This window comes from Dendrobates tinctorius, unplaced genomic scaffold, assembly GCF_039654945.1.
Source record: "Dendrobates tinctorius isolate UK_male_01 unplaced genomic scaffold, ASM3965494v1 ptg000004l, whole genome shotgun sequence".
Classification (NCBI taxonomy): Eukaryota; Metazoa; Chordata; class Amphibia; order Anura; family Dendrobatidae; genus Dendrobates; species Dendrobates tinctorius.
Genome location: NW_027361672.1, coordinates 36,735,459 through 37,312,174, shown reverse-complemented (window position 1 = coordinate 37,312,174; position 576,716 = coordinate 36,735,459).

Below are 576,716 nucleotides of genomic sequence, written 5' to 3'. Positions count from 1 at the left end.
AAAGTCGCAAATTATGGATTACTTATTATTATTTATTTCTATAAAACCATTGATTCCATGGTGTTTTACATGAGAAGGGGTTACATACAAATTACAAATATCGCTTACAGTAAACAAACTAATACAGACTGATACAGGGGGAAGATGACCCTGCGCATGCGAGCCTACATTCTACAGGATGATGGGGAAGGAGACAGTAGATTGGGGGGTTGCAGCAGCTCCGGTGTTGGTGAGGAGGTAGCTCCGGTGGTTAGGAGGTAGCGGGGTCATTGCAGGCTGTAAGCTTTCTTGAAGAGGTGGATTTTCAGGTTCCGTCTGAAGGATCCAAATGTGGTTGATAGTTGGACGTGTTGGAGCACAGAATTCCAAAGGATGGGGGATATTCGGGAGAAGTCTTGGAGGCGATTAGGTGAGGAGCGAATAAGTGTGGAGAAGAGAAGGAGGTCTTGGGAGGACCGGAGGGAAGATATCGGGAGATGAGTTCAGAGATATATGGAGCAGACAGGTTATGGATGGCTTTGTAGGTCAGTATTAGTAAATTGAACTGGATGCGCTGAGGGAATAGGAGCCAGTGAAGAGATTTGCAGAGGGGAGAAGAGGAGGAGTAGCGAGGAGAGAGATGAATTAGTCGGGCAGCAGAGATAAGGATGGACTGGAGATGTGTGAGAGTGTTAGCAGGGAGGCCACAGAAAAAGATGCTACAGTAGTCAAGGCGTGAGATAATGAGGGCATGCACAAGCATTTTAGTAGATTGAGGGTTGTGGAAAGGACGGATTCTTATTAGGACGGATACTTATTATATGTGCCATTGTTTGCAACTTTTTAATGCCAGAAAACTGGCAAAATCACATGTGTTTTGCATTTTTTTTTTACTCCCAGCAAAAGTGGCTCCAGCATTTAAAAACAAAAAAAAAAAAAAAAAATCCAAGGAAATTCTGGCACTTTCTCCTATAAAACCAAATAAGCAAAGCACCCTTAATTGTAAAATTATCCTTGGCATATTGGCATGGCATGTACAGTACACTACATAATCATGATGAAATAAAATTACAGCAATTGCAACAGATGCAAAAGAAATAGTTCATCAAAAGCCTAAGGTGGTGGAAGAAGATTTCTCTAGAATTAAACAAGTTAAGCTGTACATTAAACATATTGCATGTTTTTAGAGGCACTTGTCTTTCTTGCCTAGCACCTAGTCACAGCAACTATGGAAATTGTTACAGAAACTTGCATTATTCAAAAATGTGCTATTAACCAAGGTGAATTTTAATTTTCAAGTTATAGTTTCGTGTCACTTGCGAAAATTGCTTTCATGTCATAGAATTACTCCCTAATATATTAGATTGAAGTAATTCAAAGCTAATTTGAAAATAGCATATTTATCACCTGGCGGAGTATGATGTTGAAATGTAAATTACTGTGAAATCTACTCTTTCCACATTCCCTATATGGGGAATATAGAGAGAGGAATGCAATGAAGTGGTCTAGCCAGTACAAGCTGATAATGCCTTTGGCCTTGCAAGAAAGAAGTGGTATGATGAGACGAAAATATGGCACTTTACGGACTCTTAATTAAATCACACCCATGCAACCAATGGCTTTGAAATGCTGTCTCCTAGAAGGTGTTTATTTAATAAGTACGATCTGCTAGCCAACCACCATGTGCTTATGTGTATACTTTGATAGTCCACTACTTTTATACCTTTTATTCGAAGATCTGTGTTGTATTTTTGTCCAATAGATCACTGCAACCTCCACCAGGGGATGATGGTGAGGGAAGAGAGGTTGCACACACAGTGTAGCACCACTGAGCAGCAGCACAGGTGCCACCAGGTGGCAAAAGACTGGTCAGATGAGCCTAGTCAGAAACAGTCAGGACAAGAAGTACCAGAGGTCACAGCAATACACGTTGTCAAATACAAGCCAGAAGTCAGAGCCACATGGGAGCGGAGATAACCAAGACATGAGACAGTCAAACAGGTCAAAAGACAAGCCAGGTCACATACCAAGAGGTCCAAGCACAGGGAGCGAACACTAAGACAAGCGGGGTAGCAGGAAAGGGAGGTAACCAGAGCAGAGTAACCAGGCAGAGGACAAAGCACGGTATCCAGGGGTCAGCTGCTCTAGCCTGGGAGCATGAACTATCATTGACGTTAGTCTGCAGGCCACAGCAGACTGAAATAGCCACACAGAACCCAAAATGAGGCAGAGAAGGTTAACCCCTGCATGACCAGACAGGGGAGAGAATAACAAGAAACAGGAAACAAACCCCGGCCTGGATCATGACAGGCAGATGCCCATTTTGGTATTTTTTCAGCTAAAGTTGCCATTTGCTATCCATTCTCACACTAATCTTAAAGTGGATAGAATACCTCCCCTTGGTGCTTCTTGGGACAGACGCGGAAAAGGCTTTCGACAGGGTGGACTGGACCTATCTAGGTGAGACGTTGGCCGGCTTTCGCTTCCCCTCCCAACTCATTTCGGCCATAATGAAGATGTATAGAGACCCCTTAGCACGTATTGGGATCAATGGTTCCTTGACTGACTCATTCGCTATTAAAAATGGCACAAGACAGGGCTGCCCTCTCTCCCCAATTCTTTTCATCTTAACAATGGAGCCGCTATTATGTGCAATTCAGCAGAGTTTGGAGATTGAGGGCATCACAATAGGTAAAATCCACCATACGACTGCGGCATTTGCCGACGACTAGTTGGTCTTGTTAACGAACCCCCTTCGAGGCTTTCCTGCTTTGATGGGAATCCTTGAGGAGTATGGTAACCTCACCAACTTTAAAGTAAATGCATCAAAATCTGAAGCTTTAGACCTAAATATACCCGCCCACACGTTGAATAAGTTAAAAGAAGTATATCCATTTACTTGGCCCAGTAGAAGTATTACCTATTTAGGTATTAAAATAGCCAGATCTGATAAAGAAATCTTCCAACTCAATTATTACCCCTTATTGGACAGAGTTCAGACCTCTATTAGGTCATGTAGAGATCCTTTCCTGTCATGGATGGGGAGGAAGAACCTTATAAAAAGCCTGATACTCCCCAAATTTACATACTTATTTTCAACCCTACCCATCCACGTCCCAAACTCTTTCCTCTCTAGAGTTAACTCCTTATTTTTCAAATACATATGGAAGGAAGCGATGCCCCGTATAAACTCACGCACGTTGTCGCTGCCGAGGCGCAGAGGGGTATGGGAGCCCCTGACATTAAAAACTATTATTATGCAGCTGTGCTTTCCCGGTCGGTAGACTTGATAAGAAACACAAGTGACAAATATTGGGTCAACATAGAAAACATTATCTCGCCTGTGCCTCTTAGGTCCCTTTTACTAACATGTACCAAGGGAAGGAAGTTTTCCTCTTTCTCCAACCCCCTGACCCGAGCTTTGCTTAGGGTCTGGTCGAATCTCCATGCCTTCTTGACTCCTCCCTCGTCCCCATTACTGAGACTCTCAGACGTCTTGCAACCTCCGTTGGATGTTCTGAGGGAGGGAACTGGAACATATTTCCATTGACCAGATTATGACTGGGGGGGCGCTCCTCCCATTATCGGAATTGAACGACCTCTTGACACCCTAGAGCATTAATTTTCTACAATATAACTCTCTGAGAGAGCTATTGAAACACATACGTTACTGCCCAGACACCTTACGCAAACTAACACCATATGAAACCCTCTGCTCTAAATCGTCTATGCCAACTAAGGTCCTATCAACAATCTACCTGATGTTTCTATCTAAAGATCTGCCCCCGAGGAGAGCTTACATTGCACATTGGGAAAAAGACTTGGGCTATAAACTCTCACAATCACAAATTGATCACATCTATGCGCATTCTCATGGCCCAACGAGCTGTGTGAAAATTCAAGAGAATGCTTTCAAAATTGTATCACGATGGTACACTACACCAGCGCAGACCTGTGTTTGGCGGTCTGGGGTGCAGGACAGTTGTTGGCGCTGTGAGGGGAGTAAGGGAGATTTCTTACATATTTGGTGAACGTGTCCTGCCATCCAACCATTCTGGGCGTTAACAGAGAAACTTGTTAGTGACATAACAAAGGTCTCGGTGTCGCTAACGCCGGAAACAGCTTTACTAAACCTCCCTTTGAGTTCCAAGCAGAATGGGACTTCCATACTAATTCTTAATATTATTGCTGTGGCCAAACTTTTAATCCCAACTTATTGGGGTTCAATCCAGACTCCTACTCTCCACCAACTGCTGTCAAAGGTAGACCAATTGTTTCATATGACCGAAGTTGTTGCCTCAGTGAATCATTCACAGCGCTCCTTTCGAAGAAAACTGGTGCTTATGGATCAAATACAGATCCTCCTTCAATCCATGAGCCGCATGAAACTCAACCTGTGATATTGTCAGACCCCCCCTCCTACCCCCTCCTGTATCCTCTCTTACTGCTTCCTCTACTCCCTCTCTAATTATTTCTCACTTTCCTTTCTGTGTCCTTTTTTATTTTGCTGCAAAAAAAAAAAAAATATCTTTGTTACTGGTATTACACCGTCTGTACACTTGTGTATGAAAACTGAATACTTCTTGATTGGTGTTGCTATACTTTTAAGCTATCAATAAAAAGATCATTGAAAAAGAAAAAGAAAAAAAGAAGATAGAATTAGAAAATTCAAAAGTAAGGTAATGACACACACGCACATATTAATCATTTATGTCCATAGTGACAGTAATTGAGTCATATGTAAATGAGTGAACTAAGTACATCTTTATATGTGTGCATGAGTTTACTGGACTAATGTATGGCAACCCATCCGTAATGATACAAGAAAAAGCAAAAAGCAGGGGAAAAAAAATGAAATATAGGCCAAATATAATACAATGAAAAAGAATAATAACTTTATTGATCAAGTGATTGGTACAAATGAGAAATGCAACCAGAAAGAAATGAGTGCTCATCTGAGTAAGAAGCATTCATTAGATCATTAATAATAGTGATGATCGAATAGTGAAATATTCAGAGGGTCACTTGTGGGGGGTTTCCACAGTTTAGGCACATCAGGGGCTCTCTAAAGGCAACATGACACCCGCAGACCATTCCATCAAAGTCTGCATTCCAAAACGTCACTACTTCCCTTCCAAGCCCCGACGTGTGCCCATACAGTAGTTTACTTCCACATATGGGATATCAGCGTACTCAGGAAAAATTGGAAAACAACTTTTGGGGTCCAATTTCTCCTGTTACCCTTGGGAAAATAAAAAAATTGGGGACTAAATGATCATGTTTGTGGAAAAAATATGATTTTTTTTATTTTCATGCCCGGGCGTTATAAACTTCTGTGAAGCACTTTGGGGTTCAAAGTGCTCACAACATATCTAGATAAGTTCTTTGGGGGTGTCTAGTTTCCAAAATGGGGTCACTTGTGGGGGGTTTCCACAGTTTAGGCACATCAGGGGCTCTCCAAAGGCAACATGACACCCGCAGACGATTCCATCAAAGTCTGCATTCCAAAACGTCACTACTTCCCCTCCGAGCCCCGACGTGTGCCCATACAGCAGTTTTCTCCCACATATGGGATATCAGTGTACTCAGGACAAATTCAACAACAACATTTGGGGTCCAATTTCTCCTCTTACCATTGGGAAAATAAAAAAATTGGGGACTAAATGATCATGTTTGTGATTTGAGCATTTTCTATCATGTAGACCCTGAAAGTGACTTCAAATGTGATGTGGTCCCTAAAAATAAAACGGTGTTGTAAAAATGAGAAATCGCTGGTCAACTTTTAACCGTTATAACTTCCTAACAAAAAAAATGTTGGTTCCCAAATTGTGCTGATGTAAAGTAAACATATGTGAAATGTTACTTATTAAGTTTTTTGTGTGCCGTATCTTTGTGATTTAAGGGCATAAAAATTCAAAGTTGGAAAATTGCGAAATTTTCAAAATTTTTGCCAAGTTTCCATTTTTTTCACAAATAAACTCAAGTTATATCAATGAAATTTTACCACTAACATGAAGCAAAATATGTCACTAGAAAACAAAGTCAGAATTATCGGGATCCATGGAGGCCTTCCAGAATTATTACCTCAGTGGTCAGAATTGTAAAAATTGGTCCGGTCATTAACGTGCAAACTACCCTTGGGGGTTAAGCGGTTAAAAAGCAAAGCCTGACAATGAAAAGTGGCGTGGGGTGTGGCTTGATGTGTGCATGCATTGGAGATCATATAGGCTAAACATAATAAAGTGGTGGAGTGCCCCACGCCACTTTATTATATGTGGCGTATATGTCGTTTTTTTCTCCGCATTTTGATTTTTTATTATAAATTTAAAGGGGATCTATCAGCAGATTACACACAATTTATATTCTATGTTAGAAAGAGTATTTTATGATTCCAGCAAAATAATTAAACAGCTTAAAAATCCAAGTGTATTCAGTCTTCTTTATCCCAGCGTGACTTCTACTGAGCAGTGTGAGATCTTAGCAGCAACAGGGAGGAGGAACAATGAGGATCTGCCAATCGTGTTTGCTTTAGTAAAACTTACATTCCATGTAAAAAAAACTATTCAGTTGCATTTCTTCTTACAACTCTGTGTTGTGCTATTCTTAATTCCTCTGAAAATGGATGAGCGAATTTGGTTTTGATCTTCTTTTATACCCCAAAACTTACAATGTCCAATCAGAGATGACAGTATTAAACCAAGAAGAGACTCATTTTATTTGCATAGCAAATAGTAAAGCCCTGTTGCCAATTTATGTATTTTAAATAGGAATAATAGATGAACAGCACACTAAGTTTCTAAGTAAAGATGCACTGCCCCGTCATCTTCCATGCCATTTGATGAACTGAACTGAAGCACTATGGTAAGCTGACATGCAATACGTTCTATTCAGGAGAGTCGCTGGAAGGCAGGAATTACTTTTATAATACAGACAGACAGACACAGGTAAACTATGCCTTTTTATTTATGAGATTTTTACTATCACTAATATTAATGTTTTTACAGCCAATGGTCTTTCTGTCATAGATAGAAAACCTTGCATTGGATATCCTCATTTAAACTTAGCACCTCTTCCAATTGGCGCTGCACCATTGATTCTGGAACAGTTTTTCTTTTTTCCTCTGACCCTCTGTTCCAAAGTTTATGCCACTGGTATTGATTGTACAAAAATTCCCTTCAGCCAAATGGGCTTGTACCACAAAACTTACTTGTGGGCGTCGTTGGGTTTTGATTGGCCGGCATCAAAGGAAAAGAAGTATCGCTCACAGAGAAGGTCTATGGTATACACCCAGTTGGTTGAAGGGAAATGTTTTACCGTGGCGGCATAACTGTACAATGGAGGGGCACATTGAAAAACTGTCTTATCCAAGCATGCTCATGTGTTATCCGAGCATCTGGGAGTGCTCGTGTATCATGTTCGAGTCCCTGCAGCTACATTATTTGTGGCTGACAGACAGCCTCAACATATGTGGGGATTCCCTAACAAACAGGTAATCCCCATATGTATTAAGGCACAACCGCAAATCATGCAGCTGCAGGGACTCGAACATAATTTACGAGAATTCCCAGATGCCTGGATAACACCCGAGCATGCTGGGATAAGACGTTATCCGAGCATGTTCACTTATCACTAGCCCCTCTTTTTGTATAACCAAACATTATTAGTTTGTCCACACATAATATTATGCATTTCAGCCTTTACACATTTTCATTTAGGATTCTAATAAAGAAGAGAAATGATATCCTTGGCAAACAAGATGTTAACCTTTGGTTCTTTTTAGAGGAATACAATTTTCAGATGATCAGTGCTTGGAGATCGATATGTTTGATAGAAATTATAAAGAGTGAGATCCAGGCATTGTAATCCCTTCAGCAGCACCAGGAATAATAATAAACATTACCACAGGCGCACACAGCTCCAGAATCGTCCTAGATTAATACAGTAGCTGCTGTGATCATCAATAAAACTAATGATTATAATTGTGGTGTTAGTGAGTAATGGTGGCCACTTGCATTTTTCCCCATTGATTTCACTATGGTACATCTGAAAACATCAATCTGCAACCAGATAGAAACGAAGACAGAAAATGCAGAACACCTCTAGGGGCAACGAATGCAAAAGTCATAGTAATAAGGTTTAGTTTATCAGCTGAAAAATATACCTAATATTACACTAATGTAACTGTGTCTATTCTGTAATGACTGCTACTTCATATGTCATGACATGGATGTTTCTACCCAATTTGTTGAATTTTAATATATTAGAATGGAAGAAAGAAATGAATATTATCAGATTTTCATTGACATTTAGATAAGATGCAAAGCCCCATATTAAATCAAGCAGTTAGCCCTTTAAGACTATACACATACTGTAGTGCAGCTTTGGATGCAGCACACTTACAGGGCTCCTGTACAAAAATATTAAAGGTTATGAAATCTAGGACTTCTGCAATCCTTAGAATAAAGGAGCTGCTTATACTAAATAATCAGGATCAAGTGAAGAAACAGCGCATTATACACTCAACAGAGAAATAGAACATGGAGTATTTATGGCTCTGTGAGCAGCTATATCATGTGTTAGTATGGCGCAGTATTCAGGAGGCATTTTTCTCTGAAATGGATAGGGAGAATATAACAGGCTCACCTCTCCTGCGATTGCAAGGGATCCCAATTCCACAGCAAAAACAATAAAAAAATAGTAGGTGATCCAGCAGTTCGGTGTTACACCCACGCCCTGACTGGTGGGTGTTAGCCAGGGGGTTGTGGTCCCACTGTGCAACAAATTAGACTACCCTGGAAGGGGTGTGACTAGGACAGCTGCCTTGGTTTTCACTGGAGCCTCTGATGGTGAGGTCAGGCTTGTGCGGCAGGCAGCTGCCAGGTGCCTCTTCAGGGTGGTGCCTGGCTGTGGCTGCTGATCTGACATGGGGAGACGGTTGCACGGCTGAGACACTGGCAGGCAGGCACGGCAGAGACCCGAGCAGGCGGGCACGGCTTGAGACTCAGAGTAAGCAGGCACGCTTGAGACACAGGGCGGGCAGGCATGGCAGAGACCAAGGGCAGGCTGGCACGGCAGAGACACAGGGCAGGCTGGCACAGCAGAGACACAGGGCAAGCTGCCACGGCAGAGACACAGAGCAGGCTGGCACGGCAGAGACACAGGGCAGGTAGGCATGGTGTATGAAGGAACAAGTAGAGACCTGTTCACATAGCGGGTGCAGGTACTTGTACAGGCAGGAAGGAACAGGTAGAGACCTGTTCACACAGGAGGAGCAAGTGCGGATACAGGCAGGAAGGAGTGGAGTATGACGGAACAGGTTTGGACCTGTTCACACAGGAGGAGCAAGTGCACATACAGGCAGGAAGGAGTGAAGTATGAAGGAACAGGTTTGGACCTGATCACAGAGGAGGGGAACCGCAAGGCTGCTGAGAACAGCAGGATAGCAGCAAAAGGTTCTGCAGCAGCAGAACCAAGCAGAGCCGCAAGAGTACAGAGAACAGGCAGAGCCTACAGAGCAGGCAGAGTCGCAAGAGAGCGGAGCACAAACAAAGCCGCAAGAGTGCAGAACATAAGCAGACAGGGAGGACACAAGGAGAGACACAGCAAGGTAAGAAGCCAAAGACAAATAGACAGACAGACAGACGGACGTAGGACAGAGTACAGACAGGGTAACAGTACGAGACAAGGCACAAGAACAAGGACACAGGGAACAGAGTACACACAGATACAAAGCTACAGCACAGGGACCATGAAACTCTGCCTCCTGGAGGGCGGCAAGGCAGGTACAAGGCAAGGCTAGGACAAAGACACAGAAACCAGGATATTCTGCCTCCTGTAGGGAAGACAGAGTGTACCAAACAAAGCTAGGAGTAAGATCTCCAGACAAGGAGAAACACAGAGCAAGATCTGGCAGCTCAGTAGCAAGACAGTAACTGAGTTAACACATTGCACAGGCAAGGTTCCAGTGGGTGGAGCTGCCCTAAATACTAGAGGGCTCTTGGTAATTGGCCAGGGACAGATTAGACAGGTGCACCCTGACTCTATAAGAACCAGAGAGTTCTGGTGCCACCCCCCACACACAGCCATTAAACATGCACAGAGCAGACAGGAGACAGAGCATGGAGCTGGCAGTAGACAGAAATAACAGCATGGCCTGGAGCAGTGAGAAAGTTGGTGAATGGGGAATGGGAGGCCATGCAGCGATGCCAGCAGGGTTGTTACATTCGGTAAAAGGTAAAGGCTTTATTTGTATCCAATGAAAATCATATGACAATCGGAGGAGAAAATCACAAATAGTAAAAACTTATGGTTGACACGTTTCGAAGTGATACTTCTTACTCATATCCTAAGACCTTGCTTGGGATGTTTTCCTATGATTGAAAATGCCATTTGGTTTTGTCAGAAACACCGCACTGCACTTGCTCACTGAGCCAGTGCACGTGTCCTGAGTAAGACAAACTGTGCCCAGCGATACCTCTGGAGTGGGCAGAAGCACAAGAGGAGCGTGCTTCAGACCAGCAGGAACTAAAGCACGTAACTGCTGGGGGCATGGCCTAAACCTCAGAGAGCTAGGAGCTGCAAGAAAACTCCCAGCAGAGTAACTACGGGACAAAGTTACCAAGGGGCATAGACAGGTTGGGGTCAAAGCACGAGATAGCACGACAAAACCAGAGGATAGACAGAACGGGGAGTCAGGTCGTAGCCAATGAGTGTGGTGCTAATAAAATATGGATATCTTATAGCCTACATATTGTAATATATTGATTAGTCCATATTGAAATTAACCTGCATTTGAAGGCCCCATATCCAGTTCTTGGAAACCAGGGTTCATGAGGTCAGACCCGCAATGGCTATTGAAATGCAGCCTTAGTGTTGAGTATACTAAAAGACAATGCTTGTTGAAACAGTATGTTTAATCTGGATTATTGGAAAGGAATAACCTTTGTGTACGCTGTTGATTATTTGAATTTTAAGAGCAGTGAATGGTGTGAGTAAATGACAAGGCATCATCTGATATTTGTGTCATATGGGGGTTAAAAGTGGAGTAGGCATATAATCAATTGCACATTATTGTACATAAGGCTATAGAAATATGGCTGGGGAAGCCTAATGTAGAACCAGGAATATAGTTGGCAATCTGAAACCCATTAAAGTGTATTCAATCTTAAAGATCTCTTTAACTGTAGTCTGAAATGTATATATATTGTGCTAGGGCTCTGATCATAGCATGTTGTTGGAAACTTTGTTTTGGTGTATGATTTACTCTTATCATATGTAAATATCAGGGCAGTAGTAAATAGTCCGAAGAGGCAAGTTTTGTTTGATGTTATTTATTCATGATAGCTGGCCACTGTCGTGATTGGAACATCAGACAACTAACTTGTGTATTTTCATGTTTACACAATATTATATTGTGCAAACTTTTTAAAGCATATAAAAGCCGGGGAGGCAGTCAGAAGAGGCAGGAGCTTTGTGGACCTGTGTAAGAGGACGCTCTTCACAGTGTATGTCCTAGGACGCATTCTGTCTTCGCTGACCACTCCTCCAGCTGAAGTATTTCCGGACAGATGTAAATGCCCCTAGTGAAGATTCTTTTCTCTTCTTCTTTCTGATGTAAGTATATGTACTAAAATCTTTACACAGAGAAAACCAAAAGCAAAACACAAAACAAATATCCTGGAATAAAAAAGTAAAAAAATATATTGCAAAAATTGCATGAAGGTAGTAATAATAGTAATAATAAGGGTATTTAGTTAACATAATTTTGATCAAAATAATGTAGAAGCCATCCCGCCACGTCACGGCGAAACACAAAACAAATATCCTGGAATAAAAAATTTTTGCAATATATTTTTTTACTTTTTTATTCCAGGATATTTGTTTTGTGTTTTGCTTTTGGTTTTCTCTGTGTAAAAGTCATGTGTTCATATTATTACTATTATTACTACCTTCATGCAATTTTTGCAATATTTTTTTACTTTTTTATTCCAGGATATTTGTTTTGTGTTTTGCTTTTGGTTTTCTCTGTGTAAAGGTCATGTGTTCATATGCAATTACATTTTGCATGCACATTAATTTACTTTTTCTGCTCAGACCCAGTTTCTTATTTGTTTCAATGTGCATTCTGTGCATATAAGGGTGTGACCGCCCTGTTTCTGAGTTGGAAAATCCATCCTGTCTGGCCTATACTATTACTGGTGGTTCAGTCCCTCTGTCCTTGTTCACATTTACGTCACTTGACAAGTGGAAAGGTTTTAAATACAAGAGTTAGGACTGTCCCACAAGGGTTGCCGTGACGTGGCGGGATGGCTTCTACATTATTTTGATCAAAATTATGTTAACTAAATACCCTTATTATTACTATTATTGCTACCTTCATGCAATTTTTGCAATATATTTTTTTACTTTTTTATTTCCAGGATATTTGTTTTGTGTTTTGCTTTTGGTTTTCTCTGTGTAAAGGTCATGTGTTCATATGCAATTACATTTTGCATGCACATTAATTTACTTTTTCTGCTCAGACCCAGTTTCGTACTAAAATCTTTGTAGTTTGAATATATAAGTATACGCAATATCCTACTATTTTCTATTTCCCGTAATTGCTATATCATTGTCATATATTTCATTAATTTGGTGCTTTATCATTTAAATTAATCATTGTATAACAAAATTGGGTCATATCCAAGTGGTGCCTTCTTTAAAGCCGTATCCAAACCTTATTGCTAAACAGTTAGCAATACATAAATTGGCGTAGTCGGCAGGGTACGCAGAAGGCTCAAAAGTTTTTTATTTAACAGGACTCTGTGTGATAGTGTGATATTGCATAGAACATGCCTGTCTTTAAGAAAAAGGTGTCTGCGTGTGAATCTATTGAGATTCCAGGCTGGGAATAATACCAAACCAGAGAGCCATTCATTGCACCAGAAGATTGATAGTACTGAGAATAAGTGCAGTATTTGACTTGTACATATTATAACCATTTCTTAGGTTTTTTTTTCAGACTGGACAAACCAATTTTTCAGAGGAATCGGATTCAATGTATTTAGCTATATATAAGACATGGGGGTAGACTAATGAGATCAAAGGTAAAGGTTAAAATAATTGTTTGCAAACAATTAAATAAGTAATCATCCCATTGTGATGAATCGGACTGTATTTAGCTAAAAGTTGTGGTTTATTTTTATGTATGTTTTTAATCTTTATTTTCAATTAGGAACATAATAGGTTTGTAAAATATATATATTTACATGGCTATAGAATCATATGCCTAAGTGTATTTATTTACAATTATAGTGGACTGATATAGGTATTATTGAAAAAAAAAAATATATATCTATAACAGGTAATACATCCTAAAATAGGAGCCCAACTACATTAACCCCGTGATCATATACTAAGATAAATTAAATACTGAGATAAATTAAATATATCAGGTGATACAGAGTACATTTAAAGCACTTCCTATAGGAATAAATTTATACCTGGTAATATATGGTGGCAGCGTCTCACAACCCCGACGCGGTTTGCTTCTTCCGGGAATATAGGTATTATTTTTTTCAATAATACCTATATCAGTCCACTAAAATTGTTTGGTATTACAATACATTATATACTTTGAATTTGATGATTGTAAATAAATACACTTAGGCATATGATTCTATAGCCATGTGTATCTATATATGTATAGAAGGAGAGAAATTTTTTTGTATATTTATTCCTGGTATAAATTTGTCTACCATAAAATTTGTATAGATGGTGGTTAACCTATTTGTGGTGACGTCTCATTTTGGAGACATTTTGTTTAATTTACAGAACATGTAAGATTGCCTAGAGGTGGGATGTTTTCCTTTGGAAATATCACTTTTCGTTATATTCCAACTAATATAACTAGTGGGTTAGGTGTTAGCTCTAGGATAGCTTTAAGGAGTAATTTGTATTATGCATGCATTGGTTTGTTGTTGTTGCATAAATAATGTGTGGCTATAAGATATCCAAGGGTGGATTGTGGTGCTAATAAAAGTATATGTAATAAAATCTTTGTAGTTTGAATATATAAGTGTACGCAATCATACTATCTAATCATACCATTCCTTTAATTTTGTACCTTCAAATAAAATTGCGTTTTATCGCAAGTAGTAGCCTTCTTTAAAGTCGTATCCGAACCTTAGTGCTAAGAACTTGGCAATACAATGAGTCATACACGGAGATAGCTGCAAAGTACAAGAGAGGCGAGCAAAGAATAGTCAGGTCACAGGCAAGGAGTCATACACAGAGAGGATAGCGCAATACAGAATCAACAGGCAAAATCACAACGGGGGACAGAACAAGGTCAGAACCATATGAGCAAGCTAGAAGACAACGAACAGGCACAGGCACACAGGGGTCAACACACTCGGCCAAAGGCAAAAGTATAACTGACAGGGATTGGAGTTTCCCAGGGCTATAAGAAGCTCTCCCTGAACCAAAGAGAGACCTCAATAATTAACCCCAGGCATGCAGGTCAAAACCTGCACTGGGCTAAAGACATTAACCCCTGACGTGCAGGTCAAAACCTGCACTGGGATCATGACAGGTTTTTATTAGACACAAAGCCTTTACATTTTCCCGAAGTGCTGGATCAACAACTATTTTTTGGATTGAATTTCCTGTAAAAACAATGTATAAGATACACTAGGCATTTTGTACAAGCAAAACACAAATAGAAATTAAAATGAACAAACTAATAGTGACCAAGAGGTAGAGAGGGCAGAGGACCCTACACATGCGTCTGTTAGAAAGAATTTGATGACCAAGAATACTGCCCTTTTCAGAGAATTACTCTGTAGGACAGTTACTTTAATTCTACTTAATTATAGATTTCTGTTCATATATGAGAAATCATTTCTTGCAATATCGGAAGTGAGTCTTGAGAATTAAAACATTACTTTATGACATACAAGCCAAATTATGATTAAGATGGACCATATTACTGATTCACTTTGGAGCCAACATTGAGTATTCATAGAGATGATTGGAACCATTTCTGCATCATTCTTTATCATGTATGGTGTTTAAGGCTCTTGTTTTATTATTCCAACTAAATAAAATTCATGACCTGCTCCATTGGATGCCATAGCATTGCCTCTAGGGGACAAAAGTTCCTGACGTACTGCATCCAAATAGAGTATTGTACGGCAGCAAGCAGTTCCATATGCAGAGGTGCATATAGGTTTTCTGGCACCCAAGGCAAGAATTCAGTTCGCCTCCCCCAAGTACGTATGTGATTAGCACACTTGGTCATGTACCGATGAGATGTTCTCCCTAATGCTCTCAATGTTCAGTGAAAAACTGAGAGAAGCAGGAAGAGAAGCTCGTTGTCACAGGACCATAAGTATGAAAATCGCATATGAGTGAAGTGTCTATGTGATGACTGCTGGAACCTGCAGAGCTGAATCCTGACATTGCAGGCTTCTGAATTCTCACAACGAATGCATTGCACACTTTTAGAATTCACCCTTGCCGGTGGACAGTCATGACAGCACAAGTATGTGACTTGTATGCTTCTGGCCACATTCCGAATAGACATGCCCGGCCTCGCTCAGTTCATTTTCATTGAGTTAGGTCACACATGTCTAGTCAACATGTGACTGCATGTATGCAAATCACCAGTACGAGAGAACCCTGACAGCGTGCAGTGTGCACTGTGAGAATTCAGAAGTCTGCAGTTACATTGAATGACTGCAGACTCTTCACAAACCTGGACAACCCCTTTAATGCTCCTAACATAAATAAAAACTTGAGAATTAGTCAGTATCATAAATAACATTTACATCCAGGTACTTTATAGATGATATCGTCTCTGAAGTCATTCTCCTTCTTTTCTTCATCTTGTCCAGACCCAATGATGAGTTTTCTCATCCACAGTTCATCTCTGCAGACTTCCATCTTCTCCGGTCTTCTGCAGCAAATCTCCACATTATAATGCTCCTGAATAAAAAAATTGCCCCTCACACACTATATTGTCTGTACAAAATATGAACCCCACACTGTCCCTCTTATGGTACAGTACATGCTCTTTACAATGCCCTCTCCTTTGCATATCGGCCCCCCTCTTTACAGTGTCCTCTCACACTGTGTCCCCCTATAGGGCCCAGTCTTTATACTGTACTCTCTCATCCCTCTCCCCCTCCTTGGTATACTCTCCCCTCCTGGCTGTGCCCTTACACTGTCCCCCCATGCTACGCCCCCACTACTCACTTTCTATTCTGTGCCCACTCACTTTTCTCCCCCCATACTGTCTCCTCACACTATTCCCCTCCCACCTCATACTGTCTCCTCTCACATCCCCACTGTTCACCATACTGTCTCCTTAAATATTTACCCCCTCACTTTCTATACAGGCCTACTCACACACACACCCAACTTCACTTACTGTGTCTGCACACATCCCATCACCCTTACTCCCCGTACTCTGTCCACATACATTTTTCCCGTCGCTACTCATACTGTGTCCACATACATTCTCCTGTTCACTCCTCTTATTGTCTGCACCCATCCCCACTCACCATACTGTGTCTGCACCCATCTCCCCATACTATACAAGCCCCCCATTCCCCCATACTGTTTCCTCGTACATGCCCCCATTCCCCCATACTGTTTCCTCATATATGCCCCCATTCCCCCGTACTGTTTCCTCATACATTCCCCCATACTGTTTACTCATACATGCCTTGCATCTCCCCTTTGCTCCTCAGTTTGGGTCCTGAAATCTACCCCCACAGATTAAATCCCCCATCCCCACTCCAAATCTCCCCACACACAACAAAATCCCATCATCTCCACTCCAAATCTCCCCCAGACAATAAATTCCACCATCCCCACTCCAAATTTCCAATCACACATTAAACACCCCATCCCCACTCCAAATCTCCCCCCACACATTAAGCACCCATATCCCAAATCCAAGTCTCCCCCCACCCAATAAATAACCCCATCTCCACTCCAAATCTCCCTACACACAATAAATACCCCATCTCCACTCCAAATCTCCCCCACACAATAAATAACCACATCTCCACTCCAAATCTCCTCCCACACAATAACCCCATCTCCACTACAAATCTCCCCCCACACATTAAATCTTCCCCCATGCACTTATCTTCGGTGCCTTCAGCTCCACTGGAGCACTTACCACCCATCCTTCCTGCATCTCTGCAACACCAGTGAGAAGTGATCATGCTGCTGGCGTTTCTGTGACCCGGCAGTCAGTGCTTCAATTGTGCTCACATCTGTAAGATGCGAGTACAATTGATCCCTGGGAGCCAGCGCACTGCAACTTCTCTGAGCTGGCTGTCAGCTTGACAGCCGGTACAGAGAACAGCTGACTCCCAGTCCATGGAGCGGCAGAATGCTGCCGCTGGGGGAGACACGGGGGCCCGACTATGCCCCCCTGCCGGCTGCGCTCAGGGAACATGTGTCGACTGCCCCCCAGATATGCCTCTGTCCATATGGCCTCATCGTATGAAGCATTTTATAGTGTCCTCTACTGCTCCTCTCTGTATGAAAGCACACAAGGTCCTGTGGGCCTCTGATGAAGCATTATATAGTGGTATACAGTCCTATACTGCTCCACACTGTACAAAAGAACCCAGGGTCGGTCCTAAGTGTCTCTAATGAAGCACTGAATAGAGGCACATGGAGTCTTGTACTACTTATCACTGTATAGCAGAAAACAGGGTCTTTTGTGTCTCTGATAAAGCATTGTATAGTGGCACACTGCTCCACACTGTATGACAGCACACAAGTATGTATCTGATGAAGCATTGTATAGCAGCACAATGTCATGCACCGTATGCACTGTATGACAGCACTCAGAGTCCTGTGTCTCTGATGAAGCACTGTATAGTGGCACATGGTCTTGTCCTGCTCCTCACTGTATGAAAGCACACAGGGTACCAAATGTCTCTGATGAAACCTTGCTTTGTATGGAGGCATTCTGCATTGCTCTGCATTGTAAGGACAACGCACAGTGTCTTGTGTCTCTGATGAAGCATTGTATAGTGGCGCAGTGTCTTGTACTGTTCTGTATTGTATGACAACACACAGGGTCCCAAATGTCTCTGGTGAAACATTTTATAGCGGCACATGGAGTTCTGTGCTGCCCTGCACTGTATGGCAGCATACAAGGTCCTATGTGTCTCTGATGAAGCTTTATACAATGGAACATGGAGTCCTGATCTGCTCTGCACTGTATGCCAGACCTTGGGCTCTATAATAAGGGGCTCTATGGGACTCTGCTTGCCTAACAATTGAGGACAATGTATTTTTAATATAATATTAGAATAATTTAAATTTACAGAGATTATTAAAAACAGAAAGAAGCTAAAAGACTTTGTATTTGTTCTAAACTTAAGAATATTTTTCAATCGTTGTAGCAAAATATGTGGTTTCTACTACAAAGAAGTGTGTGCTAAATAATAATGTTGTGATAAAATTGGCATTGCTACAGCTTTTTATCAGTGTGTTTCATTACTCATGCTTTTTTAAGCAGATTTGCAGGACTTTCATATGGCATTACTGGAATATTAAAATATTTCAATAAAACATTTTACAGAATAAAGTAGTCAGGGAAAACAACGTGAGCGAAGGAATAAAGAAGCAGTTTAGTATGCTCACCCGCCATTGCTATTAATAATACTAGCTCTTAATTAAACCCCGTTGAAAGGATCTCAGTGAATATCACCTCGTTGGAAAAGAAATGCTGGGGGCTGCCGGAGAAGTGCTGGAATTAGAGACAGCAGGGGACAATTTTATGCACATTTGCCATTGCCTTTTCCCAGCATTTTGCCTTTCAAATAAGGATTTGCTTACTAATGATATCTCTTACCTGTGATTACACATCACTTAAGAAAACATGCTAATAGTTGTCTCACTCACTAGTACCGGCCAAGCAATTAGATATATATTAAAATGTATACATGCATTTTCCGACTTGTCTAAATGGTTAACTTATTCTATAAATACTTTTCTATGTGGCTTTCTTAATCTATTTTGTTGTTTGGTGTATGACTTTCTTCTTTAAAACGATGTACATTCGCAGTATTTGCTGGGGAATCCATGCCAAATATATGTGTCGGAATACCTTTTTTGCGTTCTGTATTAAAAAGAATAGTTGACTGTACTTTAAATTATTGGGATGAAGTATCCCACATGCTCTATATTATACATATTTTGCCATGACCATCACTAGGCAATCTTTGGTTCTAACGGTATGCTCTGTTTTTATACCAGTAGAAAAGAGCCTAAAATGAATAAAATGGGGTGGATCCAAAAAGGTTGCCCCAAAAGTATATTTAAAAAGAAACTGTTAGATGATTCATGCTGCCCAAACCACAGGCAGCATTAATCAGAGACCGCCTAGTGCTTTCTAAACATGCTATAGCATTTCAGAAGACAACAAATTTGACAGCACAGCAGGGGAGACCTGTGTGTATATCTGTTGGTCTAGATGAGCGGTCTGAAAGAATTCAGCGTGGATCCGACCCTTGGACTAGTCACATTGTCTCTACCTGTACCTTTAACTATGTTTTCTCTGAAATGCCCAAGTGTTGCAGAATTGAACATAGACGATTAGAATACAGGAGCCGGTTTATAATTCATGTTTATTTTTAAAAACGCCACCAGAAAATATTCTATACAATAAAATATTAATTTCTGACAAAAATGATGTGAATAAGACATTTTATTTAATTTTTGAGCATTAAAAACATAAAAAACATTCATGACATAAATGTGTGCAGGGGTACACAAAGAAACCAAGCAGCTGAGCGAAAGATCCAAATATTTTTTTAAAAAATTTCAAAGTGAAAAATATATCACAAAAAAGTGCATAAAAAATTCATCAAAATGTGAAATGCATTCATCAATATAAAAAACAGTGCTTTATAATACACATTGTGTTACATATATAATGCATTTTTTAAAAAAATTCCATATTAATTAGTGCATTTGCCCTATTGCTACTAGCACTTACTTATGAGGGTCACTATTAGGCTGGAGTCACACACAACGAATAAAAAATCTGTCCCATTTTAACGGTACGAAATCGCACAAAGGTATCTTAACCAGTGATGCGTTTTTGATGCGATTTTTCTTCATTGATGCGATTTTAATCGCATGTAAGCATCCGTTTTACATCCGTCTGCCGATTTTTTCTCTGACCATTCCAAAACTGACAAATAACCGTTCTTAGGCCTGAAACTCATTTAAAAAATCATCCCTCCCTATATTTATGGACTCTCCAACAGGTGTGGGGCTGCTACCTTTGACATACAGTCACTGCTTGGATTTGGTTAGCTCTGCTTTGTGCTAAACATGACCGACAGGCTCACTTTTAACACCACTGAGTGTGTTCTTTTCTATTGGGTTTTATCCCGACGTTTTGGGGAACAATACCCTGTGATTGTGGATCCGCGGACGGGTAGGCGAATGTGGGTCCATCCACTTTTGCTCAGAAGGATATCTAAAGGCCATTTCCACCGTCTCTATACATCTCTGCGGAGCCATCCGGAGAAGTTCTATCAATATTGTCGGATGAGCCTTGCGACCTTTGATATTTTGCTTGAGATTGTGCGCCCTGGGATCACGTTTCAGGACATGAGGAAGCGCAAAGCTATTTCTGCTGAGGAGCGTCTACTCCTCACCTTACGGTATGTCTCAAACCAATATGTTGATGATGTGTGAAGCTGCATATTTATTTTACACACCTTTAATCATATTTCGTATTGCCCTATTATCTTAATTTATTTCCCAAACATTTAACAACTACAATTTTATGCTTGTGGCTTTCGTAACCAAGCCATGGCATGTAATGTAATCTTCATCATGCCTACTTTAGACTTCCTCGACTTTAAATGTGTTTGAAAAAGTTTTTTTTTTATTTTTGGCAATGTCCTAATGTTTTTTTTCCCTTTTCTTTAGCTTCCTTTCAACTGTCCTTTCATATGCTGGTCTGCATTTAGAATTTTTAATAGGCAAATCAACAATCTCTGGCATAGTACGGTCTACATGCTCCGAAATCTGGACCAGACTCCATCATATGGTAATGCCGGAGCCCAAAATGCCTGACTGGTTGCGTATCTCCCGTGGATTTGCGGACACGTGCCAGTTTCCACAATGTATTGGAGCCCTAGATGGGAAGCACATCCGTGTGCGTAAGCCGCCGAACTCAGGGTCCCAATTCTATAATTATAAACAATATTTTTCTGTAGTATTGTTGGCTTTGGTTGACACTCACTACAGGTTTATAATTGTAGATATTGGGGCCTATGGAAGAACTGGAGACTCCAGAGTCTTCAATTCTTCCATTATGGGTCGGCGGCTGCGTAATAATGAGCTTGACCTACCACCACCACGTCAGCTTCCCAATTCAAATCTGGAACCGGTGCCTTATGTTATTGTAGCAGATGAGGCATTCCCATTGAGCAGACATGTCAGGAGGCCATATCCACGACGAACCCTTGACCACCGGCGTAGAATATTTAACTATCGACTATCACGTGCTTGGCGACTGGTAGAATGTGCCTTTGGCATTCTTACCGCCAAATGGAGGGTCCTACAGTCGGCAATTCAGCTGAGTGAAGCTAATGTCAATTAAGTTATTAAAGCCTGTGTTGTCCTACATAACTTCACAAGGACACATGACTGCCCCTCATATGATGATGCTGAACTGGACTCTGCTAATGTGTCTAGGCCTAGGACACATGTAAACCCACCCGGTCGTCCAATTTCCAGACTCAAAGTCCGTGATGTGTTGACAAATTATTATGTGACACCTCAGGGTGCAACTGCATGGCAAGATGATGCCTTATCTATGTAGTGGTTTTTTAGTGTTGTGTTCTCATAAAGATTTTGGCCTTTACCTTTGCGTTAAATTTTTGTTTCAATAGTACTTGTTACTATATCTATGTAACACATTACAGAACATGTACGTACATGAACAGACACACATAGTGAATGAAAACAAGTTTATTACTTGTTTTTTTGGGTTATTGCGGTAACATATAACCATAGTAGTTCGCTTTGGCCTAATGTTATCAGCACATTAGGATTCAACATTTCAAGGCAAACAAAAAGCATCATGGACAATAGACCAAACCTAACAACAAGGTAAAAATGAAAACCTACAAGTCATGGTAGGTTGGGGGTGGTGAAGGTGGGGGGCCTGTTTGGAGATTTGGCCTTGGTTGCTGGCCCACATCTCTGTCCCCCTGTGCACTGGCAGGTGGCTGTGCCATCTGTTGCATCCTGCCAGGATCTATTTGTGGGTTTTGGTAGGGGTAATTTTGTAATTGTTGTGGGTAGTCCTGGTAGGGCTGCCCAAATTGCCCATATCCCCCAATATGTCCATGTCTAACATACCCATGTTGGGGCCAACCACCAACATTGGGTACGTTAAAGTGGCCATATTGGGCATGTGCGCCCTGGCCCATATATTGGACCTGTGGAGCCACATTGGGGATGTGTGCAGGCTGAGGCGGAGGTGTTGCCACCCGTGGAGGAGGAGGAGGAGGAACAGGTTCCAAGGATGGTTGACTACTCACATCAAGTCCAACCAGCCTATTAATCTGATTCTCCTCTGACAGCTGCCACCTTTCAAGGAACTGAAAGACACTGCGGGGATTATTGGGTGGTGTGCTGGCATCCAAGACGATTTGGAGAGCCCCTCTCATACGCAGCCTGTACCCACGGGGAATTGCCCTCAAATACTGTGCCAGACTGCGGCCATATGCCTCCTCCCCATCATCATGAGCAGCTGTCGACAAGTAGTCCAATACACCATGGTCAACCTGCATCCTTGTTCCCGAAGCTGCTCCTTCTCTCCTGCGCCTGCCTCGTCGTGGTAGGGCAGAAGGCTGTGGCGAGGTCTCCAGTGGCATGGTGGGGCTGCTACTGTTGCCCCGGTCATCAGGCTGTGCTGGCTGGCTAACTGATTCTGGTGGTGGTGGTGATCTTGGTGGTGGTGCTGGTGTTGCTCTGGGAAGTCCAGAAGATGGGCCTGAGCCTGCAGCAACATCCGACTCAGGATCATTTTGGACCTCAGAGTCGGAACCCGTCTCCCTCTCTGTGAGGTTTGACTCGGTGCTACAATGGGAAAAATAACATCAAGTAAATTTGGCTTCCAGAATATACAGAGTACTACATTAAACCATGTACTTACGGTCTCAGCTCCATCACAGGAGCCAGGAAATGTAGGCGGTCGTAATAGAGGTATTTCCTCTTTGTGGTTCCGGCCGCTCCACTACGGGACCTCAGCTGTCTCTCCCTCCTATATGTGTCCCTGCAGCTGCGCCAACGCCTTGTCACATCAGTCACTACAATGTTAACAAAAACACAGGATTTAGTTACAACACACATATGGCTTTGGAATCAAGGGTTACCCAATGCTTAGGCCCACATTTTACAAATGATATGATTTATCTTCCTGTTGACTCCACACCAATCAACCCAACAAAAAAAAGGTTGAGGCTTACTACAAAGGGCCTTCAAAACAACATATTTGCTAACCAAATTAAAAAAATACTGTGGTATTAATGCGAGCATCTATGCTGTTTTTATTACAAAAACAATAGTTATATAGTGGCTAAGATACGGCCCCAAAAAAATAGAAGATCAATGCATTTTGTGGCAGAACAATTAGATACATAAATCAATATTTTAGCACGCAAAATATTCATGCTGCCACCAGTCAGGGATTTGGAATGTAGATATTGTAAATATCTTACAAAAAAAACCCAAAGTCATTCATTACTGATATCTGAGCAATCACTTATTGGGCCTTACATTGTGCAAATTAGATTAGGGGATTTGATTATGTGAACACATTCTTTCACTTACTAATTTGGTCACGCTGCTCACGAGGTCTTGCCGCATATCCAGGGAACATCTGGCCACAGATTCTTGTCCACGCTGCCTAATGCTCCCTGCGTCTGCGGTCAGCATAGTGGGGATCTCTCTGGTCCCATAGTTCTGGCCTCTCCTGGACCAGAACTATCAGCATTTCCACATTCACTGGTGTGGACATGATGGAGGACTCCGTGGAGGCGTTCTTCCTGATTTTTTTTATGCTGCTTGAGTAATTTGCATACCCAAGCTTCCTGGCCATGCCTCATGCTCTTTCCTATTTCCCAGGAGAAGTCTTGCGACTTAATCGCAAGTCACACGTGTGGTGCGTTTTCCATGCGTTTTTTTATCGCCTCCATAGACTTGCATTTTTGAATCCGATCCGAAAATCGGTGACAATCGCAGCCTGCTGCGACTGTCTCGGTCCAACGATCGGATCCGATAAAAAATCGCATGATCTGAGCAGCACCATAGAGTAACATTGGTTCGAATGCAATGCGATTTTTTATCGCATTGCATTCGTCCGTTTTAATCGCCAGTGTGACTCCGGCCTCATAAGCTAGTTGTGAGGTGCAGGAAATCTTATTTAGCACTCAGCACTTTTATGCAAGTATGTGCACATATTCACAGTGATTAACTGAATTGTTGTAAGCTGCCTTCATATGAATTAGGGGGATTAGAAGATCTCTGTTTTGCACTTAGCACTTTATGTATTATATCAAATGCACTAATTAATATGGAATTTTTAAAAAAAATTCATTATATATGTAACACTATGTGTATTATAAAGCACTGTTTTGTTATATTGATGAATGCATTTAACATGTTGATGAATTTTTTATGCACTTTTTTGAGATATATTTTTCACTTTGAAATTTTTTAAAAAAATACTTGGATCTTTCGCTCAGCTGCTTGGTTTCTTTGTGTACCCCTGTACACATTTATGTCATGTATGTTTTTTATGTTTTTTAATGCTCAAAAATTAAATAAAAATTATTATTCACATCATTTTGGTCAGAAATTAATATTTTATTGTATAGAATATTTTCTGGTGGCGTTTTTAAAAATAGTCAATATTTTTGAATATTTTTGGGGGATATTTTTTGGGGTATATATGTTTTCTTTTGATACTCTTAATTCTGAGGAAATATTTTTGAAGCTATTTTGGTATTTACTTTTCATATAGGAATTTATAATTCATGTTGCCTGTGGTTCAGACAAATTCCTTATAATAATAATACATTTTATTTCTATTGCGTCGACATATTCCGCAGCACTTTACATTTCAGAGGGGATTTGTACAGACAATAGACATTACAGCATAACAATAATCACATAGATTATAACAAATACCAAGAGGAATGAGGGCCCTGCTCGCAAGCTTACTGTCAGAGACACCGCACTGCACTTGCTCATAGAGCCAGTGCACGTGTCCTGAGTACAGAAGCAGTGCTAAGAGTTACCTGGGGAGCAGGGCAGCAGAGGTTACCAGGCGTGCTTCAGGCTAATAGTGTCAGGATCCAGTCAGTGCTGGAAAGTAAAGATGCATAGGACCTGCGGACACTGAAACTGAATAGTCTGCACGGGACCTATGGTCATGTGACTGCAAGGGGGCGGGGCTTAGCGTCCTGTATTCAGATAGGACAGGACACCATACAAACAACTCAGAGTCAGGCAAAACAGAGGTCACAGCAGTACGGGCAAACGAGGTACAGAGGGACAAACAGACGGGTAGTCAGACAGAGCCAAAGGTCATACACAAGAGGGCGACGTGGTACCAAGGGGACGAGCAGAGAGGAGTCGGGTCACAAGCAGAGAGTCATACACGAGAGGTAGCGCAGTACAAGAGGGTCAGGCAGAACTCGTAACAGGGACAGAACCAGATCACAACCGAACAAGCAAGCAAGATATCAGGCACAAGGCACACGTATACAAGAGGTCACTTAACTCAGCCGAGGGCAGGAGTATAACTGACACCGGACCCAGGTCCAGTGAGCACTAAATAGCCTCCTGCTGCCAGAGAGAGGCAGCACAATTAACCCATAGTCTAACCAGGACGGGTCAAAGCGAAATCCCGTCCTGGATCATGACAGTACCCTCCTCTCAATGGGGGGCCACTGGACCCCCAGGTCTCTCAGGGTACTTGGCGTGAAAGGCTCGGATCAACCGATCCGCATGAACTGATCGAGCAGGAACTCACGAGCGTTCCTCAGGACCATAGCCCTTCCAATGTATCAGATACTGAAGGGCGCGACGGACCAACCTGGAGTCGACAATTCGTTCCACCTCGTACTCAGCCTGCCCATCTACCAGAACCGGTGTCGGGGAAGATCATGATCCCTCCCCACTGGACCTCACAGGTTTCAAAAGGGCCTTATGGAAAACATTAGGGATCCTTAGAGATGGCGGAAGACTCAACCGAAAAGCCACCGGGTTAACTGCTTCGGTAATTACATAGGGACCTATAAACTTGGGTCCAAGCTTCGCAGAGGGGACCTTGAGCCTTATATTTTTGGTGGATAACCATACCTTATCTCCGACCTGAAACACTGGACCCACGGATCGTCTTTTGTCCGCAAAAAATTTAAATTTGTCCTGGGCCTTCGTAATGTTATTCTGGACCTCCTGCCATACCTCCCCCAACCGCTGGATCGTCTCGTCCGCCCCAGGACACCCAGAATTCAAGCGGGAAAATTCTCCAAAATGAGGATGAAACCCATAATTGCAAAAAAAAGGAGATGTACCCGTAGACTGGTTAGTGCGGTTGTTAAATGCAAACTCAGCCAATGGTAACACAGAACACCAATCATCCTGTCGGGCTGAGGTCAAACAACGCAGAATTTGCTCCAGAGACTGATTGGTCCGCTCAGTCTGCCCATTAGTCTCTGGATGGTAGGCGGATGAAAAGGACAGACCAATACCCAACCTCCTACAAAAAGCTCTCCAAAATCTGGACACAAATTGCACTCCCCTATCAGACACCACATTCAGGGGTACCCCATGCAACCGCACCACATGCTCCACAAACAATCTGGACAATGTTTCCGCATTAGGTAGAGCTGCCAAAGGTACAAAATGTGCCTGCTTACTAAACCTGTCCACTACGACCCAGACCACGGTATTACCCTTGGAAGGGGGAAGGTTGGTGATGAAATCCATGGACAGATGAGTCCATGGTCTCTCAGGAATTGGCAGTGGTACCAATTCCCCGGCCGGCCGGTTATGGGGAGTTTTCGCACAGGCACAAACCTCACACGCAGACACATACTCCCCAACATCAGAGGCTAAAGAAGACCACCAGAATATTCTAGCAATGGCCTTCCGGGTCGCTGAGATCCCTGGATGTCCACCCAGAACTGAGTCATGGAACTCCTGGAGGACCTTGAGACGAAACTGAGCTGGCACAAAAAGTTTATCCAACGGCTTAGCTGGAGGTGCAAGAGCCTGGGCTTCTCGAATCTCCCGTTCCAACACATTAGAAACCTCTGCCACCACCACCCCAGGCTGAAGAATGGAGGATGGAGGTTCCGGGGGGACACCGGATCAAGACTGCGTGACAATGCATCCGCTCTGATATTCTTGGATCCTGGTCGAAAAGTGATCGAGAAGTTGAATCGGGAAAAAAAAAGTGACCATCTAGCCTGTCTGGGAGTCAACCTTTTAGCTGACTCAATGTAAGCTAGGTTTTTGTGGTCCGTGATTACCGTTATAGGATGAACAGCCCCCTCCAAAAAATGCCTCCATTCTGCAAAAGCCAATTTTACGGCCAGAAGTTCCCGATTCCCCACATCATAGTTTCTCTCCGCAGGGGAGAACTTCTTTGAGAAAAAGGCGCAAGGTCTTAAATTGGTCAAAGTGGCGGGTCCCTGGGACAATACCGCCCCCACCCCCACCTCTGAGGCGTCTACCTCAACAATAAATGGTTCAGAGGGGTCCGGTTGGATAAGAACCGGGGCCGACATGAAACATTTTTTCAAAAACTGAAATGCCGCTACCGCTGCGGTTGACCAATTCTTGATATCGGCCCCCTTTTGAGTCATGTCTGTGAGGGGTTTAACCACCTGTGAGAACCCCCTTATGAATTTCCGATAATAATTAGCGAACCCTAGGAAACGTTGCAGACCCTTCAAATCACACGGTTGAACCCACTCGAGAATGGCCTGCACCTTATTAGGATCCATGCGATACCCTTCAGCAGACACGATGAACCCCAGAAAGGACAGTTCCTGAACAAAAAATAAACATTTTTCAAGTTTAGCAAACAGACAGTTCTCCCTGAGCCTTTGGAGAACTGCCCGAACATGACCAATGTGAGTCTGTTTATCAGGCGAGTAGATTAAAATGTCATCCAAATACACCACCATAAAACGTCCAATCAAATCGGAGAACACATGATTTATGAAATTTTGGAAGACCGCTGGAGCGTTGGTCAGGCCGAAGGGCATGACCAAATTTTCAAACAACCCTTCAGTAGTGAGAAAAGCGGTCTTCCATTCATCTCCGTCCCGGACTCGGATAAGGTTATACGCTCCCCGTAGATCTAATTTCGAAAACCACTTAGCTCCGGACAACTGATTGTATAAATCAGGAATAAGTGGAAGGGGATAAGTATTCCTCACAGTTATTTTATTTAACTCACGAAAATCGAGGCATGGGCGCAAACCACCGTCTTTTTTTTTTACAAAAAAGAACCCTGCCGCCACAGGAGAAACAGAAGGACGAATATGTCCCTTACGGAGGCTCTCGGAAATATATTCCTTCATCGCAGCCCGATCCGGACCCGAGAGGTTATACAGGCGGGCTTTGGGCAATTTAGCACCTGGAACCAGGTCAATGGCACAATCAAATGGGCGGTGTGGTGGTAAAACCTCAGCCTCTTTTTCGGAGAAAACGTCAGTATAATCTATCAGGCACTCCGGAATGCCTTCTAGACCCACGGACGACACAGACACAGAAACAAGACATTTCTCAGAGCAATAGGGACCCCATTTAACAATGTCCCGAGATTCCCAATTAATCACAGGATTATGCAGCTGTAACCAGGGGAACCCCAACACCAGTCCCGCAGGCAGGTTGTTCATTACAAAACATGAAATACGTTCCTGGTGTAAGGAACTCACTTTAAGGAGAAACTCTTCAGTACAAAACACAATGTCATTCTTAACCAGTGGTGTTTTGTCAATAGCAACAAGGTGAATCGGAGTCTCCAACCTAACTGTCCCTAACTTACACCTGGCCACCAAGTCAGAGTCAATAAAGTTCAATGATGAACCGCAATCCACGAAGGCAGAAGTGGATGTGGAGACACCCCCACAACAAAGTTCCACTTGAAATGACATTTTAGAAAATGCAGAAAAGGGTACCTGAGAGCCTGAGTGACCACCACGATAATCACCCGGGCTCAGTCGCTTGCTGGTTAGTGGCCGGGAGGGGCAATCCTTTTTCCAATGTCCAGACTCGCCACTGTGAACACAGCATTTTCTCACGTGCCGTTGTCTCTTTTCTTCCTCCTTAAGGTTGATGGTTCCCATCGCCGTGATTTTCAATGAAGAACTGGCTCCCCTTCCTTGGGAGAATAATGATGTCTCGGTTTGTATCACTCCCCTTGTCCGTAACCTGCGATCCATTCGGATGGCCTGTGTCATAGCTTCCTCCAGGGCATCAGGTGGGGGGTGGAGAGCCAAGGCGTCTTTCAGATGCTCAGACAGGCCTCTACGGAACAACCCCCGGAGAGCGGCGTCGTTCCAGCAGACCTCAGCAGCCCAGTGTCTGAACTCTGAGCAAAACCACTCGGCTGAGTGTTTCCCCTGACAAACATTCATCAGCCTGTCCTCAGCCATACGCACCCGATCAGGCTCATCATAAATATGCCCCAGGGCCTCAAAAAATGCATCCACAGTCAAACGCTCAGGGGCCGTGGTAGGAAGGGAGAAAGCCCAAGCTTGGGGGGCTCCCCTTAACAGAGACATAATGACCCCCACTCTCTGACTTTCATCCCCAGAAGAGTGTGGTCTTAAGGAAAAAAAAAGCTTACAGCCCTCCTTGAAAACTCTGAAGTCATTTTTATCTCCAGAAAAGGTATCTGGTAACTTCACTGGAGATTCAGGGGAAATTAATGTAACATCCCGAGCCCCCAATGAAAGAACCCCCTGTACAGTGTCGGCGATCAGCTGCTGAGACTGAGCCAGGACTCTTTGTTCTCCAAAGAGTTTCTGAGACATCTGCGTCAGGTGCTTAACCTGCTCAGAAACAGTGTGCACAGGATCCATCACACACACAGGTGAATGGGAGCAGAGAAAAAAAAAATGGTATGGGTCAGTTATAATGTCAGAGACACCGCACTGCACTTGCTCATAGAGCCAGTGCACGTGTCCTGAGTACAGAAGCAGTGCTAAGAGTTACCTGGGGAGCAGGGCAGCAGAGGTGACCAGGCGTGCTTCAGGCTAATAGTGTCAGGATCCAGTCAGTGCTGGAAAGTAAAGATGCATAGGACCTGCGGACACTGAAACTGAATAGTCTGCACGGGACCTATGGTCATGTGACTGCAAGGGGGCGGGGCTTAGCGTCCTGTATTCAGATAGGACAGGACACCATACAAACAACTCAGAGTCAGGCAAAACAGAGGTCACAGCAGTACGGGCAAACGAGGTACAGAGGGACAAACAGACGGGTAGTCAGACAGAGCCAAAGGTCATACACAAGAGGGCGACGTGGTACCAAGGGGACGAGCAGAGTGGAGTCGGGTCACAAGAAGAGAGTCATACACGAGAGGTAGCGCAGTACAAGAGGGTCAGGCAGAACTCGTAACAGGGACAGAACCAGATCACAACCGAACAAGCAAGCAAGATATCAGGCACAAGGCACACGTATACAAGAGGTCACTTAACTCAGCCGAGGGCAGGAGTATAACTGACACCGGACCCAGGTCCAGTGAGCACTAAATAGCCTCCTGCTGCCAGAGAGAGGCAGCACAATTAACCCATAGTCTAACCAGGACGGGTCAAAGCGAAATCCCGTCCTGGATCATGACACTTACAGTCTATGAGGAAAAAAAGGGAGACACGAAAGGTGGGTGGTAACAAATGTCCTGATTGTTTAGACCAGCCGTAATGTTAAGTGTGTAACAGTACAGACACAGAGGGCTAATGGATGCATAAAGCATGTTGGAACATGATGCAGGGAACCTGGTTATGGTAAAACTTTTGGCTGTGCCACACAGGGATAGATTAGGGATAGATTCCTTCTGAGTACTTATCAAAGAAATTGTAATCTCTCCATATGCAGTTGTAGATGTGTATAAGGCTCCTTTCACATAGCACTTTGTCCCATGTTTGTTGGTTCTATCGGGGCTTACGTCTGGACTCTCCCGCAAAACGAGATTTGGACGTATACGCCGATGGGGCCATAGACTATAATGATGCCGACAGAGTCAACTTGTGCTTTGACATACATCTTTTTTGGATGTAAACACCTACTGGAGGTGTACACTCGAATGTAGTCTAAAAATTATGCACGTTAGAGCAGATGTTGACTCTGTTGGCACCATTACAGTCTATGGCCATGTTGGTGCCTACGCCCTAATCCAGTTTTACATATATATGGTGTATTTGCCAACATAGTTATTTAAAACTTCTAAAAACAATAAATATATAAATATATTCAAAGTAACTAGGTGTTTTTTGAGGACTCTAAATTGAATACAATGTATTTGGATAGAAAGTCCATTTTTCAGTTGACATTGACAGATATTTTATGAAGCTATTACAAGCGACATCTTGCTATACATTACAGATTCATAGTATCTTACTTCACCACACAGTTACATTTCATAACCTTTTCTATTAATTGAATAATTAATATACTACAAAACATTCCTCTATATTATAGCACCATACACCTCGATAATGACACGGACAAATTGAAACTGTGTGTCAATAAATTAACATGCGCTATTGTTTGAAAGTGGTGCACATTGCTCACTCATAACATTGACATTATACAGTAACATAATGTATCACTGAGGTGTAATAAATTTCTATTTAGTGAACCATACTACTGCACAGTATCTGTATTATTAAAGAAAAACTCCATTAGTTTAGCTATGTCATTTAACATTGCAGTGCCTCCTCCATTGTTGAGGGCTTTCACATAATTTCAATACATTGCATTTGCTATTTCAGTGAGTCTTGATAAAACTGAAATTTATAATAAAATGATAGATTTTTTTTGTATTGAACATATGCTAAACTTTAAGTACGATTCTTACTGAAGAGCTGTATAGTTTATTTCAACAGTTACAGTCTACTATAGATACATTTTGCTTGTAAAATTCAAGTGATATTTTATGTTTTATATTCTTTATTTATTCCAATATTCAAGACATCATATAAAAACAAAGACTTATACAAATGTTTGCAACTATAATTTTATATCAGTATTTTGCTCTATATTTTTCATCGAAATTTGTAAGTCAAATCCAGGAGTGCAACCAAAGAGAATAAGTATTAGGCTACAATCACACATCTGTGTGACATGTCCTGTAGTGCTCTCTGTTTTTTTTCTCGGACAGCACCATTGACTCATAAGCCATTCACACATCAGTTTTAACAAGGGATCCAGGTCTGCAGTCCATGAGACTGAGAGCATGTCCTATTCTCATCCATTTTTTTCCAGTCTATGGGGATCAGTATAAATCAGGTGACAGTGTAGGGAAGGTGACCTGACGGAGGGACAGATGTGTCAGAACAGAGAAAGGAAGGTTTGCACAGTTTAGACAGGTGTCAGTTACTACAGTGCGGAAACAGTTGAGAATGTGTAGTGGACGTGCAGTACCTTGGGTTCACCATTAGAGGGCAGGGAGGAGTGTGAGCAAAGGACTTGACATCAGCTTAGGGCTTAGGAAACCGTTGGTCATGGGGGCGGAGTTACAGGGAACCGGGAATGATATAAATTTGACAGGAGGGTTCCAGAAAGTTCCAGTCCCCAGAGGGAGCTCCAGTGACAGGAGGACTACGACAGTTTGTGCACTGTGAGGAAAACCCAACCAGGGGGACTGAGGAGAGAGAAAGTCAGGGGGGTGGTCCTGACACCAGAGTACCGCAGTATAGACGAGGCACTGAGGTAAAGCATACCGTATTGAGAGAGAGACGACTGATCAGTAAAAGTACTGTTGGTTTACGGGCCTAAGGCGGCCACAGTGACGGATCTGACAGGAGCATCGAAGAGTGAAGAGGGGACGGTGCATAAATGTATGTCCACGGTGCAAAGTACGGTGTGCGGGAAGCGGCCCTGGAAACAGGGGGCCGATAAGTGAAGTGAAGCAAAGTGAATTGAAGTGCAGTGTACTTCGGAAGCTGTCAGGTGGACGGCAAGAGAATAAACTTGGACCTGTTGTACCCGAAATTGCCTCATCGTGTGTCTGTACGTCACTGCGTGGTATATCAAAGGACCACCCCCCATCTCGGTCCACCAACCCTACACTTGGCGTAGTCGGCAGGATCGCCGCCGCTAATACGTCATCTTCTGCGACAAGCCTGCCCTAAAGAATGGAGAAAGACTTGGACTACACTGCTTGGATTATAAACACCTGTGGAATACAAATTACCCACCTGTGGATTACAAATTGGGAGCGCTGTGGCGTATCTGCGTTGCCAGCAGAAGATCCGGGGAGGTACCAGGACTGGTGCAAGATGGCGGTGCTGCTTCAGCGCAGAGGAGAGTTCCAGGTGTTTGCTGTTGTTCCCAATGGACTAGGGCCCCCTCCTACGTACCCCTGGAGCCAGCGATATGTACCAGGAGGCCGGCGCTCCCACGTACTGGACCCTGACAAGTGGGTAGAAAGGTCTGCCATCGCCCCACCCAGCAGAGGGAGTGGCACAGGGAAAAAGTTTGGCTGCGGCTGTCTGGCGCCATTCGAGTGCTGCCCATCGGACGATATGAGACGCTGTGGATGTCGGGGCATCGGGCGCCTAGAGAGGAGGTGGCGCCGGGAGGTCGTGTCACGCCAGGAAATGTTCCCCTCAGGGCCACGGGCAGGCAGCTGGATGGTGAGTGAAGGAGCGGAGCCTGTGCGGAACCACCGGGAGAGGCCACCTAAGTTACCAGTGGAGAGCCTCCCTGCGGAGCCCCTGAGCCTGGAAGGCGGGATGAAGAGTGGAGACTGCAGGAGGAGCCACGTGATGAAGAGACGGAGGCCACAGCGCCAGGGAAGGTGAGAGTTCCCCTGGAACCGACAGTGGCTCCGCAAGCGGCCTCTACCATTCGGCCGCAGCGCGCAGCATCCTGTGTCCCTGAGAGCCCGGCCAAGGAGGGCCTTACCATATACGCGAAACTGAGCAGGGCCTCCACTCCTGGTCCTGAACCACTCCACCCGGTGGCGCCACGCCCGGTGTCACTGGTGCGGAGTCTGACCGTAGGCGACACTGTTGCATCCCCTCTGCCGCTAGCGTCCGCATCTTCAAAGGCGGCCGCTGCCCCGGATGAAATTTCAGGTGCAGCCTACTCTGCAGCCACGGCTGCTATGCAGGCACTGGAATTGACTGTGACCTGTGTGACTGGCCCTGTGGCCCCATCTCCTAAGAACACGGCCGCTCCCATCTGCCACCTGGCCCCAGCGGCTGCTGGGCCACTGACATCATTGGCCGCCTCTGTCCCACTCCCTTCTTCGGCGGAGTCCCGCCCACCGGACTCCCAAGCCTGTAGTGTGCCCTCTGTTTGGGTCGCAGAGGTTATAAGGAAGAAGGCCCGGGAGCGGGAGATATGGAACCAGCTCCACGCAGGGGGAGAGGCTGGAATGGCGGCTAAGAGGTCTAAGGGACGGCTGGTGTATACCAACATCGCTCAAGGATACGGCTTTATTCGGGATGAGACTGGCCAGAAAGTTTATGTAAATGTGGCTTCCATTCGTCACGGCCGGGCTTTGAAAGAAGGAGGCTATGTGTCTTACTACAAAGAGTACTGTCCCCGCGGTTATTATGCGGTGGCCGTACTGGCGAAGCCTGAAGGATGTGAACCCCCGTAAAGAGGCCGTAAAGAGGACTTGTATGAACCCCCTCAGTATTCTAGGAGCTCTACGGCTGTGGAGCCCCTCACAATTGACCGCTAGGAGGCGGAGTGAACTGTCAGGAGTTCGTAGCACCGTTGTGAAAGTTATAAGGACAGTTGTATGTAGAGGAAATTTTCTTTTGTTGTTTATCTGTTGTTTTTATTTTCTTTTTTTTTTCCTTCTCTGTTCTGTGTACCTTTTCTAGGAAAGTACACGTAGATATGTTTACCTGACAGAGCGGGGATACAAAGAAACGAGGGAGTGTCCATGTCCAGGGAAGGGGGGTGGGAAGAAGATATGCAATGTTATATTGTTATATGTAGGTTTTAAAAGCAAAGGAATATGAAAAAAAATATAAAAATGGGGTACTTGTGATATTGTAAAGTTGTGTTGGTGTATAATATGCACAAGTAAATGCAACAGGTCCGGGTAAGAGAAGGTCTGAGGGACCAAAGGGAAGTGTGAGATCCGAAAGGGGTCTATGTGTGGAGAAGGTCTGGGAGACCGAGACGCCGACCATGACATGTAACTGAAAGAAGGGTAAAAGAGATGGAAGACGTGAGAAAGACAGCCATCCTAGGTCAGGTCCCCGACACCACGGACATCCCAGGAAGAGGAAGGTGGACGCCGGCAATGATCTGGTAGGTGTGAGGCCTCGATCATGGTGTACCGGACAGTGGAAGGTGACAGAAGGGGAGAGTAGGGGAAGGTACACGCCATAGAGAGAATATGGGTGTACCTAGCCCAATTTGAAAGACATTGTCATGTGGCGTGTGCGCTGGTGAGTAGCAGTAGGCTGCTCAGAGCATGGTGCTCCCAGTATGGTTCGGCCCCCCCAGGTAGTGGGTTTGGCCCAACAACTGGTCCTAAAACAGAGTGTAGGTGAAGATTCAGAATGACGAAGGCAGGGATTACGATTGTCGAGGACGACAATAGACAAAGGAAGGAGAGTGTAGGGAAGGTGACCTGACGGACGGACAGACGTGTCAGACCAGAGAAAGGAAGGTTTGCACAGTTTAGACAGGTGTCAGTTACTACAGTGGGGAAACAGCTGAGAAAGTGTAGTGGATGTGCAGTACCTTGGGTTGACCATTAGAGGGCAGGGAGGAGTGTGAGCAAAGGACTTGACATCAGCTTAGGGCTTAGGAAACCGTTGGTCATGGGGGCGGAGTTACAGGGAACCGGGAATGATATAATTTGACAGGAGGGTTCCAGTAAGTTCCAGTCCCCAGAGGGAGCTCCAGTGACAGGAGGACTACGACAGTTTGTGCACTGTGAGGAAAACCGAACCAGGGGGACTGAGGAGAGAGAAAGTCAGGGGGGTGGTCCTGACACCAGAGTACCGCAGTATAGACTAGGCACTGAGGTAAAGCATACCGTATTGAGAGAGAGACGACTGATCAGTAAAAGTACAGTTGGCTTACGGGCCTAAGGCGGCCACAGTGACGGATCTGACAGGAGCGTCGAAGAGTGAAGAGGGGACGGTGCGTAAATGTACGTCCCCGGTGGAAAGTACGGTGTGCGGGAAGCGGCCCTGGAAACGGGGGGCCGATAAGTGAAGTTAAGCAAAGTGAATTGAAGTGCGGTGTACTTCGGAGGCAGTCATGTGAACGGCAAGAGAATAAACTTGGACCTGTTGTACCCGAAATTGCCTCATCGTGTGTCTGTACGTCACTGCGCGGTATATCGAGGGCCCACCCCCCAGCTCGGCCCACCAACCCTACAACACGCTAAAGACATACTTTTACTTCAAAGTTCCATCTGAGTTTCATTTGTTGTTGTGGGCTCACTCTTACATCCATTTTTCATGTACAAGATCTATCCATCTTGCTCACACACACCGCTCATATCAATAATAGTGAATGAAACCATGCACATGTCCTTGATTTTTCACGAACCGAGCTCTCTGTATGATTTTAAATACATGTTGGATTTAGATTTAAATGTTGTATTAAAGAAGCACTCCCACTAATGACTCTTTGAAACTTTCAAGTTGATTCTGTGCCCTAAAGTAAAGGCACCTGCCACTGACCTCAGCGCTTACGATCTGGTCACTTACTTCCAAGAAAAAAATCAACTGTATCCATCAGGATATTTTTGCCCATTCCACTCAGAGCTTATACTGCCTTACCGCCGCACCTCAAGTTCCCTTTCTACCTTTGAACATGTCACATTAGAGGAAGTTACAAAGCTCCTTGCTTCTTCTCACCCTACAACTTTTACCGGTGACCTTATTCCCTCACATCTGCTTCAGCCTCTCTCACCGGTTATCACTACCCACCTAACTAAAATATTTATCCTCTCTCTTTCTTCTGGTAGCTTTCTTTCCTCATTTAAAAATGTTGTCATAACCCCTCTACTCCTCTTCAATCCAGCCTGAATCAGGATTGTATTTCTGTTAACCCGCTACATTTATGCCTCCACCCTGTACAAGTCATTGCACTGGTTACCCATCCACTACAGAGTATAATATAAAATTATCACTCTCACCACAAAGTTCTTCACAGTTGTGCACCACCATATATCTTCTCCCTCATTTCTGTCTATCATGCTACCAATACTCTCCGTTCTACGACTGATCTAAAATTAACACCCTTCTTAGGCTAGGTTCACATTGCGTTAATGCAGTCCGTTCAATGCATAGCATTAACGGACTGCATTAACGCTATTCCCTAATACGATGGCGCTAGCACAGATGCTCCATCTGCGCTAGCAGTGACGGACCCCCGGACGCTGCAGACCACGTCTGAGGGTCTGTCACAGAATGACGGCACATTACTAACGCATGCTGATTATGACATGCGTTAGCGATGCGCTCGTCTATAGCAGTCTGTGGGTGCATTAACACATCCGTTACATAGCGTTAATGCTGATATGTAACAGATGCATTTAACGCACCTCCCTAACGCAATATGAACCCAGCCTTAATCTGAACCTCCCACTTCCATCTCCAAGACATGCTGCACCAGTTTTCTGGAATGCACTACATCTGAAGATCCTCCAAATCTTCCATGCACCCAGTAGCACTTGGTAATTGCATTTAGATAGATTCTGGCCGATGACCGGCTCTTGAAGTTTTATATAATCACACCTATTTATTATAAGGATGTCTAGACCATACGTGACAAGCACATTCTATCTATGGTGTCCCCCCTTCCTCCTCATTTCCTTACAGATTGTAAGCATGCAAGCAGGGCTCTCATTCCTTCTGGAACTGTTGAACTACTGTATGTGTTACTTTGTAATGTCTTTACTGTCTTTACATGTCCCTGCTCAATTGTAAAGTTCTGCGAAATATGTTAGAGCTATATAAAAATTAATTATTATTATTTAATAATAATCTAAAGGATAGATTTGCACTTCTGGACTTTTCAGTAGTTCTTGTCTTCTGGGTATTGGATGAGACTCGCTCATTCAAGACTGTGGGTGCATTGAAAAAAAATTGATGTTATATGGAACATCTTTGTAGCATCAAATTTAAACAGATACATTGCCATTATTAACCTAGGAAACTAAAAAACTAAATTATCATGTACTTTTAAAATATTGCTGTACAGAAACAGATGCCACAGAGATGTAAAATACTGACACATGGATGTCACGAGATGATAATACGGATGAAAATTGGAATACTTTTTATACTCTCGTCTGATTCTGGACTCAAAGGGAACCTGCCATGTAAAAAAAACAGCAACCGGTAGATATTGGGGTAAATCTATAGGTTAATAGTGCTCTGAAGCTACCCGATGCCAAGATTGAGAGGCCCGCTGATTGGAGAAAATGAATTTTATTACTTCCTGCAGCCTCAGGCTTTGGGTCATTGGGGCACGGCCGACACAGATTCGGTCACCACTCAGTACATAATGATCAGTGGCAGTAACTGCGCCCCTGGCACTGACTGACAGCTGGCTCTATTCACTTGTGTTAAGTTTAACTGTACCTGCTCTCTGCCCAGATTGCTTCATGTTGTTGTAGAGACTCCCAAGGTTTTTACTTAAGCTTTTAATAAACTGTACAGTTTTAAATAACTTCATAATAGAGCCTCAAAGTGTAGAAAGTCTTTAAATGTAGGAATCTCCCATTCATGTAGACTGTCATTGTTAAGCTGTTTGGTAAATCTTTTGTTATCTGAGATGCCCTCCTCATCCCATGTTCTCTGGCTGAGAATCTTCTGACTTCCTGTAGTATAAAGTCACATCCTCCCTGAGTTCCTGGCTATAGAATCTCACTTGACATCACAATCATGTGACTTTCGTTTTGTGTGGATGGGCAGGGCTCAGTTCAGCAGAGCTTTTACCCAATGATTTTGTGCATATGGCTGCTGACACAGCTCTTCCTCCTTCCTACACATTTATCCCTGCAGAACTTTCCCTTGTATCTCTATGCATACTGCAGAGTCTATAGACATTTACTCACACTGCTTTATGTACATTCAAACATCTTTTCTCCCCATCCATCCTATTACAGTACAAGTCTGTTTCAGTAGGATACACAGTCATGGGGGACACTGCTGACTTGACAGATGTCCCGAAGGTAGTCATTGACACACTCCACAAGGAGGGTAAGCCACAAAAGGTTTTTACTAAAGATGCTGGCTGTTTACAGAGTGCTGTATCCAAGCATATTAATGGAAAGTTGAGTGGAAGGAAAAGGTGTAGTAGAAAAAGGTGCACAAGCAACCAGGATAACAGCAGCCATGAAAGGATTCTTAAGAAAAGGCCATTCAAAAATTTGGGGGATATTTACAAGAAGTGGACTACTGTTGGAGTAATTTCTTCAGGAGCCACCACACACAGAACTATCCAGGACATGGGCTACATGACCAATAGACTACGCCAGAAGTGTCTTACCTGGGCAAAGGAGAAAAAGAACTGGACTGTTGCTCAATGACCAAGGTGTTGTTTACCGATGAAAGTAAATTTTGCATTTCATTTGGAAACCAAGGTGCCAGAGTCTGGAAGAAGACTGAAGAGACACACAATCCAAATTGCTTGAGGTCTAGTGTGAAGTTTCCACAATCAGTGATGTTTGGGGAGCCATGTCATCTGCTGGTGTAGGTCCACTGTGTTTTATCAACACCAAAGTCAGCCGTCTACTAGGAAAATTTAGAGCACTTCATGCTTTGCTCTGCCGACAAGCTTTTTGGAGCTGGAAATTTCATTCTCCAGCAGGACTTGGAAACTGTCCACACTACCAAAAGTACCAATACCTGGTTTAAAAACAACAGTATCACTGTGCTTAATTGACCTGCGAACTTGCCTGACCATAACCCCATAGAATATCTATGGGGTATTGTCAAGAGGAAGATGAGAGACGCCAGACCCAACAATGCAGATGAGCTGAAAGCTGCTATCAAAGCAACCTGGGCTTCCATAACACCTCAGCAGTGCCACAAACTGATCGCCTCCATGCCACGCCGCATTGATGCAGTAATTGATGCAAAAGGAGCCCCGTGTCATGGTCCAGTCCGGAGTTTATTTTCTGCTGTCTTCACTCCGGACTGGTCATGCGGGAGTTAATCTCCTCAGCCTCTTTCTGGAGCTAGCTGGGCTATTTCAGTCTCTCACAGCCTGCTGACCAGTGTTAGTGATAGTTCAAGCTTCCAGTTTAGAGCCTCTGACCCTTGTACCTTGGTGTTCCTCCTGCCTTTGACTGATATTCACGTGTATGACCCGGAGTGATTTCTGACCCCGTCTCTTGGTATTCGTCTCTGCTGTTACATTCCCTCTCTGGCATCTGACTCCCGGCTTGTACCCCGACCGCCTATTTCGTCTCACGTTTTGGACCCCGTGCTCATGTTCTGGCTTTCTTACTCTCGGCTTGGTATTTTGACTACATGTATTGCTGCTCCTTCTGGTACGTCTGCTCCTGCTAGTTTATGACTCGGTTCGTCTGACTATTTTCTCTCGTTACCTGTGGCACCTGTGCTGTTGCTCAGGGTTGCTGCTCTTAGTGTGTAACCTCTCTTCCCTCACCAGCTCCCCCTGGTGGAGGTTTCACTACACCCCGACCAAGTATTGAGTGCATTTACTGAACATACATTTCAGTAGGCAAACATTTCGGATTTTAAAATCATCTTTCAAGCTGGTGTTATAAAGTATTCTAGATAATGAATTTTGGGTTTTCATTGGCTGTAAGCCATAATCATCAACATTAACAGAAATAAACACTTGCAATAGATCACTATGTAATGACTCTATATAACATATGAGTTTCACTTTTTGTATTGAAGAAATTAACTTTTTGATGATATTCTGATTTTGTGAGAAGCACCTGTATATGTAGTTTTTAAGTGGCATTTTCCTTAGACATTTATAGAAAAAAAAACAGTAACTGAGTTAGAGTAATGGGCAACCTCTTCTACAGTAGTAATGCTCAAAGACAGGAGAAAAACAAGGGAGTGAAAACATTGCAAGCCATTAAATATATTTCATCGTTGTGCACATATTCACTGCCAAAATATTATAATGCACACCTTATATCCCACTCACATATATAATGCACTTTCGACTCTATAACAGCACCAAACTATGTGCACCTCATAACAAATCTTACTCTACTCACTGCTGTTGAATGACCCCAGTCACCATGAATTTGACAAGCGGGGGTTGCCATGCCCTGCCTCAGCTCCGCCCATATTGATGTAGCTGGGGCAAGAATGGTGCCAAAAATCGCTTCTAATTTACCTTTTCTTACCTTTGACTCTTCGAAGCCTCTTACTGTTGCTCTTATTCATTTTCGTCTGGACTATTTCAACTCTCTACTAATTGGTCTCCATTGGCTCTTACTAAACACTCCCCTCTCCAATCCATCCTGAATGCAGCAGTCAGGATCATATTCATTTACAACCACTGCACAGATGTTTCTACTGTGTGCCAGTCATTGCACTGGTTGCCCATCCTCTACAGAGTCCGTATAAACTTATCTCTCTCACCCACAAAGCTCTCCCCAGGTCTGCACCACCCTATATCTCTTCCCTCATCTCTGTCTATCATCCTACCTATGCCCTCTGATCTGTTAACGACCTAAGACAAGCATCCTCCATAGTTCAAACCTCCCACTCCCCTTCTCCAAAACTTCTCTCAAGCTGCACCAATTCTCTGGAATGTGCTACCCAGGACAATTCGATTAACTCCCAATACCCACAGTTTTAAGTATGCCCTAAAAACACATTTCTTTAGAGTGGCCTTATACCTCACCTCATTTATGTAACTCTTCCAACTTTGCCCTTTCAAAATTATGTTCCAAATCTGGTCCCTCATCTGTTTACATACCCTCCATGCACTTATTAGCTTTCTATGTCTGTACTTGTACATATACTAGCTGTAGACTGTTTCATGCAGCATTATGTGAATACCATGTAATATATTGAGTGCTGGACCATACAATACAAGCACTTTTTAACATTAACCTTTTGTATCTCTACTATTTTCCCATGGATCGTAATCTTCAGAGCAGCAGGACCCTCACTCGTTTTGGTATCTGTTAAATTATGTGTCACTATTTGTGTTATGACTTTATAGTCTGTACAAGTTTCCCCTGAAATGTAAAGTGCTGCAGAATATGTTCTATAGAAATAAAAATTACTATTATTATCATTATTATTATTATGCTATTGCTTAACTTTGCGTTTGTGCAAAATAATGCGACTTTTCAAAGCTTTCGTCGCCAGAAATCTGACAAAACAACTTTGATTAATCACTAGCATTTCCGTTTCAAGTTTGTTGAATCCAAATATAAGATTTAAAACATTATTAACTACAAATTAACATTTTTGTAATTTAGATGTATTCATTCTTTAAAATGAATATATTCTGATAATATTGTGTTTGATATGCAACTATGGCACTATATTGTTCTCAGCAGTTCACTAGTTATGTGACTGCATAGCTATTTTTTTCTGGACATCTAATAGCTTGCAGATTTTCCTAATTTATATAACGTGACCATAACCAATCTTGAGTAAAATCTGACTTTGTTTTCCTTCCTGAATTCTCTGATAAAGACATTGTGATTTGTGAGCCAAGTTTCCATTAAAATTATAAATGGTAATGTCTTTGTTTAATCTATAGGCAATAAAAATAGCAATGAATTTTCATCTGAAAATTTTAACTCAGATTTCTAAACTTACTAACTCATAACGTGCTTTTACACAAACTGATTTACTTTTGAAAAGTTGTAGTTTTTAGTAGGATTACATTATTTTTATTAAAATATTATAATAGATGTTGTAGCCCTTAATGGTTTCCGTCAGGGGTGTCACTAGACACTTAGAGCCTGGGCCTTAGATGCTCTGCCCCAAACCTCCTAAATCTCAGGTTAGCTTTTTTCTTTAAAGGGAATCTGTAATGTCAAGACACGTTATCAACTTGCAGACACGGAGTTATTCTGCAGGTTAAAAGCATTCTAAAATGATATAGCTGCCACACTGAAAGTCTAACTTCTGGGAGGAAATTAACTTTATTCCTCCTGGCAGCCTCTGGCTTTCAGTCATGGAGGCCCGGTTTCAGTCACCACTGACTACATAGTGAGTGGATGCTGTAGCTAGGCCCCTGCACTGACTGACAGCTAGCTCAGCAGTGCATCAGGTAAAGTTTCAGTGTGGTTATGCACAGCTTTAGAATGCTATTATCCTGCAGATTAACCCCATATCTGCAGTTTAATCGCATTTGGGGTCATGGCAGGTCCTCTTTAAAGAAACTTTATTATCTGTGAATTCAGCCATACACACATGCAGGATTTTCCTGACACAGCCTTGCGTGGTGCAGCCATATGATTACCTGTATAGTGCCTCCTCCTCCCACCCTAATCCTCCTCTTTTGGTGCCAATTCTGTAATGTCTGTGCTAGTGGAACCACTGTGCCGCGGCCCGAGGAAACTGGAGGGGTGTGACTAGTCAAACACCTGGCTCTTTGCTAGAGCCCCTGATGGTGGGGTTAGACTTTGCTCCCGGTGGACACCTGGTGCTACTCCAGGATAGACCTCAGACACATGGTAGCTGACCCCAAAAGTGGCAGGAAGGTGGAATGGTCAAGAATATATGGACTTGGCAACTGGAGGCTGGCATTGTAGGAATACTGGAAGACAAGTCAGATGCAGGCAGGAGCGGCTGCTTTGCAGACTGGCACAGCAGGTGCAGGTAGGTATGACTGTTATACAGATTGGCACAACAGATGCAGTCAGGTATGGCTAGTATACAGACTGGCACAACAGGTGCAGGCAGGTACGGTATTCAGACTGGCATGGCAGGTGCAGGCAGGTCTGGTAGACAGACTGAAACTACAGGTGCAGACAGGTAAGCTGAAAGGTGCACGCAGAGAAGCAGGAATGAGCAAAGCAAGTGAGTAAGGCAGGTATTAGTGGGAACAAGCACAAGCACATACTGGTGGGTAAACACAGACAGGGGATCTGAGAACTAGCATGCGTGCAGACTAACTGACTAAACATGGGTGGCACAGTGGCTCAGTGGTTAGCACTGCAGCCTTCGGTTCAAATCCCACCAAGGACAATATCTGCAAGGAGTTTGCGCCCACCCTCCAAATGCTGATAGGTAATTTAGATTGTGAGCTCCATCTGGAACAGTGCCAATAATAATATTTGTAAAGTGCTGTGGAATTAAAGGCACTATATATGGGGTACTGGGTTCAAATCCCACTAAGGACAACATCCGCAAGAAGTTTCCTCCCACACTCCAAATGCTGATAGGGAATTTAGATTGTGAGCTCCATCGGGAACAGTGCCAATAAAAATATGTGTAAAGTGCTGTGGAATTAATGGCACTATATGAATGAGTAAAATAAATAAATAAATAAAATAAATAAACATGTTGCTCAGGCACCTCCTGTCATGTGGAGGTGCCTTAAATAAAAAGTGTATTCCAACCATCAACTGGGGACACTTTAGGACAGCGTGCACTGTCCTTTTAAGAAGGAGGGAGCGCACGCTCCCTAAGTACAGTGCCCGATGATCTGTGAGCTGTGCGCAGACCCCGGATAGCAGCAGGAGGAGCAGCAAGTGGGGATGAGGTCCGTGGCTGAGAGTGAGTTGGGGTTCCTGCTGAGGGAGGAAGGAAGCTTGCAGGGATGCCAGCGCTATACCATCTATGTGCAAAGCAAATGCCCGATGTCAACGATGGTCAGAGGAGGTGGCTGGGGTCAGCTTTGAGGTGAGATCAAGGCCACTAGTTCTGAAGAGAAGGGAGAAATATGTCAGCCCTGAGAAGAGAAGAGGGGAGGGGAGACACGTTTAAACCTTTTCTGCTCTCTGACTGCTATTCTCCCTCTTCCTGTAATTTTACCAGTATCTCAGCAGTAAGGACAGGGGAAGGTGTGCATTGAGAGTGCAGAGGTGGTAGAAGGTCTCATTCTGGCTGCTGATTCCTAACTGCATGACCCCCTTATCCTCTCCTATATGATAAATAAGAGAGTGAGTATACGGCCACCATCACACATGCAAGAAACTCGCATGAGTCTCGTACTTCAATACCCGGCACTGCAGTGTATAATATGTATGTGTGCAAGTTATATGTGTTTAATGTGTGTGTTCCTGCAGATGTCATCTAATATATAAAGCTGAATGTGTGTGTGTGTGTGTGTGTATGTTTGTATGTATGTATGTGTGTATGTCTGGGATTGGCATCTGCACCGTCGCAGCTACAGCCACCAATTTTGCACAGTCACACGTCTGTACCCCGAGAGCATCATAGGCTATGTTGTGAGGCGAAATTTTAACTCCACACATTCCAATTCACCAAACAATTTTGCCCCTATCTACTTAATGGGGAAAAAGTGAAAGGAAAAGTGTTGGAGGCAAATTGACAGCTGCCAGATGTGAGCAAGGGGGATTTAAAGAATGAGAGCAATGGTGCCAAAGAGTATATACCGTACAGTTGCTAAGGTGGGGCCCTAACATGGGATACTCACCACACACGGGGATATAAACACACACACAAAATGCGCCACACACTACGACGTGCTTCAACACATATACCACCCTCAGCACACATTTCACCACACATACACCAACCTTGCCACACAAAAGTCGAAACACAAAAGTTGCCACTCAAAACTCGCCACACTGTCCAGGAGCTGTTTAAAAGATGAAAAATGAGCTGTGATTGGTTGCTGTCAGCAACAGTTTTCTTTGTAGACAGTTGTGGTATCTGAGGCCTATTATTCTTATCATTTCTATGGTGTTATCAGCCTTCTGTAAAGCTGGAAATAACACAATTTATTACCGTGCCAACCCAGACCACCCTCTGACACAGACTGCAGGGGGAGCCCAATATCACACAGGATAGGATTAGATATATGGCTCAGCAGTCAGTATCACACAGGATAGGATTAGATACACAGCTCAGCAGTCAGTATCACACAGGATAGGATTAGATACACAGCTCAGCAGTCAGTATCACACAGGATAGGAATAGATACACGGCTGAGCAGACAGTATCACACAGGATAGGATTAGATACACAGCTCAGCACACAGTATCACACAGAATAGTATTAGATACACGGCTCAGCAGACAGTATCACACAGAATAGGATTAGATACATGGCTCAGCAGTCAGTATCACACAGGATAGGATTAGATACACGGCTGAGCAGTCAGTAACACACATGATAGGATTAGGTACACGGCTCAGCAGTCCAGTCAGTATCGCACAGGATAGGGTTAGATACATGGCCCAGCAGACGGTATCACACAGGATAGGATTAGATACACTGCTCAGCAGTCAGTATCACACAGGATAGAATTAGATACACGGCTGAGCAGTCAGTAACACACGATAGGATTAGATACGCAGCTCAGCAGAAAGTATCAAACAGGAGAGCATTAGGTACACAGCTCAGCAGACATTATCACACAGGATAGGGTTAGGTACACAGCTCAGAAACAGGATGTGCCAAAGTAGAGGACATTTTCATTCCAAGAATTCCACTCATTCCATCTGATTTGTTTTTGGTTTTTAAACGCCTCCAGTTTCCAGTTCAACTGCTATTTGCAATGTCCATTAACAATGCTCAGGGACAGTCCTTGAAAGTAGGAGGGATCGATTTGCAATCTCCATGCTTTTCTCATGGTCAACTTTACGCAATCTGTTCAAGAGTTGGAACTGCCAAAAATCTGTTTATCTTTGCACCGAAAGGAAAAACCCAAAATGTTGGTTATCAAAAGGCTCTTGAATGAGTTGAAAATAAAATACTATCAATACTTGGGTAATCGTTTAGCGAATTTGTGTTGCAAATCTGTAGTGTTGAATATATGATGTGAAATGTTTTTATGTGCAATATAATCATTATAATTTGTTATAACTAACCACAGTTGGTTACTATGCCCAGGCAATGCCAGGCTCTTCAGCTAGTGTGTCTATATATGTCATGTATGTGCAATGACGTCCCACTGTGTATGACTGATGACACACATTGCTGTGTGGAGGTCACACCGTACATTGGTATAAATCGCATAGATGTTTGGGGCATAGTTACTAAATCTATAGCATACACTGAAGTTACACAATGTCTACAAATGTATGTACTTATACTGCAAAAAATGGGAAAATGTATGTCAGTTATATCTAGATTCTGGTGGAAATGAATTTCTTTTATTTTCTGGTGTTTTGGGGTTATTTTTAAATTTATATAAAAATATTTTTGTTCTGGTAACCCTACATATGTTATTGTGCCTGCCAATAAATTGTTGCAATGTCTTACATATAATTTTGAAACTGTTTTTTAGGTGAAAAAAGGAGATTCCAAATGAATTATTTTCTTAACAACCTTTGACATACATTTTTCTGATTGGTCACTGAGGGCTGTATTAAGACAGCTCAGTAACTGAACATGCTTCATACGTGGCCGGTATCCACTGTGTTGCATAGCCTATATCTGCCTGTAAATACATTGGCTCAAGCTTACTTCAATCACCACAGTTTAACCATTTAAATTCCAATGTAAATCACTGAATGGCGATCATAGGGAGCTGTTGAGTTACCATTGGAGCTGGGGGCTGCTGATAGCTCTTGTAACTGTTATTCTACAGGCTCTAAAATCCAGAATTAAAGGTTTTTAGCTGCAACGAGCTTGCCATAAAATGTACTAATAGGCGATCAAAACATTGTGTCTACACTGAGATGGTAACAATAAAAACATCAGGTCAGGGCCTAAAAAATAAGCCTTCACACAATTCCATATCCCCCAAAATTAAAACACTACGGGTCTAAGACCATGGCGACAAACACAAAAACATTTGTTCATACAAATTTCTTATTTTTTTCCCACTACTTAAAAAACAAAGTATACATATTTGGTGTCTGCGTGCTCGTACTGACCTGGAGAATCATATTGGCAGGTTAGTTTTACCATATAGTGAATATGGTAAATAAAAAAACCCTAAAACAATTGTAGAATTGCACTTTGTTTGCTATTTCACCACACTTGGAATTTTTTTTTCCTGTGTAAAATCAATGGTGCCATTCAAAAGTACTACTTATTGCACGAAAAACATGCCCTCATACAGCTATGTTGAATAGTAGTAATGTTACTGACAACACCGCTCTTCACAGTTGCCTGGCACTGACATCACACCGTTTATCAGAGTCACCAGCTCATGCTGCGCTAAGCGAGACTTGGCGGCTGTGAATAGCAGCAATGTTACTGCTATTCATAGTCGTTAGTGCAAGATTTGGGGAAGCACTGGACTACGCCGGACCTGTGTGACAACATTTTGTCTTATAAATTGGTGAATGAGGGACAGTGTTTTGTTTATATTTCTCTCGTTCTGTGTCTTTTAGGTTTCCATTTCAGGACTACATTAGTTTCCCTGGACTAGATCAGATTCCCTGGACTACGTCAGACCTGTGAGGAAATTTTTTTTTTTTTATAAATTGGGGAACCATTGAAAGTGTCGGGGAGTATTTATTCAAATAAAGTATTATTTGTGTGTGTGTTTATTTTTATTACTTGGTTAGTAATGGGGGGGATCTGATAGACATCTCTCCATTACTAGCAACAGGTCTTGATGCCTGCTGTGAATTTTGACAAATCATAGCTGACATCAACCCCAAGCCCCAATACCCCAATTGCCAACACACCAGGGCACTCAGGAAGAGCGAAGACAAAGCATCTTATGTGATGCACCACTTCTGGGGTAGCTGCTGGCTGGTGTTTTTAGGCTGGGCAGGTCCCAATAACCAGCCTGATAATATCACCTCACGTCTGTCTGCCTTACATTTGCTGGTTATCAAAAATTGGGTGAGCCCACATAATTTTTTGTATTTATTTACTAACTTAATACATGTACACTAAACTGCACACGCAAGGCATATCTATCTATCTATCTATCTATCTATCTGTTTTAACTCCATCTTTAACACCTAAACATCTGTAATTTCTATTATTCTATTCCTGCTACGTGTTATACGGATGCATTCGGACAACGGAACATGGATATCACATGAATGGTATCACATGAATGGTACATGCGCACACATGGATAGTACACACATAGACACGGACGAAAGCCACACGTATAATTAAAAAAGGACTGTCTCATGTGAATGGTTTTTTAAGTGAACCACGCTCAGATGTGCGCATGCATTACCATTATTTCTCCCTTTTTTCTATCTATAATAGTTAATTATTTCTAATTATTTACATATGATCTAGATTACTTAACGATATTTATTATGAACTAGCTGAAGAGTCCGGCACTGCCCGGGCATAGTAACTAACTGTGGTTAGTTATAGCAAATTATAATTATCCTCCATCCCATAGTCCCGTGCCCATATACCCATCATACATATCCATGATCCCATAGGCCCGTGCCCATATACCCATCATACAAATCCTCCATCCCATAGTCGAGTGCCCATATACCCATCACACATCCTCCATCCCATAGTCCCATGCCCATAAACCCATCACACATCCTCCATCCCATAGTCCCATGCCTATATACCCATCATACATATTCACCAGACCATAGTCGAGTGCCCATATACCCATCACACATCCTTCATCTCATAGTCCCGTGCCCATATACCTATCATACATAGCCATGAACCCATAGGCCCGTGCCCATATACCCATCATACATATCCTCCATCCCATAGTCGAGTGCCCATATTCCCATCACACATCCTCCATCCCATAGTCCCATGCCCATATACCCATCACACATCCTCCATCCCATAGTCCCATGTCTATATACTCATCATACATATTCGCCATCCCATAGTCCCGTGCCCATATACCCCTCATACATATCCTCCATACCATAGTCCAGTGCCCATATGCCCATCACACATCCTCCATCCCATAGTCCAGTGCCCATATACCCATCATACATATCCTCCATCCCATAGTCCAGTGCCCATATACCCATCGCACATCCTCCATCCCATAGTCAACCATTATGACATCATAATGAGCGGCGGGGCTTGCAACCTATGATGACATCAGTGTAGCCATGGCAACCATTATGACATCATAATGAGGGGCGGGGCTTGATACACACACACACTTTTTCCCCATTATGTAGATAGGGGCAAAATTGTTTGGTGACTTGGAAAGCACGGGGTTAAAATTTCGCCTCACAACATAGCCTATGACGGTCTCGGGGTCCAGACGTGTGACTGTGCAAAATTTTGCGGCTGTAGCTGCGACGGTGCGGATGCCAGTCCCGGACATACACACATACATACATACACACACTTGAGCTTTATATATTAGATACTAGATTACAGAGTAATAGTACCCCCAGGAAGGCACATCTTGGTGGCAATAGCCGTGGGGATACTCTCCTCTTGCTACTCCACCTTACAGGTACAGGTTATGTGCATATAATTCTTCTCTATTATGGATTAATTGATTGACTATCCATTGTTAATATATTTTCTGTATCTCTGATCTCTTGCATTCTTATAATATCCACTGATACAATCAGGTCAACATGTGATACTATATTTATTTGTGAAATGAGAAGAAAATGCGGCACACCACAAAATAAAATAAAAAACACTTTATTAGGCAATCAAGCCATGATTAAAAAACATGAAGAAACCTGTAGTATTACTAATAGGATACACTGGTAAAACAATGGTCACAATAAACAGCAACAAGCAAGCAATCAAAATTCATTAGCAATTACTAGAATATGCATGAACATGTGAAAAACACAACAATTTGAGAAACGCCTTCAATAGATATAGAACAAATCGTTTCTTGAGTTCATTCCTTTTGAGAATCTTGTGACCAGTTTCAAAATCCAATAAGCTTCTCTTGTAGTTAGCTTTTTCTGTTTATTCCCACCCTGTATGGGACTGCAAATTTTTTAAAAAGCGTAAAAAGAAAAATTAGTAACATCTCCATGGTGAACATTAACAAAATGCTTTGACGCGCCAGAATAAGATGCATTTTTATTATGTATATTAGTAATGTGTTCAGTAATGCGTTTTTTAATCTTTCTTGTAGTACACCCAACATATTGCATCCCACATGGCACACGGCATGGCACATGCAGTATATGACGTACTGTGTGTCACAGTTCAATAAAGAAGTAATTGCTGCAGGGAAACCTGAAAAGGAACTAACAAATTTAGTTTTATCAATGGCAAAAGTACAAACATTACACCAGTTATTAGCACATTTTAAAAAAAACCTTTTGCCGACAGCCACGTTTAAGACGAAGACTGACGTTTCAAAAGACTCGGTGATAGCGCATTGCCCAAACTATAGCCTCTTCTAGCAACAAAATTACAGCCATCAGAAACAATTTTGCACAGCTTCTCATCCTGATTAACAATGGAAAGATATTTTTTAACTACATTTTTAATACAATTAAACTGAGGGCTCTAAGGAGTTGAAAACACTAAAGGAGAGTAGTTATTAGACAAGGAAGATTTATTTCCAGAAAATCCAAAATGAGGCTCTTTCAAGACCTTATTGAAAGCAAAATTAATGTCATGTAGACTCAAGAAAGATATATATCTTTGTACCGTGTTAGCCAGTAGATAGAAGAATATTTAGAATTGAGAGTCCTCAGTGGTTGATACCTTTTAATGGCTAACTGTAAAGATGGTAACACATTGCAAGCTTTCGAGACTACTCAGGTCTCTTCATCAGGCATTGACTAATACAAAATCTGAAGAATCACATATTTATTCACAACACAGCACAGAAAAAATGCAATAGATAAGAGAAGTGACGTGAAGCAGAATTGTCATTATGGGAGAGGGATAAACAAATATTGGAACAGTTCATAGATAAAGAGTGTGAAAGTTTTATTGCCCTCTGATTGGGGTCTGGTTCTTTGTTTTGTGATGACCTCAGAAGGTCTGAAGCTCACTGTAGTCCCCTTCTCTTTTTTCATCACTAGCACCTTATTAATTATGGGTATTACCTATTTCATGCCCAATTGTATCATATGTCTGTCTGGTGTACTATATTTTGAGTAGCTTTTTTTTTCCAGTGAGAATTTTTGAGATGTTATTATTATTTAATTATATAGCACCATTAATTCCATGGTGCTGTACAGGAGAAGGGGTTACATACACTTTGTATAGTTATCGTTTACAGTAAATAAATTAGCAATGACAGACTGGTACAGAGGGGAGAGGACCCTGTCCTTATGGACTTATAATCTATTTATTTCCTGAACACTATCTTTTTTAAGCATTTGTATTTATCTGGAACAAGGGTTAGGGATGTTTCAGGTCTATTTTATCTATCACCATTAATTCCACAACGCTTTACGTTGGCACTGTCCCCATTGGGGTCAAAATCTAATTTCACTATCAGTATGTCTTTGGAGTGCAAAACCTGGAGGAAACCCACGCAAACACGGGGAGAACATACAAATAACTTGCAGATGTCTTTGGTTGGATTTGAACCCAGGAACCCAGCACTGCAAAGCTGCAGTGCTAACAACTGAGCCACCATGGTAGCTCAGTGGTCTATTATAACCATACCCGTTGCCTAGTTTTGTGTTTTCCTTTGCACTTTTTTAAAGTTTTTTGTATGTCATCTGATTATTGATTAAACTTTATCCTAGTATTTGAATAATATGATAACACATGAATGCATATTTTTTCTTCTTTTTCTTGTCATATATACTATACAGTACATATGATGGTCATGTAATTTTTGGAGTTACAGGAGTCATTGTTCCCTAAATTGCCTTTAAAGAGGCAACGTATTAAAAAAACGAACATTAAAAACAAAAAAGAAATAAAGTACGGTAACTACCTAATTTTTGAGAAATGTTATTAATTGAATGAAATGTCAGTACAGAGCAATCAAACACTGCATGACCGCTGTCTGTACTGATGCTGGGATTGGGAAAGGAACCAGACATTCAGTGGGTAAAATAAATATTGAACACACCACTAAGTAAATCTATTTCTAAAGGTGCTACTGACTTGAAATTCTCACCAGATGTTGGTAACAACCTATGCAATCGTCACAGGCAAATAAATCAAACTATAGATGTCCATAAATTAAGTTATGTGTAATAATGAGAAATTTAATTAATGCTTCTTACAAAAGCCTTTGTTGTTGATGACAGCTTCAAGACTCCTCATGTAAACTAGTCATATGCGTTGCTCAAGTGTGATATTGTCCCATTCTACCACATAAACACTCTCTGAAGCCAATTGTGAGTTTCCTTGGCTGTGTGTTTGAGATCATTGTCTTGCTGAAATGTCCACCCTTATTTCATCTTCATCATCCTGGTACATGGCAGCCAATTGTTTTAAAAAATGTCTCAGTACGTTTGTTCATTCATCCTTCCTTAAATCATATGAAGTTTGCCAGTGCCGTATACTGATAAGTAGCCCCACTGTTAGCGTTGGTGGATTGCACTGAATAAAAATAAATAATAAAGTGCAATCTCAAACCGGGGTGCACTGTGTAGAGATGAATAACTAGAGTTGAATGAAACGGGTTGGTCATATTCAAAAGTCGCTGACTTTCGCTGAAGTTGGGTTTCCTGAAACAAAACCCGACCATAGCGTGAGGTCTGAGGTCGGCCACGAGGTCGGTGACCAGAGCGCCAAAGTCACGTTTCAAAAGATGCTTCCAGTGCCCTTTTTCAGCCAATGATGGAGGAGGCACACTGTGGGCAACGCGATGACATAGGCATCGGTCACCACCATCTTTGAGAAGGGCATGCAAGTGATTGGCTGGCTTTGTGTGGCGTCACAGGGGCTATAAAAGGGCGTGCACGCTGACCGCCATCTTACTTCTGCCGATATTAGCATTAGGGGGAGGTTGCAGCTGCTGATTCTGAATAAGGGAGAGCGTTAGGCAAGGAAGAAGAACCAAAAAACTGCTTCTGCTGTTAGCGATTTCCACTTACAACACAACACTTTGTGTGCAGTGACAGGGGAAGCTCTATTTTTGTGCATCAGCCCTGTTGGTTATTAGGCTGCCTTATAAGGCTCCCTGATAGCTACATTGCTGTTTGCACACTGCTCTGAAAACTGCTTTTTTTAAAAGCAAAAATACTTTTCATCCTCTTTTCTGCAGTTACCAAGGGTTCATTTTTCCACCCTTTTGTGTGTGCACTGTGCAGCAGTCCTGCTTATTAGGCTGCCTGCGTCCATACTTGGACTGAGAGCATTATTGTCAGCGTCCTCAAATCTCTAGTGAGATCCAAAATCTCACCAATCCTATAGACACCCTCTACCTTGTCATACACCATCCAATTTCAGCCTGTTACATTGAGGTGTAATCTCTACTGGGCTAGAGACAATAGTTCTGCGTCCTCAAATCAATAGTGAGATTCAAATTCTCACCAATCCTATAGACACGCTCCACCTTGTCATACACCATCCAATTTCAGCCTGTTATATTGAGGTGTAATCTCTACTGGGCCTGAGACAATAGTTCAGCGTCCTCAAATCTATAGTGAGATTCAAATTCTCACCAATTCTATAGACACCCTACACCTTGTCATACACCATCCAATTTCAGCCTGTTACATTGAGGTGTAATCTCTACTGGGCCAGAGACAATAGTTCTGCGTCCTCAAATCTCTAGTGAGATTCAAATTCTCACGAATCCTATAGACACTCTACACCTTGTCATACACCATCCAATTTCAGTCTGTTACATTGAGGTGTAGTCTCTACTGGGCCATAGACAATAGTTCAGTGTCCTCAAATCTCTAGTGAGATTCAAATTCTCACCAATAGTAGATACACCTTCTACCTTGTTTTACAGTACCATATAGCTGGTGGTATTTTGGGTACATTTTCACAAAAATGAGCAACTATGGTGGAAGACGCAATGGAAGTGGGCAGGGGTTACCAGCTGGTCCCGATGGTGGTGGTGGTGGTGTTGCATCTGTTGGTAGTGGCAAAAGCACAATAGCACCTAAGGCAGAAGGTGTTGTGTCTGCGTCATCGTCTGGCTCCACAAGGCCTCGAAGGCTCTCTTTTCTGGGAGTATGTAAACCACTTTTAAAGCCGGAGTTTCAGGAAAAAGTTTTGGCTTACATTGCTGACACAACCTCCAGCTCTCTCGCCTCCTCTTCTGAAGTTTCAAAAAATAAAAGCACTGAGTCGTCATTGGAGGCTCCTGATCAGGAACAACACCTTTCCTTGTGTCCTTCACCCCTACCAAAAGTGAAAGATGTGGCAGGCCACACTACCGATTACTCCATGGAGCTCTTTTCACATACCATGCCTGGGTTAGCAAGTCAAATCGTGAATTCCCCAGTCCAAAATGAATCTGACATGGAGTGCACTGATGCACAGCCACTGCTAGATTTTTCTGCTGGTACATTCACTCAGAGCACTACATTGTCCTCTCAGTGTACTGAGGCAGAATCAGACCCTGATGAAACTCAGGTGCCCCTTTCCGCATTCTATACCACCTTACACGGTGACACAGAGGAAGGTGCACATGAAATTGAAGAGGAGGTGATGGATGACCCAGTTGTTGACCCAGATTGGCATACATTGAGGGAAGAGGGTGCCGCTGCCAATAGCTCAGAAGAGGGGGGAGGAGGATCCGCAGTTGTCTGGTGTGCAGTGGTCGAAGCTGAAAGACCTCTGTAAAGTCCTTCAGTGTTTTTAGGAATGCACACGGCTGGTAAGTGCAGACGACACCATCATAAGCATGAGCATCCCACTTATGCATCTGCTCATGCAAACTTTGACGCACATTAAGCAGCAGGCATCTGAAGCTGAGGAAGAAGAGGAAGAAGAGGAGGAGGGAAGCCTTGATGACAGTCAGCCATTGTCTGTTCAGGGAAGTCTCGTGAATGAGACACAAACTTTGACGCACCTTAAGGAGCAGGCTTCTGCAGCCAATGTTGATGAGGAGGAAGAGGAGGAGGGAATCCTTGATGACATTCAGCCATTGTCTGCTCAGGGACCTCTCCTGGACGAGGTTGAGGAAGAAGAGGAGGAGGAGGAGGATGATGGGGATGATTATTTTGGGGAGGAGGATGCTTCTCAGGGGGCAAGAAAAAATGTTGGTGTGGCAAGGTCAGGTACAGGGTTTGTGCGTGACTGGAGGGATGTCGATTTGCCAGAAAGTGCTCCTCCACCCAGCACTCGCAGTGCATCATTGACACCTGGAACATTGGCCCACATGTCTGATTATGCCTTGCAGATCCTAAAAAGGGACCCCCCGCATTGCCAAAATGATGAACGATGACGACTACTGGTTGGCCAGCATCCTGGATCCACGCTATAAAGGCAAATTCCAAAACATCATGCCACAGGAGAACCTAGAGCTAATATTGGCTAACAAACATGCAACTCTGGTAAACCGTTTGTTTGAGGCATTCCCAGCACACAGCGGCGGTGATGTTTTTCCAACAAGTCGTAGAGGGCAACATAAAAGAGGTGTTCATGATGCACACATCCGAAGTGGCGTTGGACACAGGGGTTTCATGACCATGTTGTGGACTGATTTTTCAAGTACCGCTCACACGACTGGTAATACTGCATCGATCGAAAGTGACAGGAGACAGCAGTTGTCAACTATGGTAACAAACTACTTCTCCTCCCATATCGATGTTCTCCCTCACCTGTCATTCCCCTTTGACTAGAGTTGAGCGAAATGGTTCGAAAAATTTCAAAAGTCCCCGACTTTTGGCAAAGTCGGGTTTCATGAAACGAAACCCGACCCTAGGATGAGGTCGGCCACGAGGTCGGCGACTTACGCGCCAAAGTCGCGTTTCAAAAGTTTGTTTTGCGCTCTTTTTCAGCCAATCGGGATCCACGGACACTGTGGGCAACGTGATGACATAGGCACGGGTCACCACTAGTGTTGAGCATTCCGATACCGCAAGTATCGGGTATCGGCCGATACTTGCTGTATCGGAATTCCGATACCGACTTCCGATATTTTTTCAATATCGGAATTCGGCATCGGAATCGGAAGTTCAGTTGATTGACAGCCTGACGTCATCATGATGCGCGGTGTGTGCGCATCATGATGCGCCGTCATTTCGGGCCTTCCGGGGGTCTCTGCCGGCCTGCCGGGGGGCTGTGCCGGCCTGCCGGGGGGCTGTGTGGACTGCCCGGGGTCTGTACCGGCCTGCCGGGGGGCTGTGCCGGCCTGCCGGTGGTCTGTGCACCCTGTGGGGGTCTGTACCGGCCTGCCGGGGGGCTGTGCCGGCCTGCCGGTGGTCTGTGCACCCTGTGGGGGTCTGTACCGGCCTGCCGGGGGGCTGTGCCGGCCTGCCGGGGGGCTGTGTGGACTGCCCGGGGTCTGTACCGGCCTGCCGGGGGGCTGTGCCGGCCTGCCGGTGGTCTGTGCACCCTGTGGGGGTCTGTACCGGCCTGCCGGGGGGCTGTGCCGGCCTGCCGGGGGGCTGTGCTGATGTCCGGGGGTCTGTGCAAGCATCGTCCGATGGGACTACAAGTCCCATCTGGCGATGCCTGCTACCATGACAGTGATTGACACATTAGCCAATGATGGGACAGTAGTAGTCCCATCATCCGGCTAATGTGTTAAATGTTAAAAAAAAAAAATACTACATACATACTACATGCTACATACATACTACATGCTACATACATACTACATATATACTACATACATACTACATACATGCTACATACATGCTACATGCATGCTACATACATACATGCATGCTACATACATACTACATGCATGCTACATACATACTACATGCATGCTACATACATACTACATGCTACATACATACTACATGCTACATACATACCACATACATACTACATACATACTACATACTACATATATACTACATGCATGCTACATACATACTACATGCTACATACATACCACATACATGCTACATACATACTACATATATACTACATACATACTACATACATACTACATACATACTACATGCATACTACATGCATACTACATGCATGCTACATGCATACTACATGCATGCTACATACATACTACATGCTACATACATACCACATACATACTACATACATACTACATACATACTACATACTACATATATACTACATGCATGCTACATACATACTACATGCTACATACATACTACATGCTACATACATACCACATACATACTACATACATACTACATACATACTACATGCTACATACATACTACATATATACTACATGCATGCTACATACATACTACATGCTACATACATACCACATACATACCACATACATGCTACATACATACCACATACATGCTACATACATACTACATGCATACTACATGCATACTACATACATACTACATGCATGCTACATACATACTACATGCTACATACATACCACATACATACTACATACATACTACATACATACTACATGCTACATACATACTACATATATACTACATGCATGCTACATACATACTACATGCTACATACATACCACATACATACTACATACATACTACATACATGCTACATACATACTACATATATACTACATGCATGCTACATACATACTACATATATACTACATGCATGCTACATACATACTGCATGCTACATGCATGCTACATACATACTACATACATACTACATGCTACATACATACCACATATATACTACATACATACAATACATTCATACAATACATACATAGACATACAGTACATATAACATAGAGTAACATACTTACCAATACTTGTCACATTGTTCCCCGAAGCCATTGTCTTTTCCGGAATAAATATTAACATAACAAACCACAAAAATACTCACCCACGATCCGAAGCAGTCCACGAGTGTGTCCCACGACGATCTTGGGTAGAGAACTGCAGCATCAGATGATGCTGCCGTTCTCTACGGGCTGCAGGAATCCAATGACGGAAGGTAGGTATCCTTCCGCACTGTATTCCTCCGCCACTTAAAAAAAAAAAAGTCCCTAGTCTCACTTTATGCCATTGCTGTGTGGGAAATTCCCACACAGCAATGGCATAAAGTGAGACTAGGGACTTTTTTTTTTTTAAGTGGCGGAGGAATACAGTGCGGAAGGATACCTACCTTCCGTCATTGGATTCCTGCAGCCCGTAGAGAACGACAGCATCAGCTGATGCTGCAGTTCTCTACCCAAGATCGTCGTGGGACACACTCGTGGACTGCTTCGGATCGTGGGTGAGTATTTTTGTGGTTTGTTATGTTAATATTTATTCTGGAAAAGACAATGGCTTCGGGGAACAATGTGACAAGTATTGGTAAGTATGTTACTCTATGTTATATGTACTGTATGTCTATGTATGTATTGTATGAATGTATTGTATGTATGTAGTATATATGTGGTATGTATGTAGCATGTAGTATGTATGTAGTATGTATGTAGCATGCATGTAGCATGCAGTATGTATGTAGCATGCATGTAGTATATATGTAGTATGTATGTAGCATGCATGTAGTATATATGTATGAATGTATGTAGCATGTAGTATGTATGTAGCATGTATGTGGTATGTATGTGGTATGTATGTAGCATGTAGTATGTATGTAGCATGCATGTAGTATATACGTAGTATGTATGTAGCATGTAGTATGTATGTAGCATGCATGTAGTATATATGTAGTATGTATGTAGCATGTAGTATGTATGTAGCATGCATGTAGTATATATGTAGTATGTATGTAGCATGTAGTATGTATGTAGCATGCATGTAGTATATATGTAGTATGTAGCATGTAGTATGTAGCATGCATGTAGTATATATGTAGTATGTAGCATGTAGTATGTATGTAGCATGCATGTAGCATGTACTATGTATGTAGCAGGCATGTAGTATATATGTGTTATGTATGTAGCATGTAGCATGCATGTAGCATGCATGTAGTATGTATGTAGTATGTATGTAGTATATATGTAGTATATATGTGGTATGTATGTAGCATGTAGTATGTATGTAGCATGTAGTATGTATGTAGCATGCATGTAGTATATATGTAGTATGTATGTAGTATATATGTAGTATGTATGTTGCATGTAGTATTTATGTAGTATGAATGTAGCATGTATGTAGCATGTATGTAGTATGTAGTATGAATGTAGCATGTATGTAGTATGCATGTTGTATGTATGTAGCATGTAATTTTTTTTTTTTTTTTTTACATTCAACACATTAGCCGGATGATAGGACTATTACTGTCCCATCATTGGCTAATGTGTCAATCACTGTCATGGTAGCAGGCATTGCCCGATGGGACTTGTAGTCCCATCGGACGATGCCTGCACAGACCCCCGAAGCCTGCACAGACCATCGGCAGGCCGGCACAGCCCCCGGCAGGCCGGCACAGCCCCCCGGAGCCTGCACAGACCACCGGCAGGCCGGCACAGCCCCCCGGCAGGCCGGCACAGCCCCCCGGAGCCTGCACAGCCCCCCGGCAGGCCGGCACAGCCCCCCGGCAGGCCGGCACAGCCCACCGGAGCCTGCACAGACCACCGGCAGGCCGGCACAGCCCCCCGGCAGGCCGGCACAGACCACCGGAGCCTGCACAGACCCCCTGGCAGGCCGGCACAGCCCCCCGAAAGGCCCGTACAGACCCCAGAGAGGCTGTACAAGGGCAGGAAAGGGTTTTTCTTATTCCGATACCGGAAGTCCCATAGACTTGAATGGGACTTCCGGTATCGGAATCGGCGATACCGATACTTTTTTTAAAGATCGGCCGATACCATCCGATACGATACTTTGAAGTATCGGACGGTATCGCTCAACTCTAGTCACCACCATTTTTCAGAAGGGCATGCAAGTGATTGGCTTGCTTTGGTGGGCATCACAGGGGGTATAAAAAGGCGTGCACGCCGACCGCCATCTTACTTCTGCCGATCTTAGCATAGGGAGAGGTTGCTGCTGATTCTGAAGGGAGAGTGTTAGGCAGGGAAGAAGAAAAAAAAACTGCTTCAGCTGCTAGCGATTGTGCCTGTACAACACACCAGTCACTGTGTGTGCAGTGTAAGGGGAGGCTATATTGTGGTGTATCAGTGGTGTTGGTTGTTGGGCTGTCTTCTAAGGCTTCCTGACAGCTGCATTGCTGTTTACCCACTGCTCTGCAAACTGCTTTTTTAAAAGCAATCCCAATTTTTTTTTTGTCCTGCTGAGGTACTGAGCTGCAAACTGCATTTTTAAAAGCAATCCCAATATTTTTTTTTTGTCCTGCTGAGGTACTGAGCGTGCATTTTTTCACACCATACAGCGGTGTACGCTCCTCACACAGTACCATGTAACGGCTGTTATCACAGCCACAGTGAAGCTATCTGTGTCACTCTGTGAGAATAAGTCGAGGACATGTTCCGTTCTTACAGACCTGCACTCTAGGGAGATTCCTACTCTGCCCAATTCTACATACACCTTGTAGTTTGTGATACACTAGCCAATTTCTGCCTGTGACATAGCGCTGTGATATTCAGTGGGACTCACACAATCCAAAAGTGTCCAGTGTCCACAAGTGTTTGCAGAAATTCAAAATCTCCCTTATCCTCTAGTCACTTTGGTCACAGCTGTGCCATCGAGCCTGTGACATAGCGCTCAGATATTCAGTGGGCCTCACACAATCCAAAAGTGTCCAGTGTCCACAAGTGTCTGCAGAAATTCAAAATCTCACTTATCCTCTAGTCACTTTGGTCACAGCTGTGCCATCGAGCCTGTGACATAGCGCTCAGATATTCAGTGGACCTCACACAATCCAAAAGTGTCCAGTGTCCACTAGTGTGAGCAGAAATTCAAAATCTCACTTATCCTCTAGTCACTTTGGTCACAGCTGTGCCATCGAGCCTGTGACATAGCGCTCAGATATTCAGTGGGCCTCACACAATCCAAAAGTATCCAGTGTCCACAAGTGTCTGCAGAAATTCAAAATCTCACTTATCCTCTAGTCACTTTGGTCACAGCTGTGCCATCGAGCCTGTGACATAGCGCTCAGATATTCAGTGGGCCTCACACAATCCAAAAGTGTCCAGTGTCCACTAGTGTGAGCAGAAATTCAAAATCTCCCCTGTCCTATAGACACCTTGTACCTTGTTTTACATTACTATATAGTTTGTTGGATTTTGTCTACATTTATACCAAAAATGAGGAAGGCTGGTGGAAGAGGCCGTGGAATTGGGCGGGGTTGGCAGCTGGTAATGATGGTGTTGGTGGTGGATCTGATGGTAGTGGCAAGAGCAAAATAGGACCGAATGCAGGAGGTGTTGAGCCTGCGTCATCGTCTGGCTCCATAAGGCTTCGAAGGCTTAGTTTTCAAGGAGTTGGCAAACCGCTTTTAAAGCCAGAGCATCAGGAAAAAGTTTTGTCTTACATTGCTGACTCAGCCTCCAGCTCTATCGCCTCCTCTTCTTCAGTTGTAAAAAGTAAAAGCACTGAGTCATCATTGGAGGCTCATGTTCATGAACCACACCTTTCCTTGTGTCCTTCACCCCAACCAAGATTGAAGGATGACGCAGGCCATACTACTGATTACTCCATGGAGCTGTTTTCACATACCATGCCTGGATTATCAAGTCAAATGGTGAATTACACAGGCCAAGATGAATCTGACATGGAGTGCACTGATGCACAGCCGCTGATGGATGATTCTGCTGGTACATTCACTCAGAGCACTACATTGTCCTCACAGTGTACAGAGCCAGATTCTGACCCTGATGAGACTCAGGTGCCCCTTCCCGCACACTATACCACCATACACGGTGACACAGAGGAAGGTGCACATGACATTGAAGAGGAGGTGATGGATGACCCAGTTGTTGATCCAGATTGGCATCCATTGGGGGAAGAGGGTGCTGCTTCCAATAGCTCAGATGAGGAGCATCCACAGCAGACATCGACATCGCAACAGCTGTTATCTGGCAGGCCCGCAGCACTCCAAAGACAGGTTCCAAAAATCAAAAGAGTTGCTGGACAGCTTGTCCAGAGGGTCAAAAGATCACAGCGTGCTAGGCTGCAAAATGTCTGCAAAGTAGGAAGAGTGCAGTGTGGCACTTTTTTGAACAAAATCCTCATGATCAGGCCAAGGTTATCTGTAAGAAGTGAGCAAAGACCTTTAGCCGAGGGAAAAATCTGAAAAATTTGAATACCAGTTGCATGCTTAGACATTTAAACACCATGCACTTGCAAGCGTGGACACAACACCAAACCTCAAGTGCCACATGTGCAACTGATCACAACGAAGGTAGTCAGCAACGCTACATTGTTTCCCACACTGTAAGCCCACCGGTTAGCACAGCAGCAAATGTTGAGGTGTCGTTGCAAGGCCACAGCAGTCAGGGAAACCCACTGTTATATCAACGAAAGACTGATTCTAGGCCATCAGAAAGAACACCAACTCCATCACCATCATCAACCCTCTCTCAGTCCGCCCTGTCCACCGCTACTTCCACCATATGCAGCTCTCAAGTCCAGCTCACCCTCCCAGACACTATGAGTAGGTCAAGAAAGTACTCAGTCTCTCATCCGCGTACACTGGGTTTGAACGCCTACATTGCCAAACTAATCTCGTTTGAGATGATGCCCTTTCGGTTGGTGGAAAGCGCAGCTTTCCGCGAACTCATGGCCTATGCAGTACCACGCTATGACCTACGCAGTCACCACTTCTTCTCTCGCAAAGCCATCCCAGCCCTCCACCATCATGTGAAAGACCGCATTGTCCATGCACTCAAGCAGTCAGTGAGCGGAAAGGTGCACCTCACAACTGATGCATGGTCCAGTCGGCATGGCCAGGGCCGTTACATGTCCATCACTGCGCACTGGGTTAATGTGGTGGATGCAGGGTGCACAGGGGACAGCGGTGGTGGGACAGTGCTGCCTAGCCCACGGTATAGGAAACAGTTGGCTGTAGGCGTTCGACCCTCCTCCTCCTCCTCCTCCTCCAGAAGCGAAAGCTCGTCCACAGAGCGCAGTCGTACGAGCACTCCATCTGCAGCTGCCACTGTTGCACACGAGGTGTCCCCCTATCGAGCAGCTAGTGGAAAGCGTCAGCAGGCTGTGTTGCAGATGATGTGTTTGGGCGACAGACACACCGCCGAGGTGCTGGCCGAGTACTTGAAGTGATAAACTGAGTCATGGCTGGGCAGTGTACATCTTGAGGCAGGCAAGGTAGTTAGTGATAACAGCCGTAATTTTGTGGCAGCCATAGCCCTTTCAAAACTCAACCACATACCTTGCTTGGCTCACACCTTGAACTTGGTGGTGCAGTGCTTCCTCAAAAATTATCCGGAGTTAACAGCCCTGCTCCAGAAGGTGCGAAGACTGTGCACGCACATCCGCCGGTCGCCTGTACACTCCGTTCGTATGCAGAAGCTGCAGCGATTGCTCCACCTTCCCAACCACCGCCTCATTATCGACATTGCAACAAGGTGGAACTCCACCCTGCACATGGTGGAGCGGCTGTGCGAGCAGAGGCAGGCCATAATGCATTTGTGGGAGGATACACGGCCAGGCACTTTGAGAGCAGACATGGAGTTGACAGGTGTGCAGTGGTCGAAGCTGAAAGACCTCTGTAAAGTCCTTCAGTGTTTTGAGGAATGCACACGGCTGGTAAGCGCAGACGACCCCATCCTAAGCATGAGCATCCCACTTATGCGTCTGCTCATGCAAACTTTGACGCACCTTAAGGAGCAGGCTTCTGCAGCCAATGTTGATGAGGAGGAAGAGGAGGAGGGAATCCTTGATGACATTCAGCCATTGTCTGCTCAGGGACCTCTCCTGGACGAGGTGGAGGAAGAAGAGGAGGAGGATGATGGGGATGATTACTTAGGGGAGGAGGATGCATCTCGTGGGGCAAGTGAAAATGTTGGCGTGGCAAGGTCTGGTACAGGGTTTGTGCGTGACTGGAGGGATGTGGATTTGCCAGAAAGTGCTCCTCCAACCAGCACTCGCAGTGCATCATTGACACCGGGAACATTGGCCCACATGTCAGATTATGCCTTGCAGATCCTAAAAAGGGACCCCCCGCATTGCCAAAATGATGAACGATGACGACTACTGGTTGGCCAGCATCCTGGATTCACGCTATAAAGGCAAATTACAAAACATCATGCCACAGGAGAACCTTGACCTAATATTGGCTAATAAACAAGCAACTCTGGTAAATCGGTTGCTTGAGGCATTCCCAGCACACAGCAGCGGTGATGGTTCTCACACGAGCCGTACGGGCCGGGGTCAGCTTGGCAGAGGTGTTTGTGGTGCACACAGAAGTGGCATTGGAGACAGGGGTTTCATGACAATGTTGTGGACTGATTTTTCAAGTACCGCTCACACAACTGGTAATACTGCATCGATGGAAAGTGACAGGAGACAGCAGTTGTCAACTATGGTTACAAACTACTTTTCCTCCCATATCGATGTTCTCCCACACAGGTCATTCCCCTTTGACTATTGGGCCGCTAAACTGGACACCTGGCCTGAATTGGCACAATATGCCTTACAGGAGCTCGCTTGCCCAGCTGCAAGTGTGCTATCGGAAAGAGTCTTCAGTGCAGCTGGATCAATCCTGACAGAAAAAAGGACCCGTCTGTCAACCAAAAATGTGGATGATCTAACCTTCATTAAAATGAACCACGCATGGGTTTCCAAGGATTTTGTCCCACCTTCCCCTGATGACACATAGGGTGACAGAAAAATGGCTTGCTTTGGTCCACCTCTTCCTGGGACTTGACCTATTTCACCTTTTGCATCAGCTGAATGTCCAACATCAACATATGCCACTTTCTAAAACTCCCTAACTGTGCTGCCTCCCCCCCATGGCCGGGGTCACCACCTAGCGCACGACACCGTGCGAGTGCCGTTGCCCTGGACAGGTGGGTAGGCTGACTCTTGGGCGCGGGCACTGGCACAGGGTCCCTCATAGTGCAATCAAGTGTCTCTGACGGTGGTGGTGCACACCCGCTGTCAGGCACACCGCCGTACTATGAGGGGCCCAGTGCCAGTACCGACGCCCACGAGTGGGCCCCCCTTGCTTGGGCAGGGCCCCAGCATTTGCAATCTTTACCTCTCCCTGCTCCTCCGCTGTGTAGTCTGGGCCGTCAAATCCATACTGTGCCTGACACCGTTTGAGCCTGCCTCCTGATGTATAGACATATATTTTGAATGTGTACGCTATCCATACATGTTATCTGGGGATACGGTACCCTTTCTCACCTTTGTGCAATCACGTGCAATCCATACTGGGCCTAACACCGTCTGAGCCTGCCTCCTGATGTATAGACATATATTTTGAATGTGTACGCTATCCATACATGTTATCTGGGGATACGGTACCCTTTCTCACCTTTGTGCAATCACGTGCAATCCATACTGGGCCTAACACCGTCTGAGCCTGCCTCCTGATGTATAGACATATATTTTGAATGTGTACGCTATCCATACATGTTATCTGGGGATACGGTACCCTTTCTAACCTTTGTGCAATCACGTTCAATCCATACTGGGCCTAACACCGTCTGAGCCTGCCTCCTGATGTATAGACATATATTTTGAATGTGTACGCTATCCATACATGTTATCTGGGGATACGGTACCCTTTCTAACCTTTGTGCAATCACGTGCAATCCATACTAGGCCTAACACCGTCTGAGCCTGCCTCCTGATGTATAGACATATATTTTGAATGTGTACGCTATCCATACATGTTATCCGGGGATACGGTACCCTTTTTAACCTTTGTGCAATCACGTGCAATCCATACTGGGCCTAACACCGTCTGAGCCTGCCTCCTGATGTATAGACATATATTTTGAATGTGTACGCTATCCATACATGTTATCTGGGGATACGGTACCCTTTCTAACCTTTGTGCAATCACGTGCAATCCATACTGGGCCTAACACCATCTGAGCCTGCCTCCTGATGTATAGACATATATTTTGAATGTGTACGCTATCCATACATGTTATCTGGGGATACGGTACCCTTTCTAACCTTTGTGCAATCACGTGCAATCCATACTGGGCCTAACACCGTCTGAGCCTGCCTCCTGATGTATAGACATATATTTTGAATGTGTACGCTATCCATACATGTTATCTGGGGATACGGTACCCTTTCTAATCTTTGTGCAATCACGTGCAATCCATACTGGGCCTAACACCGTCTGAGCCTGCCTCCTGATGTATAGACATATATTTTGAATGTGTACGCTATCCATACATGTTATCTGGGGATACGGTACCCTTTCTAACCTTTGTGCAATCACGTGCAATCCATACTGGGCCTAACACCGTCTGAGCCTGCCTCCTGATGTATAGACATATATTTTGAATGTGTACGCTATCCATACATGCTATCTGGGGATACGGTACCCTTTCTAACCTTTGTGCAATCACGTGCAATCCATACTGGGCCTAACACCGTCTGAGCCTGCCTCCTGATGTATAGACATATATTTTGAATGTGTACGCTATCCATACATGTTATCTGGGGATACGGTACCCTTTCTAACCTTTGTGCAATCACGTGCAATCCATACTGGGCCTAACACCGTCTGAGCCTGCCTCCTGATGTATAGACATATATTTTGAATGTGTACGCTATCCATACATGTTATCTGGGGATACGGTACCCTTTCTAACCTTTGTGCAATCACGTGCAATCCATACTGGGCCTAACACCGTCTGAGCCTGCCTCCTGATGTATAGACATATATTTTGAATGTGTACGCTATCCATACATGTTATCTGGGGATACGTACCCTTTCTCACCTTTGTGCAATCACGTGTAATCCATACTGGGTGTGAGAACGGCTGGCGAGCTGTTAAGCAAGCTACAGCACCTGTGGTTTGCACACGTAAGTTTTTCATTTTTTCAGGAATGACGGTTAGTAGTGTTGAGCATTCCGATACCGCAAGTATCGGGTATCGGCCGATACTTGCTGTATCGGAATTCCGATACCGACTTCCGATATTTTTTCAATATCGGAATTCGGCATCGGAATCGGAAGTTCAAAGTTGATTGACAGACTGACGTCATCATGATGCGCGGTGTGTGCGCATCATGATGCGCCGTCATTTCGGGCCTTCCGGGGGTCTCTGCCGGCCTGCCGGGGGGCTGTGCCGGCCTGCCGGGGGGCTGTGTGGACTGCCCGGGGTCTGTACCGGCCTGCCGGGGGGCTGTGCCGGCCTGCCGGTGGTCTGTGCACCCTGTGGGGGTCTGTACCGGCCTGCCGGGGGGCTGTGCCGGCCTGCCGGTGGTCTGTGCACCCTGTGGGGGTCTGTACCGGCCTGCCGGGGGGCTGTGCCGGCCTGCCGGTGGTCTGTGCACCCTGTGGGGGTCTGTACCGGCCTGCCGGGGGGCTGTGCCGGCCTGCCGGGGGGCTGTGCTGATGTCCGGGGGTCTGTGCAAGCATCGTCTGATGGGACTACAAGTCCCATCGGGCGATGCCTGCTACCATGACAGTGATTGCCACATTAGCCAATGATGGGACAGTAGTAGTCCCATCATCCGGCTAATGTGTTAAATGTTAAAAAAAAAAAATACTACATACATACTACATGCATGCTACATACATACTACATGCTACATACATACTACATATATACTACATACATACTACATACATGCTACATACATACTACATGCATGCTACATACATACTACATGCTACATACATACTACATGCATGCTACATACATACTACATGCTACATACATACTACATATATACTACATACATACTACATACATGCTACATACATACTACATGCTACATACATACTACATATATACTACATACATACTACATACATGCTACATACATACTACATGCATGCTACATACATACTACATGCTACATACATACTACATGCATGCTACATACATACTACATGCTACATACATACAACATATATACTACATACATACTACATACATGCTACATACATACTGCATGCTACATACATACTACATACATACTACATGCATGCTACATACATACTACATATATACTACATGCATGCTACATACATACTACATGCTACATACATACTACATATATACTACATACATACTACATACATGCTACATACATACTGCATGCTACATACATACTACATACATACTACATACATACTACATACATACTACATGCATGCTACATACATACTACATGCATGCTACATGCATGCTACATACATACTACATGCTACATACATACCACATACATACTACATACATACTACATACTACATATATACTACATGCATGCTACATACATACTACATGCTACATACATACCACATACATACTACATACATACTACATACATACTACATGCTACATACATACTACATATATACTACATGCATGCTACATACATACTACATGCTACATACATACCACATACATACTACATACATGCTACATATATACTACATGCATGCTACATACATATTACATATATACTACATGCATGCTACATACATACTACATGCTACATGCATGCTACATACATACTACATACATACTACATGCTACATACATACCACATATATACTACATACATACAATACATTCATACAATACATACATAGACATACAGTACATATAACATAGAGTAACATACTTACCAATACTTGTCACATTGTTCCCCGAAGCCATTGTCTTTTCCGGAATAAATATTAACATAACAAACCACAAAAATACTCACCCACGATCCGAAGCAGTCCACGAGTGTGTCCCACGACGATCTTGGGTAGAGAACTGCAGCATCAGCTGTTGCTGCCGTTCTCTACGGGCTGCAGGAATCCAATGACGGAAGGTAAGTATCCTTCCGCACTGTATTCCTCCGCCACTTAAAAAAAAAAAAGTCCCTAGTCTCACTTTATGCCATTGCTGCGTGGGAATTTCCCACACAGCAATGGCATAAAGTGAGACTAGGGACTTTTTTTTTTTTTAAGTGGCGGAGGAATACAGTGCGGAAGGATACCTACCTTCCGTCATTGGATTCCTGCAGCCCGTAGAGAACGGCAGCAACAGCTGATGCTGCAGTTCTCTACCCAAGATCGTCGTGGGACACACTCGTGGACTGCTTCGGATCGTGGGTGAGTATTTTTGTGGTTTGTTATGTTAATATTTATTCCGGAAAAGACAATGGCTTCGGGGAACAATGTGACAAGTATTGGTAAGTATGTTACTCTATGTTATATCTACTGTATGTCTATGTATGTATTGTATGAATGTATTGTATGTATGTAGTATATATGTGGTATGTATGTAGCATGTAGTATGTATGTAGTATGTATGTAGCATGCATGTAGCATGTAGTATGTATGTAGCATGCATGTAGTATATATGTAGTATGTATGTAGCATGTAGTATGTAGCATGCATGTAGTATATATGTAGTATGTATGTAGCATGTAGTATGTATGTAGCATGCATGTAGTATATATGTAGTATGTATGTAGCATGTAGTATGTATGTAGCATGCATGTAGTATATATGTAGTATGTATGTAGCATGTAGTATGTATGTAGCATGCATGTAGTATGTATGTAGCATGCATGTAGTATGTATATGGTATGTATGTAGCATGTAGTATGTATGTAGCATGCATGTAGTATATATGTGTTATGTATGTGGTATGTATGTAGCATGCATGTAGCATGCATGTAGTATGTATGTAGTATGTATGTAGTATATATGTAGTATGTATGTAGCATGTAGTATGTATGTAGTATGTATGTAGCATGCATGTAGCATGCAGTATGTATGTAGCATGCATGTAGTATATATGTAGTATGTATGTTGCATGTAGTATTTATGTAGTATGAATGTAGCATGTATGTAGTATGTAGTATGAATGTAGCATGTATGTAGTATGCATGTTGTATGTATGTAGCATGTAATTTTTTTTTTTTTTTTACATTTAACACATTAGCCGGATGATGGGACTACTACTGTCCCATCATTGGCTAATGTGTCAATCACTGTCATGGTAGCAGGCATCGCCCGATGGGACTTGTAGTCCCATCGGACGATGCCTGCACAGACCCCCGGAGCCTGCACAGCCCCCCGGCAGGCCGGCACAGCCCCCCGGCAGGCCGGCACAGCCCCCCGGAGCCTGCACAGCCCCCCGGCAGGCCGGCACAGCCCCCCGGCAGGCCGGCACAGCCCCCCGGAGCCTGCACAGACCACCGGCAGGCCGGCACAGACCACCGGAGCCTGCACAGACCCCCTGGCAGGCCGGCACAGCCCCCCGAAAGGCCCGTACAGACCCCAGAGAGGCTGTACAAGGGCAGGAAAGGGTTTTTCTTATTCCGATACCGGAAGTCCCATAGACTTGAATGGGACTTCCGGTATCGGAATCGGCGATACCGATACTTTTTTTAAAGATCGGCCGATACCATCCGATACGATACTTTGAAGTATCGGACGGTATCGCTCAACTCTAACGGTTAGGCCTAATTCCGGAACTGCGGTTGACCTGCACTTACTGGGAATCATTGTTCGCGGGTAATAATTGTAATCAGTGATCCCCATCACTAACGTTGTTCAGCGGGTTATCTGCACCTGTAAACGCTGGCCTTTTCAGTGTAGCGCACATGCAGCCACGGACATGTAAGGGCATGACACACCAGTTATTGGCCAATCTCATGTGCCAGAGCCTCACGTGTCCCTCTAGTAAGCCGGACTCGGACCACGGGGCATGACGGAGTCTCCTTCGTTATCGGAATTAAGCTTGCAATGTGTGCATCTGTTCTGTAGCTGGCATGGTTGAGGTTTCCCAGGTGGAGTCGAATTTAACCGTAAGCTCCACTCCTGGTGGTGCCCTTCTGGACATTCCTTTAAGGTTCAGCTTTGCAACCATACTGCCCACGTAAAACAAACACTTTGCCTTCATGAACGCTGTTTGGAGGGTCATGACTCGTGGGAATAACGCCGCCCAATCAGTTAACCTGCTAGAGAGATCGTTCGTTGCTCCCAAGCATGACATCACACTCCCTAGGAAGAAGGTAATGCCACTGTGGCGACCGTACTCCTGGGGGCGACACAAGTGCACTGATGCCCAGCCACTGCTCGATGAATCTGCTGGTACATTGACCCAGACTACTACATTCCCCTCGCACGCTACACGGCCTGAATCTGACCCTGATGAAACTCAGGTTACCCTTCCCATATACAGTTCCATCTTACACGGTGACAAAGAGGAAGCTGCAGATGAAAGTGCAGGTTCGGCCCACCCGCCATCAGACACACCACCGTACTATCAGGGGCCCTGCGCCAGTGCCGTTGCCAACGAGTGGGCCCCCCCTGCTTGCTCAGGATCACAGCACTTGCAAAGTTGAAATACTGTGCAGTGAGATGGAAGATGGGGACGACGAGGAGTCCAGACAAGTACAGGGATTCCCTAGCGAGGAGACTTATTTGATTGTTTTCAATGTTGGGACAGCAATTTTTGGGGAGCACTATACTCTGGAGAATGATAGATGGGGCCCACCATACACTGGAACATTCCAAAGGTGGACATCAGACACTGGAGCAGCATTTACAGGGCCCATTATACACTAGAGCATTAGAAATGGGGCCCATTATGTTTGGAGCATTATTTGGGCCCATAAGACAGTGGAGCTTCATCCATGGGGACCAACATATACTGTAGCATTATGTGGAGCTCATCATATACTGTTTCAAACATTATATGGGACCAATGATTCTGTATGGAGAAATAGATGGGCCTCGTCATGAGATGTAAAAAGTGAAGTATTTTTCATTGTACTATACCGCTATTTCTCTGCCGTATCGGAGCATGATGAGTTGTGGTATGTGTTAAAGGGGCGCTCTTTCGCCCAGGGCACATGAAAACCTGGAGCCAGCCCCCCCCCCCACAACTGTAGCCAAATAACCCCCATTTTTCAGTGCGTAACTTGTATTATGAAGTTAATTAAGGTTGACAAGCTTAAGTAAGAAGAATTGATGCTTTTGGCATTCAAATGGGCACTGTTGGTGTGTTTCCTGTCCTCCTCTCACTGCCGACTTTTATTCCCCATTGACTTACATTGGGTTTCGTGTTTCGGGACGACCCAGACTTTTCCCTATAATCGGACGATCTTGCTCGACCCGACTTTTGGAAAAGTCAGGTTTCACGAAACGAAACGCGACCCTAAAAAAACAAAAGTCGCTCAACTCTACCTTTGACTATTGGGCCAGTAAACTTGACACCTGGCCTGAATTGGCACAATATGCCTTACAGGAGCTCGCTTGCCCTGCTGCTAGTGTGTTATCTGAACGAGTCTTCAGTGCTGCTGGATCAATCCTGACAGAAAAAAGGACCCCACTGTCTACCCAAAATGATGATGATCTAACCTTCATTAAAATGAACCATGCATGGGTTTCAAAGGATTTTGTCCCACCCTCCCCAGCTGACACGTAGGTTGCCAGAAAAATGACTTGCTTTTGTCCTCCTCTTCCGCAGACTTCTGCAATTACTCCATTTGCAGCTGCTGAATGTCCAACATCAACGTATGCCAATTTTTCCACCTCCCTAACTGTGGGCTGCCTCCCCCCACAGGGCTGGGGTCACCACCTGGCGCACGCACCCGTGCGAGTGCCGTTGCCCTGGACTGGTGGGTGGGCACACTGTTTGGCAACGGCACTGGCACAAGGTCCCTCATAGTACAATCAAGTGTCTCTGATGGTGGGGGTGCACTATGGCGTACTATGAGGGGCCCTGTGCCAGTGCTGTCGCCAATGAGTGGGCCCCCCTGCTTGCTCAGGATCACAGCACTTGACAGTGACATTCTGGTCAGAGAGCGCGATGGCATCACGTCTGTACACCCTCTGCCTAAACAGTCCAAGTGCAGTGAGATGGAAGATGGGGACGACGAGGCGTCCAGACTAGTACAGGGATTCCCTAGCGAGGAGACTTATTTAATTGTTTTCAATGTTGGGACTGCTATTTTTGGGGAGCACTATACTCTGGAGAATGCTATATGAGGCCCACCATACACTGGAGCATTCCAAAGGTGGACATCAGACACTGGAGCAGCATTTACAGGGCCCATTATATACTGGAGCATTAGAAATGGGGCCCATTATATATGGAGCATTATTTGGGCCCATAACACAGTGGAGCTTCATCCATGGGGACCAACGTATACTGTAACATTATGTGGAGCTCATCATATACTGTTTCAAACATTATATGGGACCAATGATTCTGTATGGAGAAATATATGGGCCTCGTTACTCTGTATAGCGCACTATGCGGTGGCCATAATACTGTATGGAGTAATATACTGTCCGTTTTTGGAGCTATTGGACAATTTAAAATGGATATCAGTCAAGAGATGTAAGAAGTGAAGTATTTTTCATTGTACTATACCGCTATTTTTCTGCCGTATCAGAGGATCATGAATTGTGGCATGTGTTAAAGGAGCCCATTGACACTCTTTGGCCCTTGGCCCACGAAAATCTGGAGCCAGCCATACCTCCCCACAACTTTAGCCAAATAACCCACAGTTTTCAATGCCTAACTATTATTATAAATGAAATTAAGGTTGACAAGCTTAAGTAACAAGAATTGATGTTTTTGGCATTAAAATGGGCACTGTAGGTGTGTTTCCTGTCCTCCACTCACTGCCGACTTTTCTTCCCCATTGACTTGCATTGGGTTTCGTGTTTCAGTCGGCCTTCAACTTTTCACGATAATTGGCCGATTTCGTTCGACCCGACTTTTGAGAAAGTCGGGTTTCATGAAACCTGACTTGACCCGAAAAAAGGCTAAGTCGCTCATCTCTATGAATAACTGCTGCTAGTGAACAGTGGCGGGACCAAACAGCAAGCAATCAACTTAAAGGTATTGTGTTAAATGTCATACAGTGTGAACAGAACTCAGGGTAACCAGCTCCGTTACTGCACAGAGTGGTACTGTAAAAAGTAAGCAAAGAACTAAAACCTGTTAAACGTCACAAGGAACTAGCACGTGGGATGCTAGGTGCATGACCCTGTCGCTTTCCCAGAGAAGTATAGCCTGAGGGTTGGACTTGCTCTGTAACTCAACTGTGCTAACCGCACACATGAAGGGGACTGATGCTAAGCCAAGGAAAGTTACCCAGTCCTAACCCTACCTGCCTACGTAGGTAGTTTCTGAGACCAGAGAGACACACTCAAACATGTTGACAGAGTGGTAGAGTATCCACTCGCATGAACGACACATAAATGATACGAGCGCGCTCGCGTCTGCCACTGGGAGCCGTTTATACATTAGGCTCCACCACAAACACTCATGCCTGCGGGCGAATCCGGACCTACCACCTCACCAATTAGCAGATGCCACATCATGGACAGGCACTCACACCTGTTCAAAGCAGTTAAAACTGGTTTAAATCACTGACAGGTAACCAACTTACGATTTTACTTAAAAAAAATGCTTTGTCCCAATTAATTTGCACAGCACTGTAACAACACAGAATCCAACAGAACATTTTCACATGCCTGGTATGAAATATTGATATCCAGAGTTCAGTCTGGCGTTTCACACGCATCCATAGGCTAAATTGAGTGTGTGAAGTCCGAATTCTGGAGCCACTCACTAAATGTTGTCAAACACGTTTCCTGCAGCGGTGCTCCAGGTGCGCCGAACGTCTGTGGTGAAAATACAATCTACACGAAGATTTCATCCATTATAAGTTTATGCTTAGAACATACAACACTGCCCTTCACCTCTCCAAACAAACCTATTTCAACACCCTCATCACCTCTCTGTCCAATAACCCGAAACATCTCTTTGACACTTTTCATTCTCTACTCAACCCAAGAGTACAGGCCCCAACCACGGAGCTCCGAGCTGACGATCTGGCCAATTACTTCAAAGAAAAAATTGACCAGATTTGACAGGAAATTATCTCCCAATCACCTCATACCATGCACTGTCCTCCCTCCCCCACTGCATCTAGCTCACTCTCTGATTTTGAACCAGTCACAGAAGAAGAAGTAAGCAGGCTCCTTGCATCTTCTCACCCAACCACTTGCACCAGTGACCCATTTCCGCCACATCTCCTCCAGTCCCTTTCCCCTGCTGTCACCCCTCACCTAACTAAAATATTTAATCTCTCTCTCTCTTCTGATATCTTTCCCTCCTCATTTAAGCATGCCATCATACATCCACTACTTAAAAAAACATCCCTCAACCAAAACTTTGCCGCTAACTATAGACCTGTCTCTAATCTTCCCTTCATCTCTAAACTCTTGGAATGCCTGGTCCACTCCCGTCTTATCCGCTATCTCTTTGATAACTCTCTTCTCGACCCTCTCCAATCCGGTTTCCGCTGTTTACACTCTACTGAAACTGCCCTCACTAAAGTCTCTAATGATCTACTAACAGCTAAATCAAATGGTCATTACTCCATGCTAATTCTCTTGGATCTCTCTGCAGCATTCGACACTGTGGATCATCAGCTCCTCCTCCTCACTATGCTCCGTTCCATTGGCCTCAAGGACACCGTTCTCTCCTGGTTCTCCTCCTATCTCTCTGACCGCTCCTTTACTGTATCTTTTGCCGGTTCCTCCTCCTCTCACCTTCCCCTTACTGTTGTGGCTCCTCAAGGATCGGTTCTAGGCCCCCTCCTCTTCTCCTTGTACACTGCCCCTATTGGTCAAACAATCAGTAGATTTGGTTTCCAGTACCATCTCTATGCTGATGACACCCAATTATACGCTTCTTCTCCTGACGTCATGCCAGCCTTTCTAGAAAACACCGGAAATTGTATAAACACTGTGTCTAACATCATGTCCTCACTATATCTGAAACTGAACCTGTCAAAGACTGAACTCCTTGTGTTTCCTCCCTCTACTAATGTACCTATACCCAACATTGCCATTTCTGTGTGTGGTTCCACTATTACTCCCCAGCAACATGCCCGCTGTCTAGGGGTCATACTTGACTCCGAGCTTTCCTTTGCCCCCCACATTCGATCACTGGCTCGCACTTGTCATCTGCACCTCAAAAACATTTCTAGAATGCGACCTTTTCTTACTTTTGACTCTGCAAAAACTCTTACTGTTTCTCTTATTCATTCTCGTGTTGACTATTGTAACTCTCTTCTAATCGGTCTCCCTCTTACCAAACTCTCCCCACTCTAATCCGTCTTGAATGCTGCAGCCAGGATCATATACCTCACCAATCGTTACACCGATGCCTCTACCTTGTGCCAGTCATTACACTGGCTACCCATCCACTCCAGAATTCAGTATAAACTTATTACCCTCACCCACAAAGCCCTCCATGGCTCAGCACCACCCTACATCTCCTCCCTTGTTTCAGTATACCACCCAACCCGCGCCCTCCGTTCTGCTGATGACCTGAGGTTCGCATCCTCAATAATCAGAATCTCTCACTCCCGTCTCCAAGACATTACACGTGCTGCACCAATTCTTTGGAATGCACTTCCCAGGTCAATACAATTAGTCCCCAATCCCCACAATTTTAAGCGTGCCCTGAAAACGCATTTATTCAGACTGGCCTATTGCCTCAACACATTAACCTAATCTATCCCTGTGTGGCACAGTCAAAAGTTTTACCATAACCAGGTTCCCCGCATCATGTTCCCACATGCTTTATGCATCCATTAGCCCTCTGTGTCTGTACTGTTACACACTTAACATTATGGCTGGTCCATACAATCAGGGCAACTGTTACCACCCACCTTTCGTGTCTACCTCTTTCCTCATAGACTGTAAGCTTGCGAGCAGGGCCCTCATTCCCCTTGGTATTTGTTTTAATCTATGTGATTATTGTTATGCTGTAATGTCTATTGTCTGTACAAATCCCCTCTGAAATGTAAAGTGCTGCGGAATATGTTGGCGCTATAGAAATAAAATTTATTATTATTATTATTATTATATTTTTTTCTCATGCTGAATCGGCATGAGAAAAAAAATAACAGATCTGCACTGCCCCATAATAACATTAGTTTGAGTGGTACCTGATAAAACATTGCACAGCACTCAGCCAATAAATGTGCTTGTGAGACTGAACGCTTAATTTCATGTTACCTATGATGATTCCAAACAAATGTCTACAACAACTCTTTCCTATGATTCAGACTTTGTATTCTGCTGATGCATAAAACTATACCAGGAATGCAAATGGGAAAAATATTGCAAAATGAATGATAAATACTACATTATAAATACTACATTCTTTTTTATTGTCGCTTTGTGGTGATAAAAAAACCCATCAGAGGTACAGTATGCAACAAACAGGAAGGCATGCAAAAGATCTCAAAATAGTTCTTGTGGCTTGGAAAATTCTCTGTGTTAATACAGATGATAACCCAAAGGCATCATCTGGTTTCTAGAAGTAAAATTTAATGTAGAACTTTTATTAAGATGAAAAGCTGTAATGTAAATTGGCAGATTTGGTAAAAAAATTTGACAAAAATGAATAGATGCCAGGCTCCAAACAAACTATGTCTGTTCACATGTCCCGCAATCGACTGCAATTGTGAGAACACCAGCTCAGTACCTGTAATATTTCCATATTAGTAAGTGGCAAAAATAATATCCCCATCACAATTGTTAAAACACAGACAAAGTTACCAGCTCCCTTAAGTTTTCCCGAGCTGCCATGAGAGTTCTCTCTGCTAATTTCCCTTACAACATAAGTAGCAAATGCTTCATTGATCTCAACATTTGGTCAGGAGGCTGCTCTTCTATCATCACTGAGGATTGAAAGGTTCACTCACAATATCAATTTTTGTTTTCCCCATTCTGCAAATTCAGCGCACCGATCTGGCGTCAGTCGATCATGCCTTCGGCAGATATTAGCTACTCACAAATGGCACTCTTACAAAATCCAGCTGCTGCAGCATCTCAATGAGGATGACCCAGATCGGAGTCCTGAATTTACATAATGGGCTAAACAAAAATTGGAACAGGACCCTCAGTTTACACTGAACATTATGTTCTGTGTTGAGGCAAACTTTTTTGGGTGGGCCATTTATATGGTGTAAGGTAGCGCCCAGTGTTCATATTGAGGAACACTCACTCGGCAGCGGATTAAGCACGCCAGGCACGGGTTGCTCACATAAATCAGTCCATCTGGTTTATTGTGCAGCATAAACCATATAGTAGCAGCAGTCTTACATCAGACCAAATGAAGATTCAATGTAGAGTTCCGCTCTCTTAGCTCTGTGGTGACAGAGGCTGCGCTTTGTCCAGCAAACAGGTTCTACAGTCTCTCAGTTAATTCCCCCTGTCCGGGATAACCTCTTAGCTGCTTCTCAGTCCTGACGTCCCTTCCCTCCTGGGGACTGTCCATTACTCACAGGCTATTACACACAGGCCACACACGGTCAGCGGCGTCCACATGTGCGCTTCAAGAAGGCACCACACCTTCTAGCACGTCGGCCTTCCGGGACCTTCCACACGGACCAATCAGATCCAGGCATGTACCCATGTTACCTACCCTTGCTCTTCTGCTGCAACATCCACAGCTGCTAGCGTCCGACATTGCGCTTGCACCTTGCCTTTGTCGTTTAGCGGCAGTGTACACGCCGCGCTGCAGTAGCAGCCTCCTTTGCGTTCGCAGTTGCAATGCCGCACACACGGTAGGTCTAGACGGACGTAGTGCCGCCGTCTTGGGCTACTCCTGTGACTGTATACCATGGGTGCGTTTTTTACTGAGTACTGTGACTACAACAGGCTCGGTCATTTATGTTTGTACTTTTTGGCATCTCTGTGAGTTAACTGAGATTGCTCTGTGCACTTGGGTGAAGTTTAACCCTGCGTGCAGTTCCGCCATATTGCGCCTGCCACCACTTAGCAGCGGTTATATCACCTACTGCTCGGTGGACCCCGAGCAGCGAACGCACTTTATTATTATTTTTATTTAGTGCGTTCTGCCGTTCCTAACACACACATAGGCTTTACTTCAGACACACACCCTTGGGTGGGTTTGCAGGTGACTGGTCCCACCCGTCTCAACAGCCACCTGGAAGCTCAACCTGACACACTGTAACAAAAACCTCAGCAGTACCTCTGCTGATTAGCACATGTTCAAGCTTCCATCCCAGGGCCACCTACCCTGGGATACATAACGATCATTTACCATCCTGCTGTTCAACCTATTTCCATTACCACAATGGACATGCCTGTATGCCTGTCCTGAGACACCCACACAGCACCCTCTAGTGGACACAGTGGTCACTGCACCACAATGGATACACCTAAATAAAATCGGAATGGTGACAGTTTTCTTGAGTAGGGTGTCTTGCATTGAAATCTGCTGCAATGACCCGGGTACTGCGTTCACCAGACATCAACACAATTTCTATCCGCTTCTCACGTGTTAACCTCTGCGACATGTCAATGGCTGTAAACAAAGAGAAACTTGTAAATAACTCATGAATAATAAATTTACGTTAAAACCATCACACCTTTGCTTTTCTTATGAAATTCTCAATAAGTTTGATGTGTCACATGACCCTCTTCCCATTGGAAAAAATAAAGTTGGATCCAAAATGGCCAACTTCAAAATGGCCCCCATGGTCACCACCCATCTTGAAAGGTTTTCTCCCTCCCATATACTAATGTGCCACAAACAGGAAGTTTATATCACTAACCATTCCCATTTTATTTAGGTGTATCCATATATATGGCCCACGCTGTATGTAAGTACCTGGATAAGAATGAAGTGATTAACCAGAGTCATCATGGGTTTGTAACTAATAAGTCATGTCTGACTAACTTAATTTCCTTCTATGACAGAATCACTGACTGGGTGAATCAGGGAAATACTATAAATATAGTATATCTTGACTTCAGCAAAGCATTTGACAAAGTTTATCACACAATCCTTATTGAAAAAATGACTAAGCATGGAATGGACAAGACAACCGTTAGGTGGATTCATAAGTGGCTTAGTGATCGGACCCAAAGTGTGGTCGTAAATGGCTGCACATTCAGTTGGAAGAATGTCTCAAGTGGGGTACCACAGGGTTCTGTCCTGGGCCCTGTATTGTTCAACATCTTTATCAATGATTTAGATGAAGAAATTGAGGGTACACTGATTAAATTTGCTGAGGACACAAAGCTAGGAGGGATAGCTAATACTAGAGAAGAGAGAGAGAGGATTCAAAAAGATATAAATAAACTGGAGCAGTGGGCAGCAACTAACAGAATGGTTTTTAGCAGAGAAAAATGCAATAAAATAAAAATGAAAAAAGCCTGTACAGAATGGGAGGAATAGGGCTAAGCAACAGCACAAGTGAAAAAGACTTGGGTACTCTAATAGATCATAAACTGAGCATGAGTCAACAGTGTGATGCAGAAGCAAAAAAGGCAAATGCAATTCTGGGATGTATTAACAGAAGCATACAGTCTAGATCACGTAAAGTCGTTATTGCCCTCTACTCCTCTTTGGTCAGACCTCATCTGGAATACTGTGTAAAGTTTTGGTCACAACATTTTAAAAAGACATAAACAAACTGGATCAAGTTCTGAGAAGAGCGACCAGAATGGTGACCGGTCTGCAAACCATGTCCTATGAGAAACGGTTACTGGATTTGGGAATGTTTAGCTTACAAGAAAGAAGACTGAGAGGAGACTTAATAGCTGTCTACAATTATCTAAAGGGCTATCACATTGTAGAAGGATCATTTTTATTCTCATTTGCACAAGGAAAGACTAGAAGCAATGGGATGAAACTGAATGGAAGGAGACACAGATTAGATATTAGAAAAAACTTTATGACAGTTAGGATCAATGAGTGGAACAGGCTGCCACGAGAGGTGGTGAGTTCTCCTTCCATGGAAGTCTTCAAACAGAGGCTGGACAGACATCTGTCTGGGATGATTTAGTGAATCCTGCTTTGAGCAGGGGGTTGGACCAGATGACCCAGGAGGTCCCTTCCAACTCTAACATTCTATGATTCTATGATTGTATTCAAATAATCACGGGATACAATTCGATCATCTTTGCTGTCTTTAAATGTGATGTGCCTTCTGATATACTGTACCTTCTCCTACTTTTATTTTCATATGGTCCAAAAATACATCTCTTTTCTATGAGCCTCCCCATTTTGTTATATGGATGAACCCCTATCCTAAGATGGGGATAAAATTACAGATTCTGTCCAAAATTTCCTTCCCTTTTCCCCAAAACTTCAAATTAATTGTGTGTTTTGACATCAAATAACAATGATCTAATATTACACTCCATTGAGCTACTAGGTTGTCTTTGATGCAAGGCATATCTTTTCCATGATTTTTTATGTACTCATGACCTATTATTAACATTGTTCTTCTGGTGAGGATATATCACCCTATTTCTCATATAGAGGCGCTCTCTCTTAATGGAAGAGTTCCTTCTATCATAGCAATTACGCTTATGTGACTCACAAGTGGGGTTCTAAAGCATAAAAAATCCATTGACCTCCTATGATAGTAATGTTTAATATGAACATTTTCTTTATTAAAATCAATACGTATGTGATTTACCAACATCTGAAGGAGGCGTTAGCCTGGTTATGTCATAGCCATCCTCCTATAAAATTCTACAGATGTTTTGCATCTTATTAATCCATGGGGAACATGTACATCCCAGTTTTTGTTGGATATTACTGATGTCAATGGTTGCAAAATCTGAAACAATAAATTGACTGCCAAATCACAGGAAAATGACAGAAAACAAAGTCACATTTTAAGGCCATTGGTATGTAACTTAAAATAAAATCTATTGTCTTGAGTCTTAATTTTTGAGTAAATGCCAATGGCAGACATTGACACTCAATGTTGTGTAGGAACTCAGTTTCATTCTAAAGAAGTAAAACTTAAATATCACAGAAAAGGGACAGCAAAATGATCAACTGGTCTACTTTCGTACAATCGTGCCTGTACTTTATCCTCTGTGACACTGTAATCTACTAACGTTCCTTACTCGATTTTTCTCTTTGCAATCTGGAGGAACAGATTCACCAGTGATTGTGCTCATTTATAAAGGCATCCAAAACAAAATTGAACCCCAAGGCTGATAAACTATAAAGATGCTGATCAGATCTGAGCGGAATTGACGACGCTTTGGGGCTTTGTCTGCTAAAGATGGCTGCAGAAGACTGATGGCTTTATAAACACAATTACAAACACCACAGCTTCATCGAATGAATAGAAAATATGATGCGTGTCCTTTATTAAGTATAGAATGGTATTTTGGGAAGATTTACTAAATTTCTTTAATCCATTTTCTGTCACATTATTTTTTCCTTTGGAAAACCTAATCAGATATTAGATTGTAAAAAAAACTATCATAAAATATCATATTATGATGTTAGTAAAGGAATAGACTTTATGATTTTTATCAGTGAGATTTACGGACTAGAAGTTGTCATCCATAACATCAACATAGAAAGGTTAATTTACTGCAGTACTTCAACATGTATCTACTTCAACATGTATCTATTAATTAGATTTAAGTTATTCTTCTTCCATTAAACAGAATCTATCTATCTATCCCATATCTATCTACAGTATCTATCTGTTATCTATCTACCTATCTATCTTTCTGTTATCTATTATCTGTCTGTTCTCTATCTATCATTCTGCTATCTATCTATCTATCTATCTATCTTTCTGTTATCTATCTACACACATGGTCAAAATTGTTGGTACCCCTCATTTAAATGACAGAAAACTCACAATGGTCACAGAAATAACTTGAATCTGAAAAAATACTTTCTAATTAAAAGTAATTCCCAAAAACATTGTCTGACTTTCATTTGTTCATTTTCATAGATTTTTGATTTATTATTACTTTTTTCAGATTCAAGTTATTTCTGTCACCATTGTGGGTTTTTCTGCCATTAAACGAGGGGTACCAACAATTTTGACCATGTTTGTGTATCTATCTATCTTTCTATCTATCTATCTATCTATCTATCTATCTATCTATCTATCTATCTATCTATCTATCGTAATTAGAAGTTTTGGCTACACAGTTTTTATTATTTATGTAGTTGTAAAATGTGTTCTTTTGAGTTGATCTTGGGTAGCACAGTTGCCAGCACTAAAAGAATGAATTGATTTCTGTTGGCATAACACAAATGTAACTTATGCCTGAAAACATATTTTGATAATATAACGTTTTTGGGAATTAATTTTAATTAGAAAGTATTGACATACAGAACACATTTAGAATTCAGCTAAATTAACCTTCTTTAACAAGTGTTTATAGGATAGCGAAGTGGGTACAGTGGTAGTGACAACTCTGTGCATTAAAGAAGCGCTCTCATCAAAATGATTTTCCTTTTATTATATCACAGTCATCATGTCATATTGCACTGTGTACTTACAATTGCTCATTTTGCCTTTCTATCAACTAATTTCTTCTGTTTTCTATGATGACTAAAAACTGACTAACTGAATCCTTCTGAGCTCTGTGTAGAAACAGGAGGTCAATTTTCCATGTACAGGTCATAAGTCACTGCAAAAGTCTCTGGCAGGGGGGGAAGGAAAGAGCAGCTGGGTCAGGAGTTGAAGAGGGGGATAAAAAATGCAGGGGCAAAAGTCTTCCTGTTTCCACACAGAACAAAAAAGAAGAATATATTGAGTAGAAGGGTAAAATGAGCAATTGTAAGAACACTGTGCTTCATAGTATGATGATTGCAATATATTAACAGGATGAACATTTCGATGGGAGGAGTGCTTCTTTAACCCCTTTCTGTCATGTGACATACTATCCCGTCCATGTGCCCTGGGACTTAATTCCCAGGGACGGGATAGTACGTCACAGCGATCAGTGGCGCCCACGTGGTGAGCGCCGCTCATCGCGGCCGGGTGTCAGCTGATTATCACAGCTGACACCCAGCACAATGCATCAGGGGCGGTCACGGACCGCCCCCGACACGTTAACCCCTTGCACACTGCGATCAAACATGATTGCAGTGTACCGGGGGTTAAAGGGAAGCATCGGCAGGGAGGGGGCTCCCTCCATGCTTCCCTGAGCCCCCCACAGCAGCGCAATGTGCAGCGCTGCAGCAAGGGGCTCCATCCCTGCAGGTCCCCGAATCCAAGATGGCGACGGGGACCTTCGGGGGCCTGCAGGGAGCAGGCTTCCTCATGCCTGCAAAGCGCAGGCAAGGAGGAAGCCTTGTGCAGTGCTTGTGACAGATCACTGATCTGATGTGACAGATCAGCGATCTGTCACACGACAGTGATGTCCCACCTGGGACAATGTAATAAAGTTAAAAAAAAGTGTAGAAATAATTTTAAAAAAATCGCTAAATAAATTAAAAAAAAAATATTCCCTAATAAATTCATTTTTTGGAAATAAAACAAAAAAAACAATAAAAGTACACATATTTGGTATTGCCACGTCCGTAACGACCCGCCCTATAAAACTGTCCCACTAGTTAACCCCTTTAGCGAACCCCTTAAAAAATAAAAATGAAAAACGAAGCAAAAAATTATGATTTATTATCATACCGCCAAACAAAAAGTGCAATAACCCGCAATCAAAAAGACGCATATAAATATGCATGATACCGCTGAAAACGTCATCTTGTCCCGCAAAAAACGAGCCATGACACAGCATCATCAGTGAAAAAATAAAAAAGTTATAACTCGCAGAATAAAGCGATGCAAAAATAATTATTTTTTATATAAAATTGTTTTCATTGCATAAAAGCGCCAAAACATAAAAAAAGACCTAATGAGATATCGCTGTAACCGTACTGACCCGAAGAATAAAACTGCTTTATCAATTTTACCGCACGCGGAACGGTGTGAACGCACCCCCCAAAAGAAATTCATGAAACGCTGGTTTTTGTTCATTCTGCAACCCAAAAATCGGAATAAAAAGCGATCAAAAGATGTCACGTGCCCGAACATCATACCAATAAAAGCGTCAACTCGTCCCACAAAAAATAAGACCTCACACGACTCAGTGGGTCAAAATATGGAAAAATTATAGCTCTCAATATGTGGTGATGCAAAAACTATTTTTACAATACAAAGCGTCTTTTAGCGTGTGACAGCTGCCAAATATAAAAACCGCCATAAATAGTAAATCAAACCCCCCTTATCACCCCCTTGGTTAGGGAAAAATAATAAAATAAAAAAATGTATTTATTTCCATTTTCCCATTAGGGTTAGGGCTAGGGTTAGGGCTACGGTTAGGGCAAGGGTTAGGGCTGAGATTAGGGTTAGGGTGTGTTGGGGTTAGGGTTGGAGTTAGAATTGGGGGGTTTCCACTGTTTGGGCACATCAGGTGCTCTACAAATGCAACATGGCGTCTGATCTCAATTCCAGCCAATTCTGCGTTGAAAAAGTCAAATGGTGCTCCTTCCCTTCCAAGCTCTGCCATGCGCCCAGACAGAGTTCTACCCCCACATATATGGTATCAGCGTACTCAGGACAAATTGAAAAACAACTTTTGTGGTCCAATTTCTCCTGTTACCCTTAGGAAAATAAAAAATTGGGGGCAAAAATATCATTTTCGTGGAAAAAAATGATTTTTTTACTTTCACGCCCAGGCGTTATAAACTTCTGTGAAGCACTTGGGGGTTCAAAGTGCTCACCACACATCTAGATAAGTTCCGTGGGGGGTCTAGTTTCCAAAATGGGGTCACTTGTGGGGAGTTTCAATAGTTTAGGTACATCAGAGGCTCTCCAAACGCACATGACACCCGCAGATCATTCCATCAAAGTCTGCATTCCAAAACGTCACTACTTCCCTTCCGAGCCCCGGCGTGTGCCCATACAGTAGTTTTCCCCCACATATGAGGGATCAGCGGAATCAGGACAAATTGGACAACAACTTTTGGGGACCAATTTCTCCTGTTAGCCTTGGGAAAATAAAAAATTTGGGGACTAAATGATCATGTTTGTGGAAAAAATACGATTTTTTTTATTTTTATGCCCGGGCATTATAAACTTCTGTGAAGCCCTTGGGGGTTCAAAGTGCTGACCACACATCTAGATAAGTTCCGTAGGGGGTCTAGTTTCCAAAATGGTGTCACTTATGGGGGGTTTCCACTGTTTAGGTACATCAGGGGCTCTCCAAAAGCAACATGACACCCGAAGACCATTCCATCAAAATCTGCATTCCAAAACGTCACTACTTCCCTTCGGAGCCCCGACTTGTGCCCATACAGTAGTTTTCTCCCACATATGGGGTATCAGCCTACTCAGGACAAATTGGACAACAACTTTTGGGATCCAAATTCTCCTGGTACCCTTGGGAAAATAAAAAAATTGGTGACTAAAAGATCATCTTTGTGGAAAAAATACGATTTTTTATTTTCACACCCGGGCGTTATAAACTTCTGTGAAGCACTTGGGGTTCAAAGTGCTCACCACACATCTAGATAAGTTCCTTGGGGGGTCTAGTTTCCAAAATGGTGTAATTTGTGGGGGTTTTCACTGTTTTGGTACATCAAGGGCTTTCCAAACGCGACATGGTGTACAATCTCAATTCCAGCCAAAAACTTCAAATGGCGCTGCTTCCCTTCCGAGCTCTGCCATGCGCCCAAATAGTGGTTTACCCCCACATGTGGGGTATCAGCACACTCAGGACAAATTGCACAATAACTTTTAGGGTCCTGTTACCCTTGGAAAAATAAGAATTGAGGGTGAAAAGATCATTTTTTTGGAAAAAATATGATTTTTAAATTGTGCAGCTGTACGTTATAAACTTCTGTGAAGCCCTTGGGGGTTCAAAGTTCTCACCACACATCTAGATAAGTTCCTTGGGGGGTCTAGTTTCCAAAATGGTGTCATTTGTGGGGGGTTTCCACTGTTTTGGTACATCAGGGGTTTTCCAATCGCGACATGGTGTCCGATCTCGATTCCAGCCAAAAACTTCAAATGGCGCTGCTTCCCTTCCGAGCTCTGCCATGCGCCCAAATAGTGGTTTACCCCCACATGTGGGGTATCAGCGTACTCAGGACAAATTGCACAATAACTTTTAGGGTCCTGTTACTCTTGGGAAAATAAAATTGAGGGGGAAAAGATCATTTTTGTGGAAAAAAATTGAGTTTTTAATTGTACCGCTGTACGTTATAAACTTCTGTGAAGCCCTTGTTGGTTCAAAGTTCTCACCACTTATCTAGATAAGTTCCTTGGGGGGTCTAGTTTCCAAAATGGGGTCACTTGTGGGGGTTTCCACTGTTTAGGTACATCAGGGGCTCTCCAAACGTGACATGGCGTCCGATCTGAATTCCAGCCAATTTTGCATTGAAAAAGTCAAACGGCGCTCCTTCCCTTCTGAGCTCTGCCATATACCAAAACAGTGGTTCCCCCCCACATATCAGGTATCAGCGTACTCAGTACAAACTGCACAATAACTTTTGCTGTCCAACTTCTCCTGCTACCCTTGGTAAAATAAAAAAAATTGAACCTGAATTATTTTTTTTGTGAAAAAGTTAAATGTTCATTTTTTTAAATATTCAAAAAATTCCTGTGAAGCACCTGAAGGGTTAATAAACTTCTTGAATGTGGTTTTGAGCACCTTAAGGGGTACAGTTTTTAGAATGGTGTCACTTTTGGGTATTTTCTATCATATAGACCCCTCAAAGTGGCTTCAAATGTGATGTGGTCCGTAAAAATAAATGGTGTTGCAAAAATGAGAAATCGCTGGTCAACTTTTAACCCTTATAACTTCCTAACAAAAAAAAATTGGGTTCCAAAGTTGTGCTGATGTAAAGTAAACATGTGGGAAATGTTACTTATTAATTTTTTTGTGTGCCATATCTCTGTGATTTAAGGGCATAAAAATTCAAAGTTGGAAAATTGCAAAATTTTCTAAATTTTTGCCAAATTTCCGTTTCTTTCACAAATAAACGCAAGTTATATGAATTAAATTTTACCACTAGCATGAAGTACAATATGTCACAAGAAAACAATGTCAGAATCACCAGGATCCATGGAAGCGTTCCAGAGTTATTACCTCATAAAGGGACAGTGGTCAAAATTGTAAAAATTGGCCCGGTCATGAACGTGCAAACCACCCTTAGGGGTTAAGGGGTTAAAGACCATGACTTTTTTGTCAATGGAAGAAATGCTATTCCTTGACAACTGTTATGAGTTCATTTTTCCCTTCACCATTGAGGTCTGATGAACTCCCTCCTCTGGTGAAGGAAGGTAGTGAGGCTGATTACCAAACACATGGGCAGCTAGATGATGACTGAGTGGCTGGAATTGAGGACTGGATATAAGGCTTCCGACGCCCTTCTTCCTGGCTGGTGATTTTCCTGCTGGATTCTTGGAGACCAATCTGATTCCTGCATCTCTAGGCTAAGTTTTTCTGCTCTGCTTTGTACTCTTCAGTTTTGTTTTTGTTTTGCCTTGTTTTTTGAGAGTTCTGCCATCCCCGGCCGGGGGTGAGCTGAATTCCATTTTTGTCTCTGATCTGTTGATCTTTTGCTCTGTCTTCAGAATATACCTGAGTGCTGATATAGTCTTTTGAAGCCTAGCGACTTCAGGGCCTGTTTTTCCTATCAGTCGGTTGGCCCATTTTGATAGGGTTTTTGCGGATGGCAGACAGCAGCTTTCCTATACTGTCCTATGTAGTTAGCTTGGGCCCCATCATTTGCTCAACCTATCTTTCTATCTGTGTTAGTGTTTTCATCTTGCTTCACCGTCATTATATGTTGGGGGCTGCCTATTGCATTGGGGTCTGCTCTGGGGCAGTTTAGTTTTTCCCCTTTCTGCCTTAAGGCTATATAGTTCTCCGGCTGTGATCGAGGGGTCTAGGGCACCGTAGGAACCCCCCACGGCTACTGCTAGTTGTTGTGGATAGGTTCAGGGGTCTGCAATCCGATAGCTGCCAACCTCTCTGGTTTTTCTGGACTTAGCTGGCATTTTGTTTTTTCCTCCTTCGGTAACTCATCATAACAGAATCACCAGCCATACCGCAGATCCTAGGGTACTCAATAGCAGGAGAGAATTGTAAAAAAAAAAAAAAGTGTCAGAATTTTTTTTTTTGTGTGCATATTTTTTCCTCTATATCTCTGAGGCCGTAGGGGGAATTTTTCTCTCAATGGAGATGAAGCAATTGTCTGATCGTGTGGAGCAGCTCGCTGCTGAAGTGCGGGGAATTTCCGCCTATCTTGCTCATTCACATGCTGCTGAACCAAAGATTCCTACTCCTGATGTATTTTTGGGGGATCGGTCTAAATTCTTGAATTTCAAGAATAATTGTAAATTATTTTTTGCCTTGAAGCCTAACTCGTCGGGGAACTCCACGCAGCAGGTTAAAATTGTCATCTCTTTGCTGCGTGGTGATCCCCAGGATTGGGCGTGTTCTTTGAAACCTGATGATCCTATTCTGAATAATGTGAATGCTTTTTTTCAAGCCTTGGGGTTGTTGTATGATGAACCTAATGCTATTGATCAGGCTGAAAAAACCCTGTTGGCATTAAGCCAGGGTCGGGATTCGGCAGAGTTGTACTATCAAAAATTCTGAAAGTGGGCGGTCCTTACTACCTGGAATGATGGTGCCTTGGCAGCCCTCTTTCGGAAGGGTTTGTCAAACTGTAAAAGATACTACGGTAGGATTTCCTGTTCCCTCTGGTCTTGACGATTCTATGTCATTAGCCATTCAGGTGGATCGGCGTTTACGTGAACGCAAACTACACGAGAGATGTTGCCACCTGTTGAACAAATGTCTGAACCTTTGCAATGTGATAGAGTTTTGTCTAGGGCGCAATGTCATGAGTTCAGAAGGCGTAATAAGCTGTGTTTTTTTTGTGGAGATGCCTCGCATATTATTTCTGTCTGCCCTAAATGAGAGAAACGTTGTGCACACACGTTTTCTGTGGGTGGTGTTCAACCCAAGTTTCTTCTGGCAATTACTCTGATCTGCTCCCTGTCCACATTTTCCGCCAAGGCTTTTGTGGATTCAGGAGCAGCTCTTAACCTGATGGACTTGGATTTTGCTAAACGTTGTGGATTTCCTATGACACCTCTGCGGACGCCTATTCCTTTGAGGGGTATTGATGCTACTCCTTTGGCGAAGAATAAACCTCAGTTTTGGACCCAGGTGGTAATGCAGGTCGCCCCAGACCATCAAGAAAATTGCAGATTTTTGGTGTTGCATAATTTGCATGATACCATTGTTCTGGGGTTTCCCTGGTTGCAAATTCATAATCCAGTTCTGGATTGGAAATCTTTGTCTGTGGTGAGTTGGGGTTGTCGGTGTGCCCTTAGTGATGCTCCTGTTTTCTCCACCTCTCCCCAGTCGCATGATGTTCCTGACTATTTGGCTGACTTTTATGATGTATTTAGTGAGAATGAGTCTGCGTCTTTGCCTCCTCATAGGAGTTATGACTGTGCAATTGAGCTGAACCCGGGGTGTAAATTCCCCAAGGGTCGGCTTTTCAATTTATCTGTACCCGAGCACGAGGCTATGCGATCCTATATTAAGGAGGCATTGGAGAAGGGTCATATTAGACCATCCTCTTCACCCTTAGGTGCTGGGTTTTTTTTCGTGGCTAAAAAGGATGGTTCATTAAGGCCTTGTATTGATTATCGTGCACTCAACAAAATTACTGTTAAATATCAGTATCCGTTACCCCTGATTTCTGATCTATTCTCCAGAGTTAAAGGTGCTTGCTGGTTTACCAAGCTTGACCTCAGGGGGGCGTATAATCTTATTCGCATTAAGCATGGGGATGAATGGAAGACGGCATTTAATACTCCGGAGGGACATTTTGAGTACCTGGTGATGCCTTTTGGGCTCACTAATGCCCCTTCTGTCTTCCAGTGCTTCATGAACGATATATTCCGAGACTTTGTGGATAAATTTTTGATTATCTATCTGGATGATATCTTGATCTTCTCGAAGAATTGGGACTCTCATGTGGAACATGTTCGGACTGTGTTCCGGATTTTGAGGGAGAATTCCCTGTATGTCAAGGGATCGAAATGCCTTTTTGGGGTACAGAGGATTTCATTTTTGGGATTTATTTTGTCTCCGTCAACTATTGAAATGGACCCAGCCAAGGTACAGGCCATTTATGATTGGGTTCAGCCCACTTCTTTGAAGGCCCTCCCGAAGTTTTTGGGTTTTGCTAATTTTTATCGGAAATTTATAGCTAATTTTTCTGGTATTGCCAAGCCATTGACTGATTTGACTAGGAAGGGTGCTGATGTGCTGAATTGGTCTCCGGAGGCTGTTTCTTCCTTTCAGGAGCTGAAGCGAAGATTCACTTCTGCTCCGGTTTTGCGGCAACCTGATGTCTCACTCCCGTTTCAGGTAGAGGTGGACGCTTCTGAGATTGGTGCAGGAGTGGTGTTGTCCCAAAAAGATCCTGTGACATCTAAAATGAATCCTTGTGCTTTCTTTTCCCGAAAGTTCTCCCCATCCGAACGTAACTATGATGTGGGGAATCAGGAACTGTTGGCCATGAAATGGGCATTTGAGGAGTGGAGACATTGGTTGGAGGGAGCCAAACACCAAGTCGTGGTCCTTACTGACCACAAGAATTTGATTTACCTGGAGTCGGCCAAGCGCTTGAATCCTAGACAGGCTAGGTGGGCCTTGTTTTTCACACGTTTTCCTGGCACTAAGAATGTCAAGGCAGACGCCCTCTCTAGGAGTTTCCTTGCTGATTCTCCTGTTGTGACTAAGCCTGCTACCATCTTAGGCGAGGGGGTAGTTCTTTCTGCCATCTCGCCCGATTTGAGACGTGCTCTGGAAGAGTTTCAGGAGGACAAACCTGAGCGTTGTCCCAGTGGAAAGTTGTATGTTCCTGACCAGTGGAGGAAGAGAGTGATGTCTGAAGTTCATTGCTCTGCATTGGCTGGTCATCCAGGTATTTTTGGTACTAGAGATCTGGTGAGTTGATCTTTTTGGTGGCCTGCCTTGTCTCGTGATGTCAGGAATTTTGTGCAGTACTGTGGGACTTGCTCCCGGTCTAAACCTTGTTCTCGCTCTAGTGGCTTGTTGATGCCTTTGCTGGTGCCCAGGAGGCCATGGACCCATATTTCAATGGATTTTATCTCTGATATGCCTGTCTCTCAGAGAATGACTGTTATTTGGGTGATTTGTGATAGATTCTCTAAGATGGTCCATCTTGTACCACTCCCTAAGTTGCCATCTTCCTCTGAGTTGGTGCCCTTGTTTTTGCAACAGGTGGTTCGCTTGCACGGGATTCCTGAGAACATTGTATCTGGCAGAGGAGTTCAGTTTGTGTCTAGATTTTGGAGGACTTTCTGTTCCAAGCTGGGAATTCAGTTGTCCTTCTCCTCTGCGTTTCACCCTCAGACCAATGGGCAGACGGAGAGAACAAACCAGACTTTGGAGTCGTATTTGAGATGTTTTATTTCTGCCGATCAGGATGATTGGGTTTCATTTTTGCCCTTGGCCGAATTTGCTTTAAATAATAGAGCTAGTTCTGCCACTTTGATGTCACCTTTTTTTTGTAACTTTGGTTTTCACCCTCGATTTTCTTCAGGGCAGGTGGAGCCTTCTGCCTGCCCAGGTGTTGACACTGTGGTTGAGAGAATGCACCAGATCTGGGACCAAGTAGTGGATAAGTTGTCTCTCTCCCAGGAAAAGGCCCAGCGGTTTTCCAACCGGCGTAGGACCGTTGGTCCCCAGTTTAAGGTGGGTGATATGGTTTGGTTGTCATCAAAAAATATCGCTATGAAGGTGGCTTCTCCTAAGATCAAGCCTAGATTTATTGGACCTTACAAGATTTTGGAGATTATTAATCCGGTCTCTTTTCGGTTGGCTCTTCCTGTCACATTTAAAATTCATAATGTGTTTCATAAGTCCTTGTTGAAGAGGTTTGTTGAACCAGTAGTTCCTGTGGTGGCACCTCCTGACCCTATATTGGTTGAAGGTAACATGGAATATGAGGTAGAGAAGATACTGGATTCCCGTCTGGCTAGACGGAGACTCCAGTATTTGGTTAAGTGGAAGGGTTATGGTCAGGAGGATAATTCCTGGGTCTCTGCCTCTGATATTCATGCCGAAAGATTGGTGCGTGCCTTTCATCGGGCTCACCCGGATCGCCCTGGTGGCATGAATGAGGGCTCGGTGACCCCTCCTCAAGGGGGAGGTACTGTTGTGAGTTCATTTTTCCCTTCACCATTGAGGTCTGATGAACTCCCTCCTCTGGTGAAGGAAGGTAGTGAGGCTGATTACCAAACACATGGGCAGCTAGATGATGACTGGGTGGCTGGAATTGAGGACTGGATATAAGGCTGCCAACGCCCTTCTTCCTGGCTGGTGATTTTCCTGCTGGATTCTTGGAGACCAGTCTGATTCCTGCATCTCTAGGCTAAGTTTTTCTGCTCTGCTTTGTACTCTTCAGTTTTGTTTTTGTATTGCCTTGTTTTTTGGGAGTTCTGCCATCCCCGGCCGGGGGTGAGCTGAATTCCATTTTTGTCTCTGATCTGTTGATCTTTTGGTCTGTCTTCAGAATATACCTGAGTGCTGATATAGTCTTTTGAAGCCTAGCGACTTCAGGGCCTGTTTTTCCTATCAGTCGGTTGGCCCATTTTGATAGGGTTTTTGCAGATGGCAGACAGCAGCTTTCCTATCCTGTCCTATGTAGTTAGCTTGGGCCCCATCATTTGCTCAACCTATCTTTCTATCTGTGTTAGTGTTTTCATCTTGCTTCACCGTCATTATATGTTGGGGGCTGCCTATTGCTTTGGGGTCTGCTCTGGGGCAGTTTAGTTTTTCCCCTTTCTGTCTTAAGGCTATATAGTTCTCCGGCTGTGATCGAGGAGTCTAGGGCACCGTAGGAACCCCCCACGGCTACTGCTAGTTGTTGTGGATAGGTTCAGGGGTCTGCAATCCGATAGCTGCCAACCTCTCTGGTTTTTCTGGACTTAGCTGGCATTTTGTTTTTTCCTCCTTCGGTGACTCATCATAACAGACAACACAAGCACATTATATCACATTTTAGCTTTTATTCAATGCTTTTTAGAGATTAAGAACAACGTTTTTCAGGCAATTTATATATTATAGCTGTCAGCCAAATGCTTATTCTACCAGCAGTTCTCTGATTGCCCAAAAACATGGATGCACAGATCGGCTGTGTATCATATTCATATTTGCTACATAGCAATTGTTGCAGATTTCATCTTTCAGCAGAATCATCATAACTCACGCATTGTGGGAAGCGCAGCAACCATTACTTGCATCAAAGAAGAGAACTGAACCAAATAAGCCAAAGAGTTAATAAAATACAGCTTAGATAGGAATTACATGCACATACAGTTGTGCTCAAAAGTTTACATACCCAGGCAGAATTTTTGCTTTCTTCGCCTTTTTTCAGAGAATATGAATGATAACACCAAACTTTTTTCTCCACTCATGGTTAGTGGTTGGGTGAAGCCATATATTGTCAAACTACCGTGTTTTCTCTTTTTAAAGGGAATCTGTCACCCATATTTAGTGATATCATGTAAAGATATCACCCAATTGCGCATCCCATAAGGATTCTATTGGGGCTTTTGACTCCCCCTACCCCGCACCTTTAAGGCATAAATACGTTTTTTATCTTGTTGGGGATGTATGCAAATCACTGCGGTCTGGTCCGATATGCGTGGCTTAGTCACCTTCTCCCCCCCCTCCTCGGCTTGCTGCACGTAATCTTCATCTGTGAATAGAACAGGAAACGTTTATTTCCGTGCTTGAGCATTGTAAAGGCCACCGGTGCCTGCGCAGTATGCTTTGCCCAACTGTGGGCGAAGCATATAATCGCTACTGCGCATGCACCGGTCTTTTCCAGCGCGGTCTATGCCCCGGAAGTCTTCACATGCAGGTTTAGTGATTTACTAGAAATGTTAAACTAGTTCACAATACTGGCGGCGATTGTTCTAGGTATATAAACAGTATCTTTGTTTCACAACACTGTTTCTGAATCTCAAAATTAACTAACATAGCAAATTATATTTCTACTGGTACCTTAGTCCATGGTATGTCAAAGTCCGTGTGGTAGTCGTCATTGTCGTTGCCTAAACACTAAGTCTCTCATGTTAGTTACTGTGCAAGCCTTCAATGAGAGTCACTTCTATTTCTCTATTAGGCCGCAAGTCTATTGCTGTAGCATACTAACAAGTCACTTCACCAACTTGTCATTCCGCCTGCCTCCATCTCCTAGAGTGTGGTTCCTTTGGGTTTCAGCTCACCAGGTTATCCGAATCTTCACTCGATTGTCCTTATCACTTGAACGTCTCACTGGATTTTCTGTTTCCCTTTAGAAGGCTTCATGGACTTCTCACTCATACGACCATCCCTTTAAAAAGGCTTTCTGCACTTCCCGCTTACACGATCATCCCTTTAAGAAGGCTTCCTGCATTTTCCACTCACATGATCATCCTTTAAGAAGCCTTCACTCACTTCCTACTCACATGATCGTCCGTACCTTTAAGAATGCCTTCTGCTTTTAATTGGTTACAAGATCGCCTGTTCCTTTAAGGCTTTCTGCCTTTAACCAGGTTTCCTCATATTCTTGGCCAGAGTTCTCATCCTGCTGTTCTCAGCTCTCTTGGATGTGGCTGTTTGCCAGCACAGCCAGCACTGCACATCTTACCTGACATGGGCCCATTTGAGGACTCACCCTCTGCCCTGGACTCAGGGGCTTTCCTCTTTTCTTACTGTGACATAGGTTGTCACATAACCTTATCCCCCTTGCTTCCCGTTCTACCTTCAACACACATTTACTTCCCAGTTCCTGCTTGCTTTCTTTTCATTCCTCTCCTTATAATTTCTGACCACTAGATGGCTGTGTTCGTTTACGTGATCTTCACTGTAAATTCAGTCTCCCACTTCCTTACACATAAAAAAGCTATAACAGTTAACACAGCACCATGACAGTCCCTCTAGTATAAGTATGTAGATCTTGCATACCCCTACAATGATAAGCCACTGCCGATTATATTCAGGATGAAAAAGTTGCATTGTCCTCTTTTGTATATCAGATTGTCAGCTTAATTCTCATGTAAAACCATATAAAACTTTGTGAAGGGTTGACTCACTTGGCTGCTTGCAAAAGTAGATGAACACCTCTTGAGGTAAATCACCCACTAGTTTATTAAAACACAGCATAAACCTTAGCAGGGTTGAATAAAGTAAACGTGGCCTTCCTGGCATATTGGAAAAACAAAACAAAGATAAACTGCAAAAGAGTCCTTTCCCTGCAGGATTCACCTGCAGATACCACACAATGTCCTCAGCTCCTCCTGGAGCCACATGGAAGTTCCTCCTCTTCCAAGTTACAACACACACTGACTCTCTAGACAATCTATTTAAGCCAGACTCTGTGATGATCACCTGACCGTGACATCATCCCAGGTCCTGTCAGTATACATGCTGGTGTTGGCTCTGCAGGTGGAGATATGGTGAGCACCCTCCCGCTCTTTGGGTGCCCACATAAAACCAGCCCATGTTTGCAACTTTAATTTAACCCTCTCAACACTTAGTGTGCTGGAGAAAAAATATCTTGGTTTCACATCACTGACGCCAATATGCGCAGTGACACATATCTACCCTCAAACACTGTGAACCTGCCAACTGAATAACTAAATCATAAATGTTCTCCAAATTTGTCATTTACACTTTGCTGGCATTTTAGAGTGGTACATAAAACACAAAAGACTGTGCACCCCTAAAAATGTATATATTTTTCTTTTTTATAATTGTGTATTATATTGTAGCAAATATATGCTATAATGAAAAATAACACTGGTCATGTTTCTAGAAAAGATATTCTATATTTCTTTCCTTTTAAGATCTTGCCATCCAAATCATGTAAATTAAGAAGCTATTGGCCTTATTCCTGTGCCTTTGCCAGAAGCCTGAATCTCAGCGCTGAGATCTCATCTCCCGAGTAGAGTTGAGCGACTTTTGGTTTTTTAGGGTCGCGTTTCGTTTCGTGAAACCCGACTTTTCCAAAAGTCGGGTCGAGCAAGATCGTCCGATTATAGGGAAAAGTCGGGGTCGTCCCGAAACACGAAACCCAATGTAAGTCAATGGGGAATAAAAGTCGGCAGTGAGAGGAGGACAGGAAACACACCTACAGTGCCCATTTGAATGCCAAAAGCATCAATTCTTCTTACTTAAGCTTGTCAACCTTAATTAACTTCATAATACAAGTTACGCACTGAAAAATGGGGGTTATTTGGCTAAAGTTGTGGGGGGGGGAGGGCTGGCTGCAGGTTTTCATGTGCCCTGGGCGAAAGAGCGCCCCTTTAACACATACCACAACTCATCATGCTCCGATACGGCAGATAAATAGCGGTATAGTACAATGAAAAATACCTCACTTTTTACATCTCATGACGAGGCCCATCTATTTCTCCATACAGAATCATTGGTCCCATATAATGTTTGAAACAGGATATGATGAGCTCCACATAATGCTACAGTATATGTTGGTCCCCATGGATGAAGCTCCACTGTCTTATGGGCCCAAATAATGCTCCAAACATAATGGGCCCCATTTCTAATGCTCTAGTGTATAATGGGCCCTGTAAATGCTGCTCCAGTGTCTGATGTCCACCTTTGGAATGTTCCAGTGTATGGTGGGCCCCATCTATCATTCTCCAGAGTATAGTGCTCCCCAAAAATTGCTGTCCCAACATTGAAAACAATCAAATAAGTCTCCTCGCTAGGGAATCCCTGTACTTGTCTGGACAGGTGCTGTAGCTTGCTTAACAGCTCGCCAGCCGTTCTCACGCCCAGTATGGATTGCACGTGATTGCACAAAGGTTAGAAAGGGTACCGTATCCCTGGATAACATGTATGGATAGCGTACACATTCAAAATATATGTCTCAGGAGGCAGGCTCAGACGGTGTCAGGCCCAGTATGGATTGCACGTGATTGCACAAAGGTTAGAAAGGGTACCGTATCCCTGGATAACATGTATGGATAGCGTACACATTAAAAATATATGTCTCAGGAGGCAGGCTCAGACGGTGTCAGGCACAGTATGGATTGCACGTGATTGCACAAAGGTTAGAAAGGGTACCGTATCCCCGGATAACATGTATGGATAGCGTACACATTCAAAATATATGTCTCAGGAGGCAGGCTCAGACGGTGTTAGGCCCAGTATGGATTGCATGTGATTGCGCAAAGGTTAGAAAGGGTACCGTATCCCCGGATAACATGTATGGATAGCGTACACATTCAAAATATATGTCTCAGGAGGCAGGCTCAGACGGTGTTAGGCCCAGTATGGATTGCACGTGATTGCACAAAGGTTAGAAAGGGTACCGTATCCCTGGATAACATGTATGGATAGCGTACACATTCAAAATATATGTCTCAGGAGGCAGGCTCAGACGGTGTCAGGCCCAGTATGGATTGCACGTGATTGCACAAAGGTTAGAAAGGGTACCGTATCCCCGGATAACATGTATGGATAGCATACACATTCAAAATATATGTCTCAGGAGGTAGGCTCAGACGGTGTTAGGCCCAGTATGGATTGCACGTGATTGCACAAAGGTTGGAAAGGGTACCGTATCCCTGGATAACATGTATGGATAGCGTACACATTCAAAATATATGTCTCAGGAGGCAGGCTCAGACGGTGTCAGGCCCAGTATGGATTGCATGTGATTGCACAAAGGTTAGAAAGGGTACCGTATCCCTGGATAACATGTATGGATAGCGTACACATTCAAAATATATGTCTCAGGAGGCAGGCTCAGACGGTGTCAGGCACAGTATGGATTGCACATGATTGCACAAAGGTTAGAAAGGGTACCGTATCCCCGGATAACATGTATGGATAGCGTACACATTCAAAATATATGTCTCAGGAGGCAGGCTCAGACGGTGTTAGGCCCAGTATGGATTGCACGTGATTGCACAAAGGTTAGAAAGGGTACCGTATCCCCGGATAACATGTATGGATAGCGTACACATTCAAAATATATGTCTCAGGCGGCAGGCTCAGACGGTGTCAGGCACAGTATGGATTTGACGGCCCAGATTACACAGCGGAGGAGCAGGGAGAGGTAAAGATTGCAAATGCTGGGGCCCTGCCCAAGCAAGGGGGGCCCACTCATGGGCGTCGGTACTGGCACTGGGCCCCTCATAGTACAGCGGTGTGTCTGACGGCGGGTGTGCACCACCACCGTCAGAGACACTTGATTGCACTATGAGGGACCCTGTGCCAGTGCCCGCGCCCAAGAGTCAGCCTACCCACCTGTCCAGGGCAACGGCACTCGCACGGTGTCGTGCGGTAGGTGGTGACCCCGGCCATGGGGGGGGAGGCAGCACAGTTAGGGAGTTTTAGAAAGTGGCATATGTTGATGTTGGACATTCAGCTGATGCAAAAGGCGAAATAGGTGAAGTACCAGGAAGAGGTGGACCAAAGCAAGCCATTTTTCTGTCACCCTATGTGTCATCAGGGGAAGGTGGGACAAAATCCTTGGAAACCCATGCGTGGTTCATTTTAATGAAGGTTAGATCATCCACATTTTGGGTTGACAGACGGGTCCTTTTTTCTGTCAGGATTGATCCAGCTGCACTGAAGACTCTTTCCGATAGCACACTTGCAGCTGGGCAAGCGAGCTCCTGTAAGGCATATTGGGCCAATTCAGGCCAGGTGTCCAGTTTAGCGGCCCAATAGTCAAAGGGGAATGACCTGTGTGGGAGAACATCGATATGGGAGGAAAAGTAGTTTGTAACCATAGTTGACAACTGCTGTCTCCTGTCACTTTCCATCGATGCAGTATTACCAGTTGTGTGAGCGGTATTTGAAAAATCAGTCCACAACATTGTCATGAAACCCCTGTCTCCAACGCCACTTCTGCTGTGTGCACCACGAACACCTCTGCCAAGCTGCCCCCGGCCCGTACGGCTCGTGTGAGAACCATCACCGCTGCTGTGTGCTGGGAATGCCTCAAGCAACCGATTTACCAGAGTTGCTTGTTTATTAGCCAATATTAGGTCAAGGTTCTCCTGTGGCATGATGTTTTGTAATTTGCCTTTATAGCGTGGATCCAGGATGCTGGCCAACCAGTAGTCGTCATCGTTCATCATTTTGGCAATGCGGGGGTCCCTTTTTAGGATCCGCAAGGCATAATCTGACATGTGGGCCAATGTTCCCGGTGTCAATGATGCACTGCGAGTGCTGGTTGGAGGAGCACTTTCTGGCAAATCCACATCCCTCCAGTCACGCACAAACCCTGTACCAGACCTTGCCACGCCAACATTTTCACTTGCCCCACGAGATGCATCCTCCTCCCCTAAGTAATCATCCCCATCATCCTCCTCCTCCTCTTCTTCCTCCACCTCGTCCAGGAGAGGTCCCTGAGCAGACAATGGCTGAATGTCATCAAGGATTCCCTCCTCCTCTTCCTCCTCATCAACATTGGCTGCAGACGCCTGCTCCTTAAGGTGCGTCAAAGTTTGCATGAGCAGACGCATAAGTGGGATGCTCATGCTTAGGATGGCGTCGTCTGCCCTTACCAGCCGTGTGCATTCCTCAAAACACTGAAGGACTTTACAAAGGTCTTTCAGCTTCGACCACTGCACGCCTGTCAACTCCATGTCTGCTCTCAAAGTGCCTGGCCGTGTATCCTCCCACAAATGCATTATGGCCTGCCTCTGCTTGCACAGCCGCTCCACCATGTGCAGGGTGGAGTTCCACCTTGTTGCAATGTCGATAATGAGGCGGTGGTTGGGAAGGTGGAGCAATCGCTGCAGCTTCTGCATACGAACGGAGTGTACAGGCGACCGGCGGATGTGTGCGCACAGTCTTCGTACCTTCTGGAGCAGGGCTGTTAACTCCGGATAATTTTTGAGGAAGCACTGCACCACCAGGTTCAAGGTATGAGCCAAGCAAGGTATGTGGCTGAGTTTTGAAAGGGCTATGGCTGCCACAAAATTACGGCCGTTATCACTAACTACCTTGCCTGCCTCAAGATGTACACTGCCCAGCCATGACTCAGTTTGTCGCTTCAAGTACTCGGCCAGCACCTCGGCGGTGTGTCTGTCGCCCAAACACATCATCTGCAACACAGCCAGCTGACGCTTTCCACTAGCTGCTCGATAGGGGGACACATCGTGTGCAACAGTGGCAGCTGCAGATGGAGTGCTCGTACGACTGCGCTCTGTGGACGAGCTTTCGCTTCTGGAGGAGGAGGAGGAGGGTCGAACGCCTACAGCCAACTGTTTCCTATACCGTGGGCTAGGCAGCACTGTCCCACCACCGCTGTCCCCTGTGGACCCTGCATCCACCACATTAACCCAGTGCGCAGTGATGGACACGTAACGCCCTGGCCATGCCGACTGGACCATGCATCAGTTGTGAGGTGCACCTTTCCGCTCACTGACTGCTTGAGTGCATGGACAATGCGGTCTTTCACATGATGGTGGAGGGCTGGGATGGCTTTGCGAGAGAAGAAGTGGCGACTGGGTAGGTCATAGCGTGGTACTGCATAGGCCATGAGTTCGCGGAAAGCTGTGCTTTCCACCAACCGAAAGGGCATCATCTCAAACGAGATTAGTTTGGCAATGTGGGCGTTCAAACCCAGTGTACGCGGATGAGAGACTGAGTACTTTCTTGACCTACTCATAGTGTCTGGGAGGGTGAGCTGGACTTGAGAGCTGCATATGGTGGAATCATAGAATCATAGAATCATAGAATCGTAGAGTTGGAAGGGACCTCCTGGGCCATCTGGTCCAACCCCCTGCTCAAAGCAGGATTCGCTAAATCATCCCAGTTAGATGTCTGTCCAGCCTCTGTTTGAAGACTTCCATTGAAGGAGAACTCACCACTTCTCGTGGCAGCAGAAGTGGAAGTAGCGGTGGACAGGGCGGACTGAGAGAGGGTTGATGATGGTGATGGAGTTGGTGTTCTTTCTGATGGCCTAGAATCAGTCTTTCGTTGATATAACAGTGGGATTCCCTGACTGCTGTGGTCTTGCAACGACACCTCAACATTTGCTGCTGTGCTAACCGGTGGGCTTACAGTGGGGGAAACAATGTAGCGTTGCTGACTACCTTCGTTGTGATCAGTTGCACATGTGGCACTTGAGGTTTGGTGTTGTGTTCACGCTTGCAAGTGCATGCTGGTTAAATGTCTAAGCATGCAACTGGTATTCAAATTTTTCAGATTTTTCCTTCGGCTAAAGGTCTTTGCGCACTTCTTACAGATAACCTTGGCCTGATCATGAGGATTTTGTTCAAAAAAGTGCCACACTGCACTCTTCCTACTTTGGCAGACATGTTGCGGCCTAGCACGCTGTGATCTTTTGACCCTCTGGACAAGCTGTCCAGCAACTCTTTTGATGTTTGGAACCTGTCTTTGGAGTGCTCCGGGCCTGCCAGATAACAGCTGTTGCGATGTCGATGTCTGCTGTGGATGCTCCTCATCTGAGCTATTGGAAGCAGCACCCTCTTCCCCCAATGGATGCCAATCTGGGTCAACAACTGGGTCATCCATCACCTCCTCTTCTATGTCATGTGCACCTTTCTCTGTGTCACCGTGTATGGTGGTATAGTGTGCGGGAAGGGGCACCTGAGTCTCATCAGGGTCAAAATCTGGCTCTGTACACTGCGAGGACAATGTAGTGCTCTGAGTGAATGTACCAGCAGAATCATCCATCAGCGGCTGTGTATCAGTGCACTCCATGTCAGATTCATCTTGGCCTGGGTAATTCACCATTTCACTTGATAATCCAGGCATGGTATGTGAAAACAGCTCCATGGAGTAATCAGTAGTATGGCCTGCGTCATCCTTCAATCTTGGTTGGGGTGAAGGACACAAGGAAAGGTGTGGTTCATGAACATGAGCCTCCAATGACGACTCAGTGCTTTTACTTTTTACAACTGAAGAAGAGGAGGCGATAGAGCTGGAGGCTGAGTCAGCAATGTAAGACAAAACTTTTTCCTGATGCTCTGCCTTTAAAAACGGTTTGCCAACTCCTAGAAAACTAAGCGTTCGAGGCCTTATGTAGCCAGACGATGACGCAGGGTCAGCACCTCCTGCATTCGGTCCTATTTTGCTCTTGCCACTACCATCAGATCCACCACCAACACCATCATTACCTTCCACCAGCCTTCCTCATTTTTGGTAGAAATGTAGACAAAATCCAACAAACTATATAGTAATGTAAAACAAGGTACAAGGTGTCTATAGGACAGGGGAGATTTAGAATTTCTGCACACACTTGTGGACAGTGGACACTTTTGGATTGTGTGAGGCCCACTGATATCTGAGCGCTATGTGACAGGCTCGATGGCACAGCTGCCTGTGACCAAAGTGACGAGAGGATAATGGAGATTTTGAATCTCTGCGCACACTTTTGGACACTGGACACTTGTGGATTGTGTGAGGCCCACTGATATCTGAGCGCTATGTGACACGCTCGATGGCACAGCTGCCTGTGACCAAAGTGATGAGAGGATAATGGAGATTTTGAATCTCTGCGCACACTTTTGGACACTGGACACTTGTGGATTGTGTGAGGCCCACTGATATCTGAGCGCTATGTGACACGCTCGATGGCACAGCTGCCTGTGACCAAAGTGACGAGAGGATAATGGAGATTTTGAATCTCTGCGCACACTTTTGGACACTGGACACTTGTGGATTGTGTGAGGCCCACTGATATCTGAGCGCTATGTGACAGGCTCGATGGCACAGCTGCCTGTGACCAAAGTGATGAGAGGATAATGGAGATTTTGAATCTCTGCGCACACTTTTTGGACGCTGGACACTTGTGGATTGTGTGAGGCCCACTGATATCTGAGCGCTATGTGACACGCTCGATGGCACAGCTGCCTGTGACCAAAGTGACGAGAGGATAATGGAGATTTTGAATCTTTGCGCACACTTTTGGACACTGGACACTTGTGGATTGTGTGAGGCCCACTGATATCTGAGCGCTATGTGACAGGCTCGATGGCACAGCTGTGACCAAAGTGACGAGAGGATAATGGAGATTTTGAATCTCTGCGCACACTTTTGGACACTGGACACTTGTGGATTGTGTGAGGCCCACTGATATCTGAGCGCTATGTGACACGCTCGATGGCACAGCTGCCTGTGACCAAAGTGACGAGAGGATAATGGAGATTTTGAATCTCTGTGCACACTTTTGGACACTGGACACTTGTGGATTGTGTGAGGCCCACTGATATCTGAGCGCTATGTGACAGGCTCGATGGCACAGCTGTGACAAAAGTGACTAGAGGATAAGGGAGATTGGATTGCTTTTAAAAAAGCAGTTTGCGGAGCAGTGGGTAAACAGCAATGCCAGCGTGTCAGGAAGCCTTAAAAGGCAGCCCAACAACCAACACCACTGATACACCACAATATAGCCTCCCCTTGCACTGCACACACAGTGACTTGTGTGTTGTGCAGGCCAAATCGCTAGCAGCAGAAGCAGTTTTTTTGTCTTCTTCCCTGCCTAACGCTCTCCCTACAGAATCAGCAGCAACCTCTCCCTATACTAAGATCGGCAGAAGTAAGATGGCGGTCGGCGTGCACGCCCTTTTATACCCCCTGTGACGCCCACCAAAGCAAGCCAATCACTTGCATGCCCTTCTGAAAGATGGTGGTGACCCGTGCCTAGGTCATCACGTTGCCCACAGTGTCCGTGGATCCTGATTGGCTGGAAAAGAGCGCAAAACAAACTTTTGAAACGCGACTTTGGCGCGTAAGTCGCCGACCTCGTGGCCGACCTCATCCTAGGGTCAGGTTTCATTTCATGAAACCCGACTTTGCCAAAAGTCGGCGACTTTTGAATTTTTTCGACCCGTTTCGCTCAACTCTACTCCCGAGATCTTGATGCCGAGATCGCCATCTGCGCATGCCTCAGCAGCTGCACACTAAACCATGTTAGTGCGGGGGGCTCGGGGCTTTCAATGCTCCACTCTTGCCTTCTCCAGCAGCGACTCTGGGACAGCGCAACCACCACCCCCAGTAAGCAATAAGACGCATGGATTATAAGAAGCACCATCATTTTATTAAAAAAGTTTTTTTCCTGTTTTTCTCCTCAAAATTTGGGGTGCGTCTTATAATCCGGTGCGACTTATAATCCACGAAATACGTTAAAATCTTACTTTTCAAATGAAGTGTACTCATTTATGCTGAGCACTGAATACACACATACACACACAGTATAGATAATTTGTAGCTATGTCACAATAAAAGAGAAGGGCTCACTTCTCGCAAAGGGCTCTAAGCTGTCATTGTATGCCGCTAGGTAGAGTATAGAGCTGACTAATATATTTTATAACTTAAAGGGGTTGAACAACAAAACTCAATAGGGCAGGTGAAAAGTAGTGTAATTGCAATATACACCTACTAAAATAGTGACACCTGTCATGCCTACACCAGTTTTCCTGATGCTGGAGATTAGGTCAACCTTCAATGGTGACACAGATGCTAATTTTCTTCTCTGCTCTTTTCTTGTTGCTGCTGAGCAGGATCATGATAAGGGCAATTCCATGTGGTTATGTGAGGAGAAATGTAGCATATGACGTATGAGTAGCAAGCAGAAATGAGAGATATTTATTAGACTAGTCACACAACCATATTTTCTGTCATCCGGGAAAATTGGTCCAATTATGCTAATCCCACTCTGATCATAGAGTGATACGATTTTCTCGGATGAGAAGGATGAAAAAGAAATTGCTCTATTTTCTCCATTCTGTCAGTCCATGAAAATTGGACTGCATTCAAATGTCATAATTTACAGGCTTCTTTGAAGACTATAAATTTATCTCTTTATCCAGAGAACCTGTCAGGGAGAGATGTTTCTGGTTCTGGTAGAGCCTGTACATAAGCCAAGACCAAGAACCCAGACACCTGCTGAAGCTGCTGCACCACCTGAGACTTCAACTCCGTAACCTAATCCATAAGGATCTGGATCAGGCAAGCAAAAGCCTCCACTTGATCCATAGGTTCACCAGATGAATGGTTGGGTGGGTAATAATGTCATGCTCGGGATGGGGATGTCCGGTGGACAGCACAACGTATACATACAACAGGATAGAAAAAGGGAGAGGAATGCCCTAACAGTAGGGAGCAAGGAATGGGGCACCTCCAAACAGCAACCCTTGCCTATCCCTAAGCTCCGCTAATGCCTTATGCGGGTCCTTCCCACCGCAGCCGTCACATGCCTTGTCCATAGCTATCACCTCACTATATCACCACTATATGCACTGACTGGCAAGAACAATAACCTCACCACTGCAGATGGTATCAACACTGGGGAAGTGACAAGCACAAGACAAACATGGAAAGGAAAAACAATACTTAGCTCCAGGCTCTGCTGCCAAGCTTCAAACCGCAGAGGATATGGAACCAGGGACACGAACTCCACAGAAGCAGCATATACACTGCTGGCACCAGAGAGCAACAAACTTTTAGGCTGGTCTTCATAGAATAACTCTATTTCCAACAGTCTGATGCATCATGTGACTATTTAAAGGATGGTGAGAGTGGTCTCCACCTACATCAGCTGATCAGCAACAAAGCAGCTGCCAGCAAGAAATCTGACATTAACCCTTGCTGGCCCAAAAGGAAAACAAGCAACATTTAAATTATAGCAGTACCAGAGCTATCACAAATCCAAAAATTAGTAATGACAGATAGTTTCACCCGATGAGAGAGCATTTTGCTTGTTCATCAGGTGATCAGCAGCCTGTTTACACTGAAAAATTGTTGTTAAACAAATGTTCCTAGGATAGCTTGTTCACGATATTCTTTCAGTGTAAATGCACCTTAAAGGGAACAGGTCAGAAGGATTTTGCCCAGTAACCAACAGACAGTGTTAGGTTGGTGCAGGCACCTGTGGCAGTAGCAGCTATAGGATTGCCTATAGCTTCTACTGCGCATGCGCGGCCGGTGCCATTTTCAAGCTGAATTTTTTTTAAATGAATCTATGGATACCATCAAAAGAAAGCTTATATGCTCATTACACATGCGAAAATGGTGCAGCACAGGTGCCACCGTCGGCGCCTGCCTGCAGAAGGGGATTTATTTTTTCAAATATATATAATATTTATTATATAAACAAGGAGGCAGGTCACTGAGAAATTGGTGACCTGTCAGAAGCCATACTGGTGAATACCTAATCAGAGCACCACATGAAGAACCCCCACCACAGTCTTGCCCCAGAGGACGAGCATATCATTAACTCAAGACTGAAAATAAGGGTTAAACAACAACCACAAGACAGATTTCATCAACCAAGGTATCACTTTAATCAATATAACACCCCCAACATGACACTGTCTTTAGGTTACTGTGCATAATCCTGCTGACTGGTTCCCTTTAAGTATTATTGCAAAATTAAGATGATAAGATATCACAGTTAGAACTACTAAGTTAGGACACAGTTAGGACTACTAACAACTACATGTCTTCTTGTTTATCTAACAGATCATGTGATGGCAAAGGTACAATATAATAAATATGTTTCAAGCACACACAAACAAAACCTTCATGCTAGCTGTCACAACAATGTGGAATATGATTTTCCTTCTCTACACTTACTCTAGAACTTTCAGCTACACAGAGGCGAGTGACTCCCCTCCTTCCCCCCTTCCCAGCCTGCAAGTTTTTTTCACTCACTTGCCTGTAACCTGAAAATACAACTCACTTCTTCCTCTCGCCCCCAACTCAGGAATGTCATTGTCTTCAGACCATGCGGGACTGTCCCATAGCATATAATGGGAATTTATTCATTCGAACGTAATGCAATGTGAGATTGTGATAGAAAAATAAAAACTACATATCTGGGACGTGCGTTGACTAAGCGTCCTGGCCCATGTTTTTCACGGTTCCAGTGCCAACTGAACCAGAGAAATGGATTTCTCCTGAACGGTGTGGAATAACTAGTTCGAGTTTGGTTTTGGATGAATGCCAGCGACAAGCTGGAAAAGATGATACTATGTGCGTTTCTATACGAGGTACCCTCTGCGAGTTATGGTTATGATAAGTTTTTTTAGCCAGATTGTAACTGTGGAAACAAAGGGGAGGACCGTCATAAGCCAGCCCCTTTGGTGAGGTCACCAGCCCAAAGGTATAAGGTATTGTCCCCTGCCCCCCCATGCAGTTTAGCTTGGGATTCCATGGCAATAGGAACTCAAATGCATGGTGACATCTGGCTACTCCCCCAGCATGGTTCTGCCTGAAATGATCTAAGCAATATGTAAGTTTCTCTGTTTTTTTAAATCCCTTTTATTTGTAGTTGCATTGTACATACTGTTATTGTCTCATATCGTGAAACCTTTTTATTTTCTATAAACACTGCCCATCTTTTGGGAATAAACTATAAAATTTATTAGTTCTGTCTCTTTGCTCTGTGACGAATTCACGTGCCTATAAGCTAACTACGCTACTGATTTGGGTTTGCTTCATAACCCTCTATTAATTTTACATATTAATAAGAGAAATCTGAAGCTGGTGGCAGCGAAGTGTGTTCTGGATAGTTGGGTAGTGCTGGTAGTGACTGAGCGGGTTTTATAAGCTGAATGTGTGGCTGCAGCCAAAGCATTTATAACTCCCTCACTGCAAGCGAGCCTAATAGCCATTGCACAGAATGTAGCCTAGGTGTAGTTCCCTGACTGACCTGAGGGAAAGGGGGGCACCAGAGAGCTGCAAGTTCCAAAGTGGAACTGGAAAGTGGGATATCCATAAATCCCGACAGCTTGTAACATATTGTGGCAGTGGTGGGATAACGAAAATAAACCCCCTGCGGTAAATTGTTAGGGCAAGACTAGCTTGCTGTTGTTTTATCACATGGTGCCAGCGGTGGGATAACTAAGATAAGCCCCCTGTACCTGTGATAGCCGTGTGCTACCAAAGGTCACACCCCCTCTCCGTGACACTATAGGAAATCAGGATCCATTTTGTCTTCTCACTTACCATGTTTTGCTCTAAATCTATCACGTAGCACCTTCACAAAGAATCCCACTACACATTCTAAGTGCCTGAGAAACTGAATCAAATTAGATACCTAGACACATACTGTATATCTCTAAATCCCAGAAAATAGTTGCTTGCTTCTTGGCATAAAACCCTTTCTGATCAGGGGTGTATATAAACCCTGCAGCATTTCATTACAGCAGAATCTCTTGCTGGACACTATGTGTTTGTGCTGTCTCTTGATTCTTCTGTACGATCTCATCCATCACAACATCTCTTATCTGGCCTTACAGATTGACTAAAGTGGGCTAGTTGCGCTCACAATGCTCATGTTACAAACATGCATTTTGTAGCTCTCAAAGAGTTTCTGGACAATTTTGATGTAATTGTTTGCTTGTGTATTTCCCAAAAAGTCCTTTACAACATCTTTCATTGACCCAGTTTCATGTGCTGAGGTGGGAATATAATGTCCTTTCTGTCAACAAGTGATTCATGTACAATGTTTTGATCACCGGGTTTAAGGTCAGATCTTGGAGGTCAAATATGCTGATGTTGGTCCTTTGACTTGTAATGGTGAAACTGCCACAGATATTACAAGAGGAATCAGAGCTGTTTATGCACTTACGATGAGAAATAGCAGCGACAGACATGATCTGTGTGATGCTAGCCACTTCTCACAACCAAGTTGTGAGTCAGAATAGTTAAGGAGTCCAAGGTCAGAAGCCAGGAGGGTAAGTCATAAACAGAAGTACGAGACAAAAGCATGGTAAGGTAATGTTCTGAGGTCAGAATACCAAGAAGATAACCGATCAGAGCAGAAGGAGTTAAATAGACAGATGGTCAGAATGAGGTCCAAGGTCAGGCAACAAAAGATCAAGCATACAGAACTCAAGGCACAAAGAGATCAAACCTCACTAGCTGAATGCACGTCTGACAGAGGTCTGGGAGAAACAGCTCACTTCAGTAACATGGCAATCACCAGAGATAATGAATACTTGGAAGCAGCCAGTGCCTACCAGTCTCGGATTGGATAGTCGAGCTGTCAATCAACACATTGACAGCTCAGCACGCCCATGTACCAGACTGGATGACTGAGCTGTCAATCAAAGCACCAACAGCTTCAGCACGCCCCTGTGCCAGATTGGATGGCTGAGTTGTCAATAACTGCATCCCAGACACACTGATGGGTGGAACCATGACAATTTAAAAAAAAAGCAATAAGTGTGTAAATAACAAAATTAAGTTTGGCTAATATTTTAAATCTGCATACATTTTTTTGTCTAAATCAGCAGAAAAATTGAAATAAATGAAAATTATGTTTAAAATTGTTCACAAATGTCTTAATAGTAGTGATGAGCATGCTCTGCACTGCGTGGTACTAGGTTGAGTATTCTGGTGCTCGTGATGCTCGTTACTCAATCGAGTATCCGGGTACTCAGGTGTCATGCTCAATTCCCCATCCTGCATGTTTTGCTGTTGATTTATAGCCATTAAACTTGTGGGGATTGCTTGCTAATCATGGTATTACCAAAGCCATGTTGGCTACGGACATTACTGTGATTGACCTGCCGCATAGCATCATCAGGTCTTCATAAGCCCTGATGACACCATGCTCAGTGCATTATAACTGGAAATAGTGTAGGGAGAGTTTCTACTGGAGAAAGGAAAGTGTGTTATAGCATTACAGTACCTGCTGGTGCAACATTAAGCCAACAGTCCTTTATACGGCTAGTTCAAATAGATTTTATTCTATAATAATACAGCTCTTAACTGAAATGTTAGCTGCTGGAGTATGGATAGTGAATTAGAGGCATCTAGTCAGGGATTATTGAGTTACAGTCCTTGGTACTGCTATGTTAAACCAACATTCATTTTTAGGCTAATTCAAATATGTTATACTCTATAATAATAACTATTCTTAGCTTCAATTAGTGTAGGGTTAGCTGCTGGAGTAGGAATAGTGTATTAGAGGCATGTAGGATGGGTTATTGTGCTACAGTTCTTAGTGCTGCTATGTTAAAACAACAGTCATTTTCAGGCTAATTCAAATATATTATACTCTATAATAATACTGCTCTTAGCGTCAATTAGTTTAGGGTTAGCTGCTGGAGTATAGTGTATTAGAGGCATTTAGGAATGGTTCATTGCGTTACAGTCCTTGTTTCTGCTAAGTTAAACTAACAGTCCTTTTTAGAGCTTAGTCAAATAGCTTCTATTCTATAATAATACTGCTTTTAGCTTCAAATAGTCTAGAGTTAGCTGCTGGAGTATGGATAGTGTATCCTTGCTCTGCATGGGACCTTGCCAGGTTGGGTCAGTAACTTTATCGTCCACCACCTCGTCTTCCACTTCTGTACTCTGGTCCGCCTCCTGACTTGTTGAGCGAGGGCTTCATGATAAAAATTTGGAGCAAGGGCTTCATGATAACCCTGGTGATATGGTGTAGGAGGAGGAGGACAAGAAAAATAATACACCATGAACCATATACCCTTTTTGGGGTGGAAAGGGGTGCATGGGAAGATACCAGAAAAAAAAGAACATTTGAATTGCCTTTATGTTCCGCTGCTGTCATCCAGTGGGTTCAAGAAATCTGGGCCAACCCAGGTCTTGTTCATTTTCAGAACAGTCAGCCTGTGAGCATTTTCAGACAGGCAGATGCGCCCATCACTTTTTGGCAACTGTGTCTCATCATAATCGATCGCTGGAGACAATAGCTGTTGTTATATGCTGGGAAACATACTGGAAGCATTATCTGCCATCCAGCTGACCACCTGTTTGCACTGTTATGCTTCAAGAGCGTTATCCTGCATCCCCCTGCAAAAGTGGGACAGAAACCTAGGTCTCGTGGATGACCGTGCAAACTGTATAGTATTATTTTTTTAAATAAAATACATACCCATGAAAATGAATTTAGCATGAGGGATGCTAGCTGGCCTTCAAAAAGTCATGAGTGAAGGTCACCTGATGGCCTTCTAAAATTTATGAGTGAGGACCACCTGATGGCCTTCCTAAATATATGCCTGAGGGCTGCTGTTCTGCTGCTGTCATCAGCTGGGGTTGAGATGTCTGGGTCAATTCAAGTGGTGGCACTAATAACCCATGGAATCAACTTAAGAATGGAGGGAGCAGTGAATGCGGTCTGCAAGACTCTGATAATAGAAATGAGGAGGCCACCGCAAATAATGAAAGACAGGGATACATCAGTAGTCAGTACAAGTGAATAATAGAATAAGGGAGAGAAAAAGCTACTGACCAAAATTGGGATCACCACAATAAGTAACTAAATACACAATTTTTATTAGGCAATCAGACCAAAAACACAGTTTAAAAACATTAAAAAGTCAATTAATGACAATCACTATGAACCCTTTGGGGTTAATAATATAACCCTGAAAGACTCCCCTGTCATCTTAGTACATACATATTACAAAGAGCCTCAATTGGAGCACTATGGGACCAGAGATCATTGAACTGCTGTATACTAAAAGATTTTTTTGCACCAGATATCAGACCTGCCCCATAAATCAGGGAAAGACATAATATGGAGGTAAAAAAGTGTAAATAGAAGGTATATCTGAGCCCTGAAAGTGTTAGCTCAGAACCAGATAACCAACCTCCAAATTAGCGCATAAAATGTGCGCTGAGTACATAGCAGCATACTATTCCCAAGATAGGGGGTTCACAGTGCAAAAAAATCTTTTAGTATACAGCAGTTCAATTATCTCTGGTCCCATAGTGCTCCAATTGAGGTTCTTTGAAATATGTATGTGACATTTCTGATATAATATAGTTATGTAATACATGGTTCAGCTGCTAGTCTGTATCATTCTCTGATTCACAGGGTAGACTTGATCATCTGTGCACTTTCTTAAGTATATCAGCAGCTTAACAATTTCTGGTTTCATAGTGTTCCAATTGGGGCTCTCTAATACCTGTATGTGTATATGATATTCTTGACATAACATGGTCCTGTTATTCAACACTTGGACCAGTTGTTAGTTCACATTAATACTGTACTAAGATGACAGGGGGGTCTTTCAGGGTTATATTATTAACCCCAAAGGGTTCATAGTGATTGTCATTAATTGACTTTTTAATGTTTTTAAACTGTGTTTTTGCCCTGATTGCCTAATAAAAATTGTGCATTTGTCATGATCCAGTGTTGGATCTGGCGGTATTAAAAGCACAAAGTGAACTTTTTTTACTTTGGTTGAGTTCAAAGGTGTTTTGACTGTCCCCGGTGGTGGTTAGCGGTATCGCACCTTAGGTTTAGGTTAGGTTGCACTTAATTAGGAATCAGGTGTGACTCCCTATAAAGGTGTGCTTAGGGGGGTTCACTCACCGCTGGTGATATTTCTTTCTGAGTTGTTGGAGAGCCTGGTGGAAGGATGGAGCGGGATAGGAGTCCTGCACAGTCAGCCAGAGAGGATGAGTGCCAGCTAATGGTGTCTGCAGGAAGGACTAGCATGGCTTGGTGGAGTCGCAGTTTGTGGTGTCGGCGGGAAGTGCGGGCATGGCTTGGAGGAGTGGCGACTTGGAAGAGAGTTGCACTCAGCATGCTCTACTTGGTTGCTGAGAACTGGACTCGAGCATGCTTGGATTCTTGGCAGAGGCTGGACTCATCTTGGGACTCTGTGTACTGGACTGCTGCAAGTGGTGATGGACTCTGCTCCCAGGCTGCACGATGGTGACGGATCCAGTTATGTGATGGATCAGGGTGGAGGAGAAGATGCACACAGGTGGTGGGCTCTGTTGCTAGGAGCGCACGCAACAGAGCAAAGATAAGTGGTGTTTCCCCTGTATTGTCTCTTTCCTCATGTGTCTTATTAGTGCAGTGGTGGGATTAGTTTCCGCACTGACCTATTCCCTAGTGAGGGTTTAGGTTCTGGGCGAGCTAGGGCGTTGAGGTACGCGTGCGGCGCCCGGTGCGAAAGCGGCATAGGGAATGTCAGGAGTGCAGGGACACTGGCTCGGGGGAGCTCAGGAGGTCTCCAATTTCCCGTTCCCTACCGCAGGGCCCACCATTGTTATAGTTACCCAGGTTCCCCCCTTATTATTTAAATGCGCCTTACTGGAGGCGGTGTTTCCAGATATGTTTGCATAGCGTGTAATACCTAAATCCGCCAGGTGGAGGCGGAGTATCCACCTGCACGCTTTATTATTTAAATTCGCCCCACTGGAGGCGGTGTATCCAGGGTCACGTGTGTTATGGGTTCGCCTTGCGACATCATCTGCGTCCTGACACACGTGATCATGACATTATCACCAGCCCTACTTTTTTTTTTCTGGTGAGCTTCGGCCATGTGGAGACCTGTGGTAATTGCTGCCGGGCCTCACTGAGGAGAGTGGGGAGCGGCATGGTGTGTTAGTGCCGCTGCAGCAGCAGTTATCAGGGTCTGGGGCCTCTGCTCAGATAACCAGAGAAACAAAAATGGCGGCTGCGGTCTGGCAAAAGCCCCTAGAGTCGCTGCTGGGGAGCGGGACTTGCTCATGCACGGGGAAGTACCCAGGCAGGTGGGAGGAATGGTGCCCCACGGAGCTGCCTGGTATTCCCTGAGGTGAAGGGGTACGTCCCTGTAGTGAGCAGATTGGTGAATAGTCCGCGGGGCTCATGCCAAATCTTCGATGCCGCCCCTCCTGGTCGTGTGGAGGCGACCAGCGAGTATATATATATTTTCCTCCATATTCCTGCAGCTATGGTACTAAAACCCCCTAGAGTCGCTGCTGGGGAGCAGGACGGGTTCATGCAGGCGGGCGCACCCAGGCAGGTGGGAGGAATGGTGCCCCACGGAGCTGCCTGGTATTCCCCGAGGTGAAGGGGTACGCCCCTGTGGTGAGCTGACTGGTGTGATAGTCCGCGGGGTTTTACGCCGAATCTTCATACCATCGAAGAAGCCGCCCTCCTGGTCGTGTGGAGGCGACCAGCGAGAGTATATTTCCTCCATTTCCCGGTCCCCTTCTCCTCCTGGTGTGTGCAGCAGGTGTGCTGCGGGGGAGTAGGGACAAATCTCTACCCTTGCCATTAACCAACCCTAAGAGGCGCAGTCCTCATGGTGAAAGGGTTGGAGGGTGGTGTCCCTTGGTGAATAGTGGGGGTGTGAGTGTGGTGACACAGGGGGACGCCTCTGTTGAGTCCAGAGTGAGTTCACCAAAAAATGACAAATGAATGTGTGCAATAAACGTTCAGGTCCGGACCTGTGTGTGAACGAGCATGTATGGGTGCCACCAAAAAACATCTTGTGGAAATGTGTTGTGGAGTCTGATCAGCTCTGAGCAAACCTACACATACATTAACTCGTTCCCCAGGTCGGCGCTGTGGAGATGAGTGGTGCCTCCAAAAGGAACATATATTGCCAATATCAGCGGTGTTTGTCATAAACCTGAAGTGTCAGGGAATGGTGGGGTGAACTCAGGGTCTGGGCATCTCCGCTGTAGGTGTTTCCCTAATGAGGGGTGGTCTTGAGGGTCCAGAGGCCCCTCATTAAGGAGGGGGTACTGTCATGATCCAGTGTTTGGATCTGGCGGTATTAAAAGCACAAAGTGAACTTTTTTTACTTTGGTTGAGTTCAAAGGTGTTTTGACTGTCCCCGGTGGTGGTTAGCGGTATCGCACCTTAGGTTTAGGTTAAGTTGCACTTAATTAGGAATCAGGTGTGACTCCCTATAAAGGTGTGCTTAGGGGGGTTCACTCACCGCTGGTGATATTTCTTTCTGAGTTGTTGGAGAGCCTGGTGGAAGGATGGAGCGGGATAGGAGTCCTGCGCAGTCAGCCAGAGAGGATGAGTGCCAGCTAATGGTGTCTGCAGGAAGGACTAGCATGGCTTGGTGGAGTCGCAGTTTGTGGTGTCGGCGGGAAGTGCGGGCATGGCTTGGAGGAGTGGCGACTTGGAAGAGAGTTGCACTCAGCATGCTCTACTTGGTTGCTGAGAACTGGACTCGAGCATGCTTGGATTCTTGGCAGAGGCTGGACTCATCTTGAGACTCTGTGTACTGGACTGCTGCAAGTGGTGATGGACTCTGCTCCCAGGCTGCACGATGGTGACGGATCCAGTTATGTGATGGATCAGGGTGGAGGAGAAGATGCACACAGGTGGTGGGCTCTGTTGCTAGGAGCGCACGCAACAGAGCAAAGATAAGTGGTGTTTCCCCTGTATTGTCTCTTTCCTCATGTGTCTTATTAGTGCAGTGGTGGGATTAGTTTCCGCACCGACCTATTCCCTAGTGAGGGTTTAGGTTCAGGGCGAGCTAGGGCGTTAAGGTACGCGTGCGGCGCCCGGTGCGAAAGCGGCATAGGGAATGTCAGGAGTGCAGGGACACTGGCTCGGGGGAGCTCAGGAGGTCTCCAATTTCCCATTCCCTACCGCAGGGCCCACCATTGTTATAGTTACCCAGGTTCCCCCCTTATTATTTAAATGCACCTTACTGGAGGCGGTGTTTCCAGATATGTTTGCATAGCGTGTAATACCTAAATCCGCCAGGTGGAGGCGGCGTATCCACCTGCACGCTTTATTATTTAAATTCGCCCCACTGGAGGCGGTGTATCCAGGGTCACGTGTGTTATGGGTTGGCCTTGCGACATCGTCTGCATCCTGACACACGTGATCATGACACCATTTAGTTACTTATTGTGGTGATCCCAATTTTTGGTCAGTAGCTTTTTCGCTCCCTTATTCTGGCCTGCAAGACTCTGGTTTGGCTCAAGTCTGTGGTGTCTGGCTCAAGTCTGTCGGTGGTTTGGCTCAAGTCTGCTGCTTTCATCCGGTGGGTTCGAGAAATCTGGGCCAATCCAGGTCTTGTTCATTTTCAGAACATTCAGCCTGGGAGCATTTTCAGTTGACAGGCAGATGCACCCATTAGTTACTATGCCCCAGCGCCACTAAAAACCCATTAAATCAACTTGAGCAGGAAGTGGAGCAGTGACTGCAATCTGCATCCTGAAGCCTCAGATTTGACTCAAGTCATTGTAAAATAAAAATAAAGATGCATTCATACAATGGGAGAAAGACCAAAAATGGACAAAAGACTTGTGGTGTTCTTTCCCCAGGATGGGTTGGAAAAGTTTTCCTGACATGATTCATGAATTTTGGTTGGCAAAGGTCTCCAAGGAGATAAAAAAAAAATGTTTTGAAATCTCAACTTCAATCTATTTGAAGCATTGGGGCTGCCTGATGCCCGGAGCCGGCACAGTAGGAACTGCCGCCTACCTTAGATGGAACAAAATCACAGTTGGATGCCTGAAAGTCCTTGTTGTGCGAGTTGTACCCTGAGTAGTGGCCTGAAATCCTGGTCTCCTTGTTGCTGGCCACAGAGGTCCCATTCCTTATAAATGTAAATGTTTTCTGAGGCTCTACTCTGAGATATGTGTTCCAGGGGCTATTGGAGTGCCTCCTAATTTTTGGAAGCCTTTGCACTTAGTGCACAGGCTTTTCCAATGTAGGAGTCCCACTCCTTTCAAATGGGGAGAAGAAGATTTCTGAGGCCATCCCCTACATGTATTCCAGGGTTAAAAACATATGTGACATGCACAAGTGTGAACAAGTCAGTAAGACAATGCTCACACCACCCAATGGCTGAAACACAACATGTATTGCAATCCTCCCTTTCAATTTTTGATAGGCCTTGCATTTAGGCTAGTTTCACATTTGCGTCTATGTACGCAGCATATCATCCGCAACCGCAAATGCATGCAAAAACGCATGCTAATGCAGCGTTTTTTAACCGCATCAGCTTACGCATGATGGCAAAAAACGCAGCGTTTGCATGCGTTTTTGCATGTGTTTGCGCTTTTTATGCACATGTGTTTGATAGGAAAATGCTTTTCCAGGAGAATTTCCATGACAAAAGCCACACCCAATGGGCGTGTCTCATGGAAATTCTGTATATAGACCCTTATGCAGATGAAATCCTCATCTTTTGCAGCTGTATCCAGTGTCAAGATGGATCTTCGCTTGGAGAGTTTCTATCTGAATTTGGATTTGGATGTCAGCTTGTTTCTTGCATTTGCTTGTGAGCAAGAAAGGAAAAGAGAAAGACGGATAAGACGTCATCGGCGCTTTTGTCAACACCCCATTGTTGAACTGCAAGAGAGTCGTGGAACCTACCACTCCTTATTCAGTGAACTCCGTTCAAACCCGGATAAATATTTTGAGTACACGAGGATGTCTCAAGAGAGCTTCAGGGATTTGCTGCTTCATGTACAAGGAGTCATCTGCAAGCAGGACGCACAGCTACGTAGAGCGATTACTGCTGAGGAATGTCTGCTGGTGACACTAAGGTACGTAATATTTCAAAAGAAATGCCTGTCATAAATATTACTGTTCTGCCATGTACTTATTTTTTTTTCCTTTTTTACTTTCCTTTTTTCCTTTTTCTGTTCGGCAAAACACCTGTCATAAATATTATTGTTGTAAAAGCCATGTACTTAATGTTTTTTCCTTTCTCTGTTCGTCATATTCCTGGCTATCGGAGAGAGCTTAACATCGCTCTATTTCCAATTCCGGATTGGAATTTCAACACTTTCTGGGATTGTTGCAGACACCTGCTGGGCTTTGTGGGAATTTATCCCCCCTACCCACTCCTGAAATCTGGCAGGAAAGTGCTGAAAAATTCTGTGAAATTTGTAATTTCCCAAATTGTTTGAGAGCTGTGGACGGAAAACATATTAGAATTACCAAACCAGCTGATACTTGATCCGAATACTTTAACCCCTTAGTGACAGAGCCAGTTTGCAGCTTAATGACAGGACAATTTTTAGAATTCTGACCACTGTCAATTTATGAGGTTATAACTCTGGAAAGCTTTAATGGATCCTGCTGATTCTGAGATTATTTTTTCGTGACATATTTTACTTCATGTTAGTGGTAAAATTTCTTCGATAAGTCTTGTGATTATTTATGAAAAAAACGGAAATATGGCGAAAATTTTGCAATTTTAAAACTTTAAATTTTTATGCCCTTAAATCAGAGAGATGTGTCACACAAATTTCTTAATAAATAACATTTCCCACATGTCTACTTTACATCAGCATAATTTTGGATGCAAAAATTTTTTTTGTTAGGAAGTTATAAGGGTTAAAAGTTGACCAGAGATTTCTCATTTTTACAACAAAATTTACAAAACCATTTTTTAGGGGCCACATCATATTTAATGTCATTTTGAGGGGTGTACATGACAGAAAATACCCAAAAGTGACACTGTTCTAAAAACTAGACCCCTCAAGGTGCTCAAAACCACATTCAAGAAGTTTATTAACCCTTTACGTGCTTCACAGGAACTAAAGCAATGTGGAAGGAAAAAATTAACATTTAACTTTTCTTTGCAAAAAATTTACTTCAGAACCAATTTTTTTATTTCCATAAGTGTTAAAAGAGAAAATGAACCACAAAATTTGTTGTGCAATTTCTCCTGAATATGCCAATACTCCATATGTGGGGGTAAACCACTTGTTCAGCTCACGGCAGAGCTCGCAAGGGAAGGAGCCCGTTTGACTTTTTCAACGCAGAATTGGCTGGAATTGAGATCGGATGCCATGTTGCGTTTGGAGAGCCCCTGATGTTCCTAAACAGTGGAAACCCCCAACAAGTGACCCCATTTTGGAAACTAGACCCCTTAAAGAACTTATCTAGATGTGTGGTGAGCATTTTGAACCTTCAAGTGCTTCACAGAAGTTTATAACGTAGAGCCATGAAAATGTAAAAATAATTTTTTTTTACTCGAAAATGATTTTTTAGCCCGCTATTTTTTATTTCCACAAGGCTAACAGGAGAAATTGGACCACAAAAGTTTTTGTGCAATTTGTCCTGAGTACGCTGATGCCCTATATGTGGGGGGAACCACTATTTGGGTGCATGGGAGAGCTTGGAAGGGAAGGAGTGCCATTTTGGAATGCAGACTTTGATGGAATGGTCTGCGGGCGTCATGTTGCATTTGCAGAGCCCCTGATGTGAATAAACAGTATAAACCCCCCACAAGTGATCCCATTTTGGAAACTAGACCCCTGAAGGAGCTTATCTAGATATGTGGTGAGCACTTTGAATCCCCAAGTGCTTCACAGAAGTTTATAATGCAGACCCGTGAAAATAAAAAATCATTTTTTTTCCTCAAAAATGGTTTTTTAGCCCTCTATTTATTATTTTCCTAAGGGAAACAGGAAAAATTGGACCACAAAAGTTGTTGTGCAATTTGTCCTTAGTACGATGATACCTCATATGTGGGGGGGAACCACTGTTTGGGCGCATGGGAGAGCTCGGAAGGGAAGGAGTGCCATTTTCGAATGTAGACTTTGATAGAATGGTCTGCGGGCGTCATGTTGCGTTTGCAGAGCCCCTGATGCACCTAAACAGTGAAAACCCCCGACAAGTGACCCCATTTTGGAAACTAGACCCCCAAGGAGCTTATCTAGATGTGTAGTGAGCACTTTAAATCCCGAAGTGCTTCACAGAAGCTTATAACCCAGAGCCGTGAAAATAAAAAGTCTTTTTAATTTCCACAAAAGTGATATTTTAGCCCCCAATTTTTAGACCCCCAAAGTTGGTAAATAGTGGAAACCTCTCAATTATAGCCCTAACTCTAGCCCTAACTCTAGCCCTAACTCTAGCCCTAACTCTAGCCCTAACTCTAGCCCTAACTCTAGCCCTAACTCTAGCCCTAACTCTAGCCCTAACTCTAGCCCTAACTCTAGCCCATTTCATTATGTTTGCCTAACTAAGGGGGTGATAAACGGGAGGGTTATTCACTATTTTTTTTTTTTTTTTTTATTTGATCACTATGATAGATTATCATAGTGATCAAAATGAATGAATAGAATCTGCCAGCCTGAGCCTGCAGATTCCCTGCGGGCGCAATGCGCATGCACCCGCCATTTTCCCCAGATCCAAGATGGCGGCACCCACCAGAGGACGTCGGCGGGACGCAGGACCACCGGGAGGGGACCCTGGACCATGGAGAGGTACCGTGGGGGATCAGGGACCCTCTTTCTCTCTCCTCTGATGTGCGATCACACCAGAGGAAAGAGAAATTAAATGCAAAATCGCATCTTTTTTTTGCGATCGCCGTTATAGGGTTAATAACGGCGATCGCAAAAGCGGGGTCGGTAAAAACCGACCTAATTCATGTTCTCTGGGGTCTCGGCTACCCCCTGCAGCTGAGACCCCGGAGAAAATCCAACACTGGGGTCGCTATTTACTTACTCCACAGCGCCGTGAATTCCCTGCGCTGTGGTTTAAGTACCCTTAATTACTGATGTTAAAAGGTGTATCAGCGGTCGTTAAGGGGTTAATCATAAAAATAATTTTCTATAGTGCTCATGGCAATTTCAGCAGCGGATTTGTCTCCTTGGACATTGGATCTTTTGGAAGAGGTAATGACTCACAGACATTTAAAAACTTGGACATGGGCCGACCCTTGTATGGGAACAATTTTAATTTCCCACTGCCACGACCTCTTCCCAACAGTGAAGGCCCGCCAATGCCATTTGTTGTGGTTGGGAATGAGGCCTTTAAGATGTGTGGAAACCTCCTTAAACCATACTCCAGTCGGGACTTGAACCACACAAAAATAATTTTTAACTACCGACTGACCAGGGCACGAAGAACTGTTGAGTGTGCCTTTGGTTTGCTGGTATTGAAATAGCGGATTTTGGGAACAGCCAATAATCTCAAAATAGACACAATCAACAAAGTTGTCAAAGCGTGTGTGGTTCTGCACAATTACATCATGGAAAAAGAGTGACCCAACGTAGAACTTGATGAACCTGTTTCTAACCCATTGCCAGATTACCATCATCACCCTCTAAGGACAACAAGGGAAGTTGCTCAAATGAGGGATACATTTGCTGCCTACTTTGTTTTGGATATTGGACGTATGGCATGGCAGGATGAAATGGTTTAGTAAAATGTTCCTGTAATGTTATGTACCTGGAATGTTAAAATGTACCTTTAATGTTTGCTGACAATAAAACACCTCTAGTGAAACACCTGTTCCCAGTGCCCTCTACATTACTATACTTAATTTAACCCCTTTCTGACATCTGACTTACTATCCCGTCCACAGTACCCGGGCCCCTATGACTGGGGATGGGATAGTACGTCATCGCGATCAGCAGCGCCCCTGGGGGAGCGCCGCTGATCGAGGCCGGGTGTCAGCTGATTATCCCAGCTGACACCCGGCACTGTGTGTCAGGGTGGTCACGGACCGCCCCGGCACGTTAGCCCCGACACACTGCAATCTAACATGATTGCAGTGTACCGGAGGATTAGGAAGCATCAGCAGCCCCCAGGATCAAAGATGGCCACGGGGGCCTGCAGAGAGTCGGTTTCCTCAGTGCCTGCAGAGAGCAGGCAAGAGGAAGCCTGCTGCAGCGCCTGTCAGATCGCTGATCTGACACAGCGCTGTGTGAAGTGTCAGATCAGCGATCTGACACTAGACATTGATGTCCCCTCCTGGGACAAAGTAATAAAGTAAAAAAAGAAAAGTGTAAAAATAATTTATAAAAAATCATATTCTTTTTTGGAAATAAAAAAAAAACAAAACAATAAGTACACATATTTAGTATCACCACGTCCATGACGACCCACCTTATAAAACTGTCCCACTAGTTAACCCCTTTAGTGAACCTCTTAAAAAATAAAAATAAAAAGCAAAGCAAAAAATAATGCTTTATCATCATACCTCCGAACAAAAAGTGCAAAAAGACGGATATAAATAATCATGGTACCGCTGAAAACATCTCGTCCCGCAAAAAACAAGACCTCACATGACTCAATGGGTCAAAATATGGAAAAATCATAGCTCTCAAATTGTGATGCAAAAACTATTTTTACAATAAAGCATCTTTTAGCGTATGATAGCTGCCAAACATAAAAACCCACTATAAATAGTAAATCAAACCCCCCTTTATCACCCCCTTAGATAGGGAAAAACAATAAAATTAAAAAATATATATTTATTTCCATCTTCCCGTTAGGGCTAGGGTTAGAGTTAGGGCTAGGGTTAGGGCTAGCTTTAGGGCTGATATTAAGGTTAGGGGTGTGTTGGGGTTAGGGTTGGAGTTAGAATTGGGGTTTTACCACTGTTTAGGCACATCAGGTGCTCTCCAAACGCAACATGGCATCTGATCTCAATTCCAGCCAATTCTGTGTTGGAAAAAGTCAAACGGTGCTCCTTCCCTTCCAAGCTCTGCCATGCGCCGAAACAGTGGTTTACCCCCACATATGGAGTATCAGCCTACTCAGGACAAATTGAACAACAACTTTTGAGGTCCAATTTCTCCTGTTACCCTTGGGAAAATAAAAAATTTGGGGCAAAAATATCATTTTTGTGGAAAAAAAAGATTTTTTTTATTTTTATGGCTCTGTTATAAACTTCTGTGAAGCACTTGGGGGTTCAAAGTGCTCACCACACATCTAAAGTTCCTTGGGGGGTCTAGTTTCCAAAATGGGGTCACTTGTGGAGGTTTCAACAGATTAGGCACATCAGAGGCTCTCCAAACGCGACATGACACCCGCAGACTATTCCATCAAAGTCTGCATTCCAAAACATCACTACTTCCCTTCCAAGCCCCGACGTGTGCCCATACAGTAGTTTTCTCCCACATATGGGTTACCAGCGTACTCAGGACAAATTGGACAATAACTTTTGGGGTCGAATTTCTCCTGTTACCCTTGGGAAAATAAAAAAAAATTGGGGACTAAAAGATCATGTTTGTGGAAAAAATATGAGTTTTTTTTTTTTCACACCAGGGCGTTATAAACTTCTGTGAGGCTCTTGTGGGTTCAAAATGCTCACCACACATCTAGATAAGTTCCTTGGGTGTCTAGTTTCCAAAATGGGGTCATTTGTGGGGCGTTTCCACAGTTTAGGCACATCAGGGGCTCTCCAAAGGCAACATGACACCCGCAGACCATTCCATCAAAGTCTGCATTCCAAAACGTCACTACTTCCCTTCCAAGCCCCGACGTGTGCCTATACAGTAGTTTTCACCCACATATGGGATATCAGCATACTCAGAACAAATTGGACAACTTTTGGGGTCCAATTTCTCCTCTTACCCTTGGGAAAATAAAAAAATTGGGGACTAAAAGGTCATGTTTGTGGAAAAAATATGATTTTTTTTATTTTCACCCCCAGGCGTTATAAACTTCTGTGACGCACATGTGGGTTCAAACATCTAGATAAGTTCCTTGCGGGGTCTAGTTTCCAAAATAATGTCATTTTTTGGGGGATTTCCATTGTTTTGGCACATCAGGGGCTTTCCAAACGCGGCATGGCGTCCGATCTCAATTCCAGCCAAAAAAGTCAAATGGCACTTCTTCTCTTCCGAGGTCTGCCATGCACTCAAACAGTGGTTTACCCCCACATGTGGGGTATCAGCATACTCAGGACAAATTGCACAATAACTTTTGTGGTCCTGTTACCCTTGGCAAAATAAAAATTGGGGGTGAATGATCATTTTTGTGGAAAAAATATGATTTTTTAATTGTACGGCTTACGTTACAAACTTCTGTGAAGCCACTGGGGGTTCAAAGTTCTCACCACACATCTTGATAAGTTCCTTGAGGGGGTCTAGTTTTCTAAATGGTGTAATTTGTGGGGGTTTCCACTGTTTAGGTACATCAGAGGCTCGCCAAACGTGACATGGCGTCCGATCTGAATTCCAGCCAATTTTGCAGTGAAAAAGTCAAACGGCGCTACTTCCCTTCTGAGCTCTGCCATGTGCCGAAACAGTGGTTCGCCCCCACATATCAGGTATCAGCGTACTCAGGACAAATTGCACAATAACTTTTGCAGTTCAATTTCTCCTGTTACCCTTGGTAAAATAAAAAAAATGGACCTGAAGTAATTTTTTTTGTGAAAAAAATTTAAACGTTCATTTTTTTTTTAAACATTCAAAAAATTCCTGTGAAGCACCTGAAGGGTTAATAAACTTCTTGAATGTGTTTTTGAGCACCCTGAGGGGTGCAGTTTTTAGAATGGTGTCACTTTTGGGTATTTTCTATCATATAGACCCCTCAAAGTGACTTCAAATGTGATGTGGTCCCCAAAAATAAAATGCTGTTGTAAAAATGAGAAATCGCTGGTCAACTTTTAACCCTTATAACTTCCTAACAAAAAAAAATGGGTTCCCAAATTGTGCTGATGTAAAGTAAACATGTGGGAAATGTTACTTATTAAGCTTTTTGTGTGCCATATCTCTGTGATTTATGGGTATAAAAATTAAAAGTTGGAAAATTGCGAAGTTTTCAAAATTTTCGCCAAATTTCTGTTTTTTTTCACAAATAAACGCAAGTTATATCAAGGAAATTTTACTACTTAAACGAAGTACAATATGTCACAAAGCAATGTCAGAATCACCAGGATCCATGGAAGCATTCTAGAGTTATTACCTCATAAAGGGACAGTCGTCAGTATTGGAAAAATTGGCCCGGGCATTAACGTGCAAACCACCCTTGGTGGTTAAGGGGTTAATAAGGTGATCACCAGGTCACAACTACAGTCCTTATTCTACTCCTCCCTGTGTCATGCAGATTGGGTTATGTAACCCATGCTTTTCACTACACCTCTTCTCTCTGTCAGTGCTATTGTAGGTGATGTCGGATTAGCTCCATAGTCTTTTCAGTCTGCATTAATCTATAGTCCAATTGATTAATGGAGACTGAAGAGACAATGGAGCTAATCCACCTCATATCTTTACTCACCTGCCCATGTTTCAGAACTAGTGCACTCAGGATGCAGAAAACCCATGTAGTAAAGATGGCGGCAACACAGGTGCAAAAGACTCATGACACTACGCCCATAGTCTGCCAATTCATGGAGGTGTGATTGCTGTGTCATGCTGAGCAGAGGTCTCATCAGTGTATTTCAACCATGTTTAGGCTACTTTCAGACTTGCGTTATGAGGAGCAGCACAGCGCCGCCGCTAAGCTCTGCCCCCGGCCGCGCCTCCTCTGGTCAGCTCCTCCTCTGGGCGCATGATGCTGCATGCGACCAGCGTACCCTATATTTAGCGTTGGGTACGCTGGCTGTGCGCTGGTACGTTTTTTATGGCGCATGCGCCAAACCCACCGTGTTGTTTTTTTGTGCGCTCGGCGCAGCGCCTCATAGCACAAGTCTGAAAGTAGCCTTACTTCATGGGTTTGCTGCATCCTGAGTACACTAGTGCTGACACCTGGGCAGGTGAGCATTGCTGAACCCCTGACCCTTTGTGCTATATTAAGTATGTTTGGAGGATTTTCAGTTCTCTTTGTGTCTTTGCCACCTCATAGCTCCATGACTGACACAAGAAGCAAAGCTGCAGTGTAAAGCAAAGAAAGAAAGAATAGGAGGAGCAGATTGTGTCTGTCATGGAGCTATGCGGTGGAAAAACACAAAACTTTACACTGCAGCTTTACTTCTTGAGCAAATACTTCTATATCTGCTACGGCACAGGTTGTGGTGATGGTGCATGGTGTGTGTTGACAGTAACGGCGCAGTGTGTGTTGACGGCAACGGTGATGAAAGAGACAAAGAACAAGCAGTGATAGGGAGCAAAACCCCGCAAATTTATTTTACAACACAACAATTAACTTTTATGAAAGAATGAGGACGAAATATTAAGGACCTGGTGGGTGTGGAGCTGGAATGATTAGCTAGTTGTGGAAGATGAAGGGGTTTCAGGGGAAGGGCTTACTAAATGTGTGGGGTCTGGGAGGTCAGGAATGGAAGTAGACACATTAAGAGTGGAAGCATGGGAAGCAAAAAAGAAGTGACAGAGGCCTGGGACAGGGGAACTTGCTGCATCAATGCTGGATGAAGGGCTGCTGCTAGGAATTTCGAGGCCCCATACTGGCAAAATTTTTGGGGCCCCCTTGATACTCTGCCCAGGCTCCACCCCAGTCCTGCCTCCACCCCTTGAACTGTCCACAGCCCCACCGCTCTCTCTTGGAAAAACTCCACTTCTCACCAATCACACATTAACGGTTCTCATCACCAGATCACACATATAACCAGCAACCTTTGTTTTGGCCAAAAGATTTTTTAAGCCGCCACCACGACATGGTAGACTTTTTTGGCCGTGCCCTACTCTAACCTATTAAATATTTGTTAAAATAGGCAATACAATTTAGGTATATTTTTAAAGTTTTAAAATGACCAATAATATCACACACAAGGGACAAATACCACTGTACCATGACCAGACACTATATTACCACCACATAGTGACCTATATTAACACATACAAAGGACAAATACCATCACACCATGACCAGACCACATATTAAAACCACAGTGACCAAATAATACCACATACAAGGGACAAATACTGCCACACCATGACCAGTCCACATATTACAACCACATGGTGACCAATAATACCACATTCATGGAACAAATACCACCACACCATGGCCAGACAACATATTACCACCACTTTGTGACTGAATACTACAATACTGATCAGTAATAAAAAAACAAAATGCTAATATCACCATATGTGCCATTATACACAGGAGATCTGTACTTAGTATGCTGTTATGAATGAGTCACCGAAGGAGGAAAAAACAAAAATACTAGCTAAGTCCAGAAACCCGGAGAGGTTGGTAGCTATCGGATCGCAGACCCCTAATCCTATCCACAACAACTAACAGTAGCCGTGGGGGGTTCCTACGATGCCCTAGACCCCTCGATCACAGTCGGAGAACTAAATAGGCCTAAAGAAAGAAAGGGGAAATCTAAACTGCCCCAGAGCAGACCCCCAAAGCAAAAGGCAGCCCCCAACATATAATGACGGTGAAGCAAGATGAAAACACTTACACAGATAGAAAGATAGGTTGAGCAAATGATGGGGCCCAAGCTCACTAAAAAGGACAGGATAGAAAGGCTGCTGTCTGCAATCTGCAAAAAACCCTACCAAAAAATGTCCCAACCATCAGATAGGAAAAACAGGCCCTGAAGTCGCTAGGACTTCAAAATGACTATATCAGCACTCAGGTAAATTCTGAGGACAGACCAAAGAGAGAAACTGATCAGAGACAAAAAAATGGAACTCGGCACACCCCTGACCGGGGATGGCTGAACTCCAAAAAACAAGGTAAACAAAACAAAACTAATAAGTTCAATAGCAGAGCAAAAACTTATCTTTGGGAAGCAGGAATCAGACTGGTCTCCAAGAATCCAGCAGAGAAATCACCAGCGACTCAGAAGGGCGTCGGCTGCCTTATATCCAGTCAGAAGTGCCTGTTAGCCAGTCATCATCTACCAGATCAGGTGTTTGATAATCAGCCTCACTACCTTCCTTCACCAGAAGAGGGAGTTCATCAGACATCGACGGTGAAGGGGAAAATGAACTCACAACAGTATGCAGTGTCAGTGTAAAGGTAATACAGTGATCACTGGTGACATTGTACACATGAGCTCTGTATATAATGTATAAGGTAAAGGTAATACAGTGATCACTGGTGACATTGTTCACAGGACCGCAGTATATAGTATACAGTATATAGTATCAGTGTATAGGCAACACACTAACTCACCAGTGACGCCTCTAGGTGAAGTCTTTCATCTTCATCCAGCACAGATCGACATCAATTCTTCCAGCCAGGGTTCGTCTCTGCAGGAAATAATACAGTTATCTAGAGCACAGCTTGCAGAATACATTACTTATTTTTTTCCCAACTTCTATACTACACCAAATGAAGAAATAAGGCAACATAGCATCACTCTGCACAGTAACAGGACCATCTCCCCATTTAAAACAGTTTACTCAAAAAATAAAATAAATACATCACTGCAGTAATAATATCACTTAATTAGCCCCTATGGTAATAATATCCCCCATCCTGGCCCCCATATATCTCATTACTGGCTCCAGCCATATGTTCTCCCGTCCTACCCTCATGAGTATCCATTCTGCTTCATATGATCTCCCTATCCTGCCCCATCTATGTCCTTCCTGTCCCATATTCCTGCCCATTTTGTCTCCATCCTGCATCATGTCTCCAATCATGTCCTCTGTGTCTCCAATAATGCCCCCATATCTTTCATCATGCCCCCATGTGTCTCCAATCCTGCCCTCTGTGTCTCCAGTCCTGCCCCCTGTGTCTCCAATACTGTTCCCTGTGTCTCCAATCCTTCCCCCTGTGTTTCCAAAGTGTCTCATGCCCCCTGTGTTGGAATGCTGCCCCCCCGCCTGCCCTGGGCCCTGTTGGAATGTGAGCCCCCCTGCATGCCCTGGGCCCTGTTGGAATGCGGTGGGCCCCCTGCCTGCCCTGGGCCCTGTTGTTGGAATGCGGCCTCCTGCCCTGGGCCCTGTTGGAATGCTGTGCCCCCCTACCTGCCCTGGGCCCTGTTGGTGGAATGCTGCGGCTCTCCCCTGCCTGCCCTGGGCCCTTTTGGAATGCTGTGCCCCCCCTGCCTGCCCTGGACCCTGTTGGTGGAATGCTGTGCCCCCCCTGCCTGCCCTGGCCCCTGTTGGTGGAATGCTGCGGCTGCTGGCCCCCCCTGCCTGCCATTGGCCTGGGGCCCTGATCGAATGCTGATGCAGGGCTCTGTTGGAATGCTGCTGCGGGGACCTGTTGGAATGCTGCTGTGGATGCGGGCCCCTGTTGGAATGCTGCTGCAGGTGCGGGGCCCTATTTGAATGCTGCTGTGGGTGCGGGGCCCTGTTGGAATGCTGCTACAGGTGCAGGGCCCTGTTGGAATGCTGCTGCAGGCCCCATGTTGGAATATGGGCCCGGACCAGACCCATTGCTGCCACGCCACCGGAGACGGAGAGAGTCAGAGAGAAACTACTTACCCTGCTCGCCTGCAGCCTCCACCTGCACTTCCGGTCCGCATGCCGTCGCCTCCACTTCTGGTCTGGACTGGTCCGTCTGCACCATGCCTCGCCGTCCGCCATCTTCTGCTTCCACGTGGCACACCGCATGCTGCTCTGCTCCAGAATGAGGAAGTGGAGCAGAGCAGCATGTGACATCACGTGAGGCTGTCTGGACCATGATGCACCAGGGCGGGCCGTAGCTTAAAGCTACAGTACCTGCCCATTTCCTTTCGCTGGCTGGAGCCCGGACGCTATGTTTATGAATATAAGCGCCGCAACAAAGCATGAACAAAATGTTGGGGGGCCTGAGCATGAATCTGGCTGCCAACATGCTTGGGCCCCCCTAATAACCAGGCCCCATACAGTAGTAAGGGCTGTAATGCCCTGATGGTGGCCCTGGTTGGATGGTTGGGACTGTTCAGTGGCTGTTCGATGAGGGGCTGCTCCAGAGGACGATCCAGGTCCGAGAGTGATGCTCCATGTTCTGTGTGGAAAAGAAATGAAAAACATTACTACAAAAAAATTACAATTGTAAAAGTGCCAACATATCCTGTGGAATAGAAAAAATCAGATTAGGGAGTACAACACAGTGGAATACAACACAAAAATACTTATGTTCGCTGAGCAAGAACAGGCCTCAGGAAAGACAGCATCCTGTGGTACTTGTATTTCCTTGCAGCAGAACCACTGCAAACTTTGATCTCCTGTCACAGGTCCTTATTGAAGCGATCCTTCATTGAACACCAATGGGGTTCTGACTTTGTGCACTGTGAAGGGGAAAAAAATTGATAAACAATGCACTTTAGGTTGGGATCACACAACCGTGTGTGATGCGAGAAACTCGCAGGAGTTTCTCATATCACACACGTTTGTGTGATCACGGCCTACAGGTTCACTGCCAAGTCAGACCACATTGTAATACTTATGAAAATCCTTTTGGACTTGTGGCGTGGCGTTGTCCCAGTCATCCATCAGCGACTGGGCCACTTCATTCCACAGCCGCCGAATCACCACTGCATCCGAGTGCTGCTTATCCCGGGTGTCTCACAACGGAACTCTTTTCCACCAACTTTATGAGGTGGTCATTGTCGATGAAATCTTCATCCCGCTGTGGAACCTAGAAATTAAAGAAAGACATTAATGTTGTAAAGATAAAACACTTAAAGCAAAAACAGTCAACAAGAAAAAAAAAGTCTACAGTTAAAACAGTCAAGAATATTTAGGTAAGGTCCACATAGCGTTAATGCAGTCTGTTCAATGCATAGCGTTGACGGGCTGTGTTAACGCTACTCCCTAACGAGATCACGTTATGCTTCATCTGCGCTAGCAGTAGCAGACCCTCGAACGCTGCAGACCGTGTCTGAGGGTCATTGCATAAAATCACTAACGCATGCCACTTATGACATGCATTAGCAATGCGCTACATTATTGCAGTCTTTAGGGGCATTAACGCATCCGTTACATAGCAGTAATGCCGCTATGTAACGGATGCGTTAAACGCCCCCCATAACGCAATGTGGACCCAGCCTTACACACTGTCTTGCCACCGGAACTTTGCCTGAGTCTGCTGCTCCTGCTCGTCTACACTTGAAGTGTTCTGTAAAGAAAAAAACTGATTTAGCCACATGTGTAAATAGTGACAGTGAATACTTACCAATCAGTAGCAAATGTATTTACTTCAGTCTCCTGTCCACTGTGTGAGGTCTGCTCTGCACTGGAAGGAAAAAACACCGTGTGCACAACTGTGATGGTGCCGAGGTAGGTTCCCAAATCATATATAGTATAATGAAAACCTGGCACTCAACTTAAATGCTTAAATGGAACAGTTTATTTGTAGTACCAAACAAAACGTTTCGGTCAGTGCAGACCTTCATCAGTTACGTGCTCAAATATTGTCTGTACTTAGATTGGAGGGCACTTTTTGTATGTCCCTGTAGAGCCAAATGTCAGTGTGCTGCTGGAGCGCAGTTAAGTCTTATCTGTCTGGCAGGGAAAGTGCAAGCCTGGTCCTCCTGGACGCTGTGTTCCACAAGCTGTGGACTTACAGTGCCCACATTCTCTTTTTATACATCTTTGTTTTGGGGTGGCTTAAACCAGTTCCTGGACAGGTTTACTCAGAAAAACGCATGCGTACGCAAACGCAAGCGTACACATGTCCTTGCGTACCTATGCATTCCCATAGACTGTAATGCGTTGTTTTGATGCACTCCATCCACAAGCATCCGAGTATGGTGGCGGAAATATAACGCCTCAAGAAATGCAACATGTTGTGTTGGCCGCGCCCCGCCACACACCGCGAAATGACGCATGCATAAGCAGCCGCAGGCGAACACATGCAAATGCATGCCCCTGCATACACAATGTTAAAGATATGAAAACTGGATGGATGCGGATGTATGTGGATAAAACGCTGCGTTAACAGAAGCAAATGTGAAAGCGGCCTTAGTGCACAGGCTCCACAAGTCTAGGAGTTCCACTGCTTACAAATAGGAAAAAAAATTAGAAATCTCATGCACACGATTCCTTTTTTTTTTCTTGATAGAAATAGAAAACTGTATTTTTGGAAGAACGAGCATGGTAGTTCTTTCATTTTTGCAGCGTTTTTTCACCATTGAAAGCAATGAGAGTGCAATATGTGTGAACATAGCCTAAAGGGTGAAGGAGTTGATTTTTCTCTCTTTTCTTGCCGTAGATTTAAGTCATTATACAGGAAATAATTTTTCCTACAATTTTTTCCTGTTAAAATCCATGTTATCGTTGGATTGATATGTTTTATTGTCAGTCTGTAAAAGTGGCGTAATACTCTGACATCATTGTTCCCATTAACTACCTGCAAGTCAGGTATGCATCAAGGCATCTTCCCCATGCTGGTCCAATTCTATTTGAGCACTTTTTTCATCCATTTCAGCAATGTATTGTCCCCCAGACCTCCTGAGAGATCCCCATTGACTTCCATTATACTTGTTATTCGAGTCAAACACACGAGCAGTCCGAGGTGCTCGATTCAAATAATAATAATGATCACCTGAGCATTTTAGGGATCATTCTTCACTTTTTAGCTGTAATGTTCAAAAACCCTGAGGTCACTAATTTGCTGTAGCCGTCATATGGATGCAGTTATGTGGTAAAGACCATCGGGGAGCACGAGAGCGTCAGTATTGGAGAGACGTCGAATGTAGTGAGTATCGGTTATTTTTTGATTTTATCAGCATTCCTGCAATTTATTTTTCAATTCATGTCAACCCCTTTATGAATCTATAGTCACTACAAATGTTAAACATAATTTTTTTAGCTGTTCTAGAATTATTTTAGATGTATTTGCAATACACAAGCATAGGATGGCCAAGTAAAATATTTCTTACCACTTTAGTTTATATTTGGACTTTCAATTATTTCCAAATATTAAAAATAAATGGTATTTTGGAGTTGGTGCAAAAAATGTTTTTATTCCCCTTAGTTTTTTTTTTACTATCAACTTAAATGATGGTAATTTTTTTTCTTGTTGGCATTAGAGAAAATGGAAATAAGGGGCATGGGTGTCATTACAAAGAAACATGGAAATTGAACAAAAGGGGCTAATTATTTAATTAGCAAATGTCTGCCTGGTTAATGACATATTAATGAGTTTTTGAAATGGTCATATAATTTAACATGAAAGACCCATGTGTGTAGCACAACATTCAATGAATGATTTTGTAATGTGTCTCAGGAGACCACCATACACCATTTAAAATTCCTCTCAGCTTTCATGCTATCTTTTTCATCAACATGTATGGTAATGTCTTAGAAGGCAATAAGTTCAAGTACTGATGATTGCTGATAATAGCTTATATAAATGCGATCCTTTACTTTGTGAGGTTGGGAGTGTTCAATTAATTTTTCAATCCATGTGTTTAGACCTTAAATAGGTGAGAAACAAGTTTCAAAGTTATGAGAAATTATCTACCTGCCTGTAATGTGCTCTGTATTGTACAATGAAGAATAAAAGATTTATCAACGTAATAAGTGATAAGTGAAACGTTCTTGATAAGAGAAGATATTTTGATCCCAGTCTTAGCTTATGATTATTCGCTTGGCGAGATATCAGCTGAGTACCCCACACCATACAGACGATTCATGCCAGGCTAACAAATCAAACTCCGTGACGGTAAACCTGGAAGTTCAGAAAATTTCTGCAGCTCCTGTCCTCGACAAAGAACACTGATTCTAACCGTGGACCAGGGTTATGCAAAGCAATTGGCTCATCTTTATTAATAATAGTTTTTAGGTTGTAGTGTCCCAGTGTCTTCTCCTATCTGTTGCAAAATATAGTTGTTGGGTGTTTACCAAATAGTTATGTCCTGTTATATGGTTTATTCGATAAATTGTCCTATACTGCCATCTACTTTCAAAAGTACAAGAGTTTTGGTAACATGACCCTCTCTCAGCCTGGATTCCTGCAGAAGCCTCTAGAAGCTGCTGAGGTAAAAGTCGGGGAGAAGTACCTCTCTGCCCTGTGAAGAATGGTGTGAGGAGAGGTCGACTTCCTAGGCTGCACTGCCTTCAGCTTAGGTCCCGCTTCCCTTAATATTCAATTGCCCAGCAAACTGCCACAGCCTACGCCAGGAGGGCATGTTAAATTTCAATCTTCATAGAGACAGAAGAGATAGAGCTGTACAAGCGCTCTTCTGGTACACTCCATGCCTTTAATGGGTCTGCCAGCGTGAGTGCCTCATGTTCTGCTGCATATTTTACTGTACGCCATACGACAGTGAACCATAACAGGACTTAATCGTGAGTAAGCAGTGAACACTATTTCCACAGTGAACCAAACTGTGTAGGCCCATCCTTGGTAGTAATATAACTGAAGGGCTGTGTGAATTAAGATAGTAACCCAGCATATAACCGGCAGTCAGTCAATGACTTTTTTTAAGCCATTAATTGGGAAGATTCTTTCTTAAACAGGATGGAGACCAACTGTCACGCTCACGCCCTGACTGGTGGGTGTGAGCCAGGGGGTTGTGGCCCAACTGTGCCACAAATCAGACTATGACTACGACAGCTGCCTTAGTTTTCACTGGAGCCTCTGATGGTGAGATCAGGCTTGTGTGGCTGGCATCTGCCAGGTGCCACTCCAGGGTGGTGTCTAGCTGTGGCTGCTGATCCCACTGGGAAACAAGACACTTGATCAGGTGCGACTGACAGGCAGGCAAGTGGGCACAGAAGGCATGGCTGGTACCAGGGCAGGCAGGCACGGCTGAGACACAGGGCAGGCTGGCACGGCTGAGACACAGGGCAGGCTGGCACGGCTGAGACACAGGGCAGGCAGGCACTGCAGAGACACAGGGCAGGCAGGCATGGCTGAGACACAGGGCAGGCAGGAGTTGTATATGAAGGAACAGGTAGAGACCTGCTCACACAGTGGGTGCAGGTACTGGTACAGGCAGTAAGGAACAGGTAGAGACCTGTTCACACAGCAAGAGCAGGTACAGGAACAGGCAGGAAAGAGTGGAGCATGACAGAACAGGTTTGGACCTGTTCACACAGGAGGTGAAGGTACGGATACAGGCAAGAAAGAGTGAAGTATGAAGGAACAGGTTTGGACTTGTTCGCACAGGTGATTCAGGTACAGGTACAGGCAGAAAGGAGTGGAATATGAAGGAACAGGTTTGGACCTGTTCACACAGGAGGTGCAGGCATGGATACAGGCAGGAAGGAGTGCAGTATGAAGGAACAGGTTTGGACCTGTTCACACAGGAGGAGAACCGCAAGGCTGTGGAGAAGAATAGTAGAGCAGCAAGAGGTTCTGCAACAGCAGGACCGGAACCAAGCAGAACCGCAAGGGTACGGAGCACAGGCAAACAGGGAGGACAAAAGGAAAGGCACAGCAGGGAAAGAAGCCAAAGAGACACAGAGGTAGGACAGAGTTCAGACAGGGCCAAGGACACAGGGACCAGAGTATACACAGATGCAAAGTAAGGCTAAGAGTAACAGCACAGGAACCAGGAAATACTGCCTCCTGGAGGGCAGCAAGACGGGTACAAGACAAAGCTAGGACAAAGACACAGAGACCAGGATATTCTGCCTCGTGGAGGGCAGACAGACAAGTACCAAGCAAAGCTGGCAGCTCAGTAGCAAGACAATATCTGAGTTAACACATTGCACAGGCCAGGTTCCAGTGGGTGGGGCTGCCCTAGAGGAGGGCTCTTGGTAATTGGTCAGGGATAGATTAGACAGGTGCCCCCTGACTCCATAAGAACCAGAGAGTTCTGGTGCCAACGCCTACACAGCCAGGAAACATGCACAGAGCAGACAGGAGACAGAGCATGGAGCTGGCAGTAGTCAGAAATCACAGCATGGCCTGGAGAAGTGAGAAAGTTGGTGAGTGGGGAATGGGAGGCCATGCAGCAATGCCAGCAGGGTTGTTACACCATTACTCTTGCTACCTAAAATTTCCAGCTTGCATGAAGGACTGTGATACCATCGCTATGGACTATGTATTGTGGTGAATAAAGTAAAGACTCCCTTTTGATTACGTTCATACCCTTGTCAGCATTCATCCTTGAAACTGTGCACACACACACTAAGAGGCTGTAAGGGCTCAGAGTGAGGGACACAGGGCTAGCACGCCACAACGCCGCCTGTGACATTCCTAATTTCTTTATTATTGGCCGGCTCTGGCATCTATAACATCTAGTTCCCCCTGGGCACTGCAATGTCATGTTTCCCAGGACAGTTTTTGATGTATTTTGTAAGCCAAAGATTGGCTGCATCCTGATGCTGGTTTCACATAGTGTTTTTCAGAAACATTTTCAAGACATATTTAGCAACTGAATTGTTTACTTTTTTGCAGTCACATGGTGCTTTAAATTCTATTTCGAAATGTAAAACATGGTAAACTTTACCTCATGTACTTTTATTTCATTATGAATCATCATGTGAATTATGTATTTTCTTGTAAAAATGTACAGCAATAAAATTTGGGACATATTTATTAAGCTAAATGCATCAGAATTAAAAAAAACAAAGTGTTTTTCATGACTTGCATCATATTTAGAATGTGTACAACAAGAGGTGGGGCGGTCTCATTGAAATGAGGTATGACCTTGTAGAAAAGGCCATTATCAAATGTGCTTCAATTTTGGCTCAAGTTTCTTGCAGAAAGTATGGCAACTAATATGTGGTGTAAACGTAGACTTAACAGTCCTAAAATTAATTTTATCAAACAACAAGACTGTGGTGGTACATTCAGGCCATGCAGACTGCTCATACTGTAATAGCACAAGCACCATGTGGCCTGGCATTGACATATTGAAAAATTGTTCATGGGACACTTTGGATAAATGGCTGTACCACAGGTTCATGAAATGTAGGTCCAGCTACCTTCTATTATGCCATCCCACACCATAACTCCTTGGAGTGGGACTGATGTGACAATCCCTTATGAAGGCCTTTTAAAGGTGTTGACCATGTTTTCTCCAGACCAATCTTTTGCTGTCAATGCATCCAAGAACTCCATTCAACCGACATTACCATTTTTCTCTGCACCAGGATTGCTTTTGAGGTCAGTGATGTAACGTCAATGGAACATCTATAGCTAGACATCAGGCTCTTATCCTAAAGTAGTGCAAATGCCTTCTGATGGTTTGTCCAAATGCTTTTCGACACTTTAGGATTGGCATGTCATATTTAATTTCACTTGCAGTACAGAATTGATCAATCATGGAGGCAGTGGCACACTATTTATCCAAAGTGTCCCAGGAACTGTTTTTGTTTTCAAATAATTTTATTGGTTTTCAGTAATTAAACAGGGCAAGGGAAGGAAGGTAGGAAGGGAGGAAAGGGAATGGGAAGTGAAGAACCTTGTACAGGTACGGAAAAAATTTAAAACTAGAGAACCCACAAATGGGCATTAAATAGCAATGGCAAATAACAACATAAAAGGAAAAGAAAATCACCAATCCTTATTATGGGGTAACATTCTTGGAAGGAGATACAACATCCCGGTACTACAACGGCCATGTTTAGGCCTCAAAATATAATACCCATTAATAGGTCTATTTGATATGGAATTTGTTGTTCCAAGTCTTCCATTTTTTTGTATATTTGTGGATGTGATTGTTGTTAATCGCAAATCTGAGTTCTAAATCACTATGTTGGCCTATCTTATCAAGAATGTCCGAAAACTTAGGAACCTCGACTTTCTTCCACCATCGTGCTAACATGGTCTTAGTCACTAAGAGGATGTGTATGATAATGTATCTTACCGAATCATCAAACTGTTCCATGTCTAATGAAAGAAGTGCTCTTTCAGGCGTAACTGTGAAGTCCTTAGCAATGAGGTTAATGTGCTGTGTGACCTGGAACCAGAGGTTTTTGATCTTTGAACAACCCCATTATTATGGGGTTGTTCAAAGATCAAAAACCTCTGGTTCCAGGTATATTTATGGTAGAGGTTCCCTTGATGTCCACAGCCTCTCCAGCACAAGGAAGATAATTCTGTGTTAAAATGTGATAACCTTGTTGGGGTATAGTACCACCTATTTAACAGTTTAAAATAACCCTCGTGAAGACCCATTGATATGTTGGAATTGTAAGTGAATTTGATGGCATCGTTACAATTCTCGAGACAGATATCAGCACCTAAATCGGACTCCCATCTCTTCATGTATATGTTTTTGTGGCTCGTTAGGTCCTTGACGACAGATCTATACAAATTAAGCAGACTCCATAGGTTTTTATTTTTAAGGTTGCAAAACAGTCAAGTTAGCATTTCATAATTTAAAGTCTTCCCTTTTATGATTTTCAAAATTCTGTCTTTCAACATGGTGTAAAAGACCAGCTCAGATGATGGTAGATTATATTTAGCCTTGATCTCACTGAATTTCAAGAACTCCACTCCACTAAAAACATCCCCCACCTTTTTGATTCCAGATTTCCCGCATACCTCCGGCATCAGGAGATCATCCATCAGTGCAAATGAAGATAGGGGTAGTTTTAAGATTTGCTCTGCTTTTTTGATATTTTTAGTCGGCTTAATGAGTTCCCTCCAGGCTGAGATTATCGACCAAAATATAGGATGCGATGAGTTCGCACTGTGCTTTTGCAGAAGGAAGTAAAAGAAAAGCTTTCGCGTGGAACCTCTATCACTAGCATCTCTCTCCAAGCCATACCAAGCTGGATGCGTCATGTTTTCCATAAACCAGTGCCAGCTCTGTTTAATAAGTGAGGCCTGATAATAAGTGTATATGTTGGGCAGTCCTGCGCCCCCATGTTTTTTATTTTTAAAAAGTAATTCTGCAGATATTCTTGCTTTCTTACCTTTCCAAATAAATAGTCAGATGAGCTCTTGAATTTTATCAATGGATTGGCGTGGAAAGCTAACTGGCAAAGTCCTAAATATGTATAAAATTTTGGGAAGGATAAAGGCTTTGACTGCCAGTATCTTCCAAAAAATGGAAGTCTCTAACTGAGCCAAAAAGGATAGATTGCCTGTAATAGTCTTTATAATGCTGTCTAAATTGGCCCTAACTGTGGCTTGGAATGATCCTGCTATTATAATCCCTAGATAGACAATCTCTTTCTCCTTCCAAATGAACTGGGTTTGAGTCTTTATTTCGTTAATTTCGGATTGTTTCATGTTTAGAGTTATAAATTTGGATTTGTGTGGGTTTATCTTAAACTAGGATGCTCAACAGAATTTTTCTAGTTCATCTGAAAGGGCTTTAATGGAATTTGCAGGATCAAGAAGTGTGAGGAAGAGATCATCTGTGAATAACCCGATTTTTAAAATTTCGTGATGGCAGTTCAAAGCCTTTAATATCATTGTTTAATCTAATTTTTTCGGCTAGGGGCTCTATGGCAAGCACAAATAGAAGGGGAGACAGGGGGCACCCCTGTCTTGTGCCATTAGTAATGTTGAATGAGTCAGAAAGGAAGTTGTTTGCATAGATCCTGGCACTAGGACCCGAGTATAAGGCGAAGACTGTTGATAGAAACTTCTCGTCAAAGCCTAATCTCGGCGTCCAGTGCCAGAAAAGCAGATTTGGTTCTCGAATTGTTAGCTAAATTTATCAAGTTCAACACCCTTCTAGTCCCATCTGAGGCCTGGCAGCCCTCTGTGAATATCGCTGTTTATGAGGGAGATTGGCCTATAGTTCTGTATCTTCTCGGGGTCTCCCCCCTCCTTTAGAATCATGACAATTGTTGCCTCTAACATCTCCTTTGGGAAGGAACCCCGAGAGGATGCCAGAATAAGACGGAAGCCAACTGTGGAGCCAGAATTTTTGAAAAGGATTTATAGTATTCTCCAGAGAAGCCATCCGGCCCTGGTGATTTTTGGGACTGCAGTTTCTTGATAACGTCAACTATTTCACTCTCTGTAAAAGGGCTATTGACATAATTCAAGTTCAGCTCATCAACTATTGGTAAATCGATACTCTGTAGAAAAGAATCCACAAAATTCGAGTTAACCACCGGTGTTTGGGGGTCATCTTTCAGGTTATAAAGATTTTTAAAGAAATCTGCAAACGAGTTGACAATGTCCCTAGGGTGAATTTTGGGATCACTTGAGGGAGATACAATCTTAATTATCCTTTTTTTTTATTCTTCCTCTTTTTAATTTCCTCATCATAAACTTGGTAGGCTTGTTGAGAGATGTTTACAATTTATACCTAGATGCTTTGATGGCTGCATCGTATTCCTGGTAGGTTTCAGATCCCAGACTCTGTTTGAGTCTCAATCTCAGCCTGGATGGTTTGGGAAGGAACTTTCAAGCTGGTTTGTTTTTTTTCTAGATCATTAATTTGGGCCTGTAGGTTTGTAATTTTTTCCCTATTTCTCTTCTTAGGTTTAGAGAGGATCTGCATAAGGCATCCCCTCAGGACCGCCTTATGGGCATTCCAGACCGTGAACTGATCTACTTCACCAGATACATTTTCCTTGAAGTAGTTTAAGAGAACGTTTTCTATCTTTGCTTGTACTCTGGTATATATAACAAGGCTGGGTTAAGTCTCCAGCGGAATGGCTTGTCAGAGGGAGGACCCACGAGGAACTCAGCGAGAACTGGGGTATGATCCGAAATGGTCTTTTGCATGAACCGTATATCTTTAATTTTGGTTAAAGTAAATATATTAGTAAGTAGTAGATCGATTCTAGATGCTGTCTTATGTACATCTGAAAAGTGAGAATACTCACGAGACGATGTGTTCAAGCAACGAAAAGCATCATAAAGCTCAATGTGAATTAACCACTTTTTCAAAGCTGGAACCTTGTGGCGAACTAATGAGGATGAATCCATGCTACTATCTGGGACAATATTAAAATCGCCTAGTAAGATCAGATCACCTGTTTTGACTTTGTCTATTTTTTTGATTAGCTTGTTCAAGAAACGAATGTGTCCCTTGTTAGGTGCGTATACATTCACTATTGTGCATGGCCTTTCATGGAGTAAGCATATGAGTATATGAAACCTCCCCAACGAGTCTGGTATCTTTTTGATGAGCTGAAAAGGAATGGTGCCACCTACCAGTGTAATGACCCCAGCCTTTTTCTTTGTGGACAGTGACTTGTACATGTGTGGAAAGTTCTTGTGCTGGAAGATCGGGTGTTGATCGGAGGCCAGTTTAACCTCCTGGAGGTATACCAATTCAGCACGGGTTCGGTTGACCTCCTTCCATGCCGCATACCTCTTTTATTCGGACTCCCATGACAGCACCACGAGAGTGGGGATCCGCCCCATAGGAACAGGAAACCTACAGATACAAAAGGGCGGTACCTCTCCCACGCATCAGTTGGTTTCCTGTTCCTGAGGGGACGGGATCCTACAGAAGAATGGGATCCCAGGCCGGCCAGCCGACACCGGTAGCGAGGGGGTCTCCTACCTCGGCTTGGTTCGGATTTTCTGGAAGACGCCACGGTGGCCCAGGATGGGTATCACGGCGGTGGCGTGGACAGCAGGGAGCGGCGTCCGGAGGATGGCCGTCTCCGGAATTAAGCCGCCGCCGGTAAGTATTTTCCCCCCCGGGATTCCCGGCTCCGGCGGCGCAGATAGGTTGCCAGCGCTGTGCAGAGGGCTGCGACCGGGCGCTGCTCCGGAGCTCCTGGGCGTCCCGCGGAGCTTCCGGCGTTTCTGGGGTAGCGGTGACGTCAGGGGGCGGGCGGAGGAGGCGCTTCCGGGTCAGAGCGCTACTGCGCATGCGCGGCGATCCCAAGATGGCGGCGCCCATCGGAAACACCGATGGCGCGCGGTGGGGCGCCAGCTGGGGTAGGGAGATCCATTAAGGGGGGGAGGGGCGCGGCATGGAAACTGCTGACCGGAGGAGGGGTATTTAGGCAGGACCCGGGCAGGGTGCCTTGCCTTGGCCACATTACTACATGCAGCAGTGTGCAGCAGCAGCAGTGGTGATGGAAAGCGATCGAGAGCAGCAGCGACAGAAGCAAGGGCAGCAGCGGCAGACATCACTGCCGCCCCTGGATGACCTTCGGCAGGTCAAACAGAAAAAGAAAGGGTCCCGTGACAGTAATGCGGGACGAAGTGACCAGTCCACTCGTAAAAGCTCCTCCAGGCAGACAGGAGCATCGGCTGAAAGAAATCCCCCTCGTTCTCCGGTACTTGATTGTGGCACTGGTAAGTGATCTTCGTGAAAGTTCACTCAGTGACGGGACCCCCCTTCTGTGTTTTTCTTTTTCTAGGGGAAAAAAAGCTACAAATAAAAATAAACATAGGGAATGCGCACTCTGTGCATGCCCATTACCAGACGCGTGCCTCAAAAGATTGTGCCCCCCCTGTATTCAGCAGACGGTGGCAGAAGAGTCGCCTGCAGTAGCGGCGAGTTTGAGAGACATTGTCAGGGTAGAAATGAGGGAAACCCTAAAGTCCTTGTCTCAGCCGCAAAGTCTAAGGGGCGAGGTCCCGGCGGAGTCTGATTCCTCAGCAGAGTGGAGAAAAAGCAGAGACTCCCAGGCTTCATCTCCCTCGTCCTCTTCAGGAGAAGAGGACTCGGGGCGATTTTGTCTGCCTCTTGACCGGGTAGACAAGCTGGTCAAAGCAGTCAGAGGGACAATGGAGGTAGAGGAGCCTAAGCCCCATTTATCCATGCAGGATGTCATGTTCGGTGGGCTGGAACAGAGGAAGCGGAGAGTCTTTCCGTTAAACCAAAAGATACAGGATCTGATCCACAAAGAGTGGAAAAGACCGGACAAAAGAGGGTCCCTACCACCAGCCCTCAAAAGGAGATACCCCTTCGACGATCCGGCAGTAAGTTCTTGGGACAGAGCCCCCAAATTAGACGCTGCCATTGCGAAGGCATCAAAAAAATCCTCGCTCCCCTTTGAGGACATGGGATCCCTTAAAGATCCCTTAGACAGGAAAGCTGATACCTTCCTGAAAAACACCTGGGAGATGGCGGCCGGGTCCTTAAGACCAGCAGTGGCTTCAACGTGCACGGCCAGGTCCATGATGGTCTGGTTGGACCAGTTGGAGTCACAACTAAAGCAGGGTACATCAAGACAAACAATTCTTGGGGCCCTACCGACCATCCAAGAGGGAGCAGCTTTCCTAGCAGATGCCTTAGCGGATGCAATGAGAATGGCCGCCAGAGCAGCAGGTCTCTCTAACGCAGCTCGCAGAGCCCTGTGGCTAAAGTGCTGGCAGGGAGACATCCAGTCCAGAGCAAAGCTCTGTGCGATTCCATGTGAGGGCGAATACTTATTTGGAACTGTCCTAGACGAGCTGCTTGAAAAGGCGGGGGACGACAAGAAAAAGTTCCCAAACCTTTCATCAGCGTCCTACCGTCGCCCATTTGGTAGAAGGAGATTTGGCCAGGTGAGAAGGCGCAACTCTTCACCTGTTAGAGATCGACCCAGATGGGAAGACAGAAGGAGACGAGGTACGGGCTATATGTTTACACGCTCGTCAAGAGATCAAAAGAAACCAAATCAATGACTAGCGGTTCCCGTAGGGGGTAGACTGTCATCCTTCTTCCCGGCATGGTCGCAGATTACGAATAGTGACTGGGCGCGCAAGGTAATATCCACCGGGCTTAGGTTGGAATTTACCCAGATCCCGCAGGACACCTTTAAACTGACCCCCTTAAGATCTTCTCATCTTGAACAAGCGGCTTTAGAAGCAGAAGTCTTGAGCCTATGTCAGAAAAATGTTCTGGTAGAGGTCCCAGAGGCTGAAAGAGGAAGAGGGTTTTACTCTCCCCTGTTTCTAATCCAGAAACCTGATAACACATTCAGAACGATTATAAACCTTCGTTCCCTTAACGAATTTTTGATTAATCATAAATTCAAAATGGAGTCCATTAATACAACAATAAAAATATTGTTTAAAGGTTGTTTTATGGCAGTCATAGATTTGAAAGACGCGTACTATCACGTACCTATCCATACAGACTTCCAGCAGTTCCTGAGGGTGGCAGTTTCAGTAGAGGGCACAGTACGTCATTTTCAGTATAGAGCCCTTCCCTTTGGTCTCTCAGCAGCACCCAGGGTTTTTACAAAATTAGTGGCCGAAGTTATGGCTCACTTACGAGAGGTTGACGTCTTAATCATTCCATATTTAGACGATTTCTTGATTGTAGGAAAATCGATGGGTCATTGTAAATCCCAGATAGAAAAAGCTAGATCCAGGTTAGAAAACCTAGGATGGATTTTAAACTACCAGAAATCCCGACTCCAGCCCTTAAAAATACAGAAATTTTTAGGATTGATACTAAATTCAGACACTCAGCGGTGCCTGCTACCACTAGATAAATTACAAAAGATACAGGAGCAGGTTCTTCGGGCAATGGATAATCCATCTATGACCCTCAGACAGGCCATGTCCCTGTTAGGTTCTCTAACTTCATGCATCCCAGCAGTAAGGTGGGCACAGTTCCATACCAGAACCCTTCAAAACGACGTCTTGATTAATAGCAGGGCCCTTGGAGGCTCCTTACAAGGTCGGATGTGTCTAAGCCCCTCAACTGTTACATCACTAAGATGGTGGCTTCAGAGCGAGAACCTAGCGTCAGGGGTGCCCTGGATAGCACAGATAACCCGTATTATAACCACAGACGCTAGTTCCTTTGGTTGGGGAGCCCATATGGGGGACATAGTGGTACAGGGCCAGTGGGATTCTAATTCTGAAATCTCATCCAACCAGAGAGAACTATTGGCGATAGAGCGAGCAGTCAAGAAACTCATTATCTACCTGCAGGGCCATCATGTGAGGATACACTCGGACAACCAGGTAGCGGTAGCATATGTCAACCACCAAGGTGGAACCCGCTCCAGCGCTCTGATGCAGATAACAGAACGGCTCCTCCAGATAGCAGAGAGAAATTGTCTATCTTTGACCGCGCTCCACATCAGCGGAAAGGACAATGTAAGAGCAGACTTTTTAAGCCGCAAGGCTCTAAGACAAGGAGAATGGGCTTTGAACAAAGACATTTACCGCCAGATTGTCCGCAGATGGGGCCAGCCTGAGGTAGACCTCTTTGCCACCAGAGAAAACAGAAAAGAAAGATTGTTCTGCTCTCTGAACCCCAGGGAAAATCCCCTGGCGGTGGATGCCCTACTGATAAGATGGGACTTTTCTCTGGCATACGCCTTCCCACCATTGAATCTTCTTCCCCTGGTAGTCAGGAAGATCAGAGAGGATCAGGCAAGAGTCATACTGATTGCCCCCTTTTGGCCCAGGAGGACCTGGTTCGCGTGGTTGAGGACCATGTCGGTAGGCGATCCCTGGGTACTACCGAACCTTCCGGATCTCCTCTACCAGGGGCCAGTCAGCCACCCACAAGTAGCGAGACTTCATTTGACGGCGTGGTGTTTGAAAGGTCACTATTAAAAAATAGAGGGTTCTCCAAGAACTTAATTGACACCCTCCTAAGAAGCAGAAAATTAACCACCACTAATATTTATGCTAGGACCTGGAAACGCTTCCTATCCACCTTTCACTTTGACATCAGAGATGGAATTCCCACGAAACATATTCTGGAATTTCTCCAGAAAGGTTTCGAATTGGGTCTCTCCACAAGTACGCTAAAAGTACAGGTTTCAGCCTTAGGGGCCCTGTTTGCAGCTGATATTGCAAAAGATTATTGGGTAGCAAGGTTCATCAGAGCAGCGGCCAGATCGAGACCTATACACAAAGACAGATGCGTACCGTGGGACTTAAACTTAGTCCTTACAGCCATGACAGAAAGTCCGTTTGAACCTTTAGATTCCGCCTCACTAAAGATTATATCCCTTAAAACAGCATTCCTGGTAGCAATAACATCTGCACGTAGGGTGAGCGACATACAGGCACTCTCCAGATTGTCTCCTTACACAGAGTTCTTACAGGATAGAGTGATCCTAAGGCCAGATCCAGCATACCTTCCCAAGGTAGCAACACAATTCCACAGGACACAGGAGATAGTTCTGCCTTCCTTCCTCCCTAATCCAACCAACCCTAAAGAGCAGAAACTTCAGGCATTAGATATTAGGCGGTGCTTACTGACATATTTAGCAGCCACGGATCCTTGGAAGAAGAACGCATTATTCCTATCCTTCCAAGGTTCCAGAAAAGGATACAGAGTATCAAAACGCACATTAGCAAGGTGGATTAGGGAGGCTATCTCTCTTGCCTACACAGCAGGTGGCGGTCCGGCTCCACAGAACCTGAGGGCACATTCCACTCGGGCCATGGCATCATCCTGGGCAGAGAGATCTGGAGTATCAATTGATCAAATATGTAAGGCGGCCACCTGGTCATCTCCTTCCACCTTTTTTAACCACTATCGGTTAGACATGGGTGCCTCCTCAGACCTCACCTTCGGGCTAAGGGTGCTGCAGGCTGTAGTCCCTCCCTAAGTTAGTTTACATCTCTGTAATTCTCTCGTGGTGCTGTCATGGGAGTCCGAATAAAGTATTAAGTTACGTACCGGTAACGGTATTTTTCGGAAGCCCATGACAGCACCCTTAGTTCCCTCCCTTGTTCACATATAGGGGTGCACGCCTTAGAAGGTTGTTCATAGAATCACCTTATGTGGGAGATGGTATGAAATAATTCTGTTAAATAGGGTAGATAGGTTGTATATATTATATGTTGTGTACTAACCATGGTAGCCTCTCAAGCTCTGTAATCCAACTGATGCGTGGGAGAGGTACCGCCCTTTTGTATCTGTAGGTTTCCTGTTCCTATGGGGCGGATCCCCTCTCTCGTGGTGCTGTCATGGGCTTCCGAAAAATACCGTTACCGGTACGTAACTTAATACTTTTCGCACTGTTTAGCCCCCTAACATTGTATGATAAGATTTTCATTGTTAGAGTGCAAAATCAAAACAGAAAAATGGAAACAAGCAAAACAGTGAAATACAGAAAAAAAAAAAAAATTAGGAACTTGAGCGTTCTCCTGGAGGACTCCAAACCAGTTGGTGTCTCACCTTAGTGTGGGGGAAAAAGTGAGAAAAAATTAAGTGGCAAGTTCCCACAGTGACATAAATAAACCGTAAATACGGGTCATAAGATATTCATATTCATGAAAAGGAAATTAATAGTATACACCATGTAAATTCGAACATAAGATAAAAATCAGTCCTAATCACTATCCCTAAATGCTGGGCCATCCATCAGAAATTAAAGGAACTTGTGACCCTTGTATGGAGTGTAGATGGGATAGTTTTTGTCATTATATCAGACTAATAGCTTGGTAGGGAAACCCCATCTATATGACACTCTGAGCTCTCTAAGTTTAGAGGTCAAATCTCTGAAAGACCTTCTTGCGTCCATTGTCTCTGGAGAAGTCTTGGAAAATCTCTAAATTTTTATATGGCTCTGGAGGTGAAACTCTCTCTCTCTCAGAGATTTTAGAACCTTCTCCTTTGTTTCAAAAAAATGGACTCTGAGGATAGTGTCCCTAGGCTTTTCCTGTGGGACCCCTTTTGGACGTGGGAGGCGGTGTATACCATCAATATTTACTTCTAGTTCTGTCAATTTTGGCGATAATTTTTTGAAGAAATTTTTGTGTAATCTGAAAGATCTGCCTGCGAGACCGACTCAGGAATACCTCGTATTTTTAAATTATTTCTCCTGCTTCGGTCCTCCAGATCCGTTAATTTGTTTTTAAGGGAAATAACCTCAGTTTTTAGGAGAGAATTTTCCTTTGAGAGGTAGACTATGTCCCTCTCCGCCTGTCTTTACCTCATATTTCTCAACCTTTTGGCTAAGATTCCTGCAATTTTCCTGTAGAGCCTTAGCCTGAGTCTCAAACCCTATTTTTAGGGCATCACTGAAGGACTGGAAGAGATCCGCCATGAATCCTTCGGTGGCTTGTTTATTGGACCCCTTGTATTCCCCCAGGTTGATGGATGGAGGAGGAACCTCAAATGAAGGAAATGGACCTCCAGTGTCTCTTCTAGGCCTCTGCCTTTCAGGGCTTGTGTTTGGGGTATAGTCAGCTGAGACACTGTCTGAGTTCTCAGAAGAAAGGCTGTCGGTGTTTTCCTGATCGTCTGTGCCCTTCCTTTTGTTTGATTTGGAAGTGTCCATTTCCTCCGTGAGGAGCTGATTTGGAGGAGGAGTTTTAATGTGTCCCCCCAAATTTTTCTTTTTTTGAAGTGTTTCAGGTTGTGTTTTAGGCAGTGTTTTGGTCAATGGGTTCTTGATACCTGATCCCCCTTTTGCAGCTTTGACAGGTGCAGGGTTATGGGATTGTTTTATATAAGGCGTTTTGGGCTCACCTCTTTTCAAAGGTGACCTAGATTTTGTGGGGCTTAACACATTAGGGATATCCTCATAGGATTTTGAATATGCCCCCAAACTGTGCCTCGTCACCCTGTGTGAGCTATTATTAATTCTGCCCCTGCCTGACTGCATCTTACTTTGCCATGCAGCCTTCGCTGGCCTCAGATCTATGACCCTTTTAGCTTGAGCCATCAGACAAGTTAAGTAAAATGGTCTAAAAACAAGTTTCAGAAAAGGAGTCAACTGAGAAACCATCAGTAAGAGTGCCAAAAGTCACACAATTCCTCAATAATAATGCAAGCAGTCCACTGTAGCTCTGATCCTTGCTTGAAGAGTGGATAATCCTCTATTATGGTGCACTGCACAGATGAGTATATGGCACCGGGGCCACCAGCCAGAAGCTGCGGTCACTATTGTGTTATAAGTCTGCGCTGCTGGTAAGTGCAGAATAGTCAGTATTCCTATATTGTGTGGGGATAGTGAGGGCCCTCCCCACAATCTATATCCTTCTCCTCAGTACTCTTGGGGATGACTACCTGCTGCACCGCACACTTCTGGGGTATAGCTGAGCCTGTAGTACTGGGGGCCACTTGCTGTGTGCTGCAGTGCCTGTGATGTCAGGTTTCTGCAACGCTGACAGGCTGGACACAGTCAGAACTACTTCCCATTGAGTTCTATTGCGGCTGTGATCAGTGTGCAGCGTCCGGTTCTAGTGACCGGATTTCAGTTGTGCCTCACCTTAGCAGTTTTTAGTGGCTCCCCCGGTACTAGTTGCCTCTGATCCGGTCCTTTATGAGGCTGTATAGTGCTGTTCTTGGCCGATTCCGGGGTCTGGTCCTAGAAGTCCGGTGGTATCCCTCCGCCCTTCAGCTCCTTGCCAAAGAAAGAGTCCCCGCCGATGTCTTTGATTTCCTCTTCAGCGTGCCACGCTAGAATATGTCAAGGGAAGCTCCTCTGTCCCCGCTAACCTCACCCTAATGTTACAGCAGTCAGAATTCAGCGGCACTCAGGTGTTATCAGCAGGGATGAACATGCAGGAGTCTGTATCCCTCCGCCACAGCCACATTGTTATCCTCCACACACGACAGACAGAAAGCCGTGCAGACAGCTGGATTTACGTTGTGCCTTACTGGGGGTCCAAATAAAGTCCTCAGTACCAATAATGATCCTCCAGATCAATCCTGGCTACAGTAAAGCCTGCGCTGGCACTCCGGTCTCTTCACAGGAGGGCAGATGATGTGGGGTGAGGTCCCTCAGCTTCTGCTGCACCGCAGCCATACAGACTTGTAAAAGCTTATTTCTTCAGTCCTCTTTGGACCAGAGTCCTGCTTTTTGTCTCAAAATGGGCACCCAAACTTCATAAATAAAATAGGGTCCAGCAAGGTTATATTGGTTAACCCTATGCACGCTTATTTTGTAGCTTTAGAATGTGACTGTGGGAGCTTAGCGCTCTTGCTGCCTACATGCTCAGAGCCCAGGCCACGCCCCCCCAGGAACTGTTTTTCAACACAACAACACCAGACCATATGCTGCTTCTGATACTGTGAGCAGCCTTCATAGCCTAAATATGATACCATGGTCTGATGCATCTATGAACTTGTCTCCCACTGAGCACATCTGGGACATCATTGGTCGGTGTCAAGGAGGACATCAGGGATGTTGCACAAATCCCACCACTGTCACCAATATGTCAGGGAGAGAGCAGGGGGAGTCGCGCAGATCCCATCGCTGCCACCGTTATGTCAATGATGACAGCCTGGGGGGTTACACAGACACAATAATAAAAGAACTACTAGCTGCCACCACCAATTGTTTATACAAGCTGATTGGACAGCTGTTACAGACAGCATATGGCTTCAGGGGTTCGGTTTACAGAGCAAGTGGAACAGAGCTATTAATATTTATATATATATATATTTAAAGGAGTTGTCTGGTCCAAATCTGTAAGTCTGCAGTCACTCTGTGTGACTGCAGAATTATGAATTCCCCCAGTACATGCACTGTGTGCTGCAGGGACTCACTGGTTTCCGACCCGGTACCAGAGGATATGTATGAGTTATACATAGTCCAGGCCAGTGTGCCTGGCCTCGCTCCATACACGTGTATCCACAGAATCCACAGCAAAGTGTACCTGCCAGGACTGAGAAAATACACAAACCCAAATTCTGCTTTTTATTATATCAAGGCTACACCCATATACCTCCCCTTGGTGAGCTCATGTAGGGGCTGGTTGTAGAATGTGCTAGGTTTGTTAAAATTTTATGCGAACCCCAACTTGCAGGATATCTTCAACCCTGGAGGTCCCAGATGGTAGATATTGTTGCCATGTTTCTTATCGTTATTTGACCGTTACATAGAGATGAAACATGGCATGGATAGCACCATCCATAGGACTAACGTTGAGTTGGAGGTGTTTTACCGGCCTTACGAAGATATGAATGAATGCATTATATTCGTCCCTTCGCTACAACACTGAAAAAAATCTCTCATAAATACCAAATCACTGCAAACCCCAATATTCATCACTGACCACTGGCTCCAAAATGCTTCAGAGCAGTGATTTGATCAGAAGCAGCTTTTGCCTAGGAAGCATACTTCACTTATACTTCATAGATCAAAACAAATACCAAGAGGAATGAGGGCTCTGCTCGCAAGCTTACAATCTATAAGGAAAAAGGGGAGAGATGAAATGTGGATGGTAACAATTGCTTTTATTGTTTGGGTCCAGCCATAGTGTAAGAATCGGGTGTTCCTGTGATGCTGCATGAACCAGTTAACAGTCTAAATATGTAATAGTACAGACACAGAGGGCTATTAAATACATAAAGCATGGGGATTGTGCATTAATTGTATTAACCTGGGAAGTGCATTCCAAAGAATTGGCGCAGCACGTGAAAAGTCATGGAGAAAGGAGTGGGAGGTTCTGATTATTGAGGATGTTAACATCAGGTTATTAGCAGAATGGAGTGCACGGGTAGGGTGGTAGGCTGAGACGAGGGAGGATATGTAGGGTATTGCTGAGCCATGGAGTGCTTTGTGGGTGAGGGTAATAAGTTTATACTGAATTCTGGAGTGGATGGATAACCAGTGTAAGGACTGGCACAAGGTAGAGGCATCTGTATAACGATTGGTGAGGAATATGATGTCTCGGTGTCATTTTCCCAGAACAAATCTCCCTTTGTCATTACCTGTTCACTGCAGGAGGCTCCCACTTTAATTGATGTTGAAGTGTCAGCTCCCTCCTACCTACCCAATTGTAGTTAGTTTTTCTCTTCCCCGGCTATATTTAATCCTGTATGCTCAATGTAGAGTCCTACTTCAATGGAAATTTAGGTGTTAGTTCTTTCTCTCTTCCCTAGTAACAATTAATCCAATATGCCTAATGTAAGGGTTGATATGTTCCCTCTCTGGAAATGTCTTATGGATTTTAATTTTTCGTTATGAGAGTCAGCAATTGAAAAGGGACGGACCAGCAGTTGATTTTGATGATTTGCTTGCCCAAAAACATTTCGCGTGGCAGAATATTCCTCAGACAGCCATTAATAATCTCATTGATAGCATTGACTAGGTGTGTAAGTGGAGGCATTTCTGTGCATGGTGCTCATAGTCCATGCAGAAAAAAAATTGTATTTTATCTACAGTACATATACTGTATATACAGTGGGCACGGAAAGTATTCAGACCCCTTTAAATTTTTCACTCTTTGTTTCATTGCTGTAATTTGGTAAATTCAAAAAAGTTCATTTTTTTCTAATTAATGTACACTCTGCACCCCATCTTGACTGAAAAAACCTGAAATGTAGAAATCTTTGCAAATTTATTAAAAAATAAAAACTGAAATATCACATGGTCATAAGTATTCAGACTCTTTGCTCAGACACTCATATTTAAGTTACATGCTGTCCATTTCCTTGTGACCCTGCTTGAGATGGTTCTACTCCTTCATTGGAGTCCAGCTGTGTTTAATTAAACTGATAGGACTTGATTTGTAAAGGCACACACCTGTCTATATAAGACCTCACGGCTCACATTGCATGTCAATCAAAATGAGAATCATGAGGTCAAAAGGAACTGGCCAAGGAACTCAGAGACAGAAATGTGGCAAGGCACAGATCTGGCCAAGGTTTCAAGAGAATTTCTGCAGTTCTCAAGGTTCCTAAGAGCACAGTGGCCTCCATAATCCTTAAATGGAGGAAATTTGAGACCACCAGAAGTCTTCATAGACGTGGCTGTCCAGCCAAACTGAGCAATCATGGGAGAAGAGCCTTGGTGAGAGAGGTAAAAAAGAACCCCAAGATCACTGTGGCTGAGATCCACAGATGCAGCAGGGAGATGGGAGAAAGTTCCACAAAGTCAACTATCACTGCAGCCCTCCACCATTCAGGCCTTTATGGCAGAGTAGCCTGATGGAAGCCTCTCCTCAGTGCCAGACATATGAAAGCCCACATAGAGTTTGCTAAAAACGCATGAAGGACTCCCAGACTATGAGAAATAAGATTCTCTGGTCTTAAGAGATGAAGATAGAACTTTTTGGTGATAATTCTAAGCGATATGGGTGGAGAAAACCAGGCGCTACTCATCACCTACCCAATACAATCCCAACAGTGAAACATGGTAGTGGCAGCATCAAGCTATGGGGCTGCTTTCAGCTGCAGGGAAAAGGATGACTGCAGTTGAAAGAAACATGAATGTGGCCAAGTACAGAGATATCCTGGATGAAAACCTCTTCAAGAGTGCTCTGGACCTCAGGCTTGGCCGAAGGTTCACCTTCCAACAAGACAATGACCATAAGCACACAGCTAAAATAACAAAGTAGTGGCTTCAGAACAACAATGTGACCATTCTTGACTGGCCCAGCCAGAGCCCTGACCTAAACCCAATTGAGAATCTCTGGAGAAACCTGAAAATGGCTGTCCACCAATGTTCACCATCCAACCGGACGGAACTGGAGAGGATCTGCAAGGAAGAATGGCAGAGGATCCCCAAATCCAGGTGTGAAAAACTTGTTGCATCATTCCCAAGATGACTCATGGCTGTACTAGCTCAAAAGGGTTCTTCTACTCAATACCGAGCAAAGGGTCTGAATGCTTATGACCATGTGATATTTCAGTTGTTCTTTTTTAATAAATTTGCAAAAATTTCTATATTTCTCGTTTTTTTCAGTCAAGTTGGGGTGCAGAGTGTACATTAATGAGAAAAAAATTAATTTTTATCATAGGTACACTTCATCTGTAAGAGACAGAATCTTAAAAAAAAAATACAGAAAATCACAATGCATGATTTTCACATAATTAATTTGCATTTTCTTGCATGAAATAAGTACTTGAAACAATACAAAGACAGAACTTATTTAGTACAGAAATCTCAGGGCTGTTGCTGGGTAACATTGAAAAAAGTTGTTAGCCAAAATCTTGCGATACATGACCCCATCCATCCTCCCTTCAATACGGTGCAGTCATCTTGTCCCCTTTGCAAAAACCACCCAAAAATTATGATGTTTCCCCAACCATATACACAATTTTTTTTAACCCCTTCCCTGTCCTTTAGAATCAAGCAAAATTCTGGCTAGCTCTAATTTTGTGGATTTGTGCGAATCCAAATTTAGGAGCAGGGGACTGAGACAGCGCTATTGACTAGTTGGACAGGCAAGTCTTCAGCGCCTGTCCGACTAGTCTAAAGCATGTTCTAAAGTTCTAAAGTATGTTTGTGCAGCTGTGTTTCGAAGACAAACATGCATGGCTGATATCATACAGGCAGTTCCTGGTGTCAGGATCAATTTAAATATAGCTCCTTCATGAAATCTACTGCTAAAATCCTAAGCATTTGGGGTTCTGTAAGACAGCATAAATTACTGATCAGCTCTGTGGACAAGATTTAATCAGATTCTTTGTTGAAAAATAAGAGCACTCCATGCGCTCTTCAGCCTTCTCTTTTTATTTGGACCACACTGAGCATAGTTTTATGATAAGATATGCAGGTTTAATCCTATACTTTTATTTCACGAGACCATTATCGGACATTCTCGTCCCTCACTAATAATTTATCTACAATGATATATTTATCTTACACCATGGCCAAACTTGATTTTTTTTTTTGCAGTGCAATTAGTAATAGTTGAAAAACAACCCATGTTCGTTGGCACTAATGTGTTTTCTATAGATTTTGGTGACAAAACTCGGGATATAAATGTTGTCAAGCTGTGCCACTGCTGGAAGGCACATTGTACACTAAAAGGTTGCATTTAAAATTATGAAAAACGGTTTTAACAAATGTTCTTTATTCTCTTGATTTTGTTTTTCTAGTGCAAAACCGAATTGGCAGAAAACAACAGCACCTCTAGGGCTTGCGTGGTTGTCAGCTGATTCAGATACATGGCTTTGTACTTAGCAAAACAGAGTAAGGGTCTACTTGACATTTTAATTACAAAAAATTATACATTTTATTGTGTTTGCAGCGGTAAATTTTACCTGAAAACATTCTGCCATTGGATTTCTTGAATGATTCATAGTTTTTGATCGCTGCATATATATTATATTGGAATGTCTTTGGGGCAAACATGTCTCACTTATTATTGTGTATATAGGCAGAGATATTTATAACTAATTGCCATGTGTTCCCTATGAATCACTATATACTGGGATAATAATGATATAAAAATTGAAACTTATATCATTATGTACCATTAAAATGTGTATGTATATTATGGCTAAGTATCATGTTAATGAATCATCAGCTTTACTAATTGTTTCAAAGCGGAAATTATTTTCTTTTCATTATAGGAACAGTTGTTAACACATCTTAAAATGGAAAAGAAAGTTGGTTCAGTGAAATAGTGGAGAGACCCAGTACAATTTATTAACTTATTTTGACACATACTATACATTAGCACTCTGCAAACATTGTGTACATGAATTCCACAATTGTTACAAATGTAAAGATGTATAGGTGGTTTGCGCATATTTTAATAAAAGCATCTGAGTCCATCTGACATTGACAAGGTAACCTCCTTTAGTTTGGAGCCTATATTAACCCCTTCACCCCCAAGGGTGGTTTGCATGTTCATGACCGGGCCAATTTTTACAATTCTGACCACTGTCCCTTTATGAGGTAATAACTCTGAAACGCTTCCATGGATCCCGGTGATTCTGACAGTGCTTTCTCGTGACATATTGTACTTCATGTTAGTGGTAAAAATTTAATTCATATAACTTACATTTATTTGTGAAAAAATGGAAATTTGGCAAAAATTTTGAAAATTTCGCAATTTTCCAACTTTGAATTTTTATGCCCTTAAATCACAGAGATATGGCACATAAAACTTTAAGTAATATTTCCCACATGTTTACTTTACATCAGCAAAATTTTGGAACCAAATTTTTTTTGTTAGGAAGTTATAACGGTTAAAAGTTGACCAGCGATTTCTCATTTTTACAACACCATTTTATTTTTACGGACCACATCACATTTGAAGCCACTTTGAGGGGTCTATATGATAGAAAATACCCCAAAGTGACACCATTTTAAAAACTGCACCCCTCAAGGTGTTCAAAACCACATTCGAGAAGTTTATTAACCCTTCAGGTGCTTCACAGGAATTTTTTGAAATGTGTATGCTGATACCTGATATGTGGGGGGGGAACACTGTTTCGGCGCATGGCAGAGCTCAAAAGGGAAGGAGTGCCGTTTGACTTTTTCAATGCAAAATTGGCTGGAATTTGGATTGGACGCCATGTCACGTTTGGAGAGCCCCTGATGTACCTAAACAGTGGAAACCCCCCACAAGTGACCCCATTTTGGAAACTAGACCCCCCAAGGAACTTATTTAGATATGTGGTGAGAACTTTGAACCCACAAGGGCTTCACAGAAGTTTATAACGTACAGCGGTACAATTAAAAAATCATATTTTTTCCACAAAAATGATCTTTTCACCCCCAATTATTATTTTCCCAAGGGTAACAGGACCCTAAAAGTTATTGTGAAATTTGTCCTGAGTACGGTGATACCCCATATGTGGGTGTAAATGACTATTTGGGCGCATGGCAGAGCTCGAAAGGGAAGCAGCGCCAATTGACTTTTTTGGCTGGAATTGAGATCGGACACCATGTCGCGTTTGGAAAACCCCTGATGTACCAAAACAGTGGAAACCCCCCACAAATGACACCATTTTGGAAACCAGTCCCCCTAAGGAACTTATTTAGGTGTGTGGTGAGCACTTTGAACTCCCTCAGTGCTTCACAGAAGTTTATAACGCCCGGACGTGAAAATAAAAAAATCATATTTTTTCCACAAACATGATCATTTAGTCCCCAATTTTTTTATTTTCCCAAGGGTACCAGGAGAAAATGGACCCCAAAAGTTGTTGTCCAATTGGTCGTGAGTACCCTGATACCCCATATGTGGGAGAAAACTACGGTGTGGGCCCACGTCCGGGCTTGGAAGGGAAGTAGTGACGTTTTGGAATGCAGACTTTGATGGAATGCTCAGCGGGTGTCATGTTGCCTTTGGAGAGCCCCTAATGTACCTAAACAGTGGAAACTCCCCACAAGTGACCCCATTTTGGAAACTAGACCCCCCACGGAACTTATCTAGATGTGTGGTGAGCACTTTGAACCCCCAAGGGCTTCACAAAAGTTTATAACGCCCGGGCGTGAAAATAAAAAAATCATATTTTTTTCCCACAAAAATGATATTTTTGCCCCCAATTTTTTATTTTCCTAAGGGCAACAGGAGAAAAAGGACCCCAAAAGTTGTTTTGCATATGTCCTGAGTAGGCTGATACCCCATATGTGGGGGTAAAACACTGTTTGGGTGCATGGCAGAGCTTGGAAGGGAAGGAGCACCATTTGACTTTTTCAATGCAGAATTGGCTGGAATTGAGATCAGACGCCATGTTGCGTTTGGAGAGCACCTGATGTGCCCAAACAGTGGAAACCTCCCAATTCTAACTCCAACCCTAACACCAACACACCCCGAACCCTAATCTCAGCCCTAACCCTAACCCTAACCCTAGCCCTAATGGGAAAATGGAAATAAATACATTTTTTTAATTTTATTATTTTTCCCTAACTAAGGGGGTGATAACGGGGGGTTTGATTTACTATTTATGGCGGTTTTTATTTTTGGCAGCTGTCATAGGCTAAAAGACGCTTTTTATTGTAAAAATAGTTTTTGCATCACCACATATTGAGAGCTATAATTTTTCCGTATTTTGACCCACTGAGTCATGTGAATTCTTATTTTTTGCGGGACGAGTAGACGTTTTTATTGGTATCATGTTCGGGCACGTGACATTTTTTGATCGCTTTTTATTCCGATTTTTGGGACGCAGAATGAACAAAAACCAGCGTTTCATGAATTTCTTTTGGGGGGTGCGTTTACACCGTTCCGCGTGCGGTAAAATTGATAAAGCGGTTTTATTCTTCGGGTCAGTATGGTTACAGCGATACCTCATTTATGTCATTTTTTTATGTTGTCGCTTTTATGCAATAAAAACAATTTTATATAAAAAAATAATTATTTTTGCATTGCTTTATTCTGCGAGCTATAACTTTTTTATTTTTTCTCTGATGCTGCATGGCGGCTCATTTTTTGCGGGACAAGATCACGTTTTAAGCAGTACCATGGATATTTATATGCATCTTTTTGATCACGCGTTATTGCACTTTTTGTTCGGCAGTATGATAATAAATCATTATTTTTTGCTTCGTTTTTTATTTTTAGTTTTTAAGTGGTTCACTAAAAGTCTTAACTAAAGGGACCGTTTTATAGGGCAGGTCATTATGGACGTGGTGATACCAAATATGTGTACTTTTATTGTTTTGTTTTTTTTTATTTCTAAAAAATGAATTTATTAGGGAATATTTTTATTTTTTTTTTAATTTATTTAGCGATTTTTTTAAAATTATTTTTACACTTTTTTTTTTTTTTTTAACTTTATTAGGTTGTCCCAGGGGGGACATCACTGTCCTATGACAGATCGCTGATCTGTAACATCACAGATCACTGTGACAGATCGGCAATCTGTCACAGGCTGTGCAGAAGGCATCCTCATGCTTGCGCTTTGCAGGCACTGAGGAAGCCAACTCCCTGTAGGCCCCCGAAGGTCCCCGTCGCCATCTTGGATCCGGGGGCCTGTAGGGAAAGAGCCACCCGCAGCAGCGCTGCACATTGTGCTGCCGTGGGGGGCTCAGGGAACCACGGAGGAAGCCCCCTCCCTGCCGATGCTTCCCTTTAACCCCCGGTACACCGCGATCGTGTTTGATCACGGTGTGCAAGGGGTTAACGTGTCGGGGGCGGTCCGTGACTGCCCCTGACACATTGTGCGGGGTGTCAGCTGTGATAATCAGCTGACACCCGGCCGCGATCAGCGGCGCTCACCACGTGGGCGCCGCTGATCGTGCTAGACGTACTATCCCGTCCATGGGCATAGGGGCCCGGTTCCCATGGACGGGATAGTACGTCTGATGTCAGAAAGGGGTTAAAGATTCACCTCTCTCTGTGCCTAAGCCTCAAATGAACTCCAAAAGCATCTCTACTTCACTCTACATAGCATTTTTTTAATTGATGAATTAAAAAATTGTAAGTGAATGAGCAAAAGAGAATTCTAAACTGAATCAACTTTTGGTGTCACCACTAGAGATGAGCGACTTTCCCTTTTTCGGGTCGAGTCGGGTTCGGACCACCCGACTTTCACAAAAGTCGAGTCTAACACAATCGGCCGACTATCGTGAAAAGTCAAAGGCCGACTGAAACACGAAACCCAATGCAAGTCAATGGGGAAGAAAAGTCGGCAGTGAGTGGAGGACAGGAAACACACCTACAGTGCCCATTTTAATGCCAAAAACATCAATTCTTCTTACTTAAGCTTGTCAACCTTAATTTACTTTATAATAATAGTTAGGCGTTGAAAACTGGGGGTTATTTGGCTAAAGCTGTGGGGGGGGTAGGGCTGGCTCCAGATTTTCATAGGCCCAGGGCCAAAAAGTGTCACTGGGCTCCTTTAACACATGCCACAATTCATGATCCTCTGATACAGCTGAGAAATAGCGGTATAGTACAATGAAATATACTTCACTTCTAACGTCACATGACTGTTATCCATTTTAAATTCTCCAATAGCTCCAAAAACGGACAGTACATATATTACTCCATACAGTATTATGGCCACCGCATAGTGCACAATACTGAGTAATGAGGCCCACATATTTCTCCATACAGAATCATTGGTCCCATATAATGTTCGATCAGTATATGATGAGCTCCACATAATGCTACAGTATATGTTGGTCCCCATGGATGAAGCACCACTGTCTTATGGGCCCAAATAATGCTCCATATATAATGGGCCCCATTTCTAATGCTCCAGTGTATAATGGGCCCTGTAAATGCTGCTTCAGTGTCTGATGTCCCCCATTTGGAAAGCTCCAGCATATGATGGGCCTCACGGATGATGCTCTAGTGTAAGATTGGTCCAAATAATGCTCCATATATAATCTGCCCCATTTACAATGCTCCAGTATATGATGGGCCCCATGGATGATGCTCCAGTGTCTTATGGGCCCAAATAATGCTACATATATAATGGGCCCTATTTCTAATGCTCCAGTGTATAATGGGCCCTGTAAATGCTGCTCCAGTGTCTGATGTCCACCTTTGGAATGCTCCAGTGTTTGGTGGGCCCCATATATCATTCTCCAGAGTATAGTGCTACCCAAAAATTGCTCCCAACCTTTAAAACAATTAAATAAGTCTTCTCGCTAGGGAATCCCTTTACTCTGGACGCCTCATCATCCCCATCTTCCATCTCTCTGCACTTGGACTGTTTAGGCATATGGTGTACAGACGTGACGTCATCGTGCTCTCTGACCAGAATGTCACTGCCAGGAAACGCAGAAGACGTCACGGCGGTGGAGCAGGGAGAGGTAAGTATTTCAACTTTGCAAGTGCTGTGATCCTGAGCAAGCAGGGTGGGCCCACTCGTTGGTGACGGCACAGGGCCCCTCATAGTGCGGCGGTGTGTCTGACGGCGGGTGGGCCCTTCCACCGGCAGAGACACTTTTGCGTACTATGAGGGGCCCTGTGCCAGTGCCATCGCCCATGAGTATGCCCCCCCACCTGCTCAAGGAACCTGCACTTTCATCTGCACCTTCCTCTTTGTCACCGTGTAAGGTGGTATAGTATGGGAGAAGGGGAACCTGAGTTGCATCAGGGTCAGATTCTGGCTGTGTAGCGTGCGAGGGGAATGTAGTGGTCTGGGTCAATGTACCAGCAGAATCATCTAGCAGTGGCTGGGCAACATTGCACTTGTGGCGCCCCCAGGAGTATGGTCACCACAGTGGCATTACCTTCCTCCTAGGGAGTGTGGCCTGCTGCATCATTCACTTTTGTTGGGGGTGAAGGACACAAGGAAGTGGGTTCTTCCTGACCAGGAGCCAGCACTTGACGACTCAGTGCTTGCATTTTTGTGAAACTTCAGAAGAGGAGGGCTTATTAGCTGGAGTCTGTTTCGGCAATGTAAGCCAAAATCAGTTCCTGATGCTCCGGCTTTAAAAGCAGTTAACCTACTCCCATAAAAGGTAGCCTTCCAGGCCTTCTGGAGCCAGACCATGACGCAGGCTCAACACCTCCTGCCTTAGCTGCTATTGTGCTTTTGCCACTACCAGTAGATGCACCACCACCATCAGTACCAGCTGGTCCCCCCACGCCCATTTCCGCGCCCTCTTCCACCATACTTCCAAATTTTGGATAAAATGTACCCAAAATAACATCAGATATATGGTACTGTATCAGAAGCGTACAGCTGTATACAGTCAAAGGATAATTGTAAATCTCTGTATATATTTCATGAGTCACACAGACGATCACAGGCTCAGTATGGATTGGACAAGAATATAAAAAGTAGAAAAAGGGTACAGTATCATCAGATAGCAGGTATGTATAGTATAGTTTAAACATTCTAAATCTCCGTATATATTTCAGGAGGCAGACACAGACGCTCTCAGGCTTAGTATGGATTACAACACAATATAAAAAGCCGTAAAACGGTAATGGATCTGAAGCGTACAGCTGTATACAGTGCAAGGGTCATTGTCAATCTCAGTATTTATTTCCAGAGTCAGAAACAGACTCTCACTTGGTCAGTTTGGATTAGACCAGAATATAAAAACCAGTAAATGGGTAATGTATCACAAGTGTAGAGCTGTATACAGTGTTGTGGTAATTTTTAAATCTACATATAAATTGCAGGAGTAACCCACAGACTGTCACACGCTCAGGATGGATCACACCACAATATAAAAAGAAGATCCGCAAGAAATAATCACACATGTGGGCCAATGTTCCAGTTGTCAATGATACACTTGGAGTGGTGGGTGGAGGAGGACTTTCTGGCAGAAAGGGTACAGTATCACCAGATACCAGGTATATATAGCATAGTTTTAAAATGTACGTCTATATATCAGGAGTAGTGTTGAGCCACCCCGCTAGTGTTCGAGTTCGGTTCGGTTCGTCGAACAGGAGGCAAGTTAGTCGAATGTTTGTCAAACGTTCGACGAGCACTGTCGAACCCCATTGAAAACAATGGCAGGCAAGCACAAACACATACAAACACATAGAAAACACATACAAAACACCTTAAAAGGTGTCCCAAAGCAGACAAAATGCTCAGAAGACACAAATAACATATGGAAAAGGGCAACTACATATAGAAAAGAGGTGGAGGAGTAAAAGGAGGAGGAGGAGACACAGATATAGGCATGTCATGCCCTTATAAAGTCAAGAAAGGCTGGAATAAAAATCTAAAATAAAATTTTTTTCTAAAATCAAAGACGATCATATACCGTCGGACTTCCCACCATAATTTATGCTAGCTGACGATCGGGCGGCGTTATTCCCACGACCCTCCGAACAGCGTCCATGAAGGCAAAGTGTTTGGTTTCCGGGAGCAGTATGGTTACAAAGCTGAACCTTAAAGGAATGTCCAGAAGGGCACCACCAGGAGTGTAGCCTGTGGCTTAATTGGACTTCACACGGGTAACCTCAACCATGCCAGCCACGGGAAGGATGGACAGATTGCAAGCTTTCTCGATTCTGTGGATGGTGGTGCATGGCTGTTCTTAGTTGTGCTAGCGATTTGTCAGCTTAATTCCATTAACGAATGAGACTCTGGCATGCCCCCGCGGTCCACGAGGCTCTGGCACGCGCTATCGAGCAATAACAGGTCTGTCATGCCCTTACATGTCCGGGGCTGCACGCGCGCTACACTGAAAGGACCAGCGTGTGTCGCTTACAGGTGCGGATAACCCGCTGAACCCCGTTAGTGATGGGGATCTGGGATTCCAATTCTTCCCCACTAATGAGGATTTCCCAGTAAGTGCAGGTCAACAGAAATTTCGGAATTAGTCCTAACCGGCATTCCAGAAAGAATGTGAAAAAAACTAAGTGTCCAAACCACAGGTGCTGTAGCTTGCTTAACAGCTGGGCTCCTCTGCTGAGCAGCACACAGTTCTTACATAAACAGGCAGCATAGCTTGGTTCATGGGTCAGCAACTCTGCTGAGTAGCAGACAGTGCTTACATAAACAGGCGGCATAGCTAGGTTCACGGGTGGGCTCCTCTGCTGAGTAGCAGACACAGTTACTAGGCCCAAAGTATTAACTGGGCTAAAAGCAGTAAAAAACTGGTTCTTTCATAAACAGGCAGCTTAGCTAGGTTCATGGGTGGGCTCCTCTGCTGAGTAACAGACAGTGCTACAAGGCCCAAAAGGATTTTCTTGACAAGATGCGTTAAAAAATTATTAGAAACACACACGGTATAGCTCCTTGACAGGTCTACTACACCGCTGGCCACCAGACACTGCTACTATGCCCTGAAACTGTCTATTAACATTGAAAACCATTATTAATGTGAAAATAAAGTTACGCTTTTGGTGAACGAACTGTTCTCGAACGGAACCTCGAACAGCCGAATTTTAAGCAAAGTGTTCGAGTTCGACGAAAGGCTCGAACACCGCCCAAAACAGCTCGATTTTGAACTTGGCGAACAGTTCGACTCGAACACTGCTCATCTCTTATCGGGAGGCAGACTCAGACGGTCTCAGGCCCAGTATGGATTCGACGAGAATGTAGAAAGTTGAGAAAGGGTACAGTATCACCGGATAACTGGTATATACAGTATAGCATAGTTTAAACATTAAAAATCTCCGTGTATATTTCCAGAATCCGACAAAGACACTCACAGCCTCAGTATGGATTAGACAAGAATCTAAAAAGTAGAAAAAGGGTAATGTATTCGAAGCGTACACCAGTATACACTGTTGGGGTATTTTTCAATCTTTATATATATTTCAGTCTCAGTAAGACAGTCCAGACTCTCCGCAAGAGGAAACAAGATGGATACAAGTACAGACGGAAAATCGAGTGATCGCAGAAATTTTGGAATTACTGATCATGGGAAACTCCAGGGAGAATTCTCAGAGGTGATGCTGACCCTCAATTACTTTGTCTGTGGAGACAGCGAAAACAGTTCTTTGTGAAGAAAGGGTTGCTGTATTGCAGTACCATGGATCCCATCAGCGTTACTCATCTCCATCAAATTGTGATCACAGGGAGAGATGTAGACATGGTCCTCACTGCCTATCATGATGTGTCAGGTAACTTTGGAGTGCAAAAGACAGAAGCCACAGGCCGTAGGCGATTCTGTTGTATTGGCATGAGAGGACACATTTAAAAATGTGGGCAGGAATGTCACATGTCTGTGAGTAGGAAAACTGTGAAAGCTGATGATAAACCACCACTGCATCTCATTGTGAGTCGAGGTCCATAACAAAGGGAAGCCATTGATCATCTGAAGATAGAGCCCAGCAGGACAGGGCATAGCTACGTCTTAACCATCATCTATCTGTTCACCAAATTTGTAGTGGCAGTCCCAGTGAAGGATTTAACAGCCCAGACTACACAGCGGTGGAGCAGGGAGAGGTAAGTATTGCAATTGATGGGGCCCTGAGCAAGCAGGGGGGCCCACTCGTGGGCGACTGTACTGGCACAGGGTCCCTCATAGTATGCCGGTGTGTCTGACGGTGGGTGTGCACCCCCACCATCAGAGACACTTGATTGTACTATGAGGGACCCTGTGCCAGTGCCGTCGCCCAAGAGTGGGCCCACCCACCTGTTCAGGGCAACGACACTCGCACGGGTGCATGCCCCAGGTGGTGACCCCAGCCCTGGGGGGGAGGCATCCCAGTTAGGGAGGTTGAAAAAATGGCATATGTTGATGTTGGACATTCATCAGCTGCAAATAGAGGAATTGGAGAAGTCCGAGGAAGAGGAGGACAAAAGCGAGCCATTTTTCTGGCAACCTATGTGTCAGCAGGGGAAGGTGGGACAAAATCCTTGGAAACCCTTGCATGGTTCATTTTAATGAAGGTAAGATCATCAACATTTTGGGTCGACAGACATTTCCTTTTTTCTGTCAGGATTGATCCAGCAGCACTGAAGAATCTTTCGGATAGCACACTAGCAGCAGGGCAAGCGAGCTCCTGTAAGGCATATTGTGCCAATTCAGGCCAGGTGTCCAGTTTACTGGCCCAATAGTCAAAGGGGAATGACCTGTGAGGGAGAACATCGATATGGGAGGAGAAGTAGTTTGTAACCATAGTTGACAACTGCTGTCTCCTGTCACTTTCAATCGATGCAGTATTACCAGTCGTGTGAGTGGTATTTGAAAAATCAGTCCACAACATGGTCATGAAACCCCTGTCTCCAACACCACTTCGAATGTGTGCACCACGAACACCTCTTCCATGTTGCCCCATACGGCTTGTGGAAGAACCATCACGGCTGCTGTGTGCTGGGAATGCCTCAAACAAGCGGTTTCCCAGAGTTGCTTGTTTGTTAGCCAATATTAGCTCTAGGTTCTCCTGTGGCATGATGTTGTGGAATTTGCCTTTATAGCATGGATCCAGGATGCTGGCCAACTAGTAGTCATCATCGTTCATCATTTTGGCAATGCGGGGGTCCCTTTTTAGGATCTGCAAGGCATAATCAGACATGTGGGCCAATGTTCCAGGTGTCAATGATGCACTGCGAGTGCTGGGTGGAGGAGCACTTTCTGGCAAATCCACATCCCTCCAGTCACGCACAAACCCTGTACCTGACCTTGCCACGCCAACATTTTTTCTTTCCCCCTGAGAAGCATCCTCCTCCCCAAAATAATCATCCCCATCATCCTCCTCCTCTTCCTCTTCTTCCTCCACCTCATCCACGAGACTTCCCTGAGCAGACAATGACTGACTGTCATCAAGGCTTCCCTCCTCCTCTTCTTCCTTGGCTGCAGACGCCTGCTGCTTAATGTGCGTCAAAGTTTGCATGAGCAGATGCATAAGTGGGATGCTCATGCTTATGATGGCGTCGTCTGCGCTTACCAGCAGTGTGCATTCCTCAAAACACTGAAGGACTTTACAGAGGTCTTTCAGCTTCAACCACAGCACACCTGACAACTCAATGTCTGCCCTCAAACTGCCTGCCCATGTATCCTCCCACAAATGCATTACAGCCTGCCTCTGTTCGCACAGCCTCTCAACCATGTGCAGGGTGGAGTTCCACCTTCTTGCAACGTCGATAATTAGGCGGTGCTTGGGAAGGTGGAGCAATCGCTGCAGCTCCAGCATACGACTGGAGTGTACGGGCGACCGGCGGATGTGCGAGCACAGTCTTCGCACCTTATGGAGCAATGGTGTTAACTCCAGATAATTATTGAGGAAGCACTGCACCACCAGGTTCAAAGTGTGAGCCAGGCAAGGTATGTGGCTGAGTTTTGAAAGGGCTATGGATGCCACAAAATTCCGGCCGTTATGACTAACTACCTTGCCTGCCTCAAGATGTAGACTGCCCAGCCATGACTCAGTTTGTCGCTGCAAGTAGTCAGCCTGTACCTCCGTGGTGTGTCTGTTGTCGCCCAAACACATCATCTTCAACACAGCCTGCTGACGCTTACCACTAGCTGTTCGATAGTGGGACACCTCGTGTGCAACACTGGCAGCTGCGGTGGTGTGCTCGTGTGACTGCGCTCTGTGGATGAGCTTTCGCTTCTGGAGGAGGAGGAGGAGGGTCGAATGCCTACAGCCAACTGTTTCCTATACCATGGGCTAGGCAGCACTGTCCCACCGCCGCTGTCCCCTGTGGACCCTGCATCCACCACATTAACCCAGTGCGCAGTGATGGACACGTAACGGCCCTGGCCATGCCTACTGGACCATGCATCTGTTGTGAGGTGCACCTTTCCACTCACTGATTACTTGAGTGCATGGACAATGCGGTCTTTCACATGCAGGTGGAGGGCTGGGATGGCTTTTCGAGAAAAGAAGTGCCAACTGGGTAGGTCACAGCGTGGTACTGGGTAGGTCATAGCGTGGTACTGCGTAGGCTATGAGCTCGCGGAATGCTTCGCCTTCAACCAACCGAACCGGTAGGGCATCATCTCTAACGAGATTAGTTTGGCAATGTTTAAACACAGTGTATGCGGATGAGAGGATGAGTACTTTCTTGTCCTACTCAGAGTCTCTGGTAGGGTGAGCTGGACTTGAGAGCTGCATATGGTGGAACTAGCGGTGGACATGGCGGACTGAGAGAGAGTTGGTGATGGTGTTGGTGGTCTTGCTGATTGCCTAGATTCAGTCTTTAGTAGCAATAACATTGTGATTCCCTGACTGCTTTGGCCATACGATGACACCTCAACATTTGCTGCTGGTGGTGTGCTAACCGGTTGTATTACAGTGGGGGAAGCGATGTAGCGTTGCTGACTACCTTCATTCGGAGCAGGTACACATGTGGTACGTGAGGTTTGGTAGTCCGTCCACGCTTGCAAGTGCATGGTGGTTAAATGTCTAAGCATGCAACTGGTATTCAAATTTCTCAGATTTTTCCCTCGGCTAAAGGTCTTTGCGCACTTCTTACAGATAACCTTTGCCTGATCATTAGGATTTTATTCAAAAAAGTGCCACACTGCACTCTTCCTACTAAGGAAGATATTTTGAGGCCTTGCACGCTGGGCTAATTTGACCGTCTGGCCAAGCTGTCCTGCAATTCTTTTGGTTTTTGCAACCCGTTTTTGGACTGCTACGGGCCTGCCAGATAACAGCTGTTGCGATGTCGAAGCCTGCTACGGATCCTCCTCCTCCTCTTCTGAGCTATTGGCAGCGGCACCCTCTTCCCCCAATGGATGCCAATCTGGGTAAACAACTGGGTCATCCATCACCTCCTCTTCAATTTCATGTGCACCTTCCTCTGTGTCACCGTGTAAGGTGGTATAGTATGCGGGAAGGGGCACCTGAGTTTCATCAGGGTCAGATTCTGGGTCAGTACACTGCGAGGACAATGTAGTGCTTTGAGTGAATGTACCAGCAGAAAAATCTAGCAGTGGCTGTGCATCAGTGCACTCCATGTCAGATTCATCTTGGACTGGGGAATTCACGATTTGACTTGCTAACCCGGCATGGTATGTGAAAAGAGCTCCATGGAGTAATCTGTAGTGTGGCCTGCCGCATCCTTCACTTTTGGTAGGGGTGAAGGACACAAGGAAAGGTGTTGTTCCTGACCAGGAGCCTCCACTGACGACTGCTTTTATTTTTTGAAACGTCAGAAGAGGAGGCGATAGAGCTGGAGGCTGTGTTAGCAATGTAAGCCAAAACTTGTTCCTGAAGCTCCAACTTTAAAAGCAGTTTACCTACTCCCAGAAATGGGAGCCTTCGAGTCCCTGTGGAGCCAGACGATGATGCAGGCTCAACACCTCCTGCCTTAGGTGCTATTGTGCTTTTGCCACTACCAGCAGATGCAGCACCACCACCACCATCAGTACCAGCTGGCAATCCCCGCCCACGTCCACGGTCTCTTCCACCATACTTCCTCATTTTTGGGAAAATGTACCCAAAATACCACCAGATATATGGTACTGTAAAACCAGGTACAAGATGTATATAGTATTGGGGAGAATTTGAATCTCCCTAGAGATTTTAGGAGGCTGAATAATTATCTGAGGCCCACTATAGATTACACCTCAATTTAGCAGGCTGAAATAGGCTGGTGTATGACAAGGTACAAGGTATATATAGTATTGGAGAGAATTTGAATCTCCCTAGAGATTTTAGAAGGCTGACAATGATGCTCTCAGTCCAAGTATGGCAGCAGGCAGCCTAATAAGCAGGACTGCTGCACACAAAAGTGTGGCAAAATGAACACTTAGTAACTGTGCAGAAAAGAGGAAGAAAAGTATTTTTGCTTTTAAAAAAGCAGTTTGCACAGAAGTGTGCAAACAGCATTGCAGCTATCAGGGAGCCTTATAAGGCAGCCTAATAACCAACAGAGCTGATGCACACAAATATATCCTCCCCTGTCACTGCGCACAAACTGTTGTGTTGTACAGTAAAAATCGCTACCAGCAGAAGCAGTTTTTTTTTCTTCTTCTCTGCCTAATGCTCCCCTTATGCTAAGATCGGCAGAAGTAAGATGTCGGTCGGCATGCATGCCCTTTTATACTGTAGCCCCTGTGACGCCACACAAAGCAAGCCAACCACTTGCATGCCCTTCTCAAAGATGGTGGTGACCGCTGCCCATGTCATCGCGTTGCCCACAGTGTGCGTCCTCCATCATTGGCTGAAAAAGGGCGCTGGAAGCATCATTTGAAACGCAACTTTTGCGCTCTGGCCGACCTCACGCTATGGTCGGGTTTCATTTCATGAAACCCGACTTTAGCGAAAGTCGGCGACTTATGAATTTGACCGACCCGTTTCACTCAACTCTAGTCACCACCTTTTGCTTTAAAAATAGCATCAATTCTTCTAGGTGCACTCGCACAAAGTAGTGAATTTATAGGAATATTTTCAGGTTTATAAATCACCATTTATACCAAATAAGTGGCAATGATCATCATTTTCAAATGTAGGTTGAAACAGTTATTAACAGAAACAGCTATGTATGAGGCTTAAAATGGGTGAGGAACTGGCAAACTCTGCTACAATAGTGAGGTTGTGGAAGACTGTTTCATGTCACAGGTCATATACCATGGCAAGTCTGACCACAGCAACTGGACGCAAGGTAGTTATATTCCATCACCAAGGTGTCTCTCAGGCAAAGATTTCAAACAAGGCATGGGTTTAAGGATGTACTGTTCAGACACTAAGAAACAGACAATGCTTATACCGGAGATGCAGAAGTTGGCCAAAGAAACTTAGTGCAAGAGATGGAAAGCGCAAATTGCTTACTTCCTGATTAGATTGCAAGATGCCAAGTAGTGCCAACTGTTCACAACTGGCAGCAACCAGTGGAACCCAGCTACACCCATCTACTGGCTGGAGACTTTTGGCAAGAAATTGTCTTCATGCAAGAATTGCATCCAAATACCATACGTTCAATATGGAAACAAGGCCAAGCGACTCATCTATGCATGAAAACATAGGAACTAGGGAGCACAAAAATGACAGCAGGGGCATTGGACTGATGAGGCAAAGTTTTAAATATTTGGCTGTAACAGAAGGCAGTTTGTTCACTGATTGGTTTGAGAGTGGTACAATAATCAGTATCTGCAGGCAACAGTGAAGCATGGGGGAGGTACCTTGCAACTTTGGGGTTGCATTTCAGCAGAGTTGGGAATTTGGTCAATATTAATCATATCCTCAATACTGGGAAATGCAGTCCTACACTTATCCATCTAACATCAGGGAGATTTCTGATTGGCTCCAATTATTTTTGTGCAGCCCAAAAATGGCCATGAATATTCAGCCAATGTCATTATGAACTATCTTCAGCATAATGAAAAACATGAAGCCCTGAAAGTGTTGAAATGTCTTGCACATAGCGTTAGTCTTTTAACATCATCAAGTCTGATGATATGTGCAAGCCTATATCCACAGAAGATTTGTGGTTAGTTCTACAAGATGTCTGGAAAAACCACCTTGCTGAGTTACTTAAAAAAAACTGTGTGCAAGAGTACCTAAAGGAATTGATGCTGTTATTTAAATTTCGCTTTTGTTCATTTACTTTGTTTCATTAATATTGACAACTCTCCTATTTTATATTTTTCAGGTTTTACTGTCATAAGAAACAGGTGAAAATCAAGTGTCTAGCTTAAATATCTTAACTGAAAGTAAATTAAAAATCCATGAGTGCAGTCATTGCAGTAAAGAAAAGTGTTCATTATGACAAGGGAGGTGACAAGACACAAAGCTGTGATTGACAGCTGGCCTCCCATGGCAGATCTGAAGAACCTATCTCCATTGTTAACCTAACCTTACAACATTCAGCAGATGTCATGCATGCGTCTTATTTAGAGTATTTAGCACACACAGTCAAGCACAGAGAAACATTGGTAGTAGTATGGGTAATGCTGAGGAGTCCAATGACATTAAACGTAGAGCAGTGATTAGATGCCACCTTCGCCACAAGTTGGTTCATGCCATTCTTGATCTTCTATATTTATCCAGATGAACTGTAAGTGCAAATACTGTGAAGTGATGTCATTTAGGGCTACAATCAGCTCAGCTATGATATGGTACACCATGCAAGCTCACAGAACAGGCTCACAATTCTACATAACAGAGATTTTAATTGTTTTTAAAACAATACGACTCACATTAACGGTCAAAGCTTGATTTCTTCATCATAATGTTTTTTCCTATATTATTATCATCAATAGATATTATGCGTTTAACCATTTCCAACACTAGGTGTTTTTTTTATTGTCTTTGAGATTTAGAATTCTGAAACATTTTATTGGTTATCTGACACTTCTTCTCTCCGTGCACCAAATTTAAGTAATAAAATAATATATGCATATAAAGCTAGATGTTAAAACACACAAGCAGTTGGTCTCATATTTTTCTTATTGATTCGGTGCTGTTTCTTATATTTCCGCTTCTGTACTACTATGCCTGATTTACCATACCAAATATATATAAACTTGGCACACACCAAAGGTTTCTGATGCAGAAAGGTGATTTTTAATTATACAACAGTACATACATACACAGACGTTTTGGTCTAGGACCTTCATCAATGTACGATATATTGTACTGTGAGATTCTTAGTGACTGGGCTTTGTGAGATAGACCAATCCTGTGAGGAGGCACATGAAGCCGTCCCACTGCGTGGTGATTTGTGGAGTGTGGACGCCCAGTCACTAAGAATCTCACAGTACAATATATCGTACATTGATGAAGGTCCTAGACCGAAACGTCTGTGTATGTATGTACTGTTGTATAATTAAAAATCACCTTTCTGCATCAGAAACCTTTGGTGTGTGCCAAGTTTATATATATTTAGTTCACGGATTGGGATCCTACTTGGGCACCACCTACAATTCTCAGGGTTGTGCCAACGGTTTTGTTCTTACATGATTTACCATACCAGACTCACCCATATGGGTATTACTACGTAGATAGATTCTCTGTGTCCTGTTCTATATGTGCCACATATTTTCTACTCTGCTGAGCCCCATGATGTATATTTTCTATTGCTAACTAAATAAAAAAATAAATTATGAAAAATATAAAAGACATGAGCAAAAATAACCTTCATGGATAAGCATCTGCTGTAGAATACAATCTGTAGGTGTGTAGCTACTGTACAACATTAATCCCTATCCCATATTTAGCAATCTTTGCCAGATAGCAAGAGGAGATGATGTATTTCTACTACAGGTGCAAATCAATAAAACATCAGTTGTGCATGTAATGTTAAATGAAATAAATGTAGGTTTCCTTGGGCTATTTAGTTTGTTTTTTCTCATGTTTCAATAGTTCAAACCTTCAATTAAAACTGATATTGTTAGAAGCCAGAAATATGCCATATCCCCTCACTAGCCAGAAGCTTTGCACTCTTCTGTTCGTGCAAAATACCCTTACATGAACAGAACTTTCTATCTACTTTACTCTATGTGTAGAAGGAGTTCACGCTAGCAGAAAACTCAGAAGAAAATGTATCGGTGTTATGCCATAGTATAGCCTTCCTTTCATTGGCAACCTTATTACTTTGAATAACTCATTACATTCTGTGCTTTTACAAATCATTTTAGAAATAGGTTCTGATCGTCTTTGTTTCTTCAAAATATGGTAAATCATCAAATATTGTCTATGGCATGGAGCAAATTGTTTTAACCCCTTCCTGACATCCGACGTACTATCCCGTCCATGGGACCCGGGCCCCTATGCCCATGGACGGGATAATACGTCTGCCGCTGATCGCGGCCGGGTGTCAGCAGATTATCACAGCTGACACCCGGCACATTGTGTCATTGTGTCACGGACCGCCCCCGACACGTTAACCCCTTGCACACCGCGATCAAACATGATCGCGGTGTACCGGGGGTTAAAGGGAAGCATCGGCAGGGAGGGGGCTCCCTCCGTGCTTCCCTGAGCCCCCCACGGCAGCGCAATGTGCAGCGCTGCTGCGGGGGGGCTCCTTTCCTGCAGGCCCTCGAATCCAAGATGGCGACGGGGGCCTTCGGGGGCCTGCAGGAAGCTGGCTTCGTTAGTGCCTGCAAAGCACAGGCATGAGGAAGTCTGCAGCAGTGCCTGTGGCAGATCGCTGATCTGTCACAGTGATCTGTGATGTGACAGATCAGCGATCTGTCACAGGACAGTGATGTCCCACCTGGGACTATTTAATAAAGTTAAAAAAAAATAAAAAAAGTGTTAAAATAAATTAAAAAAAATCGCCAAATAAATTAGAAAAAAAAAATATTCCCCCAAATCAATTTTTTGGAAATAAAAAAAACCCAAAAACAATAAAAGTACACATATTAGGTATCGCCGCGTCCGTAACGACCCGCCCTATAAAACTGTCCCATTAGTTAACCCTTTTAGCGAACCCCTTAAAAAATAAAAATAAAAAACGAAGTAAAAAATAATGATTTATTATCATACCGCCAAACAAAAAGTATAATAACGCGCGATCAAAAAGACGCATATAAATATCCATGGTACCGCTGAAAACATAATCTTGTCCCGCAAAAAACGAGCTGACACACAGCATCATCAGCGAAAAAATAAAAAAGTTATAGCTCGCAGAATAAAGCGATGCAAAAATAATTATTTTTATATAAAATAGTTTTCATTGCATAAAACCGACAAAACATAAAGCGACCTAAATGAGGTATCGCTGTAACCGTACTGACCCGAAGAATAAAACCGCTTTATCTATTTTACCGCACGCGGAACGATGTAAACGCACCCCCCCAAAAGAAATTCATGAAACACTGGTTTTTGTTCATTCTGCGCCCCAAAAATCGGAATAAAAAGCGATCAAAAAATGTCACATGCCCGAAAATGGTAACAATAAAAACGTCAACTCGTCCCGCAAAAAATAAGACCTCACATGACTTGGTGGGTCAAAATACGGAAAAATTATAGCTCTCAATATGTGGTGATGCAAAAACTATTTTTACAATAACCCCCCGTTATCACCCCCTTAGTTAGGGAAAAATAATAAAATAGAAAAATGTATTTATTTCCATTTTTCCGTTAGGGGTAGGGTTAGGGTTAGGGTTAGGGCTGAGGTTAGGGGTGTGTTGGGGTTCGGGTTGGAGTTAGAATTGGGGGTTTCCACTGTTTGGGCACATCAGGGGTTCTCCAAATGCAACATGGCTTCTGATCTCAATTCCAGCCAATTCTGAGTTGAAAAAGTCAAATGGTGCTCCTTCCCTTCCAAGCTCTGCCATGCGCCCAAACAGTGTTTTACCCCCACATGTAGGGTATCAGCCTACTCGGGTCAAATTGTAAAACAATTTTTGGGGTCCAATTTCTCCTGTTACCCTTAGGAAAATAAAAAATTGGGGGCAAAAATATCATTTTTGTGGAAAAAAATGATTTTTTTATTTTCACGTCCGAGCGTTATAAACTTCTGTGAAGCACTTGTGGGTTCAAAGTGCTCACCACACATCTAGATAAGTTCCGTGGGGGGTCTAGTGTCCAAAATGGGGTCACTTGTGGGGAGTTTCAATAGTTTAGGTACATCAGGGGCTCTCCAAACGCACATGACACCCACAGACCATTCCATCAAAGTCTGCATTCCAAAACGTCACTGCTTCTCTTCTGAGCCCCGACGTGTGTCCATACAGTAGTTTTCTCCCACATATGGGGTGTCAGCGTACTCATGACAAATTGGACAACAACTTTTGGGGTCCAATTTCTCCTGTTACCCTTGGGAAAATAAAAAAATTGGGGACTAATTGATCATGTTTGTGGAAAAAATACGATTTTTTTATTTTCATGCCCGGGCATTATAAACTTCTGTGAAACCCTTGGGGGTTCAAAGTGCTCACCACACATCTAGATAATATCCTTAGGGGGTCTCGTTTCCAAAATGGGGTCATTTGTGGGGGTTTCCACTGTTTAGGTACATTAGGGGCTCTCCAAAGGCAACATGACACCTCCAGACCATTCCATCAAAGTTTGCATTCCAAAACGTCACTACTTCCCTTCCGAGCCCCGACGTGTGCCCATACAGTAGTTTTCTCCCACATATGGGGTATCAGCATACTCAGGACAAATTGGACAACAACTTTTGGGGTCCAATTTCTCCTGGTACCCTTGGGAAAATAAAAAAATGGTGACTAAAAGATCATGTTTGTGGAAAAAATAAGAATTTTTTATTTTCACGCCCGGGCGTTATAAACTTCTGTGAAGCACTGGGGGGTTCAAAGTGCTCACCACACATCTAGATAAGTTCCTTGGGGGGTCTAGTTTACAAAATGGTGTCTTTTGTGGGGGTTTCCACTGTTTAGGTACATCAGGGGTTTTCCAATCGCGACATGGTGTCCGAACTCAATTCCAGCCAAAAACGTCAAATGGCGCTGCTTCACTTCCGAGCTCTGCCATGCGCCCAAATAGTGGTTTACCCCCACATGTGGGGTATCAGCGTACTCAGGACAAATTGCACAATAACTTTTAGGGTCCTGTTACCCTTGGAAAACTAAGAATTGAGGGTGAAAAGATCATTTTTGTGGAAAAATATGATTTTTTAACTGTACCGCTGTACGTTATAAACTTCTGTAAAGCCCTTGTGGGCTCAAAGTTCTCACCACATATCTAGATAAGTTCCTTGGGGGGTCTAGTTTCCAAAATGTGGTCACTTGTAGGGGGTTTCCACTGTTTAGGTACATCAGGGACTCTCCAAACGTGACATGGCGTCCGATATGAATTCCAGCCAATTTTGCATTGAAAAAGTCAAACGGCGCTCCTTCCATTCTGAGCTCTGCCATGCGCCAAAACAGTCGTTCCCCCCCACATATCAGGTATCAGCGTACTCAGGACAAATTGCACAATAACTTTTGCAGTCCAATTTCTCCTGTTACCCTTGGTAAAATAAAAAAAATTGAACCTGAAGTATTTTTTTGTGAAAAAAAGTTAGATGTTCATTTTTTTTTAAATATTCAAAAAAATTCCTGTGATGCACCTAAAGGGTTAATAAACTTCTTGAATGTGGTTTTGAGCACCTCAAGGGGTACAGTTTTTAGAATGGTGTCACTTTTGGGTATTTTCTATCATATAGACCCCTCAAAGTGGCTTCAAATGTGATGTGGTCCTAAAAATAAAATGGTGTTGTAAAAATGAGAAATCGCTGGTCAAGTTTTAACCCTTATAACTTCCTAACAAAAAAAAATTTTGGTTCCAAAATTGTGCTGATGTAAAGTAAACATGTGGGAAATATTAGTTATCAAGTTTTTTGTGTGCCGTATCTCAGTGATTTAAGGGCATAAAAATTCAAAGTTGGAAAATTGCGAAATTTTCAAAATTTTCACCAAATTTCCGTTTTTCTCACAAATAAACGCAAGTTATATGAATGAAATTTTACCACTAACATGAAGTACAATATGTCACGAGAAAACATTGTCAGAATCACCGGGATCCATGGAAGCATTCCAGAGTTATGACCTCATATAGGTACAGTGGTCAGAATTGTAAAAATTGGCCCGGTCATGAACGTGCAAACCACCCTTGGGGGTGAAGGGGTTAAGCATGCTATTTGATAATCTAAAAGCCTGCTGGAGCAAAATTTGAAAAACATTTTTTAGGAACAGCAGAACTCCAAATAATTTCGTCTATGCTAGAAAAACCTGCCATGAGCTGGTATAAATTTCAGGTATAATGTAAGCCTATTTCTGGCCTAAATTGTGTCTGCCACCCCAAAACTGGCATATTAAACTAAGTGTATTGCCTTGTAGGAAGCATAGGCCCTATAAAAAATATAGTGCTCATGCAGTTCAGTGAACGCTTCCTCATGTCTGTCTCCATCTCTCTTGATTGACAGCGTGGGTTTGCCCAGAGTGAGTGTTGTCTGCAGAGAATGCTGAGGCCGCTCCACTACACTTCCGATTGTAGGAAATGGATGATGTGGAGAAAGGGCTGCTCAAACGCGCTCCGTACCTCATGCTTGAGTGTTCTCTGCAGACAGTGTTTGCTTTGGGAGAACCAGCGCCATCAAGAGAGAAAGTGATGGCGTGATTGGTGCCCTGAACACCCTAATTTGGATATATTGGTTTTCCTGCATAACAGAGGAGGTAATTTAAAAAATGGAAAGGGATGGTTTTCATATAGACTATACTGTATCCCCTACAAGACAAAATGTTTAGTTTAATATTTCAGTTTGGGGTGACAGGCGCCATTTAATCTATAGTACAGATTGTCTCTTCTTCACCGTATTAACATCAGTCATCTTTTCAGGAATGTGGTAAAAGCAATATAAAATCAAAGAAAAGTCAGTTTTCTGAGCAATACAGTTGAATGTTAACTTTTTCTTCTGGCACAAACCTGCCCCAATGTGCTTATTGATTTCAACACTCATATAAGGGACAATCCTTAAAGCACTATTAAATTTTACCATTGGAGTAGCGCTTCTAATGTAATGTCCCTGAATCTATTCTTATACTCACCTGCTGGCATCTTCCCCTTCTATGTCCACAGTTCCCGTCTGTCTTCGTCAGTTTGTGAACTGCTGGATCGTTCCAATGTTTCATGGAGGATGTCGGAGGTCATAACTCCATACAAATCTTTGAGGGCCTCATTCTGGCTCTCATAGACTTGCAGTGAGTGCTAGTGTCTGTTACTTCTGACTTTTGTCCATTCAGAAGCTGTGATCACAAGTTGGCGCTTCTGGACTGGAATGGCAGAAAAGAAAGGTGAAGATGGCAGACTGTGAGTATAAGACTGAGGGCAGGGACCTTGCAATAGAAGAACCACTCCAGTGCTGAAATAAACAAAACGCTGGAGTAATGCTTTAAACATTGTAAAGACAACATCTATAAGGAGTTTGTATATTCTGCCCGTGTTTGTGTAATACACTGGACGCCGCGGGGTAGCCTCATTAGCCGCGCCAGTACTCACTGTGCTGGAGGCTGCTTCATGCCAGGTACGCTGCTCACTCCTAGGGATCAAAACATTGGAGGCAGAGTCCGAGATAAACTTTAACAGTTGAACTTTATTTTCTTCAAGGCACAGTACCTCCTAAACACCAGCAGGACTCTCAACGTGATACCAACAGTACATCTTCATCTACAGCAGCACCTCACTTCTTCAGACACACTTATGCGGACCACACGATAAACACGGTGAATGCAGCTCTTCGTCTTCCCTCCTGGCAACCGACTACAGACCACGAAGGTAACCATCTTCTACGCTGTAGTTCACCCCTTTACGGCACTAGTGATTCTGTTCATGCTCTAGGCTAGTGGACCACTCTACTGCTTGCTTAGCTCCACACACTTGCTGTCCTCTCCACAGGGACTCTCTGTACTCCCTGTCTTAACAGCTTCCAGACTCTGGCTGTCGTCTCCACAGGGACTCCACTATTCTTATCCCTAGCTCAACAGCTCTCAGACACAAGCTGACTTCTTCAACCAGCTGGCTTCAACTCACATCAGCTTCCACCCCCTAGATGATGGCTTCAGTGGCTCTCCCCACTGGCTGCTGCTGTAGGAACAATTCTCTACTTCTCTGCTCTGGTATTCTGCCTCCACTTTGGTACTTTGAGGCTACCCCCGGCTGCTCTGACTGAGCTCAAGCAGGAAATCTGTCTCCTCAAGTACCAGCTAACCACTCCTCTAATCTTAACCCTCTAGTGTTCACCAGAATGGCCCCAACCTAAGTGCGCTCAGTGTCCCCATCTAGTGTCCCAAACTACACCTATCACTACATATTTATCTAACTAATGTCATGTGGCCGCAAACACACATGCACATAACACACATACTGCACACAAACATGTCAAGGATAACAGATAAAACAATGACGTCAATATATACAGGGCTGGTCCCTGTCACCTTCTTACATTTGCGTGGGTTTCCTCCGGTTCCTCCAGTTTTTCCTATATTCCAAAGACATACTGATAGGGGATTTAGATTGTGAGGTGCAATGGTGACAGTGTTGATGATGTCTGTAAAGCGCTGCGGAATTAATGGTGACATATAAGTAATTCATTAGGCAAATACAATACAAATGATAAAACTTTGGCATCTGTTTGGGCTCCTTTTTGTTGATGTCTGTCTTTTCAGATGGGCATAAGAATATAGTAGTCTACATTCATATCACCCACTGAAAAGATTGACACCTCCGCCAGAAAGATGCACAAACACAGAAGCCAAAGTGTCATACTCTCTGTTACAGGAATTCAGATGAAACTGTCATGATCCCAGTGCAGGTTTTTGAGCTGCACGGCAGGGGTTAATGTCTGGAGCTCAGTGCAGGTTTTGACCTGCACACCTGGGGTTAATGATTTTGGCCTCTCTTTGGTTCTGGGAGAGCTTCTTAAACCCCTGGGAAGCTCCAATCCCTGCCAGTTATACTTTTGCCTTTGGCCGAGTGTGCTGACGTCTGTGTGCCTGTGCCTGTTCGTTGCTATAGCGTGTTTATATGGTTCTGACTCAGTTCTGTTCCCCGTTGTGAGTTTGCCTGTTGATTCTGTACTACGCTACCCTCCCTGTGTATGACTCATTGCCTGTGATCTGACTACTCTCTGCTCACCCCTCTTGTACCTTGCAGCTATCTCTGTGTATGACTCATTGGCTACGTCCTGACTATCCTCCCTGTCTATGCCCCTTGGTAACTTTGTCTCGCAGTTACCCTGCTAGGAGTTCTCTTGCAGCTCCTAGCTCTCTGGAGTTTAGGCCACGCCCCTAGCAGTCACGTGCTTCAGGTCCTGCTGCTCTGAAGTGCACATCTACTCTGCTGCTGCCCGCTCCACAGGTATCTTTGAGCACAGTTCGCTTTACTCAGGACACGCGCACTGGCTCAGTGGGCAAGTTCAGTGCGGTGTTCCTGACAGAAACCTTGAATGGTGACATAAATGCACTGTGTGAACCACCCTAAGGGTCAATGCACTCCAGTATTTTATGTGTTTTTTCCCACATAAATAGCATATGAAAGCATAAGAAAATCCACAAGAAAAACCCTGTACCAATTATCATAGCTATAAATGCTTTTTTTGGTCTCTGGTTTGTGTCTTTTTTACTGTTTTTTCCTGAGCATTTTTTCCTGATTTTTGATTGGTCCTTTCTGCTCTTGTGACATCCACATCAAAAGTCATACCTACAGTTTTGCTGCAGAAATACACATAAAACGTATTTAAAAAAATAAATAAAAGCATCTCTTACAGCTGTATTTTTTAACGCGGAAAATCAGCTCCCTATTGAAGTTTATGACGGAATTTGCGTTAAAAAATGCAGTTAAAGTGCTGTGGCCTTGGCATATATTTATTAGCATCTTGGTACAGCACTCAGTGAAGAACCGCTGAAAAATCTGTGCTTTATTTTTAAATATTTCTACATCTCTACTTGTAGATGCAACCTGCTTGCAGGTTTTAACAAATGGAAGTTGTGGCATGGCTGTATTGGTGCCTGTTCCCTTTTTGTAGTGGTTCATGTGGCAGTCATGAGAAATCCAGTATAGTAGTCATTTGTAAATTGGATTGGAAGTGCACTGGGGGCGTGGCAATGCAAAAGCAGTCTAAAGGCAAGGGACACCCCCAGTGCACTTCTATCATTATTTGCATATAACTTATGTACTCGATTTTTCATGATGGGCGCATCAGGTCTCTACAAAAACAAATATACAAAATATACAACTAGTAATTTTTATTGGAGTACAAGTCATACCACTGCATTCATATGTAAAAACATGCTGATATGTTAATTATGTAGTAATTAATTATGTAGTAAAGATCCTAATATAATGAAGGCTTGCATTTCCAGTTCTGCAAACTTTAGAGATGAAATCTCCCAACAATTTGTGCATGTGTACATAGTGTACTGGGAACTGTCACCTTTATACCAGGTACTGTGCAGTTATAGTGTATGATAGAGGAACATGTTTATCTGCATTATAGGAGCTTAAACGAATCTGTCAGCAGGTTTTTTCTGCGCAATCTGACAGCAGCATGATGTAGGGTCAGAAACCCAGATACCCTGATTCCAGCGATGTACCATTTGGTTTGCTGGGTGCACCAGTTATGACAGAACTACAGTTTTCTCTGATGCAGATCTACCAGAACTCGGAAAGATGAGCCCTGTATAACCCCGTCAACACCACTGATTAGCAGCATTCTACAGTCATGGCCGAAAATGTTGGCACCCTTGAAATTGTTCCACAAAATTAAATATTTCTCTCAGAAAATGATTTTGTTATACACATTTTGCTTCCTTTGTGTGTATTGCAACAACACAAAAAGACAGAGAAAAAAAGGCAAATTGGACATAATTCCACACCAAAACCTCTGAAATGAGCAGGACAAAATTGATGGCACCTTTCCAAAATTGTGGGTAAGCAACTTTGTTTCAAACATGTGATGCTCGTTCAAACTCACCTGTAGCAAGTGACAGGTAGGGGCAATATGAAAATCACACCTGAAACATATCTCCACATATCTTCATGTTCCATTGTCCTTGGTGCACTACATAATCAAGAAGATTACAACCCATGGCACTGTAGCTAATCTCCCTAGATGTGGACGGCAGAGAAAAATTGATGAAAAGTTTCATCTCAGGATAGTCTGGTTGGTGTATAAGCAGTCCCAATCAAGTTCCAAAGAATTTCAAGCTTTCCTGCATGCTCAGGGTAAATTGGTGCCAGTGCAAACTATCGACATTTGAATAAAATGAAACACTCTAGCAGGAGACCCAGAAGGACCCCAGTGCTGACACAGAGACATGAAAAAGCTAGACTGCAGTTTGCCAAAATGTGAATAAGCCAAAATCCTTCTGGAAAGCATCTTGTGGACAGATGAGACCAAGATAGAACTTTTGGTAAAGTACATCATTCTTCTGTTTATCTAAAGCAGAATGAAGCTTCAACTGGAATTTTGGACCACTCTTCTTTTGCAAACTGCTCCAGGTCTCTCATATTTGAAGGGTGCCTTCTCCCAACAGCAATTTTAATATCTTTCCACAGGTCTTCAATAGGATTTAGATGCGAACTCATTGCTGGCCAGTTCAGAACTCTCCAGCGCTTTGTTTCCATCCATTTCTAGCTGATTGTTGAAGTATGTTTGGGGTCATTGTCCTGCTGGAAGACACATGATCTCGGACGCAAACCCAGCTATTGTTTATTATTTTACTACCTTCTTTGGGGTTATTCAATGTCAATTAGTGTTACAAATTCCTCTAGCCAATCATGCTTTTGATTCCCTGAATATATTTATTATTTTGTGCAAGGTGACCTTCCCTCACCTTATTTTTACTTTTTTCTTATAAACCATAAAAATTTCAAAATTTATTTACATTATGTTCAGAATGCCAGAGTGTTTTTTGAGATTTTCACACTTTTCATTTGTTTACAGATTGTTGGCTCAGAGACCAGCCACCACTACTAGGCAGCAGTGCTGGTTTACAGGAAAATAAGAAACGTTGAAATCAATCTTATTAGAAAATCTGTTTCTTTCTGCTCCAGGACACAGAGCCAGCTCCAGGTTTTTGTGGGCCCCGGGCTACAGAATCTCAGTGGGTCCATTTAACACATACCCTGGCGGGATTCAAAAGTTTTCATTTTGGACTGGAAGTATAGTCCTCAATACAGTATTATGGGCACCACATAGTCCTGCATACAGTATTATTGGCACCATATAGTCCTCCATACACTATTATGGGCACCACATAGTCCTCCATGCACTATTATGGGCACCACATAGTCCTACATACACAATAATGAGCACTATATTTTGCTTCATGCAGAATAATGGGCCCTATATCATGTCCATACAGAATAATGTCCCTCATATAATGGTTCATTCAGAATAATGGGCCTCATATAATGCTCCATATTGAATAATGTGCTTCATATATTGCTTCACATAGAATAATGTACCCTATATAATGCCCCATACAGAATGGACCACATATAATGCTCTATACAGTATAATGGGTCTCATACAATGTTCCATACAGAATAATGGACCCGATACAATGCTGAACACAGGATAAAGGACCCCATATAATGCTACATAAAAAGGGACCAAACTAATGCTCCATGCAGAATAATGGGCCCCATATAATGCTCTATACAGAACAAAAGGACCCCATATAATGCTCCATACAGATTAATGTACAAAAATTTGCACTCTATTGTGCTAAAGCATGTCAATGTGAAATATATGAAGTATGAATAGCTATGGCTTCTGAATACTTGAAAGAAATGAGATGCTTTGCACACAATTTGGCCATGTTATATCTGTCCGTCAACAAATATCAAGGTGGTCTCAGAAAAAACTGATGGATCCCTATCCAATGTGAATAGCTCTCTTAGGCTGGTGTCTGAATTCCTGGGTGAATGTGGAAACCTCTCAGCAATGCCTGCACTGAGGGCGGAGTGCTCGGTCAGAAAACTAACATAGAAATAACAAAAAACTGACTGGCGCATCCAAGCTAGTGAGAATAGGTGCTAACTTAGGAGCAGCTACCTCCATGTATAATATACAAAAAAGTTGCCCTCTATCGTGCTAAAGCATGTCAATGTGAAATATATGAAATATGAATAGCTATACAGCTTCTGAATACTCGAAAGAAATGAGATGCTTTGCACACAATTTGGCCAAGTTATGTCTGCCCATCAACCAACATCAAGGTGTTCTAAAAAAACTGATGAGCCCCTATCCAATATGAATAGCTCTCTTTGGCTGATGTCTGAATTCCTGGGTGACTGTGGACACCTCTCAGCAATGCCTGCATTTATGGGTTGGTAGGAACCTGATGTAATTAAAATCACCACATGAAGCCATAGAATAGGCCCCATATAATGCTCCATACAGAATGGGCCCCATATAATGCTCCATACAGAATGGGCCTTATATATTGCTTCATGCAGAATGAGCCCCATATAATGTTCCATATAGAATGGGCCTTATTTATTGCTCCATATAGAATGGGCCTCATATAATGTTCCATACAGTATGGGCCCCATATAATGCTCCATAAAGAATGGGTCCCATAAAATACTACATACATCATGGGCCCCATATAATGCTCCATACAGAATGGGCCTTATATATTGCTTCATGCAGAATGAGCCCCATATAATGTTCCATATAGAATGGGCCTTATTTATTGCTCCATATAGAATGGGCCTCATATAATGTTCCATACAGTATGGGCCCCATATAATGCTCCATAAAGAATGGGTCCCATAAAATACTACATACAGCATGGGCCCCATATAATGCTCCATACAGAATGGGCCTTATATATTGCTTCATGCAGAATGAGCCCCATATAATGTTCCATATAGAATGGGCCTTATTTATTGCTCCATATAGAATGGGCCTCATATAATGTTCCATACAGTATGGGCCCCATATAATGCTCCATAAAGAATGGGTCCCATAAAATACTACATACAGCATGGGCCCCATATAATGTACCTTTTCTGGGGCAGCTGAGAGATGGTGGTTTTAGCCTGGGGCGACAGTACCATGGCCCCTTCCTAGGCTATTAATATCAGCCTGAAGCTGTCTGCATAGCCTTTGCTGACTAGATATAGGGGGACCCTACATCATTTTTTTAGGGTCCCCTATTTTAATAACCAGTAAAGGCTAAGTATACAGTTGTGAGTTGATAGTAATTGCCTGGGAAGCTCCATGGGTATTACCCCCTTCCCAGGCTATAAACATCAGCCCCAGTTGTCAACTTTCCTTCTGCTGGTTATAAAAATTACGTGGGAGCCCACATCATTTTTTTCAGAAAAATTATCTTTTATTAATTAAATACATGTACAGTAAACACACACTGTATTAATTGTATTTGTCACAGACATCTGTATATCAACCTATTCTATTTGTATTTACCGCATCTGATCCATTTTGTCTATCCTGTTGGTTCCTGCTGTGATTTTACACTATGCGGCTGCTGGATTGTCAGCTTTTCTTCTATCTATGTAATATATATATATATATATATATATATATATATATATATATATATATATATATATATATATACACATGTCACTGACATCTATATATATATATGTATTCTACGTGTACATATCTATTCTATTTTAACCTGTCACTCTGTGATTTTTCTGTATGCAGCTGCTGAATTTCTGGCTTTTATTCTATCTTTTATATACACACAGTCAAAATTGTTGGTACCTCTTGTGTATTGACAGAAAAACCCACAATGGTCACAGAAATAACTTGAATCTAACAAAAGTAATAATAAATAAAAAATCTATGAATATGAACGAATGAGAGTCAGACATTGCTTTTCAATCATGCTTCCACAGAATTAAAAAAAAAATAAAACTCATGAAATAGACCTGGACAGAAATGATGGTACCCTTGAAAATATTGTGAAAAAAGGGACATGTTATATCAAGGTGTGTCCACTAATTAGCATCACAGATGTCTACAATATTGGAATCAGTGAGTGGGCCTGTATAGCAGGCTTTAAATACTCACTGTGCTGTTTGGTAACATGGTGTGTATCACACTCAACATGGACCAGAGGAAGTGAAGGAAAGAGTTGTCTCAGGAGATTAGAAAGAAAATTATAGACAAACATGTTAAAGGTAAAAGTTATAAGACTATCTCCAAGCAGCTTGATGTTCCTGTGACTACAGTTGCACATATTATTCAGAAATTTAAGCTCCATGGGACTGTAGTCAACCTCCCAGGATGTGGCCGCAGGAGGAAAATTGATGACAAATCAAAGAGACGGATAATGCGAATGATAACGAAAGGGCCCAGAAAAACTTCTAAACAAATTAAAGGTGAACTTCAAGCTCAAGGAACATCAGTGTAAGATCGCACCATCTGTCATTGTATGAGCATAAGTGGACTTCATGTGAGATGACTAGTGTTGAGCGATACCGTTCGATACCCAAAAATATCGTATTGGATGGTATCGCCCGATACGAAAAAAATATCGGGTATCGCCGATTCCGATACCGGAAGTCCCATTCAAATCAAATGGGACTTCCGGTATCGGAATTTAAAAAAGCCCTTTATTTCCTTGTTGGCTAATTCTACGTAATTGAAAACAAATAAGAATTATGTAGAATGTATTGTGTGAGGTGGAGGAGACATTAAAGGCATAGTGGTTTATTCAAATCACATGGCATAGCATTAATTCCAATTTTTTTTTTTCAAGACGTTCGGAGTTAAAAAGATATTGACTATGTTAACCTTTTTTATATTTTGTCAGATATGTATGTTTCACAACTTCCATGCTCTTCACCTTCTTTTGTACTTCTCCCACACTTTCTCCTTCATGATCCGCAGCAGTAGCATTTTTTCATCAACTTTTTCTTCACCTTATTCATCTTCTTCTTCTTCATCTTCTTCCCATTAATTTTTTTTTTCCATTCTTAATATTCTTCTTATTCAGCTATTATTAATTTTAATATGCTATTTCTTCATCTTCTTCCTATTCTTCTTTGTCTTCATTTTCTTATGGTGACAGGCATTCCTGTAGTACTTATCTATAAAAGTTATAAGATTACACCTTACGTTCTGCCTGTCACTAAAGATTTACAACAGGATTTGTCCGCATTCAGTTTGACCTGCAGCAGCAGGCATTTTCCAGGGGCACCACGAGGAGGAACGGACTCACCCCCATTTACTGCTTAGTCTTCTTCTGCTTATAATTTTGATTTCTTCTATGCTGATTTTTAGTCTTATGCTTAATGTTCTTCTGCTTTCTGTTCTTCTGCTTTTGCTTCTTCTGCTTCTTGTTCTTCTGTCTTTTGTTCTGTATCTTGGTGGTTGTCTTCATGTTCTTTGTCCTCTTGGTCTTATTATTTAGGGTCATATTTCTGGTCTTCTTTGGTGTGGTCTTCAGGGTCGTTGTCTTCAGGGTCGTCGTCATGGAGATCAATAAGGATTACCAAAGACAATTTAAAAAAGCTTGATCTTGGAAATGTAGCAGAAGGTACAAGAAGGCTGAGAAACTGGCGAGAACCAGCAGACAGTGCTGGCACCCGGATGGGTAGCAGAAGGAACAAGAGCCAATGGCACTACCGAGGACCAACTGACGGTGCTGGACCACGGTTACTAAGCAGAAGGTACCTGTGCTAAAAAGCACTACCAAGGACCAGCTGACGGTGCTGGACCTTGGATACCGAGATGGAGGCACCTAGGCCAAAGGCTGTGGCAAGAACCAGCAGACAGTGCTGGCACCCGGATGGGTAGCAGAAGGAACAAGAGCCAATGGCACTACCGAGGACCAACTGACGGTGCTGGACTACGGTTACTAAGCAGAAGGTACCTGTGCTAAAAAGCACTACCAAGGACCAGCTGACGGTGCTGGACCTTGGATACCGAGATGGAGGCACCTAGGCCAAAGGCTGTGGCGAGAACCAGCAGACAGTGCTGGCACCCGGATGGGTAGCAGAAGGAACAAGAGCCAATGGCACTACCGAGGACCAACTGACGGTGCTGGACCACGGTTACTAAGCAGAAGGTACCTGTGCTAAAAAGCACTACCAAGGACCAACTGACGGTGCTGGACCTCGGATACCGAGATGGAGGTACCTAGGCCAAAGGCTCTGGCGAGAACCAGCAGACAGTGCTGGCACCCGGATGGGTAGCAGAAGGAACAAGAGCCAATGGCACTACCGAGGACCAACTGACGGTGCTGGACCACGGTTACTAAGCAGAAGGTACCTGTGCTAAAAAGCACTACCAAGGACCAACTGATGGTGCTGGACCTCGGATACCAAGATGGAGGCACCTAGGCCAAAGGCTGTGGCGAGAACCAGCAGACAGTGCTGGCACCCGGATGGGTAGCAGAAGGAACAAGAGCCAATGGCACTACCGAGGACCAACTGACAGTGCTGGACAACGGTTACTAAGCAGATGGTACCTGTGCTAAAAAGCACTACCAAGGACCAGCTGACGGTGCTGGACCTCGGATACCAAGATGGAGGCACCTAGGCCAAAGACTGTGGTGAGAACCAGCAGACAGTGCTGGCATCCGGATGGGTAGCAGAAGGAACAAGAGCCAATGGCACTACCGAGGACCAACTGACGGTGCTGGACCACGGTTACTAAGCAGAAGTTACCTGTGCTAAAAAGCACTACCAAGGACCAGCTGACGGTGCTGGACCTCGGATACCGAGATGGAGGCACCTAGGCCAAAGGCTCTTGTGAGAACCAGCAGACAGTGCTGGAACCCGGGTGGGTAGCAGAAGGTACCCATTCAAAGCAAAGTAGCCAGGCCGCAAGCCGGCCGCAGTTACCGAAACCCACAGTCCTACAGGGGGTCCATGTCCCATTGGCACTACGGATCCAGCCTTCAGTGCCAGTTCCCGCAGCCCACATAGGAGTCACCTAAACTGCAGGTACCGTAGAGTCGGCTAACCCGGCCGCAAGACGACAGGACAACGGATTGGTGGCATAGTGACCTTGACACTACCCGGAAACAGCAGGCGTGCTGAAAACAGACTGGGCAACAGGGAGTACCCGTGCCAAAGACACTGCCGAGAACCAGCTGACGGTGCTGGAACCCAGATGGGTAGCAAAAGCTACAAGAGCCAATGGCACTACTGAGGAACAGCTGACGGTGCTGGACCACGGTTACTAGGCAGGAGGTACCTGTGCTAGAAAGCACTACCAAGGACCAGCTGACGGTGCTGGACTTCGGATACCGAGATGGAGGCACCTAGGCCAAAGGCTCTGGCGAGAACCAGCAGACAGTGCTGGAACCCGGGTGGGTAGCAGAAGGTACCCATTCAAAGCAAAGTAGCCAGGCCGCAAGCCGGCCGCAGTTACCGAAACCCACAGTCCTACAGGGGGTCCATGTCCCATTGGCACTATGGATCCAGCCTTCAGTGCCAGTTCCCGCAGCCCACATAGGAGTCACCTAAACTGCAGGCACCGTAGAGTCGGCTAACCCGGCCGCAAGACGACAGGACAACGGATTGGTGGCATAGTGACCTTGACACTACTCGAAAACAGCAGGCGTGCTGAAAACAGGCTGGGCAACAGGGAGTACCCGTGCCAAAGACACTGCCGAGAACCAGCTGACGGTGCTGGAACCCAGATGGGTAGCAAAAGCTACAAGAGCCAATGGCACTACCGAGGAACAGCTGACGGTGCTGGACCACGGTTACTAGGCAGGAGGTACCTGTGCTAGAAAGCACTACCAAGGACCAGCTGACGGTGCTGGACTTCGGATACCGAGATGGAGGCACCTAGGCCAAAGGCTCTGGCGAGAACCAGCAGACAGTGCTGGAACCCGGGTGGGTAGCAGAAGGTATCCATTCAAAGCAAAGTAGCCAGGCCGCAAGCCGGCTGCAGTTACCGAAACCCACAGTCCTACAGGGGGTCCATGTCCCATTGGCACTATGGATCCAGCCTTCAGTGCCAGTTCCCGCAGCCCACATAGGAGTCACCTAAACTGCAGGCACCGTAGAGTCAGCTAACCCTGCCGCAAGACGACAGGACAATGGATTGTTGGCATAGTGACCTTGACACTACCCGGAAACAGCAGGCGTGCTGAAACCAGGCTGGGCAACAGGGAGTACCCGTGCCAAAGACACTGCCGAGAACCAGCTGACGGTGCTGGAACCCAGATGGGTAGCAAAAGCTACAAGAGCCAATGGCACTACCGAGAAACAGCTGACGGTGCTGGACCACGGTTACTAGGCAGGAGGTACCTGTGCTAGAAAGCACTACCAAGGTCCAGCTGACTGTGCTGGACTTCGGATACAGAGATGGAGGCACCTAGGCCAAAGGCTCTGGCGAGAACCAGCAGACAGTGCTGGAACCCGGGTGGGTAGCAGAAGGTACCCATTCAAAGCAAAGAAGCCAGGCCGCAAGCCGGCCGCAGTTACCGAAACCCACAGTCCTACAGGGGGTCCATGTCCCATTGGCACTATGGATCCAGCCTTGAGTGCCAGTTCCCGCAGCCCACATAGGAGTCACCTAAACTGCAGGCACCGTAGAGTCGGCTAACCCGGCCGCAAGACGACAGGACAACGGATTGGTGGCATAGTGACCTTGACACTACGTGGAAACAGCTGGCGTGCTGTAACCAGGCTGGGCAACAGGGAGTACCCATGCCAAAGACACTGCCGAGCACCAACTGGCATTGTTGGAGCCCAGGGACAATCATGGTGCAGGCCGAGGCCTACCTGGTGGCATTTTTTGATTATTTGTAGGCTACAACAGACTGTCAACGTGCTCCAATTAGGCATCTGTCTCCACTCTGTTTCCAGGATTTCACATAACCACCAACACCGCCAGTTTATGCATACAGCAGCCGTCTGCCCAATCCACACGTGTTCCTGTGTTACTGGGGTTCTGTAACGTCAGCAGATCCCCTGATGTGTGTCTGCCACTGTCTCCTGCTCTGTCCACGTTCCCACCGCTTGCAGTGGGAAGGTGGACAGCGCAGGAGACAGTGGCGGACACACATTGGGGTATCTGCTGACGTTACAGAACCCCAGTAACACAGGAACACGTGTGGAATGCGTGGACGGCAACTGTGAGCAGGAACTGGCGGTGTTGGAGGTCAGGGGAAATATTAGTGACAGAGTGGAGACAGAGGCCAAATCAGAGAATGTTTAAATCTGAAGTAGTTACAATTTGGAGGCAGCAGCACTTTGCCCTCCACACAGCAGGGGATCAGCTGACGTTACTGAACCCCACTTGCACATGAACGAGTGTGTTTTTCTGTGTGGACAGCACTTCTGAGCACCAACTAGCGTTGTTGGAGTCCAGGGAGAACCAGGGTGCAGGCCGAGGCCTACTTGGTGGCAGTTTTAGATTGTTTGTAGGCTACAACAGACTGTCAATGTGCTCCAATTAGGCATCTGTCTCCACTCTGTTTCCAGGATTTCACGTGACCACCAACACCGCCAGTTTATGCGTACAGCAGCCGTCTGCCCAATCCACACGTGTTCCTGTGTTACTGGGGTTCTGTAATGTCAGCAGATCCCCTGATGTGTGTCTGCCACTGTCTCCTGCTCTGTCCACATTCCCACCGCTTGCAGTGGGAAGGTGGACAGCGCAGGAGACAGTGGCGGACACACATTGGGGGATCTGCTCACGTAACAGAACACCAGGAACACAGGAACAAGTATGGAATGCGTGGACGGCAACTGTGAGCAGGAACTGGCGGTGTTGGAGGTCAGGGAAAATACTAGAGACAGAGTGGAGACAGAGGCCAAATCAGAGAATGTTTAAATCTGAAGTAGTTACAATTTGGAGGCAGCAGCACTTTGCCCTCCACACAGCAGGGGATCAGCTGACGTTACCGAACCCCACTTACACATGAACGAGTGTGTTTTTCTGTGTGGACAGCACTTCCGAGCACCAACTGGCGTTGTTGGAGCCCAGGGACAATCATGGTGCAGGCCGAGGCCAACTAGGAGCCAAGTGTAAATCGGAGTTATTTTGACTTTGGAGGCAGCAGGAGAGTTTGCCGTACACACAGCAGGGGATCAGCCGATGTTACCGACCCCCACTTTCACATGAACAAGTGTTTTTTTCTGTGTGGACAGCACTTCCGGCAACAACTGACGATGTTGGAGCCCAGGGATAGTCATTTTGTAGGCTGAGGCCTACTTGGAGGCAGTTTAAGATAAGACGTTGTTTGAATTTGGAGGCAGCAGCAGTTTGCCCTCCACACAGCAGGGGATCAGCTGACGTTACCGAACCCCACTTTCACATGAACAAGTGTTTTTTTCTGTGTGGACAGCACTTCCGAGCACCAACTAGCGTTGTTGGAGCCCAGGGAGAACCAGGGTGCAGGCCGAGGCCTACTAGGAGCCAGGTGTAAAGCTGAGGTATTTTGACTTTGGAGGGAGCAGGACACTTTGCCCTCCACACAGCGGGGGGTCAGCTGACGTTACCGAACCCCACTTTCACATGAACAAGTGTTTTTTTCTGTGTGGACAGCACTTCCGAGCACCAACTAGCGTTGTTGGAGCCCAGGGACAATCAGGGTGCAGGCCGAGGCCTACTTGGTGGCAGTTTTTGATTGTTTGTAGGCTACAACAGACTGTCAACGTGCTCCAATTAGGCATCTGTCTCCACTCTGTTTCCAGGATTTCACGTGACCACCAACACCGCCAGTTTATGCGTACAGCAGCCGTCTGCCCAATCTACACGTGTTCCTGGGTTACTGGGGTTCTGTAATGTCAGCAGAGCCCCTGATGTGTGTCTGCCACTGTCTCCTGCTCTGTCCACATTCCCACCGCTTGCAGTGGGAAGGTGGACAGCGCAGGAGACAGTGGTGGACACACATTGGGGGATCTGCTGACGTTACAGAACCCCAGTAACACAGGAACACGTGTGGAATGCGCGGATGGCAACTGTGAGCAGGAACTGGTGGTGCTGGAGGTCAGGGGAAACACTAGAGACAGAGTGGAGACAGAGGCCAAATCAGAGAATGTTTAAATCTGAAGTAGTTATAATTTGGAGGCAGCAGCAGTTTGCCCTCCACACAGCAGGGGACCAGCTGACGTTACTGACCCCCACTTTCACATGAACGAGAGTTTTTTTCTGTGTGGACAGCACTTCCGAGTACCAACTAGCGTTGTTGGAGCCCAGGAACAATCAGGGTGCAGGCCGAGGCCTACTAGGAGCCAGGTGTAATGCTGAGGTATTTTGACTTTGGAGGGAGCAGGACACTTTGCCCTCCACACAGCAGGGGATCAGCTGACGTTACTGACCCCCACTTTCACCTGAACAAGTGTGTTTTTCTGTGTGGACAGCACTTCCGAGCACCAACTAGCGTTGTTGTAAGCCAGGGAAAATCAGGTAGTAGGCCGAGGCCTACTTGGAGCCAGGTGTAAATCTGAGGTTGTTTGACTGTGGAGGGAGCAGGACACTTTGCCGTACACACAGCAGGGGATCAGCTGACGTTACCGAACCACACTTACACATGAGTGAGTGTTTTGTCTGTGCGGACAGCACTTATGAGCACCAACTGGCGGTGTTGGAGCCCAGGGAGAATCAGGTAGTAGGCCGAGGCCTACTTGGTGGCAGTTTGCGATTGTTTCTAGACTACTACTAACTGTCAACGTACTCCAATTAGGCCTCTGTCTTCACTCTGTTTCGAGTATTTCCTCTGGCTTCCAACCACACCAGTTGCTGCTCTGAAATGCAGTCTGCACAACCCACACTAGTTCCTGTGTTACTGGGGTTCTGTAACAGCAGCTTCTCCCTAGAGGTGAGTCAGGCAATGTCTCCTGTTCTGTCCACATTTCCACTACAAGTAGTGGGAATGTAGACAAAGCAGGAGACATTGCCGTGCTCACCTCTGGAGATGAGCAGATGTTACAGGACCCAGGTAACACAGGAACAAGTGTGGATTGTGCAGACGGCACTTGAGAGCAGAAACAGGTGGTGTTGTAGGCCGGAGGAAATACTCAAAACAGAGTGGAGACAGAGGGCAAATCAGAGAACATATTAAATCAGAGGTAGTCAGAAGTTGTAGGCAGCAGGAGAGTTTGCCGTACACACAGCTGGGGACCGTGTGCGACGGTCTGTTACCACACCACCTGCAGCACTAAAGACACGTTCCGATAATACACTGGCAGCAGGGCAAGCCAGCACCTCCAATGCATACTGGCTAAGCTCTGGCCATGTATCCAGCTTAGAGACCCAATACTTGAATGGGGAAGAGCCGTCTGGGAGAACACTAACAGGGTACGACAAGTAGTCTGTCACCATCTAACGGAAACGTTGCCTCCTGCTGACTGGAGCCGTCTGTGATGGTGTAGCCGTTTGTGGCGGTCCCACAAAACTTTTCCACATTTGGGCCATACTGGCCTTGCCTTGTCCTGCGGCACTGCCTCTGCTACCTCTTTGTGCTGAGCTTCCTCCACTGCCTCTACCCACATGGCTGCTTTGAAAAGCACCACCAGCAACACTTGCAGGGGGAATGGAGAACATGATGGCCTGCACAAGTGTTTCTTGGTACTCCCGCATTTTTCGCTCCCGGTTCAACTGTGGTATGAGGCTTTGTAAGTTGTCCCGGTAGCGAGGATCTAGGAGGGTGTACACCCAATAATCAGCCGTGTGGAGAATGTTGGCGATGCGGCGGTCATTTAACAAGCACTGCAGCATGAAATCAACCATGTGCTGCAGACTGCCAACTGGACCGGAAACGCTGTCCCCAGCTTGAGGCAGCATCTCTGCCTGCTCAGCATCACCCCACCCTCGCTGTACACACTGACTACTAGAGCCTTGTGTACCTCCCTCCTCTGGAGAGATGTGTTCCTCCTCCTCCATTGACTCCTCGTCATCCTCCTCACTAAGTGTCCCCTGCCTGGGCCTTTGTGTGGAATCACGTTGCGCAGACTTGCCAGAAGCAGATGGCATTTCTGACTGCTCATCCTCGACCTCTTCAAAAACCTCCTCACTTAGTGCTTGTAAGGTTTTTTGAAGCAGACAGATGAGGGGGACAGTCATGCTGATTAGTGCATCATCTGCACTGGCCATCCGCGTGGAGTCATCGAAGACACGCAAAACTTGGCAGATGTCCCTCATAGTGGCCCACTCAGTGGTGGTGAAGTGTGTCCGGCGCACAGTGCGACTTGTTTGCGCCTGATGCAGCTGGTACTCCATTACTGCTGCCTGATGCTCACACAACCGCTCCAACATATGTAACGTTGAATTCCACCTGGTGGGGAGGTCACATATGATGCGATGTTCTGGCAGGCGGAATCGGCGTTGCAGAGATGCAATGCGCGATCTTGCCATGCTGGAACGCCGCAAGTGAGCACACTCTAGGCGAACCTTGTGCAGCAGTGCATCAAGATCCGGATAGTCCCTCAGAAAGCTCTGCACGACCAAATTGAGCACGTGTGCCAGACATGGTATGTGAGTGAGGTTGCCTAGGCCCAGAGCTGCCACTAGATTTCGGCCATTGTCACTCACTACCAAACCTGGCTGGAGATTCGCTGGCACAAATCACACATCGCTCTCCTGCTTGATGGCATTCCAGAGCTCCTGTGCTCTGTGGCTCCGATTCCCCAAAGAAATGAATTTAAGGACGGCCTGTTGACGTTTGGCCACACCTGTGCTCATATCTGGCCTAACAGGCTCATGCAGTGCTGATTCCGAGGAACTAGAGTAGGAGGAGGACTCAATATGTTCAGACTGCATTCCTGCAATCCTTGGAGTTGGCAGAATACGTACAGAGCCACTCTCCAGATCTGTACCCGGCTCCACAACATTGACCCAATGGGCAGTGAGGGAAAGGTATCGTCCCTGTCCATGGCTACTGGTCCACGCATCGGTGGTCAGGTGGACCTTGCTACTGACGGCATTTAGTAGCGCATTTTTAATTTTTCCCTCCACATGCTTTTGCAGGGCAGGGACAGCTTGCCTGCTGAAATAAAAGTGGCTGGGCACATTGTATTGTGGAACTGCCAATGACATAAAGTTCCGGAAGGTGTCAGTCTCCACCAGCCTGAATGACAGCATCTCAAGGGCCAGTAGTTTGGCAATGCCGGCATTCAGAGCCAGTGCTCGGGGATGGTTTGCCGAGTATGGCCGCTTTTTCTCCCATGCCTGTGCTACCGATTGCTGGTGAGTGACCTGGGAGTGTGCTGATGACTGCGAACGTGGTTCAGTGGGTGGAATTTCACTGGGTCTCTGGACAACAGTGGCAGTGGTTCTTCCATGGCGTTCCAGTGAGGAAGCCGAATCAGCTGTGTGTGAGCTGGAGGAAGAGGCCCCAACACGAGCTGAAGAGATGGTAGGTGCTGCTGAAGGTTGGCCTACATCTTCAGTGTGTCTGTGTAACTCCACCTCGTGCTTGGTATGCACATGTTTCCACATATTTGTGGTATTGAGGTTGGTCACATTTTTCCCTCGTTTCACTTTCTGATGACACAGCTTGCATTTGACAAAGCAAATGTCATCTGCAACTGTGTCAAAAAAACGCACTGCAAGTCCTGGGAGCGCCCGTTTTGTGTTTTGGAAGAGGATTGCTCCTCACGGGTGCCAAAGTGGAGGCTACAGGCAACCAAGTCTGCCCCCGCCCTCTCCCTCCTCTTTTGGCCGTTCGGGGAATCTCTTCCTCAGAGCTGCTCCCATCACCTTCCTGTGGCTGACGCCATGATGGGTCAAGGACCTCATCATCTCCATTCTCCTCTTCAAGCACAGGCTGGTCCTGGGTTGTCTCGCCAGCACCGTACGCACCAGAAATTGGCAACTGAGTCTCATCATCATCAGATGAGCACTGAGGTGTGCTGACAATAGGCACTGGCCCACCCGCCTCTTCAGATTCAGAGGGACAAAGCAGTTGCGCATCACTGCATACTCCCTCTTCTTCACGCTCTAGAATGCTGCTTGGCTGGCCACCTCTTTCCAAGCCAACAGATTCTGAGAACAGAAGTAAAGATTGAGATGGCTCCTGTCCTGGGCTCTCAGACTGCCTGGGCAATTTGGCAGGTGGTGAAGAGACAGATGGTTGCTCTTCAGTGCTCTGGCCTTGGGAGGATGCGGATGTCATTGAAGTGGATGAGTTAGCTGCCATCCATCCGACAACGGCTTCAATTTGTTCGTCACGCAGCAGTGGGGTACGGTGAGGTCCTACAAAGCTGCGCATGAAGGACTGTTGCCTGGTAAAAGTGGGGGATGCCGGGTCACTGGTGGCCGCAGCAGACACCGAATCCCCACGTCCTCTCCCTGCTGAATCCCCCCGTCCTCTCCCTGCTGAAACTCCATGGCCACGACCACATGCCTTACTCCCTGCCTTCTTCATCTTGGTAGACTGATAAAGATAGGCAGAAAAGTAAAAAAGGGGTGGCTTAGTGTTCTTATTCCTGAACACCTGCTAACCAGTATAAGAAACACTATTTTGGCTAAGAGTGTGTGTACTACACTTTAATATGATCTAATGTGGCCTAGACAACTGTAAAGTGCAGTGTTTGGTGAACTTTATTTCCTTTTCTTTGGGGGGGGAGGAAGAAAAGTATGTGACCAAAGTTTGAAAGCTATAGTATCACAAACTTTTTGGAGCGATTACAATGCAGGAAGCTAACCTACAATGCAATTGATGAGGCTCCAAAAAATAGGGTGATACTAGTCTGGCTGGCCCTGAAGGGCACAAGCCAGCAAAAAGGCTCCTCTATCTAATCCTATATAGTGTTTGCAACCAACCAATGACAATGGATGCGGTTGGAAGCACACTAATATAGAAGCAAAAATCTGGCTATATTAGCTGCAAAAAAAGGACTATGTATGAGGCAGTGACGTACGCTGAGCGGACTACAGCTAGCGGTGACTGTAGAACACACTGCAACGTAAGCTGCACTCACACACAGAGAGACCTATCAGACAGCCAAAAACAGTGCAGAGAAATGGGCTATAGCACTGAAAGACTGCTGAAAGGCTCCGCTGTCCACTCCTTTAGTGTTTGCAACCAACGTATATGGATACGTATGGAAGCACACTATAGAGGAGAAAAAAAAAGCAGCAATAAAAGAAAAATGTGTATGAGGCAGAGACACACGCTGGCCGGCCTACAAGCAGACGTGCCTGCAGGACACACTACACAGCGTGGGTCTGCACTCACACAGCCCTTGCAGACAGCTATTAAAACAGCGCTGCTGGGCTACAAAAATGCTACAGTGGTGGATTATGTAGCCTGGGTAGAGCAATAGATATTTTGGATGATCGCTATTTCTAACTGTCCCTCACAGTCTTCAACAGCAGCCTGTCCCTAACTGAATTCACAGCAGAGTGACCAGAAATGGCGGCTGCAGCGGTTTTTATAGTGCATCATGACATCATTTCAGCAGCCAATCACAGCCATGCCAGTAGTTAACATGCCTACATGCCTAACAGGATGTGCCCACACTTCTGAGGATCCCCATTGGCTGAATCAAATCGAGCGGGCTCCTAGCATTATGGGAACTTCCGATTCCGGTATTCGATATGAAAAAAGTATCGGAATTCCAATACAGCTGATATCGGCCGATACCCGATACTTGCGGTATCGGAATGCTCAACACTAGAGACGACCAAGGAGGACACCATTGTTGAAAAAAATCATAAAAAAGCCAGACTGTCACGGTCACGTGTGTCTGGACGCAAGTACCGCAAGGCGAACCCATATGACACACGTGACCCTGGATACACCACCTCCAGTGGGGCTAATTTAAATAATAACACATGCAGCTGGATACACCGCCTCCAACTGGTGAATTTAGATATTACACGTATATATAAAGTAGTCTGGAAACACCGCCTCCAGTAAGGCAAATTTAAATAATAAAGGGGAACCTGTGTAACATTAACAACGGTGGGCCCTGCGATAGGGAATAGGGACGTGGAGACCTCCTGCACTCCCCTGAGCCAGAGTCCCTGCACTCCTAACGTTCCCTACGCTGGTTCCGCACCGGGCGACGCACAGGAACCTTAAAACCCTGACTCGCCCTGACCCTAAACCCTCACTAGGGAATTGGTTGGTGCGGAAACTAATCCCACCACTGCACTAAACACACACAAGGGAAAATAACAATACAGGGGGAACACCACTTAGCTTTGCTCTGTTGCGTACGCTCCTAGCAACAGAGCCCACCACCGGCGTGCATCTTCTCCTCCACCCGGATCCATCACCACAACCGGATCCATAACCATAGTGCAGCTTTGGAGCAGAGTCCACCACCAGTTGCAGCTGCCCAGTAAACAGAGTCCCAAAGATGAGTCCAGCTTCTGCCAAAAAGTCCAGCATGCTTGAGTCCAGTTTTCAGCAACCAAGTCCAGCATGCTGAGTGCAACTCTCACCGTTGTCGCCACTCCACCGAGCCATGCAAGCACCTCCTGCTGACACCATAAACTGCGACTCCACTACGCCATGCTAGCCCTCCATGCAGACTCCATAGCTGACTCAACCCCTCTGGCTGGGCTGCCCAGGACTCTCATTCAGCTCCTTCTCTTACCCGGGCTTCCTTGAGAATGTCTAACTCACAATATCACCAACAGTTATCAAACACACCTGAACTCTTTTATAGAGCCTCACACCTGATTTGTAATTAAGTGCACATTAAACCAAAGAAACTAAAGTGCACTACCGCTCACCACCACCGGGGCAACTTAGAATGAACGACACCACGTGTAATAATTCTAATGGCCACCGGGGGCAATCAACCCACTTTGGCAACCAGCCAAGGGAAAAAAGTTCACTTTGTCCATTTACTTGTTAGATCCACCTTGGATCATGACAGTACCCCCTCCTTAATGAGGGGCCTCTGGACCCTCAAGACCACTTCTCATCAGGGAAACACCTACAGCGGGGATGCCCAGATCCTGGGTTCACCCCACCACCACCTGAAACTACAGGTCTATGACAAACGCACCGCTGGTATTGGCAATACATGTTCTGGAGGCACCACTCATCTCCACAGTGCCGACCTGGGGAATGAGTTTATGTATGTGTATGTTTGCTATGAGCTGATCAGACTCCACAACACACTTCCACAAGATGTTTTTTGGTGGCCACCCATACATGCTCGTTCACCCACAGGTCCGGATCTGAACGTTTATTGCCACACATTCGTTTGTCATATTTTGGTGACCTCATTCTGGACTCGACAACAGAGGTATCCCCCTGCTGTCACCACACTCACACCCCCGCTATTCACCAAGGGACACCACCCTCCAACCCTTTCACCATGAGGTCTGCGCCTCCCAGGGTTGGATAATGGCGAGGGTTGAGATTTGTCCCTACTCCCCCGCAGCACACCTGCTGCTCACACCTGGAGAAGGGGACATGAATATGGAGGAAATATTCACTCGCTGGTTGCCTCCACACGACCAGGAGGCGGCGGCTTCTTCGGTGGTATAGAAGATTTGGCGTGAGCCCCACGGACAATAACGCCAGTCTGCTCACTACAGGGACGAACCCCTTCACCTCGGGGAACCCCAGAGTGTACCATGGGGATCACCAACTCCACCCACCTGTCTGGGTATGTCCGCCTGTATGAACAAGTCCCGCTCCCCAGCAGCGACTCTAGGGGGCACTTTGCCAGAGCCGCAGGGAAATGGAGGAAAAATACACTCGCTGGTTGCCTCCACACGACCAGGAGGGGGCAGCTTCTTCAATGGTATGGAAGATTTGGCGTGAGCCCCGCGGACTATACACCAGTTTGCTCACTACAGGGATGTACCCCTTCACCTTGGGGAATACCAGGCAGCTCCGTGGGGCACCAACTCCTCGCACCTGCCTGGGTACCTGCGCATGCATGAGCAAGTCCCACTCCCCAGCAGCGACTCTAGGGGCTTTTTGCCAGACCGCAGCCGCCATTTGATTTTCTGGTTGAGCCCAAGGAAAGGCCCCAGACCCTGATAACTACTGCTGCAGCGGCTCTAACACACCATGCCACTCCTCACTCACCTCAGTGTGGCCCGGCAGCAATTACTCAGCGGTCTCCACATGGCCAAGGCTCACCAGAAAAAAAAGTAGGGTTGGTGATATTGTGAGTTAGTCATTCTCAAGGAAGCCTGGGTGAGAGAAGGAGCTGAATGAGAGTCCTGGGCAGCCCAGCCAGAGGGGTTGAGTCAGCTATGGAGTCTGCATGGAGGGCTGGCATGGCGTGGTGGAGTCGCAGTTTATGGTGTCAGCAGGAGGTGCTTGCATGGCTTGGTGGAGTGGCGACAATGGTGAGAGTTGCACTCAGCATGCTGGACTTGGTTGCTGAAAACTGGACTCAAGCATGCTGGACTTTTTGGCAGAAGCTGGACTCATCTTTGGGACTCTGTTTACTGGGCAGCTGCATCTGGTGGTGGACTCTGCTCCAAGGCTGCACTATGGTTATGGATCCGGTTATGGTGATGGATCCGGGAGGAGGAGAAGATGCACGCAGGTGGTGGGCTCTGTTGCTAGGAGCGTACGCAACAGAGCAAAGCTAAGTGGTGTTCCCCATGTATTGTTATTTTCCCTTGTGTATGTTTAGTGCAGTGGTGGGATTAGTTTCCGCACCAACCAATTCCCTAGTGAGGGTTTAGGGTCAGGGCGAGTCAGGGTTTTAAGGTTCCTGTGCGTCGCCCGGTGCAGAACCGGCATAGGGGATGTTAGGAGTGCAGGGACTCTGGCTCAGGGGAGTGCAGAAGGTCTCCACATCCCTATTCCCTATCGCAGGGCCCACCATTGTTAATGTTACCCAGGTTCCCCTTTATTATTTAAATTTGCCTTACTGGAGGTGGGGTTTCCAGAATTCTTTATATATACGTGTAATATCTAAATTCGCCAGTTGGAGGCGGTGTATCCAGCTGCACGTGTTATTACTTAAATTCGCCCCACTGGAGGTGGTGTATCCAGGGTGACTGTGACACAGACTGGAATTTGCCAAACTACTTGTTGAAAAGCCACACAGCTTCAGGGAGAATGTCCTATGGACAGATGAGACAAAAATGGAAATTTTTAGCAAGACACATCAGCTCTATATTCACAGATGGAAAATTGAAGCTTATCAAGAAAAGAACACTGTTCCTACTGTGAAACATGGAGGAGGCTCTGTTATGTTCTGGGGCTGCTTAGCTGCATCTTGCACAGGGTGTCTAGACTCTGTGCAGGGTACAATGAAATTTCAAGGCTAACAAGGGATTCTAGAGAGAAATGTGCTGCCCAGTGTCAGAAAGCTTGGTCTCAGTCGCAGGTCATGGGTGTTGGAACAGGATAATGACCCAAAACACACAGCTAAACGCACACAAGAATGGCTAAGAGGAAAACATTGGATTATTTTGAAGTGGCCTTCTATGAGCCCTGACCTAAATCCTATTGAGCATCTTTGGAAAGAGCTGAAACATTTAACCTTCAAACACGAGACAACAGGAGCAGTTTGCTCTTGAAGCGTGGGCCAGCATACCTGTCTAGAGGTACAGAAGTCTCATTGACAGTTACAGGAATCGTTTGCAGTGATTGCCTCAAAAGGTTGTGCAACAATATATTAAGTTAAGGTTATCATCATTTCTGTCCAGGCCTATTTCATGAGTTTTATTTTTATAAAAATTCTGTGTAAGCATGGTTGAAAAGCAATGTCTGACTTTCACTTGTTCATTTTCATAGATTTTTTATTTATTATTACTTTTGTCCTATACAAATTATTTCTGTCCCCATTGTGGGATTTTCTGTCATTAAACAAGGGGTACCGACAATTTTGGTATACAGCTCTGGCAAAAATTAAGAGACCACTGCACAGTTTTTTAAAAATCAGCTTCTCTACATGTCTGACAGCCATTCCATTCCAGTGTCAGTTGAACTCCAACCAGAGTACACCTCATTCAACTTAATATGCTTCTGATTAGATGATCACCTGAACCAAATCTTATTTAACGAAGGAAAGTATAAAAACCCTGCTCTGGTGTTCACAATCCTCTTGCAATAGGACAAGCTGGCTGGCAAAACAAGTGCTAGTAATATCCAAAAAGTAATAGGAATGAAAAAATAACTTTTAACCATGCCAATGGAGTTGAAAAGTCTTGAGTGAGGAATAGAATGGCTCAATTCTGGCTTTACTAGCAGAGGGATGCAGTGAGCATCATGTTGCCTCCATCCTTAAAATTTTTAAGACGGCAGTCCATTACAACAAGGTCAAGCAGCAGATATTGGAGACAACAAAGCTACAGACCGGCAGAGGGCAAAAACGGGATGACGGTCATCTTATTTGAATGTCACTCAGCAACCGCGGGATGACATCAAGTGACAGACAAAAGGAATGCTCAAATGGCAGCTGGGGTGAAGTGCACTGCAAGAACAGTTCGTAACAGGCTCCTAGAGGCAGGGCTCAAGTTATGTACAGCTAGAAAAAAGCCTTTCATCAATGAGATGCAAAGGAGAGCCAGGCTGAAGTTTGCCAAATACCATGAGGATTGGATCATAGAGGACTGGAGTAAAGTAATCTTCTCTGTTGAGTCTAAATTTCTGCTTTGCCCAACACCTGGTCGTCTAATGGTGAGACGGAGATCTGGAGAGGCGTACAAGCCACAGTATCTTGCACCCACTGTGAAATTTGGTGGAGGATCAGTAATGATCTGGGGATGCTTCAGCAAGGCTGTAATTGGGCAGGTTAATCTTTGCGAAGGGCTTATGAACCAAGCCGCATACAAGGTTATCCTGGAAAAACAGTTGATACCTTCTGCTCAGGCAATGTTCCCCAACTCCAAGGACTGTTTTTTCCAGCAGGACAATATGCCATTACACACAGCTAGGTCAATCAATGTGTGGATGAAGGACCACTGCACCAAATCCCTGTCATGGCTAGCCAAATCTCCAGACCTGAAACCCAATGAAAACCTCTAGAATGTAATCAAAAGTTAGATGGATAGTCACAAGCCATCAAACAAAGAAGAACTGCTTACATTTTTGTACCAGGAGTGGCATAAGGTCACTCAAAAGCAGTGTGAAAGACTGATGGAAAGCATGCCAAGACGCGTGAAAGCTGTGATTAAAAATCATGGTTATTCCACAAAATATTGATTTCTGAACACTTCCTGAGTTAAAACATTAGTATTGCTGTTTCTAAATGGTTATGAACTTGTTTTCTTAGCATTTATTTGAGGTCTGCAAGCTGTGCATTTTTTTGTTATTTTGACCATTTCTCATTTTCTGAAAATAATTACAAAATTTAGTGCTTTCAGTGCTTTCAAATTCGAAGACATGTTATCAGTAGTTTATAGAAAAAAAATGAGCAATTTACATTTTATTCAAAAATATACATATAAAGAGAAAAATCAGACAAACTGAACATTTTGAAGTGGTCTCTTAATTTTTGCCAGAGCTGTAAATATGTGTGTGTGTGTGTGTGTATATGTGTGAATATTTCCTTTGAAAGCAATGTGTAAATGACATAGAGAATTTCTCTATGTAAAAGTACAGGTTAAAATCACATTGGAATCAGATAGCAATCGCACTGCATTGCATGTAAATCGGATGGTAGGTGTGAAAAATCGGATTGTAGTTGCATCACACTCGTGCGACCCTCGGCAGGGAGACTCGGACTAATTTTTCATATGTTTAGTGTGACTACGGCCATACTGTAGCTTCAGCAGAACATGCAGCATGTCTGTGGCTGTCTCTCGCTTCTCTTCCCCCTTCTTTCTCCATAGAACTTTATAGCACCAACTGTCATCTCCTATTTTAGAAACAGGAAAATCTGTTTTCTTGAAAGATATATTACAACGTTGATTCTTTTCATGTGTACTAATTGCTAATGATTTCTGAAACAAAAATTAAAACAATTGTTCCTCTTTAAGGTTTTGAGCACTGTTTTAAAGCTGGCCATGGTCCCTACAGGTCATCGTTACCTCCTAATCCTGTCCAGCTCCAGCAACAGCAGTGGTCGGTCTCCTAGACATCAAGATGTAAACACACCCTAAAAAAAGAAGCTAAAGATGTGCAGAGCTCATTCATACCAATTATACTTGTATCTCCCTAGGCAAAAACAGAGGTAAAAATCTGGATTTTATTACAGAGTTAATGTAATGAAAGCGTGTAAGGGGTGCAATCCTCAGCGACAATCCACAGCAGACAATGAAGCAATGGGCTTCAAATCTGCATATTTTTTTTATAACCAATAGATGAATTGTTTAAAATGTCACCCACTGTGCTGTTACTGTAATACTGCATTGTGTGTGAGTATATACAGTGGGGCAAAAAAGTATTTAGTCAGTCAGCAATAGTGCAAGTTCCACCACTTAAAAAGATGAGAGGCGTCTGTAATTTACATCATAGGTAGACCTCAACTATGGGAGACAAACTGAGAAAAAAAAAATCCAGAAAATCACATTGTCTGTTTTTTTTTTTCATTTTATTTGCATATTATGGTGGAAAATAAGTATTTGGTCAGAAACAAGCAATCAAGATTTCTGGCTCTCACAGACCTGTAACTTCTTCTTTAAGAGTCTCCTCTTTCCTCCACTCATTACCTGTAGTAATGGCACCTGTTTAAACTTGTTATCAGTATAAAAAGACACCTGTGCACACCCTCAAACAGTCTGACTCCAAACTCCACTATGGTGAAGACCAAAGAGCTGTCAAAGGACACCAGAAACAAAATTGTAGCCCTGCACCAGGCTGGGAAGACTGAATCTGCAATAGCCAACCAGCTTGGAGTGAAGAAATCAACTGTGGGAGCAATAATTAGAAAATAGAAGACATACAAGACCACTGATAATCTCCCTCGATCTGGTGCTCCACGCAAAATCCCACCCCGTGGGGTCAGAATGATCACAAGAACGGTGAGCAAAAATCCCAGAACCACGCGGGGGGACCTAGTGAATGAACTGCAGAGAGCTGGGACCAATGTAACAAGGCCTACCATAAGTAACACACTACGCCACCATGGACTCAGATCCTGCAGTGCCAGACGTGTCCCACTGCTTAAGCCTGTACATGTCCGGGCCCGTCTGAAGTTTGCTAGAGAGCATTTAGATGATCCAGAGGAGTTTTGGGAGAATGTCCTATGGTCTGATGAAACCAAACTGGAACTGTTTGGTAGAAATACAACTTGTCGTGTTTGGAGGAAAAAGAATACTGAGTTGCATCCATCAAACACCATACCTACTGTAAAGCATGGTGGTGGAAACATCATGCTTTGGGGCTGTTTCTCTGCAAAGGGGCCAGGACGACTGATCCGGGTACATGAAAGAAGGAATGGGGCCATGTATCGTGAGATTTTGAGTGCAAACCTCCTTCCATCAGCAAGGGCATTGATGATGAAACATGGCTGGGTCTTTCAACATGACAATGATCCAAAGCACACCACCAGGGCAACGAAGGAGTGGCTTCGTAAGAAGCATTTCAAGGTCCTGGAGTGGCCTAGCCAGTCTCCAGATCTCAACCCTATAGAAAACCTTTGGAGGGAGTTGAAAGTCCGTGTTGCCAAGCGAAAAGCCAAAAACATCACTGCTCTAGAGGAGATCTGCATGGAGGAATGGGCCAACATACCAACAACAGTGTGTGGCAACCTTGTGAAGACTTACAGAAAACGTTTGACCTCTGTCATTGCCAACAAATGATATATCACAAAGTATTGAGATGAAATTTTGTTTCTGACCAAATACTTATTTTCCACCATAATATGCAAATAAAATGAAAAAAAAACAGACAATGTGATTTTCTGGATTTTTTTTTCTCAGTTTGTCTCCCATAGTTGAGGTCTACCTATGATGTAAATTACAGACGCCTTTCATCTTTTTAAGTGGTGGAACTTGCACTATTGCTGACTGACTAAATACTTTTTTGCCCCACTGTATACTGTTCTAAAAAATAAAGGGAACACTATGACATAGGATGTGGTATTTTAGTGTTCCCTTTATTTTTATATATGCATGAACTTTTCCACATTTTTCACGTTGCACCCACGAACTTTAATGTTTTATATGTGATTTACCAACACAAAGTAGCAAGTATGTGTGAGGTGTAAAAACATTGATATATCATTTTCTAAAAATTTTAGAACTATAAATCTGAAAATAGTGATGTGTATTCAGTCCCCCTCAGTTAATACTTTGTAGGACCACCTTTCACTGCAGTTATTGCAATCTTTTGAGGTATGTCTTTACCAGTTTTGCACATCTAAAGGCTGACATTGTTGCCTATTCTTCTTTATAGGCCACATTCACACATTCAGTATGTGGTCAGTATTTGACATCAGTGTTTGCAAGCCAAAACCAGGAGAGGAACAATCAGAGGAAAGTATAATAGAAACACGTCACCACTTCTGGATTTATCACCCACTCCTGGTTTTTGCTTACAGAATAATGATGTAAAATACTGATCAAATACTGAATGTGTGAACGTGGCCTTAAACTAGCTCTAGCTCAGTGAAATTGGATGGAAAGTGTCTGTGAACAACAACTTTCAAGTTTTGTCACAGATTTTTAATGGGATTTAGGTCTGGACTGTGACTGGGCCACTCACACACATGAATATGCTTTGATATAAACCATTAGCTCTGGCAGTATATTTAGAGTCATTGTCCTGATGGAAGGTGAACCTATGCCCCAGTCTCAAGTTTTTTGCAGCCTCTAACAGGTGTTACTCCAGGATTGGTCTGTGTTTATTAGCTCCATCCATTTCCCATCAACTCTGACCAGCTTCCCTGTCCCTACTAAAGAAAGGCATCCCCAATAGCATGATGTTGCCACCACGTTTGAGATAGTTTTCTACCACACATAGCGTTTTACATTTAACCCAAATAATTTTACTTTGTTCTCATCTGACCAGAGCACATTCCTCCATATTCTACCTGTTTCCGCTACAAGGCTTTTTGCAAAATGCAAGTGGAACTTTTAATAGCTGGCTTTCAAAATTGCTTTCTTGCTACTTTTCCATAAAAGCCAAATTTGTGGAATATGACTCCAAGTTGTCATCTGGACACATTCTCCCACCTTACCTGTGGATCTCCTGCTCCTCTAGAGAGATCATGGGCTTGTTGGCTGTTTCTCTATTTGGGGTTCTGGTTTGTCAGTTATCGGGGATCAGTGGTTAGCACGTGTTGGGATCCTGGGTTCAAATACCACTATGGACAACTTCTGCAAGGACTTTGTATGTTCTCCCCGTATTTGTGTAGGTTTCCTCCCACACACAAAACACATACTGATAGGGTTTGGGGACAGTGATAATAATGTCTGTAAAACGCTGCAGATTATGATAGCACTATAAAAGCAATGCATAATAAATAAAATAATAGTGGACGGCCATGTCTTGGTAGTTTTGCAGTTGTCCATACTCCTTCCATTTTGGATGATGGCTTCAATAGTGCACCTTGAGATATTCAGAGCTTGGGCTATTTTTTATAGCCTAATCCTGCTTTTCTCCACAACATTATTCCTGACCTCTCTGGTTGGTTCCTTGGTTTTCATAATGCCGTTTAAACCTAAATGTTCTCAAACAAACCTCTGAGGCCTTCAAGGAATAGCTGTAGTTATATTGAAAATGCATTACACACAGGTGGACTGAATTTACTAACTTTGTGACCTCTGGAGGCAATTGGCTATACAGGATTTTATTTAGGGGTATCGGACGAGAGGGGCTGAGTACAAAAGCACGTCACAATTTTCAGATTTAAGTTTTCTAAATAATTAGTAAACCACGTATCATTTCCTTTACAGCTCACAAATAATTGCTAATTGGTGTTGGTATATAAGATAAATCTCAATAAAATACAAATAAGTTTGTGAGTGTATTGTGTAAAAATTTGGAAAAGTTCACAGTGTATGAATACTTTTGCAAGACACTTTATCTATATATAGTGGTACAATAGTGCACACATTGATTCTTCATTCAAAACCTTGCTATAAAGTATAATTAACACAATTATACTTATTTCAACAACTGTTTTCTTCTCTCATTGCTTATCAAATCCTATAACTGGTACTATTACAATTAACTAGCATGAGAAATATTGTGTAGCCAGTAGGTGGCAGTGCATGAGTGAGAAATAGGTGCCCTACAGTCTGGTGGATGACATTATTTGGCCAAGGATATGTTAGACACTTCTGTCAGTTCATTGTTAGCTATGCCTAGACTCCGAAAAATATCCGGAAAGCCACAGGTGTAGCTCTGCAAGTGCTTTATCTAAAACACAACCACTGCTGCTCTTACAGCAAAGAAGGGGAACATTTGTTTGTTATTCATTTATTCAAAGCTATACTTTCTGTCAATCATCCTTTAAATCTCTGCATGCCGCAGGAAAGGCTCCTTGTACGAAAACAATTGCTGGTACACAGGAGATTCTAACATGTGCTTCCTTGGTGTCATACTGACAAAGTATGAAACATTTTTGCTGCAGATCTCAGTATGTATAAATCAATTTGCAAGCGAGCTGAGACTTCTGCCTTTCTAGAGACCTTTTTGGCCAAGAGGGAAAAAGTGTAACGTGATAAACACAACTCTAGTACTTGGAGTTTATTCATCACTTTTGTTGATATACTGTATTGCCGGCTTTGACATAAAATGGACAACTGAGGTTGTTCCTCCTTTCTGTTATTATGTATGTTTTATCAATTACTCATACTTGTAAAATGTGGAGCAATGTTTATAGTAAAAATATTTGTGAGATTTTATTTTATCACCCTTTTTAGATTGTTAACTAAACTTGAATACATAGAAATGGGCTTTATGGTGGCTCAGGGGTTAACACTGTTGCTTTGTAGGGCTGTGTCCTGGGCTTGAGTTAAACTATTGAAAACTTTCTGCATAGAATTTGAATGTGGTGGTGGTGACAGTGGTGAAGCCAGGGTTGCTGCTTCAGAAGGTCAACGGCGATGCTGCAGGGCTCGTCCTCTCAGAAGAGTCACTGTTTCAGGAGGTTGGCAACAGTGGCAGGAGTGGGGCAATGCTGCAGGTCCCGTCCTTTCAGAAGGGTCACTGTTTCAAGAGGTCGGTAATGGACGAGTAGGGCGATGCTGCAAGCCACATCCTCTCAGAAGATGTTGGCGCCTCTGGCGCCCCTTTTCCCAAAGACTACCGCAGGGATATGTACGGAAAAGTGGACCTCCGATCACCACCGCTGACTTCTTCTAAAAGGATGGGGCCCACATCATAACCCCAATCCTTCTGCCACTGCCACCGACCTCTTGAATCAGCAACCCTGGTTCTTGTGACCTCTCTCAACCACCACCGTTCCCAGGTGAGATACCTTTGGATTATCAGACACATCACCTTTTTCCTCCCTAATTTTGGGGAAAAAAGTGCATTTTATAATCCAAAATAATGTTTAACTGCATATAATAATATGTGAAAAAAAGATAACACCATGATATGACATAACGGCTTTCATAGCTTAAGTTACAGTAAAAGTGCAACATCAACTCAGGGATGCCCCTTCTTGACCTATGGAAGTTCAGGAAATAGCCAAGTGTTGTACTCAGCTTTCTCCTGCTGTCCAGTATAAAATAAATGGAATGGAGATCTTGCATGCAGAGCACTGACATTGAGATCCAGAGCCATTTTCTTAGAAACTCTGGTCTGTGGAGTGGCCAGACCCTCAGCAATCAATAACTTATCATCTATCTTATGGACAAGCATATGTTCAGTTACCCATTAATGGGGATTGTAAACTTTATTTTAGCTAATATGTTAGGGACATGATTTCTCCTTGACTGTGAAGTGTCACCCGCTTGTTAATTCAATCTTCTTAACAGATGCCACATCTCTCCTATTCTCAAAATATCAATGGGAAAGCTGTAAGTAGAAAAAGAAACCACCCTCTGACAAAGCTTGTTCCAATTTTGATAATTTTTTAACCCTTCACGACTCTCGACATATATGTACGTCAAAAGTTGAGCCCCTGACTTTTATTGTGGGCTCTCACACCAAGCCCGGGACTGAGAAATCCTGGACAGGAGAACTGAAGGTCAATACATGAATACTGATTTAATCAGCCATCAAGTGCCTTTACCAGCTGTGGGTTGAGTGGAGCTCCACGAGTGGCTGTTTTACTTGTTAAATCCCCCATTCAATCTCTGTAAAATCCGATCCGTAAACAACGCAACGAAAAAAAAAGTAAAAACACCAGAATTAAGTTTTAATAAAATGCAATAAGATGCGAGCAAAACATTGTATATACACCAAAATGGTATCAATAAAAAGAACAGCTCAAGGTGCAAAAACTAAGCCTTTACACAGTCCTATATCCCAAAAAATGAAAATATTACGGGTCTTGGAAAATGTTGAAAAAGGCTAATTTTATTTTTCTTACAAATTTCCGATTTTTTTTCATTATTTAAATAAAAAAAAAAAATCTATAAATGTTTGGTATCTGCGTACTAGTACTGACATGGAGAATCATATTGGTGTTGGCATATGCAACAGAAATGGGCTTATTGTTTATGTAAAGGAGGACTTTACACTAGCCTGACAGCAGATGGTGATAGTGTGAAGTTAAATGTTTACTGCATTGTGGGGAGGGAAGTTCTCTGTTGTTGTTAGTTTTACTTTCGCTTTTGCCTGTATTACACCAGCAGCATGGGCTGTGTGCTTCTGAATTCTTATCTCATGTTTACCCATAAGAAGTAAATGCTGTTTACTCAAGATAACTTGCTCAGTGAAGTTTTCGTGTGTATCGATGAATTCTCAAAAGATATACTCTGCTACAGGTTATGGGCCCAGAACAGGAGATAGTCCCAGACACCCAGAACAGAGACACTCAGGAGATAAATCCAGACACCGGAGAAGCAGATAATCTCTGTTAACAGAAGTAGATAAAACCCAGTGAACAGAGACTGAAAAAAAAAAAGAAAAAATCCAGATACAGAGGGACAAAGGAATTTATGTTCCAGGAACTGGATGACTGCACACTGGAGATTATTACAGAGAATCACCACACACAGGATATACAGGAACTCAAGAAGAAAGAAGAATATCTTCATAAAACAAGTAAGATTATATAAAAATGATGTGCAGCACTGAGCTGAAATTCACAGTAGCTAAGCTGAACAGTGAAAATTATCAGTTATGGAAATTCAAAGTAGAAATGTTGTTATCTAAAGATGATTTATGGGAAGTAATTACTACAGATAGACCTGATGAAGATAATCAGACATGGAATAGAAAGAATAGAGAAGCTAGAGCCACCATTAGCTTATTAGTGGATGATGCTCAATTAATACACATAAGAAATGAAGAAACAGCGAAAGGAATGTGGGACACATTAAGAAAATTACATGAAAGACCCAGTTTAAATCACAAGTTATTTCTATTAAGAAAGCTGTACAGTATGAGATTGAGTGCAAATGACGACATGCAGAAGCACATATTCTCAATGATGGAAGTAATATCACAGCTAAGGTCTATTGGTGAAGACATTAAAGAAAGTCATGTAGCAGCAATATTATTGTGCAGCTTACCAGATTCGTATACAGCCTTGATAAATGTCCTAGAGACAAGACCAGAAAAAGACATCACATTTTGTGAAAACTAGACTAATAGATGAACATCAGAGAAGGAAAGCACAGACAAATGATTCTTCTACTGAAAAGGACAGTGGAAACGCTCTTAAAGCTACAGAATTTCAAAAACCCTATAATAAAGAGAAAAGAGAATGTTTCAGATGTAAGAAAAAAGGTCATTTAAAGAAAGACTGTACGATATGGAAAGCAAAACAACAAAATTACAACATAAAGAGCATACACAGATAGTGAAAAACACAATTTCCGATTCATGTGAGAATAATTGCAATGGCACATTTAAAGTAACAGACAAGAAATCATCACTTGGTTGGTTTATTGATTCAGGAGCAACGAGTCATATGACAAGTGACAAGAATTTCTTCACTGATCTTGATTTAGATAAGAAAGAAGGCATTTATCTTGCAGATGGGAGCAAAATAACCTCAGAAGGTATCGGACAAGGTATGCTAAACTGTTCAAACAAGTTCGGACAAAATTCAAAGATTCTTGTTCAGATTGTGTTGTATGTTCCAATATTGGAAGGCGGATTGTTATCTGTGAAGCGTTTAACAGCCAATGGACTCACTGTAAAATTCAAAGACAATGAGTGTGCAATTCTAGCAGGAAACAAGGTGATAACCAATGTCAAGGCAGATGAACAATTATATCATCTCGACACACCAAAGGAACAGATGAAGGTATGTACACATGATCACAAGAAATGTGTTCACATGTGGCATAGACGTCTAGGACACAGACACCCTGACAGTATAAGGGAACTACAAAGAAAAGAATTGACAAAAGACCTAAAGATATCAGATTACTCAATTACCGTAAGATGTGAATGTTGTATAAAATCTAAATGCACAAGAATATCTATTCCAAAAGAAAGTGAAATGAAAAGCAAAAGACCACTTGATTTGGTGCCTACTGACGTATGTGGACCCATGACTACATCAGTAGGAAATAGATACATGGTGACTTTCATAGATGACTAGTGTTGAGCATTCCGATACCGCAAGTATCGGGTATCGGCCGATATTAGCGGTATCGGAATTCCGATACTTAATTCCGATACTTTTGTCATATCGGATTCCGGAATCAGAATCGGAATAGGAAGTTCCCATCATGCTATGAGCCTGCTTGCTTTGATTAAGCCAATGGGAATCCTCCGAAGTGTGGGCACATCCTGTTAGGCATGTAGGCATGTTAACTATTGGCATGGCTGTGATTGGCTGCCGAAATGATGTCATGATGCACTATAAAAGCCACCGCAGCCGCCATTTCTGGTCACTCTGCTGTGAATTCAGTTAGGGACAGGCTGCTGTAGAAGACTGTGAGGGACAGTTAGAAATAGCGATTCCACCAAACATCTAGTGCTTTACCCAGGCTACATAAACCACCACTGTAGCCTTCTTTGCCCTAGCAGCAGTGTTCACAGCTGTCTGCAAGGGCTGTGTGAGTGCAGCTCACGCTGTGGAGTGGATCCTGCAGCCACGTCAGGCTGTAGGCCACCCAGTGTGATCACTGCTGCCTCATACATCTTTTATTTTTTGAGCTGCATTTTTTACATAATTTCAATCTAGTGTGCTTCCATCCGTATCCATATACGTTGGTTGCAAACACTAGTAGTAGACAGCGGAGCCTTTCTGCAGCCTTTCAGTGCTAGTGTCCACTTTGCTGCACTGTTCACGGCTGTCTGAGAGGTCTCTGACTGTGTGTGAGTGCAGCTCACGCTGAGTAGTGTGTCCTGCAGCTACGTCTGGTTGTAGGACGCTCAACGTGCGTCACTGCCTCACACATATTTGTCTTTGAGTGCAGCTCATTTTTTCTTCTCCTATTAGTGTGCATCCATCCGTATCCATCAACATTGGTTGGTTGCAAACACTATATAGGAGTAGATAGAGGAGCCTTTTTTTCTGGCTTGTGCCCTGCCGGCGCAGCCAGATTAGTATTACCCAATTTTTTTGGAGCCTCATCTTTTGCATTGTAGGTTACCTGCCTGCATTGTAATAGCTCCAAAAAGTTGGTGATACTATCAGTTTCAATTCTTTGTTCACATACTTTGAGTTTGTTTCCAACAAAGAAACCACAAAAAAAGTTCACCAAACACTACATTTTGAACTTGTGTAGGCCACATCAGCTCCTATTAAAGTCTAGTCCACACACACACACACTTCATAAAATTAGTGTTTCTTGTACCTGTAACCAGCTGTTCAGGAATAAGCACACTAAGGCCCCCCTTTGTACTTTTTTGCCTATCTTAAGCAGTCTTGCAAGATGAAGAAGGCAGGGAGTAAGGCGCGTGGGCGTGGGCGTGGAGTTTCAGCAGGGAGAGGACGTGGGGATTCTGCAGGGAGAGGACGTGGGGATTCTACAGGTAGAGGACGTGGGGATTCTGGGCCTGCTGCGGGCACCAGTGGATCAGCATCCCCCAGTTTTAGCAGGCAACAGTCCTTTATGCGCAGCTTTGTAGGACCTCAACGTACCCCACTGCTGCGGGAGGAACAAATTGAAGCCGTTGTCGGATGGATGGCAGCTAACGCATCGACTTCAATTACTTCCGCATCCTCTCAGAGTCAGAGCACCGAAGAGCAACCATCTGTCTCTTCACCACCTGCCAAAGTGCCCAGGCAGTCAGAGAGACATGGACAGGAGCCATCACAGTCTCTACTTCTGTTCTCGGAATCTGTTGGCTTGGAAAGAGGGGGCCAGCCAAGCAGCATTCCTGAATGTGAAGAAGAGGGAGTATGCAGTGATGCGCAACTTCTTTGTCCCTCTGAATCTGAAGAGGCGAGTGGGCCAGTGCCTATGGTCAGCACACCTCAGTACGCATCAGATGATGACGAGACTCAGTTGCCACTTTCTGGTGCGTACGGTGCTGGCGAGACAACCCCGGAGAAGCAGCTGTTTGAAGAGGGGAGGGAAGATGATGAGGTCCTTGACCCATCATGGCGTGAGCAACAGGAAGGTGGTGGGAGCAGCTCGGAGGAAGAGATTCCCCTACCGGCCAAAACAGGAGGCAGAGGGAGGGGGAAGACTTGGTTGCCTGTACCCTCCACTTCGGCACCCGTTAGGAGCATTCCTCCTTCCAAAGGCAAACCGGGCGCTCACAAGAGTTGCAGTGCGTGGTCCTTTTTTGACACAGTTGCAGATGACATTTGCTTTGTCAAATGCAAGCTGTGTCATCAGAGAGTCAAAAGAGGGAGAAATGTCAGCAACCTCAATACCACAAATACTGTATGTGGAAACATGTGCGCACCAAGCACGAGTTGGAGTTGCAGAGACACCCTGAAGACGTAGGCCAACGTACAGCACCACCTACCACCTCTTCAGTTCGTGTTGGGCCCTCTTCCTCCAGCTCACACACTGCTGGTTCGGCTTCCTCACAGGATCGCCAAGGAAGAACCTCTGCCACTGTTGTCCGGAGACCCTGTCAGATTCCACCCATAGCAGCACGTTCCCATCCATCACAGCCATCGGTAGCACAGGCATGGGATAAAAGGCGCCCTTACTCGGCAAACCATCCCCGAGCACAGTCTCTGAATGCTGGCATTGCCAAACTTCTGGCAGTTGAAATGCTGTCATTCAGGCTGGTGGACACTGACACCTTCCGGGACTTAATGGCATTGGCAGTCCCCCAATACAACGTGCCCAGCCGCTTTTATTTCAGCAGGCGAGCCGTCCCTGCCCTGCAGAAACATGTTGAGGGCAAAATAAAACATGCGCTACTAAACGCCGTTAGTAGCAAGGTCCACCTGACCACCGATGCGTGGACCAGTAACCATGGACAGGGACGATACCTTTCCCTCACTGCCCACTGGGTCAATGTTGTGGAGCCGGGTACGGATCTGGAGAGTGGCGCTGTACGTGTTCTTCCAACGCCACGGATTGCAGGACTCCAGACTGTACACATAGACTCCTCCTCCTACTCAAGTTCCACAGAAACAGCAGAGCAGGAGCCTGTTACGACCGATATGAGCACAGCCGTGGCCAAACGTCAACAGGCTGTACTCAAATTAATTTCTTTGGGGAATCGAAGCCACACAGCGCAGGAGCTCTGGAATGCTATCAAGCTGGAGAGCGATGTGTGGTTTGGGCCAGCGAATCTCCAGCCGGGCTTGGTAGTGTGTGACAATGGCCGAAATCTGGTGGCAGCTCTTGGCCTAGGCAACCTCACACACATCCCATGTCTGGCACATGTTCTTAACTTGGTCGTGCAGAGCTTTCTGAGGGACTATCCGGATCTTGCTGCACTGTTGCACAAGGTCCGCATAGAGTGCGCTCACTTGCGACGTTCCAGCACGGCAAGATCGCGCCTCGCTGCTCTGCAGCGACGATTTGGCATTCCGGAACATCACATCATATGTGACCTACCCACCCGGTGGAATTCAACGTTACATATGTTGGAGCGGTTGTGTGAGCAGCAGGCAGCAGTCATGGAGTACCAGCTGCATCAGGCGCAAACAAGTCGCACTGTGCGCCGTTCACACTTCAGCACCATTGAGTGGGCCTCTATGAAGGACATCTGCCTCGTTTTGCGTGCCTTCGATGAATCCACGCGGATGGCGAGTGCAGATGATGCACTAGTCAGCATGACTGTCCCCCTTATCTGCCTGCTTCAACAAACACTGCAAGCACTAAGGGATGAGGTTTCAGAAGAGGTGGAGGATGAGGAGTCCCAAATGCCATCTGCTTCTGGACAGTCTGCGCTACGTGTTTCCTCACAAAGGCCTAGGCAGGGGACACTTTGTGAGGAGGATGAGGAGGAGTCGATGGAGGAGGAAGACATCTCTCCAGAGGAGGGAGGTACACAAACCTCTACTCAGTATGTACAGCGAGGGTGGGGTGATGCAGAGCAGGCCGAGGTCACGCCTCAAACAGGGGACAGCGGTTCTTTGGCAGTTGGGAGTCTGCAGCACATGGTTGATTTCATGCTGCAGTGCCTGAGAAACGACCGCCGCATCGCCCACATTCTCGTCTCGGCTGATTATTGGGTGTACACCCTCCTAGATCCTCGCTACCGGGACAGCGTACAAAGGCTCATACCAACGTTGAACCGGGAGCGTAAAATGCGGGAGTACGAAGAGCCACTGGTGCAGTCCATAATGTTTTCCATTCCACCCGACAGCATTGTTGCTAGTGCTTTACAAAGCAGCTCTGTGCGTCGAGGCAGTGGAGGAAACTCTGCACAAAGAGGGAGCAGAGGCAGCGCCGCAGCACAAGGCAAGACCACTATGGCCCAAATGTGGCAAAGTTTTGTGTGTCCACCACAATTGTCTACACCATCAGCGACGCCTCGAGTCAGCAGGAGGCAACGCTTCCGTCAGATGGTGTCAGACTACATGTCTTGCCCTGTCGCTGTACTCCCAGATGGCTCTTCCCCCTTCAAGTTTTGGGTCTCTAAGCTGGATACATGGCCAGAGCTTAGCCAGTATGCATTGGAGGTGCTGGCTTGCCCTGCTGCCAGTGTATTATCGGAACGTGTCTTTAGTGCCGCAGGTGGTGTACTAACAGACCGTCGCACGCGACTATCTTCCGATAATGTTGACCGGCTGACTTTTCTGAAAATGAACAAGGCCTGGATCTCCAAAGACTTTGCCATTCCTCTTACAGACTAAATTAGTGGTTGGCAACTGTATCCAGGTCTGCTGGTGTGTTCATTTTTCTACCACCTGAACTATAATCCCTTTGCTTCAACACAGCCAGTTGTCGCTCAGATGTGTCGTCTGCACAGAGAAACACACTAGCTCCTGTGTTAGTGGGGTTCAGTAATGCCAGCTGATCCCCTGCTGTGTGGACGGCAAAGTCACCAGCTCCATCAACATTCAAACCACTACTGATTTTTAACCGTGCCCAACTTAGGTCTCTGGCTCCACTGTCTCTACTATTTCCCCTGACCTCCAACCCCGCCATCTACATCTCTGAAGTGGCGTCAGCACAATCTACACTTGTTCCTGTGTTCCTGTGGCTCAGTCCCATCAGTTTATCCCCTGATGTGTGTCCGGCAAGGTCTCCTGCTCTGTCCACATTCCCATAACCAGTAGTGGGAATGAGGACAGAGCTGGCGAACTTGCCGGACAAACATCAGGGGATCAACTGACGGGACTGAGCACCAGTAACACAGGAACAAGTGTAGATTGTGCTGACGCCACTTCAGAGATGTAGCTGGCGGGGTTGGAGGCCAGGGTAAATAGTAGAGACAGTGGAGCCAGAGGCCTAAGTGGAGCATGGTTAGAATCAGTAGTAGTCCACAACCTCCATAAAAACCGCTGCCCATTGGCCTCTGCATGCGGCATGCGTAATCCTGGGCTCCAACAGCGTCAGTTGGTGTTCAGAAGTGTCGTCTCCACAGAGCCAAACACCTTCGTTAGAGTGTTAGTGGGGTTCAGCACTGCCAGCTGTTCCCCTGCTGTGGAGATGGCAAGTCTCCTGCTGCCTTCACCTGCCAAAATCCAGTAGGCCCCAGCCTGCTCCTCGCCTAATCCTGGGCTCCAACAGCGTCAGTTGGTGTTCAGAAGTGTCGTCTCCACAGAGCCAAACACCTTCGTTAGAGTGTTAGTGGGGTTCAGCACTGCCAGCTGTTCCCCTGCTGTGGAGATGGCAAGTCTCCTGCTGCCTTCACCTGCCAAAATCCAGTAGGCCACAGCCTGCTCCTCGCCTAATCCTGGGCTCCAACAGCGTCAGTTGGTGTTCAGAAGTGTCGTCTCCACAGAGCCAAACACCTTCGTTAGAGTGTTAGTGGGGTTCAGCACTGCCAGCTGTTCCCCTGCTGTGGAGATGGCAAGTCTCCTGCTGCCTTCACCTGCCAAAATCCAGTAGGCCCCAGCCTGCTCCTCGCCTAATCCTGGGCTCCAACAGCGTCAGTTGGTGTTCAGAAGTGTCGTCTCCACAGAGCCAAACACCTTCGTTAGAGTGTTAGTGGGGTTCAGCACTGCCAGCTGTTCCCCTGCTGTGGAGATGGCAAGTCTCCTGCTGCCTTCACCTGCCAAAATCCAGTAGGCCACAGCCTGCTCCTCGCCTAATCCTGGGCTCCAACAGCGTCAGTTGGTGTTCAGAAGTGTCGTCTCCACAGAGCCAAACACCTTTGTTAGAGTGTTAGTGGGGTTCAGCACTGCCAGCTGTTCCCCTGCTGTGGAGATGGCAAGTCTCCTGCTGCCTTCACCTGCCAAAATCCAGTAGGCCACAGCCTGCTCCTCGCCTAATCCTGGGCTCCAACAGCGTCAGTTGGTGTTCAGAAGTGTCGTCTCCACAGAGCCAAACACCTTCGTTAGAGTGTTAGTGGGGTTCAGCACTGCCAGCTGTTCCCCTGCTGTGGAGATGGCAAGTCTCCTGCTGCCTTCACGTGCCAAAATCCAGTAGGCCACAGCCTGCTCCTCGCCTAATCCTGGGCTCCAACAGCGTCAGTTGGTGTTCAGAAGTGTCGTCTCCACAGAGACAAACACATTCGTTCAAGTGTTAGTGGGGTTCATCATTGCCAGCTGATCCCCTGCTGTGGAGATGGCAGTCTCTCCTGCTGTCTCCGCATTACAAAGACAGTAGGCCTCTGCCTACACCCTCCTATTTCCTGGGCTTCAACACAGCCAGTTGTAGTTCGGAAGTGCCGTCCACACGGAAAGAGATACTTGCTCCCGTGTCTCAGTGGGGTTCAGTAACGTCAGCTGATCCCCTGCTGTGTGGATGGCAGTCTCTCCTGCTGTCACCTCAATCAAAATACAGTAGGCCTCTGCCTACACCCTCCTATTTCCTGGGCTTCAACACAGCCAGTTGTAGTTCGGAAGTGCCGTCCACACGGAAAGAGATACTTGCTCCCGTGTCTCAGTGGGGTTCAGTAACGTCAGCTGATCCCCTGCTGTGTGGATGGCAGTCTCTCCTGCTGTCACCTCAATCAAAATACAGTAGGCCTCTGCCTACACCCTCCTATTTCCTGGGCTTCAACACAGCCAGTTGTAGTTCGGAAGTGCCGTCCACACGGAAAGAGATACTTGCTCCCGTGTCTCAGTGGGGTTCAGTAACGTCAGCTGATCCCCTGCTGTGTGGATGGCAGTCTCTCCTGCTGTAAACTCATTCAAAATACAGTAGGCCTCTGCCTACACCCTCCTATTTCCTGGGCTTCAACACAGCCAGTTGTAGTTCGGAAGTGCCGTCCACACGGAAAGAGATACTTGCTCCCGTGTCTCAGTGGGGTTCAGTAACGTCAGCTGATCCCCTGCTGTGTGGATGGCAGTCTCTCCTGCTGTCACCTCAATCAAAATACAGTAGGCCTCTGCCTACAACCTCCTATTTCCTGGGCTTCAACACAGCCAGTTGTAGTTCGGAAGTGCCGTCCACACGGAAAGAGATACTTGCTCCCGTGTCTCAGTGGGGTTCAGTAACGTCAGCTGATCCCCTGCTGTGTGGATGGCAGTCTCTCCTGCTGTAAACTCATTCAAAATACAGTAGGCCTCTGCCTACACCCTCCTATTTCCTGGGCTTCAACACAGCCAGTTGTAGTTCGGAAGTGCCGTCCACACGGAAAGAGATACTTGCTCCCGTGTCTCAGTGGGGTTCAGTAACGTCAGCTGATCCCCTGCTGTGTGGATGGCAGTCTCTCCTGCTGTCACCTCAATCAAAATACAGTAGGCCTCTGCCTACACCCTCCTATTTCCTGGGCTTCAACACAGCCAGTTGTAGTTCGGAAGTGCCGTCCACACGGAAAGAGATACTTGCTCCCGTGTCTCAGTGGGGTTCAGTAACGTCAGCTGATCCCCTGCTGTGTGGATGGCAGTCTCTCCTGCTGTAAACTCATTCAAAATACAGTAGGCCTCTGCCTACACCCTCCTATTTCCTGGGCTTCAACACAGCCAGTTGTAGTTCGGAAGTGCCGTCCACACGGAAAGAGATACTTGCTCCCGTGTCTCAGTGGGGTTCAGTAACGTCAGCTGATCCCCTGCTGTGTGGATGGCAGTCTCTCCTGCTGTAAACTCATTCAAAATACAGTAGGCCTCTGCCTACACCCTCCTATTTCCTGGGCTTCAACACAGCCAGTTGTAGTTCAGAAGTGCCGTCCACACGGAAAGAGATACTTGCTCCCGTGTCTCAGTGGGGTTCAGTAACGTCAGCTGATCCCCTGCTGTGTGGATGGCAGTCTCTCCTGCTGTAAACTCAATCAAAATACAGTAGGCCTCTGCCTACACCCTCCTATTTCCTGGGCTTCAACACAGCCAGTTGTAGTTCGGAAGTGCCGTCCACACGGAAAGAGATACTTGCTCCCGTGTCTCAGTGGGGTTCAGTAACGTCAGCTGATCCCCTGCTGTGTGGATGGCAGTCTCTCCTGCTGTCACCTCAATCAAAATACAGTAGGCCTCTGCCTACACCCTCCTATTTCCTGGGCTTCAACACAGCCAGTTGTAGTTCGGAAGTGCCGTCCACACGGAAAGAGATACTTGCTCCCGTGTCTCAGTGGGGTTCAGTAACGTCAGCTGATCCCCTGCTGTGTGGATGGCAGTCTCTCCTGCTGTCACCTCAATCAAAATACAGTAGGCCTCTGCCTACACCCTCCTATTTCCTGGGCTTCAACACAGCCAGTTGTAGTTCGGAAGTGCCGTCCACACGGAAAGAGATACTTGCTCCCGTGTCTCAGTGGGGTTCAGTAACGTCAGCTGATCCCCTGCTGTGTGGATGGCAGTCTCTCCTGCTGTAAACTCATTCAAAATACAGTAGGCCTCTGCCTACACCCTCCTATTTCCTGGGCTTCAACACAGCCAGTTGTAGTTCGGAAGTGCCGTCCACACGGAAAGAGATACTTGCTCCCGTGTCTCAGTGGGGTTCAGTAACGTCAGCTGATCCCCTGCTGTGTGGATGGCAGTCTCTCCTGCTGTCACCTCAATCAAAATACAGTAGGCCTCTGCCTACACCCTCCTATTTCCTGGGCTTCAACACAGCCAGTTGTAGTTCGGAAGTGCCGTCCACACGGAAAGAGATACTTGCTCCCGTGTCTCAGTGGGGTTCAGTAACGTCAGCTGATCCCCTGCTGTGTGGATGGCAGTCTCTCCTGCTGTCACCTCAATCAAAATACAGTAGGCCTCTGCCTACACCCTCCTATTTCCTGGGCTTCAACACAGCCAGTTGTAGTTCGGAAGTGCCGTCCACACGGAAAGAGATACTTGCTCCCGTGTCTCAGTGGGGTTCAGTAACGTCAGCTGATCCCCTGCTGTGTGGATGGCAGTCTCTCCTGCTGTCACCTCAATCAAAATACAGTAGGCCTCTGCCTACACCCTCCTATTTCCTGGGCTTCAACACAGCCAGTTGTAGTTCGGAAGTGCCGTCCACACGGAGAGAGATACTTGCTCCCGTGTCTCAGTGGGGTTCAGTAACGTCAGCTGATCCCCTGCTGTGTGGATGGCAGTCTCTCCTGCTGTAAACTCATTCAAAATACAGTAGGCCTCTGCCTACACCCTCCTATTTCCTGGGCTTCAACACAGCCAGTTGTAGTTCGGAAGTGCCGTCCACACGGAAAGAGATACTTGCTCCCGTGTCTCAGTGGGGTTCAGTAACGTCAGCTGATCCCCTGCTGTGTGGATGGCAGTATCTCCTGCTGTCACCTCAATCAAAATACAGTAGGCCTCTGCCTACACCCTCCTATTTCCTGGGCTTCAACACAGCCAGTTGTAGTTCGGAAGTGCCGTCCACACGGAAAGAGATACTTGCTCCCGTGTCTCAGTGGGGTTCAGTAACGTCAGCTGATCCCCTGCTGTGTGGATGGCAGTCTCTCCTGCTGTAAACTCATTCAAAATACAGTAGGCCTCTGCCTACACCCTCCTATTTCCTGGGCTTCAACACAGCCAGTTGTAGTTCGGAAGTGCCGTCCACACGGAAAGAGATACTTGCTCCCGTGTCTCAGTGGGGTTCAGTAACGTCAGCTGATCCCCTGCTGTGTGGATGGCAGTCTCTCCTGCTGTCACCTCAATCAAAATACAGTAGGCCTCTGCCTACACCCTCCTATTTCCTGGGCTTCAACACAGCCAGTTGTAGTTCGGAAGTTCCGTCCACACGGAAAGAGATACTTGCTCCCGTGTCTCAGTGGGGTTCAGTAACGTCAGCTGATCCCCTGCTGTGTGGATGGCAGTCTCTCCTGCTGTAAACTCATTCAAAATACAGTAGGCCTCTGCCTACACCCTCCTATTTCCTGGGCTTCAACACAGCCAGTTGTAGTTCGGAAGTGCCGTCCACACGGAAAGAGATACTTGCTCCCGTGTCTCAGTGGGGTTCAGTAACGTCAGCTGATCCCCTGCTGTGTGGATGGCAGTCTCTCCTGCTGTAAACTCATTCAAAATACAGTAGGCCTCTGCCTACACCCTCCTATTTCCTGGGCTTCAACACAGCCAGTTGTAGTTCAGAAGTGCCGTCCACACGGAAAGAGATACTTGCTCCCGTGTCTCAGTGGGGTTCAGTAACGTCAGCTGATCCCCTGCTGTGTGGATGGCAGTCTCTCCTGCTGTAAACTCAATCAAAATACAGTAGGCCTCTGCCTACACCCTCCTATTTCCTGGGCTTCAACACAGCCAGTTGTAGTTCGGAAGTGCCGTCCACACGGAAAGAGATACTTGCTCCCGTGTCTCAGTGGGGTTCAGTAACGTCAGCTGATCCCCTGCTGTGTGGATGGCAGTCTCTCCTGCTGTCACCTCAATCAAAATACAGTAGGCCTCTGCCTACACCCTCCTATTTCCTGGGCTTCAACACAGCCAGTTGTAGTTCGGAAGTGCCGTCCACACGGAAAGAGATACTTGCTCCCGTGTCTCAGTGGGGTTCAGTAACGTCAGCTGATCCCCTGCTGTGTGGATGGCAGTCTCTCCTGCTGTAAACTCATTCAAAATACAGTAGGCCTCTGCCTACACCCTCCTATTTCCTGGGCTTCAACACAGCCAGTTGTAGTTCGGAAGTGCCGTCCACACGGAAAGAGATACTTGCTCCCGTGTCTCAGTGGGGTTCAGTAACGTCAGCTGATCCCCTGCTGTGTGGATGGCAGTCTCTCCTGCTGTCACCTCAATCAAAATACAGTAGGCCTCTGCCTACACCCTCCTATTTCCTGGGCTTCAACACAGCCAGTTGTAGTTCGGAAGTGCCGTCCACACGGAAAGAGATACTTGCTCCCGTGTCTCAGTGGGGTTCAGTAACGTCAGCTGATCCCCTGCTGTGTGGATGGCAGTCTCTCCTGCTGTCACCTCAATCAAAATACAGTAGGCCTCTGCCTACACCCTCCTATTTCCTGGGCTTCAACACAGCCAGTTGTAGTTCGGAAGTGCCGTCCACACGGAAAGAGATACTTGCTCCCGTGTCTCAGTGGGGTTCAGTAACGTCAGCTGATCCCCTGCTGTGTGGATGGCAGTCTCTCCTGCTGTCACCTCAATCAAAATACAGTAGGCCTCTGCCTACACCCTCCTATTTCCTGGGCTTCAACACAGCCAGTTGTAGTTCGGAAGTGCCGTCCACACGGAGAGAGATACTTGCTCCCGTGTCTCAGTGGGGTTCAGTAACGTCAGCTGATCCCCTGCTGTGTGGATGGCAGTCTCTCCTGCTGTAAACTCATTCAAAATACAGTAGGCCTCTGCCTACACCCTCCTATTTCCTGGGCTTCAACACAGCCAGTTGTAGTTCGGAAGTGCCGTCCACACGGAAAGAGATACTTGCTCCCGTGTCTCAGTGGGGTTCAGTAACGTCAGCTGATCCCCTGCTGTGTGGATGGCAGTATCTCCTGCTGTCACCTCAATCAAAATACAGTAGGCCTCTGCCTACACCCTCCTATTTCCTGGGCTTCAACACAGCCAGTTGTAGTTCGGAAGTGCCGTCCACACGGAAAGAGATACTTGCTCCCGTGTCTCAGTGGGGTTCAGTAACGTCAGCTGATCCCCTGCTGTGTGGATGGCAGTCTCTCCTGCTGTAAACTCATTCAAAATACAGTAGGCCTCTGCCTACACCCTCCTATTTCCTGGGCTTCAACACAGCCAGTTGTAGTTCGGAAGTGCCGTCCACACGGAAAGAGATACTTGCTCCCGTGTCTCAGTGGGGTTCAGTAACGTCAGCTGATCCCCTGCTGTGTGGATGGCAGTCTCTCCTGCTGTCACCTCAATCAAAATACAGTAGGCCTCTGCCTACACCCTCCTATTTCCTGGGCTTCAACACAGCCAGTTGTAGTTCGGAAGTTCCGTCCACACGGAAAGAGATACTTGCTCCCGTGTCTCAGTGGGGTTCAGTAACGTCAGCTGATCCCCTGCTGTGTGGATGGCAGTCTCTCCTGCTGTAAACTCATTCAAAATACAGTAGGCCTCTGCCTACACCCTCCTATTTCCTGGGCTTCAACACAGCCAGTTGTAGTTCGGAAGTGCCGTCCACACGGAAAGAGATACTTGCTCCCGTGTCTCAGTGGGGTTCAGTAACGTCAGCTGATCCCCTGCTGTGTGGATGGCAGTCTCTCCTGCTGTAAACTCATTCAAAATACAGTAGGCCTCTGCCTACACCCTCCTATTTCCTGGGCTTCAACACAGCCAGTTGTAGTTCAGAAGTGCCGTCCACACGGAAAGAGATACTTGCTCCCGTGTCTCAGTGGGGTTCAGTAACGTCAGCTGATCCCCTGCTGTGTGGATGGCAGTCTCTCCTGCTGTAAACTCAATCAAAATACAGTAGGCCTCTGCCTACACCCTCCTATTTCCTGGGCTTCAACACAGCCAGTTGTAGTTCGGAAGTGCCGTCCACACGGAAAGAGATACTTGCTCCCGTGTCTCAGTGGGGTTCAGTAACGTCAGCTGATCCCCTGCTGTGTGGATGGCAGTCTCTCCTGCTGTCACCTCAATCAAAATACAGTAGGCCTCTGCCTACACCCTCCTATTTCCTGGGCTTCAACACAGCCAGTTGTAGTTCGGAAGTGCCGTCCACACGGAAAGAGATACTTGCTCCCGTGTCTCAGTGGGGTTCAGTAACGTCAGCTGATCCCCTGCTGTGTGGATGGCAGTCTCTCCTGCTGTCACCTCAATCAAAATACAGTAGGCCTCTGCCTACACCCTCCTATTTCCTGGGCTTCAACACAGCCAGTTGTAGTTCGGAAGTGCCGTCCACACGGAAAGAGATACTTGCTCCCGTGTCTCAGTGGGGTTCAGTAACGTCAGCTGATCCCCTGCTGTGTGGATGGCAGTCTCTCCTGCTGTAAACTCATTCAAAATACAGTAGGCCTCTGCCTACACCCTCCTATTTCCTGGGCTTCAACACAGCCAGTTGTAGTTCGGAAGTGCCGTCCACACGGAAAGAGATACTTGCTCCCGTGTCTCAGTGGGGTTCAGTAACGTCAGCTGATCCCCTGCTGTGTGGATGGCAGTCTCTCCTGCTGTCACCTCAATCAAAATACAGTAGGCCTCTGCCTACACCCTCCTATTTCCTGGGCTTCAACACAGCCAGTTGTAGTTCGGAAGTGCCGTCCACACGGAAAGAGATACTTGCTCCCGTGTCTCAGTGGGGTTCAGTAATGTCAGCTGATCCCCTGCTGTGTGGATGGCAAAGTCTCCTGCTGCCTACACAGTCGTACCACTACTGATTTTTAACCGTGCTCCAATTAGGCCTGTGGCTCCACTGTCTCTCGTATTTCCCCTGTCCTCCAACCCTGCCAGTTACAGCTCCGAAGTGGCGTCTGCACAATCCACACTTGTTCCTGTGTTACAGGTGTTCAGTCCGGTCAGTTAATCCCCTGATGTGTGTCCGGCAATGTCGCCTGCTCTGTCCACATTCCCATTAATCCCCTGATGTGTGTCCGGCAATGTCGCCTGCTCTGTCCACATTCCCATTATGGGAATGTGGACAGAGCAGGCGACATTGCCGGACACACATCAGGGGATTAACTGACCGGACTGAACACCTGTAACACAGGAACAAGTGTGGATTGTGCAGACGCCACTTCGGAGTTGTAACTGGCGGGGTTGGAGGACAGGGGAAATACGAAAATCAGTGAAGCCACAGGCCTAAGTGGAGCTTGGTTCAAATTAGTAGTCTACAACCGATCTTAAAATTTCTTCAATGCAGCCTAAGCCTGCTCCATGCTTGTCCCTGGGCTTCAACACAGCCAGTTGTTGCTCGGAAGTGCCGTCTTCACAGAGTAAAACACTAGCTCCTGTGTTTGTGGGGTTCAGTAACGTCAGCTGTTCCCCTGCTGTTTTGATGGCAATCTGTCCTGCTGCCTCCCAATTGACAGCACATCAGGCCTCAGCCTGCTAAGTGCTTGTCCTGGGCTCCAACATCGCCAGTTGCTGCTCATAACTGACTTTGGCACGGGTACTCCCTCCTGCCCAGCTTGGTTCCAGCCCTGCCTGCTGTTTCCGGGAAGTGTCAATGTCAGTTTGCCACCCCAAGTTGCCATGTCGTGTTGCGGTTGGGTTAGCCGAGGCTAGGGTGCCAGCAGTTTAGGTGCTTCCTATGTGGACTGCGGGTTCTGGTAAGAAAGGTTTGTTCCATAGTGCCAGTAGGACAAGCACCCCCTGTAGGACTGTGTGATTCGGTAACTGCGGCCAGCTTGCGGCATGCCAACTTTGCTTTTCAGGGGTAACTTCTGATACCCCTCCGGGTTCCAGCACCGTCAGCTGGTTCTCATCAGAGCCTTTGGCCTAGGTGCCTCCATCTCGGTATCCGAGTTCCGGCAACGTCTGCTGGTCCTTGGTAGTGCTTTGTAGCACAGGTACCTCCTGCTTAGTAACCGGGTTCCAGCACCGTCAGCTGGTCCTCGGTTGTGCCATTGGCTCTTATTCCTTCTGCTGCCCCTCCGGGTGCCAGCACTGTCAGCTGGTCCTCGCTATTTCCATTTGCTCTTGCAGCTTATGCTACCCCTCCGGGTTCCAGCACCGTCAGCTGGTTCTCGTCAGAGCCTTTGGCCTAGGTGCCTCCATCTCGGTATCCGAGTTCCGGCAACGTCTGCTGGTCCTTGGTAGTGCTTTGTAGCACAGGTACCTCCTGCTTAGTAACCGGGTTCCAGCACCGTCAGCTGGTCCTCGGTAGTGCCATTGGCTCTTGTTCCTTCTGCTGCCCCTCCGGGTGCCAGTACCGTCAGCTGGTTCAAGAGGACAAAGAACAGGAAGACAACCACCAAGATGCAGAACAACAAGAGAGAGAAGACAAAGAAGCATAAAAAAAACAAAGCAGAAGAACATTAAGCATAAGACTAATACTCTGAGCAAATGATATTATCTTATTTATAAGCAGAAGAAGACTAAGCAGTGTATGGGGGTGAGTCCGTTCCTCCTCGTGGTGCCCCTGGAAAAGGCCTGCTGCTGCAGGCCAAACTGAACGCGGACAAATCCTGTTGTAAATCTTTTGTGACAGGCAGAACGGAAGGTGTAAACTTCTAACTTTTCTAGATAACAACTACAGGAATGCCTGACACAAACAAGAATATGATGAAGAAGAATAGGAAGAAGATGAATAAGCTGAATATGTAGAATAATAATTGTTGAATAAGAAGAATATGAAGAATGTAAGAAAAGGAAGAAGAAGAAGAAGAAGAAGAAGAAGAAGAAGAAGAAGAAGAAGAAGAAGAAGAAGAAGAAGAAGAAGAAGAAGAAGAAGAAGAAGAAGAAGAAGAAGAAGAAGAAGAAGAAGAATGTAAAAAAAGGAAGAAGAAGAAGAAGAAGAAGAAGAATGTAAAAAAAGGAAGTAGAAGAAGAAGACATACATGTCTGGCAAAATATAAATGAGGCTAACATAGTCAATATCTTTGTAACTCCTAACATCTTTAAAAAAAAAGTTTAATTCCTGCTATTCCATTTGATTGGGCTAAACCTCTATGGCTTTAATGTCTCCTCCACCTCCCACAATACATTCTACATTATTCTTAGTTGTTTTTCTTCATGTAGAATTAACCTACAAGGAAAGAAAGGGTTTTTTTTAATTCCGATATTTTGGCCCCATTGACTTGCATTGGTTCCCGGTATCGGAATCGGCGATACCGATACTTTTTTTAAAGATCGGCCGATCCATTCCGATCCGATATTTTCAAGTATCGGCTGGTATCGCTCAACTCTATAGATGACTACTCAAGATACACAGTCACATACTTAATTAAGAATAAAAGTGAAGCTTTTGATAAACTTGTAGACTGCGTAACAAGGTCGAGTAACAAATTTCAAAGGGAGCCAATTGTCATCAGAAGTGATAATGGAGGTGAATTTACAGGTCACAAAATAGAAAACTACTTAAGACAGAATGGAATAGAACACCAGAAAACTGTTCCATACACACGTGACCAAAAGGGAGTAGCAGAAAGGAAAAACAGAACTCTGACAGAAATGATAAGATGTTTGCTGACAGATTCCAAACTACCAGTGAAATATTGGGGTGAGGCAGCAATGACAGCTACATATCTACAGAACAGACTTTTTTCCAGAAAACTCCATATGAACTGTGGCAAGGTATGAAACCAAGTGTCAATTATTTAAAAGTTTTTGGATGTAAAGTTTTTGTATTCATTCCAACAGAAAACGTTCCAAACTTCAAAACAGATCTATGGAGGGAATATTTGTTGGATATAGTGAAAATTGCAAGGGATACAGAATCCTAGATCCCAAAACAGACAGAGTCATGGTGAGTAACTGTGACATTCATTGAGGATCTAAATGAAGACGATATGATTTCAATTGACACAAAAAATGAGAAAAACAGCAGTGACATAACTGAAGAGGTATCTGATGAGAAAGTAGTTGAAATTGATGAAGAACAGAATACTGAAAATGAAGAAATACAACTACAAACAGACACAGAGCCAAGACGTTCAATGAGACAAAACAAAGGAAAACCACCAAAAAAACGTCTCTCATACAAGACAAGCACAAGTAAATTTTATGAACCTACCTTTTGGGAAGACATATCTAAACTCCCTAAGAATAAGCTAATAAATGGATAGAAGCAACAGAAACAGAAATGAAATCCATGCATAACTCAAATACATAGACACTGACAGATTTACCAGAAGGAAGAAAAGCCATAGGATGTAAATGGATTTTTAAAGTAAAATACCAAACAGATGGCACACCTGAAAGATACCGAGCAAGACTCATAGCTAAAGGGTATTCTCAAAAATATGGAGAAGACTATGATGAGACATTTGCTCCAGTTGTCAAACATACTACAATAAGAACTTTACTTACAGTTGCAACAATGAAACAGATGGAACTGATACATCTAGATGTAAAGACAGCATTTTTGAATGGAGATTTAACAGAAGACATTTACATGGAACAATCTCCAGGATTCAAAGATGAAAGAAACCCAAACAAAGTTTGCAAACTACAGAAAAGCATATATGGTTTAAAGCAAGCAGCTAAAGCGTGGAATGACAAAATCACGGAAATGCTTACAAATGAAAAATTTTAAAGAAGCAAAGCTGATCCATGCTTGTACACAAAAAGGCTGATGAATAGATGGATTTATGTACTCATATATGTAGACGACATTTTGATTTGTTCTGAACAAGAAAGAGATAAAGAAAACATTCTAAAAATCCTGAAGTGACATTTTGAAATCAAAGACTTGGGAAATGTGAAGTATAATTTCTTGAAGGATTATCCTACTGAAGAAACGACAGCATACATCTTCACGAAGGCGTTGAATGCTGATAAACACCAGAGACTAATAAAAAAAGTTGGGTTTGACTGAATAAGTCCTTACTTTTGAGAAATGGTGTTGGCATATGCAACAGAAATGGCCTTATTGCTTATGTAAAGGAGGACTTTACACTAGCCTGACAGCAGATTGCGATAGTGTGAAGTTAAATGTTTGCTGTATTGTGGGGAGGGAAGTTCTCTGTTGTTGATGTTAGTTTTACTTTCGCTTTTGACTGTATTACACCAGCAGCACGGGCTGTGTGCTTCTGAATTCTTATCTCATGTTTACCCATAAGAAGTAAATGCTGTTTACTCAAGATAACTTGCTCAGTGAAGTTCTCCTGTGTATCGGTGGATTCTCAAAAGATACACTCTGCTACAATTGGAAGGTCAGTTTTACCACATAGTAACATACATAGTTAGCAAGGCCAAAAAAAAGACATTTGTCCATCCAGCTCAGCCTATATTCTGTCAGAATAAATCCGCAGATCTATGTTCTTCTAAAGAACCTAACCACTGTAAAATACAATATTGTTGCGCTCCAAGAAGACATCCAGGCCTCTCTTGAATCTCTCAACTGAGTTTGCCATCACCAACTCCTCAGGCAAGGAATTCCAGATTCTCTCTGCCCTAACAGTAAAGAATCCTCTTCTATGTTGGTGGAAAACCTTTTCTCCTCCAGATGCAGAGAATGCCCCCTTGTGACCGTCACCTTCCTTGATATAAACAGATCCTCAAAGAGATATTTGTATTGTCCCCTTATTTACTTATACATGGTTATTAGATCACCCCACAGTCGTCTTTTTTCTAGACTAAATAATCCTAATTTTGCTAATCTCTCTGGGTATTGTAGTTTTGGGGTGCATCCAAGCCCAGGCACATCAGGTCTCTCATGAGGGGTGTTCCCATTGCTATGCACTGAGAGTGTGCTGGCCAGCCCGCCTAATCGAACAGTAGGGGTGTGACTAATAGGCTGTGAACCAGACACTGTGCGGTACCTTTATGTGAACAACGCCCTATGCGGGTCTTTATTGTGCAATTGTATACCAAGCAGTCACCCCCTCCAGGATGAGTAGGTGGAGAGTGGCTGCTTATCTAATATTTTGCACCTGTGTTGCTGACATCTTGCTTTATTGGCTGGCTGCACCCTGTAGAGCATTTGTTTCAAGATCTGGGCAGGTAAGTGTTGCTGCCTTTTTGTCCATGCGCGGTCTAACCAGGGATTTGTACAGGGGCAGTATAATGCTCTCATCATGTGAATCCAGACCTCTTTTAATGAACCCTATGATCCTGTTTGCCTTGGCAGCCGCTGCCTGGCACTGGCTGCACTAGATAACTTTATCATTAACTAGTATCCCCAAGTCCTTTTCCATGTCAGATTTACCCAGTGGTTTCCCATACAGTGTATAATGGTGATATTTATTCCTTTTTCCCCATGTGTATAACCTTACATTTATCATTGTTAAACCGCATCTGCCACCTTTCGGCCTAAGTTTCCAACTTATCCAGATCCATCTGTAGCAGAATACTATCTTCTCTTGTATTGACTGCTTTAAATAGTTTTGTATCATCTTCAAATATCGATATTTTACTGTGTAAACCTTCTATCAGATCGTTAATAATTATGTTGAATAGGTCCCAACACAGACCCCTGCAGTACCCCACTGGTCACAACGACCCAGTTAGAGAATATACCATTTATAACCACCCTCTGCTTTCTATCACTAAGGCTAGTTTCACATTTGCAGTTGAATCCACAGCATATCTTCCGCAACTTCAAACGCATGAAAAACCGCATGCAAACTCGTGCAAACACTGCATTTTTTTTTAGACGCATTGGCTTACACATGCTGACAAAAAAACACAGCGTTTGCATGCTTTTGCATGCGTTTGCGTTTTGTGTGCGCATGGTGGAAAATTTTACACGAGAAAAATCTAGATCACATTGTATTATCTACATCGTCTCTTCATTCTGTGTTCAATAGTTACGCAGACTGAAGAGACTGATGAGTTTGTGATTTGATGTTTATCTCTCAATGGGAGATCGATATGCTGGAAGGTTGCCAGATTTTGATCTGAGGCCTACTCGAGTAGCGGAGAACAAACACACACAGAGACAGGATATGTATCTGCAGGATGTTCCCCCTTTCCTGATTTAATTAGGTAGCTTATATGCTCATTTGAGTAGGCGGTAACATTACATCATCACATTTCATTGGACAATTGATCATTCAACAGTAAGCATAAATGGTTCCAACCAATCATATTCATATTCGTTAACCAATCAGATTGTACTCGGCTGTTAATTATTAGTATTTGTGTAGACGTGCTGAAAGCTTTAATAGGTCTTGGGTAAATTACACAAGACCCCAATATTATTCTCATTAATCTATCCTCATGACAGTTATAGCTCCATTAGCCTCATTAACCTGTCTTACTAAGTATTCATGGCCCCAGTATCTACCTAGCATGTGGACGTGTAGTTTCAATGTCCAACTGGGTGCAGTAAACAGTTTATCCATCACGTACAATTTCTTATGAAGAATAAGGTTATAGGTAATCATTATCATGAGACAGCATTTTCATATACAGAGTATGCATGTAAGACCCCAGAAATACATTGATATTAAAAGGACATACAGAATTCCCTGTCAGTCCCCCCTTTTGAGAACAGATATGACTCTACCATTCACATATAGGTACATTCAAAGGCCTAATGCCAGTGTCGGACTTCCTAACCCTTCTTCTGCCGAATTCCCCATAGGGAAAGGGAGATCATATCTAATTCTCAACCTCAAACCATTTGCTCATAATCATTATTGTAAGGTTTCATTGTGATATACATAGTTTTAGTAATAGACGCATCAATCAATCTTTGAAGTAGTCCTCTGATACATGGTATGCAGCAGCATCCACAGGTCACAAGTACTGCTGCTACTACTGCCAGAGAGATGAGGAGGCTGGACACAAGATGACTCCATCTACCGAACCAGGATTCCAACCAGTCCATGAAGGGATTGTTGATACCCGAATTTTCTGCCAATTCTTCGGACAGGGATGTAAGACCCTCCAACGCCTTGGTGATACTCCCATCTGGACTTGTATTATTGGGGATGAAGGTACAGCAAAACGTTCCAAACATCTTGCACACGCCCCCTTTTTCCGCTAGCAACATATCCAAAGCCATCCTATTCTGATGTGTCATTAAAGAAGTTGGGCCTAATTGTTCAGCTATCCCTTTTACTGCATCCCTTGTGTAATTTATAAACCTTTGCTGATTATAATAAATATAATTTATCCAATCCACATTTTTATTAATTGTCACCCACCAGAAGAAAATTGATTCAAAACCTGCTGCTATCTGGTTCCTGGCCTTGTACTCATCCGGTACCCCTCTGGGTACCCCTATATTGTCTATATAAACTCTAGGATCAAAGGACCCAGCAGGTACTGACCTCCTATTTCTGTGTAGGGTTTCAACATTCATTCCACCTCCTTTAATCTCTTCTGATGAAATTATTTTAAATGGCATGAGCACTTGAACTAGAGCACAGCTGCCAACCCAACCTGGTGGCAACCTAGGCCTCAATTTCATATCTCCACATAACCACCATATGTCACTCCTTGCTATAGTTTGGTTTTGAAACCAACTGGCTTTAAACCCTCCTGTATCTGTATTTATTGGGATGGTGTTGTGACAAAACTCTGAAGTTAGATTTCCTACCCATCTTCCTGGTCCTGTTCTCAGGAAGCAAGTGTAGTCATTGGATACCGGACTGATAGAGATTTACACAGAACATTATCACTAGGGTCATATGTGGCATTATACAAAGCTAGAATACACTGTAAGTCTACTTGATCCTGTTCTGAATATCTGAGGGGAATAGTCCCTAAATGGGGCCTAGCGGTTGCACATGCAATACAATCAGTTTTGTTATTTTGCTCTGTAGTATACTTCATCCATAGCAACCATTCATTCCTCTCTGTGTAGCCTGTTTCTACGGCTAACTTCTCCTCATAGCCTAATTCTCCAATTCCATCAACATCCAACATTTCTCCTGACCTTTGGGGTTTGTCCTCCTCTTGTTCCTTGTCCTGTGCAGGAACAGCTTTTAACCAAAATGTTCCCTGCTGAACCTGTCTACCTGGGGTATACAGTCCCAATACATAGAGACCTTCATCTCCAAGAGAGGGTTCATCCAGTGTTATAAGGAGAGGATTTGCAAGAGAATCTCCAGTCCAGAACCTCTGGATCACAACCCCATTTTGGAATGGGTACAGCAATATTCATCCTCTTGAGGAGAGGCTTTCCTGATGAACTAACACGAGTCATGGCTTCCTCTGGCTTATACCCCCATGACGTTCCCGTGTTCCAAGCTGCATCTGACCAAGAATTACAGTTCTCATTTCCAGGTCTAGTTACACAGATATATACCACCTCCCCTTCAACTCCTGTTAGATATTTATAATTGGGGTTGCTACTCTTCTTCCCAAATTTAAGATTCCATTGACACTTCACTATCCGACACAAGTCCACCCTAAATGTAGCTGTTGCTGCCTTGGTGTCAAACCACAAGGTTACTGATGTGCTATTCTGAAGTGTCTCGTCCAGTTGTCCTTCTTGCAGTAGAGCTGCCAACATCATCAGGGACAGGACCCATATTCTTCCACTCCAGGACCTCATAGTAGCTTGTGTAGACCGGTCTTCCGTTTAACTCTACGGATGTGGCTTAGCGGGGACCATCAACCAGTGGCTCCAGTGGTCTTCGTGTCTTTTGGTCAGCAACCAATGTCTGGATTAACTAAAATAGAATCAAAAACTTATTTGTACACAAATGGGAGTCTCTTTTGGACTCCGGACCTGCTGCAGGGGTTGTCAAATAGTTACAACATCTATGTGGACAAGAGAGTACCTCAGTTGTGGTAGCTTCTGACATCAGGAAGGCCTCCAGTCCCCTGAAAAGAGATCAACACACACGAGCACATACTTCATACATCTTACCTTGGGCAGCCTGTATGAAGTCAATCTGCAGTCATTGAAACGGATAGGAGGGCCCAGGCGCACGTGTATGTCTATGGCATCTTTCTAGTCTATCTGTGTTGTGCGCATCTAATCTATGTTAATGTAAAGCTAAACAGGTGGACCCAGCATCTTTCTTCAGAGCACATAGTTTTGTCTTCACTCACGTGCGTTGAGTCATGAGCCATCACATGGTGCAAGGATTTTGGCAAACATACCCACTGTCCCACCATCCACGGTTCTGAGCTCCAGCTTCCGACCAGACTTCAGTCTCTTCCCCGGTTGGTGACCGAGTCAGAGCCTGTAAGATACTTAAGTCTATCTGGTTATCTTTAATGCTCACCATGACCAGTGGAGGCGCCTCAGGGGTCTCCCAGTACCTTGGTCTTCTGGCTGATTCCCAGCCACTTTGTTTGCTTCGTGCTCCACGGGTTCCTTCTCATATGTACCCTCACTTCCACTATGGCAACCTCTTCCAGGGCCTGTTGATGTAAGAAAAGACCTTTTCTCCCCATATGGGGCTGCAGTTGTGGGTTCACCTGAAAACAATGACTTGTATATGTGGTGTCTTGCTTACCTTAAAGCCCCCTAAACGCCTCAATGAGTGCCGTCAACTCCACCTCCCCTGTAGAGTTATGAGGGAGGAGTGGTTCTGCTTTCTACTATCTCATGCTGTGTGATCGCCATACAACCAGGTTCTTGGACCTTCCGGAAAGAAAAACTCAAAATCCAGATTAATGAGAGATACCTTTATGGATTAAAAATATTTAAAAAATAGCTGACTCTCCTCTCTTCTCCCCCCCTTTGGAAATCACCATATTAATACCGAATAGGGGGCAGAGTGGTGGATTTCCATTACACATATAACGGGATTTCCTCTTTTTTTTTTCTCTTTCATCAACATGCATTCTAAAAAAAAAACTTGACATTATGAAAAACTAGCTGTATACCTTCTACAAATACGTATTATGCTATAATGTGAATCCAGTGAGCAAAGCCGCAAGCTGCGCTTCAACCAGGTACGTCTCTGGTTGGCCATTATTTAATGGACATCTGACAAGATTATAATTTTCTATGTCACTTAATGAAATTCCGTCGACCCAGGGAGTTGCAGGAATACCATGCACATTGAGCCTAAACACTTTATACTCTGGAAATCTGTCTGACAGAAATCCAAAACCAGTGAGCTGTTGGATATACCCTCCTGGTATAATTTTGACAATTCTCCAACCTTCAGGAGATATAATCAACATTAATCCAAATGTGCAATTAGGGCACGACATTTTCTCATGGAATATCTGGCACACACACACACACACACACACACACACGGCAAGCAATACAACAGAATTTCACACATGAGATCATGCACTTCCACTTATCAGCAGAGAGTCTCAAAGGTCATTCACATTCCTTCACACAGATTCAGTAAACTGTTAACTCCTTAAGCTTATTACCTCCTGGTGCTCCTGCTAAAAATCCTATCTATGTTTTCTGGTTGATACTTGACTGTATTGGGGCGAAAAATTCTCCTGGCTTGTCCTAAAATGTAAAATGCCTATGGCTTGCGGACCCGTACTGACTGCACTTCGCTAACTCAATGTACAGGCCGCACCTAGACCATATCTCTCTATCTGCCTCTTTCTCTGGTTGCTATTCACTTATTCTCTTAATATACGCTGTTACTGTGTGCCCACATCTCAACAAGTCTACTTCATTATCACTGTGCTTAGCAATATCCATGCCGACTGTACTACACCAATTCGATACATAGACTGCGTACCGTTGTTTTATGAGGTTCCCGCTCAATGTTTGAACTTGCGTGTCCTAAACTGAAACTGATCAGTTGATAGGCATCAAACCCATGGGAACCTTGATAAGAAGGTTAACTATTTAGTGGTCCGGCCAGACCTCGTGACCCACCTGGTCACCTAACACTAAATCTCTACGTACTCAGTATGAGATGGCACTTCTCTACAGTTATAATAAACCTATATATACCAGAGAGCAAATCCAATTAACTATAGGCAGACTAATATGACCCAAATTTTCTTATTAGCCCAGTAAAAATCTTTTCCCTCAACTAAACCTGCTGAGCCTTGTATACTCAGAGATCTTATTTATCAACCAGAAGACTAAAGCTATCATTAGTATGCAGGCTAATGTAATCCCTACTACCTCAAAGTTCTTTAGCACCATTAGAGGGCAGTTTGTGCGTATGAGACAGAATAGAAGGTGGATAGACCTATCCTGTCTGTAACCGGCGTTTTAACACCGTAATAGTACCTCTAGCACTCTCCAAGAGGACGTACGCAGCCTTCTTTATGCGTATGCCGCCAGAGACGTGTCCTCACATGAATCCTGGCAAGCCAGTTACCATGGAGAGACGCTCCCAAGGGGCAAAAACACAGTAAAGAATTCCTAGTACCATCAAGGTTGGTTCAATCATTCAAGCGCAATCATACGTAGCAGCTTTTAGGTTTCTCCCTCCAGCATACGTATTATGTATCACAAGGATATTCTACAGTTCTTAGCGCTGGTATGTAAGAAGACAGACTATACTGTACCCCAAGAGCCGGTTCAGAACATTTAGCAGAGGGGAGACACAGAATTTGTAAGAATCAATGGCTCTTACCTTCACCGGTGATTTTGATCTGTGTGTCCTCTAGGCCTTCAGTCTGCGGGTGCCGGATTTCAGGATACTGGGGTCTTCTGTTGTAACCAGCCCGCCCAAGGAGACGCCAACTGATGAGTTTGTGATTTGATGTTTATCTCTCAATGGGAGATCGATATGCTGGAAGGTTGCCAGATTTTGATCTGAGGCCTACTCGAGTAGCGGAGAACAAACACACACAGAGACAGGATATGTATCTGCAGGATGTTCCCCCTTTCCTGATTTAATTAGGTAGCTTATATGCTCATTTGAGTAGGCGGTAACATTACATCATCACATTTCATTGGACAATTGATCATTCAACAGTAAGCATAAATGGTTCCAACCAATCATATTCATATTCGTTAACCAATCAGATTGTACTCGGCTGTTAATTATTAGTATTTGTGTAGACGTGCTGAAAGCTTTAATAGGTCTTGGGTAAATTACACAAGACCCCAATATTATTCTCATTAATCTATCCTCATGACAGTTATAGCTCCATTAGCCTCATTAACCTGTCTTACTAAGTATTCATGGCCCCAGTATCTACCTAGCATGTGGACGTGTAGTTTCAATGTCCAACTGGGTGCAGTAAACAGTTTATCCATCACGTACAATTTCTTATGAAGAATAAGGTTATAGGTAATCATTATCATGAGACAGCATTTTCATATACAGAGTATGCATGTAAGACCCCAGAAATACATTGATATTAAAAGGACATACAGAATTCCCTGTCAAGACGATGGAGGCAATACAAGGCATATCTATACTCGCCAGGCCAGGTTTCAGAAATAGTTAATTCAGGATGCTGGGTTTTGTGCATCCTGAATTCACTATTTCTGACACCTGGACAGGTGAGTATAGATATGCCTTGTATTACCTCCATCGTCTCTTCAGTCTGCATAACTATAGATTACGCAGACTGAAAAGATGCTGCAGAAAATACTAGTCATATTCGTTTTTGACAACTCATAGCTCCATGACAAACACAAGAAGCAAAGCTGCAGTGTTTTAGTTGTCTCGCTACTGGAGCTATGAGGTGTCAAATACACAAAGTGTACGGTGCAGTATGTTTAGTCGGTACATGGTGTGTGTTGCCGGTGGCGAAATACACAAATAACCAAAGCGTAGTAGGGGCAAAAAAAACACAAATTTATTTACAAAAAACTTTGGTGACTTGGGGTAAAGTGACATAACTGGGGGTGTTGAGCTGGGACGACTGACTTAATGATGACGCAGGGGTTGCAGGGGAAGGGGCGCTGGAACTAGTGGGGTCAGGGAGGTCAGGGATGGGATTGGAGGCATGGGACGGGAGAGACACACTGGAAGGTAGAGTCAAACCAGACATCACAGACACATTGGGAGGTGAGGAAGGAGGGAGTGCAAGAGTCCGTTGTTTCTTTTTCTTGTTTTAAACAGCTGACATGTGCCCAAAACAGCCGCGGGCAGAATCGTGATCCACCCGCGGCTATTAACTAGTTAAATGCCGCTGTCAAACTCTGACAGCAGCATTTAATGCGCGCTTCCGGCCATCGGGCCAGAAATATGCACACTGCTGACCCTGTCGCGTGATCGGGGATCATCGGTTCATCGGCATAACAACCAGAGGTCTACTGTGGTCAGCGCTCATAGCAATGCAGTAATTCTGAGCATCGCCTCTATGTAGCAGAGCTGATCAAGTTTTGGCAGCTTCTAGCCTCCCATGGAGGCTATAGAAGCATGCCAAGAGTTAAAGAAAAATAGTTTAAAAATATATAAAAAATGCATAAAAGTTAAAATCACCCCATTTCTCCCCATTCAAAATAAAACAATAAAAAAATCAAACATAGATATATTTATTATCTCCGTGTTCAGAATTGCCCGATCTATCAATAAAAAAAAGGATTAACCAGATCGCTAAATGGCGTAGCGAGAAAAAATTCAAAACGCCAGAATTACGTTTTTTTGGTTGCCTCGACATTGCGTTAAAATGCAATAACTGGCGGTCAAAAAACTGTATCTTCACCAAACTGGTATGATTAAAAACATCAACTCGGCATGCAAAAAATAAGCCCCCACCCAACCCGAGATCACGAAAAATGGAGACGCTACAGGTATCGGAAAATGGCGCAATATTTTATTTTTAAGGAAGTTTGGAATTTTTTACACCACTTAGATAAAAACGAACCTAGACATGTTTGGTGTCTATAAATTCGTAGTGACCTGGAGAATGATAATGGCAGGTCAGTTTTAGCATTTAGAGAACATGGTGTTAAAAAAAACAAAAAACGAGTGTGGGATTGCACTTTTTTTGCAATTTCACCGCACTTGGAATTTTTTTCAGGATATAGTAAAACCAATGGTGGCGTTAAAAAGTACAACTCGTCCCACAAAAAACAAGCACTCACATGGCCATATTACCTGAAAAATAAAAAAGTTATGGCTCTGGGAAGAAGGAGAGTGAAAAACAGAAACGCAAAAACGAAAATGGGCTCCGACGCGAAGGGGCTAATCAATGAATTCAGGTTTTACATTTAGTCCCTTTGCCGAAGGCATATAAAACTCAGCAACTTGCCATACTGTCTGTCATTACACATATTTGTGAAAAGGTTCTTTCACACGTCAGTGTTACCAGTAGGTGCATTGACAATTTTCACATATACTGGAGACACCTACACATGTAGACCAATTCTCTATGCACATGTCAGTGTATTTCCTTGGACTATGTGTCCCTGGGCAAAACACGCTGAAATGTCCATTGTTTAATAGCAGCGTGGGCCACAAAATGTCCCACACATGTGCGCACTGATAACGCATAGATGACATCTGTGTGTCATCAGTGAGACCTGTATCGGCGCCTGGGAATCAGCAGTACTGTTCAACACTGTTTCCTGGCACCAGGTGCTGAAGACTGCTCTTATCATTCTCCGCTGCTTGCGCTGCGATCAGCGCAAGCAGGAGAAAATGTTGAGAGTTGTATTCAGCTGATAACAGTGAGAGCAGGCACCTCCTATATACATTTTTTTTTTTAAAAATGACATGAGGTTCCTCTGTAATTTTGATAACCAGTCAGGCAAAGCAGCATCTGTGGGCTGCAACTGTGGGCTCTATTCCAGTTACCAAGAATAGAAGGGTCAGCATGCCGTATTTTTTAATTATTAAATAAATAATTTTAAAAAATAAAGTGGGTTTCTCCCCCTATTTTTGAAAATCAGTCAAGCTAAAGCTGACAGCTGGGGGCTGGTATTCTCAGACTGGTAAGGAGCCATGGATATTGGCCCCATCAGCCCAAAAATAGCTGCTAGAATGGCTAATTTTGGCACTTTGCCCAGCTCTTGCCACTTGCCTTGTGATGGTGGCAAATGACGTTCATATTTGTGGGCTTGATATCACCTATGTATTGTCTGGTGACATGAAGCCCATGGCTTAGTAATGGAGAGGTGTCTATAAGACGCCTATCCATTACGAACCCTATACTTGCATTGTAAATAAACACACAGCAAGTATAAATTTCTTTATTTTAAATAAAAGCAAAACACACTTTTCCTTTTTTTATTTAAAAATAGCAAACACAGTTATACTCACCTAATACCCATTCCATTGAAGGCGAACATGAGGAAAAAAATTCAAAAATTCAAAAAAACACATCATTTGTAAGGTAACTCATCAAACCCTGACTGATGCACTGGCAGGATGCAGCAGAGCCCCATTGATAAAGGCTGGGGCAGCACAGGTGCATTCCACTGATGAGAACAGCCAGTAACCCATCATGGTCTGGCTGCCTAGTGGAAAAAAATGCACACTAATAAGGCTTGCATAAGACATAAGTCACACTGATGTTTTCTGTGTGATGCATGTATACAGTGGTGAGCGGCCTGCCTTCTAATACTATGGGCGTCATTAATAGGCCGCTCAGACACTATGCATCACACTTATCAGTGTGACTTATGTCTTATGCAAGCCTTATTAGTGTGCATTTTTTTCCACTAGGCAGCCAGACCTTGATGGGTTACTGGCTGTCTTCACCAGTGGAATGCACCTGTGCTGCCCCAGCCTTTATCATTGGGGCTTTGCTGCATCCTGCCAGTGCATCAGTCAGGGTTTGGTGAGTTACCTTACAAATGATGTGTTTTTTTGAATTTTTTTCCTCATGTTTGCCGTTTAGATTTAGTGTTAGGGACTCACAATATCTGGGGACCCTTGACGTTGGGTTGTGAGCTTATCTGCTTTGGCCAAAATAGTAACTAATACCCCATACCTATTTATCTTTTTGCACTTTTTATCATTTTTGCAGGATGCAGCTAGAGCCCTTCATGTTGGCTTGGTTTTTCTGTGTGATGCATGTATACAGTGGTGAGCGGCCCACCTTCTAATACTATGGGCGTCATTAATAGGCCGCTCAGACACTATGCATCACACTTATCAGTGTGACTTATGTCTTATGCAAGCCTTACACTAGTGTGCATTTTTTCCACTAGGCAGCCAGACCTTGATGGGTTACTGGCTGTCTTCATCAGTGGAATGCACCTGTGCTGCCCCAGCCTTTATCATTGGGGCTTTGCTGCATCCTGCCAGTGCATCAGTCAGGGTTTGGTGAGTTACCATTCCATTGAAGTCCTCATCTCCAACCATATCACTAGCCTATGTGACATTTTGTCCCAAACTGTAATCCAAGTCTGGGGATAAATAGTTTTCAATCTGGACAGTGTCAAGATGCAACCATTCAGGCTGAGAACTACTGAAGAATGAGGTGCAGTATCAGTGAGCAGAGGTGACCTCATCAAGGTGTGACGGGTCACTGAGGCTGCATTCCCAGCTGGGCTGAACTGCGGTGATTTGGGCACCATGAAAAAAAGTCAGGATGTCACCACAGATCACTGTGAAAAATTCTGAATACTCATATATTGCCCCCTGCTAGGGCTGATCGCTGAAGTGAGCTGTCTTAAGCACCTGTGCCTGGGAACAGTGCGAAAAGTACCGCTGATTCTCAGATGCTGGTTCATGTGGTGCTGTTGCGGCACACAGGTGGCACACATTTGCCACACATATGATACAAGTATTACACACAAGGAGACACATACACATGGACATAGACTGATATCTCCAGTACTGTTTTTTCCAGGACCGGAAATATCAGGACTAGAGTTGAGCGAAACGGGTCGAAAAAATTCAAAAGTCGCCGACTTTTGGCAAAGTCGGGTTTCATGAAACGAAACCCGACCCTAGGATGAGGTCGGCCACGAGGTCGGCGACTTACGCGCCAAAGTCGCGTTTCAAAAGTTTGTTTTGCGCTCTTTTTCAGCCAATCAGGATCCACCGACACTGTGGGCAACGTGATGACATAGGCACGGGTCACCACCATCTTTCAGAAGGGCATGCAAGTGATTGGCTTGCTTTGGTGGGCGTCACAGGGGGTATAAAAGGGCGCGCACGCCGACCGCCATCTTACTTCTGCCGATCTTAGTATAGGGAGAGGTTGCTGCTGATTCTGTAGGGAGAGCGTTAGGCAGGGAAGAAGACCAAAAAACTGCTTCTGCTGCTAGCGATTTGGCCTGCACAACACACCAGTCACTGTGTGTGCAGTGCAAGGGGAGGCTATATAGTGGTGTATCAGTGGTGTTGGTTGTTGGGCTGCCTTCTAAGGCTTCCTGACAGGCTGGCATTGCTGTTTACCCACTGCTCCGCAAACTGCTTTTTTAAAAGCAATCCAATCTCCCTTATCCTCTAGTCACTTTGGTCACAGCTGTGCCATCGAGCCTGTCACATAGCGCTCAGATATTCATTGGGCCTCACACAATCCAAAAGTGTCCAGTGTCCAAAAGTGTGTGCAGAGATTCAAACTCTCACTTATCCTCTAGTCACTTAGGTCACAGCTGTGCCATCGAGCCTGTCACATAGCGCTCAGATATTCATTGGGCCTCACACAATCCAAAAGTGTCCAGTGTCCAAAAGTGTGTGCAGAGATTGAAAATCTCACTTATCCTCTAGTCACTTAGGTCACAGCTGTGCCATCAAGCCTGTCACATAGCACTCAGATATTCATTGGGCCTCACACAATCCAAAAGTGTCCAGTGTCCAAAAGTGTGTGCAGAGATTCAAACTCTCACTTATCCTCTAGTCACTTAGGTCACAGCTGTGCCATCGAGCCTGTCACATAGCGCTCAGATATTCATTGGGCCTCACACAATCCAAAAGTGTCCAGTGTCCAAAAGTGTGTGCAGAGATTCAAACTCTCACTTATCCTCTAGGTCACTTAGGTCACAGCTGTGCCATCGAGCCTGTCACATAGCGCTCAGATATTCATTGGGCCTCACACAATCCAAAAGTGTCCAGTGTCCAAAAGTGTGTGCAGAGATTCAAACTCTCACTTATCCTCTAGTCACTTAGGTCACAGCTGTGCCATCGAGCCTGTCACATAGCGCTCAGATATTCATTGGGCCTCACACAATCCAAAAGTGTCCAGTGTCCAAAAGTGTGTGCAGAGATTCAAAATCTCACTTATCCTCTAGTCACTTAGGTCACAGCTGTGCCATCGAGCCTGTCACATAGCGCTCAGATATTCATTGGGCCTCACACAATCCAAAAGTGTCCAGTGTCCAAAAGTGTGTGCAGAGATTCAAACTCTCACTTATCCTCTAGTCACTTAGGTCACAGCTGTGCCATCGAGCCTGTCACATAGCGCTCAGATATTCATTGGGCCTCACACAATCCAAAAGTGTCCAGTGTCCAAAAGTGTGTGCAGAAATTCAAAATCTCCCCTGTCCTATAGACACCTTGTTTTACATACTATATAGTTTGTTGGATTTTGTCTACATTTCTACCAAAAATGAGGAAGGCTGGTGGAAGAGGCCGTGGAATTGGGCGGGGGTTGGCAGCTGGTAATCATGGTGTTGGTGGTGGATCTGATGGTAGTGGCAAGAGCAAAATAGGACCGAATGCAGGAGGTGTTGAGCCTGCGTCATCGTCTGGCTACATAAGGCCTCGAACGCTTAGTTTTCTAGGAGTTGGCAAACCGCTTTTAAAGCCAGAGCATCAGGAAAAAGTTTTGTCTTACATTGCTGACTCAGCCTCCAGCTCTATCGCCTCCTCTTCTTCAGTTGTAAAAAGTAAAAGCACTGAGTCGTCATTGGAGGCTCATGTTCATGAACCACACCTTTCCTTGTGTCCTTCACCCCAACCAAGATTGAAGGATGACGCAGGCCATACTACTGATTACTCCATGGAGCTGTTTTCACATACCATGCCTGGATTATCAAGTGAAATGGTGAATTACCCAGGCCAAGATGAATCTGACATGGAGTGCACTGATGCACAGCCGCTGATGGATGATTCTGCTGGTACATTCACTCAGAGCACTACATTGTCCTCGCAGTGTACGGAGCCAGATTCTGACCCTGATGAGACTCAGGTGCCCCTTCCCGCACACTATACCACCATACACGGTGACACAGAGGAAGGTGCACATGACATAGAAGAGGAGGTGATGGATGACCCCCAGTTGTTGACCCAGATTGGCATCCATTGGGGGAAGAGGGTGCTGCTTCCAATAGCTCAGATGAGGAGCATCCACAGCAGACATCGACATCGCAACAGCTGTTATCTGGCAGGCCCGGAGCACTCCAAAGACAGGTTCCAAACATCAAAAGAGTTGCTGGACAGCTTGTCCAGAGGGTCAAAAGATCACAGCGTGCTAGGCCGCAAAATGTCTGCCAAAGTAGGAAGAGTGCAGTGTGGCACTTTTTTGAACAAAATCCTCATGATCAGGCCAAGGTTATCTGTAAGAAGTGAGCAAAGACCTTTAGCCGAGGGAAAAATCTGAAAAATTTGAATACCAGTTGCATGCTTAGACATTTAATCAGCATGCACTTGCAAGCGTGGACACAACACCAAACCTCAAGTGCCACATGTGCAACTGATCACAACGAAGGTAGTCATCAACGCTACATTGTTTCCCCCACTGTAAGCCCACTGGTTAGCACAGCAGCAAATGTTGAGGTGTCGTTGCAAGGCCACAGCAGTCAGGGAATCCCACTGTTATATCAACGAAAGACTGATTCTAGGCCATCAGAAAAACAACAACTCCATCACCAACATCAACCCTCTCTCAGTCCGCCCTGTCCACCGCTACTTCCACCATATGCAGCTCTCAAGTCCAGCTCACCCTCCCAGACACTATGAGTAGGTCAAGAAAGTACTCAGTCTCTCATCCGCGTACACTGGGTTTGGACGCCCACATTGCCAAACTAATCTCGTTTGAGATGATGCCCTTTCGGTTGGTGGAAAGCACAGCTTTCCGCGAACTCATGGCCTATGCAGTACCATGCTATGACCTACCCAGTCGCCACTTCTCTCGCAAAGCCATCCCAGCCCTCCACTATCATGTGAAAGACCGCATTGTCCATGCACTCAAGGAGTCAGTGAGCGGAAAGGTGCACCTCACAACTGATGCATGGTCCAGTCGGCATGGCCAGGGCCGTTACGTGTCCATCACTGCGCACTGGGTTAATGTGGTGGATGCAGGGTCCACAGGGGACAGCGGTGGTGGGACAGTGCTGCCTAGCCCACTGTATAGGAAACAGTTGGCTGTAGGCGTTCCACCCTCCTCCTCCTCCTCCTCCAGAAGCGAAAGCTCGTCCACAGAGCGCAGTCGTACGAGCACTCCATCTGCAGCTGCCACAGTTGCACACGATGTGTCCCCCTATCGAGCAGCTAGTGGAAAGCGTCAGCAGGCTGTGTTGCAGATGATGTGCTTGGGCGACAGACATACCGCCGAGGTGCTGGCCGAGTACTTGAAGCGACAAACTGAGTCATGGCTGGGCAGTGTACATCTTGAGGCAGGCAAGGTAGTTAGTGATAACGGCCGTAATTTTGTGGCAGCCATAGCCCTTTCAAAACTCAGCCACATACCTTGCTTGGCTCACACCTTGATCCTGGTGGTGCAGTGCTTCCTCAAAAATTATCCGGAGTTTACAGCCCTGCTCCAGAAGGTTCGAAGACTGTGCGCGCACATCCGCCGGTCGCCTGTACACTCCGTTCGTATGCAGAAGCTGCAGCGATTGCTCCACCTTCCCAACCACCGCCTCATTATCGACATTGCAACAAGGTGGAACTCCACCCTGCACATGGTGAAGCGGCTGTGCGAGCAGAGGCAGGCCATAATGCATTTGTGGGAGGATACACGGCCAGGCACTTTGAGAGCAGACATGGAGTTGACAGGTGTGCAGTGGTCGAAGCTGAAAGACCTCTGTAAAGTCCTTCAGTGTATTGAGGAATGCACACAGCTGGTAAGCGCAGAAGACGCCATCCTAAGCATGAGCATCCCACTTATGCGTCTGCTCATGCAAACTTTGACGCACCTTAAGGAGCAGGCGTCTGCAGCCAATGTTGATGAGGAGGAGGGAATCCTTGATGACATTCAGCCATTGTCTGCTCAGGGACCTCTCCTGGACGAGGTGGAGGAAGAAGAGGAGGAGGAGGATGATGATGGGGAGGAGGATGCATCTCGTGGGGCAAGTGAAAATGTTGGCGTGGCAAGGTCTGGTACAAGGTTTGTGCGTGACTGGAGGGATGTGGATTTGCCAGAAAGTGCTCCTCCACCCAGCACTCGCAGTGCATCATTGACACCGGGAACATTGGCCCACATGTCAGATTATGCCTTGCGGATCCTAAAAAGGGACCCCCGCATTGCCAAAATGATGAACGATGACGACTACTGGTTGGCCAGCATCCTGGATCCACGCTATAAAGGCAAATTACAAAACATCATGCCACAGGAGAACCTTGACCTAATATTGGCTAATAAACAATCGACTCTGGTAAATCGGTTGCTTGAGGCATTCCCAGCACACAGCAGCGGTGATGGTTCTCACACGAGCCGTACGGGCCGGGGGCAGCTTGGCAGAGGTGTTCGTGGTGCACACAGCAGAAGTGGCGTTGGAGACAGGGGTTTCATGACAATGTTGTGGACTGATTTTTCAAATACCGCTCACACAACTGGTAATACTGCATCGATGGAAAGTGACAGGAGACAGCAGTTGTCAACTATGGTTACAAACTACTTTTCCTCCCATATCGATGTTCTCCCACACAGGTCATTCCCCTTTGACTATTGGGCCGCTAAACTGGACACCTGGCCTGAATTGGCACAATATGCCTTACAGGAGCTCGCTTGCCCAGCTGCAAGTGTGCTATCGGAAAGAGTCTTCAGTGCAGCTGGATCAATCCTGACAGAAAAAAGGACCCGTCTGTCAACCCAAAATGTGGATGATCTAACCTTCATTAAAATGAACCACGCATGGGTTTCCAAGGATTTTGTCCCACCTTCCCCTGATGACAAATAGGGTGACAGAAAAATGGCTTGCTTTGGTCCACCTCTTCCTGGGACTTGACCTATTTCGCCTTTTGCATCAGCTGAATGTCCAACATCAACATATACCACTTTCTAAAACTCCCTAACTGTGCTGCCTCCCCCCCCCATGGCCGGGGTCACCACCTAGCGCACGACACCGTGCGAGTGCCGTTGCCCTGGACAGGTGGGTAGGCCGACTCTTGGGCGCGGGCACTGGCACAGGGTCCCTCATAGTGCAATCAAGTGTCTCTGACGGTGGTGGTGCACACCCGCCGTCAGACATACCGCTGTACTATGAGGGGCCCAGTGCCAGTACCGACGCCCACGAGTGGGCCCCCCTTGCTTGGGCAGGGCCCCAGCATTTGCAATCTTTACTTCTCCCTGCTCCTCCACTGTGTAATCTGGGCCGTCAAATCCATACTGTGCCTGACACCGTCTGAGCCTGCCTCCTGAGACATATATTTTGAATGTGTACGCTATCCATACATGTTATCCGGGGATACGGTACCCTTTCTAACCTTTGTGCAATCACGTGCAATCCATACTGGGCCTGACACCGTCTGAGCCTGCCTCCTGAGACATATATTTTGAATGTGTATGCTATCCATACATGTTATCCGGGGATACGGTACCCTTTCTAACCTTTGTGCAATCACGTGCAATCCATACTGGGCCTGACACTGTCTGAGCCTGCCTCCTGAGACATATATTTTGAATGTGTACGCTATCCATACATGTTATCTGGGGATACGGTACCCTTTCTAAACTTTGTGCAATCACGTGCAATCCATACTGGGCCTAACACCGTCTGAGCCTGCCTCCTGAGACATATATTTTGAATGTGTACGCTATCCATACATGTTATCCGGGGATACGGTACCCTTTCTAACCTTTGTGCAATCCATACAGGGCCTGACACCGTCTGAGCCTGCCTCCTGAGACATATATTTTGAATGTGTACGCTATCCATACATGTTATCTGGGGATACGGTACCCTTTCTCACCTTTGTGCAATCCATACTGGGCCTAACACCGTCTGAGAATGATAGATGGGGCCCACCATACACTGGAACATTCCAAAGGTGGACATCAGACACTGAAGCAGCATTTATAGGGCCCATTATACACTAGAGCATTAGAAATGGGGCCCATTATGTTTGGAGCATTATTTGGGCCCATAAGACAGTGGAGCTTCATCCATGGGGACCAACATATACTGTAGCATTATGTGGAGCTCATCATATACTGTTTCAAATATTATATGGGACCAATGATTCTGTATGGAGAAATAGATGGGCCTCGTCATGAGATGTAAAAAGTGAAGTATTTTTCATTGTACTATACCGCTATTTCTCTGCCGTATCGGAGCATGATCATTGATGAGTTGTGGTATGTGTTAAAGGGGCGCTCTTTCGCCCAGGGCACATGAAAACCTGCAGCCAGCCCTCCCCCCCCACAACTTTAGCCAAATAACCCCCATTTTTCAGTGCGTAACTTGTATTATGAAGTTAATTAAGGTTGACAAGCTTAAGTAAGAAGAATTGATGCTTTTGGCATTCAAATGGGCACTGTAGGTGTGTTTCCTGTCCTCCTCTCACTGCCGACTTTTATTCCCCATTGACTTACATTGGGTTTCGTGTTTCGGGACGACCCCGACTTTTCCCTATAATCGGACGATCTTGCTCGACCCGACTTTTGGAAAAGTCGGGTTTCACGAAACGAAACGCGACCCTAAAAAACCAAAAGTCGCTCAACTCTAATCAGGACGTGTGAAAGAGCCCAAACAAAGAGTTGTTATAAAGAGCTCACTGAATTTGTGTGTGATGCTGTAATAGGATGTCACCAATATTGCAATTCAGTTCATGAAGGTTCTTCCCACCTAAATATTCCATGGTAAACAGTGAGTGGTATTATTGAGGCGTAGTTATGAGCAAGCACTAAAATGCTCTGGTGCTCGTTACTTGAATCAAGCACTTTGGACTTCTCATGTGCTTGACTCGAGTAATGAGTTTTATGGAAGTCAGTGGAGAACTCTATAATTTTACCGACAGACCCTCGTAGGAGGTTTGGGGGGGATTAAAATTACGGTACTGAAATGGATATGAATAGTGCTCAACTGGAATGGAAACAGCATGGGGAAGATGCCTGGATGCATGTCTGACTCCCAGGCCGCTGCTGGGAACACTGTTGTCAGAGTATTACTCTACTTTTACAGACTGACAATAAAACATACCAAACCGAATAGACAATAGATTTTGCAGGAAAAAATGTTAGGAAACATTCTTTCCTGTATAATGACTTCTACATAACGCAAATGAAAAAAGATGAAAAAAACCTGCCTTCTACACACCTTAGTCTATGTTCACATGTAACGCTTTTGCTGCATTTTTGCACTTTCTAATTGCTTTCAATGGCGAAAAAAAATCCACCGGTAATTTTAACATTTTACTACTTTATCTGAGCATGTGATGTGTGTAACACGGTTAGACACATCCTGTTTAATTTATGAAGAAAGGACTCTGAAACTCATAAAGCTCATATGGACAATGCAAGAACTTCCAAAAATTAGAAGGAAGGGGGATGCCAATACAACCTGTAATAGACAAAAAGGATGGCCTCATACACATTTTGCTAAAATTGTTAGGTAGCGAGACTCATAAATCCTATGCATTAAGTGTTAGGGCTGTCAAAAATTAGAAAGTGGGACTACAATATACCTTGGAGAACACGTAGAGAATGACCTCAGAATAAATTATTTGACAATTGTTAAAATATTGTGTTTTAAATTGTGAAAAGATTGAGACTTTTAGATTTCAAAAAGATTGTACAAAGAGACAGCTTCTTTCCATGCATTTACTGATAAATTCTGTCATGTTGTGGACTGTGGAACAGATGTATGTGACCAAGATGATACCATCATTTGACATCGATAAATACAACAAGATGAGCCAAAGCAAAAACTTATCTTGGTCTCAGAAAAAATTTGGGGATGATTTTAAAAATATTGTGAATTGGATTGGAAGAAAATGGAAGGTGAGGCCCTCTCCCATGACTACCGTAAACACATGGATGGTACAGGGAAACTTTGAATGGTCATTATATCAGCTAATTTTGCCATCTTTTGTGAATTTATGTCTACAGATGACCATAAACAGTCTTGGCCTCTGAAAAAATTTTGGGCGATTTAAAAAAAATTGTGAATTGAATTGGATTGAAAAAAGTTTGGAAGATGAGATCCTCTCCCACAACTGCAGAATATAAATAATTGAATCATAGAATTATAGAGTTGGAAGGGACCTCCTGGGCCATCTGGTCCAACCCCCTGCTCAAAGCAGGATTCGCTAAATCATCCCAGACAGATGTCTGTCCAGCCTCTGTTTGAAGACTTCCATTGAAGGAGAACTCACCACTTCTCGTGGCAGCCTGTTCCACTCATTGATCACTGTAACTGTCAAAAAGTTTTTTCTAATATCTAATCTGTGTCTCTTCCCATTCAGTTTCATCCCATTGCTCCTAGTCTTTCCTTGTGCAAATGAGAATTAAGATGATCCTTCTACTATGTGACAGCCTTGAGACATTTGTAGACAGCTATTAAGTCTCCTCTCAGTCTTCTTTTCTGCAAGCTAAACATTCCCAAATCCTGCAACCATTCCTCATAAGACAGGGTTTGCAGACTGGTCACCATTCTGGTCACACTTTTCTGAACTTGCTCCAGTTTGTTGATGTCTTTTTTAAAATGTGTCGCCCAAAACTTGACACAGTATTCCAGATGAGGTCTGACCAAAGAGGAGTAGAGGGAAATAATGACTTCACGTGATCTAGACCGTATGCTTCTGTTAATACATCCTAGAATTGCATTTGCCTTTTTTGATGCTGCATCACACTGTTTACTCATATTCAGTCAGTGATCTATTAGTATACCCAAGTCTTTTTCATATGTGCTGTTGCTTAGCCTTATTCCTCCCATTCTGTATATGCTTTTTCATTTCTATTGCCCAGATGTAGTACTTTACATTTTTCCCTGTTAAAAACCATTCTGTTACTTGCTACCCACTGCTTCAATTTATTTACACCTTTTTGAATCCTCTCTCTCTCTTCTCTAGTATTAGCTATCCCTCCAAGCTTTGTGTCATCAGCAAATTTAATCAGTTTACCCTCAATTCCTTCATCTAAATCATTGATAAAGATGTTGAACAATACAGGGCCCAGGACAGAACCCTGTGGTACCCCACTTGAGACATTCATCCAACTGGATGTACAGCCATTTACGACCACTCTTTGGGTCCGATCACTAAGCCATTTATGAATCCACCTAACAGTTGCCTTTTCCATTCCATACTTAGCCATTTTTTCAATAAGGATTGTGTGAGATACTTTGTCAAATGCTTTGCTGAAGTCAAGATATACTATATCTACAGCATTTCCCTGATCCACCCAATCAGTGATTCTGTCATAGAAGGAAATTAAGTTAGTCTGACATGACTTATTAGTTACAAACCCATGCTGACTCTGGTTAATCACTTCATTCTTATCCAGGTACTTACATACATGTTGTTTAATAATTTGTTCAAAGATCTTTCCTGGTATAGAAGTCAGACTCACCGGCCAATAGTTGCCTGGGTCCACCTTCTTCCCCTTTTTGAAGATAGGAACAACATTTGATCTTCTCCAGTCTTCTGGGACTTCTCCTGGTCTCCAAGAATTTTAAAAGATTATGGAGAGGGGTTCAAAAATTTCGTCTGCTATCTCCTTCAGTACTGTGGGGTGTAATTCATCTGGACCTGGAGACTTGAATTCATTTAGGTTAGCTAAGTGTTTACTCACTATATTTCTGTTTATAGATATCCTGGATTCTTCTATTCCCTTAATAGGACTGTGAAGAACAGTTGATGATACATTTCCTTTCTGAGAGAAAACAGATGCAAAATAGGAATTTAAAAGTTCGGCCTTCTCAACATCCTGTCTTAACATTTCAGCATTTTCATCCTGTAAAAATCCTATAGCATCTTTCACTTTTCTTTTACTTTTGACATATCCCCAAAGTCCTTTATTATTGCTTTTGATGTCTCTTGCAAGCCTCAATTCATTGTCAGCTTTAGTAATCTGATTTGAGCCCTGCAAGTTCTGCAGACAGATTATATTCTTCTTTCGATATTCCTCCCTCTTTCCATTTTATAAACATTTCTTTCTTCCTTTTTAGCATGTGCTTAAGTTCTGTGTTCATCCATCCTGGTTTCCTTAAATGCTTCCTATTCTTTCCTCTTTTTGGAATTGTTAACAATTGTGCTTTGAGAATTTCATTTTTCAAGATTTCCCATCCTTCCTGGACATTTTTGTCCTTAAGGATATCCAGCCATTGGATCCCTCCAATTCTCTTTCTGAATCCCTCAAAATCTGCCTTTCTGAAATCTAACCTTGACATCTGAGTCTTCACAGGTCTTCCTCCTCTAGTTATCCAAAATTCTAAAATAGCATGGTCGCTACCTCCTAGGGTCTCAGCCACTTTTACCTCCTCAACCATTTCCTCCCTGTTTATAAGGATTAGATCCAAGGTAGCAGATCCCCTTGTTTTCTCCCCTACCTTTTGGAAGATAAAGTTGTCAGCAAGAGAGGATAAGAATTTCCATGACCTGTTAGTTTTGCCTGAGATTCCCAACAAATGTCAGGATAGTTGAAATCTCCCATGACAACTATGTCATATTTTTTGGAGAACTTGGCCATTTGATGCATAAATAGTTCATCCATATCTTCATCTTGCATAGGCAGCCTGTAGTAAATGCCTACAATGGTGTCCTTTCCATTGTTCTGTCCTTGTATACTTACCCAGAAATGGATGGTTCAGCTAAACTGAAAATGGTCATTAAATCAGTTAACTTTGCCTTTTTGGGGGAATTTCTGTCTACAGATGACCATAAACAGTCTGCATCTGTCAATGAATGCATGGAAGGAAGCTATCACGTTGTGGACGTCATGTATGTTACCAGAAGGAACATTCGTTTCCATTAGATTATAGTCTTATGAGACTGTTAGGCGTCGGATTCCTGGCACTGCACAGCGGGAATCCAGAGCCAGACATCCTGCGGTCTCTCATTCTCCTCCGACCGCTCAGACTCCTGCTCAGCAATCACAGCGAGCCAGGCATTTCCCTCAGACTCGTTCTGTGAGCCTGGATGTTGCTGCCACCTCTGGTGCAGCAATGGTAGCGCAACCTGCTTTGCAGGGAACTGCTCTGAAGCAAGTCTTCTTGGGACCACGGGTCACACACGATACGGCCCTCCAACTGTTATCCTTAACACAAGGGTCACTTTCGGTTAGCCATCATGCTGTCCGGTTTTGGACACTGGCTTCCGAGTTAGAGTGGCCGGACAAAGTGTTGGTCCCGGTGTTTTGGAGAGGCCTGGCTGAGCACGTAAAAGATGCTCTAGCTACTAGGGAAATTCCCACAAGTCTGGAGGAGTTAATTGCCGTTTCCACCCGCATTGATCTCCGCTTCACGGAGCGCGGGTTGGAACGAGCGCAATCCAGACGTAGGGTTAATTTGGTTCCCACCTTTACCGAGCCGCTGATATATCCCGCACAGGAGCTCCCTTCCTCTGAGCCTATGGAGGTGTCTCGCACCGGCACTAAGTCGCGTCCGATGCGAAGCTCTGTGCGCTGTTATCAGTGCCGACAGTTTGGCCACTCGGCTGGCACATGCCCTCAGCGGCCGAAAAGACGACCACGTTCAGTGGCCGTAGGTGGTGGTCAATCCAAGGTGGGACCCTTTTCACCCAAACCGGTGTTCCGGTGTACTTTAGTTAGTGGGTCCTCCACCTGGGAGGCAGAGGTCACCCTGGATTCTGGGGCCGAGGGGAACTTTATGTCCTCGACCTTTGCCCAGAGACACGCTATCCCTCTGGTGTTACTCTCCCAACCTCTGACCATTAGGGTGGTAAATGGGGCACCGTTACCGTCTCAGGTGACCCATCAGACAGCCCCACTCGGACTCTCTATTTCACCCTCACATCAGGAGACTCTGTCCCTGCTTATTATGCCCAATGGCATCGATCCGGTGCTCCTCGGAGTTCCCTGGCTTCGTTGCCACTCCCCTCATATTGACTGGGCTTCGGGGAGGATACTGGGCTGGGGCAAGGACTGTGAGGGAAGGTGCCTGAGGGGCAGCGTTCAGGTTGCTTCCACTGAAGTGCCTGCGGATCTCTCCGCGCTCCCCAAACCCTACCACCAGTACGCGGACGTCTTCTCTAAGAAGTCTGCGGAGACGCTCCCGCCGCACCGTTCCTATGATTGCCCGATTTATCTCCTGCCAGGCACAGAGCCTCCCTGAGGCTGTGTTTACCCGTTATCACTCCCTGAGATGGAGGCTATGTCCCAATATATCCGGGAGAACCTGGCTAGGGGTTTCATCAGAAAATCTGTGTCACCGGCTGGTGCAGGGTTCTTCTTCGTACAGAAGAAGAACGGAGAGTTACGCCCCTGCATTGACTACCGAGGTCTCAATGCTATCATGGTTAAAAACAAATACCCCCTACCATTGATCTCGGAGTCATTTGACAGGTTGCGGGGGGCCCGGATCTTTACTAAATTAGATCTGCGGGGTGCATACAACCTGATCTGCATTCGCGAAGGAGACGAATGGAAGACAGCTTTTAATACCAGGGATGGCCATTATGAATACCTGGTTATGCCCTTTGGCCTTTGTAATGTGCCAGCTGTCTTCCAAGATTTTGTCAACGACGTCTTCCGCGACCTGCTCTCTACCTCGGTGGTGGTCTATCTGGATGACATACTCATCTTTTCGCCAGATTTGACCACCCACTGGAGAGACGTCTGCAGGGTCATCGACCGTCTGCGGGCGAACTCACTATTTGCCAAGCTGGAGAAGTGCCAGTTTGAGCAGGAGTCCTTGCCGTTCCTGGGCTATATCATCTCGGCCCAGGGACTGGCCATGGATCCTGCCAAACTACAAGCGGTAATGGACTGGCAGGAACCCCATTCCCTCAAAGCGGTGCAGCGCTTTTTGAGGTTTGTGAATTACTACCGCCAGTTCATACCACACTTTTCCACACTGGTGGCTCCTTTGGTTGCTCTCACCAAGAAAGGAGCTAATCCCAATGCTTGGTCAGAACAGGTCTCCAAGGCCTTCTCGGCTATAAAATCACATTTTGCTGGCGCCCCCATATTACATCGTCCCGATGTGGATAAGCCGTTTATCCTTGAGGTAGACGCTTCTTCCGTCGGTGCTGGAGCAGTTCTTTATCAAAAGGATGCTCAAGGTCGGAAGCATCCCTGCTTCTTCTATTCCAAGACCTTCTCACCGGTGGAGAAAAATTACTCCATCGGCGACAGGGAGCTGCTAGCCATGAAGTTGGCTCTTTCTGAGTGGAGACATCTCCTGGAGGGAGCCTGGTTTCCCTTTCAGGTGTATATACGGACCATAAAAACCTGGTCTATCTACAGACGGCCCAACGCCTGAATTCCCGTCAGGCCAGGTGGTCGCTCTTCTTTTCCCGATTCCGCTTCACCCTCCACTACCTCTCTGGAGAGAAGAACGTCCGTGCGGATGCTCTCTCACGTTCAGTGGTCTCAGCGGAGGAAGGAGAAGCTGAGCCTCGGTTAATTCTCCCGCCGGAGAGTTTTACGACCGTGGCTCCAGTTGCTCTCGAGTCGGTACCACCGGGCAAGACCTTGGTGCCTCCTCAGCTACGGCCGGAGGTCCTCGCCTGGGCACATGCCTCCAGGGTGGGTGGCCATTTTGGTATTAAACGGACCACCGAACTCCTGGCAAGGTCATATTGGTGGCCACATATGGCTCGAGATGTCAAGGAATACGTGCAAGCATGTGTTTTGTGTGCTCGGAACAGACCCTCTAGACAGAGGTCGGCGGGGCTGTTGTTTCCCCTGCCAGTGGCGGATAGACCTTGGGAGATGGTTGGCATGGATTTCATAGTTGGCCTGCCCAAGTCTGGTGGCAGTACGGTCATCTGGGTGGTCACCGACCATTTTTCCAAAATGGTGCATCTGGTGCCACTCGCACGCCTGCCTTCCGCTCGAGGTCTGGCCACCTTGTTCATTAAGCACGTATTCCGTCTACGTGGCATGCCGGACAAAATCGTGAGTGACCGTGGTCCCCAGTTTGCGTCTCGGTGTTGGAGGGAGCTCTGCAGTTTACTTAGCATCGAGCTAAATCTATCCTCCGCTTACCACCCCGAGACGAATGGCTTGGTCGAGAGAGCCAATCAGACCTTGGTCACCTATTTACGGAATTTTGTCTCTGCCAGGCAGGATGACCGGGCATCCTTGCTACCTTGGGCCGAATTTGCCCTAAACAATGCGGTGGCTGATTCCACTGGTCAGACGCCCTTTCTCCTAAACTATGGTCAACATCCACGCGTCCCGATGCCAGTGTCCTCCACCGACTCCAGGGTGGCAGACTGGGCAGTGGAGGCCCGGGACATTTGGGATCGCACTCAGGATGCTAACCGAGCATCTAAAGAAAGGATGAGGGCGTCCGCCGACATGCATCGGCGGCCCGCGCCAAGCTTCTCCCCTGGCGACATGGTATGGCTCTCCATCCGAAACATTAAACTGCGGGTCGAGTCTCCCAAGTTCGCACCGCGATACATTGGACCATTCAAGGTCCTCGAGCGACTTAGCTCGGTGGTCTACCGCCTGGCTCGGCTCTTCCTCCTGATTTGGCCATTTCGGACGTGTTCCATGTGTCCCTCCTCAAACCAGTTCACATGGTCCGGTTTTCTGAGTCATATGCCGGGTCATCAGACTTATCGTCTGATGAGTTTGAGGTTAACGCCATCGTGGGGCGCAGGTTTGTCCGTGGCAAAAAATTTTATTTGGTGGACTGGAAGGGTCATGGGCCCGAGGCTCGGACCTGGGAGCCGGTGGAAAACATTCATGCACCACACCTGATCGTGGCCTTTGAGCGCAGTGAGGCTCAGAGGGGGGGGCCCTAGGAGGGGGGGTAATGTTAGGCGTCGGATTCCTGGCACTGCACAGCGGGAATCCAGAGCCAGACATCCTGCGGTCTCTCATTCTCCTCCGACCGCTCAGACTCCCGCTCAGCAATCACGGCGAGCCAGGCATTTCCCTCAGACTCGTTCTGTGAGCCTGGATGTTGCTGCCACCTCTGGTGCAGCAATGGTAGCGCAACCTGCTTTGCAGGGAACTAAGTCCTCATGCCGTGCTACTGGGCATGCCCGCAACTTGTCCTCTCAGTGGAGAGCAGGGGTCACATGTGCAGGTCCTATGTCGGATCTGATTGGTCCTTCCCAAAGTACTGGAAGGTCCCGGAAGCGCATGGCTATAAAAAGCCCGCATGGCGGCTCGGCCATGCGCTAGTGTAGCATATTATTCTGTGTGTGTATGGTGATGGATGCATGGACTGGTGACTGACTCATTATGAAACCCCCACCCTCTGATATTATGAGTGGTGACTGAGTGTGTATAGTCAGCTCCAGGGTTGTGGCAAGCTACAAGCCACTTGCTCCACGCCTACACTAGCGTCCGTCGGCGCCCGGTCATCGGCGCCGACGCTTGCGGCTTTCTCTGCCGCTGCGCTGTAGTAACAGCAGCTATTGGTGTTCGCAGCTGTGACGCCACACGCAGGCCTCTGTGACGCTAACAGGGCCCGCGCCTTTGCTTTAGGGTTCGCCAAGCGACTCTGTTTTTACGGAGCCGCTCTTAGCGTTCGGGTGACGTTAACCCGAGCGCAGTACCGCACCTACTAGGTGCATCTGCTATTGTCCAGCAGCGGTCTTGTCACCTACCGCACGGTGGACCCCGGGCGGCGAACGCACCTACTATTATTTATATTTGGTGCGTTCCGCCGTCCATAACAGAGACAACATGAAGCAGACCAACATGGCAAAAAGCAAGAACTTGACTTGGCCTCTGGAAACATTTTGGGACAATTTTAAAAAGATTGTGAATTGGATTGGATTAGAAAAAGGCTGTTAGGGTACTGTGCCCTAGGCTTTTAGGGCACTCTTCATCAGGCTGTTGTGACATTCTACACCATGTTGTTATGGAATGCTGCAACAAGCTGTTAAAGTATGCTGCACCAGGCTGTTAGGGCACGCTACACCTGGCTGTTATTGCACTCTACACCATGCTGTTATGGCATTCTACACCAGGCTGTTAAGGTACTATGCTCCAGGCTGTTAGAGCACGCTGCACTGGGCTGTTAGGGCACGCTGCACCAGGCTGTTATTGCAATTTATATCAGACAGTTATGGCACTGAAAGTGACGACAGCCTAAAAGCTTGTTGATTGGCTGCTCTGAAGCCTTTCGATAAACTTTATTCAGCACCACTGCCCCCTCCGACTTCCCTCAGTTCTGCTGAGAACTTTGCCGCGCACTTCAAAAATCAGATTGACCAAACAAGGCAAGTCTTTATTGTTAAACAACCACAACTACTTTGTATACCAGATAAAATACCCTTCCCCCATAACCTCCCTATCCAACATCACTGAAGGAGATCTTACTCATCTCCTCTCTAAATCACATCTCACCACTTGTGCATGTGACCCCATCCTATATCCTCCTCAACCTCATCAACACACTTATTCCATCCCTCATCCATCTCTTCAACCTATCAATAACATCTGGTACCTTCTGCTTTCAAACATGCAACAATCATGCCTATCCTCAAAAAGCCATCCCTCGACCCGACCGCTATGTCAAGCTATCGCCCCATATTGCTGCTCCCATTTGCTTCCAAACTTCTGGAGCAGCATGTCCACGTTTCTTCCCACCTATATTCTAACTTGCTCTTTGACAATCTGCAATCTGGTTTCCATCCCCATCATTTAACTGAAACTGCCCTGACCCAAATTACCAACGAGCTATTTACAGCCAAAGCTAACAGGCAATTCTCTATACTCCTCCTTCCAGATGTGTCCTCTACCTTTGACACAGTTAATCACTGCCTCCTACTACAGATCCTCTCTTCCTTTGGCATCAAAGACCTCATACCTTTCCAACTGTACATTTAGCATCTCCCCGCTACCTCCTCTCTATGTTGGATTCCCTCAAGGCTCTGTCCTAAGACCCTTACTCTTCTCAATCCATACCCTTGGCCTGGGACAACTCATAAAATCCTATAGCTTCCAGTACCACATACTGTACATGCTGATGATACTCAGATCCACCTCTCTGGCTCCGACGTCACCTCTCTGCTGTCCAGAGTCACGGAGTGTCTATCAGCCATATCCTCCTTCTCCTCTCGCTTCCTCAAACTCAATGTGGACAAATCTGGACTCAGCATCTTCTCTCCATCTCACAGATCTTCCTTACCTGATCTATCTATCACAATAAATGCCATCATGCTTTCCTAATCTGCTGCTTTGGAGTGACCCTTGACTTTACTTTGTCCTTCAAACTTCACATTCAAGCTCTTCCCACCTCCTGTTGCCTCGAGGTCAAAAATATTTCCAGAATCCATCCTTTCCTCTACCCTCAATCTATTAAAATGATTGTGCATGCCCTCATCATCTTCCACCTCAACTACTGCAACATTATCTTCTGTGGCCTCTCTGCTAATACTCTCGCACCTCTCCAGTCTATCCTTTACTCTGATGCTTGACTAATTTATCTCTCTCCTTGCTACTTCTCACCTCTAGAAATCTCCTCACTGGCTTTCAATTCCTCAGCGTATCCAGTTCAAATTACTAATACTGACCTACAAAGCCATCCATAACCTTGGTATATCTCCAAACTAATCTCCTGATATCTTCCATCACGCAATCTCCTGTCCTCCCAAGACCTTCATTTCTTCTCCACACTTATTAGTTCCTCACACAATCAACTCCAAGACTTCTCCCAAATATCCCTCAGACTCTCGAATTCTGTGCCCGAAAACGTCCAATAATCAGCCACATTTGGATCCTTCAGATGGAAATTGAAAGCCCACCTCTTCAAGAAAGCTTACAGCCTGCAATGACCCTGCTGCCTCCTCACCACTACCGGAGATACCGCCTCACTAACACCGGAGCTGCTGCCAACCTTCTGTATCCTTCCCACCATCCTGTAGAATATAAGCCCGCAAGGGCAGGGTCCTCTTTTCTCTGTACCAGTCTGTCATTATTAGTTTGTTTACTGTAAGTGATATTTGTATTTTGTATATAACCTCTTCTCATGTATAGCACCATGGAATCAATGGTGCTATATAAATAAATAATAATATAAAAAATTAAACAAAAAACATTATAAAAAAAAATACATTTTCTGTAAAATTCAGATTGAAGTAGATTATTTTTATTTTCTGTTCATATATTTCTATTCACTTCTTCCGACATGGCAATTTTACATTTTTCATTTTCCTCCAAGATTCTTAACTTTTTAAATTTTTTTGTTGTTGAAATAAGCAACTGGAAGTCAAATAATGACCTCCGGGTCTGTCAACTATGGTGACCTGTTAGACCACGCCAGGAGAATTGTCTAATAGGTGTTTTGTCAGTGCAGCACTGACAGGCATAATGCATTGCAGTCCATGTGTATTTCAATGCAGTACAACTGTGACCAAAGTAGTATAAGCTGAAGTCCCACAGATGGACAAAGTAAAAAATAGTTACCATATTTTTCATATTATAAGACGCTCCAGATTATAAGACGCACCCCAATTTTGAGGAGAATTTTTTTTAATAAAATGGTGGTGCTTCTTATAATCCATGCATATTATTGCTTACCGGGGGTGGTTGCTGTGGTCAAGCGGGGTCCCAGGGTCGCTGCTGGAGGAGGCAGGAGTGGGGTGATGCTGCAGGCCACAGGCTGGGATGAGGGGGTTCTCCGATGTGCGGCTCACCGCAGTGGCCATCCGATGCTGCTGTGCGTGTCTGTTGCTGCTGTTGGTGTCTGGTATGCGGGGGTGTCCGGCGGTGCTGCGGGGATGTCTGGTGCTCCTGAGGGTGCAGCATCACTGGACACCCCCAGCACCGCCGGACACCCCCCTCATCCCAGCCTGCAGCAATGGTATCGGTAAGGTATATCCGCATTATAAGACGCGCCCCCATTTTCCCCCCAAATTTGGGGGAAAAAATTATGTCTTATCTGAAAAATACGGTAATATTTCTTAATAAATATAACCGCCACACACAAAATAAACCACAAAAAAATTATCAATAAAATGTTACACATATTTATGTAAAAGCAAAATTAAATGAAAAAGTACACATATTTGGTTTTGCCGTGTCCGATATAACCTGATTTATAAAACTGTCATATTTAACCCCTTCAGTGAACACCGTAAAGAAAAGAAATAAAAGCACAGCAAAAATTATATTTTTTTTTATAGCTGAACAAAACATAGAATAAAATGACATCTGAAAGACATCTGTAAATAAAATTGGTATAGCTGAAAACAGAATCTTATCCAACAAAAAACAAGCAGAAAAATGAAAAAAAAATACAGGTTTGTGCTGTTCTAGCACTTAGAGTCTCTGCAAAGGGAGTCTGAAAACTATTCTAGAAAAGTAAGTTCTGCAAAAGTCAAAAAGTGCTCCTTCCCTCTAAAGCCATGCTGCATGGCCAAAGAGTTCTGTACAGCTACTTATGGGATATTGCAATGTTCAATTATGGGGCCTTTTTTTTTACCCATTTCTTTGTGTGAAAATGAAAAATCTGGGGCTAAAACAGTATAAGAAAGTGATAAAAAGTTAATGTTATTTCTTCACCACCCAATGGTATAAAATTCTCTGATACATCTGTGGTGTCAATATCCACACTGCATTGCTAGATATTCACTGAAGGTGCTATTTGTAAAATGGGGTCACTTATGGAGGGACTGCTGTTCTTGCACCTCTGGGGCTCTGCCAATGTGACACTTGCAAAAAGTTCAAGTAAAAACTGCATTTCAATTTGGTGCTCCTTTCATTCTGAGCTTTGCACTGTGCCTGAAAAATCGTTTCTGACAACTTATGAGGTATTGGTGTACTCATGACTTATGGATATGGGACGGACCCCCACTCCATCTTAAAACCACCATAACTACAGTAAACCTAGGCACTAGAATAAATACACAACACATTATTTTGGTTGTCAAAATGGCCACAGCTTTATTTAAATCACAGGATTAAAACAAATCACAGTAGGAGTCAGGTGAAGTGCTAGTACATTGGGATTCACAAGTACTGTGATACCCCCAGCTGTCTGACATATAGCACCAGGACAGACAGCCATAAAGGGGCGGCACGCACTGGCTTGCCATTCAAGCAGAGCCAGTAAACTTTCAGGGCACCAATGACCCTATTATCCTCACTCCTGTGCTTATCCACTGTGCCCGCCCCTGATTGACGTTACCATTACAACGTCCTTGAGGCTGGCCACCATAGCCAAGCCTGTTCACCACCATGAGGTTTTACATCCTCTATTAGTTAAAATGAGTCCACCTTAACTTGTCTGAAACTTCCACCTGACTCCTAAACCGCCACCAGAGAGGTCATTTGACACCTTAAATGGACTCGACCCCCATCAACCATGCCTAATAAAGCCATCAACCATTTCTACATGCTATGGAAAGACTGTGCATACAAGTAAAAAATTCCAGATCTCCGACAGATTAATTTTATCAATGCCATGCTACCAAGTTATGATTGATAATACGGTAACTACAGCAAAATAATAGTTGCTAAACATCCTGCAATGAGGATCCCATAATGGGGAATGTGGAAAGTAAACCATAATTAAGGTCGTAGCCACAATCTGAATACCTGTATAATGACATCTGTCATGCTTCAAAAAACTATTATACTGCATGCATTGTAGCCAGCTCTAATAATTCACCAATTCACAGATTTTAGTTCTAGAAACCACCATTATTTACAGTAGCTGTGCAGTAAAATTTCTTAAACCCACTTACTATCACTACCCGAAAAGTGATGAACATATCAATAGAAAGATATTATAAATAGGGAGTAATTAAAAACTATACACAATATAACATCAACATTATAACCGACCATAAAATAACGTTCAGAATATCTGGAAATAGTCATTTAAATTAACCTAAAGCAGAAAAAGTCTACAAAGGCATTATTAATAACCCTGCCACGCCACTGTTAATTGTTTTTCATTCACGTGATAACATTTACTGTTGACCTCTCCAACTGGGTCAAAGGCATTGGGAATAGGCATATTGCCCTTTGTGTTAATGCATTTGATTACTTTACCCTTAGCCGGTCCCACTGGCTCAAGGGCATCGGGAGTAGGCATACTGTCCTTTGTGTTAATGCACTTGATTATACCCTTAGCCGCTCCCATTGGCTCAAGGGCATAGGAATAGGCATACTGCCCTTCATGTTAATGCACTTGATTACTTTACCCTTAGTCACTCCCACTGACTCAAGGGCACACAGATTAGGTACATTGCTCTTCAGTTTCATGCACTAGATAACTGCATTGTCCAGACGACAACCTTGAAAGAAACATGGTTTGGTCAATATAAACAGTCAAAAACCGTGCCTCGGCATTCTCAAGTCACATGAAAAAAGAGAGGGTCCTTGAAGCTATAGATTTTATTGAAAAGCATGCCTACCTTGTTCTCTTCTCCCCTCCAGTCGCTGTTCCTGGCTCATAGGAGCCAATTTATTCTGTAGGCATGCAAAATATAATTGCCATGACTCCAGGGACTTTACCCTAAGAGGGTCCTATAAAATATAAATGCTTCTGGAAACCAGGGGGCCATACCGTGATGGTCACCCCTCTATACCAGGGGGCCATACCAGAGATGGGTCCCCCCTCCACACCAGTGGGTCATACACGCGATGGTTACCCTCCACACCAGGGGGCCATACCTGAGATGATTACCCCTCAAAACCAGTGTGCCATACCAGAAATGGTTACCCTTCCAAACCCGGGGGGGTCATACTGTGATGAACACCCCACAAAACCAGAGGTCCATACTTGATATGGATACCCCTACTCACCAATTTATAAATAATTTCAAGGACCCACTAAAAGGAAAACAAATAACTGTTTTTTTTTTTCTTTTTTTACATTTTTAATTCATGTTCTTATTAAAATAAACATAAAATAAACATCAAAGCATAAATAACATTAACACGCTGGGTGGAGTCCTTGAAGCTCCCAAATCTGGTGATTACCAAACATAAAATGTACCAACAATTACTCCCAGCCGTTACCCCACTAGCTCGGGAGCACCATTGCCACAAGGGTTCCAATGTTCAGTTGAATTTCCTGGGGATCTGACAAACCCTTGCCGAAACTCCCGTCCACATTTCACCAGGTCCAGAGCTATATTAACTTCCAAAAAGAGGAATCCATATCCCAATGGATCCCCCAGACCAATTTCTAACCAACTTCAAGGACCCCCCCCAACCACCAGGCTCCAGGTAATCCACTCAGGCCTGTGCTATCCGCCATCTTAAGTAATATAAAATAAGCACTTGGTGGGTATAAACCGATCCCTTTTTTTTTTTAAATTATTATTCACGCCTTTATTAAAACAAACATACAATAAAACATCAAAGCATAAATAATATTAACACACTGGTAGGAGTCCTTGAAGCTCCCAAAATTTGGTGATTACGAAACATAAAGTGAACATAAAATGTACCAACAATTACTCCCAGTCGTTACCCCACCAGCTCGGGAGCACCATAACTACAAGGGTTCCAATGTTCACTTGAATTTCCTGGGGATCTGACAAACCCTTGCCGAATCTCCCCTCCACCTTTCACCAGATCCAGAACCATTTTAAATTCCAAAAGGAGGAAACCATATCCCATTGGATCCCCAAGACCATATTTAACCAACTTCAAGGACCCCTCCATCCGCACAAGATGTGGGATAAGTGAGGGTGAAAACCATTCAGGTTTACAACCAAGGTATACAACAGGTTAATAATGGAAAATATCCCATCGTAAGGTCCAGAAATAGACAGAGATGGGCAATGCTGTGTTATATGCTGCAACAATAAATGAGAAGCCGCTTGCTCCTCTACAGGAGTTACAGACAGACGCTAATCACCAGTTATGCATAAATGGTAAGAAATATAATATGTAGGTCTACTATAATCTGCCTGCAGCCATAGGTGTGTGTGCAGAAAACTGCAAGTTCTGTATCCCAGCCAGTCACTCTACTACATACACTTACAACAGATGAGAGATGGGGCTAAAAACTGGGCCCATGATGTGTTTTCCAGAGCAATGTGCAGCATCACACTAGGAGTGCCCACTCACTGCCCGCCATGTGCTGAGTTATTAGTGCCCACTCAAATGTGCCGAGTTACTCCCCGATTATTTATGTTACACATGATAAAACATAAACCATTCAGGCCTGTGCTATCCACCATCTTAGGTAATCTAAAATAAGCTCTTGGTGGGTATGCTCTGATCATGCAACATACGAGGGAGACAATATACAGAAACAGGATGGATATATCTGGCAGGACAGCATGTAACACAAGAGGACTAAAGGCAGCAATAGCTACAGAAATCAAGCACTAAGCTGGAAGTCATGTCCAGATTATATGTACAGCCAGGAAAATAACCTGGAGACACAGGATGTTTATACACAGCATGATCCGTATATAGCAGAGTGAGGAGTGATATCATGTATGCAGACCTGTGGTACAGGTTAAGTATACAGCACAGGAATAGAGCCTTTACACATATACCACATATATAGTGAGTAACTTGGTTACACTGGATCTGTACACCCAGCATGTATGTAACAGAGATGAGGTCACATACAGATCATCAGACTCCATAAGGTCTGTTTCACACTTCAGTTTTTTTGTGTCAGTTAAAATCCGCCAAAATGGCGGAAAGCGGATCCTTTGCTAACTGATGTGAACGGATGCCACCGGACCGTTTTTTTGACGGATCCAATGAATGAAGAATTTTAAAGGAACCGCAGCCCGGGGAGGAGAGAGAGAGAATTTTTTTCGTCCGCCAGAAAGGATTTCAGGGTTAAATTTCCGGCTGACTTCCTCCAGGCATGCGCACTGTAAAATGCGGATCCTGCAGCAAAAAAAAAACGTTGCATGGTCCGTCCAGGCATGTCGGCGGACGCAAAAATTTTGGCGGATCCAACGGATGGCCATCCATCAAGATCCGCCGGTAATGCAACTCAATGGGGAAAAAAACGATCCGCCAAAAAAAATGGCGGATACGTTTTTTTTTTAAAACGGCGGATTTTGACTGATGGTCAAAAACGGAAGTGTGAAACAGGCCTAACTGGGAAGGGGGGGGGGTAATCAGCACACAGCAGGGTCAATATACAGTGCACTAACATGAAGTGCAGCCTTTCATCCTCATACATATACCATACATCGACTGCTCCTCTCTGCAGTGTCTCTAATACATGTGACTGCCCAGCTCCACCATAGTAATGGCAGACACTGTATGTGCCCCTGCTCTGTCCTATCATACATAAACCCAGAACTCATGAAGACTCTGTATAATACAGCAGTTATGTGGTATATCAGAAATGTCTGCAGGGAGGTCACACAAAAGCTGCCTCTGCAATAAGTGAGGGAACATGGCAGCTACATGCATTTCTAAGGTAATCTTGATCCCAGATATGATGTAGGAGCTGATACTACCCTAGTACACACTACACCATGTCTGAGGTGAATGCAGAGTAGTATATCAAACATGTCTGCAGGGAGGTCACCCAGAAGTTGTCTCACAGTCTGTGAGAAAAATGTAGCATGCACATGAGGGACATGGCAGCTACATGAATTTCTGAGGTAATATTGATCCCATACATAATGTAGGAGCTGATACTACACTGGTACATGATGTCTGAGGTGAATGTGCTCCTATCATCTGTCATGTGAGGTGATAACCCCCGTATTATACTCCCTGAAACTGTAGACATGCTTCCTCCTGTTCATTCTGTGTAAGAAACAGGGAGAGAGACAGATTTCCTGTTCTATATAAGCCTCACCCTCCTCACAGTAACCCCCCAGGCACAGACATACTGTGCTTCTTCCTCTGAAAGCAACATCACTCTTGCTTAAAATCTATACCACTATACTAAAAAGCTGCAGGAGTAAAGGTCCACCCATCCCCAAGTCATGTCCTCCTCCGCCTATGGCTCCAGTAGTTTCTTGAAAATTTGTGTAACAAGTAGAGTTGAGCGAAACGGGTCGAAAAAATTCAAAAGTCGCCGACTTTTGGCAAAGTCGGGTTTCATGAGGATGAGGTCGGCCACGAGGTCGGCGACTTACGCGCCAAAGTCGTGTTTCAAAAGTTTGTTTTGCGCTCTTTTTCAGCCAATCAGGATCCACGGACACTGTGGGCAACGTGATGACCTAGGCACGGGTCACCACCATCTTTCAGAAGGGCATGCAAGTGATTGGCTTGCTTTGGTGGGCGTCACAGGGGGTATAAAAGGGCGTGCACGCCGACCGCCATCTTACTTCTGCCGATCTTAGTATAGGGAGAGGTTGCTGCTGATTCTGTAGGGAGAGCGTTAGGCAGGGAAGAAGACAAAAAAACTGCTTCTGCTGCTAGCGATTTGGCCTGCATAACACACAAGTCACTGTGTGTGCAGTGCAAGGGGAGGCTATATTGTGGTGTATCAGTGGTGTTGGTTGTTGGGCTGCCTTTTAAGGCTTCCTGACACGCTGGCATTGCTGTTTACCCACTGCTCCGCAAACTGCTTTTTTAAAAGCAATCCAATCTCCCTTATCCTCTAGTCACTTTTGTCACAGCTGTGCCATCGAGCCTGTCACATAGCGCTCAGATATCAGTGGGCCTCACACAATCCACAAGTGTCCAGTGTCCAAAAGTGTGCGCAGAGATTCAAAATCTCCATTATCCTCTCGTCACTTTGGTCACAGGCAGCTGTGCCATCGAGCGTGTCACATAGCGCTCAGATATCAGTGGGCCTCACACAATCCACAAGTGTCCAGTGTCCAAAAGTGTGCGCAGAGATTCAAAATCTCCATTATCCTCTCGTCACTTTGGTCACAGGCAGCTGTGCCATCGAGCGTGTCACATAGCGCTCAGATATCAGTGGGCCTCACACAATCCACAAGTGTCCAGTGTCCAAAAGTGTGCGCAGAGATTCAAAATCTCCATTATCCTCTCGTCACTTTGGTCACAGGCAGCTGTGCCATCGAGCGTGTCACATAGCGCTCAGATATCAGTGGGCCTCACACAATCCACAAGTGTCCAGTGTCCAAAAGTGTGCGCAGAGATTCAAAATCTCCATTATCCTCTCGTCACTTTGGTCACAGGCAGCTGTGCCATCGAGCGTGTCACATAGCGCTCAGATATCAGTGGGCCTCACACAATCCACAAGTGTCCAGTGTCCAAAAGTGTGCGCAGAGATTCAAAATCTCCATTATCCTCTCGTCACTTTGGTCACAGGCAGCTGTGCCATCGAGCCTGTCACATAGCGCTCAGATATCAGTGGGCCTCACACAATCCACAAGTGTCCAGTGTCCAAAAGTGTGCGCAGAGATTCAAAATCTCCATTATCCTCTCGTCACTTTGGTCACAGGCAGCTGTGCCATCGAGCGTGTCACATAACGCTCAGATATCAGTGGGCCTCACACAATCCACAAGTGTCCAGTGTCCAAAAGTGTGCGCAGAGATTCAAAATCTCCATTATCCTCTCGTCACTTTGTTCACAGGCAGCTGTGCCATCGAGCGTGTCACATAGCGCTCAGATATCAGTGGGCCTCACACAATCCACAAGTGTCCAGTGTCCAAAAGTGTGCGCAGAGATTCAAAATCTCCATTATCCTCTCGTCACTTTGGTCACAGGCAGCTGTGCCATCGAGCCTGTCACATAGCGCTCAGATATCAGTGGGCCTCACACAATCCACAAGTGTCCAGTGTCCAAAAGTGTGCGCAGAGATTCAAAATCTCCATTATCCTCTCGTCACTTTGGTCACAGGCAGCTGTGCCATCGAGCCTGTCACATAGCGCTCAGATATCAGTGGGCCTCACACAATCCACAAGTGACCAGTGTCCAAAAGTGTGCGCAGAGATTCAAAATCTCCATTATCCTCTCGTCACTTTTGTCACAGGCAGCTGTGCCATCGAGCCTGTCACATAGCGCTCAGATATCAGTGGGCCTCACACAATCCAAAAGTGTCCACTGTCCACAAGTGTGTGCAGAAATTCTAAATCTCCCCTGTCCTATAGACACCTTGTACCTTGTTTTACATTACTATATAGTTTGTTGGATTTTGTCTACATTTCTACCAAAAATGAGGAAGGCTGGTGGAAGAGGCCGTGGAATTGGGCGGGGGTTGGCAGCTGGTAATGATGGTGTTGGTGGTGGATCTGATGGTAGTGGCAAGAGCAAAATAGGACCGAATGCAGGAGGTGCTGACCCTGCGTCATCGTCTGGCTACATAAGGCCTCGAACGCTTAGTTTTCTAGGAGTTGGCAAACCGCTTTTAAAGGCAGAGCATCAGGAAAAAGTTTTGTCTTACATTGCTGACTCAGCCTCCAGCTCTATCGCCTCCTCTTCTTCAGTTGTAAAAAGTAAAAGCACTGAGTCGTCATTGGAGGCTCATGTTCATGAACCACACCTTTCCTTGTGTCCTTCACCCCAACCAAGATTGAAGGATGACGCAGGCCATACTACTGATTACTCCATGGAGCTGTTTTCACATACCATGCCTGGATTATCAAGTGAAATGGTAAATTACCCAGGCCAAGATGAATCTGACATGGAGTGCACTGATGCACAGCCGTTGATGGATGATTCTGCTGGTACATTCACTCAGAGCACTACATTGTCCTCGCAGTGTACAGAGCCAGATTTTGACCCTGATGAGACTCAGGTGCCCCTTCCCGCACACTATACCACCATACACGGTGACACAGAGAAAGGTGCACATGACATAGAAGAGGAGGTGATGGATGACCCCCAGTTGTTGACCCAGATTGGCATCCATTGGGGGAAGAGGGTGCTGCTTCCAATAGCTCAGATGAGGAGCATCCACAGCAGGAATCGACATCGCAACAGCTGTTATCTGGCAGGCCCGGAGCACTCCAAAGACAGGTTCCAAACATCAAAAGAGTTGCTGGACAGCTTGTCCAGAGGGTCAAAAGATCACAGCGTGCTAGGCCGCAAAATGTCTGCCAAAGTAGGAAGAGTGCAGTGTGGCACTTTTTTGAACAAAATCCTCATGATCAGGCCAAGGTTATCTGTAAGAAGTGCGCAAAGACCTTTAGCCGAGGGAAAAATCTGAAAAATTTGAATACCAGTTGCATGCTTAGACATTTAACCAGCATGCACTTGCAAGCGTGGACACAACACCAAACCTCAAGTGCCACATGTGCAACTGATCACAACGAAGGTAGTCAGCAACGCTACATTGTTTCCCCCACTGTAAGCCCACCGGTTAGCACAGCAACAAATGTTGAGGTGTCGTTGCAAGACCACAGCAGTCAGGGAATCCCACTGTTATATCAACGAAAGACTGATTCTAGGCCATCAGAAAGAACACCAACTCCATCACCATCATCAACCCTCTCTCAGTCCGCCCTGTCCACCGCTACTTCCACCATATGCAGCTCTCAAGTCCAGCTCACCCTCCCAGACACTATGAGTAGGTCAAGAAAGTACTCAGTCTCTCATCCGCGTACACTGGGTTTGAACGCCCACATTGCCAAACTAATCTCGTTTGAGATGATGCCCTTTCGGTTGGTGGAAAGCACAGCTTTCCGCGAACTCATGGCCTATGCAGTACCACGCTATGACCTACCCAGTCGCCACTTCTTCTCTCACAAAGCCATCCCAGCCCTCCACCATCATGTGAAAGACCGCATTGTCCATGCACTCAAGCAGTCAGTGAGCGGAAAGGTGCACCTCACAACTGATGCATGGTCCAGTCGGCATGGCCAGGGCCGTTACGTGTCCATCACTGCGCACTGGGTTAATGTGGTGGATGCAGGGTCCACAGGGGACAGCGGTGGTGGGACAGTGCTGCCTAGCCCACGGTATAGGAAACAGTTGGCTGTAGGCGTTCGACCCTCCTCCTCCTCCTCCTCCAGAAGCGAAAGCTCGTCCACAGAGCGCAGTCGTACGAGCACTCCATCTGCAGCTGCCACTGTTGCACACGATGTGTCCCCCTATCGAGCAGCTAGTGGAAAGCGTCAGCAGGCTGTGTTGCAGATGATGTGTTTGGGCGACAGACACACCGCCGAGGTGCTGGCCGAGTACTTGAAGCGACAAACTGAGTCATGGCTGGGCAGTGTACATCTTGAGGCAGGCAAGGTAGTTAGTGATAACGGCCGTAATTTTGTGGCAGCCATAGTCCTTTCAAAACTCAGCCACATACCTTGCTTGGCTCACACCTTGAACCTGGTGGTGCAGTGCTTCCTCAAAAATTATCCGGAGTTAACAGCCCTGCTCCAGAAGGTGCGAAGACTGTGCGCGCACATCCGCCGGTCGCCTGTACACTCCGTTCGTATGCAGAAGCTGCAGCGATTGCTCCACCTTCCCAACCACTGCCTCATTATCGACATTGCAACAAGGTGGAACTCCACCCTGCACATGGTGGAGCGGCTGTGCGAGCAGAGGCAGGCCATAATGCATTTGTGGGAGGATACACGGCCAGGCACTTTGAGAGCAGACATGGAGTTGACAGGCGTGCAATGGTCGAAGCTGAAAGACCTTTGTAAAGTCCTTCAGTGTTTTGAGGAATGCACACGGCTGGTAAGCGCAGACGACGCCATCCTAAGCATGAGCATCCCACTTATGCGTCTGCTCATGCAAACTTTGACGCACCTTAAGGAGCAGGCGTATGCAGCCAATGTTGATGAGGAGGAAGAGGAGGAGGGAATCCTTGATGACATTCAGCCATTGTCTGCTCAGGGACCTCTCCTGGACGAGGTGGAGGAAGAAGAGGAGGAGGAGGAGGAGGATGATGGGGATGATTACTTAGGGGAGGAGGATGCATCTCGTGGGGCAAGTGAAAATGTTGGCGTGGCAAGGTCTGGTACAGGGTTTGTGCGTGACTGGAGGGATGTGGATTTGCCAGAAAGTGCTCCTCCACCCAGCACTCACAGTGCATCATTGACACCGGAAACATTGGCCCACATGTCAGATTATGCCTTGCGGATCCTAAAAAGGGACCCCCGCATTGCCAAAATGATGAACGATGACGACTACTGGTTGGCCAGCATCCTGGATCCACGCTATAAAGGCAAATTACAAAACATCATGCCACAGGAGAACCTTGACCTAATATTGGCTAATAAACAATCAACTCTGGTAAATCGGTTGCTTGAGGCATTCCCAGCACACAGCAGCGGTGATGGTTCTCACACGAGCCGTACGGGCCGGGGGCAGCTTGGCAGAGGTGTTCGTGGTGCACACAGCAGAAGTGGCGTTGGAGACAGGGGTTTCATGACAATGTTGTGGACTGATTTTTCAAATACCGCTCACACAACTGGTAATACTGCATCGATGGAAAGTGACAGGAGACAGCAGTTGTCAACTATGGTTACAAACTACTTTTCCTCCCATATCGATGTTCTCCCACACAGGTCATTCCCCTTTGACTATTGGGCCGCTAAACTGGACACCTGGCCTGAATTGGCCCAATATGCCTTACAGGAGCTCGCTTGCCCAGCTGCAAGTGTGCTATCGGAAAGAGTCTTCAGTGCAGCTGGATCAATCCTGACAGAAAAAAGGACCCGTCTGTCAACCCAAAATGTGGATGATCAAACCTTCATTAAAATGAACCACGCATGGGTTTCCAAGGATTTTGTCCCACCTTCCCCTGATGACACATAGGGTGACAGAAAAATGGCTTGCTTTGGTCCACCTCTTCCTGGTACTTCACCTATTTTGCCTTTTGCATCAGCTGAATGTCCAACATCAACATATGCCACTTTCTAAAACTCCCTAACTGTGCTGCCTCCCCCCCATGGCCGAGGTCACCACCTACCGCACGACACCGTGCGAGTGCCGTTGCCCTGGACAGGTGGGTAGGCCGACTCTCGGGCGCGGGCACTGGCACAGGGTCCCTCATAGTGCAATCAAGTGTCTCTGACGGTGGTGGTGCACACCCGCCGTCAGACACACCGCTGTACTATGAGGGGCCCAGTGCCAGTACCGACGCCCACGAGTGGGCCCCCCTTGCTTGGGCAGGGCCCCAGCATTTGCAATCTTTACCTCTCCCTGCTCCTCCGCTGTGTAGTCTGGGCCGTCAAATCCATACTGTGCCTGACACCGTCTGAGCCTGCCTCCTGAGACATATATTTTGAATGTGTACGCTATCCATACATGTTATCCAGGGATACGGTACCCTTTCTAACCTTTGTGCAATCACGTGCAATCCATACTGGGCCTGACACCGTCTGAGCCTGCCTCCTGAGACATATATTTTGAATGTGTACGCTATCCATACATGTTATCCAGGGATACGGTACCCTTTCTAACCTTTGTGCAATCCATACTGTGCCTGACACCGTCTGAGCCTGCCTCCTGAGACATATATTTTGAATGTGTACGCTATCCATACATATTATCCGGGGATACGGTACCCTTTCTAACCTTTGTGCAATCACGTGCAATCCATACTGGGCCTAACACCGTCTGAGCCTGCCTCCTGAGACATATATTTTGAATGTGTACGCTATCCATACATGTTATCCGGGGATACGGTACCCTTTCTAACCTTTGTGCAATTCATACTGGGCCTAATACCGTCTGAGCCTGCCTCCTGAGACATATATTTTGAATGTGTACGCTATCCATACATGTTATCCGGGGATACGGTACCCTTTCTAACCTTTGTGCAATCACGTGCAATCCATACTGTGCCTGACACCGTCTGAGCCTGCCTCCTGAGACATATATTTTGAATGTGTACGCTATCCATACATGTTATCCAGGGATACGGTACCCTTTCGAACCTTTGTGCAATCACGTGCAATCCATACTGGGCCTAACACCGTCTGAGCCTGCCTCCTGAGACATATATTTTGAATGTGTACGCTATCCATACATGTTATCCGGGGATACGGTACCCTTTCTAACCTTTGTGCAATCACGTGCAATCCATACTGTGCCTGACACCGTCTGAGCCTGCCTCCTGAGACATATATTTTGAATGTGTACGCTATCCATACATGTTATCCAGGGATACGGTACCCTTTCTAACCTTTGTGCAATCACGTGCAATCCATAATGGGCCTAACACCGTCTGAGCCTGCCTCCTGAGACATATATTTTGAATGTGTACGCTATCCATACATGTTATCCGGGGATACGGTACCCTTTCTAACCTTTGTGCAATCCATACTGTGCCTGACACCGTCTGAGCCTGCCTCCTGAGACATATATTTTGAATGTGTACGCTATCCATACATGTTATCCAGGGATACGGTACCCTTTCTAACCTTTGTGCAATCACGTGCAATCCATACTGGGCGTGAGAACGGCTGGCGAGCTGTTAAGCAAGCTACAGCACCTGTCCAGTCAAGTACAGGGATTCCCTAGCGAGGAGACTTATTTGATTGTTTGCAATGTTGGGACAGCAATTTTTGGGGAGCACTATACTCTGGAGAATGATAGATGGGGCCCACCATACACTGGAACATTCCAAAGGTGGACATCAGACACTGGAGCAGCATTTACAGGGCCCATTATACACTAGAGCATTAGAAATGGGGCCCATTATGTTTGGAGCATTATTTGGGCCCATAAGACAGTGGAGCTTCATCCATGGGGACCAACATATACTGTAGCATTATGTGGAGCTCATCATATACTGTTTCAAACATTATATGGGACCAATGATTCTGTATGGAGAAATAGATGGGCCTCGTCATGAGATGTAAAAAGTGAGGTATTTTTCATTGTACTATACCGCTATTTATCTGCCGTATCGGCGCATGATGAGTTGTGGTATGTGTTAAAGGGGCGCTCTTTCGCCCAGGGCACATGAAAACCTGCAGCCAGCCCTCCCCCCCCCACAACTTTAGCCAAATAACCCCCATTTTTCAGTGCGTAACTTATATTATGAAGTTAATTAAGGTTGACAAGCTTAAGTAAGAAGAATTGATGCTTTTGGCATTCAAATGGGCACAGTAGGTGTGTTTCCTGTCCTCCTCTCACTGCCGACTTTTATTCCCCATTGACTTACATTGGGTTTCGTGTTTCGGGACGACCCCGACTTTTCCCTATAATCAGACGATCTTGCTCGACCCGACTTTTGGAAAAGTCGGGTTTCACGAAACGAAACGCGACCCTAAAAAACCAAAAGTCGCTCAACTCTAGTAACAAGTTATGTGGTCCATTTTCTTCTATTTCCCCTTCTGAAAATTAAAAAGCTTGCAGCTAAAACAGCATTTTACTGATACAAATGTAATTATTCATTCTTGACTGTCCAATAATATAACAGTTTGTGACACCCCTGGGGTGTCAATATGCTCACTACACACCTACTGTAGATGAATTAATCGAAATGTGTACTTTGTAAAATGAGATAACTTATGAGGGTTTCTGCTGGTCTGGCACCTCACAACTCTGTCAATGTGACATGGCACTCACAAATCACTCCGGCAAAATCTGCACTCCAATATAGTTCTTCTTCCCTTTTAAGGTTTACACTGTGCCTGTATAGTTATTTCAGACCACATATAGGGTATTGGTGTATGCTGAATAAATTGTTTAATAAACGAAGTGGTCCATTTTCCTAATAGCTATTTTCAAAAATTAAAAACTTGGGGATAAAATAACTGTTTTATTGGAAAACTTAAACATTTTTCATTACCACAGCCCAATGTTACACAATTCTGGGAATCATTGGAATTACATGTTTTTTTATACAGATGTTTATTTCCTTTGTGTGAGTTAAAGCAACACAAAAATAACAAACAAAAAAGGCGAATTGGACATAATTTTGCAGAATACCCCAAAAATGAGCCGGACAAAATTGTTGCCACCCTTAACTTAATATTTGGTGGCACAACCTTTGGAATAAATAACTGCAATCAATCACTTCATATAACCATCAACAAGCTTCTTACACCTCTCAACTGGAATGTTGGACCACTCTTCATTTGCAAACAGCTTCAGGTCTCTAATATTTGAAGGGTGCCTTCTCCCAACAGCAATTTTAAGATTTCTCCACATGTGTCCAATGGGATTTAGATCTGAACTCATTTCTGTCCATTTCAGCACTCTCCAGCGCTTTGTTTCCATCCATTTCTGTGTGCTTTTTGAAGTATGTTTGGGGTTATTGTCCTGCTGGAAGACCCATGACTGGGACGCAAACACAGTTTTCTGACACTGGGCACTACATTGCGACTCAAAATCCTTTGGTAATATTCAGATTTCATGATGTCTTACAGTAAAAGCACCCAGTGCCAGAGGCAGCAAAATAACCCTAAAACATCTTGGAACTTCCACCATATATGACTTTAAGTAGTGTGTTCTCTTTTCTGTAGCCCTCATTCACTTTGGTAAACAGTAGAATAATGTATTTTACGAAAAAGCTCTATATTGGTCTCATCTGTCCACAAGACGCTTTCTGAGAAGGATTTTAGCCTACTCACGTACATTTTATCAAATGTTTTTATGTCTCTGTGTCAGCAGTAGGGTCATCCTGGCTCTCCTGCTGCAGCGTTTCATTTCATTAAAATTTTGACCGATAATCTGCTCTGCCACTTATTCATCCTGAGCCTCCAGGACAGCTTGAATTTCTTTGTATCATGATTGGGCTGCCTATCCACTATCTGGACTATCTTGGGTTCCAACCTTTCATCAATTTTTCTCTACTGTCCATGTCCAGGGAGTGTAGCTACAGTGCCATGGGTTGTAAATTTCTTGATTATGTTGTGCACCATGGACAAAGGAACATCAAGATCTCTGGAGATAAACTTGTAACATTGAGATTGTTCACATTTTTCAACAGTTTTGGTTCTCAAATCCTCAGACAGTTCTCTTCTTTTTCTGTTATTCATGCTTAGTGTGCCTCACAGAGACTCACAATGCAAAAAAATGAGTCAATGGTTTTTCTTTTTATTTGGTTTCAAGTGTAATTTTCATATTGACCATACCTGTTAGTTGCCATTGGTGAACTTGAATGGGCATCACATGCTTGACACAAAGTTTTTTTACCCACAATTTTGAAATGGTGCCAACAATTTTGTCAAGCCATTTTTGGGTTTTGTATGAAATTTTGTCCAAGTTGCATTTATTTCTCTATTTTTTTGTTACAGTACACACAAAGGAAACAAACATGTGCATAATAAAATAAGCATAATGGCAATAATTTTCTGGGAAAAAGACTTCATTTTCTTGAACAATTTCAAGGGTGTATACACTTTCGGCCATGACTGTATATATTTTTCCTACCTCAGGGTACATATAAATTATTTCAGAATAAATAAGCTGTACTAGAGTTTTCCTTTAATGAGAACTTCTGTGCTATTATTATAATCATTACTGTGAAAAAATAATTTCTAACTTCATGCCAAATTTAATACAAGGGTTAACAACCTATACCTTTACTATTCAAACAATACTGTGTTCTCATATAAGAATCCACCGTAGAATTACTGTTTTTTATTCATGTATTCCAAACCACAACTCTAGTAATAATTAAACTTTAGTAAATGATTATTACAGGAATTTCTGTGTTCCAAATTTATGAATAGCTATTTTCTCACGGTGTTTTGCTCCCTATTAATTACTGTCACCTACATTATTGTGGAAAGGGATCTCACTTTTTTAAAAAAAGAGTACAACCTTGAAACATTGGATGACCACAACATACTGTAATGTAATTTTCCTAGATATAAATACAGTATATGTAAGAAGCAAGAATTCCAAATACATTAGCTAGGCACATAAAATTGCACGTAACTATGCTAAACCACTTGTCACATGAGTAATCATAGTCATAAATAGAGTTGAGCGATACCATCCGATACTTCAAAGTATCGTATCGGATGGTATCGGCCGATCTTTAAAAAAAGTATCGGTATCGCCGATTCCGATACCGGAAGTCCCATTCAAGTCTATGGGACTTCCGGTATCGGAATAAGAAAAACCCTTTCCTGCCCTTGTACAGCCTCTCTGGGGTCTGTACGGGCCTGCCGGGGGGCTGTGCCGGCCTGCCAGGGGGTCTGTGCAGGCTCCGGTGGTCTGTGCCGGCCTGCCGGTGGTCTGTGCAGGCTCCGGGGGGCTGTGCCGGCCTGCCGGGGGGCTGTGCCGGCCTGCCGGTGGTCTGTGCAGGCTCCGGGGGTCTGTGCAGGCATCGTCCGATGGGACTACAAGTCCCATCGGGCGATGCCTGCTACCATGACAGTGATTGACACATTAGCCAATGATGGGACAGTAGTAGTCCCATCATCCGGTTAATGTGTTAAATGTAAAAAAAAAAAAAAATTACATGCTACATTCATACTACATACTACATACATGCTACATTCATACTACATACTACATACATGCTACATTCATACTACATGCAACATACATACTACATATATACTACATGCATGCTACATATATACTACATGCATGCTACATACATACTACATATATACTACATGCATGCTACATACATACTACATATATACTACATGCATGCTACATACATACTACATGCTACATGCATGCTACATACATACTACATACATGCTACATATATACTACATACATACTACATATATACTACATGCATGCTACATATATACTACATGCATGCTACATACATACTACATATATACTACATGCATGCTACATACATACTACATGCTACATGCATGCTACATACATACTACATACATGCTACATATATACTACATACATACTACATATATACTACATGCATGCTACATATATACTACATGCATGCTACATACATACTACATATATACTACATGCATGCTACATACATACTACATGCTACATGCATGCTACATACATACTACATACATGCTACATATATACTACATACATACTACATATATACTACATACATACCACATACATACTACATGCATGCTACATATATACTACATGCATGCTACATACATACTACATATATACTACATGCATGCTACATACATACTACATGCTACATGCATGCTACATACATACTACATACATGCTACATATATACTACATACATACTACATATATACTACATGCATGCTACATATATACTACATACATACTACATATATACTACATGCATGCTACATATATACTACATACATACTACATATATACTACATACATGCTACATACATACTACATATATACTACATGCATGCTACATATATACTACATGCTACATACATACCACATACATACTACATACATGCTACATATATACTACATGCATGCTACATACATACTACATATATACTACATGCATGCTACATACATACTACATGCTACATGCATGCTACATACATACTACATACATGCTACATATATACTACATACATACTACATATATACTACATACATACCACATACATACTACATGCATGCTACATATATACTACATGCATGCTACATACATACTACATATATACTACATGCATGCTACATACATACTACATGCTACATGCATGCTACATACATACTACATACATGCTACATATATACTACATACATACTACATATATACTACATGCATGCTACATATATACTACATACATACTACATATATACTACATGCATGCTACATATATACTACATACATACTACATATATACTACATACATGCTACATACATACTACATATATACTACATGCATGCTACATATATACTACATGCTACATACATACCACATACATACTACATACATGCTACATATATACTACATGCATGCTACATACATACTACATATATACTACATGCATGCTACATACATGCTACATGCATGCTACATACATACTACATACATACTACATGCTACATACATACCACATATATACTACATACATACAATACATTCATACAATACATACATAGACATACAGTACATATAACATAGAGTAACATACTTACCAATACTTGTCACATTGTTCCCCGAAGCCATTGTCGTCTACGGAATAAATATTAACATAACAAACCACAAAAATACTCACCCACGATCCGAAGCAGTCCACGAGTGTGTCCCACGACGATCTTGGGTAGAGAACTGCAGCATCAGCTGATGCTGCCGTTCTCTACGGGCTGCAGGAATCCAATGACGGAAGGTAGGTATCCTTCCGCACTGTATTCCTCCGCCACTTAAAAAAAAAAAAAGTCCCTAGTCTCACTTTATGCCATTGCTGTGTGGGAATTTCCCACACAGCAATGGCATAAAGTGAGACTAGGGACTTTTTTTTTTTTAAGTGGCGGAGGAATACAGTGCGGAAGGATACCTACCTTCCGTCATTGGATTCCTGCAGCCCGTAGAGAACGGCAGCATCATCTGATGCTGCAGTTCTCTACCCAAGATCGTCGTGGGACACACTCGTGGACTGCTTCGGATCGTGGGTGAGTATTTTTGTGGTTTGTTATGTTAATATTTATTCCGGAAAGACAATGGCTTCGGGGAACAATGTGACAAGTATTGGTAAGTATGTTACTCTATGTTATATGTACTGTATGTCTATGTATGTATTGTATGAATGTATTGTATGTATGTAGTATATATGTGGTATGTATGTAGCATGTAGTATGTATGTAGTATGTATGTAGCATGCATGTAGCATGTAGTATGTATGTAGCATGCATGTAGTATATATGTAGTATGTATGTAGCATGCATGTAGTATATATGTAGCATGTATGTAGTATGTATGTGGTATGTATGTAGCATGTAGTATATATGTAGTATGTATGTAGTATGTATGTAGCATGTATGTAGTATATATGTAGTATGTATGTAGTATATATGTAGCATGCATGTAGTATATATGTAGTATGTATGTAGTATATATGTAGCATGCATGTAGTATATATGTAGTATGTATGTAGTATATATGTAGCATGTATGTAGCATGCATGTAGCATGTAGTATGTATGTAGCATGCATGTAGTATATATGTAGTATGTATGTAGCATGCATGTAGTATATATGTAGCATGCATGTAGTATTTATGTGGTATGTATGTAGCATGTAGTATATATGTAGCATGCATGTAGTATGTATGTAGTATGTATGTAGTATGTATGTAGCATGCAGTATGTATGTAGTATATATGTAGTATGTATGTAGCATGCATGTAGTATGTATGTAGTATATATGTAGTATGTATGTAGTATATATGTAGTATGTATGTAGCATGTAGTATGTATGTAGTATTTTTTTTTTTTTTTTTTTTAACATTTAACACATTAGCCGGATGATGGGACTACTACTGTCCCATCATTGGCTAATGTGTCAATCACTGTCATGGTAGCAGGCATCGCCCGATGGGACTTGTAGTCCCATCGGACGATGCTTGCACAGACCCCCGGACATCAGCACAGCCCCCCGGCAGGCCGGCACAGCCCCCCGGCAGGCCGGTACAGACCCCCACAGGGTGCACAGCCCCCCGGCAGGCCGGCACAGCCCCCCGGCAGGCCGGCAGAGACCCCGGGCAGTCCACACAGCCCCCCGGCAGGCCGGCACAGCCCCCCGGCAGGCCGGCAGAGACCCCCGGAAGGCCCGAAATGACGGCGCATCATGATGCGCACACACCGCGCATCATGATGACGTCAGGCCGTCAATCAACTGAACTTCCGATTCCGATGCCGAATTCCGATATTGAAAAAATATCGGAAGTCGGTATCGGAATTCCGATACAGCAAGTATCGGCCGATACCCGATACTTGCGGTATCGGAATGCTCAACACTAGTCATAAACATTTACTAAGTATACAGTGCAGTTAAAATACATTGCTCAACACAACCTTTACTTACCTTACAGATCTGTTTGATGTAGATGTATAATATAACAATAGTTTTTCTTTCTTACAGATCCTTAATAGCACATTCTCAAAGATATTACATTGCTTTAGCAATAGCGAATCCAGGTTTTCCTGCATTTGGGGGAAAAATTCAGTTTGGCGCCCCTTCTTCATATGCAATTTGCATGCCAAGGGCTCATTCCTGCTTGCAATGAAATCGGACGAATGCAATCCGATAATTCTGACCAATGTTATTCTATCATTGTGTGTTCATCTGCATTTTTTTTTCGGCTTGGATCGGATCACGATGAGACTGGAAAAAAAATCACAGCATGATGCGATTGTAATCAGAAATTCGATTGCATCCAGCAATAGAAGTCAATAGATGCGAGAAAAAAAATCACACAGCACTCGGACCATGCGAGTGCTGTCCGATTTTAACACACCGATCGCCTTTGAAAAGTCAGCAATTCATGTGCCACATGCGGTAAAATCACACTGACAGGTTGTTACGGGCTGGCAGAATGCACCAAATAATAATAAGTGCTGCTTAGTACTGGCGGACACAAAATGGCGGTATCGCACTGAACACACGTGGGTTAAACACCACCCAGTTTGTAGTAGCAATGGGCTCTGTTGCTTCACAGAGCCACGGAACCACAGAATACATATGCCGTATCCTGTTGACTGTCACAGAGCACAGCTGAGTCAGCACTAGTGTACGGTCACAAGACTCTGCCCCAAGAACGTGGGGTATAAGCCTCTCTAGACCCACTAAGCGCATGGCATCGCACCTGCAAATGCCACTAATAGACTCTGGCTACAGTGGAGTGCATACCAAGTGCACAGTGGCGTACAGGTAAAGAGATAACACAGGTTAGATTAGATATATACACATAGAATACATAGATATATAGATGACAGTGACACACACACATATATTTTATATATATATATATATATTACTGTGTGTGTATATATATATATATATATATATATATATACAGTGTGTATATATATACTGTGTATATATAGTGGTACAGTAAAGGGTGTTTTACTGGATGGGAGATACATTTCTCCCAGCAGATTAATGTTTGGCCAGGTTTTTCCCTAAAGACAGGACCTGCAATGATGTCATGGCCACGTGATCAGCCCATGTGATGTCTACCTCACTGGTGGGAGGGGTTATGGGCTATGTGATGGAGGTTGGTATTTTGCACATGGTGAGTGTGTGGAAGATACAGGAACTTGGCTGGAGTTAGCCTAAATCTGTTTGCTGGACTGCACGTGCTGCAGAGCTATAGTAGCAAGACTCCAAACAACCCTGGGAATGGCACCTGGCGGATGCCGCAGGACCTGGCAGCCGCTTAGTTAAGCCTGTCCCATGCAAGGGGTGAGTCTGGGACCAGTGGTTCTTCAAGCTGGAGTACATTTATGTTTTTCCCTTATTTTCTGTTAACCTGCTGTTTGCAAAGTGACATTAAACCACAGAAATTGTACTTTAAGCCTGTGTGTTGCCTCGTTACTGCAGCCCTGCCATTACCTACCAGAGCGAATCCCTACTATATATATATATATATATATATATATACTAGCTGAAGAGCCCGGCGCTGCCCGGGCATAGTAACTAACTGTGGTTAGTTATAGCAAATTATAATTATCCTCCATCCCATAGTCCCGTGCCCATATACCCATCATACATATCCATGATCCCATAGGCCTGTGCCCATATACCCATCATACATATCCTCCATCCCATAGTCGAGTGCACATATACCCATCACACATCCTCCATCCCATAGTCCCATGCCCATATACCCATCACACATCCTCCATCCCATAGTCCCATGCCCATATACCCATCATACATATTCGCCATCCCATAGTCGAGTGCCCATATACCCATCACACATCCTTCATCTCATAGTCCCATGCCCATATACCCATCATACATATCCTCCATCCCATAGTCCAGTGCCCATATACACATCACACATCCTCCATCCCATAGTCCCGTGCCCATAAACCCGTCATACATATGCTCCATCCCATAGTCCAGTGCCCATATACCCATCACACATCCTCCATCCCATAGTCAACCATTATGACATCATAATGAGCAGCGGGGCTTGCAACCTATGATGACATCAGTGTCGCCATGGCAACCATTATGACATCATAATGAGGGGCGGGGCTTGATACACACACACTTTTTCCCCATTATTTAGATAGGGGCAAAATTGTTTGAATTGGAACGTGCGGGGTTAAAATTTTGCCTCACAACATAGCCTAGGACACTCTCTGGGTCCAGACGTGCGACTGTGCCAAATTTTGTGGCTGTAGCTGCAACGGTGCGGATGCCAATCCTGGACATACACACATACACACATACATTCATACATACATACACACGCTTGAGCTTTATATATTATATATATATATTACATAGATAGATGAATTGCCGGCTTTTCTTCTGCCACGTACTGTAAAATCACAGCGTGACAGGTTAAAATAGAAAAGATATGTACACATAGAATATATAGATGTCAGTGACACATACACACATATATATGTATACTATCTGAAGAGCCCGGCGCTGCCCGGGCATAGTAACTAACTGTGGTTAGTTATAGCAAATTATAATTATCCTCCATCCCATAGTCCCGTGCCCATATACCCATCATACATATCCACGATCCCATAGGCCCGTGCCCATATACCCATCATACATATCCTCCATCCCATAGTCGAATGCCCATATACCCATCACACATCCTCCATCCCATAGTCCAATGCCCATATACCCATCATACATATCCACCATCCCATAGGCCCGTGCCCATATACCCATCATACATATCCGCCATCCCATAGTCCTGTGCCCATATACCCGTCATACAGATCCTCCATCCCATAGTCCAGTGCCCATATACCCATCACACATCCTCCTTCCCATAGTCAACCATTATGACATCATAATGAGCAGCGGGGCTTGCAACCTATGATTACATCAGTGTCACCATGGCAACCATTATGACATCATAATGAGGGGCAGGGCTTGATATACACACACACTTTTTCCCAATTATGTAGATGGGGCAAAATTGTTTGGTGAATTGGAACCCGCGTGGTTAAAATTTCGCCTCACAACGTAGCCTAGCACACTCTCAGGGTCCAGACCTGTGACTGTGCCAAATTTTGTGGCTGTAGCTGCAACGGTGCGGATGCCAATCCCGGACATACACACATACATACATACATACATACATACATACACACACTGGAGAGTTATATATTAGAAATATTACATACATAGAAGAAAAGCCGTTAATTTAACATCCATGTACTGTAAAATCATTGCAGGAGCCGACAGGATAGAAGAGATGGATTACATACAGTAAATACAAATAGAATAGTTAGCTATATAGATGTCTGTGACAAATACAATTAGTACAGTGTGTGTGCAGCTTACTGTACATGTATTTAATTAATAAAAGATAATTTTGCTGAAATGGTGTGGGCTCCCGTGTAATTTTTTTAACTAGCAGAGGGAAAGCTGATGGCAGGGGATGTTTATGGCGTGGGAAGTGGGTAATACCCATGGAGCTTCCCATGCTATTAATATCAGCTCACAGCTGTATAATTAGCCTTTACTAGCTATTAAAATGGGGACCTCCCAAAAAATGATATGGGGTCCCCCTATAACTAATAACCAGCAAAGGCTATGCAGACAGCTGCAGGCTGATATTAATAGCCTAGGAAGGGGCCTTGGATTCTTGCCCACCAGGTTAAAACATCAGCTCTAAGCCGCCCCAGAAAAGGTGCATCTCTAAGATGTGCCAATTCTGGCACTTAACCTCGCTCTTCCCACTTGCCCTGTAGTGGTGGCAAGTGAGGTGATAGTTGCTGGGTTCATGTCACCTTTGTATTGTCAGGTGACAACAAGCCGAGAGGTCAGTAATGGAGAGGCATCAATAAGACACATTACTGACCCCATAGTCACATTGTATGAAAACACAGACATACAGAAAAAAGTCCTTTAATTGAAAGAATAACACAGACTCCTTTAATAATCTTAATTAAACCATACTTACGACCTCTCCCTTTCCCCCAATGCCCTGGTCATCTGCAAAGGAGTTAAAAAAAGGCATCTATATGATAGGCTGCATGGATGCATGATGTGACACACAGCCTGTCATCCAGCAGACACTGAGCACCATCTGCTCAGTGCGTCCCTGTGAACTCCTATTACCTATCTGAGGGCACAGTGAGCATGAGAAAGTTCTCCTGCTCGTGGTGCCGTGAGACAGGTTCTGCAAGTTCACAGCCAAAGAACTCACTTCACCTCTATGATGTTGTCACGAACGCCGTGGAAATATAGGTAACAAGAGTTCACAGGGAAACACTGAGCACATGGTGCTCAGTGTCTGCTGAATGACAGGCTGTGTGGTTGCATCATGCAACCACTCAGCCTGCCATCTAGATGTAGCAGAGATAGACTCATTGTGGGACAAATAAATTAGCAGCATCTCTGCAGAAAGGTGAGGAATATTGTTTGCTTTTTTACCTCTTTTGCAGATGACAAGGGCATTGGGGTAATGGGCGAGGTCATAAGTATGGTTTAATTAAAGGGAATTTGTCACCCCATTTTTGGCCTATAAGCTGCGGCCACTGCCATCAGGAGCTTATCTATAGCATACTGTAATGCTGTAGAGAAGCCTCCAATGTAACCTGAAAGAGAAGAAAAATGAGTTATATTATACTCACCCGGGATCCTGTCCGGTCCGATGGATGTCACAGTCCAGTCTGGCACCTCCCATCTTCTAGAGATGACATCCTCCTTCTAACTTCTGCAGCGGCTCCTGCACAGGTGTACTTTCTCTGCCCTGTTGAGGGCAGAGTAAAGTACTGCAGTGCGCAGTTGCCGGACCTCTCTGACCTTTCCCAGCGCCTGCGCACTGCAGTACTCTGCTCTGCCCTCAGCAGGGCAGATAAAGTACAACTGTGCAGGATCCGCGGCAGAAGTAAGAAGGAGGACGTCATCGCTAGAAGATGAGAGGACCCGGACCAGACCGAGACACCCACCGCACCCGCCCCGCCCCCCGGTAAGTATAATCTAAGGGTACCGTTACACTAAATGATGCACCAGCGATCCCGACAACAATATGACCTGGTAAGGATTGCTGGTGCATCGCTACATGATCGCTACATTGCCGTCAAACAGGCAGACTTACCCAATGATGCAGCAGCAATCCAGCGATCCGTATAATGACCTTGGCGGTCGTTGGTATGTGGGGAGGAGGACTCCCATGCAGTGACCGGGCAGGTACCCAGGGACCGCCATCAGGGTTCCTGAGGGAACAATACTGGGAGAGCAGTAAAGGGAGAGACTTGACTGAAGTTGTCAGGGAAACAGGGGGCGGGGCAAGGGTAAAAGGAGCAGGGGGCGCGCTGAAGTGGCAGTTGACAGAGAGCAGGACAACAGACAGGAAGCCATGTGAGACAGAGAGGACCGAGGGAGCGGACGGTGTGTTGTGGAAAGACCGACAGGGCCCTGTGAAAGGAAAGCTACGGACTTACCGACTAGTGACACGTGAGAGCCTTGCACCGGCGGCCGCTCCCCTCATATGGTTACATACAGCCACCCCCGCTGTTTCCCATCCTGCTGTGACAGGTCCACGACCTCCACTGACCGCTGTGACTAGAGACTATTCCTTTACAGCGGTCAGGACACTGCCCCCCTGCCTTCTCCCACAGCTGCGGCCCTGTCATCACCGGCCCCAGGGGGCGCCACCTCGCTACAGGCAGCAGTAGAGGCCCCTGTCTGGTTTGCTGAGGGACTCTGGGCAGAGACTGGAGAACGGTTACATTTAGAGACTGCGTCATCACCACGCCCACGGGTATTGTTCCTTCAGGGCCTGTTGCATCCCATCGTCATCGTTTCTTCAGGGCCTGTTGCACCCCACCGTCACCGTTTCTTCAGGGCCTGTTGCACCCCACCGTCACCGTTTCTTCAGGGCCTGTTGCGTCCCATCATCCGCTTTTCTTCAGGGCCTGTTGCACCCCACCCGCATTGTTTCGTCAGGGCCTGTTGCGCCCCACCGGCACCGTTTTTTCAGGGCCTGTTGCGCCCCACTGTCATCGTTTCTTCAGGGCCTGTTGTGCCCCACCAGCATCGTTTCTTCAGGGCCTGTTGCGCCCAGTTTCATCCTGGAGTATCGAGGCGTCAAGGCAGCCGCATCAGCGACCTCTACGCGGCCACACCTGTGAACCTGACAGACCCCTGGAAGGATAAGTTTATTATAGTAGATAAGGACCCCCAGTTTGGTCATACGTGGCCTATAGCACCCCTGGCAAACCAGGTTAGTTGCATCCATAATAAGAAAGTGTTGTTAGGTTTGTTGAGTCCCTGCGTGGACTGGTTATTGTTAACCCCTTTTGTTTGCTTAATGTAGCCCAGCGGCTACAGTTTATAAAAGTTGTTTCCACAAACCACACTCAGTCTCGTGCCTCGTCACTGCCTCCTGCGAACCTGCTGAACCCAACAGGTACCTTGTCACACAACAGCAATTCAGACGACTCCTGCCTGCGTCCATGATTTCTGCGCCGCTAATGAGGTCACTCGTCGGGGTCAAACACAGCGATGAGCATAGGCCAGTGGGACACCAGCGATCAAAAAATGGCCCAGGACATTCGAGCACGATCAGCGACATCGCAGTGGGGGCCTGGTTACCTCTACGTGTCACTCGTAGTGAGATCACTGGCAAGGTCGCTGTTGCATCACAAAATCGGTGATGCTTCAGCGATCTCACTATGTGAGACGGGGCCTTTACTTGTTTTTCTTATCTTTCAGGTTAAATCGGGGACTTATCTACAGCATTACAGAATGCTGTAGATAAGCCCCTGATGGCGGTGGCCACATCTTATAGGTCGAAAATGGGGTGACAGATTCCCTTTAAGATTATTAAAGGAGTCTATTGTCTGTCTGTCTATCTATCTATCTATCTATCTACCTACCTATATAGAAAAAAAGAGGAAACAGCACAGTACTTAGCTTCGGGTGCACGGCCCCTGGCAGAAAGTCCTATTTTCAGCCACAATTTGAATATTCATTCCAAAAAAGGCAGCACTCCACTTTTTCAAAGTGGTAGGTGAGTTTTATTCAGCCCACATATCAAGGCATCGTTTCGGCTCAACTGACCCTTTCTCAGTTGAGCCGAAACTCACCTACCACTATATGGAATTCATATCTATCTACCTATCTATCTATTATATATGAAAATGATGTGTAAATGACAGAGAATTTCTCTATGGAAAAGCTCATGTTAAAATCGCATATCAATCGGAGAGCAATCACACTGCATTCAGATGTAAATCAGACATTAGGTGTGAAAAATCAGATTGTACTCGCATAAAAAACGCATGACACTCGCATTTCACTCGTCCGACCCTCCTGCATCAAAATCGGACTGATTTTAAAATCGCTAATTTGACTCCATCCTTACAGTCACATACCGACTAGCTGCTCTTCCTGGTTCTCTCAAAGTTTAGTGAAAAAACTGCAGCCACTGCTTCATTGAGAGAGCTAGTTGGAATGTGACCGTAAGGCCGGGGTCACACTTGCGAATGTGTTGTGAGAAACTCGCATCAATACCCGGTACTGCCGCCATCACTCCGGACTGGAGTGTGCGGCTGCATAGAAATACATGCAGCCACAAACTTCGGTCCCGAGTGCCGGCGGCAGCACCGGGTATTGATGCGAGAGACTCGCGTGAGTTTCTCGCATCACACTCGCAAGTGTGACCCCGGCCTAAGTATGAAAATTGCATATGAGTGGTCAAATTATGACTTTTGGAATCAGTATGCAGAACCAAATCCTGAGAGTGAGTATATTACTCGCTGTTAGGATTTGGCATTCTACAGTGCTTTATTTTATAGCAAATGCTACTGTTGCTGTGCTTCAAAGTATACTGTGATTTTACTATATGCAACAATACTGTGGTATTGTGGCATTGGTGTGTAGGGAGGTTGAACTGACGGATAGATCTGCCTGTAGTAAGAGGCAGAGGGGTAGCGCAGTGTAGGTACAAAAGCGCTGAGATTAAGAGGAAAAGGTGCCGTGTTGTAGTTTGACCATCAGAGGGCAGTGGGGATTGTAGGAGTGTGACTGTGTAGCTGCCATTGGTCGAATTAACTGTCAGGTGATAGTGGGTGGAGCCACCAGGACTGGGAGTATAAGAGGTTGAGGGAAGGTTCTGGAAAATCCAGTCAGCCAGGGGAGCTCACTAGTAAGGAGGTTCTGCTGTAGAGAGAGAGACAGTAGAAAGCCCCCAGAGAGAAACTGACAGTTGAGACGGTCACAGGGGTGGCCCAGAGGACAGTAGCCGCAGACGGAGACGGTCTGGGGGTACCAAGCGGACGGTGTACTGGGAATGGTGAAGCACTGTGGTGGATTGGCCTAGGGCAGCCACAGTGAGAAGAGCCACAAAGGACGCCATGACGGTAAAAATAAGAAGTGAAGGTACCCGGGTCTGTGAACAAAAGGACTGTGAAATTCCTGTGAAGCATGGTGGTGTTCATCAGAGAGGCTTCCAATAAAAACGGACCTGTTGAATATAACCTTTGTCTCAGTCTCGTGTCTGTCGGCGGCAAGAAGTGGGTCACCCCCCATTCCTGTAGGATCGGTCTCTCACCCTACCTACAGGTGTATAATAATGGAATAATGGAAAAAGTTACAAATAATGGAAAAAGTAAAAAAAAATGACAAATTATGAAAAATATATATATATAAAAGTTCAAATATTTTTCCTTTTCTCCCATTAAAAATAGATAATAAAAATATTCATAGATAATTTTGCCATATACATAAAAGTCCAATATCTCAAAATCTTAAAATAATGAACCTGCTTGGTAAACACTGTAAAAAAAGAAAACATTGAAATGCCAAAATTGCATTTTTTGGATCGCTGCTATATTACACAGAATTCTGTAAGAAGAGCTAAAAATATCATATGTATCCCAAAATGGTATCAATAAAACTGTCATTTTGCCTCGCAAAAAGCCCTCACACAGCTTGATAAACTAAAAAAGTAAATTGTTATGGGCCTCGGAAAATGGCGACAGAATCCCGTACAATCTTTAATTTTTTTTTTTTTTACATATTTCTGATTTTTTTTCAACACTAAAGTAATAATAAACCTAAACAGATTTGATATTGCTGTAAGTATACCGATGAGGCAAATTATACAGACTGGACATTTTTATCATACAATGTATGCAGTAAAAACAATTCCTTCCCAAAAAATTCCAGGAGTGCATTTTTTTCACATTTATCCATATTTGGAATTTTCTTTCACACTTTTCAGTACACTATGTGGTTAAATATATGGAATCATTCCGCCCACACTGTCCCTTCATAATTTTTTTCCATACTGTTCCCTAACAAGAATCCCCCCCCCCCAATAAAATGCCTACCATCCCCTCCTGCGGTGCAGGAGGGAAATCAGCAGTGTGATTGTATGGCTGGAGTCACACTACAGCGAGATACGGCCGAGTCTCGCAGGTTAAAACCAAGCTCTGGCACCGGCACTCCGGAGCGCAGTGTGCAGCTCCATATATTGCTGTGCGGCTGCACGCTCCGCTCCGGAGTGCCGGCGCCAGAGCTTGGTTTTAACCTGCGAGACTCGGCCGTATCTCGCTGTGTGTGAGCCCGGCCTATCACCTGATCCCGCTGCCGATGTCGCCCCCTGACCCTGGAAGTACCAGTATTCAGGGCTTCAATTGTACTTGTGCCTGAAAGACATGATTGCATTTGAATGCAGAAGACCAGCCTTTTACATGTGTAATGCCCCAAAGTTGTTATGTATGTACCTTTAAGATGTATCAGAGCTAGCAGCTACCTCATTATGTTTGCACAATGTTCACATTTCCTTAGAATCCAGAATATAGAAGAGATTTAATTATGCATAGAGTGATGTACTTATTATGTTCTGCTACCAGGGCATTAGTAAAGAGTTAGCAAGTCAAACCTGCTTTTCATATTTCGCAATAAGGTCACATGGCTACGGTATGTACACTCGTTGTGGATTTGGGTGCCGATTTTTCTGCAGAGAATCCACATCTCCTGGCAGAAAACGCAGGGTAAAACGCATGTTGTTTTCCAGTGGATTCCTTGCGTTTTTCCTGCTGATTTTATGCCGATTTGTTGTAAACTTTGTCCCATGTGATGAGAGATTTTTTTGCATGTTTCAGAATGGAAACCGCAGATGCGAATCAGCAACAACAATTGACATGCTGCGGAAAATAAACCACAGCAAATCTGTGCTGCATTTTCCGCAGCATGTGCACAGTGCATTGGTTTTCTATAGGTTTACATGTACTGTAAACCACATGGAAAAACGCTGTAGATCCACAGGGCTAAAACCACTGGGGATCCGCAGGGAAATCTACACCGTGTGCACGTACCCTTAGACCACATGGCCACGTCCTGAGCTTAGCACAAGTGTATCACCCGGAGCGGGGTACTCTGGTCGCTGGGCAGTGTTGGATTCAGGGGGTCAGGGGGGTGGCAGCGGTGCTCGGTGCCTGTGCTCCGGGGACAGTGAAATGCGGGTTAAAAAATAAAAGAAAAATAAAAGAAATTTGAAAATGAGTTTGTGACGCCAGTTGGAGTGTTCGACTGTAAGCTAGCCGGCACTACAGATGATCCCTGGTGGGTAGATGGTGATAGCAGTGCAGATGTTTAACCCCCTCCAACTAGGGCTGGCCCTCAGAGATTGTGATGGAAGTAGATGGCAGGGAGTAGCAAGGCAGGAGACAAGGAAAGTCACTTTATCATTTACTGAAGTTCAGATGCAGTTCAGAGAATAAAATACAACTCTCTCACCAGGGTTACAGTCTGCTCTGCACGATGGGAGTTAACTCTCTCACTATCTGCTGTGGTACAGTGTACGCTTCCTGCTGTTATAATCCCTTCAGGGACAGAGGTTTCCCAGAGTCTGAAACTTCCAGTAATACCAGTACTCACAGTGTTTTCTGCCCCAGCAACATGTAGCTTGAATCCTGTGTGAAGCACGTGCTCGTTCTGGCATAATCCCTCACTGATTCTCGGTTGTTGTAGTTTTTCATGGGAGAAGACACTCCACTGTTGGTTCTGTAAACCACACAGTCTCTCAACTTACCATCCGACTCTAAAAGCATAGATGGCCTAGGGGCTGAAGCCCTGATTCTCCTCAGAATTGTTCTTGGAGAGAGCACATGTTACTGCTCCAAGAACATTCTCCATTTTCCTCACACACCGTCTTCCTCACAGAGCAACAACTAAACTCCTCCCTTCCCTGTTAGGGTATCTCTGCAAAGCTCTAAGCTTCAGGCAAGTAAGGGAGTGGGGTAAAATTGTGTGTGCAGTTGTCTCCAGCAGAGAAAGCATAACTCCCATCAATTACAAAACACATAATAAATATTACATATTTGACCATTTTGTGGCAGCAAAGACACAGGGCACCACACAAGAGAAGTAGACATCTTGTGTGCGCAGATGTAGTGTCTTTGTCTGAAAGCTGGAGGAGCAGGTAGGGAAACTCAGAACTCCTGTGCATGAGAGACCACAGCCTGAGCTGCAGGCAGTTGTGTGAGAGACTTCACATATAAGCAGAAGATAGTACTCAGGACTTGCTGCACCACTGGAAAATAACTGTGCTTGCTGCATTGGAACTGAATCTCTGCTGAATCATCATTTGTCTGGATTTAGGGTAGTTTCACATTTGCGTTTAAGGTCGGAGCGACGGCCTGCGCACGGCCGCCGCTAAGCCATGCCCCCTGCCACGCCTCCTCCGGTTGCTCCGTCTACGGGCGCATGACGCTGCATGCATCCTGCGTCCCCTATTTTTAGCACTGGGGATGCAGGTCCTTTTGACGCTGCGCCGACCAGCACTAAACGCAACCTGTTGCAATTTGATGCGGTCGGCGCAGCATCAAAAGGACGCATGCGCCGCCAAATGCATACCTGCGCATGGCCTGCGTCCCCAGTGTTAAAGATAGGGGCGCAGGACGCATGCAGCGTCATGCGCCCGTAGGCGGAGCTACTGGAGGAGGCACGGCAGGGGGCGGGGCTTAGCGGCGGCCTTGCGCAGGCTGTCGCTGCGGCCTTAAACGCAAATGTGAAACTACCCTTACCTGTGTTTGTATGCAACAAGTAAAGCTTATCAATAGCCTATTGGCATCTCTGTTTTTCTCAACAATCGGGTGCGTTACATATCATCAAACTACCAGGAATCAGAAGATAATACAGTGTACCCTGGCAGCACAAACTACTTTTACTTTTTACTTTTCTTTTACTTTTGTTCCTGCCATAGCTAAGTGGTAACACCCGTACACCACATAGTGCATGACCAATAGGCAGAATAGTGCATCACTGGCATTATATATATGATTTTCTGGTGTCCATGAACAGGATCCTACTAATTGAAAGGTGCTCGAGAAATCCCAGCCATTGTGACTGCACAGAATATTGAACTGTATATGTGTTAATTGCTGCAGTAAGGACAAACACAGCACCAGAAGGAAGTCCCACCTTCTTAACTGTTTCTCAGACAATTGCATTTAGTTTAACACCATACAGTTCAATATGTTTATATTAAAATTATATATATGTACTCATATGTGTATATGCATAATGAATAGCTGCGGTGCCCTGAAAGAAGTGGAAACCACTCTGAAGGCGAAACCAACCGAGGGACCTAGAACTATGGAAAGCCGAGATGATCCAGACAAGTGGTATATAATAAAAGGATATATCTTTATTCAATAAATTTACAAAAGAGTGGTACTATATAAAAGAAGAAATATGCATGCATCAGGACCAGTTTATATAATAAATTATTAAGAACATAAGAGAAAGTTTACATATTTAAAAAAACAATATTACAAATGGCAGACTAAATGGCAGAAATCTACCCAACCCTCTGAACGTGTGACAGACTCTGACAGAACCTTTAACCTGTTTGGGTTTGATAAATCAGGAAAACAGTTCTCTCCAACACCACAAATCACCATAAGAAAAGAATTCAAGATCCTGTGACAGATTGGAGAGTGTGAGCAGAAAGAGAAACTCTTATATGAACTTGCTGCACGAGATCTATGCAGGATTATTGAAAGGGTACCAGCCAGATGAGATTGTTGAGGGGGTTGTGAAAGCGATCAGCCCAGGACTGAACCTCTGCAGTATGCTAGAGATAAAAAGTCAATTGACCCTACCACAGATGGAGATGATTTTAAAAGGGCACTATAAAGAAGAGATTCCTTCAGAATTGTTCCACCGACTTGTTAACATCTCAGAGAACAATAATGAATCACCCCAAAGTTTATGAACTTAAGGATAGACTGTTGTTTGCATGCAGCGATGTAGGGGCGGAGGAGAAGTTTGATGCTGGGCTAGTCCAGAAGATGTTCTTGAGATCATTGGGAACAGGCTTAATCAGCAAAGATATTAAGTTACAGCTGAAACAGCACCTACTGTAGAAGATTCTGGCAGTCTGGATGAAGTCCTAATTGAAAAAACTAATGAGGCAGCTAGTTTGGAGTCAGAGAGTGAAAAGAAGTTAAAGAAGGGCTCTGCTCCTAAAGCCACCAAAATGAGTCAGCTGAAGTTGTAGACCCCCGGTTGCCAGTTGAAAGATCATGATGAAGACCCTCCAGTACCACCGCCAAGAGTGAACCTTAAACTACCAACAAAAGGGAAGCCAGCCAGAGCTGACTGGGAAGAAGCAATAGGAGAACTGCGAGCTGAGCTGACGGAGGTGAAAGAGTTGATTTGTTTCAGGCCAGAATCTGTGTCTCTCAGACCCAGGAGTGGGTTCCAAAACAGAAGATACATGGCTTGTGAGACATGCCATTCATCAAATCAAAGGGCAGTATGTGTCCACTGTTTAAGATGTGGTGAGGAAGGACATTATGCCAAGAAATGTCAATGGTCACAGTCATTTGAGTTAAAAGACAGGAGGTTGCAAGTGTGGGGCGACTGTTAACCATGACATGGAGGGGGTCCCAGAAGCAAATCCAAATCCCACCAACCCCCAGAATGGCGCAAGGGCTAAAACAGCTACATCAGCACTATCCCCAAGTGTGTTCCCATCTACAACATTTGCAAGAGACAGGGGCATCAGTTACTTAATGCCCAGTGTGGAGGTCTAATGTCATACTCCTGGGAGGAGGATTCCTCGGTCAGTAAAGATAGTCTCATCAGCCTAATCAGTGAAAGGTGCTATATACAGTACCAGCTAGATGTACTCCTGGTAAAAGCACTGTAGGACACAGGAGCCCAAGAGAACCTTTTAAATGAAGAATGGAGAAGGCGCCACCTGCCACATACCTGCCTTCGGTCACTAAAGGAACTCTTAGGACCACTGGAACTCCACAGCAAAACCGTCAACCAGACCAAAATTCCTTTCATAGGCTGGGTGGATGTGATTTTCCAACTTAGGGCAACACCCTAACAGCAAAGCCCTCGAGCCTTTGGTACTTTTTTCTCGTGACCAGTGATCAGAACGTGGCAGAGGATCCTATCCTGGGTTATAATGTAATCAATGAGGTCATCACGAAACACAAGTCAGGGACATGGATGGTGGATGCAATTGCCACATCATTCGTCATATCCAACGCTGTGGCAGAAAAAATGATTTATAGAGTAAAGAAAGCACAGAATACAATGGCACCTGAAAGAAGTCATGGTAGGCCTGTGCACAACCATCATCCCTGCAAACCAAATGGTGGGAGTAAGGTGAGGAGTCCGGGTGGAACCGGGAAGAAAAGTCCAGAAGAGACTGTTTGTGCCAAAAGACTCCTCTGAACTTCCAGAAGGCCTAGTTCAAGGTCAGACTATGCTTGCGATTCCTACTGGTGGGTTTGCCCGAGTGACAGTGCCGGTGATGAATACCACGAAACACGAAATTAGACTGGATCCAAAGACTGTGTTAGGTCACATTGAAACCATCAAAGCAGAATATCCAGCCAGTGTGAGACTCGCCTAGTGGTCTAATGTGAATTCAGTCCCCCCCACCAAGGAACAGGAGTTGTCCATGGGAGGAAATTGCATGACCCACCTCGGGATCCTGGGATCCCCCAGTACCCCTGGAACACTTGTGTGCTGAAGATCTAGCAGTAAGAAAACAGATGCTGAGAGAAGAGTGTCATGTATTCTCTAAAGATAATGCTGATATATGCTGTATTCCATTGTTGCAGTTGAAATTTAATTTGAAAGACACGACCCCAGTAACCAAAAGTTACATGTCGGTGCTAAAACCATTACACCTTGAAGTGAAAGAGTATTTACAAGATCTAGTCAACAGAGATTGGGCCCAAAAGTCAAAGTTGTCTTATTCCTCTCTTATTATTTGTATTAGGAAGAAGGACGGTATGTTGAGACTCTGCTGTGATTACCAGGAACTAAACTGAAAGTCAGTACCTGATCGACACGCAATACCAATGATCCAAAATATGCTGGTTAGCCTATCAGGAAGTACCTGGTTCTCTGTCCTCGATCAGGGTAAGGCATACCATCAAGGGTTTGTCAAGGAGTCCAGTAGACCCTTGACAGCATTCATCACACCATGGGGAGTATATGAGTGGATCCGCATACCGTTTGGGCTCAGTCCAGCTCCAGCAGAATTCCAGAGGATCATGGAGACATGTTTAGAAGGATTGAGGGACAATATCTGTGAGCCACACTTGGATGACAATGTGGCACACAGTAAAACCTGAAAACATGGTGAACATGTAAGGACCGTACTTCAGCGATATCAACAACACGGAATTAATTTGACCCCAAAGAAGTGTGAACTGTTCAAAAGGCAGGTCCGATTTATAGGGAATATTGTGTCCAGAACAGGATATACCATGAACCCAGCAGAAATCGCTCCGGTTCTGGCCTTAAAAGACAATTGGCCTTCTACTGTCGGGGAGGTGAGACAGATCATAGGATAACTCTCCTACTATCATACTTATATCCGGGACTTCTCCAGGATAGCGGCCCCACTATATCTCTTCTTGGGGGGATGACAGAGTCAACAACACCCATGGAGAAAAAGAAGAACGCGTACTGGACCGGACATAAAAGAAATAGCTCTGTTTCATCCCAGCAGCCCATTGTCTGGACATCAGATCACCAGGAGGTATTGGAAGAACTAGTGGATTACCTAGTAAAACCACCCATATTGGAATATCCTGATTTTAACTTACCATTTGTTCTTCATTATGACGATTCTCAAGTTGGACTGGGAGCTGCCCTGTATCAGCATCAAGATGGGAAATTGAGAGTCATCGGTAATGGTTCCAGAACATTGACAAACGCTGAGAGAAATTACCATCTACATTCTGGAAAATTGGAATTCCTGGCATTGAAATGGGCTATCTGTGAACGATTTAGAGATTATCTCTATTACAAAGAGTTTGAGGTTTACACGGACAATAACCCCTTGACCTATGCTCTCACTACAGCAAACTGAATACAACAGGTCAGAGATGGGTAGCTGAACTAGATGACTTTAATTTCAGTATTAAGTACAGGCCAGGGAAATGCAATGCGAATGCTGATGGATTGTTGAGAATGCCACTAGAGCCTGAGGAGTTCATGCAGGAATGCTCAGAGGAAGTCAGTCTGGAACCTATTGAGAGCACTACCCAAGCAGTACAAGCTCATCAAAAGGAGGACACACCATTGTGGTGTCCATTAATGGTGGAAACCACCGTAAAAGCAAAAGAATGAGATCACCCCCTGTCCATTCAACAATTACCAAAAAGAACGATCCGTACAGCACAACGGGAAGATCAGATAATTGACAATTGATAATTGAGTATTTATGGGGACCATAAACGTTTTCCAAGTAAACGAGAGATAGATAATGAGTCACCAGCAGTATCAGTTTTAGTTAAAGAATGGACGAAGCTCTACCTCAGTGAAGATGGTATCCTGTATTGTAAAGGAGGACAAAACCAGCAGTTGGTACTACCCAGTGTGTTCCGAAGGTTGGTCTTCAAAGAACTCCATGAAAACATGGGACACCTGGGAATGTAAAGAACAACAAACTTGATCAGTGAACGTTTCTTCTGGCCATACATGCAGAGAGATATTGAGAGGTACATGACCAGGGAGTGTGTGTGTCTGAATGATAAACATCCCAACACATCAACCCGGGCACGTATGGGCAACATCCAGACTATGTATCTGTTTGAGATGGTCCAGAGAATCATATTGGCAGACTAGTTTTAACATTTAGTGAATACAGTAAAAAACAAACAAAAAACAATTGTGGAATTGTACTTTTTTTGTAATTTCACTGCACTTGGAATTCTTGTTCTGCTTTCCAGTGCACTATATGGCAAAATCAATGGTGTAAGAGAATGGTCAGCCATAATATACTGAGCGACCATGATGAGTCAGGCAGCCATCTTGTCGAAAGTTAGAGAAGATTCAACTTTTACAAAAGAGCTAATAAAATGTACTAAATGGAGGATGGAAAATGAGATCATGTCTCCTACCAACCTTAGTAGATATGCATAGAGGAAGATTGGATCAATAGAGGAATAAGGTTACCAAATATATGGTCAATGTGTGTATACGTGATAGTTTTGGAAGAAAGAACAGAATCATTAAAATGTCGAATGCATGAATTTATGGATCAAGCCTGAAAGTAGTGATAAGATTAATAACAGTAGCTAGAGAGAATATTGATTTCTATGGGTTTTAGTGTTGTTTGGGGAAACGTTAATTAATGTCTTCATATTAAGTCATTATATTCTCTGTTCTAAACCACGATTCACTAGAATTATCATGTAAACGCCTTAGAATTATAATGTAAACACCCTCTGCAGCAAGATACAGCTTTCTTTGTTCTCATTATGTATAAGAAGCCCCTGTTACTGTTGCTTGTTGCCATTTCATCGCCATCATGCCGCTGTGCCACACCATGGCCAGGCTAAAGGGCCATATCATCGCCAGACCTCCTAGCGAATCTCTGCCCATCTGAATTCCTGTTTTTGCCCGCATACTTCAACTTCTCTGATTGTCCGTTCTGTTTTGCCGTGTATCTCCTGAATAAACTTCGACCTCAGCTTGATAAGAGGATCGTCTCCATATTTTTACGGCTCTTCCAGCTCTCTCAGTAAGAACTTTTTCTTACAAATGGCGTTGTTCAAATATACAACTTGTCCTGCAAAAAACAAGACAATATTGAAGTAAAAATAAAAAAGTTATGGCGCTGGGAAGAATTGGAGAAAAAAATGAAAAAGAAAAAAACAGAAAATCCCAAAGTTGTGAAGGGGTTAAGCAGTCCTCATGCTTAGATCAACAGAGATGTTCAGAGATGCACCTAGAAAAAACGGATCTGTTACAAACAAAACAAAAACACATGCAAAATGAAAACCAGAGTGTGAATCTGTCTTTTCTGTTTGTAACAGATTCAGATTTTTTTTTATTTAATACTGGGTCTGTTACAATTGATGACAGATTGACATGTGAACAGAGCCTTACTAGTATTTTAAATTCAGAGATTACAATAACACAATTATATGTTAGCTGCTAAAGGAAGCCCATCTCCCACAGACACCATGTCAAGGACATAATTGTATTATTTAGACTTTATGGGGCATGTCTAGGCTTCTTTACTACCTATGGCACTAGCTTTGCACACATTGATAATGCAGCTAAAATAGTTTTTGTAGACTATGAGCAAGGATGTGCATTGTTCAGCCGGCATTGCCCAATGCAGTTTGACATTTTCCCTAGAATTATTAAGCACCCTGCATTAGTCTTCTACTTCCCGGTATCTTACCTTCTTCCTGGAGTTTTCCATAATCAGTACAATAAAAATCTCTGGCTTATGTGACTAATATATAGTAACTGTTTACTTGTCATTTAACTTCAAAAGAAATCATAGGTGTGCATGCAAAGGTTTCCACAATTAAAATGGAATGTAAATTTCCTTTGGAACAACACAGAACGTGTGCCAATATTAATACAATGGAGCATTATGCTGTATTACACAAAGACAGGAACAGATCACAAAGTCATATTGAGAGCAAGGCAGCACACCTGGAATGAGGTCCAACTGTGAATCTTCATTTATGTCAGTACCATAGGCAAAACTCTGCAACATGTTTCCAAGTTAAGTATAACTTTTACATACTAAGAGAAAATACCGTGTGCACAACTGGAGGGGTGCCGAGGTAGGTTCCAAACCATATGTATAGCAAATGAAAACCTGGCACTCAACTTAGTGCTGTGAAGGACTTGTCAAGCGGTGGACACACGTCCAGGAGTACCAAGCTAGTGCTCTTTCCCTGTCATGCAATAAGATTTAACCCCCTATTTGCCTTTGAGCATTTGCTACATCTTACCAATTTTGGCTGTCTGTAACGGGTCATTAACAAAGAGCCCTCCATTATTCCAGACTACATCTAGCACGTAACTGATGAAGGTCAAGTTGACCGAAATGTTTTTGATTTGGTACTACAATAAAATATCCTTCACAGCACTAAGTTGAGTGCCAGGTTTTCATTTGCTAACTTTTACATACAGCGTGCAAAATAAGCATCAAACATGTCACCAATTTTCTAAGTAAATATGTTTCTAAAGGTGCTATTGACATGATATTCTCACCAGATACTTACAACAACCCATCCAATCCGCACAGGCAAAGAAATCAAACTATAGATATCTATAAGTTAAGTATGTGTAATAATGTGAAATGACGCATTGAAAAAAGTATTGAACACGCTTACTGAAATTTATTTAATAATTCATACTGCACTTGTTTGATGACAGTTTCAAGATGCCTCCTGTATGGAGAATCTAGTCACATGCATTGCTAAGGTTTGATTTTGTCCCATTCTTCCACACAAACACTCTTCAAATCCTAAAGGTTCAGTGGGCTCCTTCTATGAACTCTGAGCTTTAGTTCCTTCCATAAATTTTCTATTGGAGTAAGGTCATGTGATTGGCTGGGCCATTGAAGTAGTGTTATTTTCTTTCTCTGAAAACAATTGAGAGTTTCTGAGTTTTCTTGACTTTGTGTTTGGGATCATTGTCTTGCTAAAATGTAAATCCTCTTTTCACGTTCAAAATCCTGGTAGTTTGTAGCATATTTTTATCAAACTTCACTGTTGGTATGGTATTTTTGGGGTGATATGCAGGGCCCTTTGGCCTCCAATCATGGTGTGGATTATGGCATACAGAAAGCTCAATTTTGGTCTCATCTGACCAGATTATACACTGCCAGTATTTGACAAGCTTGTCTAAATGTTGGTGAGCAAACTTTAAACACAATTTAGCATGCTGTTTGTTCTGCAATGGAGTCGTGAATGGTGAGCGTGCACACAAGCCACTGAGGTTAAGTGCATTACTTATTGTTTTCTTTGAAACAATTGTACCTTTTGATTCCAGGTCTTTGTGATGGTTCTTGGCCAACACTTCTGATAATTATTTTCACTCCTCTGTCTGAAATCTTGCGAGGAGCACCTGGTCATGGCTGGTTTATGGTGAAATGATGTTCTTTCACCTCTGCTCACTGGAATTTTTCAGAAAATTGGTGACGCATTCAATTCTTATTTCACCCACTGTATAATTTGTGACAAAGTCACTGACACAGTATATGAAGGGAGATACATGTCATTGATCGCAGTATGCGTGTGACACGCATCTCCTTTCATACACTGTGCCACTGACTCTGTCACATAATATATATATATGCAGTTGTGCTCAAAAGTTTACATACCCCAGCAGAATATTTGCTTTCTTGGCCTTTTTTCAGAGAATATGAATGATAACACCAAATCTTTTTCTCCACTCATGGTTAGTGGTTGGGTGAAGCCATTTATTGTCAATCTACTATGTTTTCTCTTTTTTAATCATAATGACAACCCAAAACATCCAAATGACCCTGATCAAATGTTCCCTCCTCCCACCATGTGGGGACACCTGCTTACTCACTGCCCCAGCATGGTCCTCGGCATGCTCCTGCTTCGCGGTCTGTGGGCACTCCACACTTCTGGTAGGAAGTGCTCCCCAGCTTTTAAAGGGCAGCAAGCACACATGTTAAAATGCCCCCAGCTGACAGGCACTTAGTTAACGTTAAACAGAGCTGGGAGTCATCTTGCATAAAAGACACTCTCCCCAATAGGAAGGTGCCTGAGCAACCGCTATAGTTACTGCTAGGTGATTTTGTGTGTGTGTGAGGTGGCCAGGGTGGTAGTCATGGCAAGGGGCTGCTGTTCTGGCACACCCTTGCATCCCGCAAAGAAAACACAATGTCCCATTTGTTGTGTGATTTGTGCACTACACAAGTCACTCACTTTTAGATTGGAGTTCTCCTCAGGTTACACGGTCCCGATTCCAGATATCATCATGCACTGATTGACAGAGTCCAAGTCCATTTTTAACAAAAAAACTTTACTCCGCAAGTTCATCTCAGTCACAGACATCACACAGTAATTCACACTGATCATAGATCCTTTCCTCTGTGCTGTCCCTTGGTCTCCTGGCAATCTTTTTTCCGGTAACATACCATCCAGTTCCGCAGCTTCCCAACTAGCCAAGCTGGTTCTTGTCTGGGGGGTCTCAGCCCATTTTCCCTTCTGAGGGCGAAATAAAGGATGACTCTTACAAACCTTTTCCAGGCCGTAGGTCTTGGACATTTCAGGATTCCCCACTGAACTTAGTCACTGCTGCTCTCATGCTGCTCCTGTTTCCTCATACTCGTGTAACTTATATCCCAGAGGCAATCAACTGCTGGACTCTTTTTTTCTTAAACTGGTTTCTGAAACAGCCTTGCTGTTCTCCATCCAACACTCTAACTATCTGAAACCAGTAAACTGTCACTTCTCTGGCCCCTCCTAACTTCTAAATCCCATATTTCCTTAACCAGTTCTTATACTAACCTTATCTAATCTCCTAATCTACAGTGCCCCCCTGTACTAAACCCTATACTACTCCTTACTATTACTCTCATTAAATCCAACACTTATATTGCAATTCTCTATCCCTATCTCTAATCCCTAATCCATAAAGATACATAATTACACATTACATGTACATCATTACATCATAAAGCACCTTACATGTAAAACGCACCCATTCTACTAGGAAGGAATGCAGGGAATGGCTTGACCCCAACACAACCTTACATATGCACTTCCATTTTGTCTTAATCCATTTCAAATAAGCTTTGTCCAAGAAAAGACAGCAGTGTTTCTGGATTGTGTTGATATATGGCTTCTGTTTAGTATGATAGAGCTTTAACTTCCATTTTTAGATTGTATGGAAAACTGAATCCACAGGCAAGTATTTCTGAGCCCATGCAATGATTTGCGTGACAAAATAGTGCCTTTTTTAATGTAGTGCTGCCTGAGGGCCTGTAGATCACCCATATTCAATATTAATAGTCAGCCTTGTCCTTTGTGCACATGGATTTCTCCATAATCTCTGAATATTTTGATGATCAAAGGTACTATAGATGGTGGGATATTCAAAGTCTTTGTAGTTTTACATTGAGGAGCAGTATTCTGAAATTATTCCACAATGATTTGGTACATTTGTTTACAGATTGGTGAATCTCTGACCATCTTCGCTTCTGAGAGACTCTGCCTCTTTACATAACATTTTATGCAAACTAATGCGACTTAGTTGAAAATTGTCCCTCCAGCTGATTTTATTAGTACCACTTGGTTTTCCAGCATTTTGATAACTCTGTCCCAATTTTTTTGAGATGTGTTCCAGCCATCAATTTCTAAATAGAGAATCAAAGGTTCCCCACACACTCTTGAGATTTATGGTGAAAATGAACTTAATTTATTACAATCCATATAGCAAAATCAATAGTACAAGTGAGCAAAGCAAGTGATCATATACATAGCAACTATAGTTGAATTTAACTCATTGAGTCGCTGTATCTGTTAGGAGTGGCAGAAGGCACTAAATAAAAATTATAAATAAAGTGCCTTCGCCACCCGAGGTCCACTGTGCGGCAAATGGTAAGACCGCTGCTAGGAGATGGCAGAATATAAGGCGATAGAATGCACGGGGTTATTACGTCACCCTGGTGCACTGGGCAAGCTCAGTTAAACTCACAGAGCTGCCAGCATAAACGGAAATAGAAAAAGCGCTGAGTCTGTTTAACTCACAGGGACTCAGCGACACAGACGCGGTAAATGGTCACAGGAGAGGTGAAGGCTGACGGCACCAACTCCGTCTAGACCTACCGTATACGTCTGTGGCAGAGACGTCGCAACTGCGGACGTACACTGCAACTGCAGCGCGGCAGGAATGCAGCCGCAAAGAGGACGCTGCTATCAGGCAAGCACAATACTGACGCTAGGCTGCTGTGGCAGGGATGCAATGGCGTGCTGGCGCTGTAACTGACTAGACCGACACTCTGTCACCATTTGTATTAACCAAGGGAAGGGGTTTCTTAATGAGTCAGTCACCAGTCCATGCATCCATCACCATACACACACAGCGTAATATTCTACACTAGCGCATGGCGGAACGGCCATGCACACGTTTTATAGCGCATGGGACCATCCGGAAATCTCCAGGAGTCCAGGAAGAGCCAATAGGATCCGGAGCGGGACCTGAGCACCTGACTCCCAAAGTCCAATAGGAGCTCGTCCCGTGAGCATGCCCAATAGATGGAATAAAGGACTTAGCCTCTGGAGACAGTTGTTGTGAGACAATCTCCTCAGCAATCCCTTCTGCTGCAGCAGATGGGCAAGAGACTGCAGCATGTGAGAATCTGGGTTTCTGTATAGACGTGTCAGAAACCAGATTCCTAACAGTATCTAGTAGGTAGGTAGCGTAGTCGAGAATAGGGAAGTTCTTAGGAGATCCACAGAGGGAATGCTTAGTATGGTTGCTGTCAGTAACGCTGGTGACCTGGTGATTTGAGTAGGAGTAGCGGTTGTACCATTGATTGTTATATGGATTGTAATAAATGAAGTTTATTTTCACCATAAATATCAAGAGTGTGCAGTGAACCTTTGATTTTCTATCAACAGGGGCTTTCCAGCCCGTTACACCAGCACCTCGCCTACTGGACAGAGTGCACACTAATATTGTGCTTTTGTCAATTTCTAAATATTATTTTTTCAAATGAAGTGAAAAATTGTCTATTTTTTTATTTCTGTTACATGTTCTCTTGTGAAGAAAATATAGCTATAAGAGATTTCTTGTCTTCTTAACATTTTGCACAGCGTCTCAACACTTTTTATAATTGGGGCTGTGTAGACTATATACATGAAATTACATACTGTGAACACTAAACTAGGGGTTTATACTATGAACCTGTTGGGCCTCTGCGTGCATTGACACTTAAGGGCCCGTTACACACAACGATCTCGCTGGCGAGATCGCTGATTATGTGACACATCCACGATCTCTCCAGCGAGATCGCTGTGTGTGACATCCAGCAGCAATCGGCCCCCCAGCGGGGTACTGCTGATCGTGCTGGATCGTCCTGGCCCTTTTTTTATCACTGGTCTCCCGCTGGCCAGCACGCATCGTTGCGTGTGGCAGCGGAAGCCAGCGCTGAGCGACGCTGCACGCTGGTTATCATTGTAAACATCGGGTTTCTAAGGGCCTCGGGGCCCTTAGAAACCCGATGTTTACCCTAGATACCAGCATGCACTGCAGGCAGGGCGGGAGGTGGAGGCAGAGCGGCACACAGACCGGAGTAGCTCTGCTATCTGCTACTCCAGTCTGTCAGACCGGAGTAGCAGATAGCAGAGCTACGTCGGTCTGTCTGCGCCGCTCTGCCTCCACCTCCCGCCCTGCCAGCAGTGCACGCTGGTATCTAGGGTAAATATCGGGTTTCTAAGGGCCCCGCAGCCCTTAGAAAACCAATGTTTACGTTGGTAACCAGCGTGCTCGCTGGTCCTGATCGCTGGAGGGGCTGTCTATGTGACAGCTCAGCAGCAATCAGCTAACAATGTCCTAGCGATCCTATCCACGTTGGATCTTTGGGGGGATCGCTGGGACATCGTTATGTGTAACGGTACCCTTAGCCAGCACCCCTGCAGTAGAAGGAGCTGCCAAGTTATAATTGGGAACACTTCATTATAATATGAGATAATCTGCTTTGACACATTGGGTAACATTTTTAAAACAAATTAGATATAGTCTATAAAATTATTAAATTAATTAAAAGTGAACTGCATAAATAAAAAACCCTCCTGAATTGACATTTTCAGCCATCTGTAAGATGGAATAAAAGGTGATCAAAATGTCCAAAATGTATACGTAGCAATTACTAATCCCCATGCAGCTATCATTGGTCCTTCAAATAAAAAATAGATAAAATAGTTATTTGTCTCATAAAATTGTCAACACAAACCAATTTTTTTCTTACAAATTTCTGGGCTTTTTTATGTAAAAATTTAAGAAGTCTGGAATTGCCACTATCATACCGACAAGAATAATCATGACGCCCGAACTTTCTCACTGCACAATGAATACCATACAATAAAAACCTAAAAAACGCTGGTTTAATATAATTTTTTTACGATTTTTCACCATTTCGCCCATTTTTTTACACCTTTTTCAATACATTATATGGTTAAATGAGTAATACAAAACTACAATTCATCACTTGCTCTTGAAAGAAGGGGAGGAAAAATCAAAGGAACCTAAAATGAAAATTTTCTTGACAGTGTGGGAGTTACATTTTAATATATCTGGACATACTGTATCTCAGTGGTTTTTATAGAGACCCAAAATGTAAATATAAAAAAATAAAAGCTTAGGCTTGTCCTCTCAGAATATTTTTCAGTATAATTTTGTTAGTTTTATTGGTTTCCACTATGAGATGAATTGATATGGCTGACTGGCAGAACCTACTTTTCTTCCTGAAAATGATTGCAAACACAAATTCTTTGGTATTATTATCTTCATTTAATTTGTCTTAAATTAAAAAACAAACACAAAAGAGAAAGAATCAAAAAGCAAAACATTGATCATTTCACACAAAACTTCAAAAATGGGCCATACAAAAGAATTGGCACCCTCAGCCTAATACTTGGTTGCACAACCTTTAGCCAAAATAGCTGCGACCAACCGTTTCCGCTAACCATCAATGAGTTTCTTACAATGCTCTGCTGGAATTTTAGACCATTCTTCTTTGGCAAACTGCTCCAGGTCCCTGATATTAGAAGGGTGCCTTCTCCAAACTGCCATTTTTAGATCTCTCCACAGGTGTTCTATGGGATTCAGGTCTGGACTCATTGCTGGCCACCTTAGAAGTCTCCAGTGCTTTCTCTCAAACCATTTTCTAGTGCTTTTTGAAGTGTGTTTGGGTCATTGTCCTGCTGGAAGACCCATGACCTCTGAGGGAGACCCAACTTTCTCACACTGGGCCCTACATTAAGCTGCAAAATTTGTTGGAAGTCTTCAGACTTCATAATGCCATGCACACGGTGAAGCAGTCCAGTGCCAGAGGCAGCAAAGCAACCCCAAAACATCAGGGAACCTCCACCATGTTTGACTGTAGGGACCGTGTTCTTTTCTTTGAATGCCTCTTTTTTTCTCCTGTAAACTCTATGTTGATGCCTTTGCCCAAAAGCTCTACTTTTGTCTCATCTGACCAGAGAACATTCTTCCAAAACGTTTTAGGCTTTTTCAGGTAAGTTTTGGCAAACTCCAGCCTGGCTTTTTTATGTCTCGGGGTAAGAAGTGGGGTCTTCCTGGGTCTCCTACCATACAGTCCCTTTTCATTCCGACGCCGACGGATAGTACGGGTTGACACTGTTGTACCCTCAGATTGCAGGGCAGCTTGAACTTGTTTGGATGTTAGTCGAGGTTCTTTATCCAACATCCACACAATCTTGCATTGAAATCTCTTGTCAATTTTTCTTTTCCGTCCACATCTAGGGAGGTTAGCCACAGTGCTATGGGCTTTAAACGTCTTGATGACACTGCACACGGTAGACACAGGAACATTCTGGTCTTTGGAGATGGACTTGTAGCCTTGAGATTGCTCATGCTTCCTCACAATTTGGTTTTCAAGTCCTCAGACAGTTCTTTGATCTTCTTTCTTTTCTCCATGCTCAGTGTGGTACACACAAGGACACAGGACAGAGGTTGAGTCAACTTTAATCCATGTCAACTGGCTGCAAGTGTGATTTAGTTATTGCCAACACATGTTAGGTGTCACAGGTAAGTTACAGGTGCTGTTAATTACACAAATTAGAGAAGCATTGCATGATTTTTCGAACAGTGCCAATACTTTTGTCCACCCTCTTTTTTATGTATGGTGTGGAATTATATCCAATTTGGCTTTAGGACAATTCTTTTTGTGTTTTTTCATTGAAGACAAATTAAATGAATATAATAATACCAAAGAATTTGTGTTTGCAATCATTTTCACGAAGAAACTGAGTATTATCTGACAGAATTGCAGGGGTGTCAATACTTTTGGCCACAACTGTACATTTGTGAACAGAACTTTTGTCTGTACTTAGGTTCATTACTTTAGGTAAAAAATGTATTTGTCTATCCAAAGTCTTAAAAGGGTTTTCCCACTAATCACATTTATCACCTATTCTCTGATTGCTGAGGGTCTGACCTTGCAACCCTGATCCCGAGAATAGGTGTTCCCTGTGTAAAACATCTAATTTGATTACTCTTTTATAGATTTTATTCCATGCTTTAAAGTTTTTAAAGGCTATAGCTGACCCCTCAGCTTAATAACCAGAGGTGTAAATCACGTGGAGCTTAAATTTTGTCATCTGTATTTGCTAATTATAGGAGTACATTTTGCAGTCCGACCGACTAATGTAAACTTGAAGTTCTCTCTTTTATCATTTGTATCACTATTAGAGATGGTCAAACTCAAATCGTAAAGTTTGGGGTCCTTAACGGACACCTAGTGTCCGTGCACGGACACCGAGCAAAGACTTCTCCTGGAAGTCCATGTTATTGTTCTGGTTCAGCAGTCTGAACAAAGCTCATTGGAAAGCCTAGAGCACATCCAATCAACAAGCTTTCCATGTGTGGCCACTTCTTGTCACATCAGAGCAATGTCAAGTATTGCCTGTGATTGCCTAGTGCACTGTGTAAAAAATAAAATTAAATTAAAAAGCGACCTCTCTATTTTTGATAACAAGCCCTTAGCTGTCTGCTTTATCTTGGCTGGTTATCAAAAATAGAAGGGCCCAACACCATCTTTTCCCAAATGTGATAATCAGCTGACACTCGGCCGCAATCAGCTGCACTCCCCCCGTGAGCGCAGCTGATCGCGATGACGTACTATCCCGTCTATAGGCATTAAGGCCCAGGGCACATGGGCGGGATAGTACGTCAAATGTCGGGAAGGGGTTAATAGCCTGGGAAGCTCCATGTTTATTGCCCCATTCTCAGAATAATAACACAAGCACCAAGCTGTCTGCTTTCTCTCGGCTGTGTATTAAATTAAGAGGGACCCCATACCATTTTTTTCTTTTATTTATTTATTAGCTAAATACATGTCAAGTAAGATATACTCACACTGCACTAATTATATATCACACTGACATGCTTCTTATTACTATGCACAGGCATCGGCTGGTGAATAATCTCATCAGCATTGTCTGCTCTCGTTGCTATCAGTGAAATCAGAGTACTGCTCATCAGCCAACGCCTGTCCGGTGCTAAACTTTTCACCGCTGTTCACAGCAGCTGGCTAACACACTGTCCTTTATAAGGTTATCACCGATCAGAGCCGATGTTTCCTGCACTGTCGCAAAATAACAGCATAGGAACTGCCGGATGTTCAGTCCCCTCATTCATTTGAATGATGTCCAAGTTTGGGATCAAGATTGGGTGCTGTTGTGGTACCCAAACCAAATATTTTTATAAAGTTCAGCCAAACCTGAAGTACTCAAATTGGGAATTTTCATATGTTTTCATCTGATTCATCAGTTGTAACTTTTTGAAAAATATTAATTTTTTTTGTGCAAATGTTTTCCTGTGTCCACCTGGAGTAATTGTATGTATTTCTGGAATTTTTGCACACATTTTGAGACATCTTAGCATAGCATGCCATTTTTTGCATAAAAAAAATTGCAAAAAAGTTAAAGACTAGTAAAGAGCAAGCACTAAAATGCTTGGGTGCTTGTTGCTCGGGTCGAGCAAATTGGAATACTTGGGTATTCGACCCGAGCAGTGAGCCCCATGTTAGTTTATGGGAAATCTGAGCTTTTTGCTGCGACCCCCCCAGAGGTCTTTCTAGGGTATCAAAATGTCAGAAATGTATGGGGACGGTGCACAAACGACATGGTAACATCATGGGGATCACCCCTTGAAGCATTTCTGACTCGTAGACTCGTAGGTCACTGCTGTGACCAATGTTGTCAGAGTGTGGTGCCACTTTTACAGGCGCACACAAAACAAAAAAACAAAACCAAAATTGATTTTACAGGGAAATATGTTAAGGGACATTCTTTCCAGGGTAATAATTTGTATGTAAGGCAAAAGAAATAACCCCCCCAAAAATGCTCCTCCACCACTTTGGCTATGATCACACGTAGCGTTTTTGATGCGTTTTTCAACGCTACCATTGCTTTCAACCAAAACAAATGCATTTACTGGGAAATATTATTGTAGCATTTAACAATCTTAGCTGGCCATGTGGTGTGTGACACATCATCAGACACATCTTGTATCATTTATGAAGGAGTGACTCTTAAAGTCACAAAGTCTATTTTTATAGGGGCATCAATAGGCATTACTATGCTTAAAGGGCCATTATTAAACATTGTGTCTCCTATACAGTTATTTCCTATGCATTGTGTGTGTGGGATGCCAAAACTTAGGACGCACCCCAATACCCCTTTCATGAGATGTACAGGAGTGCCTCCTGAAAAAATGTTCCCATTATAAGAAAGTGGGTCTCCCATAGTGTTGCCTATGCATTAAATGCAAGGGCTGCCTTGCCCCAAAGTTACACGCACCCCAATAAGCCTTTGAATCCACGTACTGGATGGCCACAGGAAAACGAAGTTCACATTATTCATTTGGTGCTGCCATACTGTTAGCCTATGCATTGAATGCAAGGCCCGCTGTTATGATTGGGTCACCAAGGAGGAAAGCAAGACCAAGCTAAGCCACAGAAAACCAGAGAGGTGGTAACTAAGCGGATTGCAGACCCCTGATCCTATCCACACAACTAGCAGTAGCCGTGGAGTGTACCTATGATGATTCTAGACGCCTCTACACAGCCGGAGAACTAAATAAATCTAAAGCAAGAAAGGGGAAATCTAAACTGCCCCAGAGCAGACCCCAAAGGAATAGATAGCCCCCAAACATATACTGTCGGTGAGACAAGATAAAAACACAAACGCAGGTAGGAAAATAGACTGAGCAAACCATGGGGCCCACACTAACTAGACAGGACAGGAAAGGAAAGACTCTGTCTGCAATCACGCAAAAAACCCTGCAAAAAATGCCCAACACATCTGATAGAAAAATACTGAAGTCACTAGACTTCACCCACTATATCAGCTCTCTGGTATATTCTGAAAGCAGAGAAAAAAGAGGCCAATCTAATAAGGGACAAAAACAAACTGGCACAAGCAGTAACCTAAGGATGGAAATTCAGCACAGCCCCAGCCGGAGCTGGCTGAACACACAAAACTGAAATAAACAAAACCAGATCAAATGTGAACAATAGCAAAAGAACACTTAGCTGAGCATGCAGGGACTGAGCTGGAAACTAAGACCTCAGGAGGCAGGAAAAATCACCAGCAGGGATAGAGGGAGTCGGCTGTCTTAAATCCAGTCAGAAACTCCAGATCTCCAGTCATCCTCCTCATTATCAGGTGGCAGGCCTCTGTTAATTAGATCAGCTGCATTACCTCCAGTAGCCACCAGTGGGAGCCCTGAAATAGAACTCGAAACCCCTCTGTCAATATAACAAGCTCCACTACCTTCATTAGTAACCAGAGGTAGGCCAGAAAGCGAATTCACAATAGCCCGCCCTGTCCCAAAGTTACCTGCAGCCCAATAAGCCTTTGAATCCACGGACAGGATGGACATCGGAAACCCAAGTTCACATTATTCTTTTGGTCCAGCCATAATGTTAGCCTATGCATTGAATGCATGTCCCACATTGCTCCAAAGTTACACACACCCCAATAAGCCTTTGAACCCACATGCTAGATAGCTACAGAAAAAACAAGTTCTCATTCTTTTAGTGCTGCCATACTGTTAGCATATACATTGAATGCAAGGTCCGCCCTGCACCAAAGTTACATGCATCACAATAAGCCTTGGAACAGATGTAGAGGTGGGCCTCCTGAAAACAATGTTCGCATTATTAGGAAGTGGGTCTCTCATAATGTTTCCCCATGCATTGAATGCAAGGCCTGCCAAAAATTAAGAGACACATGTAGGAAAGCCTCTTAAAAATGTTTCCCATTATAAAGGAGCGGGTCTCCTTCACTTGGAATGCCCATACACTAAGTGTATGGGCTGAAAAACATTTCCCCCGTGTGGTACATATTTTTTTAAATTTTGTGACCGGCATCTTAAAGGCCCTTTCAACAAACTAGAGCGGTTGCAGCAACACTGAACACGGTCACCCTCCTGTTCTAGTGCTGGTGGTCTGGTAGATGATGGGGATGAGGAGAAGGAGGAGGATGACACCAAATAGCCAAAATCAAGAAGCTTATACCTATGTGTGGGTGTCAAGAGGTGCATGGGAATACTTCTCTCAGAAAAAGTCATTGCATTGGAGGTTATGTTTCGCTGTTATCATTTGATGGTGTAGAGAAGTCTGGCCCAATCCAACCCTTGTTCATTCTTATAAGAGTCAGCCTGTCTGCCTTTTCAGTTGACAGGCGAATGCGCTTATCAGTTATAATTCCACCAGCGGCACTAAAAACCCACTCTGACAAAACACTAGTGGCAGGGCAGACCAGGACCTCCAAGGTGTGAGATCTAGTTCATGCCACGTGTCCACCTTAGATACCCAATAATTAAAAGGCACAGAGGAATCATGACGGGCATTGGTACGGTCAGCAAGGTACTCCCTCAGCATCTTCCAAAGCATTCCGTTCCTTGTGACTAGTGTTGAGCGATACCATTCGATATCGTGAAATATCGGATCAGATTGGATTGGACCGATACCCAAAAAGTATCGGATATCGCCGATTCCGATACCGAAAACCAATGCAAGTCAATGGGACAGAAATATCGGAATTAAAAAAAACCTTTCTTTCCTTGTAGGTTAATTCTACGTGAAGAAAAACAACTAAGAATAATGCAGAATGTATTGGGGAGGTGGAGGAGACATAAAAGGCATAGAGGTTTAGCCCAATCAAATGGAATAGCAGGAATATTTTTTTTTTAAAGACATTCAGAGTTACAAAGATATTGACTGTGTTAACCTTTTTTATATTTTGTCAGATATGTATGTTTCACTATTTCCATGCTCTTCACCTTCTTTTTTACTTCTCCCACATTTTCTCCTTCATGATCCTCAGCAGCAGCAGCAGCATCTTTTTCATCAACTTCTTCTTCACCTTATTCATCTTCTTCTTCTTCACCTTCTTCCTATTATTCTTTTTTTCACATTCTTCATATTCTTCTTATTGAACTATTATTCTTCTTCATATTCTACTTCTTCATCTTCTTCCTATTCTTCTTCTTCATCATATTCTTATTTGTGACAGTCATTCCTGTAGTTGTTATCTATAAAAGTTTGAAGATTACACCTTCCGTTCTGCCTGTCACAAAAGATTTACAACAGGATTTGTCCGCGTTCAGTTTTGCCTGCAGCAGCAGGCATTTTCCAGGGGCACCACGAGGAGGAACGGACTCACCCCCATACACTGCTTAGTCTTCTTCTACTTATAATTTAGATATCTTTTGCTCTGATTTTTAGTCTTATGCTTAATGTTCTTCTGCTTTTTGTTCTTCTGCTTCTTAGTCTTCTGCTTCTTGGTCTTCTGTCTCTTGTTGTTCTGTATCTTGGTGGTTGTCTTCATGTTCTTTGTCCTCTTGCTCATCTTCTTCAGGGTCATCTTTTTGGTCTTCTTCGGGGTGGTCTTCCGGGTCGTCGTCTTCAGGGTCATCATTTTCGTGGTCGTCGTCTTCTTCGGGGTGGTCTTCAGGGTCGTCGTCTTCAGGATAATCGTCAGGGAGATCCAGAGTGATAACCAAAAACCATTTCCAAAAGCTTGAACTTGGAAATGTAGCAGAAGGTACAAGAAGGCTGAGGAACTGCCAAGAACCAGCTGACGGTACTGGAACCTGGATGGGTAGCAGAAGGAACAAGAGCCAATGGCACTACCGAGGACCAGCTGACAGTGCTGGAACCCGGAGGGGCAGCAGAAGGAACAAGAGCCAATGGCACTACCGAGGACCAGCTGACGGTGCTGGAACCTGGTTACTAAGCAGGAGGTACCTGTGCTAGAAAGAACTACCAAGGACCAGCAGACGTTGCTGGAACTCAGATACTGAGAAGGAGGCACCTAAGCCAAAGGCACTGCTGAGAACCAGCTGACGGTACTGGAACCCGGATGGGTAGCAGAAGCTGCAAGAGCCAATGGAACTAGCAAGGGCCAGCTGACGGAGCTGGAACCCGGAGGGGCAGCAGAAGGAACAAGAGCCAATGGCACTACCGAGGTCCAGCTGATGGTGCTGGAACCTGGTTGCTAAGCAGGAGGTACCTTTGCTAGAAAGCACTACCAAGGACCAGCAGACGTTGCTGGAACTCGGATACCGAGAAGGAGGCACCTAAGTCAAAGGCACTACCGAGAATCAGCTGACGGTACTGGAACCCGGATGGGTAGCAGAAGGTACCCATGAAAAACAAAGTTGCAAGGCCGCGAGCCGGCCGCAGTTACCGAAACCCACAGTCCTACAGGGGGTGCTTGTCCTATTGGCACTACTGAACCAGCCTTTGTTGCCAGATCCTGCAGCCCACATAGGAAGCCCATAAACTGCAGGCATCATAGACTCGGCTAACCCGACCGCAACATGACAGGACAACGTATTGGTGGCAAAGTGACATTGACACTACCCGGAAACCGCAGGCATGCTGGAACCAGGCTGGGCAGGAGGGAGTACAATGCCGGGAAACAGCTGGCAGTGCTGGATCCCAGGGAAAATAATACAAACAGAGTGGAGACAGAGGTCTAATTGGAGCAAGTTTAAAATCTGCAGTTGTGTGAGTGTGGACAGAGCAGGAGAAATTGCCGGACACACAGCTGGGGATCAGATGACATTTCTGAACCCAAATAACACTGGAGCATGTGTTGACTGTGCAGACGGCACTTCTGAGCAGCAACTGGCGATGTTGAAGCCCATGGTTAATCAGGGTGTAGGCTGGGACCTAATTTCATCAAGTTTAATATCTGTTGTAGACTACTACTGATTTTAAACGTGCTCCAATTAGGCCTCTGGCTCCACTCTGTCTCTAGTATTTACCCTGACCTCCAACACCGCCAGTTGCTGCTCAGAAGTGCCATCTGCACAATCAACACTTGTTCCTGTGTTACTGGGGTTCAGTAACGTCAGCTGATCCCCTGATGTGTGTCCGGCAATGTCTCCTGCTTTGTCCACATTCCTATTAGTAGTAGGAATGTGGAGGGAGCAGGAGATATTGCCGGACAACACAGCAGGGGAGCAGCTGGCGTTACTGAACCCTACTAACACAGGAGCTAGTGTTTTTCTCTGTGCGGATGGCACTTCTGAGCAACAACTGGCAGTGTTGGAGCTCAGGGTCAATCAAGGAGTAGGCTGAGGCCTAATTGGAGCAAGTTTAATATCTAATGTAGTTTTAATGTGGAGGGGAGCAGGAGACATTGCCGGACACACAGCAGGGGAGCAGCTGGCGTTACTGAACCCCACTAACACTGGAGCATGTGTTTTTCTCTGTGCAGACGGCACTTCTGAGCAGCAACTGGTGATGTTGGAGGCCAGAGTCAATCAGGGTTTAGGCTGAGGCCTAATTGGAGCAAGTTTTATATCTGATGTAGTTTGAATGTGGAGGCAGCAGGAGACTTTGCCGGACACACAGCAGGGGAGCAGCTGGCGTTACTGAACCCCACTAACACTGAAGCATGTGTTTTTCTCTGTGCAGACGGCACTTCTGAGCAGCAACTGGTAATGTTGGAGGCCAGGGTCAATCAGGGTTTAGGCTGAGGCCTAATTGGAGCAAGTTTTATATCTGATGTAGTTTGAATGTGGAGGCAGCAGGAGCCTTTGCCGGACACACAGCAGGGGAGCAGCTGGCGTTACTGAACCCCACTATCACTGGAGCATGTGTTTTTCTCTGTGCAGATGGCACTTCTGAGCAGCAACTGGCGGTGTTGGAGCCAGGTTCAATCAGGGTTTAGGCTGAGGCCTAATTGGAGCAAGTTTTATATCTGATGTAGTTTGAATGTGGAGGCAGCAGGAGACTTTGCCGGACACACAGCAGGGGAGCAGCTGGCGTTACTGAACCCCACTAACACTGAAGCATGTGTTTTTCTCTGTGCAGACGGCACTTCTGAGCAGCAACTGGTGATGTTGGAGGCCAGGGTCAATCAAGGTTTAGGCTGAGGCCTAATTGGAGCAAGTTTTATATCTGATGTAGTTTGAATGTGGAGGCAGCAGGAGACTTTGCTGGACACACAGCAGGGGAGCAGCTGGCGTTACTGAACCCCACAAACACTGGAGCATGTGTTTTTCTCTGTGCAGACAGCACTTGTGAGCAGCCACTGGCAGTGTTGGAGCCAAGGGTCAATCATGGAGTAGGCTGAGGCCTACTTGGAGCAAGTGTAAAATCTGATGTAATTTGAATGTGGAGGGCGCAGGAGACTTTGCCGGACACACAGCAGGGGAACAGCTGGCGTTACTGGACCCCACTAACACTGGAGCATGTGTTTTTCTCTGTGCAGATGGCACTTCTGAGCAGCAACTGGCGATGTTGGAGCCCATGGTCAATCAGGGTGTAGGCTGCGTCCTAATTTCATCAAGTTTAATATCTATTGTAGACTACCACTGATTTTAAACGTGCTCCAATTAGGCCTCTGGCTCCACTCTGTCTCTAGTATTTACCCTGGCCTCCAAGACTGCCAGTTGCTGCTCAGAAGTGCCGTCTGCACAATCAACACTTGTTCCTGTGTTACTGGGGTTCAGTAACGGCAGCTGATCCCCTGATGTGTGTCCGGCAATGTCTCCTGCTCTGTCCACATTCCTATTAGTAGTAGGAATGTGGAGGGAGCAGGAGATATTGCCGGACAACACAGCAGGGGAGCAGCTGGCGTTACTGAACCCTACTAACACAGGAGCTAGTGTTTTTCTCTGTGCGGATGGCACTTCTGAGCAACAACTGGCAGTGTTGGAGCTCAGGGTCAATCAAGGAGTAGGCTGAGGCCTAATTGGAGCAAGTTTAATATCTAATGTAGTTTTAATGTGGAGGGAGCAGGAGACATTGCCGGACACACAGCAGGGGAGCAGCTGGCATTACTGAACCCCACTAACACAGGAGCTAGTGTTTTTTTCTGTGCAGATGGCACTTCTGAGCAGCAACTGGTCGTGTTGGAGCCCAGGGATTACAGTTCAGGTGGTAGAAACATGAACACAACAGGAGGCCTGGATACTGTTGCCAACCAATTAATTATTCTGGAAGAGGACTGGCAAATTCCGGCGAGATCCAGGCCTTGTTCATTTTCAGAAAAGTAAGCCGGTCAAAGTTATTGGAGGATAGTCGCGTGCGACCGTCTGTTAGTACACCACCTGCGGCACTAAAGACGCGTTCTGATAATACACTAGCAGCAGGGCAAGCCAGCACCTCCAATGCATACTGGCTAAGCTCTGGCCATTTATCCAACTTAGAGACCCAAAACTTGAAGGGGGAAGAGCCATCTTGGAGTACACTGATAGGGCAAGACATGTAGTCTGTCACCATCTGACGGAAACGTTGCCTCCTGCTGACTGGAGCCGTCTGTGATGGTGTAGACATTTGTGGCGGGCACACAAAACTTTGCCACATTTCGGCCATACTGGTTTTGCCTTGTGCTGAGGCACTGCCTCTGCTCCCTCTTTGTGCAGAGCTTCCTCCACTGCCTCGACGCACAGAGCTGCTTTGTAAAGCACTAGCAGCATTGCTCTCGGGTGGAATGGAGAACATGATGGAATGCACCAGTGTGTCTTGGTACTCCCGCATTTTACGCTCCCGGTTCAACGGTGTTATGAAGCTTTGTAAGTTGTCCCGGTAGCGAGAATCTAGGAGGGTGTACACCCAATAATCAGCCATGTTGAGAATGTGGGTGATGCGGCGGTTGTTTCTCAGGCACTGCAGCATGAAATCAACCATGTGCTGCAGACTCCCAACTGCCCAAGAAATGCTGTCCCCTGCTTGAGGCGTCATCTCTGCCTGCTCTGCATCACCCCACCCTTGCTCTGCATACTGACTACTAGAGCATTGTGTACCACCCTCCTCTGGAGAGATGTCTTCCTCCTCCATTGACTCCTCCTCATCCTCCTCACAAAGTGTCCCCTGCCTAGGCCTTTGTGAGGAACCACATTGCGCAGACTGTCCAGAAGCAGATGGCATTTGTGACTCCTCATCACCACCTCTTCCAAAACCTCCTCCCTTAGTGCTTGCAGTGTTTTTTGAAGCAGGCAGATAAGGGGGACAGTCATGCTGACTAGAGCATCATCTGCACTCGCAATCCGCGTGGAATCATCGATGGCACGCAAAACATGGCAGATGTCCTTCATAGAGGCCCACTCAGTGGTGCTGAAGTGTGGCCGGCGCACAGTGCGACTTGTTTGCGCCTGATGCAGCTGGTACTCCATTACTTCTGCCTGCTGCTCACACAACCGCTCCAACATATGTAACGTTGAGTTCCACCTGGTGGGTAGGTCACATATGATGCGATGTTCCGGGAGGCGTAATCGGCGCTGCAGAGCTGCAATGCGCGATCTTGCCATGCTGGAACGCAGCAAGTGAGCGCACTCTATGCGGACCTTGTGCAGCAGTGCATCAAGATCCGGATAGTCCCTCAGAAAGCTCTGCACGACCAAGTTGAGCACATGTGCCAGACATGAGATGTGAGTGAGGTTGCCTAGGCCCAGAGCTGCCACCAGATTTCGGCCATTGTCACACACTACCAAGCCTGGCTGGAGATTCGCTGGCACAAACCACAAGTCGCTCTCCTGCTTGATGGCATTCCAGAGCTCCTGCGCTGTGTGGATTCGATTCCCCAAAGAAATTTATTTCAGTATGGCCTGTTGACGTTTGGCCACGGCCGTGCTCATATCGGTCGTAACAGGCTCCTGCAGCGCTGATTCAGAGGAACTGGAGTATGAGGAGGAGTCAATGTGTATAGACTGGATTCCTGCAAACCTTGGAGTTGGCGGAACACGTACAGCGCCACTCTCAAGATCTGTACCCGGCTCCACAACATTGACCCAATGGGCAGTGTGGGAAAGGTATCGTCCCTGTCCTTGGTTACTGGTCCACGCATCGGTGGTCAGGTGGACCTTGCTACTGACTGCATTTAGTAGCGTATGTTTAATTTTCCCCTCCACATGCTTTTGCAGGGCAGGGACGGCTTGCCTGCTGAAATAAAAGCGGCTGAACACGGTGTATTGTGGTACTGCCAAAGCCATGACGTTACGGAAGGTGTCAGTCTCCACCAGCCTGAATGAGAGCATTTCAAGGGCCAGTAGTTTTGCAATGCCAGCATTCAGAGCCTGTGCTTGGGAATGGTTTGCCGAGTATGGCCGCCTTTTCTCCCATGCCTGTGCTACCGATGGCTGTAGAGTGGCCTGGGAGTGTGAGGATGACAGGGAACATGGTGCTGTGGGTGGAATGTCACTGGGTCACTGGACAACAGTGCCAGAGGTTCTTCCATGGCGATCCTGTGAGGAATCCGAACCAGCTGTGTGTCAGCTGGAGGAAGAGGCTACAACACGAGCTGAAGAGGTGGTAGGTGGTGCTGTAGGTAGGCCTACGTCTTCAGTGTGTCTTTGTAACTCCACCACGTGCTTGGTCCGCACATGTTTCCACATATTTGTGGTATTGAGGTTGCTGACACTTTTCCCTCTATTGACTTTCTGATTACACAGCTTGCATTTGACAAAGCAAATGTCATCTGCAACTGTGTCAAAAAAGGACCACACACTGCAAGTCCTGGGAGTGCCCGTTTTGGGTTTTGGAAGAGGAATGCTCCTAATGGGTGCTGAAGTGGAGGTTACAGGCAACCAAGTCTGCCCCCTCCCTCTCCCTCCTGTTTTGGCCATTCGGGGAATCTTTTCCTCAGAGCTGCTCCCACCACCTTCCTGTTCCTCATGCCATGATGGGTCAAGGACCTCATCATCTACACTCCCCACTTCAAACATCTGCTTCTCCTGGGTAGTCTCGCCATCACAGTATGCACCAGAAAGTGGCACCTGAGTCTCATCATCTGATGCGTACTGAGGTGTGCTGACCATAGGCACTGGCCCACCCGCCTCTTCAGATTCAGAGGGACAAAGCAGTTGCGCATCACTGCATACTCCCTCTTCTTGACATTCTTGAATGCTGCTTGGCTGGCCCCCTGTTTCCAAGCCAAGAGATTCAGAGAACAGAAGTAGAGATGGCTCCTGTCCAGGGATCTCTGACTGCCTGGGCAATTTGGCAGGTGTTGAAGAGACAGATGGTTGCTCTTCAGTGCTCTGGCCCTGAGAGGATGTGGAAGTCATTGAAGTCGATGCGTTAGCTGCCATCCATCCGACAATGGCTTCAATTTGTTCGTCCCACAGCAGTGGGGTTCGGCGAGGTCCTACAAAGCTGCGCATAAAGGACTGTTGCCTGGTAAAACTGGGGGATGCTGAGTCACTGGTGCCCGCAGCAGGCACAGAATCCCCACGTCCTCTCCCTGCTGAAACTCCACGCCCACGACCACGTGCATTACTCCCTGCTTTCTTCATCTGGGTAGACTGATAAAGATAGGCAGAAAAGTACAAAGGGGGGGCTTAGTGTGCTTATTCCTGAACAGCTGCTAACAGGTATAAGAAACACTAATTTTATAAAGTGTGTGGACTACACTTTAATATGAGCTAATGTGGCCTACACAACTGTCAAGTGGAGTGTTTGGTGAACTTTATTTACGTTTTTTTTCAAAAAAACAAAAAGGGTGTGACCAAAGATGTGAAAGCGATAGTATCACAAACTTTTTGGAGCTATTACAATGCAGGAAGGTAACCTACAATGCAATAGATGAGGCTCCAAAAAATAGGCTAATACTAATCTGGCTGCGGCTGCAGGGCACAAGCCAGCAAAAAGGCTCCTCTATCTACTTCTATATAGTGTTTGCAACCAACCAATGTAGATGGATACTGATGGAAGCACACTAATAGGAGAAAAAAAATCAGGAAAAATGAGCTGCAATAAAACAAAAAAAGGACTATGTATGAGGCACTGACGCACACTGAGCGGACTACAACCAGAGGTGGCTGCAGAACACACTACAACGTGAGCTGCACTCACACACAGAGACCTCACAGACAGCCGTGAACAGTGCAGAGAACTGGGCACTAGCACTGAAAGGCTGCAGAAAGGCTCCACTGTCTACTCCTTTAGTGTTTGCAACCAATGTAGATGGATACGGATGGATGCACATTAATAGGAGAATTAATGAAAAATGAGCAGCAATAAAACAAAAATAAATATGTATGAGGCAGTGATGCACGCTGAGCCGCCTACCACCAGAGGTGGCTGCAGGACACACTACAGCATGAGCTGCACTCACACAGACCTTGCAGACAGCTGTGAACAGTTCTGCAAGACAAAAGAAAGCTACAGTGATTGATAATGTAGCCTGGGTAAAGCACAATATTATATAGCAAATCGCTATCTCTAACTGTCCCTCAGAGTCTTGAACAGCAGCCTGTCCCTAACTGCATTCACAGCAGAGTGAACCCCAAATGGTGGCGGCAGCGGCTTTTATAGTGCATCATGACATCATTTCAGCAATCACAGCCATGCCATTAGTTAACATGCCTACATGCCTAACAGGATGTGCCCACACTTCTGAGGATTCCTCATTGGCTGAATCAAATCAAACTGGCTCATAGCATTATGGGAATTTCCGATTCCGGTATTCGATATGCTAAAAGTATCGGAACTCAGTATCGGAATTCCGATACCGCGAATATTTGCCGATACCCAATATTTGCGGTATCGAAATGCTCAACACTACTTGTGACATTACCCCACGCCTCTGGGCCAGGGCAATAGGAGGGTCTGAGAAAACTCTCCCAGAACTTGGCCAGTGTCCCCCTCCCTCTGCTGGATTGGAGTTGTGTCTCTCTCATCTGTACTGTTTGGCTGTCCAATGAACTGTGACATCTGCCGCCAGCGTTTTCAGATGGGAATTTTTTTAATAATTCCGCAACAAGGGCCCTCTGGTACTGCACCATTTTACTAGACCTGTCTGCCTCTGGAAGAAAAGATTGAAAGTTCTCCTTGTAGCGTGGGTCTAGAAGTGTCACCAATCAGTAATGAGTGTCACCGTAAATTTTCATAATGCAAGGGTCATGGGAAAGGCAGCATAACCTAAAGTCAGCCATGCATGCCAGACTAGTAACAGGCAAGCCTTCTGTGTCCTCACCAACAGGACAACAGACCATAGTGTCCTCCTCCTCCTCCCTGTCCTCAGGCCATCCATGCTGAACAGACTGTATGACCGTTCTGCTTGTAGTACCATCTATAGCACATGAAAGTAGCTCCTGTTCTTCCTCCTCCTCATTGTCAACCAATCCACATTATGATGATATGAGGCTGGGCTGTGTGTAATTACCCTGTATGCTTCCTTGCTACTTGTCCTTGTGCTCCACTTGCAATGCATCCTCTTTCATTGTGAGCAGAGAGCTTTTCAGAATGCAGAGAAGCGGGATGGTGACGCTAATTATGGCGTCATTGCCGCTCACCATCTGGGTGGATTCCTCAAAGTTTTGGAGGATGGTACATATGTCTGACATCCATGTCCACTCCTGAGGTCTTATGTGTGGAGTCTGACCTGAATAATGACAGCCTTGATGATGCTGGTAGTCAACAACTGCCCTCTTCTGCTCACAAATCCTTTCCAACATATACAGTGTAGAGTTCCAATGCGTTGGGACATCACACACCAGTCGGTGAGCCGGAAGCTGCAAACACTGCGAAGCACGGCAAGAGCGGTGGAAGCAGGAGCTGACTTTTGAAAATGGGCACACAGGCTGCGTACTTTCACAAGCAGATCCGGCAACCCTGGGTAGCATTTGAGAAAAGATGAACAACGAGGTTAAGCACATGGGCCAGGCATGGTACATGTGTGCGCTCGCATCACCTCAGAGCCGCGACCAGATTCCGGCCATTGTCACCCATGAACAGGCCTGGCTGTAGGTTCAGTGGTGTCAGCCACACATCTGCCTGCTCTTTCAGAGCTGTCCACAACTCTTCAGCATTGTGCGATTTGTCACCTAAGCATATTAGCTTCAGTGCAGCCTATTGACGCTTGGCTGAGGCAGTGCTGCAATGCTTCCAGTTTGTGACTGAAGTGCTCATTTTGGAGATGAAGGCTGCAGAGGAGGAGGAAGGGGGTGCAGGAGCTGTAGACTGTGGGGCAACCCTGATTGACGTAGGGCCCCAATCCTCGGCATCGGGAGGACGTGATCCATTCCAAGGTCCGTCTGGGTCTCGGCTTCCACTATGTTAACCCAGTGTGCCGTCAGTGAAATGTAGCTGCCCACAAGCACTTGTCCACGTGTCCATGATTAGGTGGACTTTCTCAGTAACAGCATTGTTCAGGGCACGGGTAATGTTGAGAGACTCGTGCTTGTGTAATGCCAGGACAGCACACCGGGAGAAAAAGTGGTGGCTGGGGACTGAGTACCTTTGGTACCGCCATCATTTTGCAGAAAGCTTCCATCTCCACAAGCCTAAAAGGCAACATTTTGACCGCAAACAGATGAGAAATGTGTGAATTTAGTACTATGGCCTGGCTGTGGGGCGTTGACTACGTATTTACACTTGCGTTCCAATGACTGGGGTATGGACAACTGAAGGCTGCGCTGTGACAAGGACGTGGACGTGTTTGATGATGGTGGCAGTTGAATGTGGGCAATAACAGGTGCAGGGGAGGTGGCATCTTCGCATGCACTGTGGACAGGGGATTGGCTTGCACGCATAACAGTGGAAGAAGCAGTGTTTTCACCCACAAACACTGTTCCTGAAGCCTGGGGTTCGGCGGACAAAGTCAGGTGCTTTGCTGCCATGTGCCTGATCCTGCTTGTGGTGGTCAGGCTGTTAGTTTTGCTACCCCAGCTGATGCGGAATGGCAGGTGGTGCAAATGGCCTGTTTGGGGGTTATCGGCAGAGTCTTTAAAAAACAATCAGGCTCGGGAAGACCTAACAGTTGTACTGCCAATTTCCATCATGCTGGTGTTACGAGGAACAGTTGCCCTCCTTCTGTCTGCGACCAACACACTGCTTCCTGCCTGTTGAGGTGCTACGCCTCCCTCCCCCTGTGTGCTGATGTCCTCGCTCTACATGTCCTCCTGCCAGGTTGGGTCTGTTACTATGTCATCCACCACCTCGGATTCCACTTCAGCACCCTGGTCCTCTTCCTGTCTTGCTGGCAATTGTGTCTCATCATCGTCCATCTCTTGTGACACGTTCCCACCATTGCCGTCATGTGACCGTGGCTGCTCTAATATTTGGGCATTGCTACATGCGATCTCATCTTGCCCCACTTCAAGTGCACCGAGCGAGGGGCCCGAATCTATAAATGGAAAAGTGAACAGCTCTTTGGAGTGTCAAAGTGTGGGATCAGTTGTCTCCGGGCACTCGGCATGGCGGGAGGAAGGAGTATCAGAGTGAGGAATATGCTGTCGAGACTTACGGATACTTAGACTTGACTGTGTGGAAGACAGTGTGCTGTTAGTGGTGGAAAAGTGAGTGGAAACATTATCCACTATCCAAGCAACAACCTCTTTTGACACTGCTCTGGTGGACTTGTATATTTTCCACATTCACTACAAATGGCTGAATTGGTAGCGAACTTGTATGTGATCCATGTGCGGGAAAACCACACTTTAAAATATCTGGACTGTAGGTAAAAATTTATATTTGGTTAACAAATTGGTGTCAATAACTAGGGTAAGACACAGCAAAAAAGGAGAATGGAGGCCTGAAATGCCACAATTTGTTTCCCACAGATAGATCAGGTGTCTGACTGAGATACCAGACTCTTCAATATGTGGCCTGTATTTTTACAATTTGTACTCCAAAATAGTGTATAAAAATAGGGTCACAGACAGCAAATACAGTGGAATGTAGCCCTGAAATGGCCCAATATGTAGGCCACAGATCTGGCATTTGACTGAGATAGCAGACTGTTCAATATGTGGCCTGTATTTTTACAATTTATACCCCAAAATAGTGTATAGAAATAGGGTCACAGACAGCAAATACAGTGGAATGTAGCTTTAAAATGGCACAATATGTAGGCCACAGATAGATCTGGCATGTGACTGAGATACCAGACTCTTCAATATGTGGCCTGTTTCTTTTTTTTGGTCATAAAAATTGTGTCAATGAGTAGGCTATGACACTACAAAAAAATTATTTGGAAGACTAAAATTGTAAAATATTTAGCACAATGATATGCGCTGCGTGTGGCGGACAAGATACAGTGTTAGGCCGGTTTCACATTAGCGCTTTTTAAGCGCACGCACGGCCGGGGGTAGCTCCGCCCCCGAGCCGGCTCTCTGCCCGGCGTGCCCGCCCCTTGCTTGTAGTGCCGCCTACTAGCGGACAGCGGCGCCTGCGATCGGCGCACCCTATCTTTAGCATAGGGTGCGCAGATCGTGCGCAGGCCGTGCGCTAGTTGCGCTTTGACCTGCGCTGCGCACTTTTGACGGTGCGCCGTGCGCGCCAAAATCGAACTTTTCGGATTTTGGCGCGCACGGTGCACCGTCAGAAGTGCGCAGCGCAGGTCAAAGCGCAACTAGCGCACGACCTGCGCACGATCTGCGCACCCTATGCTAAAGATAGGGTGCGCCGATCGCAGGCGCCGCTGTCCGCTAGGAGGCGGCGCTATAAGCAAGGAGAGGGCACGCCGGACAGAGAGCCGGCTCGGGGGCGGAGCTACCCCCGGCCGTGCGTGCGCTTAAAAAGCGCTAATGTGAAACCGGCCTTAAATATATGAACTGTAGCTAAATATTTTTTTGGCAGATAAATGTTTTTTTGACAGATAAATATTTTTTGGCAGAAAAATGGTATAAAAAAATTGGATAAGACACGCCAAAAAATACTACAGTACCACAAAAATGCCAAAATTTTCTGCGCACTCAGATGTGATGCCTGGGACGGGCAAAGGCATTTAAAATTGCTGGATTTTCACGCTGTAGTATTACAAGGATCTGGCTGTAGTCTGCAGTGTCAACAAGCAAATGGAGAAAAAAAAAGGGCTCTGGATTGCTTTGGAATAAAACAAACTGGATTGAGGTGCAAAAAAAATTATTCCTAGCCACTGATACCTAGAGTTAGGTATATATGTAACAGGCAGCAGCAGACAGTAATGGAATGGACCCTTTTGATGTGCAATGATATCTATATACCCACATACAGTGCCTGCATGCCTTGCACTGATGTGTATATACGCACATACATTCCCTGCCTACCTAGCACAGCAATCTATACACCCCATAATTAGTCCTTGGTTTAGTTGGATTTGTGGATTCTGTGATGGTATACCCACACTAACTAATAAAACCACAAATTTGTCCCTATCTCAGCAGCAGCTCTCCCTACACTGTCTGATTCCGGACGTGACTGTGACAAGCAGGTCTGCGGCAGGTCTCTAATAGACCTGATGACGCTGTGCGGCCAGCCAATCACTGTAATACCACAACAAAGATGGCTGTGACATTACAGTGTGTGGCAGACAATCCCTGCATATTGATTGGCGCTAACGAGCGCTAAACTTGCAGGGAGGAAACCCGAGTTCCCACCGAATAATCCCAAAATGCTCGGTGCTTGCCGAGTACCGCGAGTATAGCGATACTTGGGTGAGTACCGAGTAGTGGCGAGCATGTTCGCTCATCATTATTAAAGACAAAAAAGAACATTTTTCATTTAGCGCAAAATTCATAAATTGCATCCACAATTTTTAAAGAATTTGGCACGAAAACATCAATGAATACCACAAGATAAAAAAAACAGCAAATTATGATTTGTGCCCCTCGTCTGTTTGCATGTCACTACATTGCTTAAGTGAAGATTACACTATCAAGCTGAGTATCAGTCTTTTACTCCTCAATATCACAAGAGTAAAATTAGACTAAATTCTTTCTTTTTAACCACTTCATTGATGGATGGCCTAATAAAATATTGAGCTGAAATATTATAGACACCATCTGTCATGTAGATGTATGGAGCAAATCTTCCAATTGAAGTTTGTTGTCCATGATTCAGTGGTTTTTTTGATCATGGGTAAAAATGATTGCTTCATTATTTAGAGGAATAAGTGAACCTTAACCCGTTACATTTCTATTGATATATTGTTCTCAGCTGACATGTCGTGAATTATAGATCAATATCAGATTAATGTATGATCTTAACAAGGAAATTGGGCCACTTTGAATTTCACACAAGAAATGTCAAGATAAACTTAGTCGTATTAGCATATGAATCTTTTAGAAATATAGTAAAAAATGGTTTATTAAAGTAAAGAAAGCAATATGTTCTTTTTACGTTGATCGAGTTTAACAGTTTAACATTTTTAACTGACTTAAACCAAATTGTGACAAATTGTTATCAAAGTGTTAGTAAATTGACATCTAGACCATAGAATAATACTCATGCCAGATTTATGCTTTTGACAGATTAGACATTTAAAATGTAAAATCATTCATTTACACGTAGATATTAACAGAATATATGATTTATTATCTTCTTGTCCAACAGATTAACTTTACACCAAATATATAAAAAAAATGCAGTGCCTATAAAGAAATCCCTTAAAATGGGCTTCAGCTCCAAATTCCAGATGATTTTCTGTGACGGAGGTGCTCAATCTTTTATTTCACATTGTGTTTTGTTAAAAGGATTTCTGTTTTCAGAAAATTCCTTCCCTAGAGCCGTTTGTTAAAAAAAGAAACAAACTTTGGCTTGCACACCCTCCCAAGGTCCAGCGTTGAGTCTTTTGCTGCTGCTCCCTGTGTCTGTTATTGTCTGTTGCTCTGATGTCAGGTCCAAAGTGCTGCAGTAAATCACTGAGCTCATTGGCTATGCCTGAGTTAATGGCAGAGAGTCACTGATGATAATAGACAATAGGACTCAGCACTGGACTGGGCAGGTTGAGTAAAGATCTTTTTTTGTGTTTTTTTAAAACATACTGCACAAGGACACAAGGGTTTTCTGAAATCATAAAACCCTTTTAACCCCTTTCCTACATTAGACATACTATTCCGTCCATGTGACCTGGGACCTAATTTCCAAAGATGGAATAGTACGTCATAGCGATCAGGGGCGCCCTCCGTGGGGAGCGCCACTGATCACGGCCGGGTGTCAGCTTCTTATCACAGCTGACACCCGGCACTGTGTCAGGGGTGGTCACGGACTGCCCCCAGCATGTTAACCCCTGGCACACCGTGATCAAACATGATCGTGGTGTACCGGGGGCATAGGAGAGAAGCTCGCAGGGAGGGGGCTCCCTCTATGCTTCCCTGAGACCCCCGGAGCAGCGCGATGTTCAGCGCTGCTGCAGGGGCCCCCTTTCCTGCAGGTCCCCGGATCCAATATGGTGGCAGGGACTTTCGCGGGCCTGCAGGAAGCTGGCTTCCTCACTGCCAGCTGAGCGCAGGCATGAGGAAGTCTGTGCAGCGCCTGTGTCAGAATCGCTGATCTGTCACAGCAATCTATGATGTGACAGATCAGCGATCTGTCACATGACAGTTATGTCCCCCGTGGGACAGTGTAATAAAGTTGAAAAAAAAGAAAAAAAAGGTGTAAAAATAATTAATAAAAAATCGCTAAATAAATAAAAAAAAAAATTCCCTAATAAATTCATTTTTTGAAAATAAAAAAAACAAAACAATAAAAGTACACATATTTGGTATCACCACGTCTGCAATGACCCACCCTATAAAACTGTCCAACTAGTTAACCCCTTTATTGAACCCCTTAAAAAATAAAAAAATGAAGTAAAAAACAATGCTTTATCATCATACCGCCGAACAAAAAGTGCAATAACACGGGATCAAAAAGACGGATATAAATAACCATGGAACCGCTGAAAACGTCATCTTGTCCCACAAAAAACGAGCCACCACACAGCATCATCAGTGAAAAAATAAAAAAGTTATAGCTCGCAGAATAAAGCGATGCAAAAATAATTATTTTTTATGTAAAATTGTTTTTATTGTATAAAAGCGCCAAAACATAAAAAATGATATAAATGAGGTATCGCTGTAATCGTACTGAACAATAAAACCTCGTTATCAATTTTACCACATGCGGAACGGTGTAAACACCACCCCCCCAAAAGAAATTAATGAAATGCTGGTTTTTGCATCCCAAAAATCGGAATAAAAAGCGATCAAAAAATGTCACGCACCCGAAAACAGTGCAAATAAAAATGTCAACTTGTCCCGCAAAAAATAAGACCTCACATGACTCTGTCGGCCAAAATACGGAAAAATTATAGCTCTCAAAATGTGGTGATGCAAAAAATATTTTTACAATAAAAAGCGTCTTTTTTTTGCTATTGCATGCACTCTTTTTACTCATATGTTCATGAGTATTATACATTCCTACTACTTGGCTAGATTTATGGCACTATGTAACATATGACATCTTACATTTTTTTCATGGAACAGTGAATGGGCTTTCCAAGAGGATGTAATAGTTTAACTTTGGCTTGAGTCTATTAAAATATTCTAGGAACTGGAGAAGGAAGCTGCTTTATTCCTCTATGTTGAAATACTAGTAGACTGCAACAATTGTATACTGTTTAATTATGACATATGAACAAACATTTTCTTGAATTTGTTGTGTCACCTAGTGTCTATTGTGAGTGTAGATGGATAGATTAATTAGTATCTCTTAGGCTGTTTCCATAACTTCCACTGCATAGAGTAGCAGTATGCATGACATACTGCTGTTTCATTCAAACTTCTGCTTGCTTGCTGACAATTTAACATGTATCATCTAATATGCAAGTGATAAATACAGTATTTGTAGCTGCAATACACCTTTGACAGGATTTTTTAAATTTAAATATTATTCAAACAAAAGTACATAGTTCCCTTCGCATTCCTTACATGGAATGAAACTAACGCATGCAAAATTAGACAAAAATATATATTTAAATTCAAAGGTTTATTTATTTTACAAAATTAACAATAAAGAAGACGATTACGTAAAGTACTGAAAAGAAATAATTGCATAGTCAGATAAATATAGTAAAAACAGTTAAGAAGAATACGGAGGTGCTAATAATGTCAACGATGGAGAAGGGGATATACTGTAAAAGAGATCATAATCTGAGACACACAATGCAAAAGGTGATGGTTAGGGAGCAGTGAATAGGGTAGTGATGTGAGTATTATAGAAGAATCTGAAACTTCCTCCTCAAGGTAAGCTAAATTAGGGATAAGGAGCTACCATTGAGCTCAGTATTGTAAAGTTAGTGTAATATACAGGAGGAACTGTGATTATAGGGCAAATCCATTTTAATTTAACATAGGTATCTGGGGGATGATTGACAGCCAACCAAATAGCACCGAACTGCTAGTCACTATTCACGCTGTGAAGTCAAGAGGTCCAGAGTCAGACATCGAGAGGGCTCATCATAAGCAAAAGGGGTAAGGCAAAGGCATAGTCAGGTCAAAGTCTGAGTTCAGATTTCTAGGAAGCTAGAGGATCAAGACAAGGGGGCTAGGCAAATGGATGGTCAGAGGCAAGGTCTAAGGCCAGGCGGCAATAGATCAGACAGAACACTGAAGAACAAGGCAAACATGCACCACTGAGCTAAGGCTACAACTGGCAGTAATCAGAGGCAGACAGCCAGCTAAATTGCCAGGGAATTATTCAGAAAAGGAGACACCTGTAACCAACCCAGCACACCCCAGCATTGATTGGGCCACTGGATTGTCACGAACAACAATGACAGCTCAGCATGCCCTGCCCCAGATTGGTCGGCTGAGCTGCCATTCACCACACTGAGTGGAGGAATCGTGACACTAACCATGTCTTCTCATATCGGTCAACTGTTTCAGGAGTTTGAGTAATAAGATCCTCTATCCTTTGGGTTAGGTGGAGCGCCCCGCAGGGCCTTGGGGTACTCGGTACCGGGCCCGTTGACTTCAATGGGGATGTCGTGGCGGCGGTGACCCGGTCCGTGGTCCTGAGGCATCCAGTAATAAAATAGGGGAAAGTTGTGTGGTATTTAAGTGTGACATCACCCGTGGTGTTCGGCAATTAATGGCCGACACTGCAGTTTTTTTGGTCCCCTGGGGCTGATGGCGATGCAGCCAAGATGGTTCAGCTCCCCATGGGTAGAGCGGGGAGCCCCAGGGCAAATATATTTGATTAATAGTTCAGATGGCAGTGAACATTGGGGTGCGGAGAAATAAGAGAAGGACACAGAGGTGCAGTTTCTTTACCTTTTACTTGTAAGTGGTTACAATCTGGAGTACCACATACAGGTGATGGATTGAGTCCGGCTCACCTGGAGGCATTCAGGGGATCCACCCTGCCAAGAGGGGGTTTGGGACCTTCTTTCTGTTCTTTGTGTGCGGGTCTCTGCTGTTTGTAACTAAGCTGTGACCCTCTAGTGCGTGATGGTTTCTCTAACCTGTATGGTTGTCAGCGTGCGTCTATTCCACAGGTACTGTCCTTTTCATCGTCAGCCCAGGGCTCCGGATCCACTGCCGTGCCCTCAGGTGTTCAATGTCGCTCAGGAACTTGCAGTCCCCTGTACTTCCAGATTTGGCAGTCAGGGCATACAGCTCCTGCCCACCCAGGACTCTGGCGTCCCTTTCTCTCTATTAGCGCTTCACTGTGGGGTCTGCTATACGCAGTTTTTAGCTTCCCCAGAGCCTCTCTGTCCCTGCTCATGTCCTTTCCCTCTTCACAGATCAGCTACCCCTCACCAACTGACTGGATCTTCCAGAAAGATCCTTCACCTCAGGCTTAACTGTCTTGTCATCTGCTCATCTGCTCTCGTTTCCATGACAACTCCCCTGTTTTCTCTCACAGCTGACTACTTGCTGACTCACTAACCCCATCTGCTGGCCAGAATTTATAAGGCAGCTTCCCTTTCTGACCTGCAGCAGGAAATATCATGTAATCTATGTTACCTGGCATGGGGACCCCACTCCTGCCTCCAGGCATGACCTTACCCCTTAGAGGGAGGCAATGTCACTGTGACAACCGGACTCTGGGGTGCCACATTAGGGATATTTCTTCATACCACTCATCTAAGTTTGAGGAAGAAGGGGGTGGTTAGAGGATTTCAATTTATGTGGAATAGCTGACTTAGCATATTGTAGAAGGTGGATAAGAAGAAAACAGTTATACGTGGTTATGGATATTGATTAATGAAGTGGAAAACAAATTCAGGAGTATTTGGTAAGGACACACCAGTCAATTTGTTTATGACATTATGGACCAACTTCCAAAATCTGCTCTAGGCTGGACAGTTCCACCATATATCACATGCAGAAACATTGGGAGCATCGCAATGCCAGCAATTATCAGGAATGAATAGGAAACATAGTTGGAAGGGACCTCCTGGGACATTTGGTTCAATCCCCTGCTCAAAGTAGGATTCACTAAATCATCCCAGACAGATGTCTGACCAGTCTCTTTTTGAAGACTTCCATGGAAGGAGTACTCACCACCTCTCATGGCAGCCTGTTCCACTCATTGTTCACCCTTACTGTCTAAAAGTTTATTCTAATATCTAATCTGTGTCTTCTCCCATTCAGTTTCATCCCATTGCTTCTAGTCTTTCCTTGTGCAAACGAGAATAAAGATGATCCTTCTACAATGTGACAGCCCTTGAGATATTTGTAGACAGCTATTAAGTCTCCTCTCAGTCTTTCTTGCAAGCTAAACAATCCCAAATCCTGTAACCATTCCTCATAGGTAGTGTTGAGGGATACCATCCGATATCGTGAAATATCGGATCGGATTGGATCGGACCAATACCAAAAAAGTATCGGGTATCGCTGATTCCGATACCGGAAACCAATGCAAGTCAATGAGACAGAAATATCGGAATTAAAAAAAACCCTTTCTTTCCTTGTAGGTTAATTCTACATGAAGAAAAACAACTAAGAATAATGGAGAATGTATTGGGGGAGGTGGAGGAAACATTAAAGGCATAGAGGTTTAGCCCAATCAAATGGAATAGCAGGAATTAATTTTTTTTTAAGACGTTCGGAGTTACAAAGATATTGACAATGTTAACTTTTTTATATTTTATCAGATATGTATCTTTCACTACTTCCATGCTCTTCACCATCTTTTTTCCTTCTCCCACACTTTCTCCTTCATGATACTCAGCAGCAGCAGCATCTTTTTCATCAACTTCTTCTTCACCTTATTCATCTTCTTCTTCTTCTTCTTCTTCACCTTCCTATTATTCTTTTTTTTTACATTATTCATATTCTTCTTATTCAACTATTATTCTTCTTCATATTCTACTTCTTAATCTTCTTCCTATTCTTCATCTTCATCATATTCTTATTTGTGACAGGCATTCCTGTAGTTGTTATCTATAAAAGTTTGAAGATTACACCTTCCGTTCAGCCTGTCACAAAAGATTTACAACAGGATTTGTCCACGTTCAGTTTGGCCTGCAGCAGCAGGCATTTTCCAGGTGCACCACGAGGAGGAACGGACTCACCCCCATACACTGCTTAGTCTTCTTCTGCTTATACTTTAGATAATATCTTTTGCTATGATTTATAGTCTTATGCTTAATGTTCTTATGCTTTTTGTTCTTCTGCTTCTTGGTCTTCTGCTTCTTGGTCTTCTGTCTCTTGTTGTTCTGTATCTTGGTGGTTGTCTTCATGTTCTTTGTCCTCTTGGTCATCTTCTTCAGGGTCATCTTTTTGGTCTTCTTCAGGGTGGTCTTCCAGGTCATCGTCTTCAGGGTCATCGTTTTCGTGGTCGTCGTCTTCTTCGCGGTGGTCTTCAGGGTCGTCGTCTTCAGGGTTGTTGTCAGGGAGATCCAGAGTGATAATAAACAAAAACCATTTCCAAAAGCTTGAACTTGGAAATGTAGCATAAGGTACAAGAAGGCTGAGGAACTGCCGAGAACCAGCTGACGGTGCTGGAACCTGGATGGGTAGCCGAAGCTGCAAGAGCCAATGGAAATAGCGAGGACCAGCTGACGGTGCTGGAACCCAGAAGGGCAGCAGAAGGAACAAGAGCCAATGGCACTACTGAGGACCAGCTGACGGTGCTGGAACCCGATTACTAAGCAGGAGGTACCTGTGCTAGAAATCACTACCAAGGACCAGCAGACGTTGCTGGAACTCGGATACCGAGAAGGAGGCACCTCAGCCAAAGGCACTGCCAAGAACCAGCTGACGGTACTGGAACCCGGATGGGTAGCAGAAGCTGCAAGAGCAAATGGAACTAGCGAGGACCAGCTGATGGTGCGAACCCGGAGGGGCAGCAGAAGGAACAAGAGCCAATGGCACTACCGAGGACCAGCTGACGGTGCTGGAACCCAGCTACTAAGCTGGAGGTACCTGTGCTAGAAAGCACTACCAAGGACCAGCAGACATTGCTGGAACTCAGATACCGAGAAGAAGGCACCTCAGCCAAAGGCACTGCCGAGAACCAGCTGACGGTACTGGAACCCGGATGGGTAGCAGAAGGTACCCATGAAAAACAAAGTTGCAAGGTCGCGAGCCGGCCGCAGTTACCAAAACCCACAGTCCTACAGGGGGTGCTTGTCCTATTGGCACTACGGAACCAGCCTTTATTACCAGAACCCGCAGCCCACATAGGAAGCACCTAAACTGCAGGCACCATAGACTCGGCTACCCCGACCGCAACACGACAGGACAATGTTTTGGTGGCAAAGTGACGTTGACACTACCCGGAAACAGCTGGCGTGCTGGAACCAGGCTGGGCAGAAGGGAGTACCCATGCCAAAGACACTTCTGAGCAGCAACTGGCGATGTTGGAGCCCAGGGTCAATCAGGGTGTAGGCTGAGGCCTAATTTCAGCAAGTTTTATATCGGTTGTAGACTACTACTGATTTTAACCATGCTCCAATTAGGCCTCTGGCTCCACTGTCTCTATTATTTACCCTGGCCTCCAACATCGCCAGTTGCTGCTGAAAAGTGCGGTCTGCACAATCAACACTTGTTCCTGTGTTACTGTGGTTCAGTCACGTCAGTTGATCCCCTGTTGTGTGTCCGGCAATGTCTCCTGCTCTGTCCACATTCCCACTACTAGTGGGACGGCACTTCTGAGCAACAACTGGCAATGCTGGAGCCCAGGGTCAATCATGGAGTAGGCTGAGGCTTAATTGCAGCAAGTTTTATATGTGATGTAATTTGAATGTGGAGGCAGCAGGAGACTTTGCCGTCCACACAGCAAGGGAGCAGCTGGCGTTACTGAACCCCACTAACACTGGAGCATGTGTTTTTCTCTTTGCAGACGGCACTTCTGAGCAACAACTGGCAGTGTTGGAGCCCAGGGATTACAGTTCAGGTGGTAGAAACATGAACACAACAGGAGACCTGGATACTGTTGCCAACCAATTATTTAGTCTGGAAGAGGACTGGCAAATTCTGGTGAGATCCAGGCCTTGTTCATTTTCAGAAAAGTAAGCAGGTCAACGTTATCGGAGGATAGTCGCGTGCGACGGTCTGTTAGTACACCACCTGCGGCACTAAAGACGCATTCCGATAATACACTAGCTGCAGGGCAAGCCAGCACCTCCAATGCATACTGGCTAAGCTCTGGCCATGTATCCAGCTTAGAGACCCAAATCTTGAAGGGGAAGAGTCGTCTGGGAGTACACTGACAGGGCAAGACATGTAGTCCGTCACCATCTGACGGAAACGTTGCCTCCTGCTGACTAAAAACGTCTGTGATGGTGTAGACATTTGTGGTGGGCACACAAAACTTTGCCACATTTGGGCCATAAAGGTCTTGCCTTGTGCTGAGGCACTGCCTCTGCTCCCTCTTTGTGCAGAGCTTCCTCCACTGCCTCGACGCACAGAGCTGCTTTGTAAAGCACTAGCAGCACTGCTCCCGGGTGGAATGGAGAACATGATGAAATGCACCAGTGTGTCTTGGCACTCCCGCATTTTACGCTCCGGGTTCAACGGTGTTATGAGGCTTTGTAAGTTGTCCCGGTAGCGAGGATCTAAGAGGGTGTACACCCAATAATCAGCCGTGTTGAGAATGTGGGCGATGCGGCGGTTGTTTCTTAGGCACTGCAGCATGAAATCAACCATGTGCTGCAGACTCCCAACTGCCCAAGAAGCGCTGTCCCCTCCTTGAGGCGTTATCTCTGCCTGCTCTGCATCACCCCACCCTCGCTGTACATACTGACTAGAGCATTGTGTACTTCCCTCCTCTGGAGAGATGTCTTCGTCCTCCATTGACTCCTCCTCATCCTCCTCACAAATTGTCCCATGCCTAGGCCTTTGTGAGGAACCACGTAGCTCAGACTGTTCAGAAGCAGATGGCATTTGCGACTCCTCATCCTCCACCTCTTCCAAAACCTCCTCCCTTAGTGCTTGCATTGTTTTTTGAAGCAGGCAGATAAGGGGGACAGTCAGGCTGACTAGTGCATCATCTGCACTCGCCATCCGCGTGGAGTCATCGAAGGCACGCAAAATGAGGCAGATGACCTTCATAGAGGCCCACTCAGTGGTGCTGAAGTGTGACCGGAGCACAGTGCGACTTATTTGCACCTGATGCAGCTGGTACTCCATTACTGCTGCCTGATGCTCACACAACCGCTCCAACATATGTAACGTTAAATTCCACCTGGTGGGTAGGTCACATATGATGCGATGTTCCGGAAGGCGTAATCGGTGCTGCAGAGCTGCAATGCGCGATCTTGCCATGCTGGAACGCCGCAAGTGAGCGTACTCTATGCGGACCTTGTGTAGCAGTGCATCAAGACCCGGATAGTCCCTCACAAAGCTCTGCATGACCAAGTTGAGCACATGTGCCAGACATGGGATGTGAGTGAGGTTGCCTAGGCCCCGAGCTGCCACCAGATTTCAGCCATTGTCACACTTTACCAAGCCTGGCTGGAGATTCGCTGGCACAAACCAAATGTCGCTCTCCTGCTTGATGGCATTCCAGAGCTCCTGCGCTGTGTGGCTTCGATTCCCCAAAGAAATTAATTTCAGTGCGGCCTCTTGATGTTTGGCCATGGCTGTGCTCATATCGGTCGTAACAGGCTCCTGCAGTGCTGATTCAGAGGAACTGGAGTATGAGGAGGAGTCAATGTGTACAGACTGGATTCCTGCAATCCTTGGAGTTGGCAGAACACGTACAGCGCCACTCTCAAGATCTGTACCCGGCTCCACAACATTGACCCAATGGGCAGTGAGGGAAAGGTATCGCCCCTGTCCATGGTTACTGGTCCACGCATCGGTGGTCAGGTGGACCTTGCTACTGACGGCATTTAGTAGCGCATGTTTAATTTTTCCCTCCATATGCGTTTGCAGGGCAGGGACGGCTTGCCTGCTGAAATAAAAGTGGCTGGGCACGGTGTATTGTGGAACTGCCAATGCCATGAAGTTCCGGAAGGTGTCTGTCTCCACCAGCCTGAATGAGAGCATTTCAAGGGCCACTAGTTTGGCAATGCCAGCATTCAGAGCCTGTGCTTGGGGATGGTTTGCCGAGTATGGCCGCCTTTTCTCCCATGCCTGTGCTACCCATGGCTGTATAGGGGCCTGGGAGTGTGAGGATGAACGGGAACGTGGTGCTGTGGGTGGAATGTCACTGGGTCTCTGGACAACAGTGCCAGAGGTTCTTCCATGGCGATCCAGTGAGGAAGCCGAACCAGCTGTGTGTGAGCTGGAGGAAGAGGCTACAACATGAGCTGAAGAGGTGGTAGGTGGTGCTGTAGGTTGACCTACGTCTTCAGTGTGTCTTTGTGACTCCACCACGTGCTTGGTCCGCACATGTTTCCACATATTTGTGGTACTGAGGATGCTGACACTTTTCCCTCTTTTGACTTTCTGGTGACACAGCTTGCATTTGACAAAGCAAATGTCATCTGCAATTGTGTCAAAAAAGGACCACGCACTGCAAGTCTTGGGAGCGCCCGTTTTGGGTTTTGGAAGAGGAATGCTCCTAACGGGTGCCGAAATGGATGCTACAGGCAACCAAGTCTGCCCCCTCCCTCTCTCTCCTGTTTTGGCCGTTCGGGGAATCTCTTCCTTAGAGCTGCTCCCACCACCTTCCTGTTCCTCACACCATGATGGGTCAAGGACCTCATCATCTACACTCCCCTCTTCAAACACCTGCTTCTCCTGGGTAGTCTCGCCAGCACCGTACGCACCAGGAAGTGGCACCTGAGCCTCATCATCTGATGCATACTGAGGTGTGCTGACCATAGGCACTGGCCCACCCGCCTCTTCAGATTCAGAGGGACAAAGCAGTTGCGCATCACTGCATACTCACATTCTTGATTGCTGCTTGGCTGGCCCCCTCTTTCCAAGCCAACAGATTCAGAGAACAGAATTAGAGACTGAGATGGCTCCTGTACAGGGCTCTCTGACTGCCTGGGCAATTTGGCAGGTGGTGAAGAGACAGATGGTTGCTCTTCAGTGCTCTGGCCCTGAGAGGATGTGGAAGTCATTGAAGTCGATGCGTTAGCTGACATCCATCCGACAACGGCTTCAATTTGTTCGTCCCACAGCAGTGGGGTACGGCGAGGTCCTGCAAAGCTGCGCATAAAGGACTGTTGCCTGGTAAAACTGGGGGATAATGACTCACTGGTGCCCGCAGCAGGCACAGAATCCCCACGTCATTTCTCTACTGAATCCCCACGTCCTCTCCCTGCTGCAACTCCACGCCCACGATCACGTGCCTTACTCCCTGCCTTCTTTATCGTGGTAGACTGATAAAGATAGGCAGAAAAGTACAAAGGGGGGGCTTAGTGTGCTTATTCCTGGACAGCTGCTAACAGGTATAAGAAACACTAATTTTATAAAGTGTGTGGACTACACTTTAATATGAGCTAATGTGGCCTACACAACTGTCAAGTGGAGAGTTTGGTGAACTTTATTTTGTTTTGTTTTTTTCAAAAAAACAAAAAGGATGTGACCAAAGATGTGAAAGCGATAGTATCACAAACTTTTTGGAGCTATTACAATGCAGGAAGGTAACCTACAATGCAATAGATGAGGCTCCAAAAAATAGGGTAATACTAATCTGGCTGAGCTGCAGGGCACAAGCCAGAAAAAAAGCTCCTCTATCTACTCCTATATAGTGTTTGTAACCAACCAATGTATATGGATACGGATGGATGCACACTAATAGGATAATTAATGAAAAATGAGCTGCAATAAAAGAAAAATATGTATGAGGCAGTGACGCACGCTGAGCGGCTTACAACCAGACATGCCTGCAGGACACACTACAGCGTGAGCTGCACTCACACACAGAGACCTCTCAGACAGCCGTGAAAAGTGCAGATAACTGGGCACTAGCACTGAAAGGCTGCAGAAAGGCTCCGCTGTCTACTCCTATATGTTTGCAACCAATGTATATGGATACGGATGGATGCACACTAATAGGAGAATTAATGAAAAATTTGCAGCAATAAAAGAAAAATATGTATGAGGCAGTGACGCATGCTGAGCGGCCTACAACCAGACATGGCTGCAGGACACACTACACAGCATGAGCTGCACTCACACAGACCTTGCAGACAGCTGTGAACAGCGCTGCAAGGGAAAAGAAAGCTACATTGATTGATAATGTAGCCTGGGTAAAGCACAATATTATTTGGAAAATCGCTATCTCTAACTGTCCCTCAGAGTCTTGAACAGCAGCTTGTCCCTAACTGAATTCACAGCAGAGTGAACCCGAAATGGCGGCGGTGGCTTTTAGAGTCCATCATGACATCATTTCAGCAGCCAATCACAGCCATGCCATTAGTTAACATGCCTACATGCCTAACAGGATGTGCCCACACTTCTGAGGATTGTGATTGGCTGAATCAAATCAAACTGGCTCATAGCATTATGGGAACTTCCGATTCCGGTATTCCATATGCAATAAGTATCAGAACTCAGTATCGGAATTCCGATACCGCGAATATCGGCCGATACACGATATTTGCGGTATCGGAATGCTCAACACTACTCATAGGACATGGTTTGCAGACCGGTCACCATTCTGGTCGCTCTTCTCTGAACTTGCTTCAGTTTGTTGATGCCTTTTTTAAAATGTGGTGCCCAAAACTGGACATAGTATTCCAGATGAGGTCCGACCCAAGAGGAGTAGAGGGCAATAATGACTTCATGTGATCTAGACTGTGTGCTTCTGTTAATACATCCCAGAATTGCATTTGCCTTTTTTGCTGCTGCATCACTCTGTTGACTCATGTTCAGTTTATGATCTATTAGTATGCCCAAGTCTTTTTCACATGTGCTGTTGCTTAGCCATATTCTTCCCATTCTGTATATGCTTTTTTCATTTTTATTGCCCAGATGTAGTACTTTGCATTTTTAAGGTTAAAAACCATCCTGTTAGTTACTGCCCACTGCTCCAGTTTATTTATATCTTTTTGAATCCTCTCTCTTCTCTAGTATTAGCTATCCCTCCTAGCTTTGTATCATCAGCAAATTTAATCAGTGTACCCTCAAGTTGAGCAACCAAAATTTGCTACCATTGGAAGACAATTTTAAAGCTGATTTCTTCTACATGTGTTGTAAATACTGTTTTATAAGACAGGATATAACAATATGCCTGTTTTTCATCCTTATGTGGCATGGTGACTCAGTGGTTAGCACCTAGTTTCCGTTACCAAAACCCAAACACGGACTTTTTAATGTATGTCCAGTTTCCTGTTCAGGTTTGCCAGTATAACAAAGCTTATAGAAAAGCTGCAGAGCAGCCAATTGACAAGCTTTTAGACTGTGGGCACTTTTGTAACCATCACAGCCATGCCAAGTATTGGCATGGCTGTGACTGGCCTGCGCAGCACGTGATCTGGCCTGTATAAAGGCCATATGAAGAGTGCCACATCTATTCTGCTCTTATTAGTGTAGTGATAGGATGTAGTTGGATTGCAACCCATATCTGTGGGAGTACTGTGCCCAAAACTGCTGAGTGTACTCTGCAAAACATATCTTTGGAAGTACTGTGCCAAAAAACCACTATGGGTACTCTGCAGCCCCCGCATGTGGGAGTACTGTGCTTTTCAGACACTGTGTGCACTCTGCTCTTCCCATCTGTGGGAGAACTGTGCCTTTAAGCTGCTGTGTGTACTCTGTCCACCACCTGTGGGAGTACTATGCATTTAAGGTGCTGTGTGTATTCTGTACCCTTTGCCTGTGGGAGTACTGTGCCTTTAAGCTGCTGTGTCTATTCTTCCCCTCTCCTACTGTATGAGAGTACTATGCTTTTAAGCCTCTGTGTGTACTCTGCACCCACCACCTCTGGGAATACTGTGCCAGTAAGCCACTGTGTGCCCTCTGCCCCCCTGCCTGTGGGAGATCTGTGCCTCTAATCTGCTATGTGTTTTCTAGTAGTCATGGAAATAAATAGTTGGCATCAGCTGTTTCATGGCCATTTGCAGGTCAAAAAAACAATTTTTCTAAACTGGTGTGTGTTTTATAGCAGCGAGGGAAATAAATAATTGGCATCAACTGACTCAATGCCATTTCTATTCCAAAGAAATACATTTTCTGGACTGCTGTGTATTTTCTATTAGTGTTGCAATTAAATAATTGGCATCAGCCATGTTGCTGCCATTTCTAATCCAAAGAAATTATTTTTCTGGACAGATGTGTATATTTCAGTAGTCTGGGAAATAAAAAAATGGCATCAGCCATCCAGTTGCCATTTCTAGGCCAAATAAATAATTTTTCGAAACTGGTGTGTATTTTATAGTAGTCTGGGAAATAAAACATTGGCATAAGCCATTTTGTTGAAATTTAAAGACAAAATAAATATTGTTTTGCACTGCTGTGTGTTTTCTATTAGCGTTGCAAATAAATAATTGATAGCAGCCATCTCATTGCCATTTATAGCCAAAAGAAATCATTTTTCTGAACCACTTTGTGCTTTTTAGTAGTCTACAAAGTAAATAACTGGCATCAGCCATTCTGTTGTCATTTATAGGCCAAACATAATTTTTCTTATCTGGTGTGTGTTTTATATTAGTTAGGGAAATAAATAATTGTCATTAGCCATCTCGTTGCCATTTATTGGCCAAAGAAATAGTTTTTCAGGACCACTGTGCATTTTCTAGTAGTGCTGCAAATAAATAATTGGCATCAGCCATCTCGTTGCCATTTATTGGCCAAAGAATTAATTTTTCTAAACCACTGTGTGTTTTCTATTAGTGTTACAAATAAGTAATTGGCATCAGCCATCTCGTTGCCATTTCTAGGGTAAATAAATATTTTTTTTAAACAGGTGTCTGTTTTCTAGTAGTCTGAAAAAAATCATTAGCAGAAGCCTTCTTGTTGCCATACAAATAATTTTTCTACTGCTGTCATTTCTAGTAATGTGACAAATATATCTCAGCAGCCGTCTCTTTGTCATTTGTAAGCCAAGCAAATATTTTTTCTGTACAACATATCTTTCATAGTAGTGTGGTAAATAAATAAATCTCAGCAGCAGTCTCTTTGCTATTTGTAGGCCAAACAAATACTTTTTCTGTACTACTGTGTTTTTACGAGCAGCTGTATTTTTAGAAGTAGTGTTTCTTTTAAAAATTCTGCAGCCATCTCTCCCATTTCTGGGCAGAAAAAATATTTTATTCTATGGCTGTGTCTATATGAGTAGTGTTTTTTTTTAAAGAAAATTCTACTCTGCAGCTGTCCTTTTGTGATTGGTGTGTCTAAAAATAAATTATATTGCAGCCCTGTCTTTCCCATTTGCGGGCCAAAAAGCCTTTGTTTGTACTGTATAAAAAAGCCTTGGGGAGTACTGTATCAAAAAGCCTCTGTGAGGACTGTGCTAAAAAGCCTTTATTTCTACTTTACTGAAAAGCCTGTATGTGTACTGTTCCAAATAGCCTTTGTTCATACTTTATCAAAAAGTCTCTGGGCTTACGGTACCAAAAGCCTCTGTTTCTACTAGCAAAAAGCCTCTGGGAGTACTGTTCTAAAAAGACTTTGTTTGTACTGTAGCAAAAAACATCTGTTTTAACTGTACCAAAATAGGGACCATATGAAATGGTAGTGCTGGTCTTCCTGGAGTGTAACAATATTGTATCTTACAGTTATTAGGTTCTTTAGAAGGACATAGAGCTGGGGATTTATTCTGACGGAATATAGGCTTAACTGGATGGGCAAATGTCTTTTTTCGGCCATGCTAAGGCTACTTTCATACTTGCATTTTTTTGCGCTGCGTGCGCAGTGCAAGCACGCATAAAAAATGCATCATGTGTTTTTAATGTGTTTTCTTGTTTTTTGCGCATGCTTTTTGCAAAATAAGTATGCGTTATTTTGTGCTGACGTGCGCATAACTATGCGCACGTCAGTGATCCCATAGACTTTAATGGGTTTTGGGGTGAATTTCGTGTGCATGCGTTTTTTTGAGACAGGTCGGATGCACAAAAAATGCAACAGGATGCATTTTGTGTGCCCGGGCGCACACTACAAAAAACGCATGCGCATACAAACGCGTACAAACGCATGACAATGCACACCCATGTTAAGTATAGGAAAAAAAACGCATGCGCATTTATGCGCAAAAACGCAGCGCAAAAAAACGCAAGTGTGAAAGTAGCCTAACTATGTTACTATGTTACAGTGTTATATTCCAAGCCAACACCCACAGAGAATAATACTAGTTCAGTGGAAAATCAGTGAAAATCATATCAAGAAAAAAGCACCATAAAAAAACCAATGTACCAAAAAATATAAACTTTATTGAATTAACAATAAGACGCGAATAAAATACAAATTAAAATAAATACACAGGCAATGGGACAATGGTAAGCCAAAAAAATGATGGACCACGGAATGGTCAGGATAAAAAACACAGGCACAGTATTCAAGGTATAGACAGCTCAAAAGTGCATAGACATGTGCCAATGTATATATAATTATGGACATAAAGTACATCTACAAGTGCAAAATAGACCAGAGAAACCAGAATATTCAAAAAGGCACATGACCACAGTAATTATAAGAGCGCAAACATGAATAAAGTGAAAAATATGCCAAAGGATTACCTGCCAAATCATGGTACCACAGTTGCACTATGCACTTTTGAGCTGTCTATACCTTGAATAAGGAGGGCTATGCTTGTACGCGGTCCACACATGTGCAGTGTGTGATTGTTGTTTTGAGGCAAAGGAAGGGACTGTGGCGCAAGAGCTGTTATGGAGAAAGAGGGCATAACATTGCTATATCAATGAATAGCGGTATAAATGGCAAAGGGGGAGTAAACTAGGTGAAAACGGAGAACTATATGAACAGTTCATAGCGCTCCCTTAAGATCTATTCCAAGCCTTTCTCTCACTTACACAGGACGGCGCATGCTCACACGGCGCCTCTGAGCCCAAGCCTCGCTCCCATCTCCTCTACTTCCTGCCATCTCACTCTTATAATGGCGCTTCCTAGCGCTTACCCTCAATTCACTGCAGCCCCCAGATGCAGCACATACCAAGGTTTGTGGACTCCTAGCTCTCTGCCCTGCTACCATATGGCTTTTTGTTTTATATTAGCAGCGTTTTAACTTGCTTCTGCCTTTTTTTCCTTACTGCCCCCAATGGGACTCCTGTATTTCTAATATACTTTCTACCTCTTCTGACCTTCCAGCATGAGGTTAGTATTAGCTGCCTTAAGATGTTTGCAACATGCCGCCACCACCACCCTCTACCCATCGTAGGAAACTTTGCCACCATTATTATAGTAGTGCCTTATTAAATAATTAAGTACACCTTAGATAATCTATCTCTGGATACTCTCTGACTCCATAATATTCTAATAACCATTTCAGATTTATCCTGAAGCCCCCATGACCCCATAGGTACGATGTGACTGACTATGTGGGATCCTTAAATTTATTTGTGGTTTTACACATGTTTTATATGTACAGCACTTAAAAAGGTTTTTGTAGCATTTTTTGTAGTGTTTTCGTATTGTTGTTGTACTTTTTTCTGTGTCTTGTTTGTAATTTTTCATGAATTTTTAACTTACACTTTATATTTATTTCTCCAGCATGGTTTGATAAAGACCCATGATAGGGTAGATACATTACCTTATACATCTGGAATATTTTGCTTTTCTCAACTGCTGTGAAATACTATTCTTTGTGATTGAAATAAATCCTTAATCTTTGCATTAAAAAAAGACATTGAGTGTGACTTCATCTCTTGGATCAAGTCTTGTGGAATTATTCCACATTCAGTCTGCACCTCCTTAGCAAGAGTATGCATCTTTCCCTTTCCAATGTAATTGCAAGGGGCCGACCTCAGCTCTTTTGCACTCTACTAGCTTATTTGCTGTGGAGCTGGGGCAGCGTAACCACCAAATCTTGCTCTGAACTGCCCAAGTCACTTGGATGGCCTTGACTCCATGTGGGGTCTAGGACCTCATCATCCCCCATTGTATCATCACACCTTTTATGAACTTATCTTCTGATATCTCCCACCTCTATGGTCCTCCCAAGCCCTCCTTCTCACATCCACAATCATACGTTCCTCATCCAGTCACCTGCAACATTTCTCCCGAATATCCCCAATCCCGTAGAATTCTATGGCCCAACACATGCGGAAATTGCAAACCCATCTCTTCAAAACAACTTACTGCTTTCAATAACCCAGCTGATACTTCACCAACACCAGAGATTCTGCAATGCATGAACCTAATGTTCCCTTCCCCATTATCCTGTAGAAAGTCAGGTTATAAGGCTAGGGTCTTCTCCAATCTTTATCTGTCACTATTCGTTTGTTCATTGTAATTTACTTTATACTGTATGTGTGTTTTGTATGTAACTCCTCCTCATGTAAAGCACCATGGAATCAATGGTGCAATAAAAATAAATTATAACAGTAATCCCCTGCATGATGTTCCACTCAGTCTTAACCAGTGCTATCGTCGCAGATGTACACACAGCAGAAAGCTGCAGCAGTTGGCACATGTGTTTTGTCATCAGCATCATGAGATCTGTGCTGCGGTGGTCCGCTGACAATTTGCACTACCCTTCCCACATACTCATCCAGAACAAGTGGTTGGGCATAATTGCACTCAATCTTTTCAGATTGTGGGGCAGGGCCAGGTGGAGGTCCATGGGACCACAACCAGCAGAGTAATCAAAAAGCAGAAGTGACTGCTGCATGATTGGGGCTCAGACTGCTTGCTTGATTTTCAAGATGGTGAGGAAGACAGATGCCCATGAGCCACAGGTACAAAATCTGAGCTTTCAACATGGGACCTGGTGGAAGTCAAAAAAAGGGACCAAAGGCACTCTCAGCCAACAAATCTAAAACCACCTCTACTTGATCTGGCCTCACCATTCATCCAACAGTACTCTGGTCTTCGAGATTACACAGAACATCCTGTCGCCTTCTTGCTGCAGAGGAAGACATTTCATTTGGGCAAGTAGCAGACACAGATCGATCATGCTCTCTCTCCCTGCAGCAGCTACATCTCCACCACCAGCAACATGGCCACATCCTCTATGTGATGCTCTTCTCATTGTTTTCAACCCAAAAAATTGCACCACAAGGCCTGTGTATATATATATATATATATATATATATATACACAGAGAGAGAGAGAGGGGCCAGTAGAATATTACACTGTCTGTTTTCAGATTACCCCCCAAAAATAAATAATAATAATAATAATAATAAAAAAATGGTTACCACCTCCTACTCCTCCTCTTCCACCTACACCACAACACCCTTCTCAACCTACTGCTCCACTTGGACCTCTGTTTCCAGGTTCATGATTTTTTCTTTTTTTATATTCTATGTTATTTTAGTTCATTTTCCTATCCACATTTGTTTGCAAGACAGTTGTCCTGCTCTTACCCCCATTTGGCTTCCTTTTTTGCAGCCCCTTAGCCCTTACTATCACCATTTTACAGTCATTTTAAAGCACTAAAGTTCGGGTCCCTGGCCTAACCACCTATCCTTCTACCCAATAAACCCATCCCTTTCCTTCTTTTAAAAACACTAATGCTTCCATCCATGTAAATAGTTATGTTACGACACCAATTCTAAATACAGTGGGGAAAAAAAGTATTTAGTCAGTCAGCAATAGTGCAAGTTCCACCACTTAAAAAGATGAGAGGCGTCTGTAATTTACATCATAGGTAGACCTCAACTATGGGAGACAAACTGAGAAAAAAAAATCCAGAAAATCACATTGTCTGTTTTTTTTTTCATTTTATTTGCATATTATGGTGGAAAATAAGTATTTGGTCAGAAACAAGCAATCAAGATTTCTGGCTCTCACAGACCTGTAACTTCTTCTTTAAGAGTCTCCTCTTTCCTCCACTCATTACCTGTAGTAATGGCACCTGTTTAAACTTGTTATAAGTATAAAAAGACACCTGTGCACACCCTCAAACAGTCTGACTCCAAACTCCACTATGGTGAAGACCAAAGAGCTGTCAAAGGACACCAGAAACAAAATTGTAGCCCTGCACCAGGCTGGGAAGACTGAATCTGCAATAGCCAACCAGCTTGGAGTAAAGAAATCAACTGTGGGAGCAATAATTAGAAAATGGAAGACATACAAGACCACTGATAATCTCCCTCGATCTGGTGCTCCAAGCAAAATCCCACCCCGTGGGGTCAGAATGATCACAAGAACGGTGAGCAAAAATCCCAGAACCACACGGGGGGACCTAGTGAATGAACTGCAGAGAGCTGGGACCAATGTAACAAGGCCTACCATAAGTAACACACTACGCCACCATGGACTCAGATCCTGCAGTGCCAGACGTGTCCCACTGCTTAAGCCTGTACATGTCCGGGCCCGTCTGAAGTTTGCTAGAGAGCATTTGGATGATCCAGAGGAGTTTTGGGAGAATGTCCTATGGTCTGATGAAACCAAACTGGAACTGTTTGGTAGAAACACAACTTGTCGTGTTTGGAGGAAAAAGAATACTGAGTTGCATCCATCAAACACCTTACCTACTGTAAAGCATGGTGGTGGAAACATCATGCTTTGGGTCTGTTTCTCTGCAAAGGGGCCAGGACGACTGATCCGGGTACATGAAAGAATGAATGGGGCCATGTATCGTGAGATTTTGAGTGCAAACCTCCTTCCATCAGCAAGGGCATTGAAGATGAAACGTGGCTGGGTCTTTCAACATGACAATTATCCAAAGCACACCGCCAGGGCAACGAAGGAGTGGCTTCGTAAGAAGCATTTCAAGGTCCTGGAGTGGCCTAGCCAGTCTCCAGATCTCAACCCTATAGAAAACCTTTGGAGGGAGTTGAAAGTCCGTGTTGCCAAGCGAAAAGCCAAAAACATAACTGCTCTAGAGGAGATCTGCATGGAGGAATGGGCCAACATACCAACAACAGTGTGTGGCAACCTTGTGAAGACTTACAGAAAACGTTTGACCTCTGTCATTGCCAACAAAGGATATATCACAAAGTATTGAGATGAAATTTTGTTTCTGACCAAATACTTATTTTCCACCATAATATGCAAATAAAATGAAAAAAAAAACAGACAATGTGATTCTCTGGATTTTTTTTTCTCAGTTTGTCTCCCATAGTTGAGGTCTACCTATGATGTAAATTACAGACGCCTCTCATCTTTTTAAGTGGTGGAACTTGCACTATTGCTGACTGACTAAATACTTTTTTTCCCCACTGTATAAGACCAGCATAAGTCTTTTCTTTATCTTATGCTCCTTATACCTCTAGATGCAAAATTTCTAAATGTGAATTATCAGCTAATTATCAGTTATTATATGGTTTATGTTACTTCTGAGTTTGTTACAACTGTATAACCACACTTTATTGTAACTTATTTTGATTATACTTAAGTTCAACGAATACTTCTTCTTTGCATGTTAAAGTGATTTCACTCAATAAAAAATTAATTGAATATAAAGTTCGGGTCCCCATTGACTTCTATTGATTACTGATTCGGAGTCAAGTTCGTGGTAAAGTTTGGTCCCAAACCTAACTTTTCACTGTAGCTTTGTCGAACCCGCAGACCTCGAAAATCCATGGGTCCACTCATCACTAGTCCTCGGCTCAAATCCAACCAAGGACAACATTTGCAAGGAGTTTGTAGGTTCTCCCTGTGCTTGTGTGGGTCTCCTTCCACACTGCAAAGACATACTGATAGGGAATATTGATTGTGAGCCCCAATGGGGACTGTTCCGATACTGTCTGTAAAGCGCTGTGGAATGAATGGTGCTATATAAGTGAGTAAAATAAATAAAACTAAATAAATTATTTCCATTTTCTATTTTTCTTTTCTTTTTTTCTCCTAGCTCTAAAGTAGCGTGGAAATTGTTCGAAAAGTAAAAAGATAAGTAAACCATATGTAATTTGAATGTAAGGGGTTAAGGATATACAGATATGCCTAAAGTTTGTGAGTGTGATGACGAGAAGGCCTTGCTTTTTGAACTCTGTATAAAAAATGTTGGTGGTTGTGTTTGAATGCCAAACACACTGTAAAGCCGGGGTCACACTAACCGACGCAATATACGGACCGTAGTTTACAGGCGTAATACGGATGAATGACCCCTAAATAGTGCTCCGTATGTCATCCATAAGCAAGGTGTGGTTGCGTATTTTGCGCATGTCTGCATCTGTATGTAATCCGTATGGTGAGATTTTCTCGCCGGCTTGCAAAATGGACATATTATGGTGCCATATGATAGGTTTTCAAACACAAATGAAAGAATAGATATAGACACATAGAATACATATATCAAAAAAAGGGCAGCACTACCAAAATTAAATAGTTGGTGCAAAACCTATTCAGCAGTGTCCAAACAGCCAAATTAACAAAGGTAAAAAAAATAGGCAGCACTCAAATTAAATGTGAAAAAAAGTGGATACTTTACTGATCCTCCAGTGGCAACGTTTCAACGGTGACCCGTCTTTATCAAGCCTGGTCATTTAATTTGAGTGCTGCCTATTTTTTTTACCTTTATATATATATATATATATATATATATATATATATATACATGTCATTTAGACACATATATATATATATATTTATATTTATATTTCACAGAGTTCTTCATAGCAGAATAGCCGCTAATTCAATTGCCAGCTTTTGTGAAATCATTCCCCAACCCGACATGAAATGACACATGGTTTACAAACAGTAAACCATTTAATTTCATGTTTTGTATGTCTTTCATTAGTAATTAGATGAGGGTTGATGTGTGAAATTTGGGAGGTGTAGGTGTTAATTTAAGGGGTTAATTCGTTGTAAAAAAATGTGTGGGCTCCCGCTGTAATTTGTCAATGCGGGAGTCCACACATTTTTAAACAACGAATTAACCCCTTAAATTAACATCTACACCTCCCAAATTTCACACATCAACCCTCATCTAATTACTAATGAAAGACATACAAAACAAAACATGAAATTAAATGGTTTACTGTATGTAAACCATGTGTCATTTCATGTCGGCTTGGGGAATGATTTCACAAAAGCCGGCAAATGAATTAGCGGCTATTCTGCTATGAAGAACTCTGTGAAATATAAATATATATGTGTCTCAATGACATGTATATATATATATATATATGTATGTATTATATGTGTCTATATCTATTCTTTCGTATGTGTTATTAAACCTGTCAGTGTGATTTTACTGTATCGCACAATGAATCGCTGGCTTTTCTAAAGGACACTGGGTGCGTATTTCTCGCAAGTCACACATTTGGTCCATGTGTAATGTGTATTTTTAGTGCACCCATAGACTTGCATTGGCGTACTACGGGCGTAGTACGCTGACAATCGCAGCATGCTGCGATTGGCACGGACCGTAGAATACAGACGAGAAATATGCGGCTGATGGGAGCTGCCCCATAGAGAATCATTTGTCCGTGTGTAATGCGTGCTTTTAACGCCTCTCACTCGTCCGTATTCGTCGCCAGCGTGACCCCGTCCTAAAGGTCTGTTTTTGCAGGATAGAGGTGAGGGGTCATAAGGTAGAATCAGAAGTGTAGGTAACTCCCAAGAATGTTAACAAGACGATGTGCCTGATTGGAATCAGTGGGCCCTAGGAATTAATAAGAATATTTTAAGTCTTTGTTTAGCACTAATGGAGACCAATGGATATAGAGGCATGGAAGGATTTCAGGTCTAAGGGAAGGTTAAGATGGAGAAGGGGAATATTACTTGTGCAAGATGGATACATTGTTTGGTGATAATGGAAGAAATTCAACATTGAACTGTTTGTGACTGCTAGATAATAAAAGCGGTAGTTCAGCAAGTCAACCCCCCAGCTGCTTTAGATCATCTGAGCGTATTTCTCCTAATCCACTTTTAATCAGAGGACCAATCAAAGAATCCTCATCATAATTGTATATGGAGCCAAAAAGAGGATGTGAATGTGATGGAAATGGGGGTGGCCTACATGAGGTACAGTAACCCAGGAAGCAGAGTGATTTGAATAATACTTACCCAGCCGAACTAAGAGAATTCTAAACATTTCCAAGAATGAAGGCTTCTAGGGGACTTAAGTTAATTTTAGATAATTGGGAAAGGGCATATTTATTTAAAGTCCAAGGTAGATAATACTTTTGGTACAACAGGCAAGGGGAAAATTGGCATGGAGGTTTGCTAACATTGGCAGGGAAAATTTGACATTAGGAGCATCTGATTTGGATAAGTTGATTAAAAACTAGACTATTCCCCGAAGCGGTACAACTTTGAAGCCATGGCATACTGGATATTCTAATTGTATGTAGGATTTTCGTTGCTTGCAGTAAGCTAACCACGCTGTGCTCCCCAAATTTAACTCTATGTGCAATAAATTGGTTCTGTTTTCTTTATATTGCTATATAAACATATATGAACAGCTGTTTGTTATAATTTGACAAGAGGTTATAATGCTACATTACATCTCCCTGTGATTTCTTGAACTTGACATGTTAATGGGGCATAGGTAAGTAGGCAGTTCATAAAACTGTCAATTTGCTGTGAAATTAAAGAAAAATTGACACTTTAGCACATATTTGCTGTGATACGGGTACTGTGGGAATGGAATGAAAAAGAGTCTATTACAACATTATGATGTGCAGGCTATTAGTAGCATTAAAAACAATAAGCTAAACAGTCTGTTCAATAGAAATGTATACACCAGGACATAATGCTCTATTCAATGAAACAGACAATTTGATTTCACATAAGCATGATGCTGTCTTTACATTTTCAAGCTGTGGTTATGAACAAGGTTTCTAAGTTTATAGCAAATTGTTATGGTGTTTTTCATTTTCCTATATAATGGGTATTATCCATTGTTTATTATAGATGAAAATGGCATATAGTGTATTTTACTCAATATGTTTTAAGGAAGACTCGTACAAAAAGTGGTGCTCTGTGGATGGAATGACATGATAAGGGGTTACCACACCCATAAGTCTTAACCTTCTCACGCCAAAGCCTATTATCACCTTCTTGACCAGGCCAATTTTTTCAATTCTAACCAGTGTCACTTTATGTGGTAATGACTCTGGAACGCTACCATGAATCCCAGTGATTCTGAGATCGTTTTTTCGCGACAAATTGGTGTCATTGGTAGAGTTGAGCGATACCGTCCGATACTTCAAAGTATCGGATCGGAATGGATCGGACGATCTTTAAAAAAAGTATCGGTATCGCCGATTCCGATACCGAAAGTCCCATTCAAGTCTATGGGACTTCCGGTATCGGAATAAGAAAAACCCTGTTTTTGCCTTGTACAGCCTCTCTGGGGTCTGTACGGGCCTTTCGGGGGGCTGTGCCGGCCTGCCAGGGGGTCTGTGCAGGCTCCGGGGGGCTGTGCCGGCCTGCCGGTGGTCTGTGCAGGCTTCGGGGGTCTGTGCAGGCATTGTCCGATGGGACTACAAGTCCCATCGGGCGATGCCTGCTACCATGACAGTGATTGACACATTAGCCAATGATGGGACAGTAGTAGTCCCATCATCCGGCTAATGTGTTAAATGTTAAAAAAAAAAAAAAAAATACTACATACATACTACATGCATGCTACATACATACTGCATGCTACATACATACTACATGCTACATACATACTACATATATACTACATGCATGCTACATACATACTACATGCTACATACATACTACATGCTACATACATACTACATGCTACATACATACTACATATATACTACATGCATGCTACATACATACTACATGCTACATACATACTACATGCTACATACATACTACATATATACTACATGCATGCTACATACATACTACATGCTACATACATACCACATACATACTACATACATACTACATATATACTACATGCATGCTACATACATACTGCATGCTACATGCATGCTACATACATACTACATACATACTACATGCTACATACATACCACATATATACTACATACATACAATACATTCATACAATACATACATAGACATACAGTACATATAACATAGAGTAACATACTTACCAATACTTGTCACATTGTTCCCCGAAGCCATTGTCTTTTCCGGAATAAATATTAACATAACAAACCACAAAAATACTCACCCATGATTCGAAGCAGTCCACGAGTGTGTCCCACGACGATCTTGGGTAGAGAACGGCAGCATCAGATGATGCTGCCGTTCTCTACGGGCTGCAGGAATCCAATGACGGAAGGTAGGTATCCTTCCGCACTGTATTCCTCCGCCACTTAAAAAAAAAAAAGTCCCTAGTCTCACTTTATGCCATTGCTGCGTGGGAAATTCCCACACAGCAATGGCATAAAGTGAGACTAGGGACTTTTTTTTTTTAAGTGGCGGAGGAATACAGTGCGGAAGGATACCTACCTTCCGTCATTGGATTCCTGCAGCCCGTAGAGAACGGCAGCAACAGCTGATGCTGCAGTTCTCTACCCAAGATCGTCGTGGGACACACTCGTGGACTGCTTCGGATCGTGGGTGAGTATTTTTGTGGTTTGTTATGTTAATATTTATTCCGGAAAAGACAATGGCTTCGGGGAACAATGTGACAAGTATTGGTAAGTATGTTACTCTATGTTATATGTACTGTATGTCTATGTATGTATTGTATGGATGTATTGTATGTATGTAGTATATATGTGGTATGTATGTAGCATGTAATATGTATGTAGTATGTATGTAGCATGCATGTAGCATGCAGTATGTATGTAGCATGCATGTAGTATATATGTAGTATGTATGTAGCATGTAGTATGTATGTAGTATGTATGTAGTATGTATGTGGTATGTATGTAGCATGTAGTATGTATGTAGCATGCATGTAGCATGCATGTAGTATGTATGTAGCATGCATGTAGTATGTATGTAGCATGCATGTAGTATGTATGTAGTATGTATGTAGCATGCATGTAGTATGTATGTAGTATGTATGTAGCATGTAGCATGTATGTAGTATGTATGTGGTATGTATGTAGCATGTAGTATGTATGTAGCATGCATGTAGTATATACGTAGTATGTATGTAGCATGTAGTATGTATGTAGTATGTATGTAGTATGTATGTGGTATGTATGTAGTATGTATGTAGCATGCATGTAGCATGCATGTAGTATGTATGTAGCATGCATGTAGTATATATGTAGTATGTATGTAGCATGTAGTATGTATGTGGTATGTATGTAGTATGTATGTATCATGCATGTAGCATGCATGTAGTATGTATGTAGCATGCATGTAGTATATATGTAGTATGTATGTAGCATGTAGTATGTATGTAGTATGTATGTGGTATGTATGTAGCATGTAGTATGTATGTAGCATGCATGTAGCATGCATGTAGTATGCATGTAGTATGTATGTATGTAGTATGTATGTAGCATGCATGTAGTATGTATGTAGTATGTATGTAGTATGTATGTAGCATGCAGTATGTATGTAGCATGTATGTAGTATGTATGTAGTATATATGTAGTATGTATGTAGCATGTAGTATGTATGTAGCATGCATGTAGTATATATGTAGTATGTATGTAGCATGTAGTATGTATGTAGCATGCATGTAGTATATATGTAGTATGTATGTAGCATGTAGTATGTATGTAGCATGCATGTAGTATATATGTAGTATGTATGTAGCATGTAGTATGTATGTAGCATGCATGTAGTATATATGTAGTATGTATGTAGCATGTAGTATGTATGTAGCATTTTTTTTTTTTTTTAACATTTAACACATTAGCCGGATGATGGGACTACTACTGTCCCATCATTGGCTAATGTGTCAATCACTGTCATGGTAGCAGGCATCGCCCGATGGGACTTGTAGTCCCATCGGACGATGCTTGCACAGACCCCCGGACATCAGCACAGCCCCCCGGCAGGCCGGCACAGCCCCCCGGCAGGCCGGTACAGACCCCCACAGGGTGCACAGACCACCGGCAGGCCGGCACAGCCCCCCGGCAGGCCGGTACAGACCCCCACAGGGTGCACAGACCACCGGCAGGCCGGCACAGCCCCCCGGCAGGCCGGTACAGACCCCCACAGGGTGCACAGACCACCGGCAGGCCGGCACAGCCCCCCGGCAGGCCGGTACCGACCCCGGGCAGTCCACACAGCCCCCCGGCAGGCCGGCAGAGACCCCCGGAAGGCCCGAAATGACGGCGCATCATGATGCGCACACACCGCGCATCATGATGACGTCAGGCCGTCAATCAACTTTGAACTTCCGATTCCGATGCCGAATTCCGATATTGAAAAAATATCGGAAGTCGGTATCGGAATTCCGATACAGCAAGTATCGGCCGATACCCGATACTTGCGGTATCGGAATGCTCAACACTAGTCATTGGTAAAATTTAGGAAGATATTTTTTGCATTTATTTGTGAAAATATTGTAAAAATGTCAAAAATTTAGCAGTTTTCTAACATAAAATTTTTGTGCCCTTAACCCCTTTCTGACATTGGATGTAATATTCTATCCATGTGACCTCGGCCTATTTGACCAGGGATGGAATATTACGTCATCGCAATTGCTCGCACACACTGGTTGTCAAAAATGGGGAGATCCCACACGTTTTTTTTTTAATTATTTATTTGAATCATAAAAAAATACAGTGTGGGGATCCCAGCTGTGAGTTTTGCCTGGCTGGTTATAGAAAGTACAGGGGAACCCGTGCCGTTTTTTTCATTTACATTTATTTATTTATAGCGCAGGCAGCGTCTGATGAATACTCCCATAAGGCACTCCTGCTCTCACTATTATTAGCAACAGCAGGGGTAGGCTGATGGGAGTAATAGTCCCATCAGCCTCCGCCTGCTGTCTCTTTTATCACTTAAATGTAACTATCATCATTCTCCCTTGATCGTGCCGATTGCCAGCAGACCTGAGGAGAATGATGAGAGCTGCGTTCAGCACCCGGCGCCGGGGAACAGCACTTACTGTAACACTTCTTCCCTGGAGCTGATGCGTGTTACATGGATGACATCCATGTGTGTTATGCATGTGCACATGTGCGGGATGTTTTGTGGCCTGTGCTGACAAAAAACAGACATGTCAGCGTGTTTTGCCCATGGACACACGTCCGTGGAAACACACTGACATGCACAGACCCATTCACTTGAATAGGCAAATAGTGCTCCATTCCTCCCAAGTCTCTCTGTATGGCTAAGTATTATTGTACAGCCACATATGGGGTATTGCCACATGCAGTAGAAATTGTGGAATAAATTTTGGTGCCATTTTTACCCACTTCTTGTGTGAAAATGTAAAATATTTGGCTAAAACAACATTTTGGTGTTAAAAATGTAGTTATTTTGTCTTCACTGCCAAATGGTATAAAATTCTGTGACACACCCATGGTGTCAGTATGATGTGGAAGGAAAAATGACAATTTTACTTTTTCTCATAAAAATTTAACTTTAGCACCAATTTTGCATTTTCACAAAGGTAATAGTAGAATTTGTTGTCCAATTTCTCTTGAATACGCTGATACCCCATATGTGGGGGAGAATTACTGTTTGGGCGCATGTTAGGGCTTGGAAGGGACTTTTGTCACCAAAATTGGCAAAAGTTAGAGAATTCTATGTTGCATTTGCCTAGCCTCTGATGTGCCTAAACATTGAACAAGTATAACAGGAGAAAATTGACCCCAAAATTTGGTGGAATTTCTCCTGAGTACACCAATACCCCATATGTGGTACAAAACTACTGTTTGGGTGTATGACATGGCTCAGAAGGGAAGGATCGCCATTTTGGCTGATATAGGTTGCAAACACCATGTCACATTTGATATGCACCTGACATGTCAGCGGAAACCCCCACAAATGACCCCATTTTGGAAATTACGCCTCACAAGGAATTCAACTTGTCGGAGTAGTGAGTATTTTTAACTGTCAAGTGATTCACAAACTTGAATAACATTGGGCTGAGTAAGAAAATTTTGCAGGAGACTGAGATGAGGGAAGAGAAAACCAGAGAGCGCTAACTAGTGGCATATAGAAAACAATCGTAATACATATGCTGTATATGTATACATGCTCACCTGTGATGGTTGTGCAGGATAGGCACACCACTATGTAGCAATTTGATCACAAATATTTTTAACTGTTAGGAGTTTCTCAGACTTGTATAACATTGGGCTGAGTAAATGGAATACTACCATTTTTCCACTATAATGTTGCTTTGACCCCAAAGGACAGTTGGACAAAACAAACAGTACAATATGTTACACAATTTCTCTAGAATACACTAATACCCCTTAAGTGTTTAAAACTACTTTTGAGGCACAGCGGAAATCTCAGAAGGGAAGGAGCGCCATATTTCAGTGCAGATGTTGCTGTTATGGATTATGGGTGCCATGTCACATTGGCAGAGCCCCTGATGTCCCAGAACAGCAGAACCCTTCATAAGTAACTGCAGATTACAAACTATACCTCTCAAAGAATTCATCTAGGGGTGCAGTGATCATATTGACAGCATAGGTGTGACACAGAATTACATAATTACATTTTTACCACAAAAAAAAGTTTTAGCCCCATATTTTACATTTGTTAGTGCGGGGTGCGCCGATATAGCATGACACAGCGTAATTGTTATCTGGATATAATGTGTGAAATAAGATACAGGTAGTGAGTGGAACTTTTTTTTTCTTTCTTCACTACAAAGGGGCATCACTAGTGGTTGTTGTGGTGATGCTTCTAAGCCTGTCAATCCATCTTCTTATAGATTGAGGAATCTTAGACACTGAATACCTAGGTTGTTCTGTACAAAGCCCCCTTTTAATCAATTGGTCTAATGTCTTTATGCTCTGCCTTATATTTTAAATATGTAGTTCCGGACATACTAATATCCCTTTGACCAATTAGAATCACTGATAGTTAAAGAATGGTTGCTACTTTCCTATTGATTGGCCTCTGTGGATTATAAAAATCTACTCCTTCTGGTGTGATGCCACCCCCAGAGGAAGGCATTTTTGCCAAAACGTGTGTTGGGGCTGGCACCATCATCCACGGGAGGTAATGTGTATTTGCACCTATTTAGTTTGTCTAAACCGTTTATGCATTTTCTAAGTGTCTATACCATGACCACATGGGGTCTCCTAAATTAGTGTGGGTTTGGCAATATACATACTCTAGTACATGCAACCTCCTAATGGCTGTGTTGTGGGTAGTGGTGGCTATTTGTGGTTTCCCACTTTTTAAAGCCTAGTCTGTTTTTAAATGTGTGTTTTTTCTTTTTGAAATAAAGATTATATGTCTTGCAATTTTTGGTTTCTGTGTACGTTTTTTTTGGATAACTTTCTTGTATATTGTAAGCTGTTTTTGGCGGTGGCTTTGCCGCCTGCATTTTTATTTTGCGTGTATGTATGAAATAGTAACCGGCTTCCAAGTGAAAACTGGCTTAAGCATAATCAGGTCATTTGGCCAGCAAGTTGTTTTTGCATTGCAGTGAAATATGAGACACTTCCTTCTGCTTTTGGGCTTTTCTTCCAATAAAATGAGGGAATGTGTAGGATCCAATGCACACTGTGCATAGAAGAAAATGAGAGTATGCCAGCGACTTTACTAATACATGTGGACAGGCAACTAGGAATCTGAAAAACTGCACTAAAAGAATCAAATTGAGGACACCTGTCATTTTAGTTATGTATTAGGCATTTTAATGTGACATTTTATCATGATCTGGAGAGTTATTTGAAAAATCTCTATTAACCTGCAGATATGTTTTTAATTTGCAGGTTAATAGCATTATGAAGCTGTGTGGCCACTGAAATCCTGGCAGCCAAGAGAAAATGAACTTTAATCCTCTCGGCAGCCTCATAATGTACATAATGAAATGTGACTGAAACCACGCCCCAAGCACTGACAAACAGACGGGTCTATAGTGTATCAGTGCTAATCTGGCTGTCAGTCTGTGCTGGAGCGTCTTTACAGCCATCACACATTATGTACTGAGCAGTTGGCTGCGCCTCTATGACTGAAATCCAAAGCGTCCAGGAGGAATAAAGTGCAGGCATTGGGCAGCTTCAGAACACTATTAACCTGCAGATTTACCCCATATCTACAGGTTAATAGCGTTTCTTCACATAACAGGTTCCCTACAGTTATAAGCAAGATATTAAACTGAGACATTTCTCCCCCATCCCTCTTAACTTTGCCAACTTAACGTTTTATTTTTTCTGGACGGCTTATCAAAAAATCACTGACAGAGAATATTTTTACGGACACATTGGAAAAATATAATAAATCATTAATATTGTAACTGATGTCTTCAGCCCATAATTGTGCCATGACGACATCAGCTACATTCACTGTAAAATAATGTCAATTATGGTCAAAATGACCTGTAGAACTTTCTTCAGCTTCAAAGAAATTGTGGGTGCCTTCAATTTTCTTTTGCAGGCAGGGTAAAAAATTGAAATATTTTTATGGACTGTACTTGAATTTCTGGACAGTTGGCAACCTAGTCTCTCTTATTCCCAATCTGGGTTATCAATTATTTTTCCCCTTAGTGCCAATTGTAATTATACCACTATTTCAACCCATTTTTTTCCCTTATTTTTCTTTATCCTTTTTCCACTTAATTTAATTTTTTTTATTTGCCTCCTCTATCTTATCTTTTTACTGATATTATCCTGACATCTACTTAGTCTTCTCTAGTTTCCTTATAAGTGATGGAAAAAGCAGACAACTGATGAGGATTTTTTCAACCATACTAATGACAAAGAGACCGGTGCGTCGATATTCACAAACTAATCGATAGCCATTTCAATAAACATAATATGACATTCTACTTGTGCAGATGTGATAAAGAAGACCATGGAATGTTCTTGAGAAATGTGAAGGAATGCAGAAGCTTGACTCTGGGAATGTACTATGAGATCTTCTAATATAAGGGAACCTGACATTCTAGAAGAGAATATTGTTAACCATGTTATGTACTTATGAAATACAATTTGTCAATGGACATCACAGATACCAGCAAACTGTAGTATTTATTGCTTATCGTTCACCCAAAGGAGAACGTGTTTGCTTTCAAAAATATAAGATGGCCATGATAGAGCAGAAGTATGTCAGCTTAATACTTTACTGCAGTTATTAAAAAAGGTAGTTGCTAAATGGAACGCTGAACACTTTAAACCACTGTCTTAACTTGAGGGCATCTTTCTCGAAGCATATTTTCATTTCACTCAATAAATTATTCCATCCTGTTCACAAAACACAAATTACATGCGCTATTAGCATTTTCTAAGGCAACTTGAAGATCACAAGTGTTTTTTAATGTGGTGCATGGTACTTTAGGGGCTTTAATAGCTATTTGACAAGAGATTAAAGGCAGAAATATGGCATTTTATTAAAGTAAACATATCAGTATGCCTAGCATGATAAAATGAGCTAGTTTTCTTCACACACAAAAGTTTCTGTTGAGTGATACCTTAGAAATCCCTCCAGGGCACCCTATTATTCACTTTGCTCAGCAGAGAGAGCAGCTGAAAATGGCCTCCAATTTTCAAAGCATATTGCCTAGCCATTCTTTACTGTCAAGATGAAGAAGAGCATAAAAGTTGAGTCAATAAAGTAATATGAAATGCTTAATATAAAAATTCAAAAATGAATGATTAACCATAAAGATCTTGCAGGAGCTACTGCAGCAGGGAAAAAAAAATTAACATTCCCCCTGAAACCTATTAACACTACCGATATACAATATCATTTCATGAAATATATTACCTTGCCTCATGCATTTTATGTGGAGTTTTCCAAAACCAATACATCATTAAATATATTTACTTTAACTAATGTGAAGCTTGTTGCGAAGTCGCTGGTTTAGGTGATCAATACCGTTGCTGTGTGGGATAGACGGAGAAAATGAAAGAGTTAACTTTTGGTGGCAACACATATTACCCTATTATCCCCTGGCAAAACAAGCTGTCAAACTGAGCTCAATTCATTAGTATTTTTAAAGCAGTTTTGGGGTCATTTGTTAACTTGAAACGCATTGATATAATATCAGAGGGAGACGTCCATTGTTCTTCTTGGTGGTATGTATTTTAAGAGGGTTATACATCAACATCAGTCAACTACAGAGTTCTACCTTCAGAAAAAAAGATGGTCACACTTTTAAGGGTATACTATAGACCGTCCATATTTTTACATTAAAATACACAAGTTCTGTAAGAGAGAACTAACGAAATAATAACTGAGCACCAGTTTTTATTTTAAGCCTTTGCACAAATTTTGGATAACAAGAAATGTGTTCACCTAATATTTTATTAATAGAATACACATTTTGGTAAATTATAACCTTTTTACAAAATTGCTATTATTTATTTTCTTATAAATTGACAGTAAATGTCTTCAAAAATATGATGACAATAATAATAATAATAATAATAATAATAATAATAATAACAATTAGCTAAGATATAAAATGTCCAAGATTATTCAGACCCTATGCTATGACACTCACAATTGAGCTCAGGACAGCCCATACAGTTTTCATTGATGAACACTCTAGTAATGTGATAATAATGATTAAAAAAGAATATTATGTATTTTAAAATATGCTTGTAATTAAAGAGGCTGTCCACTACTTTTTCGTTTTTGACCTATCGTTAGGATAGGTCATCAATGTGTGATTGGTTGGGGTTCAACACCTGGCACCCTCGCTGATCAGCTGTTCTAGGTGTCATTGTCGTTGTTTGCCTGCCAGAACTGCTCAAATGTGAAGCTGCTCTGTCTTCTGGTCACGACTAGGTGCTGTACGTCTGCCTCATATTCAAATCAACAGAAGGCAGATGTGTAGTACCCCATTATTTTTTATGGTATACATAAATTAAAACAAAAAATCAGAATGAAAATGGCGCAGGCTCCGGTGGCGCCTTCTTGCTAGGGAAAAAAAATGGTATCCTCCAAGATGGTGCCACCTGCGCAGTAGCACCTATCGGATCGCCAATAGCTGCTACTGCGCAGGTGCGGCTGGCACCATTTTCAGACTGATTTTTAATTTTTTTTAAATTTATGTATACCATCAAAAAAATTATTAAATACACATTATAGATGCGATCATGCTGCAGCACAGGCGGCGCCGCCGGCAACTGCCTGCAGAAGGTGATTTTTTTTTTATATATATTATTCATTTTGTAAACTAGGGGGCCGGTCACTGAGGGATCAGTGACCTATCAGAAGTCATACTGGTGATTACCTAAGCAGAGCAGCACATGAAGACCCCCCCTCCACAGGCTTCCCCGCAGCACGAGCATATCACTAACTTAAAACTGAAAATAAAGATTAAACAACAACCACAAGATGGATTTCATCAACCAAGATATAATTTTAATAAGTATAATGGCACCAATCTGACACTGTCTGTGTAGTTTTTCATAAAATCACTGTTTTATCAGCCGGAGATTATCACTAGAGAACCAGTAACCCTGTTTCCAGATGTAGTCCTCCATATTCATGAGCTTTGTATAACCCAACCCCCACCAATGATTGACAGCTTTCTGCCTATGCACATTGTACTCTGAAAGCTGCCAATCAGTGGTGTGTGCGATTTATACAGAGCTCAGCATTTAGAGAAATGGTAGCTCTACAGAAGAAAATTGTGATTTTATCAAAATGATAGCAAGCATCCCAGTAAGTGACATATTGCTGGAGCCAGGGTCTCTGCCTTTACATTATACTGCTTTCAGGTTATGGAAGAAAAACCTGGTGACAGTTTCCCTTTAAAAAGTTAATGTTGCTTTTTGAGGGCTGCTTTAATGCAGGCATGTATACATTTTGCCATTGATATATTTTTGTTTGAAATCAAGGACCTGTGGCTAAAATTTTCAGTTTGTTTCCTCTCAGTCATTGCTGTCTTATTTTTCATTCTTTCAGTTTATCCCAATTTTATGAATGTACAGTCAGGTGATTTTTTTGGGCGAAAGTGCAAAATTGATTATTCTTTAAATTGCAAGTTGACTATGTCCAGCAAGGCATCTCTACACCTTCACACTAATTCCACCAAATTTGACTTTTGTTATCAGACCTTTACACCAGTGGGAGCCCACTCTGATCTCTGCTGTTAGAGGCAGGTGCCGACATCCACTAAAATTGGTCTGAGTGTGGTCCGATTTCTTGTCAAATCGCGCTCGGACTGAAAATATGTTTATTTGCACCTGCCCTTATCCAGAGTTGTAAATGCTGCCTTGTGTGAATGCCTGATCAGATGAGCAAATAGGATGAAATCTGATTTCATGGTTTGTTCACATTGATGACTTGCAGCACCCATCTAGGGTTAAATCTGACCAAAATGACTTCTGAAGAGAGTTTCCTGTGCTTTTGTGGGGCTTTTCTGCACTCATAAATAAGTAATTGGCCCCTGTATGTGTTTGAGGTTGGGAATTAAGTCTGTGAGCCTGACTGAGGCCCAGAGATGTCATTTATAACAATCTCTGTGCAACATTCTTGAATATGTGCTATGTAACCAAAGAACAATTATACATTCATCTACCCTCTCCTACTGTATCCTCACCCATCCCTGTAGACTGTGAGCCCTTGCGGGCAGGGTCCCCTCTCCTTATGTACTTGTGTGTCCCTTGTCTTACACATGTTTACTATACTTGTCTATATTTCCCCTTTTCACATATAAAGCACCATGGAATAAATGGCGCTGTATAAATATATAATAATAATTCATCCATGAAAAGGGCAGAAACATCAAATAGACATCCAACAGCAAGCCCCCAATGAGTGATTCTTAAATCTATACAGATTTCATTACTATTTTTCAACTAGAATTCTTAATATGCCCATTTTTTATTTTATAAAACTAAATGGTAATTGTTTGTTTTTTCCTTCTATACTGTCATATATCAGGAATCATTTACATAATAATTCAGTGGTATGAACTACTATTTTTTTTATCTTTTTCTGCATAGGCTTTTTGCTGTTATCCATGTTTAATGTCCGCAAGATACAATGAAATTAAATTGTGTCCTGTATCTGTCACTCAAAACAGCAAGTAGGCCGTCTCAATCTTTGCTGCTTATTATTTCTTCACATTGTATTTTTATATTACGTATTTGTCGCTTTCCCCTTTTAAAAATATGCATATGCGACAGGTTTTAATGGGTTTCCTTAATAAACATAATTTTGTCTTAAATCTTCAAGCTATATTTAATGGAATATATTTAAAAATCCACTTTGATGTTAAATGATGAACTTCAAAACGAAATTAAATTATTTTTACATTCCTGCGGTTGTTCAGTATGCAAGTATGTTCGAATATGTTTGGTGCAACAACTCCATTCCTGTCTATGATTGTTTAGTTGCTAGATTTGTATTCTGTTCATAAAGTTAGAGCAAAAAAAAACCTACCAGAGGCTCACACAGGGAGAGCATGTGACTGTATTTCCTGTTTTGCCTGTGTATGAGAGAAGCAGCCTGCTGCACATGTTGCACAGAAAGAGACACACAAATGATTTATTCCTGATTTATCAACCTTATCTATATTGATCCTGTTTGTTCCTGAATAAAGAAGCTCTGTTGTCACACGCTTGGAGAGTATCCAGAATAATCCGCTGCCAACAAAATAAAAATTACTATATAGTGACTAAATACTGTATATACTCGAATATAAGCCGAGATTTTCAGCCCGTTTTTTTGGGCTGAAAGTCCCCCTCTCGGCTTATATTCGAGTCATATACACCGGGGGGTCGGAGGGGGAGAGGCGGCGGGGGTGTCAGGTCATACTTACCCGTCCTGACGCTGTGTCTTGAGCCCCCAGCTTCTCCCCGTGCTCTCTTCCTGCCTTCAGCGGTCACGTGGTACCGCTCATTAAAACTCATGAATATGCGCATATTCATGAGTTTTAATGAGCGGTATCACATGACTGCTGAACGCAGGAAGAGAGATCGCGGAGAAGCTGGGGGCTCAAGCGACAGCGTCAGGATGGGTAAGTATAGCGATACTCACCTGTCCTGCGTCCATGGCTGCTTGCTGCTGTCATCTGTCAGTGACTTGAGACAGCAGAGGGCGCGGTGACGTGATTAGTGCGCGCCGCGCCCCCTGCAGTCTGAACGTCACTGACTGGTGACGTGGCAGATAGCGGTGAGCAGCCATGGACGCAGGACAGGTGAGTATCTGACACCCTGCGACGGAGAGGTGAGTATGTCATTTTTTTATTTTTACATGCAGCAGCAGCAGCACATGGGGGAATAATCTTTAAGAGCTTCTAATGGGGGCAGTATATGGGAGAACAATCTATGGAGCTTCTTATGGGGGCAGTATATGGGGGAATAATCTATGGAGCTGCTTATGGGGGCAGTATATGGGGGAACAATATGGAGCTTCTTATGGGGGCAGCATATGGGGGAATAATCTATGGAGCTTCTTATGGGGGCAGTATATGGGGGAACAATCTATGGAGCTTCTTCTGGGGACACCATATGGGGGAATAATCTATGGAGCATTTCCCACCCTAGGCTTATACTCGAGTCAATAAGTTTTCCCAGTTTTTTTGTGGCAAAATTAGGGGGTCGGCTTATACTCGGGTCGGCTTATACTCGAGTATATACGGTAATATTACCATACAGTGCTCACATAATACCGCATAACAACTCACATATCACCACGTAGTGGCCAGATATTATGTAATACTCAGATGCTACTTTTTTCACTTGTAAAAAACACGTAAATTTCATGTATGAAAGAAGCATTTTTTTCTGCATTCTTTTTTATTCGCACCTGGACAGAATAGCACATGTAAAATACTACTATTAAATGCTACTAAAATAATACAGTATTTTTAAAAAGAGATTTATTTCCAAATTGTCTTGCAGGAATTAGCACTATGGGGCTGATTCATTAAAGCTTTTACGCCAAAAAAATGGTGAATGCACAAGTGGTTTTACAGAGGGATGTGGTGATTGTGATTTTCAAATGGACTGCCATGGTGGCCGGGGACCTAAAATATGGTAGGGTCTAATAAGCTATTTATCAGTGACGCAATGCAAAAATATTGCAATACATTATAGCAGCAACCAGGGATCAAATATTGAAAGGGGATCTGTCATCTGTGTAAAGGTGCACTTATATCTGCATATAAAATCAGCATGTGAAATGTGAAAAAAAATCTCATTGCATTAGCCACAATGTTATTCAATTAGGCAGTGTTCATTTGTGAGTTTTTCCTCTTCTGGAATTGGGGTGAGGGAAAAATTGAAGCATGCTGCGCATGGACTCGTAAAATGACCAAGACTCACCAATGCAAGTCAATGGGTGTGAGAAAAAAATCTCACGGCATACGGACCGTGCGTGTGCAATATTTATGCACCCATCTCATAGGGAACCCGACATTTCATCAGCCACGCACAGTACATTTACAGCGTGAACCATCAGAATAGATAGATATCTTTCTGTCTATCTTTGAGCTATATAATCAGTGCAGTGCATGTGTAGCTTACTGTACATGTATTCAGCTAATAATTAAATAAATTAAAGAAAAAAATTGTTGGGTTCCCCAATATTTTTCTTAATCAGCTGAGTGAAAGCCAACAGCTGGGAAAGGGGGTAATAAACATGGAGCTTCCCAGGCTATTAATATCACCTCACAGCTGTCTACTTTGCCTTTACTGGTTATTAACAAGGGGTGACCACCTAAAAAAATTTCTTGGGTTCCCCCTATTTTCAATAGCCAGCAAAGGCTGATATTAATAGGCTGCGAAGGATCCATGAATATTAGCCACCTCCCAGACTAATAACATCTGCCCTCAGTCGCCCCAGAAATTGCACATCCATTAGATCCGCCAATTCTGGATTTTAACCTCGGCTCTTCCTGTTTGCCCTGGTGCATTGGCAAGTGGGGTAATGGCTTTGGGGTTGATATCAGCTGTCTTCTGTCCGCTGACATCAAGCCTAGGGGTAAGTAATGGACAGGTGTCTATAAGACAGTTCCATTGCTAAGGCTAGTTTCACACTAGCGTTTTGGAGCGCAGCGATAAGCCCCGCCCCCTGCCGCGCCCCGCCGGTAGCTCCGCCCACCGGCGCATAACGCTGCATGCGCCCTGCGTCCCCTATCTTTATCACAGGGGGCGCAGGCCGTGTGCAGTATGCATTTGGCGGCGCATGCGCCTTTTTGACGGTGCGCCGACGCAACCAAAATGCAGCAGGTTGCGTTTGGTGCAGGTCGGCGCACCGTCAAAAGGACGCATGCGCCGCCAAACGCATACTGCGCACAGCCTGCGCCCCCTGTGATAAAGATACGGGACGCAGGGCGCATGCAGCGTCATGCGCCGGTGGGCGGAGCTACTGGCGGGTGCGCGGCAGGGGGCGGGGCTTAGCGGCGGCCGTGCGCAGGCCATCGCTGCGCTCCAAAACGCTAGTGTGAAACTAGCCTAACTCCGTACATTTAACTAAAAAAACACACAGAGATCTGATGAAGCTTGCAAAGTTTGATGCTAAACACGCGTCAAGGGTTACTGGATGGTGCATTGCCACGGTGCGTCTGCATAATTGGGTCTCTGATGCTCTCTATTAGGTTTTGAACGATTGAGCTACTGAATTACCAGCACACTATGATTGTATAGCACTATGCACTTTATATCTAGCATGGTCATTTAGATATCTATGCCACATGAAGCTACCATTGATGTTCATTAGGTCATAAGTGACTGATCTATCAAATTACCTGTTTATTCAGATTATATAGCACTTAGTACCTTAATCTTTTTATATTGTTAACCCCTTAACCCCCAAGGGTGGTTTGCACATTCATGACCGGGCCAATTTTTACAATTCTGACCACTGTCCCTTTATGAGCTAATAACTCTGGAATGCTTCCATGGATCCAGATGATTCTGACATTGTTTTCTCATGACATATTGTAATTCATGCTAGTGGTAAAATTTCATTCATATAACTTGTGTTTATTTGTGAAAAAATTGGAAATTTAGCGAAAATTTTGCAATTTTCCAAATTTGAATTTTTATGCCCTTAAATCACAGAGATACGGCACACAAAAAACTTAATAAGTAACATTTCCTACATGTTTACTTTACATCAGCACAATTTTGGAACCCAAATTTTTTTTTTCTTAGGAAGTTATAAGGGTTAAAAGTTGACCAGCGATTTCTCATTTTTGCAACACCATTTTATTTTTACGGACCACATCACATTTGAAGCCACTTTGAGGTGTCTATATGATAGAAAATACCCAAAAGTGACACCATTCTAAAAACTGCACCCCATAAGGTGCTCAAAACCACATTCAAGAAGTTTATTAACCCTTCAGGTGCTTCACAGGAATTTTTTGAATATTTAAAAAAATGAACATTTACCTTTTTTTCACAAAAAAAATACTTCAAGTTCAATTTTTTTTATTTTACCAAGGGTAACAGGAGAAGATGGACTGCAAAAGCTATTGTGCAGTTTGTCCTGAGTACGCTGATACCTGATATGTGGGGGGAAACCACTGTTTCAGTGCATGGCAGAGCTCAGAAGGGAAGGAGCGCCGTTTGACTTTTTCAATGCAAAATTGGCCAGAATTCAGATCGGACGCCATGTCACATTTGGAGAGCCCCTGATGTACCTAAACAGTGGAAACCCCCCACAAGTGACCCCATTTTGGAAACTAGACCCCCCCAAGGAACTTATCTAGATATGTGGTGAGAACTTTGGACTTCACAGAAGTTTATAACATACAGCGGTACAATTAAAAATCATATTTTTTCCACAAAAATGATCTTTTCACCCCTAACTTTTATTTTCCCAAGGGTAACAGGACCCTAAAAGTTATTGTGCAATTTGTCCTGAGTACGCTGATACCCCATATGTGGGTGTAAATGACTATTTGGGCGCATGGCAGAGCTCGGAAGGGAAGCAGCGCCATATGACTTTTTGGCTGGAATTGAGATCGGACACCATGTCGCGTTTGGAAAGCCCCTGATGTACCAAAACAGTGAAAACCCCCCCACAAATTACATCATTTTGGAAACTAGACCCCCCAAGGAACTTATCTAGATGTGTGGTGAGCACATTGAACCCCCCAACCCCCCAATTTGTCCTGAGTATGCTGATACCCCATATGTGGGAGAAAGCTACTGTATGGGCACACGTTGGGGCTTGGAAGGGAAGTAGTGATGTTTTGGAATGCAGACTTTGATGGAATGGTCTGCGGGCGTCATGTTGCTTTTGGAGAGCCCCTGATGTACCTAAACAGAGGAAACTCCCCACAAGTGGCAAAATTTTGGAAACTAGACCCCATAAGGAACTTATCTAGATGTGTGGTGAGCACTTTGAACCCCCAGTGCTTCACAGAAGTTTACAATGACCGGGCGTGAAAATAAAAAATCATATTTTTTCAACAAACATGATCTTTTAGTCCACATTTTTTTATTTTCCCAAGGGTACCAGGAGAAATTGGACCCCAAAAGTTGTTGTCCAATTTGTCCTGAGTACGCTGATACCCCAAATGTGGGAGAAAACTACTGTATGGGCACACGTCGGGGCTCGGAAGGGAAGTAGTGACGTTTTGGAATGCAGACTTTGATGAATGCTCTGCGGGTGTCATGTTGCCTTTGGAGAGCCCCGAATGTACCTAAACAGTGGAAACCCCCATAAGTGACACCATTTTGGAAACTAGACCCCCCTAAAGAACTTATCTAGATGTGTGGTGAGCACTTTGAACCCCCATGGGCTTCACAGAAGTTTATATTGCCCAGGCATGAAAATAAAAAAATTGTATTTTTTCCACAAACATGATCATTAAGTCCCCAATTTTTTTATTTTCCCAAGGGCACAAGGAGAAATTGGACCCCAAAAGTTGTTGTCCAATTTGTCCTGAGTGCGCTGATACCTCATATGTGGGAGAAAACTACTGTATGGGCACACGTCGGGGCTCGGAAGGGAAGTAGTGAGGTTTTGGAATGCAGACTTTGATGGAATGGTCTGCGGGTGTCATGTGCGTTTGGAGAGCCCCTGATGTACCTAAACTATTGAAACTCCCCACAAGTGACCCCATTTTGGAAACTAGACCCCCCACGGAACTTATCTAGATGTGTGGTGAGCACTTTGAACCCACAAGTGCTTCACAGAAGTTTATAACGCCTGAGCGTGAAAATAAAAAAAACATTTTTTTACACAAAAATGATATTTTTGCCCCCAATTTTTTATTTTCCTAAGGGTAACAGGAGAAATTGGACCCCAAAAGTTGTTTTGCAATTTGTCCTGAGTACGCTGATACCCCATATGTGGGGGTAAAACACTTTTTGGGCGCATGGCAGAGCTTGGAAGGGAAGGAGCACCATTTGACTTTTTCAACGCAGAATTGGCTGGAATTGAGATTAGACGCCATGTTGCATTTGGAGAGCACCTGATGTGCCCAAACAGTGGAAACCCCCCAATTCTAACTCCAACCCTAACCCCAACACACCCCTAACCCTAATCTCAGCCCTAGCCCTAACCCTAGCACTAATCCTAGCCCTAACACTAGCCCTAACCCTAGCCCTAGCCAAAACCCTAACCCTAACTCTAATGGGAAAATGGAAATAAATACTTTTTTTTATTTTATTATTTTTCCCTAACTAAGGGGGTGGTAACGGGGGGTTTGATTTACTATTTATGGCGGTTTTTATGTTTGGCAGCTGTCACACGCTAAAAGACGCTTTTTATTGTAAAAATAGTTTTTGCATCACCACATATTGAGAGCTATAATTTTTCCATATTTTGACCCACTGAGTCATGTGAGGTCTTATTTTTTGCGGGACGAGTTGATGCTTTTATTGGTATCATGTTCGGGCAAGTGACATCTTTTGCTCGCTTTATATTCCGATTTTTGGGATGCAGAATGAACAAAAACCAGCGTTTCATGAATTTCTTTTGGGGGGTGCGTTTACACAGTTCCACATGCGGTAAAATTGATAAAGCGGCTTTATTCTTCGGGTCAGTACAGTTACAGCAAAACTTCGTTTATGTCTTTTTTTATGTTTTGGCGCTTTTATGCAATGAAAACAAATTTATATAAAAAAATTATTATTTTTGTATCGCTTTATTCTGTGAGCTATAACTTTTTTATTTTTTTCACTGATGATGCTGTATCATGGCTCGTTTTTTGCAGGACAAGATGACGTTTTCAGTGGTATCATGCATATTTATATGCGTCTTTTTGATCGCGCGTTATTGGACTTTATGTTCGGCAGTATGATAATAAATCTTTATTTTTTGCTTCGTTTTTTATTTTTATTTTTTAAGGGGTTCACTAAAGGGGTTAACTAATGGGACTGTTTTATAGGGCAGGTCGTTACAGACGCGGCGATACCAAATATGTGTACTTTTATTGTTTTTTTTTTTATTTCCAAAAAATTTATTTATTTATTAGGGAATATTTGTTTTTTATTATTTATTTAGCGATTTTTTTAAAAAATTATTTTTACACTTCTTTTAACTTTATTACATTGTCCCAGGTGGGACATCACTGTCCTGAGACAGATCGCTGATCTGTCACATCACAGATCACTTTGACAGATCAGCGATTTGTCACAGGCTCTGCACAAGGCTTCCTCTTTGCCTGCGCTTTGCAGGCATGAGGAAGCCAGCTCCCTGCAGGCCCCCGAAGGTCCCCATCGCCATCTTGGATTTGGGGACCTGCAGGGATGGAGCCCCCCGCAGCCTCGCTGCACATTGCGCTGCTGTGGGGGGCTCAGGGAAGCACGGAGGAAGCCCCCTCCCTGCCGATGCTTCCCTTTAGCCCCCGGTACACCGCAATCGTGTTTGATCATGGTGTGCCAGGGGTTAACGTGTCGGGGTTGGTCCGTGACCGCCCCTTACACATTGTGCCGGGTTTCAGCTGTGATAATCAGCTGACACCCGGCCGCGATCAGCGGCGCTCACCACGTCGGCGCCACTGATCACTGTGACGTACTATCCTGTCCCTGGGAATTAAGTTCCAAGGCACATGGATGGGATAGTACGTCACATGACAGAAAGGGGTTAAAGACCTGTTTATATAGAGGCAACAATTTTGATGCATCAGACACCTTATGCAGCTCATGGGTTCCTTCACCTTAGATGTCTAAATTATCTTGCACTGATTCCCCTATAGTGCATGCACATTTATGGCTACTGGATATTTTGAAACAACCACTAGGTGGTATAGTATAACTATGTTATGGAAATCATTACTCTTTGAGTAATTTTTATTAATAGACATTAGTTTTTTGCAGGATATTAATCTACGGATAATAACTTTGTATTGTGTATATGAATTTGTGTATGTATGATCAAGAACATATAGCCGGTCCGCATCTATGGAATGTTATTCCTCTTTCAGAATACTGTTCTTTAATTGCCTCTCTTATAACTCCCCCTTATGTGTGTTTTTTTTTTTAGCGTTTTAAGATACTGTTTTGTACAAGTTAATAAAAGTATTCATTTCATAGTAAAATTGTGTGGGAGTCTTTCTCTCTTTTCCCCATAGAAAAGGTAGAGATGGTTTATTGTCATATTTGCTTTCTCAATTATTATATACTGAACAAGCACTGTGTATACAGTAACAAGAAGTGCAAATGGACCCAGCATTTATATGAGGCTGCCTTTCCACTGTAGCTGGGGCTAATATACCAGCCCAAGTTATATGTGAAATCAAATTAAAAAAATAAACAAATATTGAAATGCCCTAAAGGTTTTTTATGTGTAAAATAAATGAAAAAGAAATAAATAAATAGATAAAAAGCTGATAAAAATAAACAACAATACAGCCACTACTAATCCAAATTAGTGTTACTAGCACTGCCCCTGTCAACCTCCACCCATGTCCGAAATATAAAAAATAATTGTTACAGAAAGGGGATCAAATTTTTACTTGTATTTTAGTGGTTCCTTTTGATCATAAAAAAGTGTAAGACAACCCCACTTATATTTATATAGTTGATTTCTGGTGATTTCTGCAACAAATTCAACTGCATGTGAATTCACAATTAAGCACCCTTCACACATCTGCTTAAAAAAGTATGCGTGAGACCAGTTTGTTTTTACTGTCTGTATGGTTTTCTGTTAGCCATGTCCATATGTACGTGTATACCATCCGAGTGCCATCCGTCTGCTATCGGTGTATCGTCCATGTGCCGTACTTGTGACACATACCATAATAGAATGTAGAATAGAAATTAAAGATCTGTGTGGGTTTCTGTTGGCCATGTCTGTGCACACGTGTGTGTCATCTGTGTGCCGTCCATGTGACACGTATTGGAATAGAAATTAAAGATCAGAGTATTTTTCTGTTGGCCGTGTCCATGTGAACATGTGTACCATCTGTGTGCAATCCCTATGTACCATCCGTGTGCTGTCCGTGTGCTGTCAGTGTGCCATCCATTTGACACGTACTGGAATAGAAATTAATGATATTTATCTTTGCACTGTTAAAGATGTGCAAAGATAGAGATAGATAGCATTATGAGGTAAATAAATATATAAAAGATAGAAAATAGATATCCATGAGATATATAATTAGTGCCTTGTGTGTAGATTACTGTACATGTTTTAACAAAATAAATAAATAAATGCATAAATGATAAAAACGACATGGGGTCACCCTTTAGTAACCAGCAAAGTTAAAGCAGAACGCTGTGAGTTGATATTATCAGTCTGGGAAGGTCCATAGTTATTGGGCCTTTCCCAAGCCTAAAAATTCTATGATTCTATCACTCTATGAAATACCAACTTGCAGCTGCCTAGGAAGTGGCGCATCACATGAGATGTTCCAATTCTGGTGCTTCGCCTTCACTCTTCCTGCATTGCATTGGCAATCAGGTAATGGGGCTTGGGTTTGATGCCAGCTGTGAAATATCCAAAAACACAGCTAGCATCTAGCCCTGGTGTTAGTAATAGAGAAGTGTCTATCAGGCACCCCCATTACTAACACGGTAATCAAGAAAAAAACACACACACGAAAATACTTTATTTAACCCCTTTCCGACATCAGGCATAATAGTACGCCAATGTCAGACACCCTCTCTTTGATGTGGGCTCCGGCAGTGAGCCCACATCTTTCCCGGGACATGTCAGCTGGTCGGCGCTTATAGCAAGTCAGCAATTCTACTATATAGAGGCGATCTGACCATCACCTCTTTGCAGCAGAGCCGATCGAGTTGTGCCAGTTTCTAGTCTCCTAAGGAGACTATTGAAGCATGGCATAAGTACAAAATAATGTGTTTAAAAATATAAAAAATCTAAAAGTTCAAATCACCCCCTTTTGCCCCATTCAAAATTAAACAATAAAAATAAAATCAAACATACACATATTCGGTATCGCCAAGTTCAGAATCACCCGATCTATCAATAAAAAAAAGGATTAACCTGATCACTGAACGGCGTAGCAAGAAAAAAAGTCAAAACGTCAGAATTATGTTTTTTGGCCTCCGCGAGGTTGCATTAAAATGCAATAACGGGCGATCAAAACATCATATCTGCACCAAAATGGTATCATTAAAAACATCAGCCCGGCATGCAAAGAATAAGGCCTCACCCACCCAAGATCACGAAAAATGTAGACACTACGGGTATCGGAAAATGGCACAATTCTTTTTATCAAAGTTTGGCATTTTTTTTCACCACTTAGATTAAAAAGAACCTAGACATATTTGGTGTCTCTGAACTTGAAATAACCTGGAGAATCATAATGGCAGGTTAGTTTTAGCATTTAGTTAACCTAGCAAAAAAGTCAAACAAAAAACAAGTGTGGGATTGCACTTTTTTTTTGCTATTTTAGGCACTTGGAATTTTTTTCCTGTTTTCTAGTGTGTGACATGGTAAAACCAATGGTATTGTTCAAAAGTACAACTCGTCCCACAAAAAAATAAGCCCTCACATGGCCATATTGATTTAAAAATAAAAAAGTTATGGCTCTGGGAAGTAGGGGAGCGAAAAATGAAAGCCCAAAACCGAAAAAAGATCCGGGTGTTAAGTGGTTAAATAAACACTCTCTGACACTTCCCTCGTTCACCAGTTATTAAAAAAAAGGCACACGGGCCAACCATAGTCCACTGAACTGGATGTATTCCAGCAAATGGAAACCTGAAAAGAACATACACACAAAACACATAGAAATAAAACAAGACACTTTCCCTAGTTCACCATTTTATTAAAACAAATGTTCCCATGCAGATTTGACGTAGTCCACCAAATCCGACGTAATACAAGAGAATTCAGAGAAGTTCAACAAATCCTCCATAAAAAGCCTATGGATCCTCAGTTTGACGCTCCTTAGTCTTTGCAAATAGGCACTACCGGGTCACACTGCACTGCGTACAAGACGATGGCTCCGGGTGACATCAGTAATGTTATCACTCATCAGAGTCTCCTTGTCATGCTACCCTCTGAAAAAGGACACCACACGTACCGGAAACATGGACATGTAAAGGGGGCCTTAGGCAACCTGTTTTTATGGTAAGTAGTTGTTTTACTTTGTTTTCTATTCTAAATTACAATATCTTTTTTGTTACAGTATCTTTAGTATCTAGCTCAATTAAAAAAAAAATCAAATACAGTTATTAAGCTATTTAATTTATCAGTTTTGACATTTAATAGTTAGTTGCGTGTATGGCTAGATGAAATATGTGCTTGTAACTGTCTGTATTAGAGACATCATTGGCAATAATGGACAATCGAAGTTGAATTATCTGTTATAACCTCCAAACCATCAATCAAACAGCACAGTGTTTGTGGTAACCATGGTTTTAGAAATGAGCTGCATAGTCTATATCTCAGTTGCTTGCATTGATTCACAAGTCACTTTTCCTGCACCAAACCCAGGAGAACTGGACTTACAGAGTATTTCACTGAACATTTCAACACAAGAGGAAGTAAAACCTTGTGGAAGCTGTTGGTGCCTATCTAGGTCACAAGTTAACACGGTCACCTCCTAAGGGAGCTGGTCTTTGTATTCAGTCACCAGACACTGCCGAGTGCATCTTTTCTGGGAATTCCACAATAAAATGACTGTTATTTATCATTACAAACCTCTTTATCATTTAGTCAATAAAGGCCTCTCTCTCACTTTTTTCCATTGTGAGCACACAGAAATCTGTATTAGTCTCTCTTGGCCTGAAGGCAGGAGATGTCAAAAGCTAAATCATGATCTGCACTGGCTCTCTAGCTAAATTGTGTATGAAGACCTGAGGGTAAAAAGGTGCTCTTGCTCATTATTTGAAACAGAAGGATTTTTGAGCTCACGTCTTTACATTAGGACATAATATAACACAAATATGCATCTGGAGTGTGAGACTTGAGTAATGCCAACTGAACTTAAACTGTCTTACTGCATTAGAGACAGATGCAATTTTCAACTTCACAAAACCTTCACAATTTGTGATCTTTTCCAGCTAAACTTAGTATGGTGGATCTTTACTTGTTTGAGCATTTTTTATCTGTATTTTTTTTTTCATTTCATAATAATAATAATCTTTATATAGCGCTAACATATTCCACAGAGCTTTACAGTTTGCACACATTATCGTCACTGTCCCCGAAGGGGCTGACAATCTTAATTCCCTATCAGTATGTCTTTGGAATGTGGGAGGAAACCGGAGTACCCAGATGGAACCCACGCAAACACGGGGAGAACATACAAACTCCTTGCAGATGTTGTCCAGGACTCGAGCGCTGCAAGGCTACAGTGCTATCCACTGAGCCACCGTGCTGCCCTAGCTTGAGCTATCAGCTCCCTGATTCAGCCAAATGGAGAGCACCAAACACATAGATTTGTGCATCCCTGTTTAGGGTCTGTGTTTTCTGCTCCAGTGTTCTATTGTGCTTTCCTCTTTTGACCTTGGCTTATTTATTGATGCTTTCCTGCCTGATGATCTTGCACCTTGCTGCTCTTTTGGTCTTGTCCAGACTTCCTGACCATCTTTCTTGCCAATTTGCACCACCGAATTGGAACTGACTATGTCGCCCATGCCCAGGGCCATTTTTAAGTCCAGATCCCTGTATAGGAGTTAAAGGGTGAAGGCCAATGCAACATGAGGGCTCTGGGAAATGGAGAAGCTTGAGCCAAACTGCTCATTGTAGTCATTTTAGAAAGGCAGAACCACCTTACATTAATATTGCAGTATACTTTACAGAAACACGGCTTAGTATTGTTATATAATGTCCATCATGCTGCTAATCTTCAGGAGAGATAGGTTGTTATGGGCTCAATGGTGGGGTTGATGCCCTAGTCTGTAGGTCAAAGTGATAGCATGGACCAAGTGGCATATTTAAGCCAGTTAAATATCATATTTGATATGTTTCTCTTGATTTTCAAAGTCTTCTGTTTGGATGAGCTATTGTTAAACAGCATCAATAGATGACATTTTCGCTGAATGGTGGATAGACTGGAGAAATGGATGAAGACTGATGAAACAGTCAAAATAACTGCATAGCAGAAAAGACTTATAAGTCCAGCAGACCTCAGTGAAGCATAAGAGCTGGATAAATCATAAAATTCTGAAGTCAAGTAGTAGATCTCAATGATGTAGCAGAGTTGAGTATGTTAGATTATATACCATAGCACAGTATGTCAAGTGACTCACTGATTTAGCAGGGTCCAGGAACATAGAGAGTTGAGTATGATAAGTGAATCACTGAAATAGCTAAGTCAAGCAAAGTAGAAAAGTGGTATATGACAGGTGATGTAGTAATGTAGTCCAATGCTTCAGCAGAGTACAGTAGATCAGATAACATTAGCAGATTCCAATGGTGTGCTAGTAGTGGCTAGCAAGCTAACTACTTGAATACTCAGGCAGAATGGCACCTCCTGAGCTCGCCTGTAAGATGCGAGAGCATGATTTGCAAGGTGCAACATGATAGCCTGAAGCACACAAAAGCACAAAGAACTAGCCACCGAAGAAGAACTTGGAGAGCTGGAGCCTAGATATGCGAGTAACAATATTTAATGTAGAAAACATAAATTAAGTTTATTGTGCTGGAGTGGAAGCGAAAAAGTCTCCATGCCATTAACATTAGCAAGATGATAGGCTCTTTAAATACGCCGTAGCTTATTCAGACTATGCTTCCAATGTAAGGAACAGGTGGGTACATGAAGAAGATGACACATTACAGGAGCTATAAGTTCAACTGGAATTACTTCACTTATAAGAAAAAGTTTAATCAGGAAAAGTTGTTTCTTTAACGTAAAATCAATTACGTGTGTAAGGGACAATATGCACTTCATCGTGTTGCGAGTATACAGAATGAATACAAGGTACAGATTAGCAGTCTATAGAAAAAAAAATAGCGCCAAACATCTCATTACATCACATATTGAGGTTTTTGAGGTTTTGCATAAGAAAACAGAAAATACTGTATTTTTGAGTTCTTTTTTCTTAACATGTTTTACATACAAGAGGAGAGTACAATGTTAGTTACAGCTGAAATTTTACTGCAGTTTTGAAACTTTTTTACTGCTTTTAAAGAGACTCTTTTCTTATCTTACTAAAATATGTTTTTTCAGAGGATTTTTAAGTTGCAAAAATTTAAGTGTTTTTGCAGTTGATCCTCAGGTTTCTCTTGTAGAGTTGCAGTTTGATCTGCCCTAGGTCTGCAAATGGATTAACCCCATTCCATGGTGCTAAAATATTTGTGAGTATTCACTGTGTTTTTTTGGGGTTGAATCTGCTTCAGTTGGTGATATGTCAGTTTTTTTAATCAATTTTCAAAACCGTACATTTTAGCAAATCCACTAATTATCCCCCGTAACGTGAATTTCCCAATGCAAAATAATGCAAGGTGTTTTTTATTTATCGTTTCTTCACACAGTTTCTGGTGCAATATGTGCAACCCATAGAAAAATTCTACACGAACATATCCTTACAGCACCCGTACACAGCATCATATACATTTTTACATCACCGTTCCAATACAAACATAGAAAAATGTAACCAAGCAGGAACAAATAACCAGATTATTGCTTACGGTGAGCTCTAAGTTTGAATGGTAAAATACCTTAAATTTGAATCCCAGGCCCCTGTCAATTTTATAAATATCACAAACAAAAATATCCAAAGTATTTATAACTCCTACATTTTCAGCATGCTGTAAAGGAGGAGTTCAAATATTTCTTATATTTGTGTTTAAAATTCATTAAAAAAAAATTAAACTTTCCCTAAAAAAGTAATGCTGTAAACCTGCAAAAGGTGAGACACAAATTGGACCGGCTGCTTTATTTGTTCCGGTGTTTTGTCAGCAGGGCTGGCATGTCTCTAGGTAAAAGACATGATGAAACGATGAAAGCTTGATTATCATTGTGTTGTGGTTGTTTCGGGGCACTGATGAATCCTTCACACTCTTTTTTTTTTTTTTTACTATCTACAGTCCACGGTTGCTGGAGAGGACAAGAAAGACTCATAAAGATGACATGTTTGCTCTCCAGCTCCCTGATGGGGCTTCTATGTATTACCTGGATCTAATTATCTCATCTCCAGTTGACAGAGAGTTTCCATAGAGCGCTTTCCATCACCGGGAACCTTACCCAGGCTTCCAATGTTTTAAATTGTTTAAAAACACCAGGGAGATTACACTGTGCAACCTATATCCCGGCCTGTCTAATGACTTGATATATTTTTGGACCTTCTGCTCATTGGATGAACAAGCCAGAGCAAATCATGTATTGACCTCAAAGCATTTATAAACTGTGGAACATTATATTCTCATCAGAGCCATAGGGCCAGTAAACTATAGCTTCTCAGCAGTGAAACATGGTTTTGGTTATGCACTGTGTTCCTAGGGATGCACCAAAACAATAATATATCATTCGAGGCACACGTCGCCTTCTTTATTGAAAGGCAAAACAAAGAGTTGAGGACAAAAATCATTACTTCTTTAGCAATTTTTCACAAAATGCTTTTGTTTTATACTTGACACACAGAAGGGACTATACGCTGCAGTGAAAATGATGTATAGCTCGGTGACAAATGTAATTTTCTTTATAAAGCGGGAACCATAAGGATATACGCAGTTCAAGAAGTTGCTTTGCCTTTTGAAATCATTTTCAAAAATGCAAATAATCTTCTTACTTACGAGTTACGACGCTAGCCTGACATGCACAACCACTTTGTAAACATGCAAAGGCCTCATTGAGAATGGAACAACTTTATTTCACAATGAAGGTTTCTCTTGCCTAAGGCCAATACAGACTCATATCCCAAAGAAGCATGCAAAGGAATTAAAGTCGATTGGGTAAGTGATATAAGCAGCACAAAATATATGTCGAGGTACAAAGAAAACATTTTCTTAAGTGATATTTGCTACAACTGGTCCCGATGGATAAGAATTTATTTTTGTACTCTTCTATATATCTGTGTGGAAGGTGACAGAGACATTAGACTAAAGGGAGGTGTGACAGACTCTTTAGACAAATGTTTTCTTGCTACATTAAGGTGTGTACATATATATATATATTTCTTATACATATCATACTATAGCTAAAATTTAGGCAGGAGTGGAAAAAATGCTGCAAAGTAAGAATGCTTTGGAAATTAAAGGTGTTAGTTTTGTTAATGTAATTAATCAAAGAAATGCAACGTGAATGAACAAAAGAGTCATTTACATAAAATCAATATTTGGTGTGACCAAGCTTTGACATCAAAACAGTATCAAAGCATCAATTCTCCTAGGTACACTTGCACACAGTTTTTGAAGGAATTAGGCAGGGAGGTTGTTCCAAACATCTTGAAAAGTTAGCTACAGATATGGAAGTAGTCATCCACAAATACTTTCGGATCGTTATGTAATCCCAGACAGATTTAGGGTAAGTGCACACGTTGCAGATTCGTGTGCGGAATTTTCCCCGCGGAATGTGCTACTTTTGGCAGAATAAGCTGGTCAAAATCCGCGCGTTTCACCTGTGGATTTCTTACAGATTTAGTGCAGATTTGGCCTGCATTTTTACACCTGCGGATTCCTATAATGGAATGGGTGTAAAAACGCTGCAGAATCCGCACAAAGAATTGTCATGCTGCGGAAATTAAACCGCTGCATTTCTGCATGTATTTTTCCGCAGTATGTGCACAGCGGTTTTTTTTCCATAGATTTACATTGTTCTGTAAATCATTAGGAAAACTGCAGCAGATCCGCAGCGGCAAATCCGCAACATGTGCACATACCCTTAATGATGATGAGATCAGGGCTCTATAGAGCCATATCATCTAGAACTTCTTCTTCCTTAGGCCGGAGTCACACTAGCGAGAAAATCGGACGAGTGCAATGCGATTAAAAAAATCGCATTGCACTCGTCCCAATGTTAATCTATGGGGCAGCTCCCAGCATCCGATTTTTTTCTCGCCCATTTAAAACGGGCTGAGAAAATTTCAGCATGCTGCAATTGTTACCGATTCTCGGCTGAGACTCCCCAATGCAAGTCTATGGGTGCAAGAAGAAATCGGATTACACACGGACCACAAGTATGACTTGCGAGAAAATCGCACCCGGTGTCCTTTAACAAAAAGCAGGCAATTCAGTGGGCGATACAATAAAATCACACTGACAAGTTTAATAAAGAAACAAGAGAATAGATATACAGTTGTGGCCAAAAGTATTGACACCCCTGCAATTCTGTCAGATAATACTCAGTTTGTTCCTGAAAATGATTGCAAACACAAATTCTTTGGTATTATTATCTTCATTTAATTTGTCTTAAATGAAAAAACACAAAAAGAATTGTCCTAAAGCCACATTGGATATAATTCCACACCAAACATAAAAAAGAGGGTGGACAAAAGTATTGGCACTGTTCGAAAAATCATGTGATGCTTCTCTAATTTGTGTAATTAACAGCACCTGTAACTTACCTGTGGCACCTAACAGGTGTTGGCAATAACTAAATCACACTTGCAGCCAGTTGACATGGATTAAAGTTGACTCAACCTCTGTCCTGTGTCCTTGTGTGTACCACATTGAGCCTGGAGAAAAGAAAGAAGACCAAAGAACTGTCTGAGGACTTGAGAAACCAACTTGTGAGGAAGCATGAGCAATCTCAAGGCTACAAGTCCATCTCCAAAGACCTGAATGTTCCTGTGTCTACCGTGCGCAGTGTCATCAAGAAGTTTAAAGCCCATGGCACTGTGGCTAACCTCCCTAGATGTGGACGGAAAAGAAAAATTGACAAGAGATTTCAACGCAAGATTGTGCGGATGTTGGATAAAGAACCTCGACTAACATCCAAACAAGTTCAAGCTCCCCTGCAGTCCGAGGGTACAACAGTGTCAACCCGTACTATCCATCAGCATCTGAATGAAAAGGGACTGTATGGTAGGACACCCAGGAAGACCCCACTTCTTACCCCGAGACATAAAAAAGCCAGGCTGGAGTTTGCCAAAACTTACCTGAAAAAGCAAAAGCCTAAAACGTTTTGGAAGAATGTTCTCTGGTCATATGAGACAAAAGTAGAGCTTTTTGGGCAAAGGCATCAACATAGCGTTTACAGGAGAAAAAAGAGGCATTCAAAGAAAAGAACACGGTCCCTACAGTCAAACATGGCGGAGGTTCCCTGATATTTTGGGGTTGCTTTGCTGCCTCTGGCACTGGACTGCTTGACCATGTGCATGGCATTATGAAGTCAGAAGACTACCAACAAATTTTGCAGCATAATGTAGGGCCCAGTGTGAGAAAGCTGGGTCTCCCTCAGAGGTCATGGGTCTTCCAGCAGGACAATTACCCAAAACACACTTCAAAAAGCACTAGAAAATGGTTTGAGAGAAAGCACTGGAGACTTCTAAGGTGGCCAGCAATGAGTCCAGAGCTGAATCCCATAGAACACCTGTGGAGAGATCTAAAAATGGCCGTTTGGAGAAGGCACCCTTCACATATCAGGGACCTGGAGCAGTTTGCCAAAAAAGAATGGTGTAAAATTCCAACAGAGCATTGTAAGAAACTCAATGATGGTTACCGGAAGCGGTTGGTCGCAGTTATTTTGGCTAAAGGTTGTGCAACCAAGTATTAGACTGAGGGTGCCAATACTTTTGTCCGGCCCATTTTTGGAGTTTTGTGTGAAATTATCAATGTTTTGCTTTTTGCTTCATTCTCTTTTGTGTTTTTTCATTTAAGACAAATTAAATGAAGATAATAATACCAAAGAATTTGTGTTTGCAATCATTTTCAGGAACAAGCTGAGTATTATCTGACAGAATTGCAGCGGTGTCAATACTTTTGGCCACAACTGTATACACATAGAATACATATATATATATTTATACACGTCATTGAGACACATATATATATAAATATTTATATTCCATAGAGTTCTACATAGCAGAATAGCCGCTACTTGAACTGCTGGCTTCTGTAAAATCATTCTAAAACCTGACATGAAATAACACATGGTTTACAAACAGTAAACCATTTAATTTCATGTATTTTTTATATGTCCCTGACAAATAATTAAATTATGATTTGTGTGTAAAATTTGGGGCGTCTAGGTTTTAAATTAAGGGGTTAATTCGCTGGAAAAAAAATGTGTGGCCTCCCGCGGCAAAATCACAACCAGAGAGGGAAAGTAGGTGAGTGAGGGCGGGTTTTAACAGCCTTTAGAGAGACCATTGTTTTTGCCCCTCCTCGGGGGGGACATGACTGAGCAGCAGAGAGGTAAGGATATGGTTGCTTTTTTTGTTTTATTTTTGTTACAGGTCGATGGCTTTTATTTGGATTAGCAGAGGAAAAAACATGGTCAAAAACTAGTATAATAATATATATTAATTTTTAATTAATGGCTGTGTGTTTTTTTAACCCTTTATTAGTCTAGGGTTAATAATGGATCGGTGTCTTATTGACACCTCTCCATTATTAATTTGCTTAATGTCACCTTCCAATTGCAAGTTGAAGTCCATTCATACTAACCCATTAGCTACCGCTACAGGGCAATGGGAATAGAGAGGATAAGTACTAGAAAAGGCGCATCTTATAGATTTTTGTAGCCGGGGGGGGGGGCAAGAACCATGGTCCCTCTCAAGGCTATGAAAATCTGCGCTCACTCACCTGCTTTACCTCTCTGGTTGCGATATTGCCGCGGGAGCCCACACATTTTTTTCCAACGAATTAACCCCTTAGTTTGACACCTAGACGTCCCAAATTTATATATTTTGAGAAAATCAGACAGATCCCTGATGATATTGCTTGATGGATAGGAATTTGCCTGTATTTCTCAACATTGAGGACACCATTAATCTAAACCCAATCCCAAGCCAAACTCTATTTGTTGAAATTCAGCCTCAAATTTGCAATGAAGCTCCACTCCAATTCAATGTTGCTTGCAAACTCACCATTATACCACTCTCTTCAGTGAACAAACTGCTCTCTTATGTGCAAATATTCCAAATTTTGACTCATTATAAATCCTATCACCTGCTGCCATTTTTCTGCATCCCAGTTCCTTTGTTTGCCTTTTTTCTATGTCGAAAGTAGTGCCAGACTGACAATTGGGAAAATCTGGCAATTCCCAGATGGGCTGCTCCAGCTGTAGACCACACTGACTGCGACAATGTTAACAGTATCAGCATCTGCAGGACTGTTAACAGCTGTGCTGGTTCACTTTCTACTGCAGGACACAAGCCACTTCTGACCTGCTGGAGGCCGGCACCCCTCAGGAGACTTCGGGCGGTGTGATGACATTGCTGCGAGACAAGGTAGAAGAGGAGACGGCGACAGTGGGTGCAGTGGATGGAGCACCAGAATAGGTGAGTATAAGGTTTCATTTTTGTGGGAACCCTGTGGGAACCATCATACATTAAGGCATGGCTGTGTATTTGAACCATCATAGAAATAAAATGCAGCTCACCATTGAATATATACAATGAGATCCGTAGCAGGGACGGCTTGGCCGCCTATATATCACAATCAAAAGAAAGGAAGAAAATCCAGCTTCAGGGAAAATAAATCTTCATTTATACAAAGTGCAATACAAACTGGTGACAGGCTAAAACTTTAACATCTACCCATGTGGGTGTTAGGATTGGCGGAACGCACCAAATAAAATTTAATAATAAGGTGCGTTCACAACCCGGAGTCCACCATGCAGAGATGGCATACTGCTGCTCAGTAATGGCGAACACTGACTGAACACGGGGTAAACGCTTACCCGGTGTGTACAGGAGAGAACTCTGTTACTGCACAGAGCTGCAGAACGCAAGTGCCGGAGCCTGTTTACCTCACAGGGCTCAGCAAGGTGAACACTAGTTAAGAGACACAGGACTCTGCCCCAAGAACATGGGGTTAGAGTCCCTATAGTCCCACTAGCGTTCGACAACGCAACTGTGATGCCTGAACTAAATAATGTAATCGTACCACGTGCGCACTGCACCGCTTCAGCGGACGCCAGTAACCACCCAGAGCAGGGGAGAAAGCGCTAGACATGCGCAGGGCCCTGCTGAGAGGAATGCTGCTGCACATGCAGTCCAGTGGTGCCTTGTGCTGACTGGCACTATCTGGTGCTGCTGCTGCACATGCAGTCCAGTGGTGCCTTGTGCTGACTGGCACTATCGGGTGCTAATGCTCCTGTGGAGAGCAGGATGCTCTGTGGCACATAGATTTTGCCACTACTGGTGCTGACCCTATCTCCCTAAACCCTAACTCATACACAACCGAGGGTAGGGGTTTCATAAAGAGTCAGTCACCAGTCTCATACATCCGTCATCACACACACAACTAACCATCAGAGCCTATTTTAGCGCATGGCCGAGCGGCCGTGCGAACCTTTTATAACAGCGTCCTTCTGGGACCTTCCTGATGGTCCAATCCGAGCTGCTTGAGGACCTGAGTATTCGACCCCGACCTGCAATGAGAGGTCGTCCCAGGGGCATGCTCAGTAGCCCAAAAGAAGGACTTAGTCCCAGGAGCTGCTTGCTGCTGACCAGTGCAGGCTGCTATCACTAACTGTTATGAACTCATTTTCTGCTCCACCAGTTGAGAGTTCTCCTTCCGTTTTCCCTCTGGTGGTGACAGGAGGTAGTGAGGTTGGTTTAAGTGGTAGTGATCTGCCACCTGATGAGGAGGATAGCGATTGGATCTCTGGAGTATCAGACTGGATATGAGACAGCCGACGCCCTATCCTGGTGCTGGTGATTCAGTCTGCTTCTCAGGTCTTGGACTTCAGCTCTCTTCCAGTCTTCTCAAGTTAAGTTTGTTTTTTGCTAATGTTCACACTTGCGCTTGTTGGTCAATTCAGTTTCTTGTGTGATCAGCCTGCCCCTGCTGGGGCTATGCTGAATTTCCACTCCTATTTATCTGTATTTGCCAATCTGCCTTTTTTGTCCCTTATTAGATTGGCCTTTTTTTGCTCTGTCTCAGAATATTTCAGAGTGCTGATATAGTGGGAGAAGTCTAGTGACTTCAGGGTTAATTTTGCCATCAGAAGTGTTGGACATTATTTTGGTAGTTTTTTTTTGGCAGATCGCAGACAGTGTCTTTCCTTTCCTGTCCTTTCTAGTTAGTCTGGCCCCATCGTTTGCTCAGCCTATTTTCCTGCCTTTGTTTGTATTTTCATCTTGTTTCACCGTCAATACATGTGGGGGGCTGTCTTTCCTTTGGGGTCTGCTCTGGGGCAGTTAGTTTTCCTCTTTTCCTGCTTTAGGCTTATGTAGCTCTCCAGTTGTGATGAGGCGTCTTGGACCATCGTAGGAATGCTCCACGACTGCTGCTAGTTGTGTGGTTAAGATCAGGGATCTGCAATCTGCATAGTTTCCAACTTCTCCGGTTTTCTGAGACTTAGCTTGTTGCTTTTTTCCTCCTCGGTGACCCATTCATAGCAACTAACACTGAGATGGTAGCAGCAACTGAACTGACAGCACTAGCCTGATCAAGACGTGAGGAACGACGTCTTTGCTGAGCAGCCTCCTCTGTGGCTGGGACTGAATGGGAGACTTCAGAAGGCAAGGCTCGAGATTCCTCCTGTGCAGAGGCAGCAATCTGCCGCCTAACAGTGGGGTTCTTAATACTCTATGCTGGGTTGTGTGGGGACCATCATACTCTTAGGGGGGGCTGTGTGGGGATCAGCTTACTTTATGGGGTGCTGTTGTGGGAAGAAGGGCCCCCGCTGAGTGTCCGGGCAAGAACCAAGGTGACCGTCACCTAGGTTCCGGGGGAAACTGTTCCAGGGGGACAGAGTTCAGGGACGGATTGTTGAGATGGACAGATGGGCTGGGGGAGGAGCCAGTATAAAAGGGGCGGGGAACGCTAATCACGGTGAGTCAGCAGATCGGGACAGAAGCAGCAGGAGATCGTGGGAGTGACTGAGAGCCAAAGCGAATTACCAGAGCCAGGAGAGATGTTCACCTAGGACATCAGAGGGACGGCTCCTAGAAGACCGTCCGAGAGCCGCTGCCGCCTCACTTCAGCCCGCGGCTGCGGCCTACCCGCAGTCGCTCGCGGCCGTTGCCGCCTCGCTCCAGCATGCAGCTGTGGCCTGTCTCCCGCCACCTGCAGCCGCCCTGCTCTCACCCATGGCCACGGCAAGTCCAGTGCCGTCGGCAGCCACCACTGTCCCGCTCTGGTCTGCGGCAAGGGCTGGGCCGTTGCTCGCCGCGGATTCCCCGTCGCAGCTGTTAGCTGCACAGGTGGCCTGCCAATCGCCACCCTGCATCGCTGCTACTTGCCCCAATCTGGGAGCTGTGGGCCATCCGTCCAAGGACTCCTCCAGGGCCTGTGGTGTCCCGGTGTCACCGGAGCGTCGGAACTCTCGAAGACTACGTCAACTGCTACGCCGAAGAACCACCGTCCAGAACGCCGAGGGACGTCAGGACGGCTAAGTTGATTATATAGTTAAGGACCCGTAGTCAGCCATACCGCGGCCCTATAGTGACCGGCTTTCGCTGGACGTAGTCGTGTTCTAATCTGTTCGTGTTTGCTTGTATTGAGCCTCTGCAAGGGCAACTCTTGTTACCCCTTTGGTTGATCAGGCTACGACTGAGGACAGTTACCTCTAGGCCTATAAACGTTATTACTAAAAGTACTAAACCGTCTCGCGCCTCGTCACTGCGTCCTGCACTGAGGATTATTATTATAAGAAGGCACAATGTGGAATCATTGTAATTATAGTTGAAGCACAGGAGGCATTATTATTGTAAAATGCACTTCTAGTGTTTTTATTATGTTTATTATTATAGCGAGATATGGGGTAATTTTTATAAGAAGTCAAGGAAATTATTATTAGAAGGAGGCAAAAGGGGACATTAATACTAAGAGGAAGTACTGAGGGAACATTATTACTGATGAGAATCACAGAGGGGGCATTATTACTAACTAGGGCCCTGCTTATAGCATTATATAATGAGGAATGAGGAGGGTGCTGGAAAGGAATAAGCCAAAGATGCTTCTGTGTTTTATTTTGCAGTGACAAGTTATGGATGTAAGCAGTATAAGGCAGGAAGAAGCAATGGGATGGCAAGAGACACAAGGTGGACAACTGTTCCCCAGAGCACCAACACAGGAGAAGTTACCAAACCAAGGTTTAAGTGTTCATGAGTCTGGCTCTTTTTTAAAGACAACCCAGTTAACCCCAAAAAAGGTCATTTGCAACATCTGCCATGGCAGCATCAGCAGGGGCAGCACAACTACCAGCCTGAACACCACCAGCATGCGCAGCCTTAACACCATCAGCATGCTCAGGCACATGCAAACAAAGTACCCGATCACTTGGGCCTAATGCCAAGGTCCAGAAACAGGGTCTGTGGGTGACACGACTGCCTCTTCCCCTGTTCTACGTGCTCCCCAAACCCTTGTCCATGATGTCAGCAGTAATGCCTTCCACCCTGCACTTGACATCACACATTTGCAATCACAGTCAGCAACCATGTCCACGTCCTTGTCCCAGCGCAGCATTCAATTGTCCCTACCACAGTCCTTGGAATGCAAGCCTAAATACGCAGCCACCCATCCACAGGCTACAATATTAAAAAGTCACTTTTCCAGACTGCTTGCCCTGGAAATGTTGACATTTATTCTTGTGGAGACGGATTCTTTCTGCAACCTCATGGCGGTGGGCATCCCTCGGTACTTGGTCCCCAGATGCCACTATTTACAAAATCAAAGAAGGAGAAGTGTGTAAAAAAGACGCGATCAACCCCAAAATAAAAAAAATAACATAATATATGACAAAAAAATAGTAAATTTTATTAGCATACAAAAAAGAAAAACACACAAGCGACAAGAATAAAATTAAAAACAATTAGAAAGGCCAAAACAAATTAGCCATGATTAACACTCCAAAAAGAGGTTCTGAAATAAGAACCTAATATCCTAATATTCACCCCCTCCAATATGCTGGGCAAAGGCATACAATATGATAATGCATAGAGATGCAAATGTATGCATAAAGAGAGACCTATATAAACTAGATAATAGACATAGTAGTGTAACATGACAAGGCATTAAATACGAAAAGCAAATAATTAGCATAACCTGAAGACCAATCCAGTAAACTGGATTTCAAATAACCATTCATACATAGACCTTTGCTATTGGAATAATGATTCAAACAATATAGTAATATATAACCCAATAAATAGCCTGCAGTTCCCAAAGTAGGCTATCAGAATGATCCATAAAATATGGTGCCTCGAAAGAAATGATAAAGCCTCCAAGTATACAAAATTATCTGCAAAAAAAATTATGCATTCCTCAGGGGAAATTTCCCCTAAGGAAGCCACGCTAAGCGTGGGGATACGAGTGGGGTGTCACCCCCCTCCTTCAGTTAGACCATGCGGGTATTTGGCTTTATTACAAGACCTCTGTATGACTCATTTCTATGGGTCTGCAATTCATAGGCTTTTTTTGCATATGTATGTGGGTCGCCCTCCCAGGGCAGTGGGGTACTCGGTACCGAGCCGGTCTCTCAGATGGGAATGCCACAGCAGCGGTGACCCGGTCCGTGGCCCTGGGCGCCCATGTAAAAGGGGTTGAGTTGGGAATAAAGTTTATAAGTGATTCTTGACGCCACCTGTTGTGTTTGGCAATGAAGGTTTTAAGCCGACGCTGCAGACAGATCCTCTGGGACAGATGGTGGGGTGCAGCAATGATGGTGTAGCCCTCCACAGGCAGGGCTGTAGGTCCCAGGGCAGTGTCGATAAAGGTTTAGGAAGAGGGTGCAGTGTTTGGCACAGAATTGTAGCAGTGCTGAGGATGTTGCAGGAAGGAGGCAAGGACACAACAGGGTGCAGTTTCTTTACCTTTACTTGGCAAACACAGTCCAGGGTCCTGGTTACAGATGGCACAGGAGCAGGCTAGCCTGGAAGCAACTCGGGGATCTCTCTATCAGATGGGTTGTGTAGTCTCCTTCCTAGCGCTGGCTTGAGGTACATGCAGTACGTGTTACACTGAAGTTCCTCCTTCTTATCTTCTCTTAGAACTACCTCGTATGGCAGACAGCTGTAGCCCTCTATCTCTCTTGGCTCACCCGTCACTGTTGTGCCTCCGTGTCTTAGGTGGGAATAGAGCAATTACAGCTTCCTATTCCTCTGGTTTCTGTTGCAGGACCTTCAGTATCCATACAACCGTGGAGACCAGGCTCCAGATCACGTGCTATCACCGGGAGGGAGCTCTCTATCCTCAGCTCAACCTCCAGCTTTTCTCCACATGTCTACACACGTTGCCCTCCTCACACTAACTCTTATTTCCCTTCCTGGCCCTCAGAGAGCACTGCTCCCCCAATTCTGGTTCAGAGCTCCCTCTGCTGGCCTGGAGTGGGAACTGTGTTGCATGAAAATGATTAACTGCTAGAGAGACCTTTCATTGCTCCCAAGCCTGACACCACCCTCCCTGGAGGAAGGCAATGGCACTGTGGCGACCATACTCCTGGGGGCGCCACATTCTCCCCTAGTGCAAGTCAGTACTCCTGGACTGATGAAAAACATGAAAAACATATAAACAGATAAACAATATGAAGGTTACAAGATTTAAGAAAAATGAAAAATTTACAAAAACCAAAAGCTCCAAAAATAGTCCTATGATGATACATCCAAGCATCAATGTCCATGGTCCATTCCTGGGCAAATGGTGAACTATTTACAAGGGTAGTGACCACACCTAGTCCAATGGTCCAAATGTCCATCAAAACAAAACTGGAAAAATTCAAAAAGGAAAATTCTTACAGATTATATCTGTAGGCACAAAACTTAAACAATTACATATATACAGTTGTGGCCAAAAGTATTGACACCCCTGCAATTCTGTCAGATAATACTCAGTTTCTTCCTGAAAATGATTGCAAACACAAATTCCTTGGTATTATTATCTTCATTTAATTTGTCTTAAATGAAAAAACACAAAAGAGAATGAAGCAAAAAGCAAAACATTGATCATTTCCCACAAAACTCCAAAAATGGGCCAGACAAAAGTATTCGCACCCTCAGCCTAACTTGGTTGCACAACCTTTAGCCAAAGTAACTGCGACCAACCGCTTCCGGTAACCATCAATGAGTTTCTTACAATGCTCTGCTGGAATTTTAGACCATTCTTCTTTGGCAAACTGCTCCAGGTCCCTGATATGTGAAGGGTGCCTTCTCCAAACTGCCATTTTTAGATCTCTCCACAGGTGTTCTATTGGATTCAGGTCTGGACTCATTGCTGGCCACCTTAGAAGTCTCCAGTGCTTTCTCTCAAACCATTTTCTAGTGCTTTTTGAAGTGTGTTTTGGGTAATTGTCCTGCTGGAAGACCCATGACCTCTGAGGGAGACCCAGCTTTCTCACACTGGGACCTACATTATGCTGCAAAATTTGTTGGTAGTCTTCAGACTTCAAAATGCCATGCACATTGTCAAGCAGTCCAGTGCCAGAGGCAGCAAAGCAACCCCAAAACATCAAGGAACCTCCACCATGCTTGACTGTAGGGACCATGTTCTTTTCTTTGAATGCCTCTTTTTTCTCCTGTAAACTCTATGTTGATGCCTTTGCCCAAAAAGCTCTACTTTTGTCTCATCTGACCAGAGAACATTCTTCCAAAACATTTTAGGCTTTTTCAGATAAGTTTTGGCAAACTCCAGCCTGGCTTTTTTATGTCTCGGGGTAAGAAGTGGGGTCTTCCTGGGTCTCCTACCATACAGTCCCTTTTCATTCAGACACCGACGGAGAGTATGGGTTGACACTGTTGTACCCTCGGACTGCAGGGCAGCTTGAACTTGTTTGGATGTTAGTCGAGGTTCTTTATCCAGCATCCGCACAATCTTGCGTTGAAATCTCTTGTCAATTTTTCTTTTCCGTCCACATCTAGGGAGGTTAGCCACAGTGCCATGGGCTTTAAACTTCTTGATGACACTGCGCACGGTAGACACAGGAACATTCAGGTCTTTGGAGATGGACTTGTAGCCTTGAGATTGCTCATGCTTCCTCACAAGTTGGTTTCTCCAGTCCTCAGACAGTTCTTTGGTCTTCTTTCTTTTCTCCATGCTCAATGTGGTACACACAAGGACACAGGACAGAGGTTGAGTCAACTTTAATCCATGTCAACTGGCTGCAAATGTGATTTAGTTATTGCCAACACCTGTTAGGTGCCACAGGTAAGTTACAGGTGCTGTAAATTACACAAATTAGAGAAGCATCACATGATTTTTTGAACAGTGCCAATACTTTTGTCCACTCTCTTTTTATGTTTGGTGTGGAATTATATCCAATTTGGCTTTAGGACAATTCTTTTTGTGTTTTTTCATTTAAGACAAATTAAATGAGGATAATAATACCAAAGAATTTGTGTTTGCAATCATTTTCAGGAAGAAACTGAGTATTATCCGACAGAATTGCAGGGGCGTCAATACTTTTGGCCACAACTGTACATTTTAACAGTTACATTACTTTAATTTGGTTATATGCAGAATCTAATGGGTGGTATACCTTGTGTAGTATGGGTAGACCTGCGCATCTCTGATGTGGGTAAACTGGGTAGTAGTCTGCGACCTCTTAGACTTACCATGGGTATGACAGATTCACCACTGGCAGGGCGAGGGTTCTCTGGCTCCACTGCTGGTGTGGCATCCGCTGCCTGAATTTCATGATTTTCAACGTTCTCTTGAGTCTCTGCTACTTCAGTTGCAGTAGGCTGGGGAAAGGTTAGGACAGGAACTACAATTGCGGGACCCATTCTTGTCCAGTTTGCAAGAAATTCACCGAGTACAGTGCTGACCTTTTCTTCCTCTTCTTCAATGGGCTGGAGATTGTTTTGTTCTTCCATCCTTTCTTTTAACTGGTCAGGGCACAGTTTCAGATGATCCCTTGATACTGCTGCTGAGGTTTTACCTCCATCCTTACTGATAAGGCTCACTTTGGTGTTGTCGAAGTTCGATGGTAAGACGGTGTAGGGTTCAGCTTCCCATTGGTCATCCAATTTATGCAGCCTTCTTTTCCTCTTGAGGACTTGTTCTCTTGGTGACAAGGGAACTGTAGGTGCATTTTGGTTGTAGTTCTTCTCTTGTTTTCGTCTTGCCTGAGCTAGACTCTTTTCCACACACTCTTGTACTCTACGGTACTGTTGTTGTCTTTCTGTATCCCAGTCAGCATCTGGTGATGTTACTTCAGGTGTAAGGACTCCCATGTCCAAATCGATAGGCAACTTACCAGGCCTCGTTCTCATTAGGTAGGCTGGAGTGCAGTTGGTGGAATTCACAGGAATGTGGTTGTAGAGGTCTACCAGATCTGGCAACTTTTCTGGCCACAGATTCCTCTCATCCAAAGGCAAGGTCTTGAGTAGGTCAATCACTACCTGGATCATCTTTTCACACATGCCATTGGTCTGTGGATGGTACGGTGTTGTCCTGATCTTCTTGCAACCGTACAAGTTACAGAATTCCTGGAACACTTCTGCCTCAAAAGCTGCACCTTGATCTGTAAGCACTCGCTCTGGGTATCCATGTGGTCTACAGAAGTTCTGTTGGAATGCTCTGGCTGCTGTTCTGGCTGTTTGATCTTTGACAGGCACAACTACCAGGAATCTTGAGTAGTGGTCCACGATGGTAAGAGCATAGATGCAGCCTGAACGGCTTGGGACCAGCTTCACATGGTCTAGGGCGACCAACTCAAGTGGCTGTTTGGTTATTATTGGCTGTAGAGGAGCTCTCTGGCTGTTTCGATCCTTTCTGCGCAGGTTACATTGTCCACCCTCCCGGGACCACTTTTCAATGGCTTTCCTCATACCAGCCCAGTAGAATCTCTCTCGGAGCAATGCTTCCAACTTCTTCCATCCGAAGTGGCCAGCTCCATTGTGGTATGCTTCCAAGACCGTTGATGCCTCTCTCTTTGGGACTACCACCTGCCAGACCAGCTCATGAGTGCGGGCATTGATACTCCTCCGACACAGCTTTCCTTCATAGATGAACAGCCGGCCTCTTTCCTCCCACAACTGCTGGGTTTCTTCCGGAGCATCCGACTCTGGGCGTGAGTCAGCTTGTGACAGTAGCTCCTTCACCAGGTGGACTGCGGGGTCGCTATCCTGCATTTCTGCCCAGTCATGATGGGGCAATGGATTTAGGGTGACCTCTTTCAAGCCAGACCGTCTGTTTCTCACTCTTTGAGCACGTTGGGCCGCAATTGGCCGGTGGAAGGGAGGTAACTCTATTTCTTCAAGAGCCTCAGGGTCTTCTCCTGCATCTGGCAGATTAGGCATTCTGGACAGCACATCAGCATTGGCATTCTTGTGCCCTGCTCGGTACTTGATGGTAAACTCATAGTTAGACAGCCGAGCCATCCATCGCTACTCCAGTGCACCTAGTTTTGCAGTCTCCAAGTGAGTCAACGGGTTGTTATTCAAGAAGATGGTAAACTTGGCTGAGGCTAGGTAATACTTGAATCTTTCAGTCACAGCCCAAACTATGGCCAGGAACTCCAGCTTGATGGAACTGTAGTTGTCTGGGTTCCTTTCAGTGGGACGAAGCTTCCTGCTGGTGTAGGAGATCACTCTTTTTTTGCCATTCTGTACCTGTGACAGTACTGCTCCAAGTCCCACGTTGCTGGCATCAGTGCACAAGACAAATGGTTTGTCGTAATCTGGGTAGGCAAGAACTTCATCTCCTGTGAGAGCCATCTTCAGTCTGGTGAAGGATCTCTCCAATTCTTCATTCCATTCAAAGGTGGAACTCTTCTGTTTGGCTTTCTTGGACTGCCCCACCAGAAGATTTTGCATAGGGGTGGCTATCTCAGTGAAGCCTTTGATGAACCTTCGGTAGTAGCCTACCAACCCGAGGAATTGACGTACTTCATGGAGGTTGCTGGGCTTCGGCCAGTCTCGGATGACTGTGACTTTGTCCGGATCTAGTGCCACACCTTCTGCACTCACTACATGACCGAGTTACTGTACCATGGGCTTCAGGAGGTGGCATTTGGAAGGCTTCACCTTCAGGCCAAAGTTGGACAGGGCTTCGAACACCTCAGTCAGGTGTTCCAGATGGTCTTCATAAGTCTTGGAGAAAACAATGACATCATCAAGGTACAACAGTACTGTTTCAAAGTTCTTGTCTCCCAGGCAGCACTCCATCAGCCGTTGAAATGTTCCTGAGGCGGTGCAGAGCCTGAATGGCATATAGTTGAACTCACAGAGACCCATTGGGGTGGTAAATGCTGTTTTCTCCTTGTCCGCCTCTGCCACGGGAACCTGCCAATACCCACTAGTGAGATCCAAGGTGGAAAAGTAGTTAACAGTTTTAAGTGCAGCTAAGGACTCCTCAATTCTAAGTAATGGGTAGGCATCTTTATGTGTAATGCTGTTAATTTTCCTGTAATCAACACACAATCTCATGGTACCATCCTTTTTATTTACAAAAACTATTGGAGCTGCCCAGGGGCTACATCTGTCTCTGATAACCACAGCTTTCTTCATCTCTCTCAACATACCTTTAGCACATTGGTATTGTGTTGGGGGTATAGGCCGGTACCTTTTTTTAATGGGTGGATGATCTCCAGTGGGGATATGGTGTTGAACCCCTTTTGCCTTCTCAAAATCTAGGGGGTGTTTACTGAATACCCGCTCATATTCCTGGGTCACTCTGTAAACCCCATTTTTCTGGTATGAAGGTGTAGAGTCAGTCCCCACCTGCAGTTGCTGGCACCACTCCTCCAGCTGCTTGACAGAGCCATTGTCCTCCACCTGGTCGGATGAGACCAAGGGCTCTGCTGCCTGCATTGCATTGTTATTGACAGTGAGCAGCTTAGCAACTGTGGCATACCGAGGTATTATGGCCTCCTCCTCCCCACAATTCAAAAGGCGTACAGGTACTCTCCCTTTACGGACATCAACTACCCCTCTGGCTGTCAGGACAGTGGGCCTGCTATCAGAGTATACTGGCTCAACCATTGCCTGGTAATGCTTTCCTCTGAGACCTATAGCTGTCCGTCACCAAATCAACATTTCACATCTGGGGGGTATTGCAATGGGAAAAGCATCACTCACTCTGACGCTGCCAATTTCTCCGCCAGAGAGTTCTACCTGCTGACTTTGCATCAGGGCCTTGATCTCCTTCTGCAGGACTCGTTGTTCACTGGAACCAGCAGTCTCAGCCACCTGTTGCAACAAGACAATAACCTCGGAAAGACAGTTTTCAATTACATTGGTACCAAGAGTCATCATTGGATTACATTCATTTCGATCAATATCCACAACTATCAGACCTTGAGATTTTAGCTCTACCCGACCCACTTTAACAGTAATTTCTTTACATCCTAGTTGTGGTAAAGACTGACCATTACTGGCAACTATTGTGAGTTCATCACTTGGGCCATGGGTAAGTTCAGAGTCAGCCCAATAGCGCTTGTAAAGGATATAGGGCATAGTTGTCACCTGGGAGCCAGTGTCCAGCAAAGTGTTCATGGGGGATTCCATCAATCACCACAGGGATTATCGGTCTCCCTCCAACATACTTGGCTCGTCAGTTCTTTGGGCTTTGTGGTCCTACTCCTGGGGGTTGGCCCTCTGCCCCAAGGGTTGCTTGTTTAAATAACAGAAATCTTGCAAGGTGGCCTGCCTTGTGGCAGTGACGACAGATGGGACGTCCGTCCTGGTCATAGCGATCGTTGTTCCTTCCTCGGAGTGGCGGGATCCTCTTCTTCCGTAGCCACGGGACATCCTCTGGACTGGAGGCAAGCTGGATCTTCTCCTTAGAGGACACCTGCAGGGACTGCACAGTTTTAGTAAGTGCAGCCATACCTTTGGTCAACTCCTGGACCAGAAGATGCAGGTCTGCAGATGGATCTTTGTCCTGAGTTTGTGCATCAGCCTCCACAGGGATGGAAGGGAAAGATATTGCTTCCTGGTGGTAGGTGATCGCTGGGTGCCTAGGGGGCCCTGCACGGCTGACAGTTGGTTCTTGCAATACCCGGAATACCTGGATAGCCCTGTCCTTGAAATCAGCAAAGTCCAGATCAGGGTTTTGTAGGGCTACGATACGCAGCTGGGGTCTTTGGGTACTGGATAGGAGTCCCTCAATGAATTGCTCTTTCAGCAGTCCGTCTCCATCTTTCACGCTGTTTGGGTCAATCTGCTTGACAGCTCGCAGTGCCTCCTGCAAGTTAAGAGCATAGTCCCGTATAATGTCCTGCGCTTTCTGCTTACACCCAAAGAACCTCATCTTGATTTCAGCTGCAGTGCATGTGTCAAAGGTGCTTCTTAGCTTAGCCAGGATCTTTTTAACAGTCTCTTTATCAGTGTCCTGCCAGGCTTTTACTTCTCTTTGTGCTGCACCTGTTAGCTGCCCAATAAGGATGTTCACCTTCTGGCTTTCAGATAGAGGATACACCTCAAACAAACTGCACAGTCTCTCTTTAAATTCACTCAGGGTTTGTGACTCACCCGAGTACTGCGGTAGCCAGGCTGCTCCCGGTATATAGGGCATGGACAGCGGCATTACGGGGACCGCTGCGGTGGGCGCTGATTCTAGCGGTGCTCTGGAGGCAGCGCTGGCTGCCGGATTCAGTGGCGCTGTTGGAGCCGCAGCTGCGCTGGACCCTGCATCTGGCGGCGCTGAGAGGTTAGTGGGAGCATCCGCCGCTGCATTGGCGTTGTCCTCAGACATTTTCTCTCCCCTCCAGTTAACGTGGGCCAGGCCGCAGGGTTGCGCTGGCTTACCGGATGCCGCTCCTCGGTTGGATCAGGGGACGCCAGAACTGCAGGCCTCAGCTTCTCACTTCCCACGCACTCTTCTCCTTTTGCGCTTTTCAGCTGGCTCCGCCCACAAAGGTCTGCCTCTTTGGTTTCCCGCATGCCAAGCAGCGGGATAATGGCGGTAATGGCGTCAATAGTCCACAGTACACAAAACAGTCTCTGGCACACAGGACCCGGGGATACCGGGCTCCGTTAATCCTGTTCGTGACACCAAAATGGGTTGCCCTCCCAGAGCAGTGGGGTACTCGGTACCGGGCCGGTCTCTCAGATGGGAATGTCACAGCAGCGGTGACCCGGTCCGTGGCCCTGGGCGCCCATGTAAAAGGAGTTGAGTTGGGAATAAAGTTTATAAGTGATTCGTGATGCCACCTGTGGTGTTCGGCAATGAAGGTGTTAAGCCGACGCTGCAGACAGATCCTCTGGGACAGATGGTGGGGTGCAGCAATGATGGTGTAGCCCTCCACAGGCAGGGCTGTAGGTCCCAGTACAGTGTCGATAAAGGTTTAGGAAGAGGGTGCAGTGTTTGGCACAGAATTGTAGCAGTGCTGAGGATGTTGCAGGAAGGAGGCAAGGACACAACAGGGTGCAGTTTCTTTACCTTTACTTGGCAAACACAGTCCAGGGTCCTGGTTACAGATGGCACAGGAGCAGGCTAGCCTGGAAGCAACTCGGGGATCTCTCTATCAGATGGGTTGTGTAGTCTCCTTCCTAGCGCTGGCTTGAGGTACATGCAGTACGTGTTACACTGAAGTTCCTCCTTCTTATCTTCTCTTAGAACTACCTAGTATGGCAGACAGCTGTAGCCCTCTATCTCTCTTGGCTCACCCGTTGCTGTTGTGCCTCTGAGTCTTAGGTGGGAATAGAGCATTTACAGCTTCCTATTCCTCTGGTTTCTGTTGCAGGACCTTCAGTATCCATACAACCGTGGAGACCAGGCTCCAGATCATGCGCTATCACCGGGAGGGAGCTCTCTATCCTCAGCTCAACCTCCAGCTTCTCTCCACATGTCTACACACGTTGCCCTCCTCACACTAACTCTTATTTCCCTTCCTGGCCCTCAGAGAGCACTCCTCCCCTAATTCTGGTTCAGAGCTCCCTCTGCTGGCCTGCAGTGGGAGCTGTGTTGCATGAAAATGATTAACTGCTAGAGAGACCTTTCATTGCTCCCAAGCCTGACATCACCCTCCCTGGAGGAAGGCAATGGCACTGTGGCGACCATACTCCTGGGGGCGCCACATATGTCTCTTTTTGTAGAGACATTGCAGCCTCTTTTTAAGAGGCTTCAGTGATTTATGCATAATTTTATTTGCAGATAATTTTGTATACTTGGAGGCTTTATCATTTCTTTGGAGGCTCCATATTTTAATGGCTCATTCTGATAGCCTACTTTGGGAACTGCAGGCTATTTATTGGGTTATATATTACTATATTGTTTGAATCATTATTCCAATAACAAAGGTCTATGTATGTATGGTTATTTGAAATCCAGTTTACTGGATTGGTCTTCAGGTTATGCTAATTATTTGCTTTTCGTATTTAATGCCTTGTCATGTTACACTACTATGTCTATTATCTAGTTTATATAGGTCTCTCTTTATGCATACATTTGCATCTCTATGCATTATCATATTGTATGCCTTTGCCCAGCATATTGGAGGGGGTGAATATTAGGATATTAGGTTCTTATTTCAGATCCTCTTTTTGAAGTGTTATTCATGGCTAATTTGTTTTGGCCTTTTTAATTGTTTTTAATTTTATTCATGTCACTTGTGTGTTTTTCTTTTTTTTATGCTAATAAAATTTACTATTTTTTGTCATATATTATGCTGTTTTTTGATTTTCGGGTTGATCGCGTCCTTTTTACACACTTCTTATTTGATTTTGTGTTCTGTTCAATTATGTGTGTGGTCAACAGTCCCCCATAGATAGTTCATAGTGCCCTCAAGCTTCTTGCCAGATGCCACTATTTCTCCCAGTGTGCCGTCCCCGCTTTACACAAGCAGGTGTCCCATAACATGAGCCATGCCCTGACCAACACTGTGACAGGGAAGGTCAACTTAACCACAGAGTGTGAAAAAGGAGCATGAATGAACTCATGGAGATCAACATCCAACACTGCGGAGACACCATCACATGTTTCTCAACGCAGTGATTCTAGAGCAATGCCCCCATCCCTTATGGGAAATATGTAAAAACATACACAAGCCGCGGAGACACCATCAAATGTTTCTCAACGCAAGCAATGACTAGCCAGGTCTTTCCCCGGGAAGGAACAAACACGGGAAGGGCAGTCTCCAATGAAGGAAACCACCTATGCCAAAACATGGTATCCATCCACAGACAGCTGTTTCGGGGTATTGCCCCTCATCAGTGTGGAGTAGGAAACTGGCCAGTAGGAGCAATGCCTAGTAGAAGACTGTGAAAAAGGAGGATGAATGAACTCGTGGAGATCAACATCCAACACTGCGGACACACCATCACGTTTCTCAACGCAGTGATTCTAGAGCAATGCCCCCATCCCTTATGGGAAATATGTTAAAACATACACAAGCTGCAGAAACTTAACCACAGACACCTGGACAAGTGCTTGTGGCCAGGGAAGCTACATTTGCCTGACTGCACACAGGGTGAATATTGTGGAAACTGGGACCCAGCTGGACCCTGGTGCAGAACACGTGCTACCGACACTGAGGATTGCAAGCCCTGGTTCAATCAGGGTTGCCCCAACCTTCAACGGCAGTTCCTGCAGCTCCTCTTCACCCTCCATCTCAGAAACGTCAAGATAAGCACTGCCTTGGCCAAGCGGCAACAAGCTCTGCTGAAGCTAATCTGCTTAGGTGACAAACCTCACATTACCGCAGAGTTGTAGAAAGGTCTAAAAGACTAGACTGACCTGTGGATCTCGCCCCTGAACCTACAACTGGCCATGGCTGTGTGTGACAATGGCCGGAACCTGATGGCAGCTCTGAAACTTCACACACCTCACACATGTACCATGCCTGGCCCATGTGTACAACTTAGTGGTTCTGAAGTTTCTCAAAACTTACCCAGATCTACCTTAGCTAAGTGTGAAAGTACGCCGCCTGTGTGCCCATTTCCGTTGCACTGGCAGTGCTAGAGCAGCATTAGCATCTTTCAGCTCACTGACTGGTGTGAGATGTCCATGAGTTGCAACTCAACATTACTTGTGTTGGCAAAGCTTTGTGAGAAGTAGAGGGCAGCAGTTGAATACCATTTACACCATGCACGTCGATATTCCAGTCAGATTCCCAAATAAGTGCTGATGAGTGGACATGGACCAAAATGGTGAGCAGCGATGACATCATAATAAGTGTAACCATCAAGCTTCTCTGTCTACTGAAATGCTCACTGATCACAATTAAGGAGGAGGCTTTGCAGTCAGAGCAAATTGAGATGGAGCAAGAAACTATACTGGTTGTTGCTACACAACCCAGCCACATCTCATCTTCTCAATATGGATTTGGTAATAATGAGGAGGAGGAGGAAGAGGATCTGGTTGCCTACGCTACAGACAGTAGTACCCCTACCACCTTGATCCTGTCTGTACATCGTTGATGGCCTGAAGACGAGAAGGAGAGGGAGGAAAAGGAGGAGGACAACATGGACAGTCGACTTATTGGTAGGGACACTTAAGTCTTGGCTGTTGGCAGTCTGGTAAACATGGCTGAGTTTATGTTGCTGTCTTTTCCGAGACCCTTGCATTGCATGCATTTTGGCCCACACTAATTACTGGATGGTCATTCTTCTAGATCCATGCTACAAGGAGAACTTTACATTTCTCCTTCCCGTGGCTGAGAGCTCTAATAAAATGTTGCAGTACCAGAAGGCCCTAGTTGAAGGATTATTAAAAAAATTCCCATATGACAACTCTGGCGGCAGAGGTCACAGTTCCTTGTAAAAAAAAAAAAAAAGGAGTAGAGACTCAGGAGACACACCAGATGCAGCAGTGGCATGGGAACACTCTCAAAAGCCTGGGACAGCTTTGTCAGACACTCCTATCACCCAGGCTCTGATGCGCAGGGTACTCTGACAAGGAAGCAAAATGTTAGGGATGGCGGAACGCACTAAATAATAAATAATAATAAGTGCGTTCGCAGCCCGGGGTCCACCATGCAGAAGATGTTTATACTGCTGCTATGTAATGGCAGACGCACTATATGGCGGTATAACGCACATGGGTTGAACGTCACCGGGAGTGCGCTGGGCGGTCTCTGTTCCTTCACAGATACGCCGAGGCATTAAATACAAAGGCTGAGCCTGTTGACGTCACAGGACTCAGTGGAATGCACACACGGTATTTGGTCACAGGACTTGGGGCCAAGACACAGGGTCCGCATCCCTCTAGACCTACCGTGCGTGCGGCGCCGCAACCACGGAGTACTCCTGACTGCAGCGCGGCGACAGACACTGACGCTATATGACAATGCCCGGTAGAAGGCGCACTGTCGGACGCTAGCACTGTGGAGGATGCGTACTGTGGCCTGTAGCTTGACACTGACTGGCGCTGACTCTATAACTAGTTCCCTATCCACACACGTAATATCAGAGGGAGGGGAATCTTAATGAGTCATTTGCAAGTCCATACATCCGTCATCATTCACACAGTTAGCAACTAGAGTCTACACTAGCGCATGGCTGAGTGGCCATGCGAGCCTTTTATAGCCGGGACCTTCCGGAAGATCCCTGAGATGGACCAATCAGATCTGGAGAAGGACCTATGCATGTGACTCCCGATCTCCAATGGGAGATCATCTGGTGAGCATGCTCAGTGGAGCGATGGAAGGACTTAGCCTCTGGAGCGGTTTGCTGCTGAGCAGCCTGCAATGCTATTGCTGACTCAAAGGTAGCAGCAACAGCCAGACCCACAGAGCAGGTCTGGGCAGAGCATCGGGAGTGACGAGGCTGCTGAGCAAGCTCCTCTGCGGTCGATGGAGGATGGGAGACCACAGAATGTGAGGCTATGGATTCCTGCTGTGCCACTGCAGGAACCCGACACCTAACACAAAATGCTTTGGAAGGTGCTGAAGAAGTACCATGCCATCCTCTGTGATTCCTCTGTGCCTTTCGAAGGCATTAACTGTATGCCTTGGAGGTCCTGGCCTGCCTTGCCATTAGTGTTTTGTCAGAGCTGGTTTTTAGTGCAGTCCTAGGGTATTATAACCGATAGGTGCATCTGCCTGTCAACTGGAAATGCTGACAGACTGACCCTTATCGAAAGGAACAAGGGCTGGATTGGGTCAGACTTCTGTACACCAATAAGTGATAGCAGCAGAACATAAACCCAAATACAGTGTTTTGTTTTGTTTTCTGGTCCATTCTCATGCACCCCTTTACACCCAAACATGGGTATATGCTCCAGGATTTCATCTTTTTTGTGTCATCCTCCTTCTCCACCACCTTATCAACAGGGTGGTAATGCTACCCTCACTATAAACTTTTTAAGGGAGGCCTACCTTGAACATTCCTCTATATACTGTATATATATATATATATATATATATATATATATATATATATATATATATATGTGTGAACAACGGCAAAGCAGAGTCCAGCAATAATGTGAGCAATCCAGGATGCTGTTAAAAAAAAATTTCTTTCTTTTTATTAATAAATCCATTAAAATGTAATGGTCCAAGCAGTTCAAAAGAGCAATAACGCAGGAAAGTAGTGCAGATAGGACTATCGATGAATGACCGAGAATGACCGCGATGACGTCGAGATTTACATTTTATCTTTTATTACTGAGGCTGCACAGGCAGCCTCAGTAGTAAAAAGTTGGTCACACTGGTCAAACACTATGTTTGACGAGTGTGCCAACCTGTCAATCAGTTCTCCAAGCGATGCTCCAGATCACTTGGAAAATGCTAGCATTCTGCAAGATAATTATGCTTCCAAATCACTAGTTTTTCCACCGGAAAATCACAGGAATTTAAAATGCGATTTTCCCGCGGAATGGAATTCTGGAATTCTCGCGGTAACTTCCGTGAGAGTTCCGCTACGTGTGCACATAGCCTTAGCCTTTCTGCTGCTTTTTTTTTCCATGCACTCACTTTTACTGTAATCTGTACTTTGAAATTCATCAAACCTGCCAGTGTTACTTCTGTTCCTCCAGACTTTGTTGCTGTCACATACATGAAAAATTCTTTTCAAGGCCAGTTAAAATACCTTCCATATTGTAGAATAGTACCACTCTTATCTGCAATTCGTGTAGGGTAATGTGTAGAAGTAGGCATAGCATATGACAAGCATCTAGTCAAGGATTTTTGCCTTATAAATTCAAAACCTTGATGCTGTTTTTTTCCATGCACTCATTGACGGATTCATGTTTTTTCCGATGATCTACACCCAGAAATTTATCAAAGCTGGCAGTGTTACTTGCATTACTCCAGAGTTTGTTGCTGTCACATACAAGAAAAAAAACTTTTAAGGGCCAATTCAAATCCCTTCTATATTCTCTCTTATCTGCAATTCGTCTACAATGAGGTGTGGCCGTAAGAATAGCGTATGACAGGCAACTAGCCAGGGATTATTGCCTTATAAATTCTAAGCCTTGCTGCTGTTTTTTGCCATGCACTCATTGACTGGTCCATGTTTTTTACTGTGTTCTATACTCAGAAATGCATCAAAGCAGGCAAAATTTATTGATTTAGGCTGTGGGCACACGTAGTGTTTTAAAACGCTCACTAAAAACCGCACTCCTTCCCAGAAATCGCGCGGTTTTTTCCACGCGATTTCACTGCGATTTTACCGCGATCATGATCGCGATTTTGCCGCGATTTTCGAGTGCGATATTCAAGCACTTTCCAAGCGATTTGAAGCATCGCTTGGAAAGTGATTGACAGGTTGGTCACACTCGTCAAACATAGTGTTTGACAAGTGTGACCAGGTTTTTACTATTGAGGCCGCCTATGCGGCATCAATAGTAAAAGATAGGATGTTAAAATGCTAAAAAAAAATAAAAAAATCGGGGTATATTTACCTTCCGGCGTCCCGCGATGCATTCCCGGGCCTCAGCGTTCCCAGTAATGCCTTGCGAGACCTGTGATGACGTAGTCTCGCGTTGCTATAGCGATTTCGCGAGACCGCTAGAGTCACGCGAGACTACGTCATTACTGGACCGTGCCGCAAGGCATTACTGGGAACGCTTAGGCCGGGAATGCAGCGCAGGACGCCGGAAGGTAAATATACCCCGATTTTTTATTTTTTATTCTTTTTTTTACAGGGGTATGGTACCCAGGGCCTGGAGGACAGTCTCCTCTCCTCCACACCGTGGGTACCAACCGCACATGAGACGCTTAACTTCCCGCATGGTGGGCATAGCCACATGCGGGAAGTAAGCGATTCTCATGCATTCCTATGGGTGCGGAATCGCGGCAGTTCTTTGCGATTCCGCACAAAAGAATGAGCATGCTGCGATTTTTTCCGCAATGCGATTCCGCCGCGGAAAAAAGCACCCCATTAGCACAGCATGTGCGGAATGCCATAGGAATGCATGGAGGGTGTTCTGTACACGATTTTTAAGCGTTTTCGCAGCGTTTTCGTGCCGAAAATCGCGGCAAAAACACTTAAAAATCGCTACGTGTGCACATAGCCTAAATGTGTTTATTAACAGTTTCTCTATAGCATCTTTATGTAAGAGGTAGTGGTGGGAGACTTTACGCTACTGGAGCTGGAATTACAACTTCTGAACTCTCCAGTGCTTTGTTTTCATCTAAGTCTGGATGCTTCTTGAAGTGTATTTGGGGCCCTTGCCCAGCTGGGAAACTGATAACCTATGATAGAAACCCAGCTTTTTCACCCCGGCACTACATTGCGACCTAAAATCCTCTGGGAATATTCACATTTCTTGATGCCTTGCACACAGTCAAGGCACCCAGGGCCAGTTTCAGTGATGCTTATGATGCCTATTAGTGATGGGCCAGCACTAAAATGCTCAGGTTCTCGTTGCTCGGGTTGAACAAATTGTAATGCTTGGGTGCTCGACTCAAGCAACGAGCCCAATGTAAGTCTATGGGAAACTCGAGCATTTTTACCGTGGTCCCCCGGTGGTCTTTAGAGGGACTAGACATTGCAGAAATCGATGGAAGCAGTGCTTGAATGACATAGGAAAATCATGGGGCAGACCCCTGGAAGCATTTCTGACTCCAAGGTCACTGCTGTGAACAATGTTGTCAGAGTCTTACGCCACTTTTACAGACTCACAATAAAACATACAAAAATGAAACCAAAATGGATTTTCCTGGGAAATATGTTAAGGAACATCCTTTCCAGGGTAATGACTTGTATATAAGGCAAAATAAATAACCAAAAGCAAAAATGCTCCTCCACACCTTGGGCTATGTTCACACGTACCGTATTTGATGCATTTTTGAACTTTAGCATTGCTTTCAACAAAGATAAATGCATTCACTGGGAAATGTCATTGTAACATTTTACAACCTTAGCTGGCCATGTGGTGTGTGACACATCATCAGACACATCCTGTTTCATTTATTAAGGAGGGACTCTGAAAGTCACAAAGCCTATTTTTATGGGGCCTTTACTATTCATCCATCAGCCGGCAATGCTTTGTTGTTCCCATTATTTAACAGTGGGTCTCATATACTGTTATTGCCTATGAAGTGAGTGGCAGGGCTGCCAAAAATTAGGACGCATCCCAATATCCCTTCAAGAGACGTACAGGAGGGCCTCCTGAAAACAATGTTGGTACTCCCATACTGTTTGCCTACACAATGAATGCAAGTTCTGCCCTGCATGAAATTTAGACGCACCCCAATACCCCTTTGAAGAGACATACTGGAGGACCAACTGAAAGCAGTGTTCCCATTATTAGGAAGTTGGTACTCCCATACTGTTTGCCTATGCACTGAATGCAAGGCCTGCCCTGCACCAAATTTACATGCACCCAAATAGCCCTTTGAAGAGACATACAGGAGGGCCTCCTGAAGACAATGTTTCCATTATTAGGAAGTTGGTCCTCCCATACTGTTTGCCTATGCATTGAATGCAAGGCCTGCCCTGCTCCAAATTTAGATGCACCTGAATAACCCTTTGAAGAGACGTACAGGAGGGCCACCTGAAAGCAATGTTCCCATTATTAGGAAGTTGGTACTTCCATAATGTTTAGCTATGCATTGAATGCAAAGCCTGCCCTGCCCCAAATTTTGACACACCCCAATAATACTTTGAAGAGACGTACAGGAGGGCCACCTGAAAGCAATGTTCCCATTATTAAGAAATTTGTACTCCCATACTGTTTGCCTATGCATTGAATGCAAGGCCTTTCCTGCACCAAATTTAGATGCACCCCAATACCCCTTTGAAGAGACGTACAGGAAGGCCTAATGAAAACAACGTTACCATTATTAGGAAGTGGGTCTCCCATAGTGTTTGCCTATGCAGTGAATTCAAGGGCTGCGAAAAAATGTGTGCCCACCCCAAAACCCTTTGTCGATATGTGGAGGAGGGCCTCGTAAAAAATGTTCCCATTAGAAAGGAGCGGGTATCCTATACTTGTAATGTCAATGCACTAAGTGTATGGGCTGACAACATTTACTCCTGGGGGTATACATGAACATACTGTATAACCATTTTTTTTGGTACGAGCATCATAAACACCCTTTAAAAAAATTATGTGGGTGTTGCATCACGGACCACAGTCACCCTGGTGATCTGATGGTGTAGGATGAGGAGGAGAAGGGGGAGGACAACAGCAAATAGCCAAAATCAGGAGGTGTATACTCATGTGAGGGTGTGAAGATGTGCATGGGAATAGACCTTCCAAAAAGGCACTGGATTTCAGTTTATGTTACGCTGCTATCATTCGGTGGTGTAGAGAAGTCTGGCCCAATCCAGCCCTTGTTAATTTTTATAAGAGTCAGCCTGTCAGCATTTTCAATTGTCAGGCGGATGCACTTATCAGTTATAATTCCACCAGCGGCACTAAAAACCCTCTCTGACAAAATGCTAGCGGCAGGGCAGACCAGTCGTAGAGTCAGTTCATGCCATGTGTTAAGCTTGGATACCCAATAATTATAAGGCACAGAGGAATCATGGAGGACATTGGTACGGTCAGCAAGGTACTCCCTCAGCATCTTCTAAAACTTTGCACTCCTTGTGGGAGTACCCTACGCCTCAGTGCCAGGGCGACGGGAGGGTTTAAGAAAACTCCCAGAATTTTGTCAGTGCTCTGCTGGATTGGAGTTCTGTCTCTCTCGCCTGTAATCCTTGGTTGTCCAACGAACTGTGACGTCTGCTGCCAGCATTTTCAGATTGAAATTTTTTTAATAATTCCACAACAAAGGTCCTCTGGTACTGCCTCATTGTAGTAGACCTGTCTGCCTCTGGAATAAGAGATAGAAAGATCTCCTTGTAGCATGGGTCTAGAAGTGTCACCAAGCAGTCACTCAAAATTTTGAGAAATTGAGGGTCGTGGGAAAGGCAGCGTAACATAAACTCAGCCATGCTTGCCAGAGTGCTAACAGGCAAGACCCGTGTTCACACCATTAGGACGACTGACCATGCTCTCCTCCTCCCTCTCCATAGGCCATCCATGCTGAACAGACGGTATGACAGTTGTGCTTGTAGTACCATCTATAGCACATGAAAGTAGTTCCTGTTCTTCCTCCTCCTGCTCCTCTTCTTCATTGTCACCCAATCCACATTGAGATGAGATGAGGCTGGACTATGTGTAATCACCCTGTATGATTCCTTGCTCCATCTAATCGTGCTCAGCCTGCAATGCACCCTATTTGATTGTGAGCAGAGAGCATTTCAGAAAACACAAGAGCAGGATGGTGACGCTAATTATGGGGTCATTGGCGCTCACCATCTTGGTGGAGTCCTCAAAGTTTTGGAGGATGGTACCTATGTCTGACATCCATGTCCACTCCTGAGTAGAGATGAGCGACTATGCCTTTTTTAGGGTCGAGTTGGGTTTCATGAAACCCGACTTTCTCAAAAGTCAAGTCGAACGAAATCGGCCGACTATAGGGAAAAGTCGTTAAAAGTTGGGAAACACGAAACCCAATGCAAGTCAATGGGGAGAAAAGTCGGCAGTGAGTGGAGGGCTGTAAACACACCTGGCATGAATTTTAACCCCAGAGATGGCAAAATCTCTCTCTCTTCTCCCTCTCCCTCTTTCTCTCTCTCACTCCCACTCCCACTCCAGCTATGCTCCCACTACGCTACGCTACGCTTCTCTCATTGGCTGAAAAAAGTCACGTGCAAGCATTCGGCGAAACTTTGACGCTTGGGTCGCCGACCACATGGCCAACTTCACACTGTGGTCAGGTTTCGTTTCGTGAAACCCGACTTTGGCGAAAGTCAGCGACTTTTGAATCTGACTGACCTGTTTCGCTCAACTCTACTCCTGAGGTCTTATGTGTGGAGTCTGAACTGAATACCGACAGCCTTGTTGATGCTGGTAGTCAACAACTGCCCTCTTCTGCTCACAATTCCTTCCAACATCTGCAGTGTAGAGTTCCAATGTGTGGGGACATCACACAACAGCCGGTGAGCTGCAAGCTGCAAATGCTGCTGAAAGCACGGCAAGGGCTGTGGAAGCTGTAGCTGACTTTCTAAAATAGGCACACAGGCGGGGTACTTTGACAAGCAGATCCAGCAGCTTTGGATAGGTTTTCAGAAACCGCTGAACCACCAGATTAAGCACATGGGCCAGGAACGGTATGTGTGTTAGCTCGCCTTGCCTCAGAGCTGCCACCAGGTTCTGGCCATTATCACACATGACCATGCATGGCTGTAGGTTCAGCGGTGTCAGCCACAGATCTGCCTGCTCTTTCAGCACTGTCCACAACTCTTCAGCATTGTGTAGTTTGTCACCTAAGCATATTAGCTTCAGCACAGTTTGTTGATGCTTGGCTAAGGCAGTGCTGCAGTGCTTCCAGATTGTGACTGATGTGGTCATTTTGGAGATGGAGGCTGAAGAGGAGGAGAAGGAGGTGCCAGAGCTGTAGACTGTTGGGATAACCCTGATTGACATAGGGTACGCAATCCTTGGTGTCGGGAGGACATGTTCCATCACAAGGTTCGACTCGGTCCCGGCTTGCACTATGTTAACCCAGTGTGCTGTCAGTGAGATGTACCGCCCCTGCCCACAAGCACTTATTCATGTGTCCGTGGTTAGGTGGACTTTCCTAGTAACTGCATTGTTGAGGGCACAGCTAATGTTGTGGGACATGTGCTTGTGTAATGCAGCGACGGCACACTGGGAGAAATAGTGGCAGCTTGGGACCGAGTACCGAGGGACGACTGCCACCATCAGGTTGCAGAAAGTTTCTGTCTCTATGAGCCTAAAAGGCAACATTTTGAGCGTAAGCAGTCGAGAAATGTGTGAATTTACTATTGTGGCCTGTGGGATGTTGGCTGCACATTTGCACTTGCGTTCCAATGACTGGGGTATGGACAACTGAACGCTGTGCTGGGACTAGGATGTCTACATGCTTGTTGATGGTGCTAGTTGAGTGGGTGCAATGACAGGTGCAGGGCAGGAGGTATCTTCGCATGCACCATGGACAGGGGATTGGCTTGGTGGTGGTCAGGCTGGTAGTTTTGCTACCCCTGCCGATGCTGGCCTGGCAGGTGGTGCAAATGGCCTATTTGGGGTTATTGGCAGAGTCTTTTAAAAACAACCAGACTCGGGAAGACTTAACAGTTGTACTGGCAACTTCCGTCATGTTGGTGTTACGGGGAATGGTTGCCCGCCTTCTGTCTGTGGCCATCACACTGCTTCTTCCTGCCTGTTGGGGTGCTAGGCCTCCCCGCCTTTGTGCTACTGTCCTCGCTCTGCATGTCCTCCTGCCAGCTTGGGTCAGTTACTATATCATCCACCACTTTGTTCTCCTCTTCCCCACCCTGGTCCTCCTCCTGACTTTCTGACAATTGTGTCTCATCATTGTCCACCTCTTCTGACACTTTCCCATTGTTGCCTTCATGTGACCGTGGCTGCTGAAATATATGGGCATTGCTACATGCAATAACCTCTTGCCCTGTTTCAAGTGGACTGGGCGAGAGACCCGAATCTATAAATAGAAAAGTGAACAGCTCTTTGAAGTGTCGAAGTGTAGGATCAGTTGTCTCCGGGCAGTCGGTATGGTGGGAGGAAAGAGGATCAGGGTGAGGAATATGGGGTGCAGACTCACGGCTACTCAGACTTGATTGTGTGGACGACAGGGTGGTGGTGGTGGTGGCAGCAAAGGGACTGGAAGCATTAACCACTATCCAACCAACAATCTTTTGACACTGCTCTGGGTTGAATAGTGGTGTGCTGCTGTGGTACCCTAGTAATTGGGACAGGAAGGTCAGGCGAGAAGATATGGGTGTTTGTTGTGGCACAATTTCAGCTTGCCCACGGCCTCGGCCTCGGCCTCTGCATGTACCATTGCCATCATGTCCACTTCCCTGTCCCTTGCCACTCGTCTTGCCCATTTTAAATGGAGTACAATATTTTCAACGTTCACTACAAATGGCTGAATTTGGAGCAAACTTATATGTGATCCGTGTGAGGGAAAACCCCAGTTTAAAATATCTGGCCTGTAGGTAACATTTTTTTTCAGCAAACTGGTGTCAATAACTTGCCTAAAACACTGTAACAAAATTTAAATTGAGGCCTGAAATGGCAGAATTTTCACTGCACTGATATGCGATCCGTGTGGTGGACAAACATCAGTGTAAAATATCTGGCCTGTAGGTAACTTTTTTTCAGCAAACTGGTGTCAATAACTTGCCTAAGAAACTGCAACAAAATTTAAATTGAGGCCTGAAATGACACAATTTTGACCGCACCGATATGTGATCCATGTGGCGGACAAACCCCGCTTAAAATTAGCTGGTTTTTTTACCAATGTCATATGGAAAGGATCTGGCTGTATTCTGCAGTACCAACAAGCAAATGAAGCCAAAACCGGTGTTCTCTGGATTGATTTTAAAGCAAATAATCAGGATTAAGATCCAAAAAAATATTCCTGGCCCCTGATACTGGGGGCTATGTCTATAAATATCTGTGATAGGCAGCAGCAGCAGCAGCAGACAGAATTGGAATGGACCCTATTGCTATATGCACTGCAGTCTCCACATGCACTGCCTACCTGCCTAGCACTTATATCTATTCAGCTATTAGTCCTCAGAAGGACTGTTAGTTGAGATGGATATGTGTATTATATGTGGTATACCCACACTAACTACGAAGAAAACAAATCTCTCCCTATACTGCATGATTCCATAGTTGACTGCGACTAGCAGAGCAGAGCCAGATCTGATATAGACCTGATGACGCTGTGGGCCAGCCAATCACTCTACTGCCACAACCAACATGGTTGCAGCTGTAGGGGAAGTGGACTGACGTACGGACCTGTCTGCAGTGGGAAGATAAAGGTATGGTGTGCTTTAGGTGGACTGTTGCATTTATAGATGGGAGACAGCTGGAGAAAGGAAAGATGGGTGTAGTACTGCAGTTTGGCCACAAGATGGGAGTAGAGAGTTGTGAGAAAAGGACTTAAGATCAGCTTATGACTACGAAAATGCACAGTCATGGGGGGCAGGTTTACAGGAACTCTGGAGGGGAATTCCCAGTGAGAGAGGGGATAAAAGAGAGAGAGAGTTCCAGAACAGACAGTCCAGAGAGGGGAGCTCAGAAGAGAACACTAAAGGAAGAGACAGGAGAAGCTCCAGGAAGGACTGTTGAGGAAGACGGTCAGGGAGGTGACCCTGACAGGGGAAGCCGCAGACAGAGAGAGAGCCTGGGGGTACCACAAGACGGACGGACTCAGGCAGGCGAAGCACTGTGGTGGTAGGCCTAGGGCAGCCACAGTGAAAGAGCCGCGAGGGACGTCATAGAGGAGAGGAGGCAAGTGAAGGTACCCGGGCCTGTGTGCGGAGTTGAGCAGCTGCTGTGTGGTGCTGCGGAGTTTGTCATGCAGCTGCTGTGTGGTGCTGTGGGTCTTGAGAGTACGACCAATAAAGAGGACCTGTTGGGCGCACCTTGGACTCTGTCTCAAGTCTGTTCGTGGCGAAGAAAAGGGTCACCCCTAGTCGGCTCGGCCTACATTTGGCGTAGTTGGCAGAATCATTGCCGCAAATACATCATCTTCCGTGGCAAGCCTGCCTCAAAGAACCAAAGGACCCCAAACTGTACGGGTTGAAGACTTTTTCCTGTGAATTGCCAAGATCTGACTATGTCCAGGATTGCTGGTTTCCATCGGACGGGTCCGGAGCCGAAAAAGGCCTTGTTAAAAAATGGCTGTGGCAATTTGGAGCCAAAAAGAGGCACAGGAGTTTGCAGCCACCTTGGACTACCAAGAACAGCCACTAGAGGAGCTGTTGCCGACCGTCCGTGCGGAGTCATCGGGCCTGGAGGCTGGTCCTGCCAGACGGCGGGATGAAGTACAGCAGCGGACCTCAGATGATGGCTGTGGAGGAGCAGTGGAGACCAGCGACTCCCTGCACCGACCCCTGAAAGAGCGGTGGAATGGCTTGAAGGGAGCTACGGCACCGGGGAAGGTGAGCGTTCCCCCGGTCCGGCCGGTGGCCCCGCAGGCAGATCCCTCTCCCACGCCCCATGCTCCCGATGACTCTGTGGCCCCCGCAGGGCCGACCAATGCCCTTGTTAATGACCCCGAGCCGCCCCAACCGGCGGCGCCCCGTCCCGCGTCGCTGGCACGGAGCAGACCAGCGGCCACCCCTGCTGCACTCCACATCCCGGCGGCAGCCTATTCATCGGGGCCTGCCGCCACTTCAGCCCCGCTCCAGACCGCCGAGGTGGCCGGGCCGCCAGCCTCCGTGGCCTGCTCACTGATGACAGAGGCCGCCTCTGCTCTGCTTCCAACTCTGGCTACGGCCTACTTGTCAGGCTTCGTGGCCTACTCACCGGCACCTGTGGCTGCCTTTGCCGCACTCCAGATGACGGCTGTGGCGTGCTCATCAGGCTTCCCTCCCTCTGCAGAGCCGACTGTCGCCCCCGCTGTCGGGTCCTGGCTTCCCCGCTCCGCTCCTTACCGGTCGGCATCCCCGGCCACCCACCTGCGGTTGGAGCTGCAGGAGCTGGGAGCCGAATGGAGCGGAGCCACCACGTTGCTGGAGATGAGTGCACCCATGCCACCACCGGTGGTGAACTGCTGGGCCCGACGCTTCCTCCGGTTGGGACGCAGGTTCTGGAGCCCCTGTCGCTGGACATCCACACCGGGCATCCCAGGAGGTCATTGGGTCCTGCAGAGGAGGTGCCAATCCATGCGCAGGGGTGACTGAGGCCTCCTCTGCCCCTGAGACTCTCCCTACGTTCAAAGATGCTGCAGCGGTGTAGCTCTCTTTAGCCCGTGCCAGGGCCTGGCTTTCAAGTAAAGAGATGGCGCAAGATGCGCGCCGTGGAGCTATCTTCGGCCCCTTCTTTCCCTTTTGATGCATCTCTCAGGAGGAAGATGAACTACTAGGTCCTGGGCAATAGGAACATTCGGGGCCAGGAGCAGTCAAGACATCCCTGGAGCTCCATGGCTGTGGAGTTCCTCGCTGCCGGCAGAACATCGGCCATCAGGAGATGGCCCGGAGTATCCTTAAAAGATGGACTACTGGGACTGCTGTGCCCTGTTGCGCAGCATGGGGACTGTTCTGCATCCCCTCGGGGTAAAATACCCTACTCTTGATGCAGCGGGGATGTGTGGAGGTGCTGTCAGCAAAGGAAGGGGGCGCACCACTATTTAAAAGTATTGTTGAAAAATGTTTAAAAATGCATCATGAAGCAGTATGATAATGATGTGCAGTTTGATTGTAGGAATGATGTCCGTGAAGTAACGGGGATAGTGACTAGTTTAAATGGTTAAAACTAAGAAGGAAAAAAAAAGTTTTGATAATGTTTGGAGCGTTGCATAATGAGACTGGTAGATATAGGTAACAGAGCTAGTGAATAGTTTAAGTATAGTATGGTAATTAATGTTGAATGTTGGAGGAGTAGGGTCAATGTTATACCCACCAAAACGTAGTACATGTTGCTACTATGTATAATATGTATAGTTGATTTGAAATGTTATTTGAAAAAAATGAAAATGTTCAACAGGTCCCGGGTACTAAGTGTGAAGAGAAACGCCGACCATCACTATTTGATTTGACAGGACAAAAGAGACAGATGAGATTGAAACAGACAACTGTCCCTAGGTCAGGTCACCAGTACCACAAACACCCCAAAGCAAAGAAGGAAGCCTGACGATGACCTGGTAGGTTAGGGCCTCGGTTATTGCGCTCCAAATTGTAGGATGTTAAAAAAGTGGGAGGTGCGAACCCATAGAGTAGTCCGGGTGGTCCTATCCCAACCTGAAGGAATGCTCATGGTAGTGTACGCGCTGGCGAGTAAGCCGTAAGTTACTCCGAGCATGGTGCTCCCGGTTTGGTTCAGCCCCCCGCGTACCGCGGGCCTGGCTCAACAACCGGTCCAACAATAGAAGGTGGGGAAGCTTCAGAACGATAAAGATGGGAAACGAGATTGTCGAGGACGACAATGGACAAAGGAAGGGAGAGTGTAGGGGAAGTGGACTGACGTACGGACCTGTCTGCAGTGGGAAGGTAAAGGTATGGTGTGCTTTCAGTGGACTGTTGCATAGATGGGAGACAGCTGGAGAAAGGAAAGATGGGTGTAGTACTGCAGTTTGGCCACAAGATGGGAGTAGAGAGTTGTGAGAAAAGGACTTAAGATCAGCTTATGACTACGAAAATGCACAGTCATGGGGGGCGGATTTACAGGAACTCTGGAGGGGAATTCCCAGTGAGAGAGGGGATATAAGAGAGAGAGAGTTCCAGAACAGACAGTCCATAGAGGGGAGCTCAGAAGAGAAGACTAAAGGAAGAGACAGGAGAAGCTCCAGGAAGGACTGTTGAGGAAGATGGTCAGGGGGGTGACCCTGACAGGAGAAGCCGCAGATGGAGAGAGAGCCTGGGGTACCACAAGATGGACGGACTCGGGCATGTGAAGCACTGTGGTGGTAGGCCTAGGGCAGCCACAGTGAAAGAGCCGCGAGGGACATCATAGAGGAGAGGAGGCAAGTGAAGGTACCCGGGCCTGTGTGAGGAGTTGAGAAGCTGCTGTGTCGTGTTGCGGAGTTTGTCATGCAGCTGCTGTGTGGTGCTGCAGGTCATGAGAGTACGACCAATAAAGAGGACCTGTTGGGTGCACCTTGGACTCTGTCTCAATTCTGTTCGCGGCGAAGAAAAGGGTCACCCCCCAGTTGACTCGACCTACACGGCATTACAGTGTGTGGCAGACAATCCCTGCATGTTCATTGGCACTTTAAATAATGGCAAACATGCAGGGTGGGGACCCGAGCTCCTGCCGACCAACCCCGGAAATACTCGACAAGCTCCGAGCATCACGAGCACTGTAATGCTCGGGTGAGCACCTAGATTAGCGTGCTCGCTCATCACTAATGCCTATGACTTCACATCTCTCTTCCTGTGTTAGTGGCTCCAATTCTCCTTGTCTGTTTCCCATTCTCTGTGCATTTGTGTAGACACATTTTAGTTTGTAGTCAGTTTCTCTTGCTCCTACATTTTATTTTGTTGTTTTTGTTCTTTCTTTCCACTTGTGTTAGCAGGGTTCTCAAAAGAATTCACTAGGTGCATATTTTTTCCTGGCTGTATATTTCCAATCCGATATTGCTCTAGTTTAAAGCTCTCCTGATGAGTGTAGCAAGGCATCTACCAAATATGTGTTTTACTGTTTTCGTAAGATGCAACTCATCTCTAGCCCATCACACAAGTAATTCTCTCCATGGTCAAGAATAGAGATGAATGAATATTTCAATGCTCAATTTGAATTATGATGGCAGATTTTGCAATTTTCGTCAATTTGTTCCTTGAGTATTCGCAGAACATAGGCGAATGCTACTGGAGTCAAGGGGAGGCAAAAAACAAACGCGTGCACAACACTTTCAAATGTGCCCAAAAGCTGCGAACACACATCAAATTAGGGGGCATACACCAGGAAAGTGGCCTCAATTGACTTACAGCACAAATTTTAGAATGGCGTGGCAGCAATCAGCCATGCATGAGGTATAAGGGTCTGGGTCAGCATTTACAGCTTTGAATTGAACTTCAAATTAAGATGAGGTGGGTAAGCCATCGGTGTATGCCTACTGTGCTGGGAGCCCTGACAGCTCAACCTGCTTTTAAACTTAGCCACACTCAGGTGGCACAAATATCAGTTTCGTAGACTGCTATTGTCAGAAAAATGTAAGGATAGTAACACAGGCAGTTGACTCAAAGCAAGTGAAGGCCTGCCGGTCTCGGAGGGCTACTGCTACAGGCAACACACATGAAGGAGACCCAACCAGGAGTCTATACAGTTCCAAAAATTAGTGACCGACACTACCAAAGTGGAATTAATTTCACCAGAGTAGAACTAGTGTAATGGGGACCAACATCTCTTCCACTATAGCCAACTCAACAGATGGAGTCTGTAATTGACAAGCTTGTGGAACCACTATGTTGTAGTCCTCGGAAAGCCTGGAGGGGCATAACTAGGTACCTACCAAATCCGACCTCAGACAAGGGGCAGCAGGTGAAAACAATCACCCAAAGAGGGACAAGGAAGTGGCACCAGGTGCTCCTCCAGGGCTGACCTGCAGAGGGAGGCAGCTGAACCCCTAGAGTTGGGTATGCTGTTATGGCCCAAAGGAGGGATGAAGAATGTAGACAGGCACTGTAGGGACACTGGAACCACGGGTGAAGATGGGACCGACTGAGGAACAGATGGGCACTGGCAGCTGCAGACTGGACCTAGTGTTACACAGATGGGCACTGGCAGGTGTAGGCTGGACCGGCATTTAGTAAACCAAAAAAGGAAAGACCATAAATAATGAATGTCAACTTCCTAAACAGACAATATACCCAAGAAAAAGAAAAGTACTAGACAAAAATAAAATTTAAATTGCTTATTATCAGATTTTTGTAACGTACACCAGAGAAATATAATTAATTAGAACAAGGCAGAGTGAATGACAGGCAACTATTAAATAAGGGGAAGAAGCGATATTAGCGAAACTCGCGTTGTGGTCCTCTCCTCGCAATTATTAACCAGGTATTACCTGCACTTTAACAGTGAGCTTGTCTAGCCTATTGTGATTACCCCTTGCTGACACATTAGAGAATTTTGTTTATGTACTTGATTTAAGCCAGTGGGAACCACTGCATGATTCATTTATACAGTATATAGTCATTTAGCACTTTGGTACATTGCACTTTTTTCAGGCATTTTTGTGACTTGTCTCTTTATTGCTGCTTTACTATTGGCCTAGACTTTTTCCACTTTCACCTATTTATAGCCACAGTGGTTTTATATTTATATTTTTATGATGGGTGGTTTTTATTTTTTGGCCTCTAGATTGGCTGATCTCCCTGGTTCACTTGACTTTATTTAATAGTTGCCTGGGGTTCATTCTGCCTTGTTCTAATTAATTATATTTCTCTGGTGTACTTTTAAAAAATGTGATGCTAAACGATTTAAATTTTATTTTTGTGTAGTACTTCTTTTTTATGGACTGGCAGTTAAACAGATGAGCACTGGCAGGTGCAGTCTTGACCAATGTTACACAAATGGGCGAGGCAGGTGCAGACTGGACCGGGTGTTACACAGAAGGGCGCTTGCAGATTCGGGTTTGATCGGGTGTTAGAAAGATGGACATTGGGAGGTGTGATCTTTACCGGCAGTTAAACAGATGAGCACTGGAAGATACGGGCTGGACTGGGGGGTACACAGATGTGCACTCTCGAGCGCTCAACCTCAGCTGTGGATCTTACCACGGTCGCTGTTCAGGCAGCCACAGAGGTTGTCTCCCGTGTGTCCACTGCCATTCCTGCCCCGACTTTGTCCTGCCTCCAGCTGCCTGAGAAGTTCTTGAGCGATAGTGCCTTTTGTAGGGGTTTCGTGAGCCAGTGCACAGTACAGGTGGAGTTGCTGGTTGCACGAGTACCCTCCGAGCGGGCTAAGGTGGGATTTATCATTTCCCTCTTGTCGGGCAGGGCTTTGGAGTGGGCCACACCGCTGTGGGAGCGTGGTGACCATGTGGTGCAGAGTGCCTCGCTGTTCTTGGGCACTCTGAAGCAGGTCTTCCTGGGATCGCGAGTCACCCATGACACCACGCTCCAGCTACTGGCATTGTCACAGGGCTCGTCCATGGTCAGCCACTTTGCCATCCAGTTCCGGATGCTGGCCTCTGAGTTGGAGTGGCCAGATAAGGTCCCCATTCCGGCATTCTGGAGAGGTTTGGCTGACCATGTGAAGTACGCCCTGACTACCAGGGAGATTCCCGACACACTGGAGGAGCTTATCACCGTCTCCAACCATATAGATCTTTGCTTTGCCAATAAAAGGTTGGAGCGGTCCCAGTGTAGGCAGAGGTTTAGGTTGGCACTCAGTTTTGCTAAATCTCTGGAATCTCCCAATCGGGCGTCCCAGCGTCAGGGGGCTTACAGTGAGGGATCCAGGCCCCGGTTTGCTCGAGCTCCAGTGATCTGTCATATTTGCCGGCAGTCCAGTCACCTTGCCAACCATTGCCCACAGCGGCTGGGAAAATGCTCGTGCCTAGTGGCCGTAGGAGACGGCTCACTAGAATTAGCTGCACTTTCCTCCAAGCTGTCCTTTACGGGGACCCTTGAGTTTGGTTCCTCCACTCTGGAGTGGAGGTTTGCGTGGATTTCGGAACGGAGGGCAATTTCATGTCGTCTGCCTTCGCTCAATGGCATGCAATACCCCTGGTTATGATATCTAAACCAGTCACCATCAGAGTGGTGAAAGGCGCAACTCTGCCCTCACGGATAACCCACCAGACCGCCACATTGTTACTCTCGGTGTCTCCATCTCATCAGGAGACGATAGCCCTCCTTGTCATGCCCGAGGGTATTGACCAGGTTCTTCTAGGGGTCCCTTGGTTGCTGTATCACTCTCCCCATATAGAGTGGTCCTCGGGGAAGATTCTTGGTTGGAGTAAATCATGTGAGGGTAGATGTATGAGGGCGTTCATTTAGGTTGCCTCCATCAAGGTCCCCGCAGATCTTTCCTTGCTCCCCAAACACTATCATCAGTATGCAGACGTGTTCTCCAAAAAGGCAGCGGAGACTGTTGTGAATTCTCTTGATCGGACTTCTGAGTTGGGGCTCCTTCTGGTGGTTATTGCGGGAAGTGGAGCTGGCCAGGTTGATAGAAGTCTGCCACCTGACGACAACGATTGGAAATCAGGGGTTACTGATTGGGAGGATATAAGTGAGCAGGCTTTCCTCAGTTGTTGCTGGTGATTAGTTCTTCCTGTGCATTCTGAGGTCTGCTGTCTCCTGCCTGATCCTGCATTTTTCAGTTAAGTTGTTCATTTGCTAATCCTTTGCATCTGATCTGGTTTTGCCTCTTTCTGCTTTGCTGTGAGGGTTCAGCGTGCTTCCTGCTGGGGCTGTGCTGGACCCTGCTCCATATGTTGCAGCTTGTGTCAGTTTGTTCAGTCCCCTGTTATATTATTCTCTTTTGCTTTGATGCCAGTTTCACCAGAATGCTGATATAGTGGGGGAGAGGTCGTGAGACCTCAGTGTTTTTTGTACATCAGACGTGTTGGATTTTTATGGTTCTTTCATGATTGCAGACAGTGTCTTTCTTTCCTATCCTATCTAGACAGTTTGGGACCCATTATTTGCTCAGTCTATTTTCTGTCTGTGTTTGTGACTCATCTTGTCTCACCGACAATATGTGTTTGGGGGCTATCTATTTCTTTGGGGTTCTACTCCGGGGCAGTTTAGATCTCACCTTTCCTGTTTTAGGCTTAGTTAGTTCTCCGGCTGGGCCGAGGCGTCTAGGGCATCATAGGTACGCCACACGGCGACTGCTAGTTGTGTTGTTAGGATTAGGGGTGTGCAATCCGCTAAGTTACCAACCTTTCTGGTTTCCTAGTGGTCTAGCCTATTCCTGCCTTCCTCCTCGGTGACCTATTCATAACAGGAGACCCTTCCACCACATCGCCCCTATGACTGTCCTATTGACCTCTTGCCAGTTGCTGAGCCTCCCCGGCAGACTCGATCTGGCCTGGCGGGGTACCGGGTAAATGCCCAGTGGGACCCAAGGGTCACTGGGGCACTTTAAAAATGCTGACCCTTTAAATGAGGTGGCCCTATAAGAGCGCATCCCATGATTTGCAGCCGGGACACACGTGCACATACCATAGCGTGGCGCTGCGCGTACCCCGCTCTTCGGCGGCATTACAGGAGTCCCGGCTGCAGGGTGCCCTGTGCCACACTCCGGGCCCATGGCTTCTCCCATCTACACACATGTTATGCGCGGGCCGTGCGCTGCTCCTACACTGCCGGAGATGGCACCTCTGCCGCTCTCACCACCACCCATATAGCTGCTCCTCTCATGGACGGGCCGGGGAGAGTCTCCAGAAAGCCGCAGCCACTGCTCCCTCCTGTACACACAGCAGAGGAGCAGCCAGGCATTGGTGCGGGGATAGATCGACATTGTGGGTGCAGGCGATCTCAGGCTGGCAATGAAGCGCCATACTATCAGTATTCAGTGTGGCAGAGGTCAGTAGTGAGGTCAGTAGAGGTCAGTAGTGACCATGCACCATATACCTCAGCAGGTTCCTTGGTGCCCCACGGTGATACGGAGAGGAGCCGTGTGTGTACGACGTGTACGGAGAGGAGCCATGTGTGTACGTGGTGTACGGAGAGGAGCCGTGTGTATACGAGGTGTACGGAGCGGAGCCGTGTGTGTACGAGGTGTACGGAGCAGAGCCGTGTGTATACGAGGTGGACAGAGAGGAGCCGCGTGTGTATGGAGAGGAGCCGCGTGTGTACGAGGTGGACAGAGAGGAGCCGCGTGTGTTCGGAGCAGAACCGCGTGTGTATGAGGTGTATGGAGCTGAGCCGCGTGTGTACGGTATGTACAGAGCGGAGCCACATGTGTACGGAGCGGAGCTGTGCGTGTACGGAGCGAAGCTGCACGTGTGCGAGGTGTATACCATGTGGGGCTGTGCTATACACCATCTGGGGCTGTGTTATATACTTTGTGGCTGTGCTATATACTATGTGGCAGTGTTATATACCATGGGGGGTACATTATACATTATATTCTATTGGGGAGGCTGTGTTATGTAATATGGGGGGCTACATTATATTCTATGGGGAAGTAGGCTGTATTATGTTCTATTCGTGGCTACATTATATTCTATGGGGGGGCTGTATTATCTTTATTATATTCTATGGGAGGTGATCGCATCATACTCTATGAAGGGGCTACATTATACTATATGAGGAGGCTACATTGTATTCTATGGGGGGCTGCATTATATTTTATGGGGGGCTAGATTATATTGTATGCGGGTTTAATAATACTTTATGAGGGGGCTACATTATATTCTATTGGGGCTGCATTATACTATATGAGGAGGGTTACCTTGTATTCTATGGAGGGGCTACATTATATTATATAAAGGGCTGCCATATATTCTATGGAGGGGCTGCATTATACTATATGAGGGGGGCTGCATTATATTCTGTGGGGTGGCTACATTATGCTCTAAATGGTGGCTGCATTATACTATAAGAGGCGGGCTGCATTATATTCTATGGGGGTTACATTATATTGTATAGCAGTGCTGCATTATACTCTGTGGGGTTGCTGCATTATGCTCTGTGGAGTGGCTGCATTATACTATATGTGGGCTGCATTATACTGTATCGAGGACTATGGGGAATACATTATACTATATGAAGAACTATGGGATGCATTTTACTATGGGAAGTGAATTGTACTACATGGATGACTGGTGGTGTATTATACTATATGGAGCACTATGAGGAGTGTATTATACTATATGGAGGACTGAGCAGTGTATTTTAATATATGGAGGAGTGTATTATATTATATGGAGGACTGAGTGTATTTTAATATATGGAGGGCTATGAGGAGCGTATTATACTATATGGAGGACTATGGGGAGTGTATTATACTATATGGAGGACTGAAGAGTGTATTATAATATATGGAGAACTATGGGGCACATTATATTATATGGAGGACTATGGGGTGCAAACTTGAGATGTGGTGCTGATAATATGATACTGTATTGGGACAGATTGATCCATTAGTGATTGCTCTGTCTCCATCATTCTTTCTCAGATGGTGGAGAGAGGCCGGGAAACAAGTGTTGAACGACTTCAATATTGTCGATCGTACTCATTTAGCGTCCTGAACTCAGCGCATGTAAATGCAATCGAAATACTTCTGTGTGATGTGCAATATGTTAGCATTCGGGGCCCAATTTTTGCCTCCTATATAAGATACACACACCACACTCTTATATGGCCAAATATGTCATATGAGGCCTGTATACAGACCATACAGACCGCACTATCATCCTCCTATATGCCGTACATAGGCAGAGAGTGCGGTTTGTACAGTATCTAAGAGGGCGACAGTCTGTATGTCTCATAGGAGGCCGACACTTTGTATGTCTTATAGGAGGCCTAATAGGAGGCCGACAGCCTGTATGTCATATACGAGGCCAATATGCCGTACGTACCGCAATATCGGCATCCTATATACTGTACATACCACACTCTTAACCTCTTATAGAAATTATCTGTTATAGGAGGCTGAGAGTGCAGTTTGTACGATATATAGGAGGCTGAGAGTGTGGTCTGTACAATATATAGGAGGCTGAGAGTGTGGTCTGTACAATAAATAGGAGGCTGAGAGTGTGGTCTGTACGATATACAGTATAGGAGGCTGAGAGTGTGATCTGTACAATATATAGGAGGTTGAGAGCGTTCTCTTTTGCACACTGTACAGCTTGCTAAAAGGCTCACGTTTTAGTGGGAGAGGCCAAAAAATGAACACCTTATAAAACCATTTATGGTAGCCATAGGGTGGGCCCCTAGGGTCAATTCCCCTGGTGGGCCCTAGGCACCCCAGTCCGACCCTGCTCCCCGGGATCGAGTCTACCCCTTATCTCTCCCAATGACAGAGGCCGTCTCAATACATCGCGGAGAATCTGGTAAGAGGATTCATTAGGAAGTCAGTATCACCAGCGGGGGCGGGATTCTTCTTTGTCCAGAAGAAGAATGGAGAACTGCGAACCTGCATCGATTACAGGGGTCTTAGCGCCATCACAGTTAAGAACAAGTATCCTCTGCCCCTGATATCGGAACTGTTCGATAGATTACGGGGAGCAAGAGTTTTCACCAAATTAGATCTATGGGGGGGCCTATAACCTGATACGCATCCATGAGGAGGATGAATGGAAGATGACATTTAACACCAGGGATGACCATTATGAGTATCTGGTCATGCCCTTCGGTCTTTGTAATGTGCCGGCCATCTTCCAGGACTTTGTCAATGATATCTTTCGGGATATGCTCTTCACCCCGGTGGTTGTCTATCTGGATGACATCCTCATCTTCTCTCCAGATATGGACTCCCACCGGAGAGAGGTTGGCAATGTATTCGCCCGCTTATGAGCTAACTCCCTCTACGCCAAGTTGGAGAAGTGCCTGTTTGAGCAGGAGTCCTTGTCTTTCCTGGGCTATATCATCTCTGCCCAGGGTTTGGCTATGGATCCTGCCAAACTGCAGGCGGTAATGGCTGTCAAGAACCCCATTCCCTTAAAGCGATGCAGCACTTTTTGGGGTTCGTAAATTACTATCGCCAGTTCATTCTCTGCTTCTCCACCTTGGTGGCTCCCTTGGTCACCCTCACCAAGAAGGGAGCCAATCCCAAGGTGTGGTCGGAACAGGTCTCCAAGGCCTTCTCCTCCATCAAGATTCATTTTGCCAGAGCTCCCATTCTACATCGTCCCGATGTGGATAAACCCTTTATCTTGGAGGTGGATGCCTCTTCCGTCGGTGCTGGGGCGGTCCTCATCCAGAAGGACGCTCAAGGTCGGAAGCAACCCTGCTTCTTTTTCTCCAAGACCTTTTCGCCGGCAGAGAGGAACTATTCCATCGGGGACAGGGAGCTGCTGGCAATGAAGTTGGACTTCTCGGAGAGGAGACATCTCCTGGAGGAAGCTCGGTTCCCCTTTCAGGTATATACCGACCACAAAACTTGGTGTATTTGCAGACGGCCCAGCGGCTAAATTCTCGCCAGGCCAGATGGTCGCTTTTCTTCTCCCGGTTCCACTTCACCCTTCATTTCCTGTCCGGTGAGAACGTCCGGGCCGATGTTTTCTCTCGCTACGTAGTGTCATCGGAGGAGGAGGAGACAGAGCCTCGGCTCATCATCCCATCTGAGAGACTGAGGACCGTGACTCCGGTCGCCCTAGAGTCGGTGCCTCCGGGCAAGACTTTTGTCCCTGCCCGTCTGCGACCGGCGGTCCTCTCTTGGGCTCACACGTCCAGGGTAGGTGGACACTTCGGGACGAAGCGGACAACAAAGCTCCTGGCGAGAACGTACTGGTGGCCGCATATGGCCCGGGACATCGGAGACTATACTTGGCCATGCGTCTCCTGCGCCCCGAACAGGTCTCTCCGGCAATGACCCGCTGGGCTACTTCACCCCCTGCTGGTGGCGGTCAGGTCCTGGGAGATGGTCGGCATGGACTTCATGGTGGTCTGCCCAATCCAGGGGCAGTACGGTTATCTGGGTTGTCACCGACCATTTCTCCAAAATGGTGCATCTGGTGCCTCTTGCGAGGTTACCATCTGCACGGGGCCTGGCAGCGCTGTTCATTAAACATATCTTTCATTTACATGGTATGCCGGACAAGGTAGTCAGTGACTGGGGTCCCCAGTTTGCTTCTCTGTTCTGGAGAGAACTCTGTAGTCTCCTCAGCATTGAGCTGAATCTCTCCTCGGCCTATCATCCCGAGACGAATGGGTTGGTAGAGAGGGCCAAGCAGACCCTGGTCTCATACCTACGACACTTTGTCTCGGCAAGGCAGGATGACTGGGCATCCCTGCTACCATGGGCAGAGTTTTCATTTAACAGTGCTGTGGCCAATTCCACCAGTCAGACCCCATTCCTCCTCAATTATGGCCAGCATCCTCGCATCCCTGGTCCCATGCCCGTGTCTTCCACCGATTCTAGGGTGGCAGACTGGGCAGTGGTGGCACGTGACATTTGGGACCACACTCAGGATGCCATCTGGCCTCCAAGGAGAGAATGAGGGTCTCTGCTGATGCACACCAGCACCCCGCTCTGATCCTCTCCCCTGGCGACTTGGTTTGGCTCTCCGCCAGTAACATCAGGCTGCGGGTCGAGTCCACTAAGTTCGCATCTTGTTACATTGGTCCTTTCGAGGTCCTTGAACAGGTCAACCCTGTAGTCTACTGGCTGGCCCTTCCCCCACCCATGCCTGGGTATCACTGATACCTTCTACGTTTCCCTCCTTAAGCCTGTTCACATGTCCCGGTTCTCCGAGTCATCTACTGGGACATCAAGCTTGTCCTTGGGTGAGTTTGAGGTGAACCCCATTGTGGGCTGCAAGGTGGTACGTATTATCTGGTGGATTGGAGGGGTCATGGCCCAGAGGATTGGACCTAGGAGCCAGTGGAGAACTTCCGCGCTCCACCACTCATTGCGGCCTTTGAGCGTAGCGAGGCTCAGGGGGGAGGTGGGCCAGGGGGGTAATGTCGGGTTCCTGCCTCTGCACAGGATGGAAGTCGAGCCTTGCCTTCTGCGGTCTCCCATTCCTCTCCAGCTGGAGAGGAGGCTGCTCAGCAGAGACGTCGGTCCCAGCGCCTTGCTGAAGTTAATGCTAAGCATCTAGTTGCTGCTCCTGGCATTGCTATTGTATCATGCATGAGTCAGCAGCCAGCAGACGCTACTGGTACTACGTCCTGCTTTTCCCCTACTGAGCATGCCCGTGGGACAACCTCTCATTCAAGGTCGGAGGTCACATGCGCAGGTCCTGTTTCTGCTCGGATTGGTCCACCGGGAAGGTTACATGGCTGCTTGGCCATGCGCTAGTATAGACTCTTGTGGCTTATGGAGTGTATGATGACGGATGCTTGATACTGCAAATGACTCATTATGAAACCCCTACCCTTGGTTGTGTCTGTTGTTAGGGTCTTGAGGTTAGAGTCAGCGCCCGTCAGTGGCTAGGCTGTATGCCACAATGCATCCCAGTCACTGCACTTTCTAGCATCCGATTGTGCCTCTCTGCTCAGGGCACTGTCGTACCGCGCCAGGTAGCAGTAGCCGTCATTGTGGTGCCGTGCGCAGCTCTAGCGCTTTCCTCCCCACTCTGGGTGGTTAGAGGCATCCGCCGAAGCGGTACTGTGCGCACTTCGCTTGACTATTTATTCTGTCCTTTTGCTGGCACCGCAGCGCCGAGCGCTGATGGTCTAGAGGAACTCCAGTCCTGTGCCTCTGGGACAGAGTTGTGACCTTTAATTAGCGCTCACCCAGCCGAGCTCTGTGAGTTCAAAAGGCTCCAGCATTTGTTTTAGCGGCTCTGTGAAGCAACAGAGTTCGCTTCCATTCACACTGGGTGAAGTTAACCCACGTGTGAGCAAGCATTCATCCACCATCTTGTTTCACCATTACTCTGCAGCAGTTTCCATCTCTGCACGGTGGACCCCGGGCTGCGAACGCACCTCATATCTCCTCTTTTATTATTTAGTGCGTTCCACTGGCCCTAACAGAGTGTGATCAAAGTGTGTTTGAATCAGGAGGGGAAGACACTAGTTGTTAGTGATAGGTTGAAGAAGTGGGTTAGGCCTGGGATGAAGACTGTGGTAAGGTTGAGAATGAGGTGGGATGTTATTAGAGTTAGGTCGGAGTCACACTAGCGATAAAATCGGACGAATGCAATGCGATAAAAAATCGCATTGCATTCGTCCCAATGTTATTCAATGGTGCTGCTCCCATCATGCGTTTTTTTATCTGATCCGTTCCTCGGACCGAGACAATCGCAGCATGCTGCGATTGTCACCTATTTTCGGATCGGATTCGCCAATGCAAGTCTATGGATGCGATTAAAAATCGCATTGAAAATGCACCACACGTGTGACTTGCGATTAAATCGCAAGACTTCTCCAGGTCAACAGGAAAGAGTATCAGGCATTGGCATTGGATGTCAATTTGATGCTTAGATGCGAATAAAATCGGTTCATCGCCGGAAAATCCGATGACAGACGGATCCCTGGACAAGAAATCTTTGTGCGATTTCGTACCGTTAAAATCGGTCCGAATTTTTAATGGTTGTGTGTGACTCCAGCCTTAAAGTCAAGTTCACAGGTGGTGAGATGTGATTTGGAGAATAAAAAGGAAAGTTGATCTTCCATGATAATGAAGTTTGTATTGGAGGAGGAGGAGGATAGTTGAGTACTTATGAGGAGGGTCTGTGGGTACTTTAAGCAAAAGCTTTGCCTTACGTTGTCAATCCGCTGCTTGAAGAGTGAGGCAAAGTCTTCAGCTGAGATGAGAGGAGAGGTAGGGGGGCTTGTGGATGGAAGAGAGAATTAAAAGTACTGAATAGCTGTTTAGGGTTGTGAAACAGGTATGATATGAGAGATGTTGTTTTTTTGCTGCAGTGAGCAATTGCACAGCATTTTTACAACTTCGGTTACTGGATGGGCCACTCCACTCCCTTTCTTTGGCAGCCACACAGCAGTACACTTTGTAGATAGTAGCTAGAAGGAACATGTGCTCCAGTGATGGCAAGTGCTGCATGAAGTGGTTTCTTTTCCTCCACCTTAAAATCACACAGTTCAGCCCTCAGAGGTGACATCCCAATTACTTTTGTTTTACCCAATGTCATAACTCTCCAACCACCCAACTGACTGTTGGGAACCACAGTCTTCAGAACTATTCACACATTCTATACCATGGGCATCGGAAGTGTACTCCAAAGATTCAGAGTCAAAAGGAGGAAATCATATGCACCGATGCCCATCTGAATGGTGTGCTGTATCAAATTTGTAACAGAAAAAAATTGTTTTTTTTTTTAATCTGCATGAGCTCTGCACAAAGCTGAATTTCACTGCCACTAAATGGCAAGGTGGGATATGGCCATGCTGTATCACGTTTAGCAACAGAGAAAAGTAGGTTTTTGTACTCTGCAACAGCTGTGCAGAAAGATGAATTTTACCACCACTAAATATCAAGGTGAGATATGGCGTGTAGAATCATGTTAGCAACTGCAGAAAATTTTTTTTTTCACTGTGCAACAGCTCTGTACACAGAATAATTTCACCACCTCTAAATGACAAGACAAGGTGGGATATGGCATGCTGTGTCACATTTAGTAACTGAAAAAATAAGGTTTTGAAAGGTCTACTCATGGAAGGAGCAGAATAGAAGCAGTGCACAACACTGATGAAATGTCCCCTGCTGTCTTTGTTTGTGGACCTCACTAATGGCACAAAAAAAAAATCTACAGGATGGTCTGGGGGCTGGTATTCTCAGGCTGGTAAAGGGCCATAGATATTGGCCCCCTCCCCAACCCACAGAGCATATTTTTCTCCCTTCAAGAGACTTCTGATTCTTACTGGAGTGTTCTTTGTGGGCAAAACACTTTTTTATGTACTGTACATCTTCATAGTTGTCCTGCTGGAGAGCCTGGTAGCGGTTCTTCAGCAATATATATATAAATAAAACAAGTTGTACCCATGAATATTTTTTTCTGAAAAAAAACCCCATAAAAACACACATATTTGGTATCACCGCATCTGGAACGACCCGACCTATAAAACTGAGGAAATGGTTGCACTCAATTGCATTAAGGCATATCAATTGATTGATATTGATATGCCTTAATGCAATTGAGTGCAATCATTTCTTCATTTTGATATGTAAGCTGTTTTTTGGTATGCACCTATTCAGACTAGTTCTAGATGTGCCGTCAGTTTTTTCTGTCAGCCAACCTAAAAAAACTGTCACACTAGTTAACTCCTTTAGTGAGCACCATAAAAAATAGATAAACAAGTCAAAAAACAATGCTTTATCACCATACCACCGAATAAAAAGTGAAATAAAATGTGATCAAAAAGATGAATATCAATAAGCATGGTGCGGCTGAAAACATCATCTTGTCCTGCAAAAAACAAGCTGTCATACCTCTCAGAATAAAGCGATGCAAAAAATAATTGTTTTTTCTATAAAATAGTTTTTATTGTGTAAAAACAGCAAAACATAAAAAAACTAAAAAACTATATAATGTGATATTGCTGTAATCATACTGACCTAAAGAATAATCCTGCCTTATCAATTTTACCACATGAGGAACGACATAAAAAACAAAAAAAATCAATTCCTGAATTGCTGGTTTTATGATTATTCTTCCTCCTTAAAATTAGCATAGTAAGTGACTAAAAAATGTGATGTGTCTGAAAATGGGTCCAATAAAAAGCATCAACTCATCCTGCAAAAAATAGGTTGTCACATATGACTCTATCAGCTGAAACATGGAAAATTATAGCTCTCAAAATATGATGATGCAAAAACAGTTTTTTGCAATAAAAGTGTCTTTCAGTATGTGACAGCAGCCAAACATAAAAAACAATATAAATCTGGTATAGCTGTAATCGCAATGACCAGAAAAATAAAGTCGCCTATCACTTATGCCACACGAGGATGGGCGTAAAAAATAAATAAAACCAATTCTTCAACGGCTGTTGATTTGTTCACTCTGCCTCCCAAAGATCACAGTAAGTTGCGGTGCACATTTATCCTGTGATCTGCATTGAGCATTACACCCGGGCTTCTGTGTAAATCTCTGAAATATGTTATACAGACGGAACCCACATCGGAAGATTGCCTAGAATGAGGCAGATGAAGTAACTGTGATGCCATAGGACATGTGATCTGGCGGTGTCTGTCTTTTTAGCTGTGCATAAAAGTGCAGTCGGCCACAATTTTGTGCATTTCTGAAAATATGTACACTGCTGAACAGAGGCCAGATTGAGTCCAAAGTAACTCTGCTGCCTCATTAGAGTGAATAGATCCCTCTGGGGTTTCTTCTGAATTACGTCACTCGGAGATTTAGATTGAAACTCCCAAACGTTATGTAAAATGTTCCTAGCAAAAGCTTCAACTTAATCCACAAAAAAAGCAAGTCCCCACTCAGATCCATCACCTGTCAAGGGAAATATAGAGCTTCCATGTTACTGGAAGTGCAAAGGCTCTGGAAAAGCAAAATGGCTCCTCACTAGAGTTGAGCGATACCGTCCGATACTTCAAAGTATCGGATCGGAATGGATCGGCCGATCTTAAAAAAAAGTATCGGTATCGCCGATTCCGATACCGGAAGTCCCATTCAAGTCTATGGGACTTCCGGTATCGGAATAAGAAAAATCCTGTTTTTCCCTTGTACAGCCTCTCTGGGGTCTGTACGGGCCTTTCGGGGGGCTGTGCCGGCCTGCCAGGGGGTCTGTGCAGGCTCCGGTGGTCTGTGCCGGCCTGCCGGGGGGCTGTGCAGGCTCCGGTGGGCTGTGCCGGCCTGCCGGGGGGCTGTGCCGGCCTGCCGGGGGGCTGTGCAGGCTCCGGGGGGCTGTGCCGGCCTGCGGGGGGGCTGTGCCGGCCTGCCGGGGGCTGTGCAGGCTTCGGGGGTCTGTGCAGGCATCGTCCGATGGGACTACAAGTCCCATCGGGCGATGCCTGCTACCATGACAGTGATTGACACATAAGCCAATGATGGGACAGTAGTAGTCCCATCATCCGGCTAATGTGTTGAATGTAAAAAAAAAAAAGAAAAAAAAAAAATTACATGCTACATACATGCTACATACATACAACATGCATACTACATACATGCTACATTCATACTACATACTACATACATGCTACATTCATACTACATATATACTACATGCAACATACATACTACATATATACTACATGCATGCAACATGCATACTACATATATACTACATGCAACATACATACTACATATATACTACATGCATGCAACATGCATACTACATATATACTACATGCATGCAACATGCATACTACATATATACTACATGCTACATACATACTACATATATACTACATACATACTGCATGCTACATACATACTACATGCTACATACATACCACATACATACTACATACATACTACATACATACTACATGCATGCTACATACATACTACATGCTACATGCATACTACATATATACTACATGCATGCTACATACATACTACATGCTACATACATACTACATATATACTACATGCATGCTACATACATACTACATGCTACATACATACTACATATATACTACATGCATGCTACATACATACTACATGCTACATACATACTACATATATACTACATACATACTACATACATACTACATGCATGCTACATACATACTACATGCTACATACATACCACATACATACTACCTACATACTACATGCTACATACATACTACATATATACTACATGCATGCTACATACATACTGCATGCTACATGCATGCTACATACATACTACATACATACTACATGCTACATACATACCACATATATACTACATACATACTACATACAATACATTCATACAATACATACATAGACATACAGTACATATAACATAGAGTAACATACTTACCAATACTTGTCACATTGTTCCCCGAAGCCATTGTCTTTTACGGAATAAATATTAACATAACAAACCACAAAAATACTCACCCACGATCCGAAGCAGTCCACGAGTGTGTCCCACGACGATCTTGGGTAGAGAACTGCAGCATCAGCTGTTGCTGCCGTTCTCTACGGGCTGCAGGAATCCAATGACGGAAGGTAAGTATCCTTCCGCACTGTATTCCTCCGCCACTTAAAAAAAAAAAGTCCCTAGTCTCACTTTATGCCATTGCTGCGTGGGAAATTCCCACACAGCAATGGCATAAAGTGAGACTAGGGACTTTTTTTTTTTAAGTGGCGGAGGAATACAGTGCGGAAGGATACCTACCTTCCGTCATTGGATTCCTGCAGCCCGTAGAGAACGGCAGCAACAGCTGATGCTGCAGTTCTCTACCCAAGATCGTCGTGGGACTCACTCGTGGACTGCTTCGGATCGTGGGTGAGTATTTTTGTGGTTTGTTATGTTAATATTTATTCCGTAAAAGACAATGGCTTCGGGGAACAATGTGACAAGTATTGGTAAGTATGTTACTCTATGTTATATGTACTGTATGTCTATGTATGTATTGTATGAATGTATTGTATGTAGTATGTATGTAGTATATATGTGGTATGTATGTAGCATGTAGTATGTATGTAGTATGTATGTAGCATGCATGTAGCATGCAGTATGTATGTAGCATGCATGTAGTATATATGTAGTATGTATGTAGCATGTAGTATGTATGTAGTATGTATGTGGTATGTATGTAGCATGTAGTATGTATGTAGCATGCATGTAGTATGTATGTAGTATTTTTTTTTTTTTTTTTAACATTTAACACATTAGCCAGATGATGGGACTACTACTGTCCCATCATTGGCTAATGTGTCAATCACTGTCATGGTAGCAGGCATCGCCAGATGGGACTTGTAGTCCCATCGGACGATGCTTGCACAGACCCCCGGACATCAGCCCCCCCGGCAGGCCGGCACAGCCCCCCGGCAGGCCGGTACAGACCCCCACAGGGTGCACAGACCACCGGCAGGCCGGCACAGCCCCCCGGCAGGCCGGTACAGACCCCGGGCAGTCCACATAGCCCCCCGGCAGGCCGGCAGAGACCCCCGGAAGGCCCGAAATGACAGCGCATCATGATGACGTCAGGCTGTCAATCAACTTTGAACTTCCGATTCCGATGCCGACTTCCGATATTGAAAAAATATCGGAAGTCGGTATCGGAATTCCGATACAGCAAGTATCGGCCGATACCCGATACTTGCGGTATCGGAATGCTCAACACTACTCCTCACCCTCCAAAAGAAATTCCGCAAACTATGCGCTCCCAGATCCAAATGCCCCCCTTCTGAGCCCCACAGTGTACATAAACCACATGTTTGGCATTTCTGAAGCGATGAGAGCCAGCCTTATTTACAGGTGCATGTCTGCTGAAGCATGAGCTGGGCACTGTACTGTCACTATAACGTATAGGTCACTGCAATGGCAGTTTGCAATTTACACTCTGCAAGATTCATTGTTGCTTGTTTCCGGGGAACACACATGGAGTAAAAATTGTCACTTCACCAGTATATAAATTCCCAAAGGGTTATAATTTCCAAAATGGAGTAAAACTTGAGGGAGGGATTCTGCTTTTCTATCACTTAGGTTCTCTGTATATGGAGTCCGCAAAGGATTCTAGGAATCTGGACTCCATTAGGTCAATAGTGCTCTGTCCCTCTTGAGTCTCATCGTGTGGCTAAAAGCCGTACTATACAGACAATTTTTGGGTATTGCCATGTTCAGTAGAACTTGTGTGACAAAGTATGTCGCCATTCTTACCCATTTTTACCCACTTGTGCAAAAATATAAAATCTGGGGCTATAACAAAATTTTTGAGGTAAAAAATTTGTGATTTTTTGTTCACTGCCGAATGGTATAAAATTCTGTGACATACCTGTGGTGTCAATATGATCACTGCACCCCTAGATGAATTCATTGAGAGGTGTAGTTTGTAAAATTGGGTCACTCATTGCTTTTTTTCTTGCTGTTCTGGCAACTCAAGGTCTCTCCCAGTGAGTCATGGCATGCACAAATCATAACATTAAAATCTGCACTATAGTATGGAGCTCCTTCCATTCTGAGCTATGCACTATGCCTGAAAAATATTTCCCAATTACTTGTAGGGTATTGGTGCACTTGGGGAAAAACAGAATTCAGTTTGTTGTAAAATAAAATTCCTATTAGCCCTTAGAAAAATTAAAAACTTGGGGCTAAAACAACATTTTAGTGGTAAAAATGTAATTTACAATGGGTATGGAAAGTATTCAGACCCTTTTAAATTGCTACCATTCGGTCTCTGAGCTCCTTGACCAGTTCCTTTGACCTCATGATTCTCATATGGTCTGACATCCACTGTGAGCTGTGAGGTCTTACATAGACAGGACTTGATTTGTAAAGGCACACACCTATCAGTTTAATTAAACACAGCTCTACTCCAATGAAGGAGTAGAACCATCTCAAGGAGGATCACAAGGAAATGGACAGCATGTGACTAGAGATGAGCGAGTATACTCGTTGCTCGGTTTTCCCGAGCATGCTCGGATGTCCCCCGAGTATTTTGGCGTGCTCAAACATTTCATTTCTGTCGACGTAGCTGCATGATTTGTGGCTGCTAGACAGCCTGAATACATGTGGGGATTCCCTAACAAACAGGCATTCCTCACATGTATTCAGCCTGTCCAGCAGCCGCAAATCATGCAGCTGCGTTGACACAAACTAAATCTCTGAGTACGCCAAAATACTCGGAGGACACCCAAGCATGCTCAGGAAAACCTGAGCAGCGAGTATACTCGCTCATCACTACATGTGACTTAAATATGAGTGTCTGAGCAAAGGGTCTAGATACTTATGACTATGTGATATTTCACTTTTTCTTTTTAAATAAATTTGCAAAAATTTCTACATTTCTTTTTTTTTTTCAGTCAAGATGGGGTGCAGAGTGTACACTGATGAGAAAAAATGAACTTTTTTGAATTTACCAAATGGCTGCAAAGAAACAGAGAGTGAAAAATTTAAAGGGGTCTAAATACTTTCCATACCCACTGTATTCTTTCTCCGCCCCTCAATGTTATAAAATTCTGTGTCAATATGATCACTGCACCCCTAAATGAATTCATTGGGGGTTATAGTTTGTTAAATGGGTTCACATATGGTGGGTTTCTGTTGTTCTGGCACCTCACGGGCTCTGCCAATGTGATATGGCACCCTTAAACCATTCCAGCTAAATCTGAACTCCAATATGGCGCTTCTTCCCTTCTAAGCTTTGCACTGTGCCGCAAAAGTATTAATCCCCCACATATGAGGTATCAATGCAGTCAGTAGAAATTGCAAAACAAATTAATGCTGCAATTTCTCCCGTTACCCTTGTGAAAATAAAAAATTGGGGCTAAAATAACATTTTTGTGGAGAAAATTAGATTTTTTTTATTTTCACAGCTCAGCCTTATAAACTTCTGTGAAGCACCTGGACATTCAAGGTGCTCACCATACATCTACAGTCATATGTAAAAGTTTGGGCACCCCTATTAATGTTAACCTTTTTTCTTTATAACAATTTTGTTTTTTGCAACAGCTATTTCCGTTTCATATATCTAATAACTGATGGACTCAGTTATATTTCTGGATTCAAATGAGGTTTATTGTACTAACAGAAAATGTGCAATCTGCATTTAAACAAAATTTGACCGGTGCAAAAGTATGGGCACCCTTATCATTTTCTTGATTTGAACACTCCTAACTACTTTTTACTGACTTCCTGAAGCACTAAATTGGTTTTGTAACCTCATTGAGCGTTAAACTTCATAGCCAGGTGTATCAAATCATGAGAAAAGGTATTTAAAGTGGCCACTTGCAAGTAGTTCTCCTATTTGATTCTCCTATGAAGAGTGGCATCATGGGCTCCTCAAAACAACTCTCAAATGATCTGAAAACAAAGATTATTCAACATAGCTTTTCAGGGGAAGGATACAAAAAGTTGTCTCAGAGATTTAACCTGTCAGATTCCACTGTGAGGAACATAGTAAGAAAATGGAAGAACACAGGTACAGTTCTTGTTAAGCCCAGAAGTGGCAGGCCAAGAAAAATATCAGAAAGGCAGAGAAGAAGAATGGTGAGAACAGTCAAGGACAATCCACAGACCACCTCCAAAGACCGGCAGCATCATCTTGCTGCAGATGGTGTCACTGTGCATCGGTCAACAATACAGCGCATGCATAACGCCTTTTTGTATGACCAAACAACTCAATCTTTGTTTCATCAGTCCACAGGACCTTCTTCCAAAATGTAACTGGCTTGTCCAAATGTGCTTTTGCATACCTCAGGCGACTCTGTTTGTGGCGTGCTTGCAGAAACGGCTTCTTTCGCATCACTCTCCCATACAGCTTCTCCTTGTGCAATGTGCGCTGTATTGTTGACCGATGCACAGTGACACCATCTGCAGCAAGATGATGCTGCCGGTCTTTGGAGGTGGTCTGTGGATTGTCCTTGACTGTTCTCACCATTCTTCTTCTCTGCCTTTCTGATATTTTTCTTGGCCTGCCACTTCTGGGCTTAACAAGAACTGTACCTGTGTTCTTCCATTTCCTTACTATGTTCCTCACAGTGGAAACTGACAGGTTAAATCTCTGAGACAACTTTTTGTATCCTTCCCCTGAAAAGCTATGTTGAATAATCTTTGTTTTCAGATCATTTGAGAGTTGTTTTGAGGAGCCCATGATGCCACTCTTCATAGGAGAATCAAATAGGAGAACTACTTGCAAGTGGCCACCTTAAATACCTTTTCTCATGATTTGATACACCTGGCTATGAAGTTCAAAGCTCAATGAGGTTACAAAACCAATTTAGTGCTTCAGGAAGTCAGTAAAAAGTAGTTAGGAGTGTTCAAATCAAGAAAATGATAAGGGTGCCCATACTTTTGCACCGGTCAAATTTTGTTTAAATGCAGATTGCACATTTTCTGTTAGTACAATAAACCTCATTTGAATCCAGAAATATAACTGAGCCCATCAGTTATTAGATATATGAAACTGAAATAGCTCTTGCAAAAACCAAAATTGTTATAAAGAAAAAAGGTTAACATTAATAGGGGTGCCCAAACTTTTACATATGACTGTATGTACATTCCTTAAGGGGTCTAGTTTCCAAACTGGGGTCACTTGTGGGGGATTTGCACTGTTTAGGCACATCACTGGCTCTCCAAATAGGACATGGCATCCGCTAATGATTCCAGCAAATTTTACATTCAAAAAGTCAAATGACCATCATTCCCCTCAAAACCCTTCCTTGTGACCAAACAGTAGTTTTCTCACACATATGAGGTATCGGTGTACTCAGGAGAAATTGCACCAAACAATTTGATTTGCAATTTCTCCTGTTACTCTTATGAAAATGCAAAATTTGCGGTTAAAAAAACATTTTTGTGGGGAAAATGTGATTTTTTTGTTTTCACCGCTCGCCGTTATAAATTTATGTGAAGCACTTTGGGGTTCAACGTGCTCACCACACATTCAGATATATTACTTGAGTGGTGTAGTTTCCAAAATGGGGTCACTTGTGGGAAGTTTCCACTGTTTAAGCACATCAGGGGCTCGCCAAAAGGGACATGGCGTCCACTCATGATTCCAGCATATTTTACGTTGAAAAAGTCAAATGATTCTCCTTCCATTTCGAGCCCTGCCGTGCACCCAAATAATAGTTTTCTCCAATATATGGGGTATCGGCATACTCAATAGAAATTGCACAACAATTTGTATGGTGCAATTTCTCCTGTTACATAGTAACATAGTAACATAGTTTTGAAGGCTGAAGGAAGACCTTATGTCCATCTAGTTCAGCCTATTTTTAGTGCAGCTGTTCTGCATTGTTGATCCTGGGGAAGGCAAAAAAACCCACAGAGTGGGAAATTCCTTCCCCTAAGCTAGGTCAACCATCTGCCTATAATATTCTGTTATTCATAACCTTCTATACTGTTACTCACAAGAAAAGCATCCATTCCTTTCTTAAATTCATTCACTGACTTGGCCATCACCACTTCCTCAGGAAGAGAATTCCAGAGCCTCACTGCTCTTACCGTGAAGAACCCTCTTCTATGCTGGTGCAGAAATTGTCTTTCCTCCAAACGAAGAGAATGCCCCCTTGTTCTTGTCACAGTCCTTGGTACAAACAGTTCATTGGAGATCTCTGTATTGCCCCCTGATATACTTGTACATATATATTAGGTCTCCCCTAAGTCTTCTCTTTTCTAAAGTAAATAGACCTAATTTTGATAACCTTTCTGGGTATTGTAGTGAACCAACTCCATTTATCATTTTAGTAGCCCGCCTTTGAACCCTTTCAAGTTCAGTAATGTCTTTCTTGAGCACCGGCGTCCAAAATTGCACACAATACTCCAAGTGTGGTCTGACGAGTGATTTGTACAGAGGGAGAATTATGCTTTCATCTCGTGTCCCCAGACCTCTTCTAATGCATCCCATGACCCTATTTGCTTTGGCGGCAGCTGCCTGACACTGGGCACTCCAATTTAGCTTCTTATTGACTAAGATGCCTAAGTCTTTTTCCATGTCTGATTTCCCCAGCAGTTTCCCATTTAGTAAGTAATTGTAGCATCTGTTTCTCCTTCCCATGTGCATAACCTTACACTTATCTGTGTTAAACCTCATTTGCCATTTTTCAGCCCAATTCTCCAATTTACTCAAATCTGTCTGTAGTTGCAAACTGTCCTCCTTTGTGTTAACTACCTTACATAGTTTTGTATCATCTGCAAATACTGATATTTTACTGTGTAAGCTGTCCACTAGATCCTTAATAAATATATTAAATAGTAGGGGGCCCAATACAGAACCATGTGGTACCCCACTAGTAACCCTGGTCCAATCTGAGTACAGTCATGGCCAAAAGTTTTGAGAATGACACAAATATTAATTTTTACAAAGTCTGCTGCTTCATTTTTTCTAATGGCAACTTGCATATACTTCAGAATGTTATAAAGAGTGATCAGCTTAACAGCAATTACTTGCAAAGTCAATATTTGCCTAGAAAATGAACTTTATCCCCCAAAACACATTTCAACATCATTGCAGCCCTGCCTTAAAAGGACCAGCTAACATCGCTTCAGTGATTGCTCCATTAACACAGGTGTGGGTGTTGATGAGGACAGGGCTGGAGATAAATCTGTCATGATTAAGTAAGAATGACACCACTGGACACTTTAAAAGGAGACTGGTGATTGGCATCATTGTTTCTCTTCTGTTAACCATGGTTATCTCTAAAGAAACACATGCAGTCATCATTGCACTGCACAAAAATGGCCTAACAGGGAAGAGTATCGCAGCTAGAAAGATTGCACCTCAGTCAACAATCTATCGCATCATCAAGAACTTCAAGGAGAGAGGTTCTCTTGTTGCCAAAAAGGCTCCAGGGCACCCAAGAAAGACCAGCAAGCGCCAGGACCGTCTCTTAAAAGTGTTTCAGCTGCAGGATCGGACTACCAGCAGTGCAGAGCTTGCTCAGGAATGGCAGCAGGCAGGTGTGAGTGCATCTGCACGCACTGTGAGGCGGAGACTCTTGGAGCAAGGTCTGGTCTCAAGGAGGGCAGCAAAGAAGCCACTTCTCTCCAGGAAAAACATCATGGACAGACTGATATTCTGCAAGAGGTACAGGGAGTGGACTGCTGAGGACTGGGGTAAAGTCATTTTCTCTGATGAATCCCCTTTTCGATTGTTTGGGACATCTGGAAAATGGCTTATTCGGAGAAGACCAGGTGAGCTCTACCACCGGTCTTGTCTCATGCCAACTGTCAAGCATCCTGAAACCATTCATGTGTGGGGTTGCTTCTCAGCCAAGGGAATGGGCTCTCTCTGTCTTGCCTAAAAACACAGCCATGAATAAAGAATGGTACCAGAATGTCCTCCAAGAGCAACTTCTCCCAACCGTCCAAGAGCAGTTTGGCGATCAACAATGCCTTTTTCAACATGATGGAGCACCTTGCCATAAAGCAAAGGTGATAACTAAATGACTCAGGGAACAAAACATAGAGATTTTGGGACCATGGCCTGGAAACTCCCCAGATCTTAATCCCATTGAGAACTTGTGGTCAATCATCAAGAGACGGGTGGACAAACAAAAACCTTCAAACAAGACAACCTTCAGACAAAATAAAAGCATTGATTTTGCAAGAATGGACTGCTATCAGTAAGGATTTGATCCAGAAGTTGATTGAGAGCATGCCAGGGAGAATTGCTGAGGCCCTGAAGAAGAATGGTCAACACTGCAAATATTGACTTGCTGCATTAACTCATTCTAACTGTCAATATAACCTTTTGCTACTCATAATATGATTGCAATTATATTTCTGTATGTGATAAAAACATCTGACAAACACACATAAAAAACAGAGGCCAGCAGATCATGTGAAAATATAATATTTGTGTCATTCTCAAAACTTTTGGCCATGACTGTATGCACCATTAATAACCACTCTTTGTTTTCTATCACTAAGCCAGCTACCTACCCATCTACACACATTTTCCCCTAGCCCAAGGTTTCTCATCTTAATTACCAATCTTTTATGTGGGACAGTGTCAAATGCTTTAGAGAAGTCGAGATAAATGACATCCAATGATTCTCCTTGGTCCATTTGAGAGCTTACATCCTCATAGAAGCTGATCAGGTTAGTTTGACAGGAGCGATCGTTCATAAATCCATGTTGATATGGAGTTAAACATTTATTAACATTGAGATATTCCATAATGGTATCCCTTAGAAACCCTTCAAAAATTTTACCCACAACAGATGTTAAGCTTACCGGCCTATAGTTTCCAGGTTCCCTTTTACACCCCTTTTTGAATATTGGTACCACATTTGCTTGCTGCTAATCAAAAGGAACAGACCCTGTTTCTATAGAGTCTTTTAAATATAAGGAATAGAGGCCTGTCTATCACATTACTTAACTCCCTTAATACCCGAGGGTGAATGCCATCAGGGCCTGGTGATTTGTCAATTTTAACCTTACTAAGGCGGTTCTGCACTTCTTCCTAGGTTAGGCAGGTAATATTTAATGGGGAGTTTACATTATCACTCTGCATTTCCCCTGGCAAATCCTTTTCCTGTGTGAACACTGTTGAGAAAAAAGTATTTAAAACATTTGCTTTTCCCACATCGCTCTCTATGATTTCATGAAAATGCAAAATTTGGGGCTAAAAGCATTTTTGTGGGGAAAATGTGATTTTTTTTTTACCGTTATAAATTTCTGTGAAGCACCTGTGGGTTCAAGGTGCTCTTCACACATCTAAATACATCCCATGAGGCATCTAGATTCCTAAATGGGGTCACTTGGGTGGGGGTTCCACTGTTTAGGCACATTAGGTTCTCTCCAAACACGACATGGCATAGGCTAAGGCTATGTGCACATGCTGCGGATTGGTCTGCGGATTTTTTATCTGCGGAACCGCAGGTAAAACCGCAGGTAAAATGACCTGCTGTTTTACCTGCAGATTGGCTTGCGGTTTTCCCTGCGGTTTATCATCTCTACAATGGAGGAGATGGTAAACCGCAGCAGAATCTGTAGAAAAGAATTGACATGTCATTTCTTTCTGAAAATTCAAAACCGCAGCTTTTCCGCAGTTAAAAATCTGCAGCATGTGCACAGAAAATTGTTAATCCCATAGGATAACATGCTACTGTACACTGTCTGCAGAACTGCTGCAGTTCTGCTGTGGCCAAAACCGCAGAGGAACCGCAGCAAAAACCGCAGCGTGTGTACATAGCCTAATTGTTCCAGCAAATTTTGAATTCTAAAAGATGAATGGCACTCCTTCCACTCAACCGTGTGCCCAGTGGTGTTTTCCCACATATGGGGTATCGGAATGCTCAGGAGAAATTGCGCAATACATTTTGGGTTCCATTTTTTCCTGTTACCCATGTGAAAATGAAAAAAATTGGGTCTAAAGTAAAATTTTTGTGAAAAAAAGTTAAATGTACATATTTTTTCCAAATTCCAAAAATTGATGCAAAAGGAGCCATGAAGCATTGAATGCATTTATTGAACATTCATTTCAGTAGGCCAACATTTCCAATTTTAAAGTCATTTTTCAAGCTGGTGTTATAAAGTATTCTAAGCTACTGAGATAATGACTTTTTGTTTTTCATTGGCTGGAAGCCATAATAATCAAACATTAGCAGAAATAAACACTTGACATACATCACTCTGTAATGACTGAAGAACTGAAATAAATTAACTTTTTGATGATATTCTAATTTTGTGAGAAGCACCTGTCTATATCTATCTATTCTATCCTGTAAGGTACTGCTGTGATTTTACTATATACGGCTGCAGAATTGCTGTCTTTTCTATCTATCTGTCTAAAAAAAAGAAGAAAATTAGAGCAGCACAAAGAAAGAGTCCGGGTGCAGAGCCCCCCCCAGGCAAATACCAAACCTCAATTGTAGAAATCCAGAAAAATTGGAGGCAGCACACTGTTTGTAGTGAAAAAGAGCTATTTAATAAGCCCAAAAGGAGACATTTCGGTCCAAACAGGAACCTTTCTCAAGCAGTGAACATGTGAGAGTGCCAGGTATATGAAGGGTATACATAATTATAATCATTTACATTAATCATCATTGTAAGAGCATGTATTTACATTCAAATTAACATACATAAAGTGCAAACAGTGATACAGGAATTATTCATCACATAAAGTGTAGTGCATAAATATAGATAGAGAAGGCATTGAAAAATATGGATTTAAACATCAATTGGTAATAATAAAACAGATGTACAACCTTGTTAATCACATCCATGATTTTCCCCACTCTCTTAGGTAAAGGCAAAAAGATCCAAATAGACAACATGTTACAAAGGAATGAAACCTCAGCGCTACTAAGTCACAGCGCTTTTTTAAAAAAAAAAATATAAGCAGGGAAATAAATATACAACAATGTTATAGCACGATTATAGTTTAGTTTTCATCTTATGCTAATATAAAACACAAGAGATATAGGTCTCTCATTTTCAAGCATGTTACAAAGGGACAAAACCTCTGCGCTACAATATATTCATATAATGACTAATAAGCCACAGGACCTTTATGAGTATAGACAAAAAAACTAATTATACAGCACACAAAGTCTTAATATAGTAGCACTTTGATCTAATGGCACGGATATTGTTCAATAAATCTAATGCTAGTAAAATTAAATTGCACCATACATATAAGACTCTCATTTTCAAGCATGTTTTAAAGAGGATTCCCATTACAATCAAACATTAGAAGGGCTGAGGAAAATCCATAAGGGTGAGAACACCGCCCATTAGCTGGGGCTGGCAACTCGTCACATGAAAAATGGGGGAGACACAAGCCTTGTTAAAGAAATGTGTCTCAACTAGTGATGAGCGAGTATACTCGTTACTCGGGTTTTTCCGAGCATGCTCGGGTGACCTCCGAGTATTTTGGCGTGAGATTTAGTTTCTGTCGACGCAGCTACATGATTTGCAGCTGCTGCACAGGCTAAATACATGTGAGGAATACCTGTTAGGGAATTCCCACATGCATTCCGGCTGGCAAGCAGCCACAAATCATGCAGCTACATCAACAGAAACTAAATCTCTGAGCACGCCAAAATACTTGGAGGACACCAGAGCATGCTCGGGAAAACCCAAGCAACGAGTATACTCGCTCATCACTATTTTTTTTGACATATTTAACCTCTGGATCTATAATAGTTCCATAGTTTTAAGCATTTTAACCCGATCACCACCCCATCTTAAAGGGGGGGATCTGATCAATGATACAAACTTTAACCCCTTAACCACCGCCGATACACCTTTTAATGGCGGTAGTTAAGGGTACTTAAACCACAGAACCATTAATTCACGGTGCTGTGGAGAAAGTAAACAGCGCCCCCCCAGTGTCGGATTTTCTCCAGCATGTCAGCTGCCGGGGGTAGCCGAGACCCCAGAGAACATGAATCGGGTTGGTTTTTACTGACCTCACTTTTGCGATCGCCGTTATTAACCCTATATCGGCGATTGCAAAAAAGCCGCAATTTTGAATTTATTTTCTCTCTCCTCCGATGTGATTGTACATCAGAGGAGAGAGAAATAGGGTCCCCTATCCCCTCGGTACCTCCTGGTGGTCCTCGGACCCCTCCTGGTGGTCCTGGGTCCCTCATGCCTCCTCCGGTGGGCGCTGCCATCTTGGATCCGGAAGAAAATGGCGGGCGCGTGCTCAGTGCGTCCACCACAAAGCTGTCGGCCGGCAGATTCCATTAATTCATTTTGATCACTGTAATAAGCTATCACAGTGATCAAAATAAAAAAAATAGTAAATAGCCCCCCGATTATCACCCCCATAGTCAGATAAATATAATGAAATAAAGAAAATAAATTTATTTTAAATTTTTCATTAGGGTTAGGGTTGGGGCTAGGGTTAGGGTTAGAATTAGGGTTAGGGTTGGAATTAGGGTTAGAATTAGGGTTAGGGTTGGAATTAGGGTTAGGGTTAGAATTAGGGATAGGGTTGGGATTAGGGTTAGAATTAGGGTTAGGGTTAGAATTAGGGTTAGGATTAGGGTTTGGATTAGGGTTGGGATGAGGGTTAGGGATTAGGATTAGTGGTGTGTGGAGAAAGGGTTTGAGCAAGAATTGAGGGGTTTCCACTATTTACCAACTTTGAGGGTCTAATTTCTCCTGTTACCCTTTGGAAAATAAAAAAATTGGAGGCTAAAAAAAATCACTTTTGTGGAAAAAAAAGATTTTTTATTTTCACGACTCTGCGTTATAAACTTCTGTGAAGCAGTTGGGGGATAAAAGTGCTCACCACACATCTAGATAATCTCCTTGGGGGCCTAGTTTCCACAATGGGGTCACTTGTGGGAGGTTTCTACTGTTTAGGCACATCAGGGGCTCTGCAAACGCAACATGACGCCTGCAGAACATTCTATCAAAGTCTGCTTCCAAAATGGCATTCCTTCCCTTCCGAGCTCTCCCATGTGCCCAAACAGAGGTTCCCCCCACATATGGGGTATCAGCGTACTCAGGACAAATTGCACAACAACTTTTGTGGTCCAATTTCTCCTGTTACCCTTGGGAAAATAAAAAGTAGCAAGCTAAAAAATCATTTTTGAGGAAAAAAAAAATGATTTTTTTATTTTCACGGCTCTGCGTTATAAACTTCTGTGAAGCACTTGGGGGTTCAAAGTGCTCACCACACATCTAGATAAGCTCCTTCGGGGTTCTAGTTTACAAAATGGGGTCATGTGTTTTTTTTTCACTGTTTAGGCACATCAGGGGCTCTCCATATGCGACATGGCGTCCAATTTCAATTCCAGCCAATTCTTCATTGAAAAAGTCAAACGGCGCGCCTTTCCGTTTGAGCTCTGCCGTGTGCCCAAACAGTGGTTTACCCCTACATAGGGGTATGGATATACTCAGGACAAATTGCACAACAACTTTGGGGTCTAATTACTCCTGTTACCCTTGTAAAAATAAAAATTTGGGGGCAAAAAGATAATTTTTTGTGGAAAAAAATGATTTTTTATTTTCACGGCTCTACGATATAAACTTCTGTGAAGCACTTGGAACTTCAAAGTGCTCACCACACATCTAAATATGTTCCTTAAGGGGCTAGTTTCCAAAATGGGGTCACTTGTTGGGGGTTTCCACTGTTTAGGCACATCAGGGGCTCTCTGAATGCAACATGGTGTCTGATCTCAATTCCAGCCAATTCTGCATTGAAAAACTCAAATGGTGCTCCTTCCCTTGCGAGCTCAGCTGTGTGCACAAAAAGTGATTTACCCCCATATATGGGGTATCGGCGTATTCAGGAGAAATTGCCCAAACATTTTGTGGTTCATTTTCTCTTTTAACACTTGTGAAGATACAAAAACTTGGTTCTGAAGTAAATTGTTTGCAAAAAAAGTTAAATGTTAATTTTTTCCTTCCACATTGCTTCAGTTCCTGTGAAGCATGTAAAAGGTTAATAAACTTTTTGAATGTGGTTTTGAGCATCTTGAGGGGTCCAGTTTTTAGAATGATGTCAGTTTTGGGTATTTTCTATCATGTACACCCCTTAAAATTATTTTGCTTTGCTGGTGACACTGTTGGGGATTTATTCAAAATTGAAGGCATACAGAACAAGCATGGCTACCACAGCATCTTGCAGCGGCATGCTATTCCATCCGGTTTGCGTTTAGTTGGACCATTTATTTTTCAACAGGACAGTGACCCCAAACACACCTCCAGGCTGTGTAAGGCCTATTTGACCAAGAAGGAGAGTGATGGGGTGCTACGCCAGATGACCTGGCCTCCACAGTCACCAGACCTGAACCCAATCGAGATGGCTTAGGCTACTTTCACACATCAGGTTTTCGGTGTCAGGCGCGATCCGGCGTCGTGCCGGAGCGCCGGATCCGGCAAATATTTCGTAAAACCGGATGTAACGGATCCGTTTTTCTGCCGGATCCGTCTTGTTCTTCACAGACAAAAACGGATCCGTCTCATCCGGTTTATCCGGTTTTTGTTCCGTTTTTCGACGGATTACGCCGGATCCGGTTTTTAAAATCGCCCCTTGTGGCCTTCCGAACGGGATTGGCTACTGAAAAACTATATATAGCATGTTCCTACAGCCCTTCTTTGACAGGTTGGAGAGGAGAAAGTGCAGGTTGGAGAGAAGCGCAAGTTACTGGCGAAGAGGGATGTTGTGATTGGAAATATTTTGAAGAATTTGGCGGATTTTACAGCGGAGGCGAATCGTTTGAGGGTGATTGTTCTGGAGAAGGAGAGAGCGAGACAGCAGCGCATCAGGCATCGTAGACGACGTTTGTGGATCCACCCCATCACAGCCAAGAGAATGACGCTTGGGGTCTATTCTACACTCTGCATGGACCTTAGACAAAACCCGGAGAAATTTTTTGGATATGTTAGGATGAAAATGGAGAATTTTGATTACTTGGTGGAGTGCATTGCACACCTCATAAGAAAAGCGGACACCTATTGCCGCTTCTCCGTTTCACCCGCAGAGCGTCTGATGGTGACTTTAAGGTAAGCCACATTTATTGGATGTGCTCGCATCAGAGCACACTTTCACTGCAATCTTGTTGGTGGTAGTTTGTATCTCCAGGTGAGTTTTGGTATGTAATGCTGTGATTTTAAACTAATTGATTGTTTTTTAATTCCCCACAGATTTCTTGCAACTGGAGAATCCCTTTCGTCACTGCATTTCCAGTACAGACTCGGGATTTCCACCATATCTGGAATAGTGAAGTACACATGCCGTGCACTGTGGGACTCCTTAGCTGAAGAGTTTTTACCAGAGCCCACAACAGAGAGGTGGATTGAAATTTCAGAAAAGTTTCAACAGATATGTCAGTTTCCCAACTGCTTGGGCGCTGTGGACGGGAAAAATATCCGCATTGTAAAGCCAGCCGGATCGGGATCGGAATATTTCAATTACAAGAAATATTTTTCCATTGTCCTCATGGCCATCGCTCACGCGGAATACAAATTTATTGCTGTTGATATTGGGGCCTATGGCCGCTCCAATGACTCTCAAGTTTTCAAACTGTCTGCCATGGGGCGTAAACTGTATGGAAACACCTTCCAGTTCCCACCCCCTAGACCGCTGCCGCAAACATCTGGTCCACCTATGACATTTGTCTGTGTAGGGGATGAAGCCTTCCAGCTGTCAGAACACCTTTTGAAACCGTACTCTAGCAGAGGATTGTCAAGAACAAAACGCATTTTTAATTACCGCCTCACAAGAGCAAGAAGAATGGTTGAATGTACCTTTGGTATTCTGACAGCCAAATGGCGGGTCCTATTGACTGCGATCAACCTCAAGACAGAAACTGTGGACGAGGTGATCAAAGCTTGCGTGGTACTCCACAATTTTGTTATCTGCAAGGAACTCATTTCCATTGAGGACACCTCTGAAGAAACCACCTTGCAAGATTACCATGACATTACCACTAGAAGTTCTGTGACTGTTTCAGTAATGAGGGACAATTTTGCACTATACTTTATGTCACCTCAAGGCAGAGTACACTGGCAGGATGACAGAGTGTGAAAGATTTGTGCCCTTAACCAAACTTGTGTACCAACAGTATATACCTTTGCCAACCAAAGTTGGCTATCTTGTCATGGTCTTACTATTTTTACCTTTAGGCCACAGGTGTGTACCTGGTTGTGTTTTATGCAAAGTATGTATGGGGAAGGAGTTTGGTACGGGGCAGGTTGCTGGAAGTGGGGAGATATCTGGTACTGGGGAGGTTGCTGGTACAGGGGAGTTTGCTGGTACTGTGGAGTTTGCAGGTACTGGGGAGGTTGCTGGTACTGGGGAGGTTGCTGGTGCTGGGGAGGTTGCTGGTGCTGGGGAGGTGGATGGTATGTAATAGGAGGGGGAGGATGGAAAGTGGCTGGAGGGGGTGCAGGTGGAGGAACTACTGTGGTGGGAGGAGGAGGTTGGGAGGTAACTTGCTGGAGAGCACCGTGGCATGAATGCATTACATGCATCTGCTGGGTAGGAGAGAGCGTTTCCATGCGCTCCACAACAGACCTGAAAAAGGTGTGGTTTGGCGAAGATCTTGCTTCTGAATGCATGGTTTGCAGAAGTGTCTTCACCTCCAGAATGCTGGAGTTGATCTGCTGAAAGCCTGCGGAGATTTGCTCTGACAAGACTTTTAGACAGTTCTGGAAAGATGCATTCAGATGCAAGAACTCTGGCGCATAAGTCTTTTCCTGACCCCTCTGCCGCTGCCGCCCAGTACCCGCAGGTGTACTAGAGGTGGCAGGGGCAGAAGGGTGGGGTAAAGGGAAAGCGATCTCCTCACCAGCAGCTTCATGTAATGTAGGCGGCCACGATGCTCCTGTGCTGGTGGATGGGACAGATGGGTCGAATGTGTGGGAAAGCTGGGAAGGTGCAGATGTACCGGGGCGGTCGAAGTGTCCCTCGGTGCCGGTCTCCTCAGGGATCGCCTCAGAAGGGTTCAATCGTGCAGGCTCCCGAGTGCTGCTCACCGTGCTGTGGAATAAAGAGAAAAAAAACAATTAAAATAGTGACATGGTATGGCCCTGGCTGAAAAAAAAAAGTTACATCTAAACTTTTTTTGTCACATGTGGTGAGTAATATTTACCTTCTGGTGACCATTGTATCCTGGAGGAACGACAGGGCTCGTGCATACTTGTACTTGCTCCTGCGTCCTCCAGATCCACTCGGGGCCCGCATCTCTTTATTGAACTCCTTCTTGAAACGATCCCTCACAGACCGCCACCGCTTCACAATTCTCTCCCCTGAAACGAGAAAGGACAAAGTGGTTAGTATACAACATCAGTGTTTCCCAAACTCCAGTCCTCATGGTCCCCAGGGGTCATGTTTTCAGGATTTCCAAAGTAAATAGAAATCCTGAACACATGATCCGTGGGGACCACGAGGACTGGAGTTCGGGAAACACTGGTTTAAATCAAGCAACCGGTACTGTATATACTTAAGCTCTTTAATCTGGGCCCGAGCATCGAGGTCCTCCCAGCGGTCCACAAGGAGCGAACAGATTTCCTCCCAGAGTCGTCGGGTAACGATAAGGTCAGCATGGCGGCGGTCAGCCATATTCCATAGCGGCTCCCTTTCTCTGACGAGATCGATGAGGTGGTCCACATCGATTCCTCATCCTCACCGTCAGAGTCGGGAGCATGCTGTGAAGGCTGTTAAAGAAAAAGACAAAAATAACATAATTAGCCTCCACAAAAGAAATGAAATAAAAAGTGCAAAAAAACAAAGCAAAAATATTTATACTTACACGCTGGTGACCGCCGCGTTGCTGTCGCCGACGACCCTGGGAGGCACTGCGAGGACCTCTTGGCCGAGCACCAGATTGGGAAGACTAGAGAAGAAAACAAAAAATGTTATGTCTTTGGATGTAGGCATTTGTTTGTTGTGTGTGGTCTGCAGAACATTGTTTTCTATGTGTTGTGTGTAGTGTGATGTTGTGTTTCTGCGTTTGATGCAAAAATCTTACCAATTGTGAGCCCACTCCAGGTGTCTGTCCACCCCTTCCTTCTTCTTCTGGGAGCTCCTCTTCATCTTGTGATTCCTGTTTTGAAATAAAAGGCAATGAATAGACATATATTACAGAGATGATGGATTTTGGAAATAAAAACTTACCGTCAAACGCTGACGATGCGAGGGAGGGCTCCCAGAAGAAGATGTGCTGTCTTCCTGCTGGCCAGACTCCATGCCTGTGGGTGGTGTTGCTGCTGCCATTGCTGCTGCTGCTGCATCTCTTGGGCGGCTGTTGAATAAAGAGAAACAAAGGGCCAATGAATATCTTGATATTCCATGGCCCTAGTTTGGAGGAATGGGGGATTTGATAATTACCGTCTCTCATCTGCTGCTGGACTCCCCTCCCGTTGTTCAGCATGCTGCTCCAATTGGGGTGGTGGTGGTGCTGATGGTGCTGCTGCAGATGTCTCCTGCCTTCTCCTGCTCCTGGTTCTTGGCTTGGGTGGCATGTTGGGTGTGGCTGAGGGTCCCACTGTCTTGCTTTTATATATGTCTTGTGGGCAGAGCTACTGAGCATGCTCAGACCAAAAAAAACGGATCCGGCCACCGGATCCGGCTGTCGCCGGATCAGGCGCATTGCGGCGCTCATAGGCTTTCATTGTGTGAAAAAGCCGGACACGCCGGATCCGGCGTGTCCGGCTTTTTCGCCGGAGACAAAAAACGTTACAGTAGCCGTTTTTTCCAGACGCCGGATTGCGACACATTGCCGAATCCGGCGAAAACCGGATGAAACGCATGGCCATCCGGCTCGATCCGGCTCTAATGCAAGTCAATGGGGGGGAAATCGGATCCGGCATTGCATTTCGCCGGATCCGGTTTTTGTCAAAAGCGCCAGATCGCGCCTGACGGGGAAAACCTGATGTGTGAAAGAGGCCTTAGGGAGAGCTGGACCGCAGAGTGAAGGCAAAAGGGCCAACAAGTGCTAAGCATCTCTGGGTACTCCTTCAAGACTGTTGGAAGACCATTTCCGGTGACTATCTCTTGAAGTTCATCAAGAGAATGCCAAGAGTGTGCAAAGCAGTAATCAAAGCAAAAGGTGGCTACTTTGAAGAACCTAGAATATAAGACATATTTTCAGTTGATTCACACTTTTGTATTAATTATATAATTCCACATGTGTTAATTTATAGTTTTGATGCCTTCAGAGTGAATCTACAATTTTTATAGTCATGAAAATAAAGAAAACTCTTTGAATGAGAAGGTGTGTCCAAACTTTTGGTCTGTACTGTATATACAGTGGGGGAAATAAGTATTTGATCCCTTGCTGATATTGTACGTTTGACCACTAACAGAGACATGAACAGTCTGTAATTTTAAGGGTAGGTTAATTTTAACATTGAGAGATAAAATATCAAAAATAAAATCCAGAAAATCACATTGTATAAAGTTTACAATTTTTTTGCGTTTTGCAGTGTGAAATAAGTATTTGATCCCTCTGGCAAACAAGACAATACTTGGTGGAAAAACCCTTGTTGGCAAGCACAGCAGTGAGACATTTTTTGTAGTGGATGATGAGGTTTGCGCACATGTCAGGAGGAATTTTGGTCCACTCCTCTTTGCATATCATCTCTAAATCATTAAGATTTTGAGGCTGTCGCTTGGCAACTCGGAGCTTCAACTCCCTCCATAAGTTTTCTATGGGATTAAGGTCTGGAGACTGGCTAGGCCACTCTATGACCTTAATGTGCTTCTTTTTGAGCCACTTCTTTGTTGCCTTGGCTGTATGTTTTGAATCAATGTCTTGCTGGAAGACCCAGCCACAACCCATTTTTAATGTCCTGGCAGAGGAAAGGAGGTTGTCACTCAGGATTTTACGGTACATGGCTCCATCCATTCTCCCATTTATGCAGTAAAGAAGTCTTGTGCCCTTAGCAGAGAAACATCCCCAAAAATATAATGTTTCCACCTCCATGCTTGACAGTGGGGACGGTGTTCTTTGAGTCATAGGTAGCATTTCTCTTCCTCCCAACATGGCGAGTTGAGTTAATGCCAAAGAGTTCACATTTTGTCTCATCTGTCCACAGCATCTTCTCCCAATCACTCACAGAATCATCCAGGTGTTCATTGGCATATTTCAGATGGGCCTGCACATGTGTGTTCTTCAGCAGGGGGACCTTGCGGGCACTGCAGGATTTTAAACTTTTACAGCGTAATGCGTTACCAATGGTTTTCTTAGTGACTGTGGTCCCAGCTGCCTTGAGATGATTAGCAAGTTCCTCTTGTGTAGTTTTAGGCTGATGTCTCACCTTCCTTATGATCAAGTATACCCCACACGATGAGATTTTGCATGGTGCTGTAACAGATTGCGGGATGCAGTGACAGACAGGAGGCAGAGCAAGGGTTAACAATTTTAATTAGCAATACTATACTCCACACAGGGAGGTAAACCATTAAATGAGGAAATAAACATTTCAATTTGGATATGCAGAGTTAAAGAACAATGAATCAGGTAACGGCAATTCTTGTGAATCACTATATGTGTCAGAAGTTCCTCAGAGTGTGAATTCTGCTGGTAACGGTGGTCAGTCTTCTGGCGGCAGCGGTCAGTCTCCGATACCTTCTGCTGAGCACCTAGTCCTTAAGTTGATGTGGTCGGGACAATTAAGGCTGCAGCACTGTCTGAGTCCAACATAGACCGGCAAGTATAAACTGGCAAATCAGGGCGCAAGTGTCTGTCCTGTACCCGGTTTCTCTTATGTGGCACGTACGCTGTACTCACGGAATAGGAGCGTATGGCGCCTTGCTCTCTGGTAGTCACCGGTCACACTGCACCTCTCTCAGTCAAGTCCCCGCTGGTGCCGGCGGGATTAACCGAATGCAGGCCTGCGCAGCACCAGTCCTCTAGGGACGGAGCACTCCTCTCAGTCTGCTGCACACACACCACCTGCCCGTGCCAAAACTGTCTGCCATCATGTGCGCTTCCTCTTAGCCTCACCTCCTGCCTCTAGGTTACTGGGTCTGTCTGCTGCAGTCCATTGTAGCGCCGGCGGTTTGGGTGCGGAGCGCCCTGTCTGCATTGCTTCTTGCATGCTGACAGCAGGGGTCTCTTTGCAGCCTCGCACACTTTTTCCCTTAGCTTCCAGCCAGGTTTCCTGACTAAACACATCCCTTTTCCTGGGTCATGGGACCTGTCCGGTCCATTATTACTTCCCCAGGGTAACAGGGGATGCAGCCTCAACAGTTTCAGACCTGGCTTCGCACAAGTACTCGCAGCCCGGTCTTCCTCTTCACAGTGCCCCAGATCGATGTCGATTGACAGTCATTATGTATTTCTTCCATTTGCTTACTATTGCACCAACAGTTGTCTCCTTCTCACCCAGCATCTTACTTATGGTTTTGTAGCCCATTCCAGCTTTATACAGTTCTATGATCTTGTCCCTGACATCCTTAGAAAGCTCTTGCCCATGTTGTAGAGGTTAGAGTCTGACTGGTTAATTGAGTCTGTGGACAGGAGTCTTTTATAAAGGTGACTGTGTAAGACACCTGTCTTTAATGCAGGTAACGAGTAGATTAGGAGCATCTAACTGGTCTGTAGGAGCCAGAACTCTTAATGGTTGGTAGGGGATAAAATACTTATTTCTCACTGCAAAATGCAAATAAATTCATATAATTTATACACTGCGATTTTCTGGATTTTATTTTTGATATTCTCAATGTTAAAATTAACCTACCTTTAAAATTATAGACTGTTCGTGTCTTTGTCAGTGGGCAAACTTACAAAATCAGCACTGTGTATATATATATAATTATTTATACACTGTATATATATATTTACTGTATATATATATATATATATATATATGTATGAGGGTCACTGACATCTATATATATATATATATATATATATATATATATATATATCTATTCTATGTGTATATGCTGTATGTAATCCATTCTATTCTATCCTGTTGGGTCCTGCTGTGATTTTACTGTATGAGGCTGCTGAATTGCCGGCTTTTTATCTATCTATCTATCTATCTATCTATCTATCTATCTATCTATCTATCTATTATCTATCTACCTATCTATCAATCTATTATCTACTTTAAAATACTTTAGTAACAACAATGCAACTATTTTCCCACACTTTTACCGAATTTTACCGACTTTTTCCGATTTTAAGAAAACATGCTCGTGTTTCTGATCACGAATCCGAATGTGTCATATTTTTGCTGAATTTATGTTTGGTGATCGTTTTCAGAACATATTCACACATCTCTGGTTATATGCCACCAACATCTACTGTATAACAGACCATAGTAATAGCATATGGATGAGTTACTGAAAACAGAACTATGTTTCAATGCTTTTTGGACTGTTATGTAACACCAAAATGTATCAGAGGCCATGTAATAATATAATAATGAGTAAGGCTGGGTTCACAGGTAGCGGAACTCTCGCAGAAATTACCGCGAGAATTCCCGAATTCCATTCCGCGGGAAAATCTCATTTTAAATTCCTGCGATTTTCCCGCTGAAAAACTAGCATTTTGCAAGCGCAATTAACTTGCAGAATTGCTAGCGTTTTCCAAGTGATCTGGAGCATCACTTGGAGAACTGATTGACAGGTTGGTCACACTCGTCAAACATAGTGTTTGACGAGTGTGACCAACTTTTTACTATTGAGGCCGCCTATGCGGCATCAATAGTAAAAGATAGAATGTAAAAAATAATAATTAAAAAAAATATATTGTTATTCTCACCTTCCGACATCCCGCGCAGCCTTCCCGCCTCTCTCCATGCTCCCGGTCTCAGTAATCCTTTGCGACAATTACCGCGATGACGTCTGTTCTCGCGGGATCACGACATCTCGCGGTCATTCGCGATGACGTCACGCGAATGACCGCGAGACTTTGCGATCCCGCGAGAACGGACGTCATCGCTCGCAAAGGCTTACTGGGACCGGGAGCGTGGAAAGAGGCTGGAAGGCTACGCGGGACGTCAGAAGGTGAGAATAACAACATTTTTTATTTTAAATTCTATTTTTTACAGGGATATGGTATCCAAAGCCCGGAGGACAGTCTCCTCTCCTCCGGACCGTGGGTACCATCCGCAAATGTTCTGCTTACTTTTCGCATGGGGTGCACAGCCACATGCGGAAAGTAAGCAGAACAATGCATTCCTAAGGGTGCAGGATCACCGCGATTCTGCAAAATTAATGAGCATGCTGTGTTTTTTAACGCGAAGCGATTCCGCCGCGGTAAAAACCGCAACATTAGCACAGCATTGCGGAATCCCATAGGAATGCATGGGATGCTTATTTTTCACTGCAAAATCGCGCGGTTAAAACCGCCGCGGAAATGCGAAAAAAACGCCACGTGTGAACTCAGCCTAATGGAATACAGAAAAATGTGTCAAGGTTTTTTTGGAATGTTGAATAACAGGGAATTGTTCACAAAGCAACTAATACTGTATGGATGACAATATAGTAAATTTTTAAACCCAGAAAATAAAAATGTGGTCAATTGGCACAGCTATATATTTAGCCCTGGACTGCAAAGCCCTAATCCCTGCCTAGAAACTGTATTCAGCCACTCTCCCAGCTTCTGCAACTTTCTCTCCATCCCTAGACTAAATGCAGATTATATCTGATACAAACAGCAAAGCACAAGATTATCCCTCAGAAGGGCTGTTAGTTTGATGGTTCAGCTTCAGAACCAGCAAACACTACAGGACTCTGATTCATTAAATGTTGCACACATAAGCCTGGACAAGCACTGTCTCTCCAATAACAACTGTCACTTTGTACATCATGTTGTTGCTTTAGGAAGGCACAGTTTGTATAAGAGCCTAAATATTATCAGCTAATAAACCCTTAGATTTTTTCACTGCCATCTTTTCAAGTGCGGCCTGTTCTTCATTGGGCATCTATCTATCTATCTATCTATCTATCTATCTATCTATCTATCTATCTATCGTACATTCAATCGAACATTTATGTTTTCTTCAGGTCATTTATCGTACAATATACTGTGCTCTTACCAATTCCTGGGGTCACTTATTGTTTAATATAGAAATATAAGCTAATAAAATATTTGTGTGAGAGGAGTAATGATCTTTATGCTCTTTGATGTGCAAGTAAACATAGTTATTTATCCAGGGACACAGGTGACCGGACTTATAAAAATCACTGCAAGACAAGATGTATTGAAACCTGGCACCAGATGACAAATACGGGCGAGGTGCACCAAGAAGAGATGTATTGATTTTTAAATGATTAATAAGGAGAATATAATTGTGTTTCATTAAGATGGATGGGATTTCATTTAGTCTGTCTTCTCCTTTTCCACATCAGATGTGAAAGGAAATCAAGCCATCATCAGTGGCACATCGTGTTAGCCTGCCATGGCAACAAGGTCATTGATTGAGTAAAAGTACTTTTGGAAAAGGCTAGCTATTTCTTAATGTGGATTACTAGAACAGCCAAGGTGTCTGGGATAACAGGCCAAGTTTCATATAATTGCTTAGAGAGTCACAGGAGACTTCTACAGCTGCTCTATCTGATTACATTGCTAGTTTTACATCCTTTATGTGTATAAATGTGGTATTATTTATGCTATATATAGCATGGGACATTCCTTAGAATATAATATAGCAGTATGGATGATGAAACAACATAGCTGATCACTTTTAAATTCTGTATTTTATGTAGTTCTGTGTAACTTTCTCTACGATTTATATCATCAGGGGTGAACAACATTTTCTGCTCCAAGGGCCACATTGCAACATTTAATTATTTCCAAGGACCATAGTAAAACACAAAAGGGTATTACTTTTTGAGAGGTTTACGGCAACCAATCAAAAGTATATGCCACAAATGTTTAACAGAGGCAGATTATACTACCAAAGACTGCCCCAGTGGTGCTCTTTTCCCCAAACATTCCTCTATAGAAAAGGAGACCCTGCACACATGTAGCTCTCTACATTGAAGACTATGGGTGTCGTTGTAGCTGGCTGCATTACACAAAACCATAGGCAGCCAGCACTCTAACTCACATACATCAGTCTAAAGTGCTAAACAGGGGTCAAGAGACCCTAGTCTCCAAATGTATGGGGGACCGAGTTATGGGTACCCAGTGGTCTATTCATGCTTGTTCATCCTTGCTCTTGGAAATTGTGCTACATCTTCTTCCCTTGGACATGGAAAGTACTGCATACAGAAGGTTGCAGACTGCACAAAATGGTATGGGAGGCAGGGCCATCATTAAGGACATTACTGCCCTTACTGCTGTATGGGTCCTGGTGAGTAGCAGTATAATGGGGGGCACGCAGTTTTAGGGCCCTGCTCTTGTGCTTCTGCTTAATGGTGCACTAAAGTGCTAGGTGCTGGGGCACGCACATCGACGCTGGGGCCTGGGAGCTGTGTGACAGCTGTGCATCTCTCACTCCCTCTTCTCTGTACTTCCGGTCAGATGACGGCAGACATGTAGTACCGGGAGCTAGAGGCAGAGCTGCGCCTGCAGGTAATCATCAGTGCGGTAAGTATGAAAGACTTTTTTTGCTTTCTTTACAAAATGAATTAAATAGGTGAGGGGAGGAGGAGGGGGAATGCAAATGATGAAGTGGGGGGGTGAGGGTGACTGCACATGATGAAGTGGGGGGAGTGGGACTGTATATGATTAAGTGTGTCTGAGGGGTCACTGCAAATGATGAAGTGAAAGGAGGTATAGGGGGGCTGAAAATGATGAAGTAAATGGGACTGCAAACTTTTACCTCCAGAACAATATGTGCTTCATGTGCCTTGAGCTCACTGCACCTTGAACTTGGCCTCACAAGCTCTTTAACTCTCACTAACATACTAAACCAGGAAGTAGTTGCCTTTTACTGGCCCTAACCACTCACACTGTGGGCTGGACCAATCATTAATGGTCTCTTTACTCTGTCTGCCACAGCAATCTGTTGCTGGGCAAACTTAACCTTTCACCTACTTAACTACAGTCAATATCTGCTATCAGTATGCACTAAGCATATTACACTTACAATGCCTATCACTGTCTAATCTGTTCTACGCTGTAAGCTCTAAACTATATCCTATACTGAGCTGAGTGCATGTTACTCACTATAGGCATTACCTTTACAGTATTTATACAGCAGCATCAGTACCTTACAACACAATACATTAGTTACATTGCATTACTAAAAATTGCATGACACAGTTCACATTTCACATGGCACAATAAACTTCAGTAAAACAGCACAACACTATTCTTATAATATGATCCTGTCTTCATGGGCAGGGACAAGGTAGTCCACAACCTTACACTGTCTGTAGGGTAATGGGGATGAAAACTGTTGGTTAGGGGGTTGCCGGTAGTGGTGAGGTGGGTTATTGCAGGCTGGTGGCTTTCTTGAAGAGATGCATTTTTCAAGTTCCAGTTCCGAATGTGGTGGATAATCTGACGTGTTGGACCACAGAATTCCAGAGGATGGGGGATATTTGGGAGAAATTTTGGAGGCGACTGGGTTAGGAAAACATAAAGGTGGAGGAGAGGAGGAGGTCTTGGGAGAACCGGATATCATGTGTTGCAAGATATCTGGAGATTAATTTGGAGACATATGGAGGAGACAGATTACGGACAGCTTTGTAAGTTAGTGTTAGTATGTGGAACTGGACGTGTTATGGAATTGTGAGTCAATCAAGGGATTTGCAGAGTGGAGTGGAGAGGATGAGTAGCAAGAAGAGAGGTGGATAAGTCGGGCAGAGGAGTTAAGGACAGAATGGAGAGGTGCAAGAGTGTTAGCAGGAAGGCTACAAAGGAGGATATTGTAGTAGTCGAGGTGGGAGATGATGAGGTAATGTACTAACATTTTAGTAGATTGAGGGTTGAGGAATGGACGCATTCTGGAAATATTTTTAAGTTGGAGACGGCAGGAGGCAGCATGTGTTTTTTGAAAGACAGGACAGATTCAAGAGTTTCTCCAAAGCAGTGGAGTTCCAGTACAGGGAAAACGTTATGTCATTTCTTGTGATAGATAGATCAGGTAGGGAAGTTTAGTTTTGTCCACATTGAGTTTTAGGAAGAAAGAGGGGAAGAGGGAGGATATGGCTGCTAGATACTCTCTAATTCTGCACAGCAGAAAAGTGACATGTGGGCCAGAGAGATAGATCTGATTGTCATCATATATGATGGTACTGGAAGCTGTGGGATTTTATGAGTTGCCGCAGGCCAAAGGACTCATAGACCTCAGTCATAGACTTAGTGCTCTAAATTTATGCACCTTTAAATGAACTTGAAATATATCAAATATGAGCAGGAAGGAGGATGTACTGAGAAGCAATGACTTTTGGGATTTTTCTTGTGTCATATGCTGAGCTCCATTTAAGATAGATAGTTTGCAACCTTGTTTCGAGAGGTGTTTTTCCTGATAGTTTCACTCTCAAGGAGGAGATCATTGTCCGTAGAACAGGCATGGCAGCTCTCGTAAACTCTATCATTGGTAGATTTCAAATTATATGTGGGTGATGACAATGGCTGGCATGAAATATAGAATTCCCACTAGTTGGTTTTTTAAAAAAAGATGTATGGACTCATCTATAGTATTACCTTTTTACTGCCGATCGAAACCCGACCCTAGCGTGAGGTCGGCCATGAGGTCGCCGATCAGCGCGCCAAAGTCGCATTTCAAATGATGCTTTAGTGCCTTTTCTCACCCAATGATGGAGGACGCGCACTGTGGGCAACGCGATGACATGCGCAGCGGCCAGCACCATCTTAGAGAAGGGCATTGAAGTGATTGGCTGGCTTTGTGTGACGTCACAGTGGGTATGAAAGGCTGTGAACGCCGACCGCCATCTTACTTCTGCCGATCTTATCATAGGGAGAGGTGCTGCTGCGGATTCTGAACAGGGAGAGCGTTAGGCAGGGAAGAAGAAGAAAAAACTGCTTCTGCTGATAGCGCTTTTCACTGTACAGTTAGTGTGCAGTGAAAGGGGTGGATTTTTGTTGTGTGCAGCAGGGCTGGTGGTGATTAGGCTGCCTTTTAAGGCTACCTGCTAGGTACATTGCTGTGTGCACACTGCTGTTCAAACTGCTTTTTTCAAAGCACTCCAAATTTTATTATTTTGTCCTGGTGAGTTTCTGAGTGCTCATTTTTTCACACACCGTCTAGCGGTGTACGCTCCTCACACACTGCCGTGTACCGGCTGGTATCACAGACAAATAGAAGCTATCTGGGTGTGACTCTGGAAGAAGAAGCCGAGGAGTTTGTCCGTTTTTTAAGACCTACACCTTAGAATTGTGTCAGTTTTTCAAACAGTTTCTTATATCTGCTGTTTGATTACAGTCAAAACTAGACAGAGACAGCATGTGTCAGTCCGTATACAAATACACAGAGCTTGACAATTTTCCATACAGACACCGTCTAGCAGTGTACGCTCCTCACACACTACCGTGTACCGGCTGGTATCACGGACAAATAGAAGCTATCTGGGTGTGACTCTGGAGGGAAAAGCCGAGGAGTTTGTCTGTTTTTCCAGACCTACCCCTTAGAGTTGTGCCCGTTTTTGAAACAGTTTCGTATATTTGCTGTTTGATTACAGTCAAAACTAGACAGAGACAGCGTGTGTCAGTCCATATACAAATACACGGAGCTTGACAATTTTCCATACAGACACCGTCTAGCGGTGTATGCTCCTCACACACTACCGTGTACCGGCTGGTGTCACGGACAAATAGAAGCTATCTGGGTGTGACTCTGGAAGAAAAAGCCGAGGAGTTTGTCCGTTTTTCCAGACCTACACCTTAGTTATGTCCGTTTTTCAAACAGTTTCGTATATCTGCTGTTTGACAGTCAAAACTAGAAAGAGACAGCGTGTGTCAGTCCATATACAAATACACGGAGCTTGACAATTTTCCATGCAGACACGGTCTAGCGGTGTACGCTCCTCACACACTACCGTGTACCGGCTGGTATCACGGACAAATACAAGCTATCTGGGTGTGACTCTGGAAGAAAAAGCCGAGGAGTTTGTCCATTTTTCCAGACCTACATCTTAGAGTCATGTCTGTTTTTCAAACAGTTTCGTATATCTGCTGTTTGATCAGGGTCAAAACTAGACAGAGACAGCATGTGTCAGTCTGTATACAAATACACAGAGCTTGACAATTTTACATACACACACCATACAGCGGTGTACGCTACTCACACACTACCGTGTACCGCCTTCTAGCACGGACAAATGGAAGCTACCTGTGTGAGAACCTTGAAAAAAAAGTCAAGGAGTTTTTCCGTTTTTGCAGACCTACATCTTAGAGTTGTGTCCGTTTTTTAAACAGTTTCGTATATCTTCTGTTTGATGACGGTCAAAAATAGACAGAGACAGCGTGTGTCAGTCCATATACAAATACACGGAGCTTCACAATTTTACATACACACACCGTACAGCAGTGTACGCTCCTCACACACTACCATGTACCGCTTTCTAGCACGGACAAATAGAAGCTACCTGTGTGTGACTCTGGAAAAAAAAGCAGAGGAGTTTGTCAGTTTTTCCAGACCTACACCTTAGAGTCATGTCCGTTTTTCAAACAGTTTTGTATATCTGCTGTTTGATGACGGCCAAAACTAGACAGAGACAGCGTGTGTCAATCCGTATACAAATACACGGAGCTTGACAATTTTACATACACACACCGAACAGCGGTTTACGCTCCTCACACACTACCGTGTACCATCTTCTAGCACGGACAAGTAGAAGCTACCTGTGTGTGACTCTGGAAAAAAACCGAGGAGTTTTTCCGTTTTCCAGACCTACACCTTAGAGTCGTGTCCGTTTTTCAAACAGTTTCGTATATCAGCTGTTTGATGATGATCTAAACTAGACAGAGACAGCGTGTGTCAGTCCGTATACAAATACACGGAGCTTGACAATTTTTCTTACATACATCGTATAGAGCTGTCCGATTCTCTAACAGTATTGTATATCTGCTGTTCGCATTACAGTCACTTTTATACCTAGTCAGCGTGTGTGTGTGACACTCCGTAAATACATATACGGAGATTGTTAGTTGCATAAAAATCATATACAGCTATACACTTCTGATACAGTTCCGTATATCTGCTTGTTGGATTACGGTCCAATACATACTGTGAGAGCGTCTGTTACTAACATAATATATACGTTGATTTAATTTGTTTAATACACCTTACACAGCTTTACTCTCCTCATACAGTACCATCTCTCTGCTGGTATTTTTGGTACATTTTCCCAAACATGAGGAAGTATGGTGGAAGAGGCCGTGGACGTGCGCAGGGGGGCGCAGCTGGTACTGATGGTGGTGGTGCATTGGCTGGTTCTGGCAAAAGCACAATAGCAGCTAAGGCAGGAGGTGTTGAGCCTGCGTCATCCTCTGGCCCAAGAAGGCCTGTAAGGTTGCCTTTTCTTGGAGTAGGAAAACCGCTTTTAAAGCCGGAGCATCAGGAACAGATTTTGGGGGACATTGCCGAGACAGCCACCGGCTCTATTGCCTCCTCTTCTGAACGGTCGAAACCTGAAAGCACAGAGTCGTCAGTGCAGGGTTCTGGTCATAAAAAAACCCTTTCCTTGTGTCCTTCACCCTCACCAAAAGTTAAAGATGCTGCAGCCCACACTTCAGATTACTCTATGGAGCTCTTTTCACATACCATGTCTGGGTTATCCAGTCAAATCCTGAATTCCCCAGTCCAAAATGAATCTTACATGGAGTGCACTGATGCACAGCCACTGCTAGATGATTCTGCTGGTACATTGACCCACAGCACTACATTGCCCTCGCAATCTATTGAGCCAGAATCTGACCCTGATGAAACCCAGGTGCCCCTTCCCGTATACTATACCACCTTACACGGTGACACAGAGGAAGGTAAAGAGGAAGGTGCAGATGACTTTGAAGAGGAGGTGATGGATGATCCAGTTCTGGACCCGGATTGGCATCCATTGGGGGAGGAGGGTGGCGCTGGCAATAGTTCAGATAAGGAGAAGGACCAGACAGTCAACTTAGCACAGCATGTAAGGCCAGAAAATGTTTACCATAGTAGGAAGAGTGCAGTGTGGCACTTCTTTGTCCAAAATCCTACTGATGAGGCAAAGGTTACCTGTAAGAAGTGCGGAAGGACATTTAGCCGAGGTTAGCAACTCAGAAATTTGAATACCAGTTGCATGCTTAGGCATTTAATCAACATGCACTTGCAAGCGTGGACGGACTACAAAACCTCATGTAGCACATGTGCACCTGCTCCAACTGAAGGTAGCCAACAATGCTCCATCGCTACCCCCACTGTAAGACCACCGCCACCATTAAGCACACCACCAGCACTAAATGTGGAGGTGTCGTCGCAAGGCAAAAGCACTCAGGGAATCACAATGGTTTTGCAACACAACACTGAATCTAGGCCATCACCACCAATATCATCACCAACCCTCTCTCACTCCATCCGGTCCACCGCTACTTCCCCCATATGCAGCTCTCCAGTCCAGCTCACCCTACCAGACACTCTGAGTAGGACAAGAAAGTACTCATCCTCTCATCCGCGTACACTGTGTTTGAATGCCTACATTGCCAAACTAATCTCATTAGAGATGATGCCCTACCGTTTGGTTGAAAGCGAAGCTTTCTGCGACCTCATGGCCTATGCTGTCTCACGCTATGACCTACCCAGTCGGCACTTCTTTTCTCAAAAAGCCATCCCAGCCCTCCACCAGCATGTGAAAGACCACATTGTCCATGCACTAAAACAGTCAGTGAGTGGAAAGGTGCACCTCACAACAGATGCATGGACCAGTAGGCATGGTCAGGGCCGTTACGTGTCCATCACTGTGCACTGGGTTAATGTGGTGGATGCAGGCTCCACTGGGGACAGCGGCGGTGGAGCAGTGCTGCCTACCCCACGGTATAGTAAACAGTTGGCTGTAGGCTTTCGCTCCTCCTCGTCTATCAGCAAAAGCTCGTCCACAGAGCGCAGTCGCACGAGCACTCCATCTGCAGCTGGCAGTGTTGCACACGAGGTGTCCCACTATCGAACAGCTAGTGGTAAGCGTCAGCAGGCTGTGTTAAAGATGATGTCTTTGGGCGATAACAGACATCGCAGAGGTACTGGCCGACTACTTGCAGCGACAAACAGAGTCGTGGCTGGGCAGTCTACATCTTGAGGCAGGCAAGGTAGTCACTGATAACGGCCGTACTTTTGTGGCAGGCATAGCCCGTGCAAAACTCACACAAATACCTTGCCTGGCTCACACTTTGAACCTGGTGGTGCAGTGCTTCCTAAATAATTATCCAGAGTTAACATCCCTGCTCCATAAGGTGCGAAGACTGTGCTCGCACATCTGTCGCTCGGCCGTACACTCCAGTCGTATGCAGAAGCTGCAGCGATTGCTCCACCTCCCCAAGCACCGCCTAATCATAGACGTTGCAACAAGGTGGAACTCCATCCTGCACATGGTTGAAAGGGTGTGCAAATAGAGGCAGGCTGTAGTGCATTTGTGGGAGGATACACGGGCAGGCAGTTTGAGGGAAGACATGGAATTGTCCAGTGTGCAGTGGTCAAAGCTAAAAGACCTCTGTAAAGTCCTTCAGTGTTTTGAGGAATGCACACCGCTGGTAAGCGCAGACGACGCCATCATAAGCATGAGCATCCCACTTATGTGTCTGCTCATGCAAAGTTTGATGCACATTAAGGATCAGGCATCTGCAGTGGAGGAGGAGGAAGAGGAGGAGAGAAGCCTTGATGACAGTCAGCCATTGTCTGGTCAAGGAACTGTCCTGGACGAGGTGGAGGAAGAAGAGGAAGAGGAGGAGGATGAGGGGGATGATTATTTTGGGCAGGAGGATGTTTCTCAGGGGGCAAGAGAAACTGTTGGTGTTCCAAGGTCAGGGACAGTGTTTGTGCGTGACTATAGAGATGTGGATTTGCCAGAAACTGCTCCTCCACCCACCACGGGCAGTGCATCATTGACACCTGGAACATTGGCCCACATGTGCGATTATGCCTTGCGGATCCTAAAAAGGGACCCTCGCATTGCCGAAATGATGAGGGATGATGACTACTGGCTGGCCAGCATCCTCGATCCAAGCTACAAAGGCAAATTACATAACATCATGGCACAGAAGAACCTAAAGATAATATTGGCAAACAAACAAGCAACTCTGGTAAACCGTTTATTTGATGCTTTCCCAGCACACAGCAGCATTGCTGGTTCTCCCACGAGCCGTAGTGGGCACAATGGAAGAGGTGTTCATGATGCACACAGCAGAATTGGCGTTGGAGACAGGGGTTTAATGACCATGTTGTGGAATGATTTTTCAAGTACCACTCACACGACTGCTAATACTGCATCGATTAAAAGTGACAAGAGGCAGCAGCTGTCAACTATGGTTACAAACTACTTTTCCTCCCATATCGATGTTCTCCCTGACAGTTCATTCCCTTTTTGACTATTGGGCCTCTAAACTGGATGCCTGGCCTGAATTGGCACAATATGCCTTACAGAAGCTCACTTGCCCTGCTGCTAGTGTGTTATCTGAAAGAGTCTTCAGTGCTGCTGGATCAATCCTGACAGAAAAAAGGACCTGTCTGTCGATCCAAAATGTTGATGATCTAACCTTCATTAAAATGAACCATGCATGGGTTTCAAAGGATTTTGTCCTACCTTCCCTTGATGACACATAGGTTACCAGAAAAGTGCCTCGGTTTTTTACTCCTCTTCCTCGGACTTACCCATTTATGCCCTTTGCAGCAGCTGAATGTCCAGCCAACACATCTACATATGCTAATTTTTAAACCTCCCTAACTGGGCTGCCCGCCCCTCCCCCAATGGCTGGGGTCAAGACCTGGCACACACCGGCAAGTGTCGTTTCTCTGAATAGGTGGATGGGCCCACTGATGGCTGATGGCAATGGCACAGGGCCCCTCATAGTACAATACAGTGTCTCAGACGGTGGGAGGGCCCACTCGCCGTCAGACACACCAGCGTACTATGAGAGGCCCTGTGCCAGTACCGTCGACCATGATTGTGCCCCCCTGCTTGGTCATGGCCACAGCACTTGCAAGTTGCAATACTTACCTCTCCCTGCTCCACCGCTGTGTAGTCTGGGCAGTTAAATCCTTCACAGGGACGGCCACTAGAAATTTATTGTATTGGTCAATGATGGTTAAGATGTAGCTATGGCCTGTCCTGCTGGCCTCTACCTTCAGATGATCAAAGGCTACCATTTGAAATGGACTTCAACTTACAAGCGGTTGCAGTGGTGGTTTATGATCACCTTTCACAGTTGTGATAGTCACAGATGTGTGACATTCCTGCCACCATTTTTCAATGTCTCCTCTCATGCCAATCCAATAGAATCGCCTACGGCCTGTGACTTCTGTCTTTTGCACTCCAAAATGACCAGACACATCATGATAAGCAGTGAGGACCATGGGTACATCTCTCCCTGTGATCACAATTTGATGAAGATGAGTAACGGTGATGAGATCCACGCTACTGCGATAAAGCAATCCTTTCTTCACAAAGAACCTTTCTCGCATTCTCCAAATACACAGTAATTGAGGGTCTGCATCGCCTCTGCAACATCTACCGGGGGGTTTTCCCGCGATGAGTAATTCCAAAATTTCTGCTAACACTCGACTTTGCATTATACTTGTATCCATGTAGTTTCCAGTAGCAGAGATTCTTGACTGGCTTACTGAGATTGAAATATATACGAAGATTTAAAAGTACCACAACACTGTATATTGGTGTACGCTATGAATACCTTTCCCTTTTTCTACTTTTTTAATTCTGGTGTAATACATAGTGAGCCTGTGAGTGTCTGTGTCTGACTCCGGAAGTATAGACGGAAATTTAACCCTAGACTGGACACACCTGGTATGTGCTGATACAGTACCTTGCTTCAAAAATTTGTATTAAGGTATCATCTGTAGGATAACCAACTGTGGGGGGGGGCCCTCTTCTTGCCGCAGACAAACACAAGACTGAGACAGAGTTCGTATTGAACAGGTCCGTTTTTAGTGCCCATCCTTCTGTCGACAACAGCAATTCACCACAGCCGTTTCACATTTCTCTGTACACAGGCCCCGGTACCTTCACTTCCTTTGTAACTATAATCGTGGCATCCTCTGTGGCTCTTCCACTGTGGCTGGCCTAGGGCCAACCACCACAGAGCTGCACCCGTCTGAGCACACCGTCCGTATGATAGCCCCAGGCCGTCTTCATCTGTGGCTACCGTCCTCTGGGCCGCCCCCCCGTGACCGCCTCAGCTGTCAGGCCTCTCTGGAGCCTTTCCACTGTCTCTATTTCCTCAGCAGAACTTCCTCTTTACTGTGCTCCCTTCGCTGACTGACTCTTCCAGAACCTTCCCTCAGCCTTTTTACTTCCAGTTCTGGTAACTCCGCCCACCATCACCTAACAGTTTCTCTGACCAATGGCAGTTATTCAGTCCCACTCCTACACTCTCCACTGCCCTCCAATGGGCAAGATAAAACACTGCACCCTGTCTCTTTATCTTAGCGGTTTCACACCTACACTGCGCTACACCGCTGCTTCTCACTACAGGCTGGTTTGTCTGTCAGTCCCACCTTCCCTACATCATCCATAGTGAGTTAGCGTGTGTGGGTTACGCCCTCTATATATACGGTGAATCGGAGAAACAAATTTTTACACTATACTCGATACAGCCTGTATCTTGTTATACAGTACCTTTGTTCGACATTAGCATTACGGTCAAATCCATACTGTGTAAGCGTTTGAGAGTGACTACGGGACTATTTATAAGGAGATTTCAATTGTACCCTAAAAAATATATGCTTGCTATCTTGTTATCCAGGACCTTTTTTACAACATTTTTTATTATGGTCAAAACCAAACTGAGTGAGCGTCTGAGGGTGACTACGGAAATATATACCGATATTTTCAATTTGGCCAACACTGTATACAGCAGAACGCTTCTGATACAGTAACCTTTTTAGCTATTTAGATTCTGGTGTAATCCATAATGAGCCTGTAAACGTCTGTCTGTTACTCCGGCAATATATTTGGAACTTTAAGATTACCCCAACACTGTATACAGCTGTATGCTTGTGTTACATAACCCATTTACAGCTTTTCATATTCTTGTGTAATCCATACTGGGCCTGAGAGCGTTTGTGTCTGCCTCCTGAAATGTATACGGAGAATCAAAATGTTTACACTATACTATATATACCTTGTATCTGGTGATACTGTACCCTTTTTCAACTTGTTATTTTATTGGGTAATCCATACTGAGCCTGTGAGCATCTGTGTATGCCTCATGAAATATATACAGAGATTTATTGTTATCCATAGACTGTATAGAGCTGTACACTTCTGATACAGTACCATATATCTGCTGGTATTTTCGGTCAATTTTCAAAAACATGAGGAAGTATGGTGGAAGAGGACGCGGATGTGGGCGAGGAGGGCCACCTGGTACTGATGGTGGTGGTGGTACATCTGCTGGTAGTGCCAAAAACACAATAGCAGCTAAGGCAGGAGGTCTTGAGCCAGCGTCATGGTGTAGCTCTGGAAGGCCTGTAAGGCTCCCTTTATTGGGAGTAGGTAGACTGCATTTAAAGCCGGAGTATCAGGAACTGTTAGTGGCTTACATTGCTGAAACAGCCTCCAGCTCTATCGCCTCCTCTTCTGAAGTTGTAAAAAATGCAAGCACTGAGTCGTAACTGCAGTCTTCTGGTCAGGAGCAACCCCTTTCCTTGTGTCCTTCACCCACACCAAAAGTGAAGGATGTGGAAGCACACACCTCAGATTACTCCATGGAGCTCTTTTCACATACCATGCCTGGGTTAATTAAAAATAGGGCCCATCATGTACTGGAGCAATGTAAATGGGGCAGATTAGACACTGGAGCAGCATCTAAGGGGCACATTATACACTGGAGAATTACAAATGGGGCCCATTATATATGGAGCATTATTGGAGCCCATCATACACTGGAGCATCATCCATGAGGCCCATCATGTACTGGAGCAATGTAAACGGGGCAGATCAGACACTGGAGCAGCATCTAAGGGGCCCATTATACACTGGAGCATTACAAATGGGGCCCATTATATATGGAGCATTATTGGAGCCCATCATACACTGGAGCATCATCCATGAGTCCCATCATGTACTGGAGCATTGTAAATGGGGCAGATCAGACACTGGAGCAGCATCAAAGGGGCACATTATACACTGGAGCATTACAAATGGGGCCCATTATATATGGAGCATTATTGGAGCCCATCATACACTGGAGCATCATCCATTAATCCATGAGGCCCATCATGTACTGGAGCAATGTAAATGGGGCAGATCAGACACTGGAGCAGCATCTAAGGGGCACATTATACACTGGAGCATTACAAATGGGGCCCATTATATATGGAGCATTATGTGGAGCTCATCAGATACTGTATGGAACATTATATGTGACTAATTATTTGGTATGGAGAAATATATGGGGCTCATTATTCTGTATGGCGCACAATGTGATGGCCATAGCACTGTATGGAGTAATATACTGTCCTGTTTTTGAGCTATTGTACAATTTAAAATAGATCAGTCATGTCATGTAAGCAGTGAAGTATGTGTCATTGTACTATACCTATATTTCTGTGGTGTATCGGAGCATCATGAGTTGTGGTATGTGTTAAAGGGGCGCACTGACACTCTTTGGCCCAGGGCACATGAAAACTTGGAGCCAGCCCAACCCCCCCACAACTTTAGCCAAATAACCCCCAGTTTTCAATGCGCAACTATTAAATTAAGGTTGACAAGCTTCAGTTATAAGAAGTGATGTTTTTGGCATTGAAATGGGCACTGTAGGTGTGTTTACTGTCTTCCACTCCCTGTCAACTTTGCTTCCCCATTGACTTGCACTGGGTTTCATGTTTCAGTCGGCCTCCGACTTTTCCCTATAGTCGGCCGATTTTGTTCAATCCGACTTTTGCGAAAGTCGGTTTATGAAACCCGACTCGACCCGAAAAAAGGCAAAGTCGCTCTTCCCTAGATGGGACGATCAACCGAGGCTCCTCCTCCTCTTCCTCCGATGACACCACGGATCGGAAGAGAGCATCGGCCTGGACGTTCTTCTCCCCGGAGAGAAAATGGAGGGTGAAGTGGAACCGGGAGAAGAACAAGGACCATCTGGCCTGGTGAGAGTTTAGCCACTGGGCTGTTTGCAAATACACCAAGTTCTTGTGGTCGGCGAACACCTGGAAAGGGTGGCGAGCCCCCTCCAGGAGGTGTCTCCACTCCGAGAAGGCCAACTTCATCGCTAGCAACTCCCTGTCCCCGATGGAATAATTCCTCTCTGCCGGTGTAAAGGTCTTTTTAGAAAAAGAAGCATGGGTGCTTCTGACCTTGCGTGTTCTTCTGAAACAGGACCGCTCCAGCACTGACAGAAGAGGCATCCACTTCCAGAAAGAAGGGTTTATCTACATCGGGGCGATGTAGCATGGGAACGCAAGCGAAATGGGACTTAATGGAGGCGAAGGCCTTGGAGACAGGTTCCGACCACAACTTGGGATTTGCACCCTTCTTGGTGAGGGCCACCAAGGGGGCTACTAATGTCGAGAAGTGGGGGATGAGTTGGCGATAATAATTTATGAACCCCATAAAGCGCTGCACCGCTTTGAGAGAATGGGGCTCCTGCCAATCCATCACCGCCTGTAGCTTCTCAGGATCCATGGCCAATCCCTGGGCGGAGATGATATAGCCCTGGAAAGGCAAGGACTCCTGCTCAAACACACACTTCTCCAACTTGGCGTAGAGGGAGTTTGCCTGTAGGAGGTCGAAAACTTTGCAAACATCTCTCCGGTGAGAGTCAATATCTGGAGAGTAGATGAGGATATCATCCAGATAGACTACAACTGAGGTGGTGAACTTACCCAGGAAGATGTCGTTTACAAAGTCTTGGAAGACATCTGGAGTGTTATAGAGGCTGAAGGGCATCACCAGGTATTCATAGTGCCCATCCCTGGTGTTAAAAGCTGTCTTCCATTCGTCCCCCTCACGGATGTGAATCAGGTTGTTAGCTACCCGCAGATTAAGCTTAGTAAACACTCTCGCTCCGCGTAGCCTATCGCACAGTTCCGATATCAGGGGCAGAAAATACTTATTCTTAACAGTAATGTCGTTAAGACCCCTGTAATCGATGCAGGGACGTAATTCTCCATTCTTCTTCTGGACGAAGAAGAATCTCGGCCCCGCTGGTGACACCGACTTCCTAATGAATCTTCTTGACAGATTCTCCCTGATATACTGAGACATGGCCTCTGTCTCCAGGAGAGATAGGGGATAGACTCAACCCCATGGAGGCTCAGCACCAGGCAAGAGGTCAATAGGACAGTCATAGGGGCGTTGAGGCGGAAGGGTCTCCGCCGCCTTCTTGGAGAATACATCTGCATACTGTCGATAGCATTTGGGGAGAGAAGAAAGATCTGCGGGGACTTCAGTGTAGGCAACCTGAACGCACTCCCTCTGACATCTACCCTCACAGGATTTAGTCCACCCGAGACTTCTCCCTGAGGACCACTCGATATGGGGAGAGTGATGACGCAACCAGGGGACCCCTAAGAGGACCTGGTCGATACCTTCGGGCATGACAAGGAGAGATAGCATCTCCTGATGGGAAGGAGACAGCTATAGTGTCAGCGGGGTGGTCTGGTGGGTGATCTGAGAGGGTAGTGTTACTCCATTCACCACTCTGATGGTGACTGGCTGAGGTAGTAAAACCAGAGGAATTGCATGCCGTTGGGTGAAGGCAGACGACATGAAATTACCCTCCGCCCCGGAATCCACGCAAACCTCCACCATCAGAGTGGAAGAGCCAAACTCAAGCGTGCCCTCAAAGTACAGCTTGGAGGAAAACATTGCAGTATCTAGTAGGCCTCCTCCAACAGCCACTAGACATGAGCATTTTCCTGGCCACTGTGGGCACCTGTTGGCAAATGTGACAGACCACAGGTGCTTGCGCGGACCGGGACCTGGATGCCGCGCAAGAATTCCCCATGGCCTCTTGGGGCTCGGATGACCGATCGGGAGGTTCCGGAGGTTTGGTAAAACTAGGTGCCAACCTAAACCTCTGCCTACACTGGGACCGCTCCAACCTTCGCTCCAGAAAACGAAGGTCTATGTGGGTGGAGATGATGATAAGCTCCTCCAGTGTGTCAGGAATCTCCCTGGTGGCCAGGGCGTCCTTTACATGGCCAGCCAGACCTCTCCAGAACACCGGAATGAGGGTCTTATCTGACCACTCCAGTTCCGAAGCCAGCGTCCGGAACTAGATGGCATAATGGCTGACCAGAGACGAGCCCTGCGATAATGCCAGCAGCTGGAGCACGGTATCATGGGTGACTCATGGTCCCAAAAATTCCTGCTTCAGAGTGCCCAAAAACCACGAGGCACTCTGCACCACATGATCACCACTCTCCCACAGCGGTGTGGCCCATACTAGAGCCCTGCCTGACAAGAGGGAAATAACAAAACCCACTTTAGCCCACTCGGAGGGGAATCGTGCAGCCAGCAGCTCCAGCTGTATGGTACACTGGCTCATGAAACCCCTACAAGAAGCACTATCGCCCGAAAATTTCTCGGGCAATGGGAGGTGGGACAAAGTCGGGGCAGGGATGGCAGGGGACACACTGGAGACAGCCTCTGTGGCTGCCTGAACAGTGAATGCGGTAACATCCACAGCTGAGGCTGAGAGCTCAAGAGCCTCCAGCCTACCCTCCAGCTGCTGGATGTACCGCTGCAGTCATTGTTCATCTGCCATTACTAGCCAGACCCTGGCACTAGTATAATGTTAGGGCAGCAGAACGCACCAAATATTAAAAGATAGTAATAAGGTGCGTTCGCAGCCCGGGGTCCACCGTGCAGGTGTGGTAAACTGCTTCTCAGTAATGGCAGACACTATATGGTGGTATAATAGAAAAGTACACCCAGGTTAGCGTCACCCGATGTGTACAGGGGTGGACTCTGTTGCTTCACAGAGCCGCATTACCACAGATCATAAATGCTGGAGCCTGTTTAAAGCTCACAGAGCTCGGCAAGGGAGCGCACAGAATGCGGTCACAGAACTCTGCCCCAAGGACACGGGGTCAGAGACCCTCTAGACCTCCTGGGCGTGTGGCGTCGCACCTGTGGACGCCACTATAGACGCTGACTATGGTGGAGTGTCGAGCACGTGCACCGTGGCGTGCAGAGCCAGCGGTGGACACTGATGCCGGTCTCAGACTCTGCCTCTACCTACACCTAAGCCTGGGCACTTAACAGGTTAGGCTGCACAACACATGCGTACCAAGGGAAGGGGTTTCTTAACCCTAGAACTCATACCTGGGGCCAAGCAGGCCTGCTAGGTTAATTGTTTTCTATTTTCTCCAAGATTACTTTAGTTAGAATTCTGAAACTCTAGGTATTCCTCAGGTATATAGTTGTTAATAATTTCCAGTTGTTCATATATTTTTATGCTATAGGCATTTCGGTATAACAACTCTTTTTGAGAATACCCCATATTCACATACCTGGGGCCTTTTAGGCCTGTACTAGGTTTACATGTGATCCTCAGTATTTTTGTCTTTACTTTTGCTGGGGAAGACTTTATCTTTATGACTCAGTCTTTATGACTCTGCTGTTGCTGTGAAGAGTGTGGATTCTGCCTGACTACATGGTCATGTGATCTTGGGAAGGAGGCTCCCTCACAAAGCCATGCGTCTCCGACATCATCACAGGTCCTGAACACACAGGACCAGGAGGACAGACAACATCCTGTTCATTGTGTGCTACTTGCTGAAGAGACTTTGGAGGAAGGAGACAGCTTTCTTGCTTCTGGAAAAAGAAACTTTCTGAAATGCAAAAATCCAGAGGCTTCTACTGCACCTAAAAGAAAGTGGTAACCTGCTGAAGTTGAGAGGAGGGGGGCTGCACTTTACCCTTAGCACACACACTAACAAAGAGTGTACAATGCTGATTGTAATCATTATTGTTTTTTCATTTTAGTTTACTGACATCTAAGGTTACAATGGCACAGTCTACATCCAGGGGTTTGACTGACCAAGAAATCGAAGCAATCATTTTTGATAGTGATGAAGACAGTGAACTTTCTTTGTCTGATGAAGAGTAAATGCCACCAGCTAATGTCTCTACTTCATCGTCCAGTGATTCTTCAGATGATGAAGTAGTGGATACTGCAGAATATATAAATAAAACATCCGGAACTAATGTTTTTTGGAACAGTACTACTGGGGTTCTTGGATGCTCCCCATCACATAATATTGTAAGAGTTGCTCAAGTAACTGTAGGAATTCCACAATTCTTGTCCAAAAGAGAGGAAATCTGAGCTTATCTGTACTACTTGTGGACAAAATGTCTGCAAGGAACATTCTTCCGAACAGATAACATGTGAAAATTGTTGGGGTCATCAGTAAAGTTGAAAAGGAAAGTTTGAAAAGAAATTTTTCTGCACCATGTTTACTACAACTTTTATATAAAAAATGTTTAGACAAAAAAATCGTTATTATAAAGAATTATATAGAATGCATATATTGGGCATTTTAAGCCCGTGTACTTACTTTTTTGTTTTTTTTGCACATAATTATAATGTTTTGAAATATTCACATCTTAGACTGCGTTCCCACTGGCACTGGGGTCTGCCAGGAGGGGATCCGTAATGGATCTGACCTCCTGGTAACTCCAATTATGGCTGCCAGAATGCCGGGATTCCGCCACCCTTAGCTGGGGTCACCAGGAGGTCAGATCCATTACCGATCCCCTCCTGGCGGACCCCAGTGCTAGTGGGAATGCATCCTTACTTTGCAATTTTCAAATAAACTTTGAAAAGTATTTTTATTTGAATTATTCCATGTTGTTTGCACACAGGCCTAAAAGGCCCCAGGTATGTGAAAGTGTAGATTTCTATGGTTATGCGTTCTAGGGTTAATGAGTCATTCACCAGAGACATTCATACCTGCATACAACTCTCACTCCTCACATTCTGGTAATGCAGTCTATACTAGGGCATAGCCGAGCGGCCATGCAAACCTTTTATAGCAACGTCCTTCTGGGACCTTCCTGACCTTTCTGATGGTCCAATCCGAGCTGGAGAAGGACCTGAGCATGTGACCTCCGATCTCCAATGAAAGATCGTCCCACGGGCATGCTTAGCGGACCAAAAGGAGGACTTAGTCCCTGGAGTAGCTCGCTGCTGACGAGCATGCGTTGCTATAGCTGGACCAGAGGTGGCAGCAGCAACCAAACCCACAGTGCTGGTCTGAGCAGCCTCCTCTTCGGCCGGAGAGGAATGGGAGACTGCTGAATGCAAGGCTCGGAATTCCTGCTGTGCAGCAACAGGAACCCGACGCCTAACACCTACAAGGCCATCTATAACCTGTCTCCCCATATGTCTCTGAACAAATCTCCCGATACCTTCCCTCACGTAATCTCCGGTCATCCCAAGACCCCCTTCTCTCCTCCACACTTATTCGCTCCTCACCCATCCACCTCCAAGACTTCTCCCGAATAGCCCCCATCCTCTGGAATTCTTTGCCCCAACATGTCCGACTATCATCCACATTTGGATCCTTCAGACGGAACCTGAAAACCCATCTCTTCAAGAAAGGCTATAGCCTGCAATGACCCCACTACCTCCTCACCACTACCGAAGATATCACCTCAACCAACACTGGAACTGCTGCAACCCACCAACCTACTGTCTCCTTCCCCACCATCCTGTAGCATGTAAGCCCGAAAGGGCAGAGTCCTCTCCCCTCTGTATCAGTCTGTCATTGTAAGCTTGTTTACTGTAAGTGATATCTGTAATTTGTATGTAACCCCTTCTTATGTACAGCACCATGGAATCAATGGTGCTATATAAATAAATAATAATAATATACATAACTTCTCACATATACAGCAGTTTGTGCAAAATGACAGGTGAACCACACTTATCCAAAAGTTGTATTACAATGTTATCATTCTCAGATAGGCCTTACTTTCATGATAGGTCAGATTTTGTGGTTTCTCCTGCTGAGATTCCAAAAAGGATTTCACTTCTGTCTCAATAATGTTTTGGAATGTAATAAAGACCCTGGAAGAAAAAGGGTAGAAATCCAGATTCGTTATATGATCAGATATGAAAGATAAACGCGTATCATTCAAACCAGTGTCCACTTCTTTGCTTAGATCCACCAGGGTCTTAGTAGCAATCTGTTCAGACTTTTCCATGAAGAGAAGAATACTGTCATCAGGAATACAGGGCTTGTCCAATGATGAAACAGCAACATCAGAGTCATCATTGTTAGGACTGGCGGAATGCACCAAAGAAGAAATTATAATAAGGTGCGTTCGCAACCTGGGGTCCACCGTGTGGTGATGGAGAAACCGCAACTAGCACAATGGCGGCGAAAGGCTGAGAGAAAATACTTGAAGCACACTAAATGTCACTTAAATGTCACTCAGTGTGCACAGAGCGCAAAGTAGCAAGCTCTGTTACACCACTGAACGGTACTATGAAACCAAGCAAAAGACTGTACCCAGTTAGATTGCACAGGCGTATAGAAAATACTAATTGGGGTCCCTATAACTTAACCCCCCAGGGAAGGCTAAGCTGGTGGTTGACCCTGCTCTGATGTCTGACGTACGGTGTGGTTTAGCATGCGCGCCTGAGGACGCCCTGTGCAGATACAAAGTTCATGCGGGAGTTTCCACCCTACATTGCCTGTCTAAACCATCACTTGCAGTGCTATAGTGGCACACGTGCACAAAGGGTGGAAAGGCAGTCTCCAACACAACACACACAAGATACTAGCGCACTGGCGTGCGCCATTAAGAGCTTTTTATAACTTGCTCAAGTCCAGACAGACAGGACCTTGCCTATTGGCCAATCTGAAGCTGCCACATCACCAGAGCACTTGATGTCTGAGCACAAGTGGGAAAGCACCATATCATGGACATGCTCAGAAGGAGGAAATCTGGATTTAGGCTCCAGAGCACAGCACTGCACATGTAAACTAGTAGTAAACATAGGCTTAGCTGGAGGGCCAGCAGTAACTACACCTGCAGCATGAGCCTGGGCAAAAGGGAAATAATAAATCCCACCTTGGTACGCTCTGTTGGAAATCGTGAAGCCAGCAACTCCAGGAGGATTGAGCACTAATTCACAAACCCTCTACAATCCTTGATGTCCCCAGAAATTTTTTTGGGCAGCAAAAAACATGACACAGAGGATACAGGAACCACAGTAGTAACCTTAGTAGCAGCTTTGGCAGCTGCTTGTGCTACCAATGCGGCAAGATCCACAGCTGTAGACGCCCGCTGGAGAATGGTCAACCTGTTCCCAAGCTGTTGAATGTACCACTGAAGACACTGATCATCAGCCATTGCTAGAGAGACCCTGGCGCTAGTATACTATTAGGATTGGCGGAACCAAATAAGAAATTATAATAAGGTGTGTTCGCAACCTGAGGTCCACCATGCGGTGATGGAGAAACCACAGCTAGCACAATGACGGAGAAAGGCTGCGAGAAAACACTTAAAACACACTGATTTAAATGTCACTCAGTGTGCACAGAGTAACAAAGTAACAAGCTCTGTTACACCACTGAGCGGTACTATGATGCAAAGCAAAAGACTATACCCTGTTAGACTGCACAGCAGTTTAGAAACTACTAATTGGGGACCCTATAACTTAACCCTCCAGTGAAGACTAAGCTGGTGGTTGACCCTGCTCTGACACACAGTGTGCTTTAGCACGCGCACCTGAGGATGCCTGGTGCAGATGCTAAGTTCAAGCAGGAGTTCCCACCCTACACTGCCTGTCTAGACTAACACTTGCAGTGCTATAGGGGTGCACGTGCACACAGGATGGTAAGGTAGCTACCAACACACCACACACCCATGATACTAGCACACAGACATGCACCATTGAGAGCTTTTTATACCTTGCTCAAGTCCAGACAGACAGGACCTTGCCTGTGGGCCAATCTAAAGCTGCCACATCACCAGAGCACCTGACGTCCAAGCACCAATGGGAAGGCACCATATCATCGATATGCTCAGAAGGATGAAATCTGGACTTAGACTCCAGAGCACAAAGCTGTACGTATAAACTAGTAGTCACCATAGGCTTAGCTGGAGGGCCAGCAGTAACTACATCTGCAGCATGAGCCTGGGGAAGGCGCTGGGACCGAAGTCTGTGCTGAGCAGTCATCCCAGCGGCCGAGCCTGAATGGGAAACCACAGCACCAGACAAGGCTTAAGATCTGTCCCATGCAGCAGGAGAATCCCAGTGCCTAAAATTACCCCTTCTAACAATCCCTCCCTGGTAATGTTTGCCACGCTCAGAAGCTGCCTTATGCTGGGAGGTATGGAAGTGTTTTTGCAGATCTGCTGACATTCTAGATGGTACTTGCCCGGGGGTACAGGGGCTTTTAAACACAGGCTCTCACAGAAGCTAACCCATTTTTGTATGCTTCCTGTTGCCCAATCAATCTGGGGGAGTGAATACGCAGCCAGGTTAACCCCAGAAGTACCTCATCCATACCTTTGGAGATAACTAGAAAGGAGATTACCTCCTGATGCTTCGGAGACACGGTGGTAATGGGTACAGTCTCATGGAAAATTGGGGTTGGAAAAACGGACACGTTAGCTGCCTGAAAAGACATTGGCTTAGGTAGCATAACTAATGGGATAGCGTGCCATTGGGCGAAAGTAGCAGACATGAAATTGCCCTCAATCCCGGAGTCCACGCAATCCTGCGCTGTAGGAGTAGCCGATCCAAACGTCAGAGAAACCCCCAAAGCCAACTTGGGTGGCACCTCAACAGTAACTAGTGATTATCTCCCCAAGGCAAGGCACTGGGACCGACGTCTGTGCTGAGCAGTCATCCCAGTGGCCGAGCCTGAATGGGAAACCACAGCACCAGACAAGACTTGAGATCCATCCCATGCAATGGGAGAATCCCAGCACCTAAGGCTGGTTACACATTAGCGCTTTTTAAGCGCACGCACGGCCGGGGGTAGCTCCGCCCCCGAGCCGGCTCTCTGCCCGGCGTGCCCGCCCCTTGCTTGTAGCGCCGCCTCCTAGCGCACAGCGGTGCCTGCGATCGGCGCACCCTATCTTTAGCATAGGGTGCGCAGATCGTGCGCAGGCTGTGCGCTAGTTGCGCTTTGACCTGCGCTGCGCACTTTTGACGGTGCGCCGTGCGTGCCAAAATCAAACTTTTCGGATTTTGGCGCGCACGGCGCACCGTCAAAAGTGCGCAGCGCAGGTCAAAGCGCAACTAGCGCACGGCCTGCGCGTGATCTGCGCACCCTATGCTAAAGATAGGGTGCGCCGATCGCAGGCGCCGCTGTGCGCTAGGAGGCGGCGCTACAAGCAAGGGGCGGGCACGCCGGGCAGAGAGCCGGCTCGGGGGCGGAGCTACCCCCGGCCGTGCGTGCGCTTAAAAAGCGCTAATGTGAAACCAGCCTAACACTCATAAAAAAGTCATAATCATGATAAGTCACATACACTTATTAATGTCTTTGATGATTTGAAATAAATTACCACTTACAGAAGGCACAAACTTCTTGCCTTTACTTAGAACCTTGAGTTGTGTAGAACAAAAGTATGTTGGGCTTTGTTGGCAGATAAATTGATGACCGTGAATTTGGAAGATGCAGAATCATCCACCCCATTTATTTCCAATAATGTGCAGGATACCAGGGATTTCTTTCTATGTTTTCTTGATGCCCTATGCCTCCTGGATTTTTTTTAAATATTTGTGGTAGAGAAACAGCTATTGAATTTAGGACTGTCCTTGCCTTCAGAATCGGAGGCTTCAGTATTGCTATCAGTCGTTTCAAAATCAGATGATGTAAAGCTGACAAGTCGGGTATGATGATCAAAATGTTTTCTGTCCCGATTATGGTAGGTATGTTTTAGAATAGATCTTGGTCTTCTCTTGTACAGTGGGGCAAAAAAGTATTTAGTCAGTCAGCAATAGTGCAAGTTCCACCACTTAAAAAGATGAGAGGCGTCTGTAATTTACATCATAGGTAGACCTCAACTATAGGAGACAAACTGAGAAAAAAAAAACCAGAAAATCACATTGTCTGTTTTTTTTTCATTTTATTTGCATATTATGGTGGAAAATAAGTATTTGGTCAGAAACAAAATTTCATCTCAATACTTTGTGATATATCCTTTGTTAGCAATGACAGAGGTCAAACGTTTTCAGTAAGTCTTCACAAGGTTGCCACACACTGTTGTTGGTATGTTGGCCCATTCCTCCATGCAGATCTCCTCTAGAGCAGTGATGTTTTTGGCTTTTCGCTTGGCAACACGGACTTTCAACTCCCTCCAAAGGTTTTCTATAGGGTTGAGATCTGGAGACTGGCTAGGCCACTCCAGGACCTTGAAATGCTTCTTACGAAGCCACTCCTTCGTTGCCCTGGTGGTGTGCTTTGGATCATTGTCATGTTGAAAGACTCAGCCACGTTTCATATTCAATGCCCTTGCTGATGGAAGGAGGTTTGCACTCAAAATCTCACGATACATGGCCCCATTCATTCTTTCATGTACCCGGATCAGTCGTCCTGGCCCCTTTGCAGAGAAACAGCCCCAAAGCATGATGTTTCCACCACCATGCTTTACAGTAGGTATGGTGTTTGATGGATGCAACTCAGTATTCTTTTTCCTCCAAACACGACAAGTTGTGTTTCTACCAAACAGTTCCAGTTTGGTTTCATCAGACCATAGGACATTCTCCCAAAACTCCTCTGGATCATCCAAATGCTCTCTAGCAAACTTCAGACGGGCCCGGACATGTACAGGCTTAAGCAGTGGGACACGTCTGGCACTGCAGGATCTGAGTCCATGGTGGCGTAGTGTGTTACTTATGGTAGGCCTTGTTACATTGGTCCCAGCTCTCTGCAGTTCATTCACTAGGTCCCCCCGCGTGGTTCTGGGATTTTTGCTCACCGTTCTTGTGATCATTCTGACCCCACGGGGTGGGATTTTGCGTGGAGCACCAGATCGAGGGAGATTATCAGTGGTCTTGTATGTCTTCCATTTTCTAATTATTGCTCCCACAGTTGATTTCTTCACTCCAAGCTGGTTGGCTATTGCAGATTCAGTCTTCCCAGCCTGGTGCAGGGCTACAATTTTGTTTCTGGTGTCCTTTGACAGCTCTTTGGTCTTCACCATAGTGGAGTTTGGAGTCAGACTGTTTGAGGGTGTGCACAGGTGTCTTTTTATACTGATAACAAGTTTAAACAGGTGCCATTACTACAGGTAATGAGTGGAGGAAAGAGGAGACTCTTAAAGAAGAAGTTACAGGTCTGTGAGAGCCAGAAATCTTGATTGCTTGTTTCTGACCAAATACTTATTTTCCACCATAATATGCAAATAAAATGAAAAAAAAACAGACAATGTGATTTTCTGGATTTTTTTTTCTCAGTTTGTCTCCCATAGTTGAGGTCTACCTATGATGTAAATTACAGACGCCTCTCATCTTTTTAAGTGGTGGAACTTGCACTATTGCTGACTGACTAAATACTTTTTTGCCCCACTGTATCTTAAGTATTATTGAGCGATACCTTCCGATATCGGGAAATATCGGATCGGATTGGATCGGACCAATACCTCAAAAATATCGGATATCGCCGAATCCGATACCAGAAACCAATGCAAGTCAATGGGACACAAATATCGGAATGAAAATAAACCCTTACCTTCCTTGTAGGTTAATTCTACATGAAGGAAAACAACTAATAATAATGTAGAATGTATTGGGGGAGGTGGAGGAGACATTAAAGGCATAGAGGTTTAGCCCAATCAAATGGAATAGCAGGAATTAATTTTTTTTTTAAGACGTTTGGAGTTACAAAGATATTGACTATGTTAAGCTTTTTTATATTTTGTCAGAGATTTATGTTTCACTGCTTCCATGCTCTTCACCTTCTTTTTTACTTCTCCCACACTTTCTCCTTCATCATCCTCTTCAGGGTCATCTTCTTGGTCTTCTTTGGGGTGGTCTTCAGGGTCGTCGTCTCCAGGGTCGTCGTCTTCTTCGGGGTCGTTTTCAGGGTCGTGGTCTCCGGGGTCGTCTTTTTCGGGGTCGTCGTCTTCTTCGGGGTGGTCTTCAGGGTCATCGTTTTCGGGGTCGTCGTGTTCTTCAGGGTGGTCTTCAGGGTCGTCGTCTTTAGGGTCGTCGTCAGGGAGATCCAGAGTGATTACCAAAAACCATTTCAAAAAGCTTGAACTTGGAAATGTAGCAGAAGGTACAAGAAGGCTGAGGAACTGCTGAGAACCAGCTGACGGTACTGGAACCTGGATGGGTAGCCGAAGGTACAAGAGCCAATGGAACTACCGAGGACCAGCTGATGGTACTGGAACCCAGTTACTAAGCAGGAGGTACCTGTGCTAGAAAGCACTACCAAGGACCAGCAGACGTTGGTGGAACTCGGATACCGAGAAGGAGGCACCTAAGCCAAAAGCTCTGCCTGGAACCAGCTGACGTTGCTGGGACCAAGGGGGACATATTCAAGATTGACTTCCAAAGAACCAGCTAATGGTACTGGAACTCAGATAGGCAGCAGAAGGTACACATGAAAAAAAAAGTTGCAAGGCCGCGAGCCGGCCGGAGTTACCGAAACCCACAGTCCTACAGGGGGAGCTTGTCCTATTGGCACTACAGAACCAGCCTTCATTGCCAGATCCCGCAGCCCACATAGGAAGCACCTAAACTGCAGGCACCATAGAGTCGGCTAACCCAACCGCATTACGACAGTACAACGTATTGGAGGCAAAGTGACGTTGACACTACCCGGAAACAGCTGGTGTGCTGGAACCAGGCTGGGCAGGAGGGAATACCCGTGCCTAAGACACTTCTGATCAGCAACTGGCGGTGTTGGAGCCCAGGGATTACAGTAGAAAGAGAGTGGAGGCAGAGGCCTAATTGGAGCAAGTTTATTATCTGTAGTAGTGTGAATGTGGACAGAGGAGGAGAAATTGCTGGACACACAGCAGGGGATCAGCTGACATTACTGAACCCCAATAACACTGGAGCATGTGTTGACTGTGCAGATGGCACTTATGAGCATCAACTGGCGGTGTTGGAGCCCAGGGATTACAGTTCAGGTGGTAGAAACATGAACACAACAGGAGACCTGGATACTGTTGCCAACCAATTATTTAATCTGGAAGAGGACTGGCAAATTCCTGCGAGATCCAGGCCTTGTTCATTTTCAGAAAAGTAAGCCGGTCAACGTTATCGGAGGATAGTCGCATGCGACGGTCTGTTAGTACACCACCTGCGGCACTAAAGACGCGTTCTGATAATACACTAGCAGCAGGGAAAGCCAGCACCTCCAATGCATACTGGCTATGCTCTGGCCATGTATCCAGCTTAGAGACCCAAAACTTGAAGGGGGAAGAGCCATCTGGGAGTACACTAACAGGGCAAGACATGTAGTCTGTCACAATCTGACGGAAACATTGCCTTCTGCTGACTGGAGCCGTCTGTGATGGTATAGACATTTGTGGCGTGCACACAAAACTTTGCCACATTTGGGCCATACTGGTCTTGCCTTGTACTGAGGCGCTGCTTCTGCTCCCTCTTTGTGCAGAGCTTCCTCCACTGCCTCGACACACTGAGCTGCTTTGTAAAGCACTAGCAGCACTGCTCTCGGGTGGAATGGAGAACATGATGGAATGCACCAATGTGTCTTGGTACTCCCGCATTTTACGCTCCTGGTTCAACGGTGTTATGAGGCTTTGTAAGTTGTCCCGGTAGCGAGGACCTAGGAGGGTGTACACCCAATAACCAGCCATGTTGAGAATGTGGGCAATGCGGCGGTCATTTCTCAGGCACTGCATCATGAAATCAACCATGTGCTGCAGACTGCCAACTGGCTAAGAAACACTGTCCCCTGTTTGAGGCGTCATCTCTGCCTGCTCTGCATCACCCCACCCTCGCTCTACATACTGACTACTAGAGCATTGTGTACCTCCCTCCTCTGGACAGATGTCTTCCTCCTCCACTGTCTCCTCCTCATCCTCCTCACAAAGTGTCCCCTGCCTAGGCCTTTGTGAGGAACCACGTTGCGCAGACTGTCTAGAAGCAGATGGCATTTGTGACTCCTCATCCTCCACCTCTTCCACAACCTCCTCCCTTAGTGCTTGCAGTGTTTTTTCAAGCAGGCAGATAAGGGGGATAGTTATGCTGACTAGTGCATCATCTGCACTCGCCGTCAGCATGGAATCATCGAAGGCATGCAAAACGTGGCAGATGTCCTTCATAGAGGCCCACTCAGTGGTGGTGAAGTGTGAACGGCGCGCAGTGCGACTTGCTTGCGCCTGATGCAGCTGGTACTTCATTACTGCTGCCTCCTGCTCACACAACCTCTTCAACGTATGTAACGTTGAATTCCACCTGGTGGGTAGGTCACCTATGATGCGATGTTCCGGAAGGTGGAATCGGCGCTGCAGAGCTGCAATGCGCGATCTTGCCATGCTGGAACGCCGCAAGTGAGCGCACTCTATGCGGACCTTGTGCAGCAGTGCATCAAGATCCGGATAGTCCCTCAAAAAACTCTGCAGGACCAAGTTGAGCACATGTGCCAGACATGGGATGTGAGTGAGGTTGCCTAGGCCCAGAGCTGCCACCAGATTTCGGCCATTGTCACACACTACCATGCCTGGCTGGAGATTCGCTGGCACAAACCACACGTCGCTCTCCTGCTTGATGGCATTCCAGAGCTCCTGCGCTGTGTGGCTTCGATTCCCCAAAGAAATTAATTTCAATACGGCCTGTTGACGTTTGGCCACAGCTGTGCTCATATCAGTCGTAACAGTTAAGCGTTCACGGGTCCATGTGGAGGTAGACTGTGACGGCTCCTGCAGCACTGATTCAGAGGAACTGGAATATGAGGAGGAGGCAACGTGTACAGACTGGATTCCTGCAATCCTTGGAGTTGGCAGAACACGTACAGTGCCACTCTCAAGATCTTTACCCGGCTCCACAACATTTACCCAATGGGCAGTGAGGGAAAGATATCGTCCCTATCCATGGTTACTGGTCCACGCATCGGTGGTCAGGTGGACCTTGCTACTGACGGCGTTTAGTAGCGCATGTTTAATTTTTCCCTCCACATGCTTTTGCAGGGCAGGGACGGCTTGCCTGCTGAAATAAAAGCGGCTGGGCACATTGTATTGTGGGATTGCCAATGCCATGAAGTTACGGAAGGTGTCAGTCTCCACCAGCCTGAATGAGAGCATTTCAAGGGCCAGTAGTTTTGCAATGCCAGCATTCAGAGCCTGTGCTCGAGGGTGGTTTGCCGAGTATGGGCGCATTTTCTCCCATGCCTGTGCTACCGATGGCTGTAGACTGGCCTGGGAGTGTGATGATGACAGGGAACGTGGTGCTGTGGGTGGAATGACACTGTGTCTCTGTACAACAGTGCCTGAGGTTCTTCCATGGCGATCCAGACAGGAAGCCGAACCAGCTGTGTGTGAGCTGGAGGAAGAGGCTACAACACGAGCTGAAGAGGTGGTAGGTGGCGCTGTAGGTTGGCCTAGGTCTTCAGTGTGTCTTTGTAACTCCACCACGTGCTTGGTCCGCACATGTTTCCACATATTTGTGGTATTGAGGTTGCTGACACTTTTCCCTCTTTTCACTTTCTGATTACACAGCTTGCATTTGACAAAGCAAATGTCATCTGCAACTGTGTCAAAAAAGGAGCAGGCACTGCAAGTCTTGGGAGCGCCCGTTTTGGGTTTTGGAAGAGGCATGCTCCTAATGGGTGCCGAAGTGGAGGCTACAGGCAACCGAGTCTGCCCCCTCCCTCTCCATCCTTTTTTGGCCGTTCAGGGAATCTCTTTCTCAGAGCTGCTCCCACCACCTTCCTGTACCTCACGCCATGATGGGTCAAGGACCTCATCATCTACACTTCCCTCTTCAAACGACTGCTTCTCCTGGGTAGTCTCAACAGCACAGTACGCACCAGAAAGTGGCACCTGAGTCTCATCATCAGATGCGTACTGAGGTGTGCTGACCATAGGCACTGGCCCACCCGCCTCTTCAGATTCAGAGAGACAAAGCTGTTCCGCATCACTGCCTACTACCTCTTCTTCAAATTCTCGAATGCTGCTTGGCTGGCCCCCTCTTTCCAAGCCAACAGATTCAGAGAACAGAAGTAGAGATGGCTCCTGTCCAGGGCTCTCTGACTGCCTGGGCAATTTGGCAGGTGGTGAAGAGACAGATGGGTGCTCTTCAGTGCTCTGGACCTGAGAGGATCTGGAACTAATTGAAGTCGATGCGTTAGCTGCCATCCATCCGGCAACGGCTTCAATTTGTTCGTCCCGCAGCAGTGGGGTACGGCGAGCTCCTACAAAGTTGCGCATAAAGGACTGTTCCCTGGGAAAACTGGGGGATGCTGAGTCACTGGTGCCCGCAGCAGGCACAGAATCCGATGTCCTCTCCCTGCAGAAACTCCACACCCACAACCATGTGCCTTACTCCCTGCCTTCTTCATCTTGGTAGACTGATAAAGATAGGCAGAAAAGTACTAAGGGCTTAGTGTGCTTATTCCTGAACAGCTGCTAACAGGTATAAGAAACACTAATTTTATAAAGTGTGGACTAGACTTTAATTTGAGCTAATGTGGCCTACAGAACTCTAAAGTGGAGTGTTTGGTGAACTTTATTAACTTTTTTTTTCACAAAAAGACACTGGATGTGCCCAAAGATGTAAAACCGATAGTATCACAAACTTTTTGTAGCTATTACAATGCAGGAAGGTAACCTACAATGCAATAGATAAGGCTCCAAAAAATAGGCTAATACTAATCTATCTGGGGCTGCAGGGCACAAGCCAGCAGAAAGGCTCCTATATCTACTCCTATATAGTGTTTGCAAATATTCTAGCTGGATACGGATGGAACCACACTAATAGGAGAAATCTGGAAAAATGAGCAGCACTAATGCAAAAAAGGACAATGTATGAGGCAGTGACGCATGCTGAGTGGACTACAACTGGAGGTGGCTGCAGAACACACTACAGCGTGAGCTGCATTCACACACAGAGACCACGCAGACAGCCGTGAACAGCTCTGCAAGGCAAAAGAAAGCTACAGCGGTTGATAAAGTAGCCTGGGTAAAGAACTATATAGCAAATCGCTAGGTCACACTGTCCCTCAGAACAGCAGCGTCCTATCCCTAACTGAATTCACAGCAGAGTGAACCCAAAATGGCGGTGGCGGCTTTTATAGTGCATCATGACATCATTTCAGCAGCCAATCACAGCCATGCCAGTAGTTACATGCCTAACATGCTCTAACAGGATGTGCCCACACTTCTTAGGATACTCATTGGCTGAATAAAATCAAACTGGCTCATTGCATTATGGGAACTTCCGATTCCGGTATTCGATATACTAAAAGTATCGGAACTCAGTATCGGAATTCCGATACTGCGAATATCGGCCGATACCCGATATTGCAGTATCGGAGTGCTCAACACTAATCTTAAGTATAAACATGTTTGATTCATAATCCTTGCATTCGGGGTCAAATTTAGATTTTTTTCTTAGGAGAAATAATGGATTCTTCCATGGAATTAATTTTAGCTTGTAAGTTGTTACTGAAGTTGCCAAAATCCAGGTGGGTTGAACAGTTTTGAAAGACTCCTACAATGAGTTAATAGAAATCTCAAAATACTGAATTTGGTTGATTCCTTCTTAATGATCAGTTTCATCAATTCACGAGGAAGGAAATTGGAGACATACCAAAAATAGACAGATATACATTTGTGATAGATATTCTGTTCAGGAGACAGGAGATATACCAGTGGATGAGACAAAAGGGTGGCCAGATCAAGTGTGATGGTAATATTGAATGATATATACCATGTGATGACATTTCTGGTATATTTTTGCTGTGCTTTATGAAGCATGATATGAATGAATGATATACACTGTGTGGTATAAATTATAGAATGCATAAAATGTAAAAGTGCAATAGGATCTTATCCAAGTAACAGAAAGGGAAATAGATGGTAATTGTGCTCACCATATAGGGTTGTGTGTGACATAACCACTAAAAGACCAAAGACCAGATGATGCATCATCTAACGATAGTGTCAGAAAAATGTTGCTAGGGCAATGGAAGTATTCTGTGCTTACTTGAAAAATGACATCCACGATTGTTAAATTCTGGTTTATTGTCAACGCATTTCACACCGACTCCTTCTTCAGGACACCCATGCATTAAACTATGTATGGTTGTCCTGAAGAAGGAGTTGGTGTGACTCTGAAACGCTTTAACAATATACCAGCATTTACCAATTGTGGATTTCATATTTCCAGTAAGGGCAGAATACTTTCATTGCCTTGGAAACTTTTTTCTGACATTATACCATGTGGTATACATTTTTTTTTTTTACAGTTAGACCCTATATTTGACAGATGCCATGGCATCCATCCATCAGATTTATACCCCATATTCATAAAAAATGTATACTTTTCTACTCTGGCTGATCTTTGTCTACGGCCACTTTTCATTAGATAAAAGAGAAAAATGTGTACTTCTGTCAAAATTTTGACAGATATACAGTGGGGCAAAAAAGTATTTAGTCAGTCAGCAATAGTGCAACTTCCACCACTTAAAAAGATGAGAGGCATCTGTAATTTACATCATAGGTAGACCTCAACTATGGGAGACAAACTGAGAAAAAAAATCCAGAAAATCACTGTCTGTTTTTTTTTCCATTTTATTTGCATATTATGGTGGAAAATAAGTATTTGGTCAGAAACAAAATTTCATCTCAATACTTTGTGATATATCCTTTGTTGGCAATTTCAGAGGTCAAACGTTTTCTGTAAGTCTTCACAAGGTTGCTACACACTGTTGTTGGTATGTTGGCCCATTCCTCCATGCAGATCTCCTCTAGAGCAGTGATGTTTTTGGCTTTTCGCTTGGCAACACGGACTTTCAACTCCCTCCAAAGGTTTTCTATAGGGTTGAGATCTGGAGACTGGCTAGGCCACTCCAGGACCTTGAAATGCTTCTTACGAAGCCACTCCTTCGTTGCCCTGGCGGTGTGCTTTGGATCATTGTCATGTTGAAAGACCCAGCCACGTTTCATATTCAATGCCCTTGCTGATGGAAGGAGGTTTGCACTCAAAATCTCACGATACATGGCCCCATTCATTCTTTCATGTACCCGGATCAGTCGTCCTGGCCCCTTTGCAGAGAAACAGCCCCAAAGCATGATGTTTCCACCACCATGCTTTACAGTAGGTATGGTGTTTGATGGATGCAACTCAGTATTCTTTTTCCTTCAAACACGACAAGTTGTGTTTCTACCAAACAGTTCCAGTTTGGTTTCATCAGACCATAGGACATTCTCCCAAAACTCCTCTGGATCATCCAAATGCTCTCTAGCAAACTTCAGACGGGCCCGGACATGTACAGGCTTAAGCAGTGGGACACGTCTGGCACTGCAGGATCTGAGTCCATGGTGGCATAGCGTGTTACTTATGGTAGGCCTTGTTACATTGGTCCCAGCTCTCTGCAGTTCATTCACTAGGTCCCCCCGCGTGGTTCTGGGATTTTTGCTCACCGTTCTTGTGATCATTCTGACCCCACGGGGTGGGATTTTGCGTGGAGCACCAGATCGAGGGAGATTATCAGTGGTCTTGTATGTCTTCCATTTTCTAATTATTGCTCCCACAGTTGATTTCTTCACTCCAAGTTGGTTGGCTATTGCAGATTCAGTCTTCCCAGCCTGGTGCAGGGCTACAATTTTGTTTCTGGTGTCCTTTGACAGCTCTTTGGTCTTCACCATAGTGGAGTTTAGAGTCAGACTGTTTGAGGGTGTGCACAGGTGTCTTTTTATACTGATAAAAAGTTTAAACAGGTGCCATTACTACAGGTAATGAGTGGAGGAAAGAGGAGACTCTTAAAGAAGAAGTTACAGGTCTGTGAGATCCAGAAATCTTGATTGCTTGTTTCTGACCAAATACTTATTTTCCACCATAATATGCAAATAAAATGAAAAAAAAAACAGACAATGTGATTTTCTGGATTTTTTTTTTTCTCAGTTTGTCTCCCATAGTTGAGGTCTACCTATGATGTAAATTACAGACGCCTCTCATCTTTTTAAGTGGTGGAACTTGCACTATTGCTGACTGACTAAATACTTTTTTGCCCCACTGTATGTTTGTATGTTGCATATTAAATTGTATAACAAAGAGTAGCAGATTACAGTTTCATATACTGCAACAAATAAATAAATATATATTGTGTGGTATACATTAAATAGTTTTACAATAGGACCCTATGTCTGATGGATGCCGTGGTTTTCATCCACACTGTGGCCACTGCATATATGCCTGACTAGCCAGAAATGATTTGTGCACTTAGCCTTAAATTGGTCTAAAGGAAGATGTGTGGTTCTACAGCGGCTGGAAATCACTTCTCATAATGTAGTTTCCAGTATTTGCACAGTAAAGCTCTACGTGTTGTACAGTGAATATATTAATTCATATCAGTTTGTTCTTCAACAGATTAAATCTGTAAATCGCCAGAGAATGATTTGTATCTAGTAATAGTTGGTTAAACTGCAATAAGTATTCTGCAGGATGATCACACTTCATCATACTGTGAATACAAGGAGATTAAGTGGTTTTTTTTTACATTTGCCAGCACTGACAACTGAGGGTGGAACAATTTCAGCAATGTTAAACTAGTATGGGTTATGAAATGCGGCCTGGTAATAGATTTCTATGAGCTCAATTATATAATCTTCTGAGCTATTCGTGAAAATGTATACAGTCAAATACTGCATATCAAAACACTACAGCTTGTAAAATATGGGTTTCGTCTGCTATCTGGGAATGACGATCACCTCAGGAATAATATACCAGTCTATGTAGGGTTAGCCTTTTTATACCGTAAATCCAGCCAGTACAGAGGGAAGAATCCAAACTCTATTTAAATGCTGAGTGATTGGATGCCAATATAAAAGTTGGAGCTTCCCATCAGAAGTTTAAAATGTGATGCCATGAAATGCTGCCATAAATAAAGATGTTTTGGCTCCCTAAGCAACTGTCCAAAGCTGGTAGTCTCTGCTGCTCCTACTTGGAACCGCCCCTTAACCCCTTCACCCCCAAGGGTGGTTTGCACGTTCATGACCGGGCCAATTTTTACAATTCTGACCACTGTCCCTTTATGAGGTCATATCTCTGGAACGCTTCCATGGATCCCGGTTATTCTGACATTGTTTTCTCGTGACATATTGTACTTCATGATAGTGGTAAAATTTCATTCATCTAACTTGCGTTTATTTGTGAGAAAAACGCAAATTTGGCGAAAATTTTGAAAATTTCACAATTTTCCAAATTTGAATTTTTATGCCCTTAAATCACAGAGATACGGCACACAAAAAACTTGATAACTAACATTTCCCACATGTTTACTTTACATCAGCACAATTTTGGAACCAAAATTTTTTTTTGTTAGGAAGTTATAAGGGTTAAAATTTGACCAGCGATTTCTCATTTTTACAACACCATTTTATTTTACGGACCACATCACATTTGAAGCCACTTTGAGGGGTCTATATGATAGAAAATACCCAAAAGTGACACCATTCTAAAAACTGCACCCCTTAAGGTGCTCAAAACCATATTCAAGAAGTTTATTAACCCTTTAGGTGCATCACAGGAATTTTTTTGAATATTTAAAAAAAAATGAACATCTAACTTTTTTTCACAGAAAAAATAATTCAGGTTCAATTTTTTTTATTTTACCAAGGGTAACAGGAGAAATTGGACTGCAAAAGTTGTTGTGCAACTTGTCCTGAGTACGCTGATACCTGATATGTGGGGGGGAACAACTATTTCGGTGCATGGCAGAGCTCAGAATGGAAGGAGCGCCGTTTGACTTTTTCAATGCAAAATTGGCTGGATTTCAGATCGGACGCCATGTCACGTTTGGAGAGTCCCTGATTTACCTAAACAGTGGAAATCCCCTACAAGTGACCCCATTTTGGAAACTAGACCCCCCCAAGGAACTTATCTAGATATGTGGTGAGAACGTTGAACCCACAAGGGCTTTACAGAAGTTTATAACGTACAGCGGTACAATTAAAAAATCATATTTTTTCCACAAAAATGATCTTTTCACCCCAATTTTTATTTTCCCAAGGGTAACAGGACCCTAAAAGTTATTGTGCAGTTTGTGCTGAGTACGCTGATACCCCACATGTGGGGGTAAACCACTATTTGGGCGCATGGCAGAGCTCGGAAGGGAAGCAGCGCCATTTGACGTTTTTGGCTGGAATTGAGATCGGACACCATGTCGCGATTGGAAAACCCCTGATGTACCTAAACAGTGGAAACCCCCCACAAATGACATCATTTTGTAAACTAGACCCCCCAAGGAACTTATCTAGATGTGTGGTAAGCACTTTGAACCCCCCAGTGCTTCACAGAAGCTTATAACGCCCGGGCGTGAAAATAAAAAATTTGTATTTTTTCCACAAACATGATCTTTTAGTCACCATTTTTTTTATTTTCCCAAGGGTACCAGGAGAAATTGGACCCCAAACGTTGTTGTCCAATTTGTCCTGAGTATGCTGATACCCCATATGTGGGAGAAAACTACTGTATGGGCACACGTCGGGGCTCGGAAGGGAAGTAGTGACGTTTTGGAATGCAGACTTTGATGAAATGGTCTGCGGGTGTCATGTTGCCTTTGGAGAGCCCCTAATGTACCTAAACAGTGGAAACCCCCCCACAAATGACCCCATTTTGAAAACTAGACCCCCTAAGGAACTTATCTAGATGTGAGGTGAGCACTTTGAACCCCCAAGGGCTTCACAGAAGTTCATAATGCCCGGGCATGAAAATAAAAAAATCATATTTTTTCCACAAACATGATCAATTGGTCCTCAATTTTTTTATTTTCCCAAGGGTAACAGGAGAAATTGAACCCCAAAAGTTGTTGTCCAATTTGTCCTGAGTACGCTGACGCCCCATATGTGGGAGAAAACTACTGTATGGACACATGTCGGGGCTCGGAAGGGAAGTAGTGACGTTTTGGAATGCAGACTTTGAGGGAATGTTCTGCGGGTGTCATGTTGCCTTTGGAGAGCCCCTAATGTACCTAAACAGTGGAAACCCCCCCACAAATGACCCCATTTTGAAAACTAGACCCCCTAAGGAACTTATCTAGATCTTTGAACCCCCAAGAGCTTCACAGAAGTTTATAATGCCCGGGCATGAAAATAAAAAAATCGTATTTTTTCCACAAACATGATCAATTAGTCCCCAATTTTTTCATTTTCCCAAGGGTAACAGGAGAAATTGGACCCCAAAAGTTGTTGTCCAATTTGTCTTGAGTACGCTGACACCCCATATGTGGGAGAAAACTACTGTATGGACACACGTCGGGGCTCGGAAGGGAAGTAGTGACGTTTTGGAATGCAGACTTTGATGGAATGGTCTCCGGGTGTCATGTGCGTTTGGAGAGCCCCTGATGTACCTAAACTATTGAAACTCCCCACAAGTGACCCCATTTTGGACACTAGACCCCCCACGGAACTTATCTAGATGTGTGGTGAGCACTTTGAACCCCCAAGTGCTTCACAGAAGTTTATAACGCTCAGACGTGAAAATAAAAAAATCATTTTTTTCCACAAAAATGATATTTTTGCCCCCAATTTTTGATTTTCCTAAGGGTAACAGGAGAAATTGGACACCAAAAATTGTTTTGCAATTTGTCCTGAGTAGGCTGATACCCTACATGTGGGGGTAAAACACTGTTTGGGCGCATGGCAGAGCTTGGAAGGAGCACCATTTGACTTTTTCAACTCAGAATTGGCTGGAATTGAGATCAGACGCCATGTTGCATTTGGAGAGCCCCTGATGTGCCCAAACAGTGGAAACCCCCAATTCCAGTGGCGTATCTAGGGGGGGCCGCCGGGGCAGTTGCCCCGGGCGCAGCCAGCAGGGGGGCGCAGTCGGGCCGCCTAATGCAGCGGTCCGCAGTGTCCTCCCTGGCGGCTGCGTTCTGCCGCCCCCCCGCCTGAGAGTCGGCGGTTCTCTGTGTCGGCTGTCAAGCTGACAGCCGGCGCAGAGAAGGAGGCCGTGCCGGCTCCCAGGGAGCAGTTGTACTGGCGTCTATACAGACGCCTGTACAATTGAAGCTCTGACCGCTGGGCCAGAGCGACGTCAGCAGCGTGACATGTCATGTGATCACGCTGCTGACGTCACTCCCCGGCGCCCAAAGCAAACGCTGGTGGTAAGTGTGCTCCACTGTGGAGCTGAAGAACCACCGAAGATGGGAGATGAGGGGGAGTTAATGAGTGGAGATGGGGGGGATTTGTAGAGGGGATGGCGGTTAATGTGTGGGGGTATTTAGAGTGGTGATGGGGGTTAATGAGTGGGGATGCCATGGGGTTAATGTGTGGGGGTATTTAGAGTGGGGATGGGGGTTAATGAGTGGGGATGCCATGGGGTTAATGTGTGGGGGTATTTAGAGTGGGGATGGAGGTTAATGAGTGGGGATGCCATGGGGTTAATGTGTGGGGGTATTTGGAGTGCTGATGGGGGTTAATGAGTGGGGATTGGGTTAATGTGTGGGGGGGTTAATGAATGGGGATGGGGGTTAATGTGTGGGGGGTTAATGAATGGGGATGGGGGTTAATGTATGGGGGCGTTAATGAGTGGGGTTAGGGTTAATGTGTGGGGGTATTTGGAGTGCTGATGGGGGTTAATGAGTGGGGATTGGGTTAATGTGTGCGGGGGTTAATGAATGGGGATGGGGGTTAATGTATGGGGGCGTTAATGAGTGGGGTTGGGGTTAATGTGTGGGGGTATTTGGAGTGCTGATGGGGGTTAATGAGTGGGGATTGGGTTAATGTGTGCGGGGGTTAATGAATGGGGATGGGGGTTAATGTATGGGGGCGTTAATGAGTGGGGTTGGGGTTAATGTGTGGGGGTATTTGGAGTGCTGATGGGGGTTAATGAGTGGGGATTGGGTTAATGTGTGGGGGGATTTGGAGTGGGGATGGGGGGTTATTTAATGTGTGGGGGGGATTTGGAATGGGGATGGGGGGATTTAATGTGTGGGGAGATTTGAGGACACAAAATAAAGAGTATGTATGAGGAAACAGTATGGGGGATTGGTGCAGACAGTATGGGGAGCGAATGGGTTAATGTATAGGTGCAGACACAGTATGGGGAGTCGGGGGTATGTGTGAGCAGACAGTATAGAGAGTGAGGGGGTAAATATATGAGGAGACAGTATGGTGAACAGGTGGGATGTTAGAGGAGACAGTATGAGGAGGGATGGGAATAGTGTGAGGAGACAGTATATTGCAGATATTTGTATTTAGGAGCATTATAATGACACTTCTATCTTTAAGGGCGTCGTGTGGAGATTTGCTGCAGAAGACCCGAGAGGATGGAAGTCTACAGAGACGAGATGTGGATGAGAAAACTCATCAAGGGATCTAGAAGAAAAGGAGACTGACTGCAGAGACGACGTCATCTATAAGGTACTTGGATGTAAATGTTATTTGTGATACTGACTAATTCTCATGTTTTTATTTGTTAGGAACATTATAGGGGTTGTCCAGGTTTGTACGGAGTCTGCAGTCATTCTATGTGACTGCAGGCGTCTGAATTCTCACAGTGCTCACTGAACGCTGTCAGGATTCTCTCGTGCCGGTAATTTACATACATACGGTCACATGCTGACTAGACATGTGTGGCCTCACTCAATGAAAGTGAACGGAGCGAGGCCGGGCACGTCTAGTCGGAATGTGGCCAGAAGTATATAAATCACATACTTGTGCTGACATGACTGTACATCGGCAAGGGAGAATCCTAAATGTGTGCAGTGCATTCGTTGTGAGAATTCAGAAGCTGCAATGTCAGGATTCAGCTCTGCAGGTTCCAGCAGTCATCACATGGACACTTCACTCATATGCGATTTTCATACTTGACAACGAGCTTCTCTTCCTGCTTCTCTCAGTTTTTTACTGAACATTGAGAGCATTAGGAGGAGCAGCCTCGTGGGTACATGGCTAAGTGTGCAAGTCGCATATGCACTTGGGGGGGGCGCCGAACCGAATTCTTGCCCCGGGTGCCAGAGAGCCTAGATACGCCTCTGCCCAATTCTAACTCCAACCCGAACCCCAACACACCCCTAACCCTAATCTCAGCCCTAACCCTAACCCTAGCCCTTGCCCTAACCCTAGCCCTGGACCTAACCCTAGCCCTAACCCTAACCCTAATGGAAAAATGGAAATAAATACATTTTTTTATTTTATTTTATTTCCCTAACTAAGGGGGTGATAACGGGGGTTTGATTTACTATTTGTGGCGGTTTTTATGTTTGACAGCTGTCGCACGCTAGAAGACGCTTTTTATTGTAAAAATAGTTTTTGCATCACCACATATTGATAGCTATAATTTTTCCGTATTTTGACCGACCGAGTCACGTGAGGTCTTATTTTTTGCGGGACAAGTTGACGTTTTTATTGGTACCATTTTTGGGCATGTGACATTTTTTGATTGCTTTTTATTCCGATTTTTGGGACGCAGAATGAACAAAAACAAGCGTTTCATGAATTTCTTTAGGGGGGGTGCGTTTACACCGTTCCGCGTGCGGTAAAATTGATAAAGCGGTTTTATTCTTCAGGTCAGTACAGTTGCAGCGATACCTCATTTAGGTCATTTTTTTATGTTTTGTCGGTTTTTTGCAATGAAAACTATTTTATATAAAAAATTATTATTTTTGCATCGCTTTATTCTGCGAGCTATAACTTTTGTATTTTTTCGCTGATGATGCTGTATGGCAGCTCGTTTTTTGCGAGACAAGATTACGTTTTCAGCAGTACCATGGATATTTATATGCGTCTTTTTGATCGTGCGTTATTACACTTTTTATTTGGCGGTATGATAATAAATCATTATTTTTTGCTTCGCTTTTTATTTTTATTTTTTAAGGGGTTCGCTAAAGGGGTTAACTAATGGGACAGTTTTATAGGGCGGGTCGTTACGGACGCGGCGATACCTAATATGTGTACTTTTATTGTTTTTTTTTTTTATTCCCAAAAAATGGATTTATTGGGGGAATATTTTTTTTTTTTCTGATTTATTTGGCGATCTTTTTTAAATTATTTTAACACTTTTTTTTATTTTTTTTTAACTTTATTACTTAGTCCCAGGTGGGACATCACTGTCCTGTGACAGATCAGCGATCTGTCAGGCAGTGCAGAAGGCTTCCTCATGCCTGCGCTTTGCAGGCTCTGAGGAAGCCAGCTTCCTGCAGGCCCCCGAAGGCCCCTGTTGCCATCTTGGATTCTTAACTGTGGATGCTTAACTGTTCACAATAACAGCATCATCAGCGAAAAAATAAAAAGGTTATAGCTCGCAGAATAAAGCGATGCAAAAATAATTATTTTTTATGTAAAATAGTTTTCATTGCATAAAACCGACAAAACATAAAAAAAGACCTAAATGAGGTATCGCTGTAACCGTACTTACCTGAAGAATAAAACTGCTTTATCAATTTTACGGCACGCGGAATGGTGTAAACGCACCCCCCCAAAAGAAATTCATGAAATGCTGGTTTTTGTTCATTCTGCGTCCCAAAAATCGGAATAAAAAGCGATCAAAAAATGTCACGTGCCCAAAAATGGTACCAATAAAAGTGTCCCACAAAAAATAAGACCTCACGTGACTCGGTGGGTCAAAATACAGAAAAATTATAGCTCTCAATATGTGGTGATGCAAAAACTATTTTTACAATAAAAAGCGTCTTTGAGCGTATGACAGCTGCCAAATATAAAAACTGCCATAAATAGAAAATCAAAACCCTGTTATCACCCCCTTAGTAAGGGAAAAATAATAAAATTAAAAGAAAATGTATTTATTTCCATTTTCCCATTAGGGTTAGGGCTAGGCTTAGTGTTAGGGTTAGGGCTAGGGCTAGGGTTAGGGTTATGGCTAGGGTTAGGGCTAGGGTTAGGGCTAGGGTTAGGGCTGAGATTAGGGTTAGGGGTGTGTTGGCGTTAGGGTTGGAGTTAGAATTGGGGGTTTCCACTGTTTGGGCACATCAAAGTCAAATGGTGCTACTTCCCTTCCAAGCTCTGCCATGCACCCAAACAGTGTTTTACCCCCACATGTAGGGTATCAGCCTACTCAGGACAAATTGCAAAACAACTTTTGGGGTCCAATTTCTCCTGTTACCATTAGGAAAATCAAAAATTGGGGGCAAAAATATCATTTTTGTGGAAAAAAATTATTTTTTTATTTTCACGCCCGGGCGTTATAAACTTCTGTGAAGCACTTGGGGGTTCAAAGTGCTCACCACACATCTAGATAAGTTCCATGAAGGGTCTAGTGTCCAAAATGGGGTCACTTGTGGGGAGTTTCAATAGTTTAGGTAGATCAGGATCTATCCAAACGCACATGACACCCGCAGACCATTCCATCAAAGTCTGCATTCCAAAACGTCATTACTTCCCTTCCGAGCCCCGACGTGTGCCCATACAATAGTTTTCTCCCACATATGGGGTATCAGTGTACTCAGGACAAATTGGACAACAACTTTTGGGGTCCAATTTCTCCTGTTACCCTTGGGAAAATGAAAAAATTGGGGACTAATTGATCTTGTTTGTGGAAAAAATACTATTTTTTTATTTTCATGCCCGGGCATTATAAACTTCTGTGAAGCCCTTGGGGGTTCAAAGTGCTCACCACACATCTATGTAAGTTCCTTAGAGGGTCTAGTTTTCAAAATGGGGTCATTTGTGGGGGTTTCCACTGTTTAGGTACATTAGGGGCTCTCCAAAGGCAACATGACACCCGCAGACCATTCCATCAAAGTCTGCATTCCAAAACATCACTACTTCCCTTCCGAGCCCTGACGTGTGCCCATGCAGTAGTTTTCTCCCACATATTTGGTGTCAGCGTACTCAGGACAAATTGGACAACAACTTTTGGGGTCCAATTTCTCCTGTTACCCTTGGGAAAATAAAAAAATTAGTGACTAAAAGATCATGTTTGTGGAAAAAATACTAATTTTTTATTTTCACGCCCGGGCATTATAAACTTCTGTGAAGCACTGGAGGGGTCAAAGTGCTCACCACACATCTAGATAAGTTCCTTGAGGGTCTAGTTTCTAAAATGGGGTCATTTGTTGGGGGTTTCCACTGTTTTGGTACATCAGGGGTTTTCCAATCGCGACATGGTGTCCGATCTCAATTCCAGCCAAAAACGTCAAATGGCGCTGCTTCCCTTCCGAGCTCTGCCATGCACCTAAATAGTGGTTTACCCCCACATGTGGGGTATCAGCGTACACAGGACAAATTGCACAATAATTTTAAGGGTCCTGTTACCCTTGGGAAAATAAAAATTGGGGGTGAAAAGATCATTTTTGTGGAAAAAATATGATTTTTTAATTGTAAACTTCTGTGAAGCCCTTGTGGGTTCAAAGTTCTCACCACATATCTAGATAAGTTCCTTGGGGGGTCTAGTTTCCAAAATGGGGTCACTTGTGGGGGGTTTTCACTGTTTAGGTACATCAGGGGCTCTCCAAACGTGACATGGCGTCCGAACTGAATTCCAGCCAATTTTGCTTTGAAAAAGTCAAACGGCGCTCCTTCCCTTCTGAGCTCTGCCATGTGCCGAAACAGTGGTTCCCCCCCACATATCAGGTATTAGCGTACTCAGGACAAATTGCACAATAACTTTTCCAATTTCTCCTGTTACCCTTGGCAAAATAAAAAAAGTCGAACCGGAAATATTTTTTTGTGAAAAAAAGTTAGATGTTCATTTTTTTAAAATATTCAATAAATTCCTGTGACGCACCTAAAGGGTTAATAAACTTCTCGAGTGTGGTTTTGAGCACCTTAAGGGGTGCAGTTTTTAGAATGGTGTCACTTTTGGGTATTTTCTATCATATAGACCCCTCAAAGTGGCTTCAAATGTGGTGTGGTCCGTAAAAATAAAATGATGTTGCAAAAATGAGAAATCGCTGGTCAATTTTTAACCCTTATAACTTCCTAACAAAAAAATTTTGGTTCCAAAATTGTGCTGATGTAAAGTAAACATGTGGGAAATGTTACTTATCAAGTTTTTTGTGTGCCGTATCTCTGTGATTTAAGGGAATAAAAATTCAAAGTTGGAAAATTGCGAAATTTTCAAAATTTTTGCCAAATTTCCATTTTTTTCACAAATAACCTCAAGTTATTTGAATGAAATTTTACCACTACCATGAAGTACAATATGTCACGAGAAAACATTGTCGGAATCACCGGGATCCATGGAAGCGTTTCAGCGTTATTACCTCATAAAGGGACAGTGGTCAGAATTGTAAAAATTGGCCCGGTCATGAACGTGCAAACCACCCTTGGGGGTGAAGGGGTTAAAGATGGCACATTTGTTTTGTATTTTAGGTTAAAAAGTAATACACATTGTAATTTTTTCACATTTTAAAAATTACAAAAATAAAAATGGTCCGATGCTAAAGTTTGGGCACCTTTGGAGATTTGTGTGCTCTGATAACTTTAACCAAGGTTTCAGACCTAAATTAGCCTGTAAGGGATATGCCTTGTTCACCCTCAATGTTAAGAAAGGCCAGCTGATGCAGATTCCACAGGTTTAGAAACACATAGCCTCCTCTAACCTTGTGCGAAAAAACAGCCACCATGGGTTCTTTTAAGCAGCTGCCTAGCACTCTGAAAATGAAAATGGTGGAGGCCCTCAAAGCAGGAGAAGGCTATAAGAAGATAGCAAAGTGTAAGATAAGGTCTGGAAGGCCAAGCAAAATTTCAGAGAGAGCTGCTTGTAGGATTGCTAGAAAGGCATATCAGGACCCCCACTTGACTGCAAAAGACCTTCAGAAAGATTTAGCAGATTCTGGAGTTGTGGTAATTGTTCTACTGTTCAGAGACACCTTATCAAATATGGCCTTCATGGAAGAGTCATCAGAAGAAAACCTCTCCTGCACCCTCACCATAAAATGTAGCATCAGAGGTATGCAAAAGAACATCTAAACAAGCCCAATGCATTTTAGAAACAAGTCCTGTGAATCATTGAAGTTAAAATAAAACTCTTTGGTCGCAATTATCCAAGGTATGTGCAGAGAAAAAATTGCGTAGAATTTCAGGAAAACAACATCTCTCCAACCATTAAGCATGGGGATGGATCAATCATGCTTTGGAGTTGTGTTGCAGACAATGGCACAGGGAACATTTCACAGGTAGAGGGAAGAATGGAGTCAATGAAATTTCAACAAATTCTTGATGCAAACATAACACCATGTGTAAAAAAGCTGAATTTGAAAACAGGATGGCATCTACAAATGGATAATGATCACACACATCAAAATCCACAATAGACTACCTCAAAAGACAATAGCTAGAGGTTTTTCAATGGCCCTCACAGTCCCCCGTTTCGATCATCATTGAAAATCTGTGTCTAGTCCTCAAAATAGCAGTGCATGCAAGACGACCCAGGAATCTCACAGAAATGGAAGAATTTTCCAAGGAAGAATGGATGAAAATCCATCAAACAAGAATTGAAAGACTCTTGGCTAGCTACTAAAAGCATTTACAAGCTGTGATATTTTAAAAGGGAGTGCTACTAGGTACTAACTATGCAGGGTGCCCAAACTTTTGCATTGGCCTATTTTCCTTATTGTAATTTTTAAAATGCAAAAAATGACAATATATAATTTTTTTTGCCTAAAATACAGAGAAAATGTGTCATCTTTAACTTTAGCCCTTTTAGAGATCATTCCATCTTCAACTTGCTTAACTGGTCACAATAACAGTAATTTTGAACAGGGGTGCCCAAACTTTTAAATGCCACTGTATCTATGGACTTGTTATATATAAATGTAATTGTAATAGTATTAATTGTATTTGCATAGACAATAAAGATATGCCCTACAGCATTAATATACAGCTAGTCACTGTACAACACACTATTCAAAATACAAACTGATAAGCCATCAATGTTCCCTCCATTAACACCTTCACAACCTTTGACGTATAGGTCGTGTTCCTGCCTTTGATTTGTGCTCTGGCGCTGAGCCTGCATCTTTCCCCCATGCATGACTGCTGATCTGATACGATGTCATGTGCCTCTAACAGCCACGGGTGGATCCAAGATCCACCTGATGCTGTCAATCACTGACAGCGGCATTTAACATGTGTGGGGCTGAAGTGCATCACGGGTCTCACCCATGCTCATGGCGGCTTTTATAAATAGTGATTTTTGTTATACATAGCAGGGCTGAAGCCCAGCTATGTGTTGCACAGGTGATCGGATGATCGCAGCTTCAGCTCTCTTAAGGAGACTATTGAAGCAAGTTAAAAAAAATATACGTTTAAACCACCCCTCTTTTTGCCTTATTGAAAATAAAACAATTTTAAAAAGTACATATTTAGTATTGTCGCATTCAGAAATGACCAGTCTATCAAAATATAAAGTAAATTAATCTGATCAGTAAACGGTGTTACAAGAAAAAAAATAGAAATGCCAGAATTAAAGTTTTTATGGCCACCGCAACATTGCAATAAAGTGCTAAAACGGGCAATGAAAATATTGTATCTGCCTCAAAATGGTATCAATAAAAACATCAGCACAGGGCACAAATAATAAGTAATCACACAGCCCCAGGTAATGAAAAATGGAGACGTTGAGGCTCTTGGAAAATGGCGACATTAGCAAATTTTTTTCTTACAAATTTTGTATTTTTTTTCACCACTTAGATAAAAAAAGAGCCTTATCATGTTTGATCTCTACATACTCGTACTGACCTGGAGAATCATAATGGCAGGTCAGTTTTAGCATTTAGTGAACATAGTAAATAAAAAAAAAAAATAAATTGTGGAATTGCACTTTTTCTGCAATTTCACCGCGCTTGGATTTTTTCCCCGTTTTCCAGTACATTATATGGTAAAATAAATGGTGTCATTCAAAAGTACAACCCATCTTGACTGACAGCCACCTCAGTACCATCTGCCACCTGATAGTTACCTTACTGGTGCCTGTATAAATATTAATGCTTCTTAAATGCCCACTTAATATTTAACTGAATCTCCCTATGTACAGTAGTAATGGCCCCAGCATCGCTGATGTGAGCAGGGGGTCGTGTGATGACTCTCCCTGTGCCCCGTCACCCTGCCTCACAATACCCATCCTCTCACATTGACTCCCTGTGCCCTGTCCCCCTGCCTCACAATACCCATCCTCTCCCATTCACTCCCTGTGCCCTGTCCCCCTGTCTCACAATACCCATCCTCTCACATTCACTCCATGTGCCCTGTCCCCCCTGCCTCACAATACCCCAATCCTCTTACATTATCCCCATGCCCTAGCCCCCACATATCCCCATCCTCTCACATTCACCCCCTGTGCTCTGTCCCCCCTGCCTCACAATATCTCCATCCTCTCACATTATCCCCCCGTGCCCTAGCCCCCACAATATCCCCATCCTCTCACATTCACCCCCAGTGCCCTGTACCCCCTCCCCCACAATACCCCATCCTCTCACATTCACCCTACAGTAACCATGACATGCCTAAGCTGAATGAATTTAATAAATTCCATCCCCACTTACCATGAAGCTTGCAGGCAGCAACTGAAGCAGGACCAGGAAGTGTCCAGTTTATGCACACAGAGGGCACTAGGACCCAGCGTGCCTGAGACAACCAGAGCATGCATGGCAGAAACTGCAGGTGCTGCTGGCCAGTAAACAGCATTTCCAGTGAGACAGCAGCACTGTACACTGCACACATACAGGCTCTGCAACCTGCCACTGTGCAGAGTAGTCTGTCAGACAGGGGAGCCGGCATTGTGCTGCTCTCTCCCTGACACCTCAGATACTGGTCATGTCTCCCAGTGGGCCCCTGCATGTGACTGGGCCCGGGGCAACGGCCCCCTCTGCCCCCCAGTAGCTATGCTACTGGGTTGTTCCCTTTCAGATAACATTCAGCCCTAGCTGCAGTTTATTAAAAAATAACATGCTACCAGTGAGCGCAGTGGCACTGAAAGTGTACATGAAACACCCCATTCAGAGACGCTGAGATCACTGATTTGGCTGCACTATTGAGGTGAGATCAGCACCGCAGCCAATGGCAGACTCTGGGAGGAGCAGCAGAGACTTGCTGGTGGCCTCGGGGAAGGTAAGTACAGCACGTTTTGTCACTTTTAACAAATTGCAACTAGGGCCCGGACATTATCTGAATATTTTACTGCACTATGCTGTCCCTTTATGTGCACATATGATGAAAGAAGTGGAGAGAAACAGTGTAGTATGAATATGTAATAAATTATGTTTTCTATAAAACTAGAAATAAAGGTCAATACTAGGAGTCATACCAGCAACATGTGATATTGAAGCCAAAAGCTCTGCACACTGAGTCACAAGCTGCTGCAATACATATGTGTGCTAAATTTGTTGACACATTTAGCTATTTAGGTACTTTTTACCTTTTTTTAGAGGTCCGATGTCCCAGTCATGAGAAATCAGTGTCGAATAATTTAGAATTCATATGAAAATCTAGCTGAGAGTGCACTGGGGCTGTGTCACTGCCCATGTACTGCTTCTTCCAAGTGTGTTGACACACCCTTAGTGCACTTCAAGCTTAGGCCTCTTTCACACATCAGGTTTTCGCCATCAGGCGCGATCCGGCGCTTTTGACAGAAACCGGATCCGGCGAAATGCATTTCGCCGGATCCGGTTTCCCCCCCATTGACTTGCATTTGCGCCGGATCGCGCCGGATGGCCATGCGTTTCATCCGGTTTTTGGCGGATCCGGCAATGTGTCGCGATCCGGCGTCTGGAAAAAACGGCTACTGTAACGTTTTTTGTCTCCGGCGAAAAAGCCGGACACGCCGGATCCGGCACGTCCGGCTTTTTCACACAATGAAAGCCTATGAGCGCCGCAATGCGCCTGATCCGGCGAAAGCCGGATCCGGTTTTTTTGGTCTGAGCATGCTCAGTAGCTCTGCCCACTACAACCTGTCAAAGAAGGGCTGTAGGAACATGCTATATATAGTTTTCCAGTAGCCAATCCCGTTCGGAAGGCCACAAGGGTCAATTTTAAAAACTGGATCCGGCGTAATCCGTCGAAAAACGGATAGAAAAACGGATGAACCGGATGAGACGGATCCGGTTTTGTCTGTCAAGAACAAGACGGATCCGGCAGAAAACCGGATCCGGCACATCAGGTTTTACAAAACATTTGCCGGATCCGGCATTCCGGCACGACGCCGGATCGCGCCTGACGCCGAAAACCTGATGTGTGAAAGTAGCCTTAATTTGTACATGCGCTCATGACTAGCACCACGGACTTCTTCAAAAATGGGATGATTTTTATTGTGGAACAAACATCCAAACAAACATACCACAACTTCCATATGTAAAAATCTGATGACAAGTTTCCTTAATTTTTTCTTATATATTTTGGGTTAGCTGTTTGGAGGTGGTTTTTCATTTTTCATTAAGCTATGTTTTCAGGTTAAAATATGTAAACTTACAATAGTCACCCTAGAACTTGTAACTTGAGAAACTACTATACAGGGCTGGACTGGCCATCTGGCAATTCTGGCAAATGCCAGAAGGAGATGTCTGGTCATGGGCTGCCTTGTCTGCTATATTGTTAACAGAATTGGTGTTCTCAAGACACTCATACTGTTAAGAGTTGTGATGGAGCACAGTCGCTGACTGCGTCACTTACCCCAGCAAATCATGGATATCATTAGAAATATTGGTCTTGTAGAAAATTTTCCTTTCCTCCATCCAGAATAATATTAGTGATATATCCCATCTGGTGCTTGGGGAAGGGGACAACATGGGCCTGTGTGATTTCAAATGCCAGGGCTTAATTTCAGCCCCAGTCCGTTCATGCTACCATATAAGTAATGATATAAGTGATAAAGAAAGGAAGCCACAATTGTTTCATAAGTAGAGATGAGCGAATATTTCATTTTTCGGTGTGGTCGCCGTATATGCAATATTACCCAAGCGAGTCAATGGGAGTACAGATGAGTGAAACGATCGTCAAACCTAAATTCGGCTTGAATATGGTACAAATATGGCAAATTTGGATTCGGCGATCATTTTCCAAACATATTCGTTCATTTCTATTCATAAGGAGCCACCCTTAAATATTATTATATGCATGCATAGTTAAACTTATGTAGAGATTGTAACTACTGTATGCATGGCTAAGTTACATGGTTGAAGAAGAAAGTAATATAATCTGTGCAAAATTCACTTAGCAGCAGATCATTTACGTTTAAAAGAGAAAAGCAAGAGGGAAAAAGAATAGGTGCACACTGCTTCTATATTCCTGCGGCATCCGTAGCAGCTGCCTAATGACACATGTATCATTATATCCTAAAGTAGTTGCAGGGCATAAAACAGACTTGATTACACTACAGACAATTGTTTCACAATAATTCTGGGCTATTTTTCATTAGCCGTCTTTCCTTACAGCAATGTAGGGGATCATTTTTTAAAATGGAAAAGAAATATAAAATACTACACCTCTCATAGATTCTCTTACAGTCTGGGATTTTTAATAATTCATCATGTGAAACATCTTAAGCAAAATGTTTTTTTTTTTATTTTATTTTCCAGGCAAAAATCTGAAAGGAGATAAATGGAAGTAACTTGTTTTATATACTCTGTGCATTAATGCAAATAATTGGTCCATTTGTTGTTATTGTAAATTTATACATTGCACTTAACTTTCTAGTCCACGGGCTATTGTTATTTTTCTACTCAAAAGAAAAAGAAAACCGATGACAGAAGGTGGATTATTGCTGTCTTGTGTACTTATCTAAGATTCTCTGATACTACAACTACGACCCCTATTATTCTAGACGTTGATCATGCAGCTAAAGATTGTATAATTACATAATTAGGGAGATCCTGGACATTCCCATGACAACCGGAAGTTATAAATTAAATCACATGTTGCTTTAAGACCTAGTTGTTGCCAAGTACAGAGCCTTTATAGACAGATTGATCCATCGTTCTCACAGTTCATTGACACATTGCCCTGAGACAAATAACATAATGTACAGAGCCTAATGCAGTAAAGCATGTCCCTAAATGGTGTGGACATGCCTGTAAATATAATCACAATGGATCACCCTTACTGGGTTGTGCAGGAACGGAAAAGAAAAAAATCTATTTTATACCAGGTAACTCTTTTTTATATCCTAGTACCCAGAGTACTCTTTTTTTAAGCTTGAGATTTTAGATAAGGCAAATATTATTCTTAAAAATTATTTAAAACAACACTTTTACAGTATAACGATAATATACAGTTAACCTCATTTAATGTCTTAAGTATGGAAAGAATAGGACTCAAAATTTGTTAGAATTTAAATTCTAGCTTGTGTTAAGATAATTATAGAATATAATTGTTCACACTAGTCTTGATGAGGAGGCGAGCTGGAGTCTGTCATTCCTATTTCATAAAGAAGTGCGCGCCTCTTTAGGAATAAGAAGCATCTGATGAGTGACGTTTACCTCATTGTGTGCCACAACACGAATCTTACTGCAGTCCCTGCTGGAGTAAGAATTGTGGCATAGCATACACCGCCGCTTGAATTTGTCAATGTAACATCTGTGCCGATTCATTCCTCCTCTGTTTCCTCTTTGGTCGTTGGCCAGTGGCCTTTCATGCTTGCGATGCGCGACATCTTCAATTCCTTTTTTTTCCATGGAACTTTTGCTGCTGCTTTTTAAGGAGTTTATTTTAGTCTAGTTTTTATCACTCCTTACTGAGACCTCTTGACCGGGCAGTCAGCTATTTAAATCTCTGAGGTTCTGACTCCCACTGCCAGTCATGTGTTGTTGCCCTGGCTTAATACTTCTGTGTGGGGCTCCTGTTTGTATTTTTCTGCTTATTCCTGTTCTCTGACCTTGGCTAGTTTATTGATGTTACTTCCGGATTATAATTTTGTACTTCCCATATCGTACATCATGGCTATTTCCTTCTGGGTCCACACAGGTTGAAATATCCTTTTTACACATGCCCTTATGTATTTTGTGTGTTAGTCTATGTCCATTTATTGAACTGGTAGCTATGTTGTATATGACTTTTTTGAGCAGACCTTTCTACCGATTTAGTAAAGCGTTTTCCTATTTCGGAAAAAGAAGTTCAAGATCAGAAAGCAAAAAAGTTAAGCGAGACTTACAGGACATTCAAAATAAAACTGTAAGTAAATGGCAGCATTGAAACATTAGAAACCATTCCTATCCTAATGTACCCTCACTGTCCTCACTCTCATTAACTGAAGATGAATTTGGAATCCGTCAATGGCAGAACAAGATATTAATTTCGAAAAGGCAAATGACAGGCTGGAGATTACTGCAGAAACCTTGATTTGAAGAAATGAGTGCCATCTGGAGTGTTGGAGTCATCTACCTTACAGGTGATCAGTCTATCTAATATTGATCATTTTCCCTCAATGATCGAGGTCCTTAAATTGGGTCTTACTTTTTCCCCTACATCGCCCTTTGATATCTTTACAGTCATAAAGGACCTGCCTCTCTTCTCCCGGAAATTAGTTTTAAATAAACTTTATGAGAACCCCACTGAAGAAGGTCAATGGTCCAGCAAGGAATAAGAAGCTATTCAGATTTTGGAAGAATTCAGTGATAAACAAGATGTATATCTGACTAGTGGTAAGTTCAGTTTTCCAAAAAGTTTCCTCTTTTAAATCTTTACCCTAGTATTAAAATTTTTTTAAGGTTGGTCAGTGAAGAGTTTCAGAAAATTTCCACAAAAATTAAAAATGATAACCTGTCCCCTACACAATGACAGGCATTATATGAATCGAAACAATTAAATAAAGTTATTATCAAGCTGGTTGACAAAGGCGGTAACATTATCCTTTGGCCAATCACTCTACATAAAAGAGAAGCCTTCAGACAACTTAGGAATGGGGAATACTACAAGAGACTTGCTTTCAACCCAACATCCTCTTTTCATACCCACTTAGGTTTAATTGTGGACGAGGCATTCCAGAAGGGAGTGATTGTGTATTTTGGACAAAATATCGACCAATACCTCATGTAATTTATTTATTGTATACATTTGTCATTTTTTATTGTACATTTTCCATTTTTTGCAGGATGCAGCAACTGGGACGTCTGTTCGTGTGGCTTGCACTCATATAGTGCTGGACAGTCCGCTTGATCTAATATGTAGTATGGGAGTCATTAACAGACTGTAAGCAATATACTGTGCATCACACATAACTGTGTGACTGACTTCCTACACAAGCCTCATTTGTGTGCATTTTTCACTAGGTAGCCACCCCCTCCATGAATTAGTAGGCTTATGAGTTCGATATTTTCATCACTAGTTTGCACCTGTGCTGCCCTCACCTTTATCATGGGGGTCTGCTGTATCTTGCTAGGGCATTTGAAATATAACTTGGAGTTGGTAAGGCTGTTTCTTTTTCTGGTATTTTTTTTTAATTTATGTCCTGTGGTGAACCTTTTTTAACTTTTTGTTAGGACTCGCAAATGTGAGTACCCTTGATGTGGGCTGCAAGCTTGTGTATTTTGGCCAAATCATTGACCAATACCTCAGCTAATGTATTTATCGTATACACTATTTTAATTTTTTTTTTGCGGCCCTTTAGTGTTGGTTAGGCGAATTGAGGCGTCTGTCCTTCTGGGGTGCACTCATATAATGTTGAGGCTGCCTGATCTAACAGTATGGGTGTCATTAATAGGCTGTAAGACAGACACTGTGCATCACACATACCTGTGTGACAGGTGTCGTATGAAAGCGTCATTTGTGTGCATTTTGTACTAGGCAGCCACCCCCTACATGAAATGGTAGGTTTGTGAGTGGCTGTTTTATCAGTATTTTGTATTTGTGCTGCCCTCACCTTCATCATGGGGGTTTGATGCATCTTTCTAGTGCATTTGTAATCTGACTTGGTGTTTGTAAGACTATTTCTTTTTCTGGTATGTCTTTCCATATGTTGCACAGCACCAAAACAACAAAATCATAGACATAACTCCCTAGCCTTTTCCAGGTGCTATCTAAACAGTATAGACTGTGACTACTTTAGACATTGCTGAGCTAGCTCCAGTTCGGGCACAGAAAACTGCTATCATCCATAGCAACCAGAGATACTTGCAGTTTAGTGCACATGGTCTGTGCTGACTCTTCTCAAAAAATTTCTGCCATATTTCTGTCTTCAGCTTCAAGACACATCCAGCCTGGTTAGCTTCCCTGAGCTGACTGACTTAGATGAACACCTAGCCATTTTATATGCAGAGATAGCCAGGTGTACTATTCAAAGCCTGCTGAGCTAGGATTTAACTCTAGAATACATGGCATTGGTACAAAAAGATAGCGTTTTATAGACATGGGTTGGTTCTCCTGATAGTCAGAACAGCACGAACAGTATTGTGCCATTTGTCTGGTATAAACATAAAAAGTAGGCTTATGATTATGAGTCTGCTGAATTCATGAAGGGAAGTGCTCTTCCCACTTCACCTCAGTTGTGAATAAAAATTTGTGTTGTATAATTAATAGGTTAATAAAAATACAGAACTCAGCACTCTTTGTGTACAATGCAAATTTAGACTTTATTGTGAACAAGAATTCATAAGCAATTATATGATGTTTGGGTCTTTATATAATCAGACCTTCCTGTATGGTGCCATATACAAGTGTGGACATGCCACTCCAATAGCACTGCCTTAGCTAACATATTCACTTTATCTTCTTCGCACTACTACAGCAATCCATTTCTGATGAAGGTCTGATTATCGAACGACTGAAATTTCATATGGTTACTTGTGGGTTGTTAGCACAATAACTCTAAATTTGTATACTAGGAAAAGAGGACCGACCTGTCTATATTTCTTGAAATTGGGGTAGAACCCTACTTGTGCACCCACAGTGCAAGAGTGCCATGTATCCCTCTGCACATATTAATTAATAGGTTCAACTACAGGACTGACATTGAGGGTGCGCTCACATGGTCATATTGCAAGGTTAGTTAAAATGTTTAAAGGGAATCTGTCACCTATTTTTTGGCCTATGAGCTGCAGCCTCCACCATCAGGGGCTAATCTACAGCATTCTGTAATACTGTAGATAAGCCCTCGATGTAACCTGAAAGATAAGAAAAACAAGTTAGATTATACTCACCGGGGGTCCGGTCCAGTCCCATGAGTGTCACGGTCCGGTCCGGTGCCTCCCATCTTCTGGCGATGACGTCCTCCTTCTTACTTTTGCCGCGGCTCCTGCGCAGGCGTACTTTATGTGCCCTGTTGAGGGCAGAGTAAAGTACTGCATTGCGCAGGTGCCGGACCTCTCTGACCATTCCCGGCGCCTGCGCACTGCAGTACTTTACTCTGAAGAAGTGTTGCTATTTCGAATTACATTGACAAATTAACTGTATCTTTACATTTCCTGGATCCTTGGCTCAATTCATCTACAGCTCTTGAATCTAGCAGCACATAATTCAATCCATTTTTCCAACAATTACTGTGATATGATGGTTGCATTGGACTATTGGAGTTCACCGCATTTAGATCTGATTTTTTAGGTTCAGAGTAGCGTTTGCCTTCAAGGGTTAATAATAATAATATACAGTAATTATAATGAATCTGCATGTGTCATACAAGAACCCAAAAGAGGTGTTTATTTTATCATAATGGATTAGCGTAACATCGCCATAGTAATCTAATTTTTTTTACCATAATATGTCTATGTTGGTTGTGATTGTTTCATACTACTACTCTTGGAAAGCATATTTTCCAGCAGGATGCATAATGATTATGAAGTACTGTATACGCCTGTAAGTAATTATGTGATAAAAATTTTAGCATGGCAGTTCTTAATAAACAAAGAGCTGTAAGTACTGACATGTCATTTCAATAATATTTTCCTGCATCCATGTTAAACCCTGAGAAAATTTCTGGCGCATTTTGAGGTTAACCTCAAAGCTTGTTGGAATCAAGTTTTGACAGATTCCGGTAAAAGGAAATCCTTTTTCCTAAATCACTTAAATGAAACATATTTGTTCAGAATTTGGACTCAGATAATGTTCTCATTGTAAAAGAAGTAACGTCCTACATATCTTCTTTAATTTGTTCTAGGACTTCATTGTTGCATAAGGAACATAACTAAATCTTGGAGGGTTTCTTCAGATTCATACAATGAAGTCACAGTTACTGACAAGGAGTCTGTACATGTAGATGGGAGTTTCCCTAAATATATTTCTAACATTCTAAACATACCAAATCCTAATTAAACAATACTGCATTGTGACACTGGGAAATTAATTATTCAAAATAATTAATTTCTGATATAGACAGGTATGGTTGCCAGGAAGTCAATCCATTACTGAAATATCTAAAGTTGAAACAAAAGCACTCTATGTTAGCATCCACTTCTAACTTTAGGAAATGCCGCCACTATAGTAATTGAGGTGGTATAAAAATGCCAAAAGTCACACCATTTTTGTTAAGTTTTTAGCATTTCAAACCTATTTATGAATTGAGGGACATTCAGGAACCAGGGTGCCACATGTCCTCCTTCGGTACAGAAAAATCAGAATGTTTTGGCCACACGAGACTTTTATCAAGCCATAAAAATGACAGCTATGCATAAAGCCATAAAAAAAGAGAGGCATGCTTGATAAAAGCCCTGTAAAGTTACTAAAGAAGGACGTCTGGTACACTGGTTTCTGGATTTTTTTGTATTATTACAACCTTGTGGAAGGTTGCACCAAGCTTGCAAGGACAATAGAGAGGTGCATCGGACTCATCTATTGCAAGTATACTGTAAAAGATTTATGAATTGAGGTGCAAAATGTCTAATAAATAGTGTTGAGCATTCCGATACCGCAAGTATCGGGTATCGGCCGATACTTGCTGTATCGGAATTCCGATACCGACTTCCGATATTTTTTCAATATCGGAATTCGGCATCGGAATCGGAAGTTCAAAGTTGATTGACAGCCTGACGTCATCATGATGCGCGGTGTGTGCGCATCATGATGCGCCGTCATTTCGGGCCTTCCGGGGGTCTCTGCCGGCCTGCCGGGGGGCTGTGTGGACTGCCCGGGGTCTGTACCGGCCTGCCGGGGGGCTGTGCCGGCCTGCCGGTGGTCTGTGCACCCTGTGGGGGACTGTACCGGCCTGCCGGGGGGCTGTGCCGGCCTGCCGGTGGTCTGTGCACCCTGTGGGGGTCTGTACCGGCCTGCCGGGGGGCTGTGCCGGCCTGCCGGGGGGCTGTGCTGATGTCCGGGGGTCTGTGCAAGCATCATCCGATGGGACTACAAGTCCCATCTGGCGATGCCTGCTACCATGACAGTGATTGACACATTAGCCAATGATGGGACAGTAGTAGTCCCATCATCCGGCTAATGTGTTAAATGTAAAAAAAAAAAAAAAAAAAAAAAAATACTACATACATACTACATACATACTACATACATACTACATGCATGCTACATACATACTACATACACACTACATGCATGCTACATACATACTACATGCTACATACATACTACATATATACTACATGCATGCTACATACATACTACATGCTACAAACATACTACATATATACTACATGCATGCTACATACATACTACATGCTACATACATACTACATGCTACATACATACTACATATATAATACATACATACTACATACATGCTACATACATGCTACATACATACTGCATGCTACATACATACTACATACATACTACATACATACTACATACATACTACATGCATGCTACATACATACTACATACATACATACTACATGCATGCTGCATACATACTACATGCATGCTACATGCATGCTACATACATACTACATGCTACATACATACCACATACATACTACATACATACTACATACATACTACATGCTACATACATACTACATATATAATACATACATACTACATACATGCTACATACATGCTACATACATACTGCATGCTACATACATACTACATACATACTACATACATACTACATGCATGCTACATACATACTACATACATACATACTACATGCATGCTGCATACATACTACATGCATGCTACATACATACTACATGCTACATACATACCACATACATACTACATACATACTACATACATACTACATGCTACATACATACTACATATATACTACATGCATGCTACATACATACTACATGCTACATACATACCACATACATACTACATACATGCTACATGCTACATACATACTACATATATACTACATGCATGCTACATACATACTACATCGTGGGTGAGTATTTTTGTGGTTTGTATGTAGCATGTAGTATGTAGTATGTATGTAGCATGCATGTAGCATGCAGTATGTATGTAGCATGCATGTAGTATATATGTAGTATGTATGTAGCATGCATGTAGTATATATGTAGTATGTATGTAGCATGTAGCATGTATGTAGTATGCATGTAGTATGTATGTAGCATGCATGTAGTATATATGTAGTATGTATGTAGCATGTAGTATGTATGTAGTATGTATGTGGTATGTATGTAGCATGTAGTATGTATGTAGCATGCATGTAGCATGCATGTAGTATGTATGTAGCATGCATGTAGTATGTATGTAGTATGTATGTAGTATGTATGTAGCATGCATGTAGCATGCATGTAGTATGTATGTAGTATGTATGTAGTATGTATGTAGCATGCAGTATGTATGTAGCATGCATGTAGCATGCATGTAGTATGTATGTAGTATGTATGTAGTATGTATGTAGCATGCAGTATGTATGTAGCATGTATGTAGTATGTATGTAGTATATATGTAGTATGTATGTAGCATGTAGTATGTATGTAGCATGTAGTATGTATGTAGCATGCATGTAGTATATATGTAGTATGTATGTAGCATGTAGTATGTATGTAGCATGCATGTAGTATGTATGTAGCATGTAGTATGTATGTAGCATGTAGTATATATGTAGCATGCATGTAGTATGTATGTAGTATGTATGTAGTATTTTTTTTTTTTTTTTAACATTTAACACATTAGCCGGATGATGGGACTACTACTGTCCCATCATTGGCTAATGTGTCAATCACTGTCATGGTAGCAGGCATCGCCCGATGGGACTTGTAGTCCCATCGGACGATGCCTGCACAGACCCCCGAAGCCTGCACAGACCACCGGCAGGCCGGCACAGCCCCCCGGCAGGCCGGCACAGCCCCCCGGAGCCTGCACAGACCACCGGCAGGCCGGCACAGCCCCCCGGCAGGCCGGCACAGCCCACCGGAGCCTGCACAGACCACCGGCAGGCCGGCACAGCCCCCCGGCAGGCCGGCACAGCCCACCGGAGCCTGCACAGACCACCGGCAGGCCGGCACAGCCCCCCGGCAGGCCGGCACAGACCACCGGAGCCTGCACAGACCCCCTGGCAGGCCGGCACAGCCCCCCGAAAGGCCCGTACAGACCCCAGAGAGGCTGTACAAGGCAAAAACAGGGTTTTTCTTATTCCGATACCGGAAGTCCCATAGACATGAATGGGACTTCCGGTATCGGAATCGGCGATACCGATACTTTTTTTAAAGATCGGCCGATCCATTCCGATCCGATACTTTGAAGTATCGGACGGTATCGCTCAACTCTACTAATAAATCTTCCCCTTTATGTTAATGTTTTTGTGGAATTAATAGTTAAACCATCATGTTAAGGCCCCGTCTCACTAAGCGATCTCGGTAGCGAGGTCGCTGCTGAGTCACAACTTTTGTGACGTAACAGCGATCTCACCAGCGAGATCGCTGTGTGTGACAGCGATCAGCGAGCGGCCCCCCTGCCGGTATCGCTGATCGCTGGAAGAAACCTCTGGACATTTCTTTGGTCGCTGGTCTCCCGCTGGCCAGCACGCATCGCTGTGTGTGACAGTGGGAGACCAGCAATCAGGTGTAAAAAATAATAAAAAAAATAAAAAATATAGTTATTCTCACCTTCCGACATCCTGTTCAGCCATCCTGCCTCTCTCCACGCTCCGGTCCCAGTGATCCTTTGCACGAATGACCGCGAGACTTTGTTATCCCTCGGGACCGTGACATCTCGCGGTCATTCGTGCAAAGGATCACTGGGACCGGAGCGTGGAGAGAGGCAGGATGGCTGAACGGGACGTCGGAAGGTGAGAATAACTATATTTTTTATTTTGATTCTATTTTTTACAGCGATGGCCAGCGATGCCGGGCGCTTGGCATCGCTGTGCTGATCGCTGGTGAAGCTGTCTGTGTGACAGCTCACCAGCGATCACATAGCGACTTACTAGCGATCCTGACACCTTGATATCGGTGTCGGGATCGCTGGTAAGTCGCTTAGTGTGACGGGGCCTTTAGTCTCACAGACATGGCTAACACAGTATTTTCACATATCAATAAAGACGTGATAAATAAGTGACAATTATCTCTACATATTTCTTAAATATGAGTAGGGATGAGCGGAGCTGTGGATGTTGGGTTTGGCTGAACTGTAATTCAATGTTCAGTTCAGTAACCAAACTCGACCTCAAACCAAACCCAATAGAAGTCAATGGGCACCCCAAATTCAAATTAAAATGGCTGTAAAATGGTCATATTAAGTGCTAGAGGGTGGTAAGAAGAACCAAAATGGGTTAAGAGCAGGACAATTGCTGTCTCACAATGCCCACAATACCTTGGAACTGTGGGTGATAACTAGCTCGCTAGAACTAGGGGCGCCCTAGTCTATCCTTGTCCTCCGGATTACTACTGAAAGTGGAGACGCCGGGTTCACATGCTTTGCTATGCTCTTAAATCAACCAGTATATGTCCCGTCCATCCATGTGAACTTCATCCATGAACTACACCTCCCACTCCAAACCAGAGGTAGGAACTAACTCTGCAATTCCTAAAAAATGGAGATGCCGGGTTCACATGCTTTGATAGGCTCCTAAATCAACCCTTATCTGTCCCCTCCCCCACCTAAACTTCAAGCAACAGTCTCTTGAACAAATCTCCAAGTGCCAGAGGCAAGCATAAATAAAAGAGGGGAGTGGCAGTCAAGGCCAGGATGAGGAGTAGGCAGGTTAGTCACCTGCCTACGGCAGTACCTTCTGCCTTCCTGAGGAGGGCGCACTTTGAAAAAAAATTGTTACAGTTACCCGATATCTTCCTGCAGCTGCAGACAATCAGCACAGTGATGGCTGGTATGCAGGCATGGAGGTGAGCGATGTCTGTCAGTGACACTGCTCAGCCCCCTCTCTGTCCTGCTTCCCATACCAGCACTCAATTGTATTTGTGTCTGTCAGATTCAAATACAATTGCTGTGTGCACTGCCCGGGACAGGAGCAGAGGAGCTGTAGTCTCCCCTGCTCCACCAGGATCTTCAGCAAGATGCAGGCCACTTCCAGTGCCTTGTTGGAGAAGGCACACACAGGGGATGGCGGTGTACACTGATGTCCACTGCTGCACTTCACAGAAGAGGAGACAGTGGAAGGGAGCCTAGATCATGTGTGAGCTTTTTTTCGTTCTTATATTTCTGTGTAGGGGGGCATAAAATGAGGGTCTGTGCTGATGGGGGAATAACATGAGGGGAGAGGCTGTGCAGATGGGGAAATTACTATGAGGGGAGTGGCTGTGCTGATGGGGGAATAAAATGAGGTGATGGGCTATGCTAATGGGGAGAATAAAATGAGGTAAGGGGCTATGCAAATGGAATAAACTGAGGGACTGTGCAGATGGGGGAATAAACTGAGGGGCTTGGTTGACAGGGGAATAAACTGAGGGACTGTGCAGAGGGACGAATAAAATAAGGGGCTGTGCAGAGGAGGGAGAATTACCTGAGGGGATTGGCAGATAGGATAAATAAAATGAGGGGCTGTGCAGAGGGGATTGAATAAAATGAGGGGCTCTATAGATGAGAGAATAAACAGAGAGGCTGTACAGATGGGGTGAATAAACAGAGGGCCTATGCAGATGAGGTAATAAATTGACAGGCTGTGCAGATGGGGGAATAAGCTGAGGGGCTGTGCAGAGGGGGCCATAAAATGAGAGGCTGTGCAGATGGGGTGCATAAGCAAAGTGGCTGTGCAGATGGGGGAATAAACTGACGGGCTGTGCAGATAGAGGAAATAAGCTGAGGGATTGTGCAGAGGGGGGAATAAAATGAGGGGCTGTGCAAATAGACGGAATAAGTTGAGGGACTGTGAAGAGGGGGGAATAAAATGAGGGGCTGTGCAAATAGAGGGAATAAGCTGAGAGACTGTGCAGAGGGGGGAATAAAATGAGGGGCTGTGTAGATGGGGAAATAAAATAAGGAGAGGGGCTGTGCAGATGGGGGAATGAAATGAAGGGCTATTTGGGGGACATTAAATGAGGGGATGTGCATTTGGGCCATGAAATGAGGGGTTGTGAAGGTGTTTGGGGTGTTGTTTATGGGCAGATGGGGGAATAAACTGAGGGACTGTGCAGATGGGGGAAATAAAGTGAGGGGCTGGGTTGATGGGGGAATTAACAAAGGGGCTGTGCTGATGGGGGGAATAAACTGAAGGGCTGTGCAGAGAGTGGAATAAAATGAAGGGCTGTACAGAGGAGGGAGAATTACCTGAGGGACTGGGCACAAAGGATAAATAAAATGAGGGACTGTGCAGAGGAAGGAGAATAAAATGAGGGGCCGTTTAGATGAGTGAATAAACAGAGAGGCTGTACAGTTGAGGATGAATAAATAGAGGGGCTGTGCAGAGGTGGCAATAAAATGAGAGGCTGTGCAGATGGGGGAATAAATTGATGGGCTGCTCATATAGAGGGAATAAGTTGAGGGGCTTTGCAGAGGGGTGAATAAAATGAGGGGCTGTGTAGATTGGGGAATAAAATGAGGAGCTGTGCAGATGGGTGTGAACAAACAGAGTGGGAGGGAATAATCTGATGGGCTTTGCAGATGGGGAAATAAACTAATGGGCTGTACAAATGGGGGGAATAAGCTAAGGGTCTGTGCAGATCATGGGGTAAAATGAGGGCCTAAGCAGATGGGTGAATAAAATGAAAGGCTGTGCAAATCGAATGAATAAACAGAGGGGCAGAGAAAATGAAGGGAATAAACTGAAGGGCTGTGCATATGAAGGTGAGTAAACTGAGCAGCTGTGCAGAGGGGGATAAAATGTGGGGCTGTGCAAATGTGGAGAATAAACAGAGGGGGAATAAACTGAGGGGCTGTTAAGGGGAGCATGAAATGAGAGGCAGTGCGGGGGGCATCAAATGAAGGGCTGTGCGGGGGACATGAAATGAGTGACTGTGAAGGTGTTTGAGGTGTTGGTGTGGTGGACATCATACTATATATTGGGGCTGTGGTGGTGACCATTCTTTATCTTTGGGGGTTGTTGTGGATATCATACTGTATGGGTGGCTGTAGTGACCATCATACTGTGTAGGGGGACAGTGTGAGAAGTGGTTACAGTTTGAAAAGGGTATTGAGGTGGGCAATATGAAGGCACAGTGTGAAAAAGGACACAGTATTGATATAAAGTGGGGACAGTGCGAAATTGAGGCACAATATGGAGAGGGAATAGCATGGTGGGGGGACAGTGTGGAGATATAGAAAGTATAATGGAAAATTAGAGAAGAAACAGACGTGGTTTAGGCCGTGGTTCTTAAGGGTGACTAGAGAATATGTTATCTATAACGTACCTGGATGTAAACGTTTATTTGTGATACTTACTAATTCTCATCAGTATTGTAGTTCTTGTATGGTCAGCAGTCTGATAATGGCTGTTAATAAAAACTCCCAGTATCTCCTTACCATTTTTAAGGACATACTGGAGGTTTAGGTTCATATGATACAATTGTTTTTGGGGTTACTTGATATTACAACTGATTGTTGTACTAAGCTTGGTTCTAGTATTCAAGTATACTTCATTCCGGTTAGGTATTCATGTACTTACAGGGTTTTAGTTACGTATTCATATACTGGAGTTAGGCTACTTTCACACATCAGGTTTTCGGCGTCAGGCGCGATCCGGCGTCGTGCCGGAATGCCGGATCCGGCAAATGTTTTGTAAAACCTGATGTGCCGGATCCGGTTTTCTGCCGGATCCGTCTTGTTCTTGACAGACAAAACCGGATCCGTCTCATCTGGTTCATCCGTTTTTCTATCCGTTTTTCGACGGATTACGCCGGATCCGGTTTTTAAAATTGACCCTTGTGGCCTTCCGAACGGGATTGGCTACTGGAAAACTATATATAGCATGTTCCTACAGCCCTTCTTTGACAGGTTGTAGAGGAGAAAGTGCAGGTTGGAGAGAAGAGCAAGTTACTGGCGAAGATGGATGTTGTCATTGGAAATATTACCACTAGAAGTTCTGTGACGGTTTCAGTAATGAGGGACAATTTTGCACTATACTTTATGTCACCTCAAGGCAGAGTACACTGGCAGGATGACAGAGTGTGAAAGATTTGTGCCCTAACCAAACTTGTGTACCTTCTGGACCAACAGTATATACCTTTGCCAACCAAAGTTGGCTATCTTGTCATGGTCTTACTATTTTTAGCTTTAGGCCACAGGTGTGTACCTGGTTGTGTTTTATGCAAAGTATTTCACCTTTTAACAAAAGTTGTGTACATTGTTAGGAAATCACCAACAATAAACACAACTTTTCAGGTGAAATACTTTGCTTCAAACACAACCAGGAACACAACTGTGGCAAAAAGCTAAAATTTACCCACAGTTATATACCTGGTTTTGAATACCTTTTTACCTTTTAAATACCCTGTATTTAACCTTTTTTTTAAACATATTTCGCCGCAGAAAGAAATGACAGACAACCAGTGTAAACAATAATTTAACTTTTATTTAAAATATTTTTTTTTGTGTAAACTGTTTTTAAAGTTAAAAAAACTTTTTTAATAAAGGTTTGAAACCAACCAAATGGGCATTTTTATTACAAAAAAAACATTATAACTCGGTGTAGTGTGGGGTGGAAATACTGCTGGAGGGGCTGCGGGACACTTCGACAATGGGAGTGTGGAGAGAGGACTGGGATCGTGGTGGGGAAGGAACAGTTAGAGGTGATGGTGTGGAAAAAGCTACAGAATGGGTGGACATGTGGGAGGCAGAAGAGGTGGTGGGCGGTGGAGTGGAGGGTTGGGCAGGGACTGTAGGAGCAGATGATGTTGATGGAAAGTTGTATGGGGAAGGAGTTTGGTACGGGGAAGGAGTTTGGTACGGGGAAGGAGTTTGGTACGGGGCAGGTTGCTGGAAGTGGGGAGATGTCTGGTACTGGGGAGGTTGCTGGTACTGGGAAGGTTGCTGGTACTGGTGAGGTTGCTGGTATGTAATAGGAGGGGGAGGATGGAAAGTGGCTGGAGGGGGTGCAGATGTAATAGGAGGGGGAGGATGGAAAGTGGCTGGAGGGGGTGCAGATGTAATAGGAGGGGGAGGATGGAAAGTGGCTGGAGGGGGTGCAGGTGGAGGAACTACAGTGGTGGGAGGTGGAGGTTGGGAGGTAACCTGCTGTAGAGCACCGTGGCACGAATGCATTACATGCATCTGCTGGGTAGGAGATAGTGTTGCCATGCGCTCCACAACAGACCTGAAAAAGGTGTGGTTTGGCGAAGATCTTGCTTCTGAATACATGGTTTGCAGAAGTATCTTCACCTCCAGAATGCTGGAGTTGATCTGCTGAAAGCCTGCGGAGATTTGCTCTTACAAGACTTTTAGACAGTTCTGGAAAGATGCATTCAGATGCAAGAACTCTGGCACATAACTCTTTTCCTGACCCCTCTGCCGCTGCCGCCCAGTACCCGCAGGTGTACTAGAGGTGGCAGGGGCAGAAGGGTGGGGTAAAGGGAAAGCGATCTCCTCACCAGCAGCTTCATGTAATGTAGGCGGCCACGATGCTCCTGTGCTGGTGGATGGGACAGATGGGTCGAATGTGTGGGAAGGCTGGGAAGGTGCAGATGTACCGGGGCGGTCGAAGTGTCCCTCGGTGCCGGTCTCCTCAGGGATCGCCTCAGAAGGGTCCAATCGTGCAGGCTCCTGAGTGCTGCTCACCGTGCTGTGGAATAAAGAGAAAAAAAAACAATTAAAATACTGACATGGTATGGCCCTGGCTGAAAAAAAAAAGTTACATCTAACATTTTTTTTCACATGTGGTGTGTAATATTTACCTTCTAGTGACCATTGTTTCCCGGAGGAACGACAGGGCTTGTGCGTACTTGTACTTGCTCCTGCGTCCTCCAGATCCACTCGGGGCCCGCATCTCTTTATTGAACTCCTTCTTGAAACGATCCCTCACAGACCGCCACCGATTCACAATTCTGTTCCCTGAAACGAGAAAGGAGTGGTTAGTATACAACATCAGTGTTTCACAAACTCCAGTCCTCATGGTCCCCAGGGGTCATGTTTTCAGGATTTCCATAGTAAATAGAAATCCTGAACACATGATCCGTGGGGACCACGAGGACTGGAGTTCGGGAAACACTGGTTTACATCAAGCAACCGGTACTGTATATACTTACGCTCTTTAATCTGGGCCCGAACATCGAGGTCCTCCCAGCAGCCCACAAGGAGCGAACAGATTTCCTCCCAGAGTCGTCGGGTAACGATAAGGTCAGCGTGGCAGCGGTCAGCCATATTCCAGAGCGGCTCCCTTTCTCTGACGAGATCGATGAGGTGGTCCACATCGAGTCCTCCATCCTCACCGTCAGAGTCGGGAGCACGCTGTGAAGGCTGTTAAAGAAAAAGACAAAAATAACATAATTAGCCTCCACAAAAGAAATGAAATAAAAAGTGCAAAAAAACAAAGCAAAAATATTTATACTTACACGCTGGTGACCGCCGCGTTGCTGTCGCCGACGACCCTGGGAGGCACTGCGAGGACCTCTTGGCCGAGCACCAGATTGGGAAGACTAGAGAAGAAAACAAAAAATGTTATGTCTTTGGATGTAGGCATTTGTTTGCTGTGTGTGGTCTGCAGAACATTGTTTTCTATGTGTTGTGTGTAGTGTGATGTTGTGTTTCTGCGTTTGATGCAAAAAACTTACCAATTGTGAGCCCACTCCAAGTGTCTGTCCACTCCTTCCTTCTTCTTCTGGGAGCTCCTCTTCATCTTGTGAATCCTGTTTTGAAATAAAAGGCAATGAATAGACATATATTACAGAGATGATGGATTTTGGAAATAAAAACTTACCGTCAAACGCTGACGATGCGAGGGAGGGCTCCCAGAAGATGATGTGCTGTCTTCCTGGTGGCCACACTCCATGCCTGTGGGTGGTGTTCCAGCTGCTGCCATTGCTGCTGCTGCTGCTGCATCTATTGGGCAGCTGTTGAATAAAGAGAAACAAAGGGCCAATGAATATCTTGATATTCAATAGCCCTAGTTTGGAGGAATGGGGGATTTGATAATTACTGTCTCTCATCTGCTGCTGGCCTCCCCTCCTCAGCATGTTCCATTTGCTGCTCCATTTGGGGTGGTGGTGGTGCTGATGGTGCTGCAGTGGTCTCCTGCCTTCTCCTGCTGCGCTTGGTTGCTTTCTTGGGTGGCATGTTGGGTGTGGCTGTGGGTCCCACTGCCTTGCTTTTATATATGTCTTGTGGGCAGAGCTACTGAGCATGCTCAGACCAAAAAAACCGGATCCGGCCACCGGATCCGGCTTTCGCCGGATCAGGCGCATTGCGGCGCTCATAGGCTTTCATTGTGTGAAAAAGCCGGACGCGCCGGATCCGGCGTGTCCGGCTTTTTCGCCGGAGACAAAAAACGTTACAGTAGCCGTTTTTTCCAGACACCGGATCGCGACACATTGCCGGATCCGGCGAAAACCGGATGAAACGCATGGCCATCCGGCGCGATCCGGCGCAAATGCAAGTCAATGGGGGGGAAACCGGATCCGGCATTGCATTTCGCCGGATCCAGTTTCTGTCAAAAGCGCCGGATCGCGCCTGACGGCGAAAACCTGATGTGTGAAAGAGGCCTTAATGAGACACTAGCGCTTGACACGATAAAAAACTACCCAACTGCCTTGTTTGGTAAACAACTACAACTCATTGCTTGAAAAGTATATAACAAGTTAAAGAAGTCCAAATGGTGCTTCAGGCAGATTAACCGCTTCATGACTGCCAACAGTACATACACGTCGGCGCTAGCATGGCTTTGTGCAGTGCTGACGTTTGTCTATGGTCAGAAGTTTTGTGCTGATCGGGACCCCCACATACCTTATATCGAGGGGATTCCGACGCACAATGCTTCCTGTGACCCCCGACATCATTGAGACTTGATTGGTTCAGGTCGTGATGATGTCAGCATCACACCAGCCAATAACACAGATCACTGGGAAAGTTTGTTGTGGCAACAAACTTTTCCTGGCAATCTGACTCATAACAATGCTGTTTCTCCTCTGATCTCTATGCAAATTGTCTCTTCAGAGAGGAAGAGGACTAAAACTCTAGTGCCACCTATTAGAAGTAGCAATCCTAGAAGTCAATGTTGACTCTTTAACGAGCCTTGTTACATGACTTAGGATAAAAGTCAAGCCAGAATCTCAATTTGCAGACACTGTGTTTCGGGGTACTGCCCCTCGTCAGCGCAAAGTGTGAGATCTGGTTTGGCTGTGTGAGAGGCGTCTGACTGATATCCAAGAAGTGTCATTTCTCCTTGCGGAGAATGACATGCTAAGCATGCCAAGGTGAGGAGACTTAAAGCCGCAATGCTCCTCTGGGAAATATGCTAATTATGCAAATTGTCTCTTTAGAGAGGAAGAGGACTAGAACTCTAGTGCCACCTTATGGAAGTAGCAATCCTAGAAGTCAATGTTGACTCTTTAACGAGCCTTGTCACATGACTTAGGATAAAAGCCAAGCCAGAATCTCAATTTGCAGACACTGTGTTTCGGGGTACTGCCCCTCGTCAGTGCAAAGTGTGAGATCTGGTTTGGCTGTGAGAGAGGCGTCTGACCGATATCCAAGAAGTATCATTTCTCCTTGCGGAGAATGACATGCTTAGCATGTCATTCTCCGCAAGGAGAAATGATACTTCTTGGCTATCCTCTGATCTCCTGTCAGTGAGAGATTAGAGGGGAAAAAGTGTGACAAGTGCTGCTGGCAACAGCTGTGCCAGTCAGTGATCTTGTTATAAAGTAAAAAAAAGAACAGATACGGCAGGTTAGGGTTAGTGCTATAGTTAGGGTTAGTGTAAGGCTAAAGTTTGGGTTAGGTTTAGGCTAAAGTTAGGGTTAGGGTTAGGCTAAAGTAAGGGTTAGGGTTAGGCTAAAGTAAGGGTTAGGGTTAGGCTAAAGTTAGGGTTATTGTTAGGCTAAAGTTAAGGTTACTGTTAGGCTAATGTTAAGGTTAGGGTTAGGCTAAAGTTCATCTATCTAGGGAACACAAAATACTTGTGGCAAACACTGAACAGCTGAGACAATCCAGGTAGGAAAGATCCAGGAGATGCAACTTAGTAGATTAACTGTTGCACTGCCAGCAATGAAAAAATATGTTCTGTTTAATAAAATGGTGAAGTACTTCTAACTAGTGTAACAGTTTGTGAAAACGGATGCCGCAACCTTCTGGATTCTCTTGTCACAAAGGTGGATAGGGAAATGACTTAAAAGAACATAGAATTGAAAAATAATAATAATAAACTTGAACTGGGAGTTAGAAGTCAAAGTGGGGAAGAAGATGGAGTAGGTGGAAGAGGTGGTGGTGGACGTGTTGGTGTAGGTGAAAGAGGCAGGGGAAGAAGAAACCAGCATTGTTTTGTGCTTTTTTTGTTTTCTTTTGTTTTTTTTCTTTCTTTTTTTTTTATAGGGAACTGACTTAAAAGTACATATAATTAAAAAAATAAAAAAAATAACAATCTAGAACCAGGAGACGGAGGTCCAAGTGGAGGAGTGGGTGGAGTAGGTTGAGATGGTAGAGGTGGACATATCAAGGAGGTAGTCAACACAGTTTTTTTGGGGGGAAGCCACAAAATTAAACACATGTCAAATAGAAGTGAACAACGGCTGGGTACAGCTGGTATAGTTTTCTAGTCAGTCAAAGGTATGGGCAAGTCCTGTGAGATCCATCCCTGATTCATTTTAATGAGTATTCAATCCTCATATTTGTTAGTTGGTAGATGAAGACATTTTGTCAGTTAGTACATGAAGACATGTGGACACATACTTTTCTCCTGCTAATATGTATCAAATGGTGGTGTCAGATGTTTTGGTGTGCTGACAAAGTTTTGCCACATTTTGGTAATACTAACCCTGCCTTCCGAGGTGGTGGCAGGTGGCAGCAAACAGATGAGTAGTTGGTGCCAGTGAATCTCATGCCTGGATTGGTGGTGTGCGATAATGGCCAACTTCTTATAGCAGCTATCACTCCTTGCCTTGCGCATGTGCTGAATTTGTGGTGCAGAGCTTCTTGATAAATTACCCCCTTATGTCCGAGCTGTCATGATCACGTGTGTCAGGTCGCAGATGATGCCGCAAGGTGAACCCATAACACACGTGACCCTGGATACACCACCTCCAGTGGGGCGCATTTAAATAATAGAACGTGCAGGTGGATACGCCTCCTCCACCTGGCGAATTTAGGTATTACACGTTATAAATATATTTCTGGAAACACCGCCTCCAGTAAGGCGCATTTAAATAATAAGGGGGGAACCTGGGAAACTTTAACAATGGTGGGCCCTGCGATAGGGAATGGGGGACGTGGAGACCTCCTAAGCTCCCCTGAGCCAGTGTCCCTGCACTCCTTACATTCCCTAAACAGGCTCCGCACCTGTCGCCGCACGCGTACCTTAACGCCCTTGCTCACCCTGACCCTAAACCCTCACTAGGGAATGGGTCGGTGCGGAGACTAATCCCACCACTGCACTAACAACACACATGAGGAAAGAGACAATACAGGGGAAACACCACTTAGCTTTGCTCTGTTGCGTACGCTCCTAGCAACAGAGCCCACCACCTGTGTGCATCTTCTCCTCCACCCTGATTCATCACCATCGTGCAGCCTGGGAGCAGAGTCCATCACCACTTGCAGCAGTCCAGTACACAGAGTCCCAAGATGAGTCCAGCCTCTGCCAAGAATCCAAGCATGCTCGAGTCCAGTTCTCAGCAACCAAGTCGAGCATGCTGAGTGCAACTCTCTTCCTAGTCGCCACTCCTCTAAGCCATGCCCGCACTTCCTGCCGACACCATAAACTGCGACTCCACCAGGCCATGCCAGTCCTTCCTGCAGACACCATTAGCTGGCACTCGTCCTCTCTGGCTGACTGCGCAGGACTCCAATCCAGCTCCATCCTTCCACCAGGCTCTCCAACAACTAAGCAAGAAATATCACCAGCCGTGAGTGAACACCCTGAGACCCATTTATAGAGTGTCACACCTGAACCATAATTAAGTGCAACCTAACCTAAGGTGCAATACCACTAACCACCACCGGGGACAGTCAAAACACCTTTGAACTTAACCAAAGTAAAAAAAGTTCACTTTGTGCTTTTAATACCGCCAGATCCAAACACTGGATCATGACAGTACCCCCTCCTTAATGAGGGGCCTCTGGACCCTCAAGACCACCCCTCATTAGGGAAACACCTACAGCGGGGACGCCCAGATCCTGAGTTCACCCCACCATTACCTGACACTTCAGGTTTATGACAAACACCGCTGGTATAGGCAATACATGTTCATTTTGGAGGCACCACTCATCTCCACAGCGCCGACCTGGGGAACGAGATTATGTATGTGTATGTATGCTAAGAGCTGATCAGACTCCACAACACATTTCCAAGATGTTTTTTGGTGGCACCCATACATGCTCGTTCACACACAGGTCCGGACCTGAACGTTTATTGCACACATACATTTGTCATAACTTGGTGAACTCACTCTGGACTTGACAACAGAGGCGTCCCCCTGTGTCACCAAACTCACACCCCCACTATTCACCAAGGGACACCACCCTCCAACCCTTTCACCCTGAGGACTGCGCCTCCTAGGGTTGGTTAATGGCGAGGGTAGAGATTTGTCCCTACTCCCCCGCAGCACACCTGCTGCACACACCAGGAGGAGAAGGGGACCGGGAAATGGAGGAAATATACTCTCGCTGGTCGCCTCCACACGACCAGGAGGGCGGCTTCTTCGATGGTATGAAGATTCGGCGTAAAACCCCGTGGACTATCACACCAGTCAGCTCACCACAGGGGCGTACCCCTTCACCTCGGGGAATACCAGGCAGCTACGTGGGGCACCATTCCTCCCACCTGCCTGGGTGCGCCCGCCTGCATGAACCAGTCCTGCTCCCCAGCAGCGACTCTAGGGGGTTTTAGTACCATAGCCGCCGGAATATGGAGGAAAATATATACCCTCGCTGGTCGCCTCCACACGACCAGGAGGAGCGGCATCGAAGATTTGGCATGAGCCCCGCGGACTATACACCAATCTGCTCCCTACAGGGATGTACCCCTTCACCTCGGGGAATACCAGGCAGCTCCATGGGGCACCATTCCTCCCACCTGCCTGGGTGCATCCCCTGTATGAGCAAGTCCAGCTCCCCAGCAGCGACTATACACCTAGTCTGCTCACCACAGGGATGTACCCCTTCACCTCGGGGAATACCAGGCAGCTCCGTGGGGCACCATTCCTCCCACCTGCCTGGGTACCTCCTCGTGCATGAGCAAGTCCCGCTCCCCAGTGGCGACTCTAGGGGCTTTTGCCAGACCGCAGCCGCCATTTTTGTTTCTCTGGTTATCTGAGCAGAGGCCCCAGACCCTGATAACTGCTGCTGCAGCGGCACTAACACACCATGCCGCTCCCCACTCTCCTCAGTGAGGCCCGGCAGCAATTATCACAGGTCTCCACATGGCCAAAGCTCACCAGAAAAAAAGTATGGGCTGGTGATAATGTCATGATCACGTGTGTCAGGTCGCAGATGATGCCGCAAGGCGAACCCATAACACACGTGACCCTGGATACACTGCCTCCAGTGGGGCGCATTTAAATAATAGAACGTGCAGGTGGATACGCCGCCTCCACCTGGCGAATTTAGGTATTACACGTTATAAATATATTTCTGGAAACACCGCCTCCAGTAAGGCGCATTTAAATAATAAGGGGGGAACCTGGGAAACTTTAACAATGGTGGGCCCTGCGATAGGGAATGGGGGACGTGGAGACCTCCTAAGCTCCCCTGAGCCAGTGTCCCTGCACTCCTTACATTCCCTAAACAGGCTCCGCACCTGTCGCCGCATGCGTACCTTAACGCCCTTGCTCACCCTGACCCTAAACCCTCACTAGGGAATGGGTCGGTGCGGAGACTAATCCCACCACTGCACTAACAACACACATGAGGAAAGAGACAATACAGGGGAAACACCACTTAGCTTTGCTCTGTTGCGTACGCTCCTAGCAACAGAGCCCACCACCTGTGTGCATCTTCTCCTCCACCCTGATCCATCACCATCGTGCAGCCTGGGAGCAGAGTCCATCACCACTTGCAGCAGTCCAGTACACAGAGTCCCAAGATGAGTCCAGCCTCTGCCAAGAATCCAAGCATGCTCGAGTCCAGTTCTCAGCAACCAAGTCGAGCATGCTGAGTGCAACTCTCTTCCTAGTCGCCACTCCTCTAAGCCATGCCCGCACTTCCTGCCGACACCATAAACTGCGACTCCACCAGGCCATGCCAGTCCTTCCTGCAGACACCATTAGCTGGCACTCGTCCTCTCTGGCTGACTGCGCAGGACTCCAATCCAGCTCCATCCTTCCACCAGGCTCTCCAACAACTAAGCAAGAAATATCACCAGCCGTGAGTGAACACCCTGAGACCCATTTATAGAGTGTCACACCTGAACCATAATTAAGTGCAACCTAACCTAAGGTGCAATACCACTAACCACCACCGGGGACAGTCAAAACACCTTTGAACTTAACCAAAGTAAAAAAAGTTCACTTTGTGCTTTAAATACCGCCAGATTCAAACACTGGATCATGACACGAGCCATGTTCTCAACCTGCTGATGCTCACCTATCTGCTCGGCAGCATCACTTCTGCCTTCCCGCTCACCGTCACATACCGTATTTTTTGGACCATAAGGCCTCTTTCACACATCAGGTTTTCGCCGTCAGGCGCGATCCGGCGCTTTTGACAGAAACCGGATCCGGCGAAATGCAATGCCGGATCCGGTTCCCCCCCCATTGACTTGCATTTGCGCCGGATCGCGCCGGATGGCCATGCGTTTCATCCGGTTATCGCCGGATCCGGCAATGTGTCGCAATGTGTCGCGATCCGGCGTCTGGAAAAAATGTCTACTGTAACGTTTTTTGTCTCCGGCGAAAAAGCCGGACACGCCGGATCCGGCGCGTCCGGCTTTTTCACACAATGAAAGCCTATGAGCGCCGCAATGCGCCGGATCCGGCGAAAGCCGGATCCGGTGGCCGGATCCGGTTTTTTTGGTCTGAGCATGCTCAGTAGCTCTGCCCACAGGAGATATATAAAAGCAAGACAATGGGACCCTCAGCCACACCCAACATGCCACCCAAGACAGCAACCAGGCGCAGGAGAAGGCAGCAGACATCTGCAGCAGCAGCACCATCAGCAACAAATGGAGCAGCATGCTGAACGGGAGGGGAGTCCAGAAGCAGATGAGAGACGGTAATTATCAAATCCCCCATTCCTCCAAACTAGGGCCATGGAATATCAAGATATTCATTGGCCCTTTGTTTCTCTTTATTCAACAGCCGCCAAAGAGATGCAGCAGCAGCACCATCAGCAACACCCCAAATGGAGCAGCATGCTGAACGGGAGGGGAGTCCAGAAGCAGATGAGAGACGGTAATTATCAAATCCCCCATTCCTCCAAACTAGGGCCATGGAATATCAAGATATTCATTGGCCCTTTGTTTCTCTTTATTCAACAGCCGCCAAAGAGATGCAGCAGCAGCAGCAGCAGCAGCAGAAATGGCATCACTGGCAGCAGCAATACCCACAGCCATGGAGTCTGGCCATCAACAGGACAGCACATCTTCTTCTGGGAGCCCTCCCTCGCATCGTCAGCGTTTGACGGTAAGTTTTTATTTCCAAAATCCATCATCTCTGTAATATATGTCTATTCATTGCCTTTTATTTCAAAACAGGAATCACAAGATGAAGAGGAGCTCCCAGAAGAAGAAGGAAGGAGTGGACAGACGCTTGGAGTGGGCTCACAATTCGTAAGTTTTTTGCATCAAACGCAGAAACACAACATCACACTACACACAACACATAGAAAACAATGTTCTGCAGACCACACACAGCAAACAAATGCCTACATCCAAACTCATAACATTTTTTGTTTTCTTCTCTAGTCTTCCCAATCTGGTGCTCGGCCAAGAGGTCCTCGCAGTGCCTCCCAGGGTCGTCGGCGACAGCAACGCGGCGGTCACCAGCGTGTAAGTATAAATATTTTTGCTTTGTTTTTTGGCACTTTTTATTTCATTTCTTTTGTGGAGGCTAATTATGTTATTTTTGTCTTTTTCTTTAACAGCCTTCACAGCGTGCTCCCGACTCTGACGGTGAGGATGGAGGGATTGATGTGGACCGCCTCATCGATCTCGTCAGAGAAAGGGAGTCGCTCTGGAATATGGCTGACCGCCGCCACGCTGACCTGATCATTACCCGACGACTCTGGGAGGAAATCTGTTCTCTCATTGTGGGCCGCTGGGAGGACCTCGAAGCTCGGGACCAGATTAAAGAGCGTAAGTATATACAGTAACGGTTGCTTGATGTAAACCAGTGTTTCCCGAACTCCAGTCCTCGTGGTCCCCACGGATCATGTGTTCAGGATTTCTATTTACTATTGAAATCCTGAAAACATGACCCCTGGGGACCATGAGGACTGGAGTTTGTGAAACACTGATGTTGTATACTAACCACTCCTTTCTCATTTCAGGGAACAGAATTGTGAATCGGTGGCGGTCTGTGAGGGATCGTTTCAAGAAGGAGTTCAATAAAGAGATGCGGGCCCCGAGTGGATCTGGAGGACGCAGGAGCAAGTACAAGTACGCACAAGCCCTGTCGTTCCTCCGGGAAACAATGCTCACCAGAAGGTAAATATTACACACCACATGTGAAAAAGATGTAACTTTTTTTTTTCAGCCAGGGCCATACCATGTCAGTATTTTAATTGTTTTTTTTTCTCTTTATTCCACAGCACGGTGAGCAGCACTCGGGAGCCTGCACGATTGGACCCTTCTGAGGCGATCCCTGAGGAGACCGGCACCGAGGGACACTTCGATCGCCCCGGTACATCTGCACCTTCCCTGCCTTCCCACACATTCGACCCATTTGTCCCATCCACCAGCACAGGAGCATCGTGGCCGCCTACATTACATGAAGCTGCTGGTGAGGAGATCGCTTTCCCTTTACCCCACCCTTCTGCCCCTGCCGCCTCTAGTACACCTGCGGGTACTGGGCGGCAGCGGCAGAGGGGTCAGGAAAAGAGTTATGCGCAAGAGTTATTGCATCTGAATGCATCTTTCCAGAACTGTCTCAAAGTCTTGTCAGAGCAAATCTCCGCAGGCTTTCAGCAGATCAACTCCAGCATTCTGGAGGTGAAGACACTTCTGCAAACCATGCATTCAGAAGCAAGTTCTTCGCCAAACCACACCTTTTTCAGGTCTGTTGTGGAGCGCATGGAAACGCTCTCTCCTGCCCAGCAGATGCATGTAATGCATTGGTGCCACGGTGCTCTACAGCAGGTTACCTCCCAACCTCCACCTCCCACCACTGTAGTTCCTCCACCTGCACCCCCTCCAGCCACTCTCCATCCTCCCCCGCCTATTACATCTGCACCCCCTCCAGCCACTTTTCATCCTCCCCCTCCTACTACATACCAGCAACCTGCCCAGTACCAGCAACCTCCCCAGTACCAGCAACCTCCCCAGTACCAGTCATCTCCCCACTTCCAGCAACCTGCCCCGTACCAAACTCCTTCCCCGTACCAAACTCCTTCCCCGTACCAAACTCCTTCCCCATACAACTTTCCATCAACATCATCTGCTCCTACAGTCCCTGCCCAACCCTCCACTCCACCACCCACCACCTCTTCTGCTTCCCACATGTCCACCCATTCTGTAGTTTTTTCCACACCTTCACCTCTAACTGTTCCTTCCCCACCACGATCCCAGTCCTCTCTCCACACACCCAGTGTCGAAGTGTCCCGCAGCCCCTCCAGCAGTATTTCCACCCCACAATACACAGATTTGTAATGTGTGTTTTTTAATAAAAATGCCCATTGGGTTTAAAACCTTTATTAAAAAAGTTTTTTGCACTTTAAAAACATTTTACAAAAAAAAAAAAATTTAAATAAAAGTTAAATTATCGTTTCACAATGGTTGTCTGTCTTTTCTTTCTGCGGCGAACTATGTTTAAAAAAAGGTTAAATACAGGGTATTTCAAAGGTAAAAAGGTATTCAAAACCAGGTATAACTGTGGGTAAATTTTAGCTTTTTGCCACAGTTGTGTTCCTGGTTGTGTTTGAAGCAAAGTATTTCACCTAAAAAGTTGTGTTTATTGTTGGTGATTTCCTAACAATGTACACAACTTTTGTTAAAAGGTGAAATACTTTGCATAAAACACAACCAGGTACACACCTGTGGCCTAAAGCTAAAAATAGTAGACCATGACAAGATAGCCAACTTTGGTTGGCAAAGGTATATACTGTTGGTCCAGAAGGTACACAAGTTTGGTTAGGGCACAAATCTTTCACACTCTGTCATCCTGCCAGTGTACTCTGCCTTGAGGGGCCACAAGGGTCAATTTTAAAAACCGGATCCGGCGTAATCCGTCGAAAAAACGGATAGAAAAACGGATGAACCGGATGAGACGGATCCGGTTTTGTCTGTCAAGAACAAGACGGATCCGGCAGAAAACCGGATCCGGCACATCAGGTTTTACAAAACATTTGCCGGATCCGGCATTCCGGCACGACGCCGGATCGCGCCTGACGCCGAAAACCTGATGTGTGAAAGTAGCCTACGACGCACTTTTTTCCCAAAAATTTTTTTGGGGAAAATGGGGGTGCGTCTTATCAGTAACAGATATATGAGAGACAGGAGTAGACCTAGTGCTCTGAGAGTCCTGCCAAAGTCATGTAACACACATGAAGGAGACCCAACTTGGAGATCAAACACTCCTAAAAATTAGGTACAGACACCAGGAAAAGTGGTATCAATTGACCCACAGTAGAAATTTTATAATGGTGCAGCAGTCAGGCATTCAGCATGCATGAGACAAGGTCTGGGCCAGCATATACAGCTTTGAATTTAAGTTAAAATAGAGGTGGGTGACGGACTGGTGTAGGCCTGCTGTCTGTCCTGTGAGCCCTGGTACCTCATGCAAAAGCTCAAACTGCTTTTTTGCTCTGCTACACTCAGGTGGCATAAATATCAGCTTTGTAGACTCCATTGTTAGAAACATTTAAGGATAGTAACACAGGTAGTTGACCAAAAGTAAGTGCAGGCCTGCCGGTCTGGGCACCCTAATGCCACAGGCAACACACATGAAGGACACCCAACTTGGAGTCCAAACATGACCCACCGTAGAATTTTATAATGTTGCAGCATGGATGGATGGGACTTGTGGAGCAGTCCATTGCTCGCCGGCCCCACAGCCCCCAGAGTCACCCAGTGCCCAGCCAGCAAAATGAAACTGTGATGTTTTCTGTGACAAGCTGGTGTTGCGCAGGCACAGCTTTCTTACAGAAGTAGTGGTGACTGGGCAACTTGTACTGGGTGAGTTCAACAGCCATCAGCTTTCGGAAACCATCTCTATCCACCAGGCGGAAAGGCAGCATTTCCATGGCCAACAAATTAAATGGAGTTCAAGCTTTTAGCTTTGGTATGTGTAGAAGGAAATAACTGCAGGACTGAGGGTTGCCTGCTGTGCTGAGAGATGGTGGAGTAGAGTGAACACGGAAAACTGCTGGACTGTGAGTGAGGTTCAGGCAGAGATGGTATGGCGGATTCAGAAAGAAGTGGGGTGCTTGGTGAAACAATAAACAGCAGGCATCTGCACTTCTATAATAGGTGATGGGTTCTCACTCACCCCAACTGTAGGGGGTAAACCAGTGGAGGTTCTGTGGCCGGAGACCTGTGTGAGAACACTTGCCTCCGTTACAGAAGAGGAAGAAGCAGCAGATGTTGTTGATGGGATGGCTGGTAGTTGGCGACCCCACTGGTTTGCATTTTAGCAGAGTTAGATTTCCATACTAAAGCATTTTGATCACGCATGTGCAAGTTCAATCATGTAGTAGTCAAATTACTGGAATTTTTGCCTCTACTGAGTCTTTTTTTGCAAAGTTGGCAGATAACATGTGTTGGGTCATCCTTTTCGGTACCAAAAAAGGCCAATGCTAGACAACCCTTGCCTTCTCTATGAACTGCAGACTTGCAATCGCTGCTGGTCACAGCTAGCGTTGTGGCTGAGGATGCAGTGCTTGTCGTGGTTGCATCACTCCATGTCTGTGCGGCAAGCCACAAAGTAACCTCCTCATCTTGTTCCTCCTCCACCTCCTCTGCTGAGCTACTCAGCTGCATGCTTCTGGGTTCACACCAAGTGGGATCGACAACTTCATCATCCTCTCTGTTCTCCGACTCCTCGCACTGAGAGTCACCCTCCTCCTCTTCCTGCCCTGACAGCACAGACTGTCTGAGTGTGCCTCAAGCATCTGAGTTTCATCAGGATCACTTTCACTCCTGGGATTTAAGGTCTGGTGATGAGGGTCTGAATTCAGTTCAGACCCTACTTTGTCCGGTTTAGATGCTGGAAGGTCGATTTCACACAGGATCCTATCTATCTAAACTATCTGATTACTTGTAGCAGCAAAAGCAGCCTCTCTGTGCTGTTACTCTGACAAAATGGCATTAATAAATAACATGTCTGCTTTTTATATGGAGAAGGACATATGACTTTGGCAGCCAATGACAGAACCCCTTGTGTGTAGATGTTGCGGATGGTTTCTGTGTCCTGTTTGGCTGCCAGAATCTCCACACATTAAGTTAATAGAAAAAAAAATTGAAAAAGGCATTCCTACACTACTCTGACCTCTACTCACCCATCCCCTGATCAAACATGTCCTCCCCACTCATCATACATTAACACTATCCTAGCCAATTTCCTAACAAACATATTAGGGCTCTTTCACACGTCCTGATATTTCTGGTATGGAGATATGTGCCTTTTCTGGGGCGGATGTGGGCTGTTATTGTTAGGCTGGGATTGTCAATATCCACGGCCCCTTACCAGCCTGAGAATACCAGCCTCTCATTGTCTACTTTAGCTTAGCTGGTTGTCAAAAGTGAGGGGGACCCCACACACTGTTTTTTAAATTATTTATTTAAATAATTAAAAAATACGTCCTGAAGACCTTCCTATTATTGTTAATCAGCCTTGCTAAAGGTGACAGCTGAGGGTTGCAGCCCACAGCAGTCAGTTTTGCCAGGCTGGCTCTCAAAAATACAGTAGAGTCCCACGTCTTTTTTTTATATTTATTTATTTATAGTGCAGGCAGCAGCTAATGTTAAATACAACTCTCAACATTGTCCCCTACTAGTGCTGATTGCAGCGCGAGCAGGGGACAAGGATGTGAGTGGTCTTCAGCACTCGGTGCCAGGGAACAGAGCTAACAATACAGCTGCTTCCCAGGCCCAGGTAAGTGTCACACTGATGACATACATGGATGCCATCAGTGTGCACGCATGCAGGACGTTTTGCGGCTTATGCTGCTACCAGAAACACTGATGTCTAAAAGAGCCCTTAGTAGAAAGTTGATGATATATGGAGCTTTGGCTCGATTTTGACGATTTTTAGGGAAAAATGCTCAGCTATCTGAACATGAATCCTATTGTGCAACATTCGTGCCGAAATTGAGATTGGAAAACATTTTCTGAACAAGTTTGCTCATCTCTAATTATGACGTGCTGTATATAATAATACATAACGTGTGTAATATAATAGTATTATGGAAAACCCATATTAAGGGACTGGACTAAAGATGTGCCCCTCTAAACCACACAGTGTCTGTTCCATACACATGCCCACTGCTCTCCTAATGTGCTTCTCCACACTGAGCATGTCCGCATCAACCTTTGGCTTTTCTCGTCACCGCTCATCTTGCACATGCGCACGACATACAGATTCAGCCAGCACAAATGTCACCGGAAGCAGTTTACGGCACGGCCCCTTCCAGGTATAAAACACGCCTATGCGGCATCAATAGTAAAAGATAGGATGTTAAAATGCTAAAAAAAGTAAAAAAATTGGGGTATATTTACCTTCCGGCGTCCCGCGCTGCATTCCCGGGCCTCAGCGTTCCCAGTAATGCCTTGCGAGACCTGTGATGATGTGGTCTCGCGTTGCTATAGCGATCTCGCGAGACCGCTAGAGTCACGCGAGACTACGTCATCACTGGACCGTGCCGCAAGGCATTACTGGGAACGCTTAGGCCGGGAATGCAGCGCCGGACGCCGGAAGTTAAATATACCCCTATTTTTTATTTTTTTTACAGGGGTATGGTACCCAGGGCCTGGAGGACAGTCTCCTCTCCTCCACACCGTGGGTACCAACCGCACATGAGACGCTTAACTTCCCGCATGGTGGGCATAGCCACATGCGGGAAGTAAGCGATTCTCATGCATTCCTATGGGTGCGGAATCGCGGCAATTCTTTGCGATTCCGCACAAAAGAATGAGCATGCTGCGATTTTTCCCGCGATGCGATTCCGCCGCGGAAAAAAGCGCAGCATTAGCACAGCATGTGCGGAATCCCATAGGAATGCATGGGGGGCATTCTGTACACGATTTTTAAGCGTTTTTGCGCCGAAAATCGCAGCAAAAACGCTTAAAAATCGCTACGTGGGCACATAGCCTTAAACACATATGATGATTGTATCTTACTCAATTTGATTAATTACCCTATGGAATTTCTTTTAACTTTATTCTCTCTATATTGAGGTTTTCCTATTTTTTTCCTTTTCTTTATAGTTAATGTACACAGATATACCTTGTTTTCTTTTGGGTCAAGTAATAAATTAATTTTTCATTACAAATGGCGTGCCAAAGTTTTCTACATTATTGAAGATTAATATTTACTTCTGAGCATCTCATTTTGTACACTTGATCACCCATTTTCCCACATATATATGACAAGTAACCCACTTTTTTGTTCACCATCATTTTAATTTTTCTTAACGTTACTGTTTTCAAGAAATGAAACATGTTTTACTGAAAGCATTCTTAAATAAATTAAAACTACAGTTTGTGTCAAAATATCTTTGTTTTAAATAAATAATAAAAAAATGGTGAAAGTCAATTTTTGAACAACAAAATTTCTAATACCAATTTTTGCTATTTCAAACCAAGGACTTTTAACACAAAGCAGGTTCTACAGTGCATATGACAATAGTCAAATTTTGTAACAAAAATATTTTGTTAATTGTACCAGGCCAAGCGGTTTTCAAAAATATTAAGCCAATGTAATTTTATACAAAGCACATTAAACTGGATGACTAATTGAAACCAGAAAACTTTTTGGAATTTTTTTTGTAGTTTCAGATACCACTGTAATATAACATTAACTGCGTTAATCTGTATGGATGACATATTGAATCCAGAAAATTTTTTTGAAAGTAAATATTTTGAAAGTGTACTTCAGGTACTCCTACACTCATTAACACTTTGTAGAAAGTGCAAAGCCAAGAAAAAATTATACAGTAATCTTCATGTGTCCACTTCTTCTATTCTTTCATTGGGAGACTGGTAAGACTGCTTACTTCCTGGAGCCCGATTCCCAGGTGGCTAGACTGTAAGTGACCTGCCTTTGGAGCCACCGAAAGAAATGGGCGACAATTTCTTTTGTCACCTGCACCATTGCCTGTTCCATCATATGAGGTGGCGAACCCCAAGGACAGTATGATCTCTTGCGAGTGGTAGTTGCTTCTTGAGCTGCCTAGAGGTGTCTCCCCCAGGGCCATTAATTTCTTAAGAAGAGTGTGGTGGTCAATGTGTGACTGGACACACCGCTTCCAGCAGGGCGAATTTCTAAGGCACACGTCACCCTGGATACACTGCCTCCAGCAGGGCGAATTTAAATAATATAATGTGCAGCCGGATACACCGCCTCCAGCAGGCGAATTTCAGAATTACACGTATAACTGGATACACCGCCTCCAGCAGGGCAAATTTAAATAATAAAGGGAAACACCAGGGAAACTGATACAATGGAGGGCCCTGCGATAGGGAACAGGGACGTGGAGACCTCCTGCACTCCCTGAGTCAGTGTCTCTACACTCCTAGCGATCCCTAGGCCGGTTCCGCACCAGGCGCCGATCAGGAACCTAAAAACCCTAGCTCGCCTGCACCTAGCCCTTTCTAGTGAAATGGATGGTGCAGAAACTAATCCCACCACTGCACTGAAACACACAAAAGGAAAGTTACAAAACAGGGGTAACACCACTTAGCTTTGCTCTGTTGCTCTTGCTCCCAGCAGCAGAGTCCACCACCAGAATTCAGCTTCCACCTGAAGCTACTACACCAGAGCTCTGCCTGAGCTGCAAGGAACTCCTCTGTGTAGCTCCTTCCTCCACCAGACTTGGTTGGAAATGAGCAATATCACCAACAGTGAGTGAGAGAACAAGACACACCAATATAGTTAAACCAGAGCAATCACACCTGTTAGTGATAATCACGTGCACTAAACTAAAGAGACCAGAGTGCAATGACCCTACCGGCCACCAGGGGCAAAACTAGAACCGAAATCACCACAGTGCAATGATCCTAATGGCCACCGGGGGCAAAACTACCTTAAAGCCAAAGGCTTGAAGGAAAAGAAAGCTTACTAGTGCATTTATCTGTCATAATCCAACCTGGATCATGACAGTACCCTCCCTCAATGAGGGGCCTCGGGACCCTCAAGACCGCTCCTCATTAAGGAACTAGCAGGGATTCCCAAGTCCAGAGTTCACCCCAGCAACTACCTGAACTTCAGGTTTATGGCAAACGAGCACCGCTGGTATCGGTAATGTATATTCTGGAGGCACCACACATCTCTGAAGCGCCGACCTGGGAAACGAGTTGTGTATCTGTATGTTTGGGGGTAACTTGAGCTGGTAAGACTCTGCAACACACTTCCACCGGATGTTTTTTGGTGGCCACCCATACATGCTCGTTCACACACAGGTCCGGACCTGAACGTTTGTTGCCACACAATTTGGTGAACTCATTCTGGGATTGACAACAGAGGCGTCCCCCTTTGTCACCACACTCACACCCCCGCAATTCACCACGGGGTACACCACCCCCCAACCCCTTCCACCACGAGGTCTGCGCCTCCCAGGGTTGGCTAATGGCGAGGGTTGAGACTTGCCCCTACTCTCCTGCAGCACATCTGCTGCTCTCACTGAACAGAAAGGGGTCGGTTGAAGAGAGACAGCAGAGACAGTAGTCCCTAGGCAGCAGCCCTCACACGACTGCCTCCACTCCAGCTGACTACTTCCCTCGGCCGCCAATCTATCACCTCCGGTACCCCACAAGCCAACACCTCTGTTGACATAGTACCTTGGGAGGGCAAAATGGAGGAAATATACTCTCCCTTGTTGCCTCCCTCCAAGCAACCTGGGGAATGCGGCTTCTCAGATGGCACAGATAATTTGGCGCGGGTTGGGCAAGCCTTCAGGACATGACCAGTCTGCCCACAGTAAATACATGCCGACACCACTCCCCGAACCGTAGGCAGCTCCGTACACAAACTAGCTCCTCCTACTTGCATAGGTTCGTCTGGAGACTTGGCATGCACTGGGCAAGCTCTCATGAAATGGCCCGGCTTCCCACAGGAAAAGCATACCCCCCACCACGACCAGCCGCAGACACCCCCTTTTTTGTACCAACAACACCTGGCTGTCTGGGTTCCTTCATCCGCACTGGTGGGTCCTCCTCCCTAGCGAGGACAACAGGGGGCACATTTTGTGTATGTCTCTCCCTAAGGCGTCTATCCACCCGGATGGCAAGGGACATGGCGACCTCCAGCGACCTGGGGCGGCGTACTGCACCAGAGTATCCTGCAACTTTGGAGACAGACCCTGCACAAATTGACTCCTAAGTGCAGGGTCATTCCACTGAGTGTCAGTGGCCCACCTCCTAAACTCTGAGCAGTACCCCTCAGCATCCCGGGCTCCCTGCTTACACCTATGGAGTCGGGATTCCGCCAGGGCGACGCCATCAGGATCCCCATACACTAGCGCCAAAGCCGCAAAAAACTCGTCCACAGACTCTAATGATGGTGAATCGTCCAGAAGGGAGAAGGCCCAGGATTGGGGATCCCCCTTCAGAAGAGACATAATGATTCCCACCCGCTGCTCTTCACTCCCTGATGAACGAGGACGCTGCCTGCAATATAATTTGCAGGCTTGCTCAAATACCAAGAATTGATCTCTCCCTCCAGAAAACCTGTCAGGGAGGGATATATTGGGTTCTGGCTGAGCCTGTGCCTGAATCAGACCCCCAAAGCCCACCAACAGCTGCTGCACCAACTCAAAGCGCAGCCCCCTCATCTCATCAGCAAAGATTTGCAGCATTTGGGCAAAGGTCTGCCTTGGGTCCATGTCTCAGCAGAGCAAAAATGTATGGGTTGGTGATAATGTGATGGTCAACGTGTGACTGGACACACCGTCTCCAGCAGGGTGAATTTCTATGGCACACGTGACCCTGGATACACCGCCTCAAGCAGGGCGAATTTAAATAATATAACGTGCAGCCGGATACACCGCCTCCAGCAGGCGAATTTCAGAATTACACGTATAACTGGATACACCGCCTCCAACAGGGCGAATTTAAATAATAAAGGGAAACACCAGGGAAACTGATACAATGGGTGCCCCGCGATAGGGAACGGGGACGTGGAGACCTCCTGCACTCCCTGAGTCAGTGTCTCTACACTCCTAACGATCCCTAGGCCGGTTCCGCACCAGGCACTGATCAGGAACCTAAAAATCCTAGCTCGCCTGCACCTAGCCCTTTCTAGTGAAATGGACGGTGCAGAAACTAATCCCACCACTGCACTGAAACACACAAAAGGAAAGTTACAAAACAGGGGTAACAACACTTAGCTTTGCTCTGTTGCTCTTGCTCCCAGCAACAGAGTCCACCACCAGAATTCAGCTTCCACCTGAAGCTACTACACCAGAGCTCTGCCTGAGCTGCAAGGAACTCCTCTCTGTAGTTCCTTCCTCCACCAGACTTGGTTGGAAATGAGCAATATCACCAACAGTGAGTGAGACAACAAGACACACCAATATAGTTAAACAAGAGCAATCACACCTGTTAGTGATAATCACGTGCACTAAACTAAAGAAACCAGAGTGCAATGTCCCTACTGGCCACCGGGGGCAAAACTAGAACTGAAATCACCAGAGTGCAATGACCCCAATGGCCACCAGGGGCAAAAACTACCTTAAAGCCAAAGGTTTGAAGGAAAAAAAAGGTTACTAGTGCATTTATCTGTCATAATCCAACCTGGATCATGACAGCGAGTTCCTCCTGCTACCTTCCTTCTAAAATCACTCCCACTGCATGCCAGCAATGTAAGACCCTCCATTTTGAGGGACATGACCTTGGTTCCAACCATCCAGCTCTTTCAGCCATCGAGACAAGTGTTCCGACTCTACTGCCCGATGGCTGAACAAAATGTACTGACGGGTCCTAAAGTCTTTGATGAACCCACACCAGGGATGCCAACTGTCGGTACCTTGCGGCTCACAGACCCAAGAGCTTTTTTCCAGCCCTTGTTCTGACTTGCCTCTTTGCCTCTTCTGACCAGTCTACGCCACACAGTCTGCTCACCAGTCCCTGGATCTTGACTCTCCCCTCTGCAGTCCACAAGAAGCCTAGCAGTGAAGGTTGCTGCCTGGATTTGGGACTCGGTGGTTTCAGGAAAATGGCCGGATCTATACCACAGGCTTCTACCATCTCTGCTGTCACCCCAGCTTCCTCTGCCTCCAATATTCCTGCTGTCACTCCCTCGGGAGTCATGCATGCTTCTGCCATCTTTATCGCCCATTAGCATTTTACACTGTATGGATGACTTATTGAATACAGCAAAAAATGTTAACATGTTTTTGGAGCGCTATATATTGCATAAATCTATCCCAGAGCTTGCAGTACTCTATGGATGAGTAAGTGACTACAGCAAAAAAGTAATGCTTTTTTTGGAGTGTTATATATGACAGAAATATACCCCAGAGCACATAATACTGTATAGATGAGTGATTTAATCCAGAAAAATATTTTGACACTTTTTTTGGTGTGTTATATGTCACAGAAATCACATGTGGTACTCTATGATGAGTGACTACAGCAACATGTTTTAAAGATTTTTTGGAATGCTAAATAGCACAGATATGTACCCAGAGAATGTAATACTGTATGGATGAGTAATTTAATCCAGCAAAAAATTTTAAAGCTCTTTTGGAATGTTATACAACATCAAAATGTACCCCAAAGCCCATAATACTCCAGGGGTGTGTAATTTAATCCAGAAAAAAAGTTCAACACTCTTTTAGAGTGTTATATGGAACAGAAATGTACCCCAGCATGTAGAATACTCTATGGGTGAGTAACTTAATTCAGAAATATTTTTAAACACTTTTTTGAGTGTTATATACCACCAAAAGTACCACAAAGCACAAAATACTGAGGGATCATAATATATTAAATTTTTTCACACACACAAAAAAGCAACCACAGCTGCTATATATTTAGCAATGGACTGCAAATCCTAATCCCTGCTTACAGACCGTACTCAGCCACTCCCCCTGCTCCTGCAACTCATTCTTCCTCTCTACATGAAATTCAGAATGTATGTGATACAAACAGCAAAGCAAAGGATTAGCCAACAACGGTTGTTATTATGATAGTTCACCTTCAGCACCAGTATCAACACTACAGGACTATGATTTCTTATACTGTGCACACAGTGCACAGGCCTAGACAAGCTTTCTCTCCATCTTTTTGGAAGTGTCACAGGGCTGTGCAAAGGTGCCAGTGTCGCGAGCCTGGCTGCGCCTGTCCATTTGTAATACTTGATGATGCTATATGGTCAGCCAATGACAGTAATGCCACTACCAAGATAGCTATGGCATTACAGTGAATCGAAGGCAATCCCTGCTTACCTACTGGCTGTGTGACAGGCGCCAAACATGTGGGGTGGGGATTTGCATTTGAAATTAAGCACTGGCTAATGGTTTCCAAGTAACAAATACATCTGGACACCCAGATATTAGTGTGATATCCGAGTATCACCGAGCATGCTCACTCATCCCTAGTAAGTACAAATCACCAATATCTTCTGGATATGCCATCAATGTTCAGGTTGAGATTCCCTATTATTCCTGGATATGACAGAAAGTTGTCATTACACTCAATGGATCACAGCTTGTTTCCTATGGGGTTACATAGTCACAGAACAGTTAGAATATTCAGGCTGATTGCTGTTCACTGCGGAAGGAACTTGTAATGGGAACTTGAGCTAGGCTATGAATAATATTAGAAGGTGGCCTGGTCTGATGAATAGTAATTTCTTTTACACTCTTTAGACATCTGGACGTTTGTCATTTTCCAAAGTAGAGATGGCACCAGAATGGGAAGAAGGTAAGATAATTGAGGCAGTATGCTTTCTGAGCAGTGCTCTACCAGGAAAACTTGGGAATGGCATCAATGTCAATGTTACCTACCACCTACATATCCATTGTTTCATACCTCTACATGGCAATGGTATTCTCAATGGATTATACAATCTACCATGCTGCAAAAATGTTTAAGAATAGTTCTAGGCACATAATATAGGATTCAATGTGTTTACTTGGTCTTAAATTTTCTCAGAATTTGATTTGGTCAGTCAAATGTGAGATTCACTGGAAAAGCAAGTCTGTTCGATGGAGACACCAACTCTCGATTTACAGTACATAAGGGATCTGTGATGAACATATAGTGGAGTCCTTATCTCAGTGGGTCAGAAATATTTTGGGAGCATTAGTCAGACACATTCAATGAAAAAACTCAAAAGTTTCTAATATGTGCAAATGTAAAGTTGTCACAATCCATTCTTGGATCTGTGGCAGATTTGGCATTTTAGTATTAAAACTTTTTTCCTTACAGGCCATCAGGGGTTAATGTCAGTTTTTCCCCCAGCCGCCGCTAGTGTAATTACATTGCTGCTGAGTTTGGTGATACAGGTGGTGACCACTCCCACATTTCTTTAAAAGGTCACATGATGCATCAGCTGACTGTTGGTGATACAGGTTCTTTTGCATACCAATTGTGCTGAAGACAGGAGGTTGCTGGTGCAGTGGTGCTTCAGCTGAATGCTGTTATCTGGTGCCTTACTCTGCTGTGAAGTGCATTGCAGCAGAAAAAGCTGTGTTGTTTTTGTGTTTCCTTTTCCCTGTGGTGTTTGTCTTACCTTACCTTGTGTTGTCTCAGTGCAGAGGTGGGACCAGTGTCTTCACTTGCCAATTCCCTACTTAGGGATAGGAGCAGGGCAAGCAAGGGCTGAGGTATACTGCTCGGCGATGGGTTGAAAGAACCTGTATAGAGATGTTAGTAAGATCAGGGCACTTCCTCAGGTGAGTGCAGGAGGTGTCCATTTTCTCAACTCCCTATTGCAGGGCCAACCGTTGTTAAAGTTTTCCTGTTGTTTCTTGGTGTGTTTTTAGTGACCGACCGAGTGGTAGGTTGTGTCACACTGGGCCAGTCAATTTCATGACAAAAGTATTGTGTAACTCTTTATCTATAATACAAAATGACCAAAATAATGACAATGCCAAGAAGACTAGCTGACAGTGACTTTTATAAATAGGAAAAGTAATTAGATAATAAGGTTAATGACAAAAAGAAAATGATGAGAAATAATGGACTATAGTGTTTGTCCAATTCCCGATCTTCATTTAAGGTAACATATATACATTAAAATCATTCCAACTATATTTATATGTAAAATAATCCCAGCTTGTGGAAAGTGACAGAACAATTATAATGTGACATACCATTACCTTAGCATAGGAAAGCTTGATTTATAATCACCTGGTGCATAGACCTACAAAAATACAACAATGTATCAAATTGCAATAGCCTGTCCTAGCCCAATGTCTGTATTGGCGTTTTCTTATTTTCTAAGTTTCTCCTTTATTACTGTAAAACTACAGTTATCTATTACTGCTGTTCTTGGGTCCCTGGAGGATCTAGTCAATATATTTGGTAATGACTTTTAGAAAGGAAAGGCAAACAAAGATTTTCTTCTGTTTTGATAAATGCGCATGTGAACTCTCATTTGGATTTTGCTTGAAGAGCTGCATTGCACTTGCAGAACAAAAAAATGTTAATTTAAAACTCTGGCGATGATACACAAAACATACTAGAAAAAGTATTATAATCAAATTTCTCATTAATTTTATTAAATGAGGTTCTGTCGCCTCTCCTGACTTGTTGGTGTCTCTAGATACTTGCTTCCCTGGTACTGGAGCACCTTTTCTTAGAATACTGAGGTGTCTCAGTACTCTATTAATCCTCCTGGGAATGTCTGAATAAGTTGACATTTTTACATTAGCTGTTAAGAGATATGTCCCAACATGGTCTAATCAGTGATCACAGTTTCAGACGATAGTCACATAGATTACTCATATGACTTGGATATGACTGACCAAACTATGTGATAGCAAAAAGTTCACAAAAAACATTCTATTGGGGAAATGTAGAAAAAGCAACTTAATTATTATAATTTACAGACCATTAAAATAATATTTACTTAGTAAAAAGGGGTAGTCCACTACTAGACAACTCATACTTTAATGTTAAAATGTCCATAGTAAATTAAAAAATCTTATCCTCACCTCCCAGATCAGTGGTAGGGCTGCCACTAGGAATTTTCGGGCCCCATACTGGCAAAATATATGGCCCCCCTTGAGACACCGTCCAGGCTCCACCCCCAGTTCCACCTCCACCCTAACTCCTCCTCCACCACGCAAACCTTCCAAAATCCCTCCGACCTTTCACTTCTAAACTACTGGATTATCCTGAGCACTGCTGCCTTATGTTATCATTGGGCATTTGGTTTTCCAGCAGGTCAGGATCATCCAGTAGCTTATATATACATTGCTACTGGGGAGTCAAAGGGGGAGGGGAAAGGAATCATTATACAATGATTCCTTCCCCCTCTCCCTTCGACTCCCCAATAGCAATGTATATATACGGTAAGTACAATCACATACTGAAATGGTGGACAAACGAATACATGGACTTGTTACTTACTCACACAGCCGGTGTTGCCTCCGAGCCAACCACCCAGTCATGAAGAATCTAATGGTCGTCTCAGCCTGCCCACCGTTGCCGCCTGCCCACTAAATGAATGGAAAGTGTATATTATTGCATATACAGTATAATCACTGATTATACAATACACTACAAAAAAATATCTTTATTGGTAATTATTAAAAACCGATAAATTATAGAACGTAAATACACCTCAAAACGTAACTGTAAGTGATTATGTAAAAAAAAAAAAATAATAAAATAGGAGTCAAGAGTAAAGGGCTGATCACCCCATTTAGTTTACTAACTTTTATACAGTCATAATTCAAAAACTCTTTAGGGTATGTTCCCATGATCAGTAAATGCTACAGTAAAGTAGACCCCTCAAGGAACTTATCTAGATGTGTGGTGAGCACTTTGAACCCCCAAGTGCTTGACAGAAGTTTATAATGTAGAGCCATAAAAATCAAAAATCTAATTTTATTTTCACAAAAATGATCTTTTCACCCCCCATGTTTGTTTTTCCCCAAGTGTAACATGAGAAATTGGACCCTAACAGTAGTTGTGCAATTTGTCCTCAGTAGACTGATACCCCATATAGGACTACAGGCTGAGCTGTAGGTGGAGACAGTCAACATGCTGGTACTGTGCATGTGCAGCACAGTCTGTGCTGACTTAAAGGATAGGACTACGGGCTGAGCTGCAGGTGGAGACAGTCAACATGCTGGTACTGTCAGCACAGTCTATGCTGACTAAAAGGATAGGACTACGGGCTGAGCTGCAGGTGGAGACAGTCAACATGCTGGTACTGGTCAGCACAGTCTATGCTGACTAAAAGGATAAGACTACAGGCTGAGCTGCAGGTGGAGACATCATCCGGGCCACTGGGTGACCCCCCATGGACAGCCGGCGGGCCCCTGGGTGACCCCACGGACATCCAAGCGGGCAACTAGGTGACCCCCCACGGACAGCCGGGCGGGCCCCTGCATGATCCCCCACGGACAGCCGGACGTGCCCCTGGGTGACCCCCCATCATCAGCTCAGGCCCCTGGGTCCCCTAGACCCCCTCACAGACAGCAGGGCGGGCCCCTGGGTGACCCCCATGGACAGCCAGGCAGGCCCCTGGGTCCCCCACCATCAGCCGGGCCCCTGGGTCCCCACAGGACCCCTAATGCCCCCCATGATCAGACACAACCAGCCCCACCTGGGCCCCCAGATTCCCCTCCACATGATTAGACAACCGGCCCCCAGCGCTGGGGCCCCCAGACTTCCCCCCATGTTCAGACAACAACCGGCCCCCGGCGCCGGGTCCCGCAGACTTCCCCCCCATGATTAGACGGAGACAAGTCCAACAACAGGCCCCCGGCCCCCAATGTCCCCATGATCAGCAGGCTGCAGCCAGAGTCAAACATACAGACACATGAGAGAGACATAAAAAGAATATTTACTTGACTTACCTGCTCGCTGACCGTCCACCGCACCGTCAGACCGAGACCGTCACCCAGGGTCCAGGACCAACGTCTTCTGCTCTGCTGCAGGCCTACAGCCGTTCCTGGTCCCACGCCGATGCCACATGCACACCGCTCTTCTGCTTTCTCAGGAATAAGGAAGTGAAGAGCAGCGTGTGACGTCACGTCACATGAGCCGGGGGCGGTGCTGGAGTGTGGACGGCCATCTGACCATGATGCACTGGGGGGAGGGAGAGAGGAGGAGGAGCCAAGCGCTGGCCGGACCTTCAGTGAATGTAAAACACCAGAGCAGGCTAAGGGGGAGGACGGGGGCCCCGAACCGATGAACAAATTGTAGGGGGGCCCGGCCGGGACCCAAGCGGCGAGCGCCGGGCCCCATACAAGTGTAATGCCTGTCATGCCCTGATGGTGGCCCAGCCTGATGGCGGCCCTGATCAGTGGTGTTCCAATACCACCAGGAATCACACAGCTGACATCGCTACAATGTCACCAGTCTGGATTATAACTATATATTTTTTTTATTTTACTACGAAAATATTCAGAATTTATTTTACTGCAGACACTTTAGCACTTAGTGGACAACACATTTAGGAAGTGAGCTAATACATATGTAAAGGATATTATCATGTTATTGCAGACAACAATGGCACATTGTTTCAGAAATTTATCACAAAAAATCCCTAAATCTGGAACGGGACTACACTCCATTAATTACAGCTGCATAAAAAAAACAGAGTATAAGAGTCTGTGCACATGTTGACGTTTTGTAGCATTTTTGTCCCTTTTTTTCTGCATACATTTGTTTCAAAACCTGAAGGATTTCCTATTGCCACCAAAGTGAAAGAGATTCCTGGCGTCTCATGCACACATTGCCTCGTTTTACCTTGCAGATTTGGTACAGCATGTCAATTCTTTTAGTGTTTTTGCTGCAGATTTTATCCATACTAAGGCCGGTTTCACATTAGCGCTTTTTAAGCGCACGCACGGCCGGGGGTAGCTCCGCCCCCGAGCCGGCTCTCTGCCCGGCGTGCCCGCCCCTTCCTTGTAGCGCCGCCTCCTAGCGCACAGCGGCGCCTGCGATCGGCGCACCCTATCTTTAGCATAGGGTGCGCAGATCGTGCGCAGGCCGTGCGCTAGTTGCGCTTTGACCTGCGCTGCGCACTTTTGACGGTGCGCCGTGCGCGCCAAAATCCGAAAAGTTCGATTTTGGCGCGCACGGCGCACCGTCAAAAGTGCGCAGCGCAGGTCAAAGCGCAACTAGCGCACGACCGGCGCACCCTATGCTAAAGATAGGGTGCGCCGATCGCAGGCGCCGCTGTGCGCTAGGAGGCGGCGCTACAAGGAAGGGGCGGGCACGCCGGGCAGAGAGCCGGCTCGGGGGCGGAGCTACCCCCGGCCGTGCGTGCGCTTAAAAAGCGCGAATGTGAAACCAGCCTAATAGGTGGGGAAAAATCTGCAAAAGAACTGCATCAAAAAATGTATAAAAAAAGTAGCAAAAATGCACGTATTGTGTATAGTGTTTAGGCTAGGTGCAGATTTGCGGATGTCAGAGCTGCAGAGGGCTGCATAGTTCCTCCGTGAAGCTTTGCTCACTGCCGCACCTCCTCCGTTCAGCTCCGCCTATGTCAGCATGCGGCATACATACCTACTGTATCTTTAACATTGGGTATGCAGGTCATGCGGATGTATGCAAATGCGTACAACAAAATGCAACATGTTGCGTTCGACGCAGGTCGCCGCAGAGTCAAAACAACGCATGCAGAGGCATCCGCATACATCTGCATGGCCTGCATACCCAATGTTAAAGATAGGTACGCAGGCCGCATGCAGAAGTAGGCAGAGCTGAATGGAGGAGGTGCGGCAGTGGGTGGAGCTTCACGGAGGAACTATGCAGCCCTCCGCAGCTCTGATCTGAACCTACCCTTATCTAGCCAAGAGATGCAGAAATTTAAGGCTAGGTTCAAATTTGCGTTCAGGAGGGCTGCGGATGGCTGCCTACTTCCTTGTTTCTTCCTCCCTGAAGCTCCACCTACATTCCGCCTACTTCTGCATGTGTCCTGCGTTTCCCTGCATACATATCTTTAGCATTGGGTATGCAGGGATATGCGTTATATACGGATGCTTCCACATGCGGTGATTTGCCGTGTGTGGCGACCACATGAAAACGCAAAATTTTGCGCTTCAATGCAGTCCCCACTCACGTCAAATCACCGCATGTGGACGCATCCGCATACAACTCATGTCCCTGCATACCTAATGTTAAAGATAGGTTAGCAGGGAAACACAGGACACATACAGAAATAGGCGGAGCGTAGGCGGAGCTTCAGGGAGGAAGAAAGGAGGAAGTAGGCAGCCATCCGCAGCCCTCCTGTATGCAAATGTGAAGCCAACCTTAACACGTGTTGAGCATAAAAGGCTCAGAAAAGTGGAAGAGCAAAATGTCTCTAAAAAGCATCAGTTTTTATTTAAAACAAACATCATATAAACATTTAATACTTTTATATAAGGTACATCACAGAGTGCACACACAAATAGCCTTATACTAAATATTGTACCAGAAATGCAAATAGTGTCAGTTGTGTACAGAGATCAGTGCCTTCCATGAAAGTGATGTCACTAGTGTCTGCAAAGTCTTGGAGATGAAGGTGAGAAGTTCAGATTATGGAAGATGTTAGTCTTAGATAAGTTGCAGAACGGATGGCACAGGAAGGGTGAAAGAAATGAAGGAAGAGATATAGGGCAGTGCAGAACTGTGGACAGCTTTGTGAATGAGAGATATGAGTTTGTATTGCATTCTGTAGCGAATAGATAACCAGTGCGGCACAAGGTAGAGGGGTGGGGTGAAGTGACCTGATAGAAATATGACCCTGACTGCTGGATTGAAGAGGAGAGAGTTTGGATAGATGGAGACCGGTCAGTAGAGAGTTGCAGCAGTCCAGATGAGAGTAAATAAGAGTGACAGTAAAAGTTTTTGCAGTTTCAAAGATGAGACAAAGTCGGATTCTGGAGTTGTTTTTAAGGTGCAGGTGACATGAGAGAGTGATTGGATATGAGGAATGAAGGAAAGTTCTGCATCAAATAAGACTCTTAGACACCGTGCTTGATGCTTGGGAGCTATGGTTGCACCACCCAAGGAAATTGCAAAGTCGGGTATAATAGGTTAGTAGAGGGAGGAACACAAGGAGTTCTTTTTTGGAGAGATTCAGTTTCAGATAGAGGTAGGACATGATGTTAGAAACAGCAGACAGACAATCCCTGGTATTTTGTATTAAAGTGGGGGTGATGTCAGGTGAAGAGGTGTATAGTTGGGTGTCATAAGCATAGATATGATGCTAGAAACCATATCTGCTGATGGTTTGTCCAACAGGGCAAGTATATAAGGAGAAGAGAGGGGGGCCTAGGACTAAGCCATCAATTACCCCGATAATAAGGGGAAGAATAGAGGAAAAAAAAGTCGACAAAAGATACTGTGAAGGAGCCGTCAGAGAGATGGGAGGAGATCCAGGAGACAATGGTGTCCTTAAGGTCGATAAAGCAGAGCATAGTTAGGAGGAGATAGTGATCCACAGTATCAAATGTGACAGAGAGATCCAGGTGAAACAGCAAGGAGTAGTGACCATTGGATCTTTATATTAGTAGGTCATTAGAGACTTAAGTAAGGGCAGTGTCAGTAGAGTGTAAGGACTGGAAACCACATTGTGAAGGGTCGAAATGACAGTTATCTGAGAGATAGCAGATGAGATGGGAGTGGACCAAGCTTTACAGGAGTTCATGAAAGGAAGATTAGAGACCGGTCTGTAGTTATCAGTGCAGTTCTGGTCCAGGGATGGCTTTTTAAGTAAATTAGTTATGATGACATTTTTATGATTTATGTTCCAATATCTGAATCCTTTTTGTAAGTAGGGCATAGTCAGATTACAACATACAGGAGCACGATATGACCTATTCGAGATGTAAGTTGCCATGTAAGCAATTGATGGCTAATTAAGAGAAAAATATATATGTCTATGCATACTGTGTAAAGAGAATAATACAGTGAAGGAAATAATTATTTGATCCCTTGCTGATTTTGTAAGTTTGCCCACTGACAAAGACATGAATAGTCTATAATTTTAAGGGTAGCTTAATTTTAACATTGAAAGATAGAATATCAAAAATAAAATCCAGAAAATCACATTGTATAAATTACATACATTTATTTGCATTTTGCAGTGAGAAATAAGTATTTGATCCCTCTGGTAAATCTACCATTAAAATGATAGACTGTTCATGCCTTTGTCAGTGGGCAAACTTACAAATTCAGCAAGGAATCAAATTGGATGTAGCATCCTTCATACAAAAACATGTTGGGGAGACCGGAGCTTGTTTAACAAAGGTTTTGTTTGTGGTTTAGATTTGTTTTTATTCCTGCCAGGGACACTTCTAAACGAAGCTCCAAGAAAAAACTAATGTCAACTCCAATGATGATAAGGACATCCGTAATTTTTTTAAATTTGTTTAAGTATTGATGGCATGTCTTAATTTGGTCACAATTTGAGAGATAGAAGTTTACCAACGCCAAAATTTTGGAGTATTTATTTATTTTACTCATTTATATAGCGCCATTAATTCCACAGCGCTTTACAGACATTATTTGCACTGTCCCCGACGGGGGTCACAATCTAAATTCCCTATCAGTATGTCTTTGGAATGTGGGAGGGAACCGGAGAACCAGGAGGAAACTCACGCAAACATGGGGAGAAGATACCAACTCCTTGCAGATGTTGTTCTTGGTGGGATTTGAACCCAGGACCCCAGCGCTGCAAAGCTAACCACTGAGCCACCTTGCCACCCTAGATAAAGACTTTAACAAACGCATACTTACAATGCAAGAAAGCGGGCGGCACCGCTATTACCGTGCTGAGATCCGTGGCCGGCAGCAGGCGGAGAGCTCACATCCAGGATTCCCGGGTGCTTGACCTCGTAGCAAAACGTTAGTGGTATCCAAGAGAAAAAGGTCGCACTCTGCGGGATAATGATGAATGTTTATTGACACTGAATTACATGTCACGTCGGGGATGTGAAGGAGAGTGTGTCAAATGGCTGACTACGGCCGTTTCACGCTACTCGAGCGCTTCCACGGGTCAAAAGCTTTTGACCCGTGGAAGCGCTCGAGTAGCGTGAAACGGCCGTAGTCAGCCATTTGACACACTCTCCTTCACATCCCCAACGTGACATGTAATTCAGTGTCAATAAACATTCATCATTATCCCGCAGAGTGCGACCTTAAACGCATACTTACCCTCCGTGTTAGACAGTTTTTCTAAAATAGCATGCGTCAGTGATTTGTGTATGCCTATACTCAGTCCTTTAGACTTTAAAACCACATTTGTAACATGGGGCCAAGATGAGTATCTGTTTATAAACTGAGGTATATGATTGCCTCTAAAATGGGTTTCCTGAAGAAAGAGAAAATGTACATGTTGTTTATCCTTAGTATCTGGAACATTAATCCCCTGACATTCAATAAGTAAGTTTTCAGTTATGCCATGTTATATGTAACAAAAGAGGGGAGAGGAGAGAGGGGGAAAGAAAAAAGGATAGAGATGTTAAGAACAAGGAGAAAGTGTAGTCATTACATAGTAAACTCTACCTCTCACCATCTAATCTAATGTATAGATTATGAATACATCAAACAATAGCAAACTGTGAAACAAGCAGATCCCAATGCACGTCCCTAATTGGGTGTTGTCTCTACAGGTGTAAATCAAGGTTTCAGACCAAGAGTTCCCATTAGGGTGTACCATGGAATATATAGCAAGTAAGGAAATGCGGCCTGATATTACAATAATATAAAGTAAACTCAACTTAAATGCTGTTCTAAGATATTATATCAACTAAGACATTCTATATAGTGGAAGCTTGGTCCTTAAAACTCCATTTAGCTATATCTAATTATATTCTTAAAGAAAAATGTAAACATCTGCAAATTATCTCTCTCACTAGGGAAGACAAGACTAATTTTAGAAGCTCATATATTTGGCAGGTTCCTTTCCTGTCTAGGTGCATTACCATCAAGTTCCTGATCCATTGGTCACCTTCTGCAATGTGCTGGAACTCTCTGTGGCAAATAGTAGAGCAGTCAGTCCGATATATGGGTTCTGGGAATGTTCACAGCATCACAGAATCATCTCATGTCCCTTGGATCTTTTATAGTATACAATATTCCATTTTTCCAGACCTGCAGCAGGAATGGGTACTCCCAGAAGTTCTTCAAGCCATTTTCCCAAAGGACAAGTAGTTGTTTCAATACCATTCTTTTAGTAAGAGTTATTTGAGATAAATCTGTTTCCATTTAAATTAACAGGGTCCAACTGCCTAGCTTTCCTCATAAAGGACTCTTTTACAATTAAAAAAATGTACATGGGAAATAATGTCCCTTGGACATTCAGGATCTGAGCCACGAGGGCCTAGTGTAATGTGCACCCTGTGTTATGATTGAGTCACCGTAGGAGGCAAAAATAGAAATGCTAGCTAAGTCCAGAAAACCAGAGAAGTTGGCAGCTATCGGATTGCAGACCCCTGAACCTATCAACACAACTAGCAGTAGCCGTGGGGGGCTCCTACGATGCCCTAGGCCCCTCGATCACAGCCGGAGGACTACATAGCCTAAAGACAGAAAGGGAAATCTAAACTGCCCCAGAGCAGACCCCAAAGCAAAAGGCAGCCCCCCACATATAATGACGGTGAAGCAAGAAGAAAGAACAAAACACAGACAGAAAGATAGACTGAGCAAAGATGGGGCCCAAGCTAGCTTAGATAGGAAAGGACAGGAAGACTGCTGTCTGCAATCCGTGAAAAACCCTATGAAAATAAGAGCCAACAAACTGACAGTAAAAAAGGCCCTGAAGACGCTAGGCTTCAAAAAAGGCTATGTCAGTACTCAGGAATATTCTGAAGACAGAGCAAAAGGCAAAAGGAAATTCTGCTCACCCCAGCAGGGAAAGGCAGAGTCCAGAAAAGCAAGGAAAACAAAACACTAATGCAAAAAGGCAAAGCAGAAATCTTAGCTTTAGATGAGCAGGAATCAGACTGGTTTCCTAGAAGTCCACAGAGAAATCACCCGCAGGCCAGAAGGGCATCGGCAGCCTTATATCCAGTCATTAACTCCACTCAGCCAGTCATCATCATCAGCCCCAGGTGTTTGACAATCAGGCTCACTACCTTTCTTCACCAGAAGAGGGAGTTCCTCGGGCCTCAGTAGTGAAGGGGAAAATGAACTCACAACATCCCTATCTATCTGCAGCTCCTTATCAATAGGATTACCAAGGATAAGTTTGAATAATGTCCGAAGTATTGGCGTAATGCTTGTGCATTGACAACATCAAGTCAGACATGAGGACGAGCTACATGTTTCGATCGCTGCTGCGATCTTTATCTTTATATTCCTTAGATTATCGATTACACTCTTCACTCACACAAAGTTGCTTTGTCAGTAAGGATCACTTTATCAGTGTCAATTATTTAATATATAGTAGGTGTGGGCAATTGATATTCCCAAGGCGCCACATAAAAAACTGTAATAGATGTGGAGGGTAGATATGAATTAATAAATTTGGGTGTAATTCTATTCTACTCAAATTTTACAAAAATCTGTGTTCGCCAAGTGTAATTTTGTTGGAATTTGCTTCAGCTCAATTTCTGAACCATAATGAACCAAGGAAAGGTTAAAAAATACAAAAACTCGCTACCCTCAAACAAATAATTTGTCACCCCTCCTGCTTCTATCACCACCCCCCTGATGACGATTCATTTAAGAGTGATGATATCAGCTATGGCATGGTGCTGGTGTCACTTATCCTGCTTCTATCTCCACATCCAGATGACATCTCTTTTTACAGTAAGAAGCTGCAGAGGTGGACATAAAGGTAGTGTGTCGGCATTGCCCTCACCTCTCTCACAGCCTCTATCAGCCCTATATATCTAATACATCTTCAGAGGGTGGTGATGAATAAAACTGTAGTAAGTGATTGATGACTTCCTGTTCTAAGCAGTGTGATAGAAGTAATAAAAATGCCTTAAAACATTCTCTCTCTCATTATTCTGGCATTTGGCAAATACTAATAATTATGGTAATCCTAATTGACCTAAAATGGGAAAGGTTTATTCTGATTGCATGTCAGATATTGAGAAAAGAGTGCATATATGTATTTTTATATAGTGTATGTAAATTTCTGGTTTCAACTATATCTTTGTGGCACTATTACAATGTAGTTTTGCCTATAAGGTATTAACTTGAATATGTGGACAAGATTTTTTTTCTAAAAATCTCTCAAAGTCGCTTTCAAGTAATCATCAGCAGCTATCTACAGCACCTGCACACATTACTGATATCTCACCACTGTGACCTAATGCCCTCACACTTTACACTGCATTCAGGATCGGAAAATATCTTGGAGCAGTTTTCTACAAATCCAGATTATATGTTATTGAACTATTATAGCTTATATGAAAAGCTAAGAAACTTTTTTTCCATTTTAACATAAAAGAACAATGAACACTTAGGAATCAGAGGACTATAAATGAGAACATACCTCGAGAATGAAATATCAGATGCTGTTTTTGTGTATTGCCATAATCAATTTCTTATTATCATGTTTTATCCAATATAATATTATAATTTGTAATTATGTGTTCCTAGCATGCTAAATTCAACCTTGATCAATATAATTTTGTTTAATAACACATCAAAACAATGTGATAATTAAAAGATTCAGGGAAGGTATCAACTTGGTCAAGTGGTAAATATCTCATCTGTGAATTCTACCTGAGGCACAATTTAATTTTAACAACATACGACAAGCAGAAGTGTTAGACAAGGCCATTTGTGCTGTACGTGTGAAATCTAAGATGTCACTCGCTAAAGTAATGATTTCATTCAAGCTCCATGGCAAAGCTCTGTAAAGCAATTCTGACTACTACAGACAGAAAAAAGTATCAGTATATTCTGAAAGCACAGGGTGCAAATATTATGGATAGAAGGGTGAAATATTTTCAGATAAAAGAGCATCCAAACTACATAATGAGTATTCAATATTTAACTATGTTATTATTGATAATGATATCCTATGGCAAAATATTGAATATTAAGCTATCGGTATTGATAGCAGTACCACTAAAGCATGCATTATACAGATGGCATAGTATAGTAGTGTTTTTTCGTTAGAAGGTTCTGGGTCACTTGAGCCAAATTAGTTCATCTATTTTGCTATTACCAGTGGGTAACAATAGTTATGATTATAGTCCACATAGCTTAGGCAATGGGCTGAAGTTGGGGCAGTTACAGATCAGTTAGGCTAAAAACAAGTAGAGGAAAGGCTAGTTTTACGGGAGATCATCTGTGTTGCATAACCACAAATGAATAAAAGTTGTCTCCTCCACTTGCAAATTCCTCAGCATTCCCCAATCTATTCCAGTGCAAGAGAATGGGGATTTCTTCTTGTTATGTGTTGCTAACTGCAAAGGGAGGGCAAATTAGTGTACTATGTGATATGGGTTGTGCGAGTGATGTCTCATATACATTTAATTTGGCGCCATTGATGAACGCAGTGATGAGTTCCATTAGTTAAATGAAGGCTCACAATGGACTAAGAAAGAGGGTTATGGGTTCACATACTTAGTTTTAATGGTAAAAAGCTATATATATCTTCAGTCTGCAAATAATTATGTTTGACCCCTTGAATGTAAATTATGTGAGGAACCACAATGCATTGCTACTAGAGTTAGTGCGAATTGATATTCTACTTAGGAGGTCCATTGGACATATTAATAATCTGTGGCAGCTGGATGGTAGTTATGAGACATGCATCATATCTGATGGGATCCACAGCTCTACTTTTGATTTGCCGACCTAGAGCGATGCAACATATGCGTCAAGCCGCAACAATGACATTGTATCAAGCTGCCTAATCAAGATAAGGGCAGTGGATGTCCAGTGGCCACAGATTACTGACTTGGCCATTAAGCGGGAGTCACACACAGCAATCTCGCTAGCGATATCGCTGCTGAGTCACAACTTTTGTGACGTAACAGCGACCTCACCAGCGAGATCGCTGTGTGTGACAGCGATCAGCAAGCGGCCCCCCTGCCGGTATCGCTGATCGCTGTAAGAAACCTCTGGACATTTTTTTGGTTGCTGGTCTCCCGCTGGCCAACACACATCGCTGTGTGTGACAGGCGGGAGACCAGCGATCAGCTGTAAAAAATAGAATTAAAATAAAAAATATTGTTATTCTCACCTTCCGACGTCCCGCACAGCATTCCCGCCTCTCTCCACGCTCCGGTCCCAGTAATCCTTTGCACGAATGACCGCGAGACTTCCCGCTCCCTTCATGACGCCTCGTGGTCATTCTCGCAAAGGATTACTGGGACCGGAGCGTGGAGAGAGGCGGGAATGCTGCGCAGGACGTCGGAAGGTGAGAATAACAATATTTTTTATTTTAATTCTATTTTTTACAGGGATGGCAAGCGATGCCGGGTGCTCAGCATCGCTGTGCTGATTGCTGGTGAAGCTGTTTGTGTGACAGCTCACCAGCGGTCACATAGCGACTTACCGATATCGGTGTCGGTATCGCTGGTAAGTCGCAATGTGTGACTCCAGCTTTAGACCAGGTAGTGTGAATCGATTAACACCAACTCTAATTGCTACCTAAGAAGAACGTGAAATAATGGTGCCAGTTCAATCATTTAGCAAACAAATGTATTCACAGCAAAATGTTTTTTTGCTTTTCAAAATTAAGGCAAAACAGTTTTTTTTGGCTAATTTACTGAAAAATTGGAGCAATGGCTATGACTATATAACCTGGTTCATACCTCCACCTTTTAGGTCTTTGGGGGTAAAGGCAGAAATTTATAGTGCTCACGTCCCACGCTTCATCTGACTATACAGTTTAGATTGCTGTTGGTCAGACATTTGCTAGGCTAGATAACATTGTGCCTTGCAGTGGTTTGATGACTTTTGCCTGGGTCCGTCACCTCAATCCTGTTTCTCTTAATGGATATATTTGTTATAATGAGGCAGGGATCAAATGGACTCCTTTTGGATTCCTTTATAGTGGTATACTTATTTTCAGATAGGCACAATAACAAAGTTGTTTATATTTTTAAAAAGGATGAAAAAAATATTTTTCTTGGTGAACGTTTACCACAATAGTATCCATCCTGCTGCTTTCTTATTACTTATACTTAGGCTAGGTTTACACATTGACACCTGGTCGCCAAGGTGTGCCCTTGTAAGGTGCCTGGATGAAGTGGTTGTGGATGAGCTGTTGCTCCCGTTCGCTCTGGCACCCTACAGACAAAACATGCCCCAGTATGCTGCTGTGTGTGGGGTGCATCACACTTTCTTGTGACGCATGGGCCTTCATTAGCTCCAGATTTCCATCTTCCACAACCTTCACAGCAAGCAATCCAGGGGACATCAAATTAGTAAAAACAGTCAAACTTCTACTTGGTAACTTATGGTCCTTAAAATCAGACATATAGAATAGGGCTAAATGAAGTACAGTCTTCCCCACAGGTACCGGACATAACTTCAGCCCTAATTCTTGATGTGGGTAGAGCATCTCTCTTGCTAACTCCTCTAGCACTAGGAATTCTTTCCACCACAAGCAGTGCACCTGGATTGCATAACCTCCCACCTTTGAGAGATTGAGTCCATCTTTCCCTGCAGGTCTGCAGGCTTAATGTGCTCAAGGGCCCCGACCTTCATCTCAAGGTTACCAGGCCAACACGTAGATTCGCACTGTAAGGTTCTATGGCAATCCATTGCCCCAAGTGTCAGACTCACATTGTCCCTAGAAACCTATTGCCTATGACCGATGCTGTCACTTTATCACTTTCTCTCCAAAGCCCCTTGACACTTCTTGAATTTGCCAATAAGTCTCAGCTCCCCCTCCCTAATCTAAGCCCGCCATTACAGTAAACCCTACCTAAGCTAAACTGCAGTTCCAGAGGGTTCTGCTCTCAATTAAGATAGATCCATGGAATACATTTAACCATTTGAAGTATCAAGGAGTAGAACATCACCTCCACCACTCCTACATTCCCCTACACTTTAATTATGGTTATCCTCAATCATACTGGACCTTAAAAGAAGAATTAGTGCATATATCATAAAACACTGTAAAAACATTCGGTTGGAGACTTGTCCCGACATCTTCTTCTTCTAAATAGACACCTGGCACTTCTCAGATAAGAGACTCGGAACAGCAAGTGCAACATTCTATAACTTTTAAAATGTCAAAACTTTTCTCAGCATCGGTCCTTCTCTGTAAGGACCCTGGGAGCAAAGTGTCCATGTCCATACTTTTAACAGAGGCTCATAAGCCAACATAACGGTAGCCCCTTTTTTTCTAGGGTCACAGTCCTCAAAAAGTCCCTGGATGATACTATTCCTGAAGAATGAAGCTCAGAAAACACGCAGTCTCTATTATTGTAGATATCAGATCTTCGTGGTTGCATCAGTGCCTAAAAATTCCAGCAAAAAAGGTGACTAAGATGATTCCCTATGAAACTTACAATTTAACAGTCGAACACATTGAGCCCAGACCACCTGCCGTTTCAGGATTTTCGCTTTGCGTTTTGCCTCTTCTCAATGAAGGTGGCCCAGGTGGTGGGGAGGGTGGTCTCTTCCATTTCCAGGGCTGGTCTGGAAAGTTTATGGGCCCAGAATTCTCTTCCCTGGATGTGGCGCTTCCGCATCCCACTTGGGTAGGGCCATAGCTAGTGACCTGGAAATTTTGGACTACTTGTCCCGCTGTGACCCTGTTTCCTTCCATTGTCCCTTACTTTATGAGACCTGAATCTTAAGCTTGCGACTTGACAAGCTTGGTGAGTGCATCTCTCTGCAAGATTCAGCCAGTCCATAGGTTTCCAGGAGATATTGAAAGGCTTCTTCCCACTTTATTAGAGACTCTTCAGGGGCTATTTTCTTCTCTCCACAGTAGTCTCTATCCTTTGAGGTTGGCAAAAACAACTTAGGGTCTTCTATGGCACGCTTCTGCTGGGTGATCATCTGGACTCTTCCCCAGAAAACTTTTTGGCCGCTCTTTTGTATGTCCTCATAGGTGTGAGGACGAACTAGGGCTACCACGTACCAGCCACTTCTTCAGTCACATCACACTTCACAAACTCCACAATATCGCCCAGGTAGAGACTGTGGAGTCCAGATTAGAGATGAGCGAACCGTTCAAGGTTCAGTTTGGTTAGGATAGGTGAACGCCCCGATGATAAAATACATTGAACCTCATTTTGCCATTTGGGGTATCAAGGACTAGAACATCACCTTCACCACTCCTGCACCCTCATTATGTAAAAAAAACACCACTTGTAGTTTTCAAATTGACACTTTTCAGTTTTCACTGCTAATGGCAATTCACTGTATAACCATTTACAAAAGGATTATTTTAGCTGCCGTCACAATGAAAATCATATCAATCTACAGGTTGGCTAAATTTTTGTACCAATAGCTGCTTATGCCCCTACTTATACACATAGATGAGATCTCCACTTAGAAGTCTTTTTTTCAAAGCTAAACATTCCCAATTGTTCCAACCTCACCTCATACGAGACGTCTTCCATCCCTGCCTTTGAATTAACTCTAACTTCCTAATATATGTTTGTAGCACATTTGTGATCCCATTTACAGGGATCTTTGACAGAGTTATTTCTGTCTGGATAAAGTTGTGTTAGTTTGTTCTTTTCCAAAATGGATTGTTGTCTGCTTTGCATGGGTTGTCTAAAATACAAGAATTGCTGATAAATAAGTGGCTTACTAATCTGGATCATAGATGGGGTCGCAGAGTGAAAGAAATTGTTGGGATGAGACAATAACTTTAACATTATTAGGGGATTGAGGCTTATAATATATTTATTTATACAATAAAAAATCATACAGATATAGCTAAAGTTATCATGACTCACAATGCACAATCTTGATACTAACTTGTCACATAAGTTTAACTTACTTGAGAGGACTAAGGTAAAGTAATATTGCACAAGTCATTGACCAATGTTGTATTACACTATCTTGTGGTGTGATATCCCAGTGCTGTGTTATATGAGTCAAGGTAACCTTTGTTAGACCTGTGCATGCAGACTAAGGGCTATGTACTCAGGTTCTGGGGTTAATAGTGTGTAAAGTGTAATGAAATGTTATTTATAACAATTTACTACCAATAAGCCCATTATAACAAGCTTGACCAAATGCTAAATTCCCATGACCCCCTAAATTCCTATTTTGCATCTGTTTTCTCTCAGAAAGGAAATGTAACATCAACTGTTATTCACTGTCCTATTAAGGGAATACAAGAATCCAAGATATCTATAAACAGAAAGATAGTGAGGAAACACTTAGCTAACCTAAATGAATTCAAGTCTCCAGGTCCAGATGAATTACACCCCAGAGTACTGAAGGAGAGAGCAGAAGAAATTTTTGAACCCCTCTCCATAATCTTTGAAAATTCATGGAGAACAGGAGAAGTGCCAGAAGACTGGAGAAGAGCAAATGTTGTTCCTATCTTCAAAAAGGGGAAGAAGGTGGACCCAGGCAACTATAGGCCGGTGAGTCTGACTTCTATACCAGGAAAGATCTTTGAACAAATTATTAAACAACATGTATGTCAATACCTGGATAAGAATGAAGTGATCAAACAGAGTCAGCATGGGTTTATAACTAATAAGTCATGTCAGACTAACTTAATTTCCTTCTATGACGGTATCACTGATTGGGTGGATCAAGGAAATGCTGTAGATATAGTATATCTTGACTTCAGCAAAGCATTTGACAAAGTCTCTCATACAATCCTTATTGAAAAAATGACTAAGTATGGAATGGACAAGGCAACTGTTAGGTGGATTCATAACTGGCTTAGTGATCGGACCCAAAGAGTGGTCGTAAATGGCTGCACATCCAGTTGGAAGAATGTCTCAAGTGGGGTACCACAGGGCTCTGTCCTGGGCCCTGTATTGTTCAACATCTTTATCAATGATTTAGATGAAGGAATTGAGGGTAAACTGATTAAATTTGCTGATGACACAAAGCTAGGAGGGATAGCTAATACTAGAGAAGAGAGAGAGAGGATTCAAAAAGATTTAAATAAACTGGAGAAGTGGGCAGCAACTAACAGAATGGTTTTTAACAGGGAGAAATGCAAAGTACTACATCTGGGCAATAAAAATGAAAAAAGCATATATAGAATGGGAGGAATAGGGCTAAGTGACAGCACATGTGAAAAAGACTTGGGTATACTAATAGATCACAGACTGAATATGAGTCAACAGTGTGATGCAGCAGCAAAAAAGGCAAATGCAATTCTAGGATGTATTAACAGAAGCATACAGTCTAGATCACGTGAAGTCATTATTTCCCTCTACTCCTCTTTGGTCAGACCCCATCTGGAATATTGTGTCCAGTTTTGGGCACCACATTTTAAAAAAGACATCAACAAACTGGAGCAAGTTCAGAAAAGAGCGACCAGAATGGTGACCGGTCTGCAAACCCTGTCTTTTGAGGAAAGGTTGCAGGATTTGGGAATGTTTAGTTTGCAAAAGAGAAGACTGAGAGGAGACTTAATAGCTGTCTACAAATATCTAAAGGGCTGTCACATTGTAGAAGGATCAACTTTATTCTCATTTGCACAAGGAAAGACTAGAAGCAATGGGATGAAACTGAATGGGAGGAGACACAGATTAGATATTAGAAAAAACTTTTTGACAGTTAGAGTGATCAATGAGTGGAACAGGCTGCCACGAGAAGTGGTGAGTTCTCCTTCAATGGAAGTCTTCAAACAGAGGCTGAACAGACATCTGACTGGGATGATTTAGCGAATCCTGCTTTGAGCAGGGGGTTGGACCAGATGGCCCAGGAGGTCCCTTCCAACTCTACGATTCTATGATTCTATGAAATAAAAGTAATTTTAACAGAATTAAGTTTCTCCCCAATGCTGAACTATTTGCTGAAGACTAAATGTACATTTATAGTTACATTTGCCCCCAGCCATATCACATTCCTATGACAGCAAAATTCAGTCATCCCTTGTTGAATTTTCTGTTTATTTTTTTGCATATAAAAATAATCAACATTTGATATTTTTTAATTAGATTTAATACATTATTTTAGAAAATATTAATTAGTGTGATAATTTTATTAAGATGTGTAAGAAAGTTATTAATTTTATTCCAGAGACAAGCACTATGCATAGAAAAAGGAAATCAATTTGCACATCTTTTCTTTAGATTAGTACCAATCATTTTATAAATGTTATTGCTTTTTATGTGTCTCTCTGCTTAATACATAAAATAAAAAAAATAAAGGAAATTATATTACTATGGTTAATATCTACAAATTTATAGAAAAAAACATAATGTGAATGGAACTGGGTCGGTCTGGGCGTCTTGGTCAGATAAGAAGCCCAAGGGCACTTCCAACAGTTTCGATATGAGTATGCCCTACCAAACTCACAAGTCTATAATTACCTGCAGCATACATATAGCTCAGGAGCACAGTCACATAGTTTAGAAATTATGAAGAACTCCATAATTACGATTGTTAATATGTCTGGAATGACATCTTGCATGATCATGCTAATCTATCAAAAATTAATATGTAAGTTTTTGAACAAATGTTACAATTCTCCTAAAGAAAAATTAAAAAAAAAAAAGATCTGGGATAAATAGAGGATGAACAGTGGAATGACATACTACAGATGGTTCCCAAACTATCAGTTAGTGAAGTTTATTCTATGTTCCTGGTTTTTGTGCTCTATTGAGTGTACAGAACGCCTTTGTTTTTGCATGCCATTAGTCCGCAAACCTCACCGCTATTTCAGAGATATAGGGTGGATTCAGGAACCCTTTTGCAAATGATGTGGACGTGTCCATTTGATACAGGCTAATATGCACGCATTCTTGGATACATGTAAGATGTGTTACTGCATGGTTGTGTAAAAGTTGCTGTGGTCAGACATCTTCCAACACCGCTGAAGGTAATTGACAGTTCTCTATCTATGGGAGAGACCTGTCAATCACCTCTTACAGTGTAGAAAAGAGCTGCTTGGGGCCTATTCAGACTAGTCTGGTCTCAGGCTATATTCCCTGATCGGATCATCTAGCTATATTTTCTCAGAGCAAAACCAGAGGAAAAAACAATGAGTGTATATACCCTAATGAAAAGGAATAAATAAAAAAGCAAGTGCATTACATAATTAACATAGGGTACTTGGTAAACACTGTTTTGATCAAAAAAGTATAAAGCTGTCCCACCACGGCAAGGTGTACCCATTTGAGACAGTAACTACACCAATGTTAAAACCTACCTAGTGGTTTCAGAAAACATAATATTAATTTTAATGTTGTAGACTTACTTAAAAAAACATAAAACAGTGTCAATGTTGGGTATGTGTTTAAACCTTAAAACAAATTAATGTGTTGATGATTTTCCATCAGGTTTCCATGTCCTTAATAAAATATGTGTACGAAAAAAGGAAAACCATTATACCTGTATATACTCGAGTATAAGCCGACCTGAGTATAAGCTGACCCCCCTAATTTTGCCACAAAAAAACAGGAAAACTTATTGACTCGAGTATAAGCCTAGATTGGAAAATGCAGCAGCTACTGGTAAATTTCAAAAATAAAACCAGATACCAATAAAAGTAAAATTAATTGAGACATCAGTAGGTTAACTGTTTTGAATATCCATATCGAATCAGAAGCCCCATATAATGCTCCATACAGTTCATAATGGGCCCCATAAGATGCTCCATACAAAATACTCCCCATATAATGCTGCACAAAGGTTAATAATGGCTCCATAAGATGCTCCATAGAATAATATGCCCCATATGCTGCTCCATAAAGGTTATGCCCACATAAGATGCTCCATAGAATAGTCCCCATAAGGTGCTCCATATATTATGCCCCAATGTGCTGCACCATAGATTATGCCCCCATATGCTGCCCCATAAGATGCTCCATAGATTATGCCCCTATATGCTGCCCCCTTAAGATACTCCATAGATTATGTACCCATATGCTGCCCCCATGTGCTGCTCCATAGATTATGCGCCCATATGCTGCCCCCATAAGATGCTCCATAGATTATGCCCCTATATGCTGCCCCCATATGCTGCTCCATAGATTATGCCCCCATATGCTGCCCTCATAAGATGCTCCATAGAATAATATGCCCCATATGCTGCTCCATAAAGGTTATGGCCCCATAAGATGCTCCATAGATTATGCCCCATATGCTGCTCCATAAAGGTTATGCCCACATAAGATGCTCCATAGAATACGCCCCATAAGATGCTCCATAGATTATGCCTCCATATGCTGCCCCCATATGGTTCTCCATATATTATGCCCTCATATGCTGGTCCATAGATTATGCCCCCATATACTGCCCCCATAAGATGCTCCATAGATTATGCCCCTATATGTTGCCCCCATAAGATGTTCCATAGATTATGCCTCCATATGCTGACCCATAAGATGCTCCATATATTATGCCCCCATATGCTGCTCCATAGATTATGCCCCATATGCTACCGTTGCTGCTGCAAATGAAAAAAAATGACATACTCACCTCTCCATCGCTGGGGGCCAGGTGCTGGTGTCGCCGCTGGCTCAGAACCCGGCACCTGAGATATTCACCTGTCCCGGGTCCATCGCTGCTTGCCACTGTCTGCCGCGTCCTCTGTCAGTGACGTTCAGGCATCAGAGGGTGCAGCGCGCACTAACCACGTCATCGCGCACTCTGCTGTCAGAACATTCCTGACAGAGGACGCAGCAGACAGCAGCGAGCAGCGATGGACTGGAGACAGGTGAATATTGCATATACTTACCCCCTCCTGGCGTGGTCTCTGCAGCCCCATTCTCCCACAGTCTCCCTTCCTTCCATCAGCGGTCACATGGTACCACTCAATAAACTCATGAATATGCGCATATTCATGAGTTTAATGAGCGGTACCACGTGACCGCTGAAGGAAGGAAGGGAGACCGTGGGACAAGTAGGGGGGTTGCAGTGATGCGTCGGGGGGTCAGTATGATCTGACAACCCGCTCCCCTTCCCCCACCGACCCCCTGGTGTATATGACTCAAGTATAAGCCGAGAGGGGGACTTTCAGCCCAAAAAAATGGGCTGAAAATCTCGGCTTATACTTGAGTATATATGGTATGTCAGCGGCATCAGTCAGTATCTGTTGCAAAACAAATTAAAACAAATCCGTCGTAGATGATGTGAAAACATGACCTCTGGCAAAAATTTTGTGAAGAGTCGTTATTAATTTCAATAATTGAGAGGTTCTAATTTGGCGAAACCTTTTACATGGCGCCTTAAGTATGATGTTATATGATGCTCATAGGGATTTTCCCTTTTAACATCCTGCATGCCATCAGCATGGGTTTGTTAAAAATAATAGAAATAAGTCCTGCACTGCGACTCCGCCACTGCTTTACTGATTGTTTACCTGCATCAGCAGTGACATTAAGTCAACAGCATTGCACTAAATTACTGTGTCCAGCACAGTGGGGACATCCTGTGCACCAACACCGGGGCCCAGGAGATAGATGGCCAAAAAGGATACAAGTATCCCAAAATCACCACTCAAAGAGGTATGTAGTGTTAAAATAGAATATAAATTTTATTATAAATCACATATTAAAAAACATGAATCAAAAAGTAAACCTGAAACATGTTGGAGGAATCAAAGAGGAAATTAATTAAGTATGAAAAAGTGGCCAAAGTGGAGTAAGGTCAGGCTGCGGGTACTAATAGCCTAGATACAGTGAGGAAAAAAAGTATTTAGTCAGTCACCAATTAGTTCTGCCACTTAAAAAGTTGAAAGATGCCTGTAATTGACATCATAGGTAGACCACAACTATAAGAGACAAAATGAGAAAACAAATCCAGAAAATCACCTTGCCTGACTTGGCAAAATTTATATTTCAAATTATGGTGGAAAATAAGCATTTGGTTATCTAAAAGCATGCAAGATTTCTGTCTCTCACAGACCTGTAACTTCTTTTTTAAGACACTCCTTTGTCCTCCACTCATTAACTGTAGTAATGGCACCTGTTTGAACTTGTTATCAGTGTAAAAGACATCTGTCCACAACCTCAAACAGTCATACTCCAAACTCCACTATGGTGAAGACCAAAGAGCTGTCGAAGGAGACCAGAAACAAAATTGTAGCCCTGCACCAGGTTGGAAAGACTGAGTCTGCAATAGGCAAGCAGCTTGGTGAGATGAAATCAACTGTGCTAGCAATAATAAGAAAATGGAAGACATACAAGACCACTGATAATCTCCCTCCATCTGGGGCTCTACACAAGATATCACCCCATCTCAAAATAATCACAAGAACGGTGAACAAAATTCACAGAACCACACGGGGGACCTTGTGAATGAACTGTATAGAGCTGGGACCACTGTAATAAAGGCTACCATCAGTAACACACTATGCCGCCAGTAACTCAGATCTTACAGTGCCAGATGTGTCCCCTTGCTTAAGCCAGTACATGTCTAGGCTCGTCTGAAGTTCGCTAGAGAACATTTGTATTATCCAGAAGAGTTGGGAGAATGTTATATGGTCTGATGAAACCAAAGTAGAACTGTTTGGTAGAAAAAAAACCTGTGGTGTTTGGAGGAGACAGAATGTTGAGTTGCATCCAAAGAACACCATACCTACTGTAAAGCATGTGGGTGGTAACATCATGCTTTGGGGCTGTTTCTCTGCAAAAGGACCAGGACGACTGATCCATGTACATGAAAGAATGAATGGGGCTATGTATCGTGAGATTTTGAGTGCAAACCTCCTTCCATCAGCAAGGGCATTGAAGATGAAACATGGATGGGTCTTTCAGCATGATAATGATCCCAAGCACACCGCCAGGGCAACAAAGAAGTGGCTTCGTAAGAAGCATATGAAGGTCCTGGAGTGGCCTAGCCAGTCTCCAGATCTCAACCCCATAGAAAACCTTTGGATGGATTTAAAAATCCATGTTGCCCAGAGACAGGTCCAAAACATCACTGCTCTAGTGGAGATCTGCATGTAGGAATGGGCCAACATACCACCAACAGTGTGTGCCAGCCTTGTGAAGACTTAAAGAAAATGTTTGACCTCTGACATTGCCAACAAAGGATATATAACAAAATATTGAGATTGATTGATTAACTTTTGTTAATGATCAAATACTTATTTTCCACTATAATTTGAAAAATTAATTTTGCCAAATCAGACAAGATGATTTTCTGGATTTGTTTTCTCACTTTGACTCTCATAGTTGTGGTCTACCTATGATTTCAATTGCAGGCCTCTCTCATCTTTTTATCTGAGAGAACTTGAACAATTGGTGACTGACTAAATACTTTTTTCCCCACTGTATATATAAATCCTACTTACCATGAATGCCAAAAAATGGTAAATAATTGTATAAATATACAAGTATAGCATCCCGATTGTGTGCAGAATGTTAAAAATGAGGAAGGCCTCTTTATAGAAACAAAAGATTCACCCAATGTAGCCACCTAACATACAATTTAATGATGTATTGCAGTCTTTTTTTAAAATGTCTATAGAGACACAAATTCCCTTTTCCTTCTTTGTATTTCAGTAGACTATAATTGCAAGAATTTGTGTAGAATATCATTAGAACATTTCTTCAATACATACTGAAATATTTGATATTCCAAAAGAGAAAAAGGGATTGTGCCACCTCCCATAAGGCTCTCAGGGTGCTGTGAAACCAACTTGTCTGCATCTTACATTTTGCTGACCACTTTTTCTCCTTGGTATATTTTTATTAGAAACCAGAATACTCTAAACAGTACAGTTAGTCGGTCCAACGGAGTGCGTGACTGGCCAATTATGTTCATTAGTCATATTTTTCATTGGTTGATCAGTGTTTGGCTTGGAGTTGACATGAGGAACAAGATGTAATCTGAAACACAGCAATGTTTACCTCTTGTTTAACAGATATGCTGAGCATGTTTAAACCCAGAGGGAGGGAAAATAAACACTTGAAATGAAGGTACCTGTGTGCACTTCAATCTCTAGGCTGCCTCTTTGGTCTACATCCAAACTCTGAAGGCTTTAACTTGAGTCTTTCAGCAAGGTTATGCCTGTGCACTGTAGATATAGGAGTTTTGTATAACATGTAGCTTATAAATTATGCATACAGTGGAAATCTATTAAAAATAACTATTGATGAAATATATAGATGGTAAAATTCCTGGGAAATGTTCAGACTTGCTAACTTGGTGGATTCAAATGTAGCACGCCTAATGGTCATATGTCGGAGTATAGATGTGATGATCAGATTTCATTAGAGCTATTAGAACCTGTTTGACAGAAGAGTTGATTCATGAATGTCTAGCAGCTCCTTCCACGGAATTCAGAATGTAAATTTCCTTGAAGCCTGAGAGGTGTAAGTAAAAGACACAGAAATTAGAAAGTTTGAAGAGATCAGTTCAAAATTATGACCATATTAAAGCTATTAGAAAAAAACAAAGGCATATGCAAAAACAGATATTTACAAAACAAGGTACAATAGGAAAAATAGATAATAAATATGATACACCTTTATCAGAATAGCTACTGTGACATCGATTGATCTCATGAAATTCCCACAATTACTGTGCAAATCCATAAAACACAAATGACTACCTTATAAAAGCAAAGTACCAGTTGTCATTGTAAAAAGACTTCAATTGCTGCTAATTTCTATGAATTTTGTTTTCTTTGTGGACCTCTAGCACTTATAGTCCTTGAAGTACACTCCTTAACATTGAAATTTCAACACCAAGAAGGAAAATTTGCGGAATTATGGAAGTCACAGGTAATAATTGTTATATGA